This window comes from Pithys albifrons, chromosome 4 (assembly GCF_047495875.1).
Source record: "Pithys albifrons albifrons isolate INPA30051 chromosome 4, PitAlb_v1, whole genome shotgun sequence".
NCBI classification, from domain to species: domain Eukaryota; kingdom Metazoa; phylum Chordata; class Aves; order Passeriformes; family Thamnophilidae; genus Pithys; species Pithys albifrons.
Genome location: NC_092461.1, coordinates 70,427,409 through 71,004,124, shown reverse-complemented (window position 1 = coordinate 71,004,124; position 576,716 = coordinate 70,427,409). Strand labels below are relative to the sequence as shown.

Sequence of the window (576,716 nt, the reverse complement as noted above, 5' to 3'; positions counted from 1 at the left end):
GTGTGGATGAGGACAGATGGTTAGATTGCTGAAGGTGTGGAGAAGAGAAGAAATCCATTAGGGAGTGTAATTTTCTATTCCAGTTGTTTTGTAATTATTGTAATGAGAAAAAAAGCCCAGTTTACTTTACAGTGCCTTGCAAATATTTCCTCATAAAAAATGTTCACTGCAAGCAGTAATCCCACTTAAAACATTTGATAACACATTTAACAGAGATTTTAAAAGGTATCCTTGTTTTTTTCCTTTTCTGCTGGTTCAGTAACAAATCCGTTACAGAATCATAACTTTGGTAATTCACACATCCATATACCAGGATAAGAATATATAGACTAAGAATTTTTTAGGATGGCTCCAGCCTAACTTAACTATACTATTATAAGAGTACTGTATTTTCATTTTTCAAATGCATATTTCAGTACAGGCAACAACTAATTAAACTCATTGATTATGTTGTGTTCTGTTGCAATGATTTGGGAAAAGCCTCAGCTAAAATATATTGTTTTAAAGAGATTCTCAGTTATTTTTGATGAAATAATTGCTCTTAGTATATTTTAGGACAAAATCTTTAAGCTATCTGCAGTGAAGGAAGTTGAGATATTTGCTTTGTTTGCTTTGTTTTGAACTAGAACCCAACTAGAGCTATAACTCAGCTGGAAGGGTGTGAATTACCACTGACTGCTGTTATGGCCTCAAAACTGACAATGATTAAGATACTTTAAACCCAAACTCCTGTATGTTAAGGCCACAATCCCATGAATTAGCACATGATTCGCTAGCTAATTACATAGCTTGAGTAAAGAATTTAAAGTACAGAATATATTAAGAATTTCTTAAGGAAATTAATGAAAATACTCATAAAATCTCATACAAGGAACCAAACCAAACAATCTAAACCTTATATTTGAAATGGTACTGCTCAGCCTCTCATCAACATAGGAAAAAAAACCCCAAGCAAACCACTCAATTTAAAATGTTCTTTACTTTATACCACCATTCTGCTTTCCTTTATAACATCATTTTCAATGTGAAGGTATTTATGTAAAGATACACCAAAATTTTTTACTATATGTATACAAAATTACCCTCTGCGTAGGTACTAAGTTGCTGCTCTTCATAGACCAAACATGCAAGAGCTTTTCTAACTTCAAGTGCCGTCTAGGGAAATTTTGTAAAATCCTTTCTCCAAGTCCTCATATAAAGGATTTAGATAACAGCATGCTCTGTTTTAAGAAGGACTCTTTAATAAAGTGTCTCCATGTAAGGACTGAAAGATGTACACTTGGGCAAGAAATTGTATTTTTACAATTCTAAAAACGTTGCTACTTTTGTAGCCAAGGTAAAGCAAAGTCCAGTCAGGCCTTAAATGTGTTTCATTCAAGAGATGTAATGCTATTGGATGAAAATGCCTGAGATGGACACAGTTCCTCAGTGAGCTAAATTCCAAAATGGAAAAAGTTATATTACACTCAGAGGAACACATCTTATCAATCTGATCTGCCTGGGATAAAAAGATTGTTGACAAAATAGAAAAACTAACAAAACCAAAAACATACCCCAAATAAATTTGCTCTCAGTAGAAACTATAAACTTCCATATCTTATTTAAAAGCAGAGTGTAATTTTCATTTATTGGAAAGAAACTGTATTTTATATATATATATGTACTTAGATATTAACATTATATTACTCTGGAAACAATTAATTAATTGCAAAAACATTATGAGCTATGGTGAGGTCTTTCATTAAAGAATTATGTGCAGTACGTACTGAGGTACATTGAAGATAGTCTGAGAAACAGAAATATAGGAGCCATTAATTTAAGTACGGAAATGTGTTATTTTTTGATGGTTTGTTATGGGAAACTTTAAAAGTAATAAAATTCTCAGGTATCTACCTTTTTTGTTAGTTCACTGTATCACTTAACATTAGACTATTTTATAACATGATTTTATTGAGCCTTTTTAATTACTTTTCCTTACACTGGAATTATTCAGCTGATCTTCAGGTAATTAACCTCTATTTACCTTTCTAAACTTCTGCACTGGAACTCATGGCAAGGAAATGTAGAGATTACCTGTCCCTAATGACTGAGTATCAGTGGACAAGCTATTTTAAGTTAAGTACTAGATGTAAAATGTATGACAACTTAAATTTAGAGCTATCTATTCAGAAACAATAGTATGAAGTCAACATTTCAAAGAAATGTTCACAGAGTTATTAAAAGGAGCATATTTTTGAAAGAATAATTTCTTTACAAACATTCCTGAAACTATGAATTAGCAAAGGCAGAAGTGTTAAATCAGTTTACATCAAATCACTGGAGCTATAAGAAGCCAAATCAGGTGACAATCTGGAACTATTTAGAGATTAAAAGCTAGATTTACTGATCTAAAAACAGTTCCTTGTGTGCCACTCAGCTGATCATCAGGGGTTGAGATGCAGAAAAAAACTGTAAGCAAAGATCCCTGATATAAGTCAAACTAACTAATGTTTCCAGGACTCTTGAAGAGGTGGGGTGGTGTATTGTGCGTGTGTGTGGGTGAAGTGTAGCAATGTTTGTCAACCCTTCTTTGCATTGCAGAATCTGGCAGTCAGATGATAAAGGGTACTTTAAGGATCCTGCACCACTCTATGAGCAAAGCTACTGAATAAGAGCTCTAAATGGTGGCAGAACTTGTTACTGTATTTCCCACTAAGGTCTGAGCACTGGTGAATATCATGTTGCAAAGTACTAGTTACTGTTCTTTGTGGTTTAACCATTGCATTGCTCTCTCAGCATGAATTTTAGCACATCAGCTGTTAATGTTTATTCTTGACATTTCAGTAGAATTTAGCTGAAAACACCTCAGACATAATGCATTACTCTTTTCTTGAACTACTTACTTTCTTACTTTCTTCCTACTACTTACCAGTAGTGTAGCACTACTTACTTTCTTTTTTTTTTCCCCTCTGCTTCCCCCTCCTTCATAATTGTCACTTAAAAAACTACATATGGTCTGTTCTCTCTGCAATTCCCGAAATGGACTCATAGATTTTCTTGGTGGTGGTTCTGAACAGGTAAAAGCTTTTTAGATCTTCCCAATATCTGAGGGAATGTATTAACCTAGCTTTTTCTGTGCTTTTCAATGCTTTCTCCCCGTTCCTGTGATGGAAGGGAGAAGGAAGAATGGCAGAAGATGGATTTTGATACTTCAGCGCTATGAGAACTAGCATTGATTCTGTCCTTGCACAGGCTTCCTTACACCATGCTGTTGGGAAAGCAGCAGACACTGGTGTGTTATTATTGCTGATGTTATTGCAGCATCAATTATTTCTCCCTTGTTTTCTAACTGCCTCTGGCTGCAACTCTTGAACATGATTTGATTTCCATCTCACAGCCATGAAACCATGTGAGTTACTCTGAGTTTCAAGCGTCTTTGCTTGCAGTTGAAAGTCATGTTGGTTTGACAAGAAGACATTTTGAAGTAATTTTGTTAAAAACCTGTAAAGCCCTGGGGATATTTAAGAAAGTTTTGCAATATTAATTTAAACTGAAATGAAACTAAATTTTATTGATATAACCTAGATATAGATTGAATCATAATATTCATCCAAGGTTCCTTTTGCTGTGGGAGTCTTCAGCCTTGTGGTTTTTTGCCAGTTCTTTTGGGGTCTCATGTTATAAAACAAGTTCATTACAATAAGACAGTTAATTTTCCCTTTTTGGAGCTCCCAGTCCCATTTTAATGTAGAAAATTAATAGATAACATTATTACCAGAAGGTAGAATTATACTTTAGGCCCTGATTCAGGGATAAGCTCTTACAGGCAGGCTATAATCAGAAAAATGTGATGCAACGTTGTTTAATCATTGACCTTTGAAACATATTGGCTGTTACACTGCCATTTCTTTGGCTGAGTCAGTTCTTCCCTAGTTGGAGAACAGAGAAGGGCAGGGATATGTAAATACAGGACATCACTTAATCTTCCCCAAAGTAGTGAGGCTGCAGGGAGTATGGAGTGCTGTTGGGAATCTCATGCCCCTTGAGTCAGAATAATATAGGCTGAAAACTGTAAAGACGCTTTTACTGCATGGAGGCTGGGCGAGCAGGAAAAGATGATCTCAGTGGGAAAATAACTGTTACTATGTTACTGTAAGGAGGTAGCCACCTTCAGAAATGTATTACTGTCGTAATAGTCGATATCAAAATAATACTTGATTCAGAGAGAATTGCTGTCATTAATGTCAATTCTGAGAATGTAAAGGTAGTAAAGTCATAGAACTTGAACAATGATGACTGCAGAAGGTCAACTACTGACACTGCAAAGTCTGTTATCTAATGAAACACATAATTTGTTAGAATCTATTAGGCCATTTAAAATCCATTAGGTTTATTGTGGTTGCCCATAATCTAGCTAACCTATAACTTGACTCTCAACCTAACCTTGTTGTACAGTGTAGTATAAATCTACTACATTAAATAAGCATCTATTTGAAACACGGTCTCTAAACCAAGAATAATTGAAAATGGGTACATTTCTGCTGTTGGATATTACATCTTACTTTAGAGACAGGAACTGTACAGGATTCATTCTGAACTTGATGTAAATAGGAAACTGACCTGAAAACTAAGTGTCTAGAAAATCTGAAATCAAGCAGTTTCTCAGTAAACTGTGCACAGGTGTGCAGTTCTCATTAATTAATTCTCTTTAGCTGAGGTCTAGCCTGCGGCAGATAAATATCTCTTGCTTAATGATATCTCTTTTTTTGTCATTCCCAAATTTCATCACATCTGGCATAGATAGATCTAGTTCACCAGCATTTTAACCTGGGAATAGGTGAGTTTCATACAGAAAATCTTTCTGGTGCTCTCAGCAAGCTGCAGCATTAAATAGAAACTTCCTTTCTGTAGTAGTGGATGATGCTCTGTGCAATTAAACTGCTCGTGCACGCTAGGCACAAATTAGTACTGGTGACGTGATTTTTTTCAAGAAAATTTTTTTTACCAGTAAGAGAAAATAACAGCAGGCCATCTCATCATGACAGTTAAATATCTCCTTTTATTTCCCCTGCTGAATAACTGCTATACATCTGAAAAAATATCTTGAAAGGAAAATTCTCTATACTTTTAATATTTTTATATAATTTTACAATTTTGTCTAGTATGCCCTATTTTTCAAAGGATACCCAGGAAACAGTTACAGCTCACTTTCACAGACTGATGTTAATTATAGTTGTAACTAAGCCTATTGGTTATCCCAAAGAACAGAAATCTCTACAAAACACCTATCAACTGCAGCAGTGTGAAAAGGCAAAGTTTATACTGCAGTATGGTGAAAGGTTGTCACGTGAAAGGGAGGAGGGAGACAGAAATACAAAGATTTCTAGTCTTAACTGTATTAATTAAAAGTTATTAGCTGTAAGCATTCCCAGACAATCAGATCCTTATGTACCCCAACACTGTCTGCCAGCTACCGGACAGCCCACAGGTTGGAAGGGGTTCTGACCTCTGATATGAAGCCACACTTCAGCCAGGGAGAAATTATAGCAATAAGCGTCTCCAGAAAAATTAGAGCCTAATGAACCCAGCACTGCCTGCCGAACAAGGACAGAACACAGGCTGGAAGGTATTCTAACCCCTGATATGAGGACCACACTTAAGCCAGGGAGAAAATTACTAGCAATAAGTGCTTCTAGGCTATCAGAGCCTTATGTTCCCCAACACTGTCTGTCTTTTAACTGACAGCCCACAGGTTGGAAGGGTTTCTGCCTTCTAATGTGAAGCCACACTTAAGCCAAAAAGGAACTTTTCTCACAACAGCTCCCGAAATAACATTTATTAATACAAATATGTGACAGTTATTGTGGGTTCTGCTTTGCCGGTGATAATGTTCAGCTGCAAGATTGTATTTAATGGATAATAAAAGACCCCAAAAGAAACCAGCACAAAATACATTTTACAGAGACAAACACACTAAACTCAAGTTACAATACAGCAATGTATCCCATTTTCACAACAGACAGAAACTAGCAACAAAGAGCTACTAACTAAAAACACAGTCACCTAAAACATTTATCCAGACACTCTCTCAATAACATAGGACAATAAAATATCTTGCACACCACTCTCTCTGTAATATAAAACAAAAGGAAAGAGCAGAGCTGCTTCTTATCAACATACATGTTGAAAAAAGAAACTGCACCTTGAAAGTAAAGCAAGTTACTGTAGAGCATAGCAGAGCTGGTCTTATAAAGTAAGAATAGCAAAAAGCAATAATCAATATAAAGTAGCAAAGTGTGAAGCAAGTTACTGTTATTAGTATTAAGGTAGCAAAACACATTTAGTGAAAGAAATGCTTATAAAGTAAGAATCAAAGTAAGAAAGGAAGAAAGTAAAGTTAAGAAAGTAAAGTTAGAAAAAATAGAAAGCACATGGTCTCACCCTCTTACATTTTTCCAGGAGGAGGAGAAGGCAGGACAAGCTGCAGCAGTTACCCTCAGAGAGGCTGGCATTTTTCCCTCTCCTCCTGAGTTTAAACTCCAAACACTTTTTATACCTTCTTTTTTTTCTTTCCTGTGGTTTGTGTGGCTAAAAGTCAATCTATTGGGGGGGGTGATGCTGATGCAGATGCCTGAGGCGAGGTGGGCCCTTGAGCAGTCATAGAAGATATCACAAAGGGAGGCTGTGCTATTTCTTAACACTCCACTCTATGTTAATGTTATCAGTTTGAAAGCCTTTGTCCTCGGCCAAGAGCATCTCTCCAGGGGGCTGAGACATCTCCTTCAACCCATCAGGCCTTATCAGAGCGGCCATCACCCCACAAAGGTGAAAATTTTAATGGGTATAAGTAAAAGGACTTTATGGGTATCAAAGAAACTACAGGGTTTTGTCCATGTGAAGACATATTTACCAAAGTACATCTTTGCACATTCTTATTGTGACTTACTACTTTTCTAAACTTTGGCTATTCTTGATACAACATTGCTTACTAACAGTAAAGTTTAGCTAAGCTATAGCTGTAATCAGAACTATATGAGGCTTTCACATTCTGCCAGTCACTTCTTTTGACTAGGGATTTGTTTGTAATCCTGTTATCTGGTAATAAAATGTTAATGACATTTCACATCTTTTCTCCTTCCATTTTTTTAACTCAAGTTGTTCAAGAAAGAGGCTAGGGATTCCTATCAGAGCAGTCCATTTCTTCTAACATGGCTGTATGAAAACAAACTCAGTGACTGCTTCGTGCTTCATACTGATGACAAAGGAGCTCATGTCTGAATGTTGCCATCTGTATTTGTTTCTTCCTGGACAGGATCATGAAAGATCATTGAAATCTTAAGCTTTCTCATGACATCTCCTATCCCAATGATCCTGAATGGACTCAATAGCATCTTTTTAAAATACTGAGAAGTAAGTAAATCACCTTTAAATCCTTATCTTGGCAAGAAGGTATATCTTTACTATATATAGATTTTGTCTGTGATTTCAGGATGTTGGAATGACACTTTTAAACTTTTTTTTCCTTAATAGATTTACTAGACATATTTGTGTCATACAGAAGTATATTGAATTTGTCTTCTGTCTACATTTCTTCACTATTTTTATTAAAGGATTTGTTACCAACATTGCTGTCATCTTATTATACCTTGTTGATTTTCTCTCAGTTTAGAAGTTGTTCAATAAAACTTGTCACATTTAAAATATATTCTTCCAAGTACAACATTTCATTGAACCAGACAAAGTGAAAGGACATCTCTATTTTTGATAGCACAGTAAATACATTGAACAAAAAAGGTATCCAAGAAATGAAATAACATTCCATTTTAGTAGTGTCTTTTTTTTTTAGACTACCCTTCAGTTTGACCAAAAAAATAAAAATCCATATATGTTCCTGTGTAAACAGAGAAGGGCAGCAGCAATCAAAACTCTTAATAGTGGTCAGATCTCTGATAATGATATTTCTGGGATAAAACCTGGAGTTTCTAATGTTACTTATAAGCAAACTATACTTTATTACTTGTGAATAATATATATTTTTTTAATTGGCATAAATGTGAATCTTTATAGTTTGCTTGCAATAAACCACAAAATCGTGAAAAATTCATTTCAGATTTCTTTTTCTGGAAACTTTGAAATTATTTCTGTGTGAATGGCAATAATAAACATTTTCTAAATTCCTTCATGAAATAATACAAGAATATGATTTGAAATATTGGCACCTACTATTTCTCTTATAAATTAACCCTCAAGGTCTTGGCATTGTTCTATGAAAACATGATGGTTTTCTTTTTAATTGGGAAGTTCATTAGGACCACTGAATGTATGTCTCTGAAAAAATAGGAATGCCCAGCTATTTTCAAGCAAAGATCCGTGGGATCCTTAGTCTAATACCAAGAACATCTGTCATAAAAATGCTCAAGATGGTGTGATTCTGCCTGTGAGAGAGGGAAAAACTGATTGTGGAGTGATGGCTCTAATAGGCCTGGATGGGTTGAGGGAAACTCCTCAGCCCTCTGAAGGGGTGCTCCCAGCAGAGAACAAAAAGTTTCAAACTGATAAGATTAACAAAGGATGGAGTGTTGTTAAAGAATGACATGCCCCCCCTTTGTGATATCTTCTATAACCACTCAAGGAGCCACCACCCTCAGGCATCTGCATCACTCCTCAAAAAGATTGACTTTAGTCACACAACCACCTGAAGAAAAAAAAGGTATAAAAAGAGATGCAGCTTAAAACTGCAGGAGAGGGGGAAAATGCCATGCCTCTGTGAGGCAGCTGCTGACAGCTTGTCTTGCCTCCTTCTCCTGGAACAATGTAGGGGTAAGGAGACCATGTGCTTTCTATTTTTCTATACTTTACTTTCTTAACTTCTTACAAAGCCTATTCCTTTATACATTCTATCTTACATCTTAGGTTAATAACTACTTTGATTCTTACTTTACAAGCACCTCCTTTACCAACTGTGTTTTGCTACCTTAATAACAGTAACTTACTTTACACTTTGCTACTTTATATTACTTATTGCTTTCTCTTGCAATGTTCAGATTCTTTTTCAACATGTGTGTTGTTAAGAAGCAGCTCTGCTCTTTGTGTTACAGAGAGAGTGGTGTGCAAGGTATTTTATTGCCCTATGTTATTGAAAGAGTGTCTAGATAAATGTTTTAGGTGACTGTGTTTTTAGTTAGTAGTTCTTTGTTGCTAGTTTCTGTCTGTTGTGAAAATGGGATACATTGCTGTATTGTAACTTGAGTTTGGTGTGTTTGTCTCTGCAAAATGTGTTTTGTGCTGGTGTCTTTTGGGGTCTTTTATTTATCCATTAAATACAATCTTGCAGCTGAACATTATCATCGGCAAAGCGAAACCCACAATAACTGTCACATATTTGTATTAATAAATGTTATTTCGGGAGCTGTTGTGGGCAAAGTTCTTTTCTAGCTATTAAGCATTGGCTTCAAAGCAGAGGTTAGAAATCCTTCCAGCCTGTGTTCTGTCTGTAGTTGGCAGGCAGTGCTGGGTTCATAAGACTCTAATTTTCTGGAAGCACTTATTTAGCTGATGAGTTCTCTCCGGCTTAAGTGTGGCTTCATATCAGAGGTCAGAAATCCTTCCAACCTGTGTGCTGTCCATTAGTCGATAGTCAATGTTGGGGACATAAGGATCTGATTGTCTGGAAGAGCTTATAGCTAATAATTTCTTATTAATACAGTTAAGACTAGAAATCTTCGCATTTCTGTCTTCCTCCTCCCTTTGATGTGACACTGATCGAGATTTCTTTTCAAGTTCTGCTTTCAATGTGGCTTGTATCTGAGTTTTGTTGAATGTTCCAAGCTTCTTTCCAGAGTTAACGAGCTCTGACTGCTGTTTTTATGTTGTACCATCCTTGGATGAGCTAATGCTTTTCAGGGAACTGTGTCTGCTTGGGAAAAGTGGGGAAATATATTTAACTGAACTTTTGTTCTTGTGTAACAAAGAATTTTCATTCCAGTTTCCTGAAATTTTTATTCTTCACTAAATCTTCCCCTGTGCTTTCTGTTTGTTATATCAACATTCTATAAAAGGAGCTTTTTTTTTTTTTGTAAGGACATGTGGAGAATTTAGTACCTTGACATTTCTAATTCATTATTTCCCTTAATTATTAGATCATTAATTAAAAAAAAAAAAGGAGAGAAGGGACATCAAAGGATCTTCATGTAACCATTTCAATTGGCCATCCAAGCAAAGAATGACTGATGATCACCAGTCTATGATGAGATGTTGTCATTTGTCAAAAAATATCCTTGTTAAAGTGAGGATGCAGTTTTAGTGAAGATGACAAAAGTATAACTATATCAGAATATGTGAACTGCTTCAATAATTTCATCATTAGGAGATGAAGTTATATACATGCTGTGGTAGATATAAGATATCATGCTAGGTATAACAAATCATGATATACCTGACAATTAAATCATTCAATATTGTTACACATTATTATGAGGAATTAAAGAAAGGGCACTAGTTCCAGCTGTCACCCACATCAGTAGGCTCTAAAGGCTGCAATGACCAGCCATGAAATTTCTTTATTCTTTGGCTCTATAATTCTAATGTGAACACCATAACCAAATACCTCCCTTCTAGTATAACATAAATGCATAAAATAATAATACGATTAAAATTTATAGGCAAATAACACTATGAAAATACTAATTTGCAACTAGAGTAAATAATATGAGAAAGTTTTTTGGTCATCCAAGTTTTTTGGGTTTTTTCTTGATATAAACAAAAGCCATCACATTATGACAACAGTCATAAATACATTTGACCATATATTATAATAGCTTAAGGAATTGTATATGCCATTCTCCATAAGATATTTTTTCATGTTTAAAAAGTAACAATTTAATTTATATATATTTTTGGCACCTATTACTTAAAGTTATTTCATTTTCATTAGAAACAATTCTTAAGGTCTATGTGCCTGTTTTTAAATGTGACTTCTTGTTCATAATTTTTTTGAGTTTTGTTACTAATAATGTGCTATCACAAATGCATCCTACTAGATCATAAGTCTTTGATCTAGAAAACAAAAAACAGTATAGATATTTTTCCATAACAACTGTTTAATACAAAACATGAAGAACACTCAATGTTTAGCTGTGGAAGTTATTCAGTAGCTTGCCTGAGTGATCATAGGTCAGTTTTCAGTCATACCTCTAATACATTGTACTCTCTCAAAATGAATTAAAGTTTTGTAGTTCTTTATACAGAAGCTTATCTATAGCAGGTGAAATAGCATATTTTCCACAAGGTAATTTTTAGTTCCTAATATCAAATCACTACTTCCCATTTTTAAAAGTAACTTATTCTGGAACAGAATTATATGAGGTGACTCAGTGGTAAATTTTATCTTCTCTAAGGGTGAAGTGCTTTCAAAAAGAGGTAGCTGAGAAGGTGTAATTACATGTACTTTATTTTTAACCCATTTTCTTCTAATTTCTTTGCCCATACTTCTCTGCTCTGAGTAAGAGCTGTTGCTTTTATACCATCCCTGTCTAATCTCTTTAGGATCTAAATGTTAAAACATTTATCACAAGGACCTAGGAAAAGTTTCTTAAACAACAGCTCTATGAGCTCTTGCATTCTAGGTAAATGCTATGTTACATTGCCCAAATACTAACCTTGTATCCACTTGTTTATTTCAAATAACATCCTTGGTCTTGAGCTTAATTTATATGTTTTTGTCTAATATTTTAAGACATAAAAAAGAGAAATTTAGACTTATATGGTCAGCATTTATATTTAAATATAATTTCAGGCTTTTGGGGATTGTCAAATATTTTTTAATGGCTGATAATTTCTTTCATTTGCATCTTTTTGTCATTGATCTTTGCCCATTTTCACTAATTTGAAGAGTTCCAGTGATTTTCAAAGGCTGCTAACTACTACCTCTATGCACAGGTAATGATGCAAAATGCAAATTTTCAACATAAAATGAATCAACTTTCCTGTTTATTGTTGTCTTTTATAAACAGAGTAGATCTAAATTTAGATGTGCTTTACAGAAGAGTTGGCACTGCCAAACAAGAGGATTCCTCTGGATAAACCACCTAGTAATGTCTTATCAACTACTGTTATCTATCAGTAATAATATTGGAAATATTTGCATGCCCTTACATGGTAAATTCTTCTATTCCTTCAAAGACCTGGTAGTACACAGCAGCTACCTTTGGAGATGTCTTGGATTGAGCTGATAAAACGCCAGCTGCCCAAGACAGAGAGAAAGGATTCCCCCCACCCCCAACCAACCAGTCAAGGGGAAAAGAGGGAGAGGGAAAAAACTCCAAACTATGTTTATGCTTAAACTAGCTACATATATTTATACAGAAAAGAGAAAACAAAAAGAGTAACTACAATAGAACATACACACAATTTAGAAATAACAAGAAATAATTTCCCATGCCCCATCGATAGCAGATTTTACCACTCTAGATCTATAAGCACCCTAAAAGACACTCAGCAAGAAAGAGAAAGTATAACAACAAAATGTTTCTACTTTCCTGAATCCAAACAAAGTACGATGTAGCGGCAGCAGGAGCAGCAAGGCCCAGCACAGGAAAATAACTTTAGCACGTCCTGCTTGTACTTCGACCTTGATGGAACTGACTTAATACCTCCCACTCTTGCACTCATATCTCAGGTTTGCGTCATCTGGTATGAAATATCTCCTTGGTTACCCAGTCAGGTGAGAGCTGTCTCTCCCAATCCATGTAGATTTTCCGAGCCTGCCAGCTTGAGGCCTAACTAAAACCACTACAGGAGAAATGAAAAATAGTGATGATTCAGTGAGTCAACCCTACCTTAACATTTTAAGACTGAACAATGAGGCAATAGCAGTAAAGTAACCTTGTAGTTTTCTGGTTCTTTCTGCTTTTCTTGACCTTATGACTTCCTAAATCTGTACAATTAATGTTACTTGTGTTGATAATGTAGTTGTGCCTTTAAAAGATTGCATTTAATATAGCATTATTCCTGATAGACATGTGATTCCTAACAGATGTGAATAAAGAAGTACTTTTCTGTCTCACCTTTCTGTTATTTCAAGATATAATAAAAAAAAAATTGTATCTCTGTGAGAATTTCTCAAATCAAGGTGAGACCCAAAGTCATTCTAATGATCTTCCACAATGCTGTGTGCTTTTAGCTGATAAGTAGTTGAGTATAGCTGCTAAATTAGTCAACTACTCTGCACATAAATCACTGAGCCTCAAGAAAATGTATCTTTACTTTTACATAAACTACAACAGTTGGAACAAGTAAACCTTGGCATTTTGCTAGATCCAGTATTGCCTAGGAAGTGTACATGTCTGCCCTTCCTATTGTACTTGTTAGATACCTTGTTGTCTCTTACTTGACACAGATCTACTTATAGTCATGCTGATGGCACCTCATAGGTAGGCTACTGAGTCTGGCTCTTGGCCCTCTTTTGACATTGAAACAGCAGCGGTTTCAGGGTAATTACGTGGCTTCCATTCTATTTCATCCTGGGGGCAGCATGCTACACTGTTCCACACTGTTTCTCATTTGCGTCAGACAGCTATCTGTGATTTCAACAGCATGGAAAACCTTACAAAATTTCATCCACTTCAACAGGGCTTTTAAATACCAATTTCCAACTAACGTCTCCTAGATATTAAGAAAGTACTCACCTTCTGGTGTGTTGTTAGCTTGCATCTCAAGTCTGATGATTGTCTTAAGTATGAGTGAAACTATATTAAACGTGACAGATGTTAAAGATATTAAATGAATTACTATTCTTTCTATTCTCCATGGTCTTGGCTGCTTGTCAATCAGAATCAACTAGTTCAAATTCCCATTTCTTATGTCAAAAGCATTAAATGAAGATATTTCAGGGTTAAAATTCTTCTGCATAAGTTTGTGACCTACTGAACTCTGCTTCCGTCTTTCTATCTGCTTAATGGTTCCTGACATGTCCCATCAATATTTCTAGCCTCCATTGGCCAGTTTTGTTGCTTGCCTTTTACGTTTCCTCTGCATCCACCACAGTGTTTCCTTCCCTAACTTTCTGCTTTGATGAGCTGCCCATTTCTGCCTCACTAGTACCAAGAAAACCCCACTCAAATGACTTTCCCTTTTGTCCTGTGCACCTACATAGAGAACAGAAAGGAAACTATTTCATTTCAAGTAAGTAAAACAGCAGGTTATTTTAATACACTAAAAAAATTACAAAATTATCAGTGTGTATGAATGACTCAATACAAACATGAAACCAACCTCTTAAGTACCTGCTTTAGCACTTCACTGTTATAGAAACAAAGTATGAAGTACTTGTAACAATTGTCAATGCAAGTGCCTTAATTCCTCTCAGGGACATGGTTTTGTGGTTTTTATCTCAATGTTTTATGCCCTGTGAAGAACAGACGAACAAAGTTTTAAAAAGTTGCAGTTTCAATTGATGTTTAGATACCATAGATACTTGTAAAAGATGATGTAATATTCAATTATTTTTTTTTCTCATGTATGTGGGATTTATTGACTTGAATTTTTTTTTTCCTCATTTGTTATGGAACATGGTTCATGTATTGGTTTTGTGCATGTAAACCTTCAGAAACACAATGGTACATATTAAAAAATAAAGTAGATTTATGTACCATGTTTTCTCAGTTAAAGCTTCCCTTGCAGAAGAAGTTATAGATTTACTTTCCCCAGCAGTCTAGGTTCTCTTTAGTTTGTGAGGTTAAATTGGAAGGATGTATATTAATGAAAATGTAAGAATGTGCTTCTTCTTTGGAGGGGTTATTTTCATCATCTTTTCCAGTAGAGATCAATGTGATTTAATGGCTTAAATTTGAATTAGGGAAATGGAGATTTCAGCTGATAGCTAATGACTTGTGCAACTGACTTGAACAAATCTTTATGATGTCCCTATGACAACTCTTGTCTTTAACTATCAGTAAGGTTAACAAGTGCTTTGGAAGTATGTAATTAGATTACTGACTGTGACTGTGAATGGAATTTGGTAAGCTTCACTTTACAGATCTATCTCTACTTATTGGCTGCTGGCCAAAAGACTGGCTCAGAGTCAGAAATAAATAAGGCTATAAGGAGGTGATCCAGAGTTCTACCTTTGAACAATTCCTGTGGACCCTACAGACCCTAACGCTGGTACACAGACCAAATGCACCTCTAGTCTGAAAGGTGGAGCATTAAGACATTCCATCCTATCACCTGAAGAGTGCTTCAAATATGGGACATGAACTACATCCCCTTGTGATTGCCTTCATTTTCGACTGAAAAATCAGTACGTAAAGATATGTCTTCTGTTTTAGCTTTTATTAGGTGGGGAGAAATACCACTGAAATGGAATTCTGATGTCAGACCAAAAAAGAATATTGTCATTTTCATACCATCTGCATTCCATGTTCTTATGTTATAAATCCTTGATCTTTCACTTAAAAGTGCTCATATAACAGGCAGTGCAAGTCCTCTTTATATTTGTGTCTTGGCCTGCAGCTGTACTGAAAAATCACTATTTGAGAATTAAAACAATTTTCCTTGCTGGCACTCTTTAACAGCTTGTTTCTTTGGTTGGCAAAATTTCTTGTATATGAACATGAAATTCTAGGTGAGTCATCACTCTGTTGAATGAAGTTCACAATCATGTGAAATATGCAGTGCTGCTCTTTGCTAATAGTATTTCTGGAAATGCATTTTGTATTTTTCTGTCAGTCAGTGTGCCATGATTTTACTGGTTTGCAGTGCAAATGACCAGTTTAGAAATTGGGTCTTAATTTCAGCTATGGTATAACTAAGACTTTTAAGAGTTACTGGGAGTACTACATTGGAGAGATGGAACCTTAATGTGACAAAAAATCGTTAATGCAAAATATAGTCTTGCATTTGTTCAAATTAGCATGTGAAGAGAAGAAAAAATGATTAATTGGTATTCAGAATTACTTAGGTTGCACCAATCAGGGCTGGTAAATTCACACGGTAGACCTGAAAAAGATGTGCTGCTTCTGAGTCCAAACTGCTGCACTAGCTCAGGTGTTTATACAGCAGCTGGGCAAGAACAGTGTTCTGAGTGCCCTGGTGTAACTGGGAAATGCTTGAATGGAAGAATGGGTTTGTGCCTTTTTTCTTTCCCCATTAATTTGTTAAGGGAGACTTCGATCAGCATTTATATTTCACCCTTGCCAAATACACGACTGAGCACTTTGTGAGCCAAAGTGGTTAACTTTATTAAGTTTCATAGTTTTAAGACAAGAGGTTCTGAGAAATCTATAACAATCAAAACTAGGTCCAGGCTGATTTGTCTTGTTGGAGTGATGGAGAAGCATGTATTGAGAGGGTGTAGCCTAGACTGTCTAAAGAAAAGCTGTGTGCTTTTGACAAGTGCCAAGGCTATGAATAGAGCTTCTGTGACACTCTGACACTTTCAAAGACTGTGTTCAAAAGCACATTTAAGGATTCCACTGTAGGTAAAAAAGGAAATAGGAAATAATTAATTCCTTGGAAAATGTGCAACCTATGCTGACATGGAAGATAGTTATACTTTGCCACTTTAATAACTTTTATTATATTTGCTGCAACCTTTAATGATAAGAGAGGAAATGCCTTCTGTATTGCAAAAAGATATTATTGTAATAACTCAGACATGCTTTTAGCAGAAATATTGAAAGTGCAAGATTTTTCAGTGCAGGTAATTGTCAATTTAGCTCAAAACAAATACAATTTTAATAATTAGGTTTTATAACTGATGGTGTGGAATGAATTATGAAGGAAAATTTGAAAACTGAATAAGAAGTTATGCAAAGCCCTTTGTATGCAAATCCTTACCTATATGTAACACTGTAGACTCAGTCTTTTCAGGCTCTGGCTTTTCAAATCACTGATCTGGAAATATGACAGTGACTTTTTTCCCTAACACTTAGATATTCCATGCATTTCTGATAATGTTGTAAAATCTCTTTGTAGAGAAATAGATGAATAAATATTCCAGCAGTCACCTGACTTTTTTCCTGGATATAAATTCCTGAAAAACAGAACAACACTTATTCAGATTCTTCTAAGAGTGATGAATTTCAATGGCAGGACAAGATGTTCATTTTAGCCCTGTCGCTCAGTATCAGTATTGCAGCTGACTTCTGCTCTTTCTGCCTGTATTAATTTCATTTGAACATTACTTCTGCCCTACAAAATTGTTTTTTATAGGCTAAATTCAGTTTAGACACAATATTTGCCACTGTTGTAGTCAAATTAGAGGACAGGGTAATCATCAACAGTATGAAGTTCAACAAAAGGAAGTGCAGGATTCTGTACCTGGGATGGAGCAACCCTGGATGTTTGTATAGACTGGGGAATGAGATGCTGGAAAGCAGTGACACAGAAAGGAGCCGGGGGGGCCTGGTCAATGGCAAGTTAAATATGAGTCAGCAGTGCCCTGACAGCCAGGAGGGCCAACCATGTCCCGGGGGGCATAAGGCAAAGCATCTCCAGCCAGTCGAGAGTGGGAATTGTCCTTCTCTGCTCAGCACTGGGGCAGCCTCACCTGGAATATTGTGCGCAGTTTTGGGCATCACAATGTAAGAAAGATATTAAGCTATTGGAGAGTGTCCAAAGGAGGGCAATGATGATGGTGAAGGGTCTTTAGGGGAAACCACATGAGGAGTGGCTGAGGTCACTTGGTCTGTTCAGCCTGGAGAAGAGGAGACTGAGGGAAGACCTCATATTGCAGTTACATTGTCCTTGTGTGGAGAAGAGGTGGGGCAGGCATTGTGGGCACTCTTCTTTGTGGAGGCCAGTGTCAGGACCTGAGGGAATGACCAGAAGTTGTGTTGGGAGACTTAGGTTGGATATTAGAAGAAGGTTCTTCACTCAGAGGGTGGTTGGGCACTGGAACAGGCTCCCCAGAGAAGTGGTCACAGTACCAAGCCTCACAGAGTTCAAGAAGTGTTTGGCTAATACTCTCAGGTACACATTGTCGACTCTTGGAGATGGTCCTGGGCAGGGCCAGGAGTTAGACTCAAAAATCCTTGTGGGTCCCTTCCAACTTGGCATATTGTGTGATTCTGTGATAAGATGAAACCATCAATACAATGCAAACAGCAAACAAACTACAAACAAAAAAACCATAAAGGTGCATTCAATATATTTTTTCCCTAGATTTTTCACTGACACCTATTCAACAAATAAGTTATTTTTCAAACAAGCATCAGGCATGAGTTGTCTGGGAATATTGAGATAACATCCATAGATGCCTGGAGGAACTGTAGCCATATTTTTTTTATGTAAATAGCTGCTAAGAAGCCTTTCAAGTTCCGTGCACCAGTGACTCTTGTGGAATAGTAGCATATTTTGGATGTGTTTTAAACCAAAAGGTGGTGATTCCTCATGATACAAGTAAGAAAAGCATTAAAACTCTGTGAAGTATCCTTCAGAATGGTGGGGTTTTGAGCTAACACTATGAAGAGACAAAGGTGTATATTATTTTGCATCCTTTTAGATACTGGGAACCCTGAGTTATGCAGCATTGAATGGTTTAACTATCAGGGCACAGCACACCATGAAAACCAGATCCATAAAAAGAGTTATCCAATTTTCATAATTTGAGCTATTATAGCATTTTCTTACAAAAAAACCCCAACTCTCTTCACCACTTCTACTGTCAGACAAAAAGAGTGTTCATGTAGGAACTTCTTGCTGCACTTTTACGTAAAAGCAAGGATAGCAAGGTGATGTAGCTGTCTGTATAACCTGGGAGCTACCTGCAGGCTCCTTTTACAAGTGGCTGGCTAAGCTCATCCTGAAGACAAGGGCTGTGGAATACAGAACACAGACTGAGGGCCATGGGCAGTGCAGCCTGGGCCGGGCACAGAGGTACTCCTGTTATTTGCTGGGTGGGTCATTAACTCCATGATGAAAAATGGTCTCCTATTCAGGGTCATTGCAACATTTTAGAGGGATTCATGAGACTCAAACAGAAGAGATTACGTGAATGCAGATAGGTTTGTATTGAATAACAGAGAGGTTCGTGTTCATGATTAAAAAAAAATTAGCTGTGGTGAAGAGTTATAGGAATTCAGTTTTGTGGTAAGTGAATGACTTGTCTAGTGGTTAAACAAAAAAAAAAAATTAAAAATATCTTTAACTCTAATAGCTGTATGTAAAAGCTTCTGAAAGGACAAGACTTCCCAGCATTTTTGTGTCCTAAAGTCCTGGTGATTCTGTTGCTCTGTATTGGGAAAATAGCTATTGATATAATAATAGAGAGTGAAATAAGGTGAGAATGGGAAGATCAGAGCATCAAGAATGCCAAAACTTGTAAGGGATCGCTATAACTTAGTGTATATTTTAATATCTTTGTAGTCAGAATCAGATCAAATAGGAAATAAACATTGTCATGGTTGGCTGCATAACATAATAGTGTTGTGTACCTAAGAGGTATCACCTAAAATTCAGATTCTGAACAATAAAATTTCTTTCAAAAAGTGTTCGTAAGATGGTGTGGCTTTGGAAAGTCTAAGTTTTTGTTTCAATTTTGTGTTCACAGACCTGTTTGGGAGCTGTGCTGTTAGCTTTCTCCAGCAAAACTCCTACTGAAGTATCTTTAAGAGCCAATTCTGTGACCACTTTAATATGTTAAAACTTCTTGTAAGCAGTTTCAAGTCTCTCAATCACTATCACAAGTTCTGATTTAGGTGTGCACTGCAACTTGTAATTGAAAATAAAATAAATATGCAATAAGTTATCATATGAACAACTTTCTAAGTAATTATTGTTATATAAATATGTTGAAACAACTCTGTAAACAACATTTTTTCTATTTTTTAAAATTTTATTAAAAAGTGGTAATTTTCTTCTGAACAGCTTAACCCTGAGGAAGAACTGCAGAGCAGCTGCAAGCAATAATTTTTAAGCTTAAGAGCCATGCAATCTACGTAGAAGCTATCAAATTCTGAAATTAAAATCACATCTATGGAATTTCAAATTAACCAAATAAGACAATGTTTATCATCTGTTAGACATTGATTTTAAAATAGTTACAGGTAATTTGTGTGGGAATTTTTGACAGAAATTATAAAGAAATGACTATTTTATTGCCCAAGTAAACGCTGAGGGGAACAGATGACAAAAGGCATGACTTGAAATAAACATCTTCAATTCATCTTTTCTTAATCTTTCATATCACGACATAGCTTGGGAAGTGAGATCTCCATTGCTACACTAGTTATAAGTAAATAAGTCCTGCCCAGTGAACAGAAAAGAAAGACTTGAAGAGAGTTGTTAAGAAAGGGAAGGTATTGTGAACATTTCCCTGACACATATCTCAGTAGGTGCTTAGAACACAGGATGATAGTTCTGTCCACCTGAGACTTTCTAGAGAATGTAAGTGCAGGGGAGTCTTCTTCAGCTTTCCTGTGATGACTTTTATGAATGTTAAAGACTTCATGGAAGATCAGATGTCAATAATACCAGAATAAACCCTGAGTAATAAAAAGTTATTTCCATTTTATGTATGTGAAACTGTACTTTGTATGTTTCTATTATTTGCTGTCATTTCTAAAAGCCTATACACTGCTTGAGTAACAAAAGACAAATATGAACAAAATGTCAGTGAGACAATGCAGCAAAAATTATGCTAAATCTATAACTCAGAAATGAGTTCAGATATGGTGGAATCACAGAAGACACCTATATTTAATAATAATACCTAGGGGATTTTGTGTCTCAAACTATATGATAATTTGATAGGAAAAAGTCATCCTTTCTTTATATATGGTATCTAATCCATAACATAGAAAGTAATCTGCATTTGTAAGCTTCCAGACTTTCTAGATAGAGAGGAATACAAACATTAGAGGAGAAAATATAACATAGATTAAGTGCAGTAACTGGAGTGAGCGAGAATGCAAACAATGTAAAATGGAAGAACAAGCAAAAGGTCCTGTTCTCTGAGGTACAACGTTCTTTCCTTCTGCAGAAGCAATCTGAGGAATAAATATCCACTTACCACCAGGAAGGTGATCTTTATTTAATTTGCATGTGCATCAGAAAGGCATCGTGTACAAGGGATATTATAACTGGAGTATACTAATGCTTTTTTCTATCCATGCTTGGGAGAAGGCAAGAATTAGGAATTCTGGAAATCAGTTCGTACAAGTATCATTAATCCAGATGAAATGGGGAAAGACAGACTAGAGGAAAACATATGTCCAGACCATTATCCATGCCTCATACTGAGTGAGAGAAAAAAGATTCTCAAAAAGTATTTAAAGAGTTATAAAACAAGAACCTTCAAGCATTCAAGTTTAAACTTCTGCCTTCAATACTCAATTAGTATAAAAGCGAATTAAATATAGGTTTTCAAATTTTTTACTTCAATGATGCCTTTTGCAGAAATTTTAATACAGGAGCATATCATGTACTATTCTCTTAAGTTATTTGCAAATTCTTAACATTGTCTGTATTAGCTATGCATTTAGAAAACAACCAGCTCTATCAAAACTTGCTACTACCTAGGCTGATAACTAAAATATTTGGAACCTGATGAAGCTCCTGATGTAAACCCTTAGAGTAATAAGACCTGATGATTTCGGCAAAACACCTTGTCCTAGTTCAGTGTAACTGAACTGATTTTGCACTTTTTTTTTTTTTAAATGACACTTATTTGTGTCTAATTTTGCATGTCATGTTCCAAAGGAGTATTTCAGTCTGTTCCATTTGTAAACCTAGGAAAACAGGTATTTGTTATATTCTTATAGTACAAATTTAAGATTCCATTTGTTTGAGTCTAATTAGCTTTGATTTTATGCTACATAATTCTCACTGGTAAGTTTCTTTGAGTGCTCATTTTTAACTCAAGAAAATTATTTTTAAATGAATGACTGTAGGTTAGATTATTATAGGGGTTTTTTTTAAACAAATTGTGGATATTTGAATTTTGATCATCTAACACAAAGAAGTTATGTATAAAGATCACTTTTCTGATATGGTATCCGAAAAGGGGTTTCCCTGTTGAGAGAAAACCAAGCAACATTACATATTATTGAGGGACCATCTGTTACAATCAATCATTTCTTGCTTAACATCATATCTAGAAGTACATAAGTCAGAATTGCAAAGGTATTAGTCCAATATAGGCAATAGTAATTTTTTTATTTTTCCTCTTTTTGTAATGGTTAGTATTTGTATGCAGATTTAGTCTTATCATTCAATCTTCTCCAACTGGTTCACTTTATAGATTCTTTTCTCTTTGTAACAACCTCATTGTTCCCTATAACTTCCTTAGGAGGGGAAGTGGAGAGAAAGGTGTGGATCTCTTTTCCCTGGCATCCAGTGGCAGAAGACATGGGAATGGTACAAAGGTTCATCAGAGGAGGTTCAGATTTGACATTTAGGAAGCATTTCTTTACTGAGAAGTGATAATATGTCAGAACAGGCTTCCTAGAGGGATGGCCAATACTCTGGATCTGTCAGTGTATTACAGGGTTTTGGGTAATAACCTTAATTTTCTTTAAGTTTTGCTCATCCTGAAAGGTCAGGCAGTTGGACTAGATGACAGTTTTAGGTCTCTTCAAATTGAAGTATTCTAGTCAAGTCTAGTCTACCCTATTCATGTACTCTTCTGCAGTTCTGTTTATTGATGTAGACACAAAAGGTGTTCAGTGGTCCTTAAGTCGACTGACAGAATGTCCTGATTCATGGTACAGGGTGTTATCCTGCCTTACCATCCAAAACACAGAGACTGCCTCTAAACTTACTCCTGCTAAATACCAATTCTGTACACCAATTGCTTGACCAGTGCTAGTTCATCTGGATAAAAAGTATGTCTGGGGAAATCCTAAAAACTGAACAGTAGTGATGATCGAGTCTCAGTGCTTGAAAAGGTTTTCTTGCATTTCTAATTTATGGATCTAAACAAAACTTTAGATTATTTGACTGGATGTACTGGAGGGAACAATTTCATAAGATGGTTGCCCCTGTTATGTACTCTATTTTGAGGCTGACAACTTATTTCTCAGTATTAATTGTGGAGATATAGTTAAATGAACATGAGAAGGGAAGGGAATATGTCAACATTCATAATGGCAGTGAGAAGCACACTGTACCAAAGGGCAGACCATGGGACTCCATTATACTACTGATCTTTCAGCTCTGCTGGAATCAGGGCAATGAGGATGTTAAGGATCTCATATGATGCACTTACCTTTATGAAAGACCTGATGCTTAAATCAAACACGATTGCTATCCTAATACATATTGTTGATCTGTTTATTTGATTTTAGTAAAAAGTTCCTTTCAGATAACAAAAGACTGACCTGGCTTTTTTTTTTTCTTTTCTCTTTTCTGTTTTGCTTTATGTCTACGATGTTTCTTCATTTCTCATGTTGTTTTGTTACAAAATATGCTGTTTGGGACATGTTTCTTCCTGATATCTGCACATGAAATGTCTATTATTTCAAGAACCTGATTCTGAGGGAGATTTTAAGACACTTAAGTGTTTGCTACATAATGCAATGTGGATGATGACCCAAAGAATGGAGATTTGTGTCAGAAAATGCCTATTTAAAACAAAACCAAAAACAAACAAACAAAAAAAAACCCCAAAAACCAAAAACCCCAGATGTCAAATGATGTTCAGAATCATGTTTATTTATTCAGTGATGGCACTTGCCTGACTTTGAAGTATTCGGCCTCTTGATTCAAGTTATACCAGAGTATGACTGTTGACATCAGGACGAAGATCTCTGGTACATATGAAGAAGAAATTTGAAGTATATGTAGTTTTATATATATATATATATGTGTGTGTGTGTGTGTGTAGGTATATATATGTATCCTACAACATTCAACCCTTTCTTTTATGATATAATCATTGACAGAAAAGAATAACACAACACTAGATAAATAGTGTGGTGTAGTATGACAATTCTCAAATTTTGTTCCTTTCCCCTTTCTTTATACAGTGCAATCCACAGGAAAATAAAATACTTCCAAATTCACACATGCATAACTTTCCCTTGTAGGCACCAGACACTTGCAATGGCTCTGCTCCCATAAGTGATTCTAAACACTCATAGGCCGCCATTTCTTTGCTTTGTAGAAAGCCACTGGCTGATTCAATTCCTTGGTTGTGTAACTACTGATTGGCATTTTTAGTAAAACCCTTTAACTTAGCCTTTTTTCTCTGATTTGTGATTTGGCCCAAAGAAAAAACTCCTAGTTTCATTCTGACCTACTTGTAGTTAAACTGACAGCTTATTCTTTGCATAGGTTTCTTTATTAAAAGAGTGCCCTCAAGCCACAAAATTTTGAAAAAACCCTAAATCTGTCTTAGTATCATTGATGGAGTTACAGGGCAATTTCAGATATGCAGCATTCCTAAAGTATTTTGCAAGACAGCAAACTGTAGCCAACTCAAAAAGCCAATATGCATATCATAAATATTAACATAGAAACTAGTCTCTTTGGAAGGATATTCTTTGTAAGAACATCAATAAAAATATATTTTTTTGCATTCTTTCAAATGTAAAGCCAGCAAATATCCTTAATTAACATAGATGATTTTTCTTCTAAAGACCATGACTGAGAGTTTTTATAGTACTGTTTTCCATAATCAAAATTACTCAGTTTTTTAAATACAATTTTTGTTTTCATCTTGTTTCAAAAAATATCAGATATGACAATTTTCATATTTTAATTATTTTCTTATGGGGTAATTTTCTATTGACAGAAAAAAATAAAAAAGATTTCTTCCATCAAGTTATTATTTTTTCTTGTATGTTAGCAATATTTTCTTTTTTATTTCTTTTTCTCTTCTGCAACCTCTCTACATGAAATTTTATCACAAAAGAAAACTGAATGCATAGAAAAGAAGTGTATAATGACCAGGTGGTGCAGTGTAAGCATATTCTTCTTTTATGTCTGGATTTCACACTGCATAATTCAGAGAATTTTTGAATGCAGATTGATTGGCATGATATTTCCTTTAGTGAGCTAAGCCTTTTTTATTATTTTTATCCTATAATTTGCTGTTTGCAGCTGCATATTCAGTCTCCTGTCAAAGAGCAAGAAAAGAAGCATTTCATTGTTCTTTTTTTAACTTTCTGTCTCAACTGCAGTTGAATATTGAGGTATCTCAGTTACTAGGTTGAGATAAACAATCACTTTTTTTGATACCAACTCAACTCAGCATCCTGTTCACTGACCTCTTTTCAGAAATAGTTTAAGCTCCATAAGAGTGTATTACCTATAAGTTTGGGACTTCTTATGCTCTTCTGTAAAAACATACAAATGAAAGTACTGTGCCCATTTCTAGAAGTGAGGGTTTCCTTTTCAGATAATTCAGTGAATTTAATCAGCAATGTTGCCTAAAGTCAAGGAAAAAACTTTTGAGACAATATTAGTGTAGGTAGAGAACAATTTTTTAATGAAAGCTTTCAGGTGCAGAAAATATATAGATACACATGCACAGTGTAGGGTTCTTACAAATTAATAACTCTACTTAATTATCATATCTAGTGGGTACATCCAACCTGAGAACATTTTGCCCCTGGTACTACCCTGGTACCATCCTCAGAACTGCCCCATTGGAGTGGTTCCAAGGGTTCTGGGCTTTCTATCTTGTTTTACCTTGTCATTCTGGTCCAGGTGCAGGTGTCCCAAACACAATGTCCTTCCTGCTATCTTGTCTGTTGAAAAGACAGTTAAACAGAAATTCAGAAATGTGGCACAAACTGTGAGAAACTTTTAGGAACTGTTAGCTCCTACTCAAGTGTGAGAAACTATGCAGATATATAAAAATCTAAAGGCATCAGGAGAAGGAAGGACAGGGAGATGTTCTGCCCTGGAAGTGATGAGGTTTTATGGTCCTTAATTTCTAGGTAGGTCAGTTATTTAGTCTTGTACTCAGAAAACCAAGAAATTCTTCATTTGATTGTTGACAAAACATTCTTGTTATGAATAGTCCAACAATGCTAGGGAAACATAGAGCTTAAATTAGGGGGTTTTAGAACACTCAAGAGTCTTCTAGGTAATCTGGATTTAGGTTTTGCTAAGTTGTGGTCCCTGCTGTGGTTGTATATTAAAAGGGTAATTGAGGAACAAGCTTCATACTAGCATAGTGCTACACTGACTGAGGAGGGTGTCTTACTAATGTGGAGGAGATGGTCTAATGTATGTGTTTAATTAGAGAGCACAAACTTGTGGGTGTCCCATGTGGTTGTGACTACTTGTTGCTGTATTGAGTGGAAGAGCAGGAATCAGAAAGCAGAGACACCATTGCATTCTGCCCTATGGAGGTTCCAGAGGGAGTAGAAGTAAAGTCAACTTAAAACACACTCTACAAGGAATAAGAAACATTTTAGCTTTTAAAAAATTCAGTTAAAGCAGCAATGAGAGCTGTATTGACATTTGTTGGGGTGCCTGACACTTCCAAGGATATCACCCACTCACTTTTCAATAGTTCTTTTGCCCATTGTGTGGTGCTGCAAAGGCTATCTGGGCTTTGTAGGACTCTGCCACTTAAGGAATTTGAAGTTTTCAAGAAGATAAAAAAAGGCTGCCTCCAGAGTGGTTCCCCCACAGGGTCACAAGTCCTACCAGGAAATCCTGCTCCAGTGTGGCTGCTGTCTCCATAGGTCTGCAGGTCCCTGCCAGAAGTCTACTGCAGCATGGGCTTCACAGGAAGTCACAGCCTTCTTTTGGGCATCCACTTGCTCTGGCAAAAGTCTCCTCCACAGGCTACTAGTGGATCTCTGCACCCTTATTGACCTTCATGGGCTGCAGGGGAACAGCTGCCTCACCATGGTCTGCACCATGGGCAACCTCAGCTCCGGCACCTGGAGTACCTCTTGACCCTTCTTCCACAGTGAACTGGAGGTCTGCAGAGTTTTTCCTCTCAGATATTCTCATGCCTCTCTTCTCTGGGTGCAATTACATCTGCACAATAACTTTATTTTGTTCTTAAATGTATTATCACAGGGGTATTGCTACCATTGCTGATGGGCTCAGCTTTGGCCAGATGCAGGTCTTGGAGCAATCTGGCATTGGCTCTGTTGGACATGGGGTAAGCTTCTGGCAGCATCTCAGAGAAGAAACTCCTTTCGCCCCTCCACTGCCAAAACCTGGCTATACAAATCCAAAACACAGTGACAGAAGCCAAGATGCATATTGCTGCTACTGTACTTGTAAAATACCAGACTATAAACAACTTCAGAAATATTTATAGCATCAATTTTGTTTTTCCTGACAAATTCCACTTCCTCCAATTTTTGAGAGTAAGGAAATGGTTGTCTTTATTGTGCCATCTGCTCATGACAAGGGATAGAAAGAACTTGAGAATGCTGAGCTTTTGTTGTTAAGTGTCAACCTAATGCTACCTTGGGGAAAAATATTTTGAAACTATCCTTGAAGTTACCTTGATGGATTAGAATTGTAACAAGAGGAAAGCTACATGACAGAGATGAAAAGTTGCTGACCTGCTTTGCTGAAATAACAATGATCAGAGAAGCTGTTTTCAGTGGTTAATTTAATTTTCTGACAGGTATGAAGTATAGATGTTGAAGGTCAAATTCTGCTAAGAAGTTCTGGTATGCTGCTTATGTCCAGAGATTCGGCACCATTTAGGGGTTAAACTCCTACGTCTTTCTCTTTGACAACAGTCTCACACTAGTGAAATTCAACTAGTTCTCTAAATTTTTTGCAGATACACACCTCAGTGTTATAGAACAAGTCATCTAAGCACACCCAGAACTTTGCTGCACCGTATAGTTACAATATCACAAAAGTATTTTCTTCCCCCTGAATTATGTAATCTTATTTCTATATCGCTCTGTTTTTATTTCTTTGATCAGTTAATTTTCAATTTCACTGCAATATGAGCCATATCCAGGTGTTATTTAAGAGAGATCATATTTAAGGAAATAATTGAACAATTCAAGGTAGCTGAAGTTAGGCAAATATGTATTTCATAGTTCTTTTTGCCATTTTTTAACTTGTTTATAGCTACACCCTGGCGAGTTTTGTAAAACTACTTGAAGACCAGCAAATAACATCTGATTTTATTCAGCTTTGAACCTAAACTCAAGAGATGCTGCTCAAGTTTCCAAGATAATTCTCATCGCAGAAAAAAAATTAAATTAAGGAACTAAAATTTGGATAGGAAATAACAAGTTATTTTTTGAGTAATGCAAAATCATAGAAGTTTGTGTGGAGTAGAGAAGCAGAATCTAGTCTTCTGTATTGCTTCATACCGAGGTGTGGGGTGATAGCCCTGATATGAGTTGAGGAAAACACCTCAATGCCCCGGAGGGATGCTTGCAGGAACGATTAGCTCCCTGAAAGTGCTTATTGATGGGGTTGCAGAAGAATGGAGTGTTATGGAAATGACATGGCCTTTCTTTGATGCAGAGTCTCAAGAAGCCACCCCTCAGGCATCTTTCTATCACCCAAAAATATTGACTATGATCACTCAACCTACCTAAAGGAAAAAAGGGTATAAAAAGAGACTGGGCATGAGCAAAAACTGGGGAGAAAACTTCCACCATCTCTGGGAGGGCAACCTACGAGCTATCCTGTGTCCTCCCCCCCCCACCCCATCAGACATTGAAGGGGTAAGCAACCAAATTCTTACTGTTTTCCTATGCCTTACTAATTATGATTTGCTATAACTCACTGAGTATATACTTGTTAGTGGGATGTGGCTATATTCTTCCTGTTGCTTTTGCTTTGGGTTACTGTTTTTAAATGTGGTGTTGAGCTGTTGTGTCTCTGGTTAGTAATCTTCTGTTAGTCAAGTTCGTCATGGGAGGGGTATACTGCTGGAGTTGCCTGTAGAATGTGTTTTGTGCCAGTTTCTTTGGGGTTTTTTTGTCATCAATTAAATACAATCCTGCAGCTAAATGTTATCATCAACTAATGCTTATAGCTACTAAGTTCTCCCTGGCTTAAGTGTGGTCCTCACAGGAAGATCAAAACTCTTTCCAGCCTGTGTTCTGTCCAGTGTTCAACAGGGAGTGTTGGGTTCATAAAGCTTTGATTGTTCCGAGGACGTTTATAGCTGATGAGTTTATATTAATACAGGTGGGACTAGAAATCTTTGCATTTCTGCCCCTCTCCCCTTTTCACATGACACCAAGCATTTTAATATATTTACATCATCATGGCCAGGCTTTGTGAATGAAGATTTGGGAAGGACTCTACCCATGTGGGTGTGTCCTTCGAGCCTGCACAGTGGATTTTTTTAGGTGAGGCACAGCATGCACAGAACTGGCCTCACCCTTTAACTCCTGAGGTTCATCTGCCACGGCTGAGTGAGCTTGGATGGTAACAGGGAAGTCCTCAGAACTCGAACCTACAGCCCCTGGTATTGCCAGGAGGTCTCCCATCCAAGTACTAACTGGACCTGAACCAGCTTAGCTTCTAAGATCTGACAGGATTGGGTGTCAGGGTGGCTATATAAATGATACCAACAAATAAAGGAGAAACAAATATGTCTGTTACCCTAATGGTCCAACATGAGATACATGACAATAAAAACGAACACTAAGTCAAAAAAGGGAAAAATAAATTTCAGCCCTCCTGAAAGAACTGGTCAATTACTTAACAAGCAACTTCTATTTTTAAAAAATTTACAAGGTATTTGCCATATTTATCTTAAACAATGTATACTTACATATATAAGTTCATTTATATCAGTTTGATATAGTGCATGTTTTTGGGGGTTTTTTTTGCATTTTTCAGTGTTTTCTAGGCCTCTCACAAGTCAGAGACAGAGCTCATGCTTAGAAGGTAGAAAAAATTATCTACTGAGCATCATGTGTCTGATACATATTTCATTATTGTGAAGTATAAGCTTGAGGGATGGATGCCAAAAGAGATTTGGCTTTTCATCCTCTTTCCTTTTTTTTTCCTGGATTTGGACCTAAACTGTAATTTCCAGCTTGAGGCTGCAAAGATATTTACAAATGAATGCCCAGATATATGTTAATAGCATTCCAGTCTTCATTTTATGTCTTACAGGAGAATTATTGAGCATATATTGAATCAGTACTGAACACTCAGAGAAATCTGCACTGATAATCTGCTCCAAGCCTACACAAATGTGAAAATAAATTTTGTTTCAAATACAATTATTTGCTCTAGGCAACAAATCACTATCTCTAAGGCTTTGCTTGTGAGGTTGGTTTTACCTTTTTTACACTGGTTCAACTCTGTCAAGCAAGTAAGCCTCTTTTCTCTTAGAAGGAAGGTTGTAAAAGGTTCAGATATCAATTACAGAACATCTTTATGTCTCTAATTAAATTGTCTCTATTGTATTTATATGAAATTTAGAAATAAATCTTGCAAATGTCCTTGAACATCTGTGAAAGATTCAACATTTTATTAAGAGTTTAGCTGCAAGTTATTAGAGATTCTTAACATTAAGAATTACACATGGCTTACAACACAGTAGGTTAATAAGTAGTCCTGTGTTATACTCCATACATACTTAGAAGGTACACTGCAGTACAACACTTTTCTTTCTCATTAATTTTCTTGTCAAGATAGTTTGTTTCAGTGGTGACTTTTTGACACATCTTCCTGTAGACAGAAGGTAGCTCTAACTTATGACACCATAATGGGACAGATGTAGGCATACTGCATCTGCAGTAATACTCTGAGACTAATATTTTTAAGCTAGTAAAAGTTCTTGAAATAGTAAAAAAAACCAATCAAACAAAAAACCAATCAACAACCAAACAATGAACCAACCAACCAACCAAAAAGAAAAAGAAAAACAAACAAAGAACCAAATCTACATGTTGGGTGAGAACAACACCCATCTAGTCTACAATCCTGCCTCTACTTCCAATGTGTTTCAAAAAACCCTATGAGCATGTAGTGGAACTTTTGCACTCTTTGGTAATTTGGGCTAAAGGGATTCAGCAGCAGCAAATTCTTTGTGTTTGCTTTTTAACAAAAATTTAATTTGGTTTAATTTTTAAACACGTGTGTGCATGAGATTGTAATGCATTTGGTAATAGACTGTGCCCTATTAACCACTTTGTCGTCCTATAGTTCCAAGTCCTTTTTAGTGTAAATTTTACATGACACAAAGAGCTATTGCATTTTATAGGCTAGTCAAAACTCTTTACTAAATACCTTCTAGCCCTAGTGATTTGCTGTTGATTGTTTTATGAGTTTGCTTTAAAGACTTTTCTGCTTACATTTCAATCTGATACAGATCTGTTCTGGAAATAAAAGCTTTTGGCATGGCAATCTCTCCAAACTTCAGCAGACCAAAAGGGAAGACTATTTCCCTTACTACTCTAGTTTAGCTTACCTCCTCTGAAGGTTTTCTTTTACTTTGATAACCTACTGGTACTCTACACTCTGATAGACATTTTCCTCACAATGCATTTGGAAAAGGATTTATCATTTCCTTGCCTTTCTTAGAAGCTGTTCCTCAGTCCTCTTTTTTGGTTTGTTTTTTGGTTTGGACTTTTTTTTGTTTAATATTAAAGAAAAAAACCACTTTACTTATTTTAATGTCAGGTTCCAAGATTTGATTCTCTTTTTCTTGTTGGAATGATGGAGGGAAATATGTCCATTTTCCATGTACACGTGTATATTTTGCTTGTATATATGTGTTTAGCTATATATGTGAGAGTGGTGAGGCACTGGAACAGGTTGTCCAGAGAAGCTGTGGATGCTTCATCCATGAAAGTGTTTAAGGCCAAGTTGGAAGGAGCTCTGAGCAACCTGATCTAGTGGAAGCTGCTTCTGTCCGTGGAACGGGGGTTGGAATTAAGGGATCTCTGAGGTCCCTTCCAACACAAGCCATTCTGTGATTCTATAAGATATTGTCCCCCAAGAATGTTTCATAATTTCTAATAAGCTTCCTTATCACACTCATTAATGATAGTGACAGTTTTTGGCATGAAATCTTTTCCTGAAATCTGTGGTGTATCACCTCAGAAATTCCAACATCTTGGCATTCATTTGTATATATATCTTTGTCAAATACTGTAAAAAGAGTACTTTACTGAGCAATTAGTCAGAAAATCTGCAGAGTAGTAGCAACTCTGGCTGATTTATCAAAAAATACAAAAAGTTCCTGACACTGAAGAGGTGGATTTTATTTTTTTTTAATATATTCCATTTAAAGTTTATTACACAGAAATAGTTTAAAACCTTGAATAAAGTATAAAGATTTAAAGCTATATGTCAAGAGAGAAAGAAGCTTATTTTATTTTTACTGGTACTTAATAGATGCTATTTAATCTGAACGGGGAAGAACTACTTAACACATGTAGCAGATATTTCATAACATTATTCAATGCGGAATAATGCTAAATAACTCTATAAATAATACCATTAACTTAGCCAGTGAATGGTACTCAACGATGTTCTAATATGAACTCTCTTCTATAATTGCTATTCTGGTTGTTAATGGTGTCTATAATTAATTACTGTGCCACACTGACAGTCTACTCAGTGGTTCTACTCAAAGGCTCTTCCTCTAGTGCCTCTTAGGTTATAATTTTGCCAAATTACTTACTATGTTACAAATATACTTCAAATTTTTACAGTTTACTTTTCTTGCTACATCTGACATGCTTAGCTATAAAATCACTTTACTTTTTAAAATACAGTTTTTTAGGTTTTTTTTTCTGCATGCATTGTATTTTCTCATAAAACAGAATTTATAAGAAGCCAACATTTGTTACCAAAGGAAGCAAAATATTAGTTTTGTAGAAAAAAACTGTTGTGGGAAGAGTAAAAAAAATCGTAAATATTTATACCTTTGAAAATGCATTCATCCCATTTTCCCCTCTTTAACACAGGAAAACATTTCATATCTTGTATCTCCACTGACTTTATTTTATTTTTTTACTCCTAGTTCTAATATTTATTTGAATTTAACTGGAATTGAAGAACTAAATTAATTTGTGTTCCTGTTCCCATTCCTAATCCCAGATGTCTAATGAAAACTCAGACCTGATGCAAAATAATTGAAAAATCTTGGCAATGCTCTCTTCCCTTTAATTCTTGTTCATTCACTTATAGTAGAGTCTAGGTAAATAGGAACATACTTAGTGTTCTTTATCTCAGTTGGAAATTTTCAAGAACTGCTTTGTTTGATGAAGTTTCATTGGGGAGAATGAGGAGAATCATGGAATAGTGGAATGGAATGGTTTGTGGATTTTCTTTTTTTAAAGATATTTATTTTCTGCTCTATGTTATATTTTAAAAGGGACATCTGCCCTAAAAAGGGTAGTTGAAATTTTGAGAGAGACAGCACAGGGAGAATTTAGGGCCTGAACGGCTGTTTTCCTATTCTGTCTATCACCAAAGAAAGTATTTTTTTTCTTTTGTGATTTGTAGAGATACACATTGTTTTCTTGAATTTATTCTTACTTGGTCTTTTCCTCTTTGATTATTTTAGAATTGGCATTATTTAAGAACAAGAAGGGGACAAACAACTATCTCCCTTTAAAAGAAGTACTCCAACAGAAATGCTCCTCAGAAATTCCATTTATTTTTCTTGATTACAAAATTATATCAAATAGCCTATTTCATTTCTTAGTTCAGTCACAAATATTTTTGAAAGGTCCGGGCTGCTTCATGTTCAAAGACATGTCTAATTATGATCTTACTTATATGTGTACAAATGCCTATGAGATATATCTGTGTATTTGTGAATTATTTGGGGGAAAATATAATGTAATGGTTCAATTCTTTAATTGACTTGGGTTTCTATCCTACTGATTGTTATAATTTAAAGCACCTGCTGCTCTAATCTTCTTCTGAAATGGAAATTCATTTTAAAGCTTCAGTAGCTGATAAAATGACCCACTCATTCTGATGCAGAAGGAATATACAATGTTTTTCAAAAGAGCTCAAGAATTCCTGTCAACATCTGACTTGGAACTGTGGGAAAGGATTTTCAGCATAGCAACTGACTGGCAAAGAATTTCGGGGACCCTCAAAGAACTAAAATTCTTAAAAAATGTATATTTATTATTATTATTTTGATGTCTTAATTAGAAGTGAAGCATCTAAATATTGTACAATTAAAAGGGACAAAAATGTAGTCTTTGAAACCCCAACTCTATTTTCAGACTTCATAATCTAAACTATACGGCTCTTTGAAACATCTGAAAATCAAAGAGACTTCAGAGATATAAAAATATTATCTTGTATATATAGGATATAAACATGCTTGTTCAGGGGTTTAATATTTTTGTTAGGTTCTTTATATGTAGTGCTTTATCAATTGATTGGAATCTGCATCTCTGAAGTAATGCATACAAAAATGTATGACTTAAATTTATTGGTGTCATCCAACAAATTCTGCTAAGGTGCTTAGAAAGTCTTTTAAACAAAATTGTGATAGGTATTCCACAGTATTCAGGTCCTGTGTGCTTTGCCATATACTTAAGAAAAGCAACATGTATGTAATGGAAAGCTGATCACAGCCTCACCTGAATTAGACCTTCACAAAAGTTTTCATGTGAGGGTGGGAAAAAAAATATTTATTAACCAAGTGATCTCATTACCTTGCTTTTAATGCCTTTGACCAACTACTCATTGATTCTAGCTTGTTTATTATATAATTGTTAAGTAGGTCAGATTTGTGTATACATAAATTGTGTGTGGTGCATGCTGCTGGCTCCAGCTGAGTAATGCTGAACATCTGTGTAGAGTCACTTTGTGCTAGTCTGTTGTACAACAGATGCAGAAATGCTTAGTAGCAAGTAAGCTCTGCCTTAGGACAGTGGTGTTGATGTTGACAATATTGGTCTGCTCAGAAGAATTAGCATGCTTTCTTAGACTTTGATACAACATATTTTTATTCATATGAGTAAAATGTTCTCACTGGAATATTCCTATGTTAATCAACAAACCTCATGGCAGTAAAAAGATAATATAGCTATTTTCTGTTAAGAAATCCCTCCTTTTAAAATTCCCATAGTCAAGAGATGTTTTTTCATGTGTCTCGCTAAGCAGAGGGAATTAAGGCTTATGCAACCATGCTTGCTCTTTCTCTCTCTGTCCCTGGGGTTCTTTTTCCTTACAGTTTTCAGTCCATTCACTATGTCGGTTGATATTAGCAGGAAGGGCAAAAGGTCCCTGAGTATTAAAGGCTTTATAGCTATAATCAGCCCAGTAGAAAAGAAATTAATGAGTCTAAGCTCATACCAAAACCTTCACTTCAATAAACACCAAAACTCTATACGGGCAGGACACCAAGAACAAAAAACCTTGCTTGGTACCTACTTAACAGTCATGTAAAGCTAAAAAAATTATTCCTAATATGGGAAAACAGTCATCATTATTTCTCTTGGTCACTGAAATACTTTGTTTGCTTAAAAAATAGGCACTATGTGAAATAAATTGTATGTTTCTAACTACAAATATGCTGAAAGAAATTTTATGTGTTTCAATTTTGTCAAAATTGCAAATATTCTCTACACCCTTGCTTTTCAGAATTCTATTTGGAAAATAAAAAAATCTAAGTAATGAGTAGTTCCTAGCAGGTTACTGGGGACATCTGGACATCCCAGTGGACTACAATGTTTAAGAAAAAGAAAAATAAAATTGTAGGGCAACTTTTTAATTCTTATCAGTTGTAAGTGATTGGGTATTCTTTTACATCATTATATATACTTTCTTTGTCTAGCTCTTACTTTCCCCTCTTCTCCCTCAACCCTCATCTTCCCACATCTTGCAGTAATCAAATAACCTCGGCATTAAAAACCCCTTGAGCAGTTTTTGAAATATGCAATTTCAAAAACGAGTTCTTGGGGGACCTCTTGTATCATGATTACAATAGCATTTTCTCTAAAATTTTGGATCTTTATACATAATACATTATTTTCCTTATTTCTATACTTACTGTTCTCTATTAACGATAAAAACTAAATAGACAAGTTTCCCCAAATCAAAAATTATCCTTTTGTCTTCAAAACATTCATGTACTGAGGAGTTAGACAAAATCACAGTTGTTGATAATTATTTACTCTTATGTTGAAATAACATACACTTTATATGTTGCAAGTTGCAAATACAAGCTACAAAGTATATATGGAGTAACTTTGGCAGAATTATTAAAACAGGTCTTAGTTCCAGTTTATATTTTGCAAAATCTTAGCTCAGCATAACAACATGTATAATATGTGTGTGTGTATGTATGTATACATAAATACATAGATAAGACATATATGCACACATATAGACATGTATATGTGTGTATAGATGTAAAACAACACTATCTACAGAGTGGAGTATATACCTCCAGTAAGAAATTCTGCTTTCAAAAATGACCTTCAGGTTTAAGTATTTAACTTGGTAATTTGGTTCAAGATTTCTACTGTGACTTGGGAATTTGACTTTGTCTTTTAGGATGAGGTTTTTTCAAACTGAGTAGTTCTGTGTGTTTTTTTCTGTTTATGTTTTCCTTAATTCCACTTAAATTGGCCTCGTTGTTCTAAGTGAAGCTACATTACACTTCTACAGTATGGGAGGTAACCATTTACTTGGAGCTATATGAAACTTGTCCTTTCATGTGCTCTAATGAGTAAATTTTTTTTTTGACAGATTAGGAGTAGAATTGTATCTTTGAAATGTCCCCATAGCAATTAACATTTTCTTGAGAGGCTGAAACAATGACTTTTGGAAGAAAATTTAGCAGCTTCTAGAGTTCTTTTGTTTCTGCCCCATTATGCCATTTGTTCTAGAAAGTGTTTTATGCCACTTTGATTCACAGTCATCATGGCTAGGCTTCGCAAACGAAGATTTGAGAAGGGCACTACCCACGCTTGCTGCAAGCGTGCTGGTGGCTAAAAAGGCCGATACGGGATAGGCAGGTCCGGTCACAAAAGGCACAGCGAAATGTCTCCCTAGGTGACATTGGCAAGGAAGGTTCTTTCTGTGTTGTCTTTTCTCCTCAAGACTGACTCTCCGTGCATTCTCAAAGGAAGCAGCAGCGTCGTGAATGGTGTGTCTCCATGAATCCCGATTGGAGGCCAGAGTGGACCATTGGTGGGAGTCAATATGGCCAAGGCTGAGGTGATGTTTCAGGGAGTCCTTGTATCTCTTCTTTGGGGCTCCTCTCTTGCGGCAGCCGGTGGCGAGTTCACCATAGAGCACAATCTTCGGAAGGCAGTGATCCTCCATCCTGGAGACATGCCCTGCCCAGCGCAGCTGCGTTCTCATCAGCATGGCCTCGATACTGCTGACCCCTGCCTGTTCAAGAACAGACACATTGGTCACGTAATCAGACTAGTGGATGTTTAGGATTGAACGGAGGCAGCGCTGATGGAAGCGTTCGAGAAGCCACAGGTGGTGGTGGTAGAGGACCCAGGATTCAGACCCATATATGGCTCTGTAGACACTGATCTTTGTATTTTTCTTCAGGTGTTTATGGGACCAGACTCTTATATGGAGTTTTCCAAAGGCTTTGTATGCCTTTGCTAGCCTGTTGTCTATCTCTTTGTCAATCTGCTGGACTGACTTAAGCTCTGAATTGCCTATGGTGATGTGAGGATGATGGAAGACTTCTTGAGGTGCAGGTTGGTAGAGAATTTCTGTCTCCTTCAAGCTGATTTCCAGTCCAAAAAGCTCAGCAGCCTCTGGAAAGCAGGATGTTAAGCGCTGCAGAGCTGCTTCTGTGTGCGGCACGAGGGCGGCATCATCAGCAAAAAGCAGCTCATGGACAAGTTGATTCAGGGTTTTGGTGTGAGCCTTCAGTCGCCTTAGGTTGAAGAGGCTTCCATCGGTACGATATCAGATGTAGATGCCGTTTTCTTCATCGAGGTCTGCTGTGGCTCTTTGGAGCATCATGATGAAGAAGATTGTGAATAGAGTTGGTGCAAGAACGCAACCTTGTTTCACACCATTGGTTATTGGAAAGGGCTCAGAGAGTGCATCGCCATATCTGACTTGTCCACGCTGATCCTCATGTAGCAGGATGATCATTTTGAGGAACTTGGGGAGACATCCTAAAGGTTCCAAGATCTGCCACAGGCCTTTTCTGCTCACAGTGTCAAAAGCTTTGGTGAGGTCAACAAAGGTTACATAGAGACCTTTGTTCTGTTCCCTACACTTCTCTTGCAGTTGTCTGATAACAAACACCATGTCTGTGGTGCTCCTATTGGCTCTGAAACAACACTGGCTTTCAGGTAGAAGATCTTCTGCAATAGTGGGTACTAATCTGTTCAGAGTTATTCTTCCAAGGATTTTACCAGCAATGGAGAGCAAAGTAATACCTCGGTAATTTGAGCAGTCTGATTTTTCTCCTTTCTTCTTGTACAGGGTGATGATGACTGCATCACGGAGATCTGGAGGTAGTTCCCCTTGTTCCCAGCAATGCACAACAAGCTCGTGGAATTTGGCATGGAGTGCTTGACCTCCATGCTTCCAGATTTCAGGTGAAATTCCATCAACCCCAGCTGCCTTGCCAGTTTTCACCTGTTGTATGGCCTTGAGTATCTCTCCCATAGTAGGGGCTGCATCCAATTCATGTTTCACCGGTTGTTGTGTAATGTGCTGAATTGCTGAGCCTTGGACTACACGGCTGGCACTGAAGAGAGTCTGAAAGTGCTCAGACCATCGGTTCAGGATGGAGGTTTTATCTGTTAGAAGCAGTTGACCATCTGCACTGAGTAGGGGGCTTTGAACCTGGTGTGTGGGTCCGTACACTGCTTTCAGGGCCTCATAGAATCCTCTTTAGTCACTCAAATCTGCGCATAGTTGTGTCTTTTCTGCTAGGTTGAGCCACCATTTGTTCTGGTTGTCTCAAAGTTTCTGTTGGAGCCTACTGCATGCAAGACGAAAGGCAGCTTTTTTTATATGGCAAGATGGCTGAGCAAGGTGTGCTTGGTGAGCAGTTTTCTTCTTCAGCAATTCCTGGATCTCTTGATTGTTCTCATCAAACCAGTCTTTGTTTTTCTTGCAGGAGAACCCTAGGGACTCTTCAGCAGACTGCAGAATGCAACTTTTAATATGTTGCCAAAGTGCTTCGGGAGAGAGATCTATGGGATTATCTTTAAGTCTAGTTTGAAGGTTTCCCTGGAAGCTGTCTCTCACTGTGGCTGTTTGAAGATTGCTGACTTGGAGCCTCCTCCTTGGAATGCCGCCTCTCTTAGGTTTGGGCTTGAAGTGGAGGTTAAGTTTGCAGCGCACAAGGCGGTGCTCTGTTCGACATTCTGCACTCGGCATCACTCGAGTATGACGGACATCACTGGCATTTCTCTGTTGTACTAAGATATAGTCAATGAGGTGCCAGTGCTTGGATCGAGGATGCATCCAGGTTGTCTTCAGGCTGTCTTTCTGTTGAAAGATAGTGTTGGTGATGGTGAGCTGCCGTTCTGCACAAAACTCTAGCAGGAGGCGTCCGTTGTAATTGCAGTTTCCAATGCCATGCTTGCCCAGGACTCCTTTCCAGGCTTCAGAATTCTTACCTACTCTGGCATTGAAGTCACCAAGGATTATGATTTTATCATCTGCAGGAACATTTTGGGTGAGGCGGCGCATGTCTGTGTAGAATTTGTCTTTTTCCGCTGGGTCAGCTTGGAGAGTTGGGGCATATACGCTAAAAAGAACAACATGTTGCTTGTTGTGTAGAGGGAGGCGTAAGGACATAATGCGATCGGAATGACCTGTCGGCAGATTTTCAAGTTTGGAGGCAATGGAGTTTTTAGTCATGAAGCCAACTCCTGAAAGGTGTCTTTCGGTTTTGGGTTTGCCTGACCAGTAGAGTGTGCAGCCAGCACCTTGTTCTTTAAGGCTGCCTTCCTCATGAAGACGAACTTCACTGAGAGCAGCAATGTCAATGTTGAGCCGTGACAGTTCGTGGGCAATTAGAGCAGAACGACACTCAGGACGTCCACTATCCCCAGTATCAAGCATGGTTCTGATGTTCCAACATGCGAGTGTTAGTTTGAGCACACCTTTGCAGGCAGGTGTATGCCTTTGAAATCTCTGTTTTTGTTTGACCACATGGAAGATGCCGGTTGGCCGTGGTTATCCGGCCAGGTGTGGAGATGAGCTTTGTTTAGGCCACCTTTGCTAGGCCCCTCTCCGTGTGGAGCAAGCAGTGCTGTCCCTAGAAAAGGCTGCTTGGTCATTCAGGATGCTGCCGCAAGAGACTGTCATCTCCGGGGTCAAGTCTCTAATGACCCATATCCTGAAACGCCTGCATGCAGGGTTGGGTCTGTGGCTTCCAGCTGCTTCCTATCACCTGCCATTTTCGACCCTCACCTGTCGCTACAGGGCTTTGCAGTGCGGCTGAACCCTTCAAGCCTGTGCAATGGATTTTTTAGGTGAGGCACAGTGTGCACAGAACTGACCCCACCCTTTACTCCTAAGGTTCATCTGCCACGGCCTAGCGAGCTTGGACAGTGACAGCGAATACCTCAGGACATAGGTTTGGTTAGAGTATCCTTCTCTTAGATGGATGGCATTACAGGGCTAAACGAGCTCCATCTGCCCAGGTTTGGGGTTGGAGTTGTCCTTCTCCTAGGATGGTTGCCAGACGGCTAGCGAGCCCATCCTCCCCGTGGACACACTTTGTCTGACCCTTCAGCTGAGACCTGTCTGGCATGGGAGACCCTACCGGCGGCACAAACCACCTCCAGCATAGCTCTCAACCACATGAGGGCATGCAAGCTTCTCCCCCGCGACAAGGGGGTGTCCCCGGAAACAGATTCACAGTAGGCATGCAGTATCTCCCTATATCTAAGGATACCTCTTTTTTTGTCCATATTTCTTAGCACATGGATTTCACAAACATTGAATTTCATTTTCATCCTTCTTTCCAAAAGATTTGGGAGAAGAAAAGAAAGGGCACAACTGCAACTTTGCATTGACAGTGATCTTAGGGAGAATATGTAGACATTTTATATATGAAGAAAAGATTCTATTCAGCCTCCCAGTTTAATTTCCCTTCTTTCAAAAGAGAGAACTAAATTAAAGCTATTAAAAATATAAAAGGGAAAGGTAAAAAAATAAGCGTAATTACCTCAGTAAAGTATTTTGAGAAAGAATTTGAGAACACTTCCCACTTCTGCGTGTGGCCTGTTTATGTTCATGACCCATTTCTTTGCCAGCTCCTCCTGTTCTTTCATTTCCAGTTGTCAGTGTCAGCAGTCTAGCTTGCTGTCCATCTCTCTTCAATATGTAGCAGTATTTGTTTGACCTGAGAAATTATTTATATGAAGCTTAAGAAAAACCTTTTGTGTGACTGAGTGCCTATTTTGGCATTTCATTTGCTCATTGACTGGGAACTCCTGCATGGGAATGCAATCATGGGCACTTTCTCTGACTTAAAAATTTTTAAGACATTTGCTCTACAGGGTCTTTTGGTAATCTGTTTATTTTCCTGCATCTTTTATTCTTGGGGGAGGTGTGGGGGGGTGGGTAGATTTTAATCTCAGTTTTCTATTCTCCTGTTTCCTCTTCATTCTTCTCACTGTAGGGGTTCCATCTTTCCTTTTACTATTGCTAATTTTGTCCTTTTCCATAATCGATTCAGCATTTCACAGTCTGATGTTGTTGTTTTGAAGCTTTTTCTCAATATAAATCTGCACCTCTCAGAATTCATTCCATCTTGGGTTCAAATCTATGTCTCACAGTGAGTTTCATAACTGAAGATAAGACTCATGAATTTTAGGTAAAAGTAAACTTCGGCAAAGTTGCAGCATTAAGAGATATTTATCTTTCAGGAGTTTCATGGGTTTGGAAGAAAAACTTACTCTGCTCTCTCAGCTTCACACTGTTTCAATTGTTTCATGTACAGTAATAACTCAGTAGTTAATCTTTTTGCTTCCTTTTCCTCATATTCCACTACATCCACGCTTGAATCTGTGCAGTGTTTCCAGTGAATTTTGCCTGTCCAATGGCTTTAGGTGCTCCTGTTTTCTCACTACCAACATTATCTTTCCAGAGCCTCACTTTTTCTGTAATTTCTGCTCCAAGTATATCTGTAGGTACCACCTCTTACAGAACAGGATATACTTGCATTACTGTTGTGGAATCATCACAGAAGACAGGAATACCTTCACTGGAAAACTATATATATAATGCAGAAGAGATTTTCTTTTACAGTAAGTCCTACAACATTGATAAGGAATAGAATAAGGAGTTGAATATGGTGATAAACTCTTAAGGCAAATTAGACTTTCAGCTGTTGTGGATACAGGCTATAAAGGCAGAAATCCTTACACAATATTATCCTGTCTCTCCACATGCAATTTCCAGTTCTGACCATACTGTTTCTAGTGTGCAGGTGCATGTGTGCAGTGGTGTATTGAAGCAACAGCGAGTGATGTGCAATATCTACAGTGTTTTCAGTCTGGAGAATCCACAGCTAGTTGTGGTGTGGATGCAACAGTAGAGTAGGGTCAATGCAGATTGCAGATGCATGCAAACTTGAAATTGATCTAATTATATGCAGTCTTTAAGCCTCACTATACAGATATGACATACTCCTACACAATGAGTGAGTGCAGTGTTAGTCTAAAAGAGAACTGTCCAGGTAATCCCGGATTCTGGAGATGACTCTGAGTAGTACTTACAAGCACAGTTCTGAGAGATGAGTATTGCAAATCCTGTAACAAAAGAAAGTGCTTTCAAGTTCATAGCTATAACCATGGTTTAAATATACTTGAATGCCCTTTCACTATCAGAAAGCATAATTTTCAGAAAGCAAAGTGTGTGTGTTGGGGACACTGGGCTTCACTACAGTGTGTCACTCTTGTAAGGCTTAAAAATAAACAGACCATAGAGAAACAACTAATAACTACCCTGCTTTCCATATACTGGAAAGCTTTTATTTGTCCTGAAAAAACTCAAAACTGATCATTTTAAACTCTAATTCTCTTTTGCTCCTTTGCATTCTTTGATTCAGTCTTTAAGGATTGCCTCTCATTCATGTGCTTACATGAGAGTGATTGAAAATGGTTCATACTGACTGTATTCCTTAAACTCAGCCTGATATCTTAGCAGATTCCAGAGTGAGCAGCAGGATTGCAGAATACAGAAGTGGAGAAGAAGTGCTGATGCACAGAAGATAAGGCTTGCATAACCTACTGTAGTACCAGAAAAACACTGTGGTCAGAATTTGTTTTCTCAGTGGTGTGTATAAGAAGACAAAAAGAACAATAGTCAATTTTTATATTTGTTATTGGGTATTTTGGTTTCCATTGCTTTGAGCATATTGGACCACATGCTTTGTTATTTTTCAGTATCTCTAGACTTGAAGGAGTACAGAACATGCTGTAGAGGTATTGAACAATATAGGTGTTTATACATCTTGTAGCACTTGCAAGAATGTATCATAAGCTAACAGGCTTAATTTTAAAAAGGAAAATTATTTTTTGTGGGGTGGGGGGATGTTGAATTAGAAAAAAATGTGGAGAGAGAACTATTTACTGTTTTCATTCTTATGTTTTCCCATATATGAAAATACTTTTTCTGAAAATATTTATTGAATAAGGAGCAAAGCAAGGTAAACCTCAAATTATGTATGCAAATGTCAGTTAAAAAAAAGTCATTAAAGGGAACAACGTGAACTATCTGAAGTGCTGAGCGAAGTGAACCAAGGGAATGAAACTCTTTTACTGAGCAGTTTGCAGCAAAACAAGGCCAACATACTAGTCATTCTAGTAACATTTATATTTCAATATCTTGATATTGATTGTCAAAGAATTCAAGCATGACATTTTCCCCTCACAGTATATTTAGAGACTATTACTAATCTTTTTTACATTAATGTTTCTGGGCATTTGTCATACTCATGTAAGTTGAAAAATCTTCGAAAGCATAGAATTGATTTAGTCAGTTTAGAACATTTTTGGGAAAAAATAAAGACAAGATCCCCTTGTCAGAACTCATTTGAATTCAAGTTCTGTTACATGGTGGCTAAATTAGAGAATGAAGACAGAGACAGCATCATTCTCTGTAAGCATAGATTGCACTATAAGCATTGTTTGAAATCAATATAGTAGGAGTCAAGTTCCAAGAAGAGAGGGAACACAGGAATTAAAGTTATTTGTGAAGCCTTATGTAGCTTCTTTCATTTTCCACTGCTTACAGTGGCTATATGTTATGATATACCATGTAGTCGTGTAACTGAAAAAATTTTTCTCTCCTATTCTTCATTCCCAGCAAAGAGGATTTGTGCCTCCTTTAGACTGCAGAAAAGATAGAATGCTGTTAATGAGTAGATATTTAATAATTACGTTTTCCAGTCATTGTTCTATATCTCTCTTCCTCCCCCGCCCCCCCCCCATCCACTTTTCCCCTTCATCTTTTCTGTTTTATTATGGGGTGGTTGTGCTGGTTTAAAGGTAAACCAGCAGGAGAAATGAACCCAGCTCAGGAGAGATTATAAAACAGAGTTACAATTCAGTAAATACACTGACACAAAGAGAAATTGCTTTTAACCCACAAACCCCAGAAGTGTAACCCAGTGCCCTGGGGCACAAACACAAAGGGGTTTTGTTCGCCCCTGTGCTGAGCCCCACGTGGTTCCCCTGAGTCCAAAGGAAAAGGAAGTAAAAAACCTGCTTGTGCAGATGATGCTTGCAGTCTGGTGAAGAGTAGTGTCCGCAGTCTGATCGAGAGTGGTGGCCTTCTCCTGATGAGGGTCTGGTCCTCCTTTGGGTCTGACGAGTGGTTCCCTAAGGTCTTCAAACCCCAAGATTGTGTACCCTCTGGCCCAGATGGGAGCACCCAGTCCCTCCCCGAGGGCGGAGAGTTACACAATGGGTGATCTGCGTCTGTGAGTCAGGGGCTATGTTGGAATCGTTAATGGCCCATTAGCAGACACACCCCCTCAGCCTGGGTGTGGAGGTGCTAACGACTTCCTGGAGGGGAGTTATCACAGCTCTTATCTCACAGGCTTCTTTCACACTCAGCTCACACCCTGAGAAGTCGGGTGTGCCCCGGACAGCTGCTGCAAATGGTCCAATCTTAACAGTTCTTGGGAAAAGAATAGAGGGTGTGGAATACATAGCTTTGATCATCCACACAGTGATAAACTGGTTTTACTTGCTAAACTAAGACAGTGGTGGTGGAAATACTTGTTTATAAAAAAAAATTAAATCTGTTTCTATGGGTCATTACTTTGATATCTAAGCATTTCAAAACCATTATTTATCTTTATTATCTCTTCTCATGAGGGGCTTGTATTATTTGATTTACAACAGGAGAAGTGAATCACTGTTAAAAAAATGTATAGTATATTTATGGTTTTCAGTGCAATACACAGTTTCTGATATACTCTGCAAAATGAACACTTTATCACTTTACATATTCTATCATTGCTTCTGTTGAGTGCTATTGCAAGCAGTACTGTAGTTCTCAGCAGCTGTGCTGATTGAGTATTTAAGACTTGTGTCAGGCAAGAAAAAAGTGTGGAATACAAAACTGACAAAGATAAAAAGACCAGTGATTATGTCTAGTAAGTTCCATATAGTGTTTTACTGTTGCTTTCAATGTATGAAAATAAACAGTTAAAATGAAACTCAAGTTGACATTGAATTGAATTGGCAATGATATTTTCAGAATGCAGGATTCTCCATGCAACTATCAAAACTGCTTCTCCTGCTGTGGGATCTTTTTAATCTTCAAAAAATTTTTTTCCGAAAAGTATTTCAATTGAGACACTTTTCTTAGAATTTCCATTATTAAAAAATAAACCAAAAAAAGCAACCAACAAAAAACAAAAACCCAACCCCAATCTTGACAGTAAAACACACCTCAGAACAGAGTCTAGTGGTTAGGTGTAGTGAGTTCTTCACAGAGAAATTCCCTCATGATATATGTGCAGAAGCAACCTCTAAATTTATATTTGTATATTTTATGAAAATAAAGGATGGGAAATGTAAATATGCCTTCAGGGCTTTGCAATGCACATTAATAAATTTCCAGTTGTCAAGGAGACTTTGACAGGTTACAGAGATGCTGAGTGGTGTGGCCCTTTCTCTTTCCACAGCTGTGAGGGATCTTTCAGTTTCCTGTGAGACTATGAGACAATGACAGGTTATAAGGAAGTAAGGTGGTGCAGAGCTCCCCTTGACCACATTGTGGGGACAAACCTGTTGCCTATAGGAACCTGGCATGGTACAGGCTGGGATTATATGTGTTTTCTTAGATTTAGGTCAGTGATGTGATGTGATGTGATGTGATGTGATGTGATGTGATGGCCAGGCTTCGTGAACAAAGATTTGGAAAGGGCTCTACTCGTGTGGGCATGCCCTTCAAGCCTGTGCAGTGGATTTTTTAGGTGAGGCACAGCGTGCACAGAACTGGCCCAACCCTTTGCTCCTAAGGTTCATCTCCCACAGCCGAGCGAGCTTGGACTGTGACAGTGAAGTCAGGACTAGAACTTACAGCTCCCAGTATTCCCAGGAGGTCTCCCATCCAAATACTAACTGGGCCTGACCCTGCTTATCTTCCAAGATCTGATGGGATCAGGTATCAGGGTGGCATTTAACTGCCTTTTAGGTCAGTATCCTAGTACAAAGCTACAACATTCTGTCTGATTGGCAGAGGGGGCGATCCAGAGCAAGTCATGGTCTGGTCACATTCTTGTCTACAGCTGACGCTGTCAAAAACAGGAGAAGACTCACCAACCACAGCTGATACTCTTTGTCACCACAAGAAAACGCTGCCTCCCTGTGCAGACTCTCACCCTCAGGCCACAGATGTCCATCCTGTGTCTCTCAGACAGGCAGGAGATACCCATCATGGGCCAAACACTGATCTCCCTGTGACACAGGACACCTCAGGTGTTCTTCCAGCTGTGACATGGCCATAGCATCACTCAGGTTTGTGCCCAGAGCTCACGTGTGGCCCAACCTTCTCTTGGTCACCCACGAAAATGTGGTCCAAGGCTGTGGGGAACTTCTAGCTCCCTGCAAGATGGTTGCAGGGGCTGATTTATGTGTCCTTTTGAGCATTGTCCTCTATTTTGAGCAGTCTGCCTCTCTGGTGGCTTCTCCATGCCTTTGTTCATATGCATGTTAACCCATTAGCCTTGGCTGATACATCCCTTTTTATATACATCTTGGGCTGACCTTGTCACCAAATCCCCCATGACATTGCTACCATTAGTATTATGCCTATTGTGTTATGTTCACAGCACCACCAAGGCTAGTGCCAGGAATTGGTGACAGCGCTCTCTGACATGGCAATGATCACATTGCTTTATTGTGAGAGTGACTAGTCAAGCCCTGGAACAGATGTTCCCAAAAGGTTGTGGATTCTCCATCCTTGGAGATATTCAAACACTGTCTGGAGACAGCCCTGGGCAACCCACTCTAGGTGGCATGGCTTGAGTGGGAGCAGGGTTGACTCAATGACCTCCAGAGTTCCCTTTCAGTATCAAACACTGTGTGATTCTGTGAAAATAGTTAATTATTTTTTTCCCTCTGACACTGAAATTCTCTTAACCCTTGTCTTGGAAAAATTCATTTTAATGATTTAACACAGGAATTTGCTTACAGAATCAAAGTCTTTTTTTTTTCTCTAGAGTTTTTTTCCCCTCTCCAGATTAATTTTCTTGCCCATTATTTGACCTTATAATGTGAGGACTTAAATGAAGTTCCACAGAAAACAGTATTTGTTATAAAGGACTTCGATTAATTTTCTACTGATGGACCTTGTCCAAGAATCTGCATAGGTAGAGGAAAAACACAATGTATCTAATCATGTAACATAGTGATACACAAGTGGATCCTGAGCATGGATTTATGATTTTCAATTCAATGCTACAAGTCTTCTGTCACCTCAGCTGAAAGAGTAGTGACTAGTAGTACAGTTAATCATTCTCTGGTACATCAGTATTAACAAATATTGCATACTTACGTTGAACTGCAAAAGTTACTGCTACACAGAGAACAGTAGGGATTGTGGTCAGGAAAATAATTGCTGTTAAGAGCTCCTCACTCTTGATGACAAAGTACTCTTGGAAGACAAGCCTTTTACTGCACCATCCTTTCTACCTTACCTGTCCTTCCTCTTTGTCTCTCCTTATCTCTTTCCATCAACCATAATCTCCAAACTGACAGTGTAAATCTCTGTTCCAACACCATCTCAAACAAAGCGTTCTTTTTGAGTAAATCTCTCTAGCCATACTCTATCTACTTTGCTGTTCATTGACTGCTCATTTTCTCTGGCTTCTCATTCAGTTAATGCTTTTCTGGTGTCAGTCTCTTTTAATTATGTAGGTAACCCCAGTTCTTCCTGTACAGTTATCTTTCCTTATCCTGAATTCTGTGCCCTCTATTTCCTCATCTTCCACCCCAATTATCAGTTAGATTTTTTTTTCTTCCTTCTCAATCTCATTCTTAAGCTGTTAGTGCAAACAGACCCATATGTAATACAGCGTCAGTCCTCTTGGAAATTTAATTGTGGGTTTTGCCTTCATTCTTAAAAATACGGGTCTTTATGAGCACAATGGAAGGTGTATTTTTTTTTTTAGAGACAAAATTAGAAACTTTTCAAGACAACTCAAGTTTTTCCACTCTAACTCTGAAATAAGCAATATAAACATAGGGATTTATAAATGTGTGATTTGGTCAATACAAGACAGGTGAGACATTTGACAATACTTAGTGAGAATACAGTGTTCAGTGACATTTTTTTTCTGTAAAATTATATGAATTTTGTATCGACCATGTGTGAAACTGGATTCCCCTACACCCCATGCAGCTATATGCTTCTTGAGATTCTTAAATGGAACATAGTCAAAAAAGACTGATTCACAGTCCTATAATTCAAAGCACAAACTCCTTTATGATTTTGAAATAAATTTGCTTTGATTTGTTTTATATGGGCTGACATCTCTGTTTCATTCACAGAAGATGCAATATGTGTGGCTGCTTTTGAGCATGACACTATCGTGATTGGTCCCTCAACCTGGGGCAATTAACACATGATGAGATGACTATTGCACATCACAGAAGCATTATGTTCCTTGACAGATTTATGCAAGGGCAAAGCAAGCTGGATTCCTCAATAGAGACTGGTTCAACTTCACAAGGATTGTGGCAGTGATATAATAAAAAGCACAGCTTTTTCTTTAGAACCAGTGTTATTTTTAGATGAGGATCAAAGTGCAAGAACCAATTAACACATGCTCTTAGCTCAAGTGTTCTTTCACAGACTTACAGAATGTTGGGGTTTTTTAATGTCAAATGCCAAAGTTTATCCAGGTGCTCTCAAAGCAAATGATAAAGTAGATCATTTCAGGAAGATAAACACAATTTTTCCATACTGCAAGCTGCTTAATCATGCACTCACAAGTGAGCATGTGTCATCACTGAAATGTAGTATTTACTGAGTGACTTTCTTTTTGGGAAATTGAAATATAAATATGCATCTAGAGAACACCTTCGAATGAAAATCTGGGTATCTAAACAGGAATGGTATCATTTACCTTTATGTTGACTTATGAAAAGTAAAACATCTTTTATGTTTGCAATATGCCTGCTAAATCATTCTCTCTATTGTGCAACTTACTGCAGTGTTAAAAATTAGAGAGGGTAAAACATGGCTTTCCTTCAAGAAAATATAGACTAACACACTTTCCTTTTGCCATACCAGTGCAGGATTTTTGTCCATGACCTTGTAAGAAGTAGATACATCTCTAAATCCCTAAGAATACATTTGTTGGTGCCCTCATAATGCTCCATGTACTTATAGAATAGAATTGTAGAATTGACATATTTGGAAAATCTCTCTTGAGGCATTTTTGAGAGCAAGTTTTAGGGGTTGTAGTGTTGCATATGGAAGTACCTGCTTGACCTTACTGTGGGACACTGTGTACCTTTCTTATTTGCCCTGTCTTGACACATGATTGATATCCTCACTTACCAAAATGCACACCAGTGGTACCTTTGAGATTTTTATATTTCTTGGCCTGAAAATCAAAGAGAGTTTTTGCCTCACACTGAACCATGTCAGTACATATCAACTAACTGCTAAATGTTAGCTAAATAGCTAATTATATTATTTTGCATAGTTATATATATACAGGTATCTTTAGGCTTTTTCTTACTCTAATGATAAGGAATAAATCAAGTCTTTAAAGAAAAAAACAGGTGAGGGGAAGTGATTTGTGAAAGCATTTGGCATTTATTATTGATATTCTGGAATGGATTACTTTTGTTAGGCTCTTCAAAAGTATGAATAGAACAAAGTCTTTATGCACTAAATAAAAAAAATCACTAGCTAAAGAAATAAAATTAACAGTTGTTCAGCAGAAAATGGTTGAAGCCGTGTTGCTATTCTAAATACATATTATAAAACCAATTGCTCTTATGTGCATTTCATTTATAATTTGAATCTTTTCTCTAGTCCCTCAATGATGTTATCATTTTTGTACCCTCTATGTTATTTGCTTTGCCAGTGAAGTATAGAAAGTTGCTTCAGAAGAACTAGCTGTGTATATTAGAAGAACACAGTACAAGTTTAAATGTTTTGAGGAAAGAATGTGACAAAGGAAACTATTCTTGCTCTTTATATCATATTTTTCACTCCTTTTTCAGGTTGCAGAGGAGTGATGTGTCAGAAAAACTCATGACAAAGAAATAGGAAATACTGGAAGAAAAAAGAAGGAATGGAAGAGAAAAGAAGGAATGAAAAAGTATGGTGCCTTCCTGAGAAAAATCTCCTGAGAAAAATTATTTCTGAAAGAACAACTATATTGTTTACGGTTACCTGAAGCGACAAGGGGTACAGGTTTCAACAAGCATCACTAGGACAATAGTGATTCCTGAAAGTCCTTTGAATCCAGGAATTATTCCACGTTAATGCTGGGGGTACAACAAGCAGAATAGCTTTTTAGTGATTTATTTAGTTGCTTAGGCACTACAAATTTCTCTCATAAGAAACACAGTGGTATTTTATTTGATTTAAATGAGAGACATTGGCACTCATGGTGAGCATACAGAGCATTTGAATGAATTAGCAGAGGTAGTTGCATCCATATGTGTGTTGCTTCAGGGATTAGCTGAATGTATTCAATGAGGCAAAGGCTAGATTTAAATATTCCACAGATCTGAGGAGATTTGTGGGAGTTGTCTGTGTTCAGAATGGATATTTACCAAAAGAATAAAAAACTTTAATAACCCAGTGCATTTTAAATCTGAATCTGAATCCTCATTTCAGTGCAATGTAACTCATTTTTTAACAGTAGCAAACTAAGATGCCATTTTCAGAACTAATAACTTAATAAGTAAACTCTAAAGATTTGTAGCTCTCAAAAACCTGCAAAATTTGAATGTTTGGTCACAATATGCAATGTCTCTTGTCTCTTTTCAAAACTTAAGTGCATATTAATGCACTCTCTCATACAAACGAGCACACTAACAAAATTTTCTTTTCACTGTTCTCCATTGGAAAAGCTGACATTCAAGAAAAATCTAAGAAGAATATGGATTGTTTCACAGCTATTTTGACTAACAAAGTTCTCTGGTGGGAGATTCTATGCAAAAGTTAAGAGATACATAGAAGGAAGAAGCTGGAGATGTGTGAAGATATTCCTTTGTAAAATAAAGCTGATGTATGAATGTCAAGGTTAATTCACTAATATTTTCAGAGGTCTGTCCTGGGTGAAACCCTGCCAGGTTCCTATGGACCTAAGCGCAGATGAGCATGAAGTTCTGGGGATGTTGGGAGTTTGCACTAAAGGGATAGCATTGCTAATGCTACTCACTGAAAGAAAATCAATAAAAACAGTAGTCCCTTGTTCCATAATGTAATTTAGGTTCTGGAAAATTCATGGAAATTTCACATTTTCCCTTGATTTCCTTCTTCATATTTTGACTTTGTCTCTTTTGTTTCCATAGGATGTTTTGCAGTATATCAGTTGCTTCAAAACTCAAACAAAAGAATTTTCTTTCCCACTTTTCAGATTTTGCCTTATGACCCTTTCAAAAATGAAATGAAAGTATATTCCTTTGTATTACTTCATTCAGGACTTTGATTAGGTGTTGACTTGAAGAGTTCTTTAGTTTCTGTGGGTAACACTAACACTTAAAATGATGCTAGAGAAGTGGATGTCACTGAAAAAGCTAGAAATTGAAAGTGTTGATATTAAATGGGTCAGCTCATTAACATAAAATCAAATTCTGAATTTTGAAATTTTTAGATAGAATTACAGGATGTAAATCACTGGTAGTTGTGATTGAATTATTTGAGAGTCTGTTAGCAATTAGTCAAACAGAGCATAAGGTGATGATGAATTGTCCAGGTCTGACTGGGGTAGAGTTAGTTTTCTTTATAGTAGCTGGTGGTTTGGGTTTGTGCTGGTAACAGTATTGACAAGATAGGTATATTCCCCTTATTGCTGAGCAGGGCTCACATAGAATCAATGCCTTTCCTGCTCCTCACACCTCCCCACCAGTAAGCAGGCTGGGCATGCACAAGGAGAGGACACAACTGGAACAGCTGAACCCTACCTGACCAAAGGGCTTCCAGAGCACATGGTGTCATGCTCAGCCTTCAGAGTTGAGCAAAGAAGAAAGAGCTGCAATGTTGAGAGTGATGGCATATGTCTTCCCATATGCTGGGCGGAAAGGGTTATTTATTTATCTGCTGTTTATCTTCTCTTGGTTTAGAGAAGTAGAATTTGTGTAGAGATAACATGGGTGTTTGGAGAGACTTGAAGACACTCTCATGGATAACCCTGTTTTGAGAGAGAGAAAATCAAACTTCAGAGATGATAAAATGGTAAAAAGCACAAGGAGATCACAGCATGGTGGTAAGCTACATGTGTATGGGCCCTTGATAAATTGGTGCAAACAGCAGACCCACACATGTTAGGACTGGATTAAGCCTCACAGCGCCTGTGTTTCTGCTTGTATGTCTCCACCCAGATGTTTCTTCAGGATCCTCTGGATAACAAGGTGATGAAAGAAACTTACTCTCCTCTTCAGCTGTGGTTTTGTGGTTATTTTGGCTGCCTGCCTGTGTTGATTCACACGCCAAGTCACTATTACATGTGACGGAGCACTCCTTTCCTGGAGGCGCCTGAATACTTGTCTGCCCATGAGATTTTCTCACTTTTACACTTCTGATTCTCTCCACCATCCCACCAGAGGGGGAGTGAATAAGTGGCTAACCTGTGTGGTCCTAAAACTGTTGCCTGGGCCTAAAACATTATATGCATTCATGGCAATTTTGAGTGTTTGTGTCTGGAATCTGTGATTAATTCGTCTCATTTTATTAATTTGTCCTTCTGAAATGGAATAAATAGCATTGTTTATATAGAATAATAGAATCATAGAATTGATTGGGCTGGAAAAGACCTCCAAGATCATCAAGTCCAACCCTTGGTCCAACTCCAGTCCATTTACTAGATCATGGCACTCAGTGCCACGTCCAATCTGTGTTTAAAAATCTCTAGGGATGGTGAATCCACCACCTCTCTGGGCAGACCATTCCAATGCCTGATTACTCTCTCTGGAAAGAATTTTTTTCTGATATCCAACTTAAATTTCCCCTGGCAGACCTTAAGCCCATGCCCCCTTGTCCTATTGCTGAGTGCCTGGGAGAAGAGACCACCCCCCACCTGGCTAGAACTTCCCTTCAGGTAGTTCTAGACAGTGATGAGGTCACCTCTGAGCCTCCTCTTCTCCAGGCTAAACAACCCCAGCTCCCTCAGCCTCTCCCCATAGGGCTTGTGCTCCAGTCCCTTCACCCGCCTTGTTGCTCTTCTCTGGACTCGCTCCAGCACCTCAATATCTTTCCTGAACTGAGGGGCCCAGAACTGAGCACAATACTCAAGGTGTGGCCTCACCAACGCAGAGTACAAGGAAGGATCACTTCCCTGGTCCTGCTGGCCATGCTATTTTTGATACAGGCCAGGATCCCACTGGCCTTCTTGGCCACCTGGGCACACTGTTGGCTCATGTTGAGCTTCCTATCAATTAGTACCCCGAGGACCCTCTCTGCCTGGCTGCTTTCCAGCCACTCTGTGCCCAGCCTGTAGCGCTGCATGGGGTTGTTGTGGCCAAAGTGCAGGACCCGACACTTGGCCTTATTGAACTTCATGCCATTGGAATCAGCCCATCTCTCAAGTCTATCCAGATCCCTCTGCAGAGCCCTCCTGCCTTCCAGGAGGTTGACACTCCCTCCCAGCTTGGTGTCATCAGCAAATTTGCTGATGATGGACTCAATCCCCTGATCTAAATCATCAATAAAGATGTTAAACAGGACTGGACCCAACACAGACCTTATATGATTTTAATCCTCAGAGGTTGCATAACTTTAATGTTAAAAATATATAACTGTTCCAAATCCTCAGTGCTAGAAATAGGATACAATGTTTTTTAAACAGATATGTATGCAAACAATAGAGCTCTTACAGCAAGGCCGCAGTTGATTTAGAACTTAGACTTCACTAGAAAGAGCAACAATTATTGTGTTACCTACTTGGTATTGCAGATAGAGTGAACTTCTGCAGACATGCATGTGAGAACTCTAGTTGTCACTCACTTATGACTGATAGTGTAAGATGGCTAAATGATTACCTGATGTTTGTGTGCCTTGGAAACAGGTAAAAGATAACTGTGAAATCTAACAATGTTTTCAAGGCAACACACATAAAATCCACTAATGGGGCATTTAAATTGGTCAAAACTGTCAGCATAGTAAGGGAATGCTTTTCTGTGTCTTCTACATTCTGCCACAACTAAAAGTTTCAATAGTTAATACAACTCTTTATATTTACATATACAACTCTTTATATTTACATTTAGCAAAGGAATAACGTTTCAAAATTTGATGCCTGAAGATAATTCTGAAAATTTCTACTAGATAACTAACTAGTGGATAACAAGTAGTTCTTGTTCAAAGAGTTATACTTTAACTCAGTGCAAAGATGGCATTTGCAGTGACTATAACATCACTATGAAATATTAATGGAAAACTGAAGACTGGATTGTGTTTGAGTTTGGTTTGGTTTGGCTTGATTTTTTTTAAAGCACCTTATTTATTTAACTGTTTCTTGTTCATTTCTCTATTTGGGTTTTTCAAGTTAAAATTCTTGTATTTTTGTTCAGGTTTACAGATGTAAAGAATGTAGAAAATTCTTATGAATTTGAAATCCATGCAACACAATAGAAAATAATGACACTCCCTGGGCCTTGAAATTCATGTAATTTAACAGAAAAAATAAAATGTCATTCTCTGATACAAAAATGTGTGGTAAGATTTAGTACAGAGTCCTTGTAGTATTTGACCTAATTATACTTTTGTATAATGCAACTGTCCCCATGTTAGAAACAATGTCTCAGTTAATTTCAAAAATATTAAAGATTTTTTTTTATGGAATTGGATTAAATAAACTATACACTTGCATATCATATGTTGTGCCCAAATCAAAGATTTTTTCTGAACAAAAAAACCCTAAGAAATCTTTTCATTTCAGTTTTTCTGCATGTCTGAAAAGTTTTGGGATTACCTATCTGTTTAATGAAATTTTTGCCATTTTACAAAAATATATTAGAGATTTGTTATTCTGTTTTTACTCTTTAATCTTGTTTAGTAATTGAAAATCCACAAAACAGGAAGGCTTTTTCCAATTGTAGCCAGGTCTTTTTTATCTGTATGCTTTTTTTTGTCTAACAGAATTTTGAGTCAATATCTCAAATTGCTAAAAAACGTCACCTCCAGTCGCACATCACCATATCTTGGCAATGTATGTGTGTGTGTGTGCATGTCACTTACATTTTTTTAGGTTTTGACAATACCAACAAGACTTCATTATGGTAATGAGTGATTCCAGTCTACCTACAACTCACTTTTGGTGTCAAGGGAGTATTCCAAGTTTCAAAAGTTACTTTTTGTTTTAATCTCTAGAGATTTCATCAACCTTACTTTAAAATCTCTCAGTACACACCATTATGTGGATTTTCAAGAGTCTTAATACCTCTAAAGGTTCAACACCTAATTCCTTTTAACATTCTTTGAAATCCCTATCTGAACGTGCTTTTGTCACTAGAGAGCCTTGATTATTCAAGGGACTTTTAGTTTGCACTCTTTTGTTAGCTATCCAACTATCCATACACAGTTGTCTTTTCAGGCAACTTGCCCAGAGACAGCTTCATTTTAATCCTTCCTCCCTCCCTTTGATTTGGCTGTTTCACGACTCACTACTCAGATAAATTCCACTCTGTGGGGTTTTTGCCCCTCCTCGTTTTTTCCCTTCTCTTTCTGGTGTCATTAGAAGTTTGTTTGTCATAAAGTTTGTTAACATTATTTACAAGAATAATAAGATTGTAGATGCGGGTTTATGAAAATGAAATTTCTGTACTGACTGATGGCACTTGGAATTTAACATCTGATATGTCTTTAGCTTATATTCTGCTGAACTATATTTAAATTTGGGACATTTTTCAGAATAGTCATGTTTTTACCTGTGTCCACAGTCTCTTCCAGGATGTGCACAGCACCACTTCCAAGTGTGATCGAAAAGGTCTCTATGAACTTCCCGGGCTACTTGTATCTACAATCTTAGCATTTGGGTAAGAGTCAGCACTGGTTTGTGTTTGCCAACAACCTCAGATGACAAGTTCAACACATGGGACTGCCTCATTCTTGATCTTGCTAAAGACTGAGGGTTTTTTTTCTGTGTTGCAATATGAGCTAGGATAATGTAAGACTGATGACAAAGTGGCTTAAGTTCTCATATGGAAGTCCTTCTAGGGTCCTGGGCTTGCTTTACCAGCTGTAGGGTCTTGCCCATCATCAAGTTGCTGAAAATGCCTTAATTTAAATCATATTTGATTTGACTAAGAAATGCTTAGGCTGGTGTAGATTTTTTTTCCATCAAGCTAATTGTTTTAAAGCCTGAAGATTCTAATGCAGCTGAAGAATTAAAAACAAGTGCAGAAACACTCTTTAGTTTTAACTAACTCCTAACTTATTTAAGCCCTGTATGCCAACTAGGTATAACTTCATATTCTGATCTGATGATGTATAAGTAAGGAGAGGGATTTCAGAGTTCAGCATTTTCTTAAAGATTCATTCATTTATTCTCCAAAACTCTGGCAAGCTGGTGTTGCTGCAAAGAGGAAACCATAAACATCTGAGAGGCAGAGCTCTGTGGAGATGACAGGAGTTACACTGGAAATGGCATCAGTAGCTTCCGGTGTCCTTGGGAAGCTGCTGTAGCTTGTCAGCTCCTTCCTTTGGCAGCCTGAAGGAGGACGGAGGACTTAACCATAGCCCCTGCAGGGTGAAGAATGGTTAGGTAGAGCTAACACATGAGGAAATAATCACAAAGGTGAGAAAACAACTGTCAGGAAAAGGGATCAAGATTAGAAGATAGATTTACTTAGGTCTGCTTGCAACAGCTACCAGTCTGCTTTACGTATCTTCCTTCAGGAAAAGATGCCTTTTTTAGAATTTTTACATCAGCAAACCAGATATATTAGCTCCAGGTAAAGCTTTCTGAATCCCACTCTTAAAATATACTCTAAAAATGTCTAGTTTTATGCTTTTATTTATTCATGGTTCTTTCTTTGAGCTTCAGTGCCACCAACACAGAGTTTACTTTTCCCTTCATCTATATTGATGGACTTCATATATTTCTTCTACTGCATTAAATCCTATCCTTAGCCTAGATAGTTTTGATTTTTTGTGCTGCCTTCACAATTCCATCAGACAACACAGCAAACAAAGATGAACAAATTTGATTGATTGATTGATACTGAATAGGACTTACCAACTTTGTATTCTGGCATGGAAATTGAGCAATGCAAACACTACAAATAGACATTCAGCAAAGGCACTCTTTGGGCTGGGATGCTAACTTTGTCACAAATTTCTTAAATCCAATGCCACTAAAACAAAATAACCGTGTCATCTTGAGCAGTATTCAAGATTCTCATTTTGTGCACTGTAGACTTATGGATCTGATAAAAAAAAAATCAAATTATCCTCTGGTGTATGCATTTAATAAATAACAAATATAAAGTAAGAAATGTCAGTTTTTTGAGCTCCCCAGGTTCTGGTGTGAGAATCATGATGTAACCTCCATAGGAGTATGATCAGTGTTCTGATTTATTGTTTACGTTACACACACACATATTGCATATTCTCTCAGTCTACGAATAGTACAGGAATATCATTGGTCAATGGCTAGGGCGTGCTACCAGCTGGATTGGTGCCTTTCTCAAAACTATGCCTTTCTGTATCAATGTGTTTACCTGCTTCTCCTAATGGCTGCCGCATTCTATCTATTGTTTACTGCTCTTCTTGAAGCAAGTTGTTGTAGTTTGGGATTATTATGTAAATTCTCTCCCCTGCCACTAACTGCCCATGTCAGCAGCTAACAAAAGAAGTACTTAACTACTGATCACTTGGATGGGGGGCAGGTTTGTCTCTTTTGGTTTTGGGGACATCTTTTTTTTCTTAGCTCTGTGGAAGGCAGGAGCGGTGGCTGCCAAGGAGAGAAGTGGCTCTGCTGGCACTGCTGGGGCTTCTGGCTGAGCTCCTGCTTTTCTCCTCGCCGTGGCTGTTTCTCCCGGTTCCTGCATCTGGGATCCCGGCCTCTGTTGCAGTCTGACCACCGCCTGCACTGACCACCGCCTGCACCGTCACAGCCTGCCCGCCCCAGCTGGGGCAGTGACCCAGGAGAGAGAGAGGTTTGCAGCTGCTTTTGCAGGACATGTGGTGGTTCCCCACTTTCAGCTTTCTTTTTCCTTCATCTGGGACAAGAGACACAGAGTTCATCTGAGAGCTAACCACTCGTCTGTCTCGTTGGAGAGGGACTGGGAACTACTGGGAACTCACTCCACAGCCAGCCGGACTGTGACATTTGACACTGCTTAAGTATAACTTTCCTCCTGAAGGAAAACCTGCTAGGTTTTTGTTGTTTGGTTTTTTTTTCTTTCTCTTGTGGTGTTGGGGAAGCAGTTTGCACTAGTCTGTTTATATAGAGCAGTTAAGAACAGTTATCCTTCTTCTATTAAAATTCCTTTTTTCTTAAATTTGATAAAGAGTGGCGTGATTATTGTGGAGAAGGCCCCCTCCCCCACTTGTGGGTAAACATTTTGGTTTTTCCCCTCAAACCAAGACACAGGCTCAAGGATACAGAGGCCCCGTTTCCCTCTCCATGGCCTGGGCTGTGCACAAAAACTTCTAAGGTCCAATTTCTTCCAACAAATCCCCTTTTTTCTTTTTGCACAGCTCAGGCCTGGTTCACTGACTTTACCACTAGCCGTTTTATACAGCCTAAGGCACAGCTAAGCACAAGCAAGCAGATTAAAATAGTAGCTAAACACACAACACCTTGCTTAAGTAAATATTTTAACCACCCGGTAATGCTCAACAATTTCAGCCAATCACTGAAAGGAGAAGTTGAAACTGTCAGTTGTTTGAAACCTTGCAACTGCTCAAGGCTTTTATGTATAGATTGGGAATGATCAGATAGATTCATGCAACACATTCTTTCAAAGTCTTTGCACCCATGTCCTTGAGCTAACAGCAGGAAGTCCATGGCCGCCCTATTTTGCAGGACTGCATTCCTAACGCCATCTACATCCGTGGTCAATTCCGAAAGGACTTTAGATGTTATGTTTAGTTCTTTCGCAGTCCAGCAGGCTAATTGTCGAATTACCCATAAAGATTTTGAAGTACCTATTCCAGCTATTATCGATGTGATGATATTGACGGGAGTGCTCCAAAAGGTTACCCTGCTATCACAGTTTGGCCCTAGTTGGTATACTGATCATTTACTACGTAATGCTTTGGTGCGATTCCATAAGGTGTTGTTCAGCATTTGAGCTATGGTAGGCTTGAATAGAGTAAGTTTACCTAGATAGCAAGGGCCTCTAACTGGATTACTGGGGATACCAGGTCATGCTCTATCTCCGCAAATTAAAAACAGACTTTCTGGCAAGGCTAGACCTATAGTGTTATTCCCCCAAACATCGGAATACAGACATTTTGGAGGATAGTAGCTGTTCTCTCGAACCTCTCTATAGACAGAAGACCTCGGTGATACTGTCTGCACAGATGACAATTGAACTTTACTGGACTTCAGTAGGGTAGCAGTCTTTTCATTTCCTTTGAACAGCACAGCTCCAAAACTTGGGGGAGCTGATGCCATGAGGTCTAACTCCTGGGGTTCTGCTATGGCTCTATTTAATGACATAATTAACGTGCCTTGCCACCAAGCAGTGTAATTGTACGCAGATATTGGTTTGGTGGCCTTGGCTGTGGCATCACTCATTGTGCACAGTGTTTCATTCTTTACATATCCCTTAAACCATTTTGGGGCAAATGTTGGGACTCCTATCAGGCAGGTCCTAAACGAGTCTCCGGGTGTGGCCATAGAAAGACAAAAGGAATCTTCTCCAGTCTCCTTAGCAATAGTAACCCAAATGTTGTTATTAGGCTCTATTTTGTGAAGGACTGAGGCTGTACCAGGACTAACTAAAACACACAGCAGATATACACAACAGAAGCAACTCAAAATTTCTTTACCCATTGCGTCTAAAAACAAACTCACTTCAACTACTCTAATTAGGGTATTACAGGGAGTTGTGGATGCACTATAGAACTTAGACAGGCTATTCTCAAAAACACTCTTCACAGAGGCTACCTGGATGGCAACTGTTACCAGAGGCTAAATTCCCACACTCCACCCAGTCCCCTATGACCAAGGATCTTATACAGTCACAGCAACGAGGATTCCACTCGAGGGGCTTAGTAGAGCTGTGGGTTCGGTCACGTCTGCCTGCCGTCCTCCTCGTTGTTGCTTGGAGTGTGAACAGGCTCATCCGAAGATAGGGCAGCAGGAGCAGATTGAGCAGCTCGAGTGCATCTGCATTTAAATTCTTCAGGTAGTTCTTTGGCCTTTTAAAGATGCTTTCATCAGTCATTACAAATATCAGAGAATAGACACATACATACTGTCATTCTGACAATTTTCCCTTTTTGTAATTGTGCCATAAAAAATAGCAAAAATAGCTTTCTGCAGGGCCCTTGCAGAAGGCCAGTTGCACTTGGTGTTAACTACAGCACAATTGTCACAATTACAAAAAATCTCCAATTTAGTTTTCACTATAGATAAAAACTTTTTAGTTATAATCCATCTATAGTCCATTTTGAAGTAATTTGTTTAGCTACTTTTATTTATCATTCACTCTATTACTTAGTCTGTCATTCACTTTTACTGTCACTCCTCTCCCCCTTTTTATTTTTAGAACAAGTAACTTAAATGCTGCTCTATTTGCAATGTAGCAAGCTTAACTCTAAATAGGAAAAGTACCGGTTAACAACACAGTCAAAGCTATAAATGTAACCTTACTCTAATGACTTAAACCTTTACCAAATTAACATTACTCTGCTAACTCAATTAACACTCTAACTCTTAACTTATTCTGCTTAACATCTTAACCCTTTAACAAAGTAAAAATATTATTCTATCAGCTTAACAAATTAATTGTCTTAACAAAAGAAAAAAACAAACATTATTCTATCTGCTTAACATCATTATCTGTAACAAATGAAAAAACATTCCTGCAGGCATTGTCATTGATGCATCAAGAAAAACTTAAAAACTTTAACAGAAATATAACAACACTACACAACATTACTATTATAAACTGGTTATGTTGCATTGAGTTTTACATTCATAAAAACAGATTTTAACACTTCTAAGTCTTGCAATCCTAGTGTTATTTATGGTAAATATGCATTCTTGTATCTAAAAGAACATGTCTTAACCAATTTAATGCTTTATAATTAAAACCATTGTTTGTTTTAATTCCCTTTTGCACTTTAAAAAGAGCTTGTTTTGAAAACGCTTAAAACTAACGGAGACACATAAAGCATCACCAGGCGTTATGAATCTTGAATCTGAGGCATCAAACTTAAAGCTTTAATCAGTCACTTTAAAGTTCTGTCATCTGATCTTGATTCAGTCAGAGGAAACTGGCTGTTCTTATCCATCGCTGACTTCAATCTGTGGAGACAAAAATAGAAACTTTTCTCCAAATTATTAAATGCTTAGGACACTCTATAACCATTTAAGGAAAGCCAAAAATTAACAGAGAAATCAGTTCAACAGATCTTTTCTAGGCTTCTCTGCTGCTCTCTGAATTGCTGGAGAAAGATGCTGAATTTTGTCTGTGCATGATGTATTGTAAGGCTGTGACTGCAGGGCATCAGGTGCCTGTGTTCCGTTGTCTCAAAGGCAAGCTGGGCTGATGTTTGTTAAAGCGAGTTCACTCAAGTTTCTTGCTCTCTGATTAACTGACAGGCTTGCAGACCGTCAGGGGTATGCTGGAACCACAACAACCAGAGTCCTTTGCGAGACCACATTACCCAGGGGTCTGTGCAAGGAGCTGATGACGTATGCAAAGCTTCACCTGTCTAACTACAAAACCCACAATGCCTTGCGAGACTCACGCATGACAGAGAGCCTGGTGATGCATAGGAGGGAGCTCACTCCCCCCATTGGAGGGGGGGTTGGCCCCTCCCATCTTGGAGCGGGAAGCGCCATTTTCAAACTACGTAGGAAAAAGTCTCTTGCATCAGAAAGCTGGAGTACAACTGGAAGCAAGGTTTTGCAGCTTCCACAGATGAAAACGAAGCAAAACAGAGTGAAGAGAGCAGTTTTGGGCAACTCACGGCTTTTTGCAGGCTGAAGAAAACATGCAGAGCTCGGAGACCATACAGAACAAAGCCCACGTGTTACGATCGGGCTATACTGTCCTTTGCAAGTACAGATTCGTGTCCTATGTCCCGTTCTGTGCTGTCTTTCTTTTTGTGCCGACTCTGGGATTGTGTGCAATGCAGGGAGGGGTGGCGGGAAAGGAAAAGTAGTGATCCCAAAGCAGCGAAAAAAAAAAAAAACAGCAGCAGGCGGGAGCGGCGTGGGGCAGTCGGGCAGCAGTCTCCAAAAGCGGCAAAAGCCGGAGCCGCAGCGGTGTTGGCCAAGGCTGAGGGGGTGAAGGGGTGGCAGCAGCTTCCCACAGAGACCGGAGCCGGTCCTCCAACGCCAGCTCCGGGCCAGCGAGAACTAGTGGCAGGAACGAGGGAAAAGCCAGCGGTTGCACGCGACTTCTAAAGGTGTCCCCCCCAGGTTGGCTTGCAGTGGGGGGCTGCGGCGGCGGGAGCAGGAGCCGATCGCGGCTAGTATGGAAAACAGCGGCAGTCCCTTGGATTTTTACGTTCCGCAACGTGTCCCTTGCAAATTCCCTCTTATTTCTGAGTTCATACCAGAGGTTCTTTCTCATGGCTTCCCACATAAATAACGTGGGTGAGCTTCGGTAAAAGCTTTGCTCTGTAGCCCATACAATGAGCTTTTTAAAGAATTTTCCACTGTCTGCCTCACTTTGCTTAGCTAGTATACCCAGAAAAAGCCGTATCGCAGCAGCTGCCTTGGCTTCCATCTGTTCAATAAGCCAAGACCACCGGTAGGAGGGAGGGAGCGACCCTCGCTTTTTCTTACCGTGGTCCATGGACCTCGCTCTGCGGCAGCCTCTCCTATCCCGCCTCCTCAGCATGAACGACCAGGCCAGTTCCACCGGCACCGATCTTAGCTACCCGGTCCAGACTGTTACCAACATCTGAGAATCAGCAATCACCGCATTTAAGCCCGCGATTCTCTACCAGTTAAAGAAAGAAATGTCGGTTTTTTGAGCTCCCCAGGTTCCGGCGCGAGAATCACGATGTAACCTCCATAGGAGTATGATCAGTGTTCTGATTTATTGTTTACATTACACACACACATATTGCATATTCTCTCAGTCTACGAATAGTACAGGAATATCATTGGTCAATGACTAGGGTGTGCTACCAGCTGGATTAGTGCTTTTCTCAAAACTATGCCTTTCTGTATCAATGTGTTTACCTGCTTCTCCTAATGGCTGCCACATTCTATCTACTGTTTACTGCTCTTCTTGAAGCAGGCTCAAGGATACAGAGGCCCCGTTTCCCTCTCCATGGCCTGGGCTGTGCACAAAAACTTCTAAGTTCAAATTTCTTCCAACACAAATATTTGTTCCTGCTAGCAAAATGGCTATAACTTCTATGTATTTATTTTGTGAATATCTTCTCACTTGTCTGCACCAACAATTTACAACTAATGGAGTGTTTAGAAGTTTTGCTTTGGATTTTTATGTCTTATTTATTATATAATTGGTAGACATTATTTCTATACTTGTGCTGATGATTTAAGTATTTTAAAGAGGACAAAACAATAATGATTATTTTTATAAGTAGCAAAAGAAATAAAACCAACTGAAACATAGTTTGAATTGGGTACGTACTTCTTTAAATTTCTCAGAAACTCGGATGCAGCAGGCACACCTCCATAGGGCCACAGTGTCATTAATGCAGATTGGTGTGTTGTTCAGCGGGTAAGACCAGTTCATCACTGTGTGTGGGAGACCAAACCTATGTATTCTGCCCCCTTTATTCATTTCCCAAGAACAATGGACCATTTGCAGCAGCCCAGGGCACACTGGACTCCTCAGACTGTGAGCTGGGTGTGAAAGAAGCCTGTGAGATACTTCAATTGGTTAGAGCCTATCTCTCACAAGTTTATATTATTTCATCCTGGCTGTTTTCGTGCCCCTGCAGAGACCTGTGAATTCCTACTGTGAATTCTTGGGGAGTAACCTCCTCCCTATCAGCCAGCAGCAGCTGAGCTCCTTGCTGCTTCTGGCTGATAGCTAAGTCTCACAGAGTTTTTCTATAGATATGAATTGCTCACTTTTGATTTTAATGTAACAACAATCTCCTTCAACCAGATTGCGACCACCACTCTCAACAAGACTGGGACCATCATCTGTACCAACAGGTTTCTTGCTTCCTTGTACTTTGGACTTGGGGGAACCATGTGGGGCTTGTACCCTAGGATGCTGGGTCATACTTCTGGATTTTGTGATTTAAAACCAATTTCTCTTTGTGCCATTGTATTTATTGTAATATTGTTATTAAATTGTAACTCTGACTTATAATCTCATTTCTCCTACCAGTTTACCTTTAAACCAGTACATGTGTGCAAACACAACCAAAACTCTCGAAGGAATCCACCGTCAAACATCTGTCAAATCTACTAGAGCATTGGATGAGAGTTCATGAAGGCTTAAAGTCCAGGATAAGAGAGCAACTGGCATCTGATCTGATATGAAGTTAAGGTGGTAAAGGCAATCTAATACAGCATCAAGTACAACAGAAAAAACTTAAACTTTCAATCATTTTTAATGTCTGCAGCAGCCAAGAGGAGGAAACTGATGTAAACCCAGCGCTTCAAGTCATAAAATGCAGCATTTGTGACCTAGTACTGGAAGACTTAAGGCTGTATTTGCTATGTTATGGCTTCTAGTCAAATTCAGGGACAATATAAACATAGGAACACACTGCTTATGCCAATGAGTTTGAACCCTAAAGAAAAGAGCAAACACACATGCATATCAGAATACGAAGAAAGCAATTTTCATGAGAGGGATGGGCTATCATACATGTGATGATGTAGGTTGGGCAGGTGATAGGTACATGACGTGATGCTCCAAATCCTCAGCAGACAGAAAAAGATGTCTTTTACTTCACCAGATATATTATATCGTAATTATTTTTCCCTTTCTCTTTCAGTTTTTCAACTCGGCCATTGCTTTTGGTGATATTAGAAGCAGATGAAATGCTTTTATGGGCTTTATTATATTCCCAATCCACAGTAAAAGCATATAGAAAGGACTTCCTGCACGTAAGATTGTATCTTTGATTACTAGCCCTTAATGGATTTTTCTGCTATAGACTCCTCCCACTGGTTTGTCATCTGCATCCCCTTGTGTCAGGATTCTACCATTTTGCCATGAGCTATGAAGGGTTTCTGCTTTGTTTGGTGGGTCAGTTTTAGCTACATTACTTTGAAATTCAGGGGCAGTCCTGTACTGTAATGGAGAGCACTCTAGACTCTGAATCCCATGGCCGTGAGTTCGAGTCTCAGTAGGGACCGTCCCCTGGATAGTTAAATGCCTCCCTGCCATGTGGTCCTGTCAGATCTTGAATGCTTAAGCAGGGTCAGCCCCCGGTTAGTACCAAATGCTGTAGACAGTCACGAGGACTTCACTGTCACTGTCCAAGCTTGCTTGGCCATGGCAGATGGACCTTAGGACTTAAACGGTGGGGCCAGTCCTGCACACGCTGTGCCTCACCTAAAAAATCCACTGCGCAGGCTGGAAGGGCACACCCACATGGGGAGAGCCCTTCCCAAATCTTCGTTCACGAAGTCTGACCATACATACATACTTTGAAATCCTTAGTCTTTATTGGACTAGTCTTTCCTTTTTTATCTTCTCAGTGTAACATATGACTTTACAGGGGTGTTTTTTTAGCCCTTATTAGTTGTTTCTTTTCCCGGTTAGAATAACCATTATGAGTGTCCTTGCTCATCTAATTTTCTCCTACTCCTTTTTGGGATGGTTCTGAGGTAGTAGAAACTGCAAAGAACACCCAGGGATAACTTTACACAATATCATATAATATCATAATATTTGCTGTACTGTTTTTCTTTTCCATTTTTAAAATTCCATTTTCTTTTTTACTGCTCCTGAGTATTGAGCTGACATTTTCACAGAACAGTTTACTACAGGCCCATTCTAAAGATCTCATTCCTGTGTGGCAAAAGTAATCTCAGAGCTCATCACCTTGTATGTAAAATTGGGATTGTTTTTCCTAATGTTTACCAGTGTGCATCTGCCTATGCTGATTTCATCTGCCGTTTCATTATCAGTTTATTTCTTCTGCAGCTCAGTTGCCCTTGTTTCTATAGCCTTGAATAACTATCACCAGCAAATTTTGTCTTCTCGTGGCTTACTCCTCCCTTTTCCAGATGATATATGAAAGTGTTGAAAATTCCTGAGACAGCAAAGATCCTGTATGGCCTCACTTTATTTATTAGCTAAATAAGCTTGAAGTCCAACCACTAAAACTATATTAGGCTATTTGTGTGTTTTCTTGTTGAATTTCCTCCCTTCTTTAACAATATAGGTGCTGAATTTTGTTTAGGTGCTCTTGTATTTCTTAAATACCAAATTTTTAACAACCTTGAGCAGATACAATCAGTCAAGAATAAAATTAGACAGATTTTGGCAAATGAGACTTCTTTTTTTCTGCTTAGCTACACTCTTAGTATTTTTTACAGAAAGAATTTACAGAGCCTTATGGTTCTACTGCGATTTTATTGATGTGATATGATGTGATATGAGTGGAAACAGTTACCAACAATATAAATAATTTAGATAGCACTAGCATTCATTATGAGTTCAGTTTCCATATTGTGTGGTTAAGGACAATGTTCATATGGGTAGGCTGGTCCTAAAGTTCTTTGAAACCAATAGAAAGATTTGAATTACCTTCATTTAAGAAGTGCAATTATACTTTAGTGAAGAAAGCATCTCCCTGTCTACAGGGATTAATAAATTAGATGGTCTTAGGAAATCCATTGAGATAGCACTTAAAATTTTGACTCAATTGCAAAATTGTTTCTCTAAAAATTGTTGCATCAAGGGATGCATTTATGTACATGGTTTTGCTGATAAATCCTGTAGCATTTGGTAACTATGATAATACAAATAGAGTTTACTTATCTATTGATTAATGGACAATTTTGAAAACTCTGTAGCCAAGAAAAATGATGACGGAAACTTTGACGGATCCTTAAAAGGATGCCTATGCAGGCCTATAATAAAAAGCTGAGGAAAAGCCCAGGAAAATTTGGAAAAGAAATGTGAAAATATACTGTGGGAGTAGAAGGATAATGCTTAAGTGAAGGAGTGTTCAAGGTCAGAAGTAACTCAGGAAGGCACAATAGCTGAGAAAGCAGGAAGAGTGGGCATGATGAAAAATCTTTTTGTCACACAAGAGGACCTGAACTCAGCCCTAAGATCACTCCAGTGGAACTATTAAGTGCATTGGAGTGGTCTTGTGAAGCTTTGGTTGATAAATGTGCGTACATGAATATGCAAAAGGGCTCTGTGTATGTGTGTGGCATGCAACAACTCTTCTGAAAGAAGCAAAGGTAGCCTGTCATAAAGGATGAGCAGCATGGCAAACAGTGTGGAATATTCCATTTCCATTAAGGGGTCAGTGACTGTGAATATAAAACATAACATAGGGGCCAATGGAGGAAGTGCTGAAGGATGGTGGGGTGTAGAGAGTCCAGAAATGCACGAGATTCTGGAAACCTGGCAAGTGTCTAGGTATGTAGATCTTCAGCAGATCTGTGACAAAAGTTTATCTGAAAAGGTTTTTTCAGGAAGTGCCTTGTTTGACAGTTTTTCCTATAGGTAAGAGCATGGAATAGAGCATACAATGACTTTCAGCCAGTTTAGATCAAAGTTCAGCACCAGGGCAGGTTTTTTGGATGACAGATGAATCATGTTCTGTACTTTTTTAGCATCTATACATCTGGGTTTCAATGCAGCATTTGTCATGTTTGGTTGCACTAGATTAGACTGTTACATTATAGTAACTCTCGCTTGTAAGGATTTTCTGTTTGCAAGTATAACATGTCAGATAACATCTGGAAATGAAGATTTAAGCTGGTCATAATTTTATTTGAACAATAGAAATAATTGCATCAGGTTAATGCTCTGGGGATTACAAATTCTATCACCTTTAATACTTTTTTGAAATGTGCTTTCATACGGGTGGGTGACAGTGCATTCAGTGGGGAAAAAATATAGTACCTGAAGACTCAAGTAGTTTTTATTTTTATTGTGTTTTAACAAAATTAATTTTAAGGTCACTGGGATTTGCCCAAGCAATTCCCTAAAATCTGTCAAGGGCATTGATGTCTGTTGTTAACACTTCTGCAAAAACAACAAAAGAGAGGAACAGAAAAAATTTATTTTCACAACAATATTAAGATTGAAACATCCTACAGAAACATGCTGAACTCATCCAAATTTCAGACAGGAAATGTCACTATCTCTTTTTACTTCTATATGACATTACAAGATTAGATTTAAAACTGTATGAATGCTACTTATGCTGATGTAATGTTGCATCTTGTCCATGCTTTAATTTTGTTAGCAACACAAAGTAGTTTTTACATTATGAAAGTGAATAGTTTCTAGACAGAATTGATTAGAATAACCATTATCCAAAGATGATTTTAAAATCACTGAACTGATACTCAGGTGATTTGCAGTGGTTTTTACAGTCTTTAGATTTTTAGATTTGTGGGTTTTAGGGTGTTGGAATGTTTTTCATATATTTAATGGAACACAGACTGTTTTCCATTCAGTTCCATGTCGATAAAACTAAATATTCAAAATATTGTCTAAAATCCTAAAAACTTCACAGTATAGTTAAATTAGTAGAATATGCAGAAGATGACTTACAGTTCCAGATCATGATAACACTCCAAAATTGCTACTTATTATACAGAAACTCTGACAGTGAAGTCCCCATGACTTTCAGTGGGTATCCTAAAGATTTTAAGAGTTTAAAACCCAAGGGTTTTCCCTGTGTTTACATATCTGCTGGTTTTGCTGTATCGAGCCAGACAACCTTTGTTTGGCTGAGACGTTTATTCCATGAAGGCATCCTGTGTTTATTTGAAGGCATAAAAATTAGAAAAATTCAGAACTCTTATTATCAGTGACACTTTGGTTTAATAGCTGGCCATTCATCTTGTTAGAAATCTGTGCCATTTGAATTAGCCATTGTGTTCTAAACACTTATTCTTGTCATAACTTTTTCTACTAGACTGAACAGCCTTTTAGTACCTGATATTTTTTATCCCTGATGTCTGAAGCTTTTATATATTGCTTTCAACACAACTCTTAATGTCTTTTTTAATAAGCTAAGTGGGTTGAGCTCTAGGTGTCACCTGCAGAAATGCATTTCTCTGTTTTTTTCCATCCCTTTTTTCAAAATGTGGACTACAGAACTTCATATGTTATTCTGATATATCTTATTACTATCACATACACATAACAACTCTCCCCTTCTTTATACAATTGCAGATTACATTGTCACTTTTTGCAGTAGAATTGCATTGACAGTTTGTGTCAAACTGTCTATATCTGTGCTATTTTCATTTACAGTCTTATTTCTGCTGGTTATGAACTCTCTTCCTCAATGTATAAGTTTTCATTTTACAAAGCCAAACTAATTTTGTTTGATTCAGTTCAACCTAGCTCCCTGTTTAGTGCTATTTCATTTGCTTCTTCTTTGGTGGATTTCATGGTATATGTGTGTTGATGCTTGCTTGGAGACATGCAATCAAAATGATAAATAAGACTTGGGTCCATGAAACTCTGTATGTAAATTATTATCTTTTCTGAAAATAAAAATTAAATAGAGTACTTTTGCAAAATTTGTTATTCCATATCTCAAAAGTACATTTCCATAGTTTTGAAAGAAAAAAATCTGGAAATCTTCAGGTTTGCACATGAACCTTCTGGTTCCCACACAAATATTCAAGTTTCCAGAGAACATAGCACAGCCAGCCTAATGCACTGAGATACATTGATGTTATGACCCTCCAAAAAAGGGGAGGGTACCCCAGGTTCTTTTTAATAAGTGTGGATTAGAATGAAAAGACACTGATAATCTTAGTTGGTAAACATGTAAGGTAGGGTTTATTTTAGAACAATTTTGTTTCAGGGATAAACAGGTATGTTGTTGTTTTGGGTGTTATCATCTATAGTAATACAGAAATAGTAAAGCATAACACTTCAGGAAATGTATAAGGGAGAGAAAAAGAAAGAAAAATATATAGAGTTGCCACCCACTGGATCCTGCAATGAAACTTTGTAGTTGCATCTTTTGTGTCTGTTGGTTGAAGTGGTGTCACAGCCCTGTCAAAGTAATGGTCTTGATCCATTGGGGCTGGGGGAAGTTCCTCATCAAAATCAAAGACTTTGTGAGTTATTATACACTTCAAGCTCAGGTGGGAATGCTCTGGGATGGGGAACTTTAGAATGGATAGTGGAGAATTTTAGAATGGATAGTGTCACAGGATGTGTCATGGGACATGTCACCAGTCTTTGACACCTCATCATGGTCCATCATGGTTCAACACTTGAGATGAACAGTCCAGGCCAGATGCAAAACATCTCCAAGGTTCCCCAGAGGGATTTTTACAGCAGAGTAATCATGTAAGGAAGGACATTGGCATTATGAGAAGGATTATCCCACCTCACAGGATTTGACTCTTATTAGCCTCTTTCCTTATCTTGAAATCCAGTTTATAGCTTCAGGTATGCATACCCTTTTGCACCCAGGATAACTGGACTATGGCACCCATATATCTGATCAAAGGTCCTTTTGCAGTAGACATATTCAGGGATGGGTAGGCTTTGCTGGATGAGCAGCTGTTTCTTCTCAGTTTGCTACAGTGAACAAAAGTCTTTTGGTGACTTTCAATGTTTAAGCCATTAACTACTTCAGTCTCTGAGAACTGAAAAAATATAGTGGAGAATGTAAATGTAAAAAGGAATTTAATTTCAAACTTGTGTTTGCAATGCAATAATTTTTCATGTCTTTAAACTATTTTGTCCATTTCTTGTATTTTCTTCGCTAGCCTCTGGTAAACACAACAAGAAAGTGAGAAATGTCTCCTCTTTTTTTTTTTCTTCATTTTTCCTTCCTTGCTTTGCTATTCATTGATTTACTGGCAGTAGTAAAAGGGAAAAACACCTTAAAATTAGGGCAAAAAATAAGCATTTTTCTCAGATGAGAAGAAATTATTTATTGTTGCACTATTTTTGTAATGATTATTTGAAACTTTAAATCTTCTGTAATTATTTAAAGTTTCTAATTTTGTTGGAAAAGATCAAAAATAGACTTCCCAAATGAGGTCTAATTTTAGCCAATTTTTTGCTATAATGTTTGAAGCAATGGTGAACATTAGATAAATTTGAAGGGAGAAGCTTTGGACTCCTCACCATGAACAAACTGTGGAACCGTACAATCTTTTGGTTTAAAGACCTGTTCTACTTTATTCTTCCTTCACTTGGCTTTGTTCTCTCTATTTTGCCACAACTTTTATTAAAATATCTCCATGCACTTCACAAAATGGTTTTGTTTAACCTCATATTTAGTCTTTTTCACAAATAAATAACCCTAAGAAGTGAGAAAAGCTTCCTAAATCACAGCATCTGCTGTGGAATGCAGTGGTTTTGTCTGTAAAATTTTTGAGTTCTCAATGAGATACTGTGGATGCCTGATCTCTGTGTTTCAACCTTCGTCTCCCTTAAAAATGTCTGCTTCTTAACCCAGTTGATTACATTATTTCTCAGGATATGTGTTATGTCCGGAGGTGTCTTGGTGTGTCATTAATTGAAAATGGGCTTTTGTTCAGATGCAAGCATCTAAGACAAAATTAAGCTGATATGGGCCTGTCTTTAGAAACAATATTATAATACCATAGAGTTTTACCATAATTACTGAGAAGCGCCGTCTTTGTTCATGATAAAGGAAGATACTTCACAAGCTTAAAGAAAGTTTGCACTCCAAAATGCATGGAGCCAAACCCTAGATATTAACTAAGGAAGAAATTTTGTTTATCTAACAATCTAATTTAACAGGCTTTATGTTTCAAGCAAAGAGTAATATTATATTAAATAATATTGTGGCAAGTGTATGCATCCAGACAATTTTTCTTCTTTTATCTGGAGGTGCCAAGGAGCCACATGGTCAATACAGTAAAGATGAACAATTGTAAGATTTCAGCTTACTGGAGCAGGACGTTATACAAATAGCCTGTACAGTGAAAGTGCCTGAACTCCACTCAGACTCCCTTGTCTAACTGAACAAGATGAATCCAAATAAAAGGCCTGCTGGCAGGAATCTCAGTGTCTCAACAAAGTGTTATGAGCCTCTTTCATGCTGAGTGACAACAGAACACAGGCTTAATACCTGTGCATCTTAACTCATTATATTTTCTGTTTGAAATCTAAATTTTTATCATTTGAATAGTTTACACTATAGATGAAACTATATATGTTAACAAACATATATACTTGTGGATATTTAATGACCAAACTAAGCTATTTCCAGCTATTTCCTTAGCATCTCCTGCCTTGTACAGTGGCTGCAGTTCCTGTGTGAGATTCTTGGTGATGAACTAGAAAAAAAGTGTTTTTGCATGCAGGCAACTAGCAAGCCACATTTCTGAGTAGTACTTAAGATGTTTTCTTTCAAGTAAAGCCTTCATTCAGTGACATCATTGGAGGCTTTTTCTGGTGTTTTTTTTTTTTGTTTGTTTGTTTGTTTGGTTTGATTCTTTTTTTAACTTTGCATTTTTGTAAATTTCAGAATATTTTACATAAAATGCTAAATAAAATTTTGGATACGTTGAGGTTTCATGGACTTTGGGGTGGTTGCTTTTTAATGAGCCTTATTAAAATTCATCCTTGAACAGTCAAAAGCCTGTCTAAATGCAGAAAATATTAAAATTCCACTGATAGCTACTATTATATTATTATACTTTAAAAAACCCACCTGCATACTGTTTAGCAGAATGTACAAACAGTTTTATCTTCTAATTTTTCATCCATGCATATTATATAACACTATTTGTTATAAGAATTTTTATTATCTTGAAAAACTGAACACGTCAGTTAACAATGGCAGCTGCTAATAGGTCAAAGCCTGCAAAAAAAAAAAAGCAAACATTTTAGAACATCCACCTTATCCTTCTGCTGTGTGTTTTAATTGAAAGAGTTTCTTGAAGCATTTAATGCAAGTCCATGGTGGTTCCTTTGCCTTCAAACAGCAATTTGTTCTCTTCTAAGTTCATCTTCAAATATAGAATCCCACAAGTCTACTTGGTCACAATGGTATAATGCAAAGTATCCACAAGTTACATTAGCTCTAAACATAAAACAATTCTAATGCCTTCTGTAAAATCAGCTGTTGGGTAATATTTCCTGTGACATGACAATCTTATGTAGTTTAGAGGACACATTTCTTATGTAATAAACTGTCAAGAAAGAACTTAAGACACTTAAAAACACAATCTTTCACAAATTTTTTTTTTAAGTTGGAACTGAATGGCCATTTGGTTTGGTTTGGTTTGTTTTTTTTCCTGCAGTAGAACATCTAAAAACAAAACACAGTTTAAATGGTTGTTATCGTCCTTCTTTATATCAAAATTTCACTTCTATGCTTTGACCTTTTGCCTTCTTCTGTGACATGTTTACTGAAACCAACATGTCTTAAACAGAATCATATATTTATGAATATATAATCAGTCTACCCCTGAACACAGCTTTGTCCTGAGTCATTCCTTGAAGGAAATGAGTTTAATAACATTCTGCCCTCACATATGCCAGAAGTACAAAATATTTTTCTTGATATAGTGAAAGTGAAATTTAATCAGTGAAAGTGAAATTAAAGGAATTAGAACATTTGAAGATAAGCATATAAAGCTTATTTAGAGAGTCTGGGTTTCTGCCTTTGGTTACTAAAATCTTACTTTCATTTTTCTCTGTCTACACATTTCTCACTTGGAAACTGGAGTATGAAGATACTGCATCCTATACAAGCAAGAGAGCATAGGATGAATGTGCATTGAAACTATTCATTATTATAAGCTCAGTATTTTGCCATAACAGGTAATACTATGAAAAATCTGCCAAGGATGTTTCATTTAGAAGCCAAAATATGTAGCTGAATTGAGATCTCCTGTGTGAGTATCTTTAATTGCGTTTTCCTTTAGGCTGGGCTGGAAGCTATAACATCTAAGGTAGGCAAGTCTCAGAAGTATTATCTTCCTCATTCAGTGTAGATGATAAGTGATTTCTCTCATTAAAAAAAAGGAAATATAAGATTATCTAAAAACAAAATTCTTCATCAATATCCTTAGGTTTTCCTTTAGAATGACAACATGACTTTGTAACAGGCAAGACCATATTTATGAAATGACTGTCTTCCCTGCTTATTTTTAAGTCTTGATTGTACACTGCCTTAAAATAAATTCTCAGTCATTGAACAAAATTTTATATTATCTCTTTCAATCACTATATTCCACTAGCTATAAAATTAGTCAATCAGCAAAATATTTGTCAGTCTATTCAGCCATAAAGTATTTTTTATTCTAATCTTGAGTAATATGCAACAAGTTTTCTTCCATTTGGAATGTTGTTATGCAGATGAAAGGAACCTTCCATACAATTTTTTTTAGAAAAAGAATGGATATACATGACAGTTAAAGAGTTCCTTTTAACCTTAAAATTGCTCAGGGTACTAATACTTCTCTGTTATAATGCAATCAATTTGAATGAAAATAATTTGTTCTATTAAAGCAGAACTCTAAGTAAAACTTGTTAACTTTCAGAAATGCATGTAGTTGGTACAAACCATGATGTAAACCCTCACCCAAATTTTTGAGTAGTTCAATTAGAGTTCATTGCAAGTTTAAAACTATTGTAAATATGGTTTAGAATAAGGACTGGAAAATACCTGTTGTAAAATATAGAAATTATATGACAAGTTTATAGATAATAATAAAGATTTGATTTGGAGTTTGGTTTTTCCTTACCCATGGACTCAGTGCATGAGATTTTCTCTTCAGGGAATTTTGGCACAAATTTGAGATCTGTGAAAAGTCCTGCATATATACAGGTCATATTCCTTTTGTATACTAATACTAATACTAATATTAATATTAATGAATGTTCATGAGATTAAGCTGAATCTTCATGCTCTGTATTCTTTCATTCAGTTAGGTGAAAAAAAATCTTTTGTTTGGTACAGCAAGACATGCATCAAGACACACGTTTTCTTTAGTCAGTTAACTGTAGCTGGCACTTGACCCAGACTTAGCTAACCATCCCACATGCCAGCATCAGGTTCCTGTGCATCTCTTAAGTTAGTGCACATTTTAGTAAGCCCAATGCCTATATCTGCATACATTTATAAAAAACAACAGCACTGTATTTGATCCCAACATTAAGCCTCTATTTTCTTTAGTAAGTACTTTAGATGTATGTACATGTACTGCTTTTCCTGAGCTCAAGAAATATTTTTTTTCACTTGCGCACTATGCAGCCTTAGAAAATAGGCTTTGTAGATAATAGAAATTATTTGTAGGATAGAAATTATTCATGTTTCTATGAATATAGATACTTCTGACTAATAAAGCAAGAAGGAACTGTGAATCGTTTTATCCTCTCTTTGCATGCTTCATTGCTTTTCTTATAAAGTGAGAGTAATGATTTTCTACCTTGCTCTTCCTAGGAGTCTCACAGAGCTGAATGCTTGTAATACTGTACTAAACTAGGCGCTGTGGTGATAAGGTCCATCTACCGGACCCTTCTCTCAACTCAAGATTACCAGTGCCAGAATCATAACCCTTGTTTACTTTGCATAGAGGCTTTCCTGCTGCAGTAAATTCCAACCTTTCAACCAATCACTGTAAGGATGCATGTCAATGATCCTGCTCAGCCTGATTTATTCTTAATGAGACACCAAGGTGGGCAAGTTGGGCTGGATTCAGCAGGAGGTTAGGCATTGCCAATGAGTCCTAGGAGGAAGAGGACTAGCTTATATTCAGCCCTGCAAGAGAAGCACAGGAAAGGCATACAGATAGATAGAAGCAGATACACTTTAACTTCTCTAGTTTAATGTCATGGATGGTCTCTTCAACAATCCTCTCCCCAGTTATCCTGTAGTCCAACTAAATGGGCCTGTAAACAGAAAATAACAACTTGTGGAAATGATGTGCATTTCTATACTAGTCACCAGCTCAACTCACATGAGTTTCAAAAGCCTCGTCTGGCCAGTGCTGACATATGGAGCAACTCAGGGATGAGTCATGAAGGAAACATATGGATTAAATATTTATGGCATTAAGATTCTAACTGAAGCAGAAGGTGCCTCATGTAGGCCTATAGGGATGATTCACAGAGTCACTCCTATATTTTCTTGAGGGTGAAAGGAAACTTCATTCCATTTAATGTCATATTTGCAAACTCACCACTGCTTTTATATCCAGTTAAAAAGTTCAAGATAAGATTGCTTGGAGAAAAGCAGTGTGACTTGGTAATTATGGTGCAGGCTTAGCTTGTTTAGCTGATGGCATTCCTTCAAACCACACTGATCAAACCTCACATCTTTCCAGATGCAGACCTACCAAAGCAATTTTATGCACAGCAAGGCTACAGATTTATGTACCTTCCCCAGGCTGTATTCTTATTACTGAAGTCATCCAGTCTCTTGCTGTTGATTTTTTTTCAAAATCCTGCTCAACATCTGACATTTCAAAAAAAGGAAAAAAAAAGATATGCAGAAAACAAGTTCAAGACTCTGTCTTCCACTGAGGATGTGGAAATCTGCAAAGTTAAACCAACAGAAACTGTCATAATTAAGGCCAGTGCTTTTTTTACACCATAAGCAATCTACAAATCCCACTTTTCTCCTGCTGAAATAGAAGTGGCTGAAAACAAGAAAAAGGCAGTGAATAATATAATGTCTATGTTCCTGGTCCTCTCATCTACTCCTGGCTTTCCAGCTGCTAGGGGATGGGGGATGAAAGAACAGGCCCTGAAAGAGTGGTTTTCAAGTGGCCCTGAACTGGAATTATTTCTGATGTAAACAAAGAAGCTTTTGACAAGGCAGCTATTGGCATGTGGCATTTTTGTGTCAAGAATGCATGAATTCAAAAGCCATTTCCTTTCACCTTTGAGGAAAATCACAAATGGCAAACTGGTATAACCGATGTATTATGAATAGCAATACAATACACTCTGCTAACTCTTAGCTAGAATTTTCATGAAGCTTCTTTGGTATTGTTGTATATGCATATATGTGTACTTAAGTTATATATAGTTTATACTATATCTGAATATGTTCACCTAATTCATATGTACTACTCATAATTCACACAACACGATATACATTCATTATGTATGCTGTATAAATATACATATCTCACATACCTATGTGATAATCACAATCATTTTAATTTAGCTTCCATTTTTCTTTCAGACTCTTTCTTGCTGATTTCAGTTGCAGTCATACTTTTTTCAAAAAAAAAATCTCTGAAAATTTTAGGAATCATAAATTAAGTAACAGTTCAGAACAATTTTTTAAAATTAATTTTTCTGAAAAAAACCCCAACCAAATATTTTTTATAATTCATTGACTCCAAAATATTCTTGGTAAGATTTGGGTTTAATATTATAACTTTGGGGGTTTGGCTTTTTCTGGGGGTTGGAGGATTTGGTGTTTTTGGGGGAGGTTGCTTGTTTATTGGCTTTGTGTTTATTTAGGGATTTGTTTGGGTTTTTTTAATAAGTAACTTAAAACTTCCCACCATATTATTTTATTTTGTATGCAACAAATTATTTACCTCAATTTCTACAATTCCTCAAAAATCCATTTTATCGAGCAGTTTCCAAAGCATTAGTCTCGACCTTGAAATGAGACCCATATTTGTATGGGAACTGTTAAATTCCCTCCAGAGATCTTTCACTCTTAGATCTTTTGTAAGGCAACAATGCAAATATGCTTAGATCACATAGACATGGACTACTACGAATTGTGAATGCATAATTTAATTATTTGCAGGTGTGATTGTAGAACTGGTAAATTATTTTATACTAGTTTGTTCATGTCTCCGCTGTCCATGGACAGATGCTGTAAAAGAGAATTTTTCTTACATAGGTGAGAAAGTCTATTTGATTTAAAACCAGATTGACTTAATTTGCATAGATGAATTAATACCTTCCTTTCTAGGGAGACTACAGCACTGAATTATGCCTAGTCTTGTACTGAGGGTGGTCGTCTAGGAAAGGGAGCTCTTCTTTCTAAGGAGAGGCAACAAGAAAATGGTGGAGGGGCCAGAACATCTTTGTAACTATAGTCCTCAATAAAACCTCTCAACGTTTTTTCTTCTGTCATTTGATCTCTTCAAGTTCTTCAGCAGAGCTCTTCAGAAAGGTGTAAAAGTTTGAGGTCAAAGAGATAGTGGCTACACCCATCAAATAGAAGCAGCCTAAGGAAGATACAACTTACATGTGTTTGTCTTGAACACAGACCTGAGCATACTAAATAGCCTAAATTAAATAATTGAGCTGTAGATGTTGGCACAAACTACTTAAATTTATACTACAATATAAAACTATAAAAACCTCATAGTTCCATTAGTGTATAAACCTTGCAACTTTATAAATGAATCTTACATATCATTAATTTTATCTGATTTATTTTTCTCTCTAAATTAAGACAGAAAATTCCTATTATCCCAGAAAAGACAGATCAAAAATGTGTTTGTGGAAGGGTTAAAAAGTCTTGAGTTATGAATTTAATAAAATGTTCTTGTGTTTTTCCCTCTGTATCCACCCTTGACCAGTGCTGCACATGGGACATTGGGACAGGTAGGTCTTTGTTCTGACTCTTCTCCTGCTCTTTGACAGCTAATATCTCCTTACTTGCATATAGCTAGTCTTGTATTCTGTGCTTTTTCAGTACATTTACTGAATTTTTTTTTACAAATAGAGGCTATTTTATGACAGGCAAGGTATTGACTTTATGAAATGTGATCACTTTGATAAGAATATCCTTCCTCTGCACCTGTTATGTTTTTTCACAAATCTGAACAGTCCCATAAGAACATGAGGCACATACAGTACTATCAAAATGTTACAGGCTGGCCACATGAGCTTGACTTGTTTATGAACTCCAAGTCTTAATTTCATTCTCTATAGATAAAAAGAATAAAAACTGTCAAGAATATTTTTATTTTGGTGTATTATCACTTTGTTGAACAAAATACAATAATTTGGTTCTCTTTCCAGAAGGTCAACAACAATTGCAATTCTACACCATGCTGTGTCGACGCTCTTCTGCAATTACAAATGAAAATTTATGTTCTCCAACTGGCATAATCATAAAAAGTCACTACCTAGCATAACAATAACAAAGTAATGGATGAGGTTATAAAACTAGGACTATGCTAAGCATGGTGAATTAATTTTTGGTTTGTTGGCTGTAAAAAAATTCCCTCTGAATCTTTCATTAAATATTACATCTATTTACAAAATAATTGTAAAGAACTAGTATAAGTAGCATTTTTTTAAAAAAAACTTTCTTGTGGCAATTTATTTGGTTGCTTGTTACAATGATTTTCATGTCTAAGATAGAAAGAAAAACATAAACATAAGGAGACACTAAACTATTAAATCTAAGTATTCTGAGGGAACATACCCAGACATCAAGATCTGTATATACAGATGCTGTTTGTGTTAATGCATGAACATATTTTTTATCACTAAATGAGCATTTTCATATGAGAAAATGCAAACAAACTACCTGTTGTTACTTTAGTTTTCTCTCTGGCTGCTTGTTATATTGAGCAATGGGAGTGAGAGAGACATGCATCGAACAATAGCCTTAGTCTCTTGCCATCTTCATGTTTAAAATAAAGTACTTTGTTTTCCATACTGTTACAACTGAACTGAAAAATAACCTAAGTCATTCTGCTTTATCTCAGATTATTTGAAATTTTGTGTTTTCTGAATTCAGTGTTTTCTGAAATTTTAGTAATCAATAAGCTAATTTTACAAAGAATAGTGGTTAAACAGAAGGCTCCTTATTAGCATTTTGCAAAATTGCTTTACAGTTACTTGGGGGTGCATGACAACATTCAACTCACTCCAGAATAAACTTGGCAACTCACAGGACTTGGTGTTATAATGAACTGCTGTTTTGACTGTGCATATGCTTCACTCAGTAGTAGTAATAGTGATGTTTATGTTCTGATTGATTTTTTCTAACATGATTGACAGATTTTTGGCAATGGAATTGAGAAAACAGGTTGCATAGGTTTGGCTAGAGTGGGCTTGAAAAGCAACTAGCAGCTGATCTCTTCTCTGTATTTCCTCTTGTATTCAGTGTTCTGATTATTATTCTTTTCTGTGCATATCTCAAGGAAAATTTGTTCATAACATGAAACACTGATTCTCTTGTGATGAATGTCAAGCTTTAAACATTTCAGCCTCGTATAGGTCAAAGATGAATGAAAAATAAGTTATTATCAACTGCTCATACCCTGGTTTTAATTTATTAGCTCAGAGTACATATAATAAAATCCCCTAGAATTAAAGGCCTAATATTTCACAGCTACTTAGTATAACAAATAATCTGTTATTTTATAAAGGTAGTGAAACACCCTAGGGCCATTACTGGAGATCAATAGCAGCTATCTAATCTCTTCTTTGAAAAGTTTAGTGCCTAAATACAAATTTTAGAGGGACAAAATTTTGACTGATATACAGATGCCTTCTTCCAGTCTTCTGGCTGCCCCAGAAGAACATGACTCCACCAGGACCCTGAGACTAACTTTTTCCCACATGAATTCTTCCTTTCTGTCCTTTGGACCATCCAGTTCTAGTTTACCAGAGATGAGATAGGATTTGCAACAGAGGAACAGAAAGATAGGATGATTCTACAGGTCTGGGAGAGTGTCTGAGCTCTGAGGCTCTTACTAATGAGATCTTGAGAAGGAGAATCTCTGTCTATTGAGAGGAAGGTAAAACCTTGGAGTTAGTGCTCATTCTTGATGTAGAGACACATACATCTTCAAGTGTCATGGAAAAGAAATACAGTTTTTCTTTTTTTACTTCAAAAAAACAGTGTTCTGAAACCCTAAAATAGCTGCCAGAGGTCATGGATGGTAAATTAGAGGCAAAGCTGTCACCTAAGCCTCCCTTGTGATACTCAAAAGTCCACAGCCTCGGGCTGCTCAACAGATAATACAATACTCAAAAGTCCATAGCCTCGGTCTGCTCAACAGATAATCCATGGCTGTTAGGACAGATTTACTTCTTATCAAGAGGGAATAGGTAGGAGTTCTGAAAGCTCAGCCCTTCTTCAGCAGCTTCTCTCTTCCTAGCCCTGCAAAACCGCAGAAGATGGCTGCCCTCCCCTTTGGCACGCTGACTGAGGGAAAGCTCTTGGTCCATGCCCCAGCTTACTCTGAAGGCAGAGGGCAGGGAATCCCCACAGCATGGATACACAGCAGGCTTGGGTCACCACGACACTGTGATGTGCGGAGTGTGTCACACTGTACTGACAGACAGCTAATGTGTGGTTTTATTTTCAAGAGCTTCTAAATAGCTTAAACCAACCCTATACATATTACAAAAAAGCAAGGCTACAGTCAAATAGCATTCAATCAGCCCTTTTTTTTTCTGCCACAGGGGACCCTGGATTCTTTCTCTCCTGCTCTTCTTTTCTGGTGCTGTTCCTTGATGCAGTTAGGGTAGCAGATGCTTTTGGAGCCACTCTGTCTTTTCTGCTGTCAGGGGCCTGATGACACAACTCTTTTACCCCCAGGGGTCTGGTTGCTTGGGGTGGAAGGCAGCTCTAAGGTGGTTCAGTCAGGGGGCCTGGGACTGCGTGAGAGGAAGCAGGGAGCAGTCTGATGGGACATCCCCACTTCTGTCGTGAGCTTCATTCCTGCCTAGTCCTGGACCTCCTAGTGACTGTCTCTGAATCTGTTTGGCTATTGTTGGGGCACTATAGGACTGTAACCATATCAGTGAGGAGACTGTCACCCTTGGCTCTATGATGCTTCCCCTGCAGTGCTGCTGGGGCTGTTGCTACCTGGAAACTCCTTACTTGTTAGAGCCTTCATTCTGTTTCACTGTGTACTTTTTATCACTGAGCTGTGTTAAATGCAAGCAATTTGTTTGTTATTAGAAAGACAAGGTTTTCTCTCTGCGTTTCCTGGAAACTTTCCACCTAGACTGTTTCAGGACCTGCAGTACTGGCTGAATTGCAGTGCCTTCCACTGATCCTGTGAAATGTGTTGCAGCCTAAAGTGTGCTGCAAAAGGCTTGCGAGAATCTTGTTCCATATTACTAGAAGCAGTTCCCGGCTTCTGAAATTCTGGACTTTTACATGTCATGCCGTTATTGGAGCTATCTCTGAAGATGATGTGAGGATGTTCTTTGAAGACATTATCTCAGAAAAAATTCCCATGCTGAATCTACTAAGCAATTGCTTTAGTCAGTCCCACACACAGACTATACAAGCGATTCAACTTCCAGGCATTTCTAAAGGCCTCTCAAGACCTAATCATTCATTGTAGTTATTCATCTGTCAGACTAAGGCAAGAAAGACATAGACAGCTGACCCTATGGGATAACATGGCAGAGTCTGCAAGCAGAGAGGGTGAGAACAGAGAAGTATTAGGACAAAGAATTGATGGGGATGGCATAGGAACATGATGGCTTTGGGTTCTGTCTCTGACACAGCCAGCCAAGTGTTGAGTTCAGAGCCATCCAGGAAGCCAAATCTGCCAAAGAGCCAGAGGCAGAACTAGGGCATTCCTCAGAAATCTTTCAGAACTGGAAATTGCTGCACCCTGTGAGAGACCTGCAGGTTTTTCACCTGGTTTTTCAGGTAGACACCTGTCATATACAGCTAGGATTGAGCAAGCTGCAACCAACTTCATACATATGTATTTGATATGGGCAAAATACTAATACTTTGCTATATATGGAAAACATAACTTCACAAAGTTACTGATGTCTTCTGCAAGTGTATGTGAAGTTTTGTGTCTGGAAATCTAATTTTTAATTTTCTTTTTGGAGTAAGAGTGACTGTTTTTTCAATTAGTTACATTCTGCCATGTATTTTGTTTTATAATTTCAGTTGAAAATGACAAACCTTTTTTCTTCCCACATGGACTGTACAATGGTAGTAGGGAGGGGAATAAATTATTTTCTTGTAGTAAGATTTGTGTGAATGAGGGGGGAGAAGTAGGCACCTATAATGATTGTTCTTTACTGGCCGTAGCAGCAAGTCCTTTTCTTTCTTTATACTTTATTGAGTAAATGAGATTCATTGATTTGCTTTCCCTCCTGATTTGCCATTTGCTCATATTACACCCTTTTCCTTTCTATTTGCTTTCTTTGTGAAGAGTTCAATTCTACTTTATGTTCAGAGATTACTTTTTCATGACTTTTAAAGTTTAGTAAGGTCACTATTCAGGTTCTGTCTGCTATTGTATTCTCTAGAAAAGCACATTTCTCAGCTTTCTCATTGTATTTACCATCAGGTTTTACTCTCTATCGAGGATAGCTTTAGGAAATGGCTTGTATTTATTTCAAACATGACTGATGCTAGGAAAGCTTTCATGGGTTTACAGGTAAAAATGGCCTTATACTTGGACTGCTGTTGTCTTTACACTATGGCAGTGCAGTGCCCAAACAAAGCAAAATCAAATATTGTCCAGAAAATGTAATTTTGAAAAGGGGTGCATTCTGAATGAAAGAGTCATTTACTAAACCTAAAGACAAGACTGGAGAGAACAAATTTGCTTTGGGGTTAGAAAATATGTATTTCTGTTGCAAAAAAAAAAAAAATCTCAAAAATATTTCAAAACTGAACTGCCGCTAATGGACCTGTGACTACAAAAAATGAAATTGTAGGCTTCAGAGGTTTGGGAAGTAATGTATGTAGGATTACCACTGAGAAATTCAAGCAGACATTTCAGTTTGAGTACACATGCTTCAATTCATATTTTAAGATGACCTGCATGTTGCCTGATGAGAAACGTAACACGCATGTATTAAAAGGAATCATTCTCTATGCAGTCCTAGAGCTTTTCAAGCAAATAACACCTCGAGGTGGAATTTTTGAGAACTCCATAATGAAGCTGGAAAGGTGGAGCTATGCTCCATGCCTTGTGGAGGGGAGGTAAGGTATATGAAGAAAAGGAAAATAAAGTAAATGGTAAGTGATAGTGACCATACTATACCTTCCAAAAGGTCACATTTTATGTTAAAAGTGTTCTTTTGTGTTCCTGCATAATTTTTATCATTTACCTTTAAAGTGTTTAAAACTCCAAAACCAATGAATACTTCTGATGGAAGAATGAAAATAAAGTAAGGCAGTAGGTGTGCGACAGGAGCAAGGCTGTAGAAAATTAGAGATATAAAACATAAGCTATATTTCTGGAGTTTTGAAGACTGTTTTCCTTCAAACCATGTCTATTCTGCTGTTTGGAGGAAAAATAGGTGACTGTGAATAGAGTAAACATGTGCTCATTTTTATGGGTTACTTGACATTGCATGTCTCAGCAAGTAGTAAGTTTTCTTGCCGTACAAGTTTCATTTCATATGTGGCAACAGCAGAATTGCTCTCAGGCACACCAAATTAAACTAGCAATAAAAGTCTGAAATAGCTTATTTTTATTGCACAATGACATTATTGTGTTGTGTACCTTCACAAGTGATTTAAAGCATAAAACACCAAACAAAAAACATTTTTACTATAAGGATTTTGGTAACTCCTTTGAGTGATCATGAAAGTTATGATTGTATGGATTAAGCAAAGCTATTATTCCAGGAAACAACTATTTTTGTGAACAATGCCAGAAAAAAAAGTTGATTAGAATCTCAGTGATCAGTGAAAGGCTGAAACTACATTTGATCTTCCTTGTTTTCAATGTAAAAGTGATATTATCAAAGATTAATATCTCACTACACTGACTGAGTAATTTATGGTTACAAATCAGGTTTATGGTGGGTGATGAAATACTGGAACAGGTTGCCTAGAGAAGTTGTGGATCTTCCATCCCTGGAAGTATTCAAGGTCAGGTTGGATGGGGCTTTGAGCAACCTGGTCAAGTGGAAGGTGTCACTGCACATGGCACAAGAGTTGGAATTAGGTGACTTTTAAGGTCCCTTCCAATCCAGGACATTATATGATTCTGTGTTGAGCTGTAAATTAGTCTTGTCACTTATAGATGAACTCCTTGTTCCCAACATGGAGCTTTTTTCCTTGCTGGTACTGAAAGTGTACATTCCAAGTTCTTATATCATTATAATATCACTATACTAGTTATGGTGTTTTAGACATGGAAATGCACAGTCAGATATACTCCACCAGTTCCTCTTCTCCTCCCTGTTCAGGCCTTTCCTCACATGACCTTCAGGAGGAACATACCTGTTGTCCTCTGTTCACAGAGGCCTACCTGTTCTGTTCATTCAACACAATGTTTTTCTCTCCAGTCTTCCACATTTCATATTAAAGCTCGTTCTTTTGCCAGTCTCTCAGCTACCTCTACTATATTTAGCAACTGACTTCTGAGCCACTTGAAACCACATGCCCTAAAATATGTGAAAGATTGCTCATGGGATGCAGAAAGAAAAATTCATTTTGGTCAATATGCAATTTTTTTCTTTACATAACTTGTATTATTAAATGTAATAAAAGTTAAAAATGTGTTTAGGGCTCTAGATCAGGCAGATGCTGATTGATTTGGCTGAAACTGATGACTGTCTTTTTAGTACAGAAAATGTTTACATTTCCCCTTTTGTATTTCATGTTCATTTATATGTGAGTAGACAATAATAGGAAAATATCACTGAAAAAAAGCAAGACAATGATAGGTTCTGACCTGCAGAATAGCCACAGAATTCAGAAAGGTTTTCCTAATGTTCTTTAAAATGCTGTAGCAAAGTGATTTATTTTTGAAGTCAATTTCAGAGGTAGCTATTTCACCCCATTTACCTTCAATTTTTCAATCGACAGGAGAACCAACTATTTGGCTGGATAGCAACTTGTGAAGAGAGTCTTTCACATGACAGCATACAACTATTTACAGCACAAGTTCAATTATCAAATATCTGGTTTCCATAGCAACACAGGGCTATTTACAATACAAAAATAACTTGCACATTCGTTTCAAGGCTAAAGCATTTCTAATTAAGATGCAAGCTCCCAAAGCTTGGACTAAACCAGATCAAAGTTGTAGTGATGAAGTACTATCTTTGCATATAATGTCACCCCCAAACTATGTAAATGTTGTCTCATTTTGATATTTGTTTTCAGTAAGGACTTCTACTGTATTTAAATCAAAAGACAGGATAAATAAATATGCAGTTAGAGAAAATATCAGAAACTTGTCTTTTTGGTTCACTGATGGACAATTCCCCATGTGTGACAATTTGTGAGTTGTTTTCTAATTAGTAGTTCTCTGTGGGGACAAAAATGCAGTGAAAACCTTCATTGAAAGTCATATTCTAACTTTATGCAATTATTATCCAAGCAAAATTACTGCTAGAGTATTTTTATTGAGAGTTGGTTCTGTTCTTTTTTTTTTTTTTTAAACTGGAGATTCAGTGTCTAATTGTTACTTAGCAATGACTTTACATCAGTGATTGCTGTAGGGTGTATAGCCACAGAATATATTCAATGCAAATTCAGCAATTCTAAATTCAGCCATTTTAAGCTCAGAAAAAGGAAAACAGACTTGAGCTGCTCAGGCATTAATGCTTATTTTATAATGCTAAATGATAAAATTGAATGAATTCGTCCAAATAGACAAAATTTTCTGGTTTACACTGTGTAGGAAGTAGAATGGTCAGACCTTATCTTAAAATTCTATTAAGATACATAGTACATTTCTATAACGCACCCAAAAATTGACCTTTGTCAGAATAATATCAGTTAGTTGTAAAACTGTATTTAGGATTTCAGCACTTGGACTTATGTTTGTATCCAATTGTGGTAATTTGGACTTTAGTTTTAGCTAGACCTCAAATTAGCAGGCTCAGAGAATCTATGTAGGTTACGAGAGACAGTTATCACCTGACTTAAGTAACCAAAGAAATATTTCATACCAGATAATGCAAACCTGAGATATGAGTACAGGAGTAGGAGGAGTTCACGTAGTTCTTTCATGGCTGAAGCAGAGACAGGACATGCAGCTGCTGTCTTGCTGGAGTAGGCCCTGTCGCTGCTGCTGCCGCTACTTGCATTTTGTTTAAATTCAGGGATGTAAAATGTTTGTTCTTAGTCTTTCTGCTTAAGTCTGTCTTCCTGGGCATTGAGTCTCTGGAGTGATTTGTAGTTAGAATGGTAGAATTTGTGTTTACTGGGGAGTGGGAAGTTATTTCTTGTTATTTCTAACTTGTGTAAGTGTGTATTGTAGTTTCTTTTAATTTTCTCTTTTCTGTACAAATATATATAGTTAGTTTAAGAACAAACTTAGTTTGAAGGTTTTTTTTTTCCCTTCTCCCTTTTCTCGGCTGGAGGGAGGGAAGCTAAATCTGTTATTGGGTAGTTGACATTTTGCCAGCTCAACCCAAGATACTAATACAATTCTCTTCCTTTTTGAGTAGTACAAGTCAGTTTTGGTGGTGGTACTGTAGCAACAATTTAACTCTACTATTCCATGTTACCCTTATCTCAACCTAGAATATTGTCAGGTTTTGAAATGTGCTCTAATGTTCAACACATCCACACTCTAGTGATCAGAGTAGAAAAATTAATTGTAGATTGCATTCCTTTCATGGAGAAAACTTAGTTGGCTGCTGTCTCCTGTTCAAGCTGTCCTGTGTGCATGGTGTGTACAAGCAGGGAGAGCAGGGGTGTAAAATGAAGTGTCTTCAATTTGCATCACCTTCCTCAGATAACTTTAGTTTCTGAAACTTGCATGTAAGGGGAACAGTAATAAAGTTCTAAAACATTTACTACATTGTAGATTAAAAGCAACACCGTTAAAGGCATCTGGAAATGAACTGGATGTGAAACTGTTGGCAGTAGAAAAGAGCATTCTCTTTGCTATGCAAAAGAACAGCCATCTTTTACACTTTGTGAAACATGTGGTGGCAAAGGTCTACAGACTCCAGAAGTGGTTTTTACAAATTCATGTTGGAAGGCAGAAAACATATTTTTTATAGCAGTAATTGCTGCTGAAAAATGAGCAACAGTGGTTTTTTAATAAACAGAAATACACCTTACTATGGGATACTGAGATGAATCATAATTCAAGAAATTGTGTTGAGAGTAAAAACTTTGCCCCTTGAGCTTTGAACTTGTTAAGAAATAGTATTTCACTCAACAGTTTTACAAGATATCCTCTTCAAAATGAACAGAGAAGCAAAAATGTGGAGTATGAGCACTGAGTACTATATTCATCCATCCATTCATCAAGGTAGCCAATATCACTGGTAGTCTCTTGTAGTGTCTCTTTTGCAGGGTAACGGTGCATGGCCCCGACTGGGATGAATCTCAGGCAACAATGTCCATTCCAACTGCTGTCTTCACTGGGTAGGAAGGAGCTGAAAATCCTCACTGTCTTTTCCAATGACATAGGGTTGTAGAGCTGAGTGTCAGTTGCCTAGCTCCCACAGCTGGTGACAAAGATTGGAAGGGACAAATTGCAAAAATAGAGATTATTTAGAAGGCTGAAGTGTCCAGCAAAGCCTTGTTTTCAGAGATATTCCAGAGCTTTAAAATTCAAAAGTTTCAATATTTCGAGAGAGAATGAGGCAAAGTTAAAATGGTACAGGACAGATTTGTTCTCAAGACAGCAGTTTAATGAGAATGGAAAAGGAAATAAACCCACTCTTCTCATGAAGTGAAGACTGAATCAGTGTGTTAACTTCTAAATGCTGAAGTTTTTAAATAAACCAAACTCAGCTGGAAGGGGAAGTAAGGTGATTATGCATTTGTTTATACAGTTCACACATTCTTTTTGTGACCAGCATAACATTTATGGTATGCTATTTTGCACCAGTTAAAGGAATGCTACTTTTAATATGTTGTACTTTTTTAATAATTGAAACAATTGGACAAAGCTGTAATTAATGTTTTTCCATTTCCATAAATAGTTAATTAAAATGGCTTTACTAGGTTTATACTTATGCCTAGTTGTGTTTTTCCTTACATTGCAAGTTTCCTCGCTGTTTCCTCTCTAACAGATAGAATAAGGCCTGTAACTGTTTCATAGTGGTAAAGTGAGATACAAAAACCTGCATTTTCATCCTTGTTGCATAATCAGTTCTCCAGGTCTCATTTTATGGCATGAATATTTTTTCAATCACTCATTTCTACTACATATCAAAGGCTCTTTTTAATTTACTGATCCTAGCTTAAATATCTTATTTTCTTGTTTTTGTTGTTGTTTCTAATGAACTTGATGCCACCAACATTAAAAGAGGGTTGAAAAAAAAACAGCTGTAAAACAGCTTTGATCTCCTAAGGTGAAGCATATTTTCGTGCAAGACTTTTTCCTCTGAGGCATGATAACAGCTGAATTGATCTGGAGGGAAAAGAAAAAAGAACAATTGGGTGAGAAAATGAAGAAGATGTGGGAATTTTTAAAGAAAATTAGACTTGCTTGCATTACCAGCTTTTCCCTACATTTTATTTAAAACATATAAAGAATTCAGGACTTCATTGTTCTGAATTCATTGCAGAAAAGAATCTGATTTGCCCAGGACTGGAATAAGAATTTAGCATGCCAAATCTTTTTCTTTTCTTTGATATATGATGATGCTCCTTTAATTGGGTTATTCTGAATGTGGGGTAATGTCCCTGATAAGGTCTTGATGAGTTGAGGGTGATGCCTTGAGAGACCCCAGCAAAGCAGGACTCTGAGCCAAGTTAGTGTCGGGTAAGATAAAAAGTGAAAGTCCTTTAATATGAGGCCTGGGGCCCATAGGAATACATATCAACACAAATGTCGAAACCTGATTTCTATGGTTTCTATAATGTTGTCTACCCAATCCCCAGTTCACACATCTCTCAGTCCAGCCCTGTCCTGCCTCTGGCCACACCTCTTCAGGATTTGAGTCAGGGGTCAGTGGGACCGGACCCTCTCTTCATCATTTTCTCTTCCTCAGCACACATAGGGCTCTTGGAGCTTTTACAGTGTTCTCAGACCCAAGGTTGTTGCCTCATGTTTATGTCTCATTCTGCAAGCCTTCTGATATTCTTCAGCTTTCTACCTCGAAGAGAAGTCTAAACAGTTAAAAGAATTTAAGCTACTGGTATGTGGCAGAGGTTGGCATGTAGAAACATTGAACATAAACTGCTAGAAATATTAACACACTAAATCTACATTTTACTACAGTTACTTCTAAAATCTATAAAAATGAAAAAAAAAATAAAAGTCAAAAAACCCCTATGGCATCAAGGGAAACGCCTCAGCCTCCCTGGAAGGATGCTTGCAGGAACCATTGGCTCCCTGAAAGTGTTTATTGATGGGGCCACCGAGGAATAGAGTGTTACGGAAATGACATGACCTTTCTTCGCCGTACCCTGTGGAGACTCAAGGAGCCACCCCTCAGGCATCTGTCTTATCACCCCAAAATATTGACTATAGTCACTCAACCGACCTAAAGAAAAAAAAAGTATAAAAAGAGATTGGGCGTGAGCAAAAATAGGAGAGAAATCATCATTGTCTCTGCAGCAGTAGCTGCGAGCAGCTGCCCTGCCTCCTCCCACCTCTTCAGACAATGTAGGGGTGAGAAACCATGTGCTCTCTATACCTTATATATCTTATACTTTACTCTCTTAAAAAGCTTATTACTTTATATATCTTATGTTTGTACTTCTACTTTGCAGCTCCTTTGATTCTTACTCTATAAGCTCCTTATTTACTAACTGTGTTTTGCTACTTTAATACTAATAACAGTAACATGCCTTACACTTTGTAACTTAATAGGTATATACCTTACTTTATTAGTTGTTCTCTTCCTTTGCAGTGTGCAGCTCCTTTTCAACATGTGTGTTGATGAGAAGCAGCTCTTTTCTTTCCTTTTGCTTTGTGTTACAGAAAAGGTGGTGTGCAAGAGATTTTTATTGCCCTGTGTTACTGAGGGGTGTCTAGGTTTGTGTTCTGGGTGGTTGTGTTTCTGGTTGGTAGATGTCTGTTGTTAGTTTCTGTCTCTCATGGGAGTGGGATACACTGCTGTATTGAAACTTAACTTTGGTATCCCTGTCTCTGTAAAATGTGGTTTGTGCTGGTTTGTTTTGGGTTTTTTTGTCATGAATTAAATACAATCCTGCAGCTAAATGTTATCACCGGCAATGCAAAACTCACAATAACTGTCACATACTTCTATTAATAAATGTTATTTTGGGAGCTGCTGTGGAGAAAGTTCTTTTTTTGCTTAAGTGTGGTCTCATAGCAGATGTCAGAAACCCTTGCAACCTGTGTGCTATCCATAGTTCGGTAGGCAGTGTTGGGTCCAAAGGCTCTGATTTTCTGGAGACTCTTATAACTATTAACTTTATATTAATACAGGTGGGACTAGAAATCTTTGCATTTCTGCTCCTCTCCCTTTCATGTGACACTGAATATTACGTATTAATTAAAAATTAAAAGAAGGGAAAGAAATCTGCATTGGATACATGTCCAGACAATTTCCTGGTTTTTCAGAGACTACTTAAAAGCTTCAAGTTGTTTAACTAGTTTGATGCCAGATGGCAACCGATATCTAAGAATGAAGTAAGTCATTCTAGAGATTGTATACACATGCACTAGGACTAGTTTCTCTCCTAAAGAGCCTACTAGCAAAATTTAGCCAAGGACCAGAAAGTAATGTCAAACAAAAAAACCTGAGTGATAAACTAGCAGGGTCAGTGAACTATCAGGTTTAGCATAAGGAGTAGCATGAGTCACAATATGCCAGTTTCAAAGCCATTGTCAGTTGCTGCGTTTGCACTTTTGAGAAAAACAAGATTTGAGAAAAAAATTTTTAAAAGTCTCTGCTTGTCTTTCCTGAGGACGCTGAGAGAGAGGGGTTATTGGTTCTTTGCTTCCTTGTTTGTGTTGCATTCTCAGGGAATTCTTTTCATGTATGGAAGATGATCATTTTTACATCTTTAAAAGGAGAGAAAGACTTGGAATTACATTCATCACTTATCATAGCTTTCTTTCAGTGTTGATGATAATTATTTATAAAGGCACAAATGGAATTAGACATCTGACTGTCTTTTGTGACATTGAAAATCTCACCCTCCATACATAATTTAGTGCATACCAATTAATTTTTCTCAGTTTGATCTAGAGATATTGAAATCAAATTGCTTTAGGAGGAAAGGACTGTTAGCTTTCTGACTCTCTTCATTTTTTTGTCAGGGATTAAAATATTTTTTCATTTCTTAAAGAGGATAGATAAAGCTTTTTATTTCAGTTCTGAGGCAAATATTGCTGTGTTAGTATAACAGCACTGAATTCTCCTCCTCAAGGTGAATCCAGATATTCTTTGCAAAGTTTGGACCTGGAAAGTTTGCACAACCTCAGTGCATCTCACAGTGAAAGGGGAATCCACTCCCCGACTGTACTAGTAACAAATGGGGTTTAGGTTTCTCTCATTGTCACTTGATAGAGTAGAATTATCCTGCTCTTTTTACATGGCACAGTCCTTGTCAAGTCTCAGCATCCTATTAATTTAGATTGGGAAATTATCCAAGTTTGACCAACTCTGATGATTCATAATATTGCTCATATTGTAATAAAATAAGGTCTGATGCATTTCCGGAAAGAAAAAAAAAAAACCAATGACAGACAAGCAAATCAGTATACAAATATGTTACTCCTCTTTGTGGTTACAGACCCTAAAAAAAAGTCTGAAAAACAAGAAATGTTCACCTCTTAAAGCTGTTCCTTGTTAAAATTACAGCTCTCAGGTGCCTAACTCATTACATTGAAATGCCCAGAGCTGATGTTGATGAATTAGTTATTTTCTCCAGAGCAGTCTCAATGCCCTTTGGATGAGGCAAGGAAAGAGGAGGCAGATGATTGACAAGAAACATCATGTCCTGTTATTGCATGAACATGGAGGAAGTATCTTCATTTGTCAAGGAGATCTCTAATCAGAAAGGCTGGGCCTTGGTGTATACTGCTTACTGGAAGGGGAGCAAAGACTCTTGCTTTTACTTTCATAAGATACCTTAACAGATATCTCGGGCAATTTCGTCATTTGGGGATGCTGCTGTGTCAATGCAGTGTTCAGCTGGACTTATGCCACCTCAGTTTCCCTAATTTAAAGAAGCTTCTCTTATGAGCAGAGAATCAGCAAAATTGAAAACCAAGTTAAAGAAAGAAAGAAACAACTTATTAGAGACAAGAATTCAGATCTAGGTTATATCAGAAAGGTCAGAGGGATCCTCAAATGTAAAATTCTGCAAATGTGATGCTTTGCTGAAATGCCTTATATGAGAATTGCTCATTTATTAGATGGGTAAGCAGACATGTTCTCGCTTCATAGCTGAATAAACATTTCTTTGTCTCTCTTAATTCAAATAAAATCATAATTTACAGATGTATCCAGCAAATACATTAAAGAACTTTCATGAAATTGCCAAACAGCAATTTAATTTTATAACAACCAGCAGAGAGCAGTACTACTTTGCAGTCTGAATGGGACACATTACAATCTTGAAAGCTTTTTCAGCAAACTTAGCAGCATTCTCTCTAGACCTTTTCAAATATCTGTCTTTACACAAGTTATGATCTTATGTCAGTTATGAACTTTTACTAGTCTCCCTCAGAAATTAATCAGCAGTCACTGGAAGCATTCTGTCAAATATGGAAAGGGAAATAGGGGAAAGGAATTTCATTTCTGTCCCTTGAATACTTTTTGCATAGCCATTGTATTCAAATTTTCTTATTATTCATTTGAATGTTATATTAAATTTCTGTAGGAACACTGAAGGAAAAAAAAACAACTATCAATTTGAATTAAGCAGTAAACAAGTATAAGAGATCTCGTTTATGCTTTTAGTGCCTCCCCTTTTTAGATGCAGTGAGTATGTCTGAAGTTACATCATGAATTGAAGAGAATTATGACAGGTGGAAGATGAAAGAAATGCTTGCTTAGAAAAAGAGAGAATACTCATGGAAAACCTTTTACCTTCATTCTTGCGTCCTGTAGTGAAGGCAGATATGGTTGATCAGTCATTCGTGTTGCAACATAGCTTATTTGAGATATATTTGTCCAGAAAGTTATGGATTCTCTGGACAAAATTGTTGGAATGAAGAGAGCATGTTTGATTGTGGCCGGATATTACACACAGAATCTAAACCTGAAGTAATGTCATAATTCTAGTAAGTATAAATAGGCATAAATAAAAAGTAGCCAAATTAATCTGACTGAGCAGATTAAAAACACAATACATACTTAAAACCAACTGCAAGTAGTCTTATTTATTATGTGTACTTCTTGGGATGTAAAATTCCCAGATGAATATTGGTTACCCCTTTTTTCTTTCTTTTCTTTTTTAACTTCACTCCTGAAAAACATGAAATGGATTAGATTTTTTTGAACAGGGGATTAGAATTCTTTACTTTTTCTAAGAGGAGCTTTAAAACATTTGTATGATCATTGACTTGCCGTCATACATTATTCTCCATAGGGCCCTTTAACTCTTTTGTGCTTATTTTCCTCTTGGGCCATCCTGAGGTACTTAGGAGGCTCTTCATTCCAAAACAACACCTAAGAACACCATGAGTACTTTTATTGATTCCCAGTGACAATGTAATTGATTAAAAAAAAAAAAGGATATAATGTAACTTGTGTTACAGCTTTTAATCTGACTCCTGACTGTGAATGAGCAATGGAAAATCCTTTATTCATAAAGGGAAGTACCCTAAGTAGACTGAAATAATCCTTACCACTCGTCACACTCAAATCTGTGTGACTTCAGCATCCAAGTCAGTGTTGTGAACACACCAGAAATCCAGTGATTTCTCACCGTTTAGTTTGTCTATAAAATATTGTATATAGTAATTTGTGGCATCCAGGACAGCAAAGGGAATATGCAGATAGCCACATAAACATAGTCCTAAAGCATTATCAAGTTACAAATTTATTAGGTGGCATCCTCACTGTAAAAGGAAGGTTAAGATCTCATTAAAATTGAGGCTGGACCATAACTCATGTCTCCCATGGCCTTAGCTAATACAGGCTCAAAATCTCTGAGTTCAGGTCAGAAGTCTTTTTATGCACCTGGCTATAAGTCAACTCCAGCAAAGGCCTGTCTTCACAACTGAATGTTGCAGGCAGAAAATGTAAGGTTATAGCACGTGTGCCATTACTAATGGATGCAGAGCTAAGTTCTTAGGGGACTACCTTTTTATGAATGACTATCAAGCCTGTAATATTTTGCTTTTATATCGTTGTGTGGTGAACAGTAAAAACTTAATATCTTATTAAGAACAAAATTTTCCTTTGGAGTTGAGAGGTGCTTTTGGGGAGGTTCATGTACCTATGGAAGAGCAGCAGCTTTATGTCATCTTGATTTGGTATAAAGAGCTGAACAAGGAGGGTTGGAGTAGTGAAAAAAAAATTGTGCTTGTAAACAAACATCTCGCATGTATATTATATAAAACATGCTATTATGTTGTAAACAGAATAGGCAAACAAGGTATTTCTTCACAGATGACTCATTAAACCTATCAGTGGTACTGACTTAGTTTACAGTTAAAATAATACAACTGTCAAGTACTTCAAAGTGAAACACACAACATTTGGGTTAGACACATATTGCCTGACAGTATGTAATGTGCAACTAGAGAGATCAAAGCTCTTAATGAAGGAATTGTTAAATCATTTGCCATGTGAACTGTGCTGTGAATGGACTGGCTGATGCAAAGTTGTGTAACTCCGTTTTATCTTAAATAGTCTCCAACACATTGATGTAAATGTTTATTTTTTTAATATAGATATATATATAATGCAGTTCTGAATTGCATTATGAAATGAAACACAAATAATGATAGCAGGAGGAACACAGTGGTCCAGAGAGAGGGTAAGCTAAGGTCAGTTGTAGTCACTGCCCTGCAGCTGCAAACCTTTTCAGAAAGGGAATGGATCAAGCAAGATGATGAGTCATAAAGCTGTAAGGAAAAAAAAAGAGGGGAAAAAAAGGAGAAAAAAAGAAAAAGAAATATCCTTGGGGGGTATAGCTTACTGCTACAAGCTTATCAGTGAAATTTAAGCTACATTCTGAGCCTGACCTGGGTATTAGGCTGGATTCCACTCTCTTTCTCAACCTAATGGACAGGAAAACCTTAGAAATGTCTTTTTCAAGTGTTCAAAATGTCATACAGATGCAAAACAAATGAGATTTGTCTTCCTGATACATCTGCTATAACCATGAGTCCACACTTTCAATGACCAAAATTCACAGCAAGACTATTAACTTAATCATGTCCCAGAACCCGCAATATGACAATTTCTATGTGAGCTGATCAGAGAAACCTGCTCCACATTTTTGTAATGTCTGTCATACTGCTACACTGCTGAAGTGCATCTGCACAGTGAGAGTTGTTTGGTTTCCCACTTGTTTGGCCTTGTGGTCATTTACTTACTATTCAAAACTTATTTTAACCCCCCCCAACACTTTCTGATAACAATTTCTGTGATTGTTATGTCCTGTTTTGAGGGGAAAAACTAAAATGTTTACCCACAAGCGGGGGAGGGGGCCTTTTCCACAATAATCACGCCACTCTTTATCAAATTTAAGAAAAGGAATTTTAATACAAGAAGGATAACTGTCCCTAACTGCTATAAATATGTATATCTATATATGTAGATATAGGTATAACTATAAACAGACCAGAGCAAACCACTTCCACAACACCACAGAGGAAAAACAAACAAAACAACAACCCCCCCCCAACAACAACCCCTCACAACAACAAGTTTCCTTCGGGAGAAGAGTTATACTTATGGCAGTATCAGTATCACAGCCCGGCTAGCAGCAGGGTGAGTTCCCAGATGAACTCTTAGTGAAAGAATTGTGTTTTTAAAATTTCCCTGATATGGTAAAGCAAGCAAGGTCTGTGGTAGGTCAGAAATAGCTTTGAGTGTGTTATATTGCTGAATTTTGTTTTGGATGTAAAGGACTTTGTGAACATTCTACTATACACATAATATGGCATATCTCAATAAACAAACAGCTCTTAGTGAGAAGCAAAGGCAGTGAGCATTTTTAGTGACTACTGTAGCTCAGCTGTAACTCAATCAAATTCTCAGTGTAAGGAAATTCTCCTAATGATTAATTCTCTAGGGACTATTGCAGAAAGTCAATGAAATCAGAAGTTTGCTGGAAAATGTGGCCAAAAAGTAAACTGGAAGATTATTATTATTTCCTCAGGTTCATTGATAGACAATCTGAAGACCTTCTAATAAACCTCTAATTTATTTATTCTGTGGTACTATGTGTTGATAAATAAACAGCCAGACAGAAAATCATTTGACATTGATGAAGGTGAAGAAGGGGAGCTTTTCAGTGGTTTTCTGATTTTCAATTTTTAAAGAAAATTTCAAGATTTGACTTCTCCAGAATTATTCTATGAGACAGGAATCGATTTTCTGAAGAACTTTGACCCTGCAATTATTAATCTTTATAGTGTGTCTCTTATGTGTCCATGGCAATTTAAGTCCACACATTCCAAAGTGATTGAAAAATATGTAGCTTTGCTCAATACTTTTTTCTTGTTACTCAGACTTAAATTACCAGAATTCTTGCAACTTTGTAATTTTTTTTCTCTTTAGCCCACTTTTTTCCAAATTTCCATAGTCTTCTGAAAAGTATCTTGTGGGCCTGAAAATTTTCGTACTTAAATCAAAAAGTTTTTGAAAGCAGAAGGTTTGATTAGGTAAAAAGCAAAGAAAATAAATGTTTTCTTTGGAATAAAGCAAGTTTTCTGAAAAGCACTAGGATGTTGATACAGGTCAAGGAAGTGGCCCTTATGGAGGGCAAGAAGTGAGAAGGGCTTAAGTGTTTTAGGGCAGTCAAGTTGAAACGATCTGCATCATTTCTGCATGGTACTCAGTTCCTTTTTTTATTTTTTCTGCTGTGGAATGACAGTTGTTCAGCTAAAGAAAACTGCAGTACAAATATATGTGACAACTCTCTTGGTTCAACCTCCTTCAGATTTAACTGCCTGAACCGTATGTATCCAGACTGAGCTAGTTAATTGCCTTAGTTACTTATTCAGTCAAACAAAATATGCACATTCTTCCAGAGGGCAGTTCCTCTGAATTGTGTGAGCAGACTATATGAATGATTTAGACTGGATGCCTACTGTTTAGATATCTAAAGTTCACTTTTCTTTATACAATGACAACAAGAGAGGGAAGACTAGGGGTCTGAGGTTGTAGCTCCACAAAACGTGCAGAGTTTAGCAGAGGGTGAGGTGCATAGGTCAGCATAGAGGCATCCTAATCTATGCAGCAGGAGTCCCTCTTGCTACAATACAGTTTATAATTCCAGGTTTTGAAAATCTAAACTATGAAATCATTGATTGTGATATACATTGCTAAAGAGTGATGATTCTTTTATTGTTTTTTTTTCTTTTTATTGTAAACAAAACCAACTTTTTCAGAGGCATAGTAAAAGGCACTTTTATGCACAGGAATGCTTTATAAACAAATAAATAGTATCTCAAAGCTGAATTCTGAACACCTGAGTGGCTTAATTGCTTTCACAACTTTTTTACATAGAAAGTTTTGGGTTTGGATTTTAAGCCTTATAGAAAAGGATGCCTGTGGCCAGGTAAACTGATCATCTTCTAGGTATATAGGTGTGGTACAGGGCACAGGGATACTCATAATTGGACTTTTTTAGCCACCCAGAAGAGTATTCAAATACATAAAGCTTTTCTATTGAAACCTTTTTTATGATACTGTTATGAACGTCACTTATACAATGTCAGGTGCGAACTCCACATACTTATTTTTTCAGAATGCCGAAGTCACAAAATATAGGTTCTTCAATCCCTTCCTCCTATATTGAATTCAGAGACTCTTACTCGATATGAAAATTCTTTCAAAAAGGTATTAGGGGGAAAAAATCAACACCGAAGTTAAAGAGAAATGAGTGGTCCATAGTCTAAAGAGTATAGAAGCAGAATTCTTGCAATAACTGAAATTTCTTCAAGAAACAAATAGTTTTTACTATCTTAATATACTTTTGATTATGGCAGTGTGACTATAAAATTCCCCTTTGAAATGTGAAGCTGTAACTAAACCCAAAGAAACACATAACTCCTACCTATCTTGTTTTGAAAAGCATTTGAGCACACAACTTGAACACTACATTTTTACAAGTGATATTTGCTCACAAATCAGTTTTTCTTGAATCTTAGGATGACTTCTAAAGGTAGCATAGATCTGTTTGACTAATAAAACTTTTGATGAACTTCATAAATGTGAGAAATGTAGCACAATAGTCTTAGATTAAAAAAACCCAACCAAAAACAAAACCAAAACCAAACATTTGATAATGTAAATCACACTATACTATCAAATAAATAGTCACCGTAGGACAGTTATGGGCATTATTTAAACTGATTGAGGTCTTATCTGGTGAAAAAAGGACTGTAATATTGAAATCTCCAACATCAGGTTTAACTGTGCGGAAAATTGCAGACCATTGCCAAGAAAGGAACAAACTCTTTGAGGGCAGTTTAAGAGGGTATTGAACTACCATGATGCTATATACAGAAGGGAAATATGCTTTTTTGTATGTCTTCCCTCTCATCTGTTGGCTGTAATGTTAGGGAAATCCCATTGGGAGTCTTCAGCGCTAACTTTCTCACCTGAAACACTTTCTCTTTAGAAAAGACAAAACCTGTTGTGAACCTTTGATCTTACTATTCTGTGTAGCATAAGCATGAATTCTGACACACCAAAATAACAATATTAATCCAACTTTACTTTGTGACCAGTGCTGAAGAGCTCTTAGTAACAAGCTCTAGCATTGCACAGGTAAAGTGAACTGCATAGCCCTTAACATGGCTCTAGATGACTAAAGTACTTGAAGTTTACTGCTAAACATGACTATCAGAATGCTTTTATATCACCTGATTAAACAACTGAGAGAAGAGAGAGAAATGGATGTCAAGATGGTGAAAACATTTACATGAAAGTCATTCAGACTTCTGTTTATTGTGAGTATCCATAAAGCAGAGTCATCTAGCAGCTGGCAGTAAAGTAGAGCAGATTTTTACTCTTTCTCCTCACCATACTTCTAGTTCTTATTAACTCATTCTTCATCTTTACTAAGCCTTCTATGTCCTAAACCAGCTTCCTTTGAACTTGTTTCTCTCATTTCTCCCTTGTACCCACAACCAACAAAGTCCCTTCTTGAGGGGTTGTATCCCTGTTTTTTGGGCTGCTGAAGTAATTTTCACCATAGGCTCGCATGATAACTAAGATCACTCTTTAGACTTAAAGCTTTCTCCTGTAAAATAAAATGCATTAGGGATTATTTCTGTGTGCAAACATCTCTCATCATGAGATTCAGAAGGGTCCAGTAGGCAGTAATTGATTCAACAAAGAATTATGATGCATTCACATCTAAACCTTGAGTAAGAAATTTGGCAATTTCTATTTTCAAAACACTGTTCAACAGAGAATAATTCTTTACTTTGTGAGTAATAAGTTGGTAAGAGTATTTAACCTTTACTGTTTTGATTTTAGCAGTCAGCATACAAAAAATGTACCTTTTCTCCATGAGTCAAAGTAAAATAACCATTTAAAATAAATAAAATAATTAAATCTGGCATGTCAGAAATTTAACTACTAAATCAAACAAAATCTTCTGTCTGGATATGCAAGAAAAGTACTAAATTAAATTCCTACTGGATTTCTGTTTTGGCAAAAGATGGTTTAAATAAAATTATATCTCAAAAATGGTGGAAATGCCTTTCAAAATTATCTGAATTAAGATCTGCAATCACTTTCTTCTTATTTGACTTCCTTTCAATAGTTAAGTCATGGTTAAAATGGTTAAAAGCTCAATATTGTTTATTAGAATTATAAAAAGAATGAAATGATAAAATATTTCTCTTTAATGATATTTCAAAGTTCCTATGAATTAAATATGGACAGAATTTTACATTTTAACTTTTGATCTAATACAAGTCAGGGGATTTTTAAAAAACAGTTTCTGTACTGTATAAATCTCCTGCCTAATTCTACTAATATCTTTATATTAACAATTAAAGTTCTTTCATCAATTAAACTGTCATCCTTGTGTCATGCAGTAGGTACAGTGCCTTTGATGTTGCACATAAGTACTTTAAATTAATGTTTTAATTGATTTTGTATATTCATGTTATAACCAATCACATATTAAAAATAAAAGGGCTGAGATCATCTTTTGCACATGGATAAAACAAATTTCACTGCCCATAGCTGTCCACTTATTGTGTTCTTTGAACACAATATGAATTCAGAACACCTTGTAATATTGAGAACTGATATTTTGTATTTTGCATAAACTCAATCTACTTGGAACCAAGTAATTTTTAGTATCAATATCTGTATCTAATGATGTGGTCATGTATTGCAATTCAAACTTTGTAAAATTGTTTCGTCTCTTGTTTATGTATTTTTATTACTTGCATTTTCCTATAATTAATTTCCCAATTTATCTTAAGATTCAGTTATTCTATGATACAGTGGAAACTGAAATTGCTTTCTACCACATCACTAGCATGGATTGCTGGTGTTCACTTTATATTTATGAAAACACTGCTGATACACCTTTCTTCATCCCCCACATTCTTGGATATATCTCATCTGTTCATAGTTAGCTTAGTAATGATAGACTAGAATAAGAGGTTATTTAACTTCCTGTGGGTCTGGCACTATATGTGTGCACACTATGCAAGAAGCTCTTGGTTTGGGGAGATGGGGTCTGTTCTTTTGAGAGTCACTGAAAAATGACAGCTAAAACCAAGGGAGAGTTACACAGATGACACATACTTTTAGAGCTGGTGTCCATCCACTGTGACAGGTTTGTGCTCCTAAAGAGAAGTCTTATGGAGAGAGGGGGCCAAGATGAAAATGAAAGATGTCTGAGATGAAACCCTTCTGCTAGTCACCAAGGGTGCATGGCAGCTGGCTAGCAAAAGAAGTAGATGGTAGTCAGACATGTGCATGAGAGAATCTAAGAGACTTGGGTTGGTATCGGTGACTTGGGGAAGTCTATGAGTGTTGCCCTGGATGGCTGTTTGGATTGCCCAATAGAAGACTGAAGTTAGTATTTTCATGGTGGCCAAAATGTTTCTAGTTCCAGGGTGTGAGGCATGAGATGCAGGCAAGGATCCAGAATTTTGGTACATTGATAAGACCATGGTGTAGTGATGACAGGTATTTCAGTAATTAGGGGGTGGGAAACCTTTTGAGACAGAAGGAACCCATAAAGTGAGGACAGACTATTTTAATCAACGTGGAGACAGACTGCTGTCTCTGAAAATTAAGAAGGTTGTACAGGATTATTTAAACGAGGAACTGGAAAAAGGAGTTAACAGGCATGAAGAAACAGCTCATTCAGACTGATTCAACTTGGCAGAGTAACCTGACTGATATGCAGCATACCTCTGAAGAGGCCAGAAGGGAAATAGAAATAGAGAAGGGAAGTCAGTTTTCCTGAAATGTCAGCTGACTAGCTTGGCAAAGCTAAACCAAGGGCAAAATTAACAAAAGCTGGCTTCTACACCAATGCTAGAAGCTTTAGGATGAGGAAAACAAAATTTTGGCAATAAAAAGCAACCCTGATACAATGAACACGTCAGAGACCTGCTGAAAGGATAATTAACAAGATACAGCGTTGCCAGGCTACCAGTTTTGAAGAATGATAGAATGAGATGTACAGGTAAGGGCAATGTACATGAAGGAAAAAAAAGTTTCTGAGAAAAAAGAAACACTGTGAAATTCTGTGTGGAAATCCATAATAACAATAATAATAAAAACCCAAATAGTACTAGGATCATACTCTGGTCTTTTTGATTTGGGGAATGATAGCGTTTAGGTAATATTGCAAATTTGAGACAGGTTGCAACAGGATGAGATTTTCATCCTACATATACAGACTGTATCTTTGCTGCCTTAGCATAAGAGGTAGAGATGAGACTGCTGTACACGGTGAATGTCTACTTCCTAAAGCAACAAATCTTAGCACTCTCATGAAAAGCTGCTATTTGGGTTTCAGTCTTGGATAATGCACAGAACCTAATTCAGATGGTATTAGTTGAAGAGCCCTCTGTAACAGCAATCAGAATGAAATTAAGCTTAATATTGCAGTGGGAAAGAACAAGACAAATAAATCCTGCATACAGAGATTCAATTTCAGGAAAGAAAATTAGATAAAAATGAGATTATTAGCAAAAATATCCCTAAACTGAATACTCAGAAAAAGCCTGCAAGCAGCCTCAAGGCTGCTTGAAAATACTATATTGGAAGCCCAGGTAAACTGCTCTGAAAAAGAAAACATCATCATCATCATGGCTAGGCTTCACGAACGAAGATGGGGGAAGGGCACTATCCACACTTGCTGCAAATGTGTTGGTGGCTAAAAAGGCCGATACAAGATAGGCAGGTTCGGTCACAAAAGGCACAGCGGAACATCTCTTTAGGTGATATTGGTGAGGAATGGTTCTTTCTGCGTTGTCTTTTCTCCTCAAGACTGACTCTCCATGCATTCTCAAAGGAAGCAGCAGCGTCGTGAATGGTGTTTCTCCATGAATCCTGATTGGAGGCCAGAGTGGAACATTGATGGCAGTCAATATGGCCAGGGCTGAGGTGTTGTTTCAGGGAGTCCTTGTATCTCTTCTTCAGGGCTCCTCTCTTGCGGCAGCCGGTGGCGAGTTCACCATAGAGCACAATCTTCATGAGGCGGTGATCCTCCATCCTGGAGACGTGCCCTGCCCAGCGCAGCTGCGTTCTCATCAGCATGGCCTTGATACTGGTGACCCCTGCCTGTTCAAGAACAGACACATTGGTCACATAATCAGACCAGTGGATGTTTAGGATTGAACAGAGGCAGCGCTGATGGAAGCGTTCGAGAAGCCGCAGGTGGTGGCGGTAGATGACTCAGGATTCAGACCCATATAAAAGAGTAGACAGTACAATGGCTCTGTAGACACTGATCTTTGTACTTTACTTCAGGTGTTTTTTGGACCAGACTCTTGTATAGAGTTTTCCAAAGGCTCTGTATGCCTTTGCTAGTTTGTTGTCTATCTCTTTGTCGATCTTACCATCTGAGGAAAAGATACTTCCCAGATAGGTGAACTGCTGGACTGACTTAAGCTCTAAATTGCCTATGGTGATGTGAGGATGATGGAAGACTTCCTGAGATGCAGGTTGGTAGAGAACTTCTGTCTTCTTCAGACTGACTTCCAGCCCAAAAAGCTCAGCAGCCTCTGCAAAGCAGGATGTTAAGCGCTGCAGAGCTGCTTCTGTGTGAGCAACGAGGGCGGCATCATCAGCAAAAAGCAGCTCACGGACAAGGTGATTCAGGGTCTTGGTGTGAGCCTTCAGTCGCCTTAGGTTGAAGAGGCTTCCATCGGTACGATATCAGATGTAGATGCCATTTTCTTCATCGAGGTCTGCCGTGGCTCTTTGGAGCATCATGTTGAAGAAGATTGTGAATAGAGTTGGTATAAGAACGCAACCTTGTTTCACACCATTGGTTATTGGAAAGGGCTCAGAGAGTGCATTGCCATATCTGACTTGTCCACGCTGATCCTCATGTAGCAGGATGATCATTTTGAGGAACTTGGGGGGACATCCTAAACGTTCCGAGATCTGCCACAGGCCTTTTCTGCTTACAGTGTCGAAAGCTTTGGTGAGGTCGACAAATGTCACATAGAGACCTTTGTTCTGTTCCCTACACTTCTCTTGCAGTTGTCTGAGAACAAACACCATGTCTGTGGTGCTCCTATTGGCTCTGAAACCACACTGGCTTTCGTGTAGAAAACATAATGACGCGGTAAAAGCCCTGTATAACTAAACCGAAAACCTAAAGAGGTCACTATATAGGAAAGTTTGACTTTAGAAAACAGAAGAATTGTCCAAATGAGGACAGCAGTAAAATCATGGCTTATCATTTTTACACAGGAAGTTACAAAAAACATGAATGAATTTGTGAAAGCTCAGATTTATAATAAAGGCTTTAAATACCAAAAAAGCTGAAAGCCAGCTATGAAATAGCTGGACAACCTGATGACAAAATGTGTTGAAGTGGCATTTGAAGATAAGGTCACAGCAGAGAATATGAGATTTATTATCTGTAATTTTTCTTTTTTTTCTTTTGTGGTTTTTTTTGGTTTTTTTTTTTTTTTACGGTTAAAGATTCTGGGAAGTTTCCAATATCCACTATATTCTTTTGTAACACAATGGTCAGGGGAGCTATATCAATCTGTGCTATGTATACATGGAGCCTTCAACTGCATAGACTAAGTTAGATGTCAGTAAGTCACCAGGATTAGCAGCCATTCACCCAAGAGCTGTGAAGGAGCTCAAATGCGAAATTGCAGAGCTGTTGGCCAAAATGTTTAACCTATCATTACAAGCAGTCACTGAGTCAAAGGCCTGGAATATTGCCACTGTAAGTCCCATCCCCAAACAGGGCTCCAGAGAGGTTCCCTGAGTCTGTCTTTCCTCTCTTGTAAAATGGAAAAGCCAATTATAAAGTATGATATTGTTGAGCATAGGGATAAACACAGTCTGTAAAGACAGAATCAGCATGTCCTCTGGGAAGGGAAATCCTGCCTTACTAACTTGCTATGAGTATATGGAACACGTCAGAAAGGAAGACAGTGCTGCCCTGACCTGAAAAAATCCAGGTCCAGGTCACAGGGAAAAGGCAGAGCCTGCTGAAGAAGTAGCAGAAAATGGACAGAACTAGCAGGATCACAATGAGTTCACCTTGCCTGAGATCTAGGATCCAAAGCAGACCTGCCCACCTTCACACCTGCTCTGACATCCTTGCCTACCTGTTGTCCCCGTTAGGAACCGGGGAGGAGTTTGTTCCAGAGGTGCAGAGGTCCAGGTAGAGTGAATGTCTGTGCCCTGCTAGATGTTGAGCATGAGGGAAGGAGCTCACCTCTCCTGAGCCACCAGGCCAGATTTCTTAGTCAGCTTACCCAGTGAAAGGGACTATCAAGTTGGTAACTTCACATGCTTTCTCAACCATCATTTCATCTGGGTTTTCATCCAGTTTTGTAAACACTCATTTTCTCCCACTAGAGAAGAAAAAGATGGTAGATCAACAGACAGCCTTGAGCCTCTTCCTAATGAAAGCCAACAGCCTTGCTCAAGATCTTGTAGAACTTTTATCAATTTCTCTGCTCTGTCATTCATAGTGCATCAAGGGACTCCCACAAAGCAGGGACAAATATTAGTGTATAGGGATCCCTATAGGATAGCTCTGATGTTCCATGTCAAATGCTTTCTCTTTGTCAAAGGACAGGAAGTAAAACACAGACCAGGTAAAGAATGTTTGTGACCAGATAGGAATTATCAAAGGTTCTCTGTTATAGGATAACAGAGGCCTGATCTGGTTGAATCACATCCTCCAGCATGGCAACTACCTGCAGAAGATGGGCTTCTTTAGAGCCTTGTGCTGTGGAGAGAAACTGTGAATTTGTGCCTCAGTTATACCCCCATAGAGCTACTGTGGCCATCCTGCACTATAAGGGTGGCATCCTACACATGGAGAATTCATGCCAGATGTTGCCACGGTTCAGGCCAAAGTTCTCCCAGAACACATACAGGTCAAACTTGTCCTGGAACACTCTGAAGACAACCTCTCTGTTCATGAAGAAAAGCAACAAATAGCTGTGCATGTTAACTCCTGGTAGTTCTCAGTGGCCTTCATGATCCTGTTCTAGAAGGTGTGTTAAGCAGACAACAATAGCATCTGTAGAGGAGAAAACCACACTAAATGCCAGTTCATTTACTCCAAATCCATAAGCGGGTGTCTCATCTGCCAAGAAACAAACAGTCTGGTTTTTGGCATGCCTCTTTTTCTCTGAAGTGTAAGACTGGTAGCCAAGTTCTTTGTCTCGAGAGAAGTGGGTGACTGAGCTTATGGCAGTACCCACATCCAGACATCTTTCTGAGTCCAGAATTTGTTCCACTTCTGACGTTCACCAAAAGGATATGGATTGTTGCAGTGTGTAGCCAGGCACCTTGCCAGTTCTCCAACTCCTTGTTCAGCGGTTCTGTCACTGTGTCCTTCTGCTGTGGGTAATCTTCTAGTTATTCACTTCTAGCTGTAGCAAAAGATCTTGGCATGTACCTTCCCTCTACTTCTAGATCTCTAGATTCAAGTGACTTGGGAGGCATCCACACATTCCCAAAGAGTTTCTCCACTTACCACAGTCCCTGAAACATACATTGTTTTTCTTTTGATTTTGTGATATGGGTACTCTGTAGTGTGCAATATCTTTTTAGGTAGTCAGTCAATTGCTGACAGGCTACATACTATTTGCCTGTGCTGAATAATGTGATGGGGTAAGACAAAGATTTCCTGGTAATCCAGTGTTCTTGTTAACTATGCCATTGGATGAAAAAAGACTTGATATTATCCATTTACCTTGAAATCTCTATTAAACTAAGTCAGGTAAAGGGAGATGCAAATAAGAGTACTTATTTTTGTCATCCACCGTTGCCAATATCATGAAAAGTAATTGTGAAATACAAGAATAAATACATTAAAGAAAACAAATACCTTAATTTATTATAGTGTGGTTAAATTCTAAATCTCTCTCACTCTCTCTCTCTCCTCCTCTTCCTCCCACCATTTTTTTCATTTTTTATTCCCTTCAGATGACTTGCCCTCATTTTTTTTAAGACCTCCTTATTAATTCTTAACTTTCTTTAACCAAAGGGAAAACTTTTCCCACTTTGCCTATCAAGATATGTTCGATAAGATGCATAAGCAACATGAAAGTCTGCTGAGATACAAAAACGGAGTCTTTTCCCCATTGAATCATTATTCAGTTGTGCAAGTGCACATTGCTGGCTCATGTCCAGCTTTTCAACCACCAGCACCCCCAAGTCTTTCTTGGCAGGGCTGCTCTCAGTCTGTTCATCCCTCAGACAATTTTGATCCTGGGGGTTGGCCCAACCCAGACGCAGGACCTTGTCCTTTTTGAATCTCAGGAAGTTCCCTTGGACCCAGCTCTTGATGTGTCCATAATCCTTTGGATGGCATCCTGTACCTCAGGTATGTCAACCATGCCACTCAGTATGGTTCAGAAATCACTTTGTTTCCATAAATTAAGCTCATTTCTGAAAATGAGTGCCAGTTGACACACAACAGGCATAATAAGGCAATCGCTTGTCTTTCCAAAAATTGATTTTGAAATTCATAGATTTCAAAAGAATGAGAATTACTTGAATACTGAGGCCTTTCCAGGACATAGAGAACAAAAGTCACGAAACAATATTCAAAAGAATTATTTTTTTCCTGGATAACTTTTTCCTCCATTTTGACTCTCACTAGCATCTGGTGTCTTGACATGCTGAATAATGCCAGGGGCAGAGATAAGCTGCACAACTCTCATGAATCATCCAGAAAAGTAATTGTTAGGGGAAAGACCCTGTAAAATGGGATTTTAGAACAATGAAATTAAATTAGATTTAAAATGGAATAAATATGCTGTGGGAGAAATTAACTTATCCTTGAGACTGTAAGAATTTAATAGTCTCTTTTTTATTATAAATATATCAAAAACAGGACAGAGGTGGTAATCATGTTGCCTGCAAAATGAAGCTTGAAGAATACTATGTGCAAACCATCGAATTCACCAGCATCTTCTTCCTTACCTTGTTCTTAGGCTTGAGCATATAAATTCCAGGTTTGAGCACAAAATTATGTGAGCACTCATTAAATAGCATCATTATTAAACTGAGTTAATAAGAAATAATACAAAAGTGAGTGAAAATAAACATAAAACTTTTACATACATAATAAGCTGTGAATCTAAACAGACCATGTAATAGAGCTAGAGATGCGTCTCAAGGATATGTGGGAAGAGAAATATGAAGGTACCAAGGAAGGAGATACAGAGTTGTATAGGTGTCTAAAAGAGAATTTAGCATTTCTTAATTGCAAGAGGAGATGAGTAAAAGTGCTGAAAAGCATCCTAGATGAAATACCTCTTTAGGTAACACCACAAACTGGCTGAGTGGACATCTTTCTTTCTTTAACTGATGAAATGAAAGTGCTTTAAAACTTTAAAACTGCTATCAAAATGGCTAACCAGTCTTCCGGGAGATGTAAAAAAAAATTTATAAATGCAGATGAAGAAAGAAAGAAAGAACAGGAAATACATTCAAAAGCTGTCATTTACTTTGTTGCCTGGAGACACTGTGAATCATCAGAAAACTTGGAGACAGGCTTATGGGGGTATTACACTGTAAAGCACTTTATTCACGTTCATAACTTACATAAGTGGGTGCCTTTAAATTTATTTTCTAGTTAAGTTATTTAAAGATTGAGCTGCAGCTGGAAATAAGATATAACTGTCTTGATGAAGTTCCTTTTCAGCAGGGATTTGGAGTTTGAATAACTACAGAATTTACACAGTCTTCCAGGGTTCTACTGTTCATTTCTATGTTATTCAGGATTATGAGTGTTCTGCACTTGGTTTATAATGAATATGAACTATTCTCAAACAACTTGTAGTTTTTTTCTCTAAAAGATTTTGTGGCTACTCTCCAATAATGAATGCATTAAAGATCTTAAGCAATAAAAACCCCTTGATGTAAACAAATTAAAAAAATTTTAACCAGTTATATTGCTATAGCAGAAGTAGTTTCACATAATTTTTAATGACATTGCAAAACCTTTCCTTACATCAGGAATGGTAAAAGACTCATACCATGATACCTGCCTTATTGGTCTTCCCCTTGATTCTTACCCATAAACACTCAACCCTAATATCACCATCATCAAGCTCTAGACAACAAAAATATTCACAAACATACAGGGCTACACCACTGCCTCTCCTTCCTCACCTATCCCTGCTGAAGAGTTTATAGCCAGTGATATATTCATTAGTTTATAGCCAGCTTATAGTAAGAGATTCCCTCCCTCCAAGTTACTATTACGTCGAAATTAAGAGGCTTCAGGCACATAATGTAGAAAAGGGAATAACAGTTTTTTACTAAAATATATATAGAGAACAAAAAAACGGAACAAACAACAACACCATGACCAAAATTTTCGATCAAGCCGTCTTGCTGTCATGCATTGGGAGGCAGGAGATGCAGTGGCCAATGGCAGCCGGCAGGAGGTGCTGGCTGGCACAGAGGATGCGGAGGCTGCAGTGACCACTGGCGGCCTGCAGGAGGTTCTGGCAGGCTTAGGGGAGGCAGAGGTGCAGCCAAGAGTGTGGTGCTGGTTCTATGGGCAGGGCAAGGACCCTCTCACCATCTTCAGGAATGCAATCAGAGCAGAGGGGTAGAAGCTGCTCTGCAGATGGTGCGGGTACTCAGTAAGTCCAGAACAAATGCAGGCAATAGTGGCCATCTTCAGAGAAGACAGCACAGGATGTGCCAGGAACCTTCTAAAGCTGCTGCGAGACCCAGCAAGGTGGCAGCTGAGCTGTAAAGGTGATGAGGCCACAGGTGTGTGGTACTGGCAGAGGTGAACGCTGGGACCCTCTCCAACACCACTTCCCCAGACTGGGAAAAGCCAAGAGAAGTAAAAACCTACCCCTCAGAACCAGAACTCCTTGCACACTCTCCCCAAGCAACTAAGTTGGTATTTAGCATCTATTAGCTACTCTGTTGTGTAGCCTGATTATCAGCTAACTGCCAGAAGCTCTCTCGGGCAGGTAGTGAAAAACTCATTTCCAATAATGCCAATTTGCTCTGGCCTCACCTCCTGCCCCCTCATCACCCCCAAACTGCTGTGTTGGCAAGGGACAAAATATTCCTTGAAAGATTCTGAAACCATAACAATCACATTGATAGGCAGACAGAACAAAGGGCCTATGTCCACAGAGTCTTCTTGGATTTTTTCAATAATCTCTGGAAATCATATGAACTCGTGAATATTAAGTTAACATATTTTTGTGAGAAAAGTGTAGTAGGTTTTTCATATTGTTTTGAGACTGCTTTAGTAATTTAGACAGAGAATCAGTAAAGGTTTATTCCTGAGTAGAAGGTCATCTGGTCAGCCATCTACTCAGTATGACAAAGCAAAGGGGTTTGAGAAGCACAAACGTATCTGTTTCCCACTGCCAAGTCTGTAAAACCAGGTTTGTATTTACAGCCAGGTCAACTGATACAAAGAAGTGCAGAATCAGATTTATGCCTTGAAGGCAACAATATTGTATTTTGTCTACCATGAAGAAAGGAAAAACAAAAGAGGAGGATATAAAATGAATGCCCAGTTTCAATCACACATTGCTACAGCTGCCCAACCCATAAGCTATCTATGCTACTGTACACAATTCAGCTTATCTACCTGGATATTACTCACAAATGAGTTTGTCAGTAATGTCAGGAGCTTGGGCTCACGTTTTGCATTGGAGTTGTTCTCATATGGTGTATTTTCATGGCTAAGAGAAAATAATATATTTTTTGTTCTCAGAATGGTCTCAAAATATCAGTTTACATGCTCTTAACCACAGCTAAATTAATTTATATGTTAATTTTAATTGTCAGTTCAGGGAAGCATACCCTGGAATGAAAAGCTCATGTGCCACAGAGTCACCATCATTTTATGATTTATGAATGATGTCATTATAGAATTAAAATTTGGAAACTAGAATACAGTCTTTATTATTACCATACTCAGAAAGGAGCAGGAAGGTGTTAGGGAAGGAACCAGGGCAGGGAGCACTGAAACTGAAACTGCACCTGATGCTGCTATTCACCTATCATGTGATAGCACTGATAAATTATTTAATATCTGCTACTTTTATTCTGTATTATGTCTTCATGGAGTGATATCCTGTAGCAATGTGCTCTGCTCTGGCTGAATATGTTTCATTTCCTTTGCACATGGCTTGCTGCCATTGAAGATAATGGAAAAATAAACCTGCCAGCCTTCTACCTCCTGATAGTTTTAACAGAATTTATGACAAAAAAACCCCAAAACCAGAATTTAATCTTAAAGACTTTCATTACAGTCTTCAGCATGATATGAACTGAAACAATTTATCTGTCAAACAGTTCCATTTAACATAATGCTAATTATGCTTCACCAAAAATCTTCTTAAATCTTACACTGGCCTTAAAATCTATTCACTGTTTTAATATTGTTATGACATATGAAAACTTTGATTAGTAGAGAAAGAAGTAATTTGAGAAATGACAGTTGAACACCAGGCTTAGATCAATAGGTGGTGTTCACAGCCAGGAAAGAAGGGTGGTAAGGAGGAAAAGCCAAGGTAAGTGGAGAGAGTTTCAATGAAATTTGGCACATTTGGCTCTGTTTTCTGTGAAAAGAAATAAAAGGATTCATTTTAGTGATGCCGTGAATGACCCTTCCCCCCAAAAACAGGACTTCGAGCCACATTAGTGTAGGGTAAGATAAAAAGTAAAGGTCCTTTAATAACACAGGGCCTACAGCCCACAGGAATACAGGGTGACATGCATGTGTCTCAGTTCTTGTTTCCATGGCTTTATAATAAGATCCCTCCAATCATTGCTTTACACATTTCTCAGTTCAGCCCCAGTCCCACCCCTGGTCCAACCCCTGGAATTGGGTCTGGGGTCGTCAAGACCCTCTGTCTTCATCAGCTCTTCTTCCTCAGGCACACAAAGGTCTCTTGGAGTTCATCCAATTCTGGCTTTTGGGTCACTCTGACCTATGTTTATGTTTCATTCTGTAGGCCTTCTGATATCCTTCAGCTCTTTACCTTGGAAAGGAGTCTAAACAAGATTAATTAACTAAAGGAATTTGAGCTCCCTGTTCTGGGACAGGGGTAGTGATAGAAAGGCATTAAACTTAAACTGTTAGAAATATTAACCCTCTAAAAATCTACAACTACTGTGTTCCTAAAATCTACAAAACGTGAAAATCAGAACAAAACCCCTTTCGGCATCATTAGCATTTTGCATTAGATCACCCCTCAAACTTTTGAGTTGTTATATCCAAGAGTTTTATTCATAAGAATACAAGTGAAGCAAAAAAAAGACAACAGTATGTTTGCTCCTTGTTCGTCTGCCATTAGTAGTGTATGTACTGTGCTTTGAAAATACATAGTAGTTTTGTGCATGCCAAAGTCCAAAGATTTCAGCTATTTTACAAGTGAATGGGGGGGGGGAGGGGATGTGCAAGCAAATCCTCTAGTTAAGAGTAATAATATAAATATAAGACCAGAAATATTTCATTTGCATTTTAACAGAAAGTCAACAACTTAATTTGACTTTTATTTTTGTTAAATGCCATTTTCTGCCAGTTACAATTATTGACAGTTTCAGTCACTTGGCCTTTCCTTGACCTTATTCACCAGCTCTTGGATTGAATAAGTAGGTTTAGGTAAGAGTCTTATGGGTTAGAGAAGGCTGAAAATAGTGCAATTCAATTTGGAGAGAAGTATCAATGTGAGAAACAGAACTGTACAAACAAGTATTTTACACTCACTTTTCTGCACTTAAATATCAGTCATTGTTCTCTCCTTCTCCTCTTTTTAAATTACTATTTGTTGGCATATATTGTTGGAAATAGAATTCCTTACTAAAATTCTAGTGTCTTTCCTGTTTGCCTGTTTGTTACATACACAGTTCATAGACTTCCGCGATAACAACCAGTTACAGAAATTTATTCATTTTTGCTTTGAATACAGAAAAGATGAAGTCTGATCAGTTGGGAGTCTACAGTCCACCAGGTAAAGGACTTAAACAGTTATGAGCAGAGCTAGTATGTAGTTTGGTTCATAGAATCTTAGAATAGTATAGGTTAGAAAGGACCTTTAATAGACCTCTAGCTCAACCCCTCTGCCATGGGCAGGGACGTCTACTAGATCAAGTTGCTCAAAGGTCTGTCCAGCCTAACTTTGAACAGTTCCAACCAAGGGCCTCCCTGTCTGAAAAACTTGTTCCTGTGTATTACCACCCTCACTTAAAAAAATGTCTTCCTTATATCTAGCTTAAGTCTATCTTTTAGTCTAAAACCATTACTCCTTGTTGTTTGGCTAAAGACCCTGGAAAAATTTTGTCCCAATCATTCTTATAAGTCCCTTCTAAGTACTAAAAGGCTGCAATGAGTTTTCCACACAGCTTTGTCTTGTCCAGGCTGAACAGCCCCAACTCTCTTTGTCTGTCCTTGCAGAAGAGACGTTCCAGTCCTCCAATCCTTCTCTGGACCTGTTCCACTAAGTCCATGACTTTTCTGAGGACTCCAGACCTGGATGCATCACTCCAGGTGGGGACTCACCAGAGCAGGGTTGAAGGGCAGAAGCACCTCCCTTGACCTGCCGGCCACGCTCCTTCTGATGCAGCCCAGGATACAGTTGGTTTTCTGAGCGGCAAGCACACATTGCCAGCTTATGTCCCACCTCTCTTCCACCAGAAGCCCACAAGACATTCTCAACAAAACTACTCTCAATCTGTTCATCCCCCAGCCTGTGTTTATACCAGGGATTTCCCCAACCCGGGAGCAGCACTTTGCCCTTGGCCTTATTGAACATCATGAGGTTGACATGGGCACAATTCTTGAGCTTGTCCACACCCTTGTGGATTGCATTCTATCATTTCTATTAATGAACAACTTCATGAAAAGTTTGAGATTAACAGCAAAAGTAGTTCACTTGCCCTGTATCTAATAGAATTACCAAGCATTGTAGGGAATTGTACCCGACATGGTGAAAGCATCACTGCTGAGAGATGCATGTCCACATCCCCTGCAGTACATTGGGAAAAGGTACTGGGAAAAAAACCTCTCAGGCACTCTAACAATTAAATTACTGTCAGAGAAAACCAAAAGTGATTCTAAATAAACACCAGTCTTAGCTGCTGCATTCCTTTGCCTTGTCTGGCTTCATGCTACCAAAGAACGTAACATGTCTCTTGCTCCCTTAACTTATCCCTGCTCAGTTCCCCTCCTATATCTTGCCCTTCCAGTTTCCTTTTTTGGTCATTCACTCAACACCATTAACTTTTCTATGGGACAGTCCTACAGATAATGAGAAAAGTAGAGCTGCATTTCTGCCCCTTAAAACCAGAAGCTTAAGGCTAATGTATGCCCTCTCTTTTCAATAGCCAACCAAACAAGACAGATTTCACAGAACGTAATAGTGATTCCATTATTAATCCACTTTCATAATATAATTTTTAGTAGGATTAAAGCTTTGAAGCTAAAACATTCAGCTGAAAAAAGTCTACATATTCCACCGAGTAGGTATTATCCTTCAGCTGTATGGAATCATGGCATTTACAGGGACAAATTCCTTAATTCTTTGTTCTAGGCTATTTCATATATCTTGATCAAAGCTCAGGGCTTTTAATAGCTTCTTTGACTTGCCTCTTAAGTAAGTATAAGAGACAATGTACAAGGTTGATTTAACTTTTTTTTTTTTTGTCATCCCTCAGTCTTCTCTCTCTTCCTGGGGATTTTCATGAACTGTATCATCATTCAGCATGGAACTCAAAAACAAGCAGTCTTAACAATCATAATAAGAAAACCCCTTAAATAATATATTTTTCACATTTACAAATCATGGAACATCTCTCAATTTAACAAGATGATCTTGCATCTAGATTCTCAAATCTATCACACCCTTTCTAGCTCATCAATCTCCTTTCATTATCCTTTCACAAAAACTACATGCATACAGAAGAAAACTATGCCATCCTGCTGTTTACTCAGTATGCATTCCACAGTGTCTGTAGTTTAGTTTTTTACATCTTAGTCAATCTGGGTACACTTTGTTTTGTAAACTGGCTGTCACATTAGAACTCCCTTCTTTGTTGGCTCTTAGGCTGGACTGTAGTTTTGAATACCATTAACAATAAACTAATAAGATGTCTACCATAGTCCATTAATATCTATTAACTTGCAACTGAAAAATCTTGAGTGGAGCTAGTCACAAGACACATGACATTACCAATCTCTCACTCTTGAAGACAAAAATCTTCTTTTTGTGTATATGAATTGCTGCTAAAGTTCTCAGTTTATCACTGACTTCATGAAACCCTGATATTAATATCAAAATCTTGAAATCGAAGTGAATTCACCTTCACCATAGGAAGAGAACCAATAATTTTTCTTAAAACAATTGGATAACAACATATCGTGTGTCTGTGGCAACTGGAAGCCTATGAATTCTTTTCTGAACTGTTTAGAGTTTAATATATTTTCAATGAAGGTGCCCAGTTCTGGGTTTTGTAGCTTTTGCCCCAAGATCAGAAGCTAAATTTTAGCTCCTATGAATATGTATAAAGATCCTTCAGCATTTTGCTTCTGTTTATAAAATAGTTGTCTATTTTCTGAGTGAAATGCACAGTTGTTAGCTCTTGGAGAGTATAAAAGTAATGATTTTTGTACTATGTGTTTGGTAGTAAAAGCATTTTACTTGTTTATTTTTTCTTCTCTGCACAGCTAATTTTTAATTATATTTTTTAGGATATTAATATTGGTTTTTCTCCTTATTGAGATATCTAGAAAAAAGTATAATCATTCCTTTGGTTTTGTCTAGAAATCAATATGATCTTGAAATGTTATTCACTTTATTTTGTGCTGCCATTTTTGCAATTGTGCTTCAGCACTCCTAAAGATGCAGCACGACTAAAGAAACATTGGCCAGCTGTATAATACATTCTCAGTGCAATTTTTTTTGTTACAAATAATTGTAAAAAAAAATTCAATAGCTTTAATCACTACTGAAAATAATGCAACATTTTCTCTCTGTGAACTTCAGGCTGGGCCAGCCATAATTTTCAGATCTCTTCTTATATTTGACAGTTGTACTCCCAGCAAGAATTCACATCTGTATTTAATAGGCAAGGCCGAAACAAGGAAAAATTATGCAAATGCCAAGTGCTGTTTCTGTGTCCACTCAGTTTCATTTTTTTTGTTTAATTCACTCAATGGTTCCAGTTTGCCTTCAGGGTTCTTTGGACTGGTCTGAAACACAGACAGATTTCTAGAAAATGCCACCCCCTTGTTAGCTGTCTGCTTTGATATAGGAATGAATAATGATTTGCATTAGACCAGCCAGAATAACCACCTCTAAAAAATTTTAATTCTTCCACTCCCACAGCACTGGAAAGCTGAGGGTGGAGGGGCAATCACCAGGAAAAAGGAGATATAATTTTGTGTAAGAAGAAATGGGAGGGGAGAAGAGTAGGTATCTTGCTCGCTCTCTGACCAAACACTGCAGAGCAACATACTGGGAAGCCCACCTGATTTACTCTCAGAAAGTTCATTAAAAAAGAACTGGTCCATTAAGGAAGATCTTTCTCAGCTGCTCTTCATTCATCTAAATTTTTTATGGAGGCTGAAATTTACATGGAGAATTTAAGATGCAAACTTTGATTTAATACTAAAGCTGCTTGTATTCATAAGTACACAGCGTGGAAGTGTGTTTTGCCTGGGTAGGCATAATACAAACAATAGGAAAAAGAGAAAAAGAAGGATGTTATAGCAAGTGATCCCATGCCACTCATCAGGTATCATCCTTCCATCAATGTCATCTCTTCCCTCAAAGTAAGCTTGGGGTGTCTGGTGGATAAATATCCTTCTTACTGTTTTCTCACATTCAATGTTTCAAAAATACAATCCTTTTTCAGGGTACTTTTATACCCTCAAGAAATCTTAGCTTTCTGGAAAGTCTAGTAATCTTAGGATTACCCCTTTCTTTTGTTGTCTAAATCTTCCTTGAAAATCACATTTTTGTACCTTTTCTCTTTTTTTGAAGTTTATCTTAAAAGCAGGAAGAGACATTTAACTTCAGTGGTTCTTCAGAAGGAAACCATACAAATGCTCTTGAAGTAAAATATCATAGAATAGAACTATTTCTTTACCAACCTGAGAACAAATATAAAAGATAATATTAATAGAAATAAAATAAAGGACAGTGATATTAAAAATGTGTAAATTATATTTAGGCAACAGAAGAGGCACAATATTTCTGAGAATATGATAGTTAATTGGAAAGTATCACTGCTTTTTTTAGAATTCATTTACACATGAAAAAGTAATTTTGAATCACTGAATTGAATTGCTTTCTTACCACTTCACTTTTACAGTTGCCTTTGGCATATTCAGTTGCTCTTCAGGACGCTAAAAATGAAAAAACACTAATAAAACAAGCTCGTAGAGCAACAGAGCAGCTGAATGGCTGGACAGCCTTCCCACTCAGGTAAGGTAAATATCTGTCTGAGTTGTTATTCAATGGATGAAATTTTTAGACTTACCTTCTGTCATCTCAGCACAGCTAAGATAACATCGCTGTTCATTTCCTGCAGATTCAAAGTAAGTTTCTAAGGCAAGATTAGAGAGGCCATGAAGTGTGTCACACAGAAAAATCCATCTGTCACAGTTCCACCTAAGGTGATACTCCTTATGCATCATCTGGGCAGCTCCTACTGTCATGTCTTAATTGTACCAGAACAGTGTTCAGAATCCCAAATCACAGCTAAGTGTATTTCTGTCATAACTATGAACAGTAAGTCTCTGTTTCAAAGACATATGTGTAAATTCATGGTGCTCCTCCGCAGAAATTAGGACACTCGTGCATAGAATATTTAAATATAAAAATCAACCAATCAAACAAACAAAACAAATTGAAACAAAACAAAAACAAACAAACAAACAAAAACAAAACAAAGAAACACACCAAAAACCCAAACCAAAACCACCAAACATCCCTCCCCCAAAAAAAGACAGATGATTGACAGAGCAAAACAGGACATTCTGATAAAATGTATCAAAAGATTGTCATCAGGCTGTTTCCAGCTCAGTCTCTACTTCATTACTGTTGTACAGAATAACAATATTTTGCCAAAAATTAAAGACTGTCATGTAGTAACCTACAGCAGATCTGATTGCCAACTGGAAGAAAAGCAAAATTCAGTACAGTATAGTATCCATACTGTAATTTTGTGGCATGCAGGCTGAGAAAAATAATACAACAAAGACTTACAAAGTGTAAAACTAAAAAACTACAGGGCCTTTCATAAAGATGCTCAGACTATCCTGTGTTGTGACATGTTATTTGGAATAATTCCTCACTCTAGCATAGACAGATGGATAATCTAGATCTAACTCAGTATATGGAAAGGGGAAGAATGATGTAAAGACAGTGCCTGCTTCTGTTCATCAAGAACAAACTAAAAATCTTTAAGAAAGGCTGCAGTTGATATAGCTAATTCTAAACTTCCTATTCAGATACATTAGAATGGGACTAGTGGTTCATTAGAACTCTTCTTTTGCTGATTAGAAACAGTAATATCAGCAGGAGTTACAGCTACTGCATAATACAGAGGACTTGGACCTACTATGCTACTTCATCAGCTGGGGTGAATCATCTCATTGAAGATTAGACACCTAAAAATTAGCTGCCTAATCTATGCTAGTGATGTGGGTTCCTTCAGTGGAGATAAATGAACCTCTTCAGTGTGTCTTCTCTCAACCCTACCCTAGGTAGGTATTCAAAACGCATAAGATGAATTGTCCTTTGGACATGCCTCACTCTGTGAATTTACCTACATGATTATGACAGATCAGGTACCTACATGTTAGGTGAGTAACATTGGATATGACAAAATTGATGCTTATGCATTTGATAGTAATGACATATCTTCACTTGATAGCACAAATCCATGAGGGCATATCTTACTGAAAGGTACCTTGGGAACCAAAGCAGAGAAATTTGTGAGGAAAAATTTAGCCTAAGAAGATGGATTTGCTCCAGACAAAGGAGGTAAGCAGCCACTGATACAAAAGTCTCTCCACAGCCTCTGAAAGTCGCAGTAGTTATAAAAGAATGGGAACAATGCCTAACACCTGGGAGGCTTAATATCATCAAATGAACTTCCATGCAGAAGTTATCACATAAAAGCATAATGTAGAATACTGGCAATATCTAGGGAAGCTCATTTTATTATTACTGTTCTTTTATCTCACTCTTGAAAAATTAGGTGCTCCTAATTTTTAGAACAGTATCCTACTCATGTGAAACAAGAATTGTCCTTTTTCACTTGATTAACAATGCTAATTTACCTTTTCCCATAATAATTTATAGACCATATTAGACACCAGATCCATAATTATTGGGTCAGAACCACCTTAAGGATAGTGTGTGGGTGTGAGTGCAGGGGGAAGGGATGGGTCAGACCTCTGGGAGATGGGGTGATATCATATTCCTCATCGCAGTCCCTGGAGCTGATATGGGGAAGCACTGGAGCAGCTGCCAGTAACAAACAGACCAGGAAAACTATGACATCCCACAGCTTCTGAAGCCCCTTACCCAGCTTGGATTGCAGGGACAGGGTGGTCAGTGGGGCAGAGGCCCCACCTGTGGGGTTTGGCTATAGAGACCAGAATAGATAAAGAAGCATGACCAAAGTCTCCATTTTGGCCTGGCCTACTCTCCTGACCCATCAACATGTGACCTTCTAAGTGCTAGCTATATTTTCCTCTCTTCTTTTCCTCTCTTTAGTCTTTCTTCTCTTAACCTAGCTTCCCTTATTTTTAATTCCTCTTGTTGGTAAGTTAAACACTTACTTTTGGCTACCTCATTTAAGTGGCATGGAGTTTGTGTTTGCTGAGTGTAACAAAAGTTCCTTACTATAGCAATGGTTGTTAATCCTGGTAATCTGTTGTAATGTTTTGGTGAAGTTACATGTTACTTCTATAAAACTTCTTTTTGCCAAAATGCTTATTTTTTTCAACAAATTAAAAGAAAACTCTTAAGAGAAAAATGTGTAGTTTTTCTCTGGATGTGAACTCCAGGTATCAAAGAACCAATGGCTTTACAAGGGTTCATGTGGGCAAAATCTCTTGAAGCCTAAAATTAAAAGAGAACACCCAGTAAAGCTTGGAGCTTCTGGACCAGGTTGTAACGGGAACTAATTAAAATACAGTGTAATAGGGATCCACTTTGAAACAATAAGAAATGCCAGATTTCCAAAGTTGCAAATGGTGTTAAAATTTCTACCCACCCTCCAAAAATTCAGTATGCTTTCTCCATAAGGTGGTGTTTACTCTGTGCACTCACATGCATGTTGAGTGTAGGACTGTGCTCCCTTTAAATATTTTTTGACTATTAGCAATTTCACTTAAAACATAGAGTAGTAGATTAGTTTTGAAGATAGCTGTTTAAGTCAATACTGATATTAGAGAATAAGAAGGTCACATTAATATAGGAATAGAACATATTGCATAAAGTCAATACAATAAGAAAGCTATGGATAGTTTATTCTGTACCGTAAGTGAAAGAAGATACATTCTCCTTTTTTAGATATTTGAGAGTATTACACATTTTCTTTGTTAGGATCTTGTGGTTTGTTTTCTCTTATAATACTATTGCATTTTTTCGTATTTCTAGAAAAGCTAAGGTGCATTTCTAAAAATGCAAAGACGTTATTTGGGCAATAATGTAAGTAATCTTACAATTTAACTTTTATTTCTGTTATAGTCCTGAAGTTACAGTTGAATAACCTGATACATTCTGATGTCAAACATCATTAGGGAAACACCTATTCCAGTGGATTAATTTAAAAGTTAGCCTTTGAAGAAAAAAGACTATGATTAGTGTTTTTACTTTCTCAGTACACTTTTGATGAACATATGTGGATAATAATTGCAGTTTTTTAAAATGTTTCTACATAGAAAGGCTGTTATAACAGGAAAAAAAAAGGTTTGTAATGGAGCCATTGAATCATGTAGGTTGGAAAAGACCTTAAAGAACATCAAATTCTACCATTAACCCAGCACTGCCAAGTCCACCACTAGACCATGTCCCACGAGTGCCACATCTACATGCCTTTTAAACACCTCCAGGGATGGTGAGTCAACTGCTTCTCTGGTTAGGCTGTTCCAATTTTTGTTCCTAATGACTGGGCAACAGAATACTCACTATATGACATTTGCTCTTTATCTAGCATGACCCTGAAGCAGTTTCAGAACTAAGACTCATTAGTCATTGCTCTCATCTGCAGGTTATAATGTATCACAGTTGTTAGAATTCATGATGATCAAAACATTTTCAAATGAGAAGAGCAGAGAGAAGGATAGGGTTTTTGAACTGCTATGCTTGGCAGTGACTTAAAGGTCTTAAAAATGGATTTAACTATTAGAGTGAACTGTTTTGGCAAACTTGGAAAATGTGTTTCCTATCTATCCTTAAAGCATCATGAGAAATAATAAAAAGTAATGCCTAGAAAATCTGGCAGCTGCTGAGGCTGCCCTTAAAGGCATGAAGACCTTACGCCAAAGTGAACATCTTTTACAACAGCCATGGCTCAGGGTTAAGCACTGCTAGATTAGAACATAAAATTGAGCCCTGATTTGAGAGTATACCTTTAGGAAAGTGTTTAAATTTGTGCACTTGTTTAACAATTTGTTCTTACCTGGACTGAAGAAAATTAAGTGATAGACTGTTATGAAAAAAACTCACTTTAACACCTGTTTATATTACAATTACTTGATATTTAATTCCTCATTATCCAGTCCAAACGTCAGTGCTTCTGTTTAATTTGAGCTGTTAGAAGATTTTTAAAGTGGATACTTCAAATTTATCTTGGAAATTTTAATAAACATTTGCAAGTGGTAGGTTTGTGATGATGCAGAACATGCAGCATTCAGCACTCTAATGAATCTTAATGGTTGGCTGAAAATCTGGAAATATTACAAAATTTAAATGTCTAAATGAATATCCTCTGAGGGGACTTTTCCACTAAAGCTTTTTGACAGTGTAGCAGAAGTGTAGCTCTGTTTGTTATTTTGTATACACCCACAATGTTCTTAAATTTGAAGAAAAATTCTCTTACACAAATGCAATGTTTTTTATGAGGTAATGTACTAGATGTAATTATCATCACAGGAGCTTTGTTCAGAGTACTACAATTTTTTTAATGCCATCCTGTTCACCATTTAAGTAGAGAGTTAAAATGCATATTTATATAACCATCACTATTTAATTAATTCTTCTATCTCATTTCCAGCTTAAAGACAAGGAAGCCTAGGAAGAAACATTGTTTTCCTTCTTGGTATCTTCCTGCAGTCCACAAATGGATGCTTTCTTATTTTGCAGAATATTGCAGCTCTTCCTTTTTCTCATGAAAGTCAAAATTTTTTCAGTGGTGAAAGATGCTTATGACATCCAGACATTTATGTCATTGGTCTCTTACTTCAAGTCTCCAAATACTTCACTTCTCAAAGGATTATGTGTGTAGGACAAAAGGAAGTTGAGGACAGTAAGATTAACAATGATACTATTTTTCAATAATTTACTTTCATAGACTTATTCCTGTAACAGAATTAAAAATCAGGTCCCATAGACACACAGAATCTGGCAGGGATTATGTGGAAATTTCCTGTTCCTGGCCAATTAATTAATTCAATGGAGCTGATAATTATAATTAATTTCTTCTCCGTTTTTCTGAATATTCTGCTTTACCCATGGAGAGAAGAGATGATCTCTTCTTTCATCATTCCTAGAAATACCATTTTTTTACTTTTAACCATGGATTTATTAATAGATAGAGACACAATATGAAAGCCTTTTGCATTTTGAAATCTCACCTCTGTTCTTCTCTTCAGCCTGTTACCCAGTGAATTTATCAGTGTCATTTATGTCTTATAGTTGTGAATTTTTATCAAAATCTCAGGCATTGCCATAAGGAGTCCAATTAAAATATATTCAAGATATTTTCAAAAGTTGACTTTGCTGCAGTTCAAAGCATGAATTACCCTGACTCATCTGAAGCATTTAATAATTTATGTTTTAAAATGGGTTGCTGATGTACTCTTTTGAGCTTGACACTAATGAATTTGATAAAAAATCATTTTGAGGATAGGGCTTAAGTTTTCAAAGTTACCTCTGATTCTAGGTGTATGAATTAAATGGAAGTGGCTGGGTACTTAGATTAGTCAAGAAATCACATCTCTGAGCAGCAGCTGTTCCTTACATGCAATAATCAGGACAAACTATCTGAAGGTATCCCCATAATTTGAGACTAACAATTAAACAAAACAACAGCAAAACCAAAACAGAAATATATGGTTCAAAATATGGGATGCAACAGAGACTCAGAAATATTTCTTAGAATACAGTGGGTTTTGGCATTTATACTGCATTATTGGGCACTAAGGTGAATAATGAATACTGAGATGAATAGATGGATGCCTGTGAATCTCATTTGAGCTCTGCTTCCAGTGAAAGATTGGACCAGATGATCTTTTGAGGTCCCTTCCAACCTGGACTGTCCTATGGTTCCATGATTAGTAGACTGCAGGTGGTAGCTGTAGACTTCAGGAAACTCCAGCTGCACTTACAATGGACTCTACACCATCTGCTCCATAATATTATATAATGAGTCCAAAATCATGATATGAATATTATGTGTATGGTGATCTAGGGGAGTCAAAGACTAGGAGAAATTTATGTTATTAAAGTTTCCTAATATTCTTATTTGCCCAAATACAGAATTCTTTGAACAGAAATAAGCATATATTCAACTGCCTCAGTGAGATATTTAAATAAGATCATACATTTTGAGGGAAGTGATTCAATGGCCTGGAACCTGAAGAAACATTATTCCTGTCACAGTGAAATCCATGGAAGAGAATAACCTGCAAAAAGAATCAAACACTGTTTGAATCCAAGGCTTAAATACAGTTGGTGTTCTTCATCCTAGTATGTATATCCTGCTTAGAAATGAAGGGAAGAAAAAGCAAGATAATATTTATTAGTAGCAGTAGTGCTAATATTATTAATAGCAATAATACTGCTATAATTATTTTTATTATATTTTATTATCAATAATAGTAATAATGATGTTGTTATCATAATCATCATTTTCACTTAACATACTCTCTTTAAGAAACTTGGAACTGTACACTATACTGATTTGTGGTAAAAATAATGGGTTACAGAGCTGCTGATAATTTTTTTAGAGCAGACACTGGGGCAGATTGTGAACTATCTTTTTAAGTCACACCCTAAAGAGTATGCATACCCACACATCCTCATCAGGAATAGATCCTCAGTCAGCCTGTGTGGACTGGGAGCTGAACCTGAACTACAAAATCTTGGCTGTGGGTCCTCTCTGAGCTTCAAGGACTGCCACTGTCAACCTAAGACACAGTTTTCTTTATTTGTGTGGACTTTTTTTCTCCCAGTCTGAAATGTGCCGAGGAATGTAAGGTCTGTGCTACCTTCCAGAACAGTGGGGTGTTTATGCTGTGAAACAGTAGCATGCAGGACTGCAGGGACACACAGCCTGCTGGCATCGTGTGAAAGGACAGAATAGAGCAATGGCAACTGGACTTCAGTCACTTGTTTTCTAAAATGCCAGGTAGAAAACACCTCCTAAACAATCCATGCCTAGATTTTGTTTTTGGTAGGAACTGTTGCTTCATAACAAAAGAGAGCTTGGGGGTGAACTAATGGTCATGTATCAGGACCAAGACCTAAAAAAAGAACTGGAGAACTAAAGAGTGTAGAGTAGACATGCTTATTAGGCCGCTGGAAACAGGGGAGATGATACAGAATATACCTTATCTTACTGTTCATTGACATAAGTTACTGCTTAAAAATACAAAGAGGGAACTATTGCAGTACTCTGTTCTTTAAGAATATTGCTACTGGACTATTGCTACATATTGACTGATCGTTATTCCTGATTCTCATTCTATAGTATTTTCAACTGCACATTACCTTACTTCATCTTTTCATCTAGATTGACTCTCATTCTTGATGTTCATGTTATGTACACCAGCATATTCATATTTCAGTTCTTCAGAGAGTGCTTTAATTCTGCTATTTCCCCGATCCTTTCTACACACAAAAGCTATTCTTGCCTTTCCTGGGTAATATGACTGTGCTAAAGTTAAGACCAAAGTGTCAAACTCTTTCCTATTTGCTTGCTTATAGAAGTTAAATTTTCTAACCGATCTGTTTGATTAGGACTGTTTTCAGAACACCTATTACCTTCATATTGAAATTCTTTTATTTAAGTTTCTATACGCAGCAATAGATCAGATCCATCCTTATCAATAGAATTCAAAAATCCTCAGATGAGAGAAATGCAAAATAGATATGTGACAAGCATTTAAAAATGTTTCTCAAAAAAAGCATTGATTTCCGGAATTTGAGCATTTCTGTTAATTTAATTGGAAGGCCATGGAAAATAGCTTTGCATTGTTAGCAGACAGTAACACTGAATATTACACAGATGATCACAATGGAAGTGAATTTTCCAACAGTTAGCACATAAAATGTAATAGAGAATGCTATAGAAAAAAAATCCATTGAAGAGATATTTTTATGCCATCAGCGTTACAGTGGCCATCCAGCATTCATTTTCAAATGCCTTTGATCCAAGCATAATTATTATAATGTTACCAGAAAGAGATACATAAGTTTCCACAATTATTTCCTTTTCCACATATAGCGGACGTCTATGAAAGACTGTGTGGTATTTCATAACATTTCATACAATGCCTTTATTCTAAATACAAGATTTAGCTAAATACAAGATCCCACACCAGGATAACATATTTTGCATAAGGACTCATTACCTTGACAGTATAAAACCGCTGTTAAAATTACTGAGTGATGCAAAGAATGGGCAATCACCTACACTATGTTCAGATGCTGCCTTCTACACCTGTTATCGTTTCGAAGTCTTTCACGGGAATTTTTTTCTCTCCCTTACCGATGCGAAAGTTTGGGAGCTAGGGCCCTGCCCCCACTACCTACCCTTGGAGCCAGCTAAGGGCTCTGAATTCCCGCTTGATCGCTGGGGAGCATTTGGGGGAGTTGAGGTGGAGTGAGGTGGGGGTGGAGAGAGATTTGTTTCCAGGTTTTCTGCTTTTCTTCTTCTTTGGCGACTGCTGTGAGTGGGACCCACCATTTTCTGGGCTGGTGGAAGCATCTTAGAGGGAGCTCCTTTGGCTTGGCCGCTCCACCCAGCTACACCGGGCACTCTGTGCTGTCCTTCAGGGAGAGAGCGGTCACCACTACCTGGATTTGCTGCAGTCTCCCTAGGGGCCAATGTCATCTGTAGAGGAGCTGCTAAACCCTATCTTCAGACAAATGATGAGAAAAGGGTCTCTGCACTGCCTATGGGAAAGGTTTCAGCCCGTCCCTGTGGCTGCTATTTTCCCACGTGAGTTTTTGGAACTAGCACCTCCCCATGATCCCATCTTTGTTCTATGGAGCTTGTGAGTGGCTTTCACAACTGCTGTATCTGAGGTGCAGCATCGCCCCCCACTGTCCATAAATATAACTGCACTGAAGGGGCAGTTCTGTTGAGTTCTGGTTTTGATTATATGTATATATTTGTAGTTAAGAACTGTTATCCTTTTCTACAAATTTTCTGATTAAAGTATTTTAATTTTAAAGGGTGAGCAAATAGACATTCTTGTCCAGATAGACATCTTAGTTTTCTTTTAAACTGAGACAACACCTCAGTGTTGTCAGGATCATTTTGTCTTTCTTTGTAAAAGCTGATACTAGCTTGAGCTATATTCATTCTAGCCTCCTTGGTGACTGTGTGCACTCCTGAGTAGAGAGGGGATTTTGGGCAGAAGCAAGATGAGAGCACCTGCATCCTGCAGACTGTCTTCCACCCTGGCAGCACATGCCCCACACTGAATATCCATTACCACCAGAGTAGCTGGGTTGCTGGAGTCAGGCAGGTGTAGCCTGACACTCTGTTATGCCTTTTGTAATCCTAATTGCTAGTTTCTAAGAAAGAACAAACAAGATTCTTATAGTTAAATAAATACGTATGGAAATCCCTTTACAGCTTTAGATGAGAAACTGAATAAAATTCCTTTCCACAGATCAGTAATATCTATAGATAAAAGCTAGAATTTTGTTTTTCAGCATAACTGTCAAGGAACTGAGTCTGTTATTTCTAACATCTCAATGAACTGATTTCTTATACTTGAAATAAACTAACTTTGTATTCACAACCTTCTATTTTCATAGCTGTCAAGGAGAAAGCCCTGGTTTTGAATTCACAAAATGACTTACTTTTACAAAGTGGCAGTTTATCAGATCACCTCATATCAAGTTCCCATTATAGTCCAAAGTTTTCCAGATTTGAGCTGGTACTTCAGTTCTAAGAAAGCCTCTCAGTATAATCAGCCACTTGTCAGTGAGGGGCACCCTCTGCAATGTGGAACATCAAGCACTTTGTCTTTTACTAAGGTTTTTCACATCTATATGCAATTTGAAAACTTGTTTTTATCTCATGCTTTTGATTTTGGAAACACTGAAAAAGTCTGCTGCTAAGCTTTAATTATATTTGCCTGTCCTTCCAAAGAGGGTGTTAGAGGACTTTGTTTAAAAATCACTGTATAATTAAAGCTTATGTTTAATAGTATAATAATATGTTTATTTTTGTTCCCTTCCTAATATGAGAAATGGGAGGGAGACTTCCATGGTCTAGGGAATAGAAATGCCACTTCTAGCTGTGAAAACAGATATTCAAATCTTGCATAGATAATAGCTAGTTAGATTGTTAACAGAGTCTACTGCTGAGGTATTTTGCTTTCAAAGTTAGATACATGCAATGCAACTGCAATCAAAAGTAATCTGGGTTTTACTGTCAAGTGATTATTGCTCACCTAACTTCCTTGCCATTTTTAAGAAAAATATTATCTGCTACAATTTTAACGGGATTCTTTTTGTTTGTTTGTTTGTTTGTTTGTTTTTATCTCACTAGGTATTAAAGTTCTTACTGGTCTTGCTATCAGCCTCTGATATGATCTTCTAGCTATGTATATTGTGCAAAATGTTAAAAAGAGGTCGACATGATGGATTGCTGTAAGGAAGAGTTTTTCACATTTTAGACATTTATGTATATTTAATCTAACTTTGTATATATATTTTCGGGTTTAATTCATACCAGAAATTCCAGTGAGTAACTGTGAGATAACTATATATTGCTTTGAAAGTGAACCATTTGGTACCTTAAATGAGACCCAGCTTGATGGCAGTTTGCCTTTTTTACTAAAAACAAAGCAGATGCTGTAGTTCCAAATCCTACAAATTTTGGTCATTGTTCTTACTTTAATGATATAAATAACCATGGTTCAGAAATGTTGGGACATGTATTTAAAATTTTCTGTTGACATAGACTTGTATGATTGTTTCTTTAAGCTTTTGATAGGTCTTAATAAAAATCCAAAGGAGGAAAATGTTATGGAAAGGCATACCTTTTCAAACCAAAGACAATTATACTTTCCCATCTACTTCACTCCACTTGATAGCTGGTATTCTATTATTTCTTCCATTCTTGTTGCAAAGAAGCTTATAGACATTTATTACTAATGCCACCTGCTTCTCTTTCAGCATATGTTGGCTGTTCAGCATCTGCAGAAAAACTTAACTTCCTATCTTGAAGTTGAATTATTAATGATTCATTATCTGACAGTTTTGGCTGTAATACAACTATTGACAAGTTTCCAAGGAAAAAAAACAACATACCATTCGTGTACTTACTTCCACCACTTTTTTCCCAGAGGCAATGGATTCAAATCAAACCTTCCTTCTTCTTCCTTTACCTTTAATCTGAAATACTCTCATGACTGTACAGGGATCAGAATCAAGATACAGCAGTCATTTGCTGGATTCTAATTATTAACAATTTTCACAGCTGTCATACAGTATCTCAATTTTAATTGGCTGTACTATTAAAAGGGGTATTTCTGTGCACTGAGGCACAGATTATTCTCATGTAATTTAGGCAGCCTGCCGTAAGCAGCCTTATGGGTAAGTATTTAGGGACTGCTACTTACTACAAAAGGTTTCCCTGAAATTAAACTAGTGCATTTGAAATTAAAATAGTGCATATGTTGCATTAATAAAGTCATAAGCCATGCTCAGCCAAGCTGCTCTATGTCACTGGAGAAGTTTTAATCAGTCAGATTGTGTTCTCTTTTTAACAGTGTTCCATTTGAAATTGTTCAGAGACCTGTCCTGAAACAGAAGATCATAATTTATTTTTTGGAATTATTGAACATGAATGGTCACAGCAATTGTAGATTTTGCATAACTAATAAACTAATAAAAAGATCTCATCTGGATTTAACATTTACTTCTATTTGATTATTTGATTCCTTAACAAAATGGAATGAGGTAGTAGTGTGATAGCTTGAGAGTCCAGTATGTCCATTATAAAATCAGGTCAAAAAAGATATTAAACATAGTAAATACTGTTTATAATGATATGCCCTTAATCTAGAAAAAATGTTGCATCAGTTGGGAGTTATCTTGACTTTCAAATTTTAATTATCTATCTAGATAGAAGCAACTGTATAATTTTTTATCAAAATAACATATATATTACTGGGACCTAGAAACCATGAAAGTAAGTTATTTGTGGTAATTTTTAATACATTAAGCAACATTAGAGACTATTCTGAACACCACTGGGGTTGGAAATTGGATCAATTACTAAACATCATTCAGCAATGAGTCTATCACCCACCCTATTTGCTGTATAAAAATTAACATAATGTTAGTAAGAAAAACATTTTATTGAAACAAACTTCCATTTGAAATTTCTAACCTGATGAAACTGAAATGTATTGTGTGACAATATATATGACATATATTTCAAGTTTCTGCCTGTTTTTTTTTCCATTTCCAAGCTTTAGCTTGTTGTAAATGGTCAAAATCAAAAGACCTACTGAAATAATATAAAATTAAATACATAAGACATAAAAAATTCAGATCTTGGTCTTAAATCACTCTGATGATTCTCAGAGCCTAAGTCAATAAGACTAGTTGTGGTTCAGTGTAAGTATACTTTTTCTCAGTTAAAAGTTTTCTTTCTATAACCTCTACTGTCATATGGACAATTTGAGACAGGTGATGCCGTGAAATGACCCTTCCCCCCCAAACCAGGACTCTGAGCACGTTAGTGTAGGGTAAGATAAAAAGTAAAGGTCCTTTAATAACACAGGGCCTACAGCCCACAGGAATACAGGATGACATGCATGTGCCCCAGTTCTAGTTTCCATGGCTTTTATAATAAGATCCCTCCAATCATTGCTTTACACATTTCTCAGTCCAGCCCCAGTCCCACCCCTGGTCCAACCCCTTGGATTGGGTCTGGGGTCGTCAAGACCCTCTGTCTTCATCAGCTCTTCTTCCTCAGGCACACAAAGGTCTCTTGGAGTTCATCCAGTTCTGGCTTTTGGGTCACTCTGACCTTTGTTTATGTTTTGTTCTGTAGGCCTTCTGATATCTTTCAGCTCTTTACCTTGGAAAGGAGTCTAAACAAGATTAATTAACTAAAGGAATTTGAGCTCCCTGTTCTGGGACAGGGGTAGTGATAGAAAGGCATTAAACTCAAACTGTTAGAAATATTAACCCTCTAAAAATCTACAACTACTGTGTTCCTAAAATCTACAAAATGTGAAAATCAGAACAAAAACTCCTTTGGCATCACAGGTATTTACTTGAAAAATTCCTATTGACTCCAGCAGGCATTCAGAGAGACTCCAAGACTGTATTTGTACTGCAGGACCTCAGATAACAGAGCCAGACACAGAAGTGCACCATCACTTTTACTTCTTCTTTCACTCCCCTACCTCCTCATTTCTATGGGTAAGAAAATGTGGGTGGGTGAGCAGGCCAGGGGGAGCAGCATCACCCATCTCTCATCCTGGTGTTGGAGGACTGGGGCCTGAGGCATGCAAGGTTGCTTATCTGCTGTGCTGTTTAGACATAGCCTAAGTGCACTTGCTACACCATTCTGACAGAAGTACTGCAGAGACATTTTTCTTTCTTTAAAAAAATAGAACCAGTAAAACCTTGTAAATGCAACATCCATTTTACAAAGTTAAAACAAAAGGCAGTAAGATTCAAGGGATTTGGTTTACCTAATTTTCTGTTGGTATAACTTCAGGATAATTCAAATATCTTCTAAGAAGAATGGTACGTTGAATATTTTTTTTCAAGGACAAAAAGGGTTTATACATCTGTATGGTTAATATGCAATACATAGATTTTTTTGCACGTATGTGCATGAACACTATGCCTAGAACTGCACCCAGGTATATGGCTATCTGAATGTCTGTGTGTGAGACTTGACTGGCTTTTATAATGATAGAGATCAATATTACTCATTAGAAAAAGAATGTGTTCTCATAGCAGACATATTGCTTAAAGCTGTAGACAAAATGCATAATCAAAAAAGAACATTTTTCTCCTGGTGATATTATTTATTTATTGCTCCTATTGCATCTTCTACAGATACTGAATCATTTGTTTCATTATCACTTTGTACTTTCCAAAACACAGAATCTTTATGTACAGAGAGGTTTCAGTTGAATTCAAATTCTTTCTAAAAAGTCTTGGAACATGCTGGGTTCTTTCTCATTTGTTGGACAACAGATATCACTGCTGACACCTGAATTAAAATTACTCTTTTAGGCAAAACAGCAGGACAACTTTAATTCTGTTAATATTTTGAAGCAAGTAGATAAAAAAGTGAGAATGTTTACAGCATGTATTAAACAGAGCATGAAAATATAATTCTAGAATATTATGCCCACACAATTCCTTTATCTAAGGGTTGAACACTGACACTATTACTATCTTACAGGTTTTGAAACGGAATAACAAGGCAGCTGTGACTGTTGTCACAATGGTAGTAGTCACTTTTCAGTTTTCTATTACAGCCACTTGCATTCTTTTCTCTGTGCTCATCAAATACCAAATTAATAAAGAAATTAGTACTTGCTATACTTTCCTGTGCTAATGAGGTGAGTACCTCATCTTCCAAGTATAAGGAGTTGCTGCAGTGATTACATTATGTGCTAAAAATGAGCAGGTAGTCTGACAGTTACATTCACCATCATAGTTTATGTCTGTGTCTATAGCTAAGATATACAAATGGTTTTCAGATTTCTAAGATTGAAAAGTGTTACAAATTGCCAGACACCTATCCATTATACCTCCACAGATACTTAGCAGTGTTCTCCACACATAAGTCAATGAGCTAGGCCTTTCAGTTACAGGTATGTTTGTAGTGGCTATCAATCTAGCTAGAAAAGTGTCATAATGTTCTGAAAGAATAAGGGTTTTCACACCTTTCACAAGAAGTTCCAAAGCCCAGTTGGCTAATATTTTGCTATGCTTTATATTATTTTATGTAGGTTTTTAGCAAATAACATTGGGAACTAGGAGGTAGCAGTGATGCTTCCAGTTTTTAATGGTTTGCCACTAAGCAGAAATCAAATGTGATATACATTTTTGCTACATTTTTCTATCAGAAAATAGATATTCACTTCCTGCCCCACACTTACTCTCCTATTGTGTTCTCTTTTCCTGTTGGCACTTGCTGGTAGAAGAAGAACTTGGGCAGTGATAATTTACTGTTCTAGCTAATAACTCAATAGCCTCATCTAGGTCACTGATGCACAGGGCTTTCCATTTTCATTTTTGTCCTCTGCTCATGGGAGATGCATAAAGAGATTAAAGGGATAATGGGTCTGATCCAAAGCCCTCTGTGGGTAATAGCAGAGCTGACAACAATTCTGTTTCACAGCAACTTCTGAGGTTTGGGGATTTGTTTTTATTCACTTCGGAACAAGTGGATATTTCTACTAATTGAAATTCTTTTGAAATGCTCATTTTGACTGTAAAATGTGATCTTCTTGAAACAGGAGCAAGCCTGTTGCTTGGTAATCAGAGAAACGATATAAGTGAAGGTTTCATGTTAAGGCACTCTTCCTGGTACAGGAGATCAGGTTTTCCATCCACAAACTAAAGAGATGAGTAAACTAATATCTCCTTCATCCAGACCACCAGGCAATTATGTATAAGTGGAAAATAATTTCCATTGACTCTAGTAGTCTTTGTCAAAATCATACAAACAAATATGAGCTTCCCTCTTAATTTTTAGCATATGAAAAAAATTGTAATGAATCAATTTTTCAATCGTCATGGAGCAGAGTTTCTTTACTTAGTCTTAAGTGCTTACAGAGCACTGTTTATTTTAGTGCTGCTTTTACTACAGGGAACTCTATTATAAACCTAATTGACTTTTCTGTAAAATTTCTAATTGATAAAAAGTCATTCATAGCAGTGACTTAGAGAAACAGTTGCAATTTTAGTTTTTCAAAGTTTTTTCTTTGATGAGCTTGGAGGGATTCATGTGTGAACTCACAATAATAATGTTGAGTGATAATCCCAAATGAATGTTCAGTTTCTAATCTGAAAGAATTAATTCTCATGTAAGACACACCTATACGGAACTACATCTTTGTCACACACAATAAGCAGACACTGCTTTTAAAAGCCATTTTATAAATATAAACAAGTTCTTAGAAACATTTAATAAAGTTATAATTGGAAGTATTAAACGAATAAGTAGTTCTGTTTCTTTTTTTCTTTGTAGATTTTGCTAAAACTTAAGTCTCAATCCTGAGATTATGCAATAGAGTGTATTCTTCAGAGTTGCTCGTGCTGCCCACCAGAGCCTGCAAGGATGATTTCCATTGTTGGTAAAGAATGTGCCCCTAAGAGCCATCAGTCTAATACTTTTCTATTTTACTTTTTTTTTTTGAGTCAAGCTTTTTTATCACAACTTCACATATTCTCAACATTTCCAACTTCATTTGTTCTACATGGCATTTTGGTATTTTGGAGCATATCTGTGCATAGATTTACAACATGTAGATGGCATAAATTGACGGCAGTGCAGTTATCATTGAAACACAAAGTCTGTTCTTCATATATCATTAATGTCTCATGTTGTGTAAATTCTTTTAAGCAATGGTTTTATTTATTATCTATGTGTGAATTAAAGACATCTAGTGAGAACAACACTATGTAGCAATCAGTACTTCAGAGTTCTTTCACAACTACCATATTTTGCTGTATTCAGAATAGTGGAGCCTAGAATGCTGATCTTCAGGGACTCGTACTGTGTATGTGCAGGCATGCACACAGCTCCCCATGATCCTCACCATCTGCTATTAAAAAAATTACCATCATTATGCCCAGTTTTGTGAAGATTTCTCTATTGTACTATTGCTCTTTCCTTCCTGGAGTCTCAGACATAGCTGGGTAGAATGTGTAAATAAATATTCATGTTTTCATGCTCTGAATGAGCAACAGGAGAGAACAGGAGAGATTCACTGGCTATGATATCAAAAGAAATCACACTGAAGACAGCAACTGAGCTGTTACTATTTGAGCAGCATGCAGCATAGTGAAGTGCATAATATATGAATAGCTCTGAGACTTTAAGCTCCATTATCTAAGAGTTTGTGAAATTAAGGAGGTTTGGGGGAACACAGTTTCATGAAACATCTTGGATTTTTGCCCATACTAGAATATCAAGTTCAAGAGGGTCGATGGGAATAAATCTGAGTTTGCCAGACACATGTAAGAGATTTTCTAAGATTGTTTTTAAGTCCAAATGTTAGTCTTCAGAGTCTCTTCACAGGATCTTCATGTCTGGGTTGTAGATAGAATACCATACTTAAGCACAAGAGACTGTGGAGTATCTCCTAAGTGCATCTCCTCTGTGATCCGGGAGCACTAAACCATTTTGTGACCAGAGAAAGCCAAAAGCAAAAACCATAATTTAGATAAGAGAACATAAAAGCCAGACAGAGTCTTTTGCCTGACGTACCAGGAAGAACACATAGTATATGTTATATATGTGTCTGTTACTCGAACCTCTCTCTTCTAATAAGAAAAGAATAAGAAATAAACTTTATAATGTGAATTGCCATATTACAGCTTCAACTCTTTTTATTTTTCTCACTATTTCAGTTTGTCAGAACGTGCCTCTTTGTCCATGAAACAGCTTCAGCTTTCTGTCAGCAGAGAGAGAGCCAGGATGCTAATGCAAAACCTCCAGGAAGTAGTCAGCAGAGGTGTTGAAAAGTAAATGATTTGGCTGTTGGCAACTGTACATCAACTTCTGTACAGGAACTGCTGCACAAAGATCTTCCGGACTTCAGTTTGATACAAGGGCACAGAAAAGCTTTGATATAGCAATTCCCATCAACACTATCTTAGATTCTGATGTCAATCAGTTAAAACACCTTGTATGAGCACTACATAGACTGGTATATAGACTTTCTTCTATAAACAGAATTAGTCTGATTTTTTTTTGACTGATTGCTTCTGTTGCAGGAAAGCCAATTTATTAAATTTATCAATTTATCATTTATCATTTTGTTAGTGAGCAACAGTGGCATCAAGTCACATTGACAAAATTGTCTAAGCATAGAAACAAAGGGATATTATCAGAAGAAAAAATACATTTTTTTTCCTCTGGTTACAAATTATTATAATTTCACTACACCAAATTAAAGAAGAAAACATAATAAAGTTTTTCACTGATATTAAGGGAGCTTTTATGAATTTTTTATCTCTCTGGAAAATTTTGAGATATGTTATCAACAACAAGCATTTCCTACCAAATAAAAATGAACATTCCCCCTCCTTTTTGTCCAATATAACTGATGGATTTCATAATAATATAATTTATAAAATGCATTTATTGCATATGTATAGAACACTGCTACCTTTTTATCAAGGTTTATGCAAAATCTGAGGTTCTCTCTTTGTGTCTTTGAAAAGCTATTATCAACAATGGAAAACAAATGTTAACCACAAATGTTAACTCAGCATTTTCTTTTAAAATTAAGTGAAAGACAGAGTTAAGATCTTTTTAAAGCATTCATAGTATGGTTGGCATAAAATCTGAGTCTCTGATTACTGCCATTTTGAAAAAAAAAAAGCCAGAAATTAAGTTTTTTCACAGCGATGCAACCCTACCCATCGTGGGTTTTACTAAAGCTTTAATAACTTTGTGATAGATCTGTGACCCATTTATACTTAGTCTCCAAACAAAATCTGCAGTGAAAAATAGGATTGTTTTGAGATGCATGTCTACTCTTTCTTTTTCCTTTTTTTTAAAAAGATGAAACCTATGTTGAAAGCTAATTAACCCATAAAAACTACAGTGTTCAACTATTGCATACTGCCAAGTGGCTTGTTTTCATCATGAACAAGCTGCAATTAATAATTGAGTACCTCTTTAATTATGGCTATTTTCATCACATTTGCAGATAACACCAGATCACTTTTAACAGATATTACTAAGGGAGAAACAGATTCAGGATATACTAAAGAGTAAATTTACTCTCCTGAAAGCAATAAATAAAGTAATTTGCCTTATTTAAATAGTACTTCATTGGTTTTTTCTCAGCCAACTTTCATTATGATAACAAAGTATACTGAAATAATTAAATATGTACAGAAGAGAATAAATTAATTACTTTTACACAAATATTTGTAGCAAAAGAAAGAAAAGTGCCTTTGTGAGCTAATGAATAACTAATGGGCACAAACCAGGAAAATTTGCAAAAGTCAGCAATTGAAATTTAGATGGAAGTTGATGATCTCAACTCAACTTCTGTGTCACCAAGGGCAGAAAAAAGGAATATTAAATGCAGAATCAAGTTTTTAAGGTTATAATTTTGCAACACTTTTCTCAATGTTATTTTTCCTCTTTTTATTAGGGAATTGTTAAAATGCTTGACTAAATTTATATCTAATACATTAATTTTGTTTCTTTCGTGTCTGTAACTGTGACTAAAGCTATCCCACAGACAGCTGGGTCATGGGAGTATCCAGGGGAGGATAAAGCAGGCAGCAAGACTAGAGCACTGATATGGGACTAAGAGGATGCAGATGTCATTCTTAGTTTTAGCAGATCTCACCTATAACTAGAAAAACCCACCAGATTTATTCCATCCCTCATTTTACTTTTGTGAAAAAAAAATAGGCAAAAATACTTGGAAGGCAGATTATTATTGTGAAAGACAAGTAAAGGTGGTTAATCCAAATTCATCCCTAGGTTTCACTGCTGCCGATTGCCTCTCAGAAGGAATACTTCAAAGGTAACACGTCCAAATGTTTTTCTTTATATAAAAATGAGAAACATTTTGTGTGTTTCTTATACTAATTAAATAAGCCCTGTTCATGACTTCCGATTTAGATGCTGCAGGTGTTTTTTTATATCTGTGAAGAAAAGAGTGCAGCAATTGCATGAAGGCTTGCTTTGCCCTGGAATCAACAGCTCTTGGGATATGCTGTATCAGAGCTAAAGCTTCAGCTTCGTACCCTCATGTTTTTGTAATGAGCGATGATCTGGCACACACAGACAGAACAGTAAACCTTTGCAGTAGGAGTAAAGCGGGAGTAGGTTTACTGCAGAATTAGGGAGGTGAAGTACAGGTGAACTGTATTTTCTATTTGAATCACTTCAGAATTTAAGAGGTGAAGTACAGGTGAATCATATTTTCTATTTGAATCAACCACAAGGACACTGAGGGCACTTCCAGTCCTTACTCTCCTCACTTCTGCCAGGGAGCAGGACCTCATTTCAGCTCCACTCAGGGCCATCAGCCTCTGCTGTGGGACACAGGCACATATTATAGGTCTGCCTGTTGGCAGTTCTCTCTGTCCTGGTTCAGCAACTGAGACCACTGTGTGGGTGTGACCAAAGCTGTGTATTCTCCACTGTCTATGTAATCTCTCATGAACTGTTAACAATGGACCATTTGCAGTAGCTGCCCAGGGCACACCCGACCCTTCAGGATGTAAACTGGGTGTGAAAGAAGCCTGTGAGATAAGAGCTGTGATAACTCCCCTCCAGAAAGTCGTTAGCACCTTCACACCCAACCTGAGGGAGTGTGTCTGCTAATGGGCCATCAGTGATTCGAAAAATACCCCATGACTCACAGAGTTATCACCCATTGTGGAAGTCCCTGACCTAGGGGAGGTACTGGGTGCTCCCACTTGAACCTGAGCATAGAATCTGGGGGTGTGGGGACTGCTAGTACTACTCATTGGATCTAGAGGAGGACTGGAACCTGGACAGGAAGAGACCACCACTCTTGAGCAGACTGCAACTATCATCTGTACCAACAGGTTTTTAATTTCCTTTTACTCTGGACTTGGGGGAACCATGTGGGTCTCAGCACAGGGGCTAACAAGCACAATTGTGTTTGTGCCTCAGGGTGCTGGGTTATACTTCTGAGTTTTGTGGGTTAAAACCAATTTCTCTTTGTGCCATTGCATTTATTGTAATATTAAATTGTAACTCTGACTTATAATCTCTCTTTTGTGTTAGGTTCACTTCTCCTCTTGGTTTACCTTTAAACCAGCACACTCTCAGAACCATGCCCATGCCTGGCCACAGACCTTACTGATCTGGTTTGTTTTCCCAGCTTGACTTTAGATCTGACTTTGGACCTGACTTTGGCACTATAGCAGCATGGTCCCTATGGAGCCATTGAGCCTCACAGCACTTTGACATCCTGCAGGAAGGTGTACATCCTACAAAGTCCCTAGCAGCAACCTGCTCAGAAGAGCTGTTCTAGAGCTGTACATCAAGGTAGAGAAGTCCCCAGGTGTGCTCCTTTCAAGGAATGGAAAAGGGAACCATAGTTCCATAGGCCAAATGCCAGGTCCTGCACTTTGGCCACAACAACCCCATGCAGCGCTACAGGCTGGGCACAGAGTGGCTGCAGAGCAGCCAAGCAGAAAAGGACCTGGGGGTACTAATTTACAGGAAGCTCAACATGAGCCAACAGTGTGCCCAGGTGGCCAAGAAGGTCAATGGTATCCTGTCCTGTATCAAAAATAGCATGGCCAGCAGGACCAGGGAAGTGATCCTTCCCCTGTACTCTGCATTGGTGAGGCCACACCTTGAGTACTGTGTTCAGTTCTGGGCCCCTCAGTTCAGGAAAGGATATTGAGGTGCAGGAGCAGGTCCAGAGAAGAGGAACAAGGCTGGTGAATGGACTGGAGCATAAGTCCTATGGGGAGAGGCTGAGGGGGCTGGGATTGTTTAGCCTGGAGAAGAGGAGGCTCGGAGGTGACCTCATCACTGTCTATACTTGAAGGGAAGTTCTAGCCAGGTGAGGATTGATCTCTTCTCCCAGGCAGTCAGCAATAGGACAAGGGGGCACAGGCTTAAGCTCTGCCAGGGGAAATTTAAGTTGGATATCAGAAAAAAATTCTTCTGGAGAGAGTAATCAGGCATTGGAATGGGCTGCCCAGAGAGGTGGTGGATTCACCATCCCTGGAGATTTTTAAACGGAGATTGGCCATGGCACTGAGTGCCATGATCTAGTAAATGGACTGGAATTGGACCAAGGGTTGGACTTGATGATCTTGGAGTCTTTTCCAAACCAATCTATTCTATGATTCTATAAAGGTCTGCTAGTTATGTCTTTGGTATCAGACCAAAGCAGAGAATTTGCAGTCAACATTAGGTTTTGTGGGATATAAGTAGAAGGTTAGTTTAGTAGGTAACACCATTTTTATTGTGACTAAAAGTAGTCTACTTAGTACAAAACTAACAACCAAACCAAAGTGTGCTTTTAATTGCATTTATACTATAGTCCTTCATCTCTGTTTTGTTCCCTATAAACCATGGAAAAATACCCAAGAGGGAAACAATGTCTTTTCTGACAGACAGCTAACCAAGACAGCTTTAAAGGCAGGGACAAGCTGTGCTGAGAAGAAAGGGTTTTGCAACTGGAGATGGGGGCTGATCAAAGACCAGTCATAGAGCTCTAGGAAACTGTACTATGTGGGACTGTGTAGGAGCCATCTCCATGTTCAGCAGGTGACACCAAAGTGTGGTGGGAGAAGCACACAGTGATGTTGACAACTATTTCACAGGAGGAAATAGTGTAGGAGAGGTCGGAAAACCCTCAAAACTTCAAGACTGATGAAAAAGTTCAAGACTGATGAAAAAGCAATGCTGATTACTCAGCAGCTAAGGATCTGGAGTATTTGACTCATTTATGTAATGACTCACATAGTTATGAATTAGAGTCAGCTTCTTCAAGAAACATCAGCCAGTGGTGCACCTACTACAGCCGAGATGGTTTTCTCAAGGGTTAGGTATAGGTCAGGCATGCAAACCTCATGCACTGTCACAGCAAATGATGTAGTTTTTACAGGATAGTCAAAGTAGGCCAGGTTCTTACTTTTTCATATGTACTGAGGATTAGTATGCAGTGTTTAGCATACATACACTTAGCATGTTCCTCACACAAAAAGACACCTACATCCCCTTCTCTGCAGTACAGCTGCTATTCTTTGCATTTAGAGCAAACACTGAATTCATTCACAAAAGTACTGCATTGCTGCTGTGGAACTGAGTGGGCAAATCTGAGCTGACGCAGCTGTCCTTTCTATTGAAGATTTGGAGGGATGCTGTGGTGACTTCAGGTGGAAAGGCTTGCCTCATTCATCCATAGGCAGAACCACTCCACTTCTTTGGCAGCCTGAGGCAGCTTCTTTTAATCCCTTCTCCCTGGGAGCTACAAGTCTGGCAAAAATACTGAGCCATCTGAAAGCATTTACTGATTAAATAGCCCTTGCTCCCCTCAGCCTCCCACAGGCACGCTCTTGGGCCAGGTTGAAGATGCCAAGCGGACCATGTCCTAATACCCATCTGCAAGGGATTATCTGTAAAGGACGTAATTGTGTACCTAAGCCACAATTTGCAGAGTGGCTTCAACTTTGGGGCATAACTGTGACTTTTATTCCATCCACAAAATTCTCTCAAGTATATACTGATGATCTTTAATGTTAGGAACATAGAAATAATTTTATAAACTATAGCTGTATCCATTCAAAATACCTTAAACAATTAAATTATCTGAAGATTACATCCCTTATTTGAATTACAGTCTCATCTTTTAGCTACCACTTCAAAAATTGTGAAAGTAACAGAAATATATTACTTCCCATTCTTAACAGACTTTTATACTTTAGTTTTCTTATGGAGACTTATAAATCCTACAGAATGTTAGTTATTTTCTCAGGACACTTTTATTATTTGTTACTTTTCTTCCAATGGAAAAAAGCAGTTTCAGACTTTGAAATGTGTAAAATTGATTTTTAAATGTACATATGAGATATTTATCTTCTTTTGTGGAAGAAATAGGATAATCGTGATAATCAATTTTTTTTTTTTTGGCTGAGAATAATTCAGGATAAGATAATTGATAATTTTCTGAGATCCTACTATTTATAGGCTATGATTTGCTACTTGTCCCATTTAATTTGCGATAATTGATTTTAATAAATTAATTAGTAAGGCAGTTAACTCTGATAATTTCCTTGAAATCACTTTAAATTCTTTGTTACAATTCTGTTAAAAATATCCATTAATGAGATGCAAGCCAATTATAGACTACCATAAATAATAAGAGTACTAAACATAATGTACAAGCTGCGTGTAAAATTTGGGATTAAAGAACAAAATTAAAACTATGAATTTCACAGTTTCACTTTCATTGAGATTCTCTGCTGTTTATTTTCAATGTATATGGGTTTAAATTCTCCAAGCTTTGATATGATTTGAAAAGCCCAGAATTTCAAAGTAAAAATTCATGTAGAATTTAGGGAATTTCAAATATCTTATTTACATGTGAAAAGAGGGATTTTAATGTATAAGCGTATTTGGTTCCAGTCTGAACAAACCCCCATGTCTTTCTTCGGGCATATGTGAGTGAGAGTTTTAAATGGATTGACAAGAGCTCTTGAGAAACATCATGGCAACAAAGAATGTTACGGAATATAGCTGCAGGTTTTTTGGCCACCTACAGACGGTAAAAGGCTATTTTGGTCTCCATCATTTCCCCAGTCAGATTTTCAGATTACAAGCCACGGTGACAAATGACACATTATTTTATATAAGGGTGCCAGATACTGACAAATGGAGTATTTTTGTGGAGCTTAGCTTAGACTTATTGTGGGGAAATGAGAGAATATATTCATGGACTTTTCTGGACACGATTATATGGATTATTACAAGGCTGTGAATGGAAATTAAAAACAAAACAATGTAATCAGAAATTGGGAATGTATTCCTCATTTGCACCTCAACATAGGAAGTACCAGTGTGCTTACAGATGACCTTTAGAGCTACTTACTATAAAGTGTATGACACCTGCCCTTTAGGGTGTTACATTTGCTACTTTGATTGCTATCTTTTCTATAAGTAGATATTGAAAACAGATTAATTCTATTCCCACAGAACCAATTAATAACCCATCAGCCATGACGTTTTCCCAGAGGTGACAGGGGGTACTACAGGAAAAGAAAATTCAATGTTGCAGTGATGCTGGATAAAAACGCTCTCCCCTATACTTCCAAAGCATCTTAGCATCTTTCCTATATATTCATCTTATTTTTCCACTACTACTGGTATTTTCTTTTCCTGTGCACATTTTCAAAGCCTTAGTTCTCTTCTCTTTATTTTCTAGCACTTTCACAGTGAGGCCTACTGACATATGCACAAGTGTTAAGCTGCCAAATGTCAGAATCCCTGCCCACAATCAAAGTGAGCCATACTTTCAATAGAAAAAGCAGAGAGATTGGGTGCTGTAGTAATTTTGCTAAGGGAAAAGAAGACAAATGATCTCTTGCAGATAGTCAATACAATTTTACAAAGGATGTCACTTGCTTGCGTGTTGGGTGACATTTGTCCTTTCTCATATTTTTTAAACAATGCCATTTTATCTTCATGTTTAGCCTCTATTTCTTCCATTTTTAATGCTGTCCCTCCTTTGTCACTTTATCCTTGTTGGTGACTTGAGTGGTTCCAGGTTGCTGAAACTGAAGAATCTAAGCCAGGAGCCAATCTACCCTCAGCTTATTATGTGAAATTTCTTAATTAACACCGCCATACTACACAAAAACAATTCTGGCTCACCCACTCTGACTTTAAATGTTGCTTCATGTTCTTGACTACATCTTAAATTTATCTGGTATCTGATTTCTGTCTATGTCAGAATCTCATGTTGTATTTCTGTAGTCTGAAAAAAAAACCCACAACACAAATGTAACTTTCTAATTTTGCGTAAAACTGGCAGTCACACTTATTTTGCACAATTGTGTGTTTGATAATTATTAAAAATACTACACACTTTTTTCACCTGGTTTGGTAGAGTTCATGTCCAGCATACTTTTACTGACAATGACACATATTATTTACATGTTCTAGTAAATGTAGGAATAGTTTGAAAGATCTTGCATTAAAAATGTAACAACTTCCTCTTGTGAAATGAAACTTACTTTCTTGCTTAAGCTATCCTACTCTTCATCATCAAAGAAAGAATGGAGAGGCCTTCATAATAGTTATCAGATCTTCCTACAAATGGGGCAACATGGTATGTACCATTTAATCTATACCCTGCTTTGAGGTATGTGAAGGTAGCATTAATACTGAAAACAGAGGAAGCTGTCCCTGTTGGAATTAGAGTGTGAGACTGGCTCTAGACATAGTAGTCAAAAAAATCATAAAATATTATTTGTTTCCACTTTGTTTTAAAACTGCTCTCTAGTGTTGCGTTTGCTTTCTCAGCAGAGCAGGAGCAAAGAGGTTTTCAGTTCCACTTCACTTTTGTCTTTGACTTTGATTAGGTTTTGGTTTGTTACATTTCACATCAATTTTCTGACAAGTGTTTCAATTATCCCAGTCCTACAATATGGATAGCTGTAATCATTTATTTTTTCAGTCTTGGTTCAAACCATTCAGTCTTTCAGTAGAACCACAATAGTGCAGATACCTTGGCTAGCTGGTACTTATCAAGAACTTTATACAGTATCAAGAAACAGGGAAAAATAAAAATCTGTGAAATACAAATATTTTCAGTTAGGCACAAAACTTATCACTGCATATTCTTAAGCATTTATCAACTCAACAGTTAAATTTATTCTTCAAAGCAACTTTATTATCTTGGCATTTAACCTGCACGAAGCTGCCTTTTAAAATCCTTTACCCCCTCAATGGCTCAAGCACACTATTGAAGGTAGTATTTATAAAAGGAGCTCGTAAGGAAAAGAAACATTTTTATTTGCAAAAACTTGGTTGGAGAAGAGCCCTTAACTGCAAGATGCCTGTGAAAATCAGTTTTCATTACAAGAAGCCTAAACTAGTTAACAGGAAAAGGGCTATCGGAGGAAATACAGATAAGCAACGCTCAACCTCCTTTTACGGGAGTGTAATTGCGATCACCCGCCCCAACATTCTCAGCTTAACGGAAGAAAAATACTTCCAAGAGCTGGAAGAGGACCCAGAGAATGAGAATGAGGCCACGGCTGCTCCCCCTACCCCTAGTTTAGCAAAAGCTGCCGACGGGGTGGCTCTCCCCTAGCCAAGCCGGCGCCGGAAACTGCACTGCGCGGCACCCGCGGGATTCTCCTGCCCGCAGCTCCACGCAGCGCCCGCTGCGGCCGAGCCCGGCACCTGCCGCGGGGAGCGGGTTGCTGAGAAGCGGCTCCGGTGGCGGCTCCCACTGCGTTCCCTCTTGCTCCTTTTTCCTCCTGCGTTAATTCTTCTCCTGCCCGTCTGCCTTCGCGGGGCAGGTCGATGACTGGCGGCGGGAGATGTGGCTCCCCCGCGGCGGCCGCCTGTGTGTATGGGAGACGTGTTCATACATATACATACATATATAAGTATTATATATGTGGGTGTGCGCGTGTAAGTGACTCATAACTGCGTTATTCCGTGTCATTGCAGCGCTGTCCGACGGGGAGGGCAATGCCTGCGGGGATCTCCAGCGAGGCGCCGTGTGCGCTGTTGGAAGCACGGACGTGCGGAGCAGGAGGGCGAGGACCACGCAGGGATTTAGGGAGACACAGGGGAGCTTGCCCCTCACCCCTTTGCTTCCTTTGGGCTTCCTCCTTGTCCCAGACAGCCCGGCAGATCGGAGCTGGATGTTCTCCTGTGCGCGGCGGGTACTGCGGAGCTATACCCCGGCTTGGTGGCTGGGAGACGGGGCGGGGAGAAGGCAGAGCCGCTGTCGCGCCAAGGCAGCCTGGCAAAGTGATAGAATTGGCACCAAATCTCTTCCCAAAATGGGGGGCGATGTACGTTCCCTCTGACGGGCGGCCAGCCTAGACCCGGTCACACACCCGGGAGAAAGGGCAGCCGAGGCACCCGAGCAGAAGCCGGGGCTAACTAAGGCGGGAGGGGCTAGCTAACTTTCCCGCCGAGGCATGGGGTGAGCGGACAGCCGCAGCTCCACAGGACCGGGGAGAGCTCCGCGGGCTCCGGGCACTCCCGCGACCCGGGGGAACACCGCCGCCGCCCGGCGGGCCGGCAGCTCCAGGACCGAGCCCGAGAGCTCGCTGCCCCTGCCCGCCGGGTGTCGCCGGCCGCTGGGGTGGGATGGGCTGCGCTTTCCCGGTGGTCCTGGCTGTCTTGGCTTACCCTCCCGTGGCGCCCTTCTCGCAGCCCGCTCGCCCCTATCCGGCACGGCGCCCGCCCGGGGGAGGGCTGCGCGTCACCGGATCTCGTGGCGCCAACAGCGGGGCGGCGTTACGGAGCGCCCCGGGAGCGGCGGGGGGCGGGCGGGGGTCCCGGGCGGGGCCGGCATCGCCGCGCCTGGCTGCGGCCGCGGTGGCGGCGCCGCGCCGCCTCGCCTCCCCTCGCCTCGCCGCGCCTCGCCTGGCCGCTCGCCGCCGCGGAGGGGCGGCGCTGCCTCCCCACACTCCCCCGCCCGGCACCCGCGCTCCGGCTCCGGGAAGGGCGCAGGGAGCCCCACGCTCCCCCCTCGGCGCGGCGGTGGAGGCTGGGGCTGGGGCGCGATGCCGTGTTAGCCGGGCGGCCCGCCCCGAGGTAGCGCCGGCGGGAAGGATCGCGAGTTGCCGGGGCTGTGGCTGGCACCATGGGCACCGGGCGGGGGGGCGAGGCGACCGGGCTCCCTGTGCTCCGCGGCTGAGCCTGGGGATGTGCCGGCGCCCGGTGGAATTATTTTGGAACTAGCGCGGAGCGGCGGGAGGAGGACGACCGACACTGCGTTTCACCAGCTGCGAGGAGGTCGCCCGGTGGTGCTGTACAGACAAGTAAGCGCCCCTTTTCTGCTGCTTTTTCGCTGCCTTCTCTTCGTTTTGAGTGACTTTTTTTTTGCAGCTGCTGGTCTCACGCTCCCGGTTTGGAGGCATGATGGTCGGCGACGCCAGGGACAGTTCTCAGGGCTTGAGGTGAGGGAGGTTGGTGGCCGGGATTGCAGGGGATCCCCGCTCCAACTCCGCCAGAGTCCGCCGCGGGCATCCCGCTGGTGCCGTGCTCCGGCGCATAGCTGGGCAGGAAGCTCCGTGTCCCAGCGCTTCTCTTTTCTGCAACTCCTAGAGATGATGCCTTCTTACAGGCGTTAGTATCAAATGCCTTTTCTTTGTGCTGAGCTGTAATTAAATGGTAGGAGTCTCTTAATTGCTTTCCATCAAGGCTTGTGGGAGAGAGGCAGGATGCGTGTCAGCCTTTCATACTCACGTATGAATTCAGATGGTCAACTTAAAGAGTTTTGATTTTTATGCCTTTAACTTTTTTGTGCCCTGCCTGGTGGTTTTCTTTGAGATGCTCTTGCTGTGAGGTTATGGTTTGTCCAGCCTTGTTTGTTTGCTTACTTTTAGCCTGTGGATATTTATTGCTATACTTGACATTGCCACGAAGCAAAAAGTTGACTGTAATTTATTTCAATGTATGGAAGACAGGTTGCAGGCAGAGGACTAATTCTACTCTCAGAGGAACTCCACTTCAAAGGAGGAGGCCCATGGGGCTGTAATCTCCAGCTAAAACCACAGAGAGCTCAGAGCAGACCTGTCACACTACGAAGAATGAATTCTGTTCACCTTTCAGCAGTGTGATAACGTATAACCTAAGCTGCCTGCCTGCCCCTATCTATGAAACACCTGTCTCTGAAATGCAGGGAATAGAGATGTGAATTCTGGGCAGGTTAGAGAGAAGGCAGAACTTTAGACAGTGTTTAATTAAGTTTGCTCGTATCGATTTCCTCAGTGTCTTCTCTATGAGCCTGAAAACTGCAATCCATTACAGTGACCTTGATGCATGTTGTGTTCAAACATGAAAGCAGCACAGGATAAAAGCATTTACACAGATTTATAGCTAAACTCTGATGTTTCATGAGGAGCTCAGTCAGTTCCAGTGACTGGTAGTGGGGTATGTGTGTAGGAAATAACTTGCTAATGGTGATGAAAGTGTAAGTTGTAGTGTTGAAAACATGTTACTGCAGAAATACCAGTGTGCATGAAATATCTGTTAAGTTTTGGATATTTTGTTTTCTAATCAGTGAGATCTCTAGTGAAAGGAGTGCGTGGGTGTCTGTGGGAATCTCAAAGCTTCCCAGGTTAAGGCACTTTTGATTTGCCAGCAGCAAGAGATCCTTTTATGCATTGAAATGCACATTTTTTGTAGATCCAATATGGACATGATATGATTAAAGAATGTTGTGATTTCAGTAGGCTGAACATGTAACTAACTGAAATTTATAGCTGAAAGATAATAATTTCCTGTAATGGTGGATGGAGATTATTGAGGGTAAGTTAGCAGAGGGGAGTGTCATTTGTTTTAGTGTAGTTTACAGAGAGTGTTCCTGTGGCTCATATTTCTGACTCTCTAAAGATGCTGTGAAACACAAATAGAATAACTGTAGCTAGACAGTGGGATGCAAACCTGTTACTTAGAACATTCAGCTTATTCCATCTCATATAAAAAAAAGTATAGTGTTTAACAAAGTCTGCCTATGGTTTTATTGTAGTAGTTCCTTTGTCTGCTGCAGAGTGGCAGGCTTTCACTAGGCATGACCAAGGGAGATCATTAAACACTGAAACATGCACTGATGTGGAATTCATTTGGGCTGTGTATTACATTCAAGGTTTCTACAATTAACATAAGTGCTTATGCCTCATTATATAAATAAACAAAGTTCAAAAAATTTCCTAACTTTGTCACTTCTGATGCATGTTGCAGAGCTCTCTTCTTCGTTTTCTTTTTAGTCCTTCAAACTAATCTAATGCTGTTCTCGCTCTTTGCCTGGAGAGGAAGAAAACATAATTTAATGATGTATCATTTGGCTTTTGCAATGTCTTGTCCCATAGCTTTGAGTAATCTAATGAAGGTCCCCATCAATGAATTAAAGAACATGGTGCTCTAGACTTTCACCTAGTCAAGTTTTCACTCATGTGGCTGACGAACTGAGTTTTAGCAAGGTCTGATAGAAACAAACTTAATGCTTCTTTTTCTGTTAGAAACTTGAAAAGAAAGAGGAGGATAAGACTTGTGGTCTTTAAAGATACAATATAAACCATCCACTCCTAGGTTATTAATCAAACCCCTTTATAGTTACATTTTCTTTACCTTTTACTTGGTACTTGTCAGAAAGCCTTCCTGCATAGTTAATTTTACAATGTGTGTAGTTTTTAATTTTAAGAATTCAGGAGTTGCTGTCATACAGTTCACTGTAAGACTATTCTAGTATCCTCTTTAATGTTTTGTATCCCACTTGTCTTGTATCTTTTGAATCAGATTTCCAAAGTACAGTGTATTCAACTTTACAGTATTCATTTTTCTTTTAATACTATTCAAATCTCTTTAATTAGAGAAGATGTTGACATGAATCAGAAATTTCAGGGCAAGCTCAGAAATCATGTTTCTCTCCTAATTTTTTTCATGTTTGCTCCGACATGCTATTTGGCTTACTGGGCATGGCTTTCATGAACTAGTAGAAAGAACTGTAGGCAAAATTAAACACACAAACTGTAAAGCAAGATTTTTCTAGTCATCCCAACCCAGTTGTGTCGTTTTTATCTTAAATTGAACATTAAGACAAACGAACAAGAGCTGTAGTCTGCTCTCAGTTCTTCCCTCTGAAATGTTCAGACAGTGCTTGTATTTGAGCACTGGTCCTTATGCCTGTGCTGTCAGCATTTCTTTCCAGTAGTCATCACCCGGTCTGCTTGCATGCATTGTTAAAAAGGTAAGGAGTTGTAGTGAATGATAAGAAACGTCAAATGGACTTAATGTGTTGTGTTTCTTGGTCCTTCTCATGGCTGTGCTTTCAGTTCAGGTTTCTGGGGAGAATGTGATAGGGTCGAATCCCAATATGAGTCTGCTGCATCAATCTGTACCTTTGGCAGCATGCTGTGACACTGGCTCAGCATGATTACACAGACAAACTTCTGTATTTTTCCTGAGTTTCCTCTACCATAACTGGAAGAGTCAGAAAGCTTTACTGTCATTGTGGCCTATCCATATTTTCTGCATTCCTGTTGCAGATCTCTTGACAAAGCATACATTAAAAAACCCAAAACAAAACAGATCATACCTCAAGATACAGCTCTAATCAGCACCAGGGAACGCAGTGGAGACTCAGCCAGGGAAGTTTGCACATATGTTTAATTATCCAAGGGAGAAATTATTATCCATCTTGAGAGATTGATTTAGTAGATGATATGTCTACTCCTTTTGAAGAAAAGGAGCTACGTGATATGCAACAAAGCTTTCATCCACTGCACACTTCAGATATGGCTGTCACTGTCATTTGGAACTGTGAGCTTTATCTTCAATAAGAAACTTGAATTGGCCAAAAGAGGTGAAAATTTTCTGTTGTGTGATGAGTCTGGTTTTACAGTAGCCAAGGGCTGCGTATTTTCCTGGGGACTTGCTCTCTTCAATTTATTAAAGTAATGAAACTAATCAAGAAGAGTGTTTGGAATGAGATTAATTTTTTTAATTCTCCAGTTTACTTTGGGTAATGTTGGACAGAACCATAAAAGTTCGTCACTGTGATACTAATGTGAAAATAGCAGTAGTTTTGACTTACATACATACAATGTTCTGAAAAGTGGTATTGGGGTTTTGTGCATTAGGCCAAACCATGGCTAAATGCTACTGCTGGACAGAGTTTGCCGTGCCACTCAGGCACTTCAGAGACAAGTCTTGGATGGTTAATGGAAGGCTCTGCTGTACATTTCACTGTGGAAAGCAGGGGGTCCCCCATTGCCAGGAGCTGTGTGGCTGAACAGAGTCTTGCCCTGAGGGTGGAAGTGGATGTTCCTGATGTGGAGTAGAACCTGGAGCAGAGCAGAAGTCCCATCTGGTGCTCATAGGATGCTTTTCAATAGCCACTGAAATCCCTGTGTGAGATGTGATTGGGGTAAAGGCACTGATGTTTTACTGCTTTAGTACTTGCATGGATACTGAGTGTGTGAAAGAACTCATGGCTCCAGAGATGTCATGAGTGTGACTGACTGTTGGCTCAGTTGATTATTCTGCAGGTCATTATATTCTGGGGCTCATCCCAAAGGTGTTGAATTCCTTATTTTTTCCTAGGAAGTATTTGTTACTTGCTGTTAGATTTCAAAGTTCCTTTCTTGGTCGTGTGAGATTTTGGTTCAAAGGTATGCTTTTGAAGCTTATGCCATCAAGCACTTCTGAAGTGTTCATTGCTTGGAGCTTCTGACGTGACATTGGAGGAGGAGCAGTTTAATCCTTATATTTTTCTGAAGTTTGACTTTATTATTTGTTCATTCTCAGTGTGGCTTTTGAATAGTGTACAGTTTATTGGGTTTTGTGTTGAAGATGTTAGAAATAACTCTCTAAGTAATTTTTATATTGATTTTGGTCAGATTATTCAAATAGATGTAGATTTAAGTGTAAACAAAGGCTGTTTGAATAAAACAAAACACATGCCTTTCCCCCCCCCTTCACTTGTATTAAATTTATTTTTAAAAATATAGCTAACTCTAAAGAAGTAAGAATAAAAGTGCTGTTTCTGAGATTTGTTTTAATTCCCTTTCCTGTCAAAACTTAAAGGGATTTCATAATGTTGTAGAGATGAGACTTTCATGAGTGAGAGTAATCATACCCTCTGATTCTTTCTTGGTGTAAAGACTTCTACTATTTTTATTGAATTTAGTGTAAAAAACTCACCGATTTCAACAAGTATAATACTAAGATCTTTTAAAAGATCTTAAAATATTTTAAAAATAATTTCAAATATATAATATAGCTGTTAACATTTGCCTTACTATGAAACAGTGATTCTTAATTATAGAATTGTTTCTGGAATGCTTTGCTGTTTCTAAATATATCTTCATTGAAAATTACATAAGATAGCTTTTTCTAGTTTCTCTATATGGCAAGATGTTTTGATTGACTGTTTTAACAGTTGTGCATAATGAACTGTATGTTTCATCTTCAGCAACACAAGTGGACATTGATTTTCTTTGGCTTGCTTTTGACCCCTAAAGAAGTAAAGCCATTAGAATTTTGCTTGTAAGAGAACTCTTTGCTCTCTCTCCTTCATTTTATATATATTATAAATAGCCTTTGAGAACTAATCTGTGCTAATCAGAATTTTTTTCATGTGAAAAAGGAGGGGAAAATCATCAGCTCTACAGTTGTCTTGCAGCTCTAGGTTTCGTCATACACAGCTGTCTGCCTGTATCCATTACCAGTTGATATCACAGCTGTATGTTGCTGAATGCAGCAGAATTCACAAGCAGTTCTCACAAGTGTTTTAATTGCTTATTAAATGACAAACATGTATGTGGTGGTATAAGGGTTTGGTCTGTGCAGAGTGGTTGTTGTGTCACAAAACACACGCTGATGCATGTGTAAAGTTCCTGACTGAAGACAGATCTGAGTAAAAATCAGCCTCAGACCTGTGTCTCTATGGGTTTTAACATTTGGAGTACCTTCATTCTCATTCTGTGATTTATGTGTTTTAACTGTTCTATGAAACAACATTGTGAATACAGAATGCAAAGGTAAAATGTAAAAGGTAAAAATAGCAAAATGTAAATGTAGTCTTTTCAAAATCATCTGGAGAAATGGAATGTAGAAGCAAACTGGGGTTACAGTGCTGAGAAGCCAGAGGGGTTAACATGTTATGAATGGGGCATTATTGGGCCCTGCCAGGGGTGCAGTTAGTGGCAGGGCTCCCTGTCCGAAAAACAAACTCCATTAACATAAGTGCAAAAATAGCTATTCTATTCTTTTTACAGCTGAAGCAACTTCTCTGTCAAATATAGTGACATACGTGAAGGAATTTTGTCGGAGGAAGCATACTCTGACTGTGCTACAGATGTTTTCAAGCAAAGTGTATAGAAATCGTGACAGTATCTGATGATGATCACCTCCTGTCTTATTTTAGCTCACTGAGATAAGGAAGGACCTTCCTGGATAATTGAATGCACAGGTAGATAATTTCCTTCTACACCATACCATTAGTCTTTCAGCTAGTTAATTCTAAAGTATCTGTAGTAATAGGTCATCACATGCTTCTTGTCACAACTTACTGTCTTACGTAGCTGTGAGGTTGTTCGGGCTGTTTTCTTGATATGACTTAATTAAATTTTTTTAAAATTTCAGTTTATTAATCTGTTTTTTGCATCAGCTTTCCTTTTCACTACATTAAATAATCTTTGTAATCTGCAAAGGGAGAGCTGATCTTACTGATCAGTAATTTTATATTCTATTTGTTGTATTATTCTCCATGTTCTCAATGCTATTTATGTTTGTAAAGTATTATTAGTTTAGAAAACCCTAAACCTTCTGATTTTTGGGGGATGGACCAAAGAGTATTCATTGCATGCTTTGATTAATGGAGAGATCCAGTTTTTAACAGTGAACTGATATTGCCATTTTTTACTACAGTCCTGCACAACATGCCCTTTCATGTATGTCTTACTGCCTTTTTTTAACCTCTTCATGATGTTACAATACTTCTTTCTGAAATGAAAAACTCAAGCTTAAACTCAAGCATTGTTCCCCTCATGTAATACATCTTGCATCCAATTGATTGACTGTAGTTTTTTGTGTTGTGCGTTTGTGTATCTTTGTACAACTCTTATTGAGATTAATATATAATTCTTTATATAGTCTGTATTTATGGGACCGGGCCCATGACTTTTTTTTCTTTGAAATGAGACTTGATTTTTGCATTTAGTGTTAAGTCTAGAGTGTTTGTCTAACTACAGGAAAGACATGTTTTGTGGGGAAAAAAAAGTTTTGGGAAATGAAAAGTATTTGAAGATCAGTTCCCTTTTGGACACTTACACAAGAACATTATCTGGCATCTTGTTTTACACTCAGGAGCATAAAATGACATAGCACTTGCCCTTCTAGGTACTGCATAGTAGTGCTGACCACTATGTGTAAACTGACGTATGCTTTCTATACAGTTCTTTGCTGCAGAACTCTGAGCCTGAGATCAGCAGTAGTTAGAGTCATAAAGATTTAGACAGACTGTATGAAAGAAAGCAGTAAAAATAGTTAGCCTGCGTTTTCATTCCTTATGCAGTGATAGAGAGAGGATATGTATGACCCTTGAAAAGAGGAAAAGGTGAATAGCTGCATTTCTAGACAAAGCAGAGAGAATTGTAAATGCAAGATGTTTGATGAGAGAGCAGCTGTTCGTGTTCTTGAGGGGAAAGTGATGCTATCCAAGACTGCGATTGTTCGGTAATCTTCAGAATTGCATCCTTGAAATACAGACTTGCTGCTCATGTTCTGCCAGAAACATGTTCCCTTTCCATACCACAAGTGTCTGGGTAAGACTATATCTGTGTCATTGTTCTCAAAAAGTCATATGAATCCCCCATATCTAAAGCAGGAACTCATGTGCAAGAATCTAGTTGCATCCTGAGATGGAACACTTCCTTCTACAGGTCCATTTGTGAATGTAGTTGAACTGCTCTTGTGTTTTGGACTACCTGAGATCACCTCTAAATGCACAAGAAGCAAAATGGAAATTGGTGAGGTCCTCATGTTGTCTTAGGAGAGACACAAAAGTGGTGTCATCACTTTTTGCCCTGCAGTACATGTACATACATGTATCTCTGTCTCAAGATAAATTCTACAACAAATTTGGCTTCCTACATATGTCTGTTTTTATAGTAGACTCTACAGTGTTCAGAAGTCTGTGAAGAATAAGTAGAGTTATGACAGTCATTTTCAAATTCTAATTTCCTTAGGAAAATTGTCTGGGCACCTTCTTTTCCAGTAAGTAGAGCTAGAACAAATAGCTGAAACCACCTCTAGCGGCAACTGTAAAACTGAAATTAAGTGGTGAGCTTTCTAAATACCAATTCTGCTTCAGAGAAAGTAGATGAGAAGGAGGCTGCTTGCGTGGATCAAGTGTCAATATTACCTCAGTTACAAAGCAATAGACAAGATTAACTTACATTGCTTATTTTATTGCAGCAGAATTGTCTTGGATGGCATAAAGTATCTTACATCTTCCTATGTATAAGATTTCTTTCTGCAGGCATTTAAAGTGCTTGAAAAGCCTCTCCACAAGAGTTCACAAAAACTATGAAGTACTTTGAAGTTTTGCAATTACAGCTAAATGTAATTTTCTGCACATTTATGATGTGTAAATAGCTGGAGATGCTACTGCGGGGAAAGGTAGTCCTTCATCTTTAAAAAATACACATCTATAGTAGTAACCTGTATTTATGACTGTATAAACTGTTCTACTGTATGTTCAAAACCTGTGGTCAAAACCCATCTGTCTGTTTGTCAAAGCTTTTTGTTAGCTTAAAAAGAAGGTCTCATTGCATAAATACCATCCATTATTTGATAGATTTTCTTAACACCATCCGTCTGAAATACATTTTGTATTTATAAATTATGATTAAAGACATGAAAACATTTGTTAAGTACTAGAATGTAATGCTAGATGTTGAGATTATGGTCTCTGATCCAAGCCAGTTGTTTTCATAGTACTGGAGCCCATTTGGCATGAAGATTAGAAGCAGTGTTTGACCTTTTCATAGTGAGTGCACACACGAGATGCTCTAGATGGGGAATAACTATATATACCAATAGCACCTATCTATGCAGCCTTCAGTTTAGGATGCGGGTTCCTCTAGAATCTGTAAAGCAAATCTTCAGAAGGATGTTTAAAACTCTGAAATAATGGGAAGTAAAAATCCATGAAGAATTAATTTAAAAAAATAACATGTTATGTTACATGAAGCAGATATCTAAAGTGAAGTATGCTGCTGCTCATAATCAGAAGGCTCCTCAGTTATGTAGATATTGGAAAGGAGACACTGTGTGTTGTTCTCTGTGTAGAGAAGTAGTTCTTGGGATAATCCTCATGACAGTTTTACTGCCGATTCCCATAGCAGCCTACATATAGTTGCTTGTAATGACAGTGCAAGTGTTTTGTAATAGCATGACAGGCATGATGTGTGACTGAATCAGCTCTTTTCCTCCACCATGGAAAGGATGTTCTACCTACCACACACTCAGTTATCATCAGCTGGGCAGCTTCTGAAGTGTGAAATTACTTATATGATGGTCCCTTCTGTCTGAGTGTCTGGGGCCTTGCTGGAGTGCTCCAAATAAAAGCTTGGACATAATATTTCTACTACAAGTCAGTGAACATGCTGCAGGTGGTTGCTTTTGGAAAAAATGACTGTTGGACTGGGTGTTTTGTCCCAGAAAGCTTGGGCATCTCTTCTCATTTCTTCTCCTGGCTATTACTGACATGATGTCTCTTACTGTGTCCCATCTTGGATGTTCTGGCCCATCATGTCAGTAGCTCCTGTGTTTGCAATCAGCACGAAGAACACTATGCTCTAGGTTTGTTCTGGCCATCTTCTTGGGTGGTTGCTTATAGAAGAGCATATCATTAGTCATAATTATCTATGAGATTCATAGTTCTGAAACTTACTTTCTGGAACCCTGTGAGATCTTTGTCATAATAATCCTATAATGGCATGGCACCAGTATGTGAGTCAAAGAAGTGGTAAGTGGAGAACGTTTCTGTGTTGTCATGTACAGCAGTGAGCATAGTTGGCACCTTTTTGAGGTAAAGGTGTCATTGCAGTAGAATTGGTTTGGGTTACAAAGACTGTTATCAACTCATCTGTAAAACTTTAGGCATACTATTTGTTTCTATTTCTGGCTACTGATACATGTATACAGACAATATATTAATCTTAAATTTTCATGAAGCTTGATTTTTGCTTTTCATCCAGTTTTTCCCTGAAGGGATAACAAAATGGGTAGTTTGAGAATAGCTCATTTTGACATCTTTGAGGATGGTCCCTAGTTATAGCTTCACACTGACGAATTCCACCCATACTATTTCTGCTGTGTCCTTCACAGGTTTATAACTTGACAGTGTATTTTTCATACATGTATGTGTGTATACATGTGTTTTTAGTAGGTAAATGTCTACATATGTGTGTCAAATATGATATACTAAGTGCTTGTCAGTCTTGATAGCCCTAGAATTTGGAAATTTATAATAAAGGGGTCTTTGATCATAAGAGCATCTACATTACATGGCTGGATGTTCTTGTGGCTTCTATTACACCTGTTTAAAGTGCACAGTGGCCTGTACTTATACAGGGATTGACCCTCTTTCAGATAATCTTTCTCAGTCTCCATACTCTTCTCAAATCTATTCAGAACTGTAAGTGAGGATCGTCTTCCTGGCCTCTTAAACCTTTTCTTTGCATGCCTCTGCTGGTTCCTCCTCCCTCACATCAAGCTGAAGCTTTCTTTTGTTTTCAAGACTTTTGTTTAGTAAAGCCAAGCATTTAGCAGCTTACTAAGATTTTTGTTTTTTCCACTGGCCCACCGCTGTGTGCATGGCCTAAATTTTCATAATACATGTTTTTCTGTCCCATACAGAAGTAAAAATGCTCTACTTGAAAATCTGCCTTTATAACATTTAGTTGTTGTCTTCTACTAGGATCCTTGCAGATGGCTTCAATCTGGAACTGATTTCCAGTCTAAATGTGAATTTTTTTTCAGTGGTTCATTTTGAATAGTTTTGTAGGAATAGCTTTATATAATTCAGTGAGATCTTAATGCCTAACTTTTTGAGTAACTGAAATTTTGCCTTTTTTTACGATTTCTGTGTGTTAACCCAATAATAGAATCTACTAAATGTATACTTTTGTGCATTAAGGCACCAGGTACAGGGCATGGAAATGCTATTTCTTGTTTCAGTAACTACAGTTGACTATTTAAACTATTTGATACACATTTCTTCAGTGAAATTGCAGATGCTTAATGTGAATGTTTTTAGACACTTGCCTTTAGGTGGTACATAGCAGACAAGGGCAGATAACCTGGAAATTTACTTTCAGCTTGATGAAACATCCCTGTTTTGTTTACAGGGGAGTCTTCATCATTGGATGGCAGTCACGGCAGTGATAGTTTAGGTTCCTTGGTCTTAGACCAGTTTCCATTTGTTCATCAACAGAAAATTTGAAGTATCAAGAGTTTAGTTTAAAAATACAGGAAAAGGACTTACAAATGAACACCTTGATGAAATTACAGATATCAGTTTGAATGTACAATGAATTAGAAAATGCAGTGAATTAAGGAAGAGAAGTCTTACTCTTGAACCCAAACTATGAAGATGTGAACTGCAGGGAGACCCAAAAAGAAGACATGGGTCCTGGTGTGCAGTGAGTCTTGCCTGAGTCACCATCATGCTCGTGCAATGTTGATGTGGGCACTGAGCAGTCCAACGAGTGGGCAGTGCTGGGTGGCTGCAAAGTGAACCTGCCTTCTCTCTTGGGAAACAGGTCTTGGTCATATACTGCTCTATTCCTCAGAGTTTGTAGTCCAAAAATGACATAGCTTAGCAAACAAGGATACTTCTGGAAGAAAGGAGTGGTGAACCTGTCTTAACTAAAGAAAGGTAAGTGGGTGCAATTTATAGGGTGGCCAGGAGCTGTGTGAACAACTGATAGTTAAACTGGTCTCTAACAATTTTTTTGGAATTGTATTATAATGTAGGGAAATTTTACCCAAAACTTTTCTCTGTGTAATATCTTTTTGTTACTTACGTTTAAGAAAATTTCAAAACTGTTAATTTGAACTCACTTGTTTCAGCTTGGTGATGTCAAGTGTACAGAGAGAGGGTCTCAGCAGTGAACTGGAACTCTGAACTGGGTTTACTCGGTGATCACCACATAGATTTGAGCAAGTCACACAAACTTCTCTTGGTTCATTTATCTCATTTAGCTTAAATTCATACTTTGTGGGAACATGGATGAGCACTTTGAGATTTCATTAATGAATGATTACATAAAAGCTTTTTTTCAGTACTAACAGAACAGAACAGTTTCTCAGAATATTTTGCATGATCTCATAGAAAATTTCTGTGTACTTGGTCATTGCTTTATCTTATCTATTAGTTTTTGAAAGAACATTACACAAGCCTGGAAAAGAATTTGATTTGTTGTAGGAACACTGAAAATGGATTTACCTAAGTCTGTGCTTGACATCAAATTTATGAAGTCTTATTTGCACATTTTCCAGTCTCTGTCTTAACTGATATATTGTAAGGAAGAGCATTTGGATGTCTTAGAATTCACATAGTATAATAAGGACTTGAAAGAATCTCTCTGCAAGCATTCTGCCTATGAACAGAGCAGCAACTGCTAAATAAGTGTATTATTTTTCTACTAGAGATAGCACTGTAAAAGGAAAAAGCAGGCTATTTTTAGAGAACTGAATTCCTAAAATAAATTGCATTTCGTTTGTATTTAAAAAACTCAGCTGAACAGATAGGAAAGTAAGCCATGCTGCTTCTCAAATTCTGACTTAAAAAAAATTCCTACACTAGTATTTAATTTCGAAACTGTTATAATTCCATAATCGAATCTGGGTATGGATTTGCTATGATGTTACATTCTTCCTGTTATGGGAAAGAATTAAAACTGAAATACATAAGTAATTTGAATGAAAGTGGGAAGATAGGCTAGTATCTAGCAAGCTAGAAAACGCGGTTAAACCAGTTACTAGTATTTGCTGTAATCTTTCTCTAGGCAGGCTTATGGTAGCACAGGTATCTGGCTTTAGCATTGCCCAACACATGGACTTTGTGATCACACCCCCTTATGTGACAAAAACTCTTGATTTCCTGCTTTGCTATTATTTACACCTGTAGTTTGGTTTTTTGTTGAGGCATAAGATTTTGAGGGACTCATACTAGATTACAGAAATGGAATGATCATTAATAAGAATCAGATGCTTTGATAAGAAACCAGAAGGGGGCTAGGATGATTTCACCATTATGAAGAAATACTCATGTTCTGGCAATGTGTGTTCTCTAATGTATGAGGCTTATGCATATAGATTTAATAAACATTACTGTGTGAATTGCATAGTAGAAACAATATAAGAGAGTTATCCCTTTAAAAAAGAGAGAACTGCCCATCTCAGTCCTGTCTATCCCACAGCACCTTGTCAGTGGCTCATTCTGTAAGAGGAATCAGGAAGCAGATGTATTAATTGATGATGTGAGACATTAAACTACTTACAACTTAACGTTTTGCTATCACTGCATACAATAGATGCCCGTTAGGAGAGATTTCTAGTGCCATTGCCTTTCTCTTACACATCTATCTTGTTACCTTAAAGTCAACAACTGTAGTTGATATGGAGACTTCCCCACTGTTAGGGCCATTCTTTGCTTCAATAAGAAGTTATTGCATCATTCTGTCTTTTGCCATAGCATTGGGAATTGTGAAATGTTTTCTTTTTTAAAAGGGATAATCCATTGTGGTGCTGCATGAATTACATTTATGTAAATAGCTCTGTGGGCCCAACACTCTAGGACCTAAGTCCCTCCACTGCAGGTGATAATTCTGCAAGCAGTGCTTTCATTTGTCTTTGTTTTACTTTGAGGTGATAGGTTATCTATCAAGAATAAAAGCTCACATCCCTGGTGGATGTGTTAATTGCCAGTTGGATTAATAAAGGAGACTGTTTTCCAGCTATGTGCTAGCATGAAACCTTTAGGAAGTTTTATTGTCAGTACCTCTCCCTGTGTGACCCATTTTACTGCAATTGAGTATGGCAAGAGACTGCAGACTCATAAAGGCTTTCAGAGATGTTCAGACCTGCAAGTATTCCTCACCCATTAACCCTTCTGTGGGCATATACATGCAACATGATAACAGAAAGGTAATTGTCTTAGGCAATCAAAATAAAAGAACAGTGACCTTTATGCCAGTGTGTCCTTTGGTTTTCTGTTACTCTCTGGATGTTTTGCCTACTGTGTTGTGTTTCATAGAGTACAATTGTGTGTTTATAGAAAATGTATTGTGAATCCTAGTTAAAGCTTATTGTGGCCAAATTGATAATTATGATACAACTGGGAAAGGCAGTTCATTAACAGAGATGGGGATATGAGACACAGGCTTCCATTAATTTGTCTGAGTACTTTTTAAATTATGGCTGGGGGACTGTGAAATTTACTTCAGTGTTCAACTATTGGGCTGAGGGAAACCATGATCTGTGACAGTGGGAATTTTGCAAAGAAACTGGATGGATGGATGGATGGATGAATGGATGGATGAAAGGCTTCTGCCACAGAATTCTGGGCACTGCAGTTTATCATTATTCAAGCACAAAGATTAAAGCAATTTAGAGCTTAGAAGCTATGAACCAAGAGGTGCCCAACAAAAAGTCCAAAGGCACAAGTGAGCCCTGAAAACTGATTAAAATGCACAGGAATAAACTTCCAGAACCCCTATTCGGATTTAAATATTTATTACCATTTTAACTTTTTATTTTCTTCTGACTTATGTCTCTCTCCCACACCAGATTTCCAGTCGTTGAAACATTTCTCTCATAAAAGGAAGCTACTTTGTACTCTTTCATTCCTGTGGTAGTGAGAGGGGATTGTACAGTGTAATATTTTTGCTTACTGAGTAGAATTGAAAGTTGTTGCCACTATTGCATTTTTACTGTTGCTTTTTTATGATTGGTTTGTTTGGGTCTTATTTGTTTTATTTTGTTGTCTTTTTTTCTTTTTTTTTCTTTTTTTTTTTTTTTTGTGATGTCTGACACTCCAAGGAACTTTACACAAATTATAAAGTTTATTTATTGCTTCTGCATTTTCAGGAAGCAGTTGTTCCTACAGTTATTCAGATCCTCTGATAACCATGCAATGCTCTTGAAAATCAAAGGTAGCATTCAGACCTGCATTTTTAAACTGTGTTAAACAAATTACCCTTAGAACTGAGGGGAAAACATCTCATTGCTAGCAAAATTGGCACAATTTGGAAACTAGCTTTATGCTTTCTATTGGTCTCTGTTAAAATGAAAAGTGTAAAATGTTTTTACCTAGCTGAGTGTATTTTCCATAAAAAGTCTGAAATTTCACAGTGATGAATTTTAGTAGCATTTTGCTTTTGGCAAAATATTAGTGCATGCATGCTAAGGATCCCGAGGAAACTGTGAGCTTTATGCTGAATTGGACTTGGGAATACTGAAAAACATTTATTCCTAGGCATTTTTTGAAGTGCAAACCTGTGTATGTCAGTATTGTATGTGCTTCAGAGGCTTTTCGCAAACTCCACAAAGAAGGGAATTACCCCAATGTATCTTGCAGGTTGGGGTAAAGAGAAAAAAAGAAATCTGAAAGATACGTAGTTTACCTTGGCTGTTTGATTGCTGTGTAAGAACTGAATGCGAATCTGTAACAGAAAAAGTGAGGAATGTGATCTTATCCACTCTTTTAAAACATTTTAAGACTGCTGATCTGAAAGGCTAATTCTGAACAAATAGTAGGATCAGGGTGCAGGAAGTCTTGTAAGCGCATCCCTGTAATGTAAAAAAAAATTTTTTTAGCAGTAAGATTTTTTATGTGCAGTACTAAAACACAGTGGTGGATTTACATCTCTTTTATGTCTTCACATGAGTAACCTGTTTTACTGATTATTTATTTGTCTTTCTTACGTTTTTCAACCTCTTCTAGCAACTCAGTGTGTTTCATTTTCAACTAGAAAAAAATTTAAAAAAAAATCATCTGGGGGCATCAACCAAACAAGTGAGAACTGTTATTCTATGCTAAGACAACTTTCATTTACCAAAGGTTGACAAATAACTACTCTAGAGTAGAAAACAAGTCAGACAAGTTTATATCACAAATGGAAATGGTGAGATATGTCTAATAAATTTGGAACTCAACGAAAAAAGATACGCTGAGTTTATTGGGTCTGAAGCCAAGAGCATTGCTACAGGGAGTGTATAATGTGCTGTGATATAATTTTCAGTGCTAGCTTTATGAATAAGAGGATAGAACATATTAACATTTATGCCAATGGCTAAGACTAAATTGAATTATAACTGCATTAACTGTAGTAACAATTTTACTCTTCCTTACAATTATTAGGAAATTATTTTCTTTGAAAAGAAAAGAAAACACATCATTACAAAGCAATGATAGTCAATGATATTGACTATAATGAACATTCATTGGTTGATATGGGTTATTATCTGTAGCAATGCATTCTCAATACATGGCTTGGAGAATGTCATGTCAGAAATGGGCTGATGAAGAAAATCCATCAGCCACTGAGAATGCTTTAACAACTGATGTTTTTAATGTGGTTTGAGTGTACTGAATGTAAAAACTGCATTGTCACTGCTTCTTCTTCCCTTAACCCCCTGCCAGGCCAGGGGGCTGACAGAAGGACAGTGACCTCATGTTACCTGAAACCCTCTCCCATTGAATGCAAATCCCCTTACTCCAATTGGCACAAATTCAGACTCCCCCGCCTTGTCCCTTATTGGTGAGTTTGTATCCCTCCAAAGTCCATATAAGCCTGTACTCCTGATTAAACTTCCTCTTTGTTCCTGCCTTCGCTGGTGGTCCTTGTGTGTCCTTTCTGGGGGCTCTCAGAGACCACATGGTCGGGGTTAGCAGAGAGCACAGACTTCTCCTAGGTTAATGGACTAATAATCCAGGACCAGGAGAAGTTCCACATCATTGCAGATTCCTTCAGCACACAGCATAACGAGGCTACAAGAAACCAACCCTCATAATTATCTTTTTGGAAAATACAGATTTATTCTGTGAAATCTGTCTTACAGTGTAAAATGGCTGAAATGCAAATATGAAGCTGAGCAATGATGGCATTGGTCATTTAAAAAAATCCATTCTGAAAGAGGTTAAGATTGATGAAAACACTTCTGTTTGGTTTTTGTCCTCTACTGAAGGAATTTACTAGGACTGCTCTTATGACTTCCTGACTGTTAATGTAGAAAACTGCCTTTATTAAGTAGCATGAAGATACTACACTGGAATAGTAGTACCTTGCATTCAGCTGCACAGTGTTTTGTGCCTATAATACCAGATGTGCTGCGCTGCACTATGGACCATTAAGAACTGAAAACAAGCAGTCCAAGAGCAAAGCATTGTAGAATTATGGAACAGACCAGATTAGGAGCAACCTTGAAAGATGATCTGGTCCAGCCTTTGAAGAAGTGACAATCGGTTTTATCCCTGGTGTCAGTTTCCATGTAGGGACTAATTAAACATATTCTTGATAGATGTCATGACTGACGAGGTAGAGTAAGCTTCTGTAATTGAAGAATGAAGTCTTAAGTATGGATATATTACCTAAAGTACTGTAACAAAAGTATGGTTGAGCTGAATTTGCTTCCTATAGTGAAACTAGAACTTTTGCCCTCTTAGTGCTAAAACTCTGAAAGTGTTCTTTCAGCGGACCATTACTTTTTGAATTGGAATCTTACAAGCACATGCAATTATTCCTGAATAGTTTCAGATATCCTGGAGGACTGACATTATAATTAAAGAAAATAAAAGGTTACTTTTTACTTTAGGTAATGCTTAAAGCGTCCTTTTCAAAGTCATCCAGTTTTCCTCTTAATGATGGTAATTCTATCAACAACACCTATTTATCTATACTTATCTATGTTTATAAACACATTGTTTATATACACTTTAAGGACTTTCTTTGCCATCTTCTCTTTGTTTTGTATGCTGTCAACAGTATATGCTTTTCTCACTTCCTGGCATCTTCACACCCATAAGTATCTTACTATTTCTTCTCCTAAATTGTCTTTGGTATTGCTTATGTAATGGTTTTTACTATTTTTCTTCCTTTACTCATTTCTTGCAACTTAATAGTCTCTCTCCCTTTGTTCGATTTTTTTTTCTTCTTGTATGTTTGCAGTCATGGAAATGATCATGACTGAAAAGAGATTCTTTGGTATGTTGTGGAATGGCAGTATTTCAGATGTTTTTTTGCAGATGTAACTGTGAAATAGTGAGCAGCTAAGCTCATTAAAGAACTTTATCTCATCAAAGAATGCTAAATAGCTTTTTCAGCCTGATGAGACTGGAAAAGACAACCAGTCAGTCAGTCAGTCAAAAATTCTGTGTAGTGATCACTATGACTATGGGGGGGGGGGGGGGGGGGAGGGGAAAGGAGCTCATGTGTCATGGGCTTCCACTCTTCACAGAGCCCCTTGATTATAGTTCCTGTTTCTGCTCCTGTGTTGTGAAACTCTAGTGATCTTAGTGATCTTGGCCAGGATTTTTCTGGCATGTTGAGAGAGTATTGCCATCCAGGAAATTCTTATTTTATTGCCTGCAGCCCTAGTAAGCTCTCCTTCACTGTGGATTTTGTTTTGTTTTGTTTTTTAATTTTGCTTAATGAAAAGTGAGACTTGAAGGGGTGTGCCTTAATACACCTTGGACTGCATTGTGGAATAAATCTTCCTTGCCACAGGAAGGAAGACCAGATGGTCTTCTACAGATCTTCTGTTCTGGTAAACATTAAATCTCTGCTTATAAGGTGCTTATGAGCATTAAAAACTGATTATTTTTTGTTTTTATTTTACATTCTCTTGCTGTATGTCCCCAAGAAGAGCTTCAGCCTTATTTATTCAGTTCTCTTAAATAATTTCAATACTCTTTTTTTTACTGACTTGATGTTGATGACATATGTACTCAGAAAAGGTCGGAGCAAGTGTTAACTGTCATAAGGGAAGTGGCACACAAAGCTGACACTAGAAAAGCAGTACTTTAGGTAGGGACTGGTGTAGGGAGGAGGTGGTGGCTGTGTTACTCTGAGTTTACAGGCAACAGGAACAGCGATACCAGGAGAGTAGCACGTGCTGCCTCTGTCCTGTTGCCTTTCTGGCCACACTGTGAGAGTGAGAGGGAAGCCATCTGATGGGAGCTGTGTTGGGGCCATCACAGGCACCAAGGCTGTTTGTGCCGACAGTGGCTCTGCTGGCTATGCCACCTTCTGCATCCAGCCAGCTTGAGTGCAGGATGGGAGCGCTGGGGTACATAGCAGGTCCCAGCTTTGCTGCTGTCTGACTGGCTTCCTTCTTCACCAAGAAAGGACTTAATCCTGCATATATCCATATCTGCCATTGTCTGCTAAAATTGTAGTGTTTCAGTATAAATCAGTGGCAGTTGCACGGTCCTTTTGTACCATAAGATAATATTAACTCACAATTATGAGTTCCTTTCCTATGCTCTTATCTTCTTTGTATTTCCTGGTTATACTGTAAGTCATCCCTTCAGAAAAACTTGTCAACCCAAGCAAAACAGAGATGATAAATTGTCTAATGTCTTTTTGTGTACTATTTGACATTCTATTCTTCTAAATAATTTATTAGCAGAAAAATTGCAATGAAAAGGTGACTCTGGCTTCTTCCAAACGTTCATCTTGACAATTTATGATCTTTCGCAAAATATTTATCTTGTGTCCATAAACAAAAATGAACCAAGAGACAGATTTGATATTGCATCAGTGTGTTCCTTCCCCTTTTACATGTTTCTCAGTAAAAAAGATTTGAATCCCAGCTAATCAAAGTTGAATTGGCTCAGATGAAATGTTATGATGCCTTCAGTTTTGAAAGCAGCATAAAGGAGCTGGAGTTCAGAGTAGGTGAGAGAGGTTACTATTGAAGCTGTCTGGAAACTCAGTTTGTCACAAAGCCTATGCAGTGTAACTTGTTTCATGTTTGTCCTTGATATTTCAATGTCTCAATCAGAACTCCCTAGAGCCCATTTTAAAAGTATTGTGAATCTTTTTCAGTTGAACATTTTCACAGTTACTTTGTTTTTACAAAGCAATGTAAAAAGAGTATGTTGTGATTTCTTTAAGAGATATTTTGGGATAATTTATTTTCACATTGCAAATAGATACTGCTAAATGACAGAGACAGATTATCCTCTCAACCACTTTTACATTGCTCTGTCTTTACATATAATATACCTTATGTCTTGGTTTGAGATAAGCAACTGCCAACCCCCCCAAGCACAGAGAGAAAAGCCTCCCTCCTAACACCAGGGAAAGGGAGGAAAAGAGAGGGGAAAGAAAAAAAACACTTCAAACTGCATTTATACTAAATCTACATATATTTTTCACAGAAAGAAAGAGACAATTAGAAGAGAGTACAAATATACACTCACACAAGTCTACAACAACAAGTTCCCCACCTCAACTTCTTAACGAACACACAAATTCTACTGTCCTAACTACACATTACTTAAGAAGAAACTTATTCCCCAGGGAGACAAACCCAAGCAGAAAGGAGAGATCCAGAACAACACATTTTACTTTCCTGAGGTACCCTGTGAGCCAGTGGTGGGCCTGGTCCTCTCCATCCCCCCTGGGACAGCATCGTGCGTCCTCCCAAGAGGAGGGCTGAGAAGCGACTGACTTAACCACTCCCACACTGGTTCCTACTTCCCTGGAGATGATGTCATAATGTGGTATGGAATACAAACTTACTGGCTAGAAGAGGTCAGCTGTTAGCTCAGCCCAGCTCAAGTCAGCTGACAGCTCCGGCCTAGTCCACACTTCAGAGCCCAAATCTAGGCCCACCTAGGTGAACCCATAACACCTTAATAACAATTATTGTAATTTTATTTATTTATTTATTTATTTATTTATTTATTGGACACTTAAACAGAATTTTCACTCTATAGTTTGACTCCACCAAAATTAGGGGCTTGCTTTTGGAATCACTGTATCCCCTGGTTTTAAAGTTAAAAGGAAAAAACAGAAGTTGATTCTGCCTGTAATTCACACCCACTGAAATAGGTGGTTTAACATTGCATTCATTAAGCTGATGCAAATTTCTCTGTTGTGCTATATAGCAGTTGAGGAGTATGCTGAATGACTCTTAAGCTGCTTTGTGTCTGTTCTTGCACAAGGCTGTCTCTGCAAGAATTGACCTTAATCTTAAGAGAGGTTTTAAACTAGTGCAATCCTTGTGTTAAATTGACCCTTATTCTCAGCTGCTTTGCTTTTGGAATACTAGTTTATGCCTTAGCTAAAAGCAGCATCATTTTCTGCCTCTTAGAGTGTTGTCGTGCTGTACTGGTGGCAATGACAGATCACTTCCACTAGTCAATGTAGATTAAAATAGATTCTCTTACCCATATTAGTTAGTGAGTGAATGCGTAAGTAAGGTAGCACTTCACAGCTTTATCCTGGAAAATCGTCTGAAATCTCAACATTGAATGGAATTAGAACCTTGCCTAGGTGTAGCGTGTGATCACAAATCATCTGATTGACACTGATGTGCTGAGCTGTGAGTTGCTGAATGAGGACACCAAGCTGTGCTAGTTCAGAGAGTTGCCTCAGTAATTTCATCGCTGTTTTACTTGGTGGTACTGAGCATATGCAGAGTGATAATTTGACCCAGACAGTTTTCATTGCTGTACCTTTCCAGACCTCCTTAGTGTGTTGTCTTTAGGCTTTCTTTCTTTTCTCCTCTCCCAAGCTCTTTCTCTGCTCACAGAGTGCAAAAAATAGGTTGGATTTTTGAATGCACTGCTCAGCCACAGAAAATGTGCCCAAAACCTGTTCAAGGAGTGTTCCTGCTTGTCCCTTGTGCCAGAGGGACTGATGTGTCAGTTTTCTAGCGTTGAAGATAAAGTTGAACACCTTTGAAAAATAGAGACTTTTGAAAAATGGAAACCACGTTAGCTGGAGCAATGCCCGAGAAGAATATAAGGAAATGTTTGCAGCTTCTGGAAACTCAGATAACTTCAGGAATGAAATGAAATATTGACATTATTTTTCCTGCATGTGTTAGCGTATCAAGAGAGTTTTTTCTCAGCATAAAACCTGTTCCTGGAAACACTCTTATAGCTTTTTATTTCTCTTTTTCCTCCTTTTGAATTTATACCTGTATCTTGGCAGACACCATTTTTAAACAAGATGTATTTTATTGTCATTTTCTCAAAAGTTTTGCCACACTTAGCCATCTGTAGTTCTGTGCGTGCCTTGTCACAGAATGCCATCCCCGTCCCTGCAGAGAAACCATATTATGAGTTTTATATTTCAGATAAACCACATTCTTCCACGAACAGTCCCACTGGAGCTGATCCCCACACCTGTCCATTTATAAGATTTTTCCTTCAATATTCAGTGATGATGTTGCAAAGAAAGAAATGGTAAGAGTAACACTGAAGGTGATGCAACATCTGGCAAGGGAGAAAATCCTGCCAATATTAATCAATAGAGCTCTTTATACATGTCCACATTTTTTTGAACAGGAGATGCCAATTAATACCAGCAGAAGATGCATCTTAAGGAAAAAAAATAGTTAAATAAAAATTGCACAACATCCGCCAGGCCCTTATAGATCCATAGTTTTTCTCTGTTTCTATTCCATCTGGCTTAATTTGACCTTCTCCAGATCCCAGTATTTTCCTTCTGGGAGAATTAGTTTATTAATCCAGTCTGTTTCTAGTCCTAGCTGAGGGTAAGTTCCCCGATTTTTTGTTCAGATATCCACACTTGCACAGCATAGCTCAGCATGGTTTGTGGTATGGATCAAACCTCAGTTGGTCTCCAGGTAAGAAACCCATGGAGCAAAGGATAGTGTTTCTGGCATCTTGTGGGACCACATTCCAGTGATCACCAGAGGCAGATTCTCTGTCCACGTAAATCATGTGTGTTCAACAAGAAAATTACATTTCAGTTACCAATTAGTCTCTCCTAATAATTATATAATATATCTCTATTTTCCACAGTGTTGTGTTTTGGGTTTTTTTAAGCTTTGAAACTCGTCATTAAAAATAAACTTAGAAATTAGATACATAGCTTTGTGTTTTCAATAACATTTCCATAGGAAAAGGGTAGAGCGTGTCCTGTTTAGACATTCAGTGCTTTGATTTTTGATCCTTTTGTTGTAAATAATCAGTATTCATCTGAATACAAGGAGACAGATATTAAAAAGAAACATTCTTTTTTTCCACTGTAACAATTAAAAGAAATAAAAATAACTACAAACTGCTTTAAAAACTCAAGATATTATTTTCTTGTAAATTTCTTCAAATGTATTGCATAGTCAAAAGTTACTTATGAATTTACTTTTCATTAGTTTTTGAAAGGTTAGAATTTTTAGAAACCTTGTATCTATCTTTGGAGTGAAATTTAGTTCTACTGATGAAAACATTATTCAACTCTTATTTTTTCTTGTTTATGTAGGCATTTTATGTTTTTGCAATCATGAAAATATAGACTAGCACTACTTCTGACACCTGGGCAGTTAGATTATGTTTTTTGACTAGTAAGAAAGCAGATAAAAATTATGATTCTTATTCACAAACCTCTCCCAGAAAGTGCAGTGCCCATTCCAATTTCTTTTGTGTGTACCAGGAAAGAAGTGTCCTGAAGCAAAAGTTTTGGTTAACTTTCCTGTATTACCATTTGCCAGAATTAAGGATATGTGTTATGCCTTTTCCTTTGTAGACAGACTTTTGCAGCACACCTGGGTTCATGTGCGAACCACATACTTCAGTTGCTGGATTTGGGTAGGGCAAGAAATGGTTTATTGGCTTTAGTTTTGGTTGGTGAGAGTTGGTTTTTTTTTTAAATTCTCTCTTTTTTTTTAAATTAAAAGATGAAGTTATAAATATTGCAACTTCAAGTGTTAAAACCAGATAAGTTTATGTTCTTCAGCTCTGTCCTTACATGTCATGAGACAGTCCAGTAAAAGGAGAGCATTCCTGTATTCCACTGGGTGTTGCAGTCTTCACTGGATAGGATAAAGGGCACTAACAAATGAGTTGGGAGTCTCATATATTTACATGATGCTAGTTGCTAGTGAAGTAAGGAATGGAGCCACAGAGTTAATGGAATAGTGAAATGAAATAATGAACCTGCAAAAATACTGATCCGAATGTCTTTCAATGAAAAAGTAACATTTTGACTTGAATTCTGATGTACATGTGAATTACCTTTTCTTGTGTGATACTTGCATACTAAATGTGGATGCATCTTATAGACCTGTTTTCTAAACACCTGTTTTCATTTGGTTAGATGTGGGACATATAATTGACTTCTTTATAAGTGACTGAAATTGGGATGCTTCTTACATGGCTTTTACAGGGAATGTAGGAATTCAGATAAATACTTTTGTATTAAAGAAAATAAGTTTGACCTAATACATTCCAAAACCCCCTTATTTGATAGTTTTACCATCTCGAAACTAAATAAAACTTAGGATCTCTGAAGTGAATTAAGAGTTCTAAATTGCTGTTTTAATCCTTTATTGAACAGGTGGACAGTTTCCTGGCCTGTCCTCATTTTTACTACATTATGGACAAGTTTTTAGTGTGAGAGCAAAACACCATTTTTTGCTTTTTCAATTATTTTTGGAATATACCTGATAGCATCTGGTACTGAGAAGCACACAATTTAGGATTAAAGAACTGAAAATTAGTCATGAACTCTATATGCAGTTTTCTTATAACCAAATGATAGAATGTGATGTAGGAATTCTGTTACGTAAAGATGCCTACTGTAGTAAACACTATAATCTTTAAAGTATTGGAGCAATCTGAAAAGTGCACGGGGAAAAATTAGACATCAGAACACCTAGTGGAATCTAGGGCAATAAATACTTACCTGGGAAGAAACAAAATTATGAACTGGGACCTGAAAGGAGGTGGTAGCCAGGTGGGTGTTGGTCTCTTCTCCCAGGTAATAAGTGATAGGACAAGAGGAAAGTGCCTCAAGCTGCACCAAGGAAGGTTTATGTTGGGTATTAGGAAAAATTTCTTCACTGAAACTTTTGTCAAGTAGTGGAACAGACTGTCCAGGGAGGTTGGTGAGTCACCGTCCCTGGAAGTATTTAAAAGACATGTGGATGTGATGCTTAGGGACATGACTTAGCCATGTTAGATTTATGGTTGGACTTGATGATCTTTAAGGTCTTTCCAGCATAAATGATCCTAAGAGGCTATATTTCTGTGGTTTAATATACTACAAATCTGAAGTGTAACTCGAGTACACTGGGATCTTTCATTGCCTAAACTGGATGAGCTAAGTCTATATCAGATTACCTGACTAAGACAAGTAGGAGAGCTGAAACATCTCTGAGTAATCCTTTACTACTACATGAACAGGTTGTTTGTTTTTTTTAATGACTTTTTTTTTTTGGTGGATGAATCAGTTTGGTTCAGGAGGGCTTTTCAAGCTTTGCTCTTTTCTTCTGAATAGTGGAGCTAAATGGAGTTAGATAAACATTAGATTAACTTCAGATATTCTCTTTCTCCTTCAGCTTTTCTGTCTTCTGTTTAAACAGAAAACCCCCTGAAAGTGAGAGGACAGCCCAGGTTTAGTTGCAAGAACCTAGCACAGATACTAAAGCAGGCTGCATCTAGAAATGAAAGTGAAAAATCTGTACAGGGTGGGTCAGTATCAGGAGAGCAAAATGCTAAGAGAGAGACACAATGAGGAAGGACCCTCCAGAGGGGCTGAGCTGGGGAGACCCAGGAGAGGTCTGGTAGAGCCCAGCAAGCAGGCTAACATCTACATGTGTGTCCCCATTTATGAGGAAGGAGAATCAGGTTTTTGTAATTAACTGACTGATTTATAGTTATTCTGTCTCAGCTCCCTCTAAGATATTGACAGGTACCTTTAATTACCTCCCACAAGTAGTAATTAATCTCAGTTTGTTTCAGTGATTGTTCCTGAGGTTACTTTATTGTGAATTAAAAATATGGATGCTCCATTATGCTGTGGTATAGATGGGTTTCTATCTATATTTAGTTCTTTCTGTGCTGTCTAATTTAAATATATTTCTGTACTTAAATTCTCATAATAAAAACTAAAACCTAGGGGTTTTTTGGAAGTTAGCGGAACTACACAGTTGTAGTAGTTTTTCCATGTATCGCTATGAAATCAAATCTTTGCAATAACTTGAATTACTCTAAAATTGAGCTTTATAGGGAACAATGGTTTAATGTCCATTTAGAAGAGCTCTGAGTTATAGTAAGTGACTAAAGCTGGAACTTTTTACTTGTTTCAGGTCAGTGTGTGGAGACTAGCAGGCTTGTTCAGAAATTCCCTGGAAAGTAATGTGCCAATTCAGAAAATAGAAATCAAATACGTCTGTTCAGCAATGGAGTTCTTCATAGTCATGAATTGATCTTAATGTCAGTTCCAATTTGTTGTGAGATTTTTGAGGCATTTCCCAACAGACAGGGCTTCAGTGATTTATTTTTTGTTGTGAACTGAAGTGCTTAGTTTTTCTTGGATAGCACTTATTCACTGCTCCTGAGATTTGTTTCCTGCTGCTTTGAAGCATGTCCTGTCTTTTGCTTTGGCTGGAAGTGTTGCTCAGTTGAGTGGTGATTTTCTCTGGGAATAAAGTGAGGAGGGAGGAGTGTAGCATGGACTTTCTGAAGTCTTGCAAACCTGTGGCATGGAAGTCTGCATGAGGGTTCTTATTGACCAGAGGAGGGGTTCTCTTCATGAAACATTTTTGTGTACTTGCTGGTTTTACAGTTGATTTTGCTAATTTTTCTGCTAAAATTTCTTTCTAGAGTCCTGCTTATTCATTTTGCTTCCGGTAAACACTTAACATGCACAAAAAGAAGTATACTTCATTATGTATTTTTAATATTTGATTAATGTTCAGAAGCTATAATAAATACTTATATTTCTTTGTCTTCATAAGTTATTTTAATAGATTTTTTAAAAATAGTATAACTTAACCTTCCCTGTTTAAAATTCAATAGGTAGCTTTTGCTATTTAGTATGTAGCCCTTAGCTTTTGCATAAGAGCATTCTTTTCTTCATCTCCTTCACTAAATAATTGTTGGGAACCATCAGTTTATAGAGATTCAATTAAATAATTTGTTTCTCATAATTAACTAATGAACCACAGCAACCAAGCAAGTAAACACCTCAGAAATGATGTCTGAAATATTTTTCCATGAGTCCCACACCAATTCAATGGCTATATCTCAGGTAATAAAATGAATTTATCATTTTAGATCATTTGATCATAAATTTGATTAGTCCAACCCACTAAAGGATGGCTATGATTTGCTGTTAAAACAGTTCATTAATGATGGCGTATGTTGTCACTAAGGCTGTGTTGGTCAGCCATGGTCATCAAAGACCCTTCTTTTCTGTAAGTCATTGATTTCTTTATTGCAGTGATATTCTACAGAATGGAAATACAATAAATTGGCCTTTTGCTGCTTTCATGGAATAGAAACTTAACCTTCATTTCATTTCAGGAAGGAAGAAACAACAGACTCAGTTCCCATCTAAACTACTTTGTGTTGTCTGTTGCCCACATTTAGTTAATCCTGAATAGATTTTCAGAGTAGTAAACATTTGATTGCAGTGTTTTGTGACTGCATAAGCATGGTCTGCTCATGAATAATTGGAAGAAATTGAATATCTAAGATTTCTCTGTGGGAATCAGCAGGGGAAGGGCAATTTATTTCAGACTGAAGATTCTTATTTATCACTGGGGTGCTTTGAGCAAGCCTGTAATATGAAAGGCTGTTTATTCCTCCTCCCAGATCTCAGTTCTGCTCCAGCACAACAGTAGAACTACTGAAAGATGAGCCTTATTTTCAAGCATAGCTTTACTGTTTTGACACACAGGTGTTTTGAAAGTGCATTATACTTCAAAGGAGCATAATATTATTTGAAATGTGTATTGCAAAATAGAGATGAAGCAAAACGTAATGTTTCCTACAAATTTAAGGAATATAGTGCTTCTATATACCACCAAATGTTAGGGCTGTATTGTAATGCAGAAAGTATGAGAGTCTTTAGGGAGATGTTTTGAATGTTATAGAATGTGAGAAGTATCCATCAAGGACAAGATTACAGAGAAGCATTTATGTTAATCAGCGTGTAGTTGAGAGGAAACAACACAGTGGTTCAAGGGTGATGAAACACCCAAGAGACCATTGATAAGATTATGCTGTGAAAGAAGATTTTTGAAGTGCCTTTGGTTTGTAACTGGATTATGTTGTGTGATTCAATGGTACATGAATAAGATCTTGTAGGAAAGCTGTAACATTCGTATCTTCTCCAAAAGGACAGAGATAATGATGATAAAATACCATTAGAGTCGGGTGAATGTAGTTTTTTTTTTATTTACTGTCATCTATGCAATGGTTTAACTGATAAGTAAGATTTTTAAGTCATGTGTGACAGCATAACCACTGTGTTCTGTGAGAATATTTGAAGCGTGAACTCTGCCACAGTGAGGACACTTTGTTCCATGTTTCTACAAGTAGTACTGTGAATAGTGAATGAATTTAATGAGATTCATTTAGATATATGCTGAAGTGGACTCCTGTGATTATTGGTTATTGGCTGTTATTTATGCTTCAATAATGTTTTAAAATTCTGTTTCTGCTGATAAAAGATTATTTTGGGTTTTGCTCAGATCTGAAAACCTTTCTGAAATTATTTGCTGGCTCATCCACTCTATGCCAAGATCTGTTGGTTTATGCCTCAAATATTTAGTGAAATATTTCATTTTCTTCCAAAAGAAAAATATTTTTAAGTAAATAATAAATGAAAAATGGCTTACAGACTGTCTTAAAAAGTCTTAATGCTGATTTTAAAATTGCCCTGGTGGAATAGTATTTTTCTTGTCATGTTTGTTGAGAGTAAGATGGTAACTGATATTTATTATTCAGAAGGACTGAAAAATAACAATCTATCTGTGATTTCCTTTGATAGATTTTTATTATCTTCAGAGGAAGAAACTTGCTCAGTGGTTGTAGCTGCAATTTAATCAGGAGAGAATATAAATTTACTGCTTTGACAGCCTAATGATGTAGAAAACTCTGAGGAAGAAGTAGTCAATAAAGAGGTAAATACTTACTGATCATACCCTTCTTCAAAGAAAAACCTTACGTCTACAGTATTATGTAGGTTTTGATTTTAATGGTGCTATTAAATGCTAAGTAGCAGAACTTGTCCATTAAAAAAGAAAAAAAGTTTAACCATGTAAACAAGGTTTACAAGGATACTTTTTATAATATGTATAGTTGAAGGGATTGTCCATACCTCTTGAACTGTCAGTGATGCAGGCTAAATGCTGTATTGTGCGCTAGTGTAGTTTATTTTTCACTCTTTTTTTCTCCTTTTTCATTTAAATGCAAAAGTAGTTTTTCCTAGCCTTTCTCTGTGCTCTTGCAGTTGCCTTCAGCTATATTCGACTCCTTCAGAGACCTGCAATTTTTTAGAATAAAATGGCTTACTGATTTTACTGAATCCATTCAATATTTTGGTGTTTTGATTAGATTTTCTTGGAGTTTATAGTGTGGATTTTTTTTTTTAATTACCAAAAGTTTTGTGCAGTTCCTTCCAGTACTGATGAACAGTTAATTTGCCTGTTCGAACTGTATGAGGAGCATGGGGAATCCTTTATCTCAGGGTGGTGTTTCTAAGAAAATGTGCAGTTCTGCCTCAAAGAGAACAGGGAAGACTTTGACTTCCAGTTTCCCAGTGTCTTTTTGTCATTTTGATGGTATTTGGAAACAACGGAGTGTCATTTTGGGAATGACAATGTTATTGCTAGAATGGAATCAAGCAAAATAAAAGTCTGTGAAAGGTCAGTGTAATAAGAACTTGAAAATTTGCAGATGATATAAGTAACTGCCTAATAACTATAACGTTAGTGTTAGTTCTAGGGGCTTACAGAGTGTGTATGGGAAGTCTAGGTGAAAATTAAATGAGTGTTCCTAGTGCAAGAGAGGCAAGGGAATTGTGAGAGGTATCTAAGTATCTTCCTTTGCTTGAGGCCCCAAGAAGAAATGTTTGTTAACAAGGGATATAGTTAACACTTTATCTTGCAACAGCTGTTTGCAATAGGAGTATATCAGGGAAGATTAAGTTGACGAAGTCTGATTGTTTTGTTGGTTATAGTACTCTATGTAATGTGTATGTTGTACCAGTCCTGTTAAGCTCTGCATCCCATAGGTCTTGCTGGAGACCAGTTGAGGATACAGTTGCAAACACCACTTAGCCACTCACTTTGCTGAAAGGCTAAGTAAAAGAGCAGTATTATCACGGCCCTTTTTCTTGGGTTGTCAAGAAACATGCACTATACAAGTAGTTACTGTGTCAAATAAAAACCCCAAAACACATTTGTAGGAATGTTGTGATAGTCACCATCTGGACTGTATGCGATTTTAGGATTGCATCAACATGGTACATGGGATTTTACAATTTCAGAATGATGGAAATCTTATTCACAATTTAAGATAAGGCAGGAAAGAGGCCTTTACTGTTTCATAAGCAACATAATTTATTCATTATCCCTTAGGTAAATTTGTTTCTACTTCATAAGTGGTGTAGTTTTCTACCACAAGTACTTTTGTATATAGTATTATGAGTATAATCTTGATAACATGTTTTATAACATTACTTATTATGACTTTGGGGAGTATTTAGATGTCTGGATCAAGACCTTCTCAGACTCAGTGTATGATAAGTGTAGGTATCTGCAGCAAATCAGAGCACCTAAATTAAACTAATCCTTAATAAGCTCTGAAGAAGTCTCTCTGTATCTGCTGTTTTCATAGAGAAGCTTGAAGACTGAAATGATCTTGCTTAAGCATGATGTACATTTAGTGTTTGGTGATATGAATGCTCTTCTATGTTTTTGTGCAAGTATACTGCTTAAATGATCCAACATAGCAAATTATGGTTTGATACCTGACGATGAATTTGGAAAATGAGTAGGCTAAAAGCCTATCTGTTCACCTCTTTGTAAAGATTGTTCTACAATAAACACTTCTTCTTTAAAGCACACTGTGATTTAATGTATCACAACAATTCAGGATAAACTAAATGTCATTACAAGTGTTATTTGCAAAAAATTGTCTGTAAAATAAATTATCAAATGCTGTGTTAGAAAGGGCATAGTAGCAACATGGGTAAAAAGAAAGAAAAACAGAACAAAATGGGTAAAACTCAGTCATTCTTTGAAAAGTTGTGTATTTGTCCTTAAAACAAGCTTAAAATGTTTTTTAAAAAAAATAGAATTAATACTCAAAAAGAATGGCACTAGGAACAGTTGGACATTTGAGCCAGAATAAAAAAAAGAATGGAAACCTGCAAATGTGGAGGACACACTAATGGGGTTGGTTGAGCAACCAATATTTGGATATCATGGCATCAATCAAAACACACCAGGCAGTGTTCCAATCTGTCAGTCTATGAATAACATTTCTGTAGGGATCATGTACAATAGTTAAAATTTGGGAAGGATATTTCAGTTTATCTCTTCTTAAATAGTGCTAATTCCAATTTGGGAAGGTGCTTAACCCTCAAATATGAAGGCATGCATTTTTTAAAGACAGCAGTGCTAAACTCTAAGTCCAATTAAAAAAAACTCACAAACCCAAAAAAGCGCCCAAACAATACTTTTTTTTATGTTTGCATGAACAACTATATATATACACATGACAGAAGCAAGTTGGTTGTGCCGAGTAAGTAAATAATAGGATTGCTACTGAGAAAAAGTTGAACTTTAATCTGTCTAGCCATCTTACAAATTGCTCACTCCCTAATTATGCTGGTGACATTTTTGGTGCTACTATAGGAATAAATTAAATTTCCTGAAATATTTTTGATAACAGAAGCTCTAACTTCTTGGAACTTCATCAACTCTGAAAATCTCCTTCCTGTGTGTTGCACACAGTACTTCAAGGGCAGGAGAAACCCTTGCTATCTGCATGTTGATGTTGATTGCTGGAAGCATATTGTCATAAACATGGTGCTGAAGGACTTGCCATGCTTCCTCTTTGGTGTTTTACCTCCTAGTGTGCATGATAAAGCATCATTCGAAACACATGACAATTTAAAATCAAATAGGTATTGCTTCCTGATACGCATAACAGAAAACTGCTCACACGGCTATTTCTTAGCACTTTGAATGTGTGATTGGTGTTGCAGAATTGGTCTAGGCTATCTAAGCAAATACAGTCTCCTTTGTGCAGGGTATTGTTACTCCGGCAAAGTCCATGCATGCCAAGTTCTTTCGTGTATTTGCAGTGGATAACTGTTCAGTTTTATTTGTCTGTGATATAAGAGAATAAGATACATAATGTGCCCTCTTATACCTGCCAACTCCCATTGAATTTTGTGAGCACAAAGGTTCTCAATGTTTATACGGTTGATCACATTTCCATCCAGACTGCTGTGTGGGCCACCTGCCCCTTCTTTGCAAATACATTCCAGAGGAATTAGAGCGACTGACTCCTGAGGGATGTCTTTATTCTACTTTATGGAGGTTTTACTGAGGGTCAGCAGCTGGAAATAAGGAATTAAAACCAGAGTAGCATAATCTTACTTACCTATCTGTGAAGCATGTAGAAACTTATAGATCACATGGTCATGACTCACTGTGTAAGAAAACCTCTGACCATTTCCCAACAGTTAATTTCTTTGAATGTTCTATGCATACAGAAGTGAAAAAAGGACAGGAGAGTTGATGTGCTCATGCCTATCCAGAGATTTGTTAATGAATAAGAAGAGAAAGTCTTTGTCTTTAGGCCAGTTCAAGGCCAAGACTAGAGCACCCAAGTTGGTGAGGTACTGCTGTTACACTGACAAGGCTGTGAGATGTATACAGGATCACTCAACCTGCCCTGCTTACCACAATATGTGCCAGCAGTATCTTCTACTGGATTGAACTGCCAGCTGACCAGAATTTTTGCTATGTAGTTGAAACTGCTATTGGAGCGACACCTGATTTTGGACTAAGATCTTTCTTACCAAGTGTATCTACAGGGCACTTTTCTTTTAAGAAAATGTTCAGATTAGTTAATTAATTGGTTTTCATTGAGCATATTTCCATAATGTATTTCCAAAGAAAGAACTCTGAAAGTCCTTTCATGCTGAGTTGGACATTGAGATATGTACTTGACCTTAAATGTGAAAAGCTTTCCACTGAATTGATGATTGATAGCCTCTATTATTGAGATCTTAACACTATGTTTGTGAAAAGGCTGTGCTCAGGCTCAGAAGAAGCCTATACTTGTAAAATACTTTTAAATTAAAATATTAATATTAAATATTAAGTTATTACAGTAAATAATATATTAATTAACATATATATTAACAATATATTTTCTGTAGTTACTTTTGTTTTCATTTAATACACAAGAATTGTGTATATAGCTAAGTGTGATTGCAGTGACCTGAAATGGTATCTTCTAAATATGCTCACTTGAGTTTGTGGGTTTCCTGTGGTGGCAGTTTGTTACATTTTTGTGTTCATGTTTGGTAGGAGGACATGAAAAAAAGAGATTATTTTGCGAAGATTTGTGAGATCAGTTCTGAGTGACAAAACTGATTTGGAGTGGGAGGACTCAAGGAAATGAGACTGGAAGAGAGGAGCATTTTTTCCTTTTAATTAAGGCACCAAGAGCAGTTTTCCTAAACCCCAACCAACGAAGAAAGAAAAATGTCATACTACCTCCTACATGTCCATAAGGGAAGGCATGCCTTACAAGCCCATGTAGATTTATTTTTACTTGTATAATGATTTTCTGGAGTTTGATGAATGAATAGGAGTATATTCTAGAAATTATGATCAATCAGTTATGATACAGTGATTGTTGCATTTGTAGTTTCTTTTCCTTGTATTTATCTGGATTTACTTCCAGTTGTACTGACTAGTCTTCAGTGTAATTTTGTACAAGTGAATTGATATCTATGTTCCTCACTTTCTTGACTCATTTTAAATTAGAAGAATATTATTCCCCTGTTTTACAAGCCATTCAAGGTTAAATATTTTAAAGAATGTTGCAGATTCAAATATTTTGGTTCTAGGGGTCATATAGATACCTTATTATAGTTATGCTCCACATGAAATATGAGAATATTTTATTTCCTTTCTTTCTGAATTGGAAAATAATGCATGTAATGCACTATCAGAGTAATGGACATTGACATAATACTCAGTTTTATGTGTTAGGCATCTATACTTAATGTCTTTGCTTGCCTGTCTCAGAAAAGCAGAATTCACAGAAACCATAGAGATATCTCTGCAGTGTTTGACAGTCTGTTATGAATTTTTGTTTAACCTTGTATTTGCTTAATGAACATATATTGGTACATGCTCTTCTATATATAAATATGCATGTATAAATAAAATTAAAATACGTATCAAAATATGTATTTACAAATAAAAGTTTATAACAATAAAAGTATTTAAACATAGTTAACCTGTGTTTCAGTCACTGGAAATATAATAAATTGTACAGCAATTATCAAGTAGTAATAATTTTCAAATTACTATGCTCTTTACATTTTAAGAAACATTTTTTAAGTTCCTATTTAGGTTCTTCCAAGTTTTAGAACTGTAGATCAGTTCTTATAGCTATGTTATATTTAGCTTTCTTTGTTCTTGTTGCTCACTTTTATACAAGAAAGCAACAGTGTCGACTTAGTTCACTGAGCCCTAGTCTTTATTAACTATTATTAACTGAGAAACAGCTTGCTTTCCTGTTGATGTTTGAAATACAAGTTCAGATTCTTCTTTACATCTTTTGTATGCTACACTTAACTCTCTAAAGGACTGAGAGTATATTAGGGGCACACTTGTACTTTATTGTAATCCAAGATTAGATTCTGTAGAAAAGGCTATAAGGACCTTCCACATTTTTTTATTTAATTGGCTCTTCTCTGAAAAAAATTTACTTTTTGTTTGTTTTGGTTGCTTGACTATTGGTTTGGGTGGTTTGGTGTTTTTTAAATTATTTTTTAAAAAAAAATTATTTTTTCCTAGTAGGTTTTAGATCCTTGGTGCAAAACTGCATCCTGTAGCTTGTTGGCTTTGCAGCTTTTCACTGTAGCCCTTTACAACTAAGTTGTGGTAGCCTCTCACTTCAAGTTTGAAGTTCCCTGCCCGTGGAGGGTGATTGAATCCTGAGAGGACTTTAGTTTGCCATCTACTGGAGAAAAGTGGTTTTATTCCCTGGAATTCACTTCTACAATTTTAAGAAAGAACCCATATTAAGGGATCAGTCTTTGGACTGATCTCAGGTGACCCATTCAAGTAGAGTAGTTTATTCCACTAGGAAACCTCTAGTGAAACATTGGTTAGTGGCTGTAACTCAAGTTAAAATGGTAGATCAGAAGGATATTATGAGGTCTGACTTGTTAGCACTTTGATTGCTTCCAATGAGACTCATTCCTCTTCTGTGGTAGAGCCCTTAAAGGGCTTAAAGCCCTTAAAGGGATAAAGTGCATGATAAAAGAGAAAGTATCTTTTAAACACTGATTTAATCTGGGAAGACAAGTGCTAACATCCAATTAAAAATAATGCTGTCACTGCTAGATGAAGGACAGGTTGCCATTAAATTTTTTCGTATGCCTGTTGCACTCTTTTAAATAATTTTGAGTACCTCTTTGCAATCATTTGGTGAAGGAATATTATTACCTACTTAGAATACTTGCAAGGTACTCAGGCATGATCATGATGGGTATCATAAGAAACCATGATGGGGCTTCTGCAGTTAAATTGATAGATCTACACATTTTGTTAACCTTCTGTTTCAGATTTAAGTCTGCTCAGTTAGTTTGCACTAGGCATGCTCAGAGCTGTAACAGAGACATCAGTATATATTCTCTCCCATGCTAATATTAAATAAATATTTGCAGAGTCACTCCTACATTGGTAAACTTCTTGTATGAGCTCCCTTCTGGTCTTTTGGCAGCGTTACAGCAGCTATTCATCACTCCGTTTAGGATTTCAATTTTGATTCTACTGACATGTATTAACATTGTGTTATGATATCCAGCAATTTTAAGTGTTGACAGTCTTTCTAAATTTATATGTTCCTGTTTTCTTTGAGGTATCTGGACTTGAAAAAACACTGCATCATGTACAGTGATTACCTAGCAGGTAGACAGGGTGAAGACTTAATTTGTAGAGTTAGCCATTAAATTTACATAACTGGATATTGTAAGTATTTGATTTATTACTAAAAGAGAATGCATTAATAAATAAGTGAAAAATAGTTTAATAATGATTAAGAAATTGAGAAAATTAAAAATAAGTCATTCTCATAGATGCTATTTATAATCTTGTCGTAATTTAAGTATTTTTATTAAAATAATAAATTCATGACTTCATTTAAGTATATTAGTAATTTTATTGATTCAGTAGCTTCAGTGCTTGTGGTGTATGGGTGTTTGGACTGACATTACATCACAACCAGTTACACTTTGATGACCAAATTTGGTTAAATATTTTCCTGTACAAATGTTTTCACTGAAAATACCATTTTCAGAAGTGTAAACATTGAGATATTATTTAAAAATTTCAATAAAACTGCTTTTGCAATTCCCAGAATCTGCAAGAATGATTATATTCTGTAAGAGAAAAAAATTGCTAAAAGTTTTAATTATAATTTAAGCATAATAATGTATTGAAGATATGTAATACATATATGACCCTGAGATTAGCTCAGTTGGTTAAAACTTGGTTGTAATCATGCCAAGGTCATGGGTTCAATCCCCCCTGTGGACCATTGACTTAAGAGTTGGACTCGATGATCCTTGTGGGTCCCTTCCAACTCAGAACAGTCTGTCTGTCTGTGAAAATAAAAATGCAGATTTTTTTAAAGTAGAAATTACATACTTTATAAATGGAAACAGCTTTAAAATTATTTTCCTCTGGTTTTTTCTTTGTCTTCGAAAGTTTTTGGTTTTAATACTAGTTCTACTTAACAACTCTTTAGCCCTTGATCTAACTTCACTGTTCTGTGTATTCACAAGGTGTGCATCATTGGAGTGATATATGTGCATTGTTAAATTCTTGTATGAATCATGTATGTGTTTTTGTAAAGTCCAAGTAAAGTGGCCGTAGTGCATGGCGCATGTTCATACATTCTACTGTAATGTAAATAAAAATGGATAAAATTTATAATTTTGTTTTCACTCTGATTTCTTTTTTCTTTGTTATTAGTCACATGGTTAAATCCCCAGATAGTCAGTCCTTTGGAAGTTTGCGGATGTGTTTTCTGCAAGTAATCTTAGAAAAATATCAGAATTCACACCTAGAAAACAAAAGAATACTTTTTGCTTGAAAGATAAATGAAGCAAATCATGGATTAGGGTCTGAAAAAGAAGAACAGGCCTCAGAACCCCAATTTTTTGGGGTGCATCAGAATTTCAGAAATTGCAGGACTTTTAAACTGTCATGGAAAAAATGATCTAACTGGTGTAGCAGAACTCTGATGCTAATATTTGAGTTTCTGTTGAAGCTTCATGAAACTCAGCCACACAAAGGGTAATGAACAGCAAGTACATTGCTGCTTAGGTAGTATCAGCACATCAGCAATCAATTACAGTCATCCACTGAGGGCAAAAGCACATGAGTACTTTGCAGTTGCTGTATAATGTTGTCTAAAGAGAGCTGGTTTCATGAGTAATGATCCTGCTAATGGGTTGAAACAGCATTACTGCAGAATGAATACTTTGAGGTATTCATCATTAGGCTCTTACACATAGTGCTACAACATTCTGTAGTAAAAACAGTCTTCATTTGTGATGACACAGTGGACTGAAATGTTACCATATTCTTTTGATTTAAATGAATGTTTAAATGCCTGTTTTGAACCTCAGAAATAACTCTGTGGTTTGTGTTTTTTTTGCAAAACGCATAAACAAGATCTCACTTTGAGCGGATTTAAATGCTGTTGTGTTCCTCAGCATTTCAGAGGAAACTTGTGCTCCTTCCAACCCAGCAGTAGACTGCAGTAGTAGTCTTTTCAATAGTGGATTTCAAAAGCAGAAAGTAATACCTAACTATAAAAGCCATTTAGTTTAAAATAAGCAAGGGAGATCTTACCACTTCTTATGCAGATTAATTGATCTGAAAACAAGGTGCAAAGTTGTATGAGAATTTTGATCTCAAAAAAAATTATGAAAACTATTAAAAAGGACTAAAACAAAATACAACTGAAAAGAATACTGAGGTAAACCCTGAGATTTTATATAATTACTGAAATGAATAATTTGTATTAAGAAATAATTCCAAGGGTCAGTGAAGCTTCAGTTAGTTAAACCTACAATAGGCAATAGATCTTTCCAGACATCAATACCCAACGTAATCTGCAAATTTGTGAGTTAGGAATGCACATAGCACATTGTTTTATAAACTGCTGACAAGAAATTCTGTGTGGAAATATACTGCCAGTATTGCATGAATTAGATCTGCTGTATAAATTGTCTTCATTAAGTGTTAGTGGAGGATCTGGTCAAAGGGTTTAAGAGCAACATTACAGGGTGGAGAGGGGTTTGTGATAGACATCATCAAAAGTCATCTGGCTGAAGCTAGCCTTTTACCCACTGCCTCTTCTTTCATAGATCATGTAGGAAGTCTTTACATACAGTCTTTTATCATTGTTGACTTGTTTGAGGGAAAAAATGTCTGCTATGGGAAAATTTTTTTTTTCAAAATAGTTAGGTTCTGAAACTGAATAAAAACAATATTGTACTAATCAGTTTGTATTGGTAGGAGTGAGGGATAGTTAGAAAATTTGGAAGGTGGCTTTTCACTACCAGAATTTTGTCTATAAACTGTGAAGTGCTGGATCCTGCACTTGTCTCACAACAGTCAGAAGCAGTGCAGATGTGGCATTTGGAGATATGGTTTAGTGGTGAACATGGTGGTGTTAGATTAATGGTTGGACTTGATTATCTTCAAGTCTTTTCCAGCCTTAACAATTCTGTCATTCTAACAATCGCTGGGTTTCTCACAGCTAGGTGTTGATTCTGTTATGCGATATGTAATAAGCAAGACATTCCCACGTTGCAGAAGCTCATACAGACACTTCTTACTTCAGATAGGAAAATTTTGTCTCTACTGTGTTATGATTTTTTTTACTGTATGATTAATTTTATTGGCATGTAATAGGAAAAAAAACTGTAACGGGAGTATACTAGAATATAAAAGTGCCATTGAATAGGGAAGAAAGAGTGGTAACCTTGATGGAGACTTTTTCTTATTTATCTGTGACTGAGATGTCTTATAAAAAGAAGACAAAGATATTTGAAGTGTTGTTGCTTGGACTGCACTTAGAAGTATATATAAAAGTAGCTACTATACATCTACCAAGGTATCGTAGCAATATTCATTAAAAATCTGTAGTTCTTCCTGTCTGTATATTTAACTGATCATCTACTATCAAATAAAAAAATCAGTTTTGAAACATGCATGCAACAGAATACCCATCAAAGTTTGAGAGGGTTTGAAGTCCACATCAGATATGCTTGCATATTTTGGAAGGATATATAGTTTGTCCTAACAAAGCCTGAAAATATTTAATAAATTTGTCTTTTAAAAATGGAGATGGCATTAATTTCTGTGTGACATAATTTATATTCAATTCTATTTGATCTTTTAAAATACTTTTTATTTTCCCTTGTGATAATTACCAGTTAATTCATTTGCTCAGCTGTGAATTTCTCTCATGATTTGTTTTCAACCAGGTCTTCCTTGCACATCTCACTAATCTCACTAATGCATGCATTAAAAAAAAAGTATTCTGAGTTGCAAGTGTTACCAGCCCATAAAAGCCTTTCCAATTACTTTGCAAACAGATTCACTTTCTGTAAATATGTTTACCAAGCTGTACTGAAGTACATTGAGAAGAACTGCCTATTTGGAGCTATTATAACTGGAATACTGCTTGCAGCTGAAAATGTATGGTTTATGTCTATGTATGTTTGGGAAAAAGAAGGGCTTGCTTTTCCTTTTGCACTCATACAAAGTCATGTATATTTCTGTTATTAAGCAAGGATTGGTTTGGAATTTTTTTTCTAGTAAATTGACAGATTACAGCAAGTCATTGCTTTGTCAAATCCTGTATTGTGTTTATAAAAGTCATCAGTGCAACAGGCTTGAAGTAGCAGTTGCAAAACATTAAAATCATATAAATATGGTTCAGTTTCCATAATCCTAGAATTGTCCTTGTCATAATTGTGTTTTTTAAACTTTTTTTTAAAAAAATTAGCTAATGACACTTTTATTTAGCATCACAGAAATATATCACTATATTTTCACTTAAAAAAAATTGTACGGAGTTTATTATGGGTGAGTTTTAAACTGGTCAGTGCCTCTCAAAAGGTTGGTTTTGTGGGTACTTTGTAATGTTATTGGCTATTTCAGAGAATAGTTACTTCTTTCTTCTTTCTTACTAATTTCCAAGTGGACAGATTTTACTCTCTTTTGGGAATTATAAAAATCCTATAATAACTTTTATTATGGATCACAGTGTTGAAAGGTTTACTATAAAGTGACCATACTAGGTAGTGCAGTTGAGATGTTACTTGATGTCTGTTCTGCTGGGAATGATTTCAGATTCTGTAATGTCTGTCTGTGAAGTAGCAGGGCAGGACTTGAATGAGGATCTAGCTGTGGTTCCTCAACTTTCCTTGGAGTCCTCATATTGTCCTTGATGAGCACTGACAGATGGGAATGGCTTGCTCCATCATAGCCCCCAGGCTACATCTCCCTCTTCTTTTCTTCTGTTTTGCTGATCCCTCACTCTCCTCTTGTGCTTACTGGAAGCTATTCCCTATTCAAGGTCTGAGAGGAGATACTGAAACTTCCATTGCTGGCGCTGAGCTTGGTAGGGCTTCTCCTTGCAGGTCTGTCCCCAGCACAAGTGAAACAGAGCATGCAGGGGACAGCTGCTACTACAACTGACCAAAGCAATGTGGTGAAAGATGCTGGTGCCAAGTAAGGGAGGCATGAAGAGCTGTTCAGGAAACTTGGACACAGTGGGAAGTCCCTTAGAGAAAATGTGTTTTTCTTTAGCAGCACATTTAGTGTCTGTAAGCAGATATGTGTATAGATTATATGCATTACTACTTCATATAGTCCAATTAATTTGTGACTCCTAACTGTTCAACAGTGGCTAACAGACTTCTGTTGAATGTAGATGGAATTAAAATGGGCTAAGGAGTACAGCAGCTTTCTTGAAGTAATTTTTTAAAGGAAGAATCATGCATCATAAAATTCAGTGGTTTAGTTGCATGGAATAATGAAAATGTCTTGGTTGGAGGACAGCTCTGAAGATCATCTGGTTCGACTTTTTTTGGAAGCAGGCCTTAAGGTTAGTCGATCAATGGACCTGTCAAATCGAGTCTTGAACATTTCCAGTGAGGCAGATTGCACCACTTGTCTGGCAACCTGTTTCCAGTCTGTAGTATTTGAGGAATACATCAATGTGTAGCTGCAGTGTGAGCCACAGGTTGAGCTCAGGGTGGCAGAAGCCACAGGGAAGAGGCTGCGAACTTCACAACAAAGGTTCTGGGGACCTGTGGCACCAGCCAGGGTACTGAGCAATGAGAGGCACAGCAGGAGCCAATGACTCCAGACTTTTGTGTGCTTAGAGTACGAGATTAAAAAAGCCCACGATTTCTTTTGTTCGGGATCCCTCCTCAGAGGCTATTATTTTGTTATTGTACTGTGATTACATTATTTTAAGCATTCAGATAGCCAAAACTCTGCTATGGGAAACCTGGAGTCAAGCCAGTAAGGAATCCTGTCTGACTGTGTGATTGTGGGGTGTGTAAGGAGTCAAGCAGGGCACCTGTGGACTTGCTGGAGCCACCCACTGTGAAGGGCATTGGTCCCAGCCCAGGTGGTGTGAGTGAAACTGCCAGAGGGGCTCCTGTATGGTTTGACAGGAAAGTTTCCTTAACACACTGATTTTCCCTGTGGGATAGTTTTTTGTTTTGTTTTGTTTTGTTTTCCTGTATTGTACGTGGTTGGTATTTCTGCTGTATCAGTTTCTGACTGTTGTTTCTAGTTGTGTCACTGTTGATCCTTATGTAGATCTTATGCACCTCCACCTTCTCTCTCAACTGCCTTAGAAGCCATCTTTTCTGTAAGCTGAATAAGCCAAACTACTTTAACCATGATTATTATGTCGTGTTCTTCAATGGTTTACTCATCTTGGAGGCCTTTCACTTTTGTAGAGAACAATTGGTGACCTCTCTGTTTTTTTCATTGTTTTTCTTGAACTGGTATTGCCAAAGTAAGCCCAATAGAACATATTGAAAATGTGGATTACTAAATGCCAAAGAAAAACTGGGAAATCAAATGGGATAGAACGAAAGAAAGAAGATTTGACTTTGTGGTATTAACAATACTGCAAAATATGTACCTCTTCCATGTTGTATCTTTGTGTTTTGGACACAGTGCCTCCTGTCCCCTCTCAACTGATGTGTAAATTACTGTGGGCTTTTTCTATGCCTTTGTAGGATTCTTGTTAGGAAGGATTCTCAGATTTCATGAAACTGTTAGCAGATTAGTCCTACAGAGGATGGTGATCTTTCTGGTCTTGACCCTGTATGAGTCATGGTGTTTTATTAAACTAGTAATCATACATAATTGAAACGAGCATGCCTGTGTCACCAAAACTGGTGATTCATCATACTGATGTTACCTGAGCAACCTTGAAGGATAGAACATTTGAAGTCTAGTCCTTTTCGATGTTCCTGGAGAACTCTGCCTTTGGAGTTCTTTGAAATACATGAATTTATACTCCTTCAGAGAAACTAAATGCAATGTCTTTTGAGCAGGATAGAAGGTGGTCTACAACTAAGTTTGCCTAATATGATGTGTAACAAGATGCTTCCAGCTTAAAGTCTTTAATAACAGTTTACTTGTCGGAGGGAAAGAATTACAACAAATAGTCAAAATACTTTTATTAGCAACATGCTAATAAAAGTAATTGTAGTGACCTGTTTCCTATAGAAATCATAGTCTCTATATGCTGTCATCTCATCTCATCTCTTTTTTGCTTGAAATACTCTCAGTATCTTTGTCAGCTTCACTAACCCTTTATTATTTGTGGGTAGTTCTTAAGGAAAAACCCAACACCTTGTTTGTCAAGTTCTGTCTTTGATCTGTGTGATAATCATTGTTCATGGGACGTGACAGATAATACATGACCAGCCTTTCTGGATCAGAAGACCTGTGTTCCCTCTTCACTGTTGGGAAGGTTGCAAGGCTTGGCTTCCCATCTTTGCACTTTGCTGCTTCAGCAGTAACTATTTCCATATGAGCAGGAAAAATGCAGAGAGTATTTTCAGGGCAACCTCTGAATCCATCATAATATAGCAGAACATTCAATCATTAATTATGTTCCCTATTCAAAATGTGTTATTTCTTTCTTTGTTTAGGTAATTCTGCCTGACATCAGGACACAATACCACGTGGGGAAAAAGCCCCCACAAACAAATCTTGTGTCACCTTAATATCATTGAACATTCCCAAACCACTAAGATATGCTGAACAGCAGCTTAGTTCTTGGAAGGGATGAGACATTAAAGTAGAAGGTAGAAATAACCCCTGGTCCTTCAGGCTAGGGGAGATGCAGTTGGTAACTTATTTTTGCTATGCCCTCTAGTCAAAATAACCCACTGTTCTAGAACATTAATTGTAAAGTTAGATGTGCACATGAACCAACTGGCATTTCATTTTTCCCATGTCTAAATTGTTACACCTACAACTGGCATCCATCTCTCATACCGTGGGATACACCTTTATGTGTCATCATCTAGCTGTGTTTTGGGATGAGTTTCCAGTTATGCATTGTATTTTTCTCGTTGTTATGATTCCCTCGAAGACTTGTATGCATAAAGCAGGGAAGAAGCTAATCGGTGTAATGCAGGTACCAGGGTTGCTTAGTGCTTAGCAGGCTGCTTCTGCACCCAAATTTATGTGTATACAGTATTTTTAATCCATGTTCTATGTTATAAGATTGTCATGGAACACACTGCGAATCTGTGTGATCCCAAGGAACTAGAGACATTTGAAATTCAGTTGTGCTTTTGGCATGATCACAAGAGTAGGTGAACGAGACAAATTCAGAAAGGAAAGAGGTGTTTGTGATGGGCAGGAAAGACAAACTGACAATGTTTAGGACTAGAAACAGTCTCACTGTCAAAAAACTCAACTATGATTAAGATAAACTTATGGAGCATTTTCATCTCCTATTGTCAGGCAAGACAGTGGAGCTAAGATGAATGATGTTTTCATGTCGTGAGCACTCTACTCTTGTTGGTCCCTCTGTTCTAAATATGTATGTAGATAATTTTCTGCAGTCTTAATAAGGTGCAGCAGTACCTTTTATCTCTACCTTTTGATGGGCATTTGGGTCTGTGCTTTCTTTTAGCTTTCACTTTCTCTGAAGGCCCAGGTCCCCACATTTCAGTGTCCTGTGCCTCAAAAACAAGGACTGGCACTTTGGCTGTCCAGTGGTAGAGATGTACCCTTACTAAAAGGTCCATCTTTGAAAGAGGTGGATAGCTGAAAATAAAGTTATTTCTGTTCCATTAAATCAGTTTGATACTTTGCCTCTGTGGCATCTATTATTTATTATTACTACAGGTGTTACAAGCCAGCAATCTTTGAGGTTGCCATTGTGCAAGAAGTTGCTTATTGTGTAGAAAGGAAAAGTGCCAGACACTGACTGGAATATCTAAGTTTCCATACTATAAATATTGAGTATGATGATTAGTTGTTAATTTGTGGGAACTGAAAAACAATTACAGCCAAAATAAGTACAACTGCCTTACCTGGAACTGTCTCTCATTATTTCTGAGCTCTGTTTCTGTAGCTCTTTAAGTCTGTATGATCCAAATGGATTTCAGCGATGGATGTATTTACCATGTCTTAGATTTTTGGTTTAAACACAAGGAAGACTATTATTGCATTGCTTTCATACTTAGTGATAACTTCACCCCATGTTGCTTTTCCAATTATTTTTCTTGGTTACTTAGGTTGCACAGTGAGTCTATGTACTTTATGAAGTTTGGGAAATCAACGCACAACATTTTCAGAATTTATGTGGTTTGCTTTTGACTGTCCCCAGTAATCTTGTGGATAACTGTGATTGCTGTCTGTGGTGTGTAGCAGCATCTTGCTGAGAATAATGTGCAGGGACTTTTTTCTTTTTACCTCAGCTTCGTAAGTATATAAGAGAAATGAAAGGGGTTGAAGATCAACTATATATATTTAAAAAAAATAAAAAAACAACCAAACTCAACCACAACACCCCAAACTAAACAGAAATTGCTTTATAATGCCAGTATATTTTGAAATGATCTACAGGTGGTATCTTGAATACACAATTTTTGAGAGACCTGTTATCTCACTGTGCTTGGTACACCTGCATACACCTTTATCTGTGTATTTAGGGAAAAAAACCCCAGTGCTACTTTTCCAGAAATAATATTTCTAAATCAAACTTTCTGGAAGTGATATGTAATAATTCACTCTTAGACAGGCACAATCAGGCATTGAAATACATGCACTGAGCAGAATAATTCAAGGTCATGGGCTCGATCTCAAAACCATTGAATAAACTATTGAAGCTACACATCTCTCCATTTCTTAGACAATGCTCTTTACCTAATCTCAGACAAAACAAGAGTAATTCACCTCATATTTATATTGTAAATATGAAGATAACTGTTAGTATTAGGACTTCAGAAGAAGTTTGCATCAGATTTGTATTAGGACAACTGAATAAGGCAGCCTTGGAGATATCTATGCTACACTGAATTATCAATCTGTATTGTGCTTCAGGAATCACATCTCTTCAGTCTGTATGCAGGAAACATTTTTTCCTGGATGAAAGTGTCAGTGCGCATGTGATGAACAGCTGAACATATGTGCTTCCATATATTTGAATTGGGAAGTGTTCTAATATTTAAAAAAAATAATTCTATTTTGTCCATATTTGAAAAAGATACAGAATAACTTTTGTAGCCAATATCTTCCTTCTGTTGAATTGATACTTTCTCAATTTCAGTTTTCTGGGAAAAAAACCACCACCAATAACAAACAAACCAACAAAAAACCAACTACCAACAAAACCAGGAATAGTTTACATATGGCTTCAGAAATTATTGAATGAAATATTTAAATATAATATAGACACTTAAACATGGAAGGAATAAACAACCACAGTTCTTAGTAGCTAAGAATGTTAGTGCTAAGGTTCCATTTAGAGCAATGTCTTATCCCTCGCTGCAGCTATTCATAGATATTAAAATGCAAAATGCAGCAAAATCTCTTAATAGACTTTTATGGCATGAAAAATCCAAAGGTAAAAAATACCAAATAGAAACCTTAACTTTGTAAGTTACTGACTTAAGCCCTAAGGCTTAAGGATTTTTGAAGGGTTATAAGGATTTAGAGATCTCTGCAATTATGTCTTCATTTTATCTAATTTGGCTGTAATTTATGATTGGGCAGTTTAATTATTAATTAAATTTAAACTTAGGGGTTAACAAGAGCGCATCTTTAATTCCATTTTATTACTTTTTTTTTACATTTCTTCCAATGTAATAATACTCCTTTAGTTCTGGAATACCTGTTCTTTACTGATATTTTTATCGTCACTGATTCTTCTACACAATAGCTATAGCCATGGATCCCTAATTGATTCCATATTGCACTCAAAAGGCCTGACTAATTTAATAAGCTATTTTCCTTTCCATGCAGTAGTGCTGAGCTTGAGTAGTCTGATGATGTTTTTTGTTTACATTATTTCAAGCATGAAGCTATATATTTTTTATTCTTTTACTTTCCTTTTGATTTTAAAAAGTGCTATCATTTACAAGTGACCAGTATTAAAGATATGGTGGACTTCTCCTAACAGAAAGGCAATCTACACAAGTGAGAAGAAATAATTAGTATGTGTATATAATTCCATCTCATAGGATAGGCATTAGAGCAATATTGGTTAAAATTGGTCCATTACCTTCTCTGAGAAAGAACAGATAAAAACACCCTTGTGTCTCTTTGTCTCTGCTTATGGTCATGCTTGCTTTGATGCTTTAATATTTCATTAGTTGCTTTGTTTTGGTAGTGTGTTGTTTTTAACTGTAAGGCATATCCATTGTTCAGCCCAGTGAGCATCTCATGGGAAAGAAGAGGATAACCTCAGTTGTTTGCTGTTATCATGATATACTCAAACAAAGCGATTTAAGCACATTGTGGCCCAGAAATTACACAGCAGAAACAAATACATAAGGAGTATAAGATACTTAGATCTGTGCTTTGGCTACTTTGTTATTCCTTTAGGCATCTCCTTACTTAATTTAGCTGTCCTCAAGTTTTATAATCCCATTAATTTGGTAACCAGCTTCAGGTTGTATGAACAGACACACTGCATGTGACTGAGCATGGATGTTTCAGAGGCCTTTGCATAACTTCTCCTTAGGCAAGGATGTGGGGGGATGCCAGAGTGTGTATCTGTGAAGGAAAGCAGTTTAGTGTTCTCCTTAAAGAGAAGAGAGCTACCTGTGGTGTGAGTGGTGTCTTGTAGCCAATGAGATGCTTTGGTGCATGTGAGGTGAATGGGCTAGCCAATAATGTCATGACATGTTACGTATGAGAGGACATGGGGGTGTTACTAAGAAAAAACTCTCCTTGCTGAAACTCTCCTAGATGAAACTGTCTTGAATAAACTCTCTAATTTGTAAGCATTCTGATCAAGCCTTCTGATGCCTGCTGTGCCTGAGCTCTTCTGATCATCATTCACGCTGCCCCCTTGCTCGGGACAAAGGAGACCCCAATAATCCTTTGCATCTTTGTGGAGTTTCTTAGCAGTCAGGTGCAGCCCTGTGTTTTGACAGGTACTTTTCTTTCACCTTTTGTTTAACAAATAACTTCTTTGTGTGTAGTTGATTTCTGTTCTGTTCTAAGAAAAATTTAGGCCAAAATATCTGTTCCATGCTGTCCAGTATTCATTCAACTTGAGGGCAGACAGAAAGAACCCCACTCCAAGCCCATTTCTAGCAAGGCCCAGAGTTCCTGAAGTGGCTTTGCCCTACCATTTTTTCTGGTAGTGGCAGCTACCTCCTGTGTCTAGCATCTGCCCTTGCCTATAATCACCTGCTTGTAACCTACTCAAGCATAATTTCTTCTTAAAAACAAGAGCTTGTACTAGTCAGTGCCTACTGGAACCATTTATGTCATTATAGGCAGGAAAGGATAGAGCTTCCATGTTCAGCATTGCCAGGGTAGTGTAGCTTAGGCATGAAAATTACCTTACACAGCACTTGTCCTTGATGTTAGAGTAGAGGCAGATCCCCCGATTTTCCTGCCACACCAATAAGAGGTTTGATGATGGGAGGGGGAGGCATTTTATCAAGCTTTCACAGTATCTTTTCTCTCTCCTAATATCTTGGAAAAGGTTTTTATTTTTGGATTTGGTTTGTTGATTTTTTGTTTTCTGTTTGTGTCTATTATCTGCCTGTAGAAAATGAAGATTTGTTCGCTTTGTTGACAGGGCCTGAATGAGGCTGCAGAATCTCCATAAGATGTGGCAAAACATTATCTAATTACAGATCAATATGACCCCAGTAACTAATGAAATTTTATGGAACAAAATTGTGCTAAAACCTCATTATCCTTGGAACTGATATAAGTAATTGAATATCCTGATTTGTTTTTATGAGGCTCATACACTGCAGGTAAAAGAAACCGTCTGCTCTGGAAAGGAATACTTGTAAACTGAAATGTGCATAATGTGGTTTAAGTAGACTTACATTATCTGCACTTCCATTTCTCATTCTGTGAACTGAAAAAAAGAATTAAGCTGCACTTTTTCAATACATTTTTTTAATATCTTAAAAGGATATAGGCTTTTAATGAAACTTTTTAAAGTTATTTATCAACCTGTTTAAGTTGTTAGGACCTAGCTTCAAACAATTTTTGTTCTGCCTTTTCACGTTTCTTGTCTGCCTTTGTAAACATCTTGAAATTTTAAGGTATTTTAGTCAATCTTTTGAGTAGACCCACATATGCCATGTCACTTGGCAGGGAGATTGTCAAAGGGAATTTTACATTTATTGATAAGGGTAATCTGACTGCCTGGGAGGTACAGAAAATGCCTGTTAGTTTTCATATTCTGAACAAATAAGCTTTATAAAAATGCTGTACCTACTTGAGGTAATTAAAGAAGGTTAAAAAAGTTTGGAGAGTGGCTCAAGAAAAATTGTAGTCCTCTGGGTTCCACAACTGCATGTGCTTCTTAGAGCTCAAGTTCTTAATTCATCGTATTTTTAACCCAGGAAAGTGTTGATGGCTGCTCCAGTTTTTATTTCAACTACTTTTCTGTATGTCTGGAATGACGCAGAGCCTTACCCCAAATAGGATTGTATGACTGTGTTCTGTTCAGCCTCTTTCACATTCTTTACTGTCAGTGATAGTAATGCAAGATAAAAATAGGCTTCAAAAGCCATGCCAAAAATGAAAATGCCCCAAAATTAATGTCTTGGCAGAAAGATCTATTCTTTAGTTGGTCTGCACAAATGAAGAGAAAAATCGGCCAAGGAAGGCAAGAGACCAGCATGACTGAGTTGGAAACTGCTGGCCAGACTAAAGGAAAAAAAGCAAATGTGCAGGCACTGTAAACTAGGACAGGTAACCTGGGAAGAATACAGAGATGCAGTGTGGTTGTGTAGGGATAAGATGCGGAAGGCGAGAAACTCAAACTGAACCTGTCAAGGGATGCAAAGAATGACAGAAATGGCTTCTATAGGTATGTTAACCAGAAAAGGAAGGTCAAAGAAGGTGTACCACCATCCCAATAAACAATGCTGTAAAACTGGTAGCAACAAATTAGAAGAAGGCTGAGGTACTCAACTTTTTTTCTCAGTCTTCAATGGCAACCTCTCTTTCCACATCTCTCAAGTGGAGGGACAACAGGATGGGAACAAGGTGAGCAAAGTCCTTCCCAGCGTAAGTAAAGATCAGGTTCATGACCACCTGAGAAGCTTGAATGTACTTAAATCTATGTGACCTAATAAGGAGGCATCCTAGAGTCTTGAGGGAATTGGCTGATGTAATTGCCAAGCCACTCTACATGGTATTTGAAAAGTTCTGCCAGTCAGGTGAAGTCCCAGGTGACTAGAAGAAGGGCAACATTGTACCCATCTTTAAGATGTCATCATCACCTCTGTTCCTAGGAAGATCATAGAACAGATCACCTTAGATGGGATATGGAGAGGTGATTTGAGACAGCCAGTATGGCTCCACCAAGAGCAAGTCACGTCTGACTGACCTAGTGGCCTTCTGTGATGGGCTAAGTGGTGTGGTTGACACACCTGAAGGATGGGATACCATCCAGCGTGACCTGGACAGGCTTGAGAAGTGGGTGCCTGGGAATCTTATGTGGTTTAACAAGGCCAAGTGCAAGGTGCTGCACCTGGGTTGGGGCAACCTGCAATATCAGCAGAGGCAGAGGAATGAACAGATTGAGAGTAGCCCTGTGGAGGAGGACTTGGGGGTGCTGGTGGATGAGAGGTTAGACATGAGCTGGCAATGTGCACTTGGCAGTCCACAAAACTGACCATGTCCTGGCCTGCATCAAAAGCAGCATGGCCAGCAGGTCAGGGAAGGTGTTTGTGCCCTTCTACTCCATTCTTGTGAGACCCCACCTAGAGTACTGCACCCAGGTCTGGATACCCTCAGCATGGGAAGGACAATGACCTGTTGGATTGAGTCCAGAAGAGGGCCACCAAGATGATTAGAAAGATGGAGCAACTTTTCTGTAAAGGGAGTCCGAGAGAGCTGTGATTGCTCAGCCTGGAAAAGAGAAGGCTTTGAGGTGACCTAAGTGTGGACTTCCTGTAACTGAAAGGAGCCTACAGGAAAGATGGAGAGAGACTGTTTACAAGGGCATGTGCTGATAGACAAGGGGGAGTGGCTTCAAACTGAAAGAGAGTAGGTTTAGATTTTTTTTTGTGCGGGTGGTAAGGCACTGAAACAGGTTATCCAAAGATGCTGTGGATGCCCCATCCCTGGAATTGTTCCAGACCAGGCTGGATGAGGCTTTGAGCAGTGTGGTCTGGTGGAAGATGTCCCTGCCCATGAGGTAGGGGTTGGAACTGGAGGATCTTTAAGGCCCTTTCCAACCCAAACCATTCTATGGTTCTGTGATTCTTGCCTCATCTACCTCATTTTTGTTTCATCTTCTGTATGCGCCAAAGTTTTTATAGGTACTGTCCAAATTCTTTTTCATTTTAAAATACTTTACCACTTGCACGTCACAATTTTCAGCTCTCATTTTCATTATTTTGTGCTGTTTCACTTACTGTATTATGTCAAAAGGTCGTCATTGAGAAGTGTTTAACAAACACCGAAGAAAAGATTGTACTGTGGCAGTATTTTGCAAGTAATGTGGTAAATCTGGCTTAGAGTAGCTATATTTGTGTTCCAAGCCATCAGTTAGTTTAAAAATTGTTAAAACTCATTTTTGCTTTAGTAATTTTAATCCTATTTCTGGGATTTTGCCTCTGTCTCTGGCTTTAAAGAAGGGTGATGCAGAGCTAGTAAAATTCTTGCTGCTTGCTGCCTGTTGGGTTATCCTTAACTCTTAAGTACTGGTGAGCCTCTCAGAATATAGGACCATGAAGATGTATCTTGAAGGCTCTAGTTTCTCATCGCAAAATGAGAGATACTTTTCAGTGCCTCAGTTCAGTATTCTCTTGGCTTCATTTTCAGCCTTTGCAGGCTTTCTCTAATGCACTTGTTCTGCCAGTTCCATAACTGTTGAGTATTTCAATTTATATCAGTCTCTCAAAGTGGAATTTATCCTTTCATTATTCAGCACTTCTGGATGTGATGATATGCTTTATTTTCACAGAAAGGGAAAACAGTGTGGTGAAACTGTCCTTTTGGCGGTAGCACAGTATTACTGCCTCAGTGAACAATCATTCTGTATGCACTTTAAAATGTACATAACAGTTCATGAAATTTTGTCTGTGTGTGCAAACTGTGTTATTTCAAAGCCCAGTTTGTTTTCATTTCAGGTAAATAATTTTCTGTTTGTTGGTAACACTTGTCATATGCTACTTATCATTCCATTCTGATGGATGCCAAGGTTAAAACGCTCTGTGATTACTGTGTTGAAAATACTAAACATTGATGAGCTGTCCCAAGATTGTTTACAAAATGGAAATTGTTCTGATATCAGACTTTTGTTTCATCACCTTTTGTTGTCTGTACTTTGGAACACAATTCTGAAAAACACAACTTCAGAAGTATTTCTCTGTCCAAGGGCTACCATTCACCTTCATAGGGGTTGTGCACTTTAGTTTTCTTAGGAAAGTGATAGATTTTCAGTGTTCAGATCCTTTGTAATAAATGAGTGTTCCTGAATGTAAACTTTTGCTATTAAGTTAAACATTTTGTCTGTATTACAGTTTATATTAGGTGGAGCACAGTACTTTATTTCTTAAATATATGTTTATAGAAGAGAATAATTTATAAAAATATTTTTAGTGTAGGTAATATGTATAGAAATCCTAGTCCAGCTATTAATATTTTTTAAATTGAATTCCAAGGGTGAAATAGGCCTTACTAAATATTTGTGCAGTTTCTTAAACAAGTATTTTCTCAGTTGTGTAGTTTCTGGGAACAAGCATGAGAAATTATGAATGAAGAGGAAATAAATTTTTTCTCCATTTGGTTGAACAGAAATTCTACTTAGTGGGCTTATTTAAGGCATCCATTGTAGTAATAGACCAACTTACATGACGTTGGCTATGTACATAAAGTCTGTTGCATAAATTATGTGTTGTGAGGAGAAAAAGGAAAAGAGAACAGAAATGCAGATACTAAATGCATGTGCTTAGATCCCATGCATGGTCTGACAGGGTTTGTATCCTCCATGTCAATTAATTTATTGTTTGCTTAGAAACTTTCCATGATAAAATATAAGCAAAACTTTTATCATAGTGGATTTTCCTTTTTTTAAAAAAAAAAGTTCCTAATATACGTGTAAATGTTACCTTTGAACCAGTTTTCTTAGCCAGATTAGTAGTTGTTTTGCATCATAATTGTTTCTGTCTATAAAATGTTTGGCAACATTTGCCAGTCTATAAACAATAGCCATCTATGTCTTTAAGAAAAATTTAATTTTAAAGAGTTTATCCTGATTCTGTATTATAATTTTTCTTTTTTTTTAACAAATTTTAATTATATCAGACTGTATCTTTTTGCACCTGCAGCCCCCTTGCTGGTGCGGCAGTGAGAGAAGCAGAAAAGACCTTGACAGTGCAAGGGCTGCTCAGCAGTAACAGAAATGTCTCTGTGTTATCAACACTGTTTTCAGCACAAACCCAAAGCATAGCAAGACCAGCTACTGTGTAAAAAATTAACTCGACCCCAGCCTAAACCATTACAGATTGAAAGTCCCAAGAACTGCAACACTCTGGATAAGCTAACTCTATGATCAGAATGTGATCCAGGATCTGTGACAAAATATATTTCACTGATCTACCCTTCACTTTTGCTGGCTTTAGTGAAAGTTTTGGGCAAGATAATTTTTCGTTAGTCCTTAATGGGAAAAGAAGAGAAGTCAGACATGGAACAGAAACATCTGTTCAGTCTTTAAAAGATTTACATTATGTAATTTGTACTTAGAGGAAGAATGTCTATACTTACTTAAGTGTCTATAGGTCAGTGTAAAGAAAGGTCTTAGTTTGAAGAATAAAAATGAATACTAGGAATGTCCCCACTAAATATAGATGATTTTTTTTAATAGCACTTAATCCATATGAAATAGCAAGTGATGTTTTTTTCCAAACATTTTAAAAATGGCAAGGATCAACATTGGGGATTTGTTCTACTTCAGCCTGACAGTTGATGGTATTTTTAGCCAATAATTCCTGCAACAAACAAATAATGGCAGATCAGTAAGACGCGCTCCTTTTGGAAGGACATCAAATTTTGTTTCCAAAACTTAGAATGAAAACTGTATTGCACTCTTGATAAAATGGTAGTTAGTTTCAGAGTTTAACATTTATAGTCTCATTTTTTATTTGAATCTGCTTGACTTCAGTGTACAGACATTGGATGCTGTAACTTTATTTTTTATCAGATAATTATTATTTTACATTTAAAAAGTAAATTAATCTCAATTACGTAGTTACTGGATGCACTTTATCTGCCTTCAGGTGTCTCAGTATTGCACTGGGAAAGGCAGATAAAAATTGTTATCCACAAATCACAATTCTATAGTTTTCATGTTGTGACTTTAAAATGTGCAATCACATTGTGTGGGTGCTGTTTAGGAACAGCTGTTTGCAACCAATTCAATTTCTTTAAGTGATATAGATTACAGGAACATCTGGCTATCACATTATTAGAGATTAAATCTTAAAGACACTGCAATTAAAATAATTATGTTTATTCTTTCTGGGTACAGAAATGCTGTTGGGGCTATGGAGGTTAGTCTTGTTCACAATGACTATATTCATAAATTACTGACTTTTTTAAATGGTAAAAGAAAAATATGTGGCTCCAGTATAGCTTTTATAATGCAGCCATTACTTTAAATATTTTTTTCTTCTGTGTTTCCCATTGCACTGAGGAGGCTTGGCACCCTTGAAGCATCTTTAAAAGTCTGTGCTCTGGGCAGATGTAGAACCATTGAGAACTTCAGTTCAGGAAGTTTTGACTCCTTTCTGCTGCTACTAAAATGCTGTGCAGTATTTGGATTATATCATGAGGTTGTCAGTGTTATCTTCACCATCATGTTGATTTTAATTTATGCTAGATCTCAGGTATTTAACTACAGTCATGAGGAAACTAAGCTTACATAATCATGCAGCCACCATCCGCTTTTGTGCTACTCATGGGTATTGAGTCATCCCCCCAAAATAAACCTGAAGAGATCATGTATCTTGCATGCTCAGTATTCTCTGGGACAGCTGTGTTGTTTGATTTTTTAGTTTAACTGAAAATATTAGACATGCATCTCTCAGTACAGATAGAGTCTGTTTTCTTTACAGGGCCGGACAATTTTCCTTTTTCTTATGAGCTTTGTCTTCAGCACTACCTCTTGTTTTATTTTTGGTACAGCTCAAGACAGTCTGTAGTGTGTTTTGGAGGGAGAAGGTGCAGGGAGAATGTTTTCTCTCTGGTTCCAGATACTGAATAAATTATGTGATTGTTCCCTGGAGAGCAAAGTGGCATGGCCTGCCAGTGAGCTACAAGTCACCCGCAGGACCTTGAGAGTGAGAGCAGATGGTCTGGGAAGCTGCCCAAGCCCTGGCTCCTGAGCACTGGCTGCTCCCCACCAGCCTGCCTGCTGCGCCCCGTGCTCCATCAGGAGTGCATGAGGAGCTTGCTCTGAGGGCAGCCCCTAAGGCAAGGCACTGCTTGAGCCTATTTCTCACAGGCTAACTGGGCCCTTGGGGTCTTCTAGCCACACTTAACGCTTTCTGGAACAGTAAGAGAAAGATAAGTCATTCACAGAGGTGAAAGCTGCTGCTTCTCTTGACTGATTAGAAAGGCAGGTTCTAAGGCCCTGGTCAGTCACAAATGATGCTGAAAAGTGCTACAATGTCACAATTTCCTGTTGTTCTGAATTCTGATATCAGGATCTTTTTAGTTAGTCTGGAGGGGAAAAAAAGTAACAAGGACAAAAAAGTTAATCTTGCCTGTAAAAGAGATTGCGAAGGCATTCTGCATAACCATCATGATTTTTCAGATGCAAAATGTCAGCCTTCATTGTCATGGCTGTGTTACCAGACACACTTCAGCGGAGCTTCAGCTTGTCTGTTTAGATTAGAAAGTGTTTGTTTGTAGCTCTGAACCGTGGCAGGAATATGTGATCAATATTTAGCTAGTGCAACTGTAATTCTTCATCTGATGAAAGTAAAATGACAGGTAATGAAAGATATTTTACTACCTGACACTATTTTCCCTTGCCATGCTAAAAAATCAGTCCTCTACCAAGGCCCTTGTCAAAGGCCTCTCTCATACAACCTTTGGTTGCACTTGGATTATCAGATGGTTTTCATTAAGTTGGTGATGTTGTCATGTACAGTGATGAATATGCAGAGAGCAGTGAGAAGACAATACCTTCCTCTGAACAGAGCCATGAGCGTTGATGGTGGACAGGTGTGTATCTACATAGTCTGCCTACTCCTGTCTGGTTGCCCAGCTGTTTCCTTCCCACAGCAAACCAACTTTTGAAGATCGTGTATGCAAGATAGATAAAGCACAGCTTAAATAGCTGTGACACCAAGTCAAATGACAGAACAGCCAAAATTTCAGAAAGTGCAGTCAAAAAGAGTAGAAACAGTATTTAATGATGGAGTCAAAGCATATGAGATATAAATGTATGTTCCATAAGTCACAACAAAATTACATGGGAATGCAGTGGTAGAGCTGTTCTCAAAATTCTGCTGCTGTTTCTGAAGATAGGGAACAGTTTTGCTCTAATTAGGCTTAAATGGAGTAGATGCCTAAGACAGTATGGTGAAAACTGTAGATATGTTCTGTAATTATCCAAGGATAGTCATATTTAATAATTACTGAAGTAAACTGTGGAAAATATTTGAAGTGCTCCTGTGCAAGAAGTCACATAGCATATGGCAGTCATCACTAAAGCACACTTGAATGACTGTAGGAGGACTGTGAACAACACATTTTGTGTCCTTCTTGGGTAACTATTTTCTTTATATATATTCAGTCCTTTGGGTTTCTGTAGGACTTGAAGCCTGAATATCATTGCTTCAGTATTACTGCATTTATTGCACTAAGATTTCTCCTTGCTGAATGTTTTAAGCCAGTAAGTGTATGAATTTTAAAGAAGTGACTCTGAATATAAACAGATAAGTGACAATATTTGTATCAAGACTGATGTTAAATATAATGGGGCTTTATGTTGTCTCTTTTTTTACCAGTCAACCTCTATTTACTCATCTCGCCCATTCATGCACCTCTACTTCAAATCCTGCTTCGAGTCCTGACCTGCTATGGCCTCATTCTCTCCAGGCAGGTACTCAGCTCCTGTTGAGGTGTTATGTGTACTAAACAGCCTGCTGACCCTGGCAGTGACCTCAGTGGTGATGGCTTGGCTCTGCAAGCAGCATCTCCTGTCTGGTGTTCTGTTCCTGAATAAACCAAAGCTCAGATACAAACCTAACTATCTTTTTAGTCCAAAAAATCTTACAACAAAAATTTTCATTTTGTATTATATGTAGATATAATTTAAAAAGAGATTATTTCACTGCAGTTAAATACAGCCTATTACCGCAGGGAACACAGATGCAGGGATCTGAAGATAAGCCCTTTTTGAATATTTGGTAGTCTTTCATGACACGTGGAAAATTCAGTTTAAAAATGGGAATCATATCATCCCCTCAAAAGAAAAAAAAAACCAAATGGAAACATGAGGGAGCAGCACTTCATATAAGTGGAAATGTGAATAGTCTTCTCTTGTTGGGTTCACCTGGTTACAGACTTTGAGTTTATAATGTCTTTGATTTGTGTTTGTTACTTTAGAAATAGATCTTTTATGTATTACCTTTCTTTTAGACAGAAATCTTTACCAGGCAAAACTTGAATTCTTTTTTCCTGCAAATACTGACAAGGTAGGAAGTAGTTCATACTCAAGTGAGCCATTTTGTTCTTTGTCTGTGATTTCATGGTGTTCTTGTGAACTTGAAATATTGTTCTAGAGTATGCTTATGTTAAAGAAAAGATTTCTCAGAACTCCTCCTGCAATGACCTGTTGCCTTTGGCAAACCTCCTTGAAAAAGGCTGTCAGTGCCTTTTATTGAGAAGTTCTTTCTTCTTTCGAATGAACATGTTAATCAAGATGTGATGCTATTCATTTTTGGGCTCATTAGATGTTCCTGGGGTTGAAAGGGTGTTCCTGCTTTAATAGTTTGCTGGTTTTGAAGATTTTTCTCACCCCAGTTAGATGGAATGTCACACATATTTTTTTTTATTCAAGTGGTTGAAACAGATCAGATTAGATTAAAAACAGTTTAATTTTTACCATTTGTAAAATGCAAAAGGTAAATCCAACTGTATTCATATTGAAATATACCTTTTTTTTGGTTTAACTGTTAAACAGAACATTTTAACAAAACTGTTCTCCTTCAATTGAAATCTAAAGGTTGGTTGTAGCAGAACAGAGAATTCTCAAGAAGGTTTTAATGTAGACTGTCTTATTTAACCTAGTGTAGTTTATGCTGAAAACTTCAGGTGATGGCATATTAAGTAAGGCACAAGTAGTTCTAGGTCACTGGGTTTGGCATTATGTGTGGCAGCGATTTCAGAGAAGCCTTCTTAAGATGTGTCTCTGGAACCATAGCATAAACCATGTAATTACTTATTCTTTGCTTAGGAATAATGCATAGAATATAGGGCAAGGAACAAAGGCTGGTTGAACTCTCAGGTATAGTACAGCTAGAAAACTTGTTTCAATTCCATGTTGTAGGTCTACTTTTTATAAATTAATAGAGATTACAGTCAAAATAAATAAATAAATAAATAAACTAACCCAGAACACTTTTAAAAATGACTTCTAGTACTTGTCACTCAGCATCCTGTAACATTACAATAAATTTAACATTATGAACACAAAAGTAAATTCTGTTGAACTCTTTCTACTATAGAATTTAGTAACCATAGTAATAAGAGTATAAACTCCATCATCATAATACACTATACTGGCAGGTCTTTGATAGTAGATGTTCACAGCTGCTGTTTAAACACACAAAAGATAAGCAGGGAGCTGGTGAAGGTCAGTTTTTCTATAGGTAATGACGTTGCCAAGTCACCAGGCTTTGTGGTATGACTCATGAGGTGTGGCAGTGATTTCAGAGAAGTCTTTTCTGTCTCCTCAAGACATGTCTCTGAAACCATAGCACAAGCCATGTAGATAGAGAAGCAGCATATGTCCAAGAGGGAGGCAGTGAGTTGCCATAGTGAATGTAAATGTTGAACTGGTGTTAATCCACAACTAAGCTGCTTAAAGGTTTTTACTCACTATGGAAGTTCTAAATATCTTTTCATAAACAATTGCAACTGACTGTTCTTTGTCTTATTAAATCAGATTTTAAAGGCTATATGCTATGGTTTTCAGCAATTTTTGTGTATCAGGATCTTGTGTATATTTTTTTATCTTTACACTGACTGAGCTGTGTGATTTCCAGCACAGTTAATGATGCAGATTGTTAGCTCTGATAGAACATGGAACGGCTGTCAACATATAGCTGGATCTGCATTCCCTGGTTCCTGGCAGGACCAGAAGAACAAAACTGCTGAGCTTATGCCTGTTATTTGTGACCCATATGAGGTTAAAAGTGCTACCAGTTACTGTGCTAGTAACAGAGAGCTGGGGTGACAAAGGGGTTGTCATAGAAACTCCAAGGGATGAACATTTTAACTTTGTTTTTCACACTCAGATTTAAATTTCTGGATAGGCTTCCTGGTTTGATTTGACCTTTGGAACAACCTCTCTCTCCCCATTTTACTGTACAAGGGAGCTATAGCTGTAGGTTTTTTCATACCTCCTGTAAGCATGTTTCACCTTTGAATTGTGGGTAACCTGATGTGTACTGCTGCCACAGTTCTCTGAAAGATTCACAAACAAAAGGAAGAAAAATATCTTGTCTAGTGGCTGGTGCCTGCACGTCCTGCTTTTTTACCTTTTCATCGTCCTTGTGTCTCAGTGACTATGAGGTGTTTTATGTAAAAATGTTTCTGTAAACTCTTGTAATACTCTTGTAATATTCTGTAATAAAACTGTTGTAATTTTCCAATACTCTAAGTATTGGATTAATAAGACACCCTATTTCCCCCCCAGTTTTCTAAATCAATTGTATCTGTTGCTTTTTTAATGTGAAAGGTTGGGGGTTAGGTGGAGTATTACAAGAGAAGCAGAAATACCACTTTCTTCTGAAATAGTTGGTGTAGCTCAGCTTCAGTTATTCTCATAGCATTGTATCCATCTGCATGGGAACTGATAAGGATTCAAAATAAACACAAATACAGATTCTGTTCTCTAATATCCTTCATTGAGTCCCTCCTTTGTTTTCAGTGGTTCTGTGCAAGGGATGTATTTTTTTGTTCTTCTTTTCTTGATGGTTTTTAAATTTTATTTTTTCTTTTATTATTTAACCTTCTTTCTTCTTTGTTTCAAGACCAAATCTAAATAATTTAACCTTGAGGCACTTTTCTGACCAGGCATTCATGTCCCACTTTTTTCTGGGCTGTTTTAAAATCTTACCCCCAAAGAATCCAAGTATTTACTACAGTTAGACTTGCTTTGTTTTGTTATGGTGTGGTCCTGAAGGCTTTCTGGCTTTGAGGGATTTGTCAGGTTAAATAAAGAACAAGTGTTTTTCAGGCGTTATGTTGCACTAGTTCTGAATACACTGGATGTTTTTGTTTGTCAGCATGGTAACTGCTTTTGAAATCTCTCTTCACATTGGTCCTGAGCAGCTAGAGTAAAAGAATGGGCTGAGATAATATTACACATTAAGGTGACATATTGTCAAGATGGAATATTGGAAGCAAAAATAAATGTAAAGAAAAATCTTGGGATAATGTTTGCCTTTAAAATTTTGCTTCTCTTCTGTCACCTAAAACTGGTTGAATGTGCTGGTTACAAAAAACTTCCTTAGATTTCCAAGCCTGGTGAAATCATCTGAGAGTGTTAGCTTAAAGAAATTGGTTATGAAAATGAATGACCATCTGCAGATGGACAAAGAGATTGTGTGATGAAGATGTTCTTCTTTCACTTCTTTTCACTGTTGTCACTGCTGTATTTCAAGGGAAATATACAGATGATAAATTCTGCTCTTTAGTGAACATCAGTGGGCTATCTTTAGTCTTTTGGGGAAATGGAAATCTTTACTTTCAATAGGAGGATGTTCGATGCTGTGAATGCAAGTGGGAGTCTAACATTACTAATGAGAATCTTTTGTGAATTACGCATATTTGTGTAGATAACACAGATATGAGCTAAATCACATTTCTTTAAAACTGTAGCTTGACACAGATTCTCAGATGAATGTGCACATAGCTGCCTGAAATTGTGGAAAACAAAAACTATATTAGGATGGAGAAAGAAGACTACAGTGGAAGTGGTAAAATGGATAGACTCACCTTAGTACTTCACATCCTTCAGGCTCTTAATAAATACAGTTGCAAAAGAGAAATTATTTTCAATTTAGTCTGAAATAAATTTTGAAATCTCCTGTATTAATATGAAGCAATAAAATATTCTGAGTTAGCCAGCCTCAGCTGAAGATCTGTCTGTACAAGCTGCCTCACAAGCCTTTTGTTTTCTCTTGTTCCCACTAAAGCTGAAAATTGAATGAAGAACAGCTGTTATTTTGTATTTAAGCTTTTAATTTGTAGTCCCTAAGTGCAAAGAAAGATCTAAATTAAGAAAAAAGGAAGACATTTAGACTTCCCAGGAGATTTTTCTGAGTTTTGGGATTTGCTGATTCACAGATACAAACATAGTTGAAATTGTCAGCTGTGTCAACTGTTGTTTTTTATCTCTATTCTGAGGCTCTTAAATTAACACTACATTTTTCATCTGAGCAGCCTTGACATAAACATACCTGTCCATACTTACAGTCTAATTTTTCATAGTGCTACTTAAGCCTCACAGTCCAGATTAAAAATATTTTTTTTCTTTCTTCCTGTGGAATGGTTATTTTGCTGACAATTTGCAATTAGGTGAGTCCCTTGCCTTTTTGTTTAAAAGGAACTCAACTGCAAAATCTATGTTTTATTCATAGATTTTATCTTTAACTTCTGATCAAAATGTTTTCTGTCTCGCTGATCCCCAATTCCTTTTGAAACAAAGAGACCTAAGTCTGTTTCACTAGAGATCAAGGTTCTTTCCATTTTTCAAACTTCCTCTTTGGAAATTCTAGCAGTATGGGCAAGAGGTATCAAGGTCATCATCAGTATAACTTTTACATTTCTCCTACACTTTATTGGTTACTTCTTGGTGTAGTTTTCCCATGATGATATATTCAGTTTTGGTAGCAAATTGAGGGGTTTTGGAAGTTTCTTTTTCTAGTCCCTCAGGAAACCAGCTCTGCTCTGATCTTTTCAGTGTTATGGAAAGGTAGAATGAGACAAAAGTCAATGTATAGAATATTTCAATTCTGCCAAAAGGTTGAAAATTTAAAATATAGTTTCACTTGGTTTTTAGCAATTGTTCTATGTTTTATGCCATGAATTTCTGGCATGCATAGAATTCTTTCTTGAATTTTTTCATTGCAATGATCTTTGTTTCTTGCTAAACCTGAAAAATGAATTGAAATTAGATTAGTGTGCCTGTGGTGATGAGTCAAGATTATTGTCTGGAATCTGGGCTCAAGAGAGCAGAAGGATAGTGGTGATTTTAAAATGGCTATTAATATGTTAGTCAATAAGTAAAACTCGCCTCATTTCACCTAAATCAAGGAAGACCTGTCAGATAGTAATGGTTTTGGTTTTATGCCACTTGGGCAGAATTTACTTGAATATGTTAGTAGCGATATGGCCTTTATGGCTCTTGTATTCTTTTATGATATTTCATTCTTTACAAACAACTGAAAATTGAGATGAAAAACATTACATCTTGCTACAAATGATTGATTTCTCTGTCTGGAAAACCTAGAAGTGATCATTTGTCAATTTCTGTGACTCAAAGTGCAAAAGTAGCTGAATTTTCAAGTTACATTTTAATATAGTTGCCATTTTGTATGGAGCTCAGGTCCCTTTAGATAGTATTTTTCCTTTTGGCACTGAGTGCAAGATTCCAGTAAATTCTGTATTTACAAGGTTATCCTAATGAAAAATGAATAAACTAACATATACATAGGAGCATATGAGTTGATATAATTTTAAGTGAACTTCATTCACCTACATTAAAGGTCTCATGTAGCATGCATATCAGTGTATTCTTTAATAAGCAAGTAAGAATGCAGATGGATTTTTGTTATTTTCTCTCAATCTCATGAAAGAGAAAATTTTGAAATTTCAAATTGCATAAATAGATAGCTCATTTCCTTTGTTCATACAAGGTCTACAATTAAGCCATGCACACTGAATGTCACTTTGCAGCAGTTAATTTTTTCCCTGAAGACTGATGCATGTAAATATAATGAATATTTTACACTTCCTAAGAGTGGTATCAGGAAAAAATATTCTCTTTTTTTAGAAATATGATTTATAAAGACACATATTTTTATATATTGGTTAACTCAATATGGAAATGTTTTATAACAACTGTAGGTGTTTCAGTAACATAAGTAGAAGTGAGTTTGCTTTTACTTGCTTGAATGGTGGTGTAGTATCTTCGTGCTTACAGATATTCAAAATTCGACTCGAAAAGGCTCTGAGCAAATTACTTTATGTTGAAATTGGATCAGGCATCGTGCTTGTCCCAGCTTTGAGTAAGCATTTACTAAACCTCCAGTCTCCATTCTAACCTACATCTTTCTATGATTCTATTAAAAGAAATGAAAAAAAAAAAGAAGCGAAAGGCTTATGAAAAGCTTGAAAGGTTGTCCTGTGTTTACATACAAGAGATTTTAGCTTCTTTCAAAAAATAAACAAATCCTTGGGTTTAAAATGTGCTGCAAATGGAAGTGAGTATTACATTTCTAAGTCAGTTGTTTGGTGATCGTCTTCTAACAAAAAAAGTCATACCCTTGACACTGAGTGAGCATAATTGCTTTCCAGCAAATATTTTTCTTGAAATTAAATCATTCTTGATTTTCTTCTCTGCAGCTAACCAGGATGCCATGTAGGAACCTCATATTTCTGTGATAATATAGTAGAAATAAAATTCTGAAAGAATGTGATTTTTCCAGATAATATAAAAAGGTTCTGAAAGACAACTGTAAGTTTTATCTCAATAAAATATTTTTGTGATGAATTAGTTACCAAACATGCTACATAGAAACACAGAAAGTACTGACAATATTTTCTGATTTTTTTTTGTTTAGAACAAAAATGTAATACAGACTCAAAATTTAACTGAGCATTTTCGAAGCTCAGCAGTGCCCCAGGTCACTGTGGACAGGCAATGGGAGACATGCAACAGGATTTTACTATTTAAAAGCTGTAGTGGAGCAGGAAGATACGTTGATAGGGACTGCTTAACAGAAAGAGAAGGGTGACAAAGCCAAAAGTCCTTTGTTGAAACAAGCGGTGAAGAAAGCATAGTATGTGGGAAAATGTCATCTCAGTGCTTACTGGGTGCACCAACCTGTGTATATTTTGAATGTGGATCCTAGAGAATTGAAAAGGTCTAAGTTTCTCTTCTGTGTCATTTGAATAAGATAAATGAGTCTCTGATTTGAGGAAGTGCCCCTGAGAGATGGGAAACATAGAGGCAGGGATCCTGCAGAGGGTGATCTTCAGATGATCCTGCTGGAAGATGCTGTGATGACAAAGGAAGACAGATGATATACTGGAGGTATTCTGTTGCAGTGGAAAACTGAGTTAGTAGATGCAGAAACTCATTTTTCTACAGCTTGAGTTGGAGATGTGAACTTGTGTAACATCACAAATTCCAAGCTTGCTTGAACTGGCAGCAAAGGTCAACATGCATAAAACCATGATGCTGTTAGCAGTGCTTCTGTAAAACCAATTCCAGCTGATAGGAGGAGGTGGACTGAAGAGCTAGGAGTGTTCTTATATGGCGCATATCTCAGTGCCATAAGGAATCTGAAGTAGCTTGGATCCTGCATACCAATACTACCCAGATAGTAGAATAGAGAAAGAAATGAAATTTGAGTTAAAAGGACAAAATAATGGTGTTGAGAAATCCCAATTAATGAAGACACGTATCTCAAACCAAGTCTAGAATGTTGACATATGACATTTGATCAGCAGAAATCATGATGAGAAGTCTCAGACCATTTAATATTTAATATGATGAAAGAAGTTGCATGCTGCATTTAGGTGCAATGAATATCAGCACAAGGTCTGGTAAGATTAAGCCACTTTTCATCAGTGCCCTCAGTTAAGGCCATGATATAAGGTATATGTCTGTGCACATTCTGTCTGTGGTACAGTTCTTAGAAGAGCTCTCTCTTAATTAAAACTTGCAGTGTTCTGATTCAGCATTTTGCTTTCCACTTAGAAATTCAGTTATATTAATGTATTAATGATAATAAAGAATAATTAGTGGAAATGTCTTTGTGAACACTGAGAAATAGAGAATTAGAGAGACCATTTGCTACTGTGTATATACTTCTTGATGAAGATGCAAGCGCTCAAGTTCTTACTTTTACAAGGTGAATCGCTAAAATTCAAGAAAAGCAAAGATGCAACACAGATACGGTGGATATATATTGCCAAAACTATATTCAGGAGATGTTGTTCTTGGTATAAATTCCATTAATTTGGTAAAAGTATAGAGGGTTGTACCCACTTCGTTGAGCAGAAGGCAAAATTACAGGAAAAAAGTCATTGTGAAACTGGGTCAATGGAGCCTAATGAAGCTTAAAACAAACAATAGAGCTGAATTAAAAAGAGCCTTACTACTTAGCTTCAGATTCTGGTATTTACATTGTAATTTCAACTTCAGCTTCTCATTTCTAACTATCTAACAAGAAAGAATTAAGAGTTGCAAAGATACCCTGGAGAGCAAGATTTCTGAAGTAACTTAGGGATCTATGAAAACTAGGGAGGGCATGATTAAAAAAAAAAAACAAAACAGCCATCTTGAAACAACCGAAATTTTAAATATGTTTTTACTAACTTTAGAAGCTGATAATCATAGTGGACTAAATCAGTGTCAGAATCACATAACTTGGAAAAGACTTTAAGATCATTGAGTCCAACTGTAAATCTAACACTACCCAGTCCACCATTAAACTGTGTCCCTAAGTGCCACATCTACACATCTCTTAAATGCCTCCAGGGATAGTGACTCAACTGGTTCCCTGGGCAGCCCATTCCCATGCTTGGTGAAGCCCATTCCAGTGCTTGCCATATTATCACCCTTTTGGTGAAGAAATTTTTTGTAATACCCAATCTAAACCTCCACTGGTGCAACTAAAACCTTCCCTGTCAAAACCAAATACTGGAATGGGAGAAGTAACTTGAAGGTATTTAAGAAGTGAAGGTAACTAGGAGAGGAATTGCAGAAAGAACAAAGCCAGACTTTCTATGCTGTCACGTTTGGTGCCAGGGCATGGTTGCACATTTGTCCAGCACACAGGTCTCATATGCCCAATTCTCCTATTTATGGATATTTAGGAAACCAAATACAGGCAGTTAAAAATTAGGCAAGAGAACACTTCCAGAATAATGAAAGGGATATTTCATTAAAGCTGACCCAAGAGGCTGTTCCTGCCATCAGTCTGAGTACTCTACAGGAGCCCCAGCTGAAAGTGTCTGTATGGAGCCACTAAGGGTGGCAGCAGCTCTGCTTGCTCCCAGCTGGCCCTACCGGCTGTGCTGTGCTTGGGTCATCTCTGAGGGACTGGCACTGAGGTTTTGGGGGGACATCTGTGTCAAGTGCAGCTCTGAGGAGGCCTGATCAGGTCTCTGTGTCTATATGGCTCAGTAGCTGCTTATTGAGTTTGCTATTTAGCACTTGGGTGAAATCTCTATTTAAAAATATATCAGATAACACAAGAGAAGCAGGATTTGAACAAGAAAAGTATTATTGCAAACTTAGGAAGAAAAAATGTGGAAGAATGCAGTTCTGAAACTACTTTATTGAGCAAAGGAACAAAAAATGGAGTTTTTGAGGTGGTGCTTGAGTTACTAAGAAGCTTGACTTGATCTTACAGTGGATCCCTTCTAGCCCTGTGGCCTTTGCAACCTATGTGTGATGACGTGCTGGTGACACACTGTGCAACATGAATACTGGAGTGACCAATCTGATAAAATCAGTCATTAGTATTTCACTGCCTCTGTGGTGTCTGGAGAGAGTTTGTTCCAGAGGAGAGCCCAGCTGAGGGACTGCATCTGTTCTCCTGCCCAGTTGTAGACCTGAATACACCCAGGTGGTGTGTGAAAGGACAGGGAGTTTTACTTAAGAATTTTTCTGGGCATAACTCTGATCTCAGAAGTGAGAGGTCTTTTAGAAATCATCCATAATTTGTTTGCCTAAATGCTAATGATTTTACCTGTTTGCTGTCTCTGCAACCTAGCTGTCAGGCAAGATGATATACGGGTTATGGGTTTCATTGTTTCTTCTCCTCCCAAAAGTGATGAAGTGCTGGTTTACAGGCAGGTAAATATAAGAGCCACTGGAACTGCTATCTGAAGAGTTTGTGGAAGCAGTGCTAAAGCTAAGTACATGCAAAATAAAGAACCTTTTCCAGGATATTTTTCTGCCTTAAAGAAGACGATTGTAGGGCATACCTGGTTTGTTTTCTATTAACAGGGCTATGCTTTAGCTTCTCATATTTTTCTGTGCCTATTTTCCTGGACAATACCCATTTTTCACTTTAATGAGCACTAAAACTCATCCCAGTTTTGTTTAAAAGAAAGAACAGCTTGAAAATAGATTTAATGTAAAAAGTGCAGATTCCACATAAGTCAACTGACATTTACAAACTTTTATCTTTCAGCATGAATAAGTAAATGTTTATGCATTTAGTACTTCATTATATTATTACAAGTTTCTACTTCAGTTTTTGAAGTTCCTTTTCTCTGTTTTCCCCCATGCAAGATGGAAGATGTGTAACTACCTTTGTAAACTAGTTTTTTGGATTTTCTGCTTACAGTTCTTCTATAGTTCCAGAAACACATATTCATAAATGCATATTACATGTTATAGTTATCAAGAGAAGAAAAGTGAATTTTGAGGATGTTAGGATGTTCTGTATAGGCTAAGTCAGTAGCTTCTCCCCCACCTGTATCCATAATGCTGTTACAGTAATCTGATCATCAGACTGCCAAGGGAAAAGAATCTTACGGAACCATGTTATGTGGCCACTAATGAGTGAGAAACTTCAGGGGATTTAGTTGCTTTTACAATTACAGGTAATTACAATGAATTAATTAATTACAATTAATTAGCTACATAATTGGGATTCACGGACATGACAGTAATATGGTTATTTGTAAAAGAAGCACACAAAGCAATCTTCTCTCCAAATCCATTTTAGATTCTGGAAATTATTTAATTGGCATTGTTAAGATTTTAGTTAGTCTTGATTTTTACCTCTAATTGCTATTGTCCTTACACTATTAGAGACTTTTTGACACAGTGTGATCTCCCACACTATATGCTTAGAAAAAAAGCCATCATATTAATCGTTGTCTATATAAAGCCACAGATGCTCATAGTTTGCTGAATTTTTCCTTGATTCTAGAAACTCTTCAGTGAAGTTAGATAATAAACTGAACAGAGCTCAATTACAAAGGAGTTGAATGTTGTGTGTCTTGCTGAATTCACTGCAAGATTTTGTAGGAGGGGATTCACCCCTTAAATCATTAAGATTTTGTGAACTTTTTCAGAATACTGGAGCAGTAGAGAGAGCTTTGGTGGACTCATTTAGACAGGAGTGGTCTCAAAAAAACTTTTGTATGTTCCATACCTGATTTCTAAACTAGATTGTATTCTTAAATACAATACTTAGAAAGCAGCCCTTGTTTTCTAAATGTGCCTTCTTAGACTATACTATTTACAGTTTATAACATTTTCCATAGTTACCTGTAAGGAATTGTGGTGTTACTGCAGTGTAATACAGAATTCTGTGGTGGCTTAACAATTATAAACCTGATTCTTACCAGAGTAATTTTGCTGTTTCATTCACAATATCAATAGCATTTAGTGCCTGCTGCTACTGCTGAGTAGTTACACCAAAATTGTAACTAAATGAGAGTTTCAACATACTGAATTTACCTATTGATTCTATTAAAAGGATATTAAAATTTACTGTAAAATTAAATATAATGTTGGCTTTTTGAACAAATTACTATCTTGTGCTGCTAATGTATATCCAATGATCTTTTAATGGTAGATTACTCAATTTTAATGAGAACCATTTTTTCTCTTGATTTTGTTTGCCATTGAATCATAGAATGGTTTAGGTTGGAAGACACCATCTAGTCCAACCACACTCTGCCATGGGCAGGGACGCTTTCCCATAGATCATGTTGCTCAAAGCCCCATCCAAACTGGCCTTGAATTCTCTCAGGAAAGGGACATCCACAACTTCTCTGGCAGCCTGTTCCAGTGTCTCATCAGCCCCATCATAATAAATTTCTTCCTCATGTCCAGTCTAAACCTACCACTTTTCATCCACCCTTATGTCTGGTCTACTCCTACCACACTTCATTGTGTGTGTTACGTCAGTCACCTTCAGGTTGTGTGCAGGCTTTCCTTCCTCTTGCACAACCCTTCCTGTGAGACCTTCTGCCCACTCTACGCCTCCACCCTGCCCAGTTGCGCTGGGGGCCAGAAACCCCTTCAAACTCCCCCAGGAACCTTGCAAACCTCACAGTCTTCACAGCATGTGGGAACTGCTGCTGCTGCTGGCATTAGCTTCCCGCTGCTTCTCAAACTAGTGCTTTTCTCTGCTAACTGTATTGAACAGTTGGAAGTTTATAATAAGATTCAGCTAAAAGAATGTAACTTCTAAAGTCAGCAGTAATAAGACATTATTATTAATAACAGCTCATTCCCAAAGGTGTTCCAGCTCCTTTTCTGACTCCTGAAGCCTACTGTTTTACAAAGAAAGATATTTCAAGATTTATCAACCAAACTGTATGTTATTCTCATTTGTTTATGAGAAGAGAAGTAAAATTAGGAATCCCTGTAGTAAGGAACAAGTGACTGAAAATAGCAAGCAGTATCTTTTCTAATGAAGGACATGAGGTATTTTGTGCTTTTGCACTTGCTTATGCTCACCTTCATATATCATGAGTAATTTCTAGAGGTAAAGAACAGTGTTTAGGATATTTTATCATTGTGATTTTCAAAGAAATTATTTATCTTTTATTGTAAAAATACAATAAGAAGGATGTTAAGAAACTAGTTTCTCATGAGTCTGTAATTTAAATCTAACATTGCCATATGTCAGCTGAGAGTCTTTAATCTTTGTATACATCAGACTACATTTTTATCTTCCACTGGAACAGGCTCGCTAGGATGAGATGAAATGTATTCAGCCCTCCAGGGTGAAGGTTGTGCATCTATACTATGCATAAAGTACCTGGAAAAGGTGAAATTTCTGTGTTTCCATCTATACTGAATACTCTATGATATGCCATAAGAAACTCATTTCAATACTCAGTTATTTTATCTTGCCTCCAGGAGCTTGGCTTGTGGTCCACTGTGCTTATTAATTTCTGAAGCTTTCATGCTTCCTTCAGCCCAGTGAAGCTTAGTGGTTGGGCAATGCTTTATGAAATACTGGTTTTATTGTTTAAAAAGCCAAACTTCAGATGTGCATTACAAAAATAATAGGCAGAATAGTGAAAGAAACAAAATATGAAAATAAGGGTGTACCTTGATTTATGGTATTTAATATTTTTTAGCATTTATATTTAATCCTCTGGGAAGAAAACAACAAAAAAAGAAAAAGAACTTAGGAGTTAAATATAAACAAATGTCTCAAAACTGAAGTTAAGATTTTAAATTATGGACTTACCTTTGTTTTTCTTGTTTAGATTTGCCCTTGTAGAGGAAATTGCTGCAAGTTCATCCAGCTTTTATTCCATAAATGGAATAAATACAGTCCTTCCTATTTGTTGAGCAAATGTCAAATTTACAGAGATTTGGACTCATTTAACAGTGTATGTAAAACTGCAAAGAACTATTTGGAAGAAATATTTTTTTAATAAAAGAAAATATAAACAATACTTTGGCAATCCTATTTGTAGTATACTTAGAGTTCACTTGTATCATCTTATTGGGAAGAGATAAAAAGGGTTTTCTGGAGATACCATAAGAAGTTTGTGTAGGAGTAAGAAACAGAAAGCGGATCTCTGGAATAAAACTCCTTGAACAGTGTGATAATCCTTTCAGCATAAAAATGAAGGACAACAGAAGGGATCTAGTGCCTACAAGAAAAGCAGATTAATAGGCCTATTAAAGAAAACACTGGTTCCAGAAAATAAGACATAGTATTTCCCTCTGCAATATTTATCTTGTTTCCCCCTGCCATTGTTAGACTCTTACTTTCCTTCTGGTATGCAGTAATATCTGCTCAAGATTTTTTTCCAAGATCTCAGTAGTACTTGTCTCATGTTTTAAAGATTGATCAACTCAAATCTCTGAATATACTGGGCTTGGTAAATTTTGTTCTATGTATTTTTTAAAATAATTTTGTCAAAAAGTGTGAAGACGTGAATTCTTTTTTTCGTTCAGAAAACATTTTCTTATATTGTAATTCTAGGCTGATGTATGAATAACATTTTTAAAAGGAAAATTAGACTGCTAGTCATTTAGATGTTAAGCCGATAAAAGCTACTGCTTTTGGAGTTTTCCCTGAGTGAAATCTCACCTCCCCCTAATGCACTACTTCTTTTAAGAGAGAAGTCATTTCATATCAAGTATGCTAAATGTGAAATTCTTTCTTCATTTTTAACTTTCAAATTTGTCTAGGTCCTTTTCCATATTGGAAAAGTTTCTAAACTTAAGGCAAGAAGGGGACAGATACCTTTGACTGAGTAAGTAGGAATGGGGACTTTTGTGTTCCTCTTTGATCCTGCCAGCTGTATAACCTTATGCATTTAGGTAAGTTTGGAGGCTATGAGGAAACAGTTTATGGTAAGTGTTAAGCTGATCCTGTAGCTCCAAAATACCTTCTTAGTTGAAGTGCCCAAAGGCACTGTGGAGTGCCAGAGAGGTTAGCAGAGGAGCCCTGTGCTCGCCTCAGTGCTGTTCAGGGTTGCTGCCTGAAGCAGGCACCACTGCACTTAGGGTTTTAGCAGGGCATGAGGGAAAACTTTACAGCTAAGGAACTTCTCACTTATCGAGTAGTACTGATACACAGTATGACAAGATCTTGCTTCTTTCAGTGAAGGGGCTCTTGATCCTGCAAAGCTCAGACTCAGCGGGACCGCTCTGTTCAAGGCTCTCACAGGGAGTGAGGCATTTTGCTTGTTCAGTGATAGGTGTGTTTTTCCTGTCTGCGAGGTAGCAGTTAGGGGATCCTAATGAGCTGGGAGCTCAGCAAGAGATTGTGTGAATCAAGAGCTCTTGTTTGTCACAGTGGCAGATGTTGCTTCAGTTGCAGTAGCAGACATGATTACTGTCTGGATGGCCTTAAGATGTGACAAGTGTTATCTGGCTGGAAATTTGTCATGCTTGACCCCAAGCAAAGACAAACTAAATCTTGTCAACATAGGGATAGCCTACAGGTATGTCAGCTCCTTACCATCCAAAATCACTGAGAGTTTTTTATTAAAAATAGAGAAGAATGAGAAGCAGATCAGTAGGTTTGAATCTGAAATGCTCAGTCAGGCTTAATTGCTTTTAGTTATAATAAGCCTGTGGAAGCAGTGGGGTTTTTGGGAATGTACTTGTATGTGTATTTACAAGAAAGGGATTTTTATTAGTTGGCTTTGCAAAATGAAGAAAGTTACAACTTCATCAGAGTTCACCTGGCTGTTTAGTTGAGGTTTGCATTCTTCATGACTTTTCCTACTTACTCTCCTTCCCTTTTTTAATTTTGGAGAACTGTATTTTTGAAGATACTACTTTTTACTGGGGAAAACCCCCATATACATAACTCTACATGCAATTAAGGGAAAGACTGTATATACCAAGTGGTGTTGAAGATTTTGGTCACATGTTTGAAGAAGCTGGCTGAGATAAGATGTACCTGTTGTTTCTGGTTACATATGCATGCCTAAAATAACAAAGTAATGGAAGGGATAAGAATGCCAAAGAGAATATGGAGTTCCTGTTATTCCTTCTAACTTTCAGTGACAAATTTAGTCTAGAAGTTCAAGATTCAGACACCATTTTGTAAACTGACAAGCTTTTATGGACAGTGGGATGTTCAGTTCTGGTCAGTTGTCCATGTGGTCCTGAACTCCTAGTAATCACATGGAAAACACAAAGTTAAGTAAACTCTGTTACTTTTAAACAAGATAATCCCCGCAAAACAAATCAAAAAACTCCAAGAAACAAAAAAAAAAACCCAAAACCAAACAAATAAGAAAATCAGCAAAAGGGCAGAAGGATGGTGAAGTGAGACATTTTAATCAACAGGTATGAAAAGTCTGCACAATAATAGGAGCAGTGATGCATTTCAAATCTGGTAAAATTGTAATGCTGCTTTATTTCTCCTCCTTAGCTTGTAATAGCCAAACTGAGATGTAGAGCCCATGTTTCCAGGCAAAGAGTAAATGCTGTGCTTTCAAAGCAAACCTCTCTGCTCGATCAAGCCATGTCACAATATTATATTTTCTGTGTTACCTCAAAATCTTCTTTTAAAGTTTCCAAGAGCTGTAATAAAGGGACTTGATTCCTTGAAAAGTCAGTTAGGTCTAGTGTTGCTCCCTGCACTTTTGATTTCATTCTCCCCTTGTTTTCAAAGAGAATTTTAGCATAGATTTTTCAGAACTTTTATTTGACTACTAGAATTTGTGTGCCCTCTAGAGAGAATTTTTCTTCTGAACCTGTTTTATCTTTGTACAGCGTGCATTGTTTGCACATGACATCTCTTCTGCTAATCTGAGGAGGAAAAGTGACAGTCTATTATAATTAGAATAACAAATCACAACATTGTTTCTAAAGTATTTTTATGTGTCTGTCATGAAATAGATATAGAAAAGTATTATTTATCTTATTTATTTCCATTATAGTTATTTATCAGTAGAGAAGGAGACTGATACTCCATTGGAATAATGTAGCTTGAGAAAATATATAACTAGAAGGTAGATAATAATAGAAATTCTTAAGGTGTCCTAGCTATCCAGCATATTAAACCATACTTTACTTGATGATCTCTGTCACTTTTAAAGTAACATATATGTTGCAGAAGTTTGGCTTGCACTGAATAAAACAATATAATGTAGGCTTGTATTAGACAGAGATTTGAATGCCTTCCAAAACTGATGTTGGAATGTGAAGAACCCCCCTTTTCTGATTGTATGGACAGTTCCATATAATTTTTCATATTCATCTGGATACATGTATACATATGTGTGCATCATGTTGATAAGCATCAAGATGATGTAAGGTGATGGCAGAATATCAGTAACTGACTTACTGTCTATTGATGAAAGTAAATACGGTTTTCTTCATACGCCATCATGGGAATAGCTAAAGCAGCTGGTTAGTGATTACACTGGTAGAGGAATTAAGCTAATTATTTCATGATGCTTGTCATAGGTAACAGCAAGTAGACTACAATGCACAAAATAAAAAATAAGTTCTTCAGATATAATAATAATTAATGTCAGGCTCTGCAGTTTAATGTGGTTGAATATCAAAAGACTCATCATACTAGCTTTGCTTTGTTGTTTGGGACTGGTTTTAAATATTTTTAATTTATTGTTGAGCTTCCATGAACTTACCTAAATGCATCCAATTAATATGTATTTCACACACCAATATATGTATTGTAATGATAAAAGTAGTATAATTGATGAAACAGAATGAAAAAAAATAAAAGGACTTGTCATAGACAGTGTGGGAGGAAAGATCTGGGCAGGGAAGCAGGCACCACTTATTGAATACATTTGCCTATAATTATGTCATCTGTAGAGGTAGTAATGAATTGCTGTATCACAAAATAAAAGGGTAGGTAATGAGTCTGTGTGGAAAAGAACAATCCAGGACAAATTCTCTCTATTTTCTGGTTTGAGAGCTCTAGACAGAATGGTGGGGTGTTGGAATTGCCTGTGAAGTTTATTGCAACATCTTGTTTTATGTAACAAAAAGGTAATTTTTTTCCATCTATATGTTTAATAGATCACAAAAATCTCTGACAGAAAGGTGTAAGTCTCCCATACTACATTTAGCTTTATATAGAATCATGAAGTAAAACCATTATGCTGTGTTAAATACCACAGTATTAGTTTTGAGTAATTTCTCAGTACATCTGTAGGTTATAAGAGTGGAGTGTATAATTAAACAACTGTCTAAGACCCTGAAAACTTACAACTGTTTTTTTTTCATTGTAAAGGTTTCTTGTAATGGAGCTTCCATAATACAATATTAACTCTTAACATAAGACAAACACACAGAAAAAAACCCAACCTGATAGATGACTGAGCTTAGAAAAAAGATTAATATAATGAGTCAAGACCAGAGTATAGGTAAATTCTTTCTAACATCTCTTGAACACTGTCTCTGGATTTCAATATAGAACATACTGTCCTGGGTTGAGCTGGCAAATCGCCAACTGTCCAGGACAGAGTGAAAAGGGTTCCTCCTCCCCCCAACCAGCTAAGGGGAAAAGAAGAGGGAGAGGAAAGAAAGACCCTCAAAGCCAGGATTATGCTGAAGCTAACTACATGTATTTATACAGAAAGGAGAAAAATTAAGAGGAAACTACAATATAACACACACTTACACAAGTTACATATATATAACAAGGAATAACTTCCCACTCCCCAATTAATACAAAGCAGTCTGTTACTCTAAATTCATAAGCACTCCAAAAGATACTTAGCAAGAAAGAGAAAGTATAACAACAAAATATGTCTACTTCCCTGAATGCAAACAAAATGCAAGCAGAGGAAACAGGAGCATGGCCTAGCATAGTAGAGGAGCTGCTAGATGTCCTCCTCTTAGTGCAACCATGATGGAACTAACCAAGCCACTCCCACACACTGGATTTTACACCCTTTGAGATGATGTAGTATGGTATGGAATACAATAAGTCAGCTGTTAGCTGGCTCAGCCCAGCTTAAATCAGCTGACAATCCTAGGCCTAGCTGGACTGTAAAACCTGTTTCGTCCCACCTGGCTAAACCCATAACATATACACAGTGTGATATCCTTCTACAAGCCTCACCAAAGATGCTGTAATTGTTCAAAGAACATTGCTGACCAAAAAGACAAGACATCTCAGAGACTGATGTCTTAGAACAGTGTTTTAGAGCAAATTGAAACTTCTTGACAAGAGCCTGAGGCTTTCTATTTCTGAGACACACAAAGTCTGTAAACAACTTACATATGCCACTTGCTTGGTGCCAGATGCTTGCAGCCAGGTTAGCGAAGTCTTTAGAAGCTGTAGGAAAGAAAATGTATCTGGATTTTTTTTTTCCATGGATTGTAATTTTTCACAATGCTGTTGGAAGGCTGAAAAAAGGATTGGTTCATATGAAAGTTATAAAAGAACACCAGTATCATCCATTAGACCTTACTTCCTTTTGCTGTTTTCCATAATGAAGAAGCAAATTCTGAAAAAAAGCCCTACTATGTTTTATAAAGCAGGGAAAGCATCTGTTATAATGACTGTGGGTTGGCTTTGTTGTGATTCTCTTCACAGTCTAATGATAGGGCACAATGTGATGTTTGTCAGAATTTGATCTACAACATTAATCCATAGTTTTGTAAAACTTTGCAATTTTTCCTGAAATGGTATAACCAGGGTATACCATGACTTTCCTAAGTTCGCTTGTAGTAACTAACTAGCCTCTGATAGAGACTGCATAGAAAATTGCATAAAAGGTTCCACTTGCAAAGCACATATTCCATGGTTTTTTAAGGCAATAGGTGACATCAAATCACCACGAAATATACTTATTTTCTTGTGACCTATTCATTTTCAGTTTTAGTAATTTACTTTGATGTAAGAAATACTAGTTAGCAGGAGTAAGATTTATAAGAATTATTGATAAATAAACAGTTTTTAGTCATAAATCCAGATCGTGCTTAGCATTTGCATCTCTGTAAAGAAATAAGCAACTTTCTTCCTCCTGTGCCTTATGACAGCCTTGTGAGCCATCTGTGAATCTCCTGGACGATAGCTTAGACAAGTCTTTCCTTGCATCAGTCCTGAAGACAGTCGCTTCTAAAACTGGTTGTCTTTAAAGTTCATTTATGTAGTACAACTTGGATTACTAAGATGTGTTTGAAATATGAACAACTCTGATGCAACATAGATTTCCAATTAAGCTCCTATCAAAATTAAGCCTTGCAAAGCTAATTAGACATCTTTCATGTGGTGAAACTAGATGTCTGACAACTTAAAAAATTATGACCAAATTCTAGCCTTGCAAAGGGAAGAATGTAAACAAAACCTGTAATTTTGTGGGGTTGGGGTGTTGGAGTGTGTGTAATAGATCTTTCTTAAGTAAAATGTACAATGGCATCACAGTGTTTTAAAGTTCAGATTCTTATGTATCTTTTTCCTTCTAAGGTAGGGTTGATCTGCCAGCTTTGTAAATGACTATGACTGATGGCAGATCTGCTGTGGATCTGGTATATGGTATTGCATCAGTTCTGGGTTATGATATTGTGCATTTATGGAAGAAAGGGAACAACTCTGATTCTCATACTCTTGAACCCTGTCATTCTTGGAACATATTTAGACTGTTTGTGTTATCTGAAAATAATTCTCTTACTACAGAAGCAAAATATTATCCTTATTTTACCTGCAGGGTGGTATTAGCAACTGTGCTGGTGTCGGTATCATCTGGTGAATCCACCTGTTGAATCAAGTCCTACTCTCACGTTCATCTCTCTTTTTCATGACTCAATAGTTGTGGTTTTTTTGCTCACACAATGAGAGTCATTGTTTCTGAAACCATTAAGAATTACAGCTTGAAAGGCAAAAAATCGAAATCAAAACATTTTTTTCCTGGTTAAAACTCTTTGTTTTGGCTTGTATGGGTTTAGCACATTATTCCAGTGAATATGAAAGTCAAGAAATATGTATGATTCTTTTAGAGTCTTATGAGTGAATAACAAGTAAAACATTTTGTATAGAAAGATAAAGAGTTTGTTCAATGCTGTTGGAGAGGAGCTAGTGGTCCCACAACTGGTGGTCCTCTGCTCTGCCATGATCTGCCTTTGGGGTTCATCCTAACTTTTTTTGCAAGAAAGTTAGCTTAGGAATGGAGGATCAATTATGTTATTGGGACTGTATCCTAGGTCTTAGTGGACTATGGGGAAGTATAGAAAGTACTTTGTGGCATATAGTGTGCCAGTGGGGATGGAGTAATGCAGTTAGGGCTTCAGGGTGCCCCTCTGGGTGCATGTACTGAAATCTTTCAAATGTATCCCATTCACATAGTGTTAGGTGTGGGAAAACTGAACAGTTTTATTTAGTGAAATGAAAATAAAGTTATTAATAACTTTAGGTTAGCAGCTATCTTTATTTTCTTCTTTTTATAAAAAAATTAGTGGAATGTCTTATCCCAGGCTGTCCTCCCAGGTCTAGCATAGCAGAGGTATGCAGGAGGCATGGCTGGTCCCATCTGTGACTCTGTGCTGTTTCTTAGGAAGTTCCCCATTTGTGGGGAACAAGGGGACAAAGTGTGTCAAGTACTGAACTGCTCTTATTGAAGAGGGCTACAGACAGGGAAAACAAAGACTGACACTGGAAGTCAAGAAACATGTAAAGCTTCACCTTTAACCTAGAGGGAATTAATTTAGAAACTTACATAGTTTGATTTTTGCCTGGTGGTTGTACTAATATATGGATTTGTTGTTCATGTGTTCACATAAACCTTGCTCAGATGCTTATGCTGATTAACTGATTGATTATCCAGTCTCTATTTGTAAGAGTGAAACACCTTAAAATAGAATGACATTATTGCAGATATACTCCCAGTATCACCTGTGAAGAGAAAAATTATTTAAAGTTTAGGAATTACAAAAAAGATATATTGGAAGCACCCTTGTTTAAAAGCTATCAAGTTGATTATCTGTATTCACTATTTTCAAAAGTATTGTCACCCATTCCAAATAATGAATATTAATGATTCAGTTATTTGTTTCATAGCTTATTTTCCATGAATTTTAATATTAAAGAAATTTATTATATGAATTAATTTGTTACCATTGTCCCTGTTTTTCTCATTGTTTTTGTAAATTGTACATTGTGATGTTTCAAAAAAAGTTATGGCAATAGAAGCAATGAAGACAAGGAGTTTGATTGCTCTTACAGTGAAGCTTGATACACTTACAGAGATTACATGTTGAGTATGCTTGCAGTTGCTGGAATTTATACTCTGTAGCTGAGGCAAGATCTTTCAGCCTTATATACTGTAGTGTGGTCTGGCCAGCAGACAGTTCTGGATACCACACTGCTGAAAGACAGACTGCTTGTTTATGTGATAATCACAGTATTGGTTTTGGAAGCAGATTCTTTTTCAAACCTTCCTGAAAAGGTTTACTACAGAAGCCTCTCAAATACATAGCAGGCTGCAGTAAAATTTTAGGGATGGTAAACTTGGTGAAGTACCTGGTTTCTGTGCCTCCCCCATTTCTAAGTGCCATTCTGTGGTTCTAAGGATTGCTCCCCAAAATTAAATTGTTAGCGATTGTTGTAATTTAGTTTTAATTTTCACTGTTGTTTGGGCCATAGACTGCTGTCAGGAATGCTGTTTAAAAACAAACAAACAAAACAGAAACAACAAAACAACAAAAAAACCTCCAAACAAAATCCCTGAGGTTTATATTGATACTCATGGGAAGTAGTTGTGATTCAGGGACCTTGTATTATTGGGACTGTGGTGTTTGCAAAAATACTGTGTGTCATGTGTTGTGTGAGGATATGTAGCATATATGTATGCTTGGCCCTCTTGGACAAAACAGCTTTTGCAGAACTGATTGAGGGTGAGAAATGTCTGAGTTAGATGATCAAGACTACCAGTGTCAATCTTGTGTTCCTAAATTTAAGATTTGAAAAACTTCAGCTTTGGTGCTGTCTAGTGTCCATATGGAACAGGGTGTTATTTTCAATATATTGCCCTCAGGAACTGTTTTAGCAAGCCTACATGCTGCAGTGTTGTCACTTAAATAAGATACTGGGAACATGAATCAAAAAGTTTCTTTAGATTTATGGGTACTGGATGCAAGGGATCTTGGATACATCATAGTCATACACATGGAAACCTAAAGAAGTGCTTAATTTAAGGTTGCCACTGTAGTGTAAGGTACTGTGCTCTGCTTCTAGAAACTATTGTTTTTGGAAGAAAGGAGAAAACACCATTCATTAGAATTCATCATACACTTAGAGTACTAGGGCATGAACTAAACTGAGCAAAGCTTTTGGTACATTTTTTGATTCAAAATTTCTGAATGTTTCTGAAATAATAATAAAATTATTTCATGATTTATAATCCTTCTAATCTCTCCATCACTACATCAAGTATCTGAAAAAATTGAAAGATGTTGCTTTTTCACTCTTTTCTACTGTAGTATACCAATAGGAATGCAGGTTCACAATATATACAAATCATTAGGCTTATTAAAATGATTGCTTTTTGTGAAAGAAGTATGAAAAAAAATCCAGCTAACACTCAGGACTTTGATGGTTGTCAGATTTACACTTGTATTTTTGAGATTCATGTGAAATCTCAGCTTGCTTTGCTTTCAGTGACCTGGAGATGGGATGTGCATAACCTTGGATTCAAGTAGCTTCCAGATAAATCTCAAGTGCTATATTTCACTTCTCATTACAATCAAGGGGGAAGGGTTTTCCTAACATGAGAGCAAGAATACGGAATTACAGAATATGCTGAGTTGGAAGGGACTCACAAGAATTGTTGAGTCCAACTCCTGACCCTGCACAGGACCACCCCCAAGAACAACATCATGTGCTTGAGAGTATCATCCAAACACTTCTTGAACTCTGTCAGGCTTGGTGCTGTAACCACTTCCATGGAGAGCCTGTTCCAGTGCCCAGCTACCCTCTGTGTGAAGAACATTTTCCTAATATTCAACCTAAACCTCCTTTGACACAACTTCAGGGCATTCCCTCTGGTTCTGTCACTGGATACCAGAGAGAAGAGATCAGTGCCTGTCCCTCTTCCCCTCACGAGGAATTTGTAGACTGCAATGAGGTCTCTCCTCAGTCTCCTCTTCTCCAGGCTGAACTGACCAAGTGCCCTCAGCTCTTCCTCATATGGATTCCTGTCAAGGCCTTTCACCATCTTTTTGCCCCCTTTGTACACTCCCTAATAGCTTAATATCTTTCTTACACTGTAGAGACGAAAACTGCACACAATATTCAAGAGTTCCTTGTTTCTCTGTATGCCATTATCAAGGTTTGCCCTGTTTCTAGCTTATGTCTCTAGAGGTGTGCATGGGTAGCTGATAGGAAAAGGGAACTCTTTATTCTTTGGTGCCCTCCACCACTTTTGCCTAAGTGAACACTTGAACTTGATTTCCATTTAAAAAGGAAAAAAAATCAAAGAAAAAAAAATGCAGCTACATACGTGTTTACATCCAAAATAAGCAATCCTGAATAAAGAAATCTTAGACATAATGCTAACCAAGAAAGTATAAGTACTCAAAGCTTTTTTTTCTGTGTGTTTTACATTACCATTAATAATATGTCAAATGCAAGCATCTTTTCCTCTTTTTAGGAGACCATGTCCTGCTTTTCAGATGATAGCAAAAAGTGAGAGAAAATCAACTAATAGCTTGCTTTCTTCACTGCCAGCTTCTTGGTTGTGAAATCTACCTTATATTTCCCAAATGCTTGTCCTTGGTCTCATGTGTTCTCTTCCTATAATAGGCTACACTGTGTATATTGATCATCTACCCAAGAGACCAAGTAGGTGCTTGCTGTAGGGTTTTTGGCAGCGCCATAATCCACAAAGATGTACAGAATAGCTGTTCAGTGGACTTCTCCGGCTTCATCAGCTGCTGTCCTTCTGGGAAGGTCTGACCCTAGGGATCCCTCTGGTCTCGTCTGTGACCTTCATTGTTTTTTCTAGACTGAACAGTCTTTCTCCTTCACTCACAGGCTTAAAGGCAAACTCTCCTTTTCTTTATTATATATTTTATCATGACTCATGACTGCAGAACTCAGCTGTACTGCATTTAAAAAGCATTTTATTGTGATAAAAAAATGGAGAATGCATAGGTGAACTTATGTGATAAGCTTTAATCTACAATTTTCTAGCATTAAAATGTATCCTAGCAGCAAAATGGAGTATCATCGACAGAATTTTCAATTCTGTATGTAATGTGACTTTTATAATCCCATACCTGCTGCAAATAAGACTGTTGTTCCTGAAATTCTCCTTCATAAATCTAAATGAAAAGGTAAAGTTAAACCTATGTTTCAAGAATGGACCTTAGAAAGCAACGTGGTTGCAATTTCCTAGAACATTTATATTTAACTACTCTTACCAGTTTTGCAAAACAATGTGTCATTTGCCCTAAGTTGCATATTTTTTGTCACTTTAGCCAATGTCTCCTGTATCAGATTTTCAAGTCACTGTATGTTTACTTACTGCTGGAAAAACTTTGTCACTTGGAATCCAGCAGTCATACAAAGGTAGGATTAGAAAGGTTAATTCTCTAGGTGAATGGGCAAAAGAAGAATTTATGACCTTTGCTCAGTGTTTGACAGAAATCAAGCTGTGACATTTGACATGTGTACATTCATTTTATAATGTACATTCAGTTTGTAGTGGTATTTTGTGCCAGGAGTTAGGGTCAGTGTGCAGTTTACAATGCTTGAATGAGGCTTCAAATGTAAGCTTATGATAGGAAGCTGGAACAAAGCATTAGTTTTTCATTGTGAAGATATTACATATGCCGAGTACAGCATAGAGAAACAAGTATATGCATTAGCCTGACTGAGCTCATAATGATGGGAAAATTTGTGAGCTAAATGTTGTGTGAAATCTTGTCTATTTCACATTTAAACAGCCTGAAGAATTCAGTTTACTCCATATATTAATGCAAATGAATATTTTCATTAGACCAGTAAGTACTGTTGAAAGAAATAGCATGCCTTGAGCCATGTGGTCTTTCTTGTTGAGATACAGCAAATTTCTAACAAAAAGATGTTAAAAACAATGGTTGCTATTTTAGTCTGTGTTAGTAGTTGGATAGCTTAGGGGAAGTAGTTGCTGTGATCTAGAGATGCGTTAGCTGGACATGAAGGTAACCATGCCTTTGAGTCACGGGGACAGAAATAGAAATAGTACTCAGTAGGGTCAGCAGGGATATATGACGTGAAAGTCCATTTGGCAATAGAATCACTGTCAAGACTTTTGTCAATAGTAAAAATACCCTGAGAAACTTAGCAGAAACCAAAACAAGGCTTACTTGTGTGTAAGAGGTTGCAAATCACAATGAATATAGAATTTCACCCTATTATCTTAAAGAAAAATTGAAGTTATATTTACTTGAGCTTTTTTTTCTGTCAATCATAAAGCACAGAATTTCAGAGCAGTAACTATACCTAGTTTCAGAAACATACATTTAATTGGTGGAAGTCTGCAGGTTGTGAGCCATTGTGAGAGTTTATTTTCTTTTTCTAAGAATTGTCATTTTTTTAGCAAGACCAAACACTGTAAAGACTGCTCACATGACTTTTTATTTAGAGCAGTATATTCTAGCTCAAATGAATCTGAAAGTTGGTAGGAAGAAAGAAGAGGGAACAGTAATAAAGCTATGGAAAAGAAAAAAAAAAAGATTAAATGAAAAATGATTGCCTGAGGACCTTGCTTTGTTGCTTTTCTTTCAATCATTATAAATTACATATTGCTTTTTGTAGTTAATGGGAAAAATTGTTATTTGAGTTGATGCTTTGAAGATAAGAACACTGAAGACTTCCTAGCATTTGATGTATCTTAGCCAGGTTGCCACTTTTCATTCCAAGTTTGGATTTGGACCACTGGTTAGCATAGGCTAGGTATCTACCCTATATGATTTGGCTGACTGAAATGTCTTTTACGTCATAGTAGTTTGTTTCAACAAAGGAATGTTACCTAAGCTTTGCAACTTCTAATAATTTTCCAACAATGTTTTCAGGGAAGTGAGAATTGGAGACTTTTAACAATATTTCATAATTCCATTTATTTTTCTGTAATAAAGTAATATTTAAATAAAAATAAGTAGTAAAGTTGCAAGAGTAACATGTAAAACCTCTGACTATAAATAAAAAACCCAATTATTTTTGCACCTCTTGCTGTTCCCTGACAGGATTGCAGAATTAAAATGTCATCAATTACAGTTCACAATTCACAAAGTAGGATTCAGTGGAGTTAGGATTTAACCCTGTGACAAAATTCCCATTGACCTTATACATAGGATAGCTGACATCATCAGCTGAGCAGAGAGATGAGCTCCACTTATCTGAAGAACATAATGAGATTTTCTCTCCTTTATAATGTTCACACCTGAGCCTATGCTAGGAGAGATTTGCAATGAACATAGGAACTGTAATGAAGTTACAGTCAAAGAGGAGACTGAGTTCATGTTTATGTTTTCACAGGGTCTCATCTGTGTAAGAGTTCGCATATGTTCACTCACTCTCCACATCCAGTGGTCCTAGAAAATAGTTATCTTAGCCACACCCAACTAGTTTTATAAACAGAAAACTCATGACTTCTGGAATTAATTTTGCTTAATACATTTAGACTCTTGCAACATAATATAGCCCCTAACCTGATGTCACTGATCAAACCCATTCATTAAAGAATTTTGAAGCAATGATTTTGGGTTTGGTTTTTGTGTGTCACCTTGCCCCCTCCCACCAAAGTCTGATTCAATATCGACGTTTGTCACAAACTAACTGCTTAAATATAGAGACAGTGGTGCTTAAAATAATTAACATCTTGAACAGATAGATATTTGTTTGTGTTGAATTGGAGCGAATGTAATCTCCTAAGGTTAATCAATTTTTTTTAGTGAATTAATGATTTCTTGTGGAGTAAGCTAATCATTTAAGATTTGAGCTTTATTCTATTTCAGAGTGCCAAAATGAAGGAAAATTCTTTTGTAAGAATTACTAGCAGCATGTTTTTGTAGTGAAATGTTTGGAAACCATCAATGAACTGGTTTAAATTTCTCACTTATGTAAAATCCTTTTAATAATTAAAAAAAAAAATTGGAAAATAATGGAAGCATAAAGTCAGAAAACTTGAATGTCAAGTTCCACACAATATATTGGCTGTCTCTGAATTAAAATTAAGGTATATGGAGCTAAAGTGCTTACATTCTGTTTATGAGGCCTGATGGATTTAAAAAAAACCCCAAAAGTAATCAAATATGCCAGAAGTTAGAGAAAGAAACAGCAATAAAAACCTTGAAAGTTATATTTCTCGGTTTCTTCCTTTCCATTCACAATGGAAAATCTTTTGTTTGTTCTTCTATGTTCTCATAAACCAAGCACAAATCAATGGATAGATGTGAATGGAGACATTACATAAGAGACATTTCAAGGTTTTGTATCTTTAAATCTAGGTCTGAGTTCTATCCAGTTTCATTTGGAAGGAAGCAAAGGAAAGAGAGAATAATTCTAATTTCACAAAATGAAGAAATCTTCCATTAAGAAAAGGGTAAACTAGCTTCTGCTACTGTTGTCTAAATGGTTATGTTCCAGTGTTGACCAAAGCCTTTTTTTGATCAGTTCAGGAGTAATATTTTTTTGTTGTATACAATATGAATCTAGGTGTTGTTAGACAACTTGTTAGGCCTTCCTAGTCTTTAACTGTCAATCATCTACTGCATTTGTTACTTCCATCCTGTCTTGAGGTATCAAACACTGAGCCATTACAGCAAATAGCTTTTTGGTTGATACCTATGAAAGATTAGTACAGAAAGCCAGACACAGATGAATAATCAACAAATATGTTTTCTTTTTCGCCTCATAATGTTTTAGCAGAGGAGAGGAGTAACTGAGGTTTCTTCCTCTGGACTTCCTTATCATCTTTAAGATTAAGCCTTAAAAATAAGCTTTTAGGAATCAAACGCTGGAAAATCAAACTAGGAGTGCTGCACAAAATAGAAGCATAAAAAAATAAACCAGCACTGTAAACAGAGGAAACCCTATTTGGTATGATTGATGTAGATGCCTAAACATTTTTAACTGTGTTCATTTCTCTTAAGATCTATAACTTAAATGTCTTCCTCTTCTGTTGCCAGAATTTTAACCTGATTAGCACCCTGTACACAGTAGGAATCTCAGAGTCTGAGATAGCAAATAAAGAGTTTAGCCATTGAAGGCATCTGCTACCACAGAAGCAGCATTGCTGGTACACTTAAAATGAATTCCCTGATGAACAATTCACACTATGAAGACTGAGGTGCAAAGGGCCACTTCTTCAGGGCTTCCCCATTATTAGAATGTTTCATCACATTCCATGTGTTATATGGTGTGTGAGAAGACAAGGCTAAAACATGGGTCTCACAAATGTGTGTACTCAAAAATGAGCATTTGAGTAATTCTGCTGAGCTTCAGCAAACTACCATTTTCTTAAAGCCAAGCATGAAAACATTGGAAGAGGAAAACTGAGAATCTGAAAAAATTAATAAATATAATAAACTAGCCATTGGATTGGAATTATATAATTGTATCATAAGTGTTTTTCACTACATAAAATTTGAGCGATTGGTGCTGTTTTCTAAAAGTTTCCTGATTATTCTGAAATTCCATAAGCAAGATAATGGGATACCGTAAATCAAGTTTCAATAAATGATTTGGTCTTTCTGTTTGCCATTTATAAATGTCTGCTTTGCATTTGCTTTGAGAATCACAGATTATAACCCAGAGCTCAAAATGAATAAATGGAATTAAAACTTGCTTGTTTTGTGGAATGTTGCTATCATGTTCCTTGTGTCAGTTCTGCTTACTCTGGGTGCTGCATGATTTTCTTCAGCAGATGGAAAGAGCCCTACAAATGTCACTGTTAATGAGCAGATGGAATTTTAGGTACAACACTAATGTAGGGAAGGCTTTATTCAAATGATCATCCATGCCAGCTCTGCAGCCTCACCTTGAATATTGTGAGCAGTTTTGATCACCACTATATATGAAAGATCCTGAGCTATTAGAGAGCATCCAAAGGAGGGCAGAGAAGAAGGTGAAGGGCCTTGAGGGGAAGACGTGTGAGGGGCGGCTGAGGGCACTTGGTCTGTTCAGCCTGGAAAAGAGATCTCTTCTCTGTGGTGACCAGTGACAGAACCAGAGGGAATGGCTTGAAGTTGTGTCAGGGGAGGTTTAGGTTGGCTGTTAGAAGAAGGTTCTTCACTCAGAGGGTGGCTGGGCACTGGAACAGGCTCTCCAGGGAAGTGGTCACAGCATCAAACCTGACAGAGTTCAAGATATGTTTGGACGATACTCTCAGGCTCTTAGGGGTGACTCTTAGGGGTGGTCCTGTGCAGGGTTAGGAGTTGGACTCGAGGATCCTTGTGGGTCCCTTCCAACTCAGCATATCCTGTAATTCTGTGAATTTATAAAATTTTCACAATGAAAGGGAGCTGCATCGTTTTAAAAAAACATGATGAATTAGAACTTACATATAATTTCCCTTCTACTGAGAAAGTTAGACAAGTAGAAACATTTAAGTCAGTACAACTAATGTGTGACATAAACTACACAATTGTCCTTTATGGGCCACTGGAGCCTGGTGTTTCAGTGCAGTAGTGTGGATCCATCTGGATTTTGTAGATTTTCAGAGTTTTTCTTCTCTGAGCTAAATCTCATTTTACAAAGCCCGGTATTATCTTGGTTACTATGATAAAGACCACCATATAAAGATCTAAATAAATCATGGGAATTGTATTTCTGTAGAACAGAGAAAAAAGTGAAGAATGAGGTTTGACATTACATGTAGGAAGGAAGTCACTGGTATGTAGCATTTCTGCGATAAAGCTGTCCTTATGGTTTCTAAAAAGTCATGAGAAACTCTTTAAGAAAAGAAAACACAAATCACAAACTGTAGCGTGTCTTGATTCAGAAGTGGGCCCAGAATCTCCTTATGTTTTTGTCATGTAGTCACTGTTTATTATCTGGTAGTGCCTGCCCATCTTCTGCAAGTGAGAATATGTGTTTTATCTTACGTCTGTATAAAACAGAGCATTTGGATTCCAGCACACGGATTCCCATGTTTAACTCCTGTCAGCTCTATATTTTACTTGGGATTGTGGGAAATACTGTGCTTTCAGCACTTGGACTTTGATCATGTACTTGACAATGCTCTACTTGGTCACACATCAACTGTCATCACAATCAGTGTATGCAGCTTGGTGTTTGTACTGCAGTCAGTTTCTTGCTAAGCTTTCTGCTATTTTGAAATCATAATCCCTCTGGACATCTTATGAAGCATAAGTCTAATTCATCTGCTGGAGAGTTGTCTCTTGATTTTACAATTCGTAGTGGATAGCTACATTTTTGAAGTTGAGTGAAAATACACATGTCACATTGGCTCATAGTGGTTTGGGATTCATTTGGCTCGAGGTCATGTGCCTTTCAGAGAGCAAAAAAATAAAAGTCATTAGCGTCTACAGTATGGAAATGTGGAATGTGGAACTCTTTGTAAGGTGGCTTTTTAATGCCTATGGTGATTTTAAAGGTAATCTTAGTTTTACAATGAAGTAGCATCCTGTGGGAATTTTGAGCCTAAGCCTTTAGAACTTAAGGAAAATCATATATATGCATCCAGATGATGATAAAATCAGTGATCTCAAAAATATAAAGGTGGCTTGTGAAATATGGTAGAAATTTTTGAACTTTTCAAGTTCAAAGAATTTTTAAGGCTCCACAGTTTTTATATATGTGGAATTAAATTTCTGGCTGTGGAAATATAAAAAATATACTGTTTTCTGAAATGCCAGAATGTGTGTGATCTTGACTGGGCTACTTGTAGAAATTTTATAAGATAAATATGTCAAGTAATGTCAGGATTAGCTCTGCTGACTTTCTTAAATGAAGTTTAGGACATTATTTTCACTTAACAAATGTTGCTAGGTTTAACAATAAAGTTGATGAGAGTATCTGAACTATATTTGGGAAGTTTTCTGGACCAACAGGATTCAATGGCATTACTTAAGTCGATCTAGGTAGAATTCAGAATTTCATCTTATAGTTAGAATTAAATAAATATATAATCAGATTATATTTTCTTCACATGGAGTTCTAGTGTTATCAATAATGCTTTATGATCAATAATGCTTTAATTTTTGACTAACTTGTATGAAATATATGTATCTAGAAGTACCTTCAACACATATGTTTTGTTCATCTGACCCATATCCGTTTGTTTTGTGCCCTATTTAACCATATTCCCTTCACTAATGATGTCAGATGGCATGTTTTCTTCCTTCCTGCCCTTGTAAAAAGGCCAGTTTATAAAAATATACATCCTAAGCTTTTTCACAAAACAATTTTCTTCTTAAAAGTCTTCACGGACAGTTGTTGTAATGGGTATGTGAATTGCACTCCTGTAAGGGGTGTCAACTTCAAAAGCACTACTGGAAATACTGTTGTCATAAGAAACCACTTCTTAGTGGAGAAAGAAACGCAAACAGCATGAAGGAAATAGGGAATGACACAAGTGACAACTGGAACAAGTATTGCTTTGTCACAGATGGAGGTGAAAATAATGTGTATAATTCAAAGCCCAAATAAACAAATAAGAGAAAGCAACATACGAACAAATATCTAATCAGTCTGTGCTACTGGGAGCTCTTCTACAGTTCTAAACTTTTTGTTCTTTCACGTGCTTGTTTATATTATATCTCTGTGTTTGGAACTTTATATTTCATGCTAAGAATCACCTTTTGATAGGTTTAAAAATTACATGTTATGTGTTTGGTGCTATCATAACCTAGATGATACATCTTAGTTGTATCTCTTTCTTTAAATGCAGTTAAGAATTGACAAGTAGAGCTAGAACCTCTACACAATTTTAAAGTAAATTAGTTTAATAATGTGGAAAATATCTTTGTGAAACAAAACTCAAATTTTGGAATAAATGCTGTAAATTTTAAAAAGTAATATAAATTTCAGCCTAGGTCAACACACAGTAAAATGTGCTGGACATTATTAAAACTCTTAATTTTTTCTTAAACACTCACATTTTTACTGAGAGGCTGAAATAAATTATGCTCTAATTCTGTGCAAGAACATTCTCCAAATGCTTCTATTTTGCACTAGATTAGTTTCATATTTTTAATTTGATTTTGCTTTACTTCTTTGTTTGTGTGATGTGCTTATTTGCCTTGATACTTTATTCTTTTTGTTCTGTGTTTGCTTTTCTGTCTTCTGTATAAAGCAAACAGCATGAGATATAGAAAACAAACTGGAAAAAATGAATACTCTGAGCATTTGTTTTGAATTATTGAGAAGCATGAACTTATATTGTCATTTATTTGCTTATTAAGAACTGAACAGAGAGGAGTCCCATGTTCTCATATTTCTCATCAGCTCCAGACTGTGTTACCAGTGTTACAAGTTATACACAGCGGGAAATAATTCATAACTTCTGTGTGCAGACTTTTCTTCTTAAACCCTAATTTTACCTTAATCTTTCATGTCTCTTAGGTTCATGTCTGGCAACAGTTTCGCCCCGGGGCTTGAATATACACATGACTGATAAGGTGGTGTTAAAGGTGTTAAATCCTTACTTGTGGCTATTTGGATCAGATAGAAGATGTAGCTTTCATTAGGGTGCTGAACATGTCAAGCTGTCTGGGACCCTTGGAATCACTTGAAAATGATAAAACCAAAATTTATGTTGTCAAGGTGGGAAATTTACGTCATAACTTCCACTGCTGAATATGAAACATTTCTGAAATACTGTGTAAAACCTTCCAAGAATCTACTGTCATAAAATAATAGAAAAGGAAAGAAAAAGAAAACAAGAAAAGCAAAAACATCAAAAGAAAAATTCCCCAAAACCCCCTATAAAAGCAGGAGCTTCAAGTACTGCAGAGTTAGGGGAAATTATTGCTATGAATATATTATGACTGTATTAAGCCATTAGGTTAAGATTAATATGTTTTTCCAGAATATTTTATTACTTTACATAATAATAGCCTGCAAACCAAACTGAAACAATAGGATGGATTTCTGTCCTGCTCCAAATATATTTATTTTCTTAGGTATGTATTCACAGTACATATGAATAGCTGCATAAATGTATATATTTATACATACATACATATATGTGTGCATATATACACACACACACACACACGCACACAGAACAACTGTTGTACAGTTATTTAGTAATTAACACCCCTTTGTACATGGAGAATTTGGGGTTAGTTCAATTCTGTGCTGTACAACACTGCTCACTTGTAATGCATTTTAAATGGCATTGGTCTCTCTCATACCCAAAAGATGTCAAAGAAGATTCATTTCCTTATGAAGGAGGTATCTAAGCTAGGTAGAATGAATTAACCTTGGAGATGCTGATGCTTTTCTCTGGACTAGGGGAACTTCCTCTGAAGGGGGAAGCTAAGGCTAAATTTTTACCTGTTAGGTGTTGAATCACACATGATAAATTCTACTATAAATTCCCTGCATCAGTTTTCTTCCCATCATTTTGCTGACTATCTTCTGATTAAAGGCTAATTGTGTGTTTTGATCACTGAAATACAAAAATATCACTTCATCTTCCAAGGAGGAAGCGTGACTTGTTTGTTAAGCAGGAAAGACAGCAGTGTCACAGAAATGACTGAAATCTTTAGAAGACAACCTGCTGGTGAGGAGTAAAACAGCTGAGCTGGCAGTTGGGTATTTTGTTCATCTGACTGAAAGAAAGAAGTGGAAGATCATGAGAATGACAGACCGCTGTCAGTGGTGAATTATTCTGAAAGAGGAGAACACACATTTTCTAACTTATTTGTCATGATTTCCTTGACTAGAAAGAACGTGTCATGAAAGAAAATCTTTAAAACTTTGAACAATTCTCTGTTCGTATTTTAGTTAGATAAAATATTCTGTGGTAGACAAGTTTTGTGGTAGAAAATGATCATTCTTCTCCTTGAAACTGTCACTGGAGAACCCTGCCCTGTAGCTATGACTGATGGGGAGAATTTGATATAATCTTTGACACATTTAAATTTTTTTTGATTACTAAAGATATTATTTCTTTTTAGAATTTATTTGCTAGTTATTTTCATTACCCGATATATATAAAAGGTGTGTTTAATATAAGAGCATCATTCAGTGATGCAGATAACAGTTGTTCCTTGAAAAGAATCTCAAATTTTCATAATTTACTAGAGGTTGCTTAATCTTTTTGGGAAGAAAATCAGCTTCTCTACAACTTATCAGAGCATATCTTTCAACATTTCCATTTACTATAGTTATTCTAATACTCTGAAAATGCTTAGTGTACGTTATTTATCTCACACTAGTCTTTTTCATCTGTGATAAGTCAAATGTCCTGAACTCTGATGTAGATTATGATGAAAATCTACTCTCCTTCCTGTAAATACAGTAACAAAACCACTGTTGATTATACTGTGTTTGTATTTATTTCTTCTGAGAGCTGTCCATACTGTGATATCTATCAAGTAATGCATATGGTTGTATTTTCATCTGACTTATTAAATCACTCCAAACTCCTATTTTCCCTTTTGGCTTTAATGATCTAATTATCTATGTTTCACTGCCATGGTCAAGATAATTACTTTGAATCCCTGCCACAAAGAGAAAAAAGCCAGTGTGCTGAGGTGATCAGGCTTGTACTCATGTATAAAGAGAGAGCGAGGCTCTTCTGACTTATTTGCTGACAATGTGATATTTAACACCATTTCAGCGTATCACTGTTATAAGGAGAGATTTTCCTCATCTCTTTCTTACTAGGATGTACCCATTCAGAAAAGAAACAATTCACCATTCATCCTTCACCTTTAAGCACTGTGTAGAAAATCACAGAATCTTTTCCTGGGCAGACCCATCCATTGTGGTAAACTCATTAACTGTGATACAATAAAACAAAAACGCTCATCCAGAGTGAATGAAAGAGGACAGCGAAATGCTGAGTCCTGGATTACTTGTCTCTAATGCTAAAGTTACTCCTCCCTAATGCTAGATGTTTGAGTGTGGTGTGTCTGCCTACTATTCTGGTCTTCCTGCTGTAGAAGGAGAGGATGTCCTGTGGGTCAGGGAAGATTTGGATGGGCTGAACTGTGCTGCAGAAGTTCCTTTCTCTCCACCAACTGTAAAGGGAGCAGAAGGCAACATTCCTGTTATCCTGTAAGGCTGTGTGCCTGCTAGGTTTTTCTTGTATAACCCTTGCAGTTAAGAATTCACAGCAAAACATAATTTTAGTGACCTTCAATCCAGTCCACTTTCAAAAAATATATGCTGTTCCTTTTCCATAACTGTGACTCTGGGTTCCTAAGAGGTATTAGTGCCATTAAGTCAGTGGTGACAGAGATAATGTGATGCAGATCTATTTTATGGCAGAAAAGCTAATCATGAAGACCAGCAGTACTGTGTTCCTGGGGCTCAGTAGTCTAGTAAAATAGTCTGCATTCCTAACAACAAAATGTACTTTAAAATCTGGTGTTCCATTCGAGAAAGCCCAAAGGAAAAAAGTAACAACTAGGATAAGCTGTTTGAACATCCATACTACATGCTTAGCTTAATGAGTCAGCTATCGTCATCCAGTCTTGGTGATGGAATCTGAAATACCCCAGAAAATAGTAATCTGCACTCAACTAGTTAGCCATGCACAGAGTTCTTATCATTGTTAATGTATTTTTATCTTATGCTTACTATAGAGGTGTATTAAGCTGATTATTATATTAATTTCTACTTTAATTGCTACAAAGGCATTGATGCTGGCCTTGTAAAATCATTAAAAATAGTGTAAAACAAACCTTTTAAATAATACAATTTTTTTCTCTTTCCCTTAACAAATATCTTGCTGAACAAAGGAATTCCTGCTCACTAGAGTAAATCAGGTGGGTTTTGTCTCTGTGGATCCAGAAGAATTCATTAGTTTTAAGACCAGTCCATGGCAGAAGCATGTTAACTTTGGGCACTGGACCAGAGTTATCTTGAAGGAAAATGCAACATATGGGAAGACAGAAGAAAGTGTGTGTTGTGGGAGGTGCTTTTTATGAAATATGGAATCTCTATGAAAAATGCCTGGAGGATTAGAAAACTGGAATTGATCGAAACACAAATAGATTAATACACACACTTCAACTAAGAACTGAGTTGACAGGCAACTTAATATGTAGCTGCTACAATGAAGGAATCAGCGCCTGATTTCCATCTTGTGTATTGTAACTGGCATATAGTTGTTCAAAAATTGCTTTATAAAATTAAATTGGGCTATACAGGTTTTCTATCTAGTTTAAATTCATTTTGATAGCCATATGGATCAAAGTGGAAAGTCAATGCATATTTCCTTTTCTGTTTAAACCTTAAAAATTACCCCTCTTGTATGCTGGCTTCCTTTATTTGTACATCTGTCCCATAAGTATTTTTCTGATATCCCAGATATTCTGGAGTTAGCTACCTGTTAATTTTTTATAGTTTGTGAAAGTTAATGAACATAAGGAGACTTTTTCAGGTGGAGTATCTTCACTATGAGAAAGACTGCATTCTGTGATGAGATTTGAGCTAGTGTGCATGAATATCTCTTTACCTGGAACATTTAAATAAAAGTATATTGGTCAAACCAAACTCAGATATCAGACCTAACATTGAAGGATTAATAAAGGTATTAAGGAAAGTCATCAGGTTTATGAAAACAATATAACAGAGTATCAGAAATCAAGCTGGGAAAAACAAAGTGTTATTCATAAGCAAACATGTTAATGTATCAGGAACTTGTTCTGAAGTCAAATACAGTGGGGTGAGTATAGAGATACAAGCCATCATTTTCTCCATCCACCTCTGGGTATGTTTTCTGAAAAATCTCTAGTGTACTGGGTCTGGCTGGAATAGAGTGAATTTTCTTCACAGGACTTGTTATGGTGGTGTGTTTTAGATTTGTGACCAAAACTATACTGATAAAAGAATGAACAGCATCAATGCCTTCTCTCTTTCTCAGTCTGTTCTCACAGTGAATAAATTGGGGGTGGGCAAGACACTGGGAGGGCACACCACTGGTCAGATCACCCAGACTAACCAGTGAGATATTCCTTGCCATGTAGAGTCATGCCCAGCAAGAGAGAGAAAAAAAGGGGTTCAGTTAATCTTTGCTTAGGAACTGAAAGGCCATCAGTCTGCCCATGAGAGCTGGTGAGTGATTGGCTTTGCATCACTTCTTTTGTTTTGTTTCTTTCTTCTTAGACTTCTGCTTCACTTATTAAACAATTTTTTTCTCTATCCCCATGTTTTCTTGCTTTTGCTCTTCCTTTCCTCTTCCTTCAGCCCACTGTGGGTGGGAGTGAGGCAGTGGCTATGTGGTTATAAACTGCTCACCAGGGTTAGCCCACAACAGATTGCTAGTCTAATAATTTGCTTGCCTCTCCTCTATCCCCCATGCTGTTTATGACCTAAGAACTGTAAGGTTCAAAAGTGCTGTATGGTATGTATAATATTCCTTATAAGTTGAGAAATCAGATTATGCACTATGTATCACTCAGTTTTACTATTTAGCCAAAAGAAGTCTAAGATTTAAGAAAGCGTCAAGTGTTAAGTTTTTCTTTTCAAAGTAGCATTAGAAAATAGGCCATTATTAGAAGATTTTATGCCTAAGCACTATTCGAATTGGCAGGTTTTGTTTGCAGTGGCTTGGGATGTTTATAGCATGGAAATTGATCACTGGCAAAATGGGGAAAGAAGGTTCAAAAATGGTAGAGGATCTCTCTGTACTTTTCCTGCCACAATGAGCAAGGCTGTAAGTTCTCTGTGCAGTGGTTCACTTCTGGGAGACATTTGGGGAATGTCAGTGCATCGATAAATGTTCTGCTTGTTGATTTCTCTGTAACAGAAACCCATTTTGCTTGGCACAGACTGTGTGCCCCGTGTTCAGCAGGAAATGGTGCATGTGTTCACGGCTCTTATTTCCATGCATTTAGCAGCAGCAGTTACCTACTGCAAGGCATGGCAGAGGCCAAGTCACTTAGATCAGTTAATAGTCCTTGGAGTAAAACCTGGAAGACTGAATTAAGTTCAAGATCTGATTAAAAAAAGCAAAAGAAAAAGAAAAGCAAAGGACTGGGAAGAGGTCTGGGGAAGTCAGAAGAGGAACTTGCAAGACACTACTTGAGTATGGCTATTGACATGACATATAGAATAACTATTATCTCCTGTTCCAAAAGGAAGTCAAATAAACTGATGACTTGCCTTTTTATTGAAATTTCAAGTAATATATCCAGACAACAAAAAGGTTGGAGCCATTTTGTCATGGGAACTGGCATTTATATTTAAAATTGAGAACTGATTTTCTATTCCTGCTTTAAGGGACTACCCATTGAATAATAGATACTACAATGTATAGCAGAAAGAAATGCTATTTTTTCAGTACACACTGTGTCATATCTTCTAATGAAATAAAAAAAATACTTTTACTCTCAGATTTTGAAAACAACTGTTTTTCATCACTAACAAGTTCACAAATTTCACATAAATATTTACAAACTTACCTAACTTGCTTCTGTGCACTTTATAATTTGTGAATGGGGAACAGACCCATATAGAAGCTCTGTAGATAGATCTTCAGTATTTAATGCTCCTGCTTGTTGCATGATGTAGTGCTGCTGGGCAGGTGTTTGGCCCTTCTTAGGTGCACCTGCCACCATATTAAATAAATAGGTCTGTGGTGGATTCTGCAATCTCTTTGTTGTTTAATTCAAAGCTTTGGCTGAAAACTTTGGTTAAATTCACTGTGGATATTGTGATATGGAGTTCCCTGTCCTCCAGAAAGTCTAAATGTCATTCTCCTCACCTTGCCTTCTATCAGTGGTGACTTTCAAGTTTATTTGGTTTATTTCTAAAATATGAAATTATATTAAAAGAGGTTTGCATGCACACAAAATCAATTTCCTGATTGCTGTTTCAGAAACAGCAATTCCACTTGGATCTATATGAAAATACTAGTATATTTTATAACTATTAGTTTAAAATTATAGTCAAGAGCAAAGTTTTCTGTGTCTTTAACTACCTGCAGGTAATTGTTTACTAAGAATTCTTGTTATCCTCAGAAATTTTCTGAGGGCAATGTCAAGTTTTATCAGCTGTACTTCATTACAATTTGTGACACATTAACAATGGTATTCCTTTAAAAGCAAGGAAGGTACAGTTCATTTTTAATGCAATTCATCAGCAGATTATTTTATTTTAGTGGACTCCCTATTAATTGAGGGTATTTCTATAACAGTTTTATTAACAGTATTTGCATTAATGAAGGCAGACATAATTCCTGAACACAATCTTAGTTTATATACTGCTAGCAGTCATGTTCATTTCCTAAATGTCTCTTCTCTTCTGTATTTCTTTTCATAACCAAACAAACACACTTTGTGATTCCTCAGTGCTGGTTTTTTTTGACTCCTTAATGGCTTTGGCCATGCAGGCATCTCTAAAGTGAAAAAACACCAAAAAACCAAAACAAACCACAAAACCCAAAACCACCTTCCCCCAAACCCACTGAAACTGCCCTTGTTTTTCCTGGGATTTTCTTGCTTTTCACATTTCCGTGTGCTGGATCTCACAGCATCTAGTTATTAAGGAACAGAATAAGAAAATCAAAGGTAGAAATTGTCCACAGAAAGGATATGAAAACTTGATACCTGTTTTTCTCCTTCTGGCCCTTTTCTTACGCAAATGCTGTATTAATAAAAAAGTGATTGGTTCATTTGTGTGTGTAAAATCTTATAGGGCAATGTCACAGGTTGGCCTAGTTTTTTTACCCACCCTGGACTGCCTCCTCCCTCCTCCCAGAGTATTCCTAGCAAAGGGAAAAAAACAAACAACTGAAAAGAACTCAAAAGAAACTGAACTGAATTAAAAAGAAATTATATTTTCTAACATTTGCAACTACATATGCAATTTGTACACACTATGTGGGGCCCCACTCAAGGAGAAAAAAGGGAAAAGAGAAGAGGGAATGGTTAACACGAAATAAGGGGAGACAAACCTAAAACAAAACAAATGAAACAGACAAACACAATTAAAACTTCAAGAAAGGAGAACAGGCAATGATACAATCTCACCATGTCCCGGGCTAGGAAAACCAACAGAAACAAGGGACTGTCCAGGCTCCTCCTGCTCCCCCCAAGCCTTGCCAGAAGAAGGAAGATTAAACTCCTTCCTATCTCCCCTCCTCCTCTGCTACATGGAAAACACGTGTGGAATACTCATGCCATGTCCACTTCCTTAGTTACACCTAGTTACTGAGGAAGCCATGGATCAAACCCATCACAGGCAAGTTCTTATCTCCTGGGCCAGAAGTGGAATACAATGGGAGTGACATAATTTTATATTTATAGTAGTTATGAAGCATCAGGATTTTCTTTTATTCACGTATTTTTGGATCCCAATAACCTGAGGGTAGTTCAGATTTTGGGTATCTCTATCTCTCAGAAGTCGTCTTTATCATGAGTAGTTTCAGATTTAATCTGAGGATGCTTAGAATGAATTTTATAGGTCAAAGGATTTGTTAATTGTTTGCTTAATTGTACTTTAAATTGCATCTAAGAGTACTCTGGATAAAAACAGGTTGTGAGTTAGCATTAAGTTTCCCCTGAGATCTTTGAAATGATCATGCTTTTCCTTTCCCTATATGGTTAAGATCATGACATTTACATCATGACAGGTTTCTGGCTAGTAGGGCAGAACATACCATATACTCTGTGTTCTGCCTTGATTAATGGTGCATGTCATTGCACTTTTATGCTTCCTGTGAAATAGGTATGTATTGTCTCAGAATTGAGAGAATGACCCAGTTCAAACTGTAGAAAGATATAGAATGGCACAGGAGAAAAAAAAATAAAGGTTTGAAGATGAAATTTGGAAAACTGTTTGGTGTGTGATGTGAAATGAACACCAGTTTTTGCCCGCTAGTTTGCTATTTGTACACAAAGAAAAATGTTTAGATAGGTATCTCAAAGGTCCATAGAAGGAAGCAGAGTGCTTATGATAAGTAAAATTGGATTTTGTGTAAATAACACAAGACATGCAGTTGAGCTTATTAGTCCAGAAGCTTAGCCGGATAGATGGATTCTGGGTTTATACTGGAAAGATACAAATAAGTATGAAACTCAAGTGATTTTTTGAGAAAAAAAAATACAATTTCTTAAAAGTTTGAACCCCATTGTATTTTTCTTGCACTATTTATTTATGTATAATAATAAACCACATTAAACCATGACATTAGAACATTAGACCTCTGATTTGTTGAACATCTCATTGGAGAGATATTTTTCAGTATTTTAGAAAGATTTGAGGGAACTTATTTTAAGGAGAAACACAAAACTTCTGAACTATGTAAGGACAGAACATTTTGTTGGCCTACACATATTGGTAAAATTTTGAGAATGCTTATTTTCAAGACTGTGACAACTATACTGAGATTCACACATATGAAATTAGTTCCATGTCTTGTAGTTAAAAAGTTATGAAGATTCATGCACCCTGAAATGCTGTCATAGTTTTAACTGAGGGTTACTACTACTGAATCCAGAATATCTTAGGATAGGAAAAAAAGTTCACTTTGGTTTTTATTGTCTTGAAACTTCTTTCTGGGAACGCGAAGAGCATTTTGCCCTACTTTTGAAAGTAAAATAATTTTACATAGTAAATACATAATAAATATATCCACCATTGTTGGAACTGAGCAGAGCTGTTTTAAAAAGATGGATGAACACATAAGGAAATTGGATTCTATATTTGTTCTTGCTAAACTGTCAATGGTAATTAAGAAAGTACACTAACGTTTCACTTCTTTATAGAGAAATCCCATTTTGGCTGCTGTGGAGGACTTAGTCACCTTTTTTTTTAACCAAAATATAGTTTCAGTGTACACAATGGAGTATTTGAAACAAAAAAGCACATGAAAAAGATTTAACAACTATTAACTGAATTATATTCGCTACCAGGTCAATTTCACTGATTTTTGAAAATCTTTTCTTACCCGCCTCACCCCCCAAAAAAAATTTTTGAGCAAAATGCTGTATTTGAGAACTGAGGAATTCCTTTTAAATAGGCACAGGTAATGTAATTTGTCCTCTGTGCACCCATTCTAAAGACTTGATTTATTTTACTGCATGATTTTGTATTGTGTTGTTTTTTACGAGTCTTTTCCCAGTATGCTTTTACTGTGAGTACACCAGATGACGTAAGTAGAAGGTTTTGTTATGATAGAAGAATGTAGCACATAATTAAGAAAACAAGCCTTTTCTTTCCTGCTCTTGCTTGACAGAGGGCAAAAGTTTTCTGTCATGTAAACAAACTCTTCAAACACCTTCCATTTTCCCCTTAGTCTTTGTACCCTTTTCTATTAGTAGAGGTGGCTTACTTATTCTATAGCTGAGTAATCATAATACTATATTAATTTTACTGAGGCAGCTAAGTGCATGTTCCGATTCATCATAACTCCTATCAATCTCTGACATCTGAATGTGTTTGAAATTACTGACAGTCCATAGGCTTAAAAAGATTCATTAATATTACCAGTTTTAAAAGTATCTGCCATGTCTGGATACTTTACAGTCAATCATTTATTCAAGAGAATGATTCAGAAAGGTACAGACCAATGCCTAAGACTGTTGAAGGTATTCTAAGATGTGTGAAACAGAGATTACAGGTAGGTGTTTGCCATTCTGCATACCTTATACAGTTAACATTTTTCATACACTTATTACACTGCATTAGAGTTCTCAATTATTTTCCTGTGCAGTGGAGGAAAGGTCTCTGCAGTACTTTTACTGCTTTTTTAATACCTATTCTGCTATCATATCTTTACTCTCCCATTAAATTAATGCTTGGCTCTTATTCAACAGCACAGCCATTTACTGACTTAGATGAGGTTTTTTTAGCAGCGTCTTAGACCTTAGGGTGGAATGATAGAACAATAGGATGGTTTGGGTTGGAAGAAACCTTTAAAGATCATCTAGTTCCACACCCTCTCCGGTGGGTGGGGACACCTTCCATTAGACCAGGTTCCACAAAGGTCCATCCATCAATGTGGTTTCTTCATATAAGTGTGGCTTACATTTGATACTCGTCCTCTGCCTTTTTTACCTTCCCTACCCTGTAATTTCATATCTTTTCTGTTCCACATGCTTTTTATCTTCACAGTCCCTTAATCTATACCATTCCTCTTCCCTTTCTTACTCTTTCCTTCCTTGATTGCGCAATTTTTATCCTTTTGATTTATATTAGGAATTTATATTTCATATATTTTTTTCTTTTCCCTTCCTCTAAGTCTGTTATCCATGGTCTTCACCTAATTAAAAAAAAATTATTTCTTCTGCTCTTAACATACTAAGTTCATTCTTCCTCTTTGCCTTTTTTTTTTCTTCTGGTGTAAATAACGGATGTCTGTAGTGTTCCTCAATCAGCCACGTTCCAAGATACTGTAATTTGGCCTCCCTGTATTTTGCTCTGTAAAAGGCATTTTTAGTGTTGAACATAGATTTCTCTGTTATTTCTTTATACCTTTTCTACTGTCTCACATATGTTTGTCATAGGGCATAACTCTCACTCCTCATCCACTTTCTTTTTTCCTTATCAACTTTATGCTGCTTTCTTTGTTGTAGTCTTTTTTGTTCCAAATGTTTTTTTCCGTTAGTCTTGTCATATCTATCCTTCCCCTCTTTCTTCTCTGCTGATTTACCCATTCTGAGAGTTTCAGTGTGTCGGTCTAACAAAATACTGTTATTGAAAGCTATTCTTCAAATGACATAATTTCTCTCTTTAAATCCTATTGTGTTCAGTCATTTACTTTCAAAGACAATTTTCTTCTCTGTTCCTTCCAAACCACGCTGTACTTTCTGATCTGTGAACCTCAGCATCATGCTCCAAATATCTCCTAATTATATGTTGCTTCACTCTTGTTTTAGTTCCCTCTGTTAGCCTAAGGTTTGGTCTCTACCATTCTACCTTTTACAACAGTGTCCCATTTCCTCTTGGTTAAGGGCTTTTGTGTTTTCTGAGCACCTATTTTCAACCTCAGGAAAACAAGTCTTTTTAAATCCCACTGAATGACAGAATACTTTGTAATGTGTCTTCCCAGTGATATGTGTGCTTTCTTTACTAAAGCTATATGCCATATGTGGTCCTGTGAAAGATGCTCTGAATAGCTGATCGTAAAGTGCCATGTAAAAATGCAGTATTGTGTTATGGGTTCACCTAGGTGGGCCTAAATTTGGGCCCTGAAGTCTGGACTAGGCCGAAGCTGTCAGCTGACTTGAGCTGGGCTGAGTTAACAGCTGACCTCTTCTAGCCAGTAAGTTTGTATTCCATACCACATTATGACATCATCTCCAGGGAAGTAGGAACCAGTGTGGGAGTGGTTAAGGCAGTCGCTTCTCAGCCCTCCTCTTGGGAGGACGCACGATGCTGTCCCAGGGGGGATGGAGAGGACCAGGCCCACCGCTGGCTCACAGGGTATCTCAGGAAAGTAAATTGTGTTGTTCTGGGTCTCTCCTTTCTGCTTGAGTTTGTCTCCCTGGGGAATAAGTATTTTCTTGAGTAATGTGTAGTTAGGACAGTAGAATTTGTGTGTTCGTTAAGAAGTTGAGGTGGGGAACTTGTTGTTGCAGACTTGTGTGAGTGTATATTTGTACTCTCTTCTAATTGTCTCTTTCTTTCTGTGAAAAATATATGTAGTTTTAGTATAAATGTCATTTGAAGTGTTTTTTTTCCTTTCCCCTCTCTTTTCCTCCCTTTCCCTGGTGTTAGGAGGGAGGCTTTTCTCTCTGTGCTTGAGGGGGTTGGCAGTTGCTTATCTCAAACCAAGACAATATGACTAATATTATTATGAATTAATATTATTTCGGACAAATTTAGAAATCCTTCTAAGATACTTAGGCTTTGTGGTTTTCATCTCATCGGTTTTGGCTCTCACCATGTAATGTACTTTCCACTTCACTAAAGGTATGACAATGAGGCATGCATAATTGAAATGAAAATCTCTTCACAACTCCTTCTGATTGAATCTGTTGAGAATCATAATCAAGCACTCCTGAAGTTAAAGAACACTACTATATTGATGTGCAGCAAAAGTCTGGGCTCTGCATGAGTTGCTTACCTGGCTGACATACTGTCCTGCAAATTACTCTACGAAAAAAGTATAAGGGATACACTAATGGGCTGTGAAAGAAACCAATAATCTTGCATATGCATGATTAAAGATCTTTATAGATAAAGTAATTAAATGACAGTGGTAGTTCTTGGATGCATCTAGTGTTCACAAATGCTTTCCGAAGAAGCAGAAAATTGACAAGAACAAGGAATCCTTATGTTAATACACCCACAGTTTTCTCTAAAGATGCATTTTTCCCTGTTGTTGTAAATACTTATGCATCTAACTTGCATTTTGAAGCAATTATTTCCTGACTTTTGGGATAGTATTTTAGGACCCCCAAAGATTTCAGTTCTGATTACAAATCTTTCTTCTGACAAGTTTCATTTGTTGAGGAGGATTCTTTTGAAGAGATGATTTCTTTCTCTGAATTACAGATATTACTAAGTTCTATAATCCATGTGCTTTTTTGATGGAATAATTACATATGCAGGTAATGTGAAATAGAAATGTGTTTAAAATTTTAATATGAAAGCTAGGGCCTGGAAACTTAGGAAATGGTTACAGTAAGATTCTCTGTGCAAATTTAATGCAGTTTCTAATCCATATTTGCGTGGGTAAAATTTCTAATTGTAGGGTGATCTATTGCAAACAAAGTGTCTAATTAAATCTGACACAAGGTGTAGTAATGCAACATATCCTTTTCACAGTGTGTCATTTATTCTGAACAGGCAAACTCAGTAGTACCTTGACTGCAGTAGAAGTTTATGTGCTTTTTATGTGATGGTTGTTTGTTTAATGTGAATTTAATGTGCTTTGTTTCTATCATATTTAGGTTTAAATATGCTTTTTTTTTTCCTTCTAAGAGCTAAAAAATTAGAAATTGAAATCAACGTTCCTATCCCCTGTTAGATTTATATATTGTCATTTAAACGTGTCAAACTTTTTACAGCACAACTCTCAGTGGCTGAAGGAAGCAGTATAAGTAGAAGAGGTGAAAGCCTTTTTTCTTGATAGAGACTTGCTTTTGGTCAAGAAAAATGCCATAATTTTCCCATTGATACTGCAGCTTTTTCCTAGATAGCATAGGACCATGAAGACTCAGCAATGGTTGATTTTAAGCCTGTAGAGGCACATCCTTGATTGATTATGGAATTTTTTTGTCTATTCTTTGCTGCTGTTTTTTTCCCTTTTCCTATCATCACCTGCCTGGATAATATCTTTTCAACCAAGCACTTTGGGCAACATGAGAATGAGTATAAGAAGAAAGAGCATTTAAATCTGCATTTGCTGCTCTCTCTCTCCCTCCTTCTCTTCCTCACTATAGCACTGATCTTATAGTAATTCTTGATACAAATGTAACAAATCCCATAGCCATAGAATGCTCTTCTCAGGTACATAAAAAGTGTAGCGACATGGAAAAGCTGTAATGGATTTACCGTTCAACATAAAGCTGAAAGCTTTAAAGATTAGAAAGGCAATAAAGCTGGGAAGGGTCTGAAGCACAAGTCCTATGAAGAACAGCAGAGGGAACTGGGAGGACATTGCTCCTTTCAACTACCTGAAAAGGAGGGTGTATCAAAGGAGGTGTGGGTCAGTATCTTCTCCCAGGTAACAAATGACAAGAGGAAATGTTCATTGCACCAGAAGAGGTTAAGATTGGATATTGGGGAAAATTTCTTTACTGAAAGGGTTGCGGATCTTTGCAACAGGCTTCCCAGGGAAGTGGGTGAATCACTATCTGTGGAGGTATTTAAAATATGTGTAGATGTGCATTTGGGGGCATGGTTTAGTGGGAGGCTTGGCAGTTGTCGGTTTATGGTTGGACTTGATGACTTTAGAGGTCTTTTTCAGCCTCTGATTCTGTGATTCTGAGTTGAAGTCTTACAAGTCTGTGTTCTGTGTATTTCTGCTAAAATAAACTGAAGGCATGTACCATTCCTAATTTGGTCCATTTTCTATGGAAATGCCTAAAAAATAAGTTCGGATGTAAAAGCCAATTTCCTACTTGATTCCCTGTGTTCCTAGATGTCATGATATATGATCTCAATTTCTAAGAAGGTGTTTTTAGTGTGAGGGAAATAATTTTCTCATTTTCACTTGGAAAGAATGACATTTTTTACAGCTGAAGTTTTCCAATTAAATAAAGAACAAAACAAGGGATATCCAAAAACCCCCACTACATTTTCTGTCTGCAGTATCCTCTGTGTAAAAATGAGCGCAGAATTCTCTGCATTAAAATTGTATTCTGGGTTAACTTGGATTTATTACAGATCCTTCTGTTGTAGGCAGACTTTTAAGCTAAGGACTGCAGCTCTGGACATCATCCAGCTTTTGCAGTTAATTATGGCTGTAGGCAGTGTTCTAAATTTTGAATGTCAGTCATGTCTGTAGTGCTGCTTCTCCAGTATTTGAAAGAGGTTTGGCTATTAATGGAAGTCTGTTGACTGATTCTATCCAGAAAGCCTGAAACTATATCCATGAGCTGAAGAATTTATTTAGGGAAAAGGAAGTCTGTTGAGTCTTTCTCTCCAGCATAGCACTGTATACTGTCTTTTTTCCAGGAAAGTATTTTTCTTCTGTATCTCGTCATTGTAGAAAGGCCCCTTGATACCTTTTCCATTTAAGGCCAGTCCTAAGACTGTCCACCTTCTGTAAGCTACAGTTTCTGTGCTATTCATTTACACTTTTCTTATGTTTATATGTGTTTTCTGGAGATTGTAATTTCAAAGGTTTTCATGTTTATGACCTGAGGTAGTTGTTAAAATTAATAGAAAATACATGCTATGCATCTTTTGGCTTCTTTTCAGTTCTGTTAGCATTCCTTAAGGGTAATTTTTAAACCACCACCAGGAGGAGCTGTCTTCCCTTACTGCCTTCTCATGTTTAGGCACACAATATTGCTTTCCAAGTCAAAACATGGGCCATTCTTAGCTCTCCCTCTTAGTCTTTGAGCTTCTTTCTGTCTTCATGAGAGTCATAATTTGATAAATCGTACCGCAATCATACATTGTTCAATTACAGTATTAAATTGGCATTAGCTGATTTTTTTGTTGTTCAAGGATTATTATATAAATGGCTTAATACTGTGTAATATTTAGTATAATGTTAAGGCATTTGCTAACCATATTAATTTTTATATAAAGGAATATTAATTATGGGGAAAATATAAAAATCATAAATTCAGATGTAGAAAAATCACAAAGGAAGTAATATAAAGTAGTAATGAGGAAACATAAAACACTGCTAATATACCTTCTTAAGTGCATCTGATACAGGAAGTGGAGTTTGTTGTCCTTTAAAATAACTACGAAAAACTTCAATCACTAAAATGTAAAATACTTGACACCATCAGTACTTCGTTCTACTTGTTAAATATTAAACATGGTAGAGTTTTCCTATACTCAATATACTTCAATAATATTTCCAGATCACCTACACCAGCAAATTACTGTTATTTTCAGCAAAGGCAAATGTTTGTTGAACTCCTCTCCAGCCTTGAAGATTTTCATCTATAATGACTGCAGGGCTGGTCTTCTGATTTCTATTGGTCTTTGTTGTGTATGTAGTAGTAGCTTAATTTTAATTGTGATTATCTAAGGTTACAATAGAGACAAGTTTTTAAGGAGAAATACTATAAGCCATAGTTTTATTTAAAAAAGAACTTCAAAGGTCACCAGATGACTATTGAGCAAATCAAGAATTCACATTTTCCTCTCATATCCTACAACACTGACTACTGTATTGTTCAGTTCCAGATTCTGATTAATTTAATTAACAGTAATTGTTAAGATGTAGAAGGAGAATGGGAACAGCAGAGAAGCAAAGCTCAAGAAGATTAGTTGCAAGGCAAATGTGTCAAATTAAAGTATTACATTTTGAGTGAAAGGAAAAGGTATTGGAAGTGAACAGACATACCTGATCGAGAATACTGCAAAAGCCAAAGGCTGAAATGGAAGCATTCAAATAACAAATGCTGTTATTAAGGATAAAAGTGTACAGATAAAGGCTAAAATAAGCATACTATTACTATTATTGATGACAAAGAAAGACGACAGATTTATTTTACACTATTAGGCGTTTCTATAGATCTCATTACCGGAAGCCTTATGTTAGTAGAATGAGGAGAAAGAATGTTGTTAACTGTTGCCTTGGAAAAAAAAAAGCGCTCTGTAGAAAGTGAAAACATAAAGCCCTCTGTGTCCATTATGTTTCTGCCTTGCTGTAATGCATCTTATAAACTAAGGACTTGCAATCTGTGTCTGTCTCCCTTATCAAGGCAAGAAAAAATGTGTGAGAAATGGTTATATATAAAACTGTTAGGACGTAGTGGTCAAGACTGAGGAGTACATATCGTGTCTATAATTTGGGTTGCACAAATCTTTCTGGGATTTGTCTATACCAGGAAAATCAGGGCCATATGTTTTGTGAAAAATTCATAAGTTTTGTTGCAAGTTTAGTCAGAATGTTTTTTCAACCTTTGATTGAGCTGATGGATCCCAAGAGTAACCTATAAGAAACTACAGTCTTCAGTGCTGTTGCACCTTCTCTTTATGCCAACATGGGCCTTTGCTGTGTTGTTCTGGAAGATGTGTGTGATCAGCTAAAAAGGCCATTCCTGCACTGTAGGGCTTAGTGTGAAAAGACCTGATGGTTATGCTTATTTCCATGCCTTCCATCTTCAGTCTTAGGAAAGATGAACAAAATAAAACAATATTGGAAAGCTGTATGTGATAATAGAACTCAAACAGATAGAAAGGCTAGTCTAGTGAGTGTCAGACATGGAATCTTAATGTTGTGCCTATACAGTGTTTTATTTATGGGTTTGTTTGTTTTATTGAGTTTTGTTTTGTGGGTTTCTTGTTTGTTTGGTTAATTGGTTTGGTCTTGTTTGCTTTGCTTTTGTCTTTTGTTTTGTTTTTTAACTCAGGTTAGAAAGAACTTGTTTAAGCAGTTGGACTACAAGTTGAAGTTGATGCTGTGCAGACGTGTGGGATATAGAGAATAATGAAAATAAAAGGGCTACAGGAATAGAGAAAAAAGAAAAAGTAAATACATGTTTGGTTTTGGGGTTTTTTAATCAATTGATAATACCAATCAAGTAAATGACAGCTATCCTGAGGTTAAAAATAATTTTTGCTCTTAGAAAAGACTACTGCCAGTGCCTAGTAACTGAGTACTCTGATACAGAAAACTGCAACGTAAATATCATATTGCAAGATAGTATAGTTTCCTTTGAATCAGTGAAATAATTGAGACCATTGGGGTTAAAGTTTTCTGAAACAAAGATTATAAAATCCTTTCTAAGCTATTTAAGCAGAAAATCATTCTTTTGACATCTTGGTCATTCCCTGTTCCTATGGGGTCTCATGCTTTGTTCAACTTTATATCCTTAATGCTGCTGTCTTTGTCTGCATCTCCCACTTACTTCATTCCTTTTGATGTGCCTCTTAATGTCTTTAGCAGAAGTCTGTTCTTATGTACTAAATTTTCACCTAAAATCTCCTTGAAAACTCACAGCTTTTGGGCTTATTCTAAGCTCCTGAGGTGACTGGACTGAGCAAAAGAACCTTGAGTGCATAAGCTAGAAAGTGCTTGGAGGACAATGTATGCCACTCTCCAGCAGCTGCCCAGCTGAAAAGAAGACACAAACCTAAAAATTTTCATAAAGCAGCAGCCTTGGAAGAAATTCAGATTGCAAGGCAGGAGCCAAGTAAAGGTATAGCACTGTAACAAGACAGTGAGTTGGAGGAAAATGAATTCCAGGATTAACAAGCTGCAGAATTTATGCTTACTGAGCTGTTAAAAACCAGTGAAGGAGGAAAATGAGCACTATCAACAGCTGCAGAGTCTAAGAAGCATAAGAAAATGAGAGGTGCAGTCAAATAAGATGGCTTGAACAATTCCATTTTGGAGTGGAAAAGGTTGGAAATATTGAGTTTTTAATTAGACAGACTCTGATTTGAAAATTGAAATAAAGCAATCAAGAAAACCTGTGAGAGTCTGGTATCTTCTGAAAAGTCAATTAAAGATTCTTTTGGCTACTGTGCAAATTTGACATATTTCTTGCCAAAATGGTAGAAAAAAAGACACAGAAAAAGTTACCTAGATGACTAGCTTTGTGATGATCCATATATATAGACCAGAACACCAAGTTTGGCAAGGGAAGAAATGCTTATGTTTGAAAAGGGGCAGTTACTTTATAGCTGTGTTAGATTGAGCTGGAAAAATGCCAACAGCCCAGCACAGAGAAGCAGCGTCCCCCCTAACAGAGGGAAAAGGAGGGGGAGAAAAAAGGAAAAAAAAAACCAACCCCAAAACCTGAAGTAGCAAGCTTCTTATAATGTACAAGACAATTGAAAACAGAATATGATATAATACATATATACAAATGTGAGGAAAAAACCCCCACAAACTAACAGCAATATCTACCGAGTCCCCCAACCAAATAATACAGATTCCAACCACCCTAATCCCACAAAACTTCCCAAAACCTCTTCCAGAGAAACCTCCCAACAGGAGATGAGAAAATTAACCTCCCTAGATAACAACAGCGTGGATGGCGGCAAGGCCTAATCTTGGCAAAGGCAGAGCAGTGCATTCCTACCGGCCTGAGGCAAACCCCAAAAGAGACAGAAGCTTCTCCTCTCTCTTTTTATACCTCTTGACACTTCTTGATGATATCAGATGATATGAAATACCTCTTTTGTTGCTAAAGTCAGGTGATGCTTGTCCCTTCTGAGCTATGTCACATTCTTTGGGCCTGTTAAATTTAGGCCTAACTGAGGCTTAAAGCCAAAACTACCAAAATAATCCACCCCAAATTCATTTGCAGTGGAAAAACCAAATTAAAGAAAACAAAATCCTTTTCAAGAAGTGAAGTGTAAATGAGCTGTATTATCAAATTAGAAATCTTGTCAAGGAGTGCTTTCATATTTTGTTAACTCTTAGAAGGTAAGTAATTATAAATACGAAATATGTGATACTCTCTTGCCAGACCTGAATAGTTGGGCCAAGTGATTTTGAACATGTTGGTCAATACTTTGTATTTTGGTTCTCTTTCTTGTATTCAAGAATTATTTCTTGTATTAGCAAAAGGAGGTGTGTCTTCTGAGAAATGCAGTAAGAGTGTACTCTATTGATGAAAGCATTTGAATTGACTAAATGTCTTATTTGGTTTAAGTCTTATTTCCTTCTATCACGTTGTCTTTACAAGTTTGAAAGTTGCTATAACAGTGCAGTAGTTATCACTTTCTACGTAAGTTAGTTTTAATGCTGAAAAACAAGTGCAAGTTTGGAAGTGGTATTGGAAGTGATCAGTGCTTCCACCTCTGTTTCCCCTTGTCAGGAAGTTGTAGACTGCAATGAGGTTTCCCCTTAGTCTTCTCTCCTCCGGGCTGAAGAAATCAAGTGATGTCAGCTGTTCCTCATACAGCTTCCCCACCAGACCCTTCACCACATTCGTGGCCCTCCTTTGGATGTTCTCTAAGAACTTAATGTCTCGTTATATTGCAGTGCCCCAAACTGTCCACAATTATCAAGGTGAGGCCACACAAGTGTAGAGCAGAGCAGGACAATCCCCTCCCTTGACCAGCTGGCGATGCTTTGCCTGATGTCTCCCAGAACACAGTTGGCCCTCCTGGCTGCCAGGCCGCTGCTGACTCATGTTCAACTTGGCATTGACCAGGCTCCCCAGGTACCTTTTCACAGTGCTGCTCTCCAGCCTGATCTATACAAAACCAGGGTTGCCCCATTCCAGATGCAGAATCCGGCACTTGCCCTTGTCAAAATTCATACAGTTGGTGATTGCCCATTTCTCTAATTTGTTGAGGTCTCTCTGCAGGCCGTCCCCGTCTTCAAGGGAGTTGACAGCTCTTCCCATTTTTTGGTTTACATAGTATCCCTCCCAGTCCTGCCTTGGTGTCCTTAATGATGTTGAACTGGGCCTAAGGTGGAGCCCACTGGAACCCCACCAGTGACAGGTTAACAGTCTGATGTTACCCCGTTCATTATAACTTTAATTTTGAATAATTGTTTTCCCTACACACATACTACACAGAAAACCTTGAGACTGTGAATGCAGTGAAATAAAGTATATAGTTGTTAGAACACTGCATGAAAAGTTTTGGGAGCGAGCAGCTTTTGCTGCTATTTGAACTAGCTGTCCAAAGGTCCTAGAAAGCTGACCTGAATTTTGCAGTTTCCAGGAAGAAAAAAGAATATGCAAAACAATTTTTAGTGTTTACTGAAAACAGAAAGTTATGCAAAGAATTAGTGACTCCAAAAGGAAAAGCAACAATCAGTTCTTCTCAAAAGCTTCATAAAACTTTGCAAGGGGCAGAATAAAGACAGAAATGGTGTTGAGACTGAGGGTGTGTCATCTTTAATGCAAGACATAGTGAATGTCTCTGGTAGCCTATACTGTTAGGGTAAGCATTTTGAAGATTCAGCTACCGATGCATAGTTGCTAATGAAGTGGACATATTTGTTGAAGAATCATCTTTGAAGAAAGCCATCTATAAAATGAATATTGGAGATGGTTTTACTGCAAATGTTGTACTTATTATTAAATACTATATAGGTCAACATTTAAATTGTACTATGTAGCACTCATCTATAGAGTTATTGGTGCACTTTGTACAGTAAGCTGTCGAAATCTTTCATGATGCAGAAGTGTTGAGATAGTATCTGAGACTCAGTTTAAATATCTGCTTTGAGCCTCAGATTTTTAAATTCTGCAAGATCAAACAAGATTCAAGAGCCCCATAACAAAGCAAATTGTAATAATGAAGTCAGAAATTAACTTGAAGCATAAATAAGAATTCCAACATAAAGAACATAAAAATAAAAGCAAACTCAATCTGCACTTAAAAATTATTCAGGGTTGGATAGATTATATAACCAAGGTGGATTTAAGTAGAATTAATTGCAATTCACACTGAGAAACCTCCTCGTGTAACTCTTTCTGCTTGTTACAGTCTTTACAAAAACAATTGCAATGACTAAATTAATTAATCAACGGTTAGTTATGTATCATCAGATAGTCTGCTGCTAGAAGTGTATGAATTATTCTTCAGCATGGGTTCTTGTTAGAACATCTTTCCTGTATTAAAGCATAGGTGAAAAGTTGGGGTTTCCTGATGGCTAATTTCTGCAATTTAACTGATTTTTATTTTACCTCCTAGATGAGCTGATTTGTTATTGTTTAACTGTCAATATATATGTAAGCATGACGATCAGAATGTATTCTAGAATTTACTGTTTTGTTTGGCTTAGATTTTTTTTGTTGGGGAAGTTGATTGGAAAAGGACACAACCAGTAATTGAACATTTGGTTGGGGGTTTTTATGTGTATTTTCATTCACTGTAATTTGAATTTTCTTTCTGTCTTCTCATTCAGTCTTTTGAGTCCTTGGAGGTAAGTGGAAAAAAATCATGCATTACATTTCACCATTAGGCTACTCATTACTACTTAGGCATTCTGCTGAATTTAATACTCTTTTATTTCTAAGTAAGGCTAGCAACATCATTGGTGCTATGGGTGACTGACATTTCCTATGTTAGACTTGGTCTTCTATTCTTCAGAAATTCTTCTTGGAAAGCTAAGTATGTAACTGTATAATTAAAGCTGTATCAGAAAGCATTGTCAAAATACTGCGTTGTGCTAAAGCAAGTGGTCTCAGCTCCAACACCTCTGCATTTTGCAGGAATGGATCTGAGGTCTTAACAGCATTCTTCTAGTTTTGCTAAGCTGATTAACTATGTTATGTTGGCCACCAATATTAATTTAGCATAAATGCTATAAGTTGGTATCCTATCCTCTATTTATAAAGAAAATGCAATGGATCCCTTTATGAGAGAAGAGCCACCATTCTTGCCCATACCTACACTTGAGCTCAAACATGCTCATAAATTCATAAAATAAAAAAAATCATGTGTAGAAATTAATTTGCATGTCTGCAAGCATTCACCTTTTTTCTTTCTTAACGATTAGGAATATTTCTGTTTTCTTAACCAGTTTTCATTATTTTGGACAAAGTCAGTGGCCCATTTCTACCATATACTCTGTGATGTAACATTTATGATTTTAATGCTTGATGACTGTGAAAAAATGTTTCGTACTCTTCATATTGTCTCCTGTCAGCATATTCTAAACATTCCAACTGATCCTCCAGTTATGATGAAGATTATATGTATCTTCAAGTGTATTTTCCTGGTAGTATTAAGTCAAGTTCCTCTTTTTTAGTAGAGTAGTTAGTGTTTCTTTTTGGAATTAGTGTATCAGCACTATTAATGAGATGCTATTGAGTACCACTAAAACTGCATTATTATATCTATTATAATTATAATTTTCACTTAGAGTCTCAGTCATATCTATTATAATTTTAATCTTCACTGAGAGTCTCAGTCATGTACTGTGAAATAATTGGCATTCAGTTTCCTCATGTTTGCCTCTACTGTAGGAAGAATTTCCTATCTCCATTTAAGATATATTGATCAGTGGGAACTGTATTATTTCCATTGACTTACTGGGTTTTGGTTTAGAACTAAACATTATTCCTTAAAGGTATACAAGACTGAAGTAAAACACATCTATCCTCTGTACAGTGTATTGCTAATTATGATGGTGATAATTATTATTATAATAAATACTAAATAATATCATTCCTGTAAAGCCTGTAAGTGATCTGAAGCCAATTGAAGTGAAAGGAATTGACAAAGATCTATTTATTCAGTGTTTGAAATAGAATAGCTCAGCTTTGCATAAACAATGTAAACTAACATTCAGCAGAGATCAGAGTTTTACATCTTGAAAGCCTATCAGCGAGGTCAAATATTCTCATTTATCCTGTGAGAAGCCTAAAGATTCTTTCATGACACCTTATCAGGACTGGATGTGCTGGGCTGCGGCCAGGTCAAGCTTCCCAGCTCTGGTGAAATGGCTTCTCAGCAGCTCTCAGGTTTGGAGAATTTGATGAGATTGTTGACTGTTCGTTTGCATTAGGAAGTTCTATCTCTTGGTTATGCCAAAAACTTTGTTAATATAATGTTAGTAACTTTAAAAGGCAGAAGTGGATCATGAAGTTGTTTAGGTCTCCTCATTGAAAGGGAAGTAGACTCAGTGGATAGCATCTAAATTTGGCATTTGTTCTGTAAGTTTCCTGTATGGTATAAGGCAAGCCCTCAGTGCCTATTTATTTTTTCTTTATATGTCTGCATGTTTATATTTTATAGTGCATTTGTATTTTTTATTTTAAATTCAAGCATCAGTTGATGTTAAATGCCATTCTACATTCAGCCATTCAGTAGATGTTTTGAAAACCCGGGGCAGAAACAAAAAGTTCAAGTTTAAAGGTGGACTCCACATTATTCTTTAGTGCAGTCTGAAGTGTAGAGTCATAGAGCCATAGAATAGTTTGGGTTGAAAGGCACATGTAAAGACCATCTGATTCCAACCCCCTGCCATGGACAGCAATGTCTTTTATTAGATCAGTTTGCTCAAAACCCCATCCAGCCTGGCCTTGAACACTTAGAGGGATGGAGCATCCACATCTTGTCTGGGCTACCTTTGCAGTATCTCACTGCCTTCACAATAAAGAATTTCTTCCATATATATAACCTCAATGTATACCCATTTTAAAACCATTACCCCTTATCCAATCACTACAGGCCCTGGTAAAAAGTCTCCATCTCTGTAGTGCTGACTCCACCATAGAGCAGCTAAGCCTAAGACCTTTTATCACATACTCTGTTGGAGACACATCGTATGGTTGACAAGAGGTCAGTTTATTGGGCTTCTTCTTAGAGTGACCCAACGCCATGTACACTATAGAAGATTAAATGTGTCCAGCCTTCAGGCATGCTCTAGGGTGTCCGGACATTCTGCGTATTCAGTGTTCTCTTTTAAACATGTTTAAGGCTGAATCCTCTCACAACAGTAGCGTAGAGCAGTTAAGGTTCTTCTGTGTTGCTCTTCAACAGTTTTTTCAATACTCCCTTTTTTGGAAATGTTCTGCAAATCGGAAAATACTTACTTTTAGTGATGCTGAGAGCATCAGTAAGTAATGTAAATGTGCAGCAAGAATGTACCTTCTTGTACTCACCTGCTGATGGTTGCAATTTTTGTTTTTGGTTTTCATTTATTCTGAAATGTCTTATAACAGTTGTTAGGAAAATTATTCTGATCTAACATTCCTAGGAATCCAGAGACAGAGATCTGTGGAAGGGAAAATTACTTAGAAAGAAAGGAGCTTTAAAAAGACTCTTGAAACTTCTGGTTGGCTCTTCATGCATTCAAAATAGCTGAATTTTTGAGTCATCTCACAATGAGAATATGTCTGACTATGTTGTTGAGTTATAAGGGAATGCGTCAGACAGCTTGCTTTCACAGTGTATAAAAAGCTAACATTCAAACAAAAATTCTTTCTGACAAAAGCTGTGACTTGTGTCAGAAGTGAAAATTAAATGCCAGATGGATAATTCCATCCAAAATGACAGTTTAGCCTTGAGGACATACTACTTTTTTCTTTTTTTTTTTTTAATTGTGCATTCTGTAATTAAAAGCCAGACAATATCTCAATATCTCAGTGTATGTATGTATGGCCAAACTTCGCGAACGAAGATTTGGGAAGGGCTTTCCCCACGTGGTGGTGTGCCCTTCCAGCCTTGGGACTTAAACGGTGGGGCCAGTTCTGCCCACGCTGTGCCTCACCTAAAAAAAAAAAAATCTCAGTGTAAGGCAGTAGAGAAAGCAAAGACACACTACTATGTGTGAAATGAAGACATGCTAAGAAGTAGTTAACAGATGCATTCAAATTTTAATTAACTTTGTTATATTTACAACACATGTAAAGTTAAGAAAAAAAAACCCTGGATAAAACTTTAAAATGAGTACTTCTTTAAAGCATTGTGTTGGGTTGAGCTGGTAAAATGCCAACTGCCCAACACAGACTGTCAGACCCTCCCTCACTGTTGCCGAGAAAAGGGAGGAAAAAAAAAACCTCTGGAAACTTAAACTAGGTTTACACTTAAACTAATTATATATATTTATACAGAAAAGAGAAAATTAAAAGAAAATGACAATATAACACACACTTACATAAGTTAGATGTAACACCAATTTACTACTTCTTACTGAAAACAGATCCTATCACTCTAGATCCATAAGAACCCCAAAGACACCCAGCAAGGAACAGAAAGAAAGAATAACAATAAAATGTTTCTACTTCCCTGAACTAAAACAAAATGCAGAGTAGCAGTGGGCACCAGCCAAGGCCCAGCACAGCACCGCAGCAGCAGCACATCCTCTCAGGACTGTAGCCATGATGCCAACTGAGAGAACACCTCCTACTCTGGCTTTTATATTTTGAGATGATGTTGGAATATGGTATGGAATACTATTGGCTAGTAGCAGTCAGCTGTCAGTTAGCCCAACCCACATCAAGTCAGCTGATAATTGCAGGCCTACTCTAAAATCTAAAGCCTAAATTTAGGCCTACACCTACCTAAACTCATAACAAACATGTATATAAAAACACATTTAAATTTTTTTATAAATACCTAAATTAGATAAATAGAAGATATATTTTTTGCTTATTTTTATTGCTCACTTTTCTTTTTCCTATAAGATTGATATTCATACTTGTTCCAGTTTAACTGAATGCAATTTAAAAAAAATAATCAATCAGAAGTAGTTAGTCTCAGATATTTCTAACCCATGGTTGTTAAACTTTCTGTTACAAAAGAAGCTGTACCATACCCTTTTTCAGAGAGGGTTTAGCAAAACAAAGAGAAAAGGAATGCAACTACAATAAGCAGAAACGGACTTTGAAATCACCAACTAAACTCAAACAATTCTTGTATATACACATTATTTGTATATTTGTTCATTTAGTTAAAATGTTCAGATGTAAACATGTTTGTCAGAACAGTACACTAACTACTTTGGGATATTTGTTTTCTATTTTTCAAGGCTGTTATGTCCAATCCTTATGATTCTCAGCTTTCTGTGAGAACTTAAATGCTGGACTTTCAATCATGTAGTTTTGAGCTTTATTGCAGCTGTAAGCCATCCACAAAGCTTCTGCAATGGTTCTAGACTGAAGCAACATCAGGGATGCACAGCATTGTTTTCCCATGAGCAGATTCATCAAATATACACCATTTAAAGAAAATCCTAGTGCATTTATTAAGATATTGTAAGTTCAAATCTTATGCTAGATCATAAAAGTCTGTCTCATATGTGAGAACATCAACTATTAGTGTGGTAGCAAGCTATTTATACTTAATGATACAGCAAACCTCTATGTGCTAGCCTATTGGTACAAGAAATACTAAATATATTGCCTTTCCAGTACCCCATGGAACAATACATACTCAGTTCTCAGTATCACACAGAACAAAGAAAGTAAAATATTGTTCACAAGGATAATTTTAAACTTGGTACATTGCTAGACACAGAAATTCTTTTACCAAGAAGGAAAAAGAAATTTAAAAATGGGGTATTTTTACCTTTACCTGTCTCTGTGTATGGTGTTTAAATATTGTTTATTTTTTGGTGTCTGTGAGAGGTCAGTCATTAAAAACAGACTAATGCATTTTCATTTTTGGTTGTAGTGGTGTAGAGACAAACATAATGAAAGGGAAGACAGGCATCTTAAAGACAATGGGGCTAGGTTGGATGCATGCTTTCCAGGTCTGTATTTAGCAAAAATTTTAATTCTTTCCCACTGTGGTCAAGAGTAACAGTGTCTCCTGGGGATACTTAAGACTTTCAGAGCAAAAATTTTTTATCTTCAGTGTGTCCTACTGCTAATCAAATAACCAAAATAGCAATGCTCTATGCTATTCTGAGTTTCTCAGAGCTTTCCTAGCATAGTATTTTTTCAGTTTTCTCTTTCTCAAAAGTATCTTGTATTCCATACCTGGACATAGTCTGTATAAATATATAGATTGTAGAATAGTTTTGATTGGGATGTCCTTTCTCTCTTAATTATTTTCATTATTAGTGACTATACATGCGAAAAGTACAATGAACTATGTCACATCCCCAGAGTAGTATATGGTTTCATCTATTGTCTTTTTTGGCTATTGTGAAAACCTGTTTTCATTTTATGTGCCCAAATCTGTCAAGTATTAAGTACCTTAACTAAATGCTAAATTATTAAATGCTGTATTGTACAAGCCATGCAAGTTTAATTTGCAGATGTTGACAGCAGGCCAAATCTAAAGTTGGAACAGAAGACTGACTTCAGGCCATATTCTTTGCCATAACTTAATGAAAACTGAACTGAAGAATACCTGATACTTGTTTGGTGCTTCATTGCAGATGGCCAAATTTATCCTATGTGATTAACTTAAACAACCTCCTATCAAGTAGAGTGGAATCTAGTAAAAATATGTATTTAGGACACAAAGAAGTAGCAATCAGTTCAGCTTAATTAGACCCGTACCTACTTTATACAATTAGCCTTATTAGCACAGTGTTTGCCATCAAGGTTCTCAGTGATTAAAATGCTGGATGCTAGAATATTTGGTTCAAGCTTCTCTTGTGGCAATGACTGGTGCCACTATGTTCTTAGGTTGTCACATTGTCTAGGTGATACATACACCCAAGAAGATCACAGCTTCAGTGTGCTGCAGTAAAACAGAGACAGAGCTCCCTCATCCCAAAAGTAATCTCTGTATTTTGTTGTTATGACTTTCAGTCATGGTACCACTGAAAAGGACATCTGAGTCAATGAGTCAAAGCTTACCATTTCATGTGGCAGGAATTTTGCACAGAGTCTGAAACTGGCCATAGTCAAGGCCAGTAAATTGTCTTCTGGCATCACCTGAAAGATCCTCATGACAAATAAAGTCCTGATGGACTTAAAAAAAAAAAAAGGAAAAAAAGTGGGTTTTGGGGGTTTTTCTTCTCTGATTATGTTCTTAAAGATTATAAGTGTTTTGAACACACAAATGAAAATTGCAGTTATTTATCCTCTTATGTGTAAAGTGCATTGAATGAATTTGTATCCAAGGAACGTGATGAAGAGTGAGTTGATGGAGCTATGGTTTGTTGTTTCATTTTTTTTATGGGATTCATGCTTCCCAAAGTCATAAATTTAGTCATAGTATTTGGTAATGCTGTTCCTAAACATGTCATTTTATGTTAGCTACATTTGCAGCATATCTTCTGTGGATTAAATACATGAAGATGCATTTTAAATTTGAGAAAAAAAAATAGGAAAAGGGTTTTGTCAAAGTTCTGGTTTTATTTTTATCCATGTGTCTTATTTATTGCTATTAGACAAGACAATGTTTTCTACATCCAATAGTATTTGTAAATTCCTTAATAAACATAATGGAAAATATCTTAATGGAAATCATCATGGAAATAGACTGTATTCCTTACTCTCTCTTTATTTTTTCTCAATTTTTCACTGATTACAATATATTATTGTTAGTACTCTCATTTTTATCTGTCTGGATGTATTTAAAGCATAGTAGATAAATACACAAGGGAGACCAATTGTATATAGGCATCTATGCTTTGATTTTTATTCCTATGCTTAGATTTTAGACATATCATGTACATCAAAAGGAATTTGAGAATAGTAGAAATTCTCATTGGGTTTTACTTTAGTTCTTTACCTTTCTAATAAAACTGTGTTGGTGAGAATTATGCTGTTACTGGAAAAAAAAAATAGAAGATACAATGGTCTGTCCTCCTTGCAATTGTATCTCAAACTTTCAATAACTATGTTATGAAGCAAAAAAACAGCTTTTATTTTTATGTCTGAGATACAGCTTTCCCACCTGCATTTCACAGACCTGATGAAAAAGTTGTATAAGTTTTGATACTTAGTGGTTATGTGGCCATCTAGCAGTGTGAGCTTCAAGATGCTTAAGGCATCCAAATGGTAGTTAGCCTGAGATAGTCATGCATGAGAAAGCTAATTTAGTGCATAAGTCCCTTTTATGAAAACCTGAATGCTTAAGCAGTTAGGAAGGAATTTGGTGCCTGAAAAAATCTTTGTAAGCATACTCAAAAATAGAAGTATCTAGGTCATGCCTGTAATGGCTTGGGATTCTGTGTCTCATAATCTGTTCTTCAGTAAGAAACAAGCTACTTCCTTTTGTTTCTCCTATTTAAACAAAGTACCTTAAAATCCTTGTCTAGGAATAGAGTTTGTACCCTTCATCAGTGGAACTATTCATCCAGAAAGGTACTAGTAAATTAAGAAATCTCTCTTGTACTGGTTGATTTGCCTTAGGAAAGACAGTAGGCATAAGCCCAGTGGAAGCAGAAATATTGCATTCAAAACCAGTCATCTGAGCAAATTCAGGTGACTTCAATGTGTATGTGTAAAGCTACAATATTCAAAAATTAGATCTGCGTGTTTCAATATTATTATGTATTGTGAGTAAAAGGGTTGCACTGCCTTTGCTAGTATAGCTTTTCATTATTTAAACCAAAGGGATTCCAGAAATCCAATTTTCTTCTCATTGTCTTGTAGTTTGATATTTTACATTTGTTTTAATAAATGAAACACTCTGTAGTTGGTTTCACAATCAGACTGAGATGATGAAATGTCATTGGAATGAGAGTACAGGACCTAAGCTTCTCATGTCTGCTAAGAAAATTTGAATGAGTCTAATACTTCTTGTGAATGTTTTGAATTTTCAGTGCTGCAGAAGAATGGTTGTTTATTTAAGAATAGTTTTGATAAGATTTTAAAATCTCTACAATTACACTGTGATTTATTTAAAAAAAAATCCACATTTTGGGCCAATACAAAATTCAGAGGGTTCCTTCAGTTTGATCACTTCTATTTCTGCAAAATTAAGTTGTCCATATCTTGAATACTTAATGGTCCTGGTTATCTCAGCTACATTTCAAACATAGCCAGACAGTATTTAAGTCCCAAAGGATTTATGTCATTCTGTTTTTAGGAAAATACCTAATGACCTGTTTTGCTTTTTACTCAGGACTGGCAGTGGCTGCCAGTCATTCTTTGCAATTACTCCCCAGTGATATAATGGTCTTGCCTCTCTGTAGTTGTATCTCAGATTTTCTTCTAAATTTCACTATGCTACTCTCCTGGGTTGAGCTGGCAAAACCCCAACTGTCCAGGACAGAGAAAAAGCATTCCTCCCCCCCCAACCAGCCAAGGGATGAGAAGAGGGAGAGAGGGAAAAAAAAAACTTCCGAAACCAGGTTTATGCTGAAACTAACTACATGTATTTATACAGAAAAGAGAAAATTAAGAGGATACTACAATATAACACACATTTACACAAGTTATGTATAACAAGAAAACCTTCCCACTCCCCAATTAATACAAAGCCCATTACTCTAAATTCATAAGCACTCCAAAAGACACTCAGCAAGAAAGAGAAAGTATAACAACAAAATATTTCTACTTCCCTGAATGCAAACAAAATGCGAGGCAACAGAAGCAGGGCTTAGCATAGTAGAGGAGCTGCTAGATGTCCTCCTCTTAGTGCAGCCATGATGGAACTAACTAAGCCACTCCTACACACTGGATTTTACACCCTTTGAGTTGATGTAGTATGGTATGGAATACAATATTATGGCTAGAAGAGGTCAGCTGTTAGCTAGCTCAGCCCAGCTTGAATCAGCTGACAATCCTAGGCCTAGCTGAACTTTAAAACCTAAGTTTCGGCCCACCTGCCTAAACCCATAACAGCTACAAAGTGAAAACCAGATTTTTTAATCACTCAACTGTAGCTTTATTTTGCATTTTACAGACTTGATGCAAAGCTTGTATGAGAGTTTTGACATGTAATAGCTATGTGGCCATCTAGCAGAGTGAGCTTCAAGATGTTTAAGGCATCTGAAGGGTAATTATCTTAACAGAGTCATAAATGAGAAAGCTACTTTAGTGCATAAGTCCATTTTATGAAAACTTGTGGCCAGGAGAGCCAATGGTATCCCAGGGTGTATTGAGAAGAGTCTGGCCAAGAGGTCAAGGGAGGTAATCCTCCCCCTCTATTCAACCTTGTTGTGTCCAGTTCTGAGCTCCTCAGTACAAGAAAGACAAGAAGCTACTGAAGGGGTCCAGAGAAGGCCACAAAGATAATGCATCTCTCTTATGAGGAGAAACTGTGAACTGAGGCTGTTTATTCTAGAGAAGACTGAGAGAGGATCTCTTCAGTGCATATAAGTATCTCAAATGCAGGTGCCTAGAGAATGGTGCCAGACTCTTTTCAGTGGTGCCCAGTGAGAGAACAAGGAGCCATGGCCTTAAAGTAAAACACAAGAAGTTCCATCACAACATGAGGAAAAATGTCTTTACATTGATGGTGGCAGAGGACTGGAACAGACTGTCCAGGGGCATCAGGTAATTGCCCTTTCTGGGGATATTTACACCACACATGGATGTGTTCCCGTGTAACCTGCTGTAGATGACCCTGCCTTGGCAGGAGGGTTGGACCAGATGATCTACAGAGGTTGCTTCCAATCCTAACTATTCTGTGATTTTTTTGATTCTGTGATTATTACCTGATAAATGGTTTGAGATGTCTCAGAATTGTGGACACATCTTGCAAGTGTTGGAATTTCACTGTGAATGAATACGAAATAATGCTCAACTTTTTGGAAGTAGATGTAGGCGTAAAGATACATTATGAGAAACTTTGTGGTATGAGTGTTTCATCAGGAGACAGAAAGATCCTTGAAAACTCACTTTATGGTTTACAAGGAAAGCTTGGTGAAGAAAATCTGAATGTTTTGTTCAAAAATCCATCAAAGAAACATAGGTGTAAAATTACTGTTCTAGATACAGCAGTTTTATTGTGCATTGAAGTAGTTCCAAATACAATGTAGGTGGAAGAAAGTGCAGTGTTACATTTGCATTGTAGAAGCTCAGTGGCTACAGGCTGTCGAGTTAATGCTGGATGCTGTTTTGGCCCTCTCTAGTTCTTGGACTGTTTATCTTTAATACTTCAGAGGTTAAATCTACATTTACCCATTGTGATTGTTAGGTCGGGACAGCAATCCTACAAGTAAATACGGCTTTTGATATACTTTCTGTAATCTGCTCAGTTCTCTGCTGTGTTTAAACTGGTATGGGGCCAAATATATCTGAAAATGTTTACACTATAAGGAGTACTTTAACAGCAACTTTACTTCGTTGCTGTTAATTAATGTGTTATAAGGAAACTATAACACAAAATTACTAAATATTAGAATAACAGAAAGTTGTTTTTATATTAAAATAGTGAACGTAATAAAATAATATGTAATGTTTCAGTACTCATGGTGAACAATAGAGGACATTGCTCAGATGTAAAGAGGCAGTCAAAGATTTTCTTGAATAGATTGCCTTTCCTTTGAGTGTTTAGCTCTGAATTCTCTACAGATTCCCAAGGCTATTTGCCATTGCCATCCTCTGCCAACCATATTCTTTTGTATCTGGATAAATATCTAAAAAGTAGTATTCATCATTTATTCCTGCATGTGCAACATACTTCTGGTCTTCCTTTTACTGCTTTAAATCCGTAAGGAATTTTTTCTTCAGTTATTTTGTTAGTAGTTTCTCATGGCTACAGTAAAACTCACCTCACTCTTTGGGCCAGGGACTTTGTATTCAGGTGGGTTCTAGCAGCTATCTGTGATGCCAGTCTGTCTAGCAAAACTTGGGGCACAAGACAATATTAAGATGGAGATCTGATTTGGAAAGAAATATTGAGCTCAAAATTAGAGCCTAACAAAATAAAAATTAAAGAGTCACTGAATGGAGCTATACATGCTATGGCAAGTGCAAGCCAAGGTAATGTATTTGAAAGCAGAGGCATTTGGAAGAAGCAGCAGCAACCCTAGTGCTTTATGTGACTTCCCCAAAGCTTGTAACTGGTAGGAGAATGTGCACAGCATGGTGTCTTGGATTGAGCTGGCAAAACGCCAACTGTCCAAGACAGAGAGAAAGGGTTCCTCCTTTCTCCCAACCAGCTAAGGGAAAAAAAAGAGGGAGAGGGAAAAAAACCCCTCTAAACTAGATTTATGCTGAAACTAACTATATGTATTTATATAGATATGAGAAAATTAAGAGAAAACTACAATATAACATACAGACACTTACACAAGTTATATATATAACAAGAAATAACTTCCCACTCCCCAATTAATACAAAGTCTATTACTCTAGGTCTATAAGTACTCTAAAAGACATTCAGCAAGAAACAGAAAGAGTAACAACAAAATGTTTCTACTTCCCTGAAACTAAAACAAAATACGATGCAGCAGCAGCGGGAGCAGGGCCCAAAAGAACAGAACAACTGTAGCACATCTTCTATGTACTTCAGCCATGGTGGAACTGAACAAGCCACTCCCACTCACTGGATTTTACCCCTTTTGAGGTGATGTAATATGATATGGAATACAATATTATTGGCTAGAAGAAGTCAGCTGTTAACTAGCTCAGCCCAGCTCAAGTCAGCTGACAATCCCAGGCCTGGTCTGAACTTTAAAGCCTAAATTTAGGCCTACTTTGCTAACCCATAACACATGGGCAACTAGGAGTCCTAGTTCAGGAGAATTAGCCTCAGAAGTTATGAATGACTTTACAGGAGATGATGAGAGTTTATTAGCAACTTGGGAAGCGTGTTACTTCTGTTCTTGAAACAGGTGCATCAACGATTGTGCTGGTTTAAAGGCAAGCCAGCAGGGGAAATGAATGCACCACGAGAGAGAGATTATAAGTCAGACCTAAAATTTAATAATAATATTACAATAAAAACACTGACACAAAAGGGAAATTGCTTTCAACTCACAAAAACCCAGCAGTAGAACCCAGTGTCCTGGGGCACAAACCCAAGGGGGTTTGTTTGCCCTTGTGCTGAGACCCCTGTGGCTCCCCCAAGTCCAGAGCAAAAGGAAATGAAAAACCTGTTGGTGCAGGCAAGGGCTGTGGTCTGGGCGAGAGCAGTGATCTCCTCCTGTCGAGGTCCTGCTGCTCCTCTGGATCTGACGAGAAGTTACCAAAGTCTTCTTACCCACCACTTATGTACCCTCAGGGAGCACCCAGTCCCTCCCCCTGGGCGGGGACTCACACAATGGGTGATTAACTCTGGGAGCCAGGGGGTGTTGAACTGTTGATGGCCCATTAGCAGCTCTGCCCCCTCAGGCTGAGTGTGAAGGTGATAATGACTCCCTGGGCAGCTGCTGCTAATGGCCTATTGTCCTTGGGGAATGAATAGAGGGGGTAGAATACACAGCTTTGATCACCCCTACACAGTGTCAACTGGTCCCTCCTGCTCAACTAGGACAACAATGTAGTACCAACAACAGAGGTATTAGTGTCAAAAAAATCAGTATCATCAGAAATTATTAGGTAAAGACAGGACTTACAGGGACAATCTCATTCACGCTGACTGTTCAGATAAACTAAACAAACTTGTCTGTCAGTGCCCAGTGAGCTATCTGTCTATCCATCCATGCTGGGGAACAGAGCCTCAGGGGAGCTGAGAGAGCTACGAGAAGCTTGCAGTTCATGTCACAGCAGTCAATGGGACCTGGATAGGGCCAGAAGCAACAACAGTCAATCCCTCTGCATAAATGAAAGCCCTTAAGGTGCTCCAGCAGCCAAGGGTGGCAAACCAGGCATGGTTGTGGCATTGCAGTTTCCATGCAAGGGAACAGGAAAGGCGATAAAACTGCCAGCTCAACCAGGAAGCAATGGTACCCACTTAGAAGAAAGCCATGGCCTCTTTTAAGCTCTGCACCTATGACAACTGACAGCTACCCAGACCAAAGTCCTGGTGGCAATACATGGCTGCCTCAGTGCCAGCTGAAGGCTCTGCCCTGCTCTGACACCAGTACCAGCTGGCAGCAGTGAGCACCCCAGTGGGAGGTGTGCCCAGGTGGTGGAACTCCTCCACTCAGTGACAGAGAGGTTGAACAGGATGAGGAGTATCAGGGAGAACTAGAGAGAAGTAGACTACTACAATTACACCCTGCCTTCCCTGAGGTGTGTCCAAAAGGATGTCCCTGTCCTCTCTCCACATTGCTAGGCCTGTTGTTTGTGAAGAGCAGGACTGTGGCTGATGTGATGGTTGGAGGCTATCTTGGGCACAGAGATCACAAAATTGTAAGAATTATCAGTTCCTGAAGAAGTAAGGAGAGAGGTCAGCAGAACTACTGTGTTGGACTTTGAGAGGACAGACTTTGTCCTGCTTCAGAAATCGGTTGAGAGAGTTCCTTGAGAGGCAGTCCTGAAAATCAAACAAGTCCAGGATGGCTGGACATTCTTCAAAAGGAAATCAAGGCACAAGAAGGCATCATCCATATGAGCCACAAGATGAGGCAGCAGTGACAAAGACCAGCCTTGCTAAACAGAGAGCTTTGCTGGAAGTCAGGGAAAAAAAGAGAGGTTTTGACCTCAGAAAGAAGGGGCAGGCAACTCATGAGGACTACAAGGATGTTTTGAGGTTCTACAGGGAGAATATTAGAAGGACCAAAGCTCAACTAGAATTTTATCTGGCAACCACCTTAAAAGACAATAAGGAATGTTTCTATAAACACATCAGCAACAAAAGGAGGGCTAAGGAGAATCTCTGTACTTTACTGGATGTACAGGTAAACATGGTGACAAAGGACTAGGAAAAGGCTGAGGTAGGTAGTGCCTTCATTGCCTGACTCTTTCATAGCGAGACCAGTTGCTCTCCTTGTACCCAGCCCCTGAGTTGGGAGACAGGGATGTGGATGCAACACTTCCACACAAGTCTATGGGACCAGACTGAAAGAGCTGGCAGAGGTGCTCACTGAGCCACTTTCCATTATGTAGTATCAGTCCTGGCTAACTGGGAAGGTACCTTTTCAGTCAGCGTTAGCAAATGTAACACCCATTTTCAAGAATGGCCAGGAGGATTTGGAGAACTACAGATCTGTCAGCCAGACCTGGATGCTGGGGAAGGTTATGGAGCAGAACATCTTGAGTGCCATCACATGGCACATGCAGAACAACCAAGGGATCAGGCCCAGCCAACATGGGTTTTTGAAAGGCAGGTCCTTCTTGACCATCCTGATCTCCTAGTATGACAAACTGACCCGCTTAGTGGATGAGGGAAAGGCTGTGGACGTTGTCTACCTGGACTTCGGTAAAGCCTTTGACACAGCATTATCCTGGAGATGCTAGCTGCTCATGGCTTGGACAGATTCACAGTAACAAACTGACTAGATGGCCAGACCCAGAGGGTGATAGTGAGTGCAGTTGCATTCAGCTGGTGGCTGGTCACTAGTGATATTCCCCATGACTCAGTATTGGAACCAGCCCTGTTCAATTATGTGGATGAGGGGATCAAGTGCAACCTCTGTCAGTTTGCAGACAACACCAAATTGGGCCGCGGTGTTGATCTGCTGGAGGACAGGAAGGCTCTGCAAAGGGATCTGAACAAGCTGGATCAGTGGGGTCAGGCTAATTTTATGAGGTTAACTGTGAAGTGCCAGGTCCTGCACTTGTTTCACAACCACCACATTCAGCACTACAGGTTTGGGGAAGAGTGGCTGGAAGGCTTCCCATCTGGAAAGGACTTGGGGATGCTGCTCAACATCTGGCTGAACATGAGCCAGCAGTGTGCCCTGGTGGCTAAGAAGGCCAATGGCATCCTCGTCTGTATCAGCAATAGTGTGGCCAGCAGGTCCAGGGCAGTGATTGTCCCCCTGTACTCAGCACTGGTAAGTCTGCACCTTGAATCCTGTGCTCAGTTCTGGGCCCCTCACTACAAGAAAGACATTGAGATGCTGGAGTGTGTCCAGAAAAGAGCAGTGGAGCTGTTGAAGGGTCTGGAGCACAAGTCTGGTGAGGAGTGGCTGAGGGAGCTGAGGCTGTTCAGCCTGGAGAAAAGGAGGCTCAAGGGGAGACCTTATCATTCTCTACAACTACCTGAAATGGAGTTATAGAAAGGTGGGGATTGATCTCTTCTCCCAAGTAACAAGTGACTAGATGGGAGTTGTTCCAGGGGAGGTTAAGATTAGATATTAGGAAAAATTTCTTCACTGAAGGGATTGTCAAGCATTGAAACAGGTTGCCTTAGGGAAGGGAAACAGTGACTCAGCCCACGGTGGTTGAATCACAATCCCTGGAGGTATTTAAAAGACATGTGGTTGTGGCACCTAGGGATGTGGTTTAGTGGTGGATTTGGGAGTGTTAGGTTTGTGGTTGGACTCAATGACCTTAGAGGACTTTTCAAGTTAAATGATATGATGATAGTATGATACTATGGCTCCTTGTGAGAGTGATGTTTTGACTATGTTTTTTGTGCTAGGTGTTTTCATGGAAAAATGCATGAATTTTGTGATGACTCTGGAGGGTAGAGCAGGTCATCTAGACAGTGTTTTTGTTTGGGGAGAAATAAAAGAAGAATAGGACTGGTTACTCTTGACTGGCTTTAGGAAAAATCAGAACCTGCAAAAGTTGTGAGGAAACTAACTTTCTAAAAAAACTCAGAGAAAAAGCAGGATTTATGGTGTTTGTTTTTGTCCTTCCTTTCAAAATGCAGTCAGAAGAGGTGGAAGTAAAAATAAGGATGGGTTAAATGGCATTGATCCATCTGTGATTGGCCTTTTCATATGCTAAAAGTCTGAATTATTGTGTCAGTCAAAGCTGCTTATTAAACAGCCAATTCACTCTTCATTCAGCCCTTTAAACTAAATCCAGCTGTCATAGATCAGGACCTTCTGCATTGCAATTAGACAGACAATCTAAACCATACATAGATTAGGACAGTGTGGCCTAAACTTTTAATCCTTTTCTCCTTGATGCCTAGGATGTAATTCCTTACCGTCTGATTTTGAAATTCCCGTTTACTTCTTTATTACTGCTTTGACTAGATCCTCTTCAAGGTCCTTCTCTGCCTGAAGGAGAAGCAAACAAGAAACTGTGTGAACTTTTAGTTTTTAAAACTTTATTTTCTTGTCCTTTCCTTTAATGTCCAGAGACATTAGGATCTGAAATACGTAGAGTCGTGCAGATAGCCCTATATAATGCCTGGGTGTATATATATTTTCCTATGACTGTAGCTCTTGTGTGATGAGTTGGTGTATATGATAGCCAGTGGAGATTTTACATGTCAGCAAGATACCCAAGTGCAGAATGCGGCAAATCACCCTTCATTGTTCATCAGCTGTCTTGTACTTCATCTGTACAATAACTGACAGCTGTGGTGTTCTTACTGCAGCCTAGCCTCAAAAGTCCCCCCAAATTAGATAGACATGTCCACAGAAGTTCTTTAGGCAGAAAAGACCATTCTCCTTTATTACTTTGTTTGTTTATGCTTTAATCCATACATGCCTTTCATGTTATCAGCTATTAACCTTTTCTTCTGTTTGCATCTGCAAAGTCCCTGGACCTTTGTTCCAGCTCAGACATTGTTTTTCAACATAGGCAGAAGTGCTCTTTTTTTTTCTGATACATGGTAAGAGACTACTGTAGTAGCTTTTCTAAGCAATACTCAAATAAAGCAAACCTACTGGAAACAGTAGAATTTGCCATTGAATAGGAAGGCAGTGAAGTCTTCATATTATGTTGGTTTAGCTTGTGTCTGTATCTGCAAATTTTCTGGTTGGATTTCATGAAACTTTTGTGAACATCTTTTTCTAAAAAATCCAAACAAACCTGAATTGCAATGCATTTCCTGTTGAAGTAAGGCTGTAAGTTACAGCCTTATATGTAGCTTCTTAGTCTGCCTTCTGGAAGACCTCATTGAAGACATAACCTTCTCAGTTAACCTCTTGTCTTCTTCAGCTTCCAGTGAAATCATGAATGTTGGTTTAGTCACTTTCTTGCCTTTTCATCTTTATTGTTGTAATAAGAACATGATTGCAGCTTGGGCAAAAGCATATTTTTGTTCAGTACTAAGGACATAGTCAGGACAAGGGCTGTAAGTAACATCTATAGTTAAAGTAGCTAGGTGAATTCCTAGGTATACAAATACCCTTTTTGTTTTAAGATGAAAAGTAGAAATACAGCTGAAAGTAGGGCTGCGGTGGGAAGTGGGAAGAATCAAACCAACCAACAACGAAAACCTGGTTATTTTCAACCTTTCTAATTCATTTTATTTTTTACTGTGTCATGGTAGCATCACATGCCTTCATGTTGTGTGTCAAATAATATATTATCTGTTCTCCTGTGTTCTCTCTAGGAGGAGAAATGTGTGCAGTGGAATAGGAGTCTTCTGCTTGAAGCTTTTCTTTATAACACATACTTTTTTTTATGCCAGATGAGACTAAAACCCATTGTCCTTAATTCCCTGATACTCTGAGGCATTGTGATGCTTTTGAAAACTTAATATTGGTGTCACATCCAAAGATTGCAGTTCTCCAAAGACAATTATTTTGCCTTAGAAAGTGAAGTAATTGATTTCAGTCCTTACCTGGTGCTTCAGGAAAGCTCATTTGTTCTGAATCCCAGTGTGGAAATTCTCACATAGAGATAGCAGCAAAGAATTTGAGCTTGATACTATACACTATAGAACTTATGTTTAATAAGGTAGCTTAGTCAAGCTTCATATTTAATGTTGTAGCTTTACATATGTATTAGGGAATTTCCTGGGTACTCAAATACTCCCAATATCTTCAGGTCAGGTTTACTACAGTTCTGTAACTGAAGCATGGGGGGATTAAATGGTGAATAACAGGTAAGATTCTTATAAATGGGAAAAATCTCTTAGTTGAGAGGAAGTGAATATCACTTTAAAAATAAGATGTAAAGGCTGAGCTTTAGCAAAAACCTCAAAGGTACATTTGGACTAAGGCCTGAATACTACTTACCTCTCTGATCTTTTAATTCAAGAAAATTTTATTATGGGATTTTTCTTTGTTTTTTTTTTCTTGGTTTTGTTTTAGTTTGTTGTTTTTTTTTTATTTTTGTTGTTGTTTTTTTGTAGCAAGCATTAATTTTAAATTTTGGATGCTGCTGCTTCTTCACTAATGTCCTGATTTTCTTCAAAGCACTTGGACCAGTTCAATGGCAACACAGTTGTTGTATTGAGTAGGGTAGGAGAGTGTTATTTGCCTCTTATTTGTACTTAAGACTATATATGACAGTATTTCTTCTGCAAGTAGCCTTTAATTTTTGGAAAGGATGAAAAAATAGTTGCATATGAGGGAGATCACAAATGCAAGGCCTTTTAAGCAGTTTCCCAGGAACCTGGCTGTACCTGTCATGTAGTACAACCTTACCTTATGGTCAACTTCACTGAAGCCTGCAGGGATGAATGGAACAAGAGAATGGCCATTTGTCCTTTATTCACTAGAAGGAGAACGTGTCTGAAGAATCTAAATTTCACTTTTAGCTGTCTCTGATCTAATGTACCATCTTTATCACATAAAATTTTCTGCCAGCTCCAGGTGTGTGCATGTCTCCAAATGATTCTTCATCAACTGTGCACACATGGTGAACTTTACCCCTCACAACCTTTCTAAAAACTTTTGAAATCTTACATTCCAAGTGAATGTAAAAATATATCTTGTCATTAGCAGTTAAGATTTCAAACTGTGCCTGACACAAGCACTTCTGTTTGACCTCTGAGGACTATAATTTGAAAGTCTCAATAAAAGTTTTCCTATTTAAAGAAATCCTAAACCAGGTTGCACTTTCCCATTTAAAACCTCCACAAAACAACAGAGAATTTATAACATAAATTGCTAGTCTCCAAAGGTTTCATTTAATACTAATAATGTCATTCTGAAGCCTGTGCAACTCAGCTAAAGTGAAGCTATTTACTGCATACTGCTGTGATCGTGGTGACAAAATCCCACTGAGAGATGTGTTTGCACATTTTCCAAAGTCCCAGTTTTGTTCTGCTTCCACAACACAGGTTTTTTCCAGACCTCAATTCTTTCTAACTAAAAGGAATGATGATTTAGTGAAAAGTAATGAATTACACAGTAGAAAATAATGCTGTTCAGTAAGGTGAAAGAGTGAGTTTGGCCGTGTACACCATCACTGTACTACAAATTGGACTTTTTATTGAATGGAATGATGTGATCTGGAAAGGTAAGAGGGGATTTATATTTCCTGGAGATTTATCAGAGTCTGTGTTTAAATTGTTTTTGTTTATAATTTTATAAAAGCTTCGTTGGGTTACAGAGCTTCATAGTGTGTTTACATTATCTTCAGCTTTACCTGAGTTTCTTGAAACTGTTATTGTATCTACGAAGAGCTTCTCCACCTTACTCAAGTATGGGGGGTATTTCAGTACTGGTCTTTCTTTGATTTGAAACATGGGGCAAAAGTACTCAGTGGCATGTTGTAATAAAATGCATTTCTCCAGTTGTGCACATCATCCCATAGGAAAGGCAACCATTGCCTTCCACAAGCTGCAGGAAAGGCTGCTAAATCAGCAGACTTAATTGTTACATTGTTCAAAATGCAAAGGTTGTTTCTTGACTGCTGGAGGTGCTTTGCACTGCCGTGTTTGACAGATGTGCAGTTGGAACAGCAATCTGACATCTTCACTATGTTTGCAAAGAGGGAGTAGTAATCTTCCTTGGAAATGTTTGAATTTTGAGTGAAATAAAATGGAATTTTATGTTTTTGGGTTTTGTGTGGTTTTGGGTTGCTTTTTCTTTTTTTGGGAAAGTGTTCTTTTTTATTTGGATCATGGCATATCATTTTGCATCTGTCTTGCGAAAGGCCAAAATCATAAAATAAATACTCTCCAATAATAGAGGGTAAAAGTTTTACCTTGACATAAAGCAAAACCAACATGGAATATCAGTTACCAGTTACATGTTTACAGAGACATGTGATACATCTTTAAGATGAAACTAATTTATTTTATATAGTTGGTAGTAAAGTGGCTCAAAGGAAAAAAAAATCACCCTCTGCCACTTGTCCATTATGTAGAATTTGCCTTTTTCTGAAGATTCAGCTCCCTTGTTCCTGCCTCCTCATGCTCATTACTCCCATTTGTCCTGCTTACACTTCATCTTCAGGGGGCGAAAGACCACATATCCCCATAGCATTAGAAGAGAGTGAGAAATCCATCACCAGGTGAGAAACTTTTCAGAAAAAGGCAGCCTTGCTGTGTAAAAGAAAATCTTTGTCTAGGTAGTTACTCAAACGCCAGTCATGGTGCTTTCAGGCCACAACATTTCTCTTTCTCTGGACTGATGCATATGTCTGCTGAGCCCCCAGATCTGCTGGCTGGGGTCAGCAGTAGTGATTTCTCATGGAAAAAGGAAGGCAGAGCTGCAGCTGTTGGGGTAGCCAGGACAGTTTGTCTTTGAAGGGCTCTTCAGCTGGATGGGCTGTACATGTGACGTGTGTGCACACCCATGGCTGTGGTCTGTCCTCCCACATAGCCAGGGCACAGCTGTGGAGTGAGGAAGAGCAGTGGGGAGGTAACCTTGTGTAAGGGCAGGTGTAAGGAAAATAGTAGGTAGCTGGGAAAGACAAAAGCAAACCTGTGTGATAAAAGGTGATGAGAAGGATTTTTGAGTGGTTTAAAACGTAGCTAGAAATGGGTTTCTAGCAAGTGACTTGTATTTGAAGACTGTAGCTGTAAGGTGAAGGACAGGACATTTAAGTAGGCATGTTCATGATCAAGGCCTAATATTGCTGAGAGGTTCTTGTACATAGATTTAATTGATCCTTCTTCATTATTTTAAGAAATAGGTATAGGCTAATGAGGAAAAAAATCTCAAATTACAAATGTGTATTTATTTGATTCCTTTTGTCAAGTATTTCAAAGGTTTGATTCTATACTCATCATTATTTTATTTTCAGTCTGATCATTCTTTGACATTGGGTAAATTGTAAATATTAAAAAAAGTCAGTAAATTGTTTATCATTTTGAGAAATTATATTTGAGAAAACAGGCATAATATTCTGGAAGAAATATTTGCCTATTTTATTTTATATGCTGCTGTATGTGTTTTTGTTGCTATTTAATTGCTTGGATGGGAAGATAATGAATCTTTGTGCATACACAATGTTTCTGTTGTAATCATTTGTAATTTACATTAGAATAAACTAGTAGAGAGGCTCTTAGGAAGCCCTGGAAATATTTACACATCCTTCACTTTAAAAGTTTTAAATCAAGCAGAATGTTTGCTGGTAATTTACAGGCTTAAAACCAGGATCAATCAATACCACCAAAGAATTTTAGAATTAATGTCTACTTGAATCAAATGTGATCATCTGGCTTTTATTTTCTGAATAATTTATCCTTTGTAAACTCAATTATGTTTTAAGAAAAATAATTTATGAGGGCTAAATAACAGATTTCATTCCTTACAGGAAATAATTCACGTACATCAACTTTATCTTCTGAACTGTCTGGATGGGTTGTTTCTGTCCCCTGATTGCAGAGGTTCCTTAGGAAACAGAGACTGTCCAGGACTGTCCAGGACTGTCCAGCTTAGAGGTAACCTTGTGTAGATTTCAACTCTGTAATGAGTAGAATATATCCCATGTACAAGAAAAATCCTAAGGATGAGATGATGAATGGGATTTCTGTAAACAGCTATTAGAACAGCATTGAGAAGTTTCCAATTAATTTTCCCTGTCCTGTGCCCTAAACTATTTTGTGTTTTTCAAAATGAATTCTGAAAGGACTAGGCACTGGTTTGTGGTTTATCTAAGTTAAAGCTAAAGTGATTTTGAAAAAGAAACTTATCATCTACTATTCTCTGAGACCTGAAAGAGACACTCACTTTTTATTTCCTTATTTTATAGTTTTCAGCAAGACTGGTAGTCATAAAAAAATTATCCTTTAGACCAAATACGACTTTTCCAAGACAAAACAGACTTCAAGTTGTATCAAGACTGTACTCTGGTGGGGTTTGTTTAGCTTGTATATTTTCTTAATATACACATCTGTGTGCTTATCTGCCTTTGCTATGAGAACATGACTGTGTTAAAAAGTTTTTTAAACTTAAGCCAAAATAGGGATGTGCCCAGCTTGTTAAAAGTTGGCTATGTTCTTCAGGTGACTAGGTATCTTGGTATACACCATGCTTTGGACACAGTGGGGGTTACTTGTAGACACAGATACATGTATTTGTGTGTGTGTATTTGCAAAACTTATAGTAGACATATGGCTTGAGTCATTGTTTTGTCAGTTATCATCCCAAGTGCAAGATGGAAGTGAAAGATGCACAGTATTTGCACAAATACTGTATTTAAAAGGTCAACAATGAGAAATCAATATTTACTCAATGACAAGTCTGTAAAAAAAAATTAGAAATGGAGTATCTCTTTCACCATCTATAGGTATGAATTTAAAATTTATATCATATCTGCAGGAAAATAAAATGTATTTACATTTAATGTGGACATTGTAAAGTTCTTAAAAGAAAGGTGAGATATGTCACTACTTATATGTAATGTTGATTATTACCCATTTGGTGTAATTTATTCTGGCTAATTTAAACATCTCATTTTCCTGCTACATTATATAGTTTTTATGGATCCTGATTATTTTCTTTATTTGTGGAGAAGAAAAACAGTATACTAAAGGGGTCATCTATCTTTGCCTATGCTTGTTAATTGAATACTTCAATGAAAATCTTCTAATAAAATACCTGATGATAAATCTGGAATAAAGCTGATGCTTTTCTTATGATTTGCTATATGTATATATTACCCTTCTAAATATTCATATGGATTGTGCATGAGCAAAGTGTAGGACTGAAATTTTGTTGGTAGCAGATGCCTATCAGCAAACTGAAAGCAGAGCCTTGTGTGGCTACTAACAAAAAAGTCAGAGAATACCCTTTCAGAGAAAGTTTTTTAGATTGCTCAACACTGGAATAATTCCATAACATGAGACCAAGGACTTTTTCTTCTGTAGGGGGTAAAAATGTTATGCTGATGAAATAAAGCACTTTCTTTTTTTGTAATTCTGGATTGCATCCGTTTTTAATAATATGATATTTGCATTAGCTTACTATCAGCAGGGCATGATGACTATGGGCAAGGTTTATTTAAGAATCTTTCCAGACTTCCCATCCAGAGTGGTTTGGAATCCTCCACTGAATTAACAAGTAAAAATAAAGAAAACAAGTAAAGATAAAGAAACATTAGTCACTGGACAAATACTCAAGAGTGGGCATATCTTCCACGTCATGCCTACCTTGTAGGCACTTTGTGGAGGTGGGTACTTACGAAATGAAGAGGACCAGCCAGGTGAAAGTGGTTAGATCTACCCCATTTTCAAACTAATCACATCCTTTGTGGGGTGCTTCGGACTCTTTCCAGGCCCACAGCTGGGTATTGTAGGAGTTGTCTCTATATTTTCTGGACAAGTAAGAATTTGTTTGGTTCTTTTCTCCAAAAAATTGTAGTTGCATCACTGCTGTTAGGGATGTTATTCATATGGAGGACTATCATAGTCTGTCTATATGCCATGGACTTTGACATTCAGAAATTTTTTAGCAGACACACAACAGATCTGCCACATTCAGTATTTAAAGGCTAAGGTCTCGACTTTGTTTATGATGAGATGATGAGGTCCTCCTGTGTTTTGTTGATTTGGTTTGGTTTGGTCTGTTGTGGGTTTGGGGTTTTTTTTGTTTGTTTGGTTGGTTTTTGGGGGGGTAAGTGAGTTGTGGTTGTTGCTGTTTTCTTTTTTAGGATTCCATACAAATGCAGGAGGTAACAATCCCATTTAAAACCTAAGTATAGGATTTTGGACACAGGGAACTGGCTGCATTCCATTGTCAGCTGAGTTCTGTCAGTATCAGACTGCTTTTCAAATTGCCTTCTGATGTGTACTCTGTTGATGTGTACTTTGCTCCTCTAGTCCCTGTATACTGTCTAGAGTATCATACAGTCAAGTGCATGGAAACATAGGCTCAGGGTGAAAGGGGAAAGGGAGAAGGAGTGGAGCATCTTCCTCTATTGAGAAACTGAAAGCTGGTCAGGATGCATGTTTGGAATTGCCTTTTGCCTCAAGCAGCACTCACTGGCTGTAAAATCTCAAGCAGGAGAACTTGTTGCCAGCCTACAGCCCTATAAACAAGGGAAAGAATTGACTGAGTGATCAGAATCCATATTTGATACAATAAGAAGTTGGTGATCATCACTAATGTTAAAGAGGTTGGTATGTACATCATGCATCTTTAGTGTCGAGCATTTTAAAATGCATATGTGCAACCAGTTAGTGCATATTAATATTCTATTATCAGAACTTCCTAGTGGCTGAAGACAAAAGTCTTTCTTGGTCTAATTAAATTAAGCAAACATTGATCTTCCCTGAATAAAAGCATGAGAAATTTACACCAGATAATTGATGCTGAAGATTTATTCTGCTTAAAACACTTAAATTACTATGTTTTCAGTTACGACTCTGCTGCTGCCAGAGTATTGTGACAATAATTTCCTAAAAGGTATTTGTAAATAATTTAGTATATCCTTATAGTTTGAGGCAGAAATATTTTTAAGTATTTATTATTTTGGACAAATATATTTGGAATATATTGAAGGAATGACACATGTTTAAGGTTTAGCTGAGTCAAGTTAAGTTTTCAAAGATGAGCTCCCCTCCATCCCTCCTCTCATACTGCCGACTAATAAAATCCTGCCTCCACTTTATTATGTTTTCTTATTTCAGTCTGAACTGTTTGTTACAAATCAGACATTTCTGTAGCTTCAATTTGTTCTTAATTGTGTTGATGTTAGGTAGAGATCTGTAATGTTTTCTCTAACCATTGTCAGGAGCTAAGATCTCTAAATTTTCTTCATTATGCTAATGACTTTCTGCTGTACTACTTCCTACTTATATTAGCCTATTTCACTATGAATTATTAAGATCATGTGGTGCTTCAAAGCAATCTGAATAATCCTTTTTAAAGTATGAACATTATTATCCCTGAAACAGAATATAATTAGAATTTCAACAGAATAGTGTTATTTTTCTATAGTTCCACTTTATAATATCTTTCATTCATAACAAGTTCCAGATTTTTTATTATCTGTATTTACTACTTTTGTAATCTATAAATGCTGACCATTTATTATGGTTTAAAGATGATTATACTTACAGTATTTTCATGGGATACATTTCTGCACATTATCCATGTGCCTTTCTTGGAAGTTCTTTTCTAGTGATGTTTACTACTGAGTAATTTTATTGTTTACTTGATACTCTATTATTTATTTCAAAGGGATTATTCAATTTCTATTGAATTGCTACTGAATTCAAAAGGAGCAGAATAATTTTCAAAGCAAGGGAAACATTCCCTCATCACAGACATACTTATGCTCTCATAGATTCTCCACACGTCATCAGAGATGTACAGATTCTCCACACATAGTGTCTCACACATACTGTTTTGAAACTGAAGATCATTCTAAACACTGTACTTCAAGTCCTCAGAGAGACACACGTACTGAAATTACTTGTGTATAATTAGTGTGTTTTTCTTGCCTATTCTCTGCTTTTGTTAATGCAAATAAGTATATGTAGTTTGAGCTGTCTTGTTTTGACTATTCAGCCATTTTATTTAACATGTTTTATTTACTCGGTATACCTCTCCGTTAATTAAGACTTGTGCTTCTTGGGAAGAAACATCTCTAGAAGGTTTCTCAGAGACTCTGAGGGAACTGCCTTCTATTGCCTTTTTTGTGGACCATAGGAGTTGAGCCTACCATGATTAGGTACCTGATCTAAAGTTAGAAATAGTGAACCCAAGCATTTTTGCCAAGAATTTTCATTGAAACTATACTCCCAAATTAATTAATACATTTCAGTTTTCCTTCATATCATATACCTCCATGATAATTGGTATTTAGTGCATGTTTCCTAAATTGTTTTGGCTTCTTGTTTCCTAACATTTAAATGTTGTCTTATGTCCTAGTAGGTCATGATAGTTGATTTTACAAGTCTTCATCTCTGCTCCCAGTTACACTGACTTTTTAATTACAAAGTGACTCAAGGTTTTTTGGTGGCTTTTTTGAGTTTTTTTGTCTTTTTCTTAGTATGTTGCATTACTTAGAATTTTACTGCATTTTTTTTTATCACTTCATCTGATATTCTTTTCTGGTTTAATACATATAAATATATTCCAATTTTAAATTCTTTCGTGATCTGTATTATGTTAATTATTTACTAATTTTTTGGATCTTCTATAATAGTTTCCTATTATGTTTTTTCTTGATTATTAAACTACTGCTTTCTCTCTTTTTCGAGATAGTAGTAAAACATTTTTTTCATGCTTTGTTCTTTTTTATTTTTCTAAATTACCTGTGCTCCACAGTATTCAGTATTCAGATCTCATTTAATCTCTCTGTTTACCATGCCATTGTCATGATACTTAAAAACTGTCTTTATTTTCATATATACTGATGTTTTTTATCTTAAAAATTATTCTTGTTCTCAGGAATATCCATTGCCCTTCAGTTGCTAACATAAGAAAATATTTTCCTAACCTAACTGTTTTTTTTATCCCCTAACTCTTTTAACTGACACCTAAAGTGTCTTTCTTTAAAAATTTCTAAATGTCCAGTCATTTTAAGGTCTTCCTACAAGCTCTCTGTACAGGAAAAACGAAGACTGTCTGACTGGGTCTTGCAAGGAACTCTGCTTGCTGGATTTGAAAGGGTTGTGGATATGAGCTTGGAGGCTATTTGCTTATCCTGGTTAAAATAGGGCTACCTGAATGCAGAGCTTGAGCTGTCGTTTTGGCAGACGGAAGGTTGGGCATCTTTTACCTGCTTCTGCTGAGGGAGTTTGGAGTTAGCTGAAGATGGATTTTGGGTATCTCGTTATGAAGTTAGAGCTAAATGTTTTCATTTAAAGCACAATATGAGTTTGTATTGAGTAAGAAACTGAAAGTAGCTCTTCTGAGCCGAAATCCAATTCTAAATGCAGTGGCCTATCTTTTTTTCCCTTATTAGTGGAATATAACTTAAGTGTAATGCATTGGCAAGAGCATGTCCATGGGAACTTTTTCAAGAACAGCCAGTGTAGCATTGAAAAGTTGACTGGCATGAGCCATTTTAAGACTGGGAATTGTACAGCTCTGTTCACAATGCTGTCCTGCAGAGCACAGCTATACACCCTCCTGTCTGTAGCTGGGCCACGTTTGACTGCCTCAGATTACAGATGTTCTGCTGTTCTGTGTCAGGGAATTGCTGACACAATCCCTTCAACAGACGTAGCCTGAGACACAATTTCCTTTCCAGTGGCGCTTACAGACGTGGTTTAGTGGTGGACTTGGCAGTGCTGGGTTAATCATGGGACTCAATGACCTTAAAAATCTTTTCTGACCTAAATGATTTTATGATACTATGACTTTGATTTATGCTCGTCAAGAATATTTTGTCCTAGTGTTTGTCTTTACCTGTTTCTATAAAAACACACATGCTTTTCATCTCCCTTACATACTGTTCTTGAGATTTCATGTCAGGGAAGAACCTTATAGAGTGTAAAAATACAAGAAGCATTTGCCCCACAGTTGAAAGCTATGGTCTGTACATCTACAGTAGAACTGATGTGACTGTAAATATTACAGCTGCCTTACCAATGTCTAAATAATACTGGGAGCTATGAAGAGAGGGAAATGGGAGGGAAAAGCAGCACTTGGCACCTGTTGTGGATCAGGTAAACAATTCACAGTTCTACTACAGAACAGTGTTTATCCACAATTTGCTTAGACATACTTGGTTCTTTAGACATTAATGGATCTTCCCTGTCAGCACCTCAGTTCCTCTTTAGCACTGTTTCTCTCTCCATCTCCACTTTAGAAGAAATAGATGGGCTATTCAATTTATCCAGATTACACTTACAAAAAGACAATAAATGGCTTTTTTAAACGTCCCTTAGAAATGCTGCTATCCCACTACCCTCCCGTCATTCCTTTATGTTAGAGGAAGCAGTGTAGTGAAAACCTTCTTTTTGTGACCAATTCTCTGTACTTTTGTCCTTTGTTTCTCAAAGAAATCTCTTGGTTTTGTTTCTGTGGCTGAACTTTGAGGATTTCAGATAAAAAAAGCAGAAGAACACGGTCTTTGTCTCGTTGAGTGATGACATCATGCAGTGCTCAGGAGTGGCAAAAACAAATGCCTGTTTTTGAAAGGTGCATTTTTCCTGGCATCTGAAAACAGCAGTCACCATTTTCTGGTCTTGTAGCTTGCACTTCACTAGTCTGCTCTTAATGGTGAATTTACTTCATTTGGGACCTCCTGTTATGTAGAATTTGGAACTTCTCATAGAATCATTAATACTTGCCTGGCAGAAGCAGTCTTTACTGCTGGCACACTTGCATGTTTCTGGATACAGGTACTTGTAGATGTTTGGTTTTTTATGCCTTTGAATGCCTATATACAAGATTCTTAAGCAAATCTGTTCCTTCACTTTTACTGCTGCAATGAAGAAAAGGTTTGGCTTCTAAGTGAGAATTGACTTTGGTATAAGTTGTTGTAGTAACAACAACAACAAAATAGTAATAATATTAATAATAATAAAGCTACATACCTAAAATATCTGTACTATTTAGCCTTATTTTCTTATATATGGGGTTTTCTTTTTCTCTTTTTAAATATATGGAAATTCCTGGTTATAAAGGATAAGCCAAAGCTTCCCATTGCATGAATGTAACAGGAAAAAAACCAAAACAGACAACCTTGAAAATGTACAGAAAATCACTGAGTATACTTTATTTAGACTTTTTCCAGAATTAAACCCTATTAGGTATATATGAAATGAAAACAGGTAGTATTTAGGTATATTTGGTTATGTCCCCAAGGTTTTAATGGTCAGACAGGCAGTGGAATTCAGACCTATCTGTATTAAGTGCGCTGTCATTCTCATTGAGAGTCAACAGTAGAATTGCTCTGCATCAATCAAGAGTCATTGGAATAGAGGAGCTATATTGAGTAAAACAGATTAATATTAAAGTGCTTGCAATTCAATTTGCTCTCAGACTAATGTTTTCCCTGAGGATATTTTCAACTCCAAGGGCAATAAAATCATAAGCTTGAATTTGACAGCTTGAAAATTACATAGAAGATGAGAAGATTCCTTGGAGTGGATTCTCTTTTTTCAATTAACAAATCACACCATCTTGCCACTAGGTTGCTATCTAGATCTAGAAACTCAGATTTTGCCATTTCTTTTTCCTGCATCACTTTTTTTTGCCTCATTGTTATGAATTTGCCTCATCTCACCATTTGGTCTGCCTTGCCTACAAAAGTCCTGTTCACCCTTCAATGTCTGAAAGTGGAATCTCAGATCTAGGCAGCTGCTCAAAAGGGTAATCCTGAAATGGTGCCAGATTGCTTTTTTTCCCCCCCTATATTTCCTTTTCTCAATCCTGCTTTTGATTCTGTGAGATGTACTTAAAAGAGGGAGATATTGGGGAGAGTTGTTTGAATTCAATGAATGAAATCTGTTTATGAGTGGTAGAGTAGCAAAATAAGTTGGCAGTCATCAGTGGGATGACATTTAGCAGATACCGCTTCCAAAGCATTTAGAGTGTTACTTGACAAAAAAGAAATAATGACTCATTAATGATAAGCAAAATGGAACTTTAAATGTTACAGATTATTTTTGTACTGTAAAGGTATTAATTTATGTGAATTCCCAAATCTTGTCCCAGGTGGTCTAATAATACTGGATGTTAGTATAGGTTATATGCAGGGCACATATGTCCTTGTTCCCTTGAAAGATGTAGCGGAACCTTTTGATCAGAGTCCTAGTTGCAGTACAAATCCGGTAGAGTCTGCGTATCTGAATGGCTTTTGTTTACTGTATTTTTAAAGCTCTCATTGTGGAATATAACTTTCCTTCTCTGTCAAGAAAATTTTGATGCAGTTTGTTTGTCTATGAATTGTTGCATATGCTGGATAAGGACATACTAGAGATTTATACACATTGTGTTGAAAATAGCCTAACTTTACAATTTCCTTGAACTTGAGAAACACGCCCACTTCAAAGCGCTTTCCTACTTCTCATTTCTTTCTTCTTTTACATCTGTCTCTGCCCACCAGTACAGCCTCAGATCAGACAGCCTACTTCTGCCTCTATTGATTTAGCTACAATTAGGACTAGAGAAAGTACCCAAAACTTTTCCTGAGTGGAGAGAAACAGCTTTCTGTTTCTGCAAATGCTTATACATATTTATTGAATAGCATCTTTGAGGATGTTACGATGAGCTTACTTACCAGTGTAAAGGACTTGACGTAGTCTCAGATCTCAATATCTGTGATTCCAATTAGGAATTTAATAAATGCTGAAGCCTTTTAAATCTGTCATTTATTCATAATATAGCATGACAGTAAGCAGCTGATGACAGTGGAGAAATTCAACAGGAATCTACTGTCTAGATTAATTTTTAATTCTTTTTATTAGCTTGCAGAGCCTGCATCTCTGACCATGCTATGCTTAACTTCAGAGAACTCATTATTACTTCTATTGTGCTCTAGCAGTTTTCATTCTTCACAGTCAGGGATGAGAATCTGCTTTTAAAGAATTTCCATGCTCAAGGGAGGGATAAGCATTCCTTTATTGTCTCACACCCCAACAGAACATCTAAGTTTTCTTAAACAGAAAAATAAAAGCACAACAGTGTAGAGAGACATGTTTACTAGTGTTTTATTTTGCCTTCCCACAGAAAGAGAAAATAACTATTTTGTAATTTGAAGACAAATACATGTCTGCCTAACATTGGAAATGTATTTTATTGAAAGGTTTGACAGTGAATTTTAGAAGGACTTTAGTTTTATATCTGGACTTCTCAAAATTGATTTTTACTTTGATACTCTCACTATTCTATATGCCTTTCCTGGCTTGTGTTATTGGCCAGTGTTAGCCTTTGGCAAGCATGAACAAGGAATTGATTGCTCCAAGCCAGATGGTATCTGAGAGAGAGTTAATAGATAATTATATATAGCATATTCTTCAGACATAAGTTTAGCATACGTGTACCTACTACAATTTCAGGCGTTGTCAGTAAAAAGGTAGAAGACATTCAAAGATACTAAGAGTGAACCAGTCTCTCACTGTAAAAAAACAGTCTAATTTACTTGAGAGAGTAGAAGAGGATGTTCCTATTTTTGATCTTGTATCTGTCTCCTACTAAACATTCACATCTGATACAATCTGCTAAGTACTTGGTTTGTTGATACATCTGCCATTCTTGAGAAATTTCTCAGACTTCGTGCAACAACTAAGGGATTTTCTGAGTGAGTTTTGCAGATCTGTCACTACTTCTGAGTCCTGCTATGCAGTACTATTGTATGACTGCTGAGTATCAGAAAATTTCCATGATTCCTGCACTGTATGTTTCTAGGCTTTCTCTGCCCAGTTATAGCATTCAGGGCAGCATGTTTGACATTTCAAAGAGATACAGACTTGCAGAACAAACACGTATCAGTAGTGTATGTATAAGTGCTGTTGAGCTCCAGACTTCTAGATCATCCAGCTGCTGGATGTGTTTGATACATCCCAGAGACATTAAATTTACCATACATGAAAAAAAATGCAGAAAGTGCATGATGTTTATAATCCAGTTCTTACTTAGTGTATTTGCATATGATTCTATGTGGGGAAAAATAGCAATTCAAATCAACTAAAACTTCTTAGATAACTATATACCATCTCCAGCTATTGTTTCTTCAATAATAAAATGATGATTTATGGTCTATTTTGCTAAAAGAAACAAACAGGAAATGGAACTTCTTTTTTTGTTTTATTTTCCCCAGTAGTTGAGAACTTACAGCAAACTATGTCATTATCAGGATTATAGATAATTTTAGCTTTTTAGCCAGATGTTTACTGTATTAGTTTCTTAAGGGAGTCGGAGAATAAGGAGAAATTATTTTGATCTGGAATGTGCAAAAAATGACATCAAATTTTGGTCATGGTTAAAACGAGTTACATTTTTGTCAGTGACAGAAGTCAACTTTTAACATGGCATATGAGGACTGGGATTAATTTATAAATAAAGGTACGGATGGAACTACACATCATGCTGCATTGTTCTTTAAAATTCTGCAACGAATCCTATGTTTTCAGTCTTTATAATTGCCAGCCATAACTTTTTTATCTTGAGAGTTGTTTCATATCAAGATCAGATTCCAGAGACTGCTAGACTTTTCTGTCTTTAAAGCACTCCATCCATCATACAGGCCAAAGATATTATAATGCTTGGGTTGATGGATCTAAAAAAAAAAGAGTGTTATGATGCTTAGAGCATTGATGCATTTCTACACTCCAGTTAATTAAAACATTGTCTTTAAGGTACAAGATTTAATGTACTTTTAATCATATGGCCAATGATTACAGACTTTTCCCTACTGGACTTCCACCATTCATTTAGAGAAAAAGGTTTACTTTTTAGTGAAGTAAATGTGTTGTTTTTCATTATCTTATTTTATTGATGCAATTTTCCAAGAAAAGATTGTGACTGGAAATACTCCAGGCATGCTGGCTTTGAAGGTTAAATGTTTTCAAGGCAGATCATAATTAGAGATACCAGTTCCATAACTTTATGGTTTTGATTTATTTTTCCTTTGAGCACTTTAGTCTTTTCCAGGCTGTGGGAACTTTTTCTCTAAATCAGTAAATTATAGAAATTTATGGCAGTGAATGTGAACTGAGATTCCTATATGTCTAAACAAGAAATCTGCTGTGTCATCATCACTAATGAAACATTGGTGATAAAACAAATAATTTCTACATTTGGAATACCCCATGAAGAGAGACATTCTGACATAACGCACATTTTCCCTTTGGTGCTTTTTTTACAAGTGCAGGATTGCCAGCTCTCCAGCAAAACTTCTGCAGCTCCAGTAATGGAATTTTTTTCTGAATCACATAAGAATTATCTCTGCTGGAGTTCAGTCCTGATAAATTCTGTCAGCACAATGTCTGTGCTCTGTGAAATTCCTGTTTCAAGGGTGAATTTTCGTCTTTTGGATAACATTTACATCTTACAGCTAGCAAACTACTTGTACTTGAGTACCCTTGCACATCTGAATCACGTCCTGATGGAAGCCTGCCAATTTGGAAGAGTAAGGTTTTTGCTAAATGTAGATTTTATAATGCCACTTAAGAAAAAAAAAACGAGGCAGAGATTTATAAAAATGGTTTATCACTGCAAAAAGTAATTTAAAAAAAAATCCTACAAAGTGAGCAATACCTCACAAATGCGTTTAGAACTTGGCTTTTTGTATTTATTTCATCTTATTTATGTGAATGAAATAACAGAGATGTAACCATCACCATTCAGAAATTATACATAAGAGGCATTCATCGCTGCTCCATGCTTTCCTGTTCTTTGTCAGAACAATGGACACCAAATGGACACAAATGGAACCAAAAAACAATGAAGCCATCATATCTCTGTCAAAAAGAAATAAAAAGCACATCCTGGAGGTTTCGTATTCAATACAAGCAATTTTATGGTTTCTTTAAAAAGATGGTCAGTGGCAACTTTAAATATTGTCTGTAGTATCAGTAGTAATAAATTACTTAAATAAATGAGACCAAGTGGTCTGACTAAAAATTAAAGCCTGATTTTGTCCTTTTAGCACATTCCTGTGTTTGATTATAGTAAATGAAACTGTTTTGAAGCTGTTTCCTGTGCTGCATCCAGTTTCAGTAGCTTTAGTGAACAGTGTTAATATTTTAAGATGCTTTTCAAAGTGTTCTGTACTTCCCCAGTTAATTTTTCTTTTGAAATTCTATATAAAAGCAACACTTAGGAACACAACTGATTTGTTTTTCTTATGCATATCTGTTTTAAATGTTAAATCTGCATGCATAACCTGTATAGAAAGTGTGTTAATATTTGACATGTCATTGATGTATCCACGGTCTTATTTTTGGGGAATATAACGCTGAATTTGTTTTTTATTGATGCAGGTAAAAAAACATGTGAGGTGAAGTTTAATTTGCCTAAAATTTAACTTTTAAAAAATATAATATTTTAGAAAAAATTTAGTCAGTATTAACTTTGAGAGACTATCTTGTACAATCCTTCCCTAGATCATGAGATCAGTGCTGCTTGAACCAATCCTGGAACATTTTTATTTAATTGGTTCTTAGAAAAAAAAGAACAGAACACCTCTAGTGACAGAAGTTCATACCTTCCTTAGGCAGTGGATTTCTCTGAACTGTTCAATGATTTCTAGTCCTGGAAAATTCTTCCTAGTGTATAACTTAAATTTTCTCCCTTTGAATTAATTCCGTGTGTTTGTTTGCATATATGTATTTATGTATCTATATTTAAAAGTATATGATTGCACGTGTTCCCTTATATCTGTTTTGGGCTAGAGGGACTTAAATTCTCACAGTCTATAGGCCATATTTTTTGGATGTCAGATCATCCTTATTGCTGTCTCCAGAACTGTCTCCATTTGCTCCATGTTTCTTTGACGTATTGTACCCAAAACTATAAACAGCAGACCCCAGGAGGCTTTTGTAGTGCTTGAACAGATTGGATGGAATAATTGCTCCTTTTTTGTAGTCATCTCAAGCCATCCTCCACTGGCAGTGTAAGTTAGATAAGCCTTTCAGCTGATGACAGAGCCTTATTTCTGAAATTAAAACTTTACTGGTAACTTGTCTTGAGGAACAGAATCACACTTCAGTCTCTGAAGTAAAGATAATCTCTACATATTGACTAATATTATTGTCAGTGTTTTTTCAGATATTGCAACATTCTGAAGGTTACAATGTCAAAAACACCCCCTTAGAAAACCCCAACTTAAAACAGTGCAGGGACAGCTGTTGCTGTGTGTGTTCTCAAAGGCACTGTAATAATTGGTCAAGCCTACTCTTCATGCGTTCTTACAATTTAGTAAGTGAAAAATACAGTGAGATGCTTTTGAAGGTAAAATGCCAAATAATGGAATTGTGTCACTACTCTTTACCTTTCCTACTGTCTCTTAGGATCAGTTCACCATTGTGGTTGATACTATTCATTTATTGAGATATTGATACAGCAATAAGAAATATTTATGCTCCTTTCAGTGAATGGATAACTTAATCAGGGATATCATTGTGTGACTGGGAGTGCATCCTCAGTAACTTTAACACATAAAATGCATCCCCCTTTGACTTTTCTTTTTTTTTTCATTTTAATATTTTGGTAGGCTTTCTTAGATGAATAAATATACTCTGCTGTAAGGGCAAACTTCTATTTAGTATATTCTCTTAATAGTTCTCAAAGACAAATTATATCATTGAGGAATATACAAACTTTATGAGATTTTCAGTAAAGTTAAATTAAAGTCCAGCATTAAAATTTCAAGTGTGTGTTACTCTGATATTTTTCAATTTAGAAACCCAGACCACTAAGTTAATCTGCAAAACCTCACTCTGTTGGACATTTCCTGCTTATTGAAAAATCTAGATTGCTTTTATGAATATTTTGATATATAAATATTTTCAAAAATAGGCACATATAGTCAAGGTAATGCTCACATTGTTTAGTTTGGTTGTGGGTATTTTCAGCATGTCTCTCAAAACTTACAAAGCTTACTCCTGGAAAAAAATAATTGTCGGTTATGTTCTCTTTCCCTTTTTCCAGAATCTCATCTTCCATATCTGTATTTTAGTCACTCATTTAGCAGTTTCTTATGCATTGCTGGGTTCCTCTTCCTGTTTGATACTGCACTAATTTTGATGGGACACCATGCTGACACAGCAGCCTACAGTGGATGTGATGAATGCTGAGGGCATTCTCGCTCCCCATGTCAAGGTCTGCCTTGATAATATATTAGAGAATATGCAGAGATATTACTGAAGTTCACCATGTTTCATTATAGTACCTTTTCTCTACTTAAAGACTAATCCAACCTTTCAAAATTTACTTGATTATTTTCAGATTTTGCCCTGTAACTTTTTTATTATAGGGAGTAATCTGGCATATGACATATTCTGTTCTAAAGCTGGTATTGTAAAATATTACAGAAATATCATCTTCTGCTTAGTAGTGATGGCATTGATATATATTGTATGCAGTGGCAGAGAGCTGTGTTCAAAGACTGAAACAGGTAGAAAACGTACAACCAAATTAACTACATTTTTAGTTCAGAGCTTTAAAAGTTGAAGGGAATTGCACGGAAGTACAAATTAATACTGACTTAATGCTAGTATTTCATAAGTCTTATCAAAAGCTGCTGCCTAGTTTTTCAGTTGCTTTTATGTGGTGTAAATCAGGTTCGAAGCACTTTGCAAAGACAAAAGGCTGACAGGACATTAGCTTCTGAGTAAGAAATAAATATTGAGGCTGTTATGTTGGTTTCTTTATTCATTGAGGAAAACTGCAATGAGTTCTGCTGATATTGCTAACATTTGAATGCAGTGAATGGTAACAAATGTTGGGATTGCATATCTCCTTTTTAACTTTTTTAATATCTGCTAAAAGATTATTATAATAAAAGTTGATAAACTTTTTATGTTTACAGTATTTTAGAGCTTTGTCCCGATAAAACCTTTCTCCATCAAAAGTGGTTACAGAACTGCAATGTGAAGAGATGTCAGGTATTGCTCCCATATTAAGAATTTTAGAAAATACTCTAGAGGTTCAACCATGAAATTGTGCTTGTCTTGGAAAAAGTGGTACCCACAGGAGAGATCAGAAGGATAGTTAATGACTGTCTTACTTGTAGGTGGGAACTGTGGTTGATTGTACCTTCCCTAATAATTTATTGAAAAAGAATGAAGAAAAACCCAAACCCTCACCTGAAGTGCAATCTGTTCATTACTGAAAAACAAAGTGAAAGAAAAAGTCTTATTAGGGAGCTTTCAAAAAGGATACGTTGTTACGACCTGCTCCAGGAAAAGGGGAAGGGGGTAACCCACGTTCTTATCAATAATTCCCTTGGGGTGGATTAGAGTGAAACGACACTGAATAATCGGTGTTTGAGAACGTATATAGGTAGGATTTATTTTGACAACAACCTTTGTGGGGGGAGGAGAAAATGCATAGGAGAGAGAAAGACAGGATAAGAGTAAAGGGAGAAAGAGAAAAGATGAGAATGAAAAGCTATATAGTCACCGCCCCTTGAATCCAGCGATGCATCTTCTCAATTCACAGGTGGTGGGGATGAAGAACTGAACCCAAACCCCCAAAGTCCCCACTCAATATATATCCTGAGCATGCTTTTTGCACCTCCCCTGAGGCGGGGAGTTGTTTCCATGGAGTAGTGTCTCCAGCCATGCCATGAACCCCCAATTTTCCCGCCTTTTGCAGAGTTCATGTGGAGGGCAGGGTAAGCTTGGCTCTTCCTGCCTCTTCAGGGCTTGACACCTTCAGCGCACTGGAGGGAGGGGTGGGCCCCAACTGCCCATCAGAGGCATAATGCAAAAGTCAAAAGCCTGCAAAAGTCTGCTAAAATGCATAAATCATTGACCCTTTCAGTCTCCAACATACGTCTCTGAAAAAATGGAGGAACTTTCTTGTAAATTTGGAAAGAATGTGATCTGAGCTAAGAAGAACCTTTCTGTAAACATGAGATTGTTCAGGGAGGTAGGGTCACAACATATACTCTTCATCCATCAAATCATTAAGCAGCTGGTGTCATAAAAGTGCCTTTGTTTGAAGACATAGTGAACAGGAAAGGCCCTCATGCAACCAGATAAAGCACCCAAAAGGGAAAAGAAAAGGTATGGCTTTGGTTCCTTTAGATTGTGACATTCATAAGCTAAAGGTGATTTGGGATAATGATGATATGACTGATGGAATTTGAGAAAATTACTTTTTTCTATTTAAGACTTTTAGCATTTTTCCTGTCAATCTACACAACTTTTTTTTTTTTTGTCTGCTGTTATTAAGGCAGACTGACCTTCTATGCTACTTCTCTTCTAATGATTTAATTGTTTACTTGCTACTGAAGTACAGGGAGTGACAAAGATGAAAATATCACAAAGAATTAAGAGAGTTACTTTTAAAGCCTTGTTTGCTGATCCAAAACTTGCTTCAGCTGACATAACTATTTGGTCTCAAGAACTAAAATGGAAAGGCAGGTAGAAAGAATTCCTTCTTTTCATTGACATTAACATATAAATATTGTTCATACATGTTTGAGAGATTTCCTTTGTTTTGATCCTTGAATGAACTTTGTAGTACAGATGATAAAACATAGTTTGTAAAGGCCACTTGAACATTTTTTCAATTCACATTCATTTTAAAAAAGGAAGATGGCTCTTTTTATTGAATTCAGTTCAGTAGTAAATTTGGTTCTGAAGTAGACTATAAGAATTAAAAAAAAAACCAAAACCAAACAAATAAAAATCATTCAGTCTCCAAAGAGAAGCTTATGTGAGACCAGAAATTAAAATAAACTCCTATAAACAACATTATAGTGAAGTCGAATCATCATTACTGGCCGTAAAAATGCAAAATACTGGTTTTTCTTCACATGAGATAGCATGCTATTTTCTATTTCTTAATTTCATAATCTTAATTTGTGGATACTTAATCTAAAAATATTGATAACTTTTAAGCATTTTATTTTAATACTGTTACTTTTCGTCATGACATGAGTCATAGTGAATGACATTTTTTTGAAAATCAGAAATTGTTATTTCTGCGTAAGCATTTTAGTGAGCAAGGCTCTTTAGATGTGTTGTTACAGGTGCCCATTCAGCTACTATGAAAAACACTGACACTACTGCCAATTACATAAAAGAAAACATTAGTTCTATTTACTGTGGTATGCTTTCTATGAATTTTGCATGCTATTGCAATGTTGGTCTACCAGTGAAGGACAAAAGGAGAAGGTTCTTCTTACAACAGGAGTCCCTGTAACATGTTCTCACAACTGTTACTGTAAGTGAAATTTTGGGGCTTTAATATCATGCCTGCACAAACGCTGATCTATCTGTTACAGAAAGAGAACTTTGGACGTGATTCCTTATTTCTGTCAATTACTATGACTAAAGATTTCAATGTGTGAATTACAGTGAGGCTCAATACCTTCTTGTTAAGAAAAAGTAATCTTATGAGAAATCCAAAGTCCATAGTGTTCTTGAAGATAATGGCAAAATTTCTACTGAAATCATGAGAGACAAAATTTCATCTGTGAAACTGAACAAATGAGGCTTAACTAGTGAAACTAAAAGATTCTTGGAGTTTTGTAGATTTGTGCAGAATTCATAGAAAGACAAAACTGAGACAAAATAAAATATATAAGTTAGTCAACATTTTCCACTTGCACATTATGTGGATTTTCTCTTAGATATCTGATACTTGGTTCTAGATTTTGTTTTCATTGTTAACTTCATCTGATTTCATAAAATGGACAGAAAATTATGAAATGTGGTCGTTACCAAATAATATTTTTTTAAAGCATTGAACTGCCTGTAAGGTTTAAGGTGTATCTAGTTCATTCCATATTCAGAGTAAATCTTATTGCTTCTGAAGATTTGAATACATACAAATAAATACCTGCACAGTCCTTTGAAAAGTAGTGTTAGACATTGTAATATAAAACTTTAAAGCAGGTCATGCTTTCACCTATGGTGTTATAAAGACAGACTGACTTTATTTTTCATATTGAATGCTGTATTTGTTATAAAACCTAATATACAGCATATATTTACAAAACAATATTCCACTGAAGTTGGTTTTACTATGCTTAGTCATTATTTTCCCTTACCCAGTGAAATTGGTCAGTGTATTGTAGTTGCCTCACATGTAAGTTTTCATTTGTGAAACCATTTTTCTTCATGTTCCTGATGCAAAGGTTTCGTAACATTGGTCATAAAACTCAATTTTTTCATAGAAACAACTTTTCTTCCAGTCACCTGTGCAACAGTTGCCTGTACAATTATTGCATTTCAATGAGAAAGTCTCCCCCCAGTCAGCTGCACAACACTGAGTGTAAAGAGCAATTATCTATCACTCCAGGGTGACTGTGAGTCTGTGATATGTGAGGAAAAGGGCAGTGTGCTTGTGTAAATTAATCTGAGTGAACGTTTGGAGGGGGAATGGAATTATTATGTGGCATTTATATTATTCTATTTCTGAAGGCACTGAGCCTTCCTCCATAATTGTAGCCATAATTCCAGCTGCAGCAATATTTTAAATGTTATGGCAAATATGATACCCTTGATGAAAAGGGGAACTATTAAAATAATGGTTTGGGAGCAAGCTGTATGATGTATAGCATAGTAAAAAAAAAAAGTTTGTAATTACTGAGTAAGGAAGTAGTAGCTAAGTGTTTACAGTTTCTTACAGGTAGCATAAAGAAAACATTATTCCATAAGACATCTTTGCAAACATAATTGCACACTCTGGTGGGATCCTAGTACCTGAAATTAACTGGATCCTTCTGTTGAGTCTTTACAGCTCATGCTTGCCCCTTGTGCACCAGCTTAGGTAGCACTAGTATGTCCTTCACAGCCAAGAAGAAAGGAACAGACTTGGTGGCACATATGAGTGGTCTTCCCATGCTCTGCCTTGGTGTTGCCCTCTGTCATCCCTCTCTAAATGCCTTCTTCCATTCCCATGACTTTGAATATCCTCTATATGAATTTGAGAGTATGGAAAGGTAGTGATTGTTGAGGTGGTGCACAGCTTTGTTTTAACCTCTGGATAGCCCAGTAACCTGTGTTGTCTGTGTGAGGAGGTAGAGGACAGTGAGAGCCAAAAGATGGCCACATCTGTGTCTTGTTCTCACCCAAGGATTTTATTAAAACCCAGCTGAATTAATGGCTTTTCATGACTGAAAAGGTGGGCTGAACCCAAATGAAATCCTGCTGTGTTTAATTTTCTTTACTGATTCCCTTTTATCTACAACAGATGAAAGTGAATAGATTATTGCTAATCTTAAATGAGCTATTTGTCTGATAGTGCCAGAGCTGGTGGCCTTCTGCTTTTGGTTAGGTGACTGTGAGTTAACATTAGGATGCTGAAAGCAGCAGTAAATTATCTGTATTTCCTGTCTCTGATATGCATCAGTAGTGTGTTGCTCATTCTAAGGTTATTCAGTGCAACACTGGTCTGAGACACTTTTGCACCTGATTTTCATGCTTTTGGGCATGGGGATTTTGAAGCTAAAAGTTACGTGTTTCTGTTTAATGTATTGAAATTCATTTAGTGAAGGAATAGTGAGCAGAAAAAGGAAGATATTCTTCTATGTCATATTAACTGAGATTAGAGCTCATTCCTGATTTAACCCCACAGCAGCAACTGCAAAAATGTTTCAAATAATACAATAATTTCTGTGTTGAACTCTATATATTGACCTTTTCGCCATATTTTTCCATAATAAGCTGTATTACCAAGAGAATTCTAGAGTCCTCTGTAATATTTCTTAACTTTTTCAAAAAGCTTTTAATATACAAGAGCTAAATAGTCTTTGTTCAATTTGTATACCATACCTACCTCTGCAGTTTCAGAGCCTGTAAGTGGTCTTTGCAGCACTTAATTTCCGTCTGGATTGACCACGTAAGGCACAGTAGTAGTTACCTGCTGAATGTGACTGACATCAATTGTTCTTTTCACCCAACGATCGGGAAGAGGCAGATGGACCTTGTACTAATTGCTGAGGAGCAGAAGTGTGGATCTCTCACACACTGACATATTTAACAATTCAACAGTTCAGGTCTTCTCTCAGGAATTCTAATTCTGCTTCAGTAGGCTAGTCCTGACATGGTTTCATGAAATGTGAAAGGTGAGGCAGTAGAGAGAAAAGGAAGGAGTATTAGTCAGTGCTTTAATTTAATGGCCTTCTGAATTTTAATCTCAAAGTAGGACGTGTTTCTAAGATGCTTTGTTCCATATTTTAAAACAGAGTCTCTCAACAGAACTAGCTGGGGAATTGGAGAGCACAGAGTATAGTGAGGTTAAAGCCTCTCTTTATTTCTGACTTAAAAATTATGAGGGCAATTGCTGAAACCTGTTGCATTGTTTAAACCGCAATCAGCTTACTGCATCATTTGTCAGTGTAAGAGGTGAAGAACAATTATAGCTGCTAAGCATTGCCAGGTTTATTATGCATCTTTTTCAAAGAAAAGTTGTACAAAATAAAGAATTTGGAGAATTGACCGAATTCAAATAGAGCTAATTTAAGTCAACAGTGCATTTATTTAAGCAATGATGTCTTATTAAAAGTAATCTATGAACTATAGGTTTCATGCTGGACACTGCTCATTTGTCAAATGAGCTACATATTGAGAAATGTATCACATTTTGTGGGGTTTCCTCCCTTTTCTGCAGCAGAACTTTCAGCATTCTATAGGTAATTTTTCCAACTTATTCCCACTAATATATGGTCCAACTTAGGTCACATCCTTCTGTAAGTACATAAATATACTTAATTTTTAATTTCTCTAGGATTTGGGAAAGAGACCCTGCTATATTATTCCAGTGTAATTTTTTTCCTGCCTTTGAACTACTTTCTGATTTTTGGAAGTGATTCTAGTATCTGGAATATTAAAAGAAAGAATTAAAAAAAATATTCTGGCGGTTCTTTGGGTATACTTGATTAAATGACCTACAATTTTCCATAAGTTGACATATGGGATACCTTGTCTTTCAAATGTAGAAAATAAAAAGCTATAGGACTTGAAGCTAAAGCATTACAGAAAATTCTTTCAGTTCAAGTTTTTCAATATTTTTGTTCTCTAGGATATTTCTAGAAATGCAATCTAAGAATGGATTCTCTTAAAGTATACCACATTCAGCCTTTTTATGTAACTTTCAGTTATAAATAGTAGGAAATTGAGTTTAGGAGGAAATCCAACAGAAATTAAAACCAAGACCTAATATAACTTGTAAAAAGAGTGAGACATAAAAAATGAAAAATAATAAGAATTATGTTGGGGTTGTGGAGATGGTAAGATGGCACAATCAAAAGATTAGAAATGAAAATGATAAATGAGTGCGGGATTTATGTAGTAATTATCAAGTTTGGCGTTCCTTCCAACTCAGAATATTCTGTGACTTTCTAATTTTTTGGTATTCTTATCTCTCTGCAATTTGGTTCAATTAATGACTGCTTCACCCAGGGAACTTAGAGGCAAACTTATTATGGAAAGCATAGTTCATTTTCACATATTATATACATTAGAGTTGCAGCTTCGTGATGGTCCAAATATCTTGGGTTAAAAAATAATCAATTCAAATAGTATGTTTGATTTTTTTTGTCCTTATTGTGTATTTTTTTTTAAACGGCCTCTGCTGAAAATGGAAGCTATGCAAAGGATATCATAAAGGAGATGCCACATGATTAACTTCACTGAAGCCCAGAGGAATTGCCATTCTGAAGTATGTGGTCATTTACAAAAGCCTGACAATTACTGCAGTCACAGCAAATGATCTCACCGCAGTAGTAGAGTCTGGTAAAGTATCTTTGATCTGGAATTTTCCTTTTTATATTTTTCTTTTGTCTGAATTCCTTTAAAAAAAAGGAAATAAGAAGACCACAAAACAGCAACAGAAGAAAGTGTAAGATGTAGTTTACAGATAGCAAATTTTTGAAGCTGTTAGATGTTAGATTTTGAAATACAATTTCTGTTGTATCTGTGTGGTTCAGGACCAACTGAGTTGTACCATCCAGATGTATAAATATGAAAGTTTCCGCCCTGAGACCTTTCAGTAATTTTTATAATAGCATATGCCAGGGCTTTTGCTTGATATTGCTCATGTGTACTATTTCAGATTACTTACATTTAAGGATTTGTTGTTATTCTACAGAGAAGTCATCTGATATCTTTATGTAACGCATTGGTAACATTTATTTTTTATGATATGATCAAATTGCAATTCAACTTTTATCATCAATCTAATACTTCTGGAAGTCAGATAATCCCAAAATAATTTTAGCATCATAATTTTTTTACACATTGGGGGAAGAAAATTAGTTTTCAGTCTTAGTAGATGTGAAGCCTTAGTTCAGCAAGATATTTAAATGTGTTTCTAACTTTAAATGTGAGAATTTCTAAGTGTTAGTTTCATGAAGCTCTTTCTTGGCAAAGAAGAAATGAAGAAAGGAAGGAAAGGAATTAAAAAATAGACCTTTGGTAATTCTCATCTTAAAACCTGTCATAAAATGTTGTCCCTTCACCTACTTCCTTAGGTAACATTGTGAAGCCTTGAAATATTCCACCAGATACTGTTATGGCTTGATAAAGATGTATTCATTTGCATTACTGTATCTTCAGGCTTCTAAGTGCTGATTTTGAGACTTTATTTTGATCTCATCACAGTTGTATCCTACTGTGATTCTATCAATTATATAGAATTGTCCCTTACTCTGATCACTCTTTTGAAAGTCATGATGATTTATGGATCCCGTATTGTTAATTACAGTGGAAAAGAAGATTTTGAAGTAGAAGATCACAGCTCTGAGAAAACCTGTGATGAAACTCTATCTCCCTCTCACTTCTGCATGTTTTGCAATGGGCATTGCACTGTTTTTTCAGTAAATTTATGTACACAAAGATCAAGAAGGTAGTAAATACTGTTTTCTCAAACACTGCTATAATTATGGAAGCAGATTGATTATCAATTGGTTTTCCCCTCAGACAGTCTTTTTTAAGAGTCAGAGGAGCGAGTAGGAGACCATGAGACCACATAAGTTAAGGACACTTTTTTTTATCTTTTAAAATCTAGTCATGAAAGATTTTTCTCCCATGTTCTTAGCAGATGTACCCTCTTCCTTCAGTTTCTTCCACCAAATGATTTTAAGAATCCAAAATAACTGTGAATGACAAGCCTGATGGATATTTACTACTTTTTGGTCCTTATGATCTTTCCCAAATCATGCTCATGTTCAAGAGGTAGGTTACAAATTCTCACAGCAATAGTTCCAGACTCTCATGATATTTTATATGTTGACTGTTAATGATTGTTAAAACTGCTACAATTTTTACAGAAATAGAAATCACAGAATATCCTGAGTTGGAAGGGACATACAAGGATCCTCAAGTTGAGCTCTTAAGTGAGTGGCCTGTATGGGGATCACATCTGTGACCTTGGTCTTATTGACACCATGCTCTGACCAACTGAGCTAATCTAAGGGTCATGCAATACTCAGAAAAAGAAGGGGGAAAAAAGGAACTTGACTAGTTTAAACAGCAGGAAGCTTAAATATTTTTTTATTAAGTGAACCATTGTTTTAAACAGAGGCTGATGGTTGTTAAAACTACGAAGAAATGTAAGAACCTGGAAGTTGTGCTGTTCCTAGGAGAGGTAATATTGGCAACTCATAGAAGAAATCTTAATTTTCAAAGGAGAAAGGTTGCTTAGAGCGAAACTCTGACATCTTCTTTAGCATTCTAGTTTTCACTTACTTTTAAATCAGGCTCAGTCAGCTATGCTTTATGGAGAATTATTGTAAAATATGATCAAGTATCACAGACAAGCATGGAAAAACCCTACTGAAGTTAGAACCATTAGAAAAGATTCCTTCTCAATATCACTATTCCTACCTTATAAAATTTTTTTTCTTGTATAGTTTCAAGCTCAGAAAAAGTTGCTTGATATCAGGTTTTCTTAGATTAATTTATACTTAGGCACATTTATTAGGTGGCAAAAGAACTTGTATTTTGGGGACTCTGGGTAGCAGAGTCCTTGAAACTAGGTTTACAGAACTTCTGCTAAGCCATCGTTTCAGATTGTCCTGTATATGTCTCAGATTTAACTTGTCTGCCATTTACTCTCAGTTATGTCCTTGTAGCTTACCCTGATGACATTGCCGTCACTTACACTGACAACAAGAAGCCAGTCTTTTCCCTGGGCTATGTGGTAGTCAACAGTTTCTAAAAATAGTAATGTATTTTGTTCTACTGCATATCTTAATTTAGCTGAGATTCTTGCCTTAGTCATTCCTTTGTGACAGGTTAGCCATATCTCAGATCCTCAAACATTCTGTACAGCCCCACAACACCCATATTCATTTCCTACATCAGTGTTTTGTGCTAACATTGACTTAATTTTTCTTAATTCAGTGTGTCACTGGACTTCTGTACAGAGTTTGTTGTCTTTACATATCTCTCTTTCACTTTAATATTTCTAAAATGATAAAGAATGCCTTTAAGCAATTGTGATTCAGGTGTTATCCAAAGCCACACTGAAGTAATTTCTTTTCAGTAGGCCTGTCACAAGCAATGAACTTTGCTAGTTCTGGCAATCTCGTGAAAAGATTTTTAAAATACAGCCCACTTAGCATAACCATGTGACTGAAAATATAGGGAAAGTATTTCTTAATGCATCTCTGACCCTCTTTCCTCAATATTTTTGCTTATACTCAGCTTGTCCCTAAGATTTACACAACTACTCTTTTTCCAAGTTCAATCTTTTGTTTTCCAGGTCTGCTGGGAAGAAAGTGGAGACAAGTCATAACCCCCCCCAAAATGTAAAGTTAGGTTCTTCCATATGCCTAAAATAGTTTCCTTCAGCTTACCAGTCATAATTAGCACAATGAATGCTATTGATGTAAAAAAAGCAACAAAATTTATCTTAGTACACAGATTTCACCAAGCTGACTTATTCATAAAGGAACAGTTTTTAAAAATAATGTGTATTGAGAAAATGCCAATATTTTTTGAAAAAATTTCCATTTTCCTCTCCACAGTTTTTCTTTCCTTGCTCTTCATATTAACAATCTCTTCCTTCATCTGTCATGTTTTTCTCTCCCTTTTTAATGCATTTTCCTCTTTCATCAACCTTCTTGGACTGACACTGTTGCTCTTATTAACTCTCTCTCTCTCAGAAATGTTCCTAATTCCATTGCATCAGAGGAAAAAGTCTCCTGAAAAAGAACCCTATACCTTCCTCTAGTTCCATATTCCCACAGAATGAAGGGATGCAGTCTTTATACTATAACCTTTCTATTCCCTGAAATAGATTTTAAGCGAATAAAGGAAATGTGACCTGAAGTCTGTCCTCTCCTCTACTCTCTTGCCTGAAAGATTTGGCAAGTAAAAAGGAAGAGCAAGACTCCTGCTTTGCTTCAGTGACTGTGTCTGAAGTGAATAAGTCCTTTGGCACTCTTTAGTGTACTGATATAGATGTTCATCTACTATACCTGTGAGTTTTGGAGACACCAGTGGAAGTTTTTAAACTTGAGTCCCATTTGATTTCAAGACTTATGCTAAAAGCCTTTCAGGTAAATTAAACATTAGAAAATACTTATGTTTGCATAGATTTGTGTAATTCAAGTCATCATTGTGCAGACACTATGACTCAATTTCAGTTACCCAACCACAATCTAAATTTTTCACTGGAACCCACTTCAAAAAAAAAAAGGTCACCTAAAAGATAACCCTTAATGAGGTATCTTCTGGTACTCTCAGGGTTAGACTTGGATACTTTAGAGCTGTGTACTGGCTGTAATGCTTTGCCAGTTTTTGTGAGATTCCAAGTTTCTTGGTTGTGTTTATCAATGAAACTGACTTCTGACAAGGAGGTAATTGCATAAAGCGACCTACATCCTTGTTCTTATAACTGTCTTGTCCTTTGAAGTAGGGTGGCTGAGAGAAAATTTAAAGTGATCCTTTTACTAATCCTTAACTCATATAGCCTGTCGTTTTGGAGAGTCCTACCTCTCATGGACCAAATCCATATGAGAGTCCATACTAACGGCTTAGCAATAGAGAGAATAAATTTGCTGACATTGTTTAATTTTCATGTTCTGTACCGGAAAACAGGTGTAACACTTCCATGCTTGTGGAATTTTCATCTGACTTTGGGACCTTTCCCTGGCCGCAAGTTCTCTGTGATAGTTGGAAACTTTCATATTCTCTCTCCTGAAGGTTGTCTTCTTCCTCATCCCTCAACTTGCCCATGGCCCAAAAGCTTTCTCAGTTTGATGTACTCTAACTCTTTTCTGCTGACCTACCAAGTTTTATATTCCCTTCCAAATTCTTTTCATTCTACTCCTGGTAACACTTTTTCAGCGTGACTTCCGTATCTTCCAGTCTGCTTGACTGCACAGTTCTTCTCTCGTCTACATTTAGTGGAGTGTGAAAGGCATTCATAGAATGAATTAGTGGTATTAGTCCCACCTTTATTATAATTACATTGGATCATGAATGTGTCCAAGATTTTACAGTCAGAGAAAAATTCTTATGACTTTCAGTATTTGCCATCTTGGCTTTCAGTGAGCTAAAGAATACCTTAAGTAAAATCTAAATTGGGTAGTAGTTAATTACACAGCAAATACGATAACCAAAATAATAATTCCCACAAAGATGACTGATTAAATAGGGATGGCACTGTACACCCACACCTCCCCTGCACAGGTATCATTGCATGGCAGCTCAGCGTTCTTGGATCAGCACATTTTACCACTAGCTAGTGTTTGGCTGAGTGAACCTCAGTTTCTAAAAGCAGAGCAGATTTTAGTTGGTGCTATTTCCACTTACTTTGATATCCCTATAGCGGGATTAACAGCCTGCAGGATAGGGATGTGTGGGCAGCTGGGATGACCATTTCACAATCTCATTCCAATCCAGCCCCATAGAAAATAATTTTCAGTGAGAGGTGCTGCTCTCACAGGAATATTTTGTAATTAGCTGTAAGTGTTTCTCACTGGCTACTTAACTTTGTTTGTTTTAATTTTACAGTACTTTAAGTGCTGTGTTTTCCTATGTGGCATATTTTGCATATCTCAAGTTCTCTTTTTATCCATTTTGACAATGTACTACTGCAGGAACAGTTTGACAATAAATAAACTTGACTTGATGATATTACAACAGCACTGCCACAGATTCCTGCTTTCTGCATTCTAGAGGAGTTAAAGAGGCTTTTGCTGCAATCATATAAAAATTCAAGTGGAAGATCTAATTATGTTGATTAATTTTGAGACAACTTGTTGGTGTTTGTTTTCTATAAGTACTGAATTCTTCTGTATAGAAGTATCTGCTCTGAAAAAAAAAGGGAAATGTGGTGAACACTATACAAATCGTGATTGTAGTATCTCCATTGGCTAGACTTTCCTAGATCATGCAGAGTATTATTCCACTGTACTTTGCTGGTTATTGTTTTATTTTAGTGTGTTTTATTTTATTTTGTTTTTAATCTTAACCTGAGGAAACATTTTCTGGTAGCCTTTATAAGTGACTTTGCAGGTAAGGCAAAACTGTAGCAGCAACTACAATAAACATCGGTGTCTCTCTATGTTGTAGCTACGCTGTCCCAGAGATGACAAAACAAATGCATGGTTTTTAAAATGTGACCACTGGAATTGTGTGCATGCTTGTTGTCATAGGAATTCTTGGACAGGAAGGCCACTGTTGATTACAAGATCTGGTAGTAGAAAATAAATTGCAGTTCAGACTTTGTTCTAGAGCTGTCAAATGGCCAGTTAATCACATTGATTTAAACATTTCTATGAATCAGGTTTTTTAAATATTGATTATTTATGGAAAATCTGTAAGTTGAAACTTTATAGAAGAGTGGGAAAAAAACAGTGAAGAAAATCAGTGCCATTCAAGGATCAATGACTTGATACTGTAAACAGCAGTTCGTCTCAGCAGCAGTGCAACAGAGCTGCTTTTTTCCACTTTAAATAAGAAATCTGGGGTCTTGCTTTTACAATGTCCAATTTGTTTCATTGTCTGGTGTTCTACCTGGGTGATTAAGATACCAGAATGTAGTGATTTGAGTTCAATGTCTCAGCAAAGAGTGTTGTTTACCACAAATAAGTATCTGGTTTCTTCTGTTTTGCCAGCTTGCACTGACTCCGTTTTCTCTCATGGCTTCTCAAGTGACTTCTCTGCTCATCTCATTTGGCACCTTCTGAGCATATTTCCCAAACCTTTTTACCTCCTATAGCCCAATTCCATTTCCAAGTTATCATCAAAGAAACTGACTGGCAGGTACACAACTGGTGATGATGGCAATTACTAAGTAGAAAGCAAGCTCCAAATATCGGTAGAAAGATGCACAATGAAAGATAAATAATGACAGGTTTTTTTGCAGTGGGCTGCTCTGATTTATGTTACCATCTCACGGGGAAGAAACTATAAGGTCTAGTATTTTTCACTGCTTCATTTGATATCTCATCTATATAAAATGTCTAATTCTGCCTGAATTAGTTAGGAGCTTCTGCTACAAAAGCAGAACAGAACTTGTCGTCACACCTATAGACATAACAGAAAAACAACATAAAGCACTGCACTGCTCTGTTTCAAACACATTATCAGTGTATTGCATTGTGATAGATAACTTGGTAATATAAGATAGACAGTTTTTAATTTTGTGAATATAAAATAGATATACTCTTTTTATGGATATGAATAAGTTCTTAAAGCTAATGATAGAACAAAAGTACTTTGACCTTACTCAACTAATTTCAATCCCATCAAAATGAAGAAAGGTCATAATCAAATATTGGCTTAGTTATTAAAATTAAATTTTGATTTTTTTTTTGTCCTAGGGCAAGTTAAAATGACTTATTATGTTGTTTTCATTGAAGTTAATGAAACTTCTGAATTTCTTTGAGATTAAATTTTGTAATTTCTTTCAGTTTTGCTTCCCTTGTTAGTTCCATTTCTGTCAACATGTGCTGAGGTTTGTGATTCAAACTGTATCATAGGAGCCGAAATAGTGTCATATATATTGGGAAATCCTGGTTTGTATTTTCATCGGCATATGGGAAAAGTTTTAATCAATTGACAAAATGGAAATATGTGCTACTTTATACTCTTGTATTCACAGATTACATTGATTCAACTTACACATCTATAATATCTTAATCTGGTTTTAATTTTCATTATTCATCGCACATGACTATTATTTCGATTTTTCTTAAGCAGGATTTTTACAGTGTATCATCTGAGGGAAATACAGATTTTTAAAATTTCACTGAGAATGACTATTTTTTCATTAAGAACTTTTGCAATTAATTCTGGACCTGACACATGTTTATATATACTGATATAAAGATATTTATCAGTTGTTTATAAAGAATCTTAAAATCTCAAGTATTTTCTGGGGATTTACAAGCACTAATTTATTCTCTAACCTGGTACAATGTTTTTTGTTTGTTTGTTTTTTTTAACTTAAAAGTGAACGCAAAAGATGCAGTATAATGTGGAACTCACTGCAAATTATTAACATTAGGCATAATGCCAGGGGCATGAAATTTATATTTGAGTATGAAACAATCGCCTTGACAGAGGAAAGCCAGTGTGTCTTTTATAAGGAAATTTGTGTTGAGAGATAACGGAGAGAAAATTCAGACTGCGGTGCTGGATAGTCAGAGAACTTCTATTTATCTTTGACACAAGGCACTGTTATTTAGGCAAAACTGAGAAATTATCCAAATCATGTTACAGTTCATGCAGCCTACAGAGCAGTTAAGAAGGAGACATTTAGTACTAGCTTGGGCTCTGACTTGTGCACTACCTCTCTTGGAAATCAAGTATGTAATTATATTTGAACACATCCACTGAATCACCGAAGGGTAACATTGGAAAAGTGAGGGACCCGACAGCAGATTTTTTTCCTAACAACATTCCAGGCTTTGACTCAAAGCCAAACTTTCATGTTCGGTTTTGCAATAGAGCATTGCACATAAAGACATGCAGTGGCAGCCCATTGGCATTTAACATCACTGCTTTAAGATTCTTCTTCTGTAATACTGCTTTTTCCTCCTGAAAGGTTGTGTGTTGCATTGGGGGTTTTTTGGTGGATTTTTTTTGTTTGTTTTTTTGTTTGTTTGTTTTGTTGGGTTTTTTGTTTGTTTTGGTTTTTTTAATCGTTTTCCATTTCCAGTAGTTTTCTCTTGCCAAGCCAGAATAGACTGGGCTACACGTTAAGTCATTTTGTGGGTGTTTATTCTGGGAGACACTAGGTAACTGCTAATGCAAACAGCAGTGGATAAACAAACAGGAGCCCAAGAGACATTCATGAGTTAATACTTCCTTATGACTCACTGGTTCTTGAAAAATTGATGTTTATACAGTGAATCATTAATTTGGCTTGCATGTTTATTATGCTTGCCACTAAATAAATTGTGACTGGCAAGTAAATACCATATTGTTTTGAAAAAGGTAAAATGAATGGAACATTATAAACCTTGTTAGCTACTAATTGCCAGCTTCAATTCTTTTGAAGCATGAACTTTGCGAAGAGCTGGATATTTTGATAAAAAACCTTTGTCAGATGATGATTTTCCTCATGGTCAAAGTAGTGCACAGGTTTGCTGATCCTGAAGTTCATCTCAGTCTTGCACTATCAGATTGGGGTACATGCAGCTTAGGTCCTCCAGCTTTAAGAGCATCCTTCTACCTAATTTATTAAAGCTGTTATACTGTGCATGGGATATATAGATCCCCCTTCATGCATTCTACTCTGTGGGAGAAGTATGAGGATTTATTTGGATCTAGAGACTGTTTCCAATTTGCTCAGAAAATTTTCACCTAATTAGTCCAATACGTGAATTATTAAAAATCATTAACCGAACATAATTAACTCAGTGTTCAAACAAAATATAATTTAAGTGTGCTGGAAAAAAATAACAGAGTAGGGGTTTATTAACCTGCAGTTACTGGACTGGTCTTTTGATTTATGGTGCTATCTGTGTGCCTCTAACTACTTATCCAGTACCAAGCACCAGCACCCTGTGGCAAGCTGAATGGAATGAACATGGCTTCATGGAATTTGCATTTAAAGTATTGTTTCTTTTTATCCAAAAAATATTTTTATTTCATATAAAGCACAAAGAACTAGCTATGCTATATTTAAGGATAATTTCTAAGTCTACTTCCCCTATTTATTATCAAAGTGGTTTGCAGTTTAGTTTTAATTATTGCTAAGGGCCCTGCAGAGTTACACACAAAAAACATGGATATAATTTCCTTCGGACATCTCTACAATGTAGATCACAAAAGATGTGGAAACAGAAGAAGGACTTGAAAAGGCAAACATGAAATTTATGGCAAATTGCTATAATTAGTAGTTGCTGATCTGGTATTTCTGCCTTGGAAAATGATTTTAGGCTATTTGCCAGTTAGCAGTTCAGATGTTTCTTGGACAATAAGAATTTCTTGTGACTTATGTCCATCACATAAAATGTATACAAGCTGAAATGATATCATACGGTAGATTAAACAGCATTTGATAATGTATAATTTCTCCATAAACTTTTTATTTGTGCATACAGTATTCTTACTTTGCAGCAGTACCCTTGAGTATGAAGCATTTCCTACCTTTGCTTCAATAGTATTTTATTTGGCTTGTGATATTTCCAACACTTCACAAACTGTCTCTTCTTACTGTTGTGTGCACATGAAATTTCCTTTTTTTTTTTTTGCTATCCTATTACATTAAGTATAGTGGAGTATTCAGTCATGGAGGTACTTTGTGAAATTACAACTATTATATCACTGGAATATGACCTGATTTATTATAAAACGATCAGAGCACAGCTCAAGTGCTCAGTGCATTATCCTAAATGAAGCTTTGTCTCTGAGGGCTGGCATTGCCTTCATTTTTACCGTTATGTTTTAGCCATTGATTTCCCTTTAGAACACAAATGCCGTAATAACACTGCTTGGTAAATGTTTCTTCAATATTGAGTAACTGCCTGTTCTACCAAGGAGGGTGTCAAATTCTGTTCCCAACTTGTCTGACACACATTGCATCCTTCATTTGATGTCCATCACAAGAGGGGAGCTAAGTTTAAGTAAACTAAGTAAAGTTCAGTTGTGGAAGAAATGCAGATTGCAAATCAAATTGAAAGGAAGGCAAGGAACTTTTGAAAGCTTGCTTGTTTACATATCTTTTGTTGCAGTTGTTTCCATTCGTTGCAGAGAGCCTTACTGCTTTGGGATCCATTCTTTCTCTTTGAGTTATATGCACTGTTCATGCCTCCCTCTGTGCCTGCACTCTCTGCTCTGTCCTGAAGCTGTTTCCTCTGCACCTCCTCCTTTCAAAGCCACAGGCAGCTCCTTTCTCACCTTCTAGAGCAGTTTGTTCTAAAGCAACCTGAGGGTGGGGAGGGGCAAAAGAGAATCAAATATTGAGGTTTAATGGAGCTGTCGGCTGGTGACCAGAGGGCTGTCTAGGTGAGGCTGAATGAAGCTCATGGGAGAGCTGGAAAGGCACTCAGGTGAAAGGGGCTGTGATTTGGAGATAGGGTTGCAGAGATAAGCCAGAAGCTTATCACAAGTATCTGTAAGCAGTGGGTTTCACAGTTTATAATTTTACAAATGTTAATTTTTTTTTAAATTACTAGATTTGTATTTTCTGCCTTTTTTCATGTATTATAGAAGGAGACAATGACTAAACATTGGGGCATTTCACAAGCATAAGATACAACATTTCTGCATGATGCATGATATGTATTCCTGTAATTTAATTATCTTGAGTGTTTATTTGGGGTGTAAATGCTAGAAACAATGACATTTCTGAGATGATTTATGAAGTATTGCACTTTGTAATCAAACCTTCTATGTGCTGTTTGAAAAATATGAAGTGTTATAAAATTGCTGATAGTCAGAAAAAGAATACTGATAATGGGCTTAAATTCTCTGTGTGCAGCTACAGATGAGAATTGGTAGGAAATAGAGGGAAGCAGAAGCAGTGTCAGCTGTACAGCAGAGATTATTAACTGAGATATTGCATGCCTGAGAAACAGGTACACTTATTGCAGTGAGGCTGATTTTGTATTGAGAATTGCGTGGTTCCAGCTTTACATTTTAGACAATGTTTTATTAGTAATAGTTCTTGTCACTGGTCATGAAAAAATGTCTTTAACCAGGTTTCCCAGAGAAAACTCTGTGACCTTTCTCTTGGTACCAGAGAGGTTATTTCAGTATGAGGTGGATGTCAAGAGAGTATTTGTAGTATATTTTATTTTACCTATTTGCAATGTAGCATGTAGGGAGAAAAAAGCATCACCAAGGTGATTTTCAGGTAACTTCAAGTAGCAACAGGTAGTGGGAGGTAATATTTATTGTTTGTGTACTGTCTCTCTGAAGGCCAGAGTGCAGTTTGCCTTGAGAGCTCTCAAAACACAGGACAGAGAACCATGGCGCCTGCCTTTCAGAGATAATTTTAAGCATGCTAAGTTTAATGGCAGTGATGTTTAAAATATTGGGGTATTTTAAAAGAATTTAAAAGGGTTTAAAATGGTTTTCAATAAAGAATTTGGTATTTCTGTGGAGCTTTGTTCTTGTAAGGTTGCTAAATTATTATCCGAGCAGAATTGGAAGTTGTTTTAGATCATGAACTGTATGTGCAATCAGCTGTGGTGTTGCAAGGCCTAGTTATTCTTCACTGTTCTTGTGTGTGGTAATACAAGTATTTCTGAAATAAGTAAATAAGTAAATAAATGCATAATAAAAACAACAAAGAAGAAGAAAATACAGTAGTACTGAGTTGTGGAAATGACCTGGATTAGATAAGATTTAGATCAAAGAGTAGCTAAAAAAAGAACAAAAGTGGAATTGTCATTGACTGTGAAAACAGAGATGCCTAAGCCCAATTTTTGCACAACTTTTATTAGTAAGGCAGAGCATAATGTAATATACACTTTTGACTGCAGAAGGAATTGTGACCTGACATAATCACAGCCCAAGAAAGGACTGTGCAGTACTTCAGTTTATATTTAAAAGATACATGTGCTTATATTTCCAGAAGTCTAGAAAGTCCTCAGAGTACTTTGCTAAGGTGAGTAAAGTCTCTTTCCCACTTCAGTTTACTCAGATGAAAAAAAAAAAGAGTTCATAAAGATTACAAGGAAGCATACTTTGTTGCACAATGACTATTCTACCAGAGAGAAAATCTTTGAGACAGTAATAGTGACCTTGTTTTTTATGAGCATTTTGAGAGCAGAAGTACGGATACAGTTCTTTATTGGATCTCGGTGCTCTTGTGAAAGCTGATAAGGAAGGAATGATGATGAATACTTTTTAAATTTCTGAATTGTAACATAGCCAATCTGGGCTAGCTCTGCTAGAAATGACTGTAGAGAACAGGCTGTGAAGCAGGCAGAGCTCAATAAATAGAGAACATTAACCTTATATGTATGTGAATGCTTCAGTTTAATAAAACTGCATCCAGGGCAGCAAAATAATTCAGGAGACTTAATGAAGAGATTTTATTATTATTAGAAGGCTTTATTTTAATTGTTAGGAATTACATTTTTGTGCTATGTGAGGTATAGTTTTTAGATTTTATTTTAAGCTTAGGCTAATGGGGAAAATTTTGTGTTGGAACTTTGAGTACTCATACAAATAACTGCAAGTACATTATTAATTTGGAGTAGCAATAAAATGCTTGATGGAGAGAATTTTGTTGCACGATATTTTTTCCAGCCATTGAATGAAATTATTGTTTTGCCTAGGACTGTTTTGTGTTTCCTGAAAATGTTATTTACTGATGTATAAGTGTTTCTATTGCAGAACCAGCAGCAGGACACTGTTATTAGCCTCTGCTAACATTCTGTTCCAGTGGCTTTATCACATAAATAAATGAATTCATAAGTGTGCATTGGGATGAGTGCACTTTAGGTAAAGGCCAGGCAAAGTAATAATCACAGGATTTGGTGTGACATTTTGCCAGCACTCACACATATTTGTGGCTTTTCTAACATTTGTTTTTCAACTTATAAATATTTCTGCAAAGTAAGTATACTGTTAAATGACACTGGCTTCTGTGGAGAGATTAGGTGTATTAATAAAATGTGAAACAAAAGGCAAAGGCATTGGTGCTTGATGTTTTTTAATTCAGGGAGAAAAGAAAAAAAAACCCAAACCAATGTTTTTTAAAAGAGAATATTCTGAAAAGCAACATTTAATTGTCTCTAATTTTGTTACTTTTGAGTATACTCTTAAAACAAAAAAATGGAAAACACAAGGAATAAATTTACACTTGTAATCAGAAAAGTATGTTTGAATGCCCTTAGAAAAGGAGGAGATGTTGAAAACATAAGCGTTCTTTTATTATGTTCAAGGAAACTATATTGTGTACTTTATATGAACCAGGAACAACTTCAAGAATCTTACACTTCCTAATCCTGTTGCAACTTCAATCATTTCTCCTTTTAATCAGTGGCTATAACTGGACCTAACAAGGAGAAGTGCAATTGCTGAGCTCAGACAGATAACTTTTATGTTTTGTTCTATCTTTTTCATTCTAATGAAATCTTTCTCTCTGTTTTAGACAAATATCACTTGCTGTGTCATAGCACATGGATTTCAGGACCACCTGTGAAGAGGTAGGTGAGATATTTTTCTTTTCAAACAATAGTAGAATGAAAGTCAATGAACTTTCTTTTTATATGTAATATCCTTTTTTTTAACTTTTTTTTTCTGAGACATTAGGAATTATATAATCAAATATAAATTATTCAGGTGATCACTTCTTGGTGGCAGATAGACTTTATAGTAGAAGATGAAAGACTATTTCCAAGTGTATTCATTGCTAGACTTCACCACTGTCAGTTCAGATTTAACTCTTTAGGCACAGTGTAAGTTCAGGTAGCTCTGTTTGGTGTGAGCTTTGCTCTTCATGAAGTGTTTATATCTGAAAGCCTATACACGAAGTAAAACATCAATGGAGTCAGAAATCTGTCTGGTGCTTCTAAGCAGAACCAAGGGGGACATGTAGAAGTATGGAAAAAAGGTGGGTGGTGAGAGAGAGGAAGCTGTGAAGATGACCAGAATGAAAAGCGGTTCCATTTAGATTTAATGAGGTAAGAGTGTAATTTTTGCCTAGAAGAGGTATAGTTTCATAATATCTATGTAAAGTACTCCAATCCCCTTCCACTAGGAGATGAGGGATGTGCTTTGCTTTCTGTGTTCACACAGAAACAAATTAAATGTATTTGCAGACATTAAAAAGGGAATCATATTACTCAGTGATTTTCTCTGAATAAGTTGTTTTAATGTGGTTTTAGCAACTACAGCAATTGAAACACAGTGAGAACCATTTACACCAAATTATGTAATGATGTCAATGCATTATTAGAATTAAAAATCATGAAAATTGCCTGTATGCAGAAAACCACAGTGTTTAGGAAGTTTGGACAGAAAAGAAAACTGGCTAGAACTTCAATCGATCCCATGAAAACATAGAAGTGAAAGGATGGGAACAAGACTAGAACCAAGAACTAACTGCAGCTAAAGCCAATTGTGACTTGAGAATCATTGTGATAAAATAGAGAAAATAAGTAACGTAAAGAACATTAAATCATGACACCATTCTGAAAGGAGTAGTGGGTTCAAAAAGTAGTATTGATCTGAAACTTGCCTTTGGGAAAGAATACTGTGATGCTTGTCCAGGGTGGTATGTGTCAGACTATAATACCTCATGCACAGTCTAAATTCTAAATATTCTGTATATCCCAGATTATATGCATGGAAGAGAGCATTCTTACTAGTTTTGAGGTTTGGGGTTTTTTTTACTAGAATATTTTCAATTGAAAGGTACCAGCAATGATCATCTAGTCCAACTTCCTGACCACTTCTTGTCTGACCAAAAGTTAAAGCATGTTATTAAGTACATTTTGGTTTATGTTTTATTATTATTATTTCTTTTTGAATGCACTTTTTCAGGAAAAGGAGCAGATGCTTATTATTTTCAAAGGGGTTTTTTACGTTGTTATTCTTTAAACTGTAGGCTAGTATAGATTATTTAGCAGCAATTATTTCACTCTGTGCCGAGCAGCAGTAATGAAGGGCAGCCACAGAAGATTATTTGGCATATGCATCCTATCTTAGTCATTATGGTGCAAGTACATTGACAGATCTGTTTCATTCTGTGTCTAGCTTCTAATGGGGGCATTGATTTCAAATTTTGCTCTTTAAAAACGGCTGCTTTGTTGGAGCCTTCATGGTGAACAAGGAAAGGAGAGGTTGATTCCACCCATCCTAAAAAGGCTCCATAATCTGGAAGCCCTAAAGAACTCTTTTAGCTTTTCGATTATTAAAATTAAATGAGGTGGATTCAACCCATTTATATGCTTTTGCTCTTTATAATGGGCTTTGTGCAACAGAATCAGTGGTGTCACTTCCAAGACTATGATCCACCTCTTTCTTCCCAAACTGAAGTTAATAAAATAGAGACTGTCAATCTACTTTAATCAAATGCCTATGTGTAAATAAGTCATTTTCAGCCTTATGCTTGTACATAGTGTAATTTTTGATGGAAACCTTAGCACTATTATTTTAATGCATCATCTACTTTGATTTTTGTTTGAGAGAGAATACAGTGAGTTAGATCTAAAAGCCCAAGAGAGGTGAGGCTGCTGTAGTTCTGCACACCCAGGTCCAGGCAGTAGAGAGGGTGAAGATGTATCCCCAATAGGCATATGCAGACAGAGCACACACATACACGACATGTATCCATATGTATGTATATACTTACGTACATGACCAGCTTCACAGATCACACAGAAACACACAGAGCACTTGGCAGAGAAAGTGACAACAGCCTCGTCCTGTTACTCTCTCTGGCTGAGCAGGATTGAGGTCTACCTGTGAGAATATATGTACATCTATGTACATTGTGGATGCCTCCAGCAGCAGGGCTTAGGCAGTGAGCCCAGCAGCTACCCCTGAATTCCAGCCTTCATAGCTGCTGTCAGCTGGGCATATGACCCTCTTGAGGCCTCATCCCATCTCCGGCTGCTGGTACAGACTGTCTCACACACAATCACATACTATAGAATCTCTCATACAGGAAAAGAATTACAAAGTAATTTTGTAAGACAATAGGACAGACTGCATAGATTGGGCTCAGGGCATAGCCAGACAAATACACTGACTGGAAAACTACATGTGACCAACCACTATTTTTCCCCTTAACACTCTATTTTCCCATAATTGTTCCTCCCCTAAACACTTTCTGCCCTTGCTTCCTCCCTTAAACATCCCATAATAGGTCTTGAGCAATCTGAAACTGCATCCTGTAGTTTGTCCCAGGCTCCCTTGCAGTGACCTCCATTCAGTCCAAGAGGTGCAGTGGTATTTTCTTGTCATAATGGGTTTCACAATGAGACACTGGAGCTGAAGCTGTCCCAGGACAGCCCTGGCAGGGGACCCAGACTGGCTGTCCCTTTCTGAGAACATAATTTGGCTTCCCACTAGCCATTCTGCTCCTGTGGTTCTCTGAACTTGTGGTACTGGTCCTTCAATAGGTTGATGAAACTGGGCAGGGTGTTATTTGGACTTTGAATTGTAGTATCCAATATTAATTACTTAATGAGATTTTTCACAAGGTCAGTATGAAGTATAATCACCCATTCTATCAGGTATTTCAATTCCCAATATATACCTTTTGAGGTATTCTCTTAATACCTTAAAATTTGTCAGATTTTTCACCAAAACTTCATCTTGTACTTAAGCTGCTTAGGAAAGTGATGATAGTGAATAAGGGGATTACTGTTTTGGCACTGTATGCTTAATTAATTTGTGGTTCTATTCCATCTTAGCATGTCTTCGGCAATAGCTTAGTCACTCCAAGCCACAAAGATTTCACTATTATTTTATTTATTTCAGCTATTGACATGCAACATAAGGTAGCTGTAGACTTCTTCCAGGTAATTTTGTTTAATTTGTTACCTGGTCAGTACATTTAAAATATTCAGGCTTCTATCCCCTCCTAGTGTATCAAATTCTCAATCGTACTTTGTATCTGGGAAAAATATATCTGGTCTATGCCAAAATAGTTATTAAGCAGTTTCTGAAAATGTCAATAAAAGCTGTCAAGATGTATCTGGACTATTTGATCTTCTTTTTTTTCCCCTTTTTGTTTCCTTTTGTCTGAATATCTTGTCACCCTTCTCAGCAGTGTAACCACCACCACTGTAGAAGAACTGGGATTCCTCTCCCAAAATGACAGCTGAAGCTCAGATTCTTGCTGGTACTTCCATCCTTACTAAATGACAGTGAATGGTTTGAGCCGTGTTTCAATTTGCATAAAGCCAAAATATTCCACATAGATGCACTGAGGCCAAAACAGGTTTTTTAATGTCTGTGACAGTCTTTTTTGTTTTGTTTTTTTTTTTTTTAATTTCATTCATTCTAAATAACTGCTGCTCTAGTGCTGCTCTAGTCCCTGAGGGAATCTTAGTTCTTCCACAGTACTGATATTTTCATGCATCCCTTATTTTTTCTAGTGTCTGCTAGTGGGATTTGGACGCCGAAATGGTCTTGTCTACTTGTAGGTGCCTGCATGTGCACTTTATGCCCAAGTTCCTTCTGCGGATCTGAATGGTACAGTCAGTGCTGTTATAATGAGAGCTTAAACATGCATAGACAGGGAGAGTTTCTTGTCAATCTCAAGATGGTGTCTATGATTCTAATGATTACTTTCTCCCCTAAGAATCTTATCTTTAGGCTCTGTTGCCTTTCAAAGCATCTTAAAGTAATATTATTCTGCAAGAAAATACCTTCTATGCTAGACAATTTAAAAGGCACTACAGAAAGAGGAGGTCTTACACATATACCCACAATTTTTTTAAGGGGAAATATCTGGTATCTGATGAGGAGAAAATTATAAGTTTTCTTTTTTTCTTTTATTTTGTGGTTTCCCCACGTACTAGCTGTGGGAAGTTTTTCACTCTTTTGTGTTTGAGTATTTTGCATTCCATGCTCTTTTCCCTCACTGATCAGCAAATGTATCCATTTTACTGGTTCTTGTACTTAACAATTTCTAAACCATAAGACTATATAGCTCCTTTCTTATAATTTATCCTGAGCTTTCTGAACTTTACAAGAGCATAGATCATAGAGTCACTGGGTTCTTTAAATGCTCTCCTGTACTTGCTTGACCTTATTCTATATTCTGAAATCTATCTCTTGGAAGATAACCTCGGTCTCTGACATAATACTGTCCTCTGCAGTGAAAGTACCCATCTTATGAAATTGAGGACTTGGGATGATTATAATGCATTAGAACATTTTCCCCTGAGATACTTTTTTTTTTAAGTTCATATTTTCCATGTACTTTGAGAACAAGCTGCATTAGCAGCTTTCTAACTTTTCTAACTTTCTAACTTTTGAAATCTCATTCTTTGCCTCTAATAGTCTTTTTCCCCCTGAATACACATCAAACTTATTTGAGTCAGTAAATGCCCCATTCATTTTCCTGCTTATAGTCTGTTCATCTGTTTTCACAGTACTGTCCATTGTTTCTATGAAAGATTAGTTTGAATTGGTAAACTGTTTGCTTGTACTCTGCTTTATAAATCCTATGAATATTGCTGTTGACTTCACAAACTTTATAATTTGATACATTCTGAAGTTCAGAGGTTTTAGTGACTTCTATTTCAACATCCATCTAGTTGTTTGGTGGTTTTTTTGTTTGGGTTCCCCCCCCCACACACACACACACAGAATGTGTTTTAATTTTAAGCCATATTTTTACTTCCTTGTGGGGTTCTTCCCTAAATCCTGTTACATATATTTTTGGTCCTCTTTTAGTCACCTTGGTCATTGTCAATTCAGACATCAAAGTGGCATCATTGTAGGTTCAGAAAATGAAAGTTTTTGCTCTTAAAAAACACCTTAGTTAAATAAGAAATTCATATATATATATATATATATACACATATATATATTTAATTTATATATATTTATATTTATAATGTTTTTTCCAAGTGCCTAATTTACATGTTGAATTACAGACTATGTGTAACAAAGGACTTTCTTCAGGAAACTTTATTCATTCAAGAAAATCATTTATGAACAATAACACAGACAAACACTCACCTGACAAATCAAATGAAAATAAGTTCAAATCCAAATTCAGATTTTTGTGCAGTTCTTACAAATTGGACTGTGCAATTCATATGAAGGAATGGACTTGCTGTCTTTTGGCTGGAAAATCTTGGTAGCTGATAAAAGAGGCTCTGAATGACAAGCTGAACATATTCCAGTGTGTCTGGGCTGCATTCCAATTTTTGACAATATAAGTGCTTTTCACTTAATCTAGCAACACCTCCACAGAATGTGAAGCTGGACCATCTAAAAAAACATCCTTTATGTGGTTCTGACACATATTCCTACCTCTTGAATCCATTGTCATTACCTCCTTAGGCCTCTGATTAAATTTCCTTTTTTATTATTATACATACTTGTGATTATAAAGCAGGACAGGCATATCTCCAGATACTCAGGGGTCAGCCACAGTTCAAATAAGCATCTGAAAGGGTAGATGGTAATCTGAAGGAACTACATACACATTTAAGGCAGCCTCTGTAACCTGTTCTCCTTACTGGTATGGTGTTCTTGATAGTAGAAATAAATTTCGGGGCTTAAAACCAAATTGCAGAAGTTTAGTTTATTTTATGACCTATCAGTGAAAAGAAGCTAAAAATCCAGGTCACCTAGCACTGATCATTTGCTGAGATTTTTTTTCTCTCTTCCTTTCTTCCACTGGTTTGTGGACTAAACTATTCTGGGATATCTGTTAAAAGTTTTCTTACTGATGTGAAAATAAAAGTAGTAAAGCTAAATAATTTATTATTTTACTCTAAGGCAAAGGACATAGACAAAATAGCATAGATGAAACGATATATTTGTGTCTTGAAAACTAATACCTGCTATTTTAAATAATATGAAATACTGTGGAAGTCTCCTCTGGAACAAAACATAGAAAAAATTTTAAAACTTTTTTCCTATCATAAATGACAAGGAAAAAGCAAAGAGAAAAAAATTACAAAAAAATAATATAGCGATGGAAAAAATTCCAGCAGACTTAATTAGGCCAGATAAATAAAAAAAAAAAAAATTGGCAGTTCTGCAAGAAACTGACTTCTAAATCAACAGATAATTTTAAAGATGCTTCTTCTACAGTATTTATTTTTTTACCTGTTTCGTAGAGACCCTGCTGCTAGCATAAATCTGTAAATTGTAGTTTTCATGTGTATTTCCTGTGAAATTAATCCTTAAATATTTGTGAAGGCCATATATTCTGCACTAAGCTGTTTTCAGTATGTAAGCATTTCTAAATTCCTTTGAGGAAAAGTATTAGGGCCAGATCTTATACACAGCCCATGTGGACAATGTGGCACAAGTTAGGGTATAAAGGAAAAAAAAAATTGCCTTTTTTCACTGACATGTTGCTAGTAAGGAACAGAGCACGACCATATTCTTTAGAGAAGCAATCTGCCTTAAGGATTCTGCTGGTCTATAGTATTCTCTATAGTGACCTGAAGCAGAGAGTTCACCACAGACTGATGTGGGAAAGCAAAAGGAGATCAGTTTTCAGCCCCTCTTGTAGTTACTTTAGTTCTGGAACTGTAAGCAGTTCCAAGAACATCAGCTCTTGCCACATCAGTGTTCTTGTCTAACTCAGCTTAAAAGGGTATAGAATGAGATGACAGAGGCAGCATTATGCAGGTGCAACATCCACCCCATGTGTTACTTCTACCCTCCTTCATCACTACTTTTGCTTGAAGTCTTATATGGAAACTCATTTTCTTCACTGCTTTATGTTGCTTCCATATGCATTCCTTAAAACATCTTACCCACTTCTGAAAAATTTGCAACTTCAAACACTCAGTTTTCTTCCCATCTTTGCAACAGGTGCCAAACTGTATAAATAAGGCAATGTTCTTTTCAATGTTCCTTTTGATGTTCTTGGCAGTTTGGGCTCAAACATAGAGTCAAGTTGTATTGGCTTAACAAACTGTTACCAGCTGAACTCTGCTTCTCTGTTCATGTCTGCTGTAAGGTGATGCAGCATGTCACACACTTGAGCACGAGGGGATGCCTTGCATGACCTCACACTGACAGTGACAGTAGCTCAACTGATGTGCCCTATTCTGTCTTACTGCTACAAGCCGGGAGTAGGGCACAGCCCTCTGCCAGTGAAATGTAGAAGGGTTGAAGGGTGAAAAAATTAGCACACACACACATGCAGTCCCTTAGAAATTAGTACCAGGAACAAAAGCTAACATGAGCCATAGCTCTGCACTCCCACACCTCCCACACATACGTACACATACACGCACACACCCCATCTAAGGTCTTCAAATAGAGACGGCAGGAGTATAGGCTAGACAGTTGGTTTCCCTCTAGCCAAAATAATTTTAATGGGGCCATGTGAATGAAAAATGTTGATGTGCAAAGCAATTTACATGAAAGTATATATACACGTTGTCTTTCCTAAATTCTAGCTCTGGATATGGATGCAGGAGCTCATATCTTCCTTTCACTCAGTTTATGGGATTCTTTGAAGGGAGTGAGCAGAAAAAAAGAAGTTTCAGCATACAAAAATGAAACAAAGTAATTGAATTCTAGTATTTGTTCTCAAGGTCTTCTTTTGAAGTTACCTAATGAAACTCAACTACATTCTTCGTCTTTATGTGGTTGTTAATGCTGCTCTCAGTTAGGAGAGGGAAAGAGGTAGCGTGGTTGAAGATTTAACTGAACTATATCATAAATGAGCTTTCATAAAGCCCAACAACAGTGAAGACGTTCATTACATTTTAGAGTGTCTGATGTAAATAACGTCTCTGAATGTTTGTGGTCAGTCTTTCCAAGGGCCAAAATATTTTGCTGTTCCCAAGTTTGATTTCGTAGTTCAGACTGAATAAGCTCAATCCACAGGCATTTAGAAACAGACTTGAATTTTAGTTTTATTCTAATGGATAATTGTGTCTGCTGTGGTTATATGCCTCTAATTCCCCTAAAGAAATCTCTCATCTTTTTCAGAAAGACTCTGGAAATTTTTTAAGGTTATTGACCAAATCAGAAATGTGCAGTCAAGTAAGGCACAGTTACTGTACTCAGTGAATGGGAGGCAGAATTTATTATATTTCCAGTTATCTAAGGAGGAGCAAAGACATATTTGCAAACTTCTGCAGGAGAAAGGCATTTTATAAGTGGTAACTAGCCACTTTTATTTGACCATGTTATTTACAGCCCACATTGTTCAATTTCCATTGTCACTTACTGCTTACTTTACTACTCTGTGGAGAAAGAAGGCACCTTAGTTTGTAAAGCAGAAGTTACAAGAACAGAACCATTCTTTTTTTATTATTTTAATATTGTAATGTTATATGTATGATATAAAAGGGCATTTTTCAGTGGTACTGAAAACCTAACTCCTTTGTGATCTATTTAGTTTGTCTGTGCATGTGAAACAGTTTCTATCCCAACCTGTTAAAAAAAAAAAAAGAAAAAAAAAGGCATCTTAATATTAGGAAAAAGGTGTATGATGACTTTTGACCAGAGCTTCTACTGACCCCAATGTGAGTCCAGTGTGTGGAACTCTTCATTTTTTCTTATTATTATTTAGTTTAAAAAGAATAAAACCAACATCACAGCCACTTTCAAAGTCATGGCTGAATTATACACATTTGCTCCCGGCATTCAAGGAAAAATTATTTCCAAAGTTTGAGTGTTGAGTATGGAGTAGAAGTGACAGAACAGTTTGTCAGTGGAGAACATTATATAGAGCTATTTAAAGGTTGTTCTCGACCTTTCCACCTCTTTTAAAGCTTCATGAGACAGATTTAAACTTCTCTTCTGCCAGGTGCCTACTGTTGGTTCCATATTTGTGTTTGTTCTCTCCATGCTGTGAATGTAAGGTATCAGAGCACATTATGGGGAGACCTTTCAAATCCTCTTTTAGACTCTTGTCTGAGAAAGAGACCTCAAATTCAGCCAGGTCAACCTTGGCACTTAAAGTTCACAGAAATGCTTTTGTTTCCTTGATCTCCTCTTAAGCCAACGTTTTACAAATGGCGGATTGAAATCTGACCTCTGTAAAGACAGTGAAAGTTTTCATATTGGCACTGATGAGCGCAAGATTTTAAATATTTTTTATACATGAATTTTATTCTGAAATACAGATCGGGATACCTATATATCTATATCTATGCAAATACATGTGTTTATACTGATAAATTATATCTTATTAAGCTAAATTTTGAGATCATTTGTAAGAAGATTTCTCATATAAAAAATGCTCTATCAATAGGATTTTCATCCATTTATGAATTATTACAAAGAGTGCTATTTTAAACACAGCCTTGAGGGAAAAATTATTAAATACTGATGGTACTTATATGTACCATCTTTTACACTGCTCAAGCTTCTCATGTATAATGCTCCGAAAGATAGCACAAATAGCTACTACCATGAAGCCACAGTTAATTGCTGCAAAATCACTTATTTTATATTGAAGAATCCTACAGAATTCCTGATCTTTAGCTACAAATTTAAAATACAGCAAGAATTAAGTTACTAGAAGTAGTTGTATTCTTTGATTTTTTTTTCTCTTATTCTTAAATTCAGCATCCTCATTTGAATAGGAACATGAAAGAATGAGTCAATATTGTGCTCCCAGATAAGGAAAAGCTGACAACTATTTCATGTAGCCATTGGTGCTCACATCTGGCTAGTTTGGAAGTGTCACTGTATGTCTTTCTGTGTCAAAATTGGTGTAATATGTGGAGCATCAGCTTTTGCTTCATGTCCAAGTGAGGTGTCATAATTTAATACAAAGATAGAAAATAAGAGCACATATGATCTGAAGCAATTTGAAATGAGTTTCACAAATTCATCGTGAGTGAAATTGTACCTTATTATTGTAAAATCTGCCTTCACTATATGCTACTTTTACCACTGTTCTCTTGTAGTCTAAACACAGTACAGTGATGACTGGAAATAGTTTTAGATATTTGGAAATGTATTTATGGTAACTGTAGCTATCTCTCAACTATTCTGATTCAAATACCACTTCTAGAAACGCAAAGTACTAATTAAAAACCCCTTTTTTCTTTATTCCTTCCTTTGAAGACAAAGACAGGAGTTTGTTTGCTGCAGGATGGTAACCAGGAGCCTTTCAAAGTGCGACTGCACTTAGCCAAAGATATTTTGATGATCCAGGAGCAGGATGTGATCTGTGTGTCTGGTGAGCCTTTCTATTCTGGTGTAAGTAGTTTTTCTATTTCTTCTTTAAGATGTTCTTTACAAATTAAAACAAAACCCAAACAACAAAACCCTGTATGTACATGTGTGCAGTTGTATACATGCATAGGTATGCATTTACTCCCATGGTTTAGTATTTCATTTTATACTGTTAACACTAAGTGTATTTAATATATCATCTTTTGTGAATAAATATTAGCAATACTCATCCAACAAGTAGCAATAAGATAGTAAGTTATATCTGTGGGTAAAGTATTGTTTCTGTTCACTCACCCTTGGGTATTGGAGCCACTGACTGCCAGAGCAATGACATGAGCAGTGGTGTTGCGGGGAGTACAGATACTTCAGCGTACTTAGGTATCTGCGTATTGTCTGTGGAATTGATAAGGTGGTTGTGACAGGGATTTGCTGATAGAGGAATTATCTTCTATCCTCTGTTGCTTTGGTTGATTCCTATGGTAGCACAGTACTAGACTTCATGCATGCTGTGAGGGCTACTAATTTTACCAGCACATCATGTTAATGGGGATGGAACAGTGTAATAGTGTGTTTTATGTATTACTGTTTTATATGATGTGTCAGATTTCTTATTTAAGCATCTTATTTAATCTTGTGCATAAGAAACTGAGCTTTATAGACAATTATTTAGAAGATCTGTAAAATTTTATATAGAACATTATTGTATGTTTTTAGTACTATTATAATGCTAAGTTTTAATTTAACATTAGAAGATAGATACAATAATAATAGAAACCATTTGGTATTCATTTCTATAGACATTTTTATAGACACTATAATTATGTTTTGTAGAGGTATTTTTAAGATTCATGGGAAATTATCATAACATTCTGCTCTTCCTTTGAGCTAAATAAAATTATCATGGAATTCATGTTAAATCTTATGAGTCATAATATTGTAATGTTTGTTTATGCAAACGTTATGTGAATGCTATTATGTCTGTCTCTTTTATTATTTAATTGCTGTTGTTGCCACATACCTGTATATCTAAATAAAAGTACAATAAAAAAAAGCAGAAACCACAAGTAAATTGGTAGAATGCTAGCAGTGCTAACAACATGGAAGATTAATGGAATATGTATTCAATAATCTATCTCAAGATTACGAACATTCCAGGGTGAAAGTTTCAGAGCTTTTCTCTGAAACATGAGGAACAGACTGCCTACACTGTCTCCATACAGTCTGGGTTTATTTACATGAAAAATCTGACATTAGCTTTTCGCTGTTTCCTGCTGTACAAATACAGTCTACTAATACAGGTCTGTGTCCTTTGTGCGGAATATAGATGCTCCTTTTCCCAGTCAGAATATACTGTTCCTAAATCTAAGGGACATCTAGCAGCCAGGATAGAAAGCAGTTATGAGTTCAAGCTCAGGTTACAGTAGTTCAATTAGCAACATGCACTGTGACACCATTATTCCACCAACATCATTCTGGCATTATTTATTAAAAGATTTTATCACTCAGAAATACAACTTTCATTAATCTGCTGTAATATCTGTTACTCCTGCTGAACTTGTTATTTAAAAGTTTCCATGAAATGCATGTTAATTTTTTTCCCTTTTCACAGCAAAGCTTTTTCTTACAGTTTTGCTGTCTTTAGTTTTGCAAAGGCTCTGTAGAAAATAATGGATTATTTGCCTTGCCAGTTAAACTCCCCCATATTATTTGCATATTGAATGCATAACTCGTTAGCTGACTGATACTAGTGTGGTGATGAAGAGTTTCTTTCTCCAATGACACTAGTCATTGTTAGACTAGTGACTTTTGAGTATTTTAGCCTGATTTCCTCTGGGATTAAGACTAGGTTTTGTAGCAGTAGGTTTGTTCCAACTAAGGGTGATTGGCATTTCACACAGTTAGCTGTGCTTTTATCACAGGTAATTTAAATAATCTGAAATTATGTGCTTTGATTGTATCCTATAATCAGACAAGCCCCACAGTCTTCTTTTTTTTTTTTAATTTTCCTCATTTTTATTCCTGATTTATTAGGTTTAATTTGTTTGTTTTTCTTATGTTTTACTGTGGTTCGTTGATTGTGTTTTGTGTTTTCTGTCATTTTAGATAAATGATCACATTTATTTTTCTTTTACCTGAATTCCACAAAGCAAGTGTTTTCATTAGCAACTGGCACTGAATGCCTCAGAGAATAAACTCTAAAGAATGAAAATAAAATTCATAACTGAAAAACAATAGTATTAAATTTTATAGACAAGTAGCCACAGTAGTTCTTTTAATTCTATTTTAATAAATAATCTTCAAATAATTTGATTATAAGGTTTTTCTTTATCAGTTTTTCACTAGTATGGAACGAAAGGCTATTACTGTGTTTCTAGTTCAGAACAGTGTCTCTTCTGTTTGTTGGGTCTGAATCAATTTGCATGCTCCTCTGTGTAGGACAGACTTTAAACAGGCACTTAGCGTTCCAGCAGCATCCTGATCAGCATCCTGTGGAATAATCTAAATGAAATCAATGGCTTCTTAGGAATGAAGTGCTGTTTAATGTGAGCACATGGAATAAGGACCTAGTTCTTAATTTAGAACACTTCCTTTTTGGAAGACAGTTCTAGTTTCCAAAACCTTGTTTCTTCTTTCATTGTATAGAGTTTGGAGTAGGAAAATAAAATGCATAAAAGATTATAAGTAAGATAAACACTGTTAAACACTAAAGAATGAAGCATCTGTTTCTTAAGTGGGCTGAACAAAATGATAACGTTAGTGAGAGTCCTGCAGCAATTGTATCTATAGCAATTCCATAAAGCATTAACAGTCATTCAAATGATCACTGATTAGATCTAAATTTGAGCATCAGTTGCATCAATGGGTTTTGAAGATATTTCTTTTTGTATAGAATATGACAGACTTGCTTTCCATGAGAAAGAATCATAGCGGGCTCAATATTATGCTGCTAGTAGACATCTGAAGTGGATTTGAACTCAAGTGTGACCAAAAGTGAGATGAGACATTTAATAAAAGTCAAAGACTAGAAGGCAGCATCATTACAAATCCAGATTAAATCCTTGCCTGTAGAAAGGCTTTATGGTACAGGAAGTATATGCCTGAGGTGGAGAAGCTTTTGTTCTGAAGGTATCCATGAGTCTGTCTGTGGAAAATCTGGAAGATAAGACTGGTGTCTTGTTAGGTCATATGCACCTTTTTCTCCTCTAAGGTAACTGGATACACAAGATGTTTTTTTCATAATTCTGGTATTGCTAACAGACAGTTTTCATATAATCATCATAAATCTTCATGCCAGTTTATTGTGGTACAGAACAGTTAGGAAGTGCCCTGAAAACAGCTGAATTAAACCATATAGGAACTTCATGGCAGAAATATAGAAGAACTTTACATATTCTTGTTATGGGTTTAGCTAGGCCTAAATTTAGGCTTTATTTTTAGTGCAGGCCTCGGATTATCAGCTGACTCAAGCTGGGTCAGGCAGCTGACAGCTGACTCCATTGGCCAGTGGTATTCCAAACCCTATTCCGACATCATCTCAAATATAAAAACAGGTGCAGGAGGGGCTTAGTTCAGTTCCTCCTGGCTGCTCATCTGGGAAGGACGTGTTGTGTTGTTTTGCTGGACTGGGCCTCACCTCCACTTGCTGCTATGGTATCTTAGGAAAGTAAAATGTTTAGTCTTAGTCTTCTCTCTGCTTGGGTCTGTCCCTTGGGGGATTGAGTTCTCGCAGATGATTTGGAGATAGAATAGTGGAATTTGTGTGCGATAGGGAATGGGCAGTTATTGTTTGTTATTTCTAAGTTGTGTGTGTGTGTTATATTGTAGTTTTCTTTTAATTTTCTCCTTTCTGTATAAATATATAAACTTGTTTTGAGTTTCCAGGCTTTTTCCTCCCTTTCTCGACAGAGGGAGGGAAGCTCTGATACTCTCTCTTGGGCATTTGCCATTTTGCCAGCTCAACCCAAGACAATCCTTTTAAATGTATTTCTTCAATTACATGAAATTCTGCTCAGAAAATTGCTTTATGGTGCTCCAGGTAACATTTTGCAATGAGGCAACTCCCAGTTTTTAGACATACATGTCAATAACCTGCACTAACAAGGAGAGCCTAATGCTTTGGTGAAAGTTTAGCCTCAGATGTGGCATGTCTGATCTGAAATATCACTCTTCAGTAGATTAAGTCTTAGGAATAGTTTTAATCTTTGGAACTGCAGAATCAGTACTTTTATTTTAATCATCACAATTTCTCTCAGCTTTCATGACCATCTGAAATTTAAGTAAAAATATTATTGTGCTTTATCAAGATAAGTACTGTGGATTTTTTTTCCTCTTTTCTTTAATAAATTTTATTTGTTTGCTAACTGTACTCAGAAATTCTTCTACACTTAGAACCTACGTTATGTGAGATCTGTAAATTAAGGACATAACGCTCTACCATATGACAGGATGGATAATTTGAACCTAAAAAATGAAAAATAAAAAATCTAAAAGAAATTAAACTATGGGCAGCTGGAAAATTAACTTCAGCTACCAGGTCAGTTCACATTTTCACAAAATTATCTTAAAAGTTCTGGTAAATGGTCATAGATTTTACAAAATACAGCTAAGTCACCTGACAATAACATGCAGATGAATCACAGTTCTTTACTGCTGTGTAGTAATGCATGATTTAATTAAACATTAGTAATTTCTTTTAGTGGTTTTATTTTTTATTTTATTAACAGTCTTTCGGGGAAATTGGTGTGATCATTCAGAATGCAATACTTATAAAATGTGAGTGCACATTTTTTGTGAATTTCTAGAGCAGCAGCTCTCAGAGTAGCATGCTTTTGTCCAAGGATTTAACTGAGGTTGATTACAAATGTATCTGAATGTAGCCTATGAACTGTAATTGATTTTCAACAGAGAAAAGCCCATCCCCAAGGTCAGAAAGTAACACTGACTTAAATCATTGCGCTATAGCCAGATCTGTTTTCTGACATTGTTAATCACATAGTCATTCTTTTTTTTTGTAAAGATAAGAACATATGATATCTGACTTTTAAAGCTGTCTCTTTGCTATTGAGAAATCAACAGTCTTTAAAGATTTATAAATCCATACAAAGCCCATAAAGTATTATAAAAATTAGTTGTTAGAGATTTATTTTTTTCAAATTTGTAATAAAACAAAGGTTCTTTTAAGTTACAAATTTTGCAAAATAGAATGGTTTTCTTGGGGATTTTTTTATTTAAATAATACAGGCATTAATAATTTATAGTATAAATTTAAATTCAGAACATATGACTTTGACTTGCCTGGGCAGTCAGATGAAGTAATTACCTTTTCCTTGCTTGTGTATTTAAATTTTTGAGACTTTCTGAGAGTTAATTTTTTGTCTGTCGGATCATTCTCTTTTGAAAATTATATATTTTCTTTTCATATATTTGGTGTTGATAAAAGAAGTTTAATTAACATTAGTAATTTTTATTAATAGAAATTTAAAAAAGTTAAAAGCTTAGAATACTAAATAATGGGTTTGATTTATTTCCTGTATTGTATTCATTGAAAAATTTGATTCCGATATGTGGGTGAATATTATAAACAGTGCCAAAATGAAACTCCATATCTTGGAAAGATTTGCAAATATGTGGACAGATAGGTCACCTTTCAAGCACTTTCTACTCTTGTTACCTTCACAAAGCTACCAGTAAGAATCTTTGGGTTTGGGTTTTGTTTTTTTTATCATGTTGATATCTGTCAGCTAATCAATGGAGTGAATCCATTTGTTCACAGAAGTCGTCAAATATCTATCAGATGGGGGGAACTTTTTTTTCCTGCCCATCTGGGCAGTTTTAAAGTGACAACCTGACAGATGTAAATATGATTATTTAGAGAAAGCCTAAGGTGGCTTATTTTTCTGCAGCTACTTAAAAGTAAAAAGCATAGCAATCAACTGAGGTTAAAATTGACATTTATAATGCCAAATTTGAAAGAGAACAATAACCTTTCCTAGTGCAAGTTCAGATACATACTGACTTCAGCTTTATGTTTCTGTTTCTTCCTCTTTTATTTTTGTAATAAGAAATGCAGTACTTCTGAAATAAATCAGTCCTAGGAGTAGAAATTTTATAAGCAGATATTTAGGTGAATTTTTCAGCTTTTAAGCACAGGCTGCAAGACTGGGAAGATTTTGAAGTGAAAACAAGCAAAGGGTTGAGTGCTTTTGCTTATTCCAGTCAGTGTTAACAGCCTACACAACACTGGGTGTTTCCCATCCTCAGTCTCCAGCACAACTGTAGTGGAAGGGGGATTTGCAGTTGACCAGTCATTCTGCTGCCATCCCTTACTGCCAACCATCTCCAGCTGAATGAGGAACTTAAATAATGAAATAAGCTTCAAATGTCACATGATGGAAGTTGTTAGCAGACGAGCAAGTCTGCTGGCAAACCTTGTTAACACTATTAATTCAAACTGGAAATGCAACTGACCTGTGTCCTTTACACTCATAATTTGTATAGTTTGACTGATCATGTAAATTAATCCAAATAAATATCAGTAAGAAAGAGCAAAGCATTACCAAAAAGAGGATATAAAACCATGAAAATGTATGCAATAATTAAATGAATGAAATAAAAAATTCTCATGATGTTTTCTTATTTCAAAAAGTAATGGAATTACTACTGGTAAACTTTATAAGAGCATGGCCTTGAAAATATTATGGCATCAGATGTTAACAGGTTGATCTATGAAGTTGCTGCCAATGTATTCATTTTATCTCTATAATATTACATTTTAAAATTTATGTGCTAACATTCTCCTCCTTCCCCCCTCCCCTACATTTTTCCATGTCACTGTGCTATTTTAGATTCCTCTCCATGTCTATTCCTTTGTTCTCACCTACTATTTTGTGCTGCATCCATACAGCTTTTCATCATTTTCTTCATATGTATAGTACCGTGGTATCTGTTCTATCCACTTTTCTTAGATTCCTAAGAAAAGAGAAGTCTTGTTTTCTGTCTAGACCTAGAAAAATTAATTCTTCATATCTTTATTCTTGTAAGATGTATAAACAGACACACCAGATGAATAACCACACACTGGGACACAAGTGTCCGTAACTAAAAGTAAAAAAAATGTATTCCTGGAAAAAAGTGGAGTAATGGTATATTTAACTTTTACATGCTATTAATTCAGTTTTATGAAGAGTTTTAAAGTTTCTTCATCCTTTTATTAAATGTTTACTTGACTTATTTCATAAAGACACATTATTAGATTATGATATCACATTAGATGACTGGTTTGTATTGTACAGGATAAATAATTTGAAAGGGTTACCTACTAGTCATTATTTCAAAGAGTCAGTTAAACAATTACAAACTCTCTTTGGCATCACATACCAGTCAATATAAAATATTTGAATCTTTACTGTGCTCTAAGTTTTAACTGTTAAAAATAACATTAATTCTTGACTAAATGTAAATAGTTAACGATTACATAGGATTCTATGGGTTTTTTTTTCCTCACTGTTTACTGTTGTTCTGTGCTTACATGGTCATTCCTCATTTCTGATCTCACTTAGGATGTTTGAATTCTCAAGAAAATCATATGGATTATAAGGAGAAATTTTAATAGCTTTTTAATGAAAGCCTAAAAAACATTGTTTCTATTTCACTGTATAGCTCTGAGAAAGATTTTTTTGTTTGTTTGTTTTGTCAAAACTCTTAGCTGTCCTTTCCAGTCAATGAACATATGTGTGGATGAGGAATTTTCTGAGTTAAAGCCTTGGAAAATGCTGACAGGATAACACCAGCTTTGTGTTTTTTGATAAAAGGATAACTGATATTGTTCTGTTTCAGGAAACAGCTAAAACAGTTCTCTGAAAGTTGCTTTTAGGGATCCTAGGAGCTCTAGCTTTCCCTCTGTTTGGTATAATGTAGATAACAAGTGGGATAATAGAATTATAAGCTCACAGTACACTTTCTATAGTCTTGATAGTGAAATAAATTGGTTTTCATCTGAACCTAGTATTATTTTGTAAACTTGGAGATGAAGCTGCTTTTGGAATTTGCAAAACCCCTGCAAATTCAATCATAAAATCCCATGCTATGCAAAAAGAGGGGAAAGCAAAACTAAGAAAAATACTTTAGAAAAATCTATAGCTGACACAGATTTTTAGTAAGATTTAAATGATGGAATATCAGTATCTTTAAATTGAAACAACGTAAATGGCCAACCAAGATACTTAGAGCACTTCTTTACTGGTACAAAACGTATTGCCTTGCAGAGCAGTTGCCATATTTTACTAATGAATATTTGTAAGTAATTTTAAGAACTTAAAGCTTTTAGACCAGAGAAAAACATTTTATTATTGTTATTTTTAATTTGAAATGCTAATTAAAGCATCAGAAGAAAATAATTTGCTTCAGTTTACCAGTCAAGCTCCTGTATTGAATTAATCATTATAATAAAAATATTGTTTTTCTTTATAATACAGGGCTTTGCAGACAAAGTTTATTCAGTTCACCTGGGCTGAGAATGGCACTGAAAATTAACCCTGTCACTAAAAAAAGTTACATGCAAGTCACAAAGTAAAACTCTCTTGGATAAAGGAGTTTTCTGGCAAAACATTTCAAAGCTAGTATCTACTATCAAAATCCTTATTGGACTTTGCAACTCTAAAGGAAAGGAATCGTCTTTCCCAGGTTAAATTTGATATCCTGTCTCTATACTCAATGAAGGTGATTAACACCCAACTTAGGCACCTGCTTTGACTCACCTGAATTGAATGTGGGTTTTTTTTCTTTATTGATTGCAAAAGACAATCTGCCCTGGCCAATGGCTCAGTTTTAGATTAGATGGTGGATAGCTGTGGTTTGATGACTCCTATCATTTTTCTTTCTAGACTTCTGGGGGAAAAATAAAATTTAAAAAAGAGCTGATCAAAACTGGGGTTTGAACCTAATCCAAAATTCTGGTGCATGAAATCTGTGATGCTTCTGACAGTTCTGAAAAAGCTGTTTCACTATAAGGTTTATATGACATTTAGGATTGCCGACTAGGGAATTTTTGCTGTTTTACTAATGAAATATATAACTTGTATGTAATTATGATTTGCATTTTTGAACATAATTTGCGTGTCAGTTATTGTTACCTATCATGCTGTGAAGAATATGTAAGTCTTTTTACTAAAGTTACATCAAAGGATTGTTTCTTTAGTGTAAGAGTGAGGTGTGTTTAATTAGCCCAGGTTAAACATAGTGCAATGCCTTCATTACACATAGTATGTCACTCAAGTGACTGTAGTTTGCATTGTTTTTGAAGAGAAATTAATTTCAGTAAATGTCCAGTCCTGAAATTTTTAATAGCAGCTTTCAATGGAGATAGAAAGAAACTTGAAAAAATAGTAGACAAAACCTTCTGATCAATTATGTTTTGCTGAAAAATTAGTTTCTTGAAATTTTTCTGGTTTCTTTTCTTACTTCTACACAGTATTGCCTATTTAGTAATCTGCTATGTATTTCTGAACTATGTGTTTCTTTTACTTAAAAAAAGTAATGTTGCTCCAGTGTAAAATGTTTCTAGTTTTCTCTCAGACAGCACTTACTAACTCACAAAAGATCCCAGATCAGATGTTTTCAGGGCTGGCTTGAGTCTTCCTTTGCTAGAGTGAAAACCAAAAAGTATATTTTATTGACTCTTTTATGAGTATTTGTGCATGTGTTTAGCTTAGAAATATGACAAAGATAAAAATATTCTGCAGGATAGCTTTCTATCTTGAGTTTTTTTAAAATCATAACTAATTTATAATGTGTTCAGCTGCCACTATTTACAGTGAGTACTGACATATGATTTACAAATATTAATGAAGATTTTTGTTTTTCACTGAGCATACTACTTTGGTTGAATTTAATTCTGTAGTTTGTGGTTCTTTACTCCATTCATGGTTGATATAACATGATCAAGCCAGTTTATTGAGAGGTTGCTATTTTTCAATACCATCTTAGGTAGCATAAGTATTTTCTATTTGATTTGATCATGTATAACAAAAAGGACTAGAATTTATTGACTGGTGTCTACACGCCAAGCGTTTGTTCTTTACATGTTCAATACAAGCTGGAAGTGGAAATGAGGTGAAGTTAAAAGGAAAAATACAGCTCCCAGTGGAGCCACATCTCACTGTTCCATGTTCGTTTGTGTAAACTCAGCTAAGACTGCGCATTAGACTGTGGCATATATTGGTTTATCCTAAATATACTGCCTGCAGCATTACCTGCATCTGAAACATCATGGCAGGTTTTGTAAGGAAATCTGTGGCCTGAACTCAGTTTCTGGGAACTGCATTATAAAAGTTCCTTCTTAGAAGATTATATTGAAAATAAAAATTGAAATGTTTGGCTATTTAACAGCAAAATTATATACCTCTTTCTTAGCATAAATGTTTCCAAGTATTCTACCTTTTGCAAGCACTATCCTAAATGAATAAATGGCAAGTCTCATTTTAGGCAATCGATTTGGTCTTACTGTCCAAAACATTGGACTAGTTTATACTTGTTCTGTCTGCAGTTACACAGTTCGTATTTGTCACAAATATGAGAAAACAAATAAGGTAACTTGATTTTCCCCAAAATTATCCAACAACTTTTTTCCAAAACTCTTATATTTTAGCTGTAGATCCTCTATTTTTCTTTCTATATATGAAGTCAGGAAGAGAAAATACCTTTGTAGATAGTTCATCTTTGTCACTGTTATGTTTCTAATGACTTACTCAAATCTTTCTGACACTGGCAATCTGTGGTGATTGTGATGAAATAAATGATATATAGTTAAGACATTATGCTATCCAATATTGATGTAATTAAATGAGTATAAAATCTAGACCATATTTAATGGACATTAAAATTTTATATAATCCGTATATTTTGTATCCTGACATAAGATATATCTGCTAATAAGTTTTTTTGTTGTTGTTGTTGTTCTTGTTTTACCACACTGCCTAAATTGACTAATTCTATCAATAAGACAGACTAGGAAACAAAAAGTCTTTCTTTTAAGTGGTCATGTCTAAGACAGATACTAGTCTACAGTTTTTACAGCACAAATTTTAAGACAAACAATAAAAGGAAAGCAATGGATTGCTTTTAATAATTCTGTCTGTAACAACACCCTCTAGATCACTGGTTACAATTTTTAAACCATTGCTCTGAAATGGCTTTGTATTAGTTTGTTGGGCTTTTTACTTGTTTGTTTGTTTAATTTGGATCAGGACTGTGCTTTGAAAGGAATTTATGCAACATATCCATTTATGCTTTGGCTCACATCACTGAGTGATCTTGGAGTACACAAATTGTATTCCTTTTGCACGAAACTAAATTGGAAAATGCACTACAGGAGTTCAGTGCATGTACTTCAGCATGTAGCGTTCAGACTGCCTATGGGACTGATTTAGAACTAGTCAAGGTTAAGATCTCTGAAATCCATATGTTGTGCCCTGTCAATGTCTACAGTTTGGTTCTTAATGCATTGCAGTACTTGCTAGTATAGTGCAAATTGAACAAATTATATTTTTTGTTTGAGACAGGACCTCTGCTATTCTTCCAGGTTTTGTCTTTTTCCTCTGCAGCATAGGTTCCATAGGATTTCTGCATTTGGAAACTCAGAACTTCATTAAAACAAAAATCAATGTAGGATGGAAGCACAGAAACAGCTTATTGAAGTGTGAATACGGTTGTTCTAGCAGAAAACGTTAAATCTAACAAAGTATGTTGTGGGTTTTTTTCCCCAGGAAAGAACAGTAACGATTAGAAGACAAACTGTAGGAGGATTTGGATTAAGTATAAAGGTAGGATGATGGGTTTTTCATGTTATTCCATGTTACACAAAAGATGTCTTTGTATATAGTCAATATTACTTTTAATGAGGACAAACTATTTCAGAGGACTAGAAACAAGAGAGCAAACGTATTCTAGTATGTTAGATACTGTCGCAGTAGGCAACCAGCAACTACACTGCCTTATGTAATGGATGGCAATGGAAAGGTGATTCTCTTAAGGTTCAAACTGACCAAATCTGTACAAAGATTTGATTTAAGAGTTGAGAAGTGTTTTCAACTGTGCAGACTGTACTTTGTTCAACAGCACTCTAATTTAAATGCTTATTAATAAAAGCTTAATTACAGCAGCAGGCACGTGAAACAGCCAATAAGTTCATTGTCAATTCTCCTACAAAGAATATCACATTAATTTGCTGCATTAACGACAAAAAGTGTCATTTCTTCTCAAAGACAACAATATATCATGTTTTGCTTTCTTCAGTGAGATTCAAATGATATGTAAGTGTAGGTGATCCTTTTTGAGAGAGGGAAGAAGGGTTAATAATTTTTGTCATCATAATCTATGATTTTGAAAACCATACCTTAGCTTTGAATCTGAATGTAGACAATACAAGATTATCTTCTAAGCCCAGCAGTCCTCAGTCCCAAGATAGCAGTGGAAAAAATGAAGTGTACTTCACATGAATGCAGAGAGGCTTAAATTATGCATATAAAGTGAAAGTATAGATTTTCCTGTGAACAGCTGCTAGTATTGACCTTATATGTGACTCATAAGAAGGATTAATGTGCATTTGTGTTGTCATTGATAAGAATATTGCTGAATAGAAATACCAATTTTTAAATATGTCTTGGTATGCTTGCTGCTATCTTACTGACCCATGAAGACCTCTATTCAAGGAAAACTAATTGCTATTTTATCACCAAAGTTTCTCATCAGTTTGGCCAATGGCACCTCCAGTATTATTATGGGTCACAGATCAGTGAATAATGATGAAATTAATGCATGTCAGTGTAAAATCATGTGCACGGGAAAATGAGGTTTTATTTAGCTGGTATTAAGAAATAATGGGTTACAGTGAGGACTTTTGATGTTTGGAGAGGAAATCTACAGAGTCACTAAATTTGATTTTTACTTATGCATTATGATGGGTAATCATTTAGAATTAAAATTGTTGACAATTTCTTGATGACATTATTTAAGTATTATGTACATTTTATGAAGTAAAATATCTTTACAAAATATAAATATTGAATGTGCAATGGTCTTTCTTAAATTAGTGAAACAATATTCTGAAATTTTTAGAGCAAAATATATATTCTCTAAGATTATTTTATTTCATGGATATTTTGATCAAAATTAGTCTAAGTGGTGGAAAGTTTAAGATACAGATGTTCAGGTGTGAATGGACAATCTTTAATTTTTGGAATAACTAACAATCAAGCGATGAACTCCCTTCAAAAAAGTGATTAAATACAAAAGAGATCTCTTTTTAACAAAGGAAACTCCAGCTTACTTGTATGGCATAGATTACATAATGAAAATGATGAGCTGAATTTTATGGCCCAGGTTATACTGTAAATGTGTATAAGGCAGTATGATTTATTACTTCAAAATTATTATTTTTTTTAAAAAGCCAATAATGTGGAACTTTTTTTATTACATTCTCACAAAGAAAGATTAACAAGCAAGAAGCCAACACAATCTAAAATAAATAATTAATATACTCTGTTATTATAATTTTAAGTTTGCTGTAAGAAACCACTTAGAGCTGGAATTTACAGTAATTTATTTTTTAGTTTAGTAAACAAAACTCACTGAAGCGAACTTTTTAGGTATTCCATGAAGTGTCAATGTCAATTCCAAATACTCTGAAAAGTGCCAGTTTTCTGTTTAAAATGTGTCATTCAATATGCTTTCTTTTGAAGATGAATAAAAGTTGGCTACTTTGTTTTGTTTTGTTTTGGAAGATTGCTGAACTTCAATGAAGAATTTGTATTTGTTATTAGTTTTAAATACAAATGTAATTATTTGAAACAGTACCTGAAAGCAAAGGTCTACAATGCACCCTGTCGAGTGAGAAGGATTGAGGCCTCTCCTCCTTGTGTTAGTAATTCTCACAGCCCCATGAACTGTGGTACTTGTCTTACTACAGAAAGATGGGACTTACCTGAGGAGTTATTTTCTGACTGTGGTGTATAACAGAGGATGCAGTTTATCTGATGGGTTAATTACAGCAGTACAGTGATTAATGTCCCTCGCTTTAGAGAACTTGCTTATACTTTGTTATGAATTTGTCTAGATTTGCCATTCAGCTCTAGGGCATTGTGATACCTTTTTTTTTTGGCTAACTTAAATGCTCAGAAATCTCACATGATCAAGACACCTTTAACTTGTCTCTTGACTACATTTTGAAAGTGTCTTGTCCAGCCTCAAGTGTTTTGGGCTCTTGGCATTGTTTTTTTTTTTTTCTGAAGAGCAGAAGGACAAAATGTCAATGTTTCCAAGATAAAGCTATTATGTTTTTTCTGCTTGTCTATGAGGGAAACTCTCTTCCTTTTTCTTACAACCTCAGTGCTCCAACTATATTGATGAAAATCACAGATGCAGCCAACTGCTTAAAAAAAACCTTATGAGATTGACTTTTGCACAAGACCTAAACTTCAGTTCTTTAAAAGTTGCTTATAACCACTCTTTTAAAGTGTCTTGCTGTACTTCATTCTACTGAAGATAATGGTAAAAGTGTGATTGTATTTGAAGCAGAACTGATCGGCTTTACACTCTTTTGAAGGAATTATTTTCTCATTTCTGAAGCCTCTTGATAAACATTTGACTGTGAAGGAATAGCCATGGAGATAGATGAAAAATTTGGTTAGTGTAGTATTTCAGTAATTTATCACATCTCTGACTACTTTGAGATGCAGAGCTTTATCAAAAGATTCTGCTAAGAGTATGACTTCTGAAATAACATAACATTTTTCAATAACTGGAGTATAGTGTTGCAGAAATAGGCAACAAAATTGATAGTTCATTAAACAAATGAAGGTTTGATGTTCTAGTCTGGTTACCAGGACTCAGTATAGTGCCATTTTCCTGCCTCTGTTTTGATCATTCATTCTAAATTATTAAGAGTGTCACAGATCTGCTGAGATTTGTTTTTACTTTTCCATGTGACTTGGTTAAAAAATCAGTGGCCATAGACCTTAAAGCTATTTTTATTAGTGAAAATGTCACCTTTTAGTATGAAGTAAAAACATACCATCCATTGTCAAACTCTAATGACTGTAAAGTCCAACAATTGGTCCAATTTTTTATAAACCCTTTCTGCTCAGGAAAAAAAAAAAAGGTGATTTTCTAATTATACTTAAGCGCCAGACAAAAAAACCCCAGCCTTTGTCAATAAAAGTTACTAGTTTCATTTGCTGTATTTTTCATATGATAAAAACTTCTGAAAAAAAACCTTACACATAAGACACTGGGGTAAGAAAAAGTCTTTAGGAGTGTATCATGTGACACTTTGAAAGGAGGTGTGAGTGACCTCTTACCAGTAGTGGCCAACATCCAGGACAGTGAGCTTCAAAGAGCTGCCAGTGATTAGAGCTTCCTCTGCCTTTTTTTAGCAGGTCCACCTCTACAGGTGAGCAGCTACCATTATTCCAGCCATATCCTTTCCTGATTAAGGAAAAAATTATAAAGAAAATTTGTGTGAGAAAGATCGATGTTAGATTCTGGTAAAAGTCTGAGCCATTAAGTCTTCAAGACCATTACTTGTATTTTTGTCCCTCCTCTGGTCTGAGATTATAACTACATGTCCATACCAAAGGGAGGGAAAATTCAGAGTAATGGAAAAGCCACCTCTGTTCCCAGAAGTTTCTTCAGAGGAATATCTCTCCTGAGTCTACAAAACCAGAATTTAGACATGCATACATGTTTTCCTACTCAGGACAGAGGAGAATGGAGAATGTAGGGGGCAAGACTGCAGTGTCAATATGAAGTAGTATTCAAAAAGATGTTGGCAGAGTATATAACCTATCTTGTTATGAACTGCTAACAGTGACTAGGTATAGATAGGTGGTTAGCAATTTTCTATTTCCTATTTTGATTTTTTTGTTTCTTAGAATAACAGGCAATACATCCTATGACTAATTTAAAAAGAAGCCTTCATATTGGTCAGACTGGGTTGCAGTGAGATGAGAGAATTTGCTTCAGTAGAACATTACTAAAAGCTTCTTCAAATCTGCCATGTAAATGGATTTAGGTACAAGTAATAAAATGAGAGAGAAACAATCATGTTGTGTGCATTGCAGACTGGCTTAGTAATAACAGTAATTTCCCTCTTTACTGGAAAGATGAATCTACAAAGGGAGGTCGTTTTAGTGAGAAAAAAGGACCTGTGTTAGCTGTGCTGAGCTTTAAACCCTACAATTCTTTGCTGGCCTTTAAATATCCTGTACAGTGCAACATGTGTGTAACACTGGAAGCTTAGGTGGAGAATGACACAATTATTTCTCTGAAAAGTTTGGAAGAAATTAAATGTGCATGTGACTTAAAAATGTAGCATGCATAGGTTAAGTCTTACAAATTTAGTAAGCTTGAGCTGATTATCTTCAACAAAGCAAACTTTTACTGTTCTGTTCCTCTGGTGGAAGATATTCAACAAGTTATATAACTGCAATTTAATTAATCTGAATACATGTCTCAGCCTGACTAAAAAGAAGGTACCCTGTGGTCTTTGTGGAGTGAATACTCTGTGCTACAAATATGGATATGTTCTGTGCTTGTCTACACTCATCTCAAGCAATGCCAGTAGAACTTTTCCTGTAGATGCATAATTGTTTTAATATTACTGAGATCTTTATTAATTCTGTGTTTCTAAGACCATTTGCATTTATAGCCACTAGCAGAAAAAACATTAATCCCATTTAAAATGCTGCCGTTTCACAGGAGCTTAATCTTTATTCCATGATAGCAACAGGAGTTCAGCACTTGAGTCTGTTCACTTTCAAACAATTGGCTGTTATATGAAGACAGGATATGTGCTGTTCCTTAGACCATCAAAATACCCATGTCAGTCTTTTCCACACCTGAACATTTGATGCCTGAACATAAGAAAGCCATTGTTTCCAAAGTAAAATTAGCTACTGAAGAGTAAGGAAACCCTTAACCAGGATCCCTAAGCAAAATAACACTGTTGTTTCTGATGATTTGAATTTATAGAGATTGCATTCAGGTTTATACTTTGATACTCTCTGCAGAGGAAAAACTATTTGTGTCCCTGTGTATATTTGACTTTCCTTCCTTTGAATTTGCTTTTTATTTATGATTTACTTTTATTACTTTATTCTTAAGAACCATAAATGTTTCCAGACCCAACAGGATAAACTGAATGAAGCAACAGTGTTGAATTTTTGCCGAACTATAGAATTATTGTCCAGTTTTCCTTTATTTCTCCACATTTAGTGAACACCTACTGTTCCCTCTCTTAATGTTTCTTCGTTACTTATGCCACTGCTTTCCTCACTCTTTGTGCTTATGTGACAGAGACAGAACCAAATAAAGGCTGCTTTTGAGATGAAAAATCTAAGCCTTCTTTCTTGCACTTTGTTTACCTGTTTCTTGCCAGCATGAAAACTAAGTGGTCACAGCATGGTTGCCATTGTAGGGGGATGGCCATTCTGCTCTGGCAGAACACGATTTCATACATTAAGCTCTCAAGAATTCAGATAAACTGATGTTATTTTTCATCAAGTCTTGCAGAGTTTGCATTCACTTCCTCAGTTAATGATGGCAACTGAAAATGTCTTTATGATAGGCAATAAGGAATTAATCACAATCAAATATTCCTTAAAAAAACAACAAAAAAAGGAAATGCAGAATAAGATTTTTCTCAATCTCTCTAAAAACTACATTTAGAGAAAATGTAAAGTATAATTTTAAGCAAAAAGACAATTTTAGTGACTGATGAGATTGTCATTTATTCTATTTTCAGGGTGGAGCAGAACATAATATTCCAGTCGTCATTTCTAAGATTTCCAAAGAACAAAGAGGTGAGTATCAGCTTAGTACAGTCTGTTTTGATGTACCCCTTCAAGCAAGGTATATTAAATTTTGAGATTCTTCAGTCAGGATTAAACAAATGCTGTTGTTGTACCCTTTCTCTCCCATGTCTTTAGGATCTCTCTCTTCCTCAGAATCTTTCTCTGGAAAAGTACAGAATTAATGTTTGTATTTGTAAAGTGTTCAACATTTTTTAAAAGCAAACTACTTCTGATAAAGCATTTTAAGGAGAGAAATGAGGGTATTTAGAGAATGAAGGTGTTTAGCAAATTTAGCAAAAAGTAATGATTTTGTGACTTTTAATTCCCAAAAGTTATTTTCAGGAAGCTGCATCAGCTTGAATGTTTGGCTATTAAATCATGGTAGCATAAGAGGAGAATGCATGACTTTTTAACCTGGTTAGTAGGGTAGTATTGAGATAGGGGTGTAGGGGTGGCTAATGGCAAAACCTTGATAATACTTCTGTGGTATTTCAGCAATAAAAATAACTTTGAGCTGTGTAAGCATTTGCAACAACTCATATTAGCAAAACTGGTACTGCATGAAATCTTAACCGTACTTATTTTTTATACAAACAGAACTGGTGCTAAATCTCTGTATTGTTTTTAATAGGCAAAGTTTTGAAATTCTTGGAATGGTATATGGGTTAGAAACATGGGTAATAGTTAAACAGCTCAAGTTTTACACAGTTACAAGAGAGGAAGGTTGTTAATCAGCACTAATATCTCTGTTATTTTTGTGTGTGTTTGTGTAAGGCCAGAAATGTAAATTCAAAAGCATTTCCCTCCATCTGTAATGCACAAATCCAAGAATGATGCTTCCCCACAATTTAACTATTCCAGCTTAAAAAATGTCTCATCTTCACCCACACAGATAAAGAGAGACATAGAAAATCAGTGTATTGAGAACTGAAAGCCAACTTTGAAAGGCAAGTGTGAAAGTTGTACATAGGGAGACTGTGGAGTAGCATGGAATGAGTCTCTAAGGATGGCAGTAAGGGTAACTTTATGAAGTTGTAGTTGTGACTACATTCTTTTCAGTATGCATATAGGTAGATACATACATAAAATGTGGCAATTATTACCTATGCTAGCTATTAAAATGCTATTAAACACTGCAGGAAAAATAAGAAAGATAGACTTAAGTTTACTTGAGCACACAGAAGTGCACAGTTTTATTTTTGTCATTACTTTTTTGCTGCAGTGGCTAATACATTGCTTCTAGCCTCAGAACCTACCTGAAATGTAACCTTCATTACTCCTTTCAATAAAAATACTGCTGATTTTTAGAGAGCTAGATTTGAGGGATATCTCTTGTGTAGGAGACTGTTGTGATGTGGACACTGTCATGCCATAAGCCTGTACTAGGGAACTTTGAAATAAAAAATGCTGTTTGACCCAAAGCCTGTACATGAAAACCTTGAAGGTTTGGTTCTGCCCTCCTCCCAATTACTTTAAGCTCTTTCATTGGACTTCTAAACAAGAATCTGACATTTGATGCAATCTGTAAAACCATTGCTGCACATAGGCTGCTTAAGCTAACACATTAGGCTGTACATGAAGTGTTAGCAAATACAGGTTCAGTGTCTGAAGAGGAATATTGAGGTATGTATTTATTAAAAAAATAAGAAAATAAATCCGAATGTCTATCCTACAATAATTTGAGCATCCTTTGTTACATATAGCTAATAGCACCACCCCTTCAAACACAGAATTGAGTATCATAATTTTTGTCAATATTGGCTCCAGTTTTACAACTCAGAGTCACAGAATATGCCAAGTTGGAAGAGACCCACAAGGATCCTTGCCTCCAACTCTTAGCCTTGCACAAGACCATCCCTGAGTCACACCATGTGCCCGACAATCTTGTCTAAACACTACTTGAACTGTGTCAGGCTTGATGCTGTGACTGCTTCTCTGGAGAGCCTGTTCAACATCCAACTACCCTCTGGATGAAGACCCTCTTTCTAATATTGAACCTAAGCCTCCCCTGACACAACTTCAGGCTGTTCGCTTGGGTTTTGTCACTGGTCACCAGAGAATGAAGAGGTCAGTGTCTACCCCTCTTCTTCCTTTCACAAGGAAGCTGTAGATTACGAGTTCTCTCCTCAGCCTTCTCTTCTCCAGGCTGAACAGACCAAGTGACCTCAGCCGCTCCTGGTACGACTTCCCCTCAAGGCCCTTCACCACCTCTGCAGCTTGTCTTTGGATGCTGTTTAATAGCTTTATATCTTTCTTAGATCGTGGTGCCCAAAACTGCACACAGTATCCAAGGTGAGGCCGCCCCAGTGCAGAGCAGAGCAGGACAATCACCTCCCTTGACCAGCTGGCAGTGCTGTGCTTGATGCTCCCCCCGGACCTGATTGGGTCTCCTGGCTGCCAAGGCTCTGCTGACTCATATTCAGCATGCTGTCGACCAGGACCCCCAAGTCCCTTTCCTCATCACTGCTTTCCAGCATCTCATTCCACAGTCTGTCCATGTATCTGGGGTTGCTGCATTCCAGTGTGTGGAATCTGACACTTTCCCTTGTTGAATGTCATATGGTTAGTGATTGCCCAGTCCTCTGATTTATTAAGATCTCTGTGCAGGGCCTCTGAATTGGAGGAAGTCAGCAGCTCCTCCCAATTTTGTGTCATCTACAGACTTGCTGAGAATCCCTTCTAGTCCTGTGTCCAAGTACTATATGAAGATACTGAAGAGCACAAGGCCTGAGAAGGAGCCTTGTGGAGCTCCACTATTGACAGGTCACCATCTGATGTTACCCCATTCAATATTACCATCTGTTCTTGATCTGTGAGCTAATTGTTCACCTGCCGCATGATGTGTTTATCTGGACATTTTGTCCAGAAGGATATGGTGAGAGACAGTATTGAAAGCTTTACTGAAATCCAAAAAGATGACATCAACTGGCTTCCTTTGATCAGCTAGGTGGGCTACCTTGTCACAGAAGGAAACCAGATTGCATAAGCCGGACTTTCCCCTCATGAATCTGTGCTGGCTGTGACTGATGACTGCAATGTCTTTCAAGTGGTTTTCAATACTTCCCAGAATAATCTTCTCCATAACTTTACCAGGCACTGAAGTGAGACTGACAGACCTGTAGTTTCCAGGGTCCACCTTTTTGCCCTTCTTGAAAACTGGGACAATGTTTGCCACCTTCCAGTCAGCTGGGTCCTCTCCAGAATCCCAAGACCACTCAAAAATCACTGAGACAGGTTTTGTAATGACATCAGCTATCTCTTTGAGGATTCTTGGATGAATCCCATCAGGTCTCATAGATTTGTAGGAATACAGCTGAAGCAGTAGATCTGTTAAAATCTACCCCAGGTGGGGAGAGTGACCTAGGTTCTTGTTAATAAGTCGCTTGGGGGGGATTAGAGTGAAACAACACTGAATAATCCATGTATGTAGGATTTATTTTAGAACAATTTTGTTTCAAAGGTAAACAGGTATGTTGCCATTTTGGGTGTGATCTATAGTAATACAGCAATATTAAAGCATAAAAATCACACTTGAGAAAATGTATAAGGGAGAGAAAGAGAAAGGGCAACGGTGCTAAGATATATAAAGTCACTACCCACTGGATCCAGCGATGAAACTTGATAGTTTCAGCTTCCGTGTCTGTTGGTTAAAGTGATGGTTGCAGTCCTATGAAAGTTATGGTCCCCTCCAAAAAAACTGAAAGACTTCATGAGTTACTATACACTTCAAGCTCAGATAGGAATGCCTTATACCTCCCCTGGGGTAGGGAGTTTTACAATGGATAGTGTCAAAGGACATGCCACAAGTCTCTGAGATCTCCTAAGACGTTATAGCTGCCTATTATGTCAACATTCGTCATGGTCCATCATGGTCCATCACTTGAGATGAACAGCCTAGGATAGATGCAAAATGTCTTTGAGGTTTCCTGGAGGGATTTTTACAGCAGAGTCATCATGTAAGGGAGGACATTGGCATTATAAGAAGGATTATCTCACCTGACAGGATTTGTCTCCTATTAGCCACTTTGCTTATTTCTTATCTGGAAATCCAGTTTGTACCTTCTGCACCCCAGACAGCTGGACAATGGCACCCACTTATCTCACCTGAAGGTCCTTATGCAGTAGGCATATTCAGGTATGGGTAGGCCTTGCTGGATGAGCAGCTGTTTCTTTTCAGTGTGTTACAGTGGACAAAAGTCTTTTGGTGATCTTACAATATTTAAGCCATTAATTCTTTCAGTCTCTGACAAGATCGTGCACAATTTCAGAGTCAGCTGGGATCATTCTCAAAGCCATAGTCCTCCAGCTCAGGGCACTGAGACTCCCTTTATTGATCATCCATGTTGAAGACGGAGGCAAAGGAAATGTTAAACACCTCAGTCTTGTCTCTGCCACTGTTTGTAAGGTGACCATCTTCATGCTGTAATGGGCCGATGATATTTTATACTGCCTATTGCCATTAATAAATTTGAAAAAAATTTTATTGTCCCCCACATTTCTGGCCAGCTTCAACTCCAGCTGAGATCTGGCCATATGAATTTTCTCCCTACAGTGGCAAGCAGCATCTCTGAATTCTTCCCATGTCACTTGACCTTGCTTGCACTTGGCATACATCTTCCTTTTTGCCTCTTTTCCAGTAGAAGATCCCTGCTTAGCCAAGCTGGCCTTCTGCCTCACCTGCTTGCCTTCTGACATTTGGGAGTTGCCTGTTCCTTTGCCCTTAGGAGGTGATGTTTGAAAAGTGACCAGTGCTGATGGACCCCAGCAACTGCAAAAACATTTTCCCAGGAGACTTACTTACTAATTGCCTGAAAAGCCTGAAGTCTGCTCTCCTCATGACTATGGTGGAGGTTTCGTGGTCATTTTTTCTTCCTGTCACTGTGGCCAAGATGGCCACCAAACTCCACTTTGCTCATGAGATCCACCCTGTTGACAAGCATCAGATTAGGGAGGACATCTTTCCAGGTCAGCTCCCTTAGGATCTGTTCCATAAAGTTGTCATCCAAGTTGTTTAGGAAGCTTCTGGTCTAGATTGTACCAGCTGTGTCATGCTCCCAAGTTAATTTCTCAAAAGTTGAAGTCCCCCATAAGGACAAGGGCAGTTGGCTAGTATGTGTCCCTTAGTTCTTCAAAGACTTACTTGCCAGCATCATCATCCTGTCTGGGAGGTCTGCAGCAGACTTCAACATTATTTATTTGCCCAGAGGTTCTCAACTGTGCCCTTGCCCTCTGTGAGCTCCATACATTCTAACCCTTCTGTTACATGCAGTGCTACCCCTCAACCTTTACTGCCCTCATGGAAATAAGTAAAGTTTTTTGGATCAAACCCAGTTGTGGTCTTTTCCAGACAGTATCTTCTGGGATGATATGGAATGCTATGGGTGAATAATCAAATGTAATCTGTTAACATTCTGATGTTAGAGATTATTAATTTCTTTATAGACACTTCATCTTTGTTCTATTTCTGGTGTGCTTACAAAGTATATTTGAATCAGATAGCTCTGAAACACAACACAATATTCAAAAAGTGCAAGTGAAGAATTAGATTTTTTTAACTGTGATACTGCTTTGTTTTAACAATCAAATTCAGTTTGGCTAGTAATTTTGCACAATATACTGGTTTTCAGCTCCTCGGCATATTAAGTGTTACTAAATATGAATACTCCATGTTATTTATCAGAGTTGATCAAAAATGAATCCAAAGGATCTTACATCTTTGGTAATAGTTTACATGTTAAATTAGTCATCCATAAATAGCTCTGGAGTACCACTTTGCTTTTTTCTCGGTTTGTAAGAAATGATCTCTCACAGGCAAATAAGACCTAGTCCTGCAGTCACTTTCTATTCAGAAAAGTATACCATACCACACCATAATGGCCTGAAAAGTCCTAGTGATTTGTGGATGATGTTTTATAGTGTTGTACTTGAGCTGGATAGACTCTCTTATTGTAACACTGAAATACTAGTATTTAAAAAAAGGTTTGAAAAAGAAAAGCCAAATAATTTATTTGGAAGTTTTATGTTGGGTTTTTATTAGGTTTTTTGTTTAAGTTTTAAAAGGTTATATAAAAACATTAAGTTAAATTAGAATTCATGTACACAAAATGTAGGATGTTTTGTACAAAATGAGTGAAAAATATGCTTTCTGTTTTCAGCTGAACTTTCAGGTTTACTCTTTATAGGAGATGCAATTCTACAGGTGAGTACAGTGTATTTTTCTAGAAAAGTGAAATGAAATCTATACTTATGAAATGTAGAGTAAGTCTTCTCTTTATCTTTTTAATAACAGATTAATGGAATTAATGTGAGAAAATGCAGGCATGAAGAAGTGGTGAGCTTTTCTGTTTTTCAGTCTACTTTTTGTCATTTGTATTTACTGAGTTGATAGTGTACCCTGATAGCAATGCAGTGGCATCACTTGTATTATTGTTACTTCTAAACAGATATGACTGTACCTTCTAACATGACAAACAACAAAGTTCTTAGTGCAATATTCCTAATTTTGTGTACTTACTCTTCTCAGATAGGCTTTTCTATCTTAAATGTCATTGCCTTATTACAAAGATTTGAGTTGTACGTTATCCAGCATTTCTTTTGGCTTATAGCTGTCAAATTTTAGCAGCGCTACACCTTTCTGGCTGTGCGAGGTCATTTTAATTTCAACAGCTGTAATTGCACTGTGTTGGAGATTTGTTGTTTGGTTGGTTTTAATCCTGAAGAATGAAACAAAACTACTCATCTGCCTTTCCTGCTCTGGCTGTTATGAGGGATGTTGTCCTCCTTCAGTTAAACTGTTTTCAGTAGAGGTTTAAAATAACAGTATATTGAGGAGATTTCTTCTGGAGAAGCCATATGTATTTGGGGGGTCTGTAGTAGGCTAGTTCCATTGGTAAGTCACACATAGTAAACATATCATGTACTTCTGTTATATTTGACTTTTTGACTCTTGCTAAGCACTTTTAGAAGGAGGAAAGCTTTTTATTTCAGAAAATAATGCCAAAAAGTAGAAGATTACCACAGAATTTTTATCTACTTTTAAGATAATGTAGTAATGTTATATTTGAAAGGTTATCTTTCTAAAGCTTGCTTTGCCAATTCAAACATGCTCTGTGTTTCAGAGAGCATTCTGCTACATGCCAGATCATTGAACATTTGCTGTTCAGATACAGAAAGCAAGAGGTAACAAAGATGAAGTTCTGATGAACTGAAAGATTAGATCACTGCACTATTCTTGTGTGCTATTGCACACCTATTTATTTTCTGAAATCTGTGCTGCAAACTGTGCTTCTTTCTTTAGAGACTTTATCATACCCCCTCTGTATATATTAGCTAATATCATATTTATATTACTTTTAAGTTTTGCCTGTGCAATACTGATTAGATTTTAAATAAATTTACTGCAGCTGGTTTTCCTTAATATGCATTAATATGGCAAATACCTCAATGGGATTTAAATAGGCTCTTGAAATTATAAGACATGAGAAAAATATATAACTAAAAGTCTAGACTACAACACTCAAATGCATATTCAAAACTTCTAAGGGCGCCATGATTTTATTTTCTGCTTTCTGAAACAATCTCTTAACAATGAAAATTCTTGATGAATCCTCTTGGGTCTCTTCCAACTCAGCATATTCTGTGATTCTGTGATAAATGTGTTGGGTATTTATCATAAGGTTTAAACACGTTCATGGAAAGAAAAGAGATTTTGGAAAAGTAAAAGGGGATATTGACATAGTTAAATTTTGATATATACCTTATTTATGCAACATAATCTGCTTCTCAAACTCCTGTGGATAATTCTCTATGAATTAAAAAAGGGTATTTTACCAGTTTTGAAAGTGTATTTATGTATTTGCAAGTGGTTTATAAGTTTAAGAAGGAGATAAATTTTAAATTAAAGCCCTATTCTAACCTAGAATAATTTTAATAAATAATAGTAAGTATTGAGCAATATTTAATAGGATAAAATTTCCATATGACATTTTATAAACTAAAATATGCATAGAAGTTATAAATGCATAATATAAATTTAAAAAAAAACAAAGTAAATGAACTCTGATAATATATTTTTTTCAGAAATATTCAATGTCATATGCTATATATATGTGGAGTAAATTTGTTGTAGAGCCTGCCATAGCAGTGATATATATGGTTATGCATTGTGCAGTAACCTGTGGGTTTAGGCATAGTCTTTTGTAGAAGGCAGGTGCATCAACTGGTGTGCCAGGAGGAGTTATAGATAGGGTGTTTTTTTCTGCCCTTTGCAGTGTTTTAGCATTTCTGTCTTGAAAGGTCTTTATCAAATACAGGATCTGTACCTCTAAGGACAAGGCAACAGAGGAAGTACAAAGTGTGTGGAGCATACTTGTTCAAAGGAGTCAAGCAGGAGTTGATACTTAGTTTTCAATCCTTATTACATCCATATTACTTTTGAAATGGCTCTGCAAGGCACATGTTCTTGGAGCTTGCTTTCCTTTTGATATTTTTTTCTATAATTAATTCAGGCCTAGGAGGTGCAATATGGATACAAAAAGGATATGTTAGTGTTTGGCTTGTCTGAATGTCTTAGAAAATATTCATTGTAAACCAGCTTGGAATTTTTTTTCACTGTGGAATGCCAAAGATGCACACAGAAAACTCAAACTTTTATCTGCAATGGGCATCCAATGAGTTTTCATTCTTTTCCTAGATGCAAAACTTCTTGCTATTTGTGAAAACTTTTTAAACATATGTCATATCTTCATAGCTCTGCAATGAAAATACCCATGACACAGTCATTGTAGCCAATGGTATTACACTGATGCTTAGTTGGCCCTGGTAATTTACTATGCTTTACTAATAACCATACTATGCATATTAAGTTATTTGAATTACAAAACTAGGTATTTTAGTCAAGTTCATGTCAGGGAGAATCTTTCCCCAATATTTAGTGAACTTAATGCTTGTGGACACTGTTGTCTTTATTGTCTTTCATTACTTTTGATACAGATGATGGATAGATGGACTAATAGACTCTTACAAGACTAGATCTGTAGTCCATTCTTAATGTACCTTAATGGAAACCTTTACATGGTTTCTTTCTGATTTTTTTTTAACCTTAGATGAATCGTTTAATCTTGAGCCTGCCTAGTTTACTGCTTGTAGAAGGTGAAAATATTTTTCGTATCATGAAAGCACATGATTAGTTTCTATCGAAGACTGATTGTCAGCTTGTTGCTTGTTTTGGGTTGTAAAGACTCCCATCTGAGTGTAGCTTCAGTCTTAGTGCTCTCTTGTGGTAAGGTAAATACATGCTCTCTGTGTTGATTTATCAGCATGGGGGGAGGTTGCAGGAAAAAGAAATAATCTAGCAATTCTCTTCAAAAACATCTCTTAGCATCACAGTGGTAGTTTGAGTCCAAAAAATGCAGTATGAACTTGAATGTGGAGGTAAGGAAAGTCCTTTATATCTATTAAATTACATGACTCTGTGCTCTTTCTACTCTGGATTTATTAATTATTCCTTTTCCAGTAGACTTTCCTTTACATTTTACAACAAGGCTTTTTAAAGACTGGAATTTGGTTTATTCAGACTGATTTCAGAGTTTAGGCTTCTGTCTAAGTAATACAATCCAACAATGCATAACTTGTCAATCCATACACCTAGTCTTTTAAGGGTTCCTAATGGTTATGATTATTCTAAATGCTGGAAACTAATTTATTTGTGGTCTGGAAACTAATGTATCTCTAGATTTTACCTCCATTTACAGTCCAAACATATAGATAGGCAAGCACCAACATAAAGCTATTATGTGGACATTTTTCATGGTTCAGGGTCCAGCTGCTACACCATGAACAATGGACAAGATTTTGGGAGAGACGCTCTGCTGTGAACTACTTGCCTTGAGCTACTCCTGAGTGGTTCAGAAGAGGGAGAGTATGAGTCAATTCAGTTGCACTACCAAAACCCCTGTGCTGGATCTAGTGTTCTTACTGTTTCCAGAGTTGTAGTGCACCAAATCATCTCGAGTCCATGAAGAAGGAAGAATTTCTGTCAAATGAAGGCTGTTATGTTTGAGATTATATCTCTGTTCCTAATATTGTGAATAAAGTATCTCAGGTACTTCCAACAACTGTGGTTGCATGTCTGTTTAGATGTTAGCATCTGTTTTCTCTCTTTGGGAATAAAAGGAATTAAATGGTTATGGATATGAAAATTTCTTATTTCTTGTATTTGGGGAAAATTCAGGGAATGTTTCTAATGAAAAATGATAGCCTGTATGTGTCAGTTAGTGTGGCATTCTGGCTTTCCTTGAAAAGTAACCGGAACAGCTCAATGATGTAGTGGTTGGAGGCCGCCTGGGGCATAGTGACCATGAAATAATAGAATTTTCAGTCCTCAGGGATGTAAGGAGAGTCACCATTAAAACCTCCACCTTGGACTTTCGGAGAGCAGATTTTGGCCTATTCAAAGAACTGATTCAGAGCATACCCTGGGAAACAACCCTTAAAGGTAAGGGGGTCCAGGAGGGATGGACATGTTTTAAGAGGGAGATTTTGAATGCACAGCAACAGGCTGTCCCAGTGTGCCGAAAGGCCAGCCGGAGGGGAAGACAGCCAGCTTGGTTAAATAGGGAGATTCTGCAAGAAATGAGGGATAAAAAGAAAGTTTACAGACTATGAAAAAAAGGGCTGGCTGCTTATGAAGAATTTACAGATAGAGCTAGGTCATGCAGGAAAAAAATTAGGGAAAGAAAAGTGGAATTTGAAGTAAATTTGGCTATTTCAGTTAGGGATAACAAAAAGTCCTTTTATAAATACATTAATAACAAAAAGAGGGGCAAGGAAAACCTCCATTCTCTGTTGGACTTGGAGGGAAATATAGTTAAGGAAGATGAGGAGAAGGCTGAGGTACTTAACACCTACTTTGCCTCAGTTTTCACCAGTAAGACAGGTGGCCCTCAAGACAACTGGCCTCTGGAGCTGGTGGACAGGGAGAGGGAGCTGAATAGCCCTCCTGTATTCCAGGAGGAAATAGTGACCGACTTACTGAGCCAGCTAGATCCTAACAAGTCTATGGGACCAGATGGGATCCATCCCAGGGTGATGAAGGAGCTGGCAGAAGAGCTTGCCAAACCGCTCTCCATCATCTTCCAACAGTCCTGGCTCTCTGGGGAGGTCCCAGATGATTGGAGGTTGGTGAATGTCACCCCAATCCACAAAAAGGGCTGCAAGCAGGACCCTGGCAACTACAGGCCTGTCAGCCTGACCTCTGTGCCTGGCAGGGTTATGGAGCAGTTCATCCTGAGTGCAATCACACAGCACCTTCAGGGTGGACAAGGGATTAGACCCAGCCAGCATGGGTTTAGGAGGGGCAGGTCCTGTCTGACCAACCTGATCTCTTTCTACGATCAGGTGACCCACCTGGTGGATGAGGGGAAGGCTGTGGATGTGGTCTATCTGGACTTCAGCAAGGCCTTTGATACTGTCTCCCATAATATACTCCTGAAAAAGCTGGTAGCCCATGGCTTGGACAAGTGTACCCTCTTCTGGATTAAGAGCTGGCTGGAGGGTCGGGCCCAGAGAGTGCTGGTGAATGGAGCTGCATCCAGCTGGCGGCCGGTCACCAGTGGTGTTCCCCAGGGGTCTGTGTTGGGTCCAGTCCTGTTTAACATCTTTATTGATGATTTAGATGTGGGAATTGAGTCCATCATCAGCAAATTTGCTGATGACACCAAGTTGGGAGGGAGTGTCGACCTGCTGGAAGGCAGGAGGGCTCTGCAGAGGGATCTGGATAGACTTGAGAGATGGGCTGATTCCAATGGGATGAAGTTCAACAAGGCCAAGTGCCGGGTCCTGCACTTTGGCCACAACAACCCCCTGCAGCGCTACAGGCTGGGCACAGAGTGGCTAGAGAGCAGCCAGGCAGAAAAGGACCTTGGAGTACTAATTGACAGGAAGCTCAACATAAGTCAACAGTGTGCCCAGGTGGCCAAGAAGGCCAATGGGATCCTGTCCTGTATCAAAAATAGCGTGGCTAGCAGGACCAGGGAAGTGATCCTTCCCCTCTACTCTGCATTGGTGAGGCCACACCTTGAGTACTGTGTTCAGTTCTGGGCCCCTCAGTTCAGAAAGGATATTGAGATGCTGGAGCGGGTCCAGAGAAGAGCAACAAGGCTGGTGAAGGGACTGGAGCACAAGCCCTATGGGGAGAGGCTGAGGGAGCTGGGATTGTTTAGCCTGGAGAAGAGGAGGCTCAGAGGTGACCTCATCACTGTCTATAACTACCTGAAGGGAAGTTCTAGCCAGGTGGGGGCTGGTCTCTTCTCCCAGGCACTCAGCAATAGAACAAGGGGGCACGGGCTTAAGCTCTGCCAGGGGAAATTTAAGTTGGATATCAGAAAAAAATTTTTTACAGAGAGAGTAATCAGGCATTGGAATGGGCTGCCCGGAGAGGTGGTGGATTCACCATCCCTAGAGATCTTTAAATGCAGATTGGACGTGGCGCTGAGTGCCATGATCTAGTAAATGAACTAGAGTTGGACCAAGGGTTGGACTCGATGATCTTGGAGGTCTTTTCCAACCCAATCGATTCTAAGTAGTGGTAGGTAGGTATAAAGACGATAGATATTGAGACTTTGGTGAATTTCATTTAGAGCTACCTACAGTATGTAGCACCATGTTTCGATTCAGCCATTGGTTCTATTTTGTGACATCTTTTTTTTTTTCTAGAAGAATGACCTCATATGAGATATCCATGGGCACTGCATTGTATCATTTGTTTCCCCCTTTTCTTTGCATTCATATCAGGGCTTAACTGTGCTAGACCTCCATGAGTCATGTATGCTATATGAAACTGACAGTATAAGGGTCTTAGTTGCTTAACTGCAATCATCTGCAGCTAATGAAACTCCTACTCTGACTTTTCTGTTTTAAAATTGTTGTTTCATTCACACTGATTTTTAAACTCATTGTGAATAGTTTTGGCAATGTTTTCTGCACATGTTTTTAAGCAGAAGAATGAGCATATTGTATTTTTAAGACAGGACTGGAAACCAAATGATCTGCAATCTCATTCCATCTTGTCTTTACAGAAGTGTCTTTTAGTAAATTACATCTTTGTTATCTTTGTTTCCTTAACTGTGAAACAGAGGCCTCGATTTTTATCAGGGTTAGCTTTCTGAATTATATGAAGCTCTGAATGTGTTATAGAAAATGATCTCTGCATTAATATTTTTCAGTTTTACTCCAGCAATCTGCAAACACAGATTACCACCTTCTCATGTTGCAGAGATCCTATACCGTATAACTGACAGCATAGCCATTTAATCCTTTACCCCCTAGACTGCATGGCAACTTTAAATATTGAAGCTGCATAGTCGGTGCTTCTAAGAAAACACTATAATCCATCTAAAGTTTTTAACTTCTGAATTTAAAAGTGAAATGTAAACTTTCTGCAAATCGAATATTTTTGCTCTTTCTGTACAGCTGCTGTTTTCTGTTTGAGACTGGAGTTATTAAAAAATGGTACTGATGTCACCTTAGTGACATAACACCCTGGTGCCCTGTTGTAATTAGTGAAAATATCTTTTATTGAACATCTTTATTGTTCATTAAACTTGAGCTGATAATTTGTCTGTTATTTCAGCATTTATTTGAAATAAGTGTCCATCAAGTAGAAAAGAACCTAGCAGCTGCAAATAGTCTCCTTTTTTTTCTGTGTGGTGGAAACTCCTTGATTTTGGGTATGTCCTGGATCAGTATTCTTAATGTGTATTCAGCTACTTTTCTAATCTACTTTTAGCTGTGGTTTTTTAGTATTTAAATAATTATTTTCTTCTGTGCCAAACTCAGTGAAAACTTGAATTTATTCAAGCACTATGATCTTAGACTTCTAAAATATGTTAATGTGTTGCTAGTTTTCCTAATTTCTTTTTTCTAAAGATACCTGTAGATATATTAGTCATTTTATTAAGTTTCATCTTTTACAACTACTCATCTTTACTGCTGAGCTTTAATAGAAGTGAGTAGATTACACTGTCATGACTAATACCAAGTTTATATGATTAATATTATTATTTCCTTACTACATAGCTACAGTCTTCAAAGCAAAATTCCATTGGAGCTTAGTCGGATAGAGTGAAAGATTGAATCACCAGTTACAGTGCAACATCCTTCAAATGACTGCCCTTGGCTCCTCCTTTGTCATGCAGCTTTATTAATGCTGAAAGTCTGAGATGTGAAGAAACAGTTGAGCAGTGGATTTGAATTGTGTACCATCAGATATGCTTTGTTTGTTACCTTGTTTGCATTGGTATTTTGCTGTAAAGACCTGGGTTTCTCTGCTTCCTAATAAATAGAAAGTAAATAGAAATATTTTCATGTTTATTTGTCTGCATGTTTGCTTTACCGTCCAGAAGACTTCCTGAAATATTTGATTCTGGACAGCATCTCCCAGTTGTGAACCTATACCTCAATCTGTCTTTGTTATAGGGACTCAGTGTTTTCCTTGTTGTGCATAGATGTAATGGTATACAATAATTAAATAAATAAGAAAATGGGTCTGGGTCTCAGGTAGAGCACCAGAGTGCCAGTTATTTTAAATCTGTTTCTGTGTGGCTTATATTTGGAAAAAACATAGTCCACTTGAGTAGATGATGGGGTTTTTATTTTCACTTGCACTAACTACTCTAGGCAGACCGGACACGACTATCATAGAGAGCATCAAAAGCCTCCAAAGGGCAGAGGAAATAAACATGCACAAAACACGCTTGCTTAATGTAGAAAAAAATGAAAACTCTTACAGATGTGAAAATTTTCTTCTCTGATCACTATTAAAAATTTTTCATTTACTCATAAGGACTAGAAAATACTGTCCAACTCCCAGCAGCTATATTTCCTTTTAACAAGTAACAACCATGTGGTATAGACTGAAAAGAAATATTCACCTCTCAAAGGCAGCTTGTGTTTTTCTTATGGCTTGATGTGGACGTAAAAGAGTGCATTCGACAAACCAGAGCAGGTGTATTCAGCCAGCCGGAAGGAGTCATGAATATAAGAGATGTGCTCAAAGCAGTGCAAACATATATAAAGTCTTCTGACAATTTTCCAGCAGTTACAATACCCAATTCTACTCCAGAAATGTCATTGTTCTGGCTATAGTAAAATCAAATGGATGCCAGGAAGAAGCTTTTAATCCAGGGGTTATCTAACACCTGTACATATTTTTAGATATTCTTTTTTTCTCTACAATGGGTCTTTATCTTTTGACAGTTTGTTCGGTGGAGAAGGAAGAGGAAAGGAGAATGGACTCTATATAATTTTTCAATAGTATCCAGTGTTGGCCTGTTCCAGCCAGATACATGGAGGTTTCCAGATGGCCCCCCATACTTCTCAACCACTAGTATGGTACAGTATGGTACTGGTGTTTTGATATCTGTTTGTCACCACTGGGCCTATTTCTAGATGTGTAATTTTTTTCTTTTGCCCTGATAGTACTGGTGTCTTTATACGAGTTCAGTTGGATACTACCTGTTTCCTGTTAGCTGTTTTCCAAGACTATGGCCAGCAAAACAGCTTGCAATAGTAAGAGGTTCACAGGTCACAAGAAGAACTTTGGTGCAGGTGTGGTTACAGAGGGAAGAAACACTTCATTAAAATTACAGCAGTTACCTGTTCTCTAGATTTTTTTGTACAGAGACCTGAAGGAGTTACAGTTTCCCTGTGCAGTTAGTACTTTTTTATTGAAAATGGCAGTCACTGCTCAGGCTGAATTGGCATTACCAGGATAATGAAATATATCTTTAGATGAGGTCTAGTGAACATGCATAGCTCTATTCCACTTCACATGCCCTAGTCAAGCCAGTAGAGATTCAGAGCATGTAAAAGGTTTTAATTATGCTGACCATTAAAAGGAAAGTTCAAGGCAATGTTCTACATCAAAAAACTCCCATATTTTAGGGTTGACTTGCAGCAGAAAGTACTGAGGATATTTCTAGTTTTTCTGAAATACTGAAGTGCCTTCCTTTCTTGTGCTATTTTGAGTATAATGTATTTGCATATTAAATGGTTGATGCACATGTTTCTCAAAATCTTCACTGTTTCTCAGTTGTTTTAAGTGTATTTTGACAATTTTTTTGTTTAGTCAGATTTACATGGAAAATCAAATTGAAAACATATCCAAAATCCCCTGTGCACTTCAGGTGATAATGTATTATTTCTGAATTCCTGATTGCAGAAAGAAATGTTGATGAGAGCTAGTGTTTACCATAATGAATGCTAACAGGTAAATATTTTCTTTAAATATCTACCACCCTGAAAGTTTACAAAGTTTTACAGACTGTATAAAGAATCTTTCCATTAGTTAGTAAGTGAGGTTCTAGAGTAAAATGAATCATCTGCACTACAATGGCAACAAGTCGTCTGTGAAACAAAGTAGTATTTTTTCCAGTTAAAACACTGCAACTTGGCAATACCAAGACATTTAAATTTTCATTTTTACTTCTATGACTGCAGCTTTTAATATCCCCGAATCTTTACAGGAATAATCTCAACAGGAAAGTGTCACTAAAATGGGAGCATGCTTTGTTGAATCATCTCTTTGTGTAATGTTCCTTGCATATCATTGACTTACGTAGCATCAGCAGTGTTTTGCTTCTTTTCCTGAATGTTTATAGAAAATGACAGCACAGAGAAAATTGTAGTACTATAATTTTTAAGGTTTGAGGGACCTGAACTTTCTAAAGTGAGGTTTGTAGTTTGTCCTTTGAGTTACAGTATTCTGGCGTAATCATTTAGCAAGAAGGTAACAGAATTTTACAAAGCGTTCTGGTTTTACTTTGACGTTGCAGTTTTCTGTTTTAGAAAAGACATTCACTTCATATAGTGATCTATCAATTACTGTTATTATAAGATTTTATAGTTTCAAATGGTAATTAACTTCTGGCAAGAATGGATTTCTGTGGTGTTATTGCTTAATTAATAAAATAAGGTAAAAAAAGGGTTGCAATGGGATAAGCAACCTAATCAGTTTTGATTAATGTATCAGATTTATGTTTAATTTTGAAAGTCATGAAAAACTCATGCCATAAACTGATTAAACCTGTAATTCAGCACATTTTCACCAGTACGCTGAAATATAAATTAGCTTTTTTACTTCCTTGGAACTATATGCTAATCTCTTTGGTTTCCAAAATATCTGTAAATGTCCTCTCTTTAATTAAAATCCAGTGTGAACACCTCTAAATTCAGTTTTGCCAAGGCCATTAAAATTTAGATGCTGATGAAAATTATCTTAAAAATGTTGAGGCAATATTATTTGTGAAATTTTCAGATTGCAAGATAATTGTGCTGAATTCCTGTTCAGAAAAATATGTATGTGTTTGTCTAAAATTATGATTTTATAGGAGATTTCATTTTTTTAAATATTTTTAAGAAAAAATTTTCTCAGCTTCAGTTAGATGTGCAGTTACTTTGCAGCAGAAAGGCTGCTGTTGCATTAAATGGCATGAAAGTAAGCTTTTTCTCAACTGAGAGTTTTTACCACTGAGCACAATCCCTGAGGTACTAAATTATCTTTCTCAAATATTAGATCCTGAGCTGCCAAGAAATTTAGCAGAATGAACTGCATATATTGATCTAAAACATTACTTCAAATACAAATTGTCCAAGAATTATTTTTATGTCATATTGAAGTTGGTAACATTTAGAACTGAACAAATAGGAATAGGCTTGTACAGTACTATTTATTCAAATTTAGAATTAAAATTTCATTTCAAACTCTTTAAGACCTTTTTAAATTCATTTTTCATGAGCATTTATATGCTGGTGCTTGATTAGTATGACTATTCATGAAAACAAGTGTTAAGGTCATATTTGCCAGCAGCAAATTTCATATTGAATATGTAAATGTGAAATTTGCCACTAGATGTGTGTTTGACCACAGCCTTGCAATGGGATTAGTGTGAGCAAACTCTTGTTTTGGGAATGATCTTTTTTTTTTCTTTTTTTTTTTCCTCCAGAACTGGAGCCCTGTGTTTAAGCCATGTTTTCAACAATCTTAGACATATGTCTATCCATAAAAGATTTTAAAATTTAGGACTGTACTTCAAAATACAATGTCACTGGGATGACTTTCACTTCTCAAACATTAGGAGTGGGACTAATAACTGGCATATTGTATAGTTAAGTAACATATATCCATTTTGAATACTATTAATGATCCTTTCACAAATTACATACATAAAAAACTGTCCTTGTTTAGTATTTAGTCTTAGAAATTTCATATAAAATTTAACCATGAAAGCACTTTTTTTCTGGTAAATTGGAATTGTGGGAACAGTTTGACTGAAGGAGCAGGAGAGTGTATTATATTTAACAGATTAACAAGCTGCTTCATTGTTTTGTTAATAATCAGGGTTAGAAAACTTGGAGCATTCAAGTTCTTGCTATGATGAGGAAAAAAGAAGTGCAGTATGATCAACTATGTAAATAAAGAACTTCACATCCTTTAAATAAATAATTTTATTAAAATTATTTCTTCCCATAGGGAAACACATGTTTCCTGTGACCTTAATTCCAAGTTATTGTCCAATTTCTGTTATAGCTTACTAGAAAAAACATTTCCATTTTCTACTTTACTTTGAATTTTACTCTTACTTAAAACGCCCCCCACCAAAGAAAAAATTTAAAAAAACTTCTATCTGAGGCTTTTTGCTGTAGCATAATGTCTTCCAGGAAAAAACAAAAACAAAAACAAAAACAAAAAACCACAAAACTATATATACATTCATAAAAGGGTTTCTACTTATCTTTATTCACATTGATTTTTATTCCAATTGTAGCTGGGTACTCTAGGAATCATGCAAATAAATAGGGAACATTTTGCTTTATTCTGTAAATATAGCTGATTTTTTAATTTATGTAACGTGGGTAATATCTCTAGCCTTTTTCGATACTAAGTATTTTATGTGACTTTGGTATAGGGGATGAAGAGTGACTATGTCATTCTTCTAAGGTTTTCCTGCTTAATTCCTGAAATGTGGCTATTGTTTTTGAGAGATCTTATTCATTTTTCTTCAATTCAGCTCATGGTTACCTGCTGGAATCTGTTGTGTTCTCTTACAGTGTTGGATAATTATTACACTCTACATTATAATATTTTCTAAAATAGTGAATGTATTATCATGCACTGTATGCTGTAACACCTGCAGGTCACAAACAGCATTTTAATATTCGATGTAAGAGGTATTAATACCTGATGTGTTGGTTTTCCCATTTAGTTTGTTAATAATTCCATGACTGAAGCTCTGACCTGTATACAGCACAGAGTTTGTTTGTGGCAGCTCTTATGACCAGAAAATGTCTTTCTGGTATAGTCTGCCTTTTTTTGGAGATTGCTGGATGGTAATCAAAAACTTGGTCAAAGATGTAGTGGGGAAATCTGTGGTAGGATATTTAGTTGGTACATTAGACATAAATTTAATTAAATTTAAAATTTAATTACTTAAATGTAGTTTTTTTTTTTTATTCCAGGAGAATATAGCTTATTTAATGTCTCTGCTTTCATTTAAAGATGGTTTTATCCATCTTTTGCTATTTCAAATTCTTATTAGTGAATAGAAATACGAAGGATTGGTGGTAGCCTACAGAGAATTAGTAAATTAGTGTTCTGACTTATTCTTACCATAGCATAATATATTGGACTAGACCCCACTAAAATGATACTATTTGCATGACTAATAAAGATAGATTCCACAAGGTTACTGTGTAGATACTGTGTAGATGAATAGAAGGAATTTCTACATATTATCTGTGTATTGAAATATGGACTGCTTAAAAGAAAAAATATTTGAATCTTTATGGATCCTTGAAGGTAAATGTGCAAAGCTTTTGGAGGTTGCTTAGCAGGTGTTACAAGTACTAGAGGTGTTGATGTCTTTTCCTGCACATTCTCCATAACATGTATTTGAAAGGAAAAAAAACCTCGAGCACCACGGTCTCAGCATAGACTACCATTATGGTTGCATTCAGATTATTATGAAATAAAAAAACTTGTGTCTTAAAAAGAAATCCTCCATAGATTGATGGATAGCGTATTGTTCATCTGGCTGTACACTTCAGTGCACACAGGATGCTCTGCAGCTTTTTGGAAAAACTGTGGAGAAATCACTAATTCTGTTATATAAGGGGTGTAAATGCTTCTTCCATTTTTGTAGGAGTTTTATGTATTAAGAGGTTCACACATTTCTCCTAAGGCAGCTTTTGTCAATATTTGATGTGGACCATGTCTTTTAAATGGATACCAAAGAAAATCTGGCTCCTTTGTAAATTTCTAAATGATACTAATGAGAAGTTTACTGAAATATATACAGTTGTAATGAAAGTGTGTTGTATTGGTAGAAGATGAAACATATTTTTTAAATCCATTGAGCGGAAGACAGAATTAGACTTGTGGATTTATAATTGACTGATGGTGGAGTTGAGTCGGTTACCTAAATACGCGTGGTGATTTTATCAGTCTCGTAGAGTTATAATTTACTTTTGGGAAACTAACTTAGTTAATTCAAATTTCCTATAAAAATATTTTTAAATTGCATGCTGTTTAATTTCAACCACATGGAAATGTTCTACTGGTATTTCTGTCATTTTAAATGTTGTTAAGGGATCTGCCTTGCTCCTCTTAGCCAGTTGTTTTGGAAGGCATTAAATATGTAATTCAAAAATGTGTGTTCATGAATTAGCTTGGAAAGAAAGTAGGTACCCAGCATCTGAATACATAATAATATTCTGTAAGTGGAACAGCTATGAGCATTCAAAGTAGAGGATTTCTTAAAACTGTAGAAATACACAGATTGTTTAGTGTAGCTGATAATCCTGGAGTAGAGCAGCCATACATGAAGTAGATAATGTGAAAACAGATAGACATTTCTGAACTCTGAGTGGCACATACCTACTGCAAATAAATCGACTGAGAAAGCTCATAAGACTTGGAAAGAGTTTGTGTTGGAATTTTCTAGTTCTTTGATTTTTTGGGGGAGGGGAGGAAAGGGGGGGAGATTTTTTTGTGTGTGTGTGTGTTTACATAGGTATTTTCTTGTCATGAATAGCTGTCTATAGTATAGAGCTGAATGGCTGTTAAATGCATATTTTTGTATTTATTTCTTCTATGGACCCCAGTCCCACAACAATGGTAGTCCATGGGCTATAGGTTGAGAATCACTAACAAGACCTATTGTTTGGAATCAAAATGAACATTTGCATTAGAATTTGTGGTCTGAAAGTCAGCCGTGATGAGTCAGAGAATATACTAGTAGATCATGGTAAACAATATATTATTGTTGGAATCTATTTAAAGAATTGTTATTTTTCATTTTTCAGAATATGTTACGAAATGTTTCAGTTCGAAGACCTATGGTGTCCCCTATGATCTATGAGTCAGGGGCTCCAGGGTATATGGCTCTCAATTTTTGTAGACATAATGTTTGAACAAGTTCTCATTCCTTGCTTTTTATAGTTTCTATATTGGAATAATGGCCTTCTAATTATTTAATATGAACTGTGATGGCCAGTAAGTGCAGTCTTTATTGAAACAGAATTCAAAATTAGGATACCTGACCTAAGAATGTGAATTAAGCACTTAGAGCAATATTTTTATGGGTGATATTTATTAATGATGCTAAGGTTAATGAAAGGAGAAGCTGCAGATTTTTTCTTTAGCATTTTTTTGCTTAGGTGTTTACATTGATACCTTTTGCTGAGACACTCCTATACTACTTTTCAAAAGATAAACCTGCAATAATTGCAGGCTACTACTATTCTGATTGAAAGGTTACTAAACATTAATTGTGGTCTATTGCTATCCCAATTGGAAGATTAATAGTTGTTTTAGCGTTGATTGTGGAGCACAACAAAGGTTAAAGATTTCCAGAAAGCTGTTGTCAGATCTTTTAGACAAAATTGGAAGTAATCTGTTCCACAAGTGTTAAACTTAGAAGTTTAAAAGACTTTTTTCCCACTTGATTGTGAATAGATCACTGGAGAGACAGTATTATCTTAGAAGTGCATTAAAAAAAAAGAATTGACAGGAATTTATGTCCTCTGTGTGATCTATATTTGGTCTTCTGTTGCCTGATGGACTTTTTTTTGTAGGTTAATTTTATTTCCAATAAATTATTTGTTTAAGTAAGCTTTCTCCTACCTGCTCATTACACCATTTTTGTTGCTTGCATCTGATTATTTTAGTCATTCAGATGAAGGAAACCCTGTACATATCTCTCAGTGTTAGCTAATATAAGTGGCCTACTTTGCATGTAGGCTTGAAACATGAAACCTATTTTTAAAGGAGGATCACTTAGTTTTCCACTAATGCTTTATATGGCAGTTTTGAGGTTGCAGTGCTCTGATATCTCTGTGACTAAAGCCCAGGAGCCCAAGAAAACAGGTAGAGCAAGGATCACTGAAGGAAACCTGAATATTACAGCTGGTAAGATGACTGGTATGATGCTGTACATCTGAGAAACCACCTAATGGTCTAGCTTAAACAAGTGCTGTCACTTGGAATCAAGAATAATTTTATTTCTAAGTGACCAGTCTGATGGGACTTGTCGAAAAGCATCAAACTCTGAATCTCTGTGTATGTTACTCTGAAATGATCTTTTGTATAGTGCCTTAGTAGCTGGAGCATTCGCTAAATGCTGCTTCAGTTCCACTGCTGTGACATGAATCCATAAACCTCTGTCTGTATTTCTCAGAATAATTGCTTGGTGATGGGCTCTGTAGGATATCTTTGCTGTAAGTACTTATCTCCCCCAAATTTGTTTAAAATAGTGCTAGTAGCAGGATACATGCAGAAGAGAGTTCAGAATAGAAGGACATGTCTTCCTGTGTCCTTGGCAAGTGCACCATTCTTGCCTGCAGTTCTTTTTGAGTTGACGCAGCCTCCAGTTCTAGTGTGCAGCCTTTTGGGTTTGTATCTAAGTATCTAACACATGTTCTGAAACCAGACAGCAAAAAATTAAAACCTACAGCTGTGATAGTGTCAAACTATGGTCTGAACTATGCTTTGAGTTGTGCAGCCTGAGTAGGAGCTTCTGTCATAAAATGATGTTTTAGTTTTCTGTGTATATTGGGAAGAGAAATTTTCTGAAGGAATAAAGCTTTGATAGTTTTTAATATTATATTGGTTGATTATTTCCATTGTTTGTAAATACTGTGATAAACATAGATTATAGAAACTAAAAATTCACCATGCAGTGATGTGTTCTTAATGCTAATATTCTGTATTAACTATATAACTTTTACTAAATAAAGCAGTTGATTTTTAGATATAATTCAAGACAGTTGTGTACATGAAGCCTTGTAGCATTTTACCTACATGTGATTATATCAAAATGCATATTGTAGTGTCTGCTGATGGACTTGATACTAGTGCATTGTGTAACCGTACAGTGGGTATGAAGGTGTCTTCTACCTTTTGGTTTGTGTTGTTTTGGTTTTTGTTTGTTTGTTTGGGGGGGGAGGGGGTTTGTTGGTTTTTTGTTTTCCTGAGGTTTATAATTCAAGGTATTCACTGATTAACTGTTCTATTCTTAAAGACAGAAGAGTGAAATTTGCTCCAGTTCAGGAGGACACATATCTTGGGATCTATATGTCTTCTATATTAAATCCATACCACTTCACTGATGGGTAAATTTCATCAGTAATTTAAGAGGAGTTTTACAGTCTTTTTCAGCAAAGCACTCTTACTGAAGTCAGAGCGACTTCACGCTTCAGTGCTTTCCTGAATATAATGAGACAGACTTCAGCATATGCTCAAATGTTTTCTTGAACTGGGAATTTAAAATGTTTTATAAAATTAAAAGGCAATATCATTGTAGACATTATTAAGAATTCAGACTAGTGTTGTTATTATGTAGAGATTTTATTCAGCAATATCACATATCACCATAAAATTTGCTTCTTCAAATGGCCCCCTTACAGTCATTAGTGTAATTACACAGAAATATAGACACTGTCGCTCTTTCAATTTCACTGTTTCACACAGCTACTGGTGTATGCACTACTGGGTTTTTTTACCTGTCTCACTTCTTTCATGAATATTCTAACTTTATATAGAGCTTTTTATGGTAGAAGTAAAGCAGTTCTTGATGCCAATGATAGTAAGGTTATACATTGCATAAGTTTGTCAGTATTTAAGGTTTCTAATTGTGTAGTTCTTTCCACATGAACCCCTTCTGCATTAAATATATATATGATTTTAAAAACACCGGCAGGAATTTAGTCTATAGCCATAATGTTGATGAGGAGATGTTAAGACTTTTAAGTGTCATGGCTTCCTCCTGTTACAGGGGTGACTTCATTAGGCACTGCACACCAACAAATCAATAGCTAGTATTACTCACTATGTGAAATAAAATATTAAAGCTAAATTAGGTAGTAACAGCCATACTAAATGCCTTTGCATTATTTAATCCATACAACATGTATATCAACGCATTAAGTATTTCTACTGCTCATTTTTAACTAGTAAAATTAAAACTTGTTATAATTATGTGAATTCTTATGCCTGAAATCTAGGTCTTTGTAGAAGATCTCAAAAATATTGAAAATCCAGAACTTTATAGAGAAAAAAAAAAAGCATGCCTCTTGAATAGTTGGTATAGCCTCTGGAAATAAAACAGATCATAACCTTTCAATGATAAAGAGAATAAGCAAATCTTTTTAATGGTGCCTGGTCATGCATTTTCTGCAATCTGAGCTATGCAATGCCTTAGAAATTGTCAGGTCAAATGCATAGGCATACAGAACTCTTCTGAAGAGAGTTTTTTCCATAGCTAATAGCGGACATCTATAATCTGTTTAGACTTTGGAAATGTTACTGCTACTGAGTTAAATTTTTGTCTTACAAATATTCCATTTTTCAGACCCTTCTTATATGATGATCATCATCTTAGGAAGTTGCTGCACTTTTGTTCGGAAATTTTTGAAATAATGTTTTTATATTTATTCAAAATTAGTATTCCATCAAAAAATATGTTTCTCACTTTTCAGAAGTTGTGTCCATTTACATATTTTCACATACTAGGGACAATCATAGAATCATAGAATATGGTGACTTGGATGGGACCTGTCAGGATCTTCAAGTCCAACTCCTGGCTCTGTGCAGAACAACCCAAAGATCACACAATGTACCTGAGAACACTGTTCAAATGCTTCTTGAACTCTGTCAGATTTGGTGTTGTGACTGCTTCCCTGGGGAGCCTGTTCCGGCTGGTGATGCTGTGCCTGATGCCCCCCAGGACATGTTTGGCCCTCCTGGCTGTCAGGGCACTGCTGACTCATACTCAACTTGCCATCGACCAGGACCCTTAAATGTTTTAAATATGTTTATTTGCTGCACATGTAGAGAGGCCTTCTCTATTAACAGAAAAATCTCTTACATTTAGTTACTTTTCATTAATAATGGTCTTTTTTTTTAGCCATTTATAAACAAAAGGAATGAGGCTCTAATTCAAACCCAGTAGTAATACAGACTAAAATAATCACTTTTTATTTTAAAAGAAAGCAATCAATTGTGAACTAATCACCCGTGAAGTAAATAGCTACTTTTAACAAAACTAAAAATGTTAGTTATGTTCTACCCTGTTGGAATATTTTGGGAAATGATGGGACCAGTATGGAAATAAATGATCAATCAGCAATAGTATGCAATATTCCTGGTATAAATTTTTTGAAGGTCCATTTGCAGTTCTATAGAACAAGGAGAGGGGATGGAATAAAATTAGCATACTTTTTCCAGTGATCTGCTGGGGGTTGTACTGATTTAAAGGTGAACCAACAGGGGAAATGAACTCACCACGAGAGAGATTATAAGTCAGAGGCTAAAATTTAATAATAATATTACAATAAATACACTGACACAAAGAGAAATTGCTTTCAACTCACAAAACCCAACAGTATAACCCAGTGTCCTGGGGCACAAACCCAAGGGGGTTTGTTAGCCCTGGTGCTGAGACCCGCCTGGTTCCCCCCGAGTCCAAAGCAAAAAAAAGTGAGAAACCTGTTGATGCAGGTGATGGCTGTAGTCTGGTTGAGAGTGGCGGTTGTAGACTGGTCGAGAGCGGTGATCTCCTGTCGAGGTCCTGCTGCTCCTCTGGATCCGACAAGACCCTCCTGAGGTCTTACCCACCACTTATGTACCCTCAGGGAGCACCCAGTACCTCCCCCAGGGCGGTAACTCACACAATGGGTGATTAACTCTGGGAGCCAGGGGGTATTGTTGAACTGTTGGTGGCCCATTAGCAGCCACACTGCCCTAGGCTGGGTGTGAAGTTGCTAATGACTCCCTGGGCAGCTGCTGCTAATGGTCCATTGTCCTTGGGGAATGAATAGAGGGGGTAGAATACACAGCTTTGATCACCCCGACACAGTGATAGCTGGTCCCACCTGCTGAGCTAGGACAGGGTTTAAAATATCGAACAAAATGGAGATACCATTTTATTGCCACTATCAATGGCAATTCAACTTTCAATGAATCAAGATTTCCTCCGTCTCTAATTTTGCTATTTTAAATATACCTTACCCCTGACTGGGGAAAAAAAAACCCGACAGAATCCAACTTTTTTCCCCTTTGTGAACTACCATATCAGAAATTTAAGGGATTTCATATAGCTATATCAAAATATGAAAGTAGACATTGTAAAATGAGAAGAATTTTGAAAGTTTTCTAAATGACTGCAGATTCCTTAAGAGAGCTTCATTATTTGCAGGAACTAGTAAGTAGTCCCTAGTATTTTAGTCTTGAGTCAGTTTTATCATGCAAACAATACATTATATTGCTGGGAAAATATCTGTAGTTCCTCTGATTAGCGTACCTCTAAGGCTTCCTTACAAATCAGAGTCTACTATAACTCTGAAAAAGTGTATGAAGGATTTAGATAGTATAATTACCTCTTGTGTTTGAAAATAACCTTGAAATATCTCTAGAATTATCACTTCCAGAAATAGCTAAGACTTTTGTTGTCAATTATAGTCCTTTATTGGCAAGGTATTGGCAATCTCTTCTCCAGGCACACCCCTTTGTCGCAGGGGAGAAGCTTGCGTGCCTGCGTCCTGAGGTATTTGCTATCACCGTCCGAGCTCGCTCGGCCTTGGCAGATAAACCTTAGGAGTAAAGGGTGGGGCCAGTTCTGTGCACGCTGTGCCTCACCTAAAAAATCCTCTGCGCAAGCTTCAAGGGTTCACCCACATTGCAAAGCCCTGTAGCGACAGGCGAAGGTCAGAATGGCAGGTGATAGGAAGCAACTGGAAGCCTCAGACCCAACCCTGCATGCAGGCAGTTCAGGATATTGGTCATTTGAGACTGACCCCGGAGATGAAAGTCTTGTGAGACAGCATCCTGAACGACCAAGCAGCCTTTTCTAAGGACAGCACTGTTTGCTCCACAGGGAGAGGGATCTGGAAAAGGTGGCCTAAACAAAGCTTATCTCCACACCCGGTTGGATAACTGCGGCCAGCTGGCATCTTCCATCTGGTCAAACGGAACCAAAGAGGTTTCAAAGGCATACACCTGCCTCCAAAGGTGTGTTCAAATTAACACTTGCATGTTGAAACATCAGAACCATGCTTGATACTGTGGATAGTGGATGTCCTGAGTGTCGTTCTGGTCTAATTGCCCACGAACTGTCACGACTCAACATCAACATTGCTGCTCTCAGTGAAGTTCGTCTTCATGAGGAAGGCAGCCCCAAAGAACATGGTGCTGGCTACACACTCTACTGATCAGGCAAACCCAAAACCGAGACACCTTTCAGGAGTTGGCTTCATGATTAAAAACTCCATTGCCTCCAAACTTGAAAATTTGCTGATAGGTCATTCTGATCACATTATGTCCTTACACCTCTCACTACACAACAAGCAGCATGTTGTTCTCTTTAGTGTATGTGCCCTAACTCTCCAAGCTGACCCAGCCAAAAAAGATAAATTCTACACCAACCTGTGCCGCCTCACCCAAAAGGTTCCTGCAAATGATAAGATCATAATCCTTGGTGACTTCAATGCCAGAGCAGGCAAGAACTCTGAAGCCTGGAAAGCAGTCCTGGGCAAGCATGACATTGGAAACCGCAATGACAACGGACGCCTCCTGCTAGAGTTTTGTGCAGAGCAGCAGCTCACCATCACCAACACAGAAAGACAGCCTGAAGACAACCTGGCTGCATCCTCGATCCAAGCACTGGCACCTCATTGACTATGTCTTAGTGCAACAGAGAAATGTTGATGATGTCCGTCATACCCGAGTGATGCCTAGTGCAGAATGTCAAACAGACCTCCACCTTGTGTGTTGCAAACTTAACCTCCACTTCAAGCCCAAACCTAAGAGAGGCAGCATTCCAAGGAGGAGGCTCCAAGTCAAAAATCTTCAAACAGCTACAGCGAGAGACAGCTTTCAGGTAAACCTTCAAACTGTATGGCCAGACTTTATGAGCGAAGATTTGGGAAGGGCTCTCCCCACGTGGGTGTGCCCTTCCATCCTGCACAGTGGATTTTTTAGGTGAGGCACAGCGTGCGCAAAACTGGCCCCACCATTTAAGTCCTAAGGTCCATTTGCCATGGCCAAGTGAGCTTGGACAGTGACGGTGAAGTCTTCGGGACTGTCACAGCACCTGGTACTAACCAGCGCTGACCCTGCTGAGCATCCAAGATCTGACAAACCTTCAAACTAAAGATAATCCCATAGATCCCTCTCCTGAAACACTTTGGCAACATATTAAAAATTACATCCTGCAGTCCTTTGAAGAGTCCTTAGGGTTCTTCTGCAAGAAAAACAAAGACTGGTTTGACAAAATTAATCAACAGATCCTGGAATTGTTGAAGAAGATGAGAACTGCTCACCAAGCACACCTTGCTCAGCCATCTTGCCATATAAGAAAAGCTGCCTTTTGTCTTGCATGCAGTAAACTCCAACAGAAACTTCTAGACATCCAGAATAAATGGTGGCTCAAGCTCGCAGAAAAGACCCAACTATGTGCAGATTTGGGTGACCAAAAAGGATTCTATGAGGCCCTGAAAACAGTGTACGGACCCACACACCAAGTTCAAAGCCCCCTACTCAGTGTAGATGGTCAAATGGTTCTCACAGATAAAACCTCCATCCTGAACCGATGGTCTGAACATTTTCAGACTCTCTTCACTGCCAACTGTGTAGTCCAAGGCTTAGCAATTCAGCACATTACACAACAACCGGTGAAACATGAATTGGATGCAGCCCCTACTATGGGAGAGATACTCAAGGCCATACAACAGGTGAAAACTGGCAAGGCAGCTGGGGTTGATGGAATTCCACCTGAAATCTGGAAGCATGGAGGGCAAGCACTCCATGCCAAATTCCACAAGCTTGTTGTACGTTACTGGGAACAAGGGGAACTACCATCAGATCTCCGTGACGCAGTTATCATCACCCTGTACAAGAAGAAAGGAGAAAAATCAGACTGCTCAAATTACCGAGGTATTATTTTGCTCTCCATTGCTGGTAAAATCCTTGCAAGAATACTTCTGAACAGATTAGTACCCACTATTGCAGAAGAACTTCTACCTGAAAGCCAGTGTGGTTTCAGAGCCAATAGGAGCACCACAGACTTGGTATTTGTTCTCAGACAACTGCAAGAGAAGGGTAGGGAACAGAACAAAGATCTCTATGTAACCTTCGTTGACCTCAGCAAAGCTTTCGACACTGTGAGCAGAAAAGGCCTGTGGCAGATCTTGGAACGTTTAGGATGTCCCCTCAGGTTCCTCAAAATGATCCTCCTGCTACATGAGGATCAGCGTGGACAAGTCAGATATGGTGATGCACTCTCTGAGCCCTTTCCAATAACCAATGGTGTGAAACAAGGTTGCATTCTTGCACCAACTCTATTTACAATCTTCTTCAGCATGATGTTCCAAAGAGCCACGGCAGACCTCGATGAAGAAAACGGCATCTACATCTGATATCGTACCGATGGAAGCCTATTCAGCCTAAGGCAACTGAAGGCCTACACCAAGACCCTTGTGTTTCTAATGAGTTTTTTTTCATAAACATATCTCCTGAATGGGATCAATAATTCATCTGCTCTTTGTTCCAATCATTACCTAGTAATTTTCTGTTTTAATCTTTAATATGTCTTTAGTCTTTATTCTGCCTGTCAAAGTCGAGCCACTTTCTGGATTATATGCTTCATACACTCCAAAATACACTTCACTGAAATAAGTATTGCTGATTTCATCTGAAATGTATCCCAGCTTACAGTTTTCACCCTATGAAATAAAGAAGTTTAAGAGGGAAAGAAGTTAGAGGAAAAAGGTCACAGTAGACTACTTATGACATCTTACAGGCTTTACAGAGCCATACATTATCAAGTGAAATCATATAGTCTCATGGCTTGTTTTACTCCTGGAAGAAAAAAGATTCAGGGCAGTTTACTGTCTCAGCCTGTTTCACAGATGAGATCCACTTATTCTTAGGTATCTTAAAAGGTGACTTTGCAGCATTACCAACTTTAGTTTGTAACTTCTCTGCTTATTTCTTCTCTGCTCCTGAGAAAAAAGAAGTATTTTTTAAAAAGCAGAGAGTAGCTGTATTTTCCTGCACTTTGTCTATCTACATCTGTCATTTCAATGGAGAATACATATCTGTAAGTTTCTGCTTTTGCTATGAATATTCTGAACTGTACATAAGAGAGAAGGATTAATTTTCTATGGAGACTGAGCACAGAGAATGATTTCTCTGATGGAATTCAGGACTCAAAGTCTTGATCTACTGTTCTGCATATTACAAGTCATCTTTCTACGAAATAAGTGCTACTTACAAATTTTAAGATATAAAATAGATCAGAATTGGGAAGTGCTCATCAGAGAAACTCATATTTCAGACTAAATGATTCTATGATTCTCTGTTACAGATTTTGTTTTTGGCGTGCAGAATAAGTTAATTAAATTTGCTCTGTTGTATGTTTGTGTTTATTCTCACACATACATATGAATATATACTACAATAAAAATAGGCCTGGACACTATGCTATTTTGAACAATAAAGAGTCTAAAATTTCAGATGCTAAATCAAATATTCATTGTTCCTACTCTGTGGTAACCAGTATGGAGTAGGAAGTATTGTATTTCAAGGCAAAGTCAACATGTTTTCTTGTAGCATTGCTTTAAGTTAACAACATAATGCATGATTCCTATGTATAGTTATACACGTGCATGTAACTAAATCAGCAAGATAGGGTGTTGATAGGCATATTTAAATAGCAATGCTTCATAAATTATTTGCAAGGCTTTCTCACAAATAGCAGAATGACAGAAGAGTTACCTGTGTGTTATCCAGGTACTCGGCAGAAAGGGAGCAGATATGTGCTAGTTTAAATTGTTTGTCTAATATCTGAATGTGTAGCAGCTCTCAGAACATGGTTGCAGTGATCTGACTCTCCACTCAGAGAGGCATGGTGCAGTCTTCTGTCATTGAAAGCCCAAATTAAATCAGTCCTTGAAGAATTTTCAAGTTCCAGAGCCAGAACAGGAAATGTCTGTTCTCTGAAACAGAGCTGTGTGACTTGATGCTTTGTGGCTCTCATGTTATATGCTGATTCAAATGTTCCTCCTCCACTGTTAAGTATAGGATTTTGCTTGTTTTCGTGTCTCCTTTGTGCCACTCTGGGGAAGTTCCTGGAGTTCCCTTGTTCTGCTGTACGTTTGGGTTGTCTATCAGCTGTACCACACAAGAGCTAAAGGCATGAACAAGAGCCAAAGGAGCAACTGTGGGAGCATACAGGAAGGCTAAAAGAATTCACAGCTGGATAGGTGATTTGTGCATTCCCATGCCCAACGTGCAAACTGGCTTTTGGCAAAACCCAAACTTGTCCTTATCTAAGATTTAAGGCTTAAAATAGATACTTTTCCTCTCTGTCTGCAAGGAAGATTAGGTCACTCATCCATGCTGGACTGCTTCAGCTAAATTTAACTGCAGTTCTTGGAAAGACTCATAGGATTATGGCACAGCTGTGGAAACTACTGCTGTTCTTTGGTTGAGGATTTATGACACAACTTTGCAGGGAGAAAATATATATTTTTTTAATACATGCATACTATGGTGGATGGTCTAAAAGAAGGAGATACACAACTGGATACTGTCAGGGGGCAAGTTGTATAATAGCACAGGTCAAAGTGCTAATATAGGAGGCTGATGACACTCTTGCCCCATTAACTACATATGCAGCTAGAAATACAACAGAGAAGCATTTAGCAAGCTTTATGTCTTGCTTTCTTTTTAAACAAATGGAATTGTAATAAACTACTAAGCAGTTATATTCTGATATTTGAAAGCTGTGTGGCATTGCTTACATTTGTTGATGCATTTTGGTGATATATTTATTTCAAGGTATCTGTATTTCTCTTCCAGGTTCAGGTCCTTCGCAACGCAGGAGAAGAAGTGACCCTAACTGTGTCCTTTCTGAAAAGAGCACCTGCTTTTCTCAAACTGCCACTGAATGAAGATTGTGCATGTAAGTCTTTATTACTTGGAAAAAAAAAATTAATTCAATGCTCATGAACGCTTGCAGCTTCTGAAACTGCTGTGCATTGAGGGTGATTGACAGCAGCTTTTACAATCAGCACTCCTACCTGAATATAAGATGCTCCTACTGCCAGGGCTTTTGTTAACATTCACCTCAAGCAAAAAATTGCTGTCTTTGGCTGAAAAACAGATAACCAGGCAGTTGGCTGGTGTGAATCAGCAAAGTTGCAAGTAAAACAGTAGAATTACATTAGTTTGCAGTAGTGCACCTCCTGATACAGAGTATTTAAAATCAGTTTTCCAGGCAGCATCAGATAGTATTTTTGTCTCAAAGAGTTTTTCCTTGTAACTGTTAAAATGAGATTGTGTGTGTGTATTTAGAGGGCTTAACTTTGCTGTTTAAAATTTGGTGGAGGTGTCTGTCTACCTAAGAATAAATTACTCTGGGATGATAGGTATTTTGTGTAAGTCCAACTGAGTTTTAGGCAACTAGCCCCATGAGAGACATATGGAGACAGCTGTCTTCCTTTAATTATATTAAGTTGTAAGTGTAGATGCATAATTATAGACAGTTGCAGAATATCTAAGCATATTTATATGTCAGCCTGTGTCTTTTGTCACCATTGCTTTCTTTCTGCTTCTCACTCCCAAGAGACTAAAAGGAATTGCTTAATTTTTAAGAAATGAAACAATAGATATTTGCTTTCAATACTTTTGGCGTTTGATTTTAAGCTAGTAGGAATTAAATGAACTAAATTATTATATAGCATTTTATACAAATATTTGTTGAAATACTGTCTTTTTCTTTTGCCTATATATTAAATGTTAGTGAGATAAGAAAAGAATCAGAACATTGTATTTATTCTTAACTAAAAATATATCCCAGTACATTTGTCCATTTTATGAAAGGGTGTCACAGAGTGGCCTGGCTGATGCACAGGAACTTACGTTTGCACGGGTCCTATTACATTACTTTTGATGTGTAGCACTGCAATTCCCTAAACTGTTACAAGAACATTTAGAACTGTAAAACTCCACTGAGAGTAACAAAAGCATCATCTGACAAGTTCCTTCAAGTAAAAGCCAAGAGAGAAGGCACACACTTCCCTTTTATTGTCATTTTTTTCTTACTAAACGCACTATTCGCTATTTTTAAGCAAACAATCACAGGAGGTTTTCTTGAGCCTCCAGCCAGAAGACAGATACTGCCTGAATGGAGAAAGTAAATGAATCTTATATATGATAAAAGTTATTCGGGGGAGAAGGGATGGGGCAGGGAGAAAGGATAGATACATACAAAAATTTAAATTACAGCATCATAGATAAATGAAGACATTTTTGTGAATTTGTATTGGTATTAGGTGCCCCCAGTGACCAAAGCAGTGGCACATCCTCTCCCCTATGTGACAGTGGTTTGCATCTCAACTACCACCCCAACTGCACGGTAAGAGCTTATATCTCCTTGATGGAACTACACAGAAGTATAATTATACTATAATAGCTAAGTGGAAGTACTAATAAAGGACAGCAACATGGGAGGAGCTCTAATTAAACCTGGAGATAGTTTCATAGAGGGGAAAAAATAGTTGCCAGATATAGGGCTGGGAATTAAACTGTGACAAATTATTACAGGCTGAGGTTGTGCCTTGATAGGTGATTACTACTTTCACTTGTGTGGTACAGAGTTTGCAAAAGATTTTTCTTCTAGATTATTTTCTCTGCATATGAATTAAAATTCTTAAAATGAAAATATATCTATTTATAAAAATGGAAGAAAACTTTTTCAGAATATTTTTCCATTACTTGTACTGCATGCATTATCTAAAGATTTTCCAAAAGTTGATTACATACATGTTTTTAACTATTTTTAAGGTGAGAGTGTTTTACTTCTAGTGTTGTACACTTAAAATCTTACTGAAGAGTGATAGTGTTTTGGAGCAAAGTCTCTCTAGGATAAAATGCTACATATGTCTCATCAGATTTTTACTAAAAGATGCCTTTGAAGTGCAACAAGGGATTTTTAACAATTTTCTTAGTCAAGAAATGCAAAATTTCCTTTACTTTATATAGTTCTAAAGGGGGTTTTACTGAGTATTTGGCTTTGTAATAGATGAAAATATAAAAAGGAGAGAATAAATAAGCTAGTATACATCACAATTATTAAAAAAACTGTAAGCCTTGTTGTGTAGACTTTGCAAATTCTAGTTTCCACCTTGTTTTATTCTACATATTTTACTGTTAAAGGTTTTAAATAGCATCCCAGAGATTTAAACAATAATACCACAGATTTAAACCTGATTGTCATCTGGGAAACCCTTAGGAATTATACAATTTTTAGGAGCTGGTAATTATAAAAATGGGATAACACCCATAAAATTGGTGACAAATAACAGTAAAAATATATGTAACTAGTACAGCAATACCTTTAGGTAGGGTTACCATTTCTGTTACAGTCATATCTAGGCCTACAGTTTGTATATGAACTTTTGCTGCTTTAAAAATTTCAACTTATGCAGTATTGATAGGTGCAATTTTACTGATACTGTCACTTGTAAAATGGAAGAAGAGACTGACCTCCACCTGGCTACAACCCCCTTTCAGGTAGTTGTGGAGAGCAGTGAGATCCCCTTGAGCCTCCTTCTCTCCAGGTTAAACAATTGCAGCTCCCTCAGCAATTCCTCATCAGACTTGTGCTCCATTGCCCTTCTCTGGATGCGCTCCAGCACCTCAATGTCTTTCTTGTAGTGAGGGACCCAGAACTGGACACAGGATTCAAGGTACCACCTCACCAGTGCTGAGTACAGGGGAAGAATCACTTGGCTGGCCACACTGTTGCTGATACAGGCCAGGATGCCATTGGCCTTCTTGGCCACCTGGGGACACTGCTGGCTCATGTTCAGCTGGCTGTTGACCAGGACCCCAAGGTCCTTTTCTGCTAGGCAGCTTTCCAGCCACTCTGCCCCCAACCTGTAGTGCTGCATGAAATTCTTGTGACCCAAGTGACCTGGCACTTGGCCTTGTTGAACCTCATACAGTTAGCCTCGGTACAGATCCCTTTGCAGAGCCTGCCTGCCCTCCAGAAGACCAGTACTCCTGCCCCACTTGATGTTGTCTGCAAAAATGGACTGAGGGTGCACTCAGTCCCCTCTTCCATCTGGATTGATAAAAATATTAAACAGAACTAGCCGCATACATTTGTATGTGTCCACACTGTGCTGCAGCAGGTCACTGACTATTTCCTATGGATTATGGTGGCTTCAGTCTGATCCCCATCCCTGTCTCCCAGCTCTGGGATTTAGTACCAGGGGAGTGAATGGTCTTACTATTAAAACCTGTGGTAAAGAAGCCTTTGCCTCATCATTTCTCACTATGAGAAGACACTTTGAAGAATCATTCTTTTTAAGAAAAACAGTAACATTACTAGCACTGTTTTATAAAGCATTTTATAAAGAAATAAAGAGGTGTATTTTTAAAAATAGATGTTGATAATTTCACTCTTTATAGACAGTTCTCTATTCTTTAAAAATACCTGTGAAATTAGACTGTAGATAATTAAATACTCATTCTTTGTAGATATGATCATAAACATTTTATGTTCAATTTTCATTTTAGCAATGTCTTGTATAAGTAGGTAAAACTAAAGTATTCATCGCAAGCATGTAGCTCTGAGAATTTTGACAATTTTCACATGTTAAATCCCATTCACAATTACCAGGGTTTGAGGTGATGTCATTAGAATAGATATGTATGTATACATGCACAACTGAATTATGGTTGTATAGTGTATAATTTACAGCTCCCCTTTATTTAGAATGTGGATATAAAACTACTATCTAATGATGTGTTACTTGGTAAATAGTAACATTTTTCGTATCCAGTAATTTCAAAAAGGGGATACAGTCTGTTTTCCTCATGTTTTTAGAATACTGTTCCTCACTCTTCCTTTAAACATATTGATGTTGAGGTTTATATAGGGTTGTTTTCATTTGTGAGGAAAAGTTCAGAATCTGTCCAGTGCTCACTAAAACTGATGCCAAGTGATTTGAAAAAAGCAGAACACTGCCAAATGAAATATACCAGCTTTGCAGACTATCTCTTTCTTTCCAAATCTGCTGAGTACTTAAAGTGAAGACCAAAACTGAGAAGGACCTTTTAATGTTTTTCAGGATACGTTATCATGTTCCTCATGGCCAGCATCCCCAGGACTTAGATGGGAAAAGAGGTGGTGTGATCTTCGATTAATTCCACTGCTTCATTCACGATTTTCCCAGTACCTTCCGGGATCAGATTTGTGCAGGTAAAGAAGGTTCAGAGGGTTGAAGCTAGACTTCTTAGTTGACAGATACATGCCTCAGAGAATTGTCTTCTTAGAGAAATGCCATTATTAGTTCCACTGCAGCTGCCAGAGACATGAAACATAGGAGCTTTCATAAAAATCTTATCTAAATCCACTTTAGCTCACATTCTGTTCTGATGTCAGCTGGGACCAGGTACATGGGGAGATGTGATCCTCTTACTTGCACCTAGTGGTCAGCACCTTTTGCAGTTTGAGACTGCACATAGGTCATCATGTTTAATAACTGCTAATGCTCCTGTCCCCAAAAGCTTCTTTCTAATTTGCTTTTCTTTATAGCTTTGATTTTGGAATGCATTATGGCATTGAGTTCTACAATGTGGTTATGTTTTTAAAATGTACTTCTGTTTGTGTTGAATATCTCATCTGATAACTCCATTGGGTGAAATAATCATGTTTGGGAGCAGCACCCCATAGGGAACATGAGCCAAGAGAGAGGGTAGCAGTGAGGCAGGATGAGGCATTGTTCACACAGACAAGAACCCCAACCCACTGCCCCCACTGGAGAAACAGAGAAGACTTCAGAGGAGTCCTTCATGGTCAGGTGAGGCTCAGGTCAGGCTGGGAAGTCAGCCTACAGGTCAGGTCCAAATCAGTGGGATACATGTTCAGACGCAGAAATAGCTGCAAGCGTACTCAGGTGAGGACCACAGGCAAGAGCCTGAGCAGATAAGCACCTCCTAAGTGTAAGGGTGGACAGGCCTCCCAGTCAAGCTCTCACAGCAGCTTGATCCCACATAGCACAACTGGCCTCAAGCACAGGCCACCAGTCTGTCAGGAGGGGCAAGAGGGTGGACTGTGGGCCCTGGCCCTTGTATCAAGGGAAGTGCAAAATACCTTGATCTACATTTTATAACTTCAGATGACTGTCTTCTATTTTCCAATCTGAAGGGTCACAGTCGTTGTCTCCTTTTTGAGAAACTCTTTCATAGCTCTAAATGTTATTCTCTGTTTCTTTCATAATTCTAATGTATCAACTAAATGTCTAGGTGATCAGGACTGCAAGGAGGATCCCTCCTGATTTATGTTAAGGCATAGTGATGTTTTATATTTTTGTGTCTGTTCTTACCTAATACTTTGTAATAACCTATTACTTTGTGACTGTCACTGAACACTAAGGTGATGGTATTTAGAAGAACAAGGTGGGGGGGAAATAAGATGGAAAAAAACTTGTGAGCCAAGATAAAGGCAGTTTAATAAAGCAAAGGCCAAATGTGGAAACAAAGAAGCAAAATACTTATTCTCTGCTTCCCATCAGCAGGTGATACTCAGCCAGTTCCTAGGAAGCAGGGCTTTGGTACGCATAGTAGTTGTGCTGGAAGACAAGTGTCATAATGAATGCTCTTCCTTTCTCCTAGTTTTCGTTGCTGAGCAGGTGTCATGTCATGGAATATCCCTTTGGTCAGTTTGGATCAGCTGTCCTAGCTATTTTCCCTTCCAAGATCTTGGCCCCCCCAGCCTACTCCTGAGGAAGGCATGTTGGAGAGGCAGTACTGATGCTGTGTGAGCATTGCTCAGCAGTAGCCAAAATGCTGGTGTGTAATCTGTTCCTTTCTAGCTATCAGTGCAAAGCAGAACACTATGAGGGCTGCTGTGGGGAGAACTGAATTCATCTCAGACAGACACAATACAGTCATACAGACCTACAACTTTTCATTGTTTAATTTAGTTATCCTAGTAAATCAGAAGAAATTAGGAAGGAAGACAACAATATTCTGGAATGATTACTGTTTTTCAAGTGTAATCCCATGAAATAGAAAGGAAAGTAGCTACAAAATTCAACAAGGCAAGTATATAAATAAGATCATACTTGTTAAAAGTTAGAAATACCTAGGTATTTTATGGATTCATTTGTCATCTATATTTATAAGAATGAAGTTCTCATATGGAAATACTCTGTGAACTCCAGTGTGTAAAGTCATTAACTGGAAGACAGCTGTTTACAGGTACACAGCACGTTTCTCCATAACTACTTCTTCTAATCAATCAGAAATAATAACTCTTAAAATTAGCAGGAAGTATTTAACATTTGTGAGGCTGTGATACCTTACTAGTTGAAATAAACTGTCTTTCCCTTGTAATCTTCATGTCTGCCAGTTTAGATATGTGAGTCTGGGAAGAATAGTGTGTTATACTGTATCCTGATAGCTCATCAGGCATTAGCAGTTTCAGTTTTCCTGTTCCTCCATTCAAACGTGTAAAATTACAGCATTAATTCAGAAAAGTTAAATTAATTTTTCTGGAAAGTCTATTGTGAAAGAACCTTCTCAGTGTCTTTTCTCTGTTGTCGTGCTCACCCTACCAGTGTTTCTATGGGTCCTACAGTCAGCTGTTACCATCTGCCTCCAGAATTGGATTTAAAAACCCCTTAGAAAATGGAGAAAGAGAAGTCTTCTTCAGTCTCTGTTTGAGGTTTATTTGAGGTTAATTTTATTGTTCCTTATTGCAGCTTGCTTCCTTCTTGTGGACACAGTAAACATTTGAAAGTTGCACAAAAGCCTCCCACCACCCTAGTTGATTCTAAGGGTTTTGTTTCTTAGAATTACACTGCCTAGCCCTGCCACCCATTTTTCCTATACAGAGCTAAAATAAAAAGCAGGTTAGGCAGTATATATTTCACCAGTAGGTCATTGTGAATCTAAAAACAGCCTGCAGCTTTCGATTGGTAATAGCAGAACCATATTTACTTGTCTGCATGATCCTTCTTCTATTGAGGAACAATGACTGGCCCAGAAGTCAAGGTGTAAACCAAAAGCTACAATGGCTGATTGGCTGAACTGAAATGGAACAGGATATAATCACCACAGAGGCAGGAGGGTTTTTATTAAATTCTGTGTAAACCTTCAGCTCAGTGTTTAACAATGAAGCATAAAGGGACAAAAATCATAACAGTCAAATCTGAGATCTGTTCTACTGTGTACTTCAGATACGTGATGTTGAATTGAATAGAACTACTCATGTGGAAAATTAACACATATTCAGCTGTTCATAGATCTAGTGTTTTAAAATTCAGTCTTCTGCATCAATAAAACACAAGCTTAAAGTGCACATTATAGAACTTGTACATTACAGAGAAAGTTTCTTAGGTAGTAATAATAATCATGAAATTTGAATTTCTAGAAAATAAATTTTAAAGTATATTAATACAAGATCTTATACCTGAACTCATACTCAAACCTTGAATAAGTACTCTGATAATTTTCTCCTTGTGTACTTTTATACTGTCTAACATGAGGAAGAGTATTAAAAAAAAAAGCAGGACAAATATGAGAGAGGAAGTGGGCTTTTCTTAAAACATAGAACCAACATTCTGTTTTGCTAGCAAAACAGTTTATAAGACTGTTTCAAATTGCTGTAAGCATTTTTAAGTGTGACTCCCTCTCAGAATTTTTTCTAAGAGAAACGTAATACTTTAAAATATGCTGCTGTAAACAGTGATATTAAAGAAAGGATATTGAAAATAATAAAAGGAAGCAACATTAAATGGAAGCTCATTCATTATATTTTCCATAGTTAGTATTTACAAGTCTGTTTTCACTATGTAAGGCCTAATAACTTTTTATATTTCAGAGTTTGAAAAGGCTGGCATGGAAATATATCATTATCACATATAATATTAAACTTCTTAATCATATTCTAGCTTTTCCAGTGGGATGCTTAATTCAAATGAATTCTGGAGGGTATTCATAAGAATTCTAGATGGCATTCAGCATAAAATTGGAAAGCTTACTAATTTCAAATATAACTTTTGAGTTCCATAAGGCACAGAACCTGAAATGTGTAAAAATCTGTGAAATTTGACTAAGTCTTCATCTGATCTCCACTTTTTTTTTTTGTGTGCATATTATAAAGTGAATCTTCGACTATTTGTTCCATGTAGTCATGTATTTAATGAATGGTTTTTTTAGGTTTACATGGTATTATGGACTTGGGCTGGTAGAGTCATTCAAGAAAATACTATTTCAATAATCTAAGGCTAGGTATATCTACTTGTAAAACACATTTAGAAGTAATTTATTAGATAACCATGTATCTTGCTGTCTCTACTTACTGATACTTGGGTAAGAACAATGTAGATGAGTGGTTTCGTGTCTACAAAGATCAAATTCCTAGCAACATTAGGAACAGTCTGATGCCTTAAATGCATCAGATCTGCTGTGTTTGCAGTGTAAAGGAAATTTGTGCATCAGGGTTGAATCTGGAACATACTGGGTATTCTGAGCTTTAGTTAGCATCCCACGTGAATAGATTTCTTGAATTTCTGCTTTGATTTACAACAGATGGAATAGGAAAAAGGTGAGTCCTGAAACTAATGCTATTTTTCATGAAAGAGATAATCAGCAATTTTGTGCATCATTCTATGCTCTAGAGTAAGACTTAGAAATTTATTCTGGAAAAATTTACTGCAGGAATAAAGAAGGATTTTTGAGTTGAGAAAAAGGTTTTGGAACTGCAGGCGGATTCTGAGGCCTACTATCAGATACTAAATCAGTTCTGTGAGAAAAACCAGCAAGCTAGCAAAACTAAATTAAGATAAGATGGTTTGGGGTCAGGCTGTCCATGGGAAAGGAATGTTGAAGAGATAAAATTCTCATGGTAAAGTGAACATCTGTCCAGAAAGTGTTGTCCAATTAAAAGCTGTAATAAAGTTTATAGACACTGTGATTCAACCTATAAGACTTGGCTATGGGTCGGATTTAAGAATATATATTGTGTAATTTGAAGTTAGAGTTAGCTTTTACCTTTGCCTATTTTTTCCTTTCTTCATGGAGTAATCTAATAAACTATCTGTTGTGTGTAACACCTGTGAACTGTGCCCTCATTAATTATCAGCCGCCACAAGCTATTGCAAACTCTCACAATTTACTATTTATATTTGTGGTTATTTAAAATAAAGGGTAGAATAAATAAGTGCTAGCAACATTATATGGAGCTTCTAAAAATCTTCCTCAAAACTTTACTGGAGTTATTGTGAAAGTGATTCACTGAAAGAAGTTTGTCTTGGTTTGCATATTTGAGAATTTAAAGAAAAATCACTACCTGTTTGGCAAGACAACTAAACTGATAAGCTAGATGATGGATTTAGATAAACCGCAGATTCCTGCATGATTCTGTTAGGATATATCAGCCTTATATCCCTGTAAAAGCTGATTCTCATGATGACACTCTCAAAGCAAAGGCGTGGCTCTAGTTCATTTTTAGTGCTTCTCCTGACTGAAGAAAAATGCTTACTTGACATGGATGCAGCAAAGACCATTATGATCAAGATAGATATTAGCCTTACATTTTAATACTAGAGTAAAATTTCAAGACGTAAAAAACTCCAAATGAACAACTTTGCAAAACTGATATCTGCCTTCAGATGTCAAAAACGTTCATCAGTGATACTCAGTTTTACCTTGAAGATAACACTCAGTTTACTTGGGCCATTCTCAAAGAATGTAAATGATGTACTAAATGTTAAACCATGAATTGACTATTGACACTTGGGTTTGTTGCAGAATATTAGCAGTGAAACTTGGTATTCTCTATAAGATTAGTAGTCTCTTACTGTGGGATATGGATTAATATTGAGGTTTTTTGGTTCTGAAGCCAGAGACCTGTGAGCCTTCCAAGGGCTTTCAGCCAAGAAGGCTATTTACTGAAGAAATTAGGTCTGCTACTGCTTTAGCATCTGAAAAGTTTCTCTTCTGTAATTGCTCAGTGCCTGGCAGTGGAAAGTCAGTGCATAAAGCATGACAGGTTACTGTACACACGCCCAGATTGGTGCTGGGGCAGAGGCACCTAGGACTACACTGCTTTTGTCATTAGATGTCTCTTGACATTCCAGTGTATTTTGGTAATGATTCTTTTTTCAGAAATCTAATTGGAAAAATCATTAATGCTACTGGATCAATCTTGAGTTCTCCAACTTTTCAATCAGTAGGTTAGAAGAGGAACAAAACTGTATAAGCAAAATCAGCCAACAAACTGTTTCCAGACAAGAATCTTATTGTGTTTACCCATTTTATGAGTAGAGTGAAACAAAGCTGTTGAGAAAAATGAACTGATATTCACTGATTTTCCCAAGTGGTTGTCCACAGTTTCCAATGCACACTTTCCTCCTTTGTGATCTGCTGTATTAAAGTATTAAGTCTTTGGTATGCATCAGCTTTTTCACTTTTTTAGCTTCTGAAGCCATATAGTCTTTGGTCAAGGTTCTGTGGAGCTAGTCAATGGAATTTTTTTATAGCCTTATGGAAGCTTAATATAATCCGAGTTGACCTTTTCGCATGATCATTTTATTATGTCAGGTATTTATAAAACAGGAAAACCAGCATTTTATTAGTGTTCAGTGCTGACCTTGGTTGTAGTTGAAAGAAAAGCATTTCTACAAGTATTGTTAAGATGATATGCTAGAACAGATGAAATTTTCTTCTGACCTATCTGTTTTGATATGTCTATAGGCAAAATGCGTTCCAAGTAATTGCCGTGGATGGGGTTTGCAGTGGAATAATTCAGTGTCTCTCTGCTGAAGACTGTATTGACTGGCTACAAGCAATAGCAAGTAACATTTCCAACCTCGCAAAGCACAATGTAAGTATGGATCCAAGTAAGCCAGAAGGTTTCCCAATCATATTTGATTATAACTGTCATAAAAGCCTAATGGGTTCACACACAGAATTATCTGCATATAAACAATGCTTGAGGCTGGCTGAGAGAAGTCAACTCAAGTTTGTCGTCAAATCGGACATTGTGAAAAATCATTGAATGGGAAAATATTCTTCCCTACAGTCACATAGTTCACTTCATGGCTATCAGAGTTATTCTCTTCTTAGCAGCACCAACTAGGATTAGGCACAAATACCAGACATAGAGGAGGAAGCCAGGTGTGATGGGTGAACACATATAAAGGAAAACAATTCTGTACTTTCTTCATAGTTTGAGAAATCACATCTATATAAAGTCTGGTACAACAGATCTGAATTAGATTTTAAGTCTGTTTTGGTATCATTTAACATGAGGAGAATGGCAAAGTGCTTCTGTGGTATAGATAGAGATGTTAATTATCAGCTTCATGCACTTTTTTGATCTGACTTTTTGGGATAGATATCTCCTTTGAAGCAGGAATAAGTGTTATGCAGAAGTTTTGCCAAACTACTAGTAAATTCAATTGAAAGGCCTTCTGGACCTTCCTGGGACGTATTTTGCATTTGATAGAAAACATAGTTTTTCCTGTAGAAGTCTGTTGGGTACCTTTAGTGGTTTTCCTTAAAAAATACAGAACACATGGGTAACTCCATTATTTTGAATTGAGTTATAACAAGGAAGCCCTTGAGGATTTAATTTATATTCTCACAGATTTCCTTAAATCTGCTTTAGATTCTCAAATCTGTCTCTGAACTTGCTTTTGTTTCAAATACAGAGAACATATTGAAGGAAGTTGTATTTCTTGGAGATTTATAATTAAGATGCAAAACTATGTTCCATCTGGCAGCAATATGTAAAAGTCATTGTATTATGAAAACGTGAGAGACATGAATTCATCTGCCATCTGCAAGCTTCCATGCAGTATCAGCAAACTTTATGGCTATTTATTCATCCTTAAAATATAGTTGCTGTATAGAACCTTTCTTGTCTCACTAGGCATTCTGAAAATTGAGGTGGCTGGTTTTTTTTTCTCTTATCATCTTTAGTTCAGTCTACTCTATTAATGGTTCTCAGTACTTAAATCAGTGTATTTGTTTGTTTATAACTATAGATAGACAGAGGAACCTAAATTTTATCTGGTAACACTTTGGTAAGACTATAGTTATGGTTGCTTTCAACATGTATGGTTGCAAACTTAAATTTTGGTAACTCAGTGTTACTACATGGTTTATTTGCCAAGTAGTTTATCATTCTACACTAATTTCCATAAAATACAGAAAGAATTTATAATGTTTTATAAGAGAAAATGGAAAGTTATGCAACTATTATACCAGTCTTTGTACTTACTTTATCTCAAAGACATCCTGTAAAGTAACTTTGAGAGTTAAGGCTTATGATAATTATCCATGAATCTATTTTTAGAACTGTCCTACTTATTCATAGCCCTTATGAATTTATAGAAACCAATGAGAGTCTCTTTCCTGTAATATAGTTTTCTTTTAAATTGTCAGTTGCCAGAAAAAAAAGTTATTTGACAGCATATGTGATAAGTGAATATAAGAAACATTATGAACACAGAGGTGAAAAAAAGGAAACTGTTTCTCAGAACAATGATTTGATGTGATTAGCAGTCCCTAACTTTTCTTGTTTTACAAGTGATTATTGACACACTCATACTGTTGATGTTCACATTTTTTCCTCTGAGAGAGGCATTTACTCATTCTGCCTTACTGTGGCATCTGATACCAAAGAAACAGAGTATAGGAATTTATTTGAATTTTTGGACAAGTTGACTGATTTTTAGTTTCAGGTAACTTCTTATTTCTATCTGAGGTTTACAGAAAATATTTTTTTATTTAAATACCATGTAGCTCATAGAAATAACTTACATGCTCTTTCTCATATCTATCTTTTGAAAAAGAAAAGCAGAAAGATAGTAGGAAAAAAATCTGTAAAAACTATATTGATAAGTTTGAGTTCTACAAGTTTTGGTGGTATTTCACTTGCCTAACTTTCATGTCTTAAAGCAGAAAATCCGAAGGGCGATTCTTATTATTTACTTTTGACATTTATTTTATAATGAAATTAACTCCCTCAGGACATGTCTGTCTTTCCTTTGACAGATAAGGGATCCTAGGGTAGAGAGTTCATACTTGATACTGAGGGAGATATGTATAGTCTGTCACTGGTTTCTTTGAGGGTCCAAAGCGAGTTTCTCTGAATAAATCTGCTAAAGAAATGCCTGGATATTTTTGACCAAAAAAATCATACTAGTTTCAATCAACAAATCTCAATTATTTTACTTTTTCACACACAAGTTGGCTGAAAAAAAACGGGATGGTTCATATCCCAAAGATATATGTGTGAATTACATGACCTATGCTCCCATGTCTGTTTTACAGTTGTGAAATATTGGTCCCTAGCTCCGCAATACCATGTTTGAGCCTATAGTTCAATTACATTTATGTAAGGATAATGTCAAAAACTCTTCTCTCATGATGTAATGTGTCTACATCTGACACCCAAGTGATGGGACTCAAATGCAGGATCATCAGTATAGGCAGTATTTACTGCAGAGCAAGAATCCCTTTTTTTACTGCAGTGGTTAGACTACCAACCATTGTACAATGAGATAAAACTCGTATTATTATGCAACAAGACAGTTACAATTTTAATGCAGAGATATAGAAAAATATATTCTGACTATTAAGAGTAGATTAAAAATCAATATGCTGACTGATGTAGTTTACTTAATTTCATATTTTCATCAAAAGACAGACTTCAGGTATGCACTCTTTTTCTTCATATTCAGATTAGTACTAGTGTCCTCCAGTGTTTTAAGAATACTGAGAGTAATACTGATAATTTTAATTTTTTTAACTTCTAAGGAACAATCTCTCATATGAGATTAAATACGTTCCTTTAAAATTACAAAGCATGAATTAACTTGTATATTGGTATGCAACCAAAAATTCCTACTATATACATGCACTGCTGGAAGTGACTTAGCATCACACTGTAATGATGATGGGATGAATCCATAAAGACCATTCATTTCGGAACATGGGTGCCTCCCTGATTCAAGTTACTTGAGCTGCATCTGTGTTAAAAATTCACCAGTTTTATCGAGAGCCTCAAAATCCAGAATGGCTATGTCAAACTTAAGGTTTGGGGTAAGCAATGCTTATACTGGAGTTCATGTGCCGAAACCTGAATATGTTAAATTGAACCTGGGATTAGAAACTCAACTTCCTCTATGAAGTGATGAACTTGTATGTCTTTTTGCTCCCAAATTAGATGGCAGGCCAAAGGCAATTAAAAAGGGAACAAGCTGCTGCTTCTACCTTTTCTTGTTAATGCTCCAAGTAGAAATTTTCAATTGAGCTGGTCAATTCAGCTATGAACTATTTGCCTTTCCATGAACTTTTAAACTCTTGGTTTCTGTGGTAATTGATACTGATTTCTATTTTTTAACATATACTTTGTTTAAGAATTGTAGGATTACAGTATCCAAAAGCTTTAAAGAAATTACACTCTGAAAAAGTGTAAGAAAATACTCCAAAATCTGTGCTCTAGAAAGAACCACCCGTTGCTAATACATCCCAGTGTCACACCAATTTATGTGCTGCAATTTCGAGGCATTTAAAGTCAAACTTCTTAATAGCTTTAGTACAGTAAAAGTCAGAAATTTTAGATCTTTATAACAAAAGAATAATAAAAAATACATTTAAGCTAACATTTTCTAGAGTATAGCTTTCTAGAATCTTTTGGGACTTATTCTCCCAACTCATTATTTTTCGCTCTTGTCCATTGCTTTCTCTGTGGCAGGCTTTTCCACAGTAAGGGCAATGATACTTCTTTTTCCCTTTCCTCTTCCATCCTTTCTGTAGAAGATACTGTAGCAGTTACACATTTATGCTTCTTACCTTACATAAGCCTTTGTTTTGAACAAAGTTTAAAAGTTCAATTGAAATCAAGGCTTTCATGTTATGCTTAAAATGTAATGCCTAATGAAAGGTACTACTACTAAGAGGACAAATATATTTGTCTTCACTTTCACTGGAGAAAGAAAACAATAATGCCTTATCTGTACAATACTGAAGTTTGGGTACAGGGATTCTTTAAGTCACTGTACAAGGAAAGACTAAGAGTACAAAACAGTAAAAAAACCCCAATTAGAATAATATGATCGATTCTATTCATAGGAAGAATAAAATATCATAGGACTACATTCAGTGTTACTAACATATTGAAATTAATAGTAGTACATGTCTCATTTTTCTGGTGGACACTACCACCAGTAAGAACATACCATGGAATATTAGGTTACATAACTAAATCAAAGTCAATCATGTGAAGTGAATGGATTTCACATTTTAATTTTGTTGTTAAAATGCAATGGCAAACTGTCAAAATGCTTTACTTTTAGTAATTTTGGAGTTTTCAGGGATTATATGTATGCTCTTAGATGTCCTATGATCTGTGTATTTCAATAATATTTAACTTTTGTTAGTTCTGGAGCTATGCATGTTTGGAACAAATCCAAAAATATCATTACTAGTATCAAACCTCTTACAGTAGTATATTCTGTAGCAGTGCAAAAGTCAAATAATGTCTGTCATTTAGAAGTCAAACACATTATAAAATGAAGACCAAAACAAAAAAGAATTATAGAAATTAAATGACTATTAGTAATAGAATATTTTTACATATATTATTTACTTTTCCCAAGACACAAATACTCAGATAAATTGGGCATTATTAAATAAATGTACGTTCATTTACGAAAATGCTTTTTTTCGGCAGTATTAGCCATTCAGATATTCAGAGCTCTGACACTTCGATTTTTTTGTTCTGCATTCCACTCTCAACCTTGTACAAGGAAGCCTACACTGCCAGTTCTTCCAGTAGGGATATTTAGATCTCTCTGGGAACTTTTAAAATGCAGAAATGCATACACTTGTAACACTCTGCTGCCATTTTTTTTTATACGATTCTCTTAGGACATGGAGATCTAAGTGAATAAATGCAGTCAGTGCAGCATCAGAATTACATAACTTATATGTCTCAGATTTTTTCCTCACTTTTTTTTTTTTTAATGTAGGCTGTACATTTAAAAACATATCTGTTTCTATGCCACTTTTATCAAGTGTTATATATGGTCTTGTCTCATATTTACTTACACTTTTGGAAGTTTGAGGCATGTCTTATTTTACAAACCTTTTGCTTGTACCTTGTTGAAAGAATTGTGGATAATTTTATATCCTCTTCAGTGTACTGATTTAGCTGAAAAAAATCAAGTCTTGCCAAACTGTATATCTATTGCTCCAGTGTGTTTCATCTGCACTTTTGTAATGTACCAGAGTTTAAATGACAATGTGGCAGGTCAGGAAAACAGTGCAAGAAAAGAGTATTTCTTTGATAAATATTTATTCAAGAATATTTATTCCAGAACAGTCACCTTATCTAGGAAATTTGTAGCAAGAAACTTCTGTTTTCATGGTAGGACCATTGGTTATGGCACATTCTGATTATAGTGACAGCACTCATCATAAAGACATGCAGTCTTGTGGTTTTGATTTGGAATATACAGTATAAACTTCAAGTAGCCATGATAGGTTTTCAAATGAAATTAAATCTTTCTGTGCTTCTCTCAAATGTTAAATCTTTTTATGCTATTTTAATAATATCTTTCTTGTTTTGCTGTATATAAATATGCAATTCTTGCAGCTGTCAGTAATAAATATGTTAACATAAAAATGTTAACATCTGTATTAGTATTATAGACAACTCTAAAATGCAATTTAAGAGAAACAATGCCCTTAGAGAAAATTAGATAAAACGCACTTCTCTTTAAATTTATCTATTTAATGTAAGACTTTAAAAAAAACCCCAACATTCGTGTAGAGAGAATATTTCCACAGTGTAATATATGCTACTCTCACACAGTAAAGAATCCCCACACTTTAATTCATCCAATTTTGTATGGAGTTGAATTAATTTTTAGCCTTGCACTAGTACTTAAATAAAAGTAAAACATCAATATTAAATATGTTCTTTAATCTGTGCAGGATTATGTTAAACTCTGAGTCTCTTCCCTCATTCTGTTATTATTAAAGGCTTAAGTTAACACATTTTAATAAAGACTATAATCTGTTGAGTTAGAAGACACTTTGGAGGAATGTTATACTTGCTCCAAACATTCCACCCTGGGGAAAGGTAGCAAGAAGCCTGTCATTTAGGGGAAAAAAAAAAACCCAACCCTCTTGACTGATGTTAAGTGGCAAAAAAATTATGACAAAAATAAAGGAAGTAGGAGCAGTCTAACTGGAAATGCAGGTCAGCCATTTCGGGTTTTGCAGAAAGGTACCACATGGGAGAAGAAAGGGCTCATTATGAGTTGCCCTTTTGCGCCAAAATGCCAAGCTACCTTTTCAGCAGCAGCTAGAGACTTCCAGCCACTGTAACGTAGTTTTAGTTGTGCAATAAACTATTCAGTATTCCACAACTGATTTATTTTCAGTGATAGTGTGTTAAAAGTAGTTGTTGAATCATAAACTGCTGTTGATAAAATAGCAACTAGGAAGTGGGAGGCAAAGGCAATAATAACCTTTATTTTTGTATCCCTTGTCTTCTTAAAAAACACAAAACAAACAAATATAATTATTTCTATTTAAGGCAAGATTATCTTGTTTTGACATCCTTTTCCTCTAACTTTCAAAATGTAGTTTTGAAAAGTAGCTACATCAAAAGTTTTGCTTTTCTTCCACAGCCATAATATTAAAAGAAGAAAAGAATTAAAAGAAATTGAAATGCACTCAAAAAGCCATAAAACACCTCAGGGTATACATTATTAGTAGCCTAATGTGTTGAAAGCACTTTTCCATTTGGTTGTCTTGCTTCATAAAGTGCCATAGACAGCAAATGCATTCAAGTAGTGCACAGCTTATATTGCCTGAGGAAGAGAATGGAATCAGAGGAAGAGACAGAGGTGTGGAAGAGAAGAGAGGAGTTTCAGTCATTCCAGGACAGCTTTAAGAGGTTAGGACAAACAAGCCACAATAGGCAAAAGAACAAATTACCACTAAGCTGCATAGGAAATGAGCCCCAAATACTTTGAACTTGCCATTTCTCTGCTAACAAAAGGTACTGTGAAACACTGTGACTGTTTTCTTACCTCCTGAAAGTACCTGGGGTAGTTAAGTGGCAGGCGTCTGCAGGGGGAAATGTCTGATATGTCTGAAATTATAGCTGTGTGGGCACCAACAAGATTGTATGATTGTTTTGTTGGGGCTTTTATCACCAGTTTATTTCAGAGAATGAGATAATTACATTCAAAACTTGTTTCAAAGACTATCACTGAGGTCATGAAGTCAAGCTTGAAAAATTGAGAATTAAACCCCTTGTTTCATTCTCATTTCCCAATGTATGGTACTCACTGACTTACTGCATGGAAAAAATAATAATTTCCAAGTGAATTTTTACTTCTTTGAACTGTTTATAATGACTGTTTCTGTTTTTCTCCTCTTTTTTATTGATTATAACATTTTTGAATAATTTTACAGGATTAAAAAAGGTATTTTCCTAATATTACCAATTAGGAACTGTAGTACTGTGAATCAAAGGCAGATTTTTTTAGTGCATTTATGGAATCCCTTGATACAACTTTTGGCCTAAATCTGTAAAAAATTTATAAAACAATTTGGTGTTGCTCCATCTCTCTCTGAAATCAAACCTACAATCCTTTACTATATGGAATAGCGTCTCAGAAGATATCAATCACATATATTTGATTGATATGAAAATGACTATAGGTTGTTATATTTGATGCATGTAATCAATTTTTTATTCCCCAATTTTGCTTTTTTTATGGGACAGTTATCAGTTATGCTTGGGTAGTTTGTCAAGAGAACACTTTATGTGATAAAGAGTACACAACTGGATCCTAAAGTCTATTTTTATATGAGACCTCCTGTGATAGTAAAGGTAGTTGCTAATTTTTAAATACAGAGAGTGAGGAAGTCAAAAAATACTACTGGAAAGGAGGCAACTAGGTAGTTAAGGAATGCCTGTTCATCTCACCTGTGACTGCTTAATGGTTCAGTGTCATAAAATACAACATAAAATGCAACCAGGGAAAAATTTGATGTGTGTTAATCCTCGCACTTGCTTTTACCTGTATTAGCAGAAAGATGATGTAAGTCAATGCAGATACAGAATTTAGCTCTTTAACGTGATACATTCCAATTTTATTCAGAAGGCAACTTTTTAAAGGTCATGAGGCAAACCTTATTTCTAATTACTGATAGATATTCTACTGCTCTTCCAGCGTGATGCATTGCAACCACAGAGATAAGTAAAAAGTAGTCCATTTTTGTAGTCCATTGTGTCCATTATACACTAACGATTCAAATGACAGGATAAAGTGATTTTTTTCTTTAGATCAAAAGGTTCAGAGGTATATTTGAATATGTGCAACTAATCTATGGAGATGTGATTTATTTGCGTGTTTCATAGGTTTTCTGTTTGTACAATGAGGAATCTTAAAAAAGCAGAGTAAAGTAGTCAATGTCCAAATTCCAAAAATGTTTCTAAGTCTGTTGGTGAACCATTATACAAACTTACGGTGGTTGACTCTGGGGAAAAATCTGTTGCCTGTCTAGCAGAAAATAATGATTCACTGTGTTTATTTCCTAAGGCAATTTTTTAAGATAATAAAAAGGATGAAAAATTTCCTGTGGTGTGTCAACATGCTGAGGCTTCTCACATAATTCAGTCGATTTAACACTGTCGGAGGAGTTTCAGCAGTTCTTCTTTGATATCTGATTGCCAAGGAACTAGACTTCTCTTTTTTTATACCTACTTTCTTGTAAAAGCATAGGAATTCAATCTAATTTAGCTAAACTAAGTAATCTCACAGAAATGTTAGCTGTTTGTCTCTAAAAACCACGATCCTATCCACTCAAACTCCCTGTGTACTAAAGGGATATAAAAAAATGTCTGTGAGACTTGAAGAAAGTGAACCAGTCCTCCTAACATAGGCAGTTACTTCTACTCCATTTACTATATAAGGAATACAGATATGTCCAGAGGGTAATTCCATCTCCTGGAATTAAGTACCTATCTCTCCCACGTCTAATAGGAAATGGCAAGAGGGTACTTTAGCAAAATAGCCTACAGGTTGGAAGAGTCACCCTGATATGAGAGACAGGAGCTCTTTGTGCTACTCAGCCTGCAGCCCGGTGCCATCTGTCTCACTGCTGGCCAGAGGATGTCCACAGACAAAGCAGGGCTGAGGCTCTGCTCCCCCATCCAGAGACTACTCCCTGTGCTAACTGTAGAGCTACATGTAAAATTCATGCCAATGCCATTGACAGGAGACAGTTCTCATCCATACTATCTGGTACGACTCGTTCAGCAGGAGTATTGCATAAGTGCAGCAGATAAATTATTATCTCCTGCAGCCTGAGTACTGTATCTCCCATATCACGATGGAGTGCTGTGGTGTTACCTCCCCTGACCAAATTGGACATAGGCATTTCACTCCCTGTGCTACAGCAAAGCTTGTATTTTTGCAGATTTTTAACTCAGCTTAGTTCACTAATTTCTAAACAGTGAAATCTCACAAACAGTTGTTTCAGCACAACTGAAAGGCTGGGAACATAGGGTGGATATACATGCAGGAAGAGAAAAGTCCAGATAAATTTCTGCAGCCAAGTTTTTCATGAAAGGAAGATCAGCAAAAGCAGGCCTCATGTAGATGTCTCCAACTTAGCAGCTGGGGATTTTCTGTATTTGTAAATGTTGTGATCAGATAAGCATTCTTTACTCTTTTCCTTTCTTCTGTCTTCCTCTGCAATTCCCAGCAGTTTTAAAAACTAATGAGAATGTCTCTCAGGTTTTGAGATCTAGTTTAAATACATGCTTCTTGGGGTGCTGCCACCTCATAGGAAGTGTTCTACACCATTTTGGAGTGCTGAGACTTCTTAATTTGTGACATAATTTCTGTGAAAAAATAGCCCAAATTTCTTTAGGGAAGCCAGATTGATGCTAAATATTTTTGTTTTGTTTTGTGTGGGGGATTTTGTTTGTTTGTTTTTTGCTTGTTTGGGGTTTTGTTGTTATTTGGTGGGGCTTGGGGTGGGTTTTTTGTTTGTTTTTGGGTTGAGGGATTTTTTTTCTTTATGAGCAATGGGCTCAATCACTGATGAGTAAAGGGTGTAAATGAAAATATTTATTGCTTTTCATTTTTGCTGTCCTATTTATTGTGGCTGCTGTTTTCACTTCCCAGGTGCAGTTGTACCTGGGGAAAATTATAGCCCTAATATAGCATGGTTATTGTATATAAAACCCAAGTTTTACTGGGCATTTCTAGATATATATTTGGTTAATATTTCTTCACTAGAATACCAATCTATGGCTGCTGTGTAGGTTTAGAAGAATTCCTAGTGTCCATTGCACTTCTTTACTATTTTGTTCAGACAGAGGAAAATGTTTCTTTTCTCATAAGTGCATTATGAAAAAGAAAAATGGAGAGTTCCCATTCATGGAAGAGGAGGGAGGTAATTAAAACTTTGTTGAAGCAAAATGATCAAATAATCTCAAATCTCTCTAGAAGGGAAAAAATATTAAAATTTTAATCCTCAAAAGTTGATTTTATTGGCAAATATCCACAGAATTGTGAATATCATTTTAATTGGGACCATTCATAAAGAAAGATGCTACCAAAGAGACAATTCAGGAACCTCTTCTACTGTTTCAGATCCCCTTTTTCCTGCACTAATGTTACTAGCCACTTACATGAAGTATTCTGAGGTGTTGCAAAGATTTTTCTCTTGAGTTCCCATGAGGTGCTCCAGATGTCTTCAAAGAAAGTCATGAAGTTTATTATTGTAAGAGGAGTCATGGAAATGCAAATGCAAATATGAAGCAACTCTCAAAGGGTATTTGCTTTATATTTATTAAATTGTGTACAAGTGATTAGTGACTACACAGATCTTTGCGCTTTCACCTCTGCACATTTTTATAAGATGCAGTTGTTAGAGGGAGTGAATATATTATTTTTGCAACTTGTTTTGTTCTTTGCAAGGCAGAAAAACACAGTCATCTAACTCATAAACTTACATTTTAATAGTGTGCACATTCTATTAAATGTTTATCTAATTTTGTAACAGTAGCAGTATTAATTTTAAAGGGTTTCATTTTTTTGCATCCTAAATAGAGTGTTTTGCAAGAAGATATATGACCTTAGGCTGACATAACCCCTATGGGGTTGTGGAGATAATATGCCTTTTCAGTTCTTTAAATAATTGATAAATCATAGTGTTTATGCATGTTTGATATCAAAATTATTTTCTTTTGCATCAGATTAACATAAATGGATCTTTATATTCCTGTATGAACATAAACTATAAATTTTAAAATATTATAGCAAGAAAAATCCTAAGAGGCTGTTGACAAGCTGTTTTAAACAGATCATTTTTAAAGTTATTTGGTTAATGAGACAGCCAGTATACCTCTCCACACTATTTAGCAATGTGTTCCTGCGCCTTAATTAGGCTAGCTACTCTTGCTGCAGCACTATGACTATTAGCACATTCATTTATCAAACAGAAACAATAAACACCATTTTCATCTCTAAAATGTAATAAGCAGAAGTCAGGAAAATAGAGTGTGCAATTTAATTAAAAAAAGAATAGTCCCTATTGTGCAAATAGCAGCTAGAATTCTCTAGAACATCTAGACTTGCAGATGATTCTACCAGTTAATTAATTTTCCATTTACATAACTGGATAGGTTGCAGGCAAAACCTACCTTAGAATAATTATAGCTCTCTGACCCCTACTTAATCTTCTGATCCAAACCCCACTTCCCTTAACATTTTTAAGTTCATAGAAAAAAATCACAACAAATCGCATCTGATACCTTTTATGCTTATATTCTTTAAAAAACCTATAGACAGACTCACAGAAACTCCCCACTCGCTTCTGGTTCTAATACCATTCAGACTTTTCAATGGGGTGACTTAGAAGGCCGTTTGCATCTTGACTAGGTGATCAGCAAGTAATAAAAAGATCAACTAGTCGCATTGCTGGTTTCTGTAGCTCCACTGGCCATGTTGGTTTTATGTTGTCAAGCTACAACTCTGAAGCATGCATTTTTTGCTTTAGATTTGAATAGACAAAATACTCATGGTGAAAAGAGTAATTATTTAATGTAGGAATTGCTGCCTTCATTCATCTTCAGGATTTTCTTCTAGGGCTTTGAGCTTATGCTCTCACAGCAGCCTATTCACTGTTATGAATAGGCATGATATTATTCAGATATTTAGTTTCTTTGTTCAGTTCAAATTTCTTAACACACCACTTTAATATATATTGCTATTTTAAGTGTTAGTATAATGATGTCAATTTATGCTGTTAATTCCCATATTATAATAATGTAACCACATACAATTTTACTTCTTATGGACCATCTGTTTTTGTTACATTTTGACATATGCATTTCACTCATTGTAAATAATAGCTTTTCTGATCCTCTACTCATGCCACTGTATTCATCATTATACTCCTGTTGAATAAGTTGTTTCCTGAATTTTCTTTTAACTATAGGTCTGGAGTAATTTTTGGTGCATGTGTGTGCATGCCTTTTTCTTTCAGGAAAGATAATACACATGACTGATAGCTAGAACTTCACTGAAGCAATAAGAGAAGACACTGGAAAAAAATTAATATTTTTTTTGTTTATTCCAGCAATTTAAGTGTCATAATGATCCTTTTTATGTTGCTTTTATTGTTGAAACTTAAAGAAACTGACACATTGGTATTTTGAAAATATGGAATACTATTATTTACATTTATTAGCTTATGACATCATAGAACCTTGGAAAGCCTGGTTGTAAGGGCACCTTGAGGATCATCTGGTCTAGCCTTTCTTGGGCAAGGCATAGTCTGAACAAGGTGGCCCATAACCTTGTTCAGCTGAATCTTAAAACTGTCCATAGTAGCTTGGAGAGGTTATTCCAGTGAATGATTGTTCCCATTGTGTAAAATTTTTCTCTTGTGTTTAATTGGAATCTCCTCAGGGGTGTCTTGTACCCATCACCCTGTCTTTTCCCTGTGATTCCTTGGAAAAAGAGTCTCCCATCTTCTTTGTAGTCATCCTTTAAATACTTTATCTTGGTGATAAGGTCTCCCCTAAGCCTTCTTTTTTCAGGGCTGAACAATCCCAGTTCTTTTAGCCTTTCCTCATATGGTTTCCCAGTGTTTTGATCCTCTTTGTGGCCCTTCTATGGACTCTCCTGTTTGAACTATAGCAAAAATCTATACTTTTGACTAAACAATCTCATTTACTGCTGAAATTAAATTAGACAGAGAGTTGTTCTGAAATCTGCTGACACAGATGCACTTTCAATGAAAGATCTTAAGAATCTTTCTTGAACTTTATATACTATGTGACAATTATCACTCATACCAAAATATATCATTTTATATGGATTTGAAATGTCTTTTAACTTTTTGTTGTTGTTGTCTGTTAAAAATTATTTTCAAATATTACATTTAGCCTGGTGCTTATCTTAGCCATTCTCAATGCAAATAAATTGGCAATTTATGGAATGTTGGAAAAAATTCTTTTGATTCTTAACTATTATAACCTATTCTTGGTTAAGGATGACAAGGTCATATCCAAAGCAAGAAAAATATATAATCTATTAGTACTGTGTCTGTTTAACAATATTGTTAAAATTTAAATAGTCCTCAAATGTAGTTCAGTACTTAACACACTTCTTAAAGAAGAAGAGAAAAAAAAAGTCTGAGCTTGAAAATTAATTGGTTTATGCAAAAAATTGTACCCTACCCTTTTTTCTCCCTTGATCTTCCCTTTCAGCCATGGTCCCACAGATACACACCTCTTTACACCTGTATGTCAGCATATTGATCAATATTTCAGCATTCCTTTTCAGAATGTCAGAAAATGCTCGAGAAAACCCATATTTAGAGGGTCCTTTTTTTGCATACTGTTTTATAATGAATTATTAGTTATGAGGTTGAAGACAATTGAAGAACAATAGAGATAACTGTATTCTTTAGAAGGGATTGACATTCAGGACTTTTCATGCTAATGGCTCAGCAGCTTGTTAAGAGAAAGAAGGTTAAAGAGAGTCCAGTCCTTCTATTTATGGCAATGCAGAAGCTTTATTGCAAAAGTGTTTTTCATTGAAAACCAGCTCAGAGTATAACTGAATACAGTGCCAGAGTGAGTCTGTGATTAATCTGAATGCAGAGTACACTCAGGCCTGTTCTGTATAAGGAGGAGGAACTGGATATATTTTACAATATATGAGGACGTGACCTTTAAAAATGCAATCACTACAAAGTAATTTTGTAGTGTTTCAAGTGAAATTTAAAATGATGAGCTATACAAATAAAAGGGGAGCTTTCAGCAGAAACAGATACCGAAAACTCAGGGTTTTAATCCTATCTCACAGTGACATATGAAATTCCCTTTTTTTAGTATGAAATTTAGAAGTTGTGTTAATGCCTAGTTCGTTATCATGTGAACCTAATGTCTCAACAGCTATTTTGTATTATGTCAACCAAATTATTTAAGTAATGTAAAACAAGCTGATTTTTTTTTGTTAAAAGCAGTTTGTTATCTGGTGCTGTCAGCCAAATTGTCTCATAAATTTTGCAGTTCTTCCTGAGAGCTCCAAGAGAATATAAGTGTGTAATTCTTTTAGACAGAAGTGAAATGTGACACCATATAATAAAGACTAGATGTTTCTATCATTTTATTTTTAATCCACTCAGACTAAAATAAACAAGGTAAAAGATACAATACATGTGAAACCTACAGAAAGCTTCTTTAGCTTTATTGCTTCAGGTAAAGGTATTTGTCTATGCCACTGGCAACTGGCTGACTTACTGAATTTTGCCAGCAGGAATTCATTTAGACCAGCATGCTATGGTGTAAGTATTAAATGTATTTTGAAAATCATTGGCTACATTTCTACGGGACATTAGTTTCTGTCAAGAGGGTTAATTGTCTCATGTGTTGTATATAATTATGCATAATATAATTGTATGGAATTCCTCATTTCTTCTGCTGTTTAGCTACCTCTTTTTATCATACGAAATGTCAGAGTATGAACTGCAAATGTTATTATCTAGAACCAAAGTGAGGAGTCCTGAAATAATACAAACTTAGCAAACAGTGAACTCTTCATGGCAAGGCCAGAAGCCTGCTGATAGACTGAGAGCATAGGAACAAAGTTTAGCTTCACTCTTCAAAACCTGCCTCATTCTTTTTGAGGCCAGTCAGAATGAAAAGACCAGGTTGGAAAGAGGGACCTAAAAGGCACGGAGTGACCAAGTAAAGAAGCAGCTCAAAAGCCATCAATAGGATTTCTAGGAGGAAGGAATAAAAGGATAGTAATGACCTTCAACAAATAGATCATATGCAGAGCAAACCGATAATGAAAATCTAAGACTGCTATGAGGTATCTTTTTTCCAACACCTGCTAATGGTTCAAGTGGAAACTTCAGATGGGAACCAAAACTACAGGTGTCTCAAACTGAATTTGTTGGAGTTACACTTTGCAGTTCACTTCTTAAAAAAAGCTGAGGAGGGAGGAAGATGCCTCAGCTGGAGCATACCTGCTAGTTAAATCTATTAAGAAGTCAGTAGAGAAATTACATGAGAAAGCTTTCAGACACAGTGAAATCTGGCATCATGAGGTGTGGAGAAGATGACTGGCAACAAGAGGGAAAGCTCCACAACAGCACCTACTGTGAATGAGGAAAACCTAGCTAACAAGACATTTCTTGCAGGTCTTCTTCATGGGGAAATTATCCCTTCTCAGGAAATGATGCATTACAACGCTACCCGCAGGATCTGAAGTTTCAAGGCTAATGACGGAGTGGATTAAAAACAAAATGAAAGCCTGGCAGGCTGCAAAAGCTGTGAGATTACTGATGATTCTTCCCATGAGGAAGAGATGTATTGGTCATGAGTGACTCACTCCTATGTGATGAAAACTTTAGTCAAGTGTTGACCTAATATTGGGGAAATCTTCTGTCTCCCAGGAGCTTAAATCTGAGGGATATTGCCAAAGCCATCTAGTCAAATGACAATTAGCTGGGACTGCTCGTTCATGCAGGCATGACTGATTTCAGTGTCACTCTAAGCAAATAAAAAATGACTATGAAAATCTTGGAGGGAGGCTAAAGGGTCACAGCTGTTGTAATGTGCTAGTCAGCCCTCCTGGTCATTCAGGAAAAATGTGTCCTACAGTGTTCATATGCAGAAGTAGTGTCACCAAAGAGGGCTCTGGCTTCTTTGACAATAGCATAAACTTGCAAGTAAATACAGGCTGAAATGGAACTGGCTTAGGCTGAAGCAAAAAATAATGTTTCAACTTTAGAAAAGCTACACAAAGGGCAGGCAGTTTCTGTGATGGATTACATGAGAAGTAATGGGATTACACTCCAACTGGAAAGAGTCTGGTTTGATATAAGAACTTCCACTGCTAAGTAGAGCTGTATTTGCCAATGGATTGACTCATAAGGCATTAAGAGTGTCATCATGGCAGGACTGTACAAATGGATTGGGCAAACAGGTTTGATTTATTGAATTACTTTTCAGCCATATGTTTCTGGTTTTTTGTGTTATCATAAAATGAAGAAATTCTTATCAGTGCTTACAACTGCATCCAGAAATACTAGGATAAGAAAAACTATGGCTACCATTAGATTAAATGTTTCACTCTGTTTCTTGGGCATTCAGTGAAAACTTATGAAAGTAACTACTATATATATACAAGACACTATATTGTTTAAATGCTATGTTGTAATGAAATGGTAAGTGAAAAGTCAAACTGAAATTGGATTTTTATCTACATTATTTAATTTGCTTGAGAAATCAGGAAGTATGAAATCTGATGTTTTAAACCAGAAGAGACATTTAGATCAATTTTTAACAATTTAATAGTGTGATTTCTACTGGAAGAATGGCACGGGGTTTCTTACTCAGTAGTAATAACTGGAGAACAGAGGGCCTATGAGGGCTGCAAACCTGCTAATCAAATGTATAATTAATAATTTAAGAAATATTAGCTTGGGAAATCTGTAATTTTTATTTCAGGTTGAAGTTCTTGATATCTTAAAAGGAAGACTGTATAGTTAGTTGCTAGGTACATCAGGAAGGAATCTATGATGTAGTTTTTTAACAAGAAGTAAAATGGATTTGAAAACCTATGTAGTATTCAGATGGATTTCCATTGCAAACTGTTTATCTTTGATGGATAGTAAAGTTGTTTTAAATTTCAAATTAAAAATGTACTCAAGAGGAATATATTTCGCTATTTTGTGAGTAGGTGTTTTATTTATTATTACCTACCCCAGCTTTTTTTCTCCTAATGTGACTGATACTGCAGTAATCATACTCCAGTGAACAACCACTATTATGATACAAAACACAATTATCCAGTTGCATTTCATTATCCGAAGCAGTGATTCCAGTATCTGCTTCAGGGTCTTTTTTTTTTTCCCTTGTCCTTTCAATTCTTATTGTTCACAGTCCTTCTGATACGTCTTCAGTAGAGACATATGTTTCTTACTTTCAGATAGCATTTTCAGGCATTGGCTTTAATTTGTTTTTCTTGTCTCCAATACTGTGCATGTTGCTGTTGGCATTTTATTAATGGAGATTCACTGTGGTTTGTAACGTATCTTCTTTAAAGAGACACAATAGCAATATTATCATTAAGGTAAAATCCAAATTTGGGAATGGGTGTTAAATATTTCAGGATTAAACGAAGCTGTTCATCTGTTAAGTGAAAAAGACAAAACAGTTTCTGGTTGTTGGTTTTGTTTTCTTTTTTTTTTTTTAATTTGAGTGAAATTAATTGTAGTCATATTATGGGAACATCACAGTTGGGCAAAGACTAGGTTTGGTGCCTTTGTCCTTAGGGGTCTCACTATGCTTTCACGTAATAGGCACAAATTTGCTATTTCTTTTTGATATCCATCCATTACTGCTGTGCTTATAAGGTTCAGTGCATCACTGGATCCTTTTCAGTGAGAAAGGAAATGGAAGTTTTGATAGTCTGCATGTTTGTGATCACAATTCAGATTTGTGCTTTGATAGTGTTTTTCCATGCCATAAATTGACAATAACTCTCAATATACAAATATTTTCTTTCCGTACATCAGTTCAAGGCCTTTGTTAGGAATGATTTATATTCATCTGCTTCCCTTTTGGGGGGAGAATTCCTGAGTTTTGCTCACTATGTTTTGTTGTCTCCAAATATCTGTGTGTATTGGAACTCACCAAAACATGGAAACTCTCTGTATACTTTGTACAACTGGCTAACACAAAGGCTGTGAGTAACATTTAAAAGGAAGCTTGTAGAATTAGAGGACTGCTTTCCAGATGAGACCTCTACAGAATCTTCAGCCTCTTTTCCTCTATGTATATGTAAGATTCAAAGGAAACAGTTCCCATATGGATTAAGATGATCCATGAGAATATTAAGTGCTAAAACTCAACCACAATAAAGGTCCATCTAGTCCTCTATTTGGTGATAGCAAAAGAATAGTTTTATTTCTGTCTTTCCAGCAAAAGAATAGTTTTATTTCTGTCTTTCCAGCTGTCTGCTTCTTTGGGACTTCTTCATTTGATCAGGGACTTCCTGAATTATATCTACTGTGTCTTAATTGTCTATAACCTTTGAAAGTATTTGTTCTTTTTCTGTAATTTTTGACTCCTAAGAGAGCTTTTATAATGTTGATTATATAAGCTGAAACATACCATCTTGGTTCTCACTTTTATTCTCATCTAGATACCATAGTGAGAATGATTCAGCCTGCAGGTATCTATAGGAACAGACTCTAAAGCAGAGGTCATGCTTATGGTTATGCATTATTCAGTGTTGAATCAAGCCTCTCCTCTACATTAATGTTCTTATATTCTTGTTTTTCCCCTTTCTTCCTTCAAGTAACTTGATGCTGAGTTACTTTGGGCTGAGTTTATTTGCAATCCAGTGTGTCTCGTCATGAGAAAAATCAAACTTAGACATGAAAATACTAGAAATTATGCAAGTATTCTGAATCTTTCTATCCTTTGAGCCATTTAACTGGTAAAATGTGGTTAACACACAACAGACAGGTTGATCAGAAGGTCAGAAGAATGTTGTATTGAATACTTACTATGCTTCCATATTTTCCAGAACACATTGACTGATCACTTTGCATATCATACCTTGTAAAACCACCATCAGGAATTCTCATATTGAGTCTATAGGCAGTTTTACATATATTTGAATGCATTTTCTGATATGTGATGTATTTTGTGGGAACTGTTGCATACTTCTCTGACTCCCTGATTCTTTCAATGCACATATACTCTTGGATAACAAAATTTCAAAACTTTACCTCAGCTTACCTATTGCATCGAGCAAACAAAAACCTAGCAAGGACAGAAAAGAAGACTAGCAAACTAGTAATTTCAACTGTTCATTTTGTACTCTTTCTTACTCATTCATTAGCATAAGATTATCACAGCATGGATTCATATTTCCTTCCAAATTGCTCCAAATTGTAATGATCCTGCTTCCCGTTTGCGATCACTTAACATTCCAATGGCACAAACTGTATTGTTGCTTTAATGCAGGGGATGAAGAACTAGCTAATGAATTTACATTCTTGCCAGACTATTATATTTTAATTAGCTGTTAATGAATGTAAATCAGCAATTGTGTAATGGAAACAATGGATGTAGAAGGCTGCAGAGTCTAAATTGTTTGGAGAAATCCATATACATTTGGCTGGCATAAATTAAAACAATAAATTGTTCTTTTTTAATTGGAAAATTTCTGAGACCTGCAAAGTTACAGGGCATCTACAGACTACAAGAGAATTATAGATCAAATCACATGTGAAAAGGTGGGAGAATCTTGATTACTGCCTAAGTCAGCAAAAGACTGAGCAGGAGCTGGTGCCCACTCATTCCATATGTGGCCCTTCAGTCTTGGCTGTTTCTTTAGGTACTCCAAGAGAATGGTCTCTGTCAGGAGCTCTGTCCTAACAACTAACAATTACTATATTATTGTTTCTTGCAGGGGACCAGATATGGTACCTGAGACTCACACCATCATTCTTTCTCATTCATTATCTCATTAGAACTGTGAGTCTTATTTACAATATAGGTTATCAAGAGATAAGATTGAAGCAAGTGTGGTATAAAAAGAATTTTCAAACATCTAATTGCTTCTATTTAAGTTCTTAGGATTGCCATTATCCCTTGATCTTACTACTCTTAGATGTCCTTAGTGCTCATTGAAAGGCACATTTCGTCATCATCTCATGAGAATCCTGTGATTACATTGGAATAGCAAATTTCATTAATATAAAGAGGTAAAAAAGGTCAAACAAACCCTTAATAAATAGACTTTTTCAAATTACACTTTGAAATCCTCCTATGGAAACTGGAAATAGTTATTGCACTGCGATTTGCTCAAAGGAGGTCTGAAACAGTCTCTCTCAGAGGTCAGTTTTAACTGAATGTGGAAGTTTAAACCACAGCTTTTATGAACCTAATCAGCTGCATTCCAGCAAAGGGCAACAATAATAGGCTACTACAATTCATGCAAAAAGATAATAGTGTGGAACAGTATTCTTCTGCATTACTGCTTCTCTGTCATCAAGGCTTTTAAATAATAATTAAAAATCCTAAACATTTGCAATTGCTGTGCACAGCTGAAACCAAAGCCAGCTCATTTGAGTACCTGATGAGAAAGGATGTGTTCCATGGTCTTGTTTGTTTCTTCTGCAGAGGAGGCACAGCCATCACGGTGAAAACTGTCCATCTGTGGTTGCAACATCTAGTGTACAAAAATTACTGAATTTGGCCATGATGCATTCCTCTGTATGGTCCACTTCATATCCTCTCCTTGACCTGTATTCTTTATGTCTATGATGTCCAAACATACTGGCCAGCTGAGTTTTTGGAACATATCTAGTCACATGTATTTACGCTGTTAACAATCAGTTATACTTCAAACAAATCTTCTGTGACAGCTTTCATCAAAATATATGCTTCCCATGGAAGTGTTCAAGGCCAGGCTGGATGGAGCTCTGAACAACCTGATCTAGTGAAAGGTGTCCCTGCCCGTGGTAGGGGCAGGGTTGGAACTAGGTGGTCTTTAATTTCTTTTTAAACCCAAACAATTCTATGATTGCATTATTAGTGTTACATCAACATTACTTGCCTATTTACTAGTCAGATTCAAGATACTGCAGAGACCCTATTTTTGATACGTTCTTCCTCCTTCCATGTTGAGATGATCCCCAGATCCTGAATTACTTTCTCTATGGTATTCTTAGATTTTTTTTTCCCTAATTTGTGTTCATAGAAAGTGAACCAGAATAGAACATCACGCCTAAGAACCTGTATTTTGAGCATGAAGTAGAAGCAAGTAGTTCTCGCTAGATTCAGTTCAACTTACATAATGCTTCCTCTATCTTTTGTGCCATTCCTGATTTTCAATTGCTCTGGATAAACACGTCTAAACACATCTTGCTAAACAATATTCTCAGAATGGGTTTGGTTTTTGGTTTTTTTTAAATCATGTCCACCGGTGTGTTTTATTTAAAAATATTAAAAATATTACATGCACATATGTTTGCAGTGTATTGTCCTCGTGTCATCTGATTATAACATACTATTCATGTGCATGGGTTAACTGAAAAAGCATTTCTCTTTTAGATAATCTGTCAAGTAAGAATAGGGGTTTTTTTCTCTTTTCATTTAAGAAAAATATTTACATTTCAGTTTTAATTCTTAAGGATTTTAGCTCTGTATCATCTGTAGATTAAATTTTACTCAATGTTGGGAAAAACCATGTTGGTTAATATTTTTCTTTCCGTGTGCTGCCTAACTGTAGAACTTTTTTTTTCTTTCTTTTCTGTAATGTCCAGTATTTATGCATATGAGTGATAAACATTTAGGTGTTCTAAGATAGAATTGACCAATACTGTAGTGTGCAAACTATAACAGAATTAACAATAATGAGTTTCAGGAAGTCATCACCATATTACCTGAAAGATAAACATGGTTGTTTTAATTGATAAAAGTAACAACAGTTAAAACAACTATGTAATATAGGTCCCTTGATCATACTTTAGAAAATGAGCTGGAAATTTTTGAATGAGAAAATGATGTTCCCATTATGCATTTTCATTTCACAGGAACATTCAAAGTACACAAGGCTCCTAATGTACTTTATATCTAAAAAAAGAAAAAAAAAGAATATGTGTGAAGTAAACAAAAATACACCTGAATTATTTAATATGTAACTGTAACTTGCCACTAAATGGATATTTTCGGTATTTTATTTAGAATAATGAAATCTCTTTTTCTTGACATAACTTAAAATTTTCAGGGTGTTGCTTAATCTGGATGAAAATAAACAGTTTTGACAGTTTTCAATAGCTTCTACTAACACAAACAGGAGTTTATCACACTAGAGTATTTAATAGTTGATTTAGTAATAAATTCCAAAAACCTTTCAGATAATTTTTTTCCGTAAAAAAAAAAAAGGGATTTGTCTGCCTTTTCTTTTAAAAACCTGTGTCAGATAGTTGGTATGTCATAAAGTATGGATTAATTTATACTATTTCTTTGCCCACTGAATGTCCTAGCTTCTTTAATGCTTCTTCTTAGCTAACATTGAGGAAAGGAGGAAGCTGAAGCTGATGTATGTGCAGGAAAGAAGGGTGGAAATGTACTTCTCACACTGTTTCAGGATACATTTGAAAACCAACTGAAATTGCTTGCCAGAGTGTTCTTCACATTGAGAATTATCCTTTGATAGCAAAACTGTGGTATGTCAGTGACAGACTTGCTCAGTGTTTGCATGAGGAATGTGAAGAGCTTACCACTGCAGCAAACAGTCTGGTTTTGAAGTCTGCAAAACAGTGTGCCACTCACATCTCTGCATATACTTGTTTAGGGATGATATTGTAAACATTGGAGGAAATTTAGTGGTGATTCTTCCTTTCTTCTAAATAGATGTTGCACCATGGTTGAAGCAGTGCTTTCAGGGCTTTTCAGATTATTCAGGTACATTCTATATAGATTCCTAGTTGGCAATGTCCTTAATTTAAATATGTGGTTTAGTCATTTACCCATAGCTATGAAAACAAAAAGTGAAATATTAACATAAGAGAGCAAAAAATGCATTCTAGGTGTTAAGGATCTGTCATGAATGCACATTGTAAATTTACTAGTCTTAGTCAAAATCTTTCAGAGTTTATGCTTAAATTAAAAAAGACCATTTTTGTTTTAGTAATGGTAGAAATGGGCATATTCTACACATAGTTCTCTCTGTACTGGACACTTTTGCATCAGAAAGCTGGCAGTGTTTATTTAGATGGAGTCCATGAACTGCAGAGCTAACTACAATTTCCTCATGAGTTGGGTTTCTCAGACTCATTTTCTCTTTACTTTTTAACCAAGGCTATTGTTGAGTGTTTTAAGGAAAAAATATTTGAACAATTATCTCAACTGATTTTGCATACTTGATTTTGCACATAGGATAAAAGGGTAGAGTAAGGGATGTTTCCAAAGCTGTTCCAGCTCAAATTTTCATCATTCTTTAAGGAAAAGAATTTGCTTAAAGCTTGATGACTTCAGTGGTTGGCAGTAAGTTGCTCTGAATTACTTAAATACTCCAGTTTATAGCTTCTAATAAGGAAAAAAAAAAGACATAGTGTAGTAAACTTCAGAAATAGCTTTGCATGTATTTGTGTCTCCTGTAGAATTCAGTAATATTTTTGCATGTGTTTGCTTCTCCTGTATTTTGAACAGCAGACTGAACCACAAAATGACCACAGAAATGTCCCAGTATTCACATGAGCTTGTCAAAGATTTCAGTCCTTTTACTTCAGGAGATTTTAATTTCCTTTTTTACATACATAATTTGGAAGGGCGTATGTGATCTATGTCTCAAAAATCCAGAGTTTTTGTTTTGGTTTTTCTTCTAGTGACTGAGTATTAATCTATTTCTTTATTCATTTTTATAGATTAAAAAAATCAACAGGAATTTTCCTGTCAACCAGCAGGTAAGAAAAAGAAAAATTGTGGTTGTTTGGTTTCTAATTCTCATTTGAACTATATTTAATTGTGTGATAACTGTGCGTTATTCTAAGAGAAGAATTCTCAGTATGTTTTCTTTAGAGAGTACCTTATTGGGTTTATATTCTAAAGTTAAAGGGAACTGGAGTGTTTCATCAACATAAGAACACAATCTTTTCAAAACCTATTTTGATATATGATTTCCTTCAGATTGCATCTTACCAATTTTACTACAAAAGGAGGAATGGGATTGTTATGATTGATAGAATTAGACAGAATCCATCAATGTTCCAGAATTCTAAAAATGTATGTTTTGGGGTGGGTTTTTTAGGGTGTTTTTTTTTTCCCATTGACAAATGAATGCATAAAAAACATTAATATATGCATGGGGTTATGGAGCATGCCAGTAGCAGAATTTGGAACAAACAGAATCTGATTGTGTCCAAGTTCATCCATTAGCAGTCTCACATTACTGAAGGGAACTGGAATGTTGTTATGGGTTTAACCAAGTAGGCCAAGAAGTTAGGCTTTAAAGTTCAGATTAGGCCTGAAATTGTCAGCTGACTTGAGCTGGGCTGAGCTAGCTAACAGCTGACTTCTTCTGGCCAATAATATTGTATTCCATACCATATTGCATCATCTCAAAAGGGATAAGAGCTGATGTGTGGGTGTGGCTTGGTCAGTTGCTTCACAGCTGTGGTGCCAGCAAGACATTCTGCCGTCCCAGGAGGGATGGGGAGGCCCAAGCCCGGAGCATCGGCTTAACATCATGTTATCTTAGGGAAGTAAAATGTTTGTTTCTAGCTTTTCTCTCTGCTTAAGTCTGTCTCTGAAGAATTGACTTCTCTAGAATGATTTGTAGTTAAAATGGTAGAATTTGTGTTTACTGGGAAGTGGGAAGTTATTTCTTGTTATACATAACTTGTGTAAGTGTGTGTTATATTGTAGTTTTCTCTTAATTTTCTCTTTTCGGTATAAATACATGTAGTTAGTTTCAGCATAAACCTGGTTTGAAGTGGTTTTCTCCCTCTCTCCCTCTTCTTTTTCCCTTGGCTGGTTGGGGAGAGGAGGAACTCTTTCACTCTGTCCGGGACAGTTGGCATTTTGCCAGCTCAACCCAAGACAAATGTCTTTAAAAAAGAGTAAGATTCCTTGAACAGGGATGGTTTCTCATAAAATGCATCATGAACACAATTGCTGCTATTCTCTACAGCTGTGTGTCCAGTGGTTGGATCCATGCGATGAAGGGGTAGATCTTTGTGTTTTTAGAAATCTGTTCTTCCCACAATTTTTTTTTAAGGAATCAAATCTACAGGCATCCTGAAGTTCAAGGCTGGAATTGTGAGGCTCCAGTTGCTAGAGATCATCGTAAGAAAGGACAACAGCCACACCTCCTCCAAAGGATAAACATATCTTTTAGAAAACTATGTAAACAAAGTATGAATAGAAATATTCAGGGTAAAGCTCAGTACACTGTAGTTAATTAATTATGCATGTGTTGTGTATCCCAATATTGCATAGTGGTGATTTCATTTTAGGGTGATAAGGGGAAACAGGGAAATTTGATTCATAAGAAGAAAAAAATTATTTCCTTGTAGAAGGAGAGAAATATGCATAGAACTGAACTCAGTAAACCTAAGGAAGACAAGTGATTTCACCTCCCTTACACCAGATCTACAGTTCGTCGTCTTTCTCAGTGCCCTGTCTCTGGTCCAATTTATTAATATGGAATTGTGCTGAGTGTAACTCACAAAGAAGGTAGATACTACTATTTCATTTTCTTAATGAGAAGGTCCACAAATCATAGCAAATTAATGACAATTACAATAATACAAATAGTACTAATAACAATAATAACAACTATATGGGCAAGTATAAATGAAGCTACAATAGTTGAAGATAACACTTGTATTTGGGCATTTTTGGGATAGTTTCTATAACATCAGTTGCTGACAGTGGCAAAGAAATACTCGTATCTCAAAAAAAACCAAAAACCAATGTCTAGTTAACAAAAAGGAGTTAACCAATTCCATTTTCACTCTTATCCTGACCTTACCTCCTTGCTTTTGTTAGCAGGGGAAAATATATAAACAACAGTTATAATGTCCCACCAGTCACATGATTCAGGGATTTCTGCTGTTTTGGAACCCTTGGCATATAGGGTCAGTAAGGCATTTTCCTCTTCATTAGAATTCCGGTGGAAAGCATAAATAACTTCCATGGCTTGAATATCGTCGGTCATGTTATCTATTAGGGCCACCAACAACATAATACATTTTTCTCTCATCAGCACCAATCATTGTATTCCAAAGGAAATACCATGGAACGTTTCAAGAAACTCAGCCAAAAGATCAAAATGAAAAGAGAGAGGCTAATTTGATGGACAGTAAGACTGGTTAAGGTCGTCTTAATGCCCATCAAATACTGGAGAAGAAAAAGGTTTATTGATCTGTTTATGTCTTGAAATTTTAGGGAACATTAAATTCAAAGCCAAGGTCCCTTTTGGACATACCTTATGTAAAGAGGGTTGTGTTTTTTATTGTAGAAGGAGCTAGGAAATATCACCTAATTTAAGTATTACTTCTGAGTAGAGTAAAAAAAGGCTACACAGGTGTAAGGTTAATTTCTGTCTTCTGATGTTCAGAAACATTAACATAGTGTGAAGGGAAGGAAGAGGGTTTTTTACTTAAACATTATTATTTATCTAAAAATTAAATTATCATTTTGAATATTTTTATGATCTTGACTTTTTTTAGTAAAATACATTTTTGTCTAAGAGGTTGAACAGCTAGTTTTAACTTCTTTTTGCAATCATACCATGAACTTGAAAGCTGTCTTCATCGTATTGTGCTTTTTAAAAAAAAAAGTATGCATATTTAATTTCACTTAAAAAATAACCGTGAGTTTTTTAATGAGCACTAGTAGAGTAATTGAAGCTTACCTGCACCTATAGTTTTTGTATATATATGTAAGGATAGGTAGGCACCAAGGTAACCCCAGGCACCAGTCTGTGGCTAAAGTTTTAAAGAAAATTTATTTTAACAGTCGAGAGCACTACAGTGTAGATGGCTGAGAAGGCAAAGGCAGAAACCTGTTTTGGTACTTTTATAACACCACCTTTCACACGCAAAATGAGACCCCAGGCTGAGTTCTCCCTCTGTGCTTTATGGCTTCCTGGCCCCTCTGTGGGCCCCACCAGATATGTCTGTGACAAATTTATCACTTGTAGCAAGTGAGTTACTTCTACAGACAAAGAGAATATGCACAGCATCCTGCATGAGAGCGAATTCCCACATAAAAGCTTTGCCCTAGGAGCAAAAGTTTCCTTTAATGGGTGCTCAGCTCCACCTCCTCACTATTTCTTCCAAAGGTCTCCTGTTCTTAGTTAGGCAGAGAGGAAGGCAGTTGTCAAACTGGAGTCAAGGAACCAACCCAGCTGAAGCTCCATCATGAAAATAGATGAGCCATTAGAATTGCAATGAGGAAAAAAATGTGCCTGTGTAGGTGTGGAAGATACTGCAACTCTAATAATGTTACCCAAATGTCTCAATGTTGCAATAAGTTAAAAGATAAAAGTAAATAGAAAGAACTTGTTGACTTCACATAATGTGGTAGCTCTACTTTAAGGCAGTAATGTTGAAAGTAGGTTTGTCTGGAACTTATCAAAAAGATGAGATACATTCATTGAAATTTAAAGGTTAGAGATGGTGGATATTGATAAGAAAGTGGCAATTATTTGGACAGCATGAAGCAGTGAGAAGTTCTGAGAACAGTGTTAATAAATTTATTAGTAGTAGAAAGATGATGCAAAGATGCTGGTAAAAATCAGAATATTGATTGTGTTTTCTGCATTGGTACTATACACATGGGCTAGCTATAATAACATCTAAAAGTACACCAGTAAGTAATTGAGAAAAAAAAGATTAAATAATTTGATACTCAAAATATAATACATATTTTAAATATGCACTAAAAAATATGATGTCCTAGACAAAATTTAAATAACTTCAGAGTAAAAATGATACAAACCTCACAGCAGAGAGGCATAAAGAATGGAATATTTAAAGGCTTCAGCCAGAGGCTTCTTTATTTGATCAGCCAAGAAAGGAGTGGAAACACAGGCATGTCTCCTTTTCTTGGAATTCATCACCTCTGTTCAGCTATTACACTGATTACAGCTCCCTTGAGAGCCATCGTTAGGCAAGCGAGTTCAGAAAGGTGGCATCAGTTCCCTGTTAACATTTTCCAAATGACAGGAAGATGCACCCCACCTCAGTAAACACTGGTGGTGTTAACGAGGACAAGCACTACCCATTCCTTTTCCATTCCTGGTCTTTACATTGGCCACCATGAGTTTATAAATGTGCTGGTCTTGGCTGGTTGCAGTGCCAGGAGGATGAATTGGTTATCCATTGGCTTAGGTACACAGTGGAATTCAAGGTTTAGATCTAAATCTTAGTCTGGCCTTCAGTTCACCTCCTACTGTCCCTACATGTACAAGTAATTACAACATTCCTAAGCTGCCATCAGGAAAGTCCTAACTTTCTGATTCCAATTTTAACTTATTTCACTCAACAAGCCAGCAATACAAAGCAGATTCAGTACCTGGAAAACAATGTAACAAATAGGCTCTTGCTTTTCTACTACATGGACAAAAGTAAAATCTCAAGGTTTTGCATGAAACAGAGATTGGAATATCATGGCAGAGTAGTGTATCTAAAGCTTTTTTTCCCCCCATGCTATATGTCTCGTCTTTAGTAAGATGAATTCAAAGGCTATAACCCTCCACCTTTCATCAGTGTTGAATTCACAATAAAACTGTAATAGGGAAGAATACTATGGAGTACTGTTTCTCTTCTGTCCACAGGCAGCACAAGCATTTTTGAAAGATTTGTCTCTACAGAAAAGACATTTTCATTAAATAATTTTAATTTTTAAGCATAATCTTGCCCTCTATAATTTTCCTGCTTTTATGCAAAGAGAATTCATAGATGTCCTATTCAAAGTTAACGGTTCATAACTAGAATTATGTGAGAGTGTTTTCCACCTCCACAACTGTGTTTAACTCAGTTTTAAAACATCATGGCATAATGAACTGACGCCACACTAAGGCCAGAAACTGGGGTATAATTGTGCATGACATAGTCCACAGCATTCAGTAGTCATGAATCCCACTGTTTTGCAGACATTTTACATTCTTGATGGTGTTCATAAATAAACATAATTACACTCATGTACTCTTCCTTTTTATATAATTTAATAAAAACAACTACATGCAACTGTACCGGACCAGCTATGTAATATCACCTCATATTCTGGTTTAATAGGCTGTTGTTCAGCTTAACTAAAGTTCTGCAGTTAGAACAATCTCATTTAAAATCAATTCTAAAAATTTGGCTCAGGGAGTTATTTAATAAAATCTAACTTATATGTGCTGTATAAAGGTGAGCACACACAAATGTCATGGTGATTGGCTGGCCTGTCAATGAAGCCAGTGTCCTTGGCTGCAAATGTGTTGCATTTCTATTGCATTTAAAAAGATGAATTCCATTGCTCAGGTGGACTGATAGGATAACATCCATTCTAGTGTTAAACATCTTATGAAATACAACACATAACTTTTTTTATTCATTGCTGAGTCATAGCCTCCATTGCTATTGTCCCCGTGTTTTTAAAGTGCAATGATTAAATAGAGTGTTCTACTGAAAGATGACATGTCCTCAAATCAAGTCTATTCTAGAAGTACATTAAGAACAGTGTTTTTGTTCCCTCTCAAGAGTATTTTGGTTTCTTTTATTTTTTTTCTTCCTGATTTAGCATGACTGTTGAATTGACTACTTCTCAGTATGCTGTTACTTTGGTTCCTCAAAGTAGGCATTCAGCTGCTCTTGACTGACAGCTACTGAATTTTCAGATCCAATGATAAATCTGCTCTATCACCATCTGCTGTCATACTAAGGATTTGATCAGGTTTATTTTGAAGGAAAATCTCTAGAATTAAGGTTCTACTGTTGAATGCTTAAAGAAGTACACAGAGGAAACTGAGTTCTTGCTGTTAAATTAAGCACAAATCCACAACAGGGTGTAAATTGTGTTGGGCTAATACCCTGTGTTGTATTGTCAGCCATCTATGCCACTTGGCATAGATTATTACTGCATAAAATATACCCTTGAAAGGCTTATTTTGCTTATTGATACTTTATTGAACTTTCTGTAAAATGAACTGAATATGTATATAATATAAATAAGTTTGTGAGATTGACATGAAATGCTTTTCCCTGAGCAGTTTCTTTAATTGTTTTAGATGCTTCCTGTGGCCAATAAAAGATTTTTCTTCCCTTTACATTGTAGTCCAGAGTAGCTTTTGAACTTCAAGACATAAAAAATTTTAGAAGGGCAATACACACCATAGGTTGTTAAAGATTTTAGACAGAGGAAACCTTATTGACTTTTGAGAGGAAGGTCAGACAGCTTCCTGAAGATAGCTGATTACCTGATGAGCTACATAGCATTCATGTTGTGAGTCACTTGATGCAGTTATTGGACAGCAATGCTTATGTCCTAGGGCTGCATACCCTATAGCTCATGAGAGGATGAAAGTAATTTGGATACCTGCTGGAAATTTAGATGATACGAAAGAGTGAGTAGATCAAGTTCTTACTTAAATCTCTAGCTATAAGTCTCAAGCTGTGTATAAAATAATTTCTGCATGTCCAGCAAATTCAATTTTGCCTCAAGTGTAGATTTCATCCTCTTTTACATATTTTTCTCATTTATGTTCTGGGTTTTTTCCTATTACTAATTTGCTAGTATAAGAAGTATTAGCTTTCAGTAAGGGTAGGTTTGCCTGACCAAATTTAGTGACCATGTCAGGCTTAGCTCTGTGTTCAGATTTTGGTCAATACAGAGGTGAATGTACTACATTCTCCACTACAGGCTTAAATGGGGTAGAGGAATGAGGGGTTTCTAAATGCCTTGTTCTATTGTAGACAATTCAAAATGAGTGAAATAAACATGTATGTCCCATAGGTAGATGCTATGATACTAAACTGATAAACAGATGAACAAATATTACTTATTTTTGGGTTCTGAAAGAAATATGTATTTATGCTTCTTTTTAGTTGACAGTCATGGTTTAAATGTATTCAACTGGTAAATGGACAGATTGATCTACTGCTTTTTAGATTAAGATGCTCTTACCAGATCCTTCAACTTGTCTGTACACATCTCTTGGACATGAAATCAGGCTCTTTCTGATTCTACAGATCTTGTGTGTCTTTCTGTTCAGTATCACAGCTTCAACAGGAGTCATATGCCTCAGATTTTGGCTTGGTGGTTATGTTAGATTGACACATTGACTTTGTGAGTGCTGTAATTGCTAGATTGCCATAGTAAGGGCTTTCCCCTCAGCTGCTACTTTTTGCAAAAGTATGAGTTTAAGCTCTAATAAGCCTGATCCTTCTTGTGTACATCCAGAGTTGTTCCAAATCAGAACGCCCCAGCAGATTTAATCAGAGGAATAATTGCTTCTTGATTTGTCATAACAGTATGACATGGAGAAATACTTGCAGTTCTTCCCAGAAGCATAATTCTGTATCTATGATGAGGTCAGAGACTGAGAAACCACTGAATTTAAATGACGATCAAAGACATTGCTTTTATTATGTCATTTTATCTCTGTGTTTTATTTATATGCATGACATGATTAAATCCCAGTTTAAGCCTCTAAACATATTTGGATCTGATATTTTACCATTTACCCAAGAAATGGGATCTGTAACATAAATAGGACAGTGAAAGGGATGCCAGCAATTTAAAAGACAGATTTTCTTCAGGAGTTGGTTATTTATGATGACTGACACTGGAAACATAAGTAGCAAACATTAAACCGAGAAAAGGCCTTTTTTTTATTATTCTAATAGAATAAATGCTTTCTTTTTTTTTCTTTTTTTTTTGTATTTTATTGTTGGACAGAATTTTTAGCTGCTATCCAAACAAGCCAACAAAGCAGGAGGACAGGAAGGAAATTTCAGCATTCTTGTTTAGAGATAGATGCCTTGAATGATACATATGTCTTGTACTTCTTTGCTCTCTAACAAGTTCCTGAAGAACAGTAACAAAGAGAGGAACTAAGAAAAGGAGAGAAACAATCACCATATCCACAAAATATATAGGTCATCTTTTTTTAAAAAGTTGTAATTAGAAGGTTTTTTTATGGGGGAAATTTATTTTTTTCTCTAACCTCATCTTAAATAAGGAATTGTTAATATCTGTAGCTTACCAGATATGATTTTGTTCTGTCAGACAATTTTATTTTCTTTGGAGGCTGAGGCTAGAAATAAAAATCCTGCAATGCTTTATTGTAATGCCTTTTCAATTGTATCAAGTAGGTGTAAAAGTTTCTAAGAATAACATTAATTTTAGTATATTATAATCAAAGTATTCTCCAAGCCTATACACACATTGTTCTTTGGGGAATTGTGTCATCCAAATAACTTCATTGGAACCACTGTAGCATATACTTTAACTATAGATTTTCCATTGAAAGAACGCATGGGACTCAAAAGGCCTAAATAAAGTATTTTTAATTACAGTTTACTTGAAGAGGAGAGGTCAATAAGCATTTCATTTTTCTCATTCACTTATTTTTTTTCATCTGTGCAGATTATTGGTGCTTCTTATCACACTCCGTAAAAAGGGAAAATATTTAGTCTCTTAAATTTCTAAGAAAAGTGATTAAAAAGAGTTATATGGAACAGAGGCAATCATTGATCTTTTTTATCACAGTAGTAGTCTATGGTACTGGTGATACAGTTCCTACCTGAATTTCAGAAAATAGTTGATGTGTAAAATAGTAAAAAGCAATTGACAATTTCTGGGTTGCCTACAAATGAGGAAGGAAAAAAACACTAAGTAATTATCACTGAAAATGTTGTGAAGAAAAACTGATACTAAAATTGGTGAGAGACATTAAAAAATGTAGTTAATGGCAAATGCAGAAACATCCCCTAGAAATACATATTATGACTTTTTTTGTCTTTTCAAAAAGTTGTATTTTCTGGTAAGGAGACACTGATTAGTGAGCAATGTCTGTTATATGTTTAGCATACTTGCTTTCAATTTTGCTATTTTAGAAAGCAAAACTTATTAAGTCCATCATTTGACACAGCAGATGGAGATTTAGCAGTGCTAAGTTGAAAAACTATTCTTAGGAGCTGACAACTGAAAATATATATTTATTTATTAATAAGAACGATTTTCCATGTTGGAATATCTCTCAGCCATACTGTACTGGGTTTAAAGCAAAAAAAAAAAAAAAAAAAAAAAAGGGTTACCTTTACTTATACAGAATGATTCTGGAAAATGGTGCAGGTCTGAAGATTCAAAATGGTCTGAAGCAACAGATAGGCAATGCTGTCTGGGAAGAGGGTCCAGGCAGACGTCTGGCTTTTTTTCTCTATCTGTTGTCTCTGGTAATGTGTGAGTGCTGAGTGACCAGAGTCACTGGAACCACCTGGTGTACTCAAAATACCCCCAAAGACCTGCAGGATCAAGACACAATAGAAATAGCAGTTTCTAGCTGCTTTCTTCAAATATACATCCAGGAGTCCTGCTGCTTCCCATTATTTGTTTAACAGCCTGCTGTTTATGGTACTTGCCTGAGTAGAAGCAATAGTCACTCATCACTCCAACCTATTGCTCCCATGCGTCTGCCCTGATGGCAGTAGGAAGGATACTGCAGCAGCCTTTCCTTCCCCTCCTGCTGAAGTAGTCTGCTGCTCAAAACCAGACCCAGACAGTAGGAGAGGATCTGATCCTACTATGCAAATAGCACGCAGACCTCTGAGACTGTGCAAAAAAACCTTAAAGAAAAAATTCTCTCTGGGAGAGGATTGCCTTCTGGCTAAGAATTAATTATGAGTTTATATCCATCAATTGTTTAATAACATTCCTATAGGTCACTGTCTGCTTTTCACAGGCCCTTGAAATATTGCATCAGGATCTCTTCTTCAGTTAGATAGATGGCGCACACAGAGGATTTTTTATGTTATCCATTCTGTGGGTGAGGGAGCCTACCTCTGCCCCTATAGAACTCTGTGGATACAGAGACTCAGCATCTTACTTTGAAATTTGAGCTTCATTCAGGACCTAATATTAATTTTATGGGTTGCATCCCACCATTGTCCATAATGGTGGGACACTTTGCATTAAAAAAAAAATTCCCTGAGTGGAAGAAAGCTCTGATATTGCAAAATAAGTGTTACTTGCTACTTTTTAATGACTGAGCTTTTCCGGTGAAACTGCAAAATCCATGGAAATACTGAGATGCTAGAGACAAGTCAACTACTGTCTGGCATCACCCCATTGTCCAAAAATAATTAAATGAAACATGAGTTCAATAAATGTTATGAACTCTACTACTAACTCCCTGCCACAGGCTATTGGCATATGACTACCAGTGGAGCCTTCAGAATAGCCTAGATTAAATCTAAACACATGGAAAATAAAATAGGCTTTATTCTAGCAAGCAAGGAAAATCATCTTGTTAAATAGTAGGTTGTGAAGAGAAGCATGAAAATAATTTTATGTAGAACATACTGAATATTCTGTTCTTCATCTAATCATCCCTTAAGGATTTTCTTAGCTCCTGAAGGAAGTATTTTAGCAATAGTTTTCCTCTACCTTGTTGTCTTTTGGAATGGGGCTACATTTTGGTTCTCTTTCTCAACACAGCTGTATTTGGTTTCCACTGTTTGAAAACTGATATGTAAAGTGGTTCCAGAGTAGTACCATTTCTCCTTCTTTCCTAGTAATTTAAGAAATTTTTATTTACTTATTAATGTGTAAGAATGCAAGTTAAATATCATTGCTTTAGTCCTTTGCTAGAAACTTTATTCTTGTCTTATCTAAATTCTCACCTCCTCTTTCCCTTCCTTTTCAATCTCTGTAGGATATCAGGGTCCTTCAGAATTCATAAACTTTTCTCCCTCTGTTAACAACTGAGAAGGGGTGAGAGGATACATCTTTCACTTCTCAATAGTTGCTTATGAGCAATATCTTCAGTCTCAAGGGTACCTTACCTGCAAGCACTCTGTACTAAAAATTCCTTTCCAGAGTATATTTTAAGGATGAATCTGCAGAAAGAAACTTGATACACTGCTCTTCTGAAAATTAGAGTAGGTAAAAAATGGGTGCATTTAGGAAATGCTGGACAACTACAAATGGATTATGCTATGTGAACTACTACATTTGGTATGTAATACTGTGTGTGCCACCAAAAGATAATGTGGAAGTGTAATAAAACCAGTGCTGAAGCTGTTTTGCTAAGAGCAATAGGTCAGGACTACTTTAAAACAGATTCCAAGACAGATATGACTGCTTTGAGATCAAAGACACACAGAATAATTTTCACTGGATGAGTTTTTGTAGGTCATCTGGTCAAAATCCTTCTCAGAGAATGGTCTACATAATTCAGGTTACTCAGGACTTTCCACAGTCAACTTCTGACTATCGTTAAGAATGGATATTTCATAATACCTCTCACTAAGAGAAATAATTATTTTAAAGATACTAAAAGACATCGGTGGTTCTTTACTACATCATTTCTTTATCATAATGCCACCAGACAGACATAGTGAATTTTTCTCTAGATCTAGTAGAATACCTACTCTGAATTTTAAATGCAGAATATTTGTTTTTATTAAAATGGTTAGCTAAATTTTCAGATTGTTGTGATTGAAAATTCAAATGAGGAAGGCAGGTGAGAAAAGCAGTGACCCTTAATGCTTTCTCTATTCAGCTGTAGTAGAAGATCTTTGGGACCGGTTTTTTTTCAATACTGCAGGTTTTAGTCATTCAACTTTTTCAAATGTAATCTTCATTTATTTATATATATTTAAAATACGTTTTAGCTTACAGGAAGGTTCATGGATAAGTGTCTGATATTTCTGATAAGAAAAGGAATTCTAATGTTATCTCTATATATTAAATTGATGGATTAATTTACAATTTCTTATTACATTATATGATTTCAATTGAAATGAAATCTGAAATTTTAATGCATTGTTCATTTTTTATAAATCAAGAAGAATATTATTTGTTTTCTGTTTAGAAGTTAAACTCAATTACACCTATTGCTTAATGATGTTGAAAACTGTGAAATAATTAGCCAAAAGATTATTAGCTATATCTAATTAATTGCAAAATTAACCTAGGGAATGTTCTTTATTGATTTGATTAAAATTTTATACCACCCTTTTTTTTTCCTCTGTTAGTAACTGGCAATGATTCATTGATTCTCCAAAGACATTATGCAGAAGCATCGAAATTTCTCAAGATTTTCATGTTCTGTTGGAGACCTGTGTGGCCTTCAGTTATTTCTAACTAATCTACCAGTTATTTCATTTCTCTTATTAAACTTTGCTTTATACACTGATTGGCACTTGCTGGAGATACTGATGACCAGGGAGTTAAAAAAGAAAATTCAATAACTAACTTTGCTTGTAAGAGATATCTGTCCCCATTAACAATTATAGATGCTGAATACACCATACCCAATGATGTCGTGTATCACTTGCCATCATGTTTCTGATTGCAGCAGTCCTTAATCAATGGAGCATTCTATGATATTAGTTTTGAATTGACTGTAATTACTATGCATTTCTGTTAATGTGAACGTTAGGTTCAAATGGTGGTTTATCTTGTTGTAATAGTGCAGTCCTTCCCTTGGTGCTATGAGTTCTTAGAAATTAACAACTTTCCTTGTACCTTTATCAATGTTTTTTTCATTACAAAAAAAGGTTGCCTAACAACCAGTTGACCTTTCCTAGACCTTCTTGCTCACAGCAAAATCATGTATTGGTAAGGAAGAAAACAAAACCCAACTCATTACTCCTACTTCTTCAGTCCCACTCCCTTCATTCAAAATAATTAATTAACTGAACATTATGAAGCTGGAAAACCAGTGGATTTATGGAGAAAATGTGCTTTTGAAAATAAAATTTCACCTCTTGATGACTTCTTCTTTCAACTCCATGCATTGACTGCTTAAAAAAAATATGGAATTCATCAAAGGCAATGTCATGCTAGTCTAAATTTATTCAAATATTTTTTAAGATTTTATTTCTGTTTATTATTCTGTGAGCATATAAGTAGTAATTGTGTTCTCTCAGAGCCCTGAAAAAGTCTTAAGAAGACTTTGCACTTGCAAGTCTTTTTCTTTTGATAATCAGATAGGACTGAAAATATTTGTTCCTCAATAGAAATAGTAAAAGAGATTTTGCAAACATTAATAGATATTTTCATCAGTTTGTATGTAGTACCATTTAAATGAATGAGAATGTAAAGTAAAATAATTAGCCATGAATAGTATTATTCCATTGAATTTTGATATTAGTTTAATAAATTATGTAAATATAATATTTTATGTCTAAACAGGCTTTTGTATACTTTCATATACATGTGTATATATATATGTATATATATCTATATATGTATCTATTTTCAGAACTACTAATTTTGTGAAAATTTCAAGCTTCAATCTCACACAGGGATAAAAAATATTTCTAATTCATATCTTGTGAAGTCATTGATACTAAAAAAAGGGATTTCTCTCAGATATGTTTATTTTGCTGTGCAAGAAGCAACGCCAGAGACTTTTAAGACAACTTTAAGTATATACTGACTATTTGCAGTTTTATTCTGGCCTTGTGAGCACTTTGAATTGTAAAGATCTAATTCTATAGAAATGTAATTCTAATATTTTGCAAACTCAAAATACTGATTACTGAAATTAATTTCAAACTAGTCTAACCTACTACCCATCATCTGTATTTTCTGTATACTCAGTCATTTGGAGTTCTTTTGTGCTTATTGTTACCATCTCCTTTGGACCGAGTTTAGTAAACTCAGGATGTGAGCAAAGGGGCTACATGAACAGTATAATCTCAGAGTCAGCCAGATAACCGTAGTTGCACTAGTTTTGTCCAAGTTCTGCTTGCCAGCCCTTTGTAGAGAACTAAAATATGAAAATAATAATAAAAAAATAAATAAATGTGTAAACACTCATAGAAATCTAATTGAAAAGTACTCCCAGGAATGAGAAGAATGACAATAAATGTTTCTGTAAATATTTCACTCGCCCTCGTACTTAAGAAAGATAATATGTCAATTCTTTGCCTGAATCATGATCAAAAGTCTGAAAGACACTGTCTAGTGTCTTGCAATATTCTGATCTTTTTCTTCATTCAATATGTTTCAGTAGACTAACCTGAGGTGACAAATATGAATGTGACATATTGTTCATCAAAAGGAAGAGGTCATGCCCTCCAGCTTGATTATCTGAACTATTTTTTGTTTGACCCATTTACATTTTAGAGCCTGAAAAATAAATACTGTGTGCATTTAGAAGAGGTAAAAAAAAAGTCAATAATCAAAAGGTAAGTCCTAAACCCAGTCAAGCTGCTAGGCTTTAGAATAAATGTTTACTTTCTTGTCACCTGAGTGCTGAGCTTTCTGTATTGCACTGTTACCTATTTTAAACCCCCCAGAAATTTCATCCTGGATTAAAAGTTACAGACTTCCTTGTGCCTATTCCTAAATTCAGTAATGAAAATCAACAGGCAAGAATTCCAATATGATCATGTATCAAAGATTTTTTTTTTCATCTGGGAAAAGAAAGCAGAATCCTACTGGTTGCAGTTGCACAACAGTAAAAGGAGAGGGAATGATGACAATGTGATATATATATGTTTTTTTTAGTCAGGAAATATGTGAAAGCTGCTCATTTTTAAGGAGTTTGGTGAGAGCTACTATGATGAGAGAAAATCTGAAGCCTCTCAGGTCAGCTGTAAAATAACTCTGATGTCAGCAGGACTGAGTCTCCTCAGTGATAACCCTGGCAACCAAATGAACCTGTTCAGTGATATGCTAAATTACTCTGAAGGTGAGTTATGTGATGGGTAAACATGAGAAGTCTACAAGAAGGAGGAAGGCTCAGTCAAGTGCAGAAAGCAGATTGCTCTAGATAACACAAGATATTTTTTTTCATCACCTAGCTACCATACCAGAAAGCTGTTTAACTCAATGGTTTGTAAAATGCAAACATCCCTTATGCATTTCAGGGAGTTTACCACATGCTGGGTAGCTAGCTACTCTAGTTCGTTTGTTGGGGTTTATTTTCTTTTTTTAATGACCAAGTCAATATCCTGAAAGACAGGACTAGCTATTTTTGTACTGATTCCTACTTATAACTTCACACACACACCTCAAATTAATATGGATTGCTATCTAATCCTGCAGTTTGCATCCAAATCCATCTTTGGAATAACAGCAGCATAAGGTCTTTCTTGGAAAAAGTCTACTTTGTAAATGCTAATCACCTCTATTAAAATGAACAAGTTCAAATTGTAATGAATTTTAAATACCTGTAATCGTTCATTGACTTGAATAATTTAAGGGAAGAAAAAACCCCTAACTTCTAAAGTTGACATTTTGACAAAGGCACGCAGTTGCCCAATTAATATTCAAATTGGCTTTGTCATTAGAAGAAGTTATTTCAATAAGCAGATACTTAGAAGTCTTAAATAAGTAAAATTAGTGCTTTGAAATAAACTGTGGCTATTAACATGTAACACAGGATGAAAAACTGAATTGGTGAGACAAAATGTTGTTCAGAATTAGTAGGTTATAACAAGAAGTTTGTTAGGAACCTTGAAAAGCAAGGTATACATCTTTACCTGTTTAGAAAGCTATCCTGTATCCAAGTGTAGCCATTATTTTTCAAATCTGTGAGAAGAGTCAAGACATGAAGCAGACAATACAGTCCTTAATTCTAGCAAGATCTGGTAGATCTCATTGGGAAGGTGCTAAGTTTTGTCATGGAAAGGTGTTGGATCTAATGTAAACTGTCATGAATGTTTTTCAAACAGCACTGTTAATGTTGGTCAGATATCTGCAGATGTCCAGGCAAGTTTTCTTACCCTAAACATCTGCCTTTGCTCTGATTTTGTTTTTTTTTTCTAAGAAAGCAAATATGCTTGTTTTCAGTCTTTGATACCAGTTTTCAGTTATCTGGAGTGTAAGGGGAAAATCATATTTCATAAACAAGATGTACTTTCTGCTTTCTCTGATAACTATTTATTGAAAAAGCTCAGAATATTTCCTTAATTATTGTATGATCTTTTAAAAATTAGAACAGGACAAGCAAATGGAAAACCTTTATTCAGGCTTGCTCTGGTAGCAAGATGATAATGTGAGTTCTCACCCAGAAGGAAATTAAGCTATTTGAGATGCAATAAGTGTATAGTCTTAGATTAAATAATCTATTAGTAGTTGGATGGTTCAAAAATATGAAGGGGATCTTTGTCACTGATCACTCTAAAACATTGAGGGTAGAAAGGAGGTGAATAACAAAGGAGAACTGAAAGGGGAGACTGCGTTGCAGGCAATCATTTTATGTTTTTATGCATTCATAATTTGTTTTCTGTCACAGAATCACAGAACGTTTCAGGTCATAAGGAACCTCTCGAGGTCATCTTGCTTAATTCCCTCTATTCAGGCAGGATCATCTAGAGCAGGTTGCCCTGGACTGTCTTAGTCCACAATTCAAACCATAAACAGTTCATGTCTGAATTTTGAAGTTCAGAAGTAAAAGTCAAAGGGAATGTTTGCCAAAGCCATTCCTTTGCTATTAATTACATGGCATAATTTTATAGGAAATACTGACTTCTACTGATTAGTTTTCACAAAACATACTGAAAAAGATGTCATTTTAAGTTAAGTCTAATCTGAAACCTATGTAAAATAGCCTTTCATTGCCAACTATCTTCTGTTTCTTTTAGATTCTTTTTCATATGCAGACCACCTTGTTTTAGTGGAGTTTTTTTTAGTGAAGAAGATAGAAAATAATTCACAGGAATTAAAAGAAAATATTTATGGAAGGATTACTAGACTTTTCACAAACCTTTAAAGACAAAGAGGACATTTTGACTGCATTTATAATTAAGCAAAATTTTTCTAGCATATATTCAAAATTTTATGTGCTTAGTTCTTCTGTTTACTTACAAAAAAAAGAATTCTTAGCATAAAAATCCTAAGCCTTTTCTGTGAACTGATTTTGCAAATGATTGCATTATGATCATGCTTTTTGTTTCATTTTTTTTTCACGCTTTTGAGGTGTGCTTTTATTGGTTTTTTAACAAATGTCTATAATGAATTTTTAGACTATATGGAAAATGATTTTAAAATGTACAGAAAAAATGATGTTAAAACCAGGGTAGAGAGTGTTATCTAAGTTTCTTCATCCCTCATCATTTTCCCCTGTGTTGTCTGACATAGTCATTTGTCTTCTGACTCCATGTTCATCCTGTTGCCCTACAGCACATTTTTCAGAGTGTGTGTATGAGTATCAGACTTCCAAGATAAAAAGCTGTCAGTGCATCTGCTCTGATCTTTGAATTGCCTCACTTGTGAATGTCATATACATTTTATATTTCATTTTGGGGAAATGTTCTTGTATGTTTACCTTCATTATTCTTCATAAATATAATGAAACCTATGTAAAACTCTGAACAAGTCTCTCTGAAAGTCAAGCCTATTTAGATCAGTTTTAGCAATATATTGGACTGATATAAAAGGTGGCAATTTATCTTGCTTGATTAGGATGTCCATATGATTTAAGCTCTTATTAAATTATGAGATTATGGATTTTTTACTGAAGAAATTGTCCTGTTTCATTTGTCATTTCAATATAGTTTGTTTTAAAACTGTGCATGATTTAACTCATAAACTATAATGCCTTATTGAACCTTTGTTACTGAGCTACCAACCACTAAGTTAACTAATTCATGTCACCATTTGATTTTGAAGAATGAGCTGCTTCGTGTAAGTTAGAAACCAGGACTGAAAAAAATTATCTTTCAAGTGGAATGTGATCTTAAATAAAATTTGTTTTCACCATCACTGCTACCTTTGTTGGTAACAGTCAGTTTATGCAGACTCAAAAAAAACTTGCTAAGAAACTTGCAGAATTTTGAATTTATAGAGGAGCATGGTAGGCACTGTCTATTTGTGATTAACATTTGTTTCCATTCATCATGTGCCTGTAGTTCTAAGCACTTATTTTCAGAAATAAAATTTCTGAAATTTCATAATCTCATGAAGTTTCATATATGTCAGGTCAACATGTGCAGCAAAACTGAGATATGGTCCAAAACTCACTAGTCAAATACCATATTCATCACTATTTCAGTTCACATATGCACATGAGCTATTAATTTGGAAAGTTAAGATCCCTTTCTAGTAAATAATTGTCTTTAATTTATTCGTAGTCAAAGATTTTTTTAGAAGTCAGATGGTTACCAGTAACATAAATGCCTCAAAAAAGTAATCTATTTTATCTCAGAAGTGAAAATTTTAAGCAGTTTCTCAGCCTTATTAAGTAAAAACGCAATATTTTATTTAGATATTTAGATTATTTATTTAGATATTTAGATTTTATTTAGATAAACTGAGACCACTGTAGGAACATGTATGTTGTCAAAGTTACTTGTTAAAATAGAAGGTATTTGTTCAATTTTGCCTTGTTTTCCAGAATCTACCCTGTGCTATTTTAATCCATGCATGTAGATATACATGCACATGCACTCGAACAACTTTGGAAGTGTTCCTAATTCTAACCATACAGCCTTTTCTTAACAGTTCTTCTCTATGTTGAATAGTAGGTATTGAGTCTGAAGAAGTGTTTTCTGTTGATGCAATTTTGGTACAGCAGATTTTCTGGAAAATCAATCTAATTTTTCCTCATGATTTACAGAGGCCTTAAATTCCATGGCTGCTTTAGTACTGAGTCAATCAAATGTGAAATATCAATACATCTGCACAGCATGAGTGACTTTATCCTGTTATTTTGATGAATAGTAGTAGTAGAAATGAGGAATATGAAGAAGAAAAACACTTGCTAAGAAGAGATTACATGCGGTGTTACAGTGATATTAAATATCATCAGGCAAGATGATATCTTACTGTGTATTCAATTTTAATGAAAAAAATCAAGATGAAACCAAATTAATTCAGTTTAATTAGTTTAAAAGCATAGATGTCTCAATTCCTAGAAACTAGAAATGATTTTCTTTCAGTTACAGAGAGGAAAATGTGCCAAAGTTCTGCACGTAGGAGTACAATTTTTTATGCTAATTTAACTCTTCTATTAGTCCCTCTTGGTCACTGAGGTCTAGAAATTGCAGCCAAGTCAAAGGATGGGGATCCATACTTGTGGATAGCATATGAAACAACAGAAACGAGAGAAATTTAAATAGACATTGAATTGAAATAATTTGAAACGTCTCTTACTGTATGTCTCAGTTGTTTGTTTGGGTTTGTTTCCTTCTGAATATTTTTTTATTCAGAAATAAATGAGATTTCAGAGAACATGTCTTTTTAGTTATTGCATGACAATATAGTGTTTAACACTCTTCTTGATTCTTGAATATTGCGCTACAGATCTGTCTTCTTTTTGATATTTGTAAACTTGTTTACTCACCAAACCAGCAGATATTTCAATACATGTTCTTCATTGAACCCAAGACTATGTGACAATTTTAGAGTTTGCTATTGGCAAAATAATTAAACATTGAGGTTTCCCTGTAGTGTTATAGGAATGGACCTTCTCCCTGTCTCCGTTTATAGACCATAAAATATCCAATAAACTGTGAGAGAGAGTAGTAATGTTGATTTCATACAAGGGCATTTGAAAAAGCCATTAATTTCCACTGTGTTACAATAAAATGCAACAGGAAAAAAAAAGAAAAAAAGAAAAAAGTAGAGGGAGAAACAACAGACACACCATTTATTTTAATGTATATTCCATGGGGAACGGTCAATGAAAATCCTCTTCCCAAAAGTAACAAAATAAAATGGTGTCAGTTGCTTTTTTAAAAGAGTATGACATACAAAATCTGAAAGGATAAAACAAGCAGTACAAACATTCATTTTAGGAACCTTTTTTTACCACTGGTAAACTCACTGACTTGTTAACCATATCTCTGATTGTCTTTATCTTACCTAAAGTGTTTTCTTTAGATGGTCATTACTGACATGTAAAACAGAGATTGCCCCATACTTACTTTGTTTATGTAGAAGTCAGTTTCACAAAGATACTTGAAAATAGATCTATCCCATTAGCAGCCCTCTGTGAAATATGGATTGATCTCTTTACCATAGCAGTAGTGTACCAGTGCACATTGGAAATTGTATGTTATTGCTAATGACGTGGTTATAAATCAAAGGTTCCATGACAGGTCTAGTCACTGTTCTGTGGTTCTCCAGAAGCTGTGGTACTGGTAACTCACACTGCTACTCTTTTGAGTATTTGATATTAAATTACTCAGACTTAATAGATGGATAGGTAGGGAATTACATCCTAAAATGAGTTGGAATAAGTTCTTATTGAAACATCTGTGTCAGAATACCTGCAAGTTCTGGTAAGTGTCTACAGCATTCTGGTTAATTCTTCTTAAGTCTATTCAAAATACTGTCTGAAAACAGTCTGTTAATTTGCTGTTTCTAAGCAAGGAAGTTCAAAACTCCTCATAGAGATTTTCAGCCAAAAAAAAAGAAAAGAAGGGCAGATTGTAATCTATTGGAAATAAATTTTTTAAGATCATATAATTTAATGCCTAACTGTGAAATTGTATGTGGAGTCTGTGTCTCTATTGCTGTGTAATAGCAGTTGCTTAATTTGCTATTCCTGACTAGTGGTTCCTTACACTTCACTTATATTAAGTTTTGCTGATGTGATCTGTCAGCAAATATGTAGAATAGGCCTATAATATCCGTGGATTGTGTGGTTTAGGTTTTTTGCTGCTAGCACAATAAGTGTTCATTCTCATGTGTTTGGATTGTCCTAACAGTCATTCTTTATGCAAACTGCCGATGCACCATATTGTATCAGGGGTTCAAGGTTTGTAGCTATGTACAATTTGACAGACATTAGCTTTCTCATGTGAAATATTTGTCATACAAGAAAATGTCTGAGGAATTTGTCAACACTATTGATTTTTCTGTCAGATAGTCTACATGGGCTGGACTGAAGAACGGGAACAAGACTCCCTTCAGGACCGAATGTACACACCAAAGTTTCTAGCACTGAGAGGATCTTCCCTGTATAAATTTATAGCACCTCCAGTAAGTACATTTCTCATGCTTAGTGGGAATAAATGCTATTAAAGAAAATAATTTCACAATGAGATATCAGTCATTGAGGTAACCGGATTGCAAATAGCAGCACTGAAAAGTTCCAGGATATGTGGTATGGAAGTGATAGAAAGCAGCTGTTCATCAGATGACAAAAATCTAACAAAATTTCTTTCTCCACACTTAACTGAGCACTTAGAAAAATAAAAGAGGCATCTACTTGTGTTAAAAGAGGGCTTTTAATTTTCCTTTGGCAAGAAGAAGAGGCCCAAAGTAAGATGGTTAAACTGAACAATCATTCTACTGAAACTGCAGAGATTTGGGGAAATATCAAAACTTTATGTAGAAAAGCAAATTAAATTGTTAAGGTTAAATACATTGGAATCTGACTGGGAACACTGGGCAAAATTTTAGCTTTTGTCTTGTACTCAGCAATTTACTTTCACAGTTTAATGGTGCATCTAACCTGCAGTAAAGATCCCCCAGCTAACTTTTAAGCCATTTGCTGAGAATCCAGTAGCAATCTCATGCCTGCAGTGGGAAGAGTGACCAGTATGGGAGTTTGGATCTCCCATGACTACTGATGGAAGTTTGGCTTTTTTTGGTGGGTATTTTTCAGGATCAGATTAAAATGTCAAAATATGCTACCAAACACCTTAATTCAAAAACCATTTTGTCTTTGCCAGACATACGCGAGCAATGGCTGCCTGTCAAATAAAGCCACCTCCATTCTAGGCACTAGATGAAAGCAGAATCAACGCTGAGAGCTCCTGTTCTATATAAAACAGGAAGATTGTTCTTTTGTAAGCACTATAGAAGGAACTACAAGCCTCTTTACTCAGAATCATAAGTTTTCAGGAGTAATATACTTCTAGGGGTAAATGGGTAATGGAGGTTGATGAATGGGTGTGAAAGGAACATATTCACATGAAGGCTCTGAGCTGTGGTGGTGTAAGTAAGAAAAATTTTGGCAAGCTGCTCTTGTATAAGACAAGCTGCATACTCTTGTTTTTTTATAGGTCTTGTTCCAGCTGAGCTGCAAGCACAACGTGATTTCATTTTGCCAGATTCTGGTTGCTGTTCTAAAATAGGAAACCAGTTCAAACGTAGAGAAAAATATTTTCTCTCCATAGAGTAGGAGGGAAGCAGAATAATAATATGCTTTTTATAGGATAAACAGAGGAAGAGTTGCCTTAAAAGTGTAGAATCATAGAATGGTTTGGGTTGCAAGGAACCTTAAAGACCATCTATCTGGTTCCAACTCCATGTAATGTATTAATTGCGCACTTATATGCCCAGAAAAATTTTCTTCTTATCCTACACTGCAGTAGTCCTTTTAAAAGGACTTCTAACATCCTATTTTCTGCATGCAAACTTTTACACATACAGTTATATTTGCTGTTCTGCAGATATAAATGTTTGTCTCTTCCTAGGATTGCAAAAGGTTATGAACAAAGTTTCAATTACACAGTTTCAGAGCTTCTATTTATGAGATGCATAAAGTGTACTTAAAATAAAAACAGTTTGAATTATATTTCAGTGCAAACTCCTTGGATGAAGATTTTTTCTGTACAGAGATGTTCTGCCAACTTTTTTAACCAGAAAATCAAATGAAAGTATTTCCCCAGCTCTTCCAAAGTTTTAACACATTAGGGAAGCATGTGTTTAAACAGTGTCTATCAGAAGCCTCCCCCTGCCTCTCTTTTTATCTGTTTGATCAATAGTACTTCTACTTCCCATACTCAAATAAAGGAGCAATCCTAATGTTTCTTGTTTGCATTTTAAAAGCTTTGAACAAAATTACTTTTTTTAATTTTATTTTTTTCTGTTGTTTCCTGCTACATTTCCTCATTTAGAATTGTTAATTGTGTCACATCTGATATGTTTCAGCTTCTTACAATTTATAATTGGAAATCTCGGAGAAGATGGATTTTGGTTGAGAAAGAGCCACCAACACCTTTTTTTTTTTTTTTTGCTATGTAAGCTTTTAAATTAAAATATTTGAAGTGAACAGGTGAAGCGATTTCTATGGCTGTCCTAATTCTACAATTGTTTTTGCTTTGCTCATATTGTTATATAGAAGGAGTTTTGAAATTTATCTTTTTGTCCATAGTGGGAAAAGCAGCTCTGTGGTTTAATACGCATACTTCAATGAGAGGGTGAAAACTGCATTTGAAGATAACTGCAAATAAATAAAATTCTAATAGAAGAGAAACTGTAACACTGTGGTTTTGAACTTTTTATTCCTTCCTGTGATTCCTCAAGGGATTTTCCATTACAATGAAGGTTATAACTAAAAATTAAGTTAGGGATAGAATTTTCTAATGTAAAGGAAAATAATTTTGATAAAGAAAGTTTTATTCCCAGGCATCCAAACCCATAGATTCTTCTCAAGTGATTTGCATCTATTAATGGTTATTTTCTCTTTAGATAAGAGATAAATTCATCTCATAGAAGATTTTTCTTCCTGGGCTGTGGACAATATTTTATGATAAATTTTGAAAAGAAGTTTATCTTGAATCTTGCACTACTGATAATTTGTGGTTTCATCCACCTCTTCGTCATCCCTAACACATTCAATGATGCAACTGTCTTCCTTTGGAACTGGGGCACTGTTCAAAACATCTTACCATTAAGATTATTTTTCTTTCATATATAACCTCAATTTCACTCTATTTTGTGCCTTCTCTGTGTTGTGAGACTGTGAATATTCTCCTGCTTCCTTTTAGCAGTTTCTTTGGAAGGTTATTTTTAGACTGTTGTGATATTGCCTTGACTCTTCCCTTACTGAATATATTCATCTATCTCTTTCTGTCTTATTTAAGTCTTAACAGTTACCCTTGCATAATTTTATTTAATTGTTTATCTATGCTTTTTTGTGTGTAAAAAAATTGCTTAAAATTAATACAATTAAAAACAATTATTAAATCCCAAGACAAAGAGGAAAAATAGACTATTCTTCAAATCTTAGTTTGTTAGAATTTAGAAGTAGATCTTGGTAAGAAAGAAAGAAAATGTGTATTTACATCTTGTTTCATGGTTCGTTTTTCTCCCCTTGGATTTCAAGGCATGTGAGGTAAGTGTCTGGGACATTGCAAGGTTGGAGACTGGTTTTATGGATTTGCAAACACTGTAGGTGATTGGGAGCAAATAATGGCATGCAGTTACAAGGATGAAAGTGATGAGCAACATTCCTTCTTATAGTCAGGGCTCTGGCTCTGTGAGATGAATTCGAGGTCTGTATCCTCTCAGGATCTCAATGCAACCTCTGCCAGTTCCCTGGTGAAGTGTCATCATTCAGCACAGAGCAGCCTGCATGCAAAGGCACTGCACTGTTAAGTACAGCGAGGACATCTCCTAAGCATTGCCTGGATGGAACAGTCTGGTCCCTGGTACATATTGCTGAGACACTGCATGGTCTTTTTGTGTACATTAGACTGGGTGTAAATAGTTTAGGGATATATTTTTATTTCTGTTAATGAACTTAATTTTTGAAATAAATAAAAATTGGCTTAATTTCTTTTTCTGTTTATTATGTTTTTTATTTTCATTTGTTTTGTTTTCAAAGGTCACAACCTGGGATTGGACACGAGCTGAGAAAACATTTTCAGTTTATGAGATAATGTGCAAAATACTCAAGGTATGATGAGAAAGTATAAAATTATTTACCATGATGACAGACTTGTTGTCTAAATAAAGCATAGCACTGACCACCTTGCAGAAAGAGATCTATTTTTTCCCTTTCCACTCAAATATCAGAAGTCCTGGTACATACAGAACCAAACTAGAAGACATGGCAAAATTGACAATAAACTGATTTTGTCTACAAAACTGCTTTATTTCTCCATAATGTTTTATGGGGTTTATAACTTCACTTTAATGCCACATCTAACAAGTACAGCATTTCTTTTTCTAACTGAGGGCCTAGAGAAACAGTGATAAATTTGGTTGTTTTTAAATATGTTGATGGAAATAATAGTGTCTGCAATGTAAGATTTCAGTAGGCCTGACACCAGTCTTTAAAATATACAATACCATTCTGAAAACTTTTGTCTTGTTTCTTCTAATTTCTTCAGTTTGTCTTAACTCTGACAAATGGGAAGAGGTAATGAAATATGTTTAAAAAGTTAAACTATGAGAAGAAAATTGAATAAGACTATTATTGAACATTGTTTTTAAATTTAGTTCTGAATTCAATCAGAATTAATTTGATCTTCTCTCTGTTTTAAAAACAGTGAAAACCAGATGCTTAAATTTTTCAAATGAGAAGAGGTGAAAAGAAATTGTCTCTTTCCATTAATCTGAAGTGCTTCCTGGTGTATGTTTGATTTAGGTTTTTTTGAGTCAAAATTGAGTAAAACCTAAATTTGACTTTTCTGGAGTTTCATCTAGTTAGATGCAAACTAGTATCAAAAAGAAGTATGAAAAATAATATTTTTAAGTGTTTCACATTAAGAAGACCTTTTAGTGACATAACTAGTACATTTCCTAGGTATTGTAGGTCTCATAGGTGCACTATAGTTTCCTTAGGGAGGCAAGTATAGATGTGGTGGCTCAGTAAAAATCAGAAACTTCTTACATCTGAGAGTTCTGAAAACAAAAAAAAAAGAAAAAAAAAAAGAAAAGAAACCAACTTTAGTCTGGAAAGACCTCTTTGGTAGCAGTCTGAACAGAAAAGTGAAAGGTTTTGTTTTACTGCTATGATGGCTGTGACGTCTAGAGTCTTCATCTGGGAACCCAGCCCATATGCAAAACATCCTGTTACTGTGATATGTCCTTTAACTACCAAGTTTATGCAAATATTGACTTCTTAGAAGTGGTCATGTAGGGAGAGAAGTAACAGGAAATGTCACTCTTGGAAGGCATTGCACTGAAGGTATATACAAAGAGTGCTTTTAGAGCACAGTCAGGCTTTAAAAGAGTTGGAAAATCTCACTTTTTTCACATTTTCCCCTCCTCTGCTAACGTCTGAATGCTTCAGGCCTTGGGTTTGATGCAGTAAGCATCAAGGCAGCTCTTCTTTGTCAGAGAACTAAGTGTGTTGGAGCCAGGATGATGACTCCTTATGACTTATATAAAGAGTTTATTATACTACTTGAACAGTAACTTGAAGAATGCACGCCATATAGTTTTCTATACTTTAAAGATCCTTTTGCCCTTGTTAATGCAATTTGAGCAATTTTTCTTTTTCCCTCTTTTCCTGTGTCCCCTGTTCTTGTACACCAATATATGGATGGTCTTTTTTCTCTTCTCAGCCATTTAACAGAAGTTACTAGAGTCAAGAAGTCAGTCCACAAAGCAGTAAAACTAAACCAGTGCTTTCTTGGTACTTTGTGTAAAAGCACAGGAAAGCGTACAAAGATGATGTTTCTTCTTATCATAAGCTCTCCAAATTGCCTAGGAAGATGTGTAGATCTTCCAGTATCAGTCTGTATTAACAGAGAGACAGGGAGGCAATTCCAGTTTAAGTGATACAACAATATAATTTGTTTGTTTATCACTTTATTGATATTTAGTTATTCCTTTATTGTCTGTAAATATGGCCAAGCTTATAAAGTCTTGAAATGTTTCAAACAGGTTCTTTAGCTAACTAAAACCTGTAAATAATAAAAAAATGACAGTAGAAAAATCATTGCAATAAAATTACAGCTTCTGAAATTTGAGCATTAATTTTCACTGTATTCTAGTTTTCTACAGCAGGTACTATAGGACTTAACTATGGTTTCACTAAATATCAAAGCAAATAAAACCAGGAAAAACAGCTTCCCATTACTACTACTACACTGAGCATCTGTAGAGACTCAAGGTTTTGTTCAATTTTTATGCCAGCATCATAAAAGTCTCAGTTTTAGCAATGAGTGTTTCTAGACATATTTGTACAAGCCCCGTGGATATTACTGAAGTAGAGCAAACGTAAAGAAAAGTTACTCTGGTCTTTTGTGATCACCTTCAAACTTCTTCCCTTCTATACTACCTCACTTGCTACTTTCGTTATAGATCTGTTTGCCTTGGAGAATAAGTTGGATGGCAAAAGGACAAGGTAGCAGGGTTTGAAGCAGTTATATTCTTGGGGATTTATAGATAGCATGATAGCTCAGGAAACCTAATGAGAAAATAAAGAAAAGAAACCTGAGCAGGAATGTGTTCAACTAGATCAGGTTATTTAGAACCTTGTCCAATCTGACCTTGAATGTTTCCAGGGATGGGGCATCCACCACCTCTCCAGGCAACCTGTTCCAGTGTTTTACTACTCTTATTGTAAAATCCTTCTTCCTTATGCCTCATCTAAGTCTACTCTCCATTAGTTTGTAAGCATTATTATAGGTCATTCCCAGATGGTGAAGCACAATCGTCTATATTCTTAATTTATTTTAGAATTACCACTATGATGGATTTGGGGCAAAATGGACCATCTAGCATTTTCCTAAGCATTTCCTGTCATAGTTTGAGAATTATAATGGTTGAAGGAGCATTTTTAATGAGCTGTTGCATGTGTTTTAGGGGGATAAAGAATTTCATAGTATGGATGCCATCTATGCCTTGCCAGTTGGCTGTAGGGTCAACAAGCAGTCCCATACACACTTAATTTGTTAATGCAGACACAGCTTTTGTGGATGTTATTCACTTTAAGTAGAAGGACTTGCAGGTGATCTGTGCGAACCTTTGCACAGATTAGCCTCGGAGAGAGAAGTAGTGTTCTAGAATAAAAAAATTCCAAAACGTATTTCCTTCTGCGTTGATCAGGCTGTTGGGCATCCTAAGAAGGCAGGATTGAGTGTGTTGATGAGAAATGTGGCAACACTTCTTTAGAGCCAGAAGGAGCATGGATCTTCACTCATGTCGGTTTCTGTCAAAGTGAATTATTAAATATTATCACAACATTTAGTAATCAAAATGTATCTGCTTTACATGGATTGCTTGCGATGGTCTGAGGGATTTAAAAAAAATTGTCCATATTTAGACTTATATTAGTTAGAAGAGAGGATACAACTTCACCCAAACTAGCTGGTATTTTCTCCTCTTGTATACTGGCAATTTCAATAACTGTTCCTCATGCCACGAGTACAGGACTCTACTAAATCTGTCTGAAAGCATTTTTTCTCTTTTTTCCACTCCTTAATTTTGACTAAAATTCTGATAAACTTCACAAGGACAGTTTTTAATAGAGAGACTTATTACCATAAGTTTGTCTTTTTAAATAGAATTGTAATTTTGCTCAGTTTGAGAGATTTCTTGAAGTTTCTCTTCATGACAGAAGCACTACAGTAGAGAATATGAATGACCAAATCCTACGGAATACACATGAATATTTCAGTGTTTTAGTATGAGAGAATAATTCCACTTCTGGTAGTGGTAAAATTATTAAAACACTAAATACATTTTAAAACCCAGCAAAGGACTTAATTGATTTAATCGTCAGGAAGCTTATATAGTCCAAAGATGTTAAATAAAACTCAGAGCTCATCTGCCACCATGGCCAATGTTTTCTTCATAGTTGCTTGCATGTGTTTAGTGTACTATCTCCTCTAGCATCCATTCCAAAGCTTCTGACTCTTCTCATGAACAATATAGGACATTGGGATGCCATTTTCCATTTTTACAGTTCTCTCCAGCCCAAGCAGCTAAAAGGCAGGATGTTTTGCATCTTAATCAGAGGTATCAGAGATTATTATATGATTTATAGCTAGTGGATTCATAATAGTTATTTAATAAATCCCTATATAGTTGTTTGTGTATTATTTTTTGCTTTATTTTCCCCATCAGATTACAAGGAAAAGAAAGAGGAAGCAAGGCAATAAGTCACTATTCTTAATGTAATTATGACCTTCTATGTAATCAGGAAGACCATTAAAATTTGAAACAGAAAAATAGATTTTAAAAAGTTGTCTGTTGACTGTTTGAAAAACAGCTTTATTGACAGAATTTCAGCATAGGAGCATTGATGCCCTAATTCAGTATTTACAATTTTATACAATTAAAAAGTATAAAATAAAAAAACCCCAAACCTCAATAATCACTTTCATACACTAGCATAGTGGCTTATAAGCAAAGGTTCTGTATAAAGTTTTCAAAATACCATATAAAAATACATGTCTCATGAATATAAATCTCTTCATTCTCAAGATTTTGGGTTTGAAATAATAATTTTTGACATGAAATGTAGGTAAAACAGCCAAGTACAAAAATCAAATTTTAATTAAATTGACTTAAGTTATTCATTGTGAAATAATGTCGAACAGCAGTGGGCTATGTTTGATATAAAAGGAACATTATAGACATGCAAATAACTTAAGACTTTGGGGGGAGAAATGCATAAATTGATAAACATATGAATTAATTTATTAAAAATTCAAGAGGTCTCTTGATTAAGGGGTGGAAGTACCTTAGCAGAGAGAAAATGCAAGGCACTGAAGAACTCTTCAATCCTAAAAATAAAAAAGAAAGTGAGTAGAAATCAAAGTCAGGCAATTTAAAATGGGGAGGGATTTAGAAACTGTAAAAGTTCTGATGATTTGTCAGTGAAAAGTTCCACTAAGAAGTTGATAACACTGAAACCACTTTTTTTTTTTACCACAAGTTTCATTCATACTGATGCTAGTGGGACAGTGACACTAGCATGTGAAAGAAAATCTGTGATCCATGTTAAGCAATTTGTCAGGCAAGATAATCTAATGATGCCATTTCTGTCACCAGGACCCAAGGGAATAGCCAGAAGTTGTGTCAGGAGAGGTTTAGGTTAGATATCAGAAAAAGCTGCTTCACTTAGAGGATGCTTGGGCACTGGAACAGGCTTCCTGGGAAAGTGGTCACAGCACCAAGCCTGACAGAGTTCAAGAAGCTTTTGGATAATACTCTTGGGCACCTGGTGTGACTCTTTGGGATGGTCCTGTGCAGGGCTGAGTTGGACTCGAGCATCTTTGTGGGTCCCTTCCAACTCAGCATATTCTGTGATTTCTAATTTATTCTGCAAGAAGCTTGTTTCACCTTATCCTCTATTTTGAGGAGTAAAGCCCCATTAACAGTCAACGTTTTTTAGCAATATGATTGAACAAATATTCAATACTCCAGAAAAGCAGATGCTTCCATCACTAGCTTCAGAAATGAGCAGATGGCTTTGTCCTGTTCAGTACTTCAAAGCTGGTTTAACTGTATGTATCTTGTTCGTGCCTCTTATATTTTTGATAAGCAGTTTTAACATATATATTTTGAGATGGTGAGCATGTGTGTGCAGGTGCAAGTGTGTATAATTTAAAAACATTGAAATATCTTAGATAAGTTGGTAAACAGTTTAAATATTTAAGCAATTTTTCCATATGGGGGTTAAAAAAAGATTTATTACATTTTTCTGTCAAATTATGAAGAATAACATAAAAGATTGCACTCTTTTTGCTTGAGTTACTTACATGCTTCTGCTCATCCAAGCATCTCCTTTTAATTATGAGAAAGTGCTTCCCATAGTTCAGTCACCTGTCTTCTATCTTCAGTGTGTCATGCAAAAATAGTTGGGGATTCACTGTAAAAGCCTGCTTCATTCAGTATAAAACAGGAAACATATTCAAGTGTCAGATCAGTTCTGAAATGAAATATGAGGATAATTGTGGATGGCAGTCTATGCCGGCAATATGTCATGGTAGTGAATCATTGATATTTATAGTTAGTATCATTCACATCAGTGCAGCTATAATTTTCTTCTGTATTAATCAGGATGGTGTCTCAAAAGACTTGTGATTCCTTCTTTATTTAGGTGTTAGTATGTGTAAAATTCTCAAATGCAGTTATGCTAATTTTTCCCACTTAAATAGCCTGTAATTATGCTGTATGGGAAGTCAAGTATGGGAAAAGGGTGATATAAAAAGCATGGGAAATTACTGGAAATGTTTATATATTCATACAAATTTTAAAAAGCATGCCAATAGACACATAAACATAGAAAGTGAAGATACAGAACATATTTTGAGGTCTATCATTAATATAGTTAACTCAATGGCTGAAACTTGCATCCTGAAGTAATTCCAGTAAAGTACTTCACAGGTGCTCAAAAGTGCTTAAAAGGCAGAAGTAATGGATATGTTAATGCTGCATCCATGGAATATTAGATTTTCAGCTATGGTTTATCCAGGTGCCAGCTCTTGGAAAAACTGCTGAACTGTTGAGTGTTTCAGTTGTAAACAGCTAAAGAAATTTTCAGTCTTTTGTTCGCCTTTGGTTCTCAGTTTAAGACTGTCTAATGTTTCCAAAGTGGATCTGTTTCCCCTCTAAAAAGAATTACAGTTGTCTTCTACTGTAAAAAAAAATTATAAAAGTCATAAATATCTCCCTGTCCACTTGCATTAGGGCAATAATTAAGTTGGATTCAGTTATGCAATAAAGAAAAACTTCTGCTCTACTGAATTATTGCTCCTGACAAGACTGCTGAATTTGCATGACTGGACCCTTCTAAGTGTAAGCTGGTGTGTGGCTGTGCTGCCATACATAGAGACAGGCAGCAGATGAGCACATCTCTGGGCAGATCATACATATTTTCTGTGATTCTGTATGTGATTTCAGTACATTTCTCCTCAACATGTACACTGTTATACAAGCCCTGATCTGTGGTGTGTACATTTGAACAAATTTAATAGGTCCCATGTGTTAAAGATGTTGATGTTGCTCTTACTCTACAGCATCATGTAAGAGTCCTTTTTGAAAGTGAAGAGGCAGTGTTATTATATGTATGAAAACTACCACTGTATAAAAGCTTGTTAACTTTTTGTTTCATTCAACAAGGAAGGACAAACAATATTTGAAACCTAAAGTTACTGAGACTTTTCATATTTCCCATAATCTTTAAACAGGTTTCTTTTTTAAAGAAATTTTTTACATTTTTTGCACAATATTAAGGCAGTATAAAGTGTCCCCTTTTGAGTGAAAGATGAGCCAGTCTCATGATCTGATCCTTTTTCTTAAAGAAATAACAAGATAGACACATGGAGGAAAAGGAAAAGAAAAATAGATACAGAAAATAAATGTTAAATGACTTTTGCAAACTCTGTTGCAGAAATTGCTTTTTGATGCCTGTATAGTTATGAGACCAACAGTTCTATTGCAACATCTTTGAAAGGCAAAAATAAATTAAAATTTTAACATAAGGTAAAAGTAATGTTGAAAAAGAATACAAATAAGGTGTGAAATATAAATACTGTGTAAGGATACTTGAGAAAGACTAGCATGTGTCTTATATTCCAGATATCTGAGGTCTAACTGAAGCTTGAGAAGTTTCCTTTCACTGACAGTCTAATCATGGATGATTTGATACATCAACTTTAGTAGATTTTTGTGTAGCATTTTCCTCTAAGTTATCAATTTTCTCTTATTTTCTGGTCACAGTCTTTAATTATTTTTTGTTGGTTTTTTGTTGTTGTTTTCTTTCCCCCATCTTTCTTTCTGACTATTGCAATACTTAAATTTAGCTTGAGATGTTGCAGTTTTATTGCACAAGGAGTTAGGGACTATAGGCATTCATTCAACAGTGATAATTCTGTATTTTTATCACTGAAATTGTGTCCCATTCTTTATATGAAATAAATCATTACTGTCTCGGAGACTGCTATTCAAAACTTCATTTGGTGCATTGTCTTAACAGTGGAAGTCTACATATTAATTACTCTCAACAGCCAAAGCTGACAGTGAAAACAGAAATATTAAATTTCTGACAAATTTTTATCTTGTGATTTTATGATAGGATCTTCTACTCCATAGTCTCTTTTGATTTTTTTCAGAGCACTATTTGCAAAGCATATGTAAAATGTAATCTTTTACACATTTGTTCATACACATTTGCTGACATACTAGTATGTTTTCACTATGCTACCTTAATGTATTCTCATCCTGATGCAATGTATTGGCAGGTTGAGTAAGTAAAGAATTCTGTCCAAAAAAAGGGGAGACAAATAAAAAAGAGTATGCAGTCATGTAAGTCATGCTTTTAATATAATATATAATCAATTAGTTGGGTAATTTTCCAACTTCTTATTTAATCAGGTTTAGTTCTTATCCTTCCAATATTTGTGCCCTTCGCGAGGAAGACCTTTAAAAGATCTTTTTTCTACCTTTACAACAAATGCACGTAAAGTTGAAAAAAACTCAGAAAAATCTAAAAAAATGAGAATTATAAGGATTTTTCATCTACAAAATTTCTCTGTCCACTTCTGGTTTTGAGTTGTTTTTTTTTTTCTCTTCTTGTAGAGGTACACAGCCTCTTTAAGGAGAAAAAGTGTATCCTGCTCTCACTTACCATGGCTACTATCTCCCTAACATTTGAAAAAATAGGAAAGGTTCTCTTCCTGTGCACCATGGGGGTGAAGCATTCTTAGAGTGAAATCTTCAAAATGGTAACAGTGAAATTTTGCCCAGAACAACGAATTTTTTGGTAGATACTAATTCATTTTTTTTCCAAGTAGAAGTGTTGTCTAGTCCATTAATCAGCTATTGCTACTCCAAAGAATGGAGGTCCCAGAGCAGCCAAAGAGCAGTTTCAGAGGGCAATGCCTGTCTACTAACTTCTTTGTTTTTGACAAGGACAACCCAATTTCGTTCCTTTTCCTATTTTATTTTACAGAATAGACTGTTTTAACTATGAAGTGAAAATTCAAAAATATCGTCAGGCAGGCAGCTAACATGGGGAAAAAACTCAACTGCAATTATTAAAATTTGAGAAAGCACTAATCAAAGGGGCAGAATGAAAAGATAGGATCACTCTAGCATTGCTATCTATTGTCATTTCATTTACTCTTACGGGATCAGTTCTTAATGTCTAGCAAATAATGCCTCAAAATTTGAAGAGTTACAAAACCTCAATAACTTCAAAGAGATGATCAGCACATTTTTAATATGTGTTTGCAATTACATTAGTCTGTGATTTCTCTGTAGCAGAAAATAACTGCTATCGCTTCTCTGGAAAGTATTAGAATAATTTTTTTCTCCGTATATTAGTCTGTTTTATGAACATTTTGAAAATTTTCCTCATATAGCATAAAAATAAACAAGTTTCTGAGTAGAGTTCATTAAGAAATAGCACAGTTTTGGCACTGGCTCAGTGAAAACCTATGTTCAGAGTCTTGCTCTGATTCAGATGAGAGTCTTTGAGAGTGCATTATCTTTTAATCAGGCAGAATAGGAAATTAATTTTCCTATTCAAACAGAATAGAAAAGTGATTCAAGCTTGCTGCTGTCCCTAATAGGTTACAGGGAATGAACCTTTCTATTTCTTTTAAGCAATCAGACAGAGCCTTCTAATGGAAATTTAATTGAAAATAAAGTTTACCCTGAAATTATAAATATTTTCCCGTTGAGAAAACATGTTTCTTATAAAATATGAACATCAAAAAATTACCCTGTCCAGTTTCAGTTTAGCTGCAATTCTGTGTTTATTTAAATGCATATATGTAGAGAGAGATACATATATAAATATATGTATATATGCAATTTCAAAATCATTTTTTCATTTTTTTACACTAAAATTCAAAGTATGTAAAAGAGATGAGCTATATACAAACACATGTATGCCTGCATGGGTAATTTTTTTTTTGTTACTTGATTAATGAGGATATGTTGGGGAAGCGAATTTTTTTTCACTCTGCAGTGAATCTGTTCCCTGATGCCTATAAGTGCTATTAGAACCATCACCATAGCAACTAATGGTGATGCTCAAGCAAGATGTTCCCAGAATTTCAGATAAAAAAATAGATCATTACAAGCCTTTAGAAAGAAGGATGTATGTTTATGTAGACAGAACTGATAAGTAAAAGGAGATACAAACAGTAAAATAATCAGGGCACTGATGTCAGCAAGTGCAAAGGCATGATGGGATTAGTTTCTATAGTTGCCTTGGAGTTACTGCACTTTTGAATTGATGAGAAAATGCTATTTGTCTTCAGAGAATGTAGGTGCTAGTTTTAAATCCTGGTTATAATAGGACAGATTTCTTTTTTGCAGAGCTGTCTAAGCTACTCAACAAAGGAAACAGGTTTTTCTTGTTTTCTCATCTCTGTGTTATTAAGAATTAGTATAATTAATGAGGCAAACATGAATATTTATTTTAACAGCTGAAATAAAATTATCTTGAAAGTCAAGATCTATTTTGGCTTTTTGGGTATACAACTCTGATTAGGGTGGTTTGGAACATTTTACTTGAATTGTTGTTCAAGTAAACTTGCTAGTGTCACTAACACTGACAGTTCCACTGCCAAATTTCTCTCTATATACCTTCACAGGTAAACCAGAATTCCACACTTGAGCACCTCCTGGGTCATGCCATGAGCATGAACGTGGTAGACCTAGCTTTATTTTGTGTTGCACAAAGCTTTGTAGAATAGCCCAACTCAACTCCTACTGGCTATCACAAGAGGGTCTCATGCTTCTTAGCAGATTTAAATAGTAGCCAAAATATGAGTATTTAATGCAATCATCATACTTAAAATCAAAAGATACAAGTAATAAAAAAGGAACAGTGCTGCTTCTGGAGAGAGCAGCCTTTCAAAAGAGAAAAGATTACCTCTGCAGAAGAGAAGGCAATGTCACTGCTTGGTGATAAAGAAGCATTCTGCCTTAATTTGAAAGGACCTGCCTAATGAGCCATGCTTGGTTCCCTTAGACAAATTTATTACTCTCACTTAATATGGATATCATTATTAATTAGGCAAGCAGAAGTCATACCATCCTGTCAGCAGAGATGCTGGATTACCCTGAAGCTGGGTGTAAGCCAGTGACTTTCCTCACAGCCCATCCTTCAGCAGGACTACATTCCCTCCAGTAGAGAATGAGCATAGTGCTAGAAGTTTTGTGCCAGTTCCTCTTCAGAGAGTTTTATTAATTCACAATGAGAACATCAGGGCAAATGGCACAGCTAATATTTAAGAGTATGAAAGAGTTTTCAAAAAATCGACATGAAACTGGCTCATGCCCATCACTGGCTAGCAAGTGGATATAAAAATGCAGAGTAATAGCAGATTCTTAAATAGGTAGAATGACATTTTATATTTTAGCTAAAATAAGGGTTTGGTAAAAATTATTTAAGGAAGATTCCTGCTTAATCCACATCTGGTTTTGAAACTTGTGAAAAATTTATCTTAAATTTGCAGATATCTGTGGACAATTATTCTCAGTTGGATTGCTAAAAATTCCAGAAAAACAAAACAAAAAAAAAACCAAATCCACCTTGCTTTTAATTTTTTATAAGGACATCTGGATTGCTATTTTTTAGCTTTGCCTACATATTGTTTCCTGCAGTTATCCATTGTAAAAAGGGAAATGCATTAGATCTACAAATCTAGAATACAGATTTTAAATGCTTGAGAACAAGTGCAAAACTGAAGAAAAAACTTGAAGAAAAATAAGCAGAGCAGTAATAAAGGACACCTTGCACAAAGATAGCTTTAAAAATAGGATAGAATACCACTAAGAAGTAAAGAAATACCTCATATGTATGTCGGCAATTCTAGAAAAACTAAAGTACATAATTTAAATGTATTTGACTTAAACTTCTATTACCATGGACTTAACCATAGACATTGAGATCAAAATCATAAGTACATGCATTAGAGCTAATTGCAAATTGAAATTATTATTCTGTTAAAATGCTATTTCTGTGGAAATGTGGACTTTTGTTTTCATTCCAAATAAGAACTTCACTGAATGTAAGTTCCATTAATAAATTAGTACATTATGTGTGTTTGTCACAATATGATCTAGTATCTGATGTACTCTAAATTTTTTACATGTAAAACACTGAGGAGAAATGCTACCTAGTGTTGATTAGATCTTTTCTAAGTCAAAGCATGCTTCCATTTTCATATATAAAAAGCAAAAACTGGCATAAATATTACAAGTCTTATTTTGCTTTTCTTTCTCTTTTCATCATCTAGGTTTCATGTAATGCTTAGTAAAACTTAGTACAATCTCTGCTAGCAATGTTGATAATAAAATACACAGACTTTTATTTAATCACTTCAAAGACTCTTCTGAGATTTTTTGCATTTTTCAAACACTTTTTAACAGAGTTCAATCTCAGTAAATCTTCTAATATTTTGTTTTTATCAGTCTACACAGTGTCTCTTTCCTTTTTCATAGCATATCCTTCTCAAAAAAAAAAAAAGCCTGTAACAATTGAACAGCCTAACAATGTAATTGAAAAGCACCAAACCTTAACTCTGCCCAGCTAAACAGAGATGTGCATTCTGGAACAGAGCACTGCACTAAGCTCTCTCCCATTTAAAAGCAGAGGTTATTTCTTCGGTTGTTTTAATGACAGTGATTGCTCTCATCCCACCTAGTGCCATAGTCAGGTTTGAAAAAAAAATCAAGAGTTTGCGTTAGTAATAATTACTTGTTCTCTACTGACTATTGTCAAGAATAGGTAAAGATGAGTTAAAAATATTTTTAGTTTATTCTGAGGTTATAGCTGTGAAGAACTAAAGCCTTCCCTAGGAAATACATGTGCCTTACATGTGAGTCATGTCAGACTCCACGCTGAATAGGTCCATTTGGTTATGGACCAACAGCCCTATCCAATCAAGTGTAGCTGTGAAAGCACAGCGAGTTAAAGACCCCACTTAAGACCTGTTAGACAAGAAGAGCTATTATAGGATAAGAAATTGGTTTTCTTCCCTGGAAGAGAGAGACTCTGCCAGTGCTTTCACTTCTCCAGAATTGGAATTGTTCATCCTGGAGAAGAGATGGCTTCATAGTGACCTAATTTTGGCCTTTCAGTACCTGAAGGGAACCTGTAAGAAAAATGGAGAGAGACTGTCTGCAAGAGCATGTATTGACAGGACAAGATGCAATGACTTCAAACTCAGAGACATTAGGTTTAAATTGCAAAATCCTTTACTATGAGGGTAGTGAGACACCGGAACAGGTTTTCCAGAGAAGCTGTGGATGCCCCATCCTTAGAAGTGTTCAAGGCCAGGTTGGATGAGGCTTTGACCTGCCTGGTCTAGTGAAAGGTGTCACTGCCCATGACAGTGGGTAGGAACTAGATGATCTTTAAGGTCTCTTCTAATCGAAGCTGTTCTATGATTCTAAGTTTTAAGTTGCTGCACATATCCACAAGTTTAAACATTTGTCACAGTGCTGCTGCTCTGTGCGCTTTGAGGCTTTATGTGCAATAGAGCATAGATGTCATCAACAACAACCTACACATTATAAGCTCTCTTTTGAATGCTGGTGAGAACATACTGTAAGCAGAACTGACACCTCTGTTTTAGTGGAAGGTCTTGAGTGGAAAGGGAAAATTAAAAATGGAGAAAAAAAGAAACCAAAAAAGACATAAGTTTTTGTCATAGGACTAGGCTATTTTTGAGCTGTGTCGAACTGGGTCAACTACACAGCCCTCAAAACATCTGGAAGAAAAATCTATGAGAATATTAATTTCTTTGGAAACCATTTTAAAGATTGAACAGCCTGTGTTTGTGCTGATTTTTTTCATACATGACTTAATGCTATTGAGCTACTAAGCTTAGGACTTTATAGAAGTAAGGAAGGAGATTATTCCGCAGTGACTGGCAATTTTAAAATCCTAGTAAATTATTTTTGTCATAGGGATTGCAGAGAGAGGGTATTTTGCCTCCACAGCTTACAAGAGATTGTAAAGTAGTTTTGAACCAGATCCATTCATGTGTGAATGCTGTACTGGCTTTCTTGAAAAGGTCTGTCACATATCTACTGAAGGAATAGAAAGGGGAAAGTAGTGTTTACGGTCTCCTCCTTGTATGACTGAGAGTAATAGTTTCAGACAGGCTCCTGTTTTATATATTTCTGCTCTCAGTCAGCTTTAGGTTCCTGGTTCTCTGCCTCAGGGAGAGATGACTTGAACAATGTGAGGTGCTCTTCCAGCTTGTGTCAGCTGGTTATGCTCTCCTTGGTCTATTCAAGTTGTGTCTAATTAGAAGGCAATACTGTCTCATGACTCTCCTTTACTGATCTTAGTGAATGGATTTTCTGATAAACTTTCTTAATCCTCGGTTTAGTACCAATTACAAATGCAAGCAATTATTGACTATTAAATATTTGTAATCTGGTATCCACTGTGTGGTGTTATGTTGAAAGTAAAGCCAAAACTAACTTTCTCTTCCAAGTCCAAAGCCAGCAACATAACCACTGGCAGTCACTGTAGTCTCTACTGGAAGTGTCCATTTATAGATGAATTCTAAGCTGAATTTTTTTAAGCCACAAGAAATGTGAACTTGTTTTGTCTACCCTCTGTAGGGAAAATAGGACAGATGGACTTTTCATACTGCTTAAAATAAATCTCTTGCTTTCTTTCACCAGAGTTCCAGAGTAGGGTGGGTGAGTTAAAAAGGTTGGAGGAGCTGATGTTTGTGTTGCTCATGTGAATAGAAAGTGGACACCTTTCCTAAAATTTATCTAATCTAAAAGTGTATAGATGATAACACTTTTGAGAATCGATTTATTGAAATATTCAGAGTTGTTCCAGAGATATGCTGTGCTGTTCTGTATTATTCTGAATATAGGTGTCCTCTTTTGAATTCATGGAAATATTAGTGTTTAGACCAAAACCCTAATTTTCAGTTCCTCAGTTATCGGTAGTTACTGCTGTCATTAGAAGTGACATTTAAAAATGCTGGGTTTGAGGCATAGATATTTGCAATTAAAAATATTAATTGATGTGTGCCAGATTATATAACTTCAGGTTTTCATCAGGACAGTGATCTACTGGACCGGCGGAAACATTGCTTCAGTGTCCAGTCTGAATGTGGAGAAGATCTTTACTTTTCTGTGGAACTGGAGTCTGACCTAACATTATGGGAAAAAGCATTCCAAACAGCAACTTTTTTAGAAGTTGAACGGATACAGGTGAGAACAACTGTCATAGTCATCACCTTTGGGTACATTAACAAATTAGGCTTATATGAAATAATAATGCAATTTAAGAAATTTTCTGACCTCCTGCAGCTCTCAAATTATTACTTTATGTAAGTAATTGCATAACAAACCTTTGATGTTCCAAAGCAGCTTGCAATCTAATGTTCAAAAGAGATCACCTCAAATACCATCTTTGAGTTCTTATGACTTGATGGTACATATTTGTTAACTGAAGTTCATGGACAAATGAGGAAAAACAATTTATAGATCAGGAACAAAAACCAGCTGTTTAGCTATTCTTACTGTCTTACATACTACCTTATTTGCTACTGGATTTCACAAGAGAACCTTGCAGGAACTAATCCCAGGAATAAGAGTACACTGAATGAAGTACTCCCTGGTTACAAGAATGAACAAAATTGTGCCTCAGATAGACTATTCTTTTGTCTCACATTTTTTGTTTCTTGTGTATTTTCTCAATTGTCATATGACAATAAAGATGGATGACATTCAGGTGCTAATTACTAGTGATTTTTTTTAGGAAATTGCATATGAGATTGTTTAAAAATAACTTTGTTTTTTGCACATGACCAAAAAGTCAGGATTTTTGACTTAAAGTAGAAGAAAAAAAATGCCACAATTATAACTCACCTGATCCTAGCTGATGTATTGGTGTTCTAATCATAAAATATACATGTGGTTAGATCAGCTTTAGTTGATGTTACCATGAGTTATACACCCCTATAGTAATGTTCACATATTAGCCTGTGCTCGTGCATTTCCGTTGTCCTCCTGGGAATGCAAGCACTGACATGTTTTTATTCAGACAAATTGTTACTTCGTTTTATATTAGCCCTTTTCTGACCAATTAACCACTACATGTAGACAGACTGAATTAGTATATACTAATGATGATCCATTTTGGAAAGACTACACTGCTGTCAGTTTTAATGCATATTACCTATGCTGGAGGAGGAGTTGGAGAAGTTCAGCTTTTCTCTTGATTTCATACACTGTGTTTTATTTTAGAGAAAATTCTTTTACCTTCTATAACTATCTGCAACATAGTTTACAGAAGCAGTATTGTGCCATCAGTAAAAGAATATATGGCATTTTTCTTGAATAATTTTTAGCCCAGAAGCCGCTTCCCATTTGTTCTACTCTAATACTGATTCATACTCTAACATTCCTAGTTTAGATATTTCTTTTGGGTTTTAGAATTAACATTTATTCAAAATTTCTATTGTCCTTCCACAAAATAATTTCCCTAATAATCTTACCTAAGATTAATCTTAATTTTTGCACCTTTCTTTTCTCTCTCCTGATGTTCAAGAGTAGGAATTAAGAACTCAAAATAATGATTTCCTGAGACTGATTGATGGATTGATTATATAACAAATCTGTGAAGGCAGACAAAGGGTTTTCTCATGATAGCTTATTATTATTATGGAACTCATTATTTTAACATTTTTCTTTTTTCCTCTATCTCGATTTGAAAAAAAGAAAAGTAGAATACTTTTTAATATAACTGGGTTTGGCCTCCTTATTTTTCTTTCTATATTCAATGTATTTCTGCTTTCATCTACCAAGTTGAAGATGCAGATAAAACCTGATGACATAATGTGTTTCCAAGGTCTTTCATTGGTCTATGAGAAAAAAGGTGATAGGTTGAAAATTAAAGTATCAATTGTATACTTTTACTAAAATTGTGGTTTATGCAATGATATATGAATATTCATATATAATGTGAATGATAATTCAGCTGTGTGCAAGTTTGCCTGACAGTAAAATCATATGATTTTCAAAGTATAACTGCAGTTTAAAACTACCTTTTAAAATTATTCAATGCTTCTATAATTGTACAAATAATAATAGTTACTCAGTGACTATAAATTGACATTAACCTCCACAGGGGATTAATCAGGGCCCTATTCTGATCTAATTCCAAGGAAGATGTAATGCACTGAAATATTTTTAAATGCCTCATTATAAATATATAATTTTGGGTATTTTAGAAAAGAAATTTATTAGAGCAGATACAGTCAAGCTGATAATAATTTGAGAACGTATACAATAATGTAATGGTGTCATTTTGGTGTGTTACAGTTGCCCTTTAGTTAGTTTTGTTTAGTAAGTGATACTAATCTATTTTCCTAATTACCTATTAAAAGAAAAAAAATTATTTGAATTGAAGATCCTTTTTCCTTGCTACCACAGCATTGTTGTATGAAGAATCTGAGATAGCTTGCATAACGATGTGCAATTATATGCGACTCTCACATTCCCTTTTTGTTCATACTACTTTAAACTAAAATTTTCATCTCTTACATTGTGATTTTTTTTATTGCTGTCCTTGCTTGTATTGTAGTTGTTGGTTTTTTTCTAATATAAGGATTATTATTTAAGCTGTTTTATGTTGCAGTACTTTAACATTTGCCTCCACTGAAGTTGAATCTGATTTTGAAAGTCTGAATTAAATCTTAGATTTATAGTACGGTTTTCTTCAGCTTCAGAGATAGCTTAAACTAAGCTCACAATTTAAACGGTGCGTATTGAGGAAATAGAATCTAAGGAACAACTCTGAGTTGTCTCCTTCAACCCCTGCCTGATCCATTGAATTAAACATAACCCAAACTTAAGACTCTGTATTCTGTGAGAGAACAAAAAATGAGTGCTGAAACAAATTTTGCTTCTTTTCAGAGAAGGATGCTTCAGTTTTGATACAGTTTTCATGATCTCTAAGTGAGAAATAAGCAACGAGAGCCAAACATCCACAGTATATATTTATAATAGTTACTTTCAAGGTTTTAACATGTTTGTTAAATATAAAAGGAATCTTAACTTGTCATGTATCCTGGTAAAAATTTCTGCCATTTTTTTTTCTACAAATGTCTGGATAAAAAGGCAGATTAAAGAAAATGAAGATGAGAAAAATCTTAACAGAGTTAACTAGTGTCTGAAAGTTCACATTCCTACTCTGACTTGTGACCGGAATCATGTGCAAGTGCATACAACACATGCATTAGCTAAGAGACATTCTTCTCCAAAGAAATGAAAATTTCACTGTCCAGAGATCTTTTTGTTATTCTCAAATTTTTGTTTCTCTGAACTGTTTTGAACATCATGAAATACATGGTCTGAGGGCACAGAATGATCTTACTTACAAGTAAAGCATCAGCTGCTACTGGTGGTTTGCAGTTTCTTCCTAGAAATAACTGCACTGTGCTGAACTAGACGATATTTCTCCACAAACTGTGCACTGCCTTTTAAAGAAAGAACCTTCAAACTAGGAAACTGTTTGGGTTTTCAGTGCAGCCTTGAACCAAGGCTGGTATGTCCTGTTTCTCATAAATCTTAACTACCCAGTGGGGCTAATTAGACTAGGCTCAGTGTCATGCTTAAGCAGAGGTAGCTGTGCCATCTCAGCATGGTGCTGCAGTGCACACTGTAGGTTGACCTCTAGTGTAGAGGTACCCACTTAGATGACTTTAGATGGCAATATGTATTTTAAGTCTCATATACTGTCTCCTGGCCAAATTTAATTTCCAGTAGAGGCTCTAAGTCTGTCCCAGATCTTAGAGGTTTACAAATAAAAATGTAGTTTGCATCATGTAAGAAGTTTCAAGACAATTCATCAAAACTCTACATTTTTTACTTTGCATGAAAAACCTGAAGATTTTTGCATATGTGAATTCATTAACTATAAGTAACTATGAAATATATTACTTTACACTCTTCTCTTGTACTAATGAGATGGTGCCAAAGACAATATCCTCTTCTCTTTTGCTAGCACTGATTTACAATCAAACTTTATATATTCATAGTCGTTTTATGATGTAGCTGATCTAAGAAAAAAGGTCCACTTTTATTTGCTAATAAGAATGCTAGCTGTGAAATTTTCAATTTTCCTTCATTGCAGTGTCTATTTCAACTGTTAGAAACTGTTAATGTGCCCTTCAACTTCTTGTGTTCTGGGGAAGACCATTTAGAATCCAAAGAGCCCTCCCAAAGAATATATAAGTGAAGGCATGTGATTTATCATTGATAATCAAAATACAAAAAATAATCATAGGTACTTTTATAATATTGGCAATTTAGTAACTCACATTATTCCTATGTTTACAATTTGTATTTTGATTCTCTGACACATTATAGGTCAGGGGAGTCTGTCCCTGTTTCATATTTTTTAGTGGCTACAGCAATTTTTGAAAAATATAATGGTATTTAATTTATATGGGGGAGTAAAATGTCTATAAAATAAGAATGGTTACTTTAAAGAAATTGCATCAGATTTGGAAATGTTTTAAGTTTTTTTTACATATTTAGTAATGAAAAATACAAGTCTGTAATTTTGTACCTGAAGTCAGCTTCCAAGCTCAGCAACAGTTTTGATCCTGAAAATTATTTTAATAGATCTCTCATGGCATGTGTGTGATGTTATGGAAATAAATAGATGTATAAATTTAAAAATTGTAGAATGATAAAGTCATTTCAGGATTTCAAGGTTTCTCATAGAAACCTTTGAGATATATTGGTCCACTGAAGCAAAAATCTATTTCATATGATTACATGAATTGCTAAATTGCATGAAATATTACCTTTTTCAATGAGATTAGGTCAATATAGAACCACAATAAACAGCATACCAAGGAGATATTTTACATATGCATTTATTTTTCCTTAAAAAGCTAAAAGGAATATATTAATGTTAAAAGTTGCTACTGGTTCTGAAAAGCAAGTAAGATTTGAAAATCGTAAAACTTCTCTTTTAGCACTTGTCGTTTGTAAGCCACTGAGGCAATTCTGTTTCATTTTTTCTCTAATGGATACAACACCTCTTCACATTACTTAAGCAACTTCATCACTGACAAAAATCTTTGGTTTGAAATACACTGGCAATAAATTAACATATTTGCACACAAATTACTCATTTCTGATAATATTTTTTTTAAATATAAACATTAGAATAAAGAGGCAGAAATAGTGGTCCTAGAAAGTATTGTAAGAAATGCGTTCTGTGGTAACTACTTTCTCTGTTTTTTTCTTTTACAGTGCAAGACATATGCCTGTGTTTTGGAGAGTCATCTTATGGGACTTACCATCGACTTTAGCATGGGCTTTGTCTGTTTTGATGCTGCCACAAAGGTAAAGTTCTAAGACTTGTTTCCATAAACTATTATTATTCCTTTTTATAAAATAATATTTTGAGATAATTAGTGCATCCTTAAAATGTCCTTCTCTTTGTTATAGAAACAAATCATTGCTTGTCAAATCTCTCATGCTTTAGTTTAAATTCAGGACTGATTTTTAATTATGTGAGAAGTTGTATTCTTTAAGTGCCTGTTATGGAAAAATAAATACCAATATCCATCTGAAACAAGCATCAGATCTTGACTCTTTAACTTCATATGAAAGCCCACACTGATTGAGTTTGAAGATTTTTTGCTGTTGTGTCCTTGGTTTTGAGAAGAAATAATCTTCTTGGTTTCAAGCTGATCTATGAGTTTTGAAAATAACCTTCCATTCTCTTCTCTTGTTTCATGGGTGGGAGTGTGTGCTGTTACAGCAACTCCCAGTTTATGTTTTAGATATTTTTGTTCAGATGTCTGTAAAAAGATAAATCAACCGTAGTCTGCATGTCTCACCCAACAGCTTTTCCTGTCATCCTTAAAAAAGCTCAGTACAACTGATGAAAGATTTTGCTTTATCCAGTGAATAGTATGGCATCAGTTTCCAGATGATATTATTGCAAGTCCAAATCTCAGTAAAATCATTGAGAGCCTGAGTATGTTGACAATTGCACTAATTGCTAGCAAGTACTAAAATATAAGCAGGCTTTACTGCTACTTGGCCCTGCTGTTATGTGAGAATGTGCAGTCCTTCTTCTGAGTTATTCTCTTCAGTACTTGTTTTTCTTTGGGAGGCTGCAACATTGTCACCAGCAATTGCTGAAAATGCCCTTTTGACTCCAGAATATGCTCCTATGCTCCATCTTAAATAAACCCTTCCCATCACATTACTCTGCTAATCTGAAACCTTTGTATTCTTCCCACTCCATTCTACCATTCATTTGCTAAAGGACTGGTGAATTTGAAATCAAAATACTCATGTATGTATGTTTCTCTTTATTAAGCAAATAATCTTGAATGATTCATCAGTGAAATGCAGCTATGAGTTTAGGAGGTCTTACGCAAAAAACCAGCACAACACAATTAAAACACAGTGGCACAGTAAAAAAAACCTCAAAATTTTCCCGTCTCCAATAATATTTTATATATATAACACTTATAATACGTATAATATTATTGAATCATTGACTGGTTTGGGTTGGAAGGGACCTTAAAGATCATCTAGTACCAACCTTCCACTAGACCAGGTTGGTCAAAGCCCCCATCCAGCCTGGTCTTGGACACTGCCAAGGATGAGGCATCCACAGCTTCTCTGAGCAACCTGTTCCATTGCGTCACCACCTTCCCAGTAAATTTCTTCTACATATTTAACCTAAATTTCCCCCCTTTCAGTTATAACCCATTACTCCTTGTTTTGTATGTATTGTATTGTATGTTAGAAAAAAAGCATAAACACCACTATGAATAAAAAGAAAAAATGTTGTTTTGTTAGGTAATCAGGCATTAGGCAGTGTGAGATAAGGATGGCAACTGCATTAGAAGAGGAAAAAACAATACAGTAGAAAACAGCATAATCTCTTGCCAAGTGACCACTATAGTTAAAATTGTCAAACAAGCCATAGGGGCAAAACTTGTATCAAATCTGTTCTAAGTGTGTCAACCACATTTTAATGAGTGACTAAACAGGAAAGGTATTACCTAGACTCCATCATTTTGTGGAAAAATGAAAGCTGTAACTCTCTTAGCCAAAAATTTATTCAGATATTCCCGTAATGATGATGACATGTGTAACTGATGTCTATACAATCCTAGAATCATACAATTCATTGGTTTGGAAAAGACCTCCGGGATCATCAAGTCCAACCCTTGGTCCAACTCCAGTCCATTTACTAGATCATGGCACTCAGTGCCACATCCAATCTGCGTTTAAAAATCTCCAGGGATGGTGAATCCACCACCTCTCTGGGCAGGCCATTTCAATGCCTGATTACTCTCTCTGGAAAGAATTTTTTTCGGATATCCAACTTAAATTTCTTTATATGTTCTATGATGTTTTACAATCTGTATTTGAAAAATCAGAACGAACTAATATCTTTTCACTTTCATCAACTGGGTATCTACAGCTTCTTGGGGTAACCTGACTCACCACTGTCATCATAAAAAATGTCTCCCTTCTGTCCAGTCTAAACTGTATCTTCTAGTTTAGAAACATTGTCCCTTGCCCTGTCACTGTAGGCCTTGGTGAAAACTCTTTCTCACTCTTTCATATAAGCCCCCTTTAAGAGCTGAAAGGCAGCAATAAGATTTCCCTACAGCCTTCTCTTCTCCAGCCTGAACAGCCCAAGTCTCATCCTGTCTTCAGCTCCAGCTCTCTCATCATCTTAGTGGTCCTCCTCTTGTACATGTTCACTTCTGTTATTTTGCACTACTCATACCAAATTCAGCCACTGTTTTTTGGGTAGAGCTAAACTCGGGGCCATATTCTGTAGACTTCAGAGCTCTTTTTCTTATTGAACTGTTCATTCAGTGTGTTTCTCACTTCTCACAGAATAACATTGCAAATTCGAAATGTTTCGATGAATTCAAACAATGTCTTGAACACATACTTGGATGAGAGATCTAATGGATATCATTAAATGCTTTATTATTTATTTATGACACTTACCTGTTTCCCAAAACACTAAGATCTTCAGAAACAAAGTAGTTTCTGAAACAAAATAGTTTCTGGAAACACCTGAGAAGTACTGTCTTATATTTTGTGGCAGTGGGGTCTTCAATAAATCTTCAAGCAATTTCAATCTGATCCTTAGCATGGTAATTTAAGTTTTCTCTCCTAATCACTAAGGAATTGACCGTGAAGTGTCTTTAAAAGTGCATAATCACAAATAAACTGAAGCGAAGGAAGCTAAGTTCTTTAACTGATTATTTTGACAGTTATTCAGCTATTCAAATATTCCAGTTATGTAAGCAATGCAACAATATTTAAATTGTTTTTCCCAAGTAGGTTTATAGGTTTTGTCCAACATGCCTGACAAATTGCAGTCAATAATTCACAAACATTCTAAACCCCAAACTCACTACCAACTTTCATGAAGAAGTTTATAGATGGTAATGGCTTTCATTATTCTTAATTGTTTCCAGACAAAAGCTATGCAACCCTGTGTGGCTTGTTTTCTTTCTTATTATCATTTAATCTTTATGTAATGCTTAACTCTGTAAGTTAAAATTAGTGATTAAAAACTGTCATCTGTGCTAAATATATTTCAAGTCAAACACATCATAATTAGATAAAAACATTGTTTCTGTGTCTACACAGACCGATGATAAATATGAGTACACAAATTATTAAGCTGAATTATTCAGAACAAATCTGTACTGTGATGTGATTATAACAGCTCTGACTTAAATCATAGCTGTTTCTGCTGCATATTCTCTGCTCTCTTTTATTCATTTTCTGACTGATAGCTCTTAGAGGAAAGAGTACTTTGTCATTTAAAGCATTTGGTATGTTTCTCTATTGTAATTGTTGTTTAAAACAAACCATTGTGATTCCCTGAAAGAAGAAAGACTGCCTAGTTAAATAAGATTCTTCCAACATTTCAGAAAATAATTTCTTAATTCAGGTAAACAGTTTGTAAAATACCAAATATAATGTTTAACACAAAATAATTTTTTTCTCCCTGAACATTAAAAAGTAGTAACAAGTATATTTGTGCCCTTGTTCTTCTGTAGCACTTTCCAGAGCCAATGCTCCAGTGGAAGGGATTGTCTTTCTTTCTTGCTAATGATGTATGTTATGAAAACAAACTGTGACATACAGGCAAAGCAGATACTGGCCAATGTTTGATAATGTTTAGTTACATACCTGGAATCAAAAGGTCACCTGCTTTCTGTTTGGCATATATGGAAGTTTAAATCAGATCAGTAGGTAGTTTCCCCATAGGATCTCTTCCACTGAGGACTTCCTACAAACAAGATGTCCATCAGCTTTAATGCAATTTAATTTGCTTTATTTGAGGCACAAGATGTCGAATAACATCTTCTTAATGGACTTCCTCTTTCTTCCTTGCTGGTGCTCTATGACAAGTGATTTTAGCTATCTTTGTGAATATCATTTAGATATTTTCCTTTCTCTTGGCTGCCTAATCATGTTTTCCAGATTCTGTTTAGTTAATCCTTGCACTACAAGGTGTCTTACTATACAGTATCTATGCCAAACATAATTTTTTATTTGAGCTGTTTCGTAGGCTGTTTTGTTTGTTTGTTTTTAAATTATGTAAATTCTAAAAATTAAGCAAAGGTTAGTTTGATCTAACTTGGTCTTACAAGTTATAAGCTAAATTATACCCTAGGTCATTTTTGCACCATTATTTATCAATGTCTGCTGCAGAAAACATTTTTTCAAAGTCCTGCACAATTACAGCACAACAGTTCAGGTCCTAAGATTGTTTAACATTAGCTAGCATATATACATCAATGATTTAGTGAACAAATGTAACTCTTTTGTGGACAATTTTTGTTAGGTATGGAGATACACATATTATGATAAGCATTTATAAATAAGGTTTTGCAGCCAATATAATCACCTTTAGAATTAAGTATGGAGACTGAGAGATTATACAGAATAACAAGACGTATAGAAGATCATTGAACTATTATTCTGAAAGTAGAAAACTTCTTACTCAAGTGACATTGAATTACTTATTTTTAATGTTTTTCTAACAACAAAAAAATTACTACACTTAAAGCATATGGGTGAATATACATAAACATGTATGTTATATATGTTTCTGTTTATAATGACATATTCATCAAAATTGATTTTTATAATTTGCATATTTGTATCTTAAGTTCTACACATAATGCATATATATATGTTTGTGTGAATATACCTTGGAATATACCTACCTGTGCAAAAAACTATAGAATCATAGAATCATAGAATAGAATCAATTGGGTTGGAAAAGACCTCTGAGATCATGGAGTCCAACCCTTGGTCCAACTCTAGTCCATTTACTAGTTCATGGCACTCAGCGCCACATCCAGTCTGTGTTTAAAAATCTCCAGGCATGGTGAATCCACCACCTCTCTGGGCAGACCATTCCAATGCCTGATTACTCTGTAAAGAATTTTTTTCTGATATCCAACTTAAATTTCCCCTGGCAGAGCTTGAGCCCGTGCCCCCTTGTCCTATTGCTGAGTGCCTGGGAGAAGAGACCAACCCCCACCTGGCTAGAACTTCCCTTCGGGTAGTTATAGACAGTGATGAGGTCACCTCTGAGCCTCCTCTTCTCCAGGCTAAACAACCCCAACTCCCTCAGCCTCTCCCCATAGGGCTTGTGCTCCAGTCCCTTCACCAGCCTTGTTGCTCTTCTCTGGACCCGCTCCAGCACCTCAATATCCTTTCTGAACTGAGGGACCCAGAACTGAACACAGTACTCAAGGTGTGGCCTCACCAACGCAGAGTACAAGGGAAGGATCACTTCCCTGGTCCTGCTGGCCATGCTATTTTTGATACAGGCCAGAATCCCATTGGCCTTCTTGGCCACCTGGGCACACTGTTGGCTCATGTTGAGCTTCCTGTCAGTTAGTACTCCAAGGTCCCTTTCTGCCTGGCTGCTCTCCAGCCACTCTGTGCCCAGCCTGTAGCGCTGCATGGGGTTGTTGTGGCCAAAGTGCAGGACCTGACACTTGGCCTTATTGAACTTCATCCCATTGGAATCAGCCCATCTCTCAAGTCTATCCAGATCCCTCTGCAGAGCCCTCCTGCCTTCCAGCAGGTGGACACTCCCTCCCAACTTGGTGTCATCAGCAAATTTGCTGATGATGGACTCAATCCCCTCATCTAAATCATCAATAAAGATGTTAAACAGGACTGGACCCAATACAGACCCCTGGGGAACACCACTAGTGACTGGCCGCCAGCTGGATGCAGCTCCGTTCACCAGCACTCTCTGGGCCCGACCCTCCAGCCAGCTCCTAATCCAGGAGAGGGTACACTTGTCCAAGCCATGGGCTACCAGCTTTTTCAGGAGTATATTATGGGAGACAGTGTCAAAAACCTTGCTGAAGTCCAGATAAACCACATCCACAGCCTTCCCCTCATCCATGAGGTGGGTCACTTGATCGTAAAAAGAGATCGTGTTGGTCAGACAGGACCTGCCCCTCCTAAACCCATGCTGGCTGGGTCTAATCCCTTGTCCACCCTGAAGGTGCTGTGTGATTGCACTCAGGATGAACTGCTCCATAACCCTGCCAGGCACGGAGGTCAGGCTGTCAGGCCGGTAGTTGCCAGGGTCCTGCTTGCAGCCCTTTTTCTGGATTGGGGTGAAACTATGACTGTATCCCATCACATTTACTGCTCAATAAACCAGTGGTCAAAAATATATATTTGTCAGAAGCTAAAAAAATCATCCCTCATAGGACTGAAAATAAATTAAGGTACTGCTGAATTATGTGGTGGTGCTAGAACAAAGTAACAAAAAACTCCGTAGTGGCCCATGAGGCTCATATCAACAAAGCTGAGTGTACCTGTCCTCTGTTCTCTTGCAGAAATCTAGTACGCATCATCAAAAAAGAGAATACATTGTATTCTGATAAATAGCATTGCAAATATATTCAATTTGTTTTTCATACTGAAAGACTAATCAATCACACAGAGCAGTAGTTATTTTAATTTCTTTAGGAAAAAACTCCATGTTTTCCAGGAATACATACCTTATGGTCTGTCTCTTTATACAACTAATACATGTACAACATATTGCAATAAAACAGCATGCAAAACCCTCTTGTTTCCCAAAGTTCATTAATAGAAAAGGCAGGAGGAAACTGGGCTCACTTCAAGACCGAGATTTAATGATGTAACTCTTGTGAAAAAAATATTTTTTCCATGCTTCAAAGTTGAAATGCTGAACAAATAGTTACTGCAACTTTAATATAAGCCATAAAGCATAGTTCATACAATTTTATGTTCTGTGGCTAGAAACAAATGTTGGTAGGTCGTCTATCAGTGCCAAGCAAATAAACTGTAGTCTTTTAGCATTCTATATAATTTCAGCAAGGTACAAGAACAGTTATTTTATAAGGGCTGACTTTCTTGCTTTTTTCCTTTGTCTCATTTTTGTTCTTTATCTTCTGTGTCCTCCCCTGTCCTTCCCTTTACAGTTATAAAGCTGCAGCAGTTGACAAAGGAAATTGCCTTGGACCATAATTCTTTTGTAGTAAGGCACTCTCCAGAGATTTGTAACACAGTAGAACCAAGCATGAACAAGATCTTAATCCTACTCAGTTCCCTACTGCTGCAATAAGTCTGGAAAAAGCGTCACTTTGCAAGAATGCAATCTTTCTCAATTAGCTATGAGACAAACAGACAAATTAAGGTGTATCCCAGGTGTCTGAAGACCCAATTACTTTTATTCTTGAAAACAAGAACCTACAAGGCATCTGCTCTTGATTTAGTTTGACTTGTAGGAGTATTGCATATTTTTTTGTCGTAAGACAAACAGCATTAGCTTGAAAGGTGCCCATTGAAGTTTAGCAAAATTCTGTAATATATATCATATAAAAAATTGCCTTCAACCTAAAAGGAACAATAATTCAATCAGTTAGAGTATCAAGAAAAAGGAGACAATGTTGAAAAAGTACAGCTACAGCTTTTTGAAATTCAAAGGAAAATACAGCAAAGGGGTTTGCAGAAACTAGAATTAGAGAAGAGACCTCTGACATCCTTTCTTTAATAAAGATGGTTTCTTTATTTACACCACCATTTACTGGTGGTCTGAGATGTAGCTATCTCATAGTTATAAAACACTGACAGATTCTTTCAAGTTTTTTCTAAGCATCCTACTGAAGGCCAAACTTCTTTTGCTATTACAACAGTAAAATCTGTATAATTCATGTCAGTGGAAAGTATAAAGAAAACCTGTATTTCATAGAGTCATAGAATATCCTGAAGTGCAAAGGATCCACAAAAATCATCAAAGTTCAATTGCTGGCCCTGCACAGGACAGCCCCAAGAATCATACCATGTGCCTGAGAGAACTGTCTAAATGGTTCTTGAACTCTGTCCGGCTTGGTGCTGTGGCCACTTCCCTGGGGAGCCTGTTACAGTAACCAGCCACCCTCTGGGTGAAGAATGTCTTCCTAATATCCAACCTAAACCTCCCCTGACACTGCTTCATGCCATTCCTTTGGGTTCATTCACTGGTCACCAGACAGATAAGAAAGGTGCTTGCACGTCCTCTTCTTCCCATGAGGGAGCTGTAGACTGCTGTGATGTTGCCCCTGTCTTTTCTTCTTCAGCTGAACAAGCCAAGTGACCTCAGCCACTCCTCAAGTGGCTTCACTGGCAAGTAGAATGATGCAATTGCAGTATGTGGTGCAAACACTACTGCACAAGTCTGTTAAGTATAAATAGTCTTTCTGCAAGAACAGGTTTGGTCCACGGTGCATGTACCAATACAGAAGAGGTAAGATTGTTAAATAATACATTGAAGGTAGTTCATCACTGAAATCATAGGACACCAATTAAGTCTGTTCTTCTTGGACATTTCTATGTTGCCAGAACACAGCTTTTCTTTCCTAGTGCCAATGCATAATGCCCTCTATACCCATCCTAAATCATATAGCTATCACAGAGCCATGGACTTGTCAGACACTCACATTTCTATGCATATTCCTTAAAGCATGGTAAGTAAAAATACAGTCACTATTTATTCTCTAATTTTTTTGGTAATCCAGTCTCTTTTTAGGGTAAAACAACTCCCGGACACAAAACAAAGCAAAAACCCTAACATTCCCAGTCATAGCCTAAACGAATTATGATGTATTCCCACATTTCTTCTGCCATTATTTAGATGACAAGGGATTTTGTCTGATGTCATCTCATCAAAATTGTATGTGGTTTAGTCCAGGATTCTGGGAATTAGTAGCAAACTGACATAATATGGATGGAAAAGTATTTTCTAGGGTTCCTGCATAATATGTGTTCTAGATTTAGCACTAGTGCTAAGAATAGAAACAAGATCATTTTCTTTATTTGTATGACCATGGGAAACATCAGCAAAGTATTGCAGGTATAGAAGTCAACAGCTTTTCTTCCATGTGTCATTTACATTGCTTTTATGTCCCAACTATAAAAATATGCAGACAGAAAGCATCCTTGGGTAATTATAGCAAAATAACACTAGCAGAAGATAATAGGCAGTAATTTGGTTGCAAAGACTAGAACAAATGAGTCCTGGATGATTACTTATAAATAAAATATTTCTCATTAAAAAGTATTGGTGGAGAATCTTGGTCCCAGATATGTCACAGGATTAAAAAATTCTATTAATTTCAGTGAGTACAGGATTTTGCTGTTTGATGATTTCTTATTACAATAATTTAATAGCATCTCAAGAGAAGTTGTAAATCTAATTTGTCAGCTTGTCTGCACTGTTTATTTGTTTTCATTGCATTCTGGTATTCTTTGAAGTTAATTTTATTAAATTGTATAAAATGCAAAAAAAAACCAGCCTAAGCAATCTATGAATAATAATTAGGAAAGAATTTATATGTTATTGGTTGCTTTCAATTTTATGCATGTTACATACTGTATTTGTTAAAAAATTGTCTTTTTGCAGTGCATTTCCCAAAACATGGATTAATTATGTCTGATTTTCTGCAACCACACTAGGAGTATGGAAATTGTGAAGATAGTGGTATTTTCAGTATATATTATTACCTTGATCCCCATTTTTTTGATTGGACTGCTTGCTGTTGTTCAATTCTGTCTTTACTCATTGAATGGGAATACACTTTTCAAGGCAATAAACAGTTCATATTGAATTCTCATCTGGTCTTCCATCAGGGCATCATAAGGTTCTGTGCCACAACTTGAAAAGTGTCTGTGAGTCCTCATGAGTATCTCATGCCCCTGTCTACAAGAGAATCTTTTCTAATTTGGTTGCATTTTGTGCTTTAAAAGGAATTGGCACTTGGTCCACCTGTCAAGTCCATTTAGGCTATATGAAAATTTATTGCTTCCTAAAATGCTATATAGTCCTATAAAATATTCTCAGTGATGCAAGTTATGCACTTCTACTTGTATTTTATAATTCATGAAAACTGATTTAGGAATAATTTATGTGATACAATTTGTGAAAAAGCCAGCCTGTTTTACAAATGTACTTAGATGCTTAGAAGTCCATCTATATCTATATCATCTATATCTCTATGTATTTGTACAAAATTATAACAACCTGTGCTAAATCTCTGAGGCAAGCATTCAACAAATGGTTCTGAGGAATTGTGATATTCAAAAACATTTAAAAAAATCACTACAGTGACAGTAGAGTAGATCACTATTCCCAAGGGTACCTATTAATAATGCAGGAGAATTAGCCTTTAAAATTAGAATTCAGAGGTTCAGAGCAGTCACTCTGATCACTGTGACACTGAAGTCAGCCTGCAGGAACATGAAAGATAGCAACATGTGAAACTGTCTTGTGTGTTTATGTCACTGCTGTAGGTACATATCTGTGTGAAACTGGGTACTTAGGTGAGTGCATCTGGTCTCTCCTTTCTTGCTTTGTCACTATGAAGTTGTCACTGTAAAAAAGGATATGTCTGGTCCCTGTTCACTGCTTATGGATTTTGCAGTAATGTAAATGAAAAGATAGAAAAAAGCACACTCAGAACATATGAAACACAAGAGGAAGTAATCCAGCATCCCTAAGACTCTGTACTTTAAAGGTGGTGTGTGTGCATTCACAGCACTCTTCATCATCTTGTATATCTGCTACACGTGCAAAATGTGCAGGTCTGGCTACAAAGGGCAGCACTTCAACTTCTTTGTTAGGAGAAAGGATCTTATTGGGCATATGCTTAAGGAATTTACCCAGTTTTTACCATCTAGAATTTGAACATCTCGTTTAAGTAGTTTAAGCTAGTTGTTACACTTCTAATATGGTAATATGGTATCTTGGAGTAGAGACATGTCCGGACTCTATCAGAGAGAACCAGTTTTTTCCCGTTTAAGCCAGGATGTAGGAACTGTTATTCAGATATTCTCTAAACCAAAGAAATAATCAGGGTGACTGGCTTGGAATACTTTGCCTTCCTGCCTTAAAACTCACAATTCCCTACTCATGTCTTTGCAAAAAGAACCCTCCCTCATGTGGACATGTTTGGGGGGAAATGTGTGCAATTTATTGAGAATAGATGATTTTTTTCATGTGGGAATAATTTCATTCTCTGTCAATAGCATTTATATTTCTTAGAGTTTAGATGAAAGAGTGTTTAAGCATCTCTGCAAAGAGACTTGTCAGTTCTAGGAGTTTGTTTTAATATCCTGATGGTGAGAAGTGCAGTTTTGTTGGGATTAGTCCTCTCCACACTAGACTTGATTTTGCACTGTACTCAAGTAACAGGCATTGCTAAGTAGGAGTCTCCAAAATCCATCTTACGCATAAATTGAAGTATATTCCTGAGTCATGCCTGTGGTTTGGTGTCATTCTCCTTCATCTGAGTGGGAATGAAGTGCATGGCAAAACTGTATGGAAATGTCAAAGTACTGCAGTTCTATAGATCATTCATCTTCACTTGAACTTAATCTGACTGGGAATAAGGCCAGGTACCCTGGGATTTTGCCTGCCCACCTAAGGGTCCTTGTGAGTGCTGGCCTCTCCATACATCAGAGAAGAAAAAGATGATATAGCTTCTTTCTTTGATTGTTTTGTCCCAAAAAAAAAAAGAGATAATCAATGCCGTTTACATTTCTCATCTTAGAAATTACATGCTTAAATAGATTTGCTGTTCCTGAAGAAAGGCAGTGGGTCTTGATCTTCTGGCAAGATTTGTTGAGTTAGAGAGATCTATTAAAAAAAAGTTTACAAAGTAGGTAGAGATATGGCCACCTGAATGGTATACTGGATTATTTTGTTTTGTTTTGAACACAAGATATGAGTAAATATCATTGGTCAAACAGGGTCAAAGTAATTTCACACTCCTAGAAATGAGGGAAGCTGTTCTATTTTCTGTAGCACAGATTGGTGGCCTTATGAGGACAGCATTTGAAACAAATATATTTTCTCAAAAGTCAACGAATTCCTCTAGTTTATCTGAAACAGAATGTTTTTAATTCTGTTTATGGCAGATGGGAGCTCACCTGTCACATACAGAGAATGAAAGTGGTGCTGAGACTAGGTGTGTATTTTTATCTGTAAGGGGATATTTATACAGGGAGAATTTTGGAGAAAAAACTCTAGCACTTGCTCCGTGTACTGTCTACAGTTAAGATGCAGTCCTTTTGGTTTCTTTCCTCTTCATGTTACTAAGAAAAACTCAGTAAACTTTATTTAGCTTGCTTCAGATGAGATATTTTTTACAGTCATTAATATGAAAAGACTAACACATTCTAAAGCAAAGGGGCCTGCATAGATTTAGGACAGTTAGAAATTTGATTTCCATCATATTCTGTTTAATTCCCAGTAGATACTAAATCATGCATAGATATAAGTATAGACAAAGGGCACAGACAAAAATGTCATCCTATGCTCCTGAGAGGAAATAATTTACAAACCCTTAGACAAAAGAGTTGCCTTAAGTTTCTGTGTTGTCCAGTGCCTGTGAAATTAATGTCTTCTCAAAGTAACAACACAATGTGAGTGATATTTTATCCTAATTGTTAGAAATAATTTTTATACCAATTATCTGAAATACTACTGGAATGACAATGAAAAACTTTAATGCTCCAAAATACCTGAAGGCTGAGGGGATATCTTTAAATGAGGCTGAGAAGATTACAACAAAAAGTAGCACTTTGCAATTTTAAGCAAAGTAGTTGAAATGGGTTTTTTCCTATATAAATCCACATTAGATGTATATTTTTTTTAAAAAGATCTTTTTCTAGACAGCTGTAAATTTTATTAAGCGCATGTTTATTCTGTAGAGCAATGTCTTTTTTTTTCAACAAGACACAATGTAATTCATAATATAATTACTTGAAAGGCCATTGATATGGTTAGAATCTGTTCAAATTCCTCATTAAAGCTCTCATAAATAAACTCAAAATACATTCTCATTACGGAGTTTTCTTTTGTTATTTTATAATTTTAAATAGATATTTGGTTTTAATTTGATATGCCCTTTATGTTAATACTAGTTTTTTTTCAATGTGGAAAGAAAAAAGAGGGGTTTTGTGTGTCAGATCATTACTTCAGACAGAGTAGGGAGTCCACAGATCATCAGTGGAAAAAAATCTTTGTTTTTGAAATGACAATGAATTTATAATCCTTCTCTTTTCTGATTAATCAGTATTAAATATAGATAAAGGAATGTCAGTGTAAATGTCACAAATGTAGTTCAACAGATATGAATCAAATACTGTCAAAGTATAATATATATGCATCTGATCAAAGGGACATCTGACCACAGAACGCTACATTAATTTAATTATGTTCCATAGATGGGTTAATAGTTCTATTAAGAAAATCATCTGTCTGATCAGCTAATACAATTTTCAGTGATAACTGATATTTTATGTTTTGGGTTTTTTTTCCTTTAGGCTGTGCTTTGGAGGTACAAGTTTTCCCAGCTCAAAGGTTCTTCAGATGATGGGAAGAGCAAAATCAAGTTTTTGTTCCAAAACCAAGATACTAAACAAATTGAAGCAAAGGTAAAAACAATACATTGTTTGTATAAAGGCATTGTACAATTTTCAAAACAGATAGAGGAATGACGGAGTAAAATAAACTAAGTCACTTTGAAATATTAGATTAATGCACAAAAAATGCAAAGAAAACCAAAGAAATAGAAGAAAAGTCAATAAATTACGTGGACTTTTTTCTAGTTTAAAGTCTTTTGAAAAATACAGGACTGACTATATATAGTTTTAGGCATGATTGCCGACTCCACTTTGTGATTTTGATGAACCTAGCTGAGAGTTTGCCTGCTCTGTTTTTTACCCTGTACTCATATCATGAAGAAATTGTGCAAAATATATCCTTAAGTTAACCCAGGGACCAAACTCAGCAAAGGTATAAAATATCTTTTTTATTTAGAAAATATAATTGAGGTTTTTTATGAAAAAAAAGAGTGGATTAAACTGGTGGAGTTTTCAGTTGCGCTTTTGATTCAAGAGTTAGTTCATGAAAACAGTAGCTGTGAGAGATTTATGCTTACTTCAATTTATGTCTTTTGAAAATAGGGCATTTACTGTCCCAGTGTATGTAAGAAGTGATCTTCCCAGGTCCTTGATAATTGAAACTGCCTTACAGTCTGAGTTGAAGTTCTTTTTGACTAGAATCCCAACTTTAGTGTGAACCTAAAGACTATTTTCTTGTCCATCTTTAAGCCTTGTTTTTGAATAACTTCCTGTACAATTTTTCCTGACCATGTCAGAGAAAAAATTGCTAACTGAATGTGGTAATAATGCAGTTCCATAAGCAAAAAGGAAATAGTTAAATAAATTGTCTAAAAGTGCTAAATATGCACAGTATAATAAAGTATGTAAAGAAAAAAAATGCATTGTTTTGGGGAGACTTACGAATTTAAATGCCAATAATGACATTAAGCATCTGTTTTTCTTTTCTCTATGTTTCTTTAAGTTTGGAGTTAATTATTTACCTCCCAGCAGTTTTTTCTTGATTTTGAAAGTTTTACTCATTAAAGGTACATAAAAGTTCCCATTAAATCAACAGCAATGAAATGTGGTGACCATGGCTTTCAATACCTTCATGTTCTGTTCCATCTCAAAGATAATTATTTTCTTTCTTCTGATTTCCTTCAGAAATAGTTTTAATATTACACAACTTTTTTACCTATAATAAGAAAATGCAACCTAATATAATGTCATGAAAGTGGTTTTCTCTTAAGGAAATAATTGTAAACTTTTATCACAGAATCACATAATCAGCCAGGTTGGAAAATACCTCTGAGATAATTGAGTCCAACATATGAGCTAATACCCCCTTGTCAACTAGACCATGGCACTAAGCGCCTGTCTCAGTTTAAAGGAAACCAAGATGCCTATCAAAGAAAGTGAGGAAGCCCTCTGGACAAAGAAGGGGGCCTTTTCCCAAATGTTATAGTTTGAGCTGGCAAAATGCCAACTGCCTGGTACCCAGTCAAAAAGTCCACTCCCAGAGCAGGAGAGTGGGGGAAAACAGCAGAAACGAGGCTTTAAACACAGTGAGGTTTTTATATTTATACAAAGAAGAAGAGAGCTTAACACAGAATATGAAATAGCACATAGTGACAGGAAACAACAACAGGCTCACCGAGGTCGCCCCAGCTAACAGGTGAAACTCCAAGCCAACCAAACCCCCTCCCCAGAGGAAACCTCCCAGCAAGAGGGAAAGAGGACTTAACAGGAATGTGCTCACGTCCCCGATGATGTCACTTCCTGATGATGTCAGATGATATGAAATACCTCTATGGCTGCTTAAGTCAGATGATACCTGTCCCCTCTAATCTGTGTCACAACCTTTGAGGCCTGCTAAAAACTGAGGCCTAAATGGGGACCTATGCTGACTAAAGCCAAAACTACTACACCAAACACCACCACAACCTTTGAAACTAAGAGACTTGATTCAGAAAATGTAGAGCAAAATGATAACAGTTCTTTTCTACAAATATATATATATATATATATATATGACCAAAACCAGAACAGAACGAACAGCAACACTGTAATCAAATCCTTCAAACAAAACAAGTCCTGTCTCTGCCCCTTTGGTGCAATTGTATTTACAGACAGCAGGAGATGATGCTGTGCCTTAGGAGGCAGTGGCCATGGCAACTCACTCACGGGCACCAGCAAGGCAAAGACAGCAATCAGGGAGATGCTCTGGCTCCAAAACTCTGTCCAAAAGTGTTGTTGATGGGTGGGGATTAGCAACTCCTCTGCAGATGGCATCTGCCCCTGTAGCAAATTCAGGCAGTGGTGATCATTCCCTCTGAAGAATGGCACAGGGAGAGCAGAGTCGGGGGCAGGCCAGGAAACCCCCTCTTGGTGCTTCCACCAGCCCAGCAAGTGGTGTCTGGCACCCACCTAGATGGAGGAGGGAACTGTGGCAAACCCTATGAAATGTCTCTCTACCCCCGCCTCCCCCAGTCCTCTCCCCAGCCATCACATTGGAATGCAAAGCTATTAGTCAACCCATTGTTTAAGCTTTAGACAGATAGATGGCTCTGGAAGCAGGTAGTGAGAGGCTGGGCTTCAGCAAGTAATTTTGTTCTGGCCTCCAACTCCAAACCACTGTGTTGGTAGGGGACAGAGAAAAAATTCCATGAAAGATTTCAAAACTATAACAGTGCCATGTCCAGTCTCTTCTTAAGCACCTCCAGGGATGATGACTCCACCTGGTGCCCATTTCAATGCCCAGTTACCTTTTCCTAATGTCTAACCTAAACCTCCCCTGGTGAAGCTGAAGACTGCGCCCTCTTGTCCTGCTGCTGATTGCCTGGAAGAAGAGATCAACCTTCATCAGGCAGTTTTAGAGAGTGATAAGGTCTCCCCTGAGCATCCTTTTCTCCAGGCTGAATAACCCCAGATCTCGCAGCTGCATCTCATAGGACTTATGCTCCAGTCCCTTCACCAGTGTTGCTGCCCTTCTCTGGATGTGCTCCAGCACCTCAATACCTTTTCTGAATTGAGGGGCTCAGAAGTGGGCACAGTACTTGAGGTGCAGACTCACCAGTGCCGAGTATAGGGGAGGAATCACTTCCCTGGTCCTGTTGGCCACACTGTTCCTGATACAAGCCAGGATCCCATTGGCCTTCTTGGCCACTTGGGCACACTGCTGGCTCATGTTCAGTTTCCTGTCAATCAGAGCCTCCAGGTCCCTTTTTGCTTGGCTGCTCACCAGCTACTCTGTCCCCAGCCTGTAGTGCTCCATGAGGTTGTTGTGGCCAAAGCGCAGGACCTCACGTTTGGTCTTGTTAAACCTCATACCGTTGGTTTTGACCTATCTATCCAGCATGTCCAAATCCCTCTGCAGAGTCCTCCTACCCTCCAGCAGACTTGACACTCCGCCTCAACTTGGTGTCATCTGCAGATTTGCTGAGTGTAGGCTCTAACCCCTCATCCAGATCATCAGTAAAGATATTTAACAGGACTGGGCCCAACACTGATCCTTGGGGGACACCACTGCCAGCTGGATTAGCTGCCAACTGGATGCAGCACCATTCACCACCACTCTCTGGGCCCTCCTATGAAGAATGAAAGTCAGGTTATTCTTTTTCTAGTATCTGTCTGCTATTGCTGTCATATTAACACATGAGTATAGGACTGAAGAAAATTCATAGGAGTCTAAGAATGGGGCACTGTTGGGTTTCTTGCTTGGTTTTTGTTTTATTTTTTTGGCTAGTTGGTTTTCTTGAATTGGTAAAACTAGAATATATTTTTACTACTGAATTAAATATTTAAAAATATTAAAAGAAAGTATAAAATCTAGATTTTGAAGAAGAAAATAGTTTTCATGAAAATTTTTTCCTGTTTTAAATTACATGTCATGCAAATCACTTTTTATCCTGTCTGGTACCTTCATTTTACCTATTGTTTTTCCACTCAAATTGAATAGATTTTTATTTCTAGAAAATTCTGTCTATGTTTTATTAAGGTAGAAGTTCAACCTTATGAAGGCAGAATATTACATAAACATAAGAACATGCTGTTGTGTTCCCTGGTTGCTTCTCTTTACTATAAATTTAAACTTTAACATTAATCAATTCGGAAATAAACATTTGTTACTTTCATTTAACTTTCTTGGTGATCAAAGCATATCCAACTATATTATGACCAAAGGTGTCAGATTATATTCTCTTTGGAAGGTGATATGGCATTTATAATGAGCACTTCTATCAATTCCTATTTGTTTACATATTATTTTTGTTGTTTAGTCTAAGAAATGTAGATAAATGCGGCTATAAAATGAATGTGAAGGTCCTTGGGTCATATATTTTGAACACTCAGTGGTTAGCTTAAAATTCTATGGATAGTCCCCTTCAGTAGCCTTTAAATTTTTCATGGATTTAAAGCATTATTCAGCGTAAGAAGAGGTGGAACAGTCTAGCCTCAATTTTTTTTCTTTACATTACTGAGTTGGAGGTATAGCTATTTGTGAAACTGGTGAGTCATTAGGAAATGTTAATCAGATTTTCAGAAACACTTGTAATGCCAGATTTCATGCATACTGTATGCAGCCTTCATTTGGAATCAGACCATTGAAATTTTGTAAAACATCTGTTAAAGGTTGTGATGAATATTCATGGCCACAGTTATCACCTGTTAAATGCAGCTCTGTAATAAGGGGATATACGGTGTAACATTTTCTTTATGATTCTACTTTTTTTTTCAGTTATATTACATGGGGAATAATCAGAATGTAGTGAAATGAGACCTCATAGCAGAGAACAAAACCAAAACCAAAAATAATGCCACCAGTGTATTAGGGTGTGCACTTCTGTATTCCCAAGCAGTAGTGTGGAAGCAGGGCATGGCATGTAATTTTTAAGGCACCTCAAATCCTGTGTTCAGTTTTGGGCCTCCCACTACATTGAGGTGGTGGAGTGTGTCCAGAGAAGGGTAACAAAGCTGGTGTAGGGTCTGGAGCACAAGTCTTATGAGGAGCAGCTGAAGGAGCTGGGATTATTTAGCTGGAGGAAAGGAGGCTCAGGGGAGACCTTATCACTCTCTAAAACTACCTGAAAGGAGGCTGTAGCAATATGAGGGTCTGTCTGTTCTTGTAACAAGCAAAAGAACAAGAAAAAGTGGCCTCAAGGTACACAAGGAGAGGTTTAGAGTGGATATTAGTAAAAATTTCTTCATCAAGAATGTTGTCAAGCATTGGAACAGAGGGCCCAGGGAAGTGGTAAGTCATCATCCCAGGAGTTATTTAAAGCATGTGCATATGTGGCACCTGGGGACAGACTTTAGTGGTGGGACTTGGCAGTGTTGGGCTACTGGTTGGACTCCAATCTAAATGATTCTATGATTCTATATTATTCCTTCACAGAAAAGTATGACTTACCAAAATCCAAATGCTTCCTGTCTTCCTTCATTTACGAGGTGCTGCATTTTGTTATCTCATGCTATCTCAGATGTGTGTGATTATGGCATGTTGCACCTTTGTGATAATACTCTTTAGCTCTAGAACACTTATTCATGATCTACAGAATGAAGAACATCAGAGTACTTAGCTATTAAATTTTGGTCCAAAATTTAGATAAATTTGTTATTATTCTAGAAATACATTCCAACTTGTGATACATGTTGCTTGGAAAAAAATATGTGTGCATCAACATTTTCAGTCTTAACTGTCCTGTCTTCATAATTGTCCAGCATCTCCCCTGTATTCTAGTGGAATCAAGGAAAAATATCTTTTGGTGGAAAGTCCAGTGTCACATCCATTCATTAGTTAGTTTTTTTGTTGCTGTTCTTGAGAAACACACTTTCTACCAGAGTTTATATTCCTAAGTGAAAGTAACTTCACTGACACTGAATTACTATTTTTTATAATACCGTCAAAATATTTTACAGTATGCTTCATCCACGATTTAACAAAATTCAAAATGGCTCACTTTGAAACACGCAACATGTGCTGTGGATTTAGTTACTGTTTAACTTATTAGTCAATATACTTCTTGTCAGCTTTAAAATAATTTCAGATAGTTAAACATTACAAATACTGCCTTTTATTTCTTGTAGATACTTTGTAGTGATGCTTTCTTTGACTTCTAAGTTCCTTCATGTTAATGTAAAGATATATAATGCAGAATAAAAGAAGTGTTTCCACACAGATTTAAGCAGTTCCAGTCTGAAAAATCTGAACAATAATTACCATAGGTCACACCAGTGGGTCCATGGCAGGGTGACTGGAAACACCTGACTTTGAAGGTCTCTAAGGCAAGGTCTAAGTGGTTTCTGAGAAGAAAACCACTTAAGGGCAATATTAATCATTGATACCCCTTAGACATTCCAATCTGTGGGTTATTTCCCAGCTGTCACTCAGCAGGAAATATTGCACAAGTTTGTACAGTCAGACAGAATTTTTCTGAGAGAGAAATACAAAATAGAGCTGTCGTCTTGGCAGAATGTGGAGCTGATGTGTCCCTCTGTTTGTTCCTACTGAACTATTGGGGATAGGTTAAAAAAAACCCAAGCATAGAAAGGCAAAGTTTTCTCTATACCTGTAAGGGATTCACATAGGCATCTACCTATCTAGTTACCTATCTGTTTACCTGTTTTTTTTAAGCTATAGTTTAATGATCCGTTACTGCCTCCATAGTCGCAGAAGCTTCCAAAGGCTAACACGGTCTCAGGACTGTAATAAACTGTCGTCTTTAGTTTTATCTGACTAAATATTAGACCACCGCAGTAGAAACTCTTTTATACCTTTCTGACAAAAAGGAAGAATGCCTTAAATCTATGAGAGATCCTGTTTCAAGATAATACGCTTCCAAACATAGGGATATGTAATGTGTAGAAAAATCAGCATCAGAGCTATTTCTTATTACATGTAGTTTCTCATTTGAATTTTGTAAGTAAACACACTAAACTGTGAACTGAGAGTCTCTGTGCCTTGCAAAACATATGTATACAGTGATCTGAGAGTCTCTGCACCTGGCAAAACATATGTACAACTCAAAAGCTACACTTCAGTCTGTGCTTTCACCTCTCTCAACTTGCAGAGAACTGAGGATGACAGATATATGGTATCAGCAAAGGAAAAAGTGTAACTTTGAGGACTTAGCATTAATCTTATTATTAATTGATACTACCTTAATAGCAATTAATGCCAATTAATTTGTACTTTATATTGTCTTGTATAGAAGTTTAAAATAGTACAAATAGCCTGAGTTATTGCTGTTCACATTACTGTGAAAAAAATACTCACTTTGAATTGTTGCAAGGTGACTTGATGGTTGTTTTCACTATTTTACAGACTGACATTTCTGTTCATTTCAAGCATATTCTCCAAAATGCGATTTTAAATTAAACCTTGTTCTTAGCCTTGAGGGTTTTCTGTGAGCATCACAGGACTCTTCACATTTAGAATATCATCTTGAAATGGGTTTTAAATATATGTACTTAGGATTTTTACAGAGTGATTGCTCAGTTGCAGTGACTGCATTTCTGAGTTCAGATTTCTGACCTTTGTTGGTTTGTGTGTTTCAGTTTTTAGTTTCTCCATATCTTGCACATTAATTATTTATTTAATATCTATTTTAGATCAGAGTTTATGCTAATTGTGCTGGTTTGAAGGTGAACCAGCAGGGGAAATGAACTCACCACGAGAGAGATTATAAGTCAGACCTAAAATTTAATAATAATATTACAATAACAACACTGACACACAAGGGAAGTTGCTTTCAACTCACAATACCCCAGCAATATAACCCAGTGTCCTGGGGCACAAACCCAAGGGGGTTTGTTTGCCCTTGTGCTGAGACCCCTGTGGTTCCCCCAAGTCCAGAGCAAAAGGAAAAGAAAAACCTGTTGGTGCAAGCGAGGGCTGTGGTCTGGGCGAGAGCGGTGATCTCCTGCTGTCGAGGTCCTGCTGCTGCTCTGGATCCGACGAGAGGTTCCTGAGGTCTTCTTACCCACCACTTATGTACCCTCAGGGAGCACTCAGTCCCTCCCCCTGGGCGGGGACTCACACAATGGGTGATTAACTCTGGGAGCCAGGGGGTGTTGAGCTGTTGATGGCCCATTAGCAGCTCCGCCCCCTCAGGCTGGGTTTGAAGGAGATAATGGCTCCCTGGGCAGCTGCTGCTAATGGCCCATTGTCCTTGGGGAATGAATAGAGGGGGTGGAATACACAGGTTTGATCACCACCACACAGGGTTAGCTGGTCCCTCCAGCTGAACTAGGACACTAATATAGAGAGACCATGTAACACCACATCTGATGATCTTCTCATATCAGCATTTTAAATATGGATGGAGTAGATTTTTTTCTAACCATACCACAGATACTTAGAAACTTAAAATTGCTTGATTTTGTAGATCTATCATTTATGTAGTTGTATCATTAATATATTTCATTAAGGGATTGTTGGTTTGTTTATTTCATTTGGGGAACCTCGTTTTTTGTTTCCTCTTTCTATCTCTTTCCTTTCAATCCAGACTTTCTTTGTGAAAGGCTACTGGAATTCCCATACGCTTCTTACCCTTCTCAGTGACTGCATCTTTCTCACATACCTTTTGGCCCACTTAAACTGTCCCTAGCAGAAACTGTGAGTTATCAGGTTAATAATCTGGCAGTGTGTGGTATGAGTACTTTAGTCAAGAGATAGCTTGTAAAGATAGTTTGAAGACCAGAGGGTAAACTGATAATTCTAGGAGAGTAGGGTCTTAAATGAGATGTACAGACAACATTCTGGAAATTGGAATAATAGTAAATTGTGTACTTCTGCATGAACAAGAAGATGCAGCTCAAGTTAAGATTTCTTGCTTTTAAGGGATTCAGAGAATTTGATTTTCCCTACTGGTATCAACTTCAGTGACTTCACAGCATATTTCTTCAGGTTTCTTAGGGTTTGCCTGTTTATTTACTTGAAATTTCATATAAACTAAGTGGGCAATACACCATACCCTGCCTAGATGAAAGTGTATTCAGAGGAGAGGATGACTCAGGACAAAGTATATATAAAAACAACCAGGGATGGCTGGGTGTGTGCAAAAGCCTGTGGGTTCCCCTCCATCTGCTGGCAGTAGTGCTGACCTGTGGGCAAAAAGTGCCAGTTCTCAGTGGAAGTGAGGGACTGTTTTGTCTGTCAGCAGCTCTACATGAAGTCTTAACTGTTCATTAGACTTTCTTTTGGTTAGGCCAATCTGCCAAAAAAGTGTTGTTCCTAATACATCCTGTTCTCATCAATCAGGCTCCTGGGAACTGAGCTGCAGCCAGTAATCAGACCTGTAGGTGCTGGCCATATACCAGTCAGTCTACTGTGCTTCACATTGCTTTAGTTTACAGTCAAATATGCATGTCTTCCTTGAAGTAGGAATAATGTTTCTTGGCAAATAATAATGAAGCATTTGCTGACGTCTTAGTGCTCTTCTTTGCAATCAAGGTAATTTCCGCATTGTGTTATTCCTATCAATAGTATTAATCCAGTGGGACCTTCAGAGGCTGCTCTGTTGCCTTACCGAGCAATGAATATTCCTGATGTGTTACTGTTGCAAAAACACCTCTAATGACTGTTAGTAATTATTATAATCATGCACTGTGAAAATTCATTGTCCGGTAGCTGTAATTATGATAGTAAGAATTTTTCAGCATATTTCAGCTAGTAGAGTTACCTAGTTAACTTGAACAATTCTTAAGCTGTAATATTTTAATAGTCTTACACCATTGAGTCATGAGTAAATGTGGTCTTTCTGCATATAACAGATGCAATTCATATTACAAATATTTCATGGTTGCGCTAAATATTTATTCTATGATCTTAAGCTTCAGTTTTATTTTTATAATACCAATTGGATAAATTAATATATTAACAAAATAGAGTTAACTGAAAAGTAACAATTTCAATGACTGATAGTTTTTATTCTGAAAGAGCTTTCTTAATTCCTTGTTTTCTTTCAATGTCCATCATTTTCTTATTTATGATAAATTTTCTTGTTTTGAAATTTGAAGGAGAAAAATACTGACTTTGACATAGTGATAAAATTGCCTTTCTCCCAAGGTTTAAAACTGAGACTGTTTCTAAACAGGTTTTTTTATGTATGGACACAGGTGGCAGGTTTGTGAAATTTGGTATAAACTTTATCTTCTTTATTGATAAGTAATCATCGGGGGAGTTTCAAGAAGCTCATGAGATGTTACAGATTTATTTCTGAGCATGTTTGAAGAACATCTGCTGAGGTTGTAAGAGAGCTGAACAAAGGTTCATCCATTCATTACACCCCTGGACACTCTGCACATGCAGCTCTGCTTTCACAGTGTTGTTGCCCCTCACACATGAGTGATTTGTGAATGTCTCCAAGTATTCCATGAAGCACTACCTTTCAGGAAGTCTCAAGGGGCAGAGAATTGCAGGTTGATGTAATTTGGAGAGATTTAGCAATTTTTGTTGAATTTGCAGTACCAATATTCTTCTAAGCAAAAGAGCAAAACCCTCAGCACTACACAGCCTGGAAATACTGGTGCTAGACAGAAAGACAAGTAGAATATGCCACAAATATCTATTATTTGCTTCATATTGCAGTGAAGAAATCTGTATAGGCAGTGAATCAAAGCAGAAAGATGGCAACTCTGCACCATTATCCCTACACTTATATGAATTCAAGTAAGTCAGTGTTTACTTTCAAATACAAGAGATATTGATTATATACCAGCTCCAAAAACACATACTGAAGATAACCTAAAAAAAAAATTGATCAAAGTCAATGAAACACAAAGGAGAAAATTTATGTATGTAAAAAAATTATGTAAAAAAAAGGATTTTATTTATTTCCTCTGTAGTGGTGTATAAAAGAGACCTAACTAACTTAATCATATGCTGAAAGGCTGTAAAGAAACATTAATTAAAGTAGAAAAATAAGGACTTTGTATAATATTCTTAATAAAATTAAAACATGGTTCCTTTTTTCGTTCAATGACAGATCAAAAGTTGATCCAAAATATCACTATGTGATAGTAATACTTTTTGAAAATGTGTCTTTTTTTCTTTTTTTTTCTTTTTTTTTTAATTAATGAATGAGGTAAGATCATAGCTAACAATGTGAAGTAACATGATGAACAAATGTGGAACTCAACATTATTGAGTTTTGTGGATACCTTTGTTATACAGTAGTAGTCCAGAGGTGTGCAGCCATGAAATTTCTATCTAAATTAACGTGCAAAAGTGCTAGATTTGTGTTAACTTATGTTCTGATCGGGTTATTAAAATTATTAGAAGTGCCTCTAGTAGAAGGTGCAAATGAGACCAGATGCCAGAGTCAATAGCATGGGTTTTGTTTAATGGTAAATGTGAGGCAGAGAGAGAGTGGGAAATAGGAAACAGGAGGGTCATGGGTGAGAAGGAAGAGAGTGACAGAGAGATTAAAATAGAAAATGTATCACCATTCCATAGAACCCAACAGCATCCAGTCAGTCTGGTTCTTCTAGTCTTCTTGGTGGTGAGGGTCTCCCAAAAAACGTGGAATCCAATGGAGTATATACATTCAAGAGATGCCCAGTGCCTCCCCTTGTGGGGGGAAACTTTGCAGTCTCTTCTAACAGGCTCTGGATTTGCTGCCTCACTTGGTTCACGTACAGTCCTGTGGTGGGGGGAGGCCTCAGGAACAAGTCAGGGGGATACTTTTGGGGGTCTTTGATGGTTTATGACCCTTCTCAGCCACCTTTATGTTAATGTTCTGTGGGTACACGTTCTTCCCTGGAAGACAGGGGTTTACTAATGGTTAGATGAGATTTCACCATCACACCCCCAAAACTGTTCTCCCTCACCAGCCACTGAGTTCAGCTAGGGTGGATTCTTAACACATTCTTCCCTGATGCTTGTTTACCTCTACTCAGACCTGAGATGTTCCCAGTCACAGTCCAAATTCCAGGAAGGAGGCACTGGGAGGGGGTTGCTTCGGTTATCACAGAAGGCATTTGCTTCCTTGCAGTTTGACTAAAGTCTTTCTATGATTTAACAATGTTTAAGACATTAATAACATTCAGTCCATCACAACCTGAGGCAAAATTGTATAGTGTCATTTTCCTTCCCCTTTACCTGGCAGGATCTCATATTTCTATGGAGGCACTTAGAAATTTGTCCACCTGAACCTTTAAACAATTATTTACTGAATGGTACATATTCAGCGTCTAAGTCCCAATAATGGGGAATTGTAGGGCACATTAGCAGAATGGCAAAATTATTGCTATATGAGTCACAGTTCATTCCTGGGTATATGTCTATGAGGTATTCTTCTGTTTCATGTTTAATCTTTTCTGTTTTCACTTCCAGGAGCTGGAGTTTTCCAACCTGTTTGCAGTCCTTCACTGTATCCACTCATTCTTTGCAGCCAAAGTGGCTTGTTTGGACCCTTTGTATGTAGGCAGCCAAGCCACAACTTCTGCTGCTCCCACAACCTCTGGTACTGGCAAATTAAAGTATACTACTTGACATCTCACATGATAGCAACTGCAACTTAACAAAAAGACATAACAGTGTATAAATATTCATAAGATTTACACCTTTGGTGAACCACGTATGTGGAAGCCAATCCTGGAGGCAAGACATCTTGCAGCATCAGCAAATGGTCATGTGGGATCATAATTTCATCTCGGTTCTGCAAGACAGCATAAATAATACTAGTCAAAACCCCAGAATAGGATGGAAATGCTTTTAGTATTATCTATTTGTACTTACATAGTGCTTTAAGGAACACTGGAAACAAAGGAATAAATGATGAAATGAAGCACTTGAGTATTTAATAAAATTTTCAAATTGCTGTAATAATACACAAATAGAATTGTCATTTTCCTGTTTTCAGATGTTTTTTATGACAATATACTAAACTCTGAGTATGAACATAATGCCCTATCATTATATTATAAATGAGAGCAAGCAGTAAGCATATATTACATGGTGACAAGGAGATAAGCATGAAAAGTCATTTGTGTAAGGGTGTCCTCAAATAAGAAAGCACTTTAGGCACTGTTGTAAATCCATACTTGTGTCCATACATGCAGTCATGCTACATTTTCCATTTTGTTCTCTTAATCTAATAGTAACAACAACAAAGTTATAGCCATACTGTACTGATAAATAAAACCAAACCAGAAAAACAAGCCACAAAACGCAAAACACATTTTCATGGCTAAGACCCTCTTCTTCAAGTAAAAATAATGGCATATGAATTTAATTTAATTTAAAATTAATTGCAAGTACAAAGAATATCATGTCAGCCATTTACTTCTTCCATTTTTTTGTCAAGAATACTGTAAATCTAATTGTCTTTGTTCATAAGATTCTGAATTTGTTTCAGGAACAATCCACTCAAGCGCTCAACAAATAGACATTTTACATTATGCTTGAAAAATAATTTCACCCTTTGAATTCTAACAGTTTATATTTTATAGACATATATTGTTAATGAAAGACAGGAATAAATTACATAAACTGTAACAGACAGATTACGGAATGGATAATTTATTTGTTAAGACCATTACATCACTCTGGACCATGTGCTAGTTTGAGGGTATCATTTAATGGTGAAGTATGATAGACTTGAAAATTTAAAATTTATTTCATTACAATTTTGCAAAATAATTTAATACTGTGCTATGAGACATGTCAGTGAAGATGGAAAAAAGGGTATGAGTGTGTTTAGGATATAGTTGCAACAGCAGAAAAGGTGAGGGATTTTTATTTTTGCCAGACAGGAAAGAGAACCTAAAACTCTACAGGAAGAACAGTCAGTGAGTTACAGTTTTGAAAAAACATTTTCAATAGTAGTTTGTGGGGGGGTTGTTTATTATATTGAAATAAAAACTTTTTTTCCTGTTCTACTTATTAATAGCAGGTATGGGCTAGGGACACCATCTGCCTTGTTTAGCAGAAAGACTAATTCTGTCACATCCCTTTCTATGTATTAAGATAATTAAAACTTCAAAAGTGAAACCAGAGGAAAGCTTATAAAACCTGGAAAATTCAAAATACAAGGCAGGAACAAAAGAGTAATGAAATGTAGGAGAGTAATGAAACATCTCTGTTTCTTTTGCTTTGCATTAGAAGTATTTGGATTTCCACATGTAGGTGTTACATTGCTTTGAAGTATAGCTAATCTGACTTGATACTACTTCCAAATAATCTGAAAAATATATTTTTCTGAGGACTCTTTTATCACTTTCAAATGGCTTTTAGTACACACTTCCTGCTAGTACACACCTCCAAGGGCTATACATTTATTTTTCGTCCTAAATACAATGGAATGATGTCATAATCCACCTACTAAATGCTGTAAGTGTGAGCAAAATCCAACATTTTCATAGGCATCATCATGTGTGTGTTTATATGAATTGTCCTTAAATAAAGGGGTCACATACTGATCTCTGAATGACAGATAAAATTACCATGACTGTCCATAGGATCTTGAGTTTGCTCCTGAGAGAGTACAAACCCCAAATATTTTGAATCCAAAGCTACAACAGTCTTAAGAGATTTAACAATGGTAGTTACTTTATCAAGAAAGCGTATACTGGAAACACAGATTTTGGCAGAGCACTGGCAGTGCTGATAACAGAAGCTGGATACCTGTTAATTACAGTTGTCCTTCTCAGTGCCCCCAAATCATCTCCTTCCTTTCAGTGTGTTACTGTGGCCTTCAGCTATCACAGTGTCGGCATGTGCTAACACCTCAGTGCCTGCTCTGCTGGCACTGGCAGAATCTAAAACTAATCAGCTGACAGTTGGATGTTTTCCTTCAACTGTCCATGTTACCTGCAGAGTTGTACCACTGAAACTGAGGTATTTAAGAGATATTCTTGACTGATCATAAAATTTACCCAAACCAGCATAGAGTGTGTCATTGCAACTTTCTTTAGATGAAGGGATTACATTATATGAAGGCACCTCCCCACCCCTCCCTCCAAAAAAGATTAAACAAAAATGCTTATCATGCAGAATGGAACTAATGACACGAACTTTTGGGACTGTGCCAGAGTATCCTGATGATCTCTGTCAAGTATTCTCTTTGTAGAACCCCTGTATCCATCACTGAAAATTTTGCAACTGGCATTAACTACAGAACATTTAAGAAACACATTAGCCTGTAAATTGATTTTTGTTTTTTTTTTAAAGGGGTCCACTAGTGGGGCTTAATCAATACTTTTATTTTCAGGAAGATAAAAGTGATATTGAGAGAATATAAAATGTCATAGCCTAGACTGCAGGTCAGCATTGGTTTATTAATGCAGCAGGGGTTTGTGCACTGATCTCACAGAATATTCAGAGGTGGCTCTGCATCCAACCTTGTCCTTGTAGAGCAAGTTGGTTGGAAATTCAATATTGAACCAAAGAGGGCAAATTTTTAACTCTGTGTTATAACTAATCCTGAAATACCAAAATAAAACTTACAAACATATTAAATGGCTACATTTTTCCTTTAAATGCCTACAAGACGTTCTCATTTAAAGCATAGTGAATTTCATACACATATGTCAAAACCCAGGCTCTATGTTGCAGCCTGTGATTTCATACATAGTATAGAATGTATACTAGTATTTTTGTAAGTCACACAGCCCAGTGACAATGAAAAAAACACAATAATAATGAGCCATCCACTTTGACTAAAAATCAGTATGCAAGTAAAAAGAAAACTTTTAACAGGAAAGAGTAAACCAATCAACTGGTAGCATAATACATAATTTTCTTCATGTCATGATATTCTCAAGTTAGTTTAATAAAGAAAATTCTTTATAATGATGTGCCTATTGAAGTGATATTATATAGTATACCAAAAATATGTATTGTTAAGTCTAACTAAGTACACTTAGTTTGATTTGCTTTTTGATGGGCTTTTTAGATGATCTGATCTTCACAGAAGTCATGATAGGTTATAGTGTTCTCATACTTTATTAGGGAAGTGTTACTGGTTTGAATACATTACTTGATTTCATTGGTAAATGAATAAGTTTCATTTCCTACATCTGTTTAAAAATGCAGTTAGAGATTTTCAAAAGAACTTTGCATTCTAGTAGCATGAAGGCACCTTTGAAATAAAAACAGCATTTTTTTTAGCTGTTGACCATATTTTATGTCAATTAAGTGCAGCAAGAAGTTTGCAGAGACAAGCTAGTTGTAAGTCATTATTTTTTAAAACCAGTAGTTGAAAGTTTTTTCTATTTGAACTAGAATTTGTAATAATGCCAACCAATAATATACAGTATCAATATGCTTTGAGATGAGAATAATGAAAATTCTTATTTTCTGAATTAGCTCATGATTCTACAAAAATATATTTCTTTATTTCAGACTTTTAGACTTATCAGAGCACCTGAAAGTGCACAAATAAGCATGTAGGTAGTTGTCAGCACTGCAGTCTGTTACTTTAAACGTGATTTGGTTTGTTCAAATGTGATTTGGTTTGTTCAAGATATTTCTTGAATCAAAAAAATGTTACAAAGGCTGAAGAGCTTGTGACTGTGCAACTGTTACCCTTAGAAATTCAGACCAGTTATCATTCAGGTTTGGCAATTCCAGTGAAATTTTGGAAATTTTATTAATATTAACACTAATCCTTGCATATTACTTTCCATTTCTTTACAGAGTCTGGTCTCTGAAAAAGTATAGTGTCTAAAAAATGTTTAAGATTTTTTTTAAGTTTTTGTATCAGAAAATTGTGAGTCTGTGCTTCAGACTCACACTTCTGACCAGTTGAGTGTGATGGGAAACATGAGAGACACAGTCAAGCTTCCAAAATTTAAGTACCTGTCTTAGATGTCACTCGAGGCTCTCAAAAGGGAAACACAAGACAGGAATGTAGCTTAAGATCTCTGAAGGTACATGTGTATGTCTCGCTGGAGCTAGAGGTGGTCCTACTCTAGTGCTTTCATTTTATCAGGAATGTGGTTTTTAAGATGGGCTTCTGCTTGCAGCCACTCATTATGCTAGTCCTCATATCATAGAGCAGTCTTGAAGCACATGAACTCTTTTAATCAGAATGAAACTAAACAAGAATCACATCTATGTCAGTGTCAGGTCTTCATGGGCTTTCAGACCAAGCAGCCCAACTGAAACAAGTCCAGATGTAAAAACCCTCCAAGATGCGAACAGTGAGACTTCCAGGTGCTGGTTCCAGTTGTTTCTGTGTCTATGGTGTCTGCTGTTTGTGCATGGTGGGTGCTTGAAGGACCCTAAAGAGCTGAGTTTCCCAGTGTAGCCCACCAGAACTTAGTGGCTGAAGGGGAATGCTGTGCTGTGGCTAGGGGCAGAGTGGAGATGAAAAGGCTGATGCTGCCAACGGCCAGTTATTCTGCATCTTTTTCTGACGCCACACCAGGACAGTATCGGCAGCAAACAGGTTACCCCATGCTGGTCAGCCTTCTCCCTGCTGCATCTTTCTCCCCATCTACCACAAATACATTCCTGCATATTTGCTGTGGGGTCCCCAAGCACACTTTTTTGTTCCTTAACCCTAGAGAGATTCAAAACTCTACTCTCAGCTGCATAATAGAGCCTCTAACCCTCATACATAGGCGACAGCTTTAAGGATTATGGCAAGGGCATCCATGTACCAGTAAGAGTGCTTGAGATTATACATTCAGATTATAGCAAAGTCATATCTGCACTTGAGTGCTTTCCTGACTTGGAGGGTTCTTACATGGAATTTTAGTATTTTTCTGGAATAAGTTCTATAATGTCAACACATTTCTACTTGCTTGGCACCGTTTTCAGGAAGTTTAGCAGAAACAGTGAGTCATGTCCTGTTAGAATAAAAAAAAACCCCAAATAACTATACGAATACTGGAATAAAAATAAATTTCTGTTCTGATTCTGTACATTTTTACAATACATTACATAATGTATTAAAATATATTGAACAATTTAAAACTAAATGCTTTCTTTTATGTTACCTAGTTTCACTATGGTATACGTTCCTTCCACTTTCAACAACTTTCTCCACAGGAATCCCAGCTATATATTATAGAAATTCTTTTATTATTCAGTATATACTAATATATAATGCAGTGGGTGCATATGTGTGTGTGTCTGTGTATATTAGTATATACTAATGGAAGATATTCAGTATATAATAATGGAAGTTACATATTAGGCACAGCTATAAAACAGAAGCAGAAATCCATGAAGCTTTACATTTAAAAACTTATAATACTATAAAGAAACATATGTATATTAGTTGAAGAAATGGCTATTTTTGCAGGTTATGCACAGTCTGGGTATATGATAATAAATTGATAAGCATTAACTGATTTACTATTTCATACCTCCAGGAACTTTGATTTTTTTGAATTATTCTTATCCCTTTAGCATATTTGTCATAAGTTTTAATTTGTTATGGATAAAAATGACTGAAAAAATGTAATAGAAAATGCTATATATTTTATAAATATTAAAAATTTAAGAAAAGCTATTCAGATTATTTATTTTGTTTTTAGTTAAGGTTTTGTGATTGTTTGTAATATGTACTTGTGACAATCATAAATCACCTAATTGTTTAAGCTCATTAATGTACCACTAATAAAATGCTATCTTCTGTTTTGTTTTTGTTATGCTTCTTTTTGTAATGGAACATTACAGAAAAAAATAGAAAATAAATACTTTTTTTAACTAATGTTTTGCATTCGGTAATACAGTGTATGAGTTTTATATCATTGAAAGACAAGTCTGGGAAATCAAGAAAATACTTGGAGAACCTGGGATGGTAATGTTATTTCCCAGCACTATGTTCAACTGTTTATTTAATAGAAATAATGACCATTCCTTACCTGTATGATCATTTCTACAAGTCATGTCACTCAAAGGCTGACTAGGATTTTGAAAATACCCACCTCTTTCCTGGCTATGAAGCTCACCTAAAACCAGATTATTTCTTAGTTTTGTTTAGAATTGACTTGGGCCCAATATTGCTGTGCATGAAGGTATTTTTGGTATATCTTTGAAACCAAACAGCCTTAAAAAAGTGCTGCATCTACTAGAGCAAAACCAACTTTACTGAGTTCAATTTTGTGTTTTAGCCTGACTAAAGGAAGAAATGTTGAAAGGCACCCTTGTACTTTTATGACAATTTATGGTGAGATTCTGAAGTGCACATCTCACAAGGACATTTTTGGTGCCTTTCTTGTGCTTCCAGTTTAGAGAAGCAAGATAAGTTCCCTTATGACAGTGCTGCTGTCACCATTCTCAGCCCCTCCACAAGCAGTCACCAATGGTGTTCTTCAACCTCAGGCTGGGGTTGCCTTCCTCAGTTCTGTACCCAAGGAAATCTTCCTTAGTGGCCCCAGCCCTACAGCATCTTGAAGAGAATGAAAAAAAAATGAAATTTGTTGTAATTATGAGTGTGATGAAATTTTATGTTGAAAAAATCCTCACACCTCATTCCCAGATGTGATTCAGCTGTTGTGGGTTAGCAAACATACATAACTCTGTCACATTAGTTAGTTTTCTGCATCTCAAATTTGTTTTTATACCACATTAAAGTGAAAGACCAGAAAAAAATAAAAGGACTTTGAAAAGGAAGTGAAGATAAACATAGAATATTACAATGCTATGTGTATCTTGGAAGTAAGTATATTTCAAAAGTACAGGAATCCTGTTATAGCTACCATTTTCATCTGCCCATTTTATATTGAAAGAATGGAGTCATATAGAGATGACAGGTTTATTTATTCTGGAATTGCCTATCTTATTTTGAATTACTTATCTTTTTTTAATTCACCATATTTTATATCTTCCCCACAGATTTTGACCTCAAATGAAAATTGTTGTAATCAAACTTTCTTAAGATACAGCCCTTGAGTAAATTTTCTTAAATTCATGGTTCTTATAGCTAATAGCTATAAGTATATTATAGCTAATATACTTTTGCTCTAAGCCCTTCAATAGTTTATTCTTGCAATATTTGAAATTAATTATGATCTATTTACCGGTGCATTTGACCAATAAAAGCTACAACAGTATTTGTGTCTTACCCATGATTAATTTGTACAGTTTTCTAATGTTTCTTTTTCAGTATTTTGGCAGTAATTATGTCATCTAGTGGCACTTGGGGGGAGATTTAAGTATTCTTCAAACACAATCTCCATTATAAATAGAAAACTATATCCTTTAATTTTCTAATTTAAAAAAAATTATTTATTCTCCATACTAGTATGGTTAATATTGCTATGCAGTTGCTAAGAAGAGAGGGTTTCACCATACAGCAATTTATTAGTGTTTGTTGGCTGTGTACTTTATGTATTTTGTATGCACACTCATCTCGCTAATCTGAGCAGAATTTCTTAATAGCCTTTTTATCCCATGTACAGCACAGGTTGCAACCAGACCTGACTCAGAATCCTTAATGCCATGAACAAAATTTTACTAGTCTAATAATGCTTCCCTCTGTATGTTTCACCAGTCTGGAGATGATGTTAAACTCCAGGCCATAAACAGAGAACTACTTTTTTCCTAAAATACACAGCATAAAAACAATAGCAGCTGGAAGAGGCTACGTGGAAGCACTGCCACTCCATATGCCCTGTTTTGGCCTTGCAGACTTGTGAGCATAGAAGATAATAGTTTTACCTGCTTTTGGTTTTTCTGGGCTACATAAGGTGCAACCTGAAAGTTTTTCAGACTCTCTTTTTTTTTCCCCCCCTAAAGAATGGAGCACTAGAATTATTTCTTACTAGATGCTGAGATTGTCATGTGAATGTATCTCTAGAAACTGAGACTTTAAAAAAACTTACAATAACAAAACCCTTCCATCATGTACCATGAAGAGACAAGAGGGAAAGTTTTGATGTAGCCAGGTGGAAACTCTAGCCTTTCTCTTTTGAACAGATGCAAAATCCTTTTAGCTAGATGTCTTTTTATTTTTTCTTTCTTTTTTTTTTCTTTTTTATTTTTCTGATTTTGCTTTAAGAGTTTAATGAGGAAAGGCAAAAGATCTCAGAAAAGTCAAACCCCTTCACTGAAGCAAGGAAGCAAGATAGTGGACTGGCTGCAGTCTTTGCACTGCAAGAACACTGAGTGCAGCAAAGGCTCCAATCATGGCAACATCACAAACAACTATATTTTCTTGACACCAGAAGACAAACATTTGTAAGAAGTGTAAAGTTAAGGCCTTGCATAATTTCACAAGAATCAGAAGGTCAGACTATGATTAACATGGGAATTAAAGGCAAAGGTAACTCATGTCTTGGTGACTGCAAGCAGTTCCAGAGGGGCATGCACAGCACTCTTCCTGACAGGGAAGTTGAGGGCCGTGGTGCTCGTGTAGTTTAAGAGAGATCTGAGCTGTCTGAGGGGATTAGGGGAACCTGGTGATCTACTGTAAAGGACCAAGGGGCTCATGAGATGGAAGGAAAATGTTCAGAGAAATACGAATTTAGGAAGAACAGCCTGAGCTACTGAATCTTACCCAGTTTCCTCAGGCAGTCATGTCATATAACCTCTTTCACAAATGTTTAAACTTCATCTTAAAATAATTATGCTTTTTGGCCCTTTTCCTCTTGTTGAAAATCCTTCTGGAATCTCATTGCTCTGATGGTTTGAAAATGTCTTCCAATTTCCAGCCTAAACCTATTTGATTTTGTGCCAGCGTTATCCCCTAATATAGTTTCTTTTCCAAGCCCTAGTGTCAGTTCCCCCTTTCGCCTCCTGTCCTTGATGTATTTATAGCAAGCAATCATATGCCCTGACAGCTTTCATTGTGCCTGAATGCACAAACCAAGCTCATATAGAAGATGTCTATGCAGTGCTGTGAAATTTGGTGCAGAATATCCTGAGCTATTGCTGACTGCAGCTGATATGTCTACCTGTTGTGCTGCAGCGAGACCAACTCAGGGCCAGAAGCAGTTCATCCACTTTAATGCACTTTAAGATAATAAATGCAACCCATCAGCACCACAGTGTGATATACTGCTTCTAGAGGAGACAAAGACCATGGCAGCTCAGGGCTTTCAGTGCTGCTCTTCATTGCTCAATGCAGACATTTGCTAATCAGGCTCCCTGGCTTGTTTCCATACCATCCTAATGGGATGCAGTCTTACTCTAAATCTGTTCTGATTTTACTTTTTTCCCAGACTCTGACTACTTCTGCACTTTATACCATGGTCCAGATATGGTCTCCCTTATGTCCTGCCCTATGGCCGTAATATTTGTCTCTGTCTGCAAAGACTGTGACTGGTAGCATGAGTTATGCGACTGCATCATACTGGTGACTCACAGGCATCCTGTGCAAAGCTAGTATATCATGGAGCTACTTGCTCTTCCAGTCGTGTGATCGGCTCTCAGCTCATCAGTAATGAGAATGGGTTATAGGAACAGGTCTCTTCATCACCCAGAAGATAAACTAGGACTTTTTCTTTTTCCCTCCCGCTACATTATGGGGAAGGATAGGCAGAGAGAAATGAGCCATCATTTTAAGAGTTAGCTTTCCATGAGACAGCTCCAAGGGGTGTCAGGGTAAAAATGCAGATTTGTATGCAAATTCTTTTTCTGGAAGGCAGGTTAAAGGATTTATATGCCAGTTCTACCCTTTCCACATCTTTTGACTTCCAGCCATGACTGAATAGAAGACAATAAAATGCCCTGTAAAGGGCAAAGGAGAAAGAATGAAAGGCTCATAGGAAACTTTTTTTTATGGTCTTCCAGAGGTAAAATATCTCCAGCATTTATTAAGTCTTGTTCCATCTTTGGAATCAGACAGTTAATTTCTGAGAGATTGATCTTTTTCTTTTTTTTTTTTTTCTTTTTTTAATCTCTGCAGTTGAATTATATTTCAATTGGGATAAAACTCCAATGACAAAATCAGCACTATATTCTGTATCATCCTTTCTGTTTGAGCTAGAGAAATCACATTTTTTAAAGCCCATTCTCACTTTAGGTAAGCAGAGCTTTTGGAACAAAAATAACACTGAAAGGGTTTTAAAAGCTTCAGTGGGTGGTTTTGTTTGTTTGTTCTATTTTCTTTTCACATATGAACAGGTGAAGCTCAATGAATCAATGGCATTTCCTTTTTTTTCCTGTGCATAAATGACTGTGAGTGTATTTATTTTGACTTATGTGTGATAAGTTTCAAGGACTTTTAAAAATAGAAGTGCAAATTAATACAAAATCAACAAAAAAATTATTTGCAAAGTTTAACCTCAGCTAGGGATTTGGAGAGTTATCTAAATTTAAATTTTGCTAATGCAAAACAGCATTTGTTTTAATGAACAGGAACATTACATTTTATATATATTTTTTTTCAGTATTAGCTTTAAAATGTGAGATATGAGCTGTTTTTATAGGAAAAAAATAGCATGTGGTACATAAAATATTAGACTGCCTCATGGTAAATACATAAATTTGACTAAACTTAAATCAAATATAGTGTGGTGGCTGTATTGCAAGAAGATAGATGTCTGTTTAAAGTGATGTTATACCCCATGCCATTTTCTACTGAGAGGTATTGCAGCTGAGCCCATGGGCAGGTTCCTGAGAAGTCTATAGTCCCTTGGTACAAGCTGCTCAAAGGAGGGCTACCCTGTCACTCTGCCCTTCAAAAACGTCCTGTGTTGATTTGATCCTTTCTAATCTCATGGAGAGAGGCCTCTGGTCTTCCCTTTTCATGGAACAAAACACTGGCCTCACGAAACAAAATAAAGATAATGGACAATCATAGTGTCATAGGCAAGTTCAGGAGGACATTTCCAAAATCCTATGCCCTCAGATGAGAGAATTTAGAGTACCATATTCATTTTTTTCTAATTCTAAAGTTATTTTTATGATTCTCCAGTTTTATGATAGATAGTACTTACCCTTGTTTCTAGGAACATTATCAGTCTTCATTTCATTCATGCATGAGAGAGAAATAAGAGGGTCCTTTTATAAATTGTTGTTAAATGCTAAGGTTTAATAATTTGATTTCTGTCTCTGTTACTTGAATAAAGTATGCTGTGTTTTATTATGTGCCAATGTTTTAATTAGAATAATTTTATGTATTGTATTGCTACCATGGTTCTTCTGAATTTTTCTTTCCTGTATATATCAATTCCCGGTTCTGTTTTCCCACAAGTTTTATTGGATGACTTCTGGAGTTTTAAAATTTCCATCCACTTTTTTGAAAAATATGTTATATTCAGCTTAGATTGGTTTAGTTACACAGTGTTATATTTTGAGTAATGCTTGAAAAAGGGGGCAAGAAAGATAGCATTTTAGTAAGAACAGAAAAAATGACTGATGCTCTCTGTAAAATTATAAATCACATTTCTTGGGGGTTTTTTTGTCTTTTATTAAATTTAAAAGTATTGTCAGTGGGACTGTATATTCTTTTATGAGTTCTGATCCTTTTTGTATATGTTAAGATATCTTTTTCCCGTCATGCTACAGATGTATTTATCTATTTATTTATTTATGTTTAATCAACCCTCCAAAGTATTACGCTGTATGTGAAATTTACTGAGGCTATAGTATTATTCTGAGACTATGTGACAGCCTGGGACCAAATGAAGCCATAAAATTATTGTGACTCACATTTTTTTTACTGCTTACTTTGTTTCAGTTATTAATTTTTGTGTGAACATGTAGTCAGAAAAATATATCTGGGATGTAAAAGAAAATTTAAGATGCTCTATTCCAAAAGCTGTGTGCTTTGTTGTGTTTTGCTGAATTCCAGTACCGGAATTGGCAGGTAAAGCTCTCAGGTTCAGAAAGAAAAAATGGTTCAAATCTCACACTTTCAGAATCTTTTCAGGCATTCTCTCTTTTTATTGTGTGCTCTCTCAAATAGTTCCGGGGTCACAGAAATTAAGTTATGTTATTTTCATGAAAGCATTTTCCTACAGCTGTTTGTACTGATGACACCATTTGCTAAAGATTTTTTCAGCTGTAACTTTACCTGGAGCATAAACTTCTTTTAGCACTGGGTTTGATTTTTGGAGTGTTTTTTCTGAATGCCTTGCTCTTTTCAACATTTTGTACACAAAGATCCCAGAACAGAAAACTACTTGAAATGTTTCCTAACATGGTAAATACATGAATTCGTGGAGCCAAAATTTAGACCTATTCTGGTCATCATTTTCATGAGTACCTCAAACTGATGTTCATAGTGTTTCTGTAAGTGTGTTGCTGGAAGCATGGCCAGATAATGACAATAAAAGGCTTGGTGCAGGATGAACATTGAACAGGATGGGTGAAGTATTCTGTTAACTTGCATAGAAGTCAGAGGTGACTGGTAATTACACTAAAGAGGAATGTAAAAAAGAGACTGGAAGACTGTCTTTTAATTTTATGGGAAGTCTGAGTCTTTGAAGTTGGCAGAGAAAATATTAATAATGAATAATATTTCTTATGCTTCAAAGAGAATATTAGGTAGAGAAATAGGAGACATACTACAAATATAAACCATGTGGCATTTTTTTCCTAGTGTTGTGAAATGCACTAACCTCAGAATTAAGGCCACTTACTTGGACTGGAAGAATCTTTTCTTATTTTTTGTAAGCCCACTGCTCTGTGCAACATATACATTTCTTCCCTCATGATCCTGTGTCTACTGAGGTAATCCAACATCATTCTTAAACCAAAGTGCTTTTGTTTTTGTGATATTACTAAAATGCTTTATAAAAAGTAGTGACTGTAAGGGAACAAATAATTTATATGCCAGTTTTCTAGTTTCATGCCTTTCCAAATTACAATTATCAGTTTTAGAGGGAAGCTGCTCCACTGCCAGCCGGATCTGCAGTGGAGCAGCAAATCTTAGTGCCCACGGGCTTTCCTGAGGCAGGGCAATGCCAGGAGGGTGGAACATCCCACCAGAAACTGATGGCTTTCATGGGAAATTCTGATGAGGCCTTGGCATTGCCAGTGCAACTGTGGCCACCCCCTGCTTTCCAAAAACAGCCCCTAGGGAGTGTGAGTGACCAGGAGTGTGGTGACCAGAGCAAACAAACAAGACATGGCACAAGACAGAGCAGGGTGCAGAAATTTGCAGGGCAGTTTGCCCATGAAGGACTTAGTCACTCTACCAGCTCAAGGGATGTGTTTCTGCAAGATGATGACACAGCTGACAGAGAAGCTGATGTGCCTCTATACCAAAGGAGACATTATGGGCAACAAACAGGAAGAGTTGGAAGCCACCATGTTGGTGGAAAGCTATGGCCTTGCTGTCATTAAAACTTGGTGGGACAGTTCCCATGACTGGAGTGTAACTATCAAAGGCCACAGGCTGTTCAGAAGCAGCAGGTGAGGAAGGAGGAGTTGGAGTGGTTGTTCTTTAAATCAATAAAGTGATAGATTCTGAAGAGTTGTCCATAAAGAACACAAGCAGATTGAAAGCTTATGGGGGAGAATTAGAGGCTGATTCAAGGAAAGGGAACCTTGTGCTTGGTGTCTACTACAGGCCACCTAATCAAGGGGAGCCTGTTGATGAAGCGTTCCTGCTCCAGCTACAGAAGGCATTGCACTCACAGGTTCTCATCCTTCTGGGGGACTTCAATCACACCAACATCTGCTGAAAGTAGCATGGTGGCTGTAGGCAATCCAGGAGACTCCTGGAAAGCAGGGAGGATAACATCCTGAGCCAGGTAATGGATAGCCTTACCAGAGGGGACATAATACTAGACCTGATGGTCACCAACACAGGTGAGCTAATCAGTGACGTGAAGACTAGAGGCAGCCTGGGCTGCAGTGATTACACACTAATGGAGTTTGCAGTCCTGAGGAATATGTGTTGGGTGAAGAGTAAAGTCAGCACCTTGAACTATAGGGAAGCAAATTTCCAAACACACAAGGAATTAATCAATAGGACTAACATGGAAACTGCCCTCAGGGACAAGGGAGCAAAACAGAGCTAGCAGTTCTTTTAGAACTCTTTCCATATGCTGCAAGAGCTCTTGACTTCCAGGTATAAGAAATCAGGAAAGGAAGAGACTGACAAGGTTTCTGGTCAAACTAAAAGGCAAGAAGGAAATGCACAGGCAGTGGAACAGGGATCCCAGGAAGACTACAGTGACTCTGTAGGGATGGGGTGAGGAAGACCAAGGCTGAGCTTGGCAAGGGATGCAAAGAATACTAAAAAGGTCTTCTACAGTTATATCAGCCAGAAAAGGAAGGTCAAAGAAAGCATAGCCACAACTCCAGTAAAAAAGTCTGGCAAACTGGTAACAGTAAATGAGAAGGCTGAGGTACTCAACAATTTTTTTCCCTCAGTCTTCGCTGGCAAACTCTCTTCCCACACCTCTCAAGTGAATGGACTGCAAGGCAGGGACTAGGGTAGCAAAGTCCCTCCCACTGTAAGAGAAGATCAGGTTCATCACCACTTGAGGAACCTGAATGTACATAAATCTATTGGACATGATGTGATGCATCTCCGAGTCCTGAGAAAATTGGCTAATGTAGCAGCCAAGCCACTGTACAAAAAATATATCGACCTTAGATCAGGTTCAAAGGAGGACCACAAAGTTATGAGAGAGATGGAACACCTGTCCTATGAAGAAAGGATGAAAAAGTTAAGGTTGTTCAGCCTGGACAAATGAAGGCTCCAGGAAGACCCTCTGGCAGCCTTTCAGTACTTAGCAGGGGCTTGTAAGAATGACAGAGACTAACATTTAAGCAGGTCCTGTTGTTATAGAACAAAAGGTTAAGGTTTTAGAATAAAAGCGGGTAGAATCAGGCTATATATAAGGAAGACTTTTTTACAATAAAAGTAGTAAGCTTTGGAACAAGTTGCCCAGAGGGACTGTAGATGTCCCATCCCTGGAAATATTCAAGGTCAGGTTGGCTGGAACTTGGAGCAATGTAGTGTAGTTGAAGATGTCCCCGTTCATTGCATGGCACTGTAGGTCATGAGGAGGCTGAAAGTAACCTTCTCACTCTATTATGTTCCTGTATGTATCTGGGCAGATTCTTTCCAGCCCGGATATCAAGTCATAACCCAAGACATTGTCTCTTTGAGTGACAGAAAGGTGTCTTCATTGTTTTGTTTTTGTTGGCAGGCTTTTATACTTCCTCGGGCCAAACCAATTCCTCTATAGAGGCCAGATGCATCAAATTTAATAGTCCTGGCATTATGTCTTAATGACCCTTTGTGAGCTATCATGAGTCATCTATTTTCTGCTTGACCCATTTCAGACAGTTCCAAGTAAGGGGCATTTAAGCCAAAATATTTGTATGGAAACCACTAGGTCAGTCTACAGAATTATCAAATTATTTTAAAGTCGCCCTAGGTGAGTCATAGCAGCAACAATGCATTGATGAGTCCTGCAGAAATCAATAGTTCTCTGCATCTGCTCAGAAATTGGTATAAATTGTCATTGTAGACCCTAGAACTGGGGCCAAAATTCAAAATTATATGTAAAAAATTACTTTAGTCTTACATTTGATCTTGAAAATGTAATAGTTCATCAATCTTTTAGGGGTCAGTGAGAGTCAAACAAGGATAGTAGCTATAGGACAAGATCCTAAAATATTGTTTAGCATACTGCAGTATCTCCCTAAAAAACCAGAATGGATAATACAAGAAACCATTTTAAGACCAGTTGAAAGAAGGTTTTGTATCCTTTTTTTTGTCCTCATAAAGTTTAATTATAGATTTTGAAGCACTAGAATTTCAGTAATATATTAAATTTCCTTCTTCTTGGCCAAAGAGAGACTCCCTGAGCTATGGGGGAAAGGCTTGTCCAATGTAAAAGTAGTTATTTACTGCAGCCTAGAGTTCTTTGTGGTATGCATACTGCCAAGTAAACCTCTGTGATGTTATAAGTGAGCAGTCACTGTATTATACTGATAAATTTTATTTTAGCACAACATCTTGTCTTACCATAATTTTCAGGACATATGGAACAGCATATATAACAACATGGACTGATAACAATGATAACATGCCTTTTTTTGCTGTTGTCTTTGTATATTCTTGGCAAACAATATAAATGGGTGATAAAATTTCTGTAGTCTACTTCACCAAGGCTACAAAAGTTGACCCCAAAAGACAGGTTCCCAGACTAAGGATCTCAGCTCCAACCTGAAAAAGTATGTGGGCATTTAAACCACAAATCAGGTGGGTTTTATTCTGGGAGAAAAATCAATTTTATTAGGTAAGTATGTCATGGGATCACACAGTGATAGCATAGGAATAAAAATTACGCATTTATATTTAAGTAGATCAATTACCAGAAAATGCTGGGGAACCACTCTTTTTAACAGTAAAAATGATTTTGCCAATTTGGTAAGGTAGTTCTGCAACAGTCCTTATTTGTTCTGTCTCTCTCTCTTTTTTTAAATTTATGGTAAATATTGATGCATCTATACAATAGAATTTCATGGTAATACATTTGATATATGCATATTATATCTACATATTTGCAAGAAAAACGGGTATTTGATGTGACTTCATTTATTGTGACGTCCCCCTTGTAAAAGGAGAATGTGTCAGCTTTTATGACTTCAGGGGAATTCAGTGTTCTTCAAGTTTTCAGTAGTTTGGATAAATGCCTCTGTTTTTTAGACATTTATTATGAAGGGAGGTCTCAAGACTCCTTACTTCTTCACCATCACCATCTTCACATCACATTCCCTTCTTTGGAGCTTCTCTAAGGTCTCTGGGTTTCTAGGCCTTCTATTGCTTTGATTAAAATGGTATCTTATTTTGGCTATATGTACTGCTACTCTAGTCTTGGTACATGCATACCCTTAACATAGACATTCCAAAATATGACACAAAGGTAGAAATGGCTAGTTGCTACATCAAATATGATAAGCTATACAGCTATATAAAAATTTACAAATATACATCAAATATATAAAATATATACATATACATATAAATATAAAAATATATGCATATATACAAATATATAAAGTCCTAAGGCATCACTGGGACTGAACTGCTTTCACTGTTCAGTTGTTATGGTCTTACAATCCTATTTATGTTGTCAAATTATTGATTAAAATGATCCCTGGCACATACTTGGCCCAGGTTGTCTCCAAAGCAGTTCCAGGTAGGATAGCAGAGCATGCATTCCTCAGGGCCATTCACCACAAGGAGGTAGAATGTCTTCAACCTGTTCTGGAGGGTGAGAGAGTGCAGTGGTATGTGTGAGTGATACTCAATGCCAGCTTGTCTCAAGGCCAGCTAACAATATTGAGCATATTTAATTTAGTAGGATAGATGTAGCCTTGGAGACCTTTTTCTGTGTATTAACTGAAAATCACTTCAGAAATCAAAGGCTTAATTAGAACTAAGGCCTTAGTTCAATTTATCCCTGTCTACTGGTATTTGAATGTGTTTACGCATTGTTTCACATTTAAAATGTGTCTATTACTGTCAAGGCTTACAATATGTCTTCTGTTATGAAAACATTAGATCAGACCTTTTTTTATGGGAAATCATGTAAGTTTCAGTCTGGTCTCTCCTGCTACTCAAAGGGCATGAAACATTATATCCATTTGGATACATTAAATTGGAAGGGCCTGTTGTGCTCTTCTGGAAGATAGAGCAGCCTATGTTTGGGAGCACAGTTCAGAGAAAGTCTGCTATCTCACTGGAACAGAAGATAAATAACACTACAGATGGCTCTGGTAACTAGGCTGCCTTACCAGATTTGAGATATGATATAACAATAATGCAGTCAGGTTAGATTTTATATGCAAATTTTTTTTCTGTTCCAGTTGGATTAATATCTAAGTATTTTAGGTACTCATAAATGCATTCACTGGAAATATGAAGCAAAATTCAATCACAATAATTTTCTTTAAAGTGCAAAATGACCTTATGACACTTGTAATCAAATTAAAATATTATATACTATCAATCTTCTCGAGTTTTAGTTATTAAAAACATGCAATCATTTAACATCTTTCTGCAAGACAGCTGATGCATACCTCTTGGCATAAGTGCAGAGGTGGGTCACCAAGATGATTAGAAGGATGGAGCACCTCTGTTATGATGAAAGGCTGAGAGAATTGAAGCCCAGAGAAGAGAAGGCTCCAGACCAGACAGCAGCCTCCCAGTATCTAAAGGAGGCTATTAAGCCTTATGGAAGCTTTATGTGGAAAGAGAGCTAGTAACTTGAGCTCCTACTCATGCCACTTTCTTGTAATATGTTACAGACCATTTTCATTTGAGAATGGCTGAGAACAGCTCTAGCATCACAGCAGGCTTGTGGCTAAATTAATATTTCAAGTTTCTTGAAATCAGAGCAGCAAGTTTTAAGCTTCAAGCTATCATTTTATCCTAACAACTATTTTTTTGTGTGTTAGAAGAAAATGTGAGTGGGAATAGTTATTCAAGTGAGTATCAAAGTGCTCATAATTGAAATTTTAAATGAGCACAACCAAGAAATAAACCAGCATGTGTTATGAGTGGAGAGTATGCTAGTAATTCTGACATAACTTTAAATGTTTGGTTCAGAGTCTGTGAATTCAGCCACTTTCAAGCAGTATTCTTTTAATTTCTACTTGTTTTCTGAAGGACTGAAAAAACATAAACATAAAAAAGTAAAACCAATGGGCTAGGGAAATTAGGCTTTTACACAGTAGATGGTTTTTAAATGTTTATGATGCTCACAATAAGCTCAAGCTTTCCTCAACTCTTATAGGGCACTGCTGTAACCAGTCCCCAGTGGCAGCAAGAGTGGAAGCATTAAAGGATATTGTTTTTTGGCAGTGGCAGCCCACTGAGACTTTCCTTTCCTGTGGCAGAGCCACGGTGCCACTAATGCCAACAAGATGAAGCAGACAATCTTCTGCCACTCAGCAGTTCAAAGCCTCTTTTGATGTTATCTGTGACTAGCAGATAGATACAGAGTAATGGGAACATAACTTATCCAGCCACTATCTGTTTTCCCTATCTTTTCAAGGCAGATTGAGAAACAGTAAGTGATGGTTAGTATACCATTCCAAGCTTGCTTAGAATGACTGACAACTGGAAAGTTAGAGTCTGTCTACTATAGGAGAGCATTTATTGATTTGTATTCTTCATTAATAACTTATATTTCTTCTTTCTCCTTTCTCTTCCTAAACCCCTTTGCTTGGGAACTAAAACCATATCTTTTCCATTTCTGGCACCTGCGTTCAGTAAAGCTAAGGCAGAAAATCCTAAATGTTTGAGCTGTGAAATAGAAGAGGGTGAACACAAATGAGTAAATTTAGTTGATTCTCCGTTTTCTGCAAAGTACTGTAATTTATGCTCCGAATTAAACAACAGATACACTTTCCTGGTGTCAAAATAATATCTGCCTTAAGGACACAATAACGTTAATTTGGTTTTGTCCTGAATATCTGAGCTGCAGCCTATATGTTAAATGTACTATGACAGCTGCATTAGTGAGGATTTTAACTGGTATTTTTAAGGTGTTTAATGATATTCATTGTGGAACTATAATGGAAAATATAAAATTCTTGACAGGTGAAAAGATAGGTCTCCTATGAGAGCTCAGCTTCTGTAATGTGCCTACTTGATTCATTTCCAGCAACTGAATGTAATTCATGTCAATTTGAATGCTCAAGTAAATATCCCCTTTTATAAATTATATGCTTTTTAGCCCAAAAGAAATACAAAGGAACAAACTTCATATAAATCTGAAAAATAGCAGCATAATTGATAGAATCAAGACTAAAGGTAAGTGTGTTGCTCCAAATAAGGTTCCCAGTAAAACATTTCTTCTTATTAAAGGATTTTCTTTTCTAAGGTTTTAACTGAGTTAAATAATGACCTTCAAAAAATCATCACAAAATTTTCCTTTATCTTATATCTTTAATGAAATAATAGAGCAAGAAAGAAAGATTGAAAAAGTATTTCACAAATATCTGAAGACAAAGGTAAATAATTGCAAAAGAAATGAAAGTTCAGACAGTCACAAAAAGTTCAGACAGTGTCTGTCAATGGCCATGACTTTCAAAGGGAGGCACAAAAATTTTTACATCTTTGTTACTGCTGGTTTATGAACCAACTAACAGACAAGTATACTATTAATCCCCTTTTGAGATAGGATCTAACACTGAAACACGAAACTTGATATATTCCTGAAGCTATATCAATGTCTACTTTACCTTTGAAATGATTCATTCTTGGTCTCAGTGTCACTATGTTACCGTTCATCCTGTTGTGCAATTATTCATTGTTCAGACTTTTAAAAGAAGACATGACTTGGTGAATCTAAATCTTGTCAATCACTCCCATCTGTTTAGAGTGTAAGACAGAGTAAAACCTCCCAATTTATATTCTCCCAATTTATCTTCTCTAATGCATATTAGGGCAATGAGACTGGTGAAGTGACTGGAGAACAAGTCCTTTGAGGAGCAGCTGAGGGAGCTGGAGTTGTTTAGCCTGGGGAGGAGAAGGCTGAGGGGAGACTATCACTCCCTAAAACTGCCTGAAAGCAGATTGCAGCTGGGTGGATGTCAGTCTTCTCTCCCAGACAACCAGCAGAAGGACAAGGTGCATCAGGGGAGATTTAGGTTGAACATCAGGATGAAGTTCGTCACAGAAAGAATGACTGGGAATTGGAATGGGCTGCCCACGGAGGTGGTGGAGTCACCGTCCCTGGAGGTGTTTAAGAAGAGACTGGATGAGGCACTTAGTGCCATGGTCTAATTTACAAGGTGGTATTAGGTCATAGGCTGGACTCAGTCTCAGAGGTATTTTCCAACCTAGATGATTTTGTGATTCTGTGATATTACTTTATGTATTTTCAGCTTTTTTTCTTCTTCATTACATTCATAGGTTGTGCTGGTTTAAAGGTGAACCAGCAGGGAAAATGAACTCACCACGAGAGAGATTATAAGTCAGAGGCTAAAATTTAAAAATAATATTACAATAAATACAGTGACACAAAGAGAAATTGCTTTCAACTCACAAAACCTAGCAGTATAACCCAGTGCCCTGGGGCACAAATCCAAAGGGGTTTGTTAGCCCAGGTGCTGAGACCCACCTGGTTCCCCCCAAGTCCAAAGCAAAAACAAGTGAGAAACCTGTTGGTGCAGATGATGGCTGTAGTCTGGTAGAGAGTGGTGATCTCATCCTGTTGAGGTCCTGCTGCTCCTCTGGATCTGATGAGAAGTTCCTGAGGTCTTCTTACCCACCACTTATGTACCCTCAGGGAGCACCCAGTACCTCTCCCTGGGGGGGGGACTCACACAATGGGTGATTAACTCTGGTAGCCAGGGGGTATTGTTGAACCATTGATGGCCCATTTGCAGCTCTGTCCCCTCGGGCTGGGTGTGAAGGTGATAATGGCTCCCTGGGCAGCTGCTGCTAATGGTCCATTGTCCTTGGGGAATGAGTAGAGGGGATAGAATACACAGCTTTGATCACCCACACACAGGGTTAACTGGTCCCTCTTGCTGAACTAGGACATAGGTGATAATCACAAGTTTCCATTCCTTGAAACTCAAGAAAATTACAAAATTTCAATCTTGTTAAAAGAGCAGTATTGATATTGTAGTATTACATATACTTATATGCTAGTCTCTTTAGTTACATTATCACCTACTGCTTTTTGCAGAGGTCTCCTGTGTTATTCAGAGCACAAAATGAACAGTGCTTACTAAACAACTATTCAATATTTTCTTTTTTTACTCATCATTCAAAGTCTGTTTGATGCCTTATTTACTATACACTCCTAAAATCCACTCTGAAGAAATAAATATTAATCTCCTGGGTTTTCTGACAATACCCATCACTATAATATCTTAATACTGATGAAATACTAACAGATTTTTTTCATAGTATAATGCAAAACCGCTAGGAAGTTTGCATGTTCACAGACAGCAGATTGAAGGCAGAATGATTAGAAGCAAAAATTGTTCACTCTCATTTGGTATCAGTTTTTCAGGACAGCTTCATTGTCTCCACATCTGCAAGTGCTCAGGGCAGGACTCTCTCACATCAGTCACAAGTATGCACATTTGGAAATTTGGAAACAAGCCATCCTGACCCAACGTCAGAAACCCAGGAAACAAGTTGCTCTTAATACAAAAAGAAGGTTGCATAGATTTCAGTGGCCTCAAAGGAGTGGTATCAAAGACAGAAAGAAACAGTTCTTCAGTCAGAATTCATTTACTTCAAAGACCATAGTTTCTTTAACAGCAAGGTTATATCACTTGTGCCATTTCATTCCACGGCTACAGCTAAAGAGGCATCACCTCTGCCGACGGCTTCATTTCCTGAACAGCTTTGTTTTACTGCCATGGGGTGAAGCCTTGCAGAGAGTACTGCTGAATAAGTGACATTCTGACTGCATCTGTCCAGCTGTAACTCATTAGATGATTCTGGCAAGTGCTGGGAAAAAAAGTGAGCAGAGATAATTGTCATGGGAGAGGTTTCCTGTAAAAATCTGGATCATATCTTATCTGCTTTAATGTTTGAGGTTTTCAGGGAAAAGAAACAGAGAAGTGGAGCTGACCTCTCAGTAGCTTTATGTCCATCTAACATGCATGTAGGATACTTGAAGGTAGGTGATAGCGAGCCAGGTAACAGCAGTTCATTGGCTTTATGTACACAGAAAATCAAATAGATTGCCTGGGGGTGACAAGAATGACATATATTTTAATAAGAAGCGGTTTTTTTTTCCCTGACATTTATTATTCTGACTACATTTCTGAAAAATATATCCTTCTGAATTTCATCTCACCTAACAGTGCTATATGAAGTTACAAGTAGTTACGAGATCTTACCATACATTCATGTATCTCTATTAAAGCTTTGTCTGTATTATTCTCTGACCTATTCATTTTGCTAAATTATGCACTTTTTCCCCCTAATTATTGTTATTTTGACTCTATTCTGCATTTTTTGGTAGCTGTCTACCATGATAGTCAATATTAGTCCTAAGAATTATTTTGGGAACACTCTTCCAAACAGACTATTCTCTTTTTTTAAAACCCTTGTTAGCAATTTTACTGCTAAGAAGGCATTTTTTTAATTCTTTGCTTATACAAGGGTTCTAACCATAAATTCCCAGGTCCCCTTGGTCTCCCTTATAGCTGCATGTCTTTAGAATATCTGTTTCCATGTCTTGATCATTCTCTTGCGTTGTCCCAAAGTTTCAATTTTTTACTGACTGACGAACATGTTGAAATAGGGTCAATTTACCTGAAAATAACTAAAATAATTTCCATCCTGAGCAATATATTAGTTATATTAATGGGGTCTAGTTTCTTTTTCTTTTTTAAAAATTTTCTTTTCTGTAGATTTTCTGGAATCAGTGAAAATTATATACTGTTATATAAATAAATCCTAGCATTAGTACTGTGACTTCTAAACTGTCAGCAGCCACTTCATGAGCAGTGGAAATGGAAAACTCTGAGAGGTCACTGAGGAGAACAACTGAAGCCAGAGCTGCAGTTACCATTCATTATTGCCATTAAAGTAGAATATAGAAACACTAATATAGAAACATAGAGATTTGAATATCTTAATGGAATTCAAAGTCTTGAATCCTGACATTTCTACACTTTGCAATAATGAAAATGGCAAACTACCCTTACTTCCAGGGTGTGAATCTCAGCATCACAAAGTTGTCTAATTCAGACCTACTAGGAAACATGTTGGTTTGGGCTTTTGGAGTGCAAATGCATCCCTGTTACTCAGGAAATTCACAGGATCCTGGAAATTTCAGTACATATTCAAGCTGTAAAACTCACCAGGGCTTCAAAACTTCCAGGAAAGCATACTAGACTTCAAGCGTAGCTTAATTATACCCAGACTGCACAGGGAGACTGGTTAAGATCTCCCCATCTGTTCCCACCTTCTCCTTACCTGATGTCCTAGTTTCCACTAGAAGTACATCAAGAAAAAGGATCTAGCAGATTCATGTTCAAAGTAATAACAAGAATTGAACCTCCCATTTACACAACTGCAATAAGTACATTTGGGAGGAGAAATTAGGTTGTTAACATTTAGCCTTCCTCTTGGAATCAGAGCACCTGACCAAATAGCCTGCAGATTTGCAGCAATGAGTAATCTGGTACTCTCAGTTAACCTGGGACCTGGCTGAAGTTCTATGGCTCTTCTTTATATGTAGGGTTATAAAAATAAGATTGAAGTGTAAAGATTTTAATGTTCTTTATTCAGATGTAAATAAAGTATATCATGGCTTAATTAGGTTGTTACTCCCTAAGTTACCAGGTTACTTTTTGTATGAATAAAAGGACACAAAAAGAAGACCTCTCAGGACTTTGTGGGCAAAATATGTCTCTTAGGAGATAGCAAGCTAGGAATTCTGAAACAAAACTAGAATATCTCAAGATGTCTGTTCTTGAAGAATGGCTTTGTTATGACCTGCATTTCTTTCTGTTCCCTTTAAAATCATTTCTGTTTCCATGGAAGCAAAAAGAAAGCAGAAAGATCAGGTAAATTTGACAGATGGAAAGAAAGCTTTTTCTGTAGTATTTATGTAAGTGCAGTAGAAGAAAATACTCAAGCAAGTAAGTAAGGAATCAGTTTTATAATGGTAGGCAATGGAAATTATGACCTCAGAATCAAATTCAGAAGATAATCTTGACTAGGGAGAGCAAGTCATTGTGGCAGTAGGAGTATAAACCAAATGCAATTCTGAGTGTTCAATTCTTTCCAAACCTAGATAAACTACTCTTAATTGCAAAGCTGTGAAGACTAAAGTATCATGTCTTATTCTGCAGTTGTGTTTACTGTTGTGTAAACTACTGTGGGGTGATAGCCCTGATAAGCCTGGATGGGCTGAGGGAAACACCTCAGCCCCCTAGAAGGGTGCTCCCAGCAGAGGACAAAAGCTTTCAATCTGATGAGATTAACAAAAGGTGGAGTGTTAAAAAATGACAGGGCCCCACTTTGCAATATCTTCTATAACCACACAAGGAGCCACCACCCTCAGGCATCTGTATCATCCCCCCAAAAGATTGACTTTAGTCACACAACCACCTGAAGAAAAAAAAAAAAGGTAGAAAAAGAGATGCAGTTTTAACTGCAGGAGAGAGGGAGAAATGCCATCGTCTCTGTTGAGGTAGCTGCTGGCAGTTCGTCCTGCCTCCCCCTACCTTCTGGAACAATGTAGGAGTAAGGAGACCATGTGCTTTCCATTTTTCTATACTTTACTTTCTTAACTTTACTTTCTTACAAAGCTTATTCCTTTATATATTCTATCTTACATCTCATGCTAACAACTACTTTGATTCTTAGTTTATAAGCACCTCCTTTACTAACTGTATTTTGCTACCTTAATAACAATAACTTGCTTTACGCTTTGCTACTTTATATTAGTTATTGCTTTCTTTTGTAATGTGCAGTTTCTTTTTCAACATGTGTGTTGATAAGAAGCAGCTCTGCTCTTTCCTTTTGCTTTGTGTTACAGAGAGTGGTGTGCGAACTATTTTATCATCCTATGTTACTGAAAGAGAGTCTAGATAAGTGTTTTAGGTGGCTGTGCTTTTAGTTAGTAGTTCTTTGTTACTAGTTGTTGTCTGTCTGAAAATGGGACACATTGCTGTATTGTAACTGGAGTTTGGTGTGTTTCTCTCTGTAAAATGCGATTTGTACTGGTTTCTTTTGGGGGTCTTTTATTATCAATTAAATACAATCTTGCAGCTAAACGTTATCACCATCAAAGCAGAACCCAGAGTAACTGTCACATACTTGTATTAATAAATGTTATTTTGGGACCTGTTGTCGGGAAAGTTCTTTTGTAGTTATTAAGTGTATCTTCAAAGCAGAGGTTAGAAATACTTCCAGCCTGTGTTTGTCCAACAGTTCGGCAGGCAGTGCTGGGTTCATAAGCCTCTAATTTTCTGGAAGCACTTATTTAGCTGATAAGTTCTCCCCGGCTTAAGTGTTGGCTTCATATCAGAGGTCAGAAACCCTTCCAACCTGTGTGCTGTTCGTAGTCAATAGGCAGTGTTGGGAAAATAAGGATTTGATTGTCTGTAAGCGCTTGTTGCTAATAATTTCTTATTAATACAGTTAAGACTAGAAATCTTTGCATTTCTGTCTCACTTCTCCCTTTCACGTGACAACTACTTACACAGTCACAGCTCAGGAGGTGAATTATTTATTTAGAGATATATATAGATATATAATTGCTTCCTTTACTTTCCTAATCCAGGAGGCAGATATCTTTATATAGGAGCTCTGAATTCTACTATTTGTCAAGTGACTTGCTGAACAGGTCTCAGTTCCCACTAGCTTTTATTTTGCTTTTTCTCAGAGCAAAAGTTTTATTGAGCTTCTCATCACCATGAACTACTCTATGCATACCCCCACCCCTACACATTACTTTGCTGTCCTTCAAGCAGCCATTAGATTTCACAGATGTCTGTGGTCCCCCATTATCATCAGAGGAGCTGAAATGGATGAAACTAAAATTCTCAGAATGAGCAGCACAACCAGGCATGTGAAAGGTAGCAAAGGGACTACATGGGAAGAATAACTCATAATAAAACATCCAAGGGTTCAGGTGTCTAATTCAGCAGTGTCAGCTTTATCTGACATCTTTCTGCAGTACATGGTGACCCTGTACATGTTTTGAAGATCAGAAAGAGCAGTGTTTAATTTCATAGGTAGGTCCCCTTGAGATACTTTGTGAGTAAGGTTATGTCAATGATCACAGTGAGGACCAAAGTGGGACTCTAACTGCACTTCAACCTTAAAAGGATCCTGATAATTTTCCTCAGACACAGATTTTTTTATTCCTAGAATTAGTGTAAAATTACGCCCTTGATAAAGCCTATCAAGTTGCTTTCCTAATGTAGGCTGCTGTGCAGTGCTACTGTTTGCTCAATGGCTTTCATACTTGAACTGGCAGAGTTTAACTTTCGTCTTATATTGGCCTGATAATTTCCAGTTTGACGTGTCGAAAATTCCATGCACTTGGTAAATGGTTAGGCTTGTGAACTCAGTCAATATTTTTTTTTAGCAAAAACTTGACAAAAAGTTATGGGCAAACTGCTTTAGGATTAAAGGATAAAACCCCCTTCAGATGCTTCTTAAGAACAATAGAAAGTAAGTGATCATCTATCTTTAATTGGTTTATTTTATTAATGAGTAGAAGGGCACATTTAATTGAGGACATGCCATAAAGCTCTTTCTACACTTTTTTGTAGAAATTAGTGACTTTTCTAGTAGAAGAAATAGTATTTGCTCAGCCATAATACATTGTATTTTGTTATAGAATTTATATATTTTATATATTTACTGTCATTCAGGTGACATCCTCATTTTACTCCATATATAAAAACATATTCTTGTATGCTCTCTGGGTATTAAAAATAGATTTTCATCCTGACTACTGCAACTGACAGTTTTCAAGGGTAAAAATTGTATAACATGTAAGAAATTGCCTATTCTTTGAAAATGAAATGCAATTCTGAGTCAGTGAAGATGAGACAGAAGAGTAAAATCACTGAAAAATTGTATTTTACAACAGTCTATTTCATTGTTCTGTTCTTCAACAACAAAAAATGAAGTTATCAGAGAAATCTTATGTCAATACAATTTGTTCTCCTTGACAAGTACTCTCCACACCCTTGAAATGCATTTAGCAGTAATTACATTACTTATTCTCAAAACATTATTCATTGTCAAATACACTAAAAAAAGTAAACAATGGATTTCAGCATTAGCCCTTCTAGCTCTACATTTTAATTTAATTATCTGATGAACATGACATTTCGTATATCTACTTGTCAAAAATCCTTCAAATGTATAGCTGAGTCAAGAAGACTGGTGGAAAATCATCTACCCTGTGAAAAATTACCTACCCTGTCTGCTCCACTTCCCAGCTTAAACAAAAAAATAATAGAATCAGAAATATGTGCATTTAACAGTTACATGTAATAACTGTCAAGGTATCTATCTTACATTGGGTTTGTATCTGTTCTGGACATATGTGCCCTTTTGAGTTCCCCAGTTGCTGAAGCATAGTCAGATATAGAAGAGTCATGGGGCTGCAGGAAGGAAAGCAAAAGTGACTGTGTGATGGGAGAAAGTTCATTTCTCTGGAACCTAAGTGAGTCACACGATGTTACAGTAGGTAGCAAAAAACCAACCAACAAATCCTGTAAGCAGACCTGAAAGTTGTGCATTACATTTTGAGTAAGAACTCTAACAATGAATCTGTAATCATGTTCTTCCTTGGATTATTTCTTTTATTTGTGTCTCTCTGTCTACTCCACTCTGCCTTGCTTAGCACAATGTCAACCTAACAGAAAATGTTATATTTTTCATCAAAGAGGAAGTTTAAAGTTCTGATCTTTTTGGGCAGACACAGGACCTTAATTCCGGTCATACAATTTACTGGACAAGTAAATGTTCTAGGCTAGCAGAAAATTATGCAAACAATGTATTGTTTTATTCATTTCTGTTTTCAGCTCAACCTGTCCAGAATTATACATCAGATCTATCACTAGACTATGATGTGAAGTCATACAGGGGGTAATAGTGATTGGGGTACCATCACACTGGTGACCTGTCACTAGTGGGATTCCACAGGGCTCCATCTCAGTCCCTGAGCTCTTTAACCTCTCCATAAATGACTTGGGCACAGGACTGGAAGGGATACTCAGAAGTTTACAGATGACACAAAACTTTGAGAAGCTGATGGCTCCCTTGAAGGCAGGGAGGCCCTTCAGAGAGGTCCCGAAAAATTAGAGGACTGGGCAATCATCAACCATATGACGTTCAACAATAGGAAGTGTCAGATTCTACACCTGGGATGGGGCAACTCTGAATGTTCGCAGAGACTGGGAAATGAGATGCTGGAAAGGATTGTCATGGAAAGCTACCTGGGCATCCTGGTCACTGGCAAGTTGAATATGAGTCAGCAGTGCCCTGCCAGCCAGAAGGGTGTATTCGTGCATGATGAGGTTTTAATCCATGCCTGGTCTTGCCACTGTTAAAGAGTCTGTTCTTTTCTTGCCAAGTTATGAAAAACAAGAACTGACTTTGTCCTTGAAGGAGGAACATCTTTTGTACACTGAAACTGTTTAGCGGCCTGGCTACTTGTTGACAGCCAGTCAAGGACGAGTGAAGAAGAAAAAGAAGAGGAAGCTGATGAAGTAATGACCACGGATCCAAAAAAGGAGATCCTGGATTATACACTATGCAGGACCAGGGGGATTTCCAGTTACATTATGGGAAGAGGGACTGGAAGCCCCTATTTGGTTTAGTGCTGGCCACATTTGCTTAGATAGACGTCACAGACTGAGTGCATGAAAAACAGACAGTCCCTGCTCCAGGTGGAGGTGTGTACTGACACCGAGGACAACATTGCCTCTGTGGGGATGGCTGCTAAGTGTATTAAGCCTTCCGAAGCCCGTGGATGCAGTAGCTGGACATATGGGGGATCTTGAGCATATTGGGCTCAGTATGGACAGTAACTGTGTGAGTAATGCATGAGTGAGTGAGAGTTGTCTTGAGGTTTATTTTTTTTCTTTTCTCAGTTTTTTTCTTCACTTACTACTTCTTTGCAATAAATGCTGTTTACTTGGATTTTAAACAATGTCATAGTTTCAGCCCGGAATACTTCCAAATTCTCATGGTAACAGAGGACCAACCATGTCCTGGGGAGCATTAGGCAAAGCATCCTAAGCCAGTCAAGGGAGGGGATTGTCCTGCTCTGCTCTGAACTGGTGAAGCCACACCTTGAATATTCGGTGCAGTTTTGGGCATTGCAGTATAAGAAAGATATCAAGCCATTAGAGAGTGTTCAAAGGAGGGCAATGAAGATGGTGAAGGGCCTTGGAGGGAAGCCATATGAGGAGCACCTGAGGTCACTTGGTCTGTTCAGCCTGGAGAAGAGGAGACTGAGGGGAGACCTCATTGCAGTCTGCAACTTCCTCATGAGGGGAAGAGGAGGGGCAAGCACTGATCTCTGCATTCTCTGGTGACCAGTGACAGGATCCAAGGGAATAGCATGCAGTTGTGTCAGGGAATGTTTAGGTTGGATATTAGAAGGAGGTTCTTCACTCATAGAGTGGTTGGGTACTCCCCAGGATAGTGGTCACAGTATCAAGCCTGATCAATTTCAAGAAGTGTTTGGATGATACTCTCAGATACATGGTGGGAGTTGTGGAGATGGTCCTGTGCAAAGTTAAAGGCTGGACTCAAGGATGCTTCTGGGTCTTTTCCAACTCAGCAGATTCCGTGATTCTGTGATGTAATCCATGCAGCACTGTTAGGGTTGTATGTGGGGCCAACAAATTTTGAGCTTAGTATTTGTGGTAGCCAAATTAAAATACTTAAAAATATACCAAAATGTGTTATGCAAATAGCATAAAGACATCTAAATGTCTTCATGACAATGATTACTGTCCCTGATGAAAGACAAACAAATGTCAGATGAGGAGCACTTCAGACAGATAATTGTTCTTTGAAATCACAAGTGTATTTGATAAAACATTCCTAAATATCATGTAGAACATTGTTTTCTACTACAACATGAAGTGTCTGAAAATTAATTGCTGGAGAAAGTTATTTATCTTCAACTAATTCAAGATGTGAACTGTTTGAATTCCTGTCTGTGCATTTCAATGTAGAATTACTGAATCTGTATGTAATGTCTCTTTTTCTGTGTACTAGATGAGAGAATTTTGCACTGCTGAATAGAAATCTCCATAGATTTAATGAAGTGTACAGTTAGTGAGAAATGACGGAAGACAGTGTGTCTGAAATCTCACTTCTATTCTAACCTAGGTGACCACAAAAAGAAATTATAGCTGTTTTGCACAACTTGTATTTATAGCTCATAAACCTTTCTGGACTTTGGCATTTAGAAATTATCACTTTAAAATATATCACAAAGATGGTTAAATTTTCCTCCAAGGAAATATAGTCTTTCTAAATACTGGGTACTGGAATTCGAGGTATCAGACCTCTGTATTTCTAATGAGAAGATATTGAGAATTCTATTTTAATAAATATCATGACTCTCCTTGTATGTTGAACTGGATGATTACTTGAAATTATATATTACTGATTTGAGGTAAGTTGCTTTCTATAAAGGAAGAAGAGGATGAAGAGAACCAAAATATTTTTCTTTTCACAATATATCCATCAATTCAAGTAATTTTCTCATTCATATGCAGTGACAGATGACTGATGCGATCACAGTTCCATCATTAAAGATAGAAATATAGACCTTTCTTTTTAACTACAGTTTGTGTATTTCCCTTTCTAGATGTGCCTTCTAAATAGGAATCAGAGAAAATTCTTGCATCATGAATATCTGGCTCTGTACCCTTTTCCATCAGAAACTTTGCCAGGCTCACCAGTTATCTTCTTGTATTGCAAACCAATAGATCAAGAGTTCATTTTTTCCATCTTCTGGATATTGCAAGAACGTAGTGATTGAATTAGCACATCACTTTTCACGAGTTAATAAGCTCACAGAGATATTGCCAAATAGCTAAGGAAGTTGAGATTTGCTTTGTTTTTCTGGAAGTGTACATTCTGTTGGAAGCTGCCAATGGTTTAGCTGTGCTTACTATCTGTTAATGAGTCAGTGACCATACATTGACAGTTTTCAATGCAACAACGAAACACAGTGTGATAAAGCTTCCCACTAAGTTTTCTGGATAATGGCATAGCATTACTGCTTTGGAGAGGCTATATGGATGATACTTTACACATAACAAGTGGTGGTGCAGATTTGCAACTGTGATCAATTTTAGACATTTTACTGTCTGGTTAAGGAGACGACTGTAGGCTCTGCTGCAGGAACTTGCACAATACTATGCTGAAGTCAAAAATAGAAGTATGACTTAAACTTTAATGAGACAGTGACAACCAATATGGCTCAGATGTGACAATTATCCAGAAAGAGGTAGATTGGGAATTAATTGCATATACCATTTGGCAAATGCTTTTAATGAAAATATCCCTTGTAATTAGCCATGTTATGACAGTATTGTATCATGATCACATGTATAACAGCACACTTATTTTAAAATGGAGTTTATCTGTGCACACATACACTTGTAAGTATATGTGTGTTCAGCACACAGTTAATGATAAGTAAAATTCTCTGGATGTGCTCTAACAACAAAATCCAGACAAGGGATCTTGAGTAAAAGTGATAATGAAAAATCAGAGGTTGTAATCTTTAAGAAAGGAAGAAGTAATAACAGAAAGATGAGAACCTATAGACTTCAGGAAGACAAACTTCAGTACACTTTGAAAACTGGGAGCCTCTCAGTCAAAACTTTATTCAAAGGGGAAAAGAGAACTGACAGGTTCTTAGAGAAATGATACTGAGGACACAAGTGCACACCATCTCAATGTAGAAGAAAAATAGAGAGATGATAGCAGCTGAACTGGACTAAACCATGAGTTCTTCTTTGACTTCAGTGAAAGAACATATATTCCAGAAGTCAAGGTCAAATGTGAATGTACATAATGGAAATACAGAGAAAAAATAAAGTGCTTGGATATTCATGGTCATAAGTTAGTGGGAATACTATGCTATCTACAAGGGATATGAAGGAAATTTAATGATTTTTTATATTAATCTTTAATAAAATTATCAATCAATTAATTTACAGAATTAATTCCCTGAGCAAAATTTTAAGAGTTCAGTCTTCAGTAAAGAAGTCTATAAACATAGTGGGTGCTTGGATAAGATGATTTTAAAGCAAACAGTCTAGAAGAATTCCATCCTAAGATATGCAAAAAGTAGTTTTTGAGTTCTCTTAAGCCTTATGGGTTATTTTTGAGATCTCACATAGATCAGGCACTAGGAGACTGGAAACGAATATTTTTCTTAATTTGAAGAGAGGAAAAGGAGGAAATATAGGCCTGCCAACACTCAATACTATTACAAATGATAAAAAACTAATTGTATGTCCCTGGAATGGAACAAGGAAAAGAGTAGCAGACAAAATGGATTTGTCAAAACAAACATATGTCAGACCAATTGGATTTCTTTCTGTCACAGGTCAGCAGACCCCAGAGACAGGGAATAATCAGTAGATGTCATCTATCTTAAATTTGGTAGAGATCTTGGCACAATTTTAAGACATCATTAAAATTAAGCCATTTGGTCTCTAGAGAAAAATACTGGAAAATTGTTCTTAGAGAACGACAAAATTACACTGAGGTTGGAAGGGGCGTCTTGAGATCATCTGGTTTCCTCCCTATTACCCTCCCCTGCCAGCCCCCACTTTACGGCTGAGCAGAATCAGCTAGAACAGACTGCCCAGGACCATGTGTAGTTAAATTTTAAATAATTCCAGAGTCAGAAACTGTACAACTTTCCTTGGAAACCTTTTCCAGTGTCTGATTTTCCTCACAGGGAAAAAATTTTTCTTTTATTTAGATGGATTTTCATGTCTTTTAGTTTGTACCCTTTGCCTCTTGTCCTGTTAATTAGTGCTACCGAGTCTGGTTCTCTACATTCTCTCCAGGCTATAAACAGAATGTGAAAGAAAGTGCAGAACCTTCACCACCTTAGCGATCCTTTGCTGGGCTATTTGAGTAGATTTCTGCCTTTCCTGTACTGCACAAACCAGAACCACACACAGGACTCCAGATTTGGCATCAACACTATAAAGCAGAGAGGTCACCTGTTGCAACACTCTGCCAAGTGCAGCCCAGGAGCTGTTGGCCTTCTTTCCCATAAAGGTGTGCTGCTGCCTCATGGTCACAGAAGCATTCATGTTGCTACCACACTTCAACCTAAGTGTCTCTGATTTTGTCTCTACATAGAATTGTACACAAAAATGTTATGAAATCCTGTGTCAATCACATTGCATTTAAGGGGAAAGCAAAAAGAAACATGCAGGACAGTAGGTGATGGAAACTTTACCATCCTTATCATATTTCTGTGCAATTCTGTTGCCTATAAAAATCAAGTCTGTATGCACTTTAGGTGGCACTTAACTCTCCTCTTACCCAATGTATATTTGTCTTAGTTTGAGGGAAGAAACCAAAATTTTTACCAAAAAGCAGAGGAGAGGATTCCTCCACAATAATCACATCACTCTTTTTTAAATTTTAGGAAAAGAACTTTAATTAGAAAATGGAAAAAAGAAGGGTAACTGTTCTTAACCACTCTCTCTATATATACATATATATATGTATATATATACATATGTATGTAGATATAGATATAACTGCAAGTAGAACAGAGCAAACTACTCCCCCAACACCACAAGTAAAAACAAAAGAGAACAATCCCCAAAAATGGTAGGCTCCTCTTGGAGCAGCTATATTTGTGGACGGTGTCAACGTCACACCTTGTCTAGCTGCAGGGTGAGTTCTCAGTCTTTTCCCAGCAAGGCAGAGATGAGCGGAGAGCACTCAGATGAATTCTCTCTCTCTCCTTGTCCTTTGTCCCAAACAAAAAAGGAAAGCTGGAAGTGGAGAGCTTCAGCGTGTCCCGAAAGGCAGCTGTGACTCCTCTTTCGGGTCGCTGCTGCGGTGGGGTGGACGGCCATGACAGCGTCGGCGATGGTGAGGCTGGAGCAGAAACTGGGCCCCCAATGCCGAAACTAGGAGAAACAGCAGTGGCAAGGAAAAAATTAGCTTTCTCCACAGGAGCAGAAAGGAGCAGGAGAAAAGGTTTCTCTCTGAAAGCCTGCATACGCAGCTCCAACCTTCCCCCAGAGCTGTGTTATGTCCCTCCAGTAAAAACAAAAGAGACAGTGCAAACCCGTTCTTTGCCACACCTTCCCCCAGTATGTCCCCACCCAAAATTATCAAGAAGGAATTGGGAGTAGTTGGCTACTTCTTTTGTTAACTAATGGCACGGGGAGTTAGTGGTAGAGAGAGAATTTACATCAAAACTGCAACAATATTCAAAAGTAGTTTTTGAGAGTTCTCATTCCATTGTGCACAATCCTATCATATATTTACAGGTGTTTCCTCTCATCTTCCTTTTATACTATAAAATTAGTATGTGTTCAGACTATTTAAAACAAATAGCTTTTACTCATATGAAACTAAACCCACAATTTATTTGGACTATGCATACAACATTATGAAGTTTATGGGGATTTAAATTATTCTATGTCCCACCCAGCCCAAAAGCAATCTAAATCTATTCCAACTCACATATAAGGTTATTAGAAGTGTATTTGGAATAAGTGCAGCAGGAGTTCTTTTCTCCAAATGCATTAGAACATGTAATTTTATTATAAAGAATTAGATTGCATATGTTTAAAGTTTAAAAGAATTTAGAATTAAGACGTGCAGGTCAAGTTTCTAAAAACTTTTATTAGCAAAATATTCCTTAGAACCATTTTCAGTAATTACCTGAGCACTTGGTTATATGTATATAATTTAAAATGAATGAAAAATGAGTCAAAGGACAAAAAATTAGTAGAAAATAGCACTTACATCAGGTTCAGAAGTTTCATCTTGCTTCTTTACCTGTCCTTTTAAAAATACACTTCAGATATTATAGAGATTCTTTTTGATTATAAAAGATAAACACAGTACAAATACATTTTGAAGTGAATTTAAAAAAAAAGAATAATTTTTCCTCTCTGCTTAAGTACTGTAATGTACTTGGTAGTTAGCATCAGATCACAATGCAGTATCAACTGTCTGATTTCCAGACATTGCTATTATTTTTACCTAATGCCCTATTTTACTCTTTTTCTTATCCCGTGTATTTATAGATTATCTTTTCCCATAAGAAGCACTTTCTTTTGATGTTATTAAATTACGCTTCATTGGAATGAATAATGGTTCAAGTCTTAGACTGGAATTTAAAAACATTCAGTTTCAAGGTTAACATTATGGTTGTACTAGTAGAAGACTAGATAAGGGAGAAAGTTTATGTATATTTATACTTTTATTTTCTCAAGTGCTGAATGTTTTCAAACAGAAATCAGCAAAATCTACCAAGAAACAGAAATGCTTCATGAAAATGTACTATCTTTAAGAGATGTATATATGCATTAGGGAAGCCAAAACTGAATAAAACATGCACATTAAATTCCAGACATATGCTAATAATATCTAATCAAATAAGCTCACTCCAAGCAGATATGGGACAAATGACATAATCCAGGTATGTTGAATACCTTGTTTCTCAAATAGGTTGTATATGAAGATAGATGGTTTTTGAAAGATGTCTTTTGGAAGCATGCCTCAAAAAATGCTTATCAGTTTCATAAATGGTCAGCTGTACCCATAAAATATGCATTGACCATTCAAATTAACTCCTACCTTTGAGAGACATGCATTCCAGATTTTAGTTTTCATATACTGTTTGAGGAAAAGTGTGTGTTAAGTAACTCTGTGCATGTAAAAGCAGCCTAGCTATTTCCATCTGGCACTAATAAAAGTGTTTGTTGCAAAAAGAAGAGTGCAAAGAAAAGAGTGCAGAGGAGAATATTCACCAGTTTTTAACAGTTTGCACTGATAACAAAACTACACAGTTCAGTGGCTGCCCATGGAAATATCAGAATCAGATTTAAAAAATAGTTACCTAACTTGAGAAACCAGTTTGGTGCACTAATTAAGAACTCGGCTAAGGCAGTTCTCTGTCAAGAGACAAGGGTGAGTGCTGGTGAGTAAGTCAGGCCAACTAGAGCAGTGAAACATTTTCCTTAGCTGCTTCCAAGAGGAGAACCATGAGAGCATCCACCTACAGAGTGCATATGGTTACAGTGGATCTTGCACCCCTTCTGGAAAACCTGATGTCCTAGTTCAACAGGTAGGACCATTTTATCACTGTGTGGGGGAGGCCAAAACTATGTATTCTACTCCCTCTATTCATTTTCCAAGAACAATGGACCATTTGCAGCAGCCCAGGGCACACACGACTCCTCAGGCTGTGAGCTGAGTGTGAAACAAGCTTGTGAGAGCTGTGATAACTCCCCTCCAGGGAATTGTTAGCACCTTCACACCCAGCCTGAGGGGGCGTGTCTGCTAATGGGCCATCAACGATTCCAAAATACCCCATGACTCACAGAGTCAGATCATCCATTGTGTAACTCCCCGCCCTGGGGGAGGTACTGGATACTCCCACCTGGACCTGAGGGTACATAATCTGTGGGTTTGAGGACCTTGGGGAACCATTTGTTGGATCCAGAGAAAGAGCAGAACCTCAACAGGAGACCATCACTTTCAACCAGACTGCAAACACCACTCTCAACCAGACTGGGACCATCATCTGCACCAACAGGTTTCCTTTTACTTTGGACTTGGAGGAGCCATGTGGGGTTTGTACCCCAGGGTGCTGGGTCATACTTCTGGGTTTTGTGGGTTAAAACCAATTTCTCTTTGTGCCATTGCATTTATTGTTATATTTTTATTAGATTGTAACTCTTACTTAAAATCTCTTTTGTGTTGAGTTCGTTTCTCCTGCCAGTTTACTTTTAAACCAGCACACCTTAATCATCTCTCTGAAATGCCTGTTCACCTATGCATGCTACATGAAGAATAAACAGGAAAAATTGAGATCAGTGTGAAGTTGAAGGCCTGTGATCTCATTGCAATTACAATGGTGATGTCTGTAATGCTGTCATAGATGGCTACATACTGTTTAGAAAAGACAGGCCAGCAACACAAGGTGGTGGAGTTGCCCTTTATGTGAGAGTGCAGCTGGAATGTATCAAGCTCTGCCTTGGGGTGTATGAAAAACAACTCAAGAAGTTATGAGTAAGAACTAAGAGTCAGGCTAATATGGGTGACACTCTTGTAGGTCCCTTCCAACCCCCAACATTCTGTCATTCTAAAGTGGTGATATATTTTGAAAATCTTGCAATTTGACTTATGTATCTGTATTCAAGTCTTTGACACTTGACAGATTACTGTACCATGTGGGTGTTGTCTTCATTTTTAAGACGTTGTCTTTGATAGTATAGTGCTATCATTAGAGCTGAATTCAGTTACCAATATTGACAGCATGGAAGGCCTTCTATAAACTACTAGTTATTTTTGAAAGCTGTTTTTCAAACAAGAAAGGCGGTAAGTAATGACATGAGGGAATTCTTATTAAAAAAGGGCAGATCTGTGAACATGAACTGAGTTAAACTGTAAACTCTGTAATAGTTGTAACTAAATGAATAACTGCAATTGAACTTTACTGACCAATTAGACATTGCTGTATGTTCGCCAAACAAATTCCTACTGACTAACTGAATGTCTGCAGTGATCAGACAGGTTGATTAAGTTTATAGAGATTTTGGGTCTTGTTTTGTGTAAAGTGTAACTAAGGAGTATTTTGTAGGATTTAATTCTTATTAAATATAGGGTATGTTCAACCTTCAGAGCTCATGTGGCATATATATTTAACTGTGGTTGTAACACATTATAAGGAAAATATGTGAATATGAAAAAAACTCTTTTCACTGATTATTTTAGTATTTGATGTTTGACACTATTATTTTTGTGGTAGTTATTTTTATAGCATCCAATTTCTCCCTTCCATTTTTATTATCAAAAATTATCTTCATATCCTTTGCTTCTATTATACTTTACTGATTAGCATTGTCCCTTAATACATGGTTGTTTACAAAATTAAGATTTCTTGAACAAAAAGACACATTAAAGAGAAAAATACAAGTAGTCCTTTGCAGTTATTACTAGGGTAACCCAGGTAGTATCTGCTTTTTTCATACAGAACAGAAGTAATTTTCCTTCTGAATTAAAGGAGAAAGAAGATCAATCTGCTGGAAATGGCTATAAAATACTACTTTTTCTCTAAAATGAGCAGTAACGGCTGCTCCTGTGTTTTCCATTCACAATGGGGAAACATGTACTTACAGTCCAGGTTACTGTTATTTTATATCAAATGAAACAACAAAAAAGGCAAGAATAAATTTTTAAGGAAAATGCCTCCAAATGTACTTGGGAATAATGTCAATGCTCCATTGTGTAAGTATTAGCAGTGAAAATAAACCTTTTTTTTTTTTTAATGGAGAAATTGCTATGGCTTCTTTTTCTCTTCAGCTATAGCATTCCCCTGAATTTTATCAATGACAGCCTTGCTCTGCTTTTTAATAGCTTGACTTAGAGGGGGAAAATGAGAAAACAAAGCGACTCTGAATAATTATCTTTCAAAGAAAAAATCCCGTGAAACACTCCTTCAGTCCTGGATGTAAGAAGTGATATATCTAAAACAATGCTTCAATTTGATCCAAAACTTTGTCAGTACACATGTGATTTTTGTTTTTTAACAGCGTGTCTCCTGTAAAAGGATATATTTTGCATTTTTCAATTATTGTTTTACTAATACCTGATGAAATACTTTTTGATATCTTAGCACTATTTTTAGAAAGCCTGTTCATAGCTTTATATTACTGTGAGACTGACCATGGGAACTGTGCTGAAAATACTCTTTTATCTATCTGAAAGGACAGTTTTGACCAAGAGAACTAAACAAAGACAAAATACTTGTAGCATTGGCAGTAACGTGCAAATTAATGATTTGTGGTAATTAATCTAAAAGGGAGAAAAATACCTCAGTTCAAACACTAAAACTAAATAAAATATAAGCCAACAGACATCATAAAAGAAAAGCTTCCTTTTGCCTGTTTGTTTAGCTTTTTCAGCTAACAACAAACAGATCTTTAACACAGAGCACTCCAAGTTAATATAACTCAACAGAACAGCCACTGGCATTCTCTTACTAGTTGAGCTCCTGGGTGACAGCAGGCTATAAAGCAAAACACATTTAAACATGGACAACTTCCACGTATAAAAAGTTTTGATGAACTTTTATACACACTTAAAAAAATGTTCTCTCTGGTTTTGCAGTTGTGTAATAGAATAATAACATGAACATAAAGGTGAATTTTTTAATATTCCTGAAATAAGCTATAAAGTTATTTGTATAAGCATGAATTGTCAGTTTCTGAAGATGATTCTGGAGTATATAACTTTTCATCTTTATCAGCTTAGATCTAGACAGCATCAAAATGACTGGAAGTTTCTTTGTGTACATTGTGAGTTGTTGATGCTTATGCCAGGCTATGTCAAGTTATTCAGGTGTCCACTACCAAGTCCATTTCTCACCTGCCTGATCACCTCAAGGGAGAAAAAGCAAAAAGAATTTTTTGCATTAATATAAAGCAAGATTGGTAAACATCTATTTCTTAGCTCTGGGGTTTTGTTTTAATAACCCAATGCTAATTAGAGGAATTATGTTAAAACCCCTGATCTACATAGCCTTACTAGTATAAACTAAAATGCGACAGCTGGTCTAGTTTTGCTCTGCAGGTTCAAAAGATAAGACTTATGTTGCTATAAAGCAGTACGTAAGTGCTGAACAAGATGCTTAGGTATTCATCAGACGAATTTATGAGTTTATTTATTCTAATAGCAACATAAATTAGCATGTTATAAGGGAAGACAATCCTCTAACATTAATAAACTCAGTCTTCTATCACAAAGAAATTAAAAATTAGACTGAATGAAGACTATTAACCAATGTCAGGTAGTTAAAAGTTATTTTTTTCTTTCATTAGGTTTAAATAAGGATAATGTGACAGCTAAACAAAGAATCTGGGCATCCTAATACATTCTATACAATGAGGCTCCCAGTGAAATTGCCAGAGATGAAAATAGCTTCTTTAAAAAAAAAAAACCAAACAAAACCCAGTTGTTTAAATCTAAGTCTAAAGGAGGAGTGGTTGGCAGGTATTACATTACAGATACCTTCTCAAAAGTCAGAAGAAAACATGAATAAAGAAGAGCAAAGCAATAAGGTGGGAAGATTGTAGAGAACATTGGGGCTGTAACAGTCAAAAAAGGAAATGAAAGGAGAGATATAAACTAGGATAAGACTGTGTGAAAATTTTAAAAATGAGGATGTCCTAGAACACAAAATACATTATACTGAGAGAACAGCCATCCATAATGAGATTGTTGGGATGAATAATGCATCTAAAAAAAAGAAAGAGAGATTATGTGCCATTTTGAGTCCAAAAGTTGACATACTTGGAAGTTGAATGGAAAATGTTGTTAATCACATTCTTTGAGGTGAGAAGTATCTCAGTCCTAACATGGATTCTAATCCATTCTATTACTGGCATTGAGAATTAAACCTTAAACTGCATTCAGATGATGTTTGTTAGAAGCAACTTGGTGTATACACTAGTTCACTCTATGGAATAATATTCTATTGGAAGTATTGAGTGAACTGTCGCCTTCCCTTGGCTGTTTTACTCACAGAGGTCATCTATTTCAGAATGTGCTGAACAACCCATGGGTAAAACCGCATATTACTGAATACTTGTTTTTTTGTTCTGATTTCCTATTTTGCTCTGCTCTGTGCACAATTCAAATTTCTTCTGACCTCAAGAGCACCCTCAGAATCTATCAGCATTGTAGAACTGAACTGTGGCCTTTGAAATGGGTCTAAATCCTCAATATAAAGCTGTACTATGTTATATCATCCAAGATACAATTAGTGACATACTAAAACACCTGGATCTTCAGAAGTCTATGAGACTAGATGGGATCCACCCCAGGGTGATAAGGGAGCTGGAGAAAGAGCTTGCCAAGCCACTCTCCATCTACCAACAGTCCTGGCTCTCTGGGGAGGTCCCATATGATTGGAAGTTGGCACACGGGCCAATCCACAAAAAGGGCTGCAAGGAGGACCCAGGCAACTACAGACCTGTCAGCCTGACCTCCGTGCCTGGCAGGGTTATGGAGCAGATCATCCTGAATGCAATCACACAGCACCTACAGGATGGGCAAGGGCTCAGACCCAGCCAGCATGGATTTAGGAAGGGTAGGTCCTATCTGACCACTGTGATCTCCTTTTATGATCAGGTGACCCACCTGGTGAATGAGGGGAAGGCTGTGGATGTGGTCTATCTGGACTTCAGCAAGGCTTTTGACACTGTCTCCCATAATATACTCCTGGAAAAGCTGGTAAGCCCATGGCTTGGACAAGTGTACCCTCTCCTGGATTAGGAGCTGGCTGGAGGGTGGGCCCAGAGAGTGCTGGTAAATGGGGCTGTGTCCAGCTGGCAGCTGGTCACTAGTGGTGTCTCCCAAGGATCAGTGTTGGGCCCAGCTTTGTTTAACATCTTTATTGATGATTTAGATGAGGGGATCGAGTCCATCATTAGAAAGTTTGCAAATGACACCAAGTTGGGAGGGAGTGTTGACCTACTGCAGAGGGACCTTGATAGGCTGGAGAGATGGGCTGATTCCAATGGCATGAGGTTTAACAAGGGCAAGTGCCGGGTCCTGCACTTTGGCCACAACCACCCCCTGCAGCGCAACAGGCTGGGCACAGAGTGGCTGGAGAGCAGCCAGGCAGAAAGAGACCTGGGGGGTTGGATTGACAGGAGACTGAACGTGAGCTAGCAGTGTGCCCAGGTGGCCAAGAAGGCCAGTGAGATCCTGTCCTGTATCAAGAATAGTGTGGCCAGCAGGATGAGGGAAGTGATCCTTCCCCTGTACTCTGCATTGGTGAGGCCACACCTTGAGTATTGTGTTCAGTTCTGGGCCCCTCAGTTCAGAAAGGATATTGAGGTGCTGAAGAGGGTCCAGAGAAGAGCAACGAGGCTGGTGAAAGGACTTGAGCACAAGTCCTATGAGGAAAGGCTGAGGGACATGGGTTTGTTTAGCCTGGAGAAGACGAGGCTCAGGGGAGACCTTATCACTCTCTACAACTACCTGAAAGGATGTTGTATCCAGGTGGGAATTGGTCTCTTCTCTCAGGGAACTAGCAGTAGGAGAAGAGGACATGGGCTTAAGCTCTGCCAGGGGATGTTTAGGTTGGATATCAGAAAGAAATTCTTTACAGAGTAGTCAGGCATTGGAATGGGCTGCCCAGGGAGGTGGTGGATTCCCTGACCCTGGAGGTTTTTAAGATGAGACTGGATATGGCACTTATAGCCATGATCCAGTAATCAAAGTGGAATTGGATTAAGGGTTGAACTTGATGATTTCAGAGGTCTCTTCCAACTCAACGGATTCTATGATTAGCACTATGATAGCTTTTATGATATTTCATCTAATTGTATCATGAGACACCTCCATACAGTAATCCTCAGGATTTCTTTAATCATCTGAATTACACTGCCACACCATCTCTATGGAGTTTTGGTCATTACAGTTGTTCTAATTATAGTTTTCTTTCACTGTGATTAATGCAGATGCACTAAATCATGTTGCAAATAGCTGTCACAATTTATCTTTCTGAAGATGCAGATCAACAATGCAGCAAACACAATGTTAAAGAGTGTCCAGGCAACAGATTGTCCTATTTAAGTGCATTTGCCATTCAAAGTGCTTGCTGTTGCAAGGTTATATTATAAGCATCCTTGACTGAGGAGATACGTGTTTTGGCTTTGAAGATGTTGATGACTTTTCAGGCAGCTAAATTTACATAAGATCATTAAAATTTACATAAGATCATTGAATCCACATAAGATCATCATCATATGCAGACCATCTCCACCCATAAACTCAAAGCTCCCATGAATCACAAACTTTGGAATAAAGTTGTGTTTCTATTCATAATATTTTCCTTAGATTTTCTATTCAACAAAATTTGTACCTCTTGTACCTTATCCAGAAGACAAGGCTGATTGATTTTCTGTTCAGGTCTGCAGCTTCATCAGTCAAACCGACCAGAATAACTTTGTCTTGTACCTTTCCAAATAGTTGTCAGTAAAGAAATGCCCTGATGATTATCGTATGATGACTGATTTAATTTTCTTGCTCACAGATGGAAACAGATAACATGTTTGAAATCTTTTTCTCAGACCTCTCAAGTAGAGAATACAGAGCTTTCTTATCAGCTTGTGCAAATCATATACTTTGACATTTGCTATTTATTTGTTAGCTTTCACAGCTGCTGAGATACTCAGTGATCTTGAAAACTGGTCAATTATTGGAAATGGTTTGTAATTATCTTGCACTCACTGTATACCAAGTAACCATTATGTTTATTATGTTAATTACTAACCTATTTTTTCCAGAAGCATTGTGTGACACTTAATAGAAGCCACTTATTGACACTGCAGCAGAAATTTAATTTTCTGACTACAGACCATAAACAGCTTTGAATTCATCAGAAACAAATATAGAACTTTTTTGTCAGCAACAGCAGAAAACTAGAGTAATTCAGGTGGTTTTTACCAGTTTTCTTTCATAAAATTTTATTGCCCATTACTTGAAATAAAGACGTTTTACTTCCCCTGCAGAAACACTGGACTTCATTTGCTTGAAGTATTTAAAGTTCCTCATGGCTGGGCAGACAATCTGAAAATGAAGTGGTAACTATGATTTTTCTGTACAGAGGTGAAACTGATCTGGCAAAAATGTAATGAAAATCACCAAAAGCATACTGTATTATCTATCTATCCGTCCGTCTATCTGTCCATCCATTCATTCGTCCATCCATCTATCTCTCTACCTATCCATCCATCCATCCATCTCTCTATCTAGCTACATATATATTTCCACACATCTTCTTAAACTACATCACTGCATTAACATTTTTTCTTTGTTTTTGTTTTCATACTTCAATTATTGCAGTTGTCTTTAGGGGAAATAATCATATGTTTAAGTTCCTTCTTTACAGTATAGCATAGCTCAAACCTAGTACTAAGAATTTGCAATAGTGTGTGTGGAAGTGTCATACAGTTGTATATTTTGAATAATATTTTATTTTCTGGGAGGCTGTATTTATTGCTGAACTTTCTCTGACTTGTATGAAATAACCTTCTGCTGTGCATCTTAATTTTAAAGGGCAAATCTAGTCCTGAGGCAGAATCTTGAGCAAGAAGCGATGTTTGACACACTTTTTCTAAGATGTAGCTCCAGGAGACTGTGTCTGGTGGGCACATATCTGAATCATAGTGTCTACCTTGGATCTTTCCTCTCACCAATAGGAAACTCTTGTGAATCTGTAACATCATGCTACCTATCCAAATATCAGCAATGCAATGGACAAATGGAAATGAAGTAAGCAGCATATGACTGTTTATTCATATCGGCCTGATACCATGCTCTGGTCGGCCTGCACAGATATCTCAATGTCCTTCCATCTGTCCTCAACTTGACAAATAACCCAACTCGTAATCCAAAGGAGTAGTTTCTGTATAACTTCTTTCATAAATCTGGACAAGGGATGAATCATGCTTTCATGGAACCACTTAAATAAGTAATCTATTTTCTTACATCTTATATTGCCACCCCTGTGCAAAATATCTCTATTTTAGAGCCATTTCTAATTCAGAACTAAAATACAAAGATTCAATCTATGTAGGAACTAGTGAGAAAGCAGCTGTATGTTTATCAGGTATTACTTTAAGATAGTGCAGTTTTAATTTAATTAATGCCGTAATGAAAATTTAGTTCTAACTTTAGAAGTCATGTTCCTCCTAATGTAGCTTATATTCTTTCCTCATTTCATATCTTCTACAAGTGGTCACCTTTGACAGGACTTGTTCCTGTACAGTTCTGAGCTCTCTAACCTGCCATTTAGGTTGTTGAGAATTAAAAATAGGATTAAAAATCGAGTCTGTAACATTTCTATAGTTTTGTCTTAAATCTATTCTTTTGAATTAGAATTATTTCACCACTAGTTTGTTAAATGGTTATTACAATGGAACTATGAAATGGAGTCACCTTGGCTGAGTTCATGATAAGAAAATCAGTTCCACAGGACTCTTAATTGTTTAGAAATATTGAAAACATCATGGTGAGCTGAAGCATTTAGACCAGTGTCCATTTGGAAATCAGTTTCTACATTCTCAAAATAGTTCCTGCTTCATCATGTTCTTCCCTAACAGCAATTACATGGATATGCTTTCCACCCTGTGCTGCTTTTGAATATGTATATATATATTCATAAATATCACTTTGTGAACAGCAAATTGAGCATTATTAATTTCCTCTCTCTGTTTTTGATTTTGTTTTGTTTGTTTGTTTTCCTCAGACAAGGAATATATTATTTTTTATTTATTTATTTGTTTCTTTGTTTGCTTGTTTGTTTCGTTTGGCCTCTATTTAAACATATAACATAGTTAACATATAGAGTATCAGGACTACCTGTTTGAAGTTTTTTAATATTGTCTTTTTAAGTAGGTAGGATTTGGTGTTTTTTATCCTGTGATTGCAAAACAAGCAAACAAATGGTAAATCAAACATTTAATAGTATTTTTGCAGTAAGAAAGACCAAGCTGGTAAGAAATATCTTTCTATTAACCCTGCTGATAAGAGTTATAAAAGGGAACAATGTTCAGGTACACTAACAGGTCTGGCACAGACAGATCAAATAAGCAGCTATGTATAAGTTGAGAACAATAACTTTAACTTTGGGAAAGTATCCAGCCTCTGCACAACAAAGATAGAGACAGGGGTTGGCATCTCCTTGACAACCAGGAGTGAGATGTCAGAGATGGGGAGGTATTTTTTGCAAAAAATTTTCTTTCACCACTGACTGTGTGGTCTAACTTCTGCAGATTATCTGTAAGAATTTATGGTGGTACACAGCAATTTCACTGATTCAGTGTTTGAGTGTTAATTCACATTTCTGAAAGAAAAATATGTTTATGTAGAATCCATGAAAATTAGTAGTGATAGCCTCTCACAAATTCCCCATAAATGAAGTCACACAATCAACTTATTAAGAATAGGAGCACACAAGGAACAAAGACTGGATTTCATACAATTATGTTTTATAGCTCATCCTTCAAAATTTTAAGGGAGATCTGCAGAGCAGCTCCAATAGATAAGATGGACAGTAAAATTCTAAAAAATGTTAAAAACTGTGGACCCAAAGTAGAAGATGCTCAGACTGGAAACATCACAAGCCTGGTTTCTCATCTGCTACTAAAAGTTCATTCTCTCAAAAATACAAAGCACTTCTATACACCCCTGCTGAACCTGTTATCTTTTTATTTCTTTGTATCCCATTATGCCATGTTATCACTAACTAATTTTCTACCTCAAGGCATATGATGGGTTAATGTAATTCACACATTTTTGTTCCCAACCTGGTCTTGGATCAAATTGGTTATTTCTCTGTCTGTCAGAATGAGTGTGTGGCTCATAACAAGAATTTGTTCATTTTTCCAAACGTATTAATTGCTCAACCAAAAAATCTTTTTCTTGATACAAACCTTACCATAAGAAGCATGCATCCAATTTAATTAAATGTTTCCAGTTAAACTGCTAGTACAGTCCTGCAATTCAGTGGACTGTGTAAATGACAGAGTAGTAACAGGACATTTTAAAAAAAATTCTACATAGAGTAGGAAAAAAAATTTGCAGATAGTAGATACATATCCTGAAAATAATGAGCTATAAACAAACAAGTGTTACTTAAAGAACATCTTGCAAGTCTTGTGATTAGTTCGACAAAAACATTGCATATGAATAATCCGTTTCAGTCAAAAGATTGGGAAGGTAGGAATTATTTCCTGTGTGAATATAAAGGAAAACATCATTACGCTGTTGTATACACTTAGATTATATCCAGTCTTGAATATTTGTATGCTGTCTCTGTACCTCAAAAGGTGAAAAGGTATACAGAGTGTTATAAATAAATGATGATTGAGGGAGTTAGGTGACACCTTTGCTAGGAGACATTGAATAGACTATGACACTTCATCTCAGAAGAGAAATGACTAGAAGAAGGCATTATGAAGGTTTTAAGTTGGTAGGATGAAAACAAATAGAGAATGGTATTTTTTTTTATTTTTCTAACCATACAAGAACATAGCTAATAAAAAGATCAGGTAGCATGTTGGAAACTCATAAAAAGCAGTTTTTCAAGTGGCAAGCAGTCAACAGGTGAAGTCCTTGCCAATATGTTTACAGTCGAAAAGCATAAATAGGTTCACAAAAGATTAGATAAATACATGGATAAAATACCCTAGAAAGTGCTATTAAACATAGATCCTTTGGCTGAGTCAGTCCCTAAGCTGCAAATTGTCAGAATTTTTCATTGCTCTGCTGTTAAAAGGAGGTTTTCCTTAAGCAATGCTGACCCCATTCAGAGGCAGGATACTGGGAAAGATGTCTCTTTAATCTGACCTAAGGCATGTATACATATGTACTTGCACTGTCCTGAAAAATTCCAGCTCAATTTGAAACCATAATTCCAGCAAGTACTTTGATGTGCTGCCAAGCTCTAAACATTTTGCTGAAGTATATTACCATCTACAGTAATATTTCACCTTTTGTGCTGCATAGTATATTCCCTTCTTCCATCTCTATTTTTTGACTGAGACACAGTTTTCAGTAAAGCAGAGGTTATATCTCCATTAACACATAGGTCAGTTTTATTTAAATGGTAACATTGAGCCCTGACAGAAGAATGGTGGGCTGTAACTGAGTCTTTCTACTAAGTAGGATACACATTTCAGTTGAAACCGATCAGTAAGTGACATAATGTCAAATAAGAAAGAATGATATCTAGCAGTCATTCTCATTAAATGCCAAAAAAAAGACACCAAAAATAAGTGGACAGTTTTTCCACTGCAGAATTTAATAAAGTGAGTACTACACTGTTGAATGAGTGGAGGTGGGGTTTGGGGGAGAAGCTGTCAATAAATGTCTTTTCATATATATAAAAAAAAAATGTCATGTTTTGCAGAAGGTGACTATTTGAGTTATGAATTGAATGTTTTCACTTGGGAGGCTGTATTCCATGAAATCCTAGCACAAGATGGCTGAAACAGATGTCCCAAAGTTCAGCTGGATCTTTTTAGTCAATGGATGAAGAGGTCGGCGTGACCTGCCCCAGTGCTGTCTTGGGGTCATGATTACCTTTGCTCACCAATTAGAGCTCCCTGTCCTGAGTATCAGCATGCAGCTTCAGTGTTTTCCGCTTCTTTTTCTTTTTTTTTCCCCATGATCTCTATCTTCATTTCCAACAAACCAAGCTCGGCATGTTTTCCTACTTCTAGTCCAAGCAACACTTTTTTGATAGTCAAGATTTTTTAAATCCCAGGGCATTTAAAAGGGGTACAACAGAAATTGTTCTGTACAGGGCCGAAAAGCTAGCTGTAGAGACCAGAGATAAAGTGTTTTTACTAAATGTGTTACACAATGTTAATGAATGTAGTAAGCTCTTGCTGTTGCAGTGTTCAATGTACTTGCTTTAGGTGAAGTGAGTTGAAATATGCTATTAAGTGGGTATTGTCTATTTTTGTGTGAGGGAACTCATTTTATTTGATCTCTCTGTCCCTCCCTGATCCCTCAGAGGCTTATAGTGCTCACAGGGTCTCTGGATGGTTGCTTGTGCTCACTCAATCACCGCAGGCTGTGCCATGCAAGTGAAAATAAATAATTGAAATGCTGATAAATAAAAGGAACTGAGTGCCGAGAACTGGAATAGAAGTACCTGCTGAGTCTGTCACTTCTGAAATGGCACACTGTCTCTTCAGAGATGTGGGTACTTTTCACAGTTTGTCCAGTGTAGGAATTATTTTAGCAGTCACAACATACCAAAGGATCACATTGTCAAAGAGAAAAAATGAAAAAATCTATCTTTCCACCTTCTGTTTAATGACAGTTGTTTTTCAAATGCGAGATAGTACTTCTACCAAAGTCTAGGCAAACAAATAAGAGAGAAAACGATAGTACTTAAGTATGTCTAACAGGAAAAAAAATGATTATTTTCATCAGTACAACTCAAATAATTGAAATGAGAATACTGAGTGTCTCTCAAGATTACCTTACTTCCAGAGAAGTAAATTTACTTCTCTAGAGTATAGAAAATACATATTGCAGTTTCAACTAACATTTGCATTCCGCAAGGGCAATAGGTTAGTAAAGCCACTTAACAAGCAAGTCATTAAAACAGAAGTACTCAATAGCTTGTCATTTTCTGTCCACAGCCTGTGAAGAAACACAGTCCAGATAATTTCTGAAGGTTGTTCACAGACCTAGTGTATACAACTCTGCAGATGAACAGTGATCCTTGATTTCTGTAAAGAAATTTGGCAACATCAGGACAGCAGGTTTGCTAAAAACGCTAGTGAGTACTGGGAAAACATGTAGAGAACGAGGGCCTATAAGAAATGTGGAGACGTTCCTTTAGTATTTCATAATTTCTTACATATTTTTAATTATTGACAATCAAGTTGAGACTGTAATGATTCTTTGAGCTCTGACACAAAAACTGTCATATATTGCAAAAAATCACCCATACTCTCTGGGCTCTTATGTGATTAAATTCTGGGGGGAAATGACATGGAATTAATTCCTGGTATGTTTGATTTTTTCAATTTCTTTTTAACTGATAAAAAAACAATCTCCAAATTCAGCATATTATGGATTCTTCTGCCCCAGAAACTATACAGTAAAAATTATAATCACAAGGAATTGGTGTTTTTGAAAGAGCACTCTCACATTGCATGTTTTGCAATAAAAAGCAGAATCATTAATAATTCCTTTTGCTGTGAGCAGGACCTTCATAATGCAGCATCAATCCCAGGCAGAAAGAGATACAAAAACCTGGTATGTTTTACTGGTGCATGAAGATGAAGAAGAGCATTATGCTTCACCAGGTGCTTCTCTCTGAAGTGGGAGATGCCAATAGTGCTGCCATCTGGTGGCTCGTATTTAATGCAGCTATCTTGGCTTAAGTTTTATTCAAAACGTGACATTCCCCATAGGACTTGTGTTTGCAAACTAACTCAAACAAGCTATTCAAGCATTAGTTGGTACAAATGGATGCTTTTGCAAGTAACAGTTGACTGATTTCTCAACAGTTCATTTTGGTATCTATATAGAGGGCATGCTGTGATAACATTTCTCTAATTTTTTCAATGTGTAATTGAAGGCAAAGGCTGAAGAAAAATGCTGAAGAATAAATTTAACATTTTATTGAGATAGCTGTGTTAGTAGAACTACTCTACTAATCTACTGGACTAATGAGGAAAGTGAAGATAATAAGGATTAACCAAATAGAGGATAAAACAATATACAAATTATGATTTAAAAGCATAAAAAATAATGACATAAACCACACACAAAAAAAAAGCATATACCAATGATCTACTGTAATCAAGTATAGCCTGAGTCTGTAAGATCAGAGAGTACAGTTTATGCTGTGGGGATAAATCAACCTGATCTGCAATTAGTCTGCTATAAAATGCTATTCTAACTATTCTGCACTACATGGACAGCTGAACATGAACAGTATGACAAAAAAGAAGAATCTTCTGCTGAGGTTGAATATTGAATATTATTATGCCAGTGATATTCTCACAAAGTTGTCTAAACAGTTTTGGTAGCTAAAAACCACATGGATTAAAAAAAATTTAGCTCTGTCATTACAATTGAAACAGAAAATTTATAGCTTTTATACTATGCTAGCCTGAGTTTAGTAAGACCTCTTCTCAAAAACTATATAAATCCAACTATATCTGACTTATTCTAAACAGGCAAAAGTGCAAAAGAAACTACTAGCTTAATGTGAAACCTTGGTTAGAAAACATGTGAAGATTAATTTTACACTTACATTTTACAAGTGCATACTGCCCAAGCAGTTTGCTCATACATTGAATGTTACTATGAAGTAACAACCAATTGCTCCTTTTGCTGAGAAACACCACTCTTCAAGCTTATTGGGACAGTTTAAATTGAAACAGCCTACCACTACTGCTACATCATTGACGAAAACAAACTTTAACAAGATAGACTGTAATTAGCATGTGTTATCAGCACAATATTTTGAAAAAGTGTTACTTGGCAAGTTCATTTTCTATTTGCTTATAAAGCTGTGAATATCAGCAGGCATCTATCAACCAAGCACATTCAATGAGTAAATGCAGTAGAACATCTTCTGTGTTAAACTGGGGCAAATTAAAGCACAAGGCTTTCATTCTACCTTGTTACTCTGTTTTGACTACTATGCATCTTTTGTTTATATTAAAAGCCTCAAATGTCTTCCTAAATTAATTCATGTTGACACAGAAAGGAACCTGTACAAATTGCAGTTTCAGTTGAATGGTTGCAAAATGATTGTCAATAAAATAAGTCTAACTACTGGGATCATGCAGCACCAAAAGCATGCAAAATAACGTACTTTGCCCGTTTTTTTTTTTTAAGACTTAAAGATTTTTGTCTATGAACGTATACAAACAAGTTGTGAAGGATTAGAAATCTTTTGTGTGTTTTTTTTCCTTCCCTGATGATCATAAAATGATAATAAACCCTGATTATGCAGGAGAGACATTGCCACTTAAAAAAATATTTCTTTTTTCACTGAGGGGAAAAATGCTGTTTAGATATGGAAGGAAGCATAACACTAATGAATAAGTAACTATATCAGCAGCAATTTTTGTACAGTTACCTGAGAACCTGAGATTAAATTGATGGAGATACCCCTGTAAATGGCAGTCCATAAACAAAAGATTTTGAACAGTTTCTTTGATTTCACTCAAAGTAGATAGTAGCACATATTAAATTTGTATTTTTAATGTACTATGAATGTAATCCCATATTCTTAATGAGGTCATATTCAAACTTCATCACTTACCATAAAGCTTTGTCATTGATTTTTACTTGTTTTTAAGACTTTTATTTGTCCTTTGTTTCCATGAGTCTCAAAACCTTTCTCCTTCCCTTTCCTGTGCCTCTTCTCCTAAATTCAGTGAAATAATTAGAAAAATTGACATACAACATTTCTTCAGGAGGTGTAGCAAATTAGACAGAGTGAGACACACTGTCAAGTAGGGGTTATTTTTCTATTAGTCATAGTTGAGTCCTAGTATGAAAAGATGAAAGAAAGAAAGAAAAGAAAGAAAGAAAGAAAGAAAGAAAGAAAGAAAGAAAGAAAGAAAGAAAGAAAGAAAGAAAGAAAGAAAGAAAGAAAGAAAGAAAGAAAGAAAGAAAAGAAAAAGAAAGAAAGAAAGAAAGAAAGAAAGAAAGAAAGAAAGAAAGAAAGAAAGAAAGAAAGAAAGAAAGAAAGAAAGAAAGAAAGAAAGAAAGAAAGAAAGAAAAGAAAAAGAAAGAAAGAAAGAAAGAAAGAAAGAAAGAAAGAAAGAAAGAAAGAAAGAAAGAAAGAAAGAAAGAAAGAAAAGAAAAAGAAAGAAAGAAAGAAAGAAAGAAAGAAAGAAAGAAAGAAAGAAAGAAAGAAAGAAAGAAAAGAAAAGAAAGAAAGAAAGAAAGAAAGAAAGAAAGAAAGAAAGAAAGAAAGAAAGAAAGAAAGAAAGAAAGAAAGAAAGAAAGAAAGAAAGAAAGAAAAAGAAAGAAAGAAAGAAAGAAAGAAAGAAAGAAAGAAAGAAAGAAAGAAAGAAAGAAAGAAAGAAAGAAAGAAAGAAAAGAAAAAGAAAGAAAGAAAGAAAGAAAGAAAGAAAGAAAGAAAGAAAGAAAGAAAGAAAGAAAGAAAGAAAGAAAGAAAGAAAAGAAAAAGAAAGAAAGAAAGAAAGAAAGAAAGAAAGAAAGAAAGAAAGAAAGAAAGAAAGAAAGAAAGAAAGAAAAGAAAAAGAAAGAAAGAAAGAAAGAAAGAAAGAAAGAAAGAAAGAAAGAAAGAAAGAAAGAAAGAAAGAAAGAAAGAAAGAAAGAAAGAAAGAAAGAAAAGAAAGAAGAAAGAAAGAAAGAAAGAAAGAAAGAAAGAAAGAAAGAAAGAAAGAAAGAAAGAAAGAAAGAAAGAAAGAAAGAAAGAAAAAGAAAGAAAGAAAGAAAGAAAGAAAGAAAGAAAGAAAGAAAGAAAGAAAGAAAGAAAGAAAAGAAAGAAAGGAAAGAAAGAAAAGAAAGAGAAATACCACCAGCCTGTCTCCAGCACTGATGCAGCTGATGGGGTGTCCAGGGTCTTGAAGGCAATGCTTGGGCTTTGCAGAGGCACCTTTGTGTAGACAAGTTTCTCCTGCTCCAGAGGTAAGTTTCCTGCTCTCTATGCAAGTTAATTGTCCTGCACAGTGTTCTTCTAGACCTTTCCGGAAATGGGTTGGAAGACTTCAGGTATCTTTGTTGGTCTTGATCCCCTTTTACCAAACCTCAGGGAAAATTCCACATGTCTCAGTATGAAACATTTCCACTGAAAGTGGCTCACCAGTGTTTGTGCAGTGTTACATCTAGTGTTAACTGCAGACAGTGTAAAAAATTGTCAGTGGCTAGGGACACTGAACTTGTCACCATAGTCCATATCCTATATTCTCTGGCGTAGAACGAATAAGTGTAATTATAATAAAACTGTTATTTAAGAGTTTCTATCACAGATCCAGCTTTAGGTCAGGAACAAAACATTAACAAAAGCTTTTTCTCATGAATGCTTTATTTTTGAAGGTACTGAGGCAGCTTGCCCAGGAGACATATAGTAAATATTGGGCAAAACAGTTGTGTAGCTCATGAGGATAGAAGAAATGAATATTACAGCCCAATGGCTGGAAAACTGGGACACAGCCAGTTGTTCATTATTTGACTGGCTGTTGACTGCCTCCAGTCTGGGTCCATCTGTTCTTACTCCATTCTCTCATGAGCCCTACAGCTCCCGCTGTCTTCTATGGCAGTTGATTACAGCTACTTGATGGCAATGCTGCTTTAAAGAGACTGTGTGACACTAGTGCCATAACCTAAGATCCATTGAAAGTGCATTGCAGTGGTGATATTTTTCTAAAAGAGGTAAGAAATCAGATGGTTCTCTTTCTTTGTGGTGGTCTGCATGACTTCCAGCTATATGCAGACACATGTATGGTTTTTATTTATTGTATCACTATTAAAGAAAACAGAAGATCTATGAGTAACTGAGAGAGTCGGTCTCTGGTATTCAGCTGCTGATCATTTCAACATAGATCATGGCATTTTCTATATCCAGCAACGAAAAACAAGGCTGCTAGAAAGTCAAAAATTTTCAGCATCATCCTTTTTGTTGTTGTTTTCATTAAATGAAGAAAAAAGTTCCAGTTATGACTGAGGACTCTATTTACTTCTTAGGACTGAAATGTGATACAAAGTCTGGTTTTTTTAGACCCTATTCAGACTGAGGAAGGCCAAAATCCCCCAGAAAATAAAAAACTCTGATGCACTCAATTTATGTTTCTTGTCAAATTTCTGCAGGTAAAATTAAGTTATTTTTCTACAGATTTTTTTTCGGGCTTATTGCTGGAAATTTTGAAGCAAATGGAAAATGAAAGACAAGTGCCTTTAAACATGTTTTCTCAGATTTTTAAGTTATTTTTGTTTAGCATTTTTTATGCTAAACAGAAGGATTTCTGTGCATCATTAATTTCACAAATATACATTTATAGAAAAATAGTTTTTTTCAATATCAAAAGATATTTTCTTGAAAGTTTGTATAGCTAATAATCTTTGAGCATTTTCTCAGTGTGATCTTAATCCTTCTTACAGGCCTTTATAAAGAAGTGCTAAAATGCAATGGAGTCAATTTTCAACCTATTGATGCCGTGAAATGACCCTTCCCCCCAAAACCAGGACTCTGAGCCACGTTAGTGTAGGGTAAGATAAAAAGTAAAGGTCCTTTAATATCACAGGGCCTACAGCCCACAGGAATACAGGATGACATGCATGTGCCTCAGTTCTTGTTTCCATGGCTTTTATAATAAGATCCCTCCAGTCATTCCTTTACACATTTCTCAGTCCAGCCCTAGTTCCACCCCTGGTCCAACCCCTGGAATTGGGTCTGGGGTCGTCAAGACCCTCTGTCTTCATCAGCTCTTCTTCTTCAGGCACACAAAGGTCTTTTGGACTTCATCCAGTTCTGGCTTTTGGGTCACTCTGACCTATGTTTATGTTTCGTTCTGTAGGCCTTCTGATATCTTTCAGCTCTTTACCTTGGAAAGGAGTCTAAACAAGATTAATTAACTAAAGGAATTTGAGCTCCCTGTTCTGGGACAGGGGTAGTGATAGAAAGGCATTAAACTTAAACTGTTAGAAATATTAACCCTCTAAAAATCTACAACTACTGTGTTCCTAAAATCTACAAAATGTGAAAATCAGAACAAAAACCCCTTTGGCATCACTATGCTGAAAATGAGAGTGAGCATTGTGGGCAAGATACTTGTGATTGGGGTCATCACTGCAATTATTTTAGCAACCTAATTAAGTTGCAATCAATTGCAGTCATTAAGCACTGTAGTAAACAGTGCAGTACAAGTAACTGCTGAAAGTAATTTAGATAATGCTTCTTGCTAAATTCTACCTCTACAGTCAACTGCTCTAATAAAAATATATATTTTCCTGGGAGACCTCGCTTTGAAGACTAGTTTACTCTTTCTGCTCCTCAAATACAGTAAAATTAAACCTTATCTATAGCTGGTCAATCTTCTAGAGAGCTTGGAAGACGGTTATTGTTTTCATTTACTTAGAGCACAAAAATGAAAGTAACTTCTCCAGTCCATATTTTTTCAATTGGTTTTTTTCCAGACTGCCCCTCAAACTTCTCTCTCAAACCTACCTCTTTTCAACCCTTCTCTCATATGTCTGCATGAAGCTGATCAGAAGGCTGAAATTCAGCCTTTAAGAATGCCTCACAGCAGGAAGAATTTAACATTTGATCTTTTCCTCTCTTCCATGCTGTGTGGAAAGTGTTTCATTTTATAAAGTTGAAAAGTGCTTAAATGGTGAAAATCTCTATGTAATCTCAGAGAAAGAGAAAAAAAAACAACAAAAAATAAATGCCAAACAAATTAAATAAACAGGTTTGAAATCTAGTTAGGATAGAAAAAGTACTTTTTTTTTTTTGGTAATGATCCATTACCCTACTCTCTGTTTTTATATGACTATTTTCGCTAAATGAATAATTACATCATATTATAGCAGTTTGGGCAAATGGATGGTAGGGCCTTGACACATCTTTATGAAAACATCACTTTTTCACCTGCAAGGTTGCATTTTCTAAACTTTGTATACATACATGTGTAAATGTATGAGATAGATATGTATTTAAATAAGGGTGAAAAATCATTAATAAATATCATTATAACTGTCACTATTTTTGAACTTTAATCACAGTTTATATCCTTCCTATCAAGCATGAAGCAGGGTTGTTCTGCTTTGATTTTCAGAGAAATTACTTCATTCTTCAATTTCCTTTAATCTCAGCCTAACAGAGGAGTTCTGTTCTGCTCCACTGATAATATTATGACTTACAGAGCTAGTGTTTACTTTCAAAAATTGTGTGTTGTTTAACTCAAAAAAGCAGATATTTTATATGGTGCTGTTACCAGTATGCTTCTCCACTCTGCCTCACAACCTCCCTAATATATAGCCTTGTATATTAGGGAGCCAGTGTTATCATATAAGCCAATATTTAAGTGATTCTACTGAATATGATTGCAGACAGATAAAAGACATTAAGTGTGACAGGACAGCATTCTTAACACTACAGTGTTCACAGCTGGGTTCGGAGTATTAGTCTGACTTCACACGTAGTTTTCTTTTTGCACCTTTGACTTTCCTCTTCAGCTGAGTTTCTTCTATGTCAGAGGTCAGAGTCATAGTTGAAAAAAAAAAAAGGTGTATTCTATGACTGAGAAGACAAAAATATTTTCTGCTTCAGAATAATATTAACCTGCTCTGTCACAGCCAATAACAGAATTTTTCAACACTTGCAAGTAACAAAAGGCATTTTTCTGACTAGTGGTCTTCAGAATGGAACATTAACAGAAGTGTATGTGAAAGGAATCTCTTCTAAAGAGAATGGCAGAAATTAGCAGAGAAGTAATCTGTCTTTATAATTCTGTTTAGTTGTATTTTATTAATTAGAAGAACTCTCCTCCCTTTCTTCTCCCAAGCTGTTATGTCAAGGGAAGATGATATTAATTGAAAATTCTTTTTTCCACTCAGGTATCCAAATGTTCATGCAGTAAGATTAATCCTTCCTGTTAATTTGATTACTAATAAAAAATTACAATTTTTATTTATTGCTCAGTTCAATAATTAATTGTCCCCTCTGCTATTTGATAGCACTTTCCTACACTGAGATAGGGATCACAAATATCAAAGGCTGATGGGTTTCTGCCAATTTATGTCAGGGTAAAATTTGTCCTGTGCACAAGGACTATATCATTTTTGCTGGAAATACTATCATCCTGTGTAAACAGTAGAAAGTAGGACACATGTTCTGAGTTCATAAAAAAATTATTGAAAGCAATGCTGAAAATCTACCCAGAGTCCAGTACAGAAATAATTTACCCTACCAATTTTTTCATGAACTTGGAGAACAAGTTAGATGGCTATTTTATCTGTTCATGCTCTGAAAAACCTTTTCCTCAGTGCTAATTGCACAGAGGTTCATCTCTGCTGAAAGAAAATTAGGTCAGTTAACTGAGAACAATGTATGTGCTCCAGGGAAAATGTGTGCATATGGCTTTATGGAGAAATACAGACTGTATGTATAGATACAGACTTCTCTCCACATCTATAGAGATATACAGACACAGAGCCATACATGTACATATATATATATATATATATGCGCATATGCACACAACCAAAGTTAAATGTACTTCCAAAAGGACACCAAGTTCTTATATTTCACTTTGTACATCTGCGCTAGCTCATAAATGATGGGAAAACATTATTTCAGTTAATAATAGATGTTTTTTTTGAATTTGATGTTATTTTCACTATATTTACTTTGCCAGAAGGCAAATATTCTAATATACTAGGCCATATTTTTCGCTATTCACACAGTGAAAACACATGTAAATAATGTTGATAACACCAACATTAAAAAATACAGGAAAGGCAGACTGAACTGATACTCTTTTTATTTACTCAAAATTAGAAAGTTCATTAATCTTGGAAGAAAACAGCTCTTAGTAAATAACCTATGTTTTAAATTTTAATTTTGAATAATTAATTTAAATAAGAATTTAAACTGGAGGCCAAAAGAAAATAATTTACCACTGACTCCAGTCTAGATCATCTGAAAAGGGAACAATGCCACAGAGGGAACATTATGACTATTCTTTAAATTTCAGAAAAGAGAGGCCTTTTAAACTCAATGCTCACACTTTTTTCCCAAATAGCAACTTACCGTTTTCATCCAGCAACAATAACAAAAAGAGGAGGAGGAAGAAAGTATATACTTAACTTTCTATAAAGAAGAAAATGTAAGACTGAATAGGAATTTAGGAATTCTACTGGATACTCTGAATATATTTTTAGTATACTATTCTAAAATAATAGCCTCTTAACTTACATTTTGGTTGAATTAATGTCATAATTATTTCAGGGGAAAATCTGTTTTACTATATAAAGAGTAACTTAAAGATATATTTAAAATTACTGTGCAGCTACCTATAGTTTGTGAATTAATTATACTAAACTTTAGAATGGTTATACTGAGCAAGTATTACACTGAACCAGTCATATTGTGAGAGGGGTCTAATCCAAAGTAGTCATTCAGCAATAATGCAACTTAGGGTAGAATGGCATTACTGAACCAGCCTTTGGGGTTCTTTCAGTTTCTTCAGAGCCAGTCAGTTCTACAGAGAAATAACATGTTTGTGTGTGGATAAAAAGGGGAAAACACTGATTCTCCATCCTGATATTAGAGAAAATAAAAATTTTCCATGAAAAAAAATCAAAATTTCAAAGAAAAATGCCCAAAATTAAACTGCTATCTCTCTGTAAATCCTTGAATTTTGAGCCTTATGGTAGATGATATAGTAAAAGCCCCTTATTTTTTACCTCTATTTGCAAGTAGCTTAGTTGTTATTATTATGTAAAACCAATAATGTAAAAGATATAGGTATTTCTCTTTACCTTTTATATTTTAATTTTATAGAGAAAGTCAAGTGGTGGATGACTTTATAATTCCCTACTATTCTTTTATTAGAATTCATCTGCATACTTTAATTAAGAGGATATCTCTGTATCCTATGAATAAAAAAGAAAAACATTACCTTTACTCGATTATTCAGGTTTCATTTAGCTTTCAAAATATCTTCTAACTGCTAAAGTTGATCTGAATATACAAAATGGTATGTACACATGAAAAAGTTCAAAACAAGTCTTCCCATTCAATTTTATGTGCTCAGTGGAATGCTAGTTTCCTATCTCTTTATTCTACCTCAATAACTGACAAGCAGTAGTTCACCATCTTTCCAAGGCAGAACATCTGATCATAGTCACTTGCAACTTCAAGGCTGATTCTGTGAATTTCACTGCAGAATTGTCTGTGCATTTTTTTGTAAAATATATAAATTCTGTTGAGGATTAGAAATGAAGCCTGATTGGCTCAAATGCCGTAAACAAGGTAGAAAGAAGATCCTAACATGGCATTTCAGATGCTATCTTTAAGACAAGAGTATTAAAACATTCTACGGTCACATATGAAGGAACAGAGATTTGTTTAGTCAAACAACTACTCTTAAGGATCTGATAATATCATTACTCACATGATTTGAAAGCACACAAGTGTGTGCATCCACCACTCTTCCTGGCACCTCAGGAAATGTTTGTTTGTCCCATACTACAAAAGCTCAAGATGAGAAAGTACGTAATTGTACACAAAAAAGATCTTTCCAATATTCAGGAAAGAATGAATTGGAAGGTTAGCAAATACTTTTGAACTCATGCTTATTTAACTGTGGGTATGTAAGAAATATTGGTGTGGGTTTTAAGAGAACTGTATTGATCATTCAGACTAAAGTTGTCATAATTTTGCACCACACATAGCATTCAAATTAGGCAGAAAATGAACACAAAAAGAAAATGTTTGTATCAAGTAATACTGACAAAAACCAAACCAGATTATGAGTGCAGTAATAAAAGGTAAACTACAGATCCACAAGTTTCAGTATTTCCTAAACTGACACTGCTTGTAGAGTATAAGAAATGCATTCATATGAAGGTAAAAGGAGGGTAGGGCAGGGGAGGGGAGAGGAAGGGAGGGGAAGGAAGGGTTAGGGAGAAGAGGAGAGGAGAGGAGAGGAGAGGAGAGGAGAGGAGAGGAGAGGAGAGGAGAGGAGAGGAGAGGAGAGGAGAGGAGAGGAGAGGAGAGGAGAGGAGAGGAGAGGAGAGGAGAGGAGAGGAGAGGAGAGGAGAGGAGAGGAGAGGAGAGGAGAGGAGAGGAGAGGAGAGGAGAGGAGAGGAGAGGAGAGGAGAGGAGAGGAGAGGAGAGGAGAGGAGAAGGGAGGGGAGGGGAGGGGAGGGGAGGGGAGGGGAGGGGAGGGGAGGGGAGGGGAGGGGAGGGGAGGGGAGGGGAGGGGAGGGGAGGGGAGGAGAGGGGAGGGGAGGGGAGGGGAGGGGAGGAGAGGGGAGGGGAGGAGAGGAGAGGGGAGAGGAGAGGGGAGGGGAGGGGAGGGGAGGGGAGAGGAGAGGGGAGGGGAGGGGAGGGGAGGGGAGGGGAGGAGAGGAGAGGGGAGAGGAGAGGGGAGGGGAGGAGAGGTATCAATTAGAAGGGAGCTACAATGATTATCTGGTCCAGCTGCATGACTGGTTTAGGACTGAATAAAATTGAAATCATTTTATTAACAGCATTATCCAAATGCCCATTAAACACTGACATGCTTGGAGCATCAACCACCTCCCTGAGAAGTCTGTTTCAGCTGTTCGACTATTTAACCAACCTCTCAGTAAGGAAATACTTCCTAACGTCCTAGAAAGGACTTATATGATGGGTAATGCAAACAAGGATAATATTACAGCCAGTGTAGTCTGTGTCTACCTCAGCTAGCTTCTAGAACAAAACTCTCTGAATTTCTTCCAAAGGGAAAAGGAAAAAAACACACACAAAGAAGGATATTTCTTCATTTGGCAATTTTAAAAAATATAAATCTCTATGTAAATAAGAAATTGAATTGAGATTTTTATTTTTTCATCCTATTTTCCAAGGGACTTGTATGAAGAAATAAGTGAAATTAATTCATATGTTTGGTTTATTCATAATAAGTAAAATTCATATGTACAATTAATTCTACTTTTTTTTAATAGAAACGTTATCATGCCAGAGTTAGTGTTAATTTTTCCTGAAAAGGAAAGTCTGTTCCTTTGACCAGATGTGACCTATTGATACAGAACATGCTACAACACTGATCTTTCCCCATTAATGTCCTTATCAGCACCTCTAACTAATTTTTAAAATAATTTATTGTTACAATGCTGCTGTACAATAGGCTTTGTTGACCCCAGACTGTGACTTCAGTTAAAAGGGGTTTTTTGAATTATTCTCTGAGTTGTCAATCATATATTATGACTAGAAAGCCTGAAGTGAAATCTAGTAAAAGCAGGCAACTGCTTTTCATATTAAAAGGCATTTACAAAATCATAAAATCAAAGGCAGAGAAATACAATGGTATTTCCATGACTCTATATTGGTCACAGGGATTTTATTAGGAATGTATATCAATATGTGTATTTTTATGAACTTGTCTATATTTTTCCACTTTAAATTTGTGAGCATTTTTAGTTGATTCCTGTGCTGCTGGTGAAGAAGTTTATATGAAGCAAGCAGTATCTCATGTGTAATCTTTTTCCTAAACAGCTCTCAGCACAGCTGCTCATATGACATTTCATAATGTCACAGGAGTAAATTGTTCTTTTTTACAAATGATAATCAGGATGGCTTTTAATCTCAGGTCCTTGCATAACTTCATCCATTTACATTATTTCCATCTGCTGTTATAGTTCATTTTCCATTATAAGACAATATGGTGATATTTTTCAGTGATAGAGCATTAGTGAAGAGATTGCACTGTAGTTTAATTTGGGATTCCTGCTGCTCGTCTGGCAGTCTTTACACACACAAAGCTCCTGATAAAGTCAGGAGGTTTCAGTGCCTGATGAATGGAAATTAGACCTTTTGTCTGTGTGCAGTGAGTGGAGCTTGACCACTGAGTAACAGCTCCAGCATGCTGTGTGCTGTTTCCTCATTACTAGTTTGTGACTGTAGTTTTTTACAGATATTTTGTGGGGATTGCTCTTCTGATTGCATTGTACACACTGGAACATATTGGACAGTTCAGGAATGAGCAAAAAGGGAAGCAATAATTTTTTATGCTCCAGGTTTTCCATTTTGAGTGTACTGGGGATTATACTGAGATTACTTCTGGGAAAAGTCTCATAAATAATTGAAGCAAAACAACAACACTGCATTAAACTGCTGGGCCTCCTATGGAATCAGGTCTTCAAAGTAAAAAAATATAAAATTTCTAGACCTTCAATAAATTTATCTCATATTAATATCTAACAACAATAAAAGAAATCATGCTCTTGCACTTTCTCAGATTGTGCATTGCAGTGAAGCATTTGCTTAATTCTAAATTCTCTGAGGTCTGGGAATCACTTTCCTTAAATACTTAATTTTCTAATGTTTTTGAAGGTAACCTGTGAGTTTTCAGTACTTATGTAAAGCAAAAATTAAATGTGAGAAATGTAAAATTGTAACCAAATCTTCTCATTGTAGTGTCTTTATAAAGAAAATAAAAATTAACATGGTATCAAATTAGCAATTTAAACTTTTTAACAAGTTAAGGAAAATAGATAGGAAAGAATAAGATAAAAAATGAGAAGAGGATGACCCATTACACATGGCAAATTCCTGTAATGGAAGGTGTTCCTCAAAAGAGAGCCATAGGGCTCTGTCTCATGGACTGGTTTTACCGCTTCATCCTGAAAAATCACTCTTTTTCACTAAGTATGTTTTCTTGACTGAGACACTGTTAATGTTTCTGGGGATGGACAAGAGGATTTTATGTTTAAATCTACAGCCCATTTCCATCCAGATAATGTCTCCCTAGCTTTCTACTCCCTAAAAAGGTCCCTTTTAGGAATTGCTAGTCTACAGTATTTATTCCTGGAGAACCCCTCCCACAAAGACACGCTGAGAGAGCTGTGACTGTTCAGAGAAGGCTCAGATGGGCCCTCATCCATTTATACACATAGCTGAAGATACCTAGGTGCAAATAAGATGGAATCAGGATACTTTTAGTGGTTCCCACTAAAACACTAGAGGCAAAGGGCACAAACTGAAACACAGAAGTATTTTTCTGATCATCAAAAACATGTTTTTACTGTTGGGGTGACCAAAGACTGCCTCTGGTTGCCCAGAGAGGTAGCCAAAAGTCTTCTCCATATTATCATGGGTAACCAGCTTGAGGTGGCACTACTTGAGCAGGGAATTTGGATCTGGTGACCTCCAGAGGTCTTCCAACCTCAGCCATTCTGTGACTAATTCTGTGATTCAGGAAGAATTCATTTGGTCTGATGATCACAACTAGAACAGCACTACAGAATCATACACACTAGGACCAGAATCCTCTAGAATTTAAATGGGGCTTTTCTGAATCTGTCTGGGAAAAACTAGAATCTGTCAAGGAAAAATCCATTTTAAGCTTCCATCTAGAATCACAGGAGAAAATATTTTTGTTTTACAAGTCAAAAAACTTAGAGATTGACAGATATTCTAATGGCCCACAAATCAATATAACTCTAGAGAATAACCTTGAAAATAACACATTTCATTATACCAAATCCCATAATTGTGCTTTGAAAATGCAAAATGCAGCAACAACTTTCAAAACTATGGACACTGCAACTAGTAATCACAGGGCAGATGTAGAGATGGAAAACAGGTAAAGTTCACTTTTTTGGCACCACAGATACAAATACTCATAACTTGAGAGAAAAAATAGCTGAAATATTTCAACATATTAGTAGAAAAAAAGCAAAGCAAAACAAAATATTAGTTTTAGATCAGAAATTAAGAAAATTTTCTTGCTGTGTGGGTGGTGAGGCACTGAAACAGAGAAGCTCCCCATCCCTGAAAGTGTTCAAGGCCAGGTTAGATGGAGCTCCAAGGAGCCAGGTCTAGTGAGAGTCCCTGCCCATAGCAGGAGGGTTGGAACTAGATGATTTTTAAGGTCCCTTTCAACCCAAAACACTCTATGCTTCTATGAAAAAATCTTTGTTGTGCAGACAAATTCTTGTTAGTCAAAACAAGTATCAGAACATAGGAAAGAAAGTTGTACTGTAAATACGGTAAACATATGAATAGAGTAGAAACCTGGATTATGTAAAAATTAATGATGCTAAAATATCAAGAGGGAAACACAGTACCAGTTTTAAGAAAATTTTAAGCAGAATACAGTACACTGTAGCTGGAAGGAAAGGACCCTGTTTTCCTTAGGTGGGAAGAGCAACTTATGAAGAACTTAAGTTACATGGAAACAAGTGGTTATAATTTGGCCACAGACAAAGGTTTTCTGGTGATCAGGAAAATATTATCTATTTTCAAAATAATTTTTAACAAAGTGATCATATGGAATTACTATTCATATTAGCAAAAGTGAGTTGGTTAGCAAGCTCCCTCTAAAGTCAAATTCCTCCACAGTTTGTTGACTAAAAAAACTGCAGCAACTAGCATAGTACACTCAGGTTATACATTTTTTTTCATTTTCTTAAGGAAAATTTGTTATAAAAGCAATTTAGTTACAGACTTATTTGTCTCAGACATCACTGAAATGCCACAATGTAGTTGAAAAGAGGTCTTAGCATTGAAAAGGTAAAATTTTAGTGGAGTAGAATCCCTGGAGAGGGAGAAAACAGATTTCAAGAACATTGGAGAAGGCATTGTTGAGATAGTTCAGCTACAGAAAACCAAGATGCTAAGCATATCTGGAGCACAACTATGATCTTAATATTTAGGTGTCTAAATATTGCAGGAGCTCAGCATTTCATTTTATAAGCCAGGATGCAAACATGGATTCTTTGCCATCTCAATAGACCTCACACTGTTATCAGTTAATTGAACTACTGCACAAGCAGCGACAGGAAATTAAGTGTTCATTGTTCTAGTCCAAGTTGATATAACTTGACGTTTAAGAGAAAGTTAAATAAAGAATACAGAAAGAATGAGCTGTAGCATTTATATCTTGAGATATGCAAAAAGGTGAATTACAGTAATGGAATAATGTTATTTTGCATTGTTAATATATCAGGATGGGGTTTTTTTTTTGTTGAAAGCAGTTGATTATATTTACTGCTCTTGAAAAAAGAAATTAAAAATATAAAATCAAATCTTTCCCAAAATATTGCCCAATCACGGGGAGAAATTTAAGGAAATAGATGTCTCACTATCTGGCTAACACTCTTTTGTATCTAGTGAAAATTTCATAAATAATATGTCACTATGATAGCAGAAAATTAGAATAATTACTTTTATTGAGTTGTATATGGATTACTGAAAATTATTTAGGCCTGAATTTTTTGGAATCTTTGGGTTTTTTCTGCTTATTATTCTGCTGGTGTAAATTTTAAATTAATAATGTTGTGTTTCATGTGTTATGTCAGTAATTTTAGCCATGAAACATAATCTATATCTAAAATCTTTGGGTGATATACTATAGTTTGCTTATATCTCAAATTAAACATTGCACATGGCTGTACTGCTATAACACATCATTTTCTGGAATTACCAGTGGTACAGCTTCTGCTGCATGCTGCACTAAAGGCACCTCATTGGCATCATAGTTAGTTGAAGTATGCTAGTAATGTGTATTTCACTTGGTTGTTAATTTTCACTAAACAATAATTCAAGGTCTGTGAAGATCATATCAAATTCCTTTTAGGTTTAAGTCCAGAGATTTTGAACAGGTATTGTTCAAATAGTTTTAAATTAACATTCTGTTGTATTTCAGGGCATAGATATGTTGAGATAAATGCCCTCACAACGGGAAATATGAATTGGAGATTATTCTACACAAGATTACTAGCTATAGCCTGGAGAGTAGATGCCAAGACACTACTGTTTTAGTGGTTAAATAAAAAAAATAAAATAAAAAAAAACAACTCAAAACAATAACAACAAAAAGTGACCAACTCTCCAGAAAACAGCGGACTTATTAACGATATGAATTTGTTGTCTCCTTTCCTATGTGGTGTTACTGTATTCTATCAATGAAAAACAAAATATATTGATGGACTCTGTAAATGGTTGGCAAAGAGTTAAAATTACCTCATTCTTTTTGCTGAAAAAGAGGTTTGCACAAGTCAGTAAAGGTATTGTTAACACTGAATGAATCTGACCACTGTCTCATTCATCAGGAACACATAAACTCTTTTCATGTTGTATGTCAAAGTTGTGGCAGATAAGGGTTCTGTTTGATTCCTGAAATCTTCCTTGAGTCTCACCTGCATGGGTTTAAATTTCTTTAATTTCAAAGTTGTCTACAAAAAAGAATTGTGAGATGGAAACTTGCTCATAATTTTCAACATAAAGGTAATGAAAAGGAGATGTTTCAATTCTTTCCTGAAATGAAGACCGATAGTAAAATTACATCTTTATTTATGAATGTAAATGCAATTGTCATGGTGTTATATTATCAGTTATACTTGTATTCTCACTGTTTCTGAAGAACTTTTCATGTAGAAATTACAGGATAAGGTGATTTATATCACGGGAGATAAAATCAAATCATTGTAATGCCTTAGGAATTTCAGACACTCAGACATTCAAGCATGTTAAATTGCATCAAGATCTCATGAGGTAATCCCATAACCTCAAAAAGTTTACAAAATTTTAAAAAATCCTATGAAAATGTGAATGTTATGTGACTAAGAACTAGATTCTTGATATGATGATATGATTTGATATGTTTTTGGTAAGGTTTTTTGGGTTTAATATAGTCATCAGTGTATTTTCATTCATCTTAAAAGTACTTTCAAAATTCTCATAACTCAAAATTTCCCTAAGAGTTTCCAATGTAGAATAGGAATCATTTAAAGTTGTTTTCTTTTTTTCTTAGAAAAAGTTAAGTAATAGAGAAAGACGCCTTGCACATTTCCTGTTTAAAGAAAATAAAAGCAATGAAGGAATCAGGGCATTATGTGATTTTTAATTCCAGGCACTGCTCCTTTACTGCAATCCCTTTGACTATATTAGACTTTAACTTGATGCTTGGAATACTTCCTTTTCAAATATCACTTTTTATGCTTCAGTGAAAAGATTTTAAACACTTCTTTTAGAACTGTTCTTCACATTGATCACATTATTAAACATGAAAGCTTCTTGAAATAGAGAGATTTAAAGTTTGTTGAATTAGATGAAGCCAAGAGAAAAATTAAGAAAAGATTTTTAAGTGAATCTTATAGCAGACATTTTGATCAAGGACCTTGTGTCTACACAGTTAATAGTGGATCCCGATGGCCAAGTTGTTGAGGGCTTTCCTGTTCTGAGTCAACACTAATAAAGGAAGTGATCTATGGGATTAAAAATCAGGAAAGAAACTACAGACTTTGAGAGGGAATTAAATATCTTCAGAGCATATTTTAAAATTTACATAGTAACTATCTACTGCAAAGCCAATATGCTGAACTAACAGTTTCCTGGAGACATTCACTTTTGTCTCACTCCATTGCTCAGTTCTCTTCTCAATGTTCATATTCCCCAACTGAATCACTAATTGCCCTAGGTGTAGAGAGCCTTATACAGACATAAATTAGTTTGACTTAGTTTTCCATTTGATTTTATTTCTCTTCTTTACCACTGAATGGAAGAAAAGAAATGATCTTCTAAAAAAGCTCCAGTGCTCATCTCCAATGTTTAGTTCTTAGTCATATTTCATACTTATGCTTCAAAGCAAACAAAGTTGTTTAATTTCAGAAGACTATGCTACTGGATAGGACAAAGATTGAAGATCTGCATGTGAACAATTTGTAAGCAATAACATTACACAAACAATATTTAGGAACCACTCATAAAGTTGTGCTAACTAAGCAGTGTTCTGAGTAACCTCATTTTCTCATCTAAAAAAATTGATTAAATAAGCAAACTGTCAGTTAGATTCTAAGAACCCAACATTATAATGACAATTACCCCTTCCTGTTTAACATTGAACTTCCTGCAAGACAGAGAAGGGTTATATTTAATCTTATGCATAACATTAATAATCTTAAGTATTCTCATTCTGTGTTTAAATAGATTTTTTTCTTAGAGATCTGGAAAAAGAAAAACATTCATACAAATGCCTGTTTGCATAGACACCATACAGTGTAAGATCACAGGGTTTCAAATTCTAAAGTCTACAGTAAAGTTTAATGATAAAATAGGTCAATTCAAGCATTATTCAAGCAGAGAGTTCTCAGTTGTGTGCAAGCAATATTTTTTTTGTTATTGTTGAGTTTAAAATACTTCTATTGGTCTTTGACTTCTCCATGTAACTGCTTGTGAAGAGAGAACCTCCTTTCTCTTTGTAGATGTATTGTAAATACTGGAATACTGCAAAGGGTTTCACTCTAAGTCCCCTCCAGGGAGACCTGTCTCCTTTAGTTCTTTCATTGTAGAGGCCCAGAAATGGACAGAAAACTCCAGGTGCAAGTTGACAAATGCTGAGTAGAAGGGAATGATCACATATCTATCTGTGCTAGTAATGCCCCTACAGAGAGATTCCAGGATCCAATTAGTCTTTGCTGCTGCATCAGTGCACTGCTAATTCACATTCAGCTTGCTGGCCACCAGGACCCCAAGATCTCTACCAGTTAGGCTGCTCTCTAGCCACATGATCCTAGCCCATATCAGGGATTTTGGTTATTTTCACCCAGGTGAAGTACTTTGCACTTGTCTTTGTTCAATGCCATACTATTCTTGCTAGCCTTCTCTTCCAACCTGTCCAGGTCTCTCTTAAAGATGGCTCTCCTTTCTGATATGTCATCTTACAACTGAGTTCAATGTCACCAGCAAACTTAGTGAGGGCGCTTTGATTTCCATCATCCAGAACAGCATGTCTTGGGGATCTCGCTTGTGACTTCTGAGTAAAAAAACATTGATCACCACTCTCTGAGTGCAGCTTGCTAGCCAATTTCCTACCCATCACCCATAAAATCTGTATCTTGCTAGTTTGTTTGGAAGGTTGTGGGAAACAGTGCCACCTTATTTGCTGAAGTCCAAGTAAACAATATCCACTGTTCTTCCTATGCCAACAGAAATGTTTCATTTTGTTGTGATAAGTGATCAGGTTAGTCAGGGATGATTTACCTGTGTTGTTTTTTCTGTTACCTGCTTCAACTGAATCATAGAACATTCTGAGTTGGAAGGGATCCACAAGTATAGGTGAGTTCTACACTTGATTCCTCTGATGCAGGAAGGATTTTTTATGTTTTGATTTTCACATTTTGTAGATTTTAGGAACACGGTCGATGTAGCAAAGTAGATTTTAGTGGGTTAATATTTGTCTTGGGTTTAGCCCAGCTTTCTCCCCCCAAGCCTGGACTGCCCGGACTGGGGAAAATAAACCCTGAAAAGATGGCAAGAACTCAAATGAAACTGGACTGAATTAATGCATATATATATATTCTAACATTTATTACTACACACATAATTGTACCCACCCAGGGGTCCCCAGGGAAAGGGGGAGAAAGGGGAAAGGGGATTGGGAATGAGAAGGAACAAACACAACAAACGGAATACAACCAAAGCTTTGAAAACAAACTGGCAAGGATACAATCTCAGACAACTGCAAGAGAAGTGTAGGGAACAGAACAAAGGTCTCTATGTAACCTTCGTTGACCTCACCAAAGCTTTCGACACTGTGAGCAGAAAAGGCCTGTGGCAGATCTTGGAACGTTTAGGATGTCTCCCCAAGTTCCTCAAAATGATCATCCTGCTACATGAGGATCAGCGTGGACAAGTTAGATATGGCGATGCACTCTCTGAGCCCTTTCCAATAACAAGTGGTGTGAAACAAGGTCGTGTTCCTGCACCAACTCTATTCACAATCTTCTTCAGCATGATGCTCCAAAGAGCCACAGCAGACCTCGATGAAGAAATCATATACATCCGATATCGTACCGATGGAAGCCTCTTCAACCTAAGGCGACTGAAGGCCCACACCAAGACCCTGAATCACCTTGTCTGTGAGCTGCTTTTTGCTGATGATGCTGCCCTCGTTGCTCACACAGAAGCAGCTCTGCATCACTTAACATCCTGCTTTGCAGATGCTGATGAGCTTTTGGGGCCGGAAGTCAGCTTGAAGAAGACAGAAGTTCTCTACCAACCTGCACCTCAGGAAGTCTTCCCAAATCTTTGTTCCCGAAGCCTAGCCATGATGATGATCTCAAATTTAACTTCTCAGCTTTTTTTTAAGTCAAGTTTCTAGAATACAGTGTTGATAACTGTATCAATGTCTATAGATTGATTCTATACTATTATATTACTGGACCTTATGCAGGCTATACTGAATGTAAAAACAACTATTTTTCTAATTGATAGTGATCCTTAAAGTAGTGCATTCTAATTAAATCCACACACACATACTGAGTCAAGTTGGAAGACTTTTACTTTAAAGTGGCCACTGTTAATTCAGCCTCAAAAAGTAAAATAAAATTAAAACCCGTTAAAATCTAGTGTACTCAATATATATAAAAATAGAGTAGATTCTCACATAAATAAAAATGTTGTAAATCAAGAATAGTTTAAATGAAGTCAAGAGATCAGCATTACTGTAAATCTGACACAAAAGATTGAAAATTGAAGCCTTTCAAGAAATATTTCCCTTTTAAATACATTTAAAAGGTTAGGGTTACTGAAATATTAAGGTGGAAGCAGACCTACTGAAAGCAGATTCTTTGAGGCACACTGAGTAGAATCTTACCAAACAATTTTCAATATAAGGATACAAACAGGCACTGCAGGTAATGAATATAATATATTCTGATACTGAATAAGAAGTCTGAAAGAATTGTAAATAAAAGTACTTATACTTGAAGAGATTTGACATAGAGATTCATAGATGCATCATTTTTTGAGAGAAATGATGGTATTGTTGAGAATATTCCTGTGCATACAGAGTTAAATATCTTCCAATTTGGAAGCAGCAGCAGGATTAAAACAATTTTACTTTCTCTGAATAGCAGATACTTGGAAAAATGTTGATGCCCCCCAAAATTCTAGAATATTATTTGCATTTCCCTTTTTTATAATTTATCAGGAAATGTTTGGTCTGTTCAAAAACTTAGTGAAGTTTGAGTTGATCTTCAGTACTAAAAAGAAATAAAGTACAATTGGCAAAAAAAATTAAAGCTAGGTAGTCCTTGACAAATTGTACATATTTAAATTCAGAAAGAATTATAATATTTGCCAGAACCACACTCCATAATGTGTGGCAAGAAAAATAAGTGTCTTCTAGACCTATACTTGAAATACATCTTTCTCCACATAACCATGTCATTATTATCAGTTCCTATTTAATAGAAGAAATTTATAGCACAGTAATTACTTAGTGGGTTTAGTCTTAGTTAAAGTAAACAAAAAAGGGTTTTTCACCAAATTCTGCTTCTTTAGTAAATTGAATCAAAATTTATGGAGGAAGTAAATTTTATGGGAATGATACCTCAACTCCCCAATCTGAAACTGTCTGTAATTTTTTGTATGAAAAGGAAAACACTGGATTGGTTATTTTAGAATTTGGAGATGAACCCAGATGGGAGGATGCTATTGAGGTTTTTGTGAGCATGGGTTGTATCACATGCTTTTGTTTTTCATGTAGTTTCTTACAGAAAATAGTAGTTCCCATATTCAGTACTCATACCAAGAATACATTTTTTTCTGGTCATCTGTTTACCTAGAAGTTAGTTTAAAGTGTTGCAGATTAATGGCAATGCAAACTCTGAAATACTGAGGCTAGTCTCTGTTTGAGGGTGTTTATATCTGGGGCATTGGTTTCGTAAGGTTTTCTACAGAAGCATTAACAATGTTCCACAACTAAACTGGCTTTAAGTAAAAACATACACCAAGACATACTTTAGTGATTCTATTAGCAAACATACTTTATCTTCAATAACCCAGTTTTTCTTTATGCAGGATAAGAGTGCTTCACTTCATTTTGCAATATGTGCAGTATAATGTCTTGCCTTTTTTGGTCTTAGTTTGTTTCCTGCAATATTATAGCCATCTGACAACCATCAGTACAAATTGACATAACATGTCGGACCAAGCCCTAGGGAGCTGATAATTATTCTTATAAAAATGCTGTCTGCCAGCTCTGTTCTCTGGTGCTTAGTCTACAGATTTTAGTATCTCTCAGTCTACGTTCTATGGACAAAGCTCCTTGGGATTCAACTGTCAGTTCTAAAGTATTTAAGGATGTATAAAATGGTTTTGTTTGAAGAGCTCTTTTTTGAAAATATTGTTTCTTTTGTGGTAAACACAATCAAGCTAAACCATAAAATGGAATCCTTTCTACACCAAGAGTAAAAATAACAACATCCTTAAAAGATGTCCTTTGTATTAAGCTTACCTGAGTCACATATAACAGATTCATTTCATTAGGTGAAAATAAAATAGTTTGTACTTCCAGAGCTCTGTGTTTGAGAAGTCATATATTTGTGAAACATTCATCATTGCCCATAGTCCAAAAGTTCCCAGACCATGCCCTGGCAGCATAAATTAATAGTAAACCTAGTCCCCTGAAGCTCCCACAAAACATATAAGAAAAAAATTCTATTAATCTATTAATCTGAATGTTTTGAAGAAATGACTGAACTGCATGGGCCTGTTTCAGTCAAATGGGGATTAGAGGTCCTTGAAGATTTTTAGACTAGACGAAAGGTGTGGGGTTTGTTGTTTTGTTTGATTGGTTTTTGTTTTGTTTCTGTTTGGCTTTTTTTTTTAAAGTTCTTTATCCCATATCATCTCGCTTCCATTTACCCTCAGTTTTCAATGGTCCAATTCATTGAGTTCTCTCATAAGAATTCTCTGTGTCTCTCATGAGGAAATCCACTGCAATATTAAAAAAACCCTAAAATTAATAATTGCTGTCTTCCTCAAACAAACATATTTTCCTTAAGAGTCTCCATTCTGTTAACTTATATAAATATATATATATACCTAAAAATTAACAACTGTTGTTTTAATGCTTCCATTAAATTTTATTCCTAAACCAATAGTATAGCCAATATAAAAATGACTCATTTTTACCTCCAGTTCTAACAAACAGTGCCTCAGTCATCCTGTGTGAGAACCCTGCTTAAAATTCAATGATCTGTGTTTTATAGGAGGTCAGATTAGAGGCTTATACTCTCTTATAACCTTCTTATAATCACTCTGTGCTTTAGCCTGTGTTTCTGCTAGGATTCTTCTATAGGAAAACTGTGAAGTGGTTTATGTGAACATAGATGAAGTTCAGAGTAGCTCAACAGTCCCTATGCTTCTGCTTCTGGGTATGAATTCTGTGTCAGAAGAGAGGAGAGGAGAGGAGAGGAGAGGAGAGGAGAGGAGAGGAGAGGAGAGGAGAGGAGAGGAGAGGAGAGGAGAGGAGAGGAGAGGAGAGGAGAGGAGAGGAGAGGAGAGGAGAGGAGAGGAGAGGAGAGGAGAGGAGAGGAGAGGAGAGGAGAGGAGGGGAGGGGAGGGGAGGGGAGGAGAGGGGAGGGGAGAGGAGAGGAGAGGAGAGGAGAGGAGAGGAGAGGAGAGGAGAGGAGAGGAGAGGAGAGGAGAGGAGAGGAGAGGAGAGGAGAGGAGAGGAGAGGAGAGGAGAGGAGAGGAGAGGAGAGGAGAGGAGAGGAGAGGAGAGGAGAGGAGAGGAGAGGAGAGGAGAGGAGAGGAGAGGAGAGGAGAGGAGAGGAGAGGAGAGGAGAGGAGGGGAGGGGAGGGGAGGGGAGGGGAGGGGAGGGGAGGGGAGGGGAGGGGAGGGGAGGGGAGAGGAGAGGAGAGGTGAGGAGAGGAGAGGAGAGGAGAGGAGAGGAGAGGAGAGGAGAGGGGAGGAGAGGAGAGGAGAGGAGAGGGGAGGAGAGGAGAGGAGGGGAGGGGAGGGGAGGGGAGGGGAGGGGAGAGGAACAATTCTCTCTCTTTCTTTTTTTTTTTTTTTTTTTTTACTTAAAATATAAGCATCCTCCAAGCTGGTAGGATGTGTAGCCATTGCTTTTACATTTGTTTAGTTTATAAACAGTTCTTGTAACATTGAAAGCATGAGATTATCTTATTTGCTTGTGTCCATGCGTAACACTGGATAAGGGTTAGAAGCTGCTTCCATCTCCAAATCCTAAGCAAAGCTGCAGGAAATTATTAAATATAGCATGTACTCCCTACAGGACAGGATCAAGGTGGTCTAGGACAAACAAAAAGAAACTAATTCTTCAGACTTAGAAATGGTTCCAAAAAGGCAGGAAGGAGAAGGAAAAAATCAGCATCACAGTAAAACCCTGTATCCTTAATATCACTTCTTTGCTGTCACATAATCTTGGCAAGAACAAAAATTGCACATGTTAGCAGTTTGCAATGCTTGATTTCCAGGCATGGAAAGGGTCTAAATATGAGCAAAACCAGCTTACTTTTGCGAGTGTGAGTGGACTCACAGCAAGGCTCAGCCAACAGCCTTAATTAGGTTCCTACTTGTAAGTCCACCAAGTCCCAGATATGGTAATTGTTCTTATATATAACTTATGGCATGTTGGAAGGGTCACCTGCAAAGCAGTGCCTGCTGGTGTTGCTTTTCAGTGATAATTTTTCATGTGACATTCTGGAGACTGAATCCAGACTGTGAAGCACTGCATTTCAGATCCCTCTGTCTCAGTAGGTTCAAAGTGATATGTGTCACTTTGGAGGCTGTACTGAGTTAGCAGGGTGAGTATTCGGTAGGGAGAGTGTTGCAAGGATGGCCTCAGTGAGAAGAGACTCGGGTTGCCAGGTACCAGACAAAAGCAGTTTCATCTGCCTCCAAAACAGAACCACCACTGTCCAAAGATGAGCCCACCAGTGAAGCTGATTGTGCTGCTGTGGTAACATATTTAAGAAGGGGTATGTGATAACATATTTAAGAAGTAATATGTGATATTAAAGAAATAATATGTGAAAACATATTTAAGAAAGGATTTGTGACCATAAATTAAAGAATGATACTATATTTAAGAAAAATCCAGTATGCTAATGATTTTTATGTGCCTGAGGTTAGTGTTCTTTAAGCTAAAAAAAATAAGTTCACTATTTTTAAGCTACTAACATTATCGAAGAGTTTCAAAGTTCATCTCTGGCAAAAACCAAATGAAAATTAGAAAAACTATATATAGATAGATGTGTACAATTCCAGGAGCAAATCTTTAGATAAATGAAATCATTTAGATGTAATATGTCTAGAATAATAAAAAAATATTAGAACATTGTGATAACTTGGTTCTCTAGACCTTCCTTTACCTACAGACGAGTCATTTTCCCTTTTTAAACTCAAGTCTACTTGATGGGTTCAGATTTGTCAAACTGGAAGATTTTGGTTTTTTTTCTGGGATGTATTTATTACCTTCAAATTTTTGTGTCTGCTGGTTTTCACAGAAATGATCAGTATTTAAGTTATCATAGTGTAGATAAATGCCACCCAGAGTAAATATCAAAAGCACACAAAAAGATAAACTAAAGAATATACAAATCTATGAAAATAATGATGAAAATAGGTTCTCCACATTTGAATGTGTGTCTGTGGTAACAAGAAGTATTTAAACTCCAAGGTATCTCACACATAATACCAGGAAAACTCAACAACTGTTAAGTGGTGGCTTTTTTCATATTTTGTTTTCTCCTGGCATTACGTAGAATCTCTTCAAGTGTTTGATTTTTCTTTACCTGCAGTAGTGGTCCTGACATAATTTCAGCTGTTACAGAAAAGCTGTAACATAAACAGAAGATTATGACTCAAAGAGGAGAGGAGACAGAACCAAATAAGCTCCTTATCTGTTTTGTGATTGCACAAATGTCCTTGAGCAAACTTCTGAAAGTTTTCTTTAGACAAAACCATACTGGAGTGTTCAGTGTGCTTTCTTTTATCTAAGGGATTTAATTGTATGTCAGCAGAGTTATTTGAAAGCATTTTGGTCCCAGTATAAAGATTTCTATCTAACCACTTCTAATGATTTTTTAAAACATTAACTTTATACATGTTCTAAGAAAGACTTTAGCATCAGGCTGAAGATATTAGCTTTGCTTTCATACTTGATGAAGCCTAACAAAACTGTAGCAATCAAAAAACTTTACATGCACATTTCCTCAGTAGCAGTATGTCCTTGCTATTGCAGCCATACAGTGCAAGTCCATATGTGAGCACTAAGTGAGAAGAGATGCTTAACCTATGAACAGTAAGTATCATAACAGTATTGTCATAAGTAAATTGTCAGCACTTATTTTAAAAGCATCAGTTGGCAACTTTAATTAATTGGGTTTGAACTGCAAGGATTGACTAAATGTGTTATATGTGTTGTTTCCAAGGCATTTACTTTCTGAATTTTGATATTATGCCTCATAATTGCTACTCTTTTACACTGGAATTGGAAAGAAGACTCTAATGACTAAATGACTGTCTTCTGCTTTTTGGAAACACCTGATTGTTATAGGCTGCCTTCAGCAAGAGGCATAATTCTGAACATATCTCCTTAATTTAAAAATATAAAATTTCTACAGATCATCATGGCTAGGCTTCGCAAACGAAGATTTGAGAAGGGCACTACCCACGCTTGCTGCAAGCGTGCTGGTGGCTAAAAAGGCCGATACGGGACAGGCAGGTCTGGTCACAAAAGGCACAGCGGAACGTCTCCCTAGGTGACATTGGCAAGGAACGGCTCTTTCTGTGTTGTCTTTTCTCCTCCAGACTGACTCTCCGTGCATTCTCAAAGGAAACAGCAGTGTCGTGAATGGTGTGTCTCCATGAATCCCGATTGGAGGCCAGGGTGGACCATTGGTGGCAGTCAATATGGCCAAGGCTGAGGTGTTGTTTCAGGGAGTCCTTGTATCTCCTTCGGGGCTCCTCTCTTGCGGCAGCTGGTGGCGAGTTCACCAGAGAGCACAATCTTCGGAAGGCAGTGATCCTCCATCCTGGAGACGTGCCCTGCCCAGCGCAGCTGTGTTCTCATCAGCATGGCCTCGATACTGCTGACCCCTGCCTGTTCAAGAACAGACACATTGGTCACGTAAGCAGACCAGTGGATGTTTAGGATTGAACGAAGGCAGCGCTGATGGAAGCGTTCGAGAAGCCGCAGGTGGTGGTGGTAGATGACCCAGGATTCAGACCCATATAAAAGAGTAGAGAGTACAATGGCTCTGTAGACACTGATCTTTGTACTTTTCTTCAGGTGTTTATTGGACCAGACTCTTTTATGGAGTTTTCCGAAGGCTTTGTATGCCTTTGCTAGCCTGTTGTCTATTTCTTTGTCGATCTTACCGTCTGAGGAAATGATACTTCCCAGATAGGTGAACTGCTGGACTGACTTAGGCTCTGAATTGCCTATGGTGATGTAAGGATGATGGAAGACTTCTTGAGGTGCAGGTTGGTAGAGAACTTCCTTCTTCTTTAGGCTGACTTCCAGCCCCAAAAGCTCAGCAGCCTCTGCAAAGCAGGATGTTAAGCGCTGCAGAGCTGCTTCTGTGTGAGCAACGAGGGCGGCATCATCAGCAAAAAGCAGCTCACGGACAAGGTGATTCAGGGTCTTGGTGTGTGCCTTCAGTCGCCTTAGGTTGAAGAGGCTTCCATCGGTACGATATCGGATGTAGATGCCGTTTTCTTCATCGAGGTCTGCTGTGGCTCTTTGGAGCATCACACTGAAGAAGATTGTGAATAGAGTTGGTGCAAGAACGCAACTTTGTTTCACACCATTAGTTATTGGAAAGGGCTCAGAGAGTGCATTGCCATATCTGACTTGTCCACGCTGATCCTCATGTAGCAGAATGATCATTTTGAGGAACTTGGGGGGACATCCTAAACGTTCCAAGATCTGCCACAGGCCTTTTCTGCTCACAGTGTCGAAAGCTTTGCTGAGGTCAACGAAGGTTACATAGAGACCTTTGTTCTGTTCCCTACACTTCTCTTGCAGTTGTCTGAGAACAAACATCATGTCTGTGGTGCTCCTATTGGCTCTGAAACCACACTGGCTTTCAGGTAGAAGATCTTCTGCAATAGTGGGTACTAATCTGTTCAGAAGTAGTCTTGCAAGGATTTTACCAGGAATGGAGAGCAAAGTAATACCTCGGTAATTTGAGCAGTCTGATTTTTCTCCTTTCTTCTTGTACAGGGTGATGATGACTGCATCACGGAGATCTGGTGGTAGTTCCCCTTGTTCCCAGCAACGCAAAACAAGCTCGTGGAATTTGGCATGGAGTGCTTGACCTCCATGCTTCCAGATTTCAGGTGGAATTCCATCAACCCCAGCTGCCTTGCCAGTTTTCACCTGTTGTATGGCCTTGAGTATCTCTCCCATAGTAGGGGCTGCATCCAATTCATGTTTCACCGGTTGTTGTGTAATGTGCTGAATTGCTGAGCCTTGGACTACACGGTTGGCACTGAAGAGAGTCTGGAAGTGCTCAGACCATCGGTTCAGGATGGAGGTTTTATCTGTCAGAAGCAGTTGACCATCTGCACTGAGTAGGGGGCTTTGAACCTGGTGTGTGGGTCCGTACACTGCTTTCAGGGCCTCATAGAATCCTCTTTAGTCACCAAAATCTGCGCATAGTTGTATCTTTTCTGCTAGGTCGAGCCACCATTTGTTTTGGATGTCTCGAAGTTTCTGTTGGAACTTACTGCATGCAAGACGAAAGGCGGCTTTTTTTATATGGCAAGATAGCGGAGCAAGGTGTGCTTGGTGAGCAGTTCTCTTCTTCTTCAGCAATTCCTGGATCTCTTGATTGTTCTCATCAAACCAGTCTTTGTTTTTCTTGGAGGAGAACCCTAGGGACTCTTCAGAGGACTGCAGGATGCAACTTTTAATATGTTGCCAAAGCGCTTCGGGAGAGGGATCTATGGGATTATCTTTAAGTCTAGTTTGAAGGTTTCCCTGGAAGCTGTCTCTCACTGTGGCTGTTTGAAGATTGCTGACTTGGAGCCTCCTCCTTGGAATGCCGCCTCTCTTAGGTTTGGGCTTGAAGTGGAGGTTAAGTTTGCAGCACACAAGGCGGTGGTCTGTTTGACATTCTGCACTCGGCATCACTCGGGTATGACGGACATCACTGACATTTCTCTGTTGTACTACGATATAGTCAATGAGGTGCCAGTGCTTGGATTGAGGATGCATCCAGGTTGTCTTCAGGCTGTCTTTCTGTTGAAAGATAGTGTTGGTGTTGGTGAGCTGCCGTTCTGCGCAGAACTCTAGCAGGAGGCGTCCGTTGTCGTTGCAGTTTCCAACGCCATGCTTGCCCAGGACTCCTTTCCAGGCTTCAGAATTCTTACCTACTCTGGCATTGAAGTCACCAAGGATTATGATCTTATCATCTGCAGGAACATTTTGGGTGAGGCGGCGCAGGTCTGTGTAGAATTTGTCTTTTTCCGCTGGGTCAGCTTGGAGAGTTGGGGCATATACGCTAAAAAGAACAACATGTTGCTTGTTGTGTAGAGGGAGGCGTAAGGACATAATGCGATCGGAATGACCTGTCGGCAGATTTTCAAGTTTGGAGGCAATGGAGTTTTTAATCATGAAGCCAACTCCTGAAAGGTGTCTTTCGGTTTTGGGTTTGCCTGACCAGTAGGGTGTGTAGCCAGCACCTTGTTCTTTAAGGCTGCCTTCCTCATGAAGACGAACTTCACTGAGAGCAGCAATGTCAATGTTGAGCCGTGACAGTTTGTGGGCAATTAGAGCAGAACGACGCTCAGGACGTCCACTATCCCCAGTATCAAGCATGGTTCTGATGTTCCAACATGCGAGTGTTAGTTTGAGCACACCTTTGCAGGCAGGTCTATGCCTTTGAAATCTCTTTGTTTTTGTTTGACCGCATGGAAGATGCCGGTTGGCCGCGGTTATCCAACCGGGTGTGGAGATGAGCTTTGTTTAGGCCACCTTTGCTAGGCCCCTCTCTTTGTGGAGCAAGCAGTGCTGTCCCTAGAAAAGGCTGCTTGGTCATTTCAGGATGCTGCCGCAAGAGACTGTCATCTCCGGGGTCAAGTCTCTAATGACCCATATCCTGAACCGCCTGCATGCAGGGCTGGGTCTGCGGCTTCCAGCTGCTTCCTATCACCTGCCGTTTTCGACCCTCACCTGTCGCTACAGGGCTTTGCAATGTGGGTGAACCCTTCAAGCCTGCGCAATGGATTTTTTAGGTGAGGCACAGCGTGCGCAGAACTGGCCCCACCCTTTACTCCTAAGGTTCATCTGCCACGGCCTAGAGAGTTTGGACAGTGACAGTGAATACCTCAGGACGTAGGTTTGGTTAGAGTATCCTTCTCTTAGATGGATGGCATTACAGGGCTAAGCGAGCTCCATCTGCCCGGGTTTGGGGTTGGAGTTGTCCTTCTCCTAGGATGGTTGCCAGACGGCTAGCGAGCCCATCCTGCCCATGGACACACTTTGTCTGACCCTTCAGCTGAGACCTGTCTGGCATGGGAGACCCTACTGGCGGCACAAACCACCTCTAGCATAGCTCTCAACCTCATGAGGGCACGCAAGCTTCTCCCCCGCGACAAGGGGGTGTCCCCGGAGAAGAAAATTTCTACAGAAATAGCATAATAATTAAGCACTGGAGAAACTGCTAAGTGACACATTTTATATTATGAATATGGATTCCTAAGTTTTTCCTAATTATGTGGGGTTTCATTTGTTTTTGGTTTTGGTTTTTTGTTGTTGTTTTGTTTGTTTGTTTGTTTTAAATCAAATAGTGATTCTTTTGTAATCTGCATGGATTTTGTCATCCCAAGAATTTGCCTTGGGAAAGACCTTATTCCCAGTGGCATTGCTTTAACTGTATTTGGACCAAAATTAACTCACTTTCTGTTTTCTTCTCTGCATATTATGAACAAACGTTTTCTGAATTAAGGAGGGAAGATAACATTTAAGTGAATATTATGAATGTGAAAGACAAGGAACACAATTTATTGCCCAAGACTAGAATGATTATAGCAGTATAAAGTGTTGGACAATACTATTTTCTGTACACAGAGAAGTGCATAATATTCTGAGCTAATAGCACTGTTACTTTAGCAAAAGTCAGATGAATTCTTCATTTATGCAACACGCATTCTTTAACTATTTAACAATTTCCAGAGTAGGATACCCAAAGTAATAGTTTTCTTACAGGTTGCTCTTATTTTCATCAACACTCATGTCCTAAAAATTTACTCAAGGAGTTATTCAGCAGGTTGAATAAGAGCTTCTGTGATCAGAAGGCTTGCATAGTACAGTATTGTGATTACCTCTTTATTGGGTCACACCAGGTAACAGTTCTGAGTAGACTCTCTCAACACCAGGAGAAGGAAAGGGAAGTGAATTTTATTATAAAATTTTGAGCTAAGGTGTTGGAAGCGTGTGAAGGGAAAGATAAAGAGTACTATGTTTTTGTCATCCACTACTGTTAGGATTTAGATCTAGAGGTGAAAATATCAAACATAACAATGTACATTCTAGTTATATTGCAGTGTGTGTCTAGTTTCTCCATCCATTGTGCTTACATTTTAGTGTATTGAATTAGTATTGAATGGTAAAGACTGTATAGTTTGAGATTTGATATCAAATATTGAATGATATTTACATGTCAATTGCATCCAACTATTAAGACATCATAGTAGTTAACATCAGTTTTGGAGTGCCTCAGTCATTTCACCTTGTGCAAGTTAGAAACAATTTTGTAGGTATTTATGTATGCTTTACTTGAATAGCATCAGCATCTGCTAGTGAAAATATGAATACCAGACTCTGCATACTTTTATTTTAATTTGAAAGCCAAGCATATATACAGAGATCATAAAGATTATCTAAAGACTGCTACTATAAGGGAAGTATGCTTTTGTTTGAAAAATTGAAAAAGAATATTAATATTGGCACTCTCATAATTTCCCCCTCATAAAAAGCCTAGCCTACATAGGCACCATAGAGACACTGTATTATGTTATTTAATACTACAGAAGAAGAGCTTACATGTACAAAATGGAGCCATGTATATGTTCATATGTACTTCACACAGCCTGTATTTGTCTTGATTGCAAGCAACCTATGACTCTTTCAACAGATTTTTTTAGTAAAATAACTGATAGCTAAATACATATAACACAGTATACATTTCAAAAGTAGAACCGTTTTAATTTACCTTTCAAAGAAAAAAACACTGTTGCTGAAAGTAGAGCAGTACTCTGACAAAAGGACAACTTTCTCTTTGGAAGCAGATCATCAAAGACCCTGTGAAAGTTCTAAATTGAAAATCTTAATCTCTGATAAGAAAAAACATGGTGTATGAAATGTTGGTTTAAAATCAAGTGGAAAAAAAATTGTATTTGTGAAGCAGAGTCATCTTACACACTGATGCTGACTTGAATCCTTAGAAAGCCTGAAATAGAAATTATGAATTAGGGTTTCTCAGAGACATGCACAAAGGACTATGGACTGTGTAAGTTGTTTTCCCCAAGTTTAACATGCCAGCCCTTAGCTAGTATGTTCTCCCTGCCTTAGAGGCAGATCCAAGACTGCCCTCATAGTAGGCATGTGAAAAAAAAAATGTTTTGCCTGTTTAGAACCTGTTCTTATACTTCTCATTTTTAAAGGCTCTCTAAATACTTGGACAACTATCTCTACATGTACAATGCATTTATTCAGGTTGCACACATGTACATATATTGTCAGCCAAAGCAAGACTATAAAACCTCCCCATGACCTAAGGAATCTTTTTGGTGCAGCTGAATATTAATTGAACCTGAACCAAACTCAAATTCCACAGAAAGGAAAACTATTCAAGAAAAGCAGCAAAAATATACTTTTATCATACTTTCATACTTTTTTACTTTTTATGAAATTTTCTCTATATATTTCTCATTCTGATTCTAAGATGTGAGGAGCTGGGCTGAGATAAGACTGTGTGAAGTTTCATCTTCCCTCCATCTTACAGTTTACCTCAGATGGTTATGTGTCATATACCATTATGTTCTCAGTGAAATTAAAATAAACTCCAGAAAGGATTGTGTTTTCAGATATTGCCTGTAAAATGGCTGCAAAATCAAATCTTAGCTGTGAAATTGTCTTGAAAGAAAAAAAGAAAGGGTTGTATATTATCTGCAAGGGCTTGAGGAGTCTCACACAAAAGTGTATATTTTTGGGAAATGCATTTATAAAATCAATGCCATTGTAATCCTTAAGTCATATTGACTCAGTTCTGTTGCTTTCTGTGTGTCATCGTTCTTCATTTCTTCATTTGTGTATTTGTATTTTTAATAACAGATTGTCTCTTTTGAAGGAAAAAAAAGGCAAAAATAAAGACTAGTAAATTCTTCCCAGCTTTCTTTCTTTCTTTTTTGTTTTGTTTTTTTTTTTTTTTTTTAGAAAAATGACTTCACTCAGGCCCCATCATACTTAATGAAAGTACTTCTGGTAACACTCTTTCCATATCCATCTAATATGAGTGGCAGGAAGGCTGTCATCCATGCATGACAGCTGTGCATCACTGTGAGCTGATGCAGCCCATCAGTCTGTCAGAATATCACATTTGGCAATCATGGTTTCCAAGTATATTCACAACAGTAACTTCTGCTCTCTGTTATTCCAGAGAGATAGAAAGGCTTACATGAAGGCACACAAAATTCCTTAGTTATCAAGAAACTTGACATAGCAAAGACATAAAAACTGAGATAGTGAAGTTTTTTTTCTCTCTCCATCACAAGCTGAACAACTGGCTTATGACCTGGTACCCCTGATAAACTGCCTCTGGCTGTGATGGTATTTCTCTTACATCTTCTCAAGGCTCTCTGTGACACTGGTATGTAATAACCACTGCAAATAGATATTAAACTTCCCAATATCTTTAAAACTGGTAGACCAAAACCTTCTATATGAGACTCCTACTGATTCTAATCAAAGTTAGGGGTTTTTAGAGTTTTGCTCTTTAAAGGTGACTGCAATTTTGAGCATGCTGTTTTTATGAGACGAAATATTAAGGCATTCTGATCAGAAAAGGTCAATGAAAATTATTATTTAAGACTATGTAACTAACTCAGAAAAAATAAGCCTTTTTTTTTCTAAATATGCTTGAGGTAGTGTCTGATCAAAACTGTACATCACCAGATGTGTACTTAGTCACAAAAATAATCAAGAAAAATACAAAGATGGTTGAACTTAGACATGTGCACATTTAACCAATGATAACCATTAATTTTCATTCTGAGTACATTATGAATAGGATCAGTATTACAGGTGGACAGGAACCTCATATTTCAATATGATTAAATTACTAAGGACATTAAGTGAGTATCTTCCTAATTCAGCGCACTTGTCAGTAAAAATACTCATCTATGACATTTAATTTAATTGACTGTCAGCAGCAATATCTCAAACCATCGATATATGTGAGACACCTCCATATTTAGGTAATTCTGCTGATTGGACCAACATTTTATGGTAGTGAATACATAGGTAAATCAAACTGCAGTAGGATATGAATGTGCATATGCTGTCCTCTAACTCTTCAGATACACTTTGTGTTTCATTTGAAGTGATTATTTTTCACATCTCAGAATCACCTTATTTTATATGAAAAAAACAGAAATTTAATCAATTTGTGAATTAATCAAGGAAACTCCAGAATTTGGAATATACTGATGAAAATTTAAAAAAAAAAAAAAAGAAAAAAGAAAAAAGAAAAAAGAAAAAAAGAAAATAAAAAGATAAATCACATACCTATACATCTGACACTCTTGTTCTATGATCAGATCATCACTACTGGATAAACTGAAAACTTATAAAAAGAGTTAGATAGTGAAAAAAGATGTAGTTCTGAAACTAAGCAACCTTTCGAATCTCTAAAAGTATTTACAATTGTTTATTGTAATCTAACTGCTGTGTGCTCCAATTATAGGGCCCATATCATATATTTAAGCCTTAAAAAGATCCACCGATGACGAATGTTTAATATGCAAAATTTATTTTCCATTCCACAATTTATAGGATTGAATACTGCATGAAAAATGTAATTATATTTCTGTTCATATAATACAAGCAAAAATACATCATTTTTCTATATTAAAACCAACAAAATACAGACTTTCTTGATGTGCTACCTCTCAACAAGAAAAAAAAAGTGATAATATATGAAGAAAATCTGAAACAATTAGAATTGATAGATACTTGCCAGTGCAAATTGCTGGAAATGGTAGAGTTTAACAATCTATATTAGTTAATTGAAAGTGGAATATGCTTCACAGCTGTGTGTACAGGTTCCTTATCCACACATTTGCAATGTAAAGGGTTGTAGGGGATTGGCACTGGACGAGAAAGAAAAGTATGTCTCCACTTCACAAAATTAGGTGCATAAATTGAATTTTTTAATTGTTCTGTAGCATAGCTAAAGTGTTGGGTTTTTTCTTTCAAAATTTGGACATGGCTGAAGTTGATCAAAGCAAAAACTGTTTGTTAACGTACTCAAGTTTCAGAATTATTCATAGTTCAGAGGGTTTTCCAGAGTATTTCATTGACCTAGTACATATCACTATTGCAGGAGTCCATTGGGATAATAATTTTGTTCTCTGTTATAAACCGGAGTAGAAACCAGGAGACAGTTTATTTTCTTATTAATAGGATGCTAATAATGCTAGGTTGGTTTTCTCTGTGTTTCAGTTTTCTACATTGTGTATTTCTCATGGAGTCTATTAACACAATCCATCAGGTATAAGATATCTGTACTTTGGTGGCATCTGGGACACTGAAAAATTGCAAACAAATATTTTTTAAAACTTTTTTATAACCTGTACATTCTGCATATCATCTCTGGGGAGCAGATTACTGGAAAACAGACCAATTTAAAAATCTATCAACATATATAAAAATTATCCATTATATGGTTTCCTTTAGGTTAAGATTGCTGAAAATTGTTTTTGCCATTTACTAAACATAATTTCTCACTCTATGAAATCAGAACTAATTTCTACCCATTTTTACCACAGCTCCTCTGTCTTTGGTCATCATATCCTCAAATATAGTGATCATGAGAAACATATTTTGGAAATGGAAAAGCCATTATAGTGATAGAACTGACATTAGTCAACAATTTATCCAAGTGAAATGAAATTTTTATAAATATTAATAATGTTTATAAAACAAACTGACAGAGTAGCTTGTTTTAATATATCATATGCCAAGTTGTGACTGTAGGAGGAAAGCCATAGTCTACCCCCACAAAGTGATACCTGGCACAATATCCTTTAATTTTGAAACCAAAAGTCAGGCTGCATACATGATGTAAAAACTCAGTCTAGCATGACTACTGGACATGCCCATCACTGGGAGAATTATAATTATTTTTTCCACACCAGGTGCTAGAAAATGGAAGATGTAATATTCGTCATTATGGATTTGTTTTATTAAATAAAGAGGAAATTAATATTGATATTTCCTTATAGAATGAACAGTAGCAAAACTCTTTAACACTTTCTAGACTTTTGGAGAGTGTTTGGGAGGAGACCTTGTGGGTAAAGTTCTCACACAGTAAATTCAAGTGCCAGAATCTGGTTTGGCAGATGACCTTCTCCACAATCAGCAGGAAATGAATGTACAAACCTTGCAGCTGCTTGGCACATGTCAACTGGCCATTTTTCCTCCTTTGTAGGAGATTTGCCTCATTCCAAATCCCTCTTTATCTATGCTACCACCTCCTCCTGTGGCCTGAACACTTCCACATGTGGCAGCTTTGCTCAGGCAGAAGTGCAGCAATGTGTGCCGGAGCAGGTGCCAGAGCTCAACACCCACCTGGCAGAGAGCATGCAGGCTCCTGGATGTGGACATGCAGTGGCTGGTGCAGAATAGGTCTGATTGTCTCTGTATTCTCACAAATCTCTCTGTTCCCTATTGATATCTCTTCATATTTAAAAGTACTGACTTCAGACAGGAAAAGGGGTGAGCATCTACTTTTTTATATGTATAGAGACTTGGACTATAGGGACCCTAAATTTTTTGCAAACCTGTAGATAACTGAATGAAGATGCCGAAAGAGGTAAAAGCAATGAGGTCACTCCACCATTCCTGCAGGTCTCTACCATCAGGACACTCATGAGTCAAAAGCATTTTATGCCTGTCCCAGAAATATATGATAAATAATTTGATATTCCCTGTCAAATTTGGCTTTCCCGGCACAGGAATATTAGCATTTGTGAACAGTGAAAAATTGTGTCATCACTTGAAGTCAACTGCAGGTGTCTGGAACTAAAATAAAATATTCTCCCCATGTAGCTTAACCCATTGGCTGTCTCAGCTAACAAATCAGATAAAAAATGGGGGTCATGACCTTGGAGTAAGGCAGCAGAGCTCCACTGACTAAGCCAATTTAGACCATCTGAGGCTAGCATTCTGTGAAGCTGAAATTGTTCACTTGATTAATGGACCAACTGTCTAGCTCTTATCTAACCTGGACTGCAACAGAGTCCCTTGTCAAAAGCCAGCATGAAGTCCATGAGCACCAGTAATTTAGCATGTAATGAGCTGAAAAACAGTGCTATAATTTTTGCTACCTTGATATATGACTTACCTGTGCAATTCAATGCAAGGTTTATTTTCTGAGTTTTAAATAATATAGAAAAACTAGTCTGAGGAGGAGGAATTGCAAAGGCTGTGTAATCTGTTAGCAGCATCTGTGTTTGGACCACTGACAGAAAACAGAGAGGCAAAACACTATTTCTATTTCAATATCAAGTGCAACATTCCAATTGAATGGGGAAGTCAGGGAGATAAAAGGTTATCTTCAATGGTGTACACTTCTAATTAATGCAACTAAATTTTGTATTTTAGTATAAAAAGGGATTTACTTTCACTCAGATAACATTTTTAGATAATCTATTCCTAGATTGCTAGTTTTTATGTCATAGTGCAAGTTTTTACACCCATACTTCCTCCTGGTGCAGACCAATATTAGGAGTCAGGCCATAGTTTAAATAGATTACAGCTGATTTCATTATCCATTCAGGTAATTACTAACTATTTAAATGATTGTCTGGTAAATTCCACTTAAGAATAAAACATCATAAAAGGAGCCTATTTCTAAGCAACATTATCTTACCCAAGCAAGAGGAGATACCCTTTGCTTCACTTCAAAATTATTTTGTAGGCACCCATGGAATTTGTCATGAGCTTCAGACAATATTACTGTACACAAATTCAAACCAAATTGTCACCATGACTGAAAGTAGGGATTATATTGCTTTCCAGTATCTCTGTTATTTGAGAACCCAAAATTTATTCCAGTTTCCATGTCCTATAAAGTACGAATTGCTTCTATCTTCAGTTACTCACCTGATATTATCCTGTTTCACTAATAGCAAAAGTATATTTTTAAAGATTGTTTATACTGGCAAAACTGCTTTGAAAGATGTGCTTTACTTGCATTTTATGAGACTGAATGATCCAACACTTCCAGAAGCACTGGTAACCTCAGAAAAATTCCATGCTGCGTAGGAACAGATCAGTCCAGGTTAATCAGCTTAATGGATGTCTCACCGTATGACTGAGGCAGATATTGAGTCTATTATGCAAATTATTTAAATGTAAAGTGCCCTATTTGAGCCTCTTTATTAGAATATTTTTAATTAATTTCAAGTATTCACAAAGACCAAAAATATGAAAAAAAAATATGATGGTCACACATCTGATTAAATGATTACACTACCCAGCTTGCAAAGTGAATGAAATATCAGCTACCTCCTACTACTATTCTCTATCTCCTCCCATATGGTTTTCCTAAAGTCAGAAATATTATCAATATTTTCACACAGAAAAAGCCTTTCTTGACTAAACAGTGGCAGCTTGTGTAAAGCCAGTTACAATTTTGCACCTCAGATATAACCAGCTTGAGCATTTCAGGAGTGTGCAATACAGATGATAATAGTAGACAAAATCTTTGTAAAGTTGGAATTGTTGCCATCTTTTCAATTCTGTTTATTTCTGTGATTTCTGTGATCAAATCAAGCTGCACAAAGGGGTGATTTTTCAAGGGCCAAAAGTGAGCTAGATGCTTATAGGAGTTATCAGTGTGGTGGTCTAATGGAGGTGAGGCTGATGAAGATTCATGTCCCCGGGTCTGACCAGTAGGGAGGCAGATCATGTATACCCAATATGCAGAACAGGCAAACACAAACATACATATATATATTTAAAATGCATATAAACATACACATGGCCAGCAATATAGATCAAGACAGACAGAAAGCACAGCACTTGAATGAATACAGTACTAAAAGCTTCATCCTGCTTTCCTCTCTGTCTGATCAGGTTGAAGATCCATATGTTCCATGTAGATGCCTCCAGCACTGGGCTCAGACACTGCTGCAGACTGCAGAATTTGCCCCTGGATCTCAGTCTCCCCATCTGCTGACATCTGGGCATATGAGCCCCTGAGGCCACAGCTAGCTCCACATGCCATCTTTTAAATGCACACACAGTGGGGGCTCTCAGTAGATACCCAAGTCCTACGGTCTCACTAGCAGATGGCATGGACAATCTTATTTCTCTAGCAGCCAGGTCCTTCGACTGCCTCATTCCCTGAGACTCATCTGTAAGCACCTATGGCTCCCAGACCACATATTTGCTGTCACCATAGATTCACAGGCCCCTGTGACCTGCTGGCTGACTCCACCTGTGATATAGATGCACATGTGCACTGAACAGAGCCCCGATAGTTGCAAAATGAGGTCAATGGATAGATAGGACAGACAGCAGTGGTACAGGGCAGAGCACAGCTGGATTTCCATACAGACCTGCAGCCTGCTCACAGGTGACCTGTCCCTGTTGTCACCACAGCCCTGGTTTTCCTATGTTTTTTTTCTCCAAAAGACACTGTGATCTCTCCTTTGATTCCTCCCCTGAACGTCTCCACACAGGACTGTACAATCCCCAAGTGCCTGCATCCTATAATAGATCTGACAGCTCAGTAAGAGTCACACCTCTCAATTTGAAAAGTGCCCTGAAGAGGCCTATTGGTGGTGGGATGTGGGGAAAGCCCTGGGAAGACCTGTGTCAGGGTATTCGCTTGGGTTTCTCCACCTTCTCACACCCAAGCATGTAATCTCACCCTGTTCTAAGTAATGGCCTAAAATTCACTAAGATTTCAGAAATGTGAGTAAACTTAATAGAATTGCTTGCATTTTCTAAGCACACAAGGTACAAAAAAGTGTGTGTCCAGGTAAAAAATCTGTGTTAAATTCACTGGTGTCTCAAACTGGGGTACAGAAATAATTTACCTCTTTAATTTATTGTCCTTTTCTTCCATCTTCAAGTTAAATTATAGCTGTTTTAGAAAAAAATGTATTCAGTCATCAAGTTTAAATATGAAACATTCTTTCTCTCTCTATTCTCTCTCTGATTAAAAATTATTAAATATTAATAAATTAATTTTCACAAAGTGTGTATCTATTTATGGGTTTGAGATATAGGGAATATGTAATTTAGATTCTCTTTGTTTTCCCATAGGGCCTGACTATTTAAATTTAATCAAGCTATTTTCCAAATCAAGCAGTCATGCAGAAGTTATCTTTCAAAAAAGAAAACTTACCTTCTCAGATAATAATCCAATTTCAGCAGCTGGGGCAGATAGAGATGTATAAATCTCAGCAAAATC

General features: G+C 36.7%; 1 protein-coding gene across 2 annotated transcripts; it reads left to right on the top strand.

Moving 5' to 3' along the window:
• The first annotated feature begins 147,489 nt into the window (after positions 1-147,489).
• SNTG1 (syntrophin gamma 1) lies at positions 147,490-486,973 on the top strand. Of its 2 annotated transcripts, none has more exons than XM_071553118.1 (18): positions 147,490-147,577; positions 317,439-317,493; positions 328,031-328,165; positions 339,904-339,960; positions 345,939-345,996; positions 352,143-352,186; positions 352,277-352,318; positions 378,401-378,503; positions 379,876-379,958; positions 382,681-382,811; positions 389,315-389,444; positions 413,582-413,620; positions 434,700-434,816; positions 438,394-438,465; positions 453,525-453,677; positions 458,739-458,831; positions 472,362-472,472; positions 484,756-486,973. In XM_071553118.1, the coding sequence occupies exons 2-18, from the start codon at positions 317,467-317,469 to the stop codon at positions 484,912-484,914; spliced, it is 1,554 nt and encodes a 517-aa protein (XP_071409219.1). In that variant the 5' UTR covers positions 147,490-147,577; positions 317,439-317,466; the 3' UTR covers positions 484,915-486,973. The 2 variants fall into 2 exon arrangements, with proteins under 2 accessions (XP_071409219.1, XP_071409220.1); XM_071553119.1 differs by lacking the exon at positions 484,756-486,973 and adding an exon at positions 483,010-483,070.
• Positions 486,974-576,716: the final 89,743 nt, after the last annotated feature.

What these genes read in the sequence shown, in the direction of transcription:
- SNTG1 (XM_071553118.1), top strand. Translation starts at nt 317,467, where the DNA reads ATGGATTTCAGGACCACCTGTGAAGAG. An exon ending in GTGAGCCTTTCTATTCTGGT is followed by an intron (nt 328,166 to 339,903) that starts GTAAGTAGTTTT and finishes TTTTTTCCCCAG; the next exon opens with GAAAGAACAGTAACGATTAG. An exon ending in GATTTGGATTAAGTATAAAG is followed by an intron (nt 339,961 to 345,938) that starts GTAGGATGATGG and finishes TTCTATTTTCAG; the next exon opens with GGTGGAGCAGAACATAATAT.